Below are 576716 nucleotides of genomic sequence, written 5' to 3'. Positions count from 1 at the left end.
ATTAGTTTGTTCTGTTCTTTTTTTTCTTTCTTTCTTTTTTTTTGAGATGGAGTTTCGCTCTTGTTGCCCAGGCTGGAGTGCAATGGTGTGATCTCGGCTCACCGCAACCTCTGCCTCCTGGGTTCAAGCAATTCTACTGCCTCAGCCTTCCTGAGTAGCTGGGATTATAGGCATGTGCCACCACACCTAGCTAATTTTGTATTTTTAGTAGAGACGGGGTTTCTCCATGTTGGTCAGGCTGGTCTCGAACTCCCGACCTCAGGTGTTCTGCCTGCCGTGGCCTCCCAAAGTGCTGGGATTACAGGCATGAGCCACAATGCCTGGCCGATTAGTTTGTTCTTAATTTTGTAGTGCCTTGAGGTTCATCATTAGGCTGTTTGTCAGAAATCTGTTGTCTTTTTTGATATGGGCATTTAATACTATAAACTTACCTCTTAAAACTGCTTGTGCTATGTTTCGTAGGTTTTGTTATGGTATATTTTCATTCTCACTTGTCTCAAGAAAAATTTTAATTTCCTTTTTAATTTCTTCACTGACCCATTGGTTGTTTAGGAGCATTTTGTCTCCATGATTTGTGAAGTTGTCAGTTTTTCTCATTGTTGATTTCTAGTTTATTTCTTTTCTTTCTCCTTCCTTCTTTCCTTCCTTCCTTCCTTCCTTCCTTCCTTCCTTCCTTCCTTCCTTCCTTCCTCCCTCCCTCCCTCCCTCCCTCCCTCCCTCCCTTCTGTATTGCTTTGTCTCCCAGGCCCAAGTGCAGAGGCACGATCTTGGCTTACTGCAATCTCTGCCTCCTGGGCTCAAGCAATCCTCTCACCTCAGCCTCCCAAGTAGCTGGGACTACAGGTGTGTGTCACTGTGCCTACAGGTGTGTGTCACTGTGCCTGGTTAAATTTGTTTTTTGTTTTTGTTTGTTTTGTTTTGTATGTTTAGTAGAGATGGCTTTCGCCGTTTTGCCATGTTGCCCAGGCTGTTCTCAAATTGCTGGGCTCAAGCAACCTGCCCACCTTGGCTTCCCAAAGTGCTGGGATTACAGCCATGAGCCACTGCACCTGGCCTGATTTCTAGTATTATAACGCTGTGGTCAGTAAAGATACTTGATATTATCTTAATCTTTTAAAATTTGTTAAGACTTGTTTTGTGGCCTAACATGTGATCTCTCCTCAAGAATGTTCCATGTGCATTTGAGAAGAATGTGTATCTGCAGCTGTTGGACGGAATGTTCTGTAAGTGTCTGCTAGGTGCATTTGGTCTATGGTTCAGCTTAAGTCCAATATTTCTTGATCTCTCTGTGTGTGTTTGTGTATGTATGTCTAGATAATTTATTCATTATTGAAAGTGGGCTGTTAAAGTCTCTTACTATTATTGTATTGGAGTTTATCTCTTTAGGTTGAATATTTGCTGTATGTATCTGGGTACTTAGGTATTAGGTACATGTATGTTTATAATTGTTATATCCTGTTGTTGAATTGATCCCTTTATCATATTATGACCTTCTTTGTCTCTTTTTACAGTTTTTGACTTAAAGTCTATTTTGTCTGATATGAGTATTGCTACTCCTGCTCACTTTTGGATTCTGATTGCATGGAATATCTTTTTCCATTTCTTCACTTTCAGTCTGTCTTTAACGGTGAGGTAAGCCTCTTTTAGGCAGCATGTAGCTGAGTTTTTTTTCCAGTCCTGCAGCTACTTTATATCTTTTCATTAGATAATTTATTTACATTCAAGGTTTTTATTGATAAGAACTTATTTCTCCCATTTTGTTACTTGTTTTCTGGTTGTCTTGTAGATTCTCAGTTCTTCTTTCTCTCTTGTTTACCTCTGTGGTTTGGTCATTTTCTGTGGTCCTAAGCTTTGTTTTCCTTCTATCTCTTGTTTATGTATCTGTTGTAATTGCTTTCTTTGTGGGTACCATGGGGCTAACATAAAAAGTCTTGTAGTTATAATAAACTATTTTAAGCTGATAGCAAGTTAACTTTGGTCACATAAAAATACTCTAGACTTTTTTCCTCCGCCATCCCTAATTTATATTTTTGTTGCCTTTATTTCTTTAGTATGTGTTCCCTAGCCATTGTAGCTGTTGTTGTTTTTGACCAGTTGTACTTTAAACCTTCATCTAGAGGATCGACAGGTTTACATAGTAACATGATATCACTGGGGAATTCTGAGTTGGATTTATACATTTACCTCTATTGGTGAGGTTTATATTCTCACATGTGTTCATGATAGTTATCATTTTTTCATTTACAGCTGTAGCACTCCTGTAAACATTGCTTGTAAGGCTGGTGTAGGAGTGAATTCCCTCAGCTTTTGTTTGTCTGGGAAGGCCTTTATTCTCCTCCAGGATAGTTTTGCTGGATATAGTATCTTTTGTCCTTGGCCGAGACTCGTTTTTTTTTGTTCTTTTAGCATCTTGAATAAATTATCCCTTTCTCTCCTGGCATACATCAGTAATTTAATGTTACTGATGAGAAATCTACTGATAGTCTAATTAGGATTCCCTTACATGTAACTTGATGCTTTTCTCTTGCAGATTTTAGAATTCTCTGTCTTCAACTTTTGACAGTTTGACTATAATGTGCCACAGAGAGAATCTTTTTGGGTTTAATCTAATTGGGAATCTTTGTGGTTCCTTCATCTGGATGTCTATATCTCCCCCAATATTTGGGAAGTTTTTAGCTATTATTTCATTAAATAGGTTTTCTGTGCCTTTCTTCAACTTTTCTCCATCTGCCAGTTCTATAATGCAAAAATTTCTTTGCTTAGTTTTTTTTAAACTTTGGGTTATTTCACAAAACCTATTTTCAGATTTTGAAATTCTTTCTTCTGCTTGATCTGGTCTATTCTTGAAGCTCTCGATTGTGTCTTTTATTCACTGCATTCTTCAGATTTCTGTGTTTTAAATGATAGATCTTGTTTTAATTTCTCATTTTATAACTTTCCTGATTTCATTGGGTTGTTTGTATTCTCTTGTAGCCTGCTGAATTTTTTTAAGATCATTATTTTTAATTTTGTTTCAGGCATTTTATAAACACCCTTTTCTTTGGGGTCTGTTACTAGAGACTCACTGTGTTCCTTTGGCAGTGTCGTGTGTCCTTGCTTTTTCATGTTTCTTGTGACATCTGCACATCTAGTGGAATAGTCACATTTTCCAGTTGTATGCAGTAGCTTTCACAGGGAGAGACTTTTCCTGTAGATGGGTCCTAGAGTGTTGGTTGGGTATGGTACATTGGCTTTGGTTTGGGGTGGATTCAGTACCATGGTCTCTGTGTAGTTTCGTCAGCTGTAATCTTCACAGCAATGTCTGATTTCCTCAGTGGCCTAGGCTGCAGGAGTTTTTGATGGTGGTATAGTTTTGCTAGGGACAGGCATGTCATGCTAGTTGTCAGGCTGGACACTTGCAGGCTCGGAGGGCTGACAAGCTGTCTTTTGGGCTCCCCAGGGAAGAGAAAGTATGATTTTCCAGCTTTTCTTCTATGTTTATTTAAAACTTTGTTGTCTGGCTCACAGTGTTCTTTATCTAAAGTCTAGCCAGTGGTGGTGGTCATATTGCAATCATTATTACAGCTTCAGACTTTCTAGACCTTTTCCATTTTAGTGACCTTCAGCCTTCATTCGCTTCCATTCATGACCACAGAATAGATGTAGTCATCTCTATTGAAGGCAAACCCATCCCATCTCTTCAGCTTCATCTAGAAATTTGTTTCATCTGTTACACTTTCTTTCTTTGGTTTTTAGCCTTCATTCTCTACCAGCTCTTTCACTTAAGCAGAGATATGTTCAAGACTCTCCCATTCTAACAGTTCCCTGCCTTGATCCTACAAGCTTTTCTCTTTAGCTGCTACCTTGCTTTTTATTTTTATTTTTTTCTCACTTGCTCTGATAATCTCCTAGAAAAATTGGCTTACTCTGACCATCTCCATTAGTTCACCTCTTAATTATTCTTCAACCATCTGAGACCTGGCTTTGTTCTTTCTCTACTGAAACTCTTCAGGCAGAGATTAGCAGAAGTCTTCTAATTGCTCAATGAAGTGGAAATTTTCAGTCCTTATTTTCTGTATTTCTCCTTCATTTGACTTTGACTTAACTCTCTTGGTTTTTGTAATACCACCAGCACCTAGTTTATCAGTCTCTCATGGGAACTTCATTCTATCTGCCTGCCAAATGGTGGAGTCCCAAGGACTGTGGTCTGATCTGCTGTTCCTCATTACATGCTTTCTGGTCAGTATTGCACACTGTGGTTCTCATCTACCATCATCTACCTCCAGAAGTGCCATATATTTAGTAAGTTTACAAGAAAAGCAACTTTCCTTGCTCCGTAGACTAACTCTGATCTTTTGTTCCCTATCATGGTTATGGAACTCACTAATTATTCAGCATCAGCTGTCAGAATGTTTAACTTTGCTATTTAGGTTTGTGTAAGTTATGGGACAATAACTAGGATAACTAGAATTAGCTTGTAGCTTATGTGGGTTAGATAATACAATTGCATATGTAAGTAGTGAATATTTTGGCTTAATAAGTGAAGGAGTATTTAGGAAGCTATCTGGAATGTTATCTAAGTCAGGATTCTGAAGGTAACTCTAGCCTCACTGTCCCTTACTCACTATTTCTAAACACCCACCAATCCTGCCTACTTTATTTACTTGGTATTTCTCCAATCTGCCATCCTTCTCTGTCCGACCAATCACTACCCTAGCTCAGGCCTTCAAAGTCTCTCACTTGACCTACTCCTTCACCTCCTTTGAACCTGTGCACAAATGTTAGCTTCTTAGTAAGGCTTTCTCTGGTCACCTGTATAAAATTCCCATCTGCTACATACTTCCTGGTTCCCTGTATTGCCTTATATTCCTCAGTGGCATTTATCTCCTTGTATACTATATAATTTCTGATCTCTGTCCTTTCTATTACCACCCCACTTCAAGATGGCAAGGATTTGTCTGTTATATTAGTGACTGTCCTAATAGGAAAAAAAATGGCACATTTATATTAGAGTAACTTGAGAAGAATTTTTAAAAGTCAGTATTTATAAAGCTGTAGATATAGAGATAGTGAAGTACTCTTGGGACTAGTAATCATTGGGCAGGTGATACCATTTTTAAGCCCAAAAGGGCATAGTGAAAGAGCAGGTGCCTGAACCTGGATTCAGAGAGACTATGTAGAGGAGGCCACTAGGCAGGAGCTGTGGCCTTTGCCTCAGCTTGGCTGATTACCTCACTAATCCTCACTAATCCTAAATTACCCAAGTTCCTTCTTTTCTGGCCCATTTCACAGTCCAAAGCCAACTTTAAGCCAGAGGGCAAGGGGAGCACTTGATGCAGTCCATGCAGTATGGCCTCCCAGTGAACAGGGCAGGTGGAGGATAGAAACTAAATCTAGATGGAGGAGAGGGAAGATATTCAGAATATGTTTTTTCTTTACTGTCAGCACCTTGAAGAGTGCCTGGCATATAGATAATATTTATTGAATGAATGAATTTGTTACTGGTTTACTGGCCTCATGAACTTTAGTTTTGCCTATTCTATTATAACTTGGTGACTACATTCCTATATACTTGATACCAACTCCTCATTAACTACAAAGGCAGTATTCCCCTCTCCCCCTTTTTAAACATCAAAACTCTTTTTTAAAAAAAATTCTTAAATGAATCGCCAGTATATAACACATAAAAGTATGGGTGCCTTGATTGGAGTGGTGGGTAAATGATCCTGAGTCTGTCTGTTTGGGTTCCCTCTTTGCCTAGCAGGAATGTGACTGTCTTGTTTAAAGCCCACTGAAGTAGAAAACAGGATGAGAGACACACTCTTCAACATGGCATAAGATTTCCATGCTTGGCTCCTGCCTATCTCTGCATCCTCATTTCTCAGTAGTTTCCTCATATTTTACCATCCTGTAATTGAAAGAATTACAAAACTAGTTCTCTACACAAGCTTTCTTGCTGTTCCAGCTGCTGGGAATTAGCTTCCTTTGTGCTTTTTTTTATTTGAATGATTCATGTTTACATTCATTAAAATTAATGAAGATTCATTACAGTTGTTTTCTCTTTAGGCATAATTGGATCTCCTATACTGAGACATTGAATGCAACTTTGATTGTTTTTTTCCCCCATTATATGTTAAGCTCCTTGAGGTTCTTTTCAACTTTGCGTTATTCCAGGATTTCTATCGTAAGAGTTAAGGTTCATCCACTTCTCTGATGTGAGGTTCATGGCAGGAAGGTTCCATGTTGCTCAGCTGCAGAGTAGAAAATACTGAGCAGGGCTTAAATAGATTAGGATGCTGCCATTATAATATAAACTGTGTTTACGAAAGAGCATCATCAATTCAGAAAATATCTTTTTCATTGACTACAGTGGTGCCTGATGATCTTTCTATTACAATCTTAAATTATGGTCATTTTAATTATAGAATCATACATGGGTTTATTTATGTTAAAATAAGGTAATTATCAAGCTAGCTGTGACCTATGAGAAAAATCCTGAAGAAATGATGAAGGGATCAGGTGACTGTTTTTGAAGTCAAGTGTGAAAGGTCAGACCACTCTGGGTCATGGGACCCTGCCAAGGCAGAGCAGGTCAAGTGCTGTGCCCAGTGGGGCCAACCCCCAGTATGGTGCCAGGGACTGGGTGTGAGAAGTCAAAAATTAAGAATACACCTCAGAAAGGGGACATGGACAGATGCCACAGACTTATTTGCGTATTTCATGATTTAGCCCTTAGCTTGTGCTGATACTGGATCAGATATTTTCAGAGTTCAGTATTTTCAAAAGCATCGCTGATCACCTGTTGGCATTGTTTTACATCTCAACCAAGGAAAAACTTTTGGGACATCTGTTTAACAAGGGGTAAGCTTTTATTTGAAATGTTCGATTAAAGCAGAAGAGTCAGGCATTTTTTTGTGCCTCCCCAAAGAAAGATTTGTTTACTGTCCTGTGTGAATAAATATAATGTCATTATTTCCCGTAAAGGAAAAGCTGATGGGGAGAGTAAGTAATGGGTAAGATTAGGCAATGTTAAGCTCATATATTAGTATGTTTAAGAGTGATCAATTTAGGGATCTCTGTGACAGAGATGCCAAATGCTCACAGTGCTATCTCATGTTGGAAACATGTGTCTCCTCCACTTTTCCTCAGTCCTCTGAAATGACGGCCCTTTAGGGATTGACAGATACTATACAGATTTCTGTGCTGATATGTGATTTGTCTAAAACAAAAGTTTCACAAAACAATTCTTACCATTGCCATTTAAGAGTCACTCTGATATGCTCTGTTTCCATTGCAAACAAATGCTCATTATGATTTGTGAAATTAACTTCACAATTTCCTAATGGATAACACCTTGAAGTATGAAAAGCACTACAGGATCTTTTATAGCTTCCCTCCTCCAGCTCTCTATAATCTGCTCCCATCTGTGGTGTAGGAAAGATTTCAGCAGTGGCCGCTGAAGGCCCTAAGATCTTGTCTCAACAGATAGCAAGGTGCATAACAGACTTTGGACAGGTTGTTTAACATGTCTGAGTTACTGTTTATTCACTGGCAAAATGAAGGGCTTATATTATATTGTCTCTAAGTACTATCAGTTCTGACCACCTATGAACTTTCATTTTAAAGAAAATACCTATTTCTATGGCCTTTAGGCATTAGGGAATTTTGTCAAATTAAATAAATCTCAGTAAGGTTTGATGGTCAATGGGGCCCACTGTCTGGTGTGTGTGGAGGGGTGTTGTATTTTACATCAGGAACTTCAGAGCCCTCATGAATTTCTAATTAGAGGAACCACCTGGGAAATATAAGTCAAAGCCCTTTGCTCGCCTTACTCAGCTTTAGGGCACAGTGACTAGAGGTGGGCAATCGCTTTGGTGTAGGTATTGTCATTGGAAAGGAAGAAACCATTTTCTGGAGGAAAAGAATTGGTTGAGGCTAGCTTTAAGCAGCTATTTCATGATGGACAAAAGGACTAGCTCATCCATTCTTCATTCGTTTCTCTGTATCCTCTATCAAATTTCTGAGTAAAGATTTTATACAATGCTTGATTAGCATTCAAATAGTATGTTTCAAAGATTTTAAAAAAAATAAAACTAGGCCTTTGAATCATAATTATGGCTTATAACTCTATTTTTCATATACTTACTATCTCAAGTTACAAATTTCATGTTATGTTTTTTTCAAAAGAGTATTCCTGCCACAACTCAGAGCTCAGCTGAATTAGAGCAGTGACTAGAAAATCTGAGAAGGCTGAGCTTCAAAATAAGGTCTGGAAAGTGTTTCTTATTGTTACAAGAGAGTCAAAATGATTTTCTTGAGCTTTAAGTTTATGTAAGTATTTACTTGACACTTAGCAGTTTAAAAGATAATGTGCAAAAATATGAAAATGAGAAAAAACAATTTCAAAACAAGAGTTGGTGATTACGTGAGACTTAGTAGAGCAAAGTATATTCTAAGTATTAATCTGTCTAAGCTGTTTGGGAACAGATGTACGTGAAATGGATACCGGGTGTTCTGTTGTGTACACCCCAAGTGAGACATCTGTTGGTAGACTGTGTGGTCAGAAATAATGGAAGCAGGGGTTAAACCCCAATATGACCTATTACTCATGTGAATTATTGAAGGACTAATTACTCAGTAAAACATGATGCTTTGATTCATCAGTCTACACGTTAAGAAAAAAGCCTCTTTAGAAAAAAATTTAGTTCTGTTTCTAAGCTGTCAAATTTGAGGAAATTTTTAAGATGTATGCAAAGACTCAAATTTCCATAGTAACTGCAAATACTATCTGCTTATAAAGTTTTAAAATGTTTTGACAGGTCTACTAATTTATCATAAAAATAGCCTCAAAAGTTTTAGCTTTTTGTTAGGGTAGGTTGGGTCTCACAGAAAACAAATGTAGAGTGAATTTTCTAAAGCAGGGCTGTCCAGTTAGACTTCCTGAAATGATGGGAGTGCACTATATCTGAAGTGTTCAATACAGTTACCACCAGCTACATGTGGCTATTGAACAGAAACATGGCTAGTGTGACTGAGAAACTGAATTTTTAATTATATTTAATTTTTATTAATTTGAATTCAATAACTGCATGTAGCAAGTGGCAACTGCATTGTACAACACAGCTCTGACACATGGAGAGTTGAAAATGTTTGTTTACTTTCTTCCCAAGTTTTCATTTTAGTCTTTGTTTCTACATAGAAAGGAAGATATAGCTTTTGAAAAATGAACCTGAATGTAGAACTGATATGGTTATGCAATTTGAGCTGCCTATTTAAAGATAAAGCAACTGAGTTTAGAGATTTCAAAGTGGCAGAGTCCTTTAACATATTTCGTGGGCTGGCCACGGTAGCTCATACCTGTAATCCTAGTACTTTGGGAGGCTGAGATGGGAGGATTGCTTGAGCCCAGGAGTTCGAGGCCAGCCTGGGCAACATAGCAAGACCCCATCTCAGGGAAAAAAATATGTGTATATATATGTATATATATATATATATATATATATATATATATATATATATATGCATACACATATATACATATATACACACATATATTAACATATTTTGTGTGTACAAAAAATATTTTTATTATGTGTAGATTAGTTGGTTACTAGTAAAGTTGAAGTCTTGTCTATAGAAATCATTGTATTTTTCATGGTCATTGTGATACATTGTTTGAACTGAAATTTGGCAAATTCAATCTGTTTCTTACTACAAGAATAGTACATAGATTTGAAATGGTAACTCTCTTAGTCTGTGTACTCTGACCCTGTGAACGTCTGGAGACTAATGTTATTCCTAAATATGCTATGTCCACATGGCAGCATCTGAAGGCAAACACTTTTTAAAACTGATCTACTTTTGTGGACCCTTCCTCTCTCTCTTTCCTGCATCCCGGATGGGGCCCTCTGGGGCTGGAACTGGCACAGAACTATTCCCCTAGGAGTGGGTTCATTGAAGCCAAGGGACACACAAATTGAGAATCAGATAGACTGGACCAAGGTCATTAAACCAGAGAGGGCAATCCAGATGGGGTTGTCCAAAGTAGGAAGTTCTGAAGTGAATTGCAGAAATCCAAACATGGCAAAGCTAAAGGAATAGAGAACCAGGGCAATGGATATAGAGAACAGAGCAATTGGGTATGCAGGAAGATGCTATTGCCTAGACTGGATGTTTTTGTACCCTCTGTAATTTGAGAAAATGGACCGTCCTTGTTGAAATGGTCAGGGATGTAGTAGATAAATTCATTGCAGTTGTGTAATCTCAGCACTAGAATACTGATCATAACCATATCACTTGTTATCCCACCTAGCCTGCCACTTGATTGGGTTATTAGATTACATTTCAGACATTGACAAGTCTACAAGCATCATTAAAATCCTAAACACAGACTTCTGACCGTATTCCTACCCAAGTTTTAGAAGCACTATGCCAATGACGGGGGTAGTATATGCTGAGCAGGTGAGTTTTGATTGTGTGTGTCTACATGTGTACGTGGGTGTGGTGAGCAACAGGAAGGAACTCTCAGCCATGACTCTAAATGCTCTTGTGTTGGCCAAAATTGGTATAAGCTAGGAGGAGAAACACAAAGGAGAGAGAGGCATGAAGTTGAAGGACATTAAACCATTTGCAAACTTTTGGCATGCAAACCAGAATATGAGGAAACTTAGTGTAATGGGTGACTGAATTCAGAGGTAGACAGGCAATCAGGAAGGTATAGGCACCAAAAATAGTTACCATTGGTGAGCGTTTTTGTTTTTGTCATTGGCATGGTGTTATGAACTTATGTTAAGCCTAAGGGTAAGTCTAAAATAATGTACCAGCTGGCATCAGGGAATTCCCATGTACATTCCTAGATTTTCATTAGAAACAGTGTTCTGGAAACTACCACTGCTGCTACACAGCAGTGCCCAGTGCTTGACTGAAAATAGTGAACACTTAGATTTGTTTACTCTGCCAGGTTCTGTGCTAAGTATCTTATCTTGTTTAACCTTAGCAAAGAAACTATGTAGTCTAGATAGAATTTTTATCCCTAGGGCCCAGAGGTGTTAAATAACTTGCCCAAGGTCATACCAGTAATTTCAGTTGCTGGGGTTCAAAGCTAGGCAGTCTGACTCCAGAGCCTGCACTGTCCCCATTTGGTTATGTTGCTTCCCCAGTTAAGCAAGCAAGAGTCTATCTGACATCTGAGTTGGTGGTAGTAAAGCATCATGGTCTGAACCAAAATAATAAAAACCTTTGAAACAACATTATCTGACTTCTTTCAGGCTTTTAAGACAGTTCCATCATCAACAGCTTATTCCATTTCTCTGGCCACTTCCAGTTTCTGAACAAATGAAGAAAATGGGAGTGATAAATTGGAGTTTTTAACAAGTTTTTTTAAATCTAATTTTTTTTATGGAAACCACCAAACATACCCAAATGTAGGAATAATTATGTAATAAGTCCTCATGTTCAACCCTAAGAGGGGTGAAGCTCTATGTGACCCATTACTGAGTTTAAACAGTTTTCAATTTATGGCCAGTCTTATTTCATCTATACTCTACCCACATCCCTTCTTCCCCTGGAATGATTGAAGTAATTCCTAGGCATCATATAATTTCATCTGTAAGCATCTCAGCATGTATCTCTAGGAGATAAAGATTTTCTAAAAAATCATATTACTACTCTTCAAATTTAAAATAATCTTTATAGTTTTACATATCCAGTTAGTGTCCAGATTTTCCTGATATTTTCTCTATTTTTTAAATATGTCAACCTTGAAATGAGGTCCATATTATAGCTGATGGCTATGCCTTTTAAATTTTCTCATCCACAGATTCTTCTTCCTTTTTTTTCCTTTCAATTTATGTTTTGAACAAACTAGTTTGGCCTATAGTTTCTCATGGGCAAGAATAACCTTCAGACTGGGATGGCCATCACTCTGATACCCGTAAAGGGGATGAGGCAGGTTGGGGAAGGGAGAGCCTCAGACCATGATCAGATGTCACAAGATTTTTGCTTACCTAGGGTGAGGACTTGGGAAAAAGATTGCCCATTAGGAGTCCTGCCTTGGGCAAAAGTGGCCAAACTTCAGCTGTGCTGTCACAGGCTGTGGGCTGCCTTGGAAATGTAGGACCTCAACTCCTCTGAAGTTGAGGTGGAGCTTGAGGGTACGAATCCCTGGTGGCCATTATAATGACTACACTCATTGGGATGGCATGGCAAGTTCATCCTCAAAGATGGATCCTAGCATCCACCATGACCAATGAGGTTTTTTTATTGTTATGATCACTATAAACTCAAGGATTTAAACCTATTAAATGTTTTTCAATTCACAGCAATGATTATTTTTACTGATCTTCAAATTGTCACATTTTGGATTTTTAGACCAATGGGAGCCCCTTCATCTTGACTTCTGAGTTCTTTTGACATTCACTCAGCTGTCTGATAGCTTCCCTGCTTTCTGGAATGGCAAGATATTCCAGGTTCATCTTGAACATTTCATGCTTGAGATATGGAATCAAGCTCATCATCAGAGGGTCCTGGTTCCTTTTACTGGATAGTGGTATTAGAGACCTCAATTTGAGAACTAAGCAACATCATTGCTAAAACTTCCCCTATGTGTACCTTGTTACTTAGGTTTTTCAAAGAACAGAGCTAGAAAATATGTTGGGTTTTTTTGTTTTGTTTTTAAAGAAAAAATGTATCATAGGATTATGCTGATACTTCCAATTCAAGTGCAGGCCTAAGCTTTTCACATTGTCTCTTTTCTCCTACCCTTAAAGTCCTGATTCCTAACTATAACAACATCATTACTCATTTGCTTTATCCTGCATTATGTAGACACAATAGAGTAACAACACCAATGCTGCCAATCAAAAGTATAATTACTGAAACCCACTTAAGATAGTCCTGCAATTTTTTTTTTTGTTCATAGAGTGTACACTACTAGGGAGGTGTAGTCAAATTACTATGTTTTAAAGACACTTGGAATAATTCATATCTGTGAAGTTATACCCCCAACTTATTTGTTTTTTGTATTATTGTTTCATTTTGCTTTTGATGTTTAGGCATTTCTTTTTTAAAAATCAATTTTATAATTACGTGAAATACTTATATGGTTCCAAAATCAAATCTACTAAACAAACTATATTCTAGGAAGTATAGCTTTTATGTTTCCCTTCTATGCTTTTCCTTCCTTCCTGTAGGTAGGAAAGCTTATTTGTTCCTCAAAGCTCTGGGTTGTTCTTTTATTTTATATAAATAAACATGTGCATATATTCTTTTCATTACCCCCACAGTACCCACCGTCTTAAACACATGTACAATATATGTGTTTTTCTACCTTGATTTCTTTCTTACTTAGCAATATGCCCAGAAGTTCACTCTGTAGCGCTTTACATCAGCATCAAAATCCATTATGTACTATCGTTTATTGACCTCTCTGTTGGAGAAATTTGGATTGTTTCTAGTCATTTTTGTTATCGCAAATAGTGGTTTAATAAAAAACTTTACTTTCCGTTTTTTGTTTTTCAATGTGCTTTTAGGATAGATGCCTAGAAGTGAGATTGTTGAGTCAAAGAATAAATGTGTTAATAATTTTGCTCAATATTACCAAATTCTTTCAAAAGGGTTGTGCAATTTTGCTTTTTAAAATCATTATTGTATAAGGGCATGTATTTCCTGAAAATTTCTCCAGAAGAGTTTATTGCCAAACTTTAAAAAAACAGCCTGATACATAATAAATGATATCTCAGCATAGTTTAAATTTGCATTTTTCTTGTTAAATCATTCATGTTTTTACTGTAGTCCTCCTAACATTTAGGGAGCACCAATTATGGGGTCTCTAGAAGGTTCCAGGATTCTGTAATCAATTTGACATGATTTCTGTCTTCAGATATTCACAATCTTCAGGAAGATATATTGACAAAAGAATAACTACATGATCTATTTTGTGTGCAACTTAGTACTTACAGAGCATTATAAATGCACATGGAAAAATAGGTAAAGGAGAAAATCATTCTCTGTTGGGCGGGCTGAGGGGGAAGTCAGGAAAAGCTACAGAGAGGTTCGAGGGTAAACTTTAATGTGGGCCTTGAAGTATGATTTGGAGTTAGCAAGACAGACAAAGGAGCAAGGAAACCATTCTAGAAAAAGAAAATTTTGAAAAATCTCCAGAAAAGGATGCTTTGGCCTATTTGGAAAATAACATTGTCTTATTTATGGGGGAGATGACAGTGCTTTGTTTTTAGTCAGTAGTTTATACAGGACTTTGAATAGCATGCAAGGAAGTTGGCGTCTCAACCTGAAAATTGAGGAAGGTGTGACAAAGGCTGGGCATTAGGTGAGATCAAGTATTTCTGTTTTTTTTTTTGGTAAATTAGGTAGCAGGATAGATTATAAATGGGCTCCACACTGAGGAGCCCAGTGTGATGGCTGATCCAGCAGATCAGGGGGCAGTGGCTGCAAAGCTGGGAGAATGGCAAGGTAAGCCTGGATGCAAGGGATATTGTCAAAGACAAAATTTGGGGGATGTGAGGCTTAAAAGGGAAATAAATAATGGTGATGGTGAGATTTCTAGCTTGGGCAGTGGGATAGATAGTAGACGCTGCGCAAATTCGTTTTTAAATCAGCAGAATGAGAAGCATCTTATTTGAAATATATTCTACCAAATCTTAGCATCAAATGTGCTAGTGACTAGCAAAATATGTAAACAGAAGGGAAGTAGCTTGAAAAGTACACAAACTGGAGAAATTGCTCCTGAAGGACTGTAAGTTGAACCCTTTTAAGCCTAAGATCTGTATTTCCTATGAGCCCTAGGCTCTTTCCTTGTGTATCCTGTTTCTTATTAGAGTAGAGGCTACTTAAAAATAATCATAGTTTAAAGCGCTCTATTTTCAGAAAACATTATTCATTAGATGTTAGTAAATAATGTAATCTTTATACATTCATAATATTTCTGCATTATTGGAGTGTAAAAAGTCAGTGAAATAGTCATTTGTAAAGATGTCAGTTTTTATCTGTGGAAAATAGCTGTTCATACCATTTTAAGCTTAAAAGTTCTTCATTTACTTCTTAAAATATCCATGTTGGTATTATTTTGTCTAATACAAGTAATTAATATTTACCCCAAATTAAGCTTTTAAGTTTACTAAATGTTACAAACATAATTCAAAGCACTGTTTAGTGTCCATCTGTGCAGGAAAAATAAGATCAATACAATTGAGCAGCTGTTAGCATGTATTGGTTTCCTTATATTTTAAGTATGTTTTCATGTTTTGAAGGTGTAAAGGGATGACAGTATGTTTTGTTGTGGTTTTCATCATACAGATAAAAACTTATTACAGTTGAAATCTTGGTGAACATAATACATTTTAAAATTTCCATTCCTCACCCATTTATCTAGATATTTAGACACAGTAAAATAAATAACATGGATACATTTTTGTCATGTGATTTATGTTTTTTAAAAAGTAGAAATAAATTTCTCTAAAAGTTATTTTTATTTTTTAAATTTAGCATTTTTCATATTTGAGGAAAAAACAATATGTCTTGGTACCCTAGCTTCTGAACTAATAACACACCTGTCATTTTACAGGTTATTTTAATGTTTTTCATTGGGATCAAACCTACTCTGGAAATATCTCATGGGTGAGCTTTATTTTTATGAAATGTTCTTGGCACTTGAAGACCTTTGTAGGTACATGCCAGACTCATCTTACATCCAGTTCTTCTGCATGGAAAATATGTGCATTGAAATTCTAAGTGCCTTTTCAAATTTGACCTTCTTAGAGAATAATATGAGTCCCAACAATTAGGAAAACTATGGAATGCCTTTTGGCCTTTACTTTTCAAAGATTTTCAGTCAGTAATGTTTAATTAGCATTCATTGTGTACATTGTCCTTTTTTGTGTGATATGGCTAGTTCCAAAGGAATATTCTAGAAGATCTCAGCCTTCTGCTATTGAAGGTGATAATACACTACTAAGTTATGTGTTGCTTTACATTAAAATAATGTTGCAGCAGTTACTTATTGCTTAACTAGCGGGTATAGGACATCAGGTTGAAATAACTGATTTTGAAGTGAAGAGTTCTTGTTTATATCTTAAACTAACCAAGTATGTTCATTAACTTTGAGAATAACAATGATCTTTTTCATTATTCTTGAGTAGACTGGATAAATCAGAAAACCCATGTTAGAGGTCCCTGTAAAAACTTCAGTCTTATTTGGTAAGTCCCTTTATAAGAGTTTCAATAAAATCAGGTAAATTTAAACTCTGAAAATTCTACGTACTGTCTATCATGTTCAATTTACTGTTAACCAGTACTATGCACTGGAAAAAATTTTTTTCACCTTAATGAGACCACTGGTCATTACTGCTGCTACTGATGCTCTTTTGTCTGCACATACTGTTGCAACATAATGTGTTGTGCATTTGATACGGATATTATCATATTGCCATAAGGAGCTGCTATTATTTTAGACACCAACTGATTCCATGATAGTGTCAGATTTCTTTAACATATGCTTATGTTTTTGTACAAATGACCCCAAGAAACATCTGCTAGTTTTGTGGTGGTATCTACTGTTTCTTTTTTAGAATTTGACCTGTCAGTCACTTTTTAACGTGAATCTACAATATTTGAGTTGTATTCCTTTCTCGTTTTTATGCTATTGATATTAACAAAATTGAGTCAGTTTTATGGCATAATTCAGAGAGAAACCGAAGCTGTCTATGGATGTTATTTTAAAAATACCTTTTTCATGATGATTGTGCCTTTAAATTTTTGTCATTGATTGACACTTTAAAATTGAAAAGTGCCCTTTTAATGGATCCTTTAGGTTCCAAAATCTTAAGTTGAAAATTTCTGTCTATTGGTCCTGAAAGTACTCTCTGAATTTGATAAGTATGTAGTAGTTGTGGTGTATCCTTGGTCAGTTTATATCCTGTGCTAATTGCTAATCTTACTTAGTTTCTTTGATGCGTGTGTGAAGACAGGCAAAGAAAAAGGAAGTGGAATTTCTACAAAACTGTGAAATCTTTACTTTATGGAGACTAGAGAAATTTCTAAGTAAAAGAAGACACTCATTCTATTGTAGTTAGGATCCCTTCTTTTACTTGCTTTTCATGATCTTGACTGAAAAGCAACAATTGAGATTTCCATTGCCCGACGCTTTCTCTTCTGCTTTTCTTTTTGTTTCTCTTGCATTTTTAAAGACAGCTATTTATTCAAAAACAATATGAACTTTTATTTATTGGACTTAAACCTGGAACATCAACAAAACAAAGAACAAACAAAACTACCTTTCCAAATTTATTTTATTAGAGGATGCTATCAATACAATTTTGTATTATGTTCACACTTGATACCAAACCTAAACCCAAGAAAGTGTGTCCTGTGTTACAGCCTATCCCTCTGTTTAAGATAATAACTAGAACAATTTACTTTTATTTTCTACTCATCTGCTTTCTGTGTATCAGCTGTTGTCCTCCCTCAGCCTCGAAGCATGTCATCATTTCCATCTCCGTGCTCATTCAGTCATCCTTGCTGCTCTTAGTCCCCTTTTTGTCCCTTGGGTGACTTATGTCATTAGGACAACCTTCTGTCCCCACTTGGCTGAAACTGAGCTGAGGCCCTTGCCAGTTGCATTAGGTGTGGCACCTTTCATGGCTCAGTTTGGGCCTCTGTGATATCTGTGTGCCTTCTACTCCAAACTCCATTCTGCCAGAGGTGGCAGGGTGACTGGAAGCTTTAGTTTCAGTGACAAAACCCAAGCGTGGCTATGCTGAGTGTCTAAGTAGCTTTCATTTAGGCCTGAAATAGGAGAGTCAGGCGCCTCTGTGTCCCCTGAGAAAGAGAGATTTCCCTCAGCTCTCTGGGCCCAGCACTCAACCATTTAAGTCAGCTGGTTAGTATAATTTCCCTAAATTGTGGTTTAGTTTCCCTATGAGTAGGACTGGAGTAGGACCAAGTAAGGAAAGTCCCTAGTGACCTTTCTGCCTCCTGAGGAGCAGGCCATTTACTTTGAGTTGTAGCTTCCCATCTGTCTGTCCCCACTACCCTATCCAAGGCCCTGGAGGAGCCACAGGATGAGGGAGGAGATTCATGGAAAAGCGCCTTCAGGTACTGGGTATGTCTGGAGTAACATTTAAAGTTTAAAAGACTCTTTAACAATTTTCCTCTGATACTTACTACTGCCTATACTTGTTTGGTTTTAGTACAGTAAGTTTTGCCTATCGTGGGGGTGAAGAAAATAGAAATATTCCCATTAACTTTGTATGGTGCTTGGTATGACACCCTGAACAGGTGCACCCGTAATTGTTTACTTGATGTTCTTTTTAATAAGTCAATTATATCATCGGAAATTGAAGAATAGCAAAGTTAATTTGTTTAATCATTCTATGGGAACTCTTGCATGCTCGTTCACTAGAGGAACATTGCGTTTCTCCCTTAAAGGACAAGGCTTTGTTTTGTTTTTAATAAGACACACTCTTTATAATTAAAACAAAATCCCAGTGTTAAGGGATTTCTGTTTTAAATAATTGGATTTCTTTCCTTTGTTCCTCTAATCCCTCTATATGAGAAAAAAATCTAATGGTGTCTTAGGATAAATATTTTTAGATTAAAAAGTTCTCTTAACCACTGAAATTTAATAATACTTCTCAAAGTTTATGGATGATATAGAATGTAATGTAAGGTTGAGAATTTTAGATTTGGCAAAGGCAAAGATACAAAAACTAGTGAAAAACAACAAACTGGAAACACTTTTAAAATACTGATGTATTTATCTTTGCAATAAATTATTCAGAAATATAAATAAACTCACTATTTACATAGTTTTATTTAAATTTGTCCTCAAAATACTAAATTTAGTACTATATATTTTCTTCTTTCAGATAAATGCTTTCCTGAAAATGGTATTTTAATATCTACAGATGGTTTAGTTTAACAATGGTTGGGGTAAAAATGACATAGGGAAAAGCAAAATGTGACAGCCCAGCTTGGTTACCTTTAGAGAAACTCAGAATAAACTCTATTCCCATTTCCTTCTCTTTCCCCTTTCCATACTCGAGAGCCCTTTTCTGAGACTCTTAAGTCATGTTTGGGCCTTGGAGAGGATAAATAGCAGGGTGGGTGGTAAAAGGGGAGAGTGCTTTGCTTGAGGCAAAGTTTTCCTCCATATGGGACCTTCCTCAAGCCCTCCCTTCAAACCCTTTAAATGAGAGCATGAGCTCCTAGGACAGAGGTCATGTGGAAAGCAGCATTAGCATGAAGGGGGGTGCTGTGGAGGGGTGTAAGGTGCAAAAAGCAGCATTAGCATGGGGGAAGGTGGGGTGGAGGGGTGTAAAGGGAATGAGATGTGAAGTGGTTAAAGGGCCATTTTTCTAGTTGGCCTCTGGGCTTTGATGAACCTTTTCCAGTGTGCCTGTTTCTCCACTTAGCCCTGGGCTAATCTTGACTCTTAACTTTCCAGGTGTGTATCTATGCTGATTTCTCCTGGGTTTGGAAGCTCTGAGAAGCTCTGGTTCTAGTTCAATCACAAGACTTTTAAAGAACCAGAAAAATAAAACAATTTTTTAAAAAGTAATGAAGAAAAGACTTTTAAAGAACCAGTGAAAACCTGGGAGTAAAAATATAGAAGACTTGAGAAATTTCATCTTTACCTTTCAAGTGGGCAGCATGAGAAATTCTTGTAAATGGTGCTTTCAAATCTTACACAAGGTTCTCAGTTACCTTTATTTGTACTCCCTAGACTGTATTGCATCCCTTGCTATGTTGACTAATTCCCACCTAAAATAATTCAATGGCCTCCCAATATAATCTGGCATTCTAATTAATAAGCTAAGAAATTATTTGGTTTTTCACTCATTGGCGTTAAATATTCTTCAGTGCCCACATTTGGAAATATTGGAACACAGAAATGAAAAAAGATACAATCAGTTTCTCTGCTTGCCATGTTTTCCTTGATATGGCAATACGACAACAGGTCACCCTTTGAAGAAAATTCAGAGATGCTAAAGTAGAAATTAAAACTGAAGATAAGTCAAGGCAGGATAGTATAGGAGTCTGCTACAGCTGCCATAGCAAAATACTACAGCCTGGGAGGCTTGAACAGAAATTTATCTTCTCACAGTTCTTGAGGCTAGAAGTCCAAAATCAAGGTGCCATTGGGGTTGGTTTCTGAAGAGGGTTCTCTTCCTGGCTTTCAGGTGGCCACCTTCATACAGCATCCTCACGTGGCCTTTTCTTTTTGCCTGCATGGATAGAGATCTCTGGTGTCTTCCTTGTAAGAACACCAGTCCTATTGGATTAGGACCCTATGCTATGACCTCATTTAACCTAATTACCCTATTTAAGGCCCTGTCTCTAAATACAGTCACACTGGGGGTTAGGGCTTAAACATATTTTAGGGGAACACAAGTCAGTCCATAACACGTGATTTGCTATAGTTTTCCTTTACCTAAATCTTTTCCAACCTTGAGAGTGGATTTTGGCCAGGTGTGGTGGCTCACACCTGTAATCCCAGCACTTTGGGAGGCCAGGGAAGGTAGATTGCTTAAGCCCAGAAGTTCAAGATCAGCCTGGGAAACATGGCAAAACCCCGACTCTGGGGGGGCAGGGGGAGTGGGGGAATTAGCTGGGCTTGGTGGCGTTCACCTCTAGTCCCACCTACTCAAGAGGGTGAGGCTGAGGCTGGAGGATTGCTACAGCCCAGGAGGCAGAGGTCACAGTGAGCAGAGATCACACCACTTCACTTCAGCCCTGGGTTACAGAGTGAGAACTTGTCTCAAAGAAAAAAAAAAGTGGGTTTTATTCTTCCCCTTAAATTCCTATTAATAGTGAGGTGAGGCTTCTTGTGTTTTTTTTTTTTTTTTCCAAGACAATGGTTAATGTGTGATTACTTAAAAATGATATATAACACTAAGAAATAAAGAATTGTTAAGTGAGAAGGAACATATTAAAATGGCTTGGAAAGATGGGTAATTTTTTACATTTTAAGTAGGTTTTCTCAACTCTAACTCTGTGGAACTTGGTCAATCTAATCAGTCTAAATATAGCACAAATAATAATAGTTATATGGACAGGAGAAATAGTAGCCCTCAAAGATAGTGAAATACATCTGAATATCACTAACAATGTCATGAATTTGCTTGTTCTAAAGTTTTCTGAAAGTATGAATTCATAACTGAGTTTTTTTTTTTTTGCCTATGACTACTAATGTTTGAGGAGAGAGTAGTGTCAGAACCACCCCCCCATTTATTACATGTTTATTTCATATTTTGGTACTGAAATCAGTGTTTATTTTGTGTCTTCCTGATAAATCTTGCCAATAAGTAATTACCTTCCATACTGAAAAGTTCTTAGGATTACCAGGTTGCTGGGGGCAACCTTAAAAGGCCATGCAGAACATTGACTTAGGTGGCTATTACCCTGCTTTATTCAGGTCTGAGCATTTACTTTCCTACTACAATCAGAATACTGACCTACATTTAAAAGTGCAACACTGCCCTGTTATCTAAATCCACTGTGTTCCTGAGAGGAAATACCAGAAAAGAGGGCACCAATATTATTTTTCTGCTGTTCTTGATCATAAGTGATTACCTTTTTTTTTGGTTAGGCATTCTGCTTCTGAAAGATAACTGAGGTTGAAGTTAATAGAACTAAGATTCTTATATAAAATCATAGGAAAGATAATTTTCAGGATTATTGAATCATATTGAAAAATGATATAATTGTGTTAAAAGATAAGGACTAAAATGAGTTAATTCAATTTGGAAATAGTTAAATTAGAATTTGCTTCTGTTTTTGATGAATACTGCTTTTTGAAAAATCTTCTGAGTATTTAAGCTTTTACTACTCTAGTCATTCTCTCTAAAGTAGACATAGAAGCGTGTTCTTATCTTGATTTGGTAAGGCTCTGAAAATGCAAAGCAACAGATGTTGTACCCAGCATAATTATATGTATCCTGGAAACACATCTTTATTGAGTGGGATTTGTTCTTGGGGAAACAAAAATTTGGCAAACAAAGGACATTAACTTGCTGATCTCAGCAGTAATTACTTGGGTTAGATTATAATAATCTTGTGTAGGTGGTAACTGCATGCATATATTACAAAATCTAATTCTAAAATACGTACATTAAAAGGAAAATGAACTTGCGCAAACTTTAGATCATGTATCCCCTTGAAGAGCAGAAAAGATCTCAATTTCATTATTTGAAAGTTGTTTGAACAGCTTTTTGGAAGAGGTTTCCAGGATTCCAAATCCTAATATGTGTATTGATACTGAGGCTTTGGACTAATCTTTGGGGGTTACTGCCTTTTTTATGCCCACTGAAAATAGAGCATTTCAAACAAATGAACTGATCTCTGATCTTTAAGCATGCCAGTAACTCTTTGGAACAAATCCATAGTTATTTTTACCAATGACTGTATTAAAACAGTACTTTCTGTATTATCTCTTCCATTCCAAGGCCATTTTAAAACACCCTCTTTCTCTTCTCCCAATAGGTAAAGTACGACAGAGCTCCTTAGGACTGGGTTATGGAGAATTATCTGGAGGTCAATTTGAGAACCACTGTGCAAACCATTTCTTAAATAAGTAGCTACAAGGTTGTCCTTACAAAAATTTCTGAAGTTGATGGTGTTGCGTTTTGGAGTCTGAAGCTTAAATAAGAGTTTGTCAGTGGTCATGGTCTAAATAGCTGATTACTACCAAGGTCATCTAATTTTTTTTTAACACAAAAAAATGTTCTGAGCACAAATGAAACCTTCAGGACAAGACATTTATGTTTTGAGAATGTTCTTAAATGATTCCTGTCGTGTATCTTATTTTACATATCTTAATGATCAGCATGTATTTTTTGTTGTTGATGATGATTTTATAAATGTGCTATCACCTAGTTTCTAATTCCTAACAGCTCCTTCATCAGTAGAATATTGCTGTAGCACAGTTTTGCCATCTGTTAAGAAAAGATGGTGACTAATAAGAGTGGCACATTTCAGGGCTGGTGTGCTATCGCAACATCTAGTGTTTTAGTACTGAGGACAGTGATGTATGCAGTGTTCCTTACAGCCATGGGGTGTGGGAATGTTTTCCTCTTCGGCAAAGTCTGTGTATTTCTATAGCTGAACTCTCAGGATCCAGAGGAAAACCACAAGATGATGAAACCAGATGATTGTCATCAAATTTCTATTCCCCACTACATGATTATTAGTTTTCGTCAAAAGAAATACTCATCCTATCCTGGGTTGGAATTGGTAAAGAATTTTGCATTGTGACTAGGACACCTAAAAGTTTTTAGGATGAGTACAAATGGAATTTGATAGATTTCCCCAAAATGTTTGGGAAAAGATTTATTCCTCCCTAGGAACAGCAAGAGTAGCAGCATCACATGAGGCAACTCCTGGTAATTTTTTCTTCTTGCTCTTATTTCAATGATATCTTTTCATTCTTTTCTGTATCTCTCAATTTCTATGTTTCTCCTCTTAATGTATCCTGTAAATTTCTTAGTAGAACCTTTTTACTAATGAGGGTTTCCTAGTTTGCTTTAGGAGGCACTCAGGATGCCCCCTTTTGTAAGGCAGTAAATTGAAAATAAGAACTTGGTGAAGGTCCACGTGACGGTTAGTTTCCATTCTCCATTGTACCAAACTGCTACAGGGAAAGAACCATATTTAATCAACCTCAAATCCTCAATATTTAGGTCAGAAAACACTTGGCATAGAAGAGACACTCAAATTTTGCAGCTAAATAGATTATTGATAGAAAATATGTTTCTTGCCTCTACAAGCAATATGAAACCAATACAATCTCTAAATATCTTCAGACTACTAGGGGCAAATACTGTATTATAAGAATAATTCTTCAGAAAGGAAAATCCAGCTACTCTCATATCACCTCTCTATGTTGAAAGCTAGGGAAGATAAACTGGCTTCCAGCCAGTGAGAGTCCATGTGGACCTAGTGCTGGCTGGAGATCCCTAATCCAAAGGCAAGAGCCAGATACTGGTTGTCTGCTGAAAATCAGAAGATGACCTCTCTGGTAGTAAGGCCAGTGACTCATCCCTGCATCTTTTATCCTCTTCTGATTTGTATAAGGATCTCTCCTTTTTCCCCAGTACCCACTCTCAAGAATTGCTTTCCTTTTTAACATGATCATACCAAAATGTATCTAACAGTACCTTGATTTCCTTTCTGAGGAATTTAGGGAGCATATTTACTTTGTCAGACTCATTAGAGGTTTGGCTTCTTGGTCGGGTTCTTAAATGGACAACTTGTTTGGGTGATTTGGCAGAGAATAGGAGAAGCCAGTCCCCTCTGATAGAGCAAACCTGGGGAGCTGTGGTTGACCCACCTGCTAACTGTCCTGTACAATTAGGCATGTGGCATCAGTGGGTGACTGACCAGAGCCACCATCTCAATGGCGGCTGTTCTTTCCTTCCTGTGCCTTCTCAGATCTCTTTTTTGTTCTTGTTACTCCACTATATTGGTTTTTCTTGAGTTTTTTTCAAGCAAATATCATTATTCACTTCTACTGCAGTTCCTCTGTTGTTCGCTTTTTCTCTTAGTCTTCATTGTTTTCCATTTTGAACATTCAGAGATCCATCAAAAAAAGTAAAATAACAGGAAGGGAGAGGTAAACACCAGTCAAATGAAGTATTATAATAGTGTATTACTATACTCTTTAAAGTAATTGAAGGGTGGTTTTTTGGGGTCAGAATATCTGTTAGAATTTGGAATTTGCCACTCTTGAGACTGGGGCAAGCTATTTAAACTCTAAGCTTATCTGTCCTTCCTCACAATCTGTAAAATGGGATCATAATAATGGCACCCAGTTTATGGTGTAGTGAGCATTCACTGACACAATTAATCTAAACTTATTTGCACTACATAGAACAGAATTTTTGTCTATTAAACAATATAGCGTTTTAGGCATGAAAGAAACTTTAGATTAAATTAAATATCATTTTTCTTACCACAGGGTAAGTTTCTGTTTTGTTTGCCCCTGTTTCTCTAACTCCTAGAATAGTTTCCAGCACATAGAGATTAAACAAATATTCGTTGAATGAATGAATGCATCTATTCTAATCCTCTTGTTTTAGGAATGACCCGTCAGGCTCAAAAGTGAAAGCATTTCCCTCAAGATTGGTGACAGAGTTGGGGACTAAATCTAAGGCTTTCTCTTCCTACACCAGTGTCCTTTCTGAGAACACGATGCCATTTTCTCAATATTTGTTTATTTATATGGTAAATTGGTAGGAAGCTGTGTGGTACTATAAGAGGATAAACTTTGATAATGAGGTATACTTGCTATCAAATTCTAACATTCTCATTTAAAACATGGCATACCATTTGTCTTCTACATTTTCATATGTAAAGTGAGGTGATTTCTACCTTATAGAACTATTGTGAGGATTAACTGAACTAATCTTTGTAGAGCACCTGGTCCCATTTATTTTTTTTTTTTGCTCACCCCACCCCCCAACTTTCTAGCTAGATAACTTATACATTCACTCTGTTTTTCATTCCTTCTTGAATCTCCTGTGGCCAGACTTGACCCCTGTCACTCTACAGCTTACTCGTCAAGGTCAGTCCTCATCTGACTTGACCTACTAAGAGTCTGACAAGTAGTCACACTATGCTCCTTGATACAGCTTTCTTCACCTACCTTCTTGGATGTCATTCTTTTGGTTCTCCTCCTACCCCATTGGGCTGCTTTTTCCCAGTCTCCATTCTTGGGTATTCTCATTTTCCCATGTCTGTCCTCTGACTTCTTATTGTCTCTGTTTCTGTTTTCTCTGGTTGGACCTTCTCTAGTTTCTGGCTTCAAATACTATCTAAATGCTCATGTCTTTCAAATTTGTAACTCTAGTCTAGACCTCTCCTCTGAATTCCAGTTTTATAAATCTTCTACTTAAATATTAGAGGTCTAATAAACTTCTCAAACTTATGTTCTACAACAAACTCCACATTTTCTCCTGCAGCCTCTAAATATGTACCTCCTATAGATTTTCCCATTTCAGTAAGTGGGAACTTCATTATTCTGATTGTCCAAACCAAAAACACTTGGAGACTTGCTACATTCCACCCTTTGTCTTTCATTCTACATCCAACCTATCAACAAATCCTGTTGCCTCTTCCTTGGAAATATATCCACGCTTGAGCAGCATCATTGTCACCACTTGGTGTTATACACTCTCATTTCTCACCTGGAGTATTGTATTTCTCATCTGGAGTAGTGTCTGTCCAACGATGTCCCCCATCAGTCTGTTCTCCATGTAGCAATTTCGTTTTTGTTTGTTTTAAGATTGGGTCTTACTTTCGCCTTGGCTGGAATGCACTGGTGATCATAGCTCGCTGTAGCCTTTAATTCCTGGGCTCAAGTGATCCTCCTGCCTTAGCTTCTCCAGTAGCTAGGACTACAGGCACACAACCACACTTGACTAATTTTTTTTTTTTTTTAACTTTTACTAGAGATGGGGTCTCCCTTTGCTGCCCAGTCTAGTCTTGAACTCCTGGCCTGAAGTAATCCTTCTGTGCCAGCCTCCCAAAGTGTTGGGATTATAGGCATGAGCCACCATGTCTGGCCCAGATGTTAATTTTAAAGTGTACATTAGAGCACATCGTTCTTCTGCATGTTCAGCATAAAATCCAATGTCCTTAATGTAGTCTATATTACCCTACATGGGCTACTTGTGCCTGATCCCTCTACTCTTATGTCTTATCCCTCTCCTGCTTTCTCACTAGCACCAGCCACATCTTACCGTTCCTTGAACACACCAAGTATGCATTTGCCACAGGACCTTGATGCTTACTGTTCCCTTTGCCCAGAAACCCTTGGAACCAGCTATGTGTTAAAATTCAGATATTTACTGATTTTAGAGAGCTAAAATGGGGTATATATAATATATTACATAACACTCACAGCTGGTTTGTGGTAGCATTTCATAATTAAATAATATTTCTGAATGAAACATTAAGAATGCCCATGCTAAGAGGGATGAGTAAAGACTCAACTCTCATTGTCAGTTCAGCTGCAGAATGAGGTCAGCTCAAGATTTGCTGCCAAATGACTTAAGAAAAAAATGTTTTTGGAGCTTTGGGGATTTCAGAATTGCAGATGAGAGATTCTAGACCCGTACCTACACAGCATGCTCCCTTATTTTGTTCCAATCTTTGTTCAACGATTATTTATTGGGTAGTCAAGGAAGATCTCTGTCTAAAAGGCTTCTCTGTGTGGAACAAGACTGGCATGTGGAAGGTTTCCAATTAACGATATTGAAAGAGTGAAGCTCAAATCATTTTTCACTCAAATACATACTATTTAGAAGACAGTGGCCAGTTTAAGAATAATCATTATTGGAAACAAAGTACTATTTGATTAGGGATAGTTAACACAAACACTTATTAGTATTAGGGATATGTGAAATACTTAATGGATGAGTCATGTGCTGACATAAAACCCATTATCCATTTTAGTTCCTGGTAGCCTAACTGGTTGAACTCTGTTTTATTGATCTATTATTGATTTGGCCTGTAACTTCAAGTTACATTTTAATGTAATTTCATCCTTTTCTGATCACCTTGTGTCTTCAAGCATTTTTAAGCAGTTGATAGATAGTTGAAAGATATTATCACTATTTCAATCTAAAAGATATTATCACTATTTTAATCTACTTAAAATTTTTACTACATTCATTTTAAGTATGACTTATGGAACGAATCGAAAATACAAGATAGTGAAAAACTTGTGAGGATCACCTGAAATTTTAGCATTCACTTTCCTTACATAGAGGAACTTAGTCTCTCTAAAGAATTATGAGTAATAAAGTATCATAATGATATTTGTCTTAGTTTTGGTTAAGTGTACTCCACAGGAGAAAGTTAGGCATGAGCAGGAATTATTGTAGTCCCACATTCTCAAACAGTTCTCCAGTAAGAAAGATTTTATGTGTTTCCAGAAATCATTTTCCTCCTCTTCAGAGCTTTGGGACCATAATTGTATTTAAATTGCTAATCTGTTTTAAGGAATCATAATAAATTGTTTAACATTTATATTCAATCAACTTTGTAATTTGTATAAATTTTTCAGGGTGACATTTGAACAATTTTTAAGAAAATGGGAAATACAGAAGTATTCTTAGTTTTAATATATTTTAAAAAGATGACATGTGATCTACTGACTGAAATCCTTCAATCATTTTTGTTTTTCTCCCCAAGATTAGATAGAATGGATGTGATTTTATTTTTAATTTGCATTATGGAGAGTACTTTTGGGGGGTTTTATGAAAAAGACTTCATTTATTTTGTTAGTGGTACTTCAGTTGCATAAGAAAATGTTCTTTTAAATATAGTGGTCATTTGTGTGCAGCCTTCAAGTTAGCAAACATGCCTTTGAGTAGTCACTATTTTTGAAGGTCTTTATATCTGATTGCAATGGCTTATATTCAATAGTCCTCCTACTAAATGAAATAAAAATGGATGCCTCTTCTGCCACAGAGGCACAGGTGGACATGTTGGTAGCAAGCCCCATGCGGTGTGACACATGGCACAGCCCAACATGGGGGCAAAGAGCATGCGGCTTGAGCTAGGAGTCACTTTATGGCTACTTTAGTGTAGATTTGTGTTTTTCTGTGGAACAGCCATTATTGAAGACATTTATATAGTATGATGTTTGTTTTTCATTAAATGCTGATTGTGATTTCTTAAAAATAGTTAAGACTTGATTAGCAGAACCTATTTAGAAGCCAGAGTTCCCCTGCTTCACCTCTTGCTATCTATATAAATGATATTTTTGACTCTGTCCTTTATAATGTTGGCACCCTGTGCATATTAGATGTAATCAGGGCTGAAAGGAAACTTGAATCCATCTGGAAGCAATAAACTTTTCTAAAAGACTGCACAGTGTTATTTAATCCTGTGACTTCTTACTGTGAGTGAAATTAAGGTTTGATGCAGTTGTGTCACATCGTATTGATATCAAATTTATCTTTCTAAAAAAAAACTGACAGTATTACAGCACAGAGGAGAAGATGGCTTGCTGTAATCCTGTAAGCTATTTTACATTGATTACATGCTACATAATGTACCTAAGTATATAAAATACTTGATCTAGAATGTTTATGTTTTCTCCAAAATTTTCTCATCAGGTAATACTTTCTCAACTTCACCTTTAGTTTTGGCTTCTTATCATAGTACTAACTATGCGGTAGTAATTGTGTTATGATGAAAGGCATGGAGAAGAAATTATAATTTTAAAACTATTATAAAGTGGAGACACACTTGTATAATTACCATCTATGTAGACTGCCAAGGTATAAACATTTAGCTTATTTTAGTATCAGACTCTTTGAATCAATTTAAGGCTTTTTCAATAAAATTGGCTTCCTCTAATTTCTACTCCAAAATGGTTAAAATTTTGTTTTACTTCAAATACGTTGTAGGGTATCATATTTCATGTGACTAGGAGCCTAAACTATATCAGCTGACTGGCATAATTTGTGAATTATATGTGTGTTTATTAAAATTTAAAGTTTTTATTAAGACTTACAATTTTATTAAGACTTAATTTTTTTCCTTACATTTTGAGTAAGTCCAACTGAAAATAACTTAGAGACTTAGGAAATTTGACTACATTTTATAAGTAATTTCCTTGTAATTTTTCTTTCTTGTGGAAACAATTCTTACTGATTTACTTAACTCTTTTTTCAATGGCAAAAATGAAAACCAAATATATTTGTCAACTATATTCTTTTAATTGTGGAAATGAAAGGTTCATATCCCCCATTTGCCTAGCATATTAAAAATAAACATGACCTTTGTCTTGAATGTTGTTAACTTGGATTTTAAAAATCAAACCAATTATAAGCTATATTAAAATTGCTTATCACCTTCCCTTTGTCTTCAGTAAGTCTGGGCCTAAAAATACTCATCATATGAATAAATAAAGTTTTACAAATACTTTTTAGAACATCTTGAATTATATGTGTGTTTGAAGCTTACTTTTGGATGTTCGGTCAACAAGGCTTCTGACAGTTTCTTTTTATCTTCCCTCTATTCCCTGCCACTGTGCACCCCAAAGTGATCCCTGACCACAGTGGTCCCATTGCTGGCATCAGGAAGGTAGACTGAGGAGTTCAGGTATCCTAGAGGCTGTTAGGTGAATCTCTTCTACCTCTTTCCTGGTCCTAGGACCACTGGACACTTCAAGTAAAAATAACAATTACTTTAATCTCTCAGGTAAAGTTTCTTCTCCCTTCCAGCAACACAGATCTGCCTGTGCCGAGTTCAAATACTCTGAACTTTCAACAGTTGTTCTGAATACTTTTTTGTCATCTTATGATCAAATATTGAGAGCATTGAGGGGATAACTGAATGGGCATGGTATAAAAGTCAGACTTTTAGTGTTTCTAAGTAGCAGAACCCTTTGGACAATTTAGAGGGCTGTGCGATATCCTCACCGTGACTGCTGGGAAGTAATGGGATCTGACCTGCAGAGGTACTACCTTGGCTGACAATAATGACAAAAGTGAGAGCAAAGTACATATGACTATCCTTGAGGTCCTCAGGAAAAAAAGAGTATTAGTGAGTTGAACTGTATGTAAGGGTCTTTACCAATAAGGAAGCCCATGCCCAGACATAATCCTTACACCCTGGCAATAGAAACCATCATTGTGGTTTACATCTCATCCTGTTCCTACAGTCCAGCAAGTTCAGGCCACAAAAGGTTTAAGCACTTTTTCCTTTGTTCTCATAGCAACAGTTGCCCATGGAGGTTCAGTTACACTAATATTAACATTTTAATATACACAAAGAAGTGCCTCGAATGTAGTAGGTATTCAAACTTGTTAAATGAAAGAAGTAAACTTTCAGACTTACCTTGAACTACTACAGTTTTATTCTTTCTCTAACCTCTCCCACTACTACCATCTTAAAACCACCATTTAATTAGTATTTTATAACAAGTTATTAAAGGCTTTCAAAGACCTTTGAACCTTCACCCTCTGGTAAGTTAATAACTTCTGATATGCGATTAAATGTCAACTGAGTAGTAGTGGGCCCTAAGAGCTCAGAGGGACTGAGAAATGAAGGTTATTGTTTAGAAGAGTGGCTCAATGTGCTTCGACAGTTGGTTAATATTTGAAAAGACTAGAGTCAAGAAAGCCTTCCATGTGCTAGGAAATGAAGGAGCAAAGGTCCAGAGGTGGAAATGTATACAGTGTGATTAAGGGATTTTCTGATTGATAGTAAATACAGTCAATAAAAAACTTTTATTGGAAGCCTAGCCTGTGTTTGAAGCATTAAGCTAGGTGCTGGGATACAGAGATTAGAGATGAAGATAATGATGAAGATATTGTTGAAGTGAATTGCTGAGAAGCTGGAGAAAGGGCCAATTACCATAATCTGAGGCTCAGGAGGAATTGGTGCAAAGATCATCTGGTATGATATATATGAACTGTATATACAAACTGATCTGTGTAGCTGAACTGATAATGCCAAAAAAAAAAAGACTAGGTTTTTGATTAAGATGAATCCATTAAGGTCATGTTTTCTGTTGGTGCCATTCTTGGAGACCTCCCCCAACCCTATACATTTATAAATGTTTTTCCTGAGGGACTGAGATGGAAGTGGACATATAAAAGGAAAGGTCTGGGCAAATACATAAGTAGGTAGTAAAATCAAGGAACAAATGATCTCAACAAAATTGCCCTTCTTGAAATGAATGAAAATGATGAAAGCCAATCACATTGCATGATGAACTTGGGGTATAGAATATGAAATATTTAAAATTGCTTTATTTCATGATGTTTCAGATGTAGTAGGAACTTGTTGCATAGATGGTGTAAAAACAATCTAGTAATAAAATCTTAGGTATTTAATACAAGGTGAAGAAAGATGCAATGCATAAATCATGCCATTTTAGGCTTAATTTTCATAAGGCTATGCCTGTCTTTATAAGACTATATACCAGGAGTTCTCAAGCTTTTTGGTCTTGGAACCCTTTTATACTCTTAAATCGTTGAAAACCACAAAGACCATTTATTTAAGTTATAACCATTGATATTTGTTGTATTAGAAATTAAATAGACATTAAAAATATTTACTATTTAAAAATAACCAAAAAGATGGGCATGGTGGCCCACACCTGTAATCTCAACACTATGCGAGGCCGAGGCGGGTGGATCACTTGAGGTCAGGAGTTCGAGACCAGCCAACATGGTGAAACCCTGTCTCTACTAAAATACAAAAATTAGCCAGGTGTGGTGGTGGGCGCCTGTAATCCCAGCTACTCAGGAGGCTGAGGCACGAGAATCACTTGAACCCAGGGAGATGGAGGTTGCCGTGAGCCGAGATTGCGCCACTGGACTCTAGCCTGGGCAACAGAGTGAGACTCTGTCTCAAAAAAATAAAAAAAATAAAAATAAAAATAACAGTAAGTTCATTGCATATTAACATAAATAACATATTTGTATTAAAAATAACTATTTTCCAAAACAATCAAAAAAGCAGTACCACTCTTCTATTTTAAATTTTTTCAAATCTCCCTTTTCTAAAAAAAAAAAAAAAATATTGTGTAAGTTTAAGGGGTACAAGTGCAATTTTGTTGCACGGATATATTGCTTAGTGGTGAAGTCTGAGAATTTAGTGTATCTTCACCCAAATAACATACGTTGCACCCATTAAATAATTTTTCAACACCCACCCCCTTCTCACTCTCTTGAGTCTCCTTTGTCTATCATTCCACACTCTGTTCCTATGTACACATTATTTAGTACCCACTTAAAGTGAGAACATGTGGTATTTGACTTTCTGAGTTTTTTCAACTCTGGCTTAATAGAAGACAGCTGAAATCTCAGAATGCTTCTTCATCCAGTCTGTTGTGAATATGTTGCTTTGATTCAAGTATCTAAGGAAAATACAGTTTTACACAGATGTGCAGCTGAAAAGGAAACATCTTTTAATATGTTCAGATAATTGTGGATATTGTCCTTTGATACTATAGCAAAACTTATCAAGTGCTAATTTCTTAAAGGCTGGTTATAATTTGAAATCTGAAAACATATCTATTTAATTGTAGTTTGCTATTTGAAAATTTATTGGTCTGTCTTGTACTTTGAATGGATATTTTGCCCACGTATGATTTTATAACATCCTGTATTGGCCTTTTGGAAAATTTGGTTTACTATTATACAGTTTCTAAATGTTGATAATTTTTATTATAATATATTTTAAAAAGTCTAATGTCACTGCCAGTCTCATCAGAAAATTCTTTGAGATTAGAAAGCTGTTAAGATCATCATCACACTTACAAGTTTTACAAAATTTTAATTTTACTCAAAACTTTATATTTTATCATTGACAAAGCTCTCAGTTGCTTTGCTTAGTGACTGACTCACTTTGTTCATTTTCCAGAAAGTGTTTACCAAATGCTGCTGCCTCAATACCAGAGTCTGTATTGTCAGTTGATCTTTCAAGTAAAAAGTGGTGTTCTATGAAAAACAGCTAGTTCAGCTGCGACTGAAATGATATAAGTGTTTCTCCTGGAGCAAACCACCACTTCGATTTGTAGCAGAAATGCTGTATGTATACTTTCCATTGTTATTACTCATAACATTTTTAAAAATATACTCAAGGGTGGAGATTTTTTTAAAAATAAGTGTTATTGCTTCATCAAGAACAGTTAAATGAAACTGGATTTTTTAAACTGAGTTTGAGTTAATGAAGAATGCAGCAATTATTAGTAAAATTTGGTGCTCCACCTTGATTCATACTGACACTCCAGGAGTTTTACCCACTATTTCTTTTGTACCTTTAGTGCAAATGTTAATATGGTAGGAATGGTAAATGACATCTTTAGTATTATTATAAAAATCGTTTTTACCCTGTATACTCTTTGAGACTACACATTGAGAATTGCTGATGAAGGTGTTTTAATTTATCATAAGCACTGAAAAGATTTACTTAATTCACCAATTTCTCCTGAATATTTGTTTATATAAAACAAGACTATGTGTATACACCTACCTTTTTATTAATGGTAGAGATCTAGGAAAATTAATTTCTAAGAACTAGCCAGGATATTTGGAATGTGAATAAATCATATATCCAGAAAAAAGCTTTAGAAGATTGTCTATGATTGAAAGTCAAACAGCTCTCATTTCTATTATACTGTTCTTTTTCAAAGAATTTACCAATTTTATGTGGTATTTATGATTAAACATACACCATGTAATTTAACATTTTTAATGTCACTTTTACATCATAGGTATTAAAGATTAGCATTTTTATTGTCTGTATTTTAAAGCTCAAAGAATAACATTTAGGCTGGGTGCGGTGGCTCACACCTGTAATCCCAACACTTTGGGAGGCCGAGGCAGGCGGATCACGAGGTCAGGAGATTGAGACCGTCCTGGCTAACACAGTGAAACACCGTCTCTACTAAAAATACAAAAATTAGCCGGGCATGGTGGCGAGCGCCTGTGGTCCTAGCTACTTGGGAGGCTGAAGCAAGAGAATGGTGTGAACCTGGGAGGCGGAGCTTGCAGTGAGCCAAGATCGCACCACTGCACTTCAGCCTGGGTGACAGAGTGAGACTCTGTCTTAAAAAAAAAAAAAAAAAAAAAAAAATTTAGATTTTTGACTGTTTCATTGATTCATCTTAGACTTCACATGAAAATATCTGTATATCCTCAAATGCTTACATTCTTAAGAAGTATCTCAGCCATTTACACATGATAGAAACAACTAAATGGAAAAAAATTGCAGTTGGAAATTCACTATTTTTTATTTGATCCGATAACAATGTGACATTTGCGATTGGACTGTAATTTTCTGTCTTTCTCTCTGAAAATAAGTTCAAAAATTTCCCTCTAATTCTTTTACTAGATAAGAAGCCTACTTCGTTGTAACTCTTGATATATGTATGTATTTAGGAACTTAAGCTTTTCTGCTAATAAATGTTATGTCATAATTCTTGAGGATAGTATTATATTGTGATGGGTTTTCAGTAAACTACAGGAGCAGCCCTATTTGTTTAAACCCTAGTTTAACCTGATTATTAACAATTAAATTGTGTTTTCTTCTAACAATTAAAGTGTGTTTAAATTTATTGGTCCCTTGCTTCACAGATTTATCTCAGTATGTGGTGTATTCAAACAGAATTTTGTATTTTTAATTAGGGGATTAGATAACCAATTCTGAAGAGCCAAAAAAATTGTTAGACATCACATTGCTTAACCATCTAATATACCATAAGTGTGTGTATACACTATGTTGTGGGAGCCATCTATCAGGCAGGCCTGTTTTTCAGGCAGTATTTTAAAAAGTGGACATGTGCAGAAACTGTGAGCACAATTAGCGCCAAGCAGATAAATCCAGCTCTAATCCTGTTTACGGTCTACATCAGACAGATGTGCCAAGATTGATTTAGACAAGCCCGAGGCTTACAGTAATATTTTTAAAAGTGCCATTCGCTGTTCTATTTTTGTTAAACCTTTGCTAAATATTCTTAAGTCTTGTTGGTTTTGCTCTTCTTATTAACCACCGTAAGTAACCTACTTTAAGCAGGTCCCGCTTTGCTCTCATGGTGACAAGGTAACCTGCCAGGAGAGGTTATCTTTATTCCCTGTAATTAAGTTGACTTTTCCCCCCAAAAAAATACAACAATAGGAAGTGGGTGCTGAATTAAATAAATAGCATGATACCCAGTAGATGTATACTTAAGTTCCTTGCAAGAACAGATGGTCCCCAGTATCTCTGTAAGTAATGTGAGAGGACAGTTAATGTTCTGAAACAACTAGCTATAACCAGTATGATACTAATGAACCAGTAGATTTCAAATAATAAACCACATGCCGCCAAGCAAAATTATATGTCATTCATAAGGATTTAATTATCATAACTTGCAAAAAAGTGTCAATAGATGATTTCTATATTTTTATCTACTGATATCAAATATCAATTTATGAATAGAGTTTCACTTCATATTTTTTACCAATAAAGGTATGTTTTAACATTAAGGTAGAATTAAAGTTATATTTAAAATACATGCCCCAAAGTATGTGGTGATTTTTTTTTAACTCCTCTTTTACTATACTGTCTGTATGTATTGGGCTGTATATGGAAATGTAGCTTTTACATACAATTAGGAAAACAATTGCTTTTATTTCTAGCAGAAACTTGTACTATAACAGAAGTGGCTAGCATGGGAATCAGAGTAGTTATCTTGTAGATGACAACTGAAGCAGACATAAAAGATGTAATATTTTTTCAGCACTCAAAAATTTATAAGTAAAATTTTATAAACAAAAAGCAGTATTTTTGTGATTCATATGGAAAATAAAATGAGTCTGAGTCATTCTTAAGGTGATACCGTAAAGGTGTATAGATAAGAAGTCCATTTTTAAATATACCCAAGACAACAGTTTTTTCTCTCAGTATGGTTTGTTTTCCCTTTTTTCTCTTTAATTATGTTTCCCATAAGTATTTGTATATTCTAAGAATGTCCAAAAAATAAATGTTTTGCAGTGGGGGTTGAAAAGAAAGAAAGACCTTTTTAGATTTCAGCTGATCTTATCAGATGATCTCTAGAACCTTGAACCTTCAACCTTCACTGAAGTTAGCTGGAGGGCTTTTCACCTGGAAACCTGAGAAACCTCAGAAGCCTTCTGCTTTAGCTCTCTCTCAAGTCTAGGAAGCCAGTGGCCTGCGACCCCACAGAGCCAGCTGGTCCACTCCTCATATAAGAACTTCGGTAACAATACAAAGACATAGCAAAGCACCATCTAATCTGATAACTCATTAAACAATATTTAGATGGCTCAAGACTTTAAATAAAAACATTTTAAGCTTGTTTATAGAATACTAACAAGTTTTATTCCCAAAGACTATATTCAGAGTGAGAAAACAATTTTCCTTAAAACTAATATTATATACATGTTCATATATGTTAGGAACTAGTTATATGCAAAATCAAGTGACTCTTGTGATTAGAACTGGTCACATTTATTCATGTAGCATAAATGGTTAATATTGCCAAAATGAGTAATAGATCAGATTTTCTATGTGAGATATTGACACCTGAGAGATTTACAGTGTTTCACTGTTGTGAAAAATGGAGTGCTGAAGAACATTTGTCTATTGTTATACATTTGTAAAAGAATTCACAAATTACTAATTTCAAATAAGAACTAAATATTTCTTCTAAGCCTATAGTTTTTCTTTTTAATTTCTTCTAAGCCTACAGTTTTTCTTTTTAATTTCTTCTTGTAACATTGGCAAAAAGACCATTCGTGTGAAAACCTCAGATTTTGATCTGTACACAAATGCAGGAGTAGAGATTGGAAGCTTGAGCTGGAAAAGCAGGAAATACTGCTCAGAGCCTTACAAGGATTTTCAGAATTTTCACTGTTGGGTCCTCCTGGTTGCTGCAGTCTAACCTCGCATCTCCTTGAAGGCAGCCCCAGTTTCTGATGAAATACTCTTCAGTTAATTTATACATATGCTGTCTTGCTGTTTTCCTAAGGACTGCAGGCAGAACTGTGGTTCACCTACTGTTTTAAATTTGGCTAGATTTAAAAACAGATGATCTCACTTATATGTGGAATCCAAAAAAGTCAAACTTATAGAAGCAGAGAGTACAATTGCGGTTGTCAAGAGCTGGGGGAGGGGAAGCAAGGGGATGATGGTTAAAGGTATAAAATTTCAGTTAGACAGAATGAATAAGTTCTGGATCTATTGTATAGCATTGTGACTATGGCTAATAATGTATACTTGAAAATTGCTAATACCTGAAAATCACTAAGAGACTACGTCTTAAATGTTCTTACAACACACCAAAAAAAGGTGTGAGGTAATGAATATGTTACTTAGCTTGATTTTAATCATTTCACATTGTAAACGTGTATGGTACTGATCTTGTACCTCATTTCATTTTCCATATGAATCAGAAAAATACTGCTTTTTCTTTATAATATCTTATACAGCATAGATACAATTTTTAGTGGTCAATTATATTGTAATATATACATAAATATATATGATTTTCATTGGTCAATTATACTGTAATAAAACAGCAAAAAATAAAGTTGTAATTAAAAAATAATTTGGAAGAAAAAATTAGCAAGTGGTTGGAGATTGAGGAAGATGGGACCAATAAGTCCTCCAAGGAGAGTCATACATTAGTTTTTTTTAAAAGTCCATTATTAATCTTATAATATTTAATATGTTTAATTTCTTGACACTTATTAATCCAATTAAGTATGAGAACACTGTGGATAAATCTAAAAACCTTAAAGTTGAGTAAAATAAACCAGATACAAAGAAGCACATACTTTATGGTTACATTTATATGAAGTTCTAGAAAAGGCAAAACTTAGCTATAGTAAAAAAATCATGGTCCTGAGGGAATAACTAGAGAGTGGTATGAGGGAGCTTTCTATAATAGTGGGAAAATTCTGTATCTTTATTGGGATAGTGGTTATGTGAGTGCATATACTTAAAAAAACTCATGGAATTATGCCCTTACAAATCTGTAATTTTTGTTGGTAATTTATACCTTAATAAAAAACAAAACAGATGACAGGGTTAGTGATTGTTTCCTTGAAGAAGGTCTTTACATGGGTCTGTTGTTAACGAGTTGTAGTAAAAATCATCCAAAATGCTTGGATTCAAATCTTAGATCTGTTCCTACCAGATGTGTGACCACAGACAAGTTACTTACATTCCGTCTTCAGTTTCTTCTCTTTTAGGAAAAAGCATCTAGTTTTTGTTGTAGAGATTAAATTAGATAATACAAATGAAGTACAGAGAACAGCGTTTGGTGTGTAACACATGTTCATTATTAGCTACCCTTATTTTTTAGAGAATGGAAATTTTTAAATTTAAACTAATCAAACTATTTTAGGATAAGCAAGTGAAACAATCTTTTTTTCAATCGATCACAGAAATATTTTCACTGAAGACAAATTAGACATTTATATAAGCAAACTACAGTGTCATTACCATTCAAATTTTCATATGCATATTCATGCTTACATGCATATGAAAGCATTACACATATGTATTCTATAAATATATACAAAACAGTAATGGAAATGTGCTGTACTATTTTGAACATCTTTCTAGTCAGCCCGGCATTTTATTTACTTTTGAGACAGGGTCTCACTCTGTTGCCCAGGCTTGAGTGCAGTAGTGTGATCTCAGCTCACTGGAGGCTGGAGGTCCTGGGCTAAAGGAATCCTCCTACCTCAGCCTCCTGAGTAGCTGGGACCACAGGAAAGCACCACCATGCCCAGCTTATTTGGTTTATTTTGTTTGTTTGTTTATTTTTTATTTTTTTGTAGAGATGAGGTCTCACTATGTTGCCCAGGCTGGTCTCAAACTCCTGGGCTCAAGTTATCCTCCTGCCTCAGCCTCCCAAAACACTGCAATCACAGGCATTAGCCACTACACTGACCTCTACATTTTAATAGCTGAGTAGCCTTCTGTTATATGAATATACTTTTTTTTAACAAAACCAATACTCCATTATTGTACATTTAGGTTGTTTCCAAGTTTCACTCAAATAATGCTTGGGTAAGTAAGTATTTTTATTTATTATTATTATTTTTTTGAGATGGAGTTTCACTCTGTTGCCCAGGCTGAAGTGCAATGGTGTGATCTTGGCTCACTGCAACCTCCGCCTCCTGGGTTCAAGCGATTCTCCTGCCTCCACCTCCTGAGTAGCTGGGGTTACAGGTGCACACCATCATGCCTGGCTCATTTTTGTATTTTTAGTAGAGATGGGATTTCAGCATGTTGGTCAGGCTGGTCTCAAACTCCTGACCCTGTGATCCGCCCACCTCAGCCTCCCAAAGTGCTGGGATTACAGGCCGTGAGCCACCACGTCTGGCCTGGATAAGTATTATTTTAGCTAAATTGTGCATATTTATTCCCTTAGAGTAAATTCCTGGAAGTAAATTGCTGGATCAAAACCAGGTATATTTTAAAGAATTTTCCTTTTCTACATTAAAAATAATTATAATTCTGATTACAAGAAAGGAAAATTATGGAGCTTCATAAGAAAAAATTAGTCTCATATTTCATACCTCATATTGCATATTTAATAGGTAACCAGTGTTAAATTTGTTGTGTGTTTTCCACTGGGATTTCTTTTTATCTCCTTTAATAAAAGCAGGATCAGATCCCTCAGATTACTTTGTAACTTGCTTTTATTCTACTTTTTCATACCTCTTAGCATGAATGTCTTTCCAGACCAGAATACAGAGATTTCACTTACTCATTTATGAGCTGCAGAAGATGACTATGATTTATTCAACCATTCTCCTATTGAAGAGCATGAATATTGCTTCAGATACTTTTGTTATTATAAATATTAGTGCAATTAACATTTTAAAGTCTTTTGATACATATTCCCAACTTGTTCTCCAGCAATTACCATTTTTGCATTCCCACCAGCACTGGGGCTACTTCCCTTTAGTTGCACCATCATTTAGCATTATTTTTGATCTTGTGCCAATCTAAAAGGCAAAAAGTGGTATCTTGTTGTTTTAATTTGCATTTCTTTGATTACTAATTAGATTGAACTTTTTCATTTGTTCATTGGTCAATTTGCATTTCTTCTTTTGTGAAATGCCTGCTTGGGTCTTTTATGTACTTTACCATTAAAGTGTTTTTCTTGATTAAATAGATTATGTAACTGTCATATGTTGCAAATATTTCTGTCCATTTGGCCTTTGCTTATGACTTTTTATGAGTCTTTAGGACTTTTGAGGTCTTTATTAGGTATTCAATAATTTTAATGTTAAATATATTGATGTCTGTCTTCCTTTGTGTCTTACGGCTTTTCTATTTAAGGTTACGTAAATTTCTAATATACAAATATTGGTGTATATTATGAAATAGGGCCCTATTTTTCTTTACAAAAGATTAGTCAGTTCTAAATCATCCTTTGCTATTTCTAGCGGCGCTTAGATGCCACCATTATCACATCAGTGAATTTTTAAATGTGTAATTGTTTCCTGATCTATTCATTTCTCTATTCCTAGATACTTCTATTGTAATAGCTTTACCAAATATATCTGATAGGGTGTGTACTCCCCCTCATTACTTCATTTATTTATTTATTTATTTAGAGACAGAGTTTCAGTCACCCAGGCTGGAGTGCAGTGGCATGAACTTGGCTCACTGCAACCTCCGCCTCCTGGGTTCAAGGGATTCTCCTGCCTCAACCTCTTGAGTAGCTGGGATTACAGGTGTGTGCCACTACACCTGGCAAATTTTTTTTTTTTTTTTTTTTTTTAGTAGAGACAGGGTTTCACCATGGTGGCCAGGCTGGTCTCGAACTTCTGATCTCAGGTGATCTGCCCTTCTCGGCCTCCCAAAGTGCTGGGATTACAGGTGTGAGCCACTGTGCCTGGCCCCCTCATTGCTTTTAAAACATTTTCTTACTGTAATATATTTATTCCAAGAGAATTTTCAAATATTTTATGAGATTCCTTGTCCATTCCTTACATCAAAAAATACCACGGAGATTTTGATTGAAGTTCTATTATAAGTAGTTACTTGGGGTGGGGGGAGGGGGGAGGGATAGCATTGGGAGATATACCTAATGCTAGATGACGAGTTAGTGGGTGCAGCACACCAGCGTGGCACATGTATACATATGTAACTCAGCTGCACAATGTGCACATGTACCCTGAAACTTAAAGTATAATAATAAAAGAAAATAAAGAGAATACTGGCATGGAAAATATGTAATCTTGGAACTTGTTGTATCTCCACTTATTCAATCCTTTGTCTCTCAGTAGATTTTGAATGGCTCTTTATCCCACACGAGTCTAGAATCATTTTGCTAAGTTTATTCCTAGATATAATATGCTAATTGATATGGGAATTTTTTTTATCTCCATTATACCTTCTTCTTGGGTGTAGACATATTTGTAGCCAGCTTCCTCACTGCATATTTTTTATTAGGCCTAATGGCATTAAGTTTATTATTTTGGATTTTACAAAAAAAATTATGATAACATCTTTAAATAGTTAGTTTCAACTCCTCCTTTCCCCTTAAATCCATCAATTACTGTCTTTTATTTCACTTTCCTTATGTACTGACTAGAATGCCTAGAATAATTGAATGCTATGAGTAATAATAGGTATTCTTGCCCTGTTTTTGGAAATCCTTCTGGATTTCAGTAAGTGTGATGTTGGCTTTTGGTTTAGTATCTTTAAATTTGCAATTTACAAGATATTTTACATTGGAATAGTCATTGAGTTGTTAAGTAAAGCACAAACATGTTAAATTCAGACTGAAGTACAGGACTTCAATGAAAAGTTAAAAGAGTTTATTTCATCACTTTCATTTTTTCTTTCCCTCAGTGGCTGTTTGTCCCCTCCCCCCACCCCGCTCCATCCCCCAGCTTCCTTCCTTTGTGCTCTTATTGTTCTAGGTTTGACTACATAAAAAGAGACTCTCAATTTATATGTGATACAAGACCATAACTAATATTATAAAATTAGTCTAGAAGAAGTTATTTGCAACCTATATAATAAGGGACTAATTTCAAGATTATTTGAAGGACTTTAAAGATTGGTAAGAAAAAAATAGACAACCGTTTAGAATAAGGCAAAGCATGTGTAGAGGCAACTCTTAAAAAAAAAAAAGTGAGCTGGGTGTGATGATGCACACCTGTGGTCCCAGTTACTAGGGAGGCTGAGGCAGGAGGATCACTTGAGCCCAGGAGTTCAGGGCTGTAGTGCACCACAGTCACACCTGTGAATAACCACTCCATTCTAGACTGGGCAAACATAAGAAGACTCTGTGTCTTAAAGAAAAAGAAATGAAAAGATATTCAGTTTCATTAATTGTTTGACTAGCTGATTTTTGGAAAATACCCACAAATATAACCAAGCCTACAAGTTATTTTAAGGTGGGTAAGAGATACATCTTATCTATATGCATTCACCTATGTGAAGCGGACACCCAGTAACACCCCCGTGTGGAAGACAAGCTTCCTTAAACTTCACAGGACAGTATTTCCCATGTAGTCCATCATAGGGTGAGGATTTTTCAGGACCTTTGGTAAGCCTGCTTGCTTTCATTCTTGAGGGTAGAGGAAGGGTGCAAGACTTCCCTGGTCTCTCCCAAGCATTTTGGGGACCCTGGCCATAAGCCTACTTGCTCAACAGGTGCAAATGACTGGTAATATGCTGACCAGATGCAAGTGTACCACCAATGATTTGCTGTGACTGAGTTTGGTTTCCTTTGCATATACTATCCAGCTTTTTGTTTCTAATATATTCTTCCTTAAGGGAACCAGGACTTCTTGGGGAATCCAGATGAGCTTGAAACACTGTTTTTATAAGAGAAGGGCTGTTTTCAAAAACATCTATAGTTCGTAACAAAGGAGTTAGATTGAAGGGACTCTCACTGTTCAGTCTGTGACAAGCATGAGTGTTAAAATGGAGACAAGAATTTTAGTTAATTGTAATGTTGAATTTGTAAAAGGCTATAACTTCATAATATGATCAAGGGGAACAAGCAATCTAAAATGTGTTAAAGTAGCATTTTCAAAGTGCGGTCCAGGGACTCTCAGGGTTGGTGAGGTCACAACTGTTTTTATAATATTGCTAAGAATGTATATCACTCTCCTTCTCTCCAAGGATACGGTGGAGTTTTCCAGAAGCTATGGGATATGTGGCGATAGCCTTGCCCTAATGGAGTGTGTGCTTTGTGCTTTGCATTTTTGTCCTTTAAAAATGCTTGGTTTTAATTTTGAATACAATAATTATAGATAGATATAACCTACATAAACCAAAGTTATTTGCGGCCCTCAGTCTTTAAGGGTGCACAGTGGGGCCTGAGACTAAAGAGTTTGGGAATTGATGTTCTAGAGAAAAGTCAGTCTTACTGATGAGGGTTAATCAATTAGTATTTACTGACCGGGACAGGACAAACCATTCATTTTATAAAGACACACAGAGCATTTCACTAAAATACTTTTACTCTGATTAAGTGGTGATTTTAGTAATAGTAATGATTGTTTGATTTTCTGATACCTGAAGGAAAAAGAGCCTGTTGAATTGATACTTTGAGGGTGTTGAGTTTTAGGTCACTGGGTGACTGTAGAAATGGACCAGGAGAAGAACTGAAACTTGAGCCTTCTAAGAAATAGAAGACCAAAAAATGTTTAGTGTTACCCTATCCCATGACCACAATAATTGAGAAAAAGGCCTTTCCGTTCCCTCTTCCCTACCCTCCCCCTTCTCCCCTACCCTCTCCTCCCCCCTCCCCTCCCCCTCCTCTCCCCTACCCTCTCCTCCCCCCTCCCCTCCCCCTCGTCTCCCCTACCCTCTCCTCTCCCCTACCCTCCCCTCCCCCTCCTCTCCCCTCCCCTCTCCTCCCCCCTCCCCTCCCCCTCCTCTCCCCTCCCCTCCCCCTCCTCTCCCCTCCCCTCCCCCTCCTCTCCCTCCCCCTCTTCTCCCTCCCCCTCCTCTCCCTAACCCCTCCCAACCTTTCCCCTCCTTCTCTGTCCCCCTCCCCCTCCCTCCCTGTCTTCCTCCCACCCCCCACTCCCTGTCTTCCTCCTTGTCTTCCATCCTCCCTTCCTTCCTTTCCTTCCTGTCTTTCTTTTCCTTTCTTTCCTTTTTCTTCTTTCCTTCCTGTCTTCCCTCCTCTCCGTCTGTCTCCTTCTCCTTGTCCCCTTCTCTCTGTCTTGCCTTTCCTTTCCTTCTGTCTTTTTCTTTCTTTCTCTTTCTTTTTCACTCTTCCTTTTTTTAATTTCCCTTTTACTTGCCTTCTCTCTTTCATTCCTTCCATGCTTTCTTTTTTTTAGTGGTATGTATACTTTGTGAGCAATCAGACTATAGCTTGCAGAATAGTTGGGAGAGGCCAAAAATGCCCCTGAGAATGCAAGCAAGGAACTTCTTAGTGAGCATATGAACATCCTCACTCCAATCGGAGGATAACATTGTTCATACTTCAAGGACTAAAAAGCTGAGAGAGGGTCTCTGCTTTCTGTTACTTTTAGCACTCGAGTCATTTCTGCATGTATTTCTACTGATTACTTTTTCTCCTATTTTGGTTCATATGTTTTCTGCTTCTTTGCTTGTCTAGTGATTTTGGATTAGATGAGTGACATTGTGAATTTTACTGTGCAGGATGGCTGAATTTTTTTTCTATTCCTGTAAATATTTTTTTGGCATTGTTCTAGGATGTAGTTAAGTTACCTGGAAAAAGTGACATCCTTTTGAGAGGCTTGCTTTTAAGTTTTGTTAGGTGGAATCACAGCAGTCTTTAGCCAGCTCACTAAGGACCAATACTCTTCTAAATACTTACCATAATGTCATATGAATTTCCATGTTTTTCCACTTCAGCTGGTAGGAACACCTGTGTCATCTCTAAGCATTGTACTGTTAATTCTTCTAGTAGTTCTTATCTGGCTTTGTACATCTGCTGATCAATACTTTCAGCTAAAGTCTCAAGGGGACCTCTGCAAATCTACAGTGTTCACTGTTCAGCTTTCTCTTCTGTAGTAAATTGCACAGTGAACTCTAGTCCCCTTAGCCTTCCTGAACCCCCAGTTCTCCTTAACTCAGGGAGATCACCAGGCCCCACCAGGATTCCTGTATCTGCCCTGTGACCTGGAGATTCTCTGCAGGCAATAGGTTGGGGCGGTCGTAGGGTCCACTTTGTTTTCCTCCTCTTCGGCTTCACTGTCCTGTGTTACCTGATGTCCAATGTCTGAAAACTACTGTTTCACGTATCTTGTGTGCTTTTGTAGTTTTAGGTGAAAGGTAAAACTAGTTTCTTATTATTCCACATTGGCCAAAGCAGAAGTTTTGGAAGTCTTTTTTTAAGGTCTAAAACACTTCTACTTTGAGAGTCAATTGAAATGGTCTTTTCCACAATAATTATTTTCTGACCTATGGTTTAAAGATAAGTCATGAAAATTTTATGCCACTATTTTTTTTTAAGTCTGATTATGGTTAAATTCAGGGGGCTATTTCCTCCTAGATTGACAGAGTTTATAATGTTTCCTACTCACAATAATTGTACTTCTGCTTCCTCTTTGCATGTGTTACTTTAATGGGAATGTATATTTCCTTTTCGTTAAGGCTGCCTTCAACAATTTGTCATAAAGTCACTTCTGTTAGTGAATTCTATTTTTTCTGTTACTTTACTCTATCCTTAGTACCAAAGAGCTCCTTATGTGACACCAATTTATTACTAAAATGTCGCTTTGTTTATGTTCTTGGAATTCTTCATACATTGACTATCCTCAGATGTCGAATGTTGTAGGCCTGTGTGGCAGGGACTCTCTTCCATTTATTCTATTTTTAATCTAATTCTTGACAAAATAAACCCAATTTTTCTTTTCTTCCCCTTTCCATCTCACGTAGGGACTGGCATAAAGGGCAATCCATAAAATTACAAATGATGAATTTTTTTGGTTTTAACTATTATTCATACATTTAAGATATGGTCACAATTTTTATTTCTTACTAGTAATTCATTTTATTTTTTAACTTTTAGGTTCTGGGGTACACGTGCAGGTTTGTTATATAGGTACATTTGTGTCATGGGGGTTTGTTGTACAGATTATTTCATCACCCAGGTATTAAGCCCAGTACCCATTAGTTATTTTTCTTGATCCTCTCCCTTTGCTCACTTTCTACCCTCTGGTAAGCCCCAGTGTCTGTTGTTCCTCTCTATGAAACACAATGGTTTTAATTGGAAAATTTATTTTTTTTTCAGGTGATTCTAAGTATGACTTGCTATGTAAAGAAGAATTTATTGAACTCAAAGACATATTCTCTGTGAAACTGAAACGGCGTTGTTCTGTTAAACAGCAGAGAAGTGGTACTTTATTAGGTATCACACTCTTCATCTGCTTGAAAAAGGAACAAAATAAACTAAAGAATTCTACACTTGATCTTATTAATTTAAGTGAAGACCACTGTGACATATGGTTTAGACAGTTCAAGAAAATATTGGCAGGTAAGTACTCCTCATGGGAAATTTTAATCAGCCCAGTTTCCTTGATATACATGATTAATCTAGACATGTTTTGAGTAAAAACAACTTTAGTGATGTTGAGATAGTTTCCTTCTGTTCCTAGTTTTTGTCGTGAGAAAGTGTTGAAATTTGCTAAATACTTTTTCTACATTAATTGAGATAATCATATTTTTCCCTACATCCTGTTAATGTGGTATCTTATATTAATTGATTTTCATATGTTTAACATCCTTGCATTCCAGGAATAACTCCCCAATGGCCATGGTGTATAATCTTTTAAAGATGCTATTGAATTTGGTTTGTTAATATTTTGTTGAGTATGTTTGCATCAATATTCATAAAACATATTGTTCTGTAGTTTTTCTGTACTGTTTGTCTGACTTTGGCATCAGGGTAATACTGGCCTCATAGAATGAGTTAGGAAGTAACTCTTGAATGACTATTTTCATGAAGAAGCTTCAATAATCTGAAATAAAATACTTAAATAATTTAGTTCACCTGAGAGTTGTTTTTAGAAGCGTATTTATTTTTCTATTAATGTCTTTTTTGAACTATATAAGAATGTATTCTCCTTCCACTCACACATTGATGGCAAGTGTGTATTTGTACTCTGTGGCCTGAAAATAAGATTTTTTTGAATAATCTTAAGAGGCCATGCTTTATACTCTGGTAATTGAGAATTACCTATTTCACAGTAGCTTTTTCTAAAGGTTAATTTCCAGAGAAAAGAGAACATGTTTATTAGGATATATCTCTTAATGAATTCAGTGTATCTGAAATTTCTAAATGACATTTTCATATTTTGCATACTAAATAAAATTCATAAGTACAAATATAATGCAATTCATAAGTACAAATATAATGCAATTTGGATTTCTAGAAGTTATCTAGTTAAAATATGATCTTAGGATTTATTTTTTTTGTCTTAGATTTATGAATCTTGCTTGTTTTTCTGTTAATTCATTTCTTCTTGTTTGCTGCATCAGTCAGATCAGAGTAGAGGCAGCTTGTATAGTTGATGGCACAGTTTAGGGTTAGATGGCACAGGATAGAAATGGGTGCTAGACAAAGAGCAGTCACAGAGGCATGTTAGAAATTTCCAGTTCCAGCATCATTGATGAAGAAAACCATGAGGACCCAAGTTGATCAAAGGCAGCCAGCCAATAAAGCTATGCTCATGCGAGATGAGCTGAAGTGACATTACATTAAAATTGGAAGACCCTCTTACTAAGTGGCTCCATGCTTCCCTGCTAGCCCCTTTGGGACTTCCAAGAAGACTTGGTTATTTCAAGAAGACAAGAACCCACAGAGGCTGTAGTTTAGTTTATCTCTCTGGAAACATAGAGAATATGTATAATTAAATAAAAGCACTTTAATAGTGAATCCTTTACAGTGTTATTTGAAATTTATGTCAAGTGATTTAAAAAGTAAAAATGAAAATTAATAATTTCAGTGGAAGTAAATTGATTAACATGACCAGGAATACATAAAACTTGCATGGTCTTGTCTATAAAATAAGGATATGTCATTTAATTAGGAGAGTCAAAGCTCATTCTTGCGCTTAAGGTCTGAGGAACTCTTCTCCCATGGGGCTTATGAAGGGCTACACTGAGGCAACTTCCTCAATATATCTCAGCCATAAAACCAAGAGAAAGTAAGAAGCAGAGGACATCACAACAAAGCTCAATTCAGTAAAAGCAATTTTATAGGAGTAGAGGGACTTGTCAAAAACAAAAACAACAACAAAAAACAATGTCCAAATATTTATTCAGCTTAATGAGTGATGTTTTTGTTTGATCTAGGGTTAAAATCTAGACAAATTACAGAGATGAATAAACTACATATCCTTTAGTCTACCATCCTCTGAAAATGTTACTTTTTGAAACTTTGATTTTGATAAGAGCTGGAGGCACTCAGGGAGTCATTCTCTGGCATGGTCTTTGAGTACAGAGTGATTTTGCTGATTAAAAGCAAATAGATTGACTTTTAAAATCAACTCATACAAACAAACTGTTAAAATCCTCTAATGAGAGTGAAGAAACCTAACCAAGACTGACTGATACATTACTGCTCCATCTCTGCACCAAAGTGGACTCAGGGAGGCCTGTAGGAGATGCCAACTCCTTATCCTACTCCCCACAAAGACAGTTCTTGGCTATCTTCATCAGACACAAATGAATGGTTGAGGCTCCAAAGCTCTCTACCAATTCTTGTGTTACACTGGCACTTTTAAAAAATTTTGTTTATTTTTTATTTTTAAATGGAGTCTCACTCTGTCACCCTGGCTGGAGTACAGTGGCGTGATCTTGGCTCACTGCACCCTTTGCCTCCCGGGTTTGAGCAATTCTCCCTGCCTCAGCCTCCCGAGTAGCTGGGATTACAGGCACCCGCCACTACGCCTGGCTAATTTTTGTATTACTTAGTAGAGATGGGGTTTCGCCATGTTGGCCAGGCTGGTCTTGAACTCCTGAGCTCAGGCAATCTGCCCACCTTGGCCTCCCAAAGTGCTGGGATTACAGGTGTTAGCCACCGCACCTGGCTGGCACTTCTCTTAAAACTAATATCTCAAGAAGTTTTTTCTTTAAGAATCTTCTTTCAATTGCAGGTCCATGTAGTTCTGGTATTCATTAAAGTGCCTATCCCAGGGGTTTTGGTATGTTGTGTTTCAATTTTCATGTTTCAATTTTTTTGATTTATGCATTAATTTTGTTTTTTCAGAATTCAGGTGCAGGTTGTTTAGTTTCCATGTATTTGTGTCGTTTTGAGAATTCCTCTTGTTCTTCATTTCTAATTTTATTTCATTGTGACCTCAGAAGACACTTGCATTGATTTTGATTTTTTTTATCTTATTGAGATGTGACTTACGACTATGTGGTCAATTTTAGAGAATGTTCCATGTACAGATGTGAAAAATGTATATTTTGTGTTGTTGGGTGGAATATTCTGCAGATGTCTGTCAGGTCCATTTGGTCAAGAGTCTGATTTAAGTCCAGTGTATACCTTTGTTAGTTTTCTGCCATGGTGATCTGTCTGGTGCTGTGAGTGGGGTGTTGAAGTCCCCCACTATTATTGTATAGCTTTTTTTCCCCATAGGTCTAGTAGTATTTGTTTTATGAACCTGGGTGCTCCAACATTGAGTGCATATTTATTTAGGATAGTTAAATCTTCTGGTTGAATTGAACCCTTTATATAATGCCCTCCTTTGTCTCTTTTTGATGTTGTTGGTTTAATGTCTGTTTCTTCTCATACAAGTATAGCAACATCTGTTCTTTTTTAATTTTCTATTTGCATGCTAGATCTTTCTCCATCCCTTCACTTTGAGCCCATGGTTGTCATTACATGTGAGATGGGTCTCTTGAATTCAGCAGAAGGTTAGGTCATTTAAAAAATCTAATTTGCCACTTTATGTCCTTTAAGTGGAGCATTTAGGCCATTTATGTTCTAAGTTAATATTGATATTTGAGGTTTTGTTCCTATACATTTGATATTTGTGTATTGTTAAGTAGTTGCTTTCTAGTTTGAATTGTGTAATTGCTCTATAAGATCTCTGAGCCTTGTACTTTTGTGTGCTTATATGGTAGCAAGTATTGTTCTTTTGTTTCCATGTTTAGAACTCCTTGGAGTATTTCTTGTATGGCAGGTGTGGTGGTAACAAATTCCCTTAGTGTTTTCTTGCCTGGGAAAGACTTTATTTCTCCTTCATTTATGAAGCTTAATTTGGCAGATTATGAAATTCTTGGCTGGCATTTTCTTTTTTCTTTAAGGAGGCTAAAAGTAGGCCCCTGATCTCTTCTTGCTTGTAAGGTTTCTGCTGAGAAGTCCTCTATTAGTCTGATTGGATTTCCTTTATAGGTAATTTGGCCCTTTTCTCTAGATGCCTTTCATATTTTTTCTTTGGTGTTGACCTTGCATAGTCTGATGGACTATATTCCTTGGGGATGGTCATCTTGTATCTTGCAGGTGTTTTCTGAATTTCTTGTATCTGGATGTTAACCTCTCTGGCAAGATTAGGGAAATTTTCCTGAATTATTGCCTCAAATATGTTTTCCAATTTGCTTACTTCTTCCTCTTCTCCATCAAGAATGCCAGTAAGTCATAGGTTTGGTTGCTTTACATAATCCCATATTTATCAAAGGCTTTGTTCATTTTTCAGATTCTTTATGTTTGTCTAACTGGGTTAATTTGAAAAGGTGGTCTTCAAGCTCTGAAATCTTGTCTTCTGCTTGGTGTAGTCTGTTGTTAAAACTTCCAAGTGTTGTTTTGTTTTGTTTTGTTTTGTTTTGAGATGGAGTCTCACTCTGTTGCCTAGGCTGGAGTGCAGTGGCATGATCTTGACTCACTGCAACCTCTGCCTCCTGGGTTCAAGCGATTCTCCTGCCTCACCTTCTGGAGTAGCTGGGATTACGGGCGAGTGCCACCACCCCCGACTAATTTTTGTATTTTTTAGTAGAGACAAGGTTTTGCCATGTTGGCTGAGCTGGTCTCGAACTCCTGAACTCAGGTGATTTACCCATCTTGGCCTCCCAAAGTGCTGTGATTACAGGTGTGAGCCACCATGCCTGGCCTGCTTCCAAGTGTATTTTGATGTTCCCTTTAGTGAATTTTTCAATTCCAAAAGTTCTATTTGGTTTTATCTTAATATGGCTATCTCATGTTTCATATCCTGCATTGTGTTTCTGGTTTATTTGAAATGGATTTTAAATTTCTCTTGGCTCTCACTGAGTTTCCTTGCAATACATATTTTGTTTTTTTAGTCTGTCATTTCAAAGTTTTCAACTTGGTTAGGATCCATTGCTATAGAGCTAGTGCAATTCTTTGGAGGTATGAAGACACTCTTTTTGTAGTGTTGGAGTTCTTGGGCAGATTCCTTCTTATCTGAGGGAGCTGTTGATTCTTATTTTTGAATTTCCTATTGGTTGGGCGGGACTTAAACTTTTTTTTTTTTTCCCCTTGAGGGTATGACTATGGTGTATGTTGTGTGTGATCATTCAACTTTGTTTCTGGGTGCTTTCAGGGGGCCAAGGCTCTTTATGGATTCCTTGGGCGTGGTAGCTTTCTTAAATGCTGCTTATTGTAGCAATGTATTGGATTTGTGAGCTGACACTCTATCTCATGTGGGGCTGAGGGTGCAGAAGTCTCAGGAAGCTTATTTTGTGGAGTAGTGCTAAGCCTTTCTGGTAGTGGGCTTTTTATTTGATAGTACAGTTCAGGCTGCAATCCAGTAGATGGCACTTAAAAAATAAGAACCAGCTTGCCCTCAGTTAGGCTGATGTCCAGTAGAAGCACCTGTCCTGACAGGGGAGTGACAGGAAGAGATTCTGTTGGTGTGTGCCGAGGCCTTTGGGGTCGCTGGTTGGGGGGAGATAGGGGGAGGTGCACTAGCTCCTCATGCAGGAATGTGATCTGCTTTTCTATCATACCCCATCAGAGGGCTCATGACCTTCAGTTCATAAAGATTTTTTCCTTGGGTTCCCAGCCATAGTCTGTCTGTAGGTTATGCATATGCCCCTCTGAAGGCAACCACCAAAATGGTCTTGGGGCAGAGCCTCTTCCCCCAGTCTAGGGCAGACAACTCCATGACTTGTATGTCCTCCATTGCTGGGACACTGCTGCTCTGTGTAGGGATGGGGAGTTGGGCCCCACCCTTTATGTAAGCCTAAGTGGCATTCTCACTTTCAGCAGGGGTGGAGCCATCTTGAAAACCATGAAAAACTCTTTCTTCGAGTACCTGTGCTGGCCCCCAGTGGGAAGAACCACTGCTGCGTCTTCAACAGCGTGTGGGGTGGGAGGGTATTGCCACAGATGACCCCCTCTCCATATCCGTTCCTTGACATGGTGTTGCCCCCTTTAGCGATTGGCACTGTGCCCACCTTTCCTTTGTCCCAAAGGGGTTTTGGCAAGTTGTGTCCCTCTCCCTTATAGGTGGCCTACACTAGGGGGGTTAGATCTCTAGAGGTTCCATAGCTCCCTGGGAACTTGCTGGCCCCCTGGGCTTTTCAAAGTCAGAACAGGTTATGAGGTATGTTTGCTGGGGATCTGGTGCTACAGAGACTCAAGGGTAGAGAATCCCTGGGCAGAGCAGAGGCCCACCACTGGTGCACAAGCAATATGGTGACCACCATCTCAGTTTGTGTCTGAGGGGAGTATGGGAACCCCTGCAGGAGCTGGCCACCCAGTTCTCTATCCCTGGGAAATTCCTAAATTACCACCAATAACATTGCCCTGGGTCACAAGGGTGGGGCCTTGAATTCTTTGGGGGTTGATCTCTGCCAGACTCTAGCTACTTTTCCTTTCTGCACCCCAGCTTCTTCCCATGGGCACTCCAAAAGGTCCTGGCTCTCTTTCCCCAGTTTTCCATTAGAAACTTGTCCATTTGACAGTAACTTTGATCTTCTTTCTAAGAAGAGCTGGCATCCAAGGTCTGTGGTCAGCTATGTTGGAAAAAAGAAGGAGAAAAAAACTAGTTTGTATTAAATTCTGAAAGACTAGTGGCACTGGTTAAGTCTTTAAAGGATTGTTAACAAAAGAAAATCTTTTTAAACCAAACTCCTAATTTTATCAGAATTGTAACTGAAAATATAAATGTATGAAAACATAGGTATTATGTAAAATTTGCTCAATAAAAGAATAGGAAAAACTACTATTTATCTTGGACTGATAGCATGTTAGTTTGAGATTTGAACCCTTTCTACTCTAGTAAGTAGTGGTGGGAAAAATTCACTGTAGGAGTCTGCAGACATAACAAACTATCATTAGACTGCCAAGACCTCCACATAATAAAGCAAGCAGAGAATGTCAAATAAGTATGTGAAAAATGATCAAAAAAGAGAAATTGAAAATATAAATAGGGTGCTATTAAAAAAGGATAGCATTTATGTTATGACATATGTACACATGAATATCACTTTTTAGAATTTCATCCTTCTTAGGACTTATTCCTGAGTCCGAGGATTGAGAGGTTCTGATAAAATAAGTCTCAGTGGGTTCCAGGCATGGGCTTTCTTTAAAAGTCTCTCCAGGGATTCTAATGTGTTGCCAGGACCAAGTACCATGGACAGCCAAGATCTCATCAGCACAGTTTGATTGAATGAACTTATGTAGAACCCTGAATGCCACACTTAACCAAAGAAACCTTTCCAGGGATTAATTATAGGTGACAGAACATGCTATATTCTTATTAAATATTATTAAAAGTTAAGCAATACCCATTCCTGATTCATGTAAAATTCTCACTTATTTTCCAAGAGTTTTACTGTATGACTGGTTTATGGGATGCTTGGAAAAGGTTGACAGACATGGCAAAGGTTCCTGCAGTGTTTCTCTTTGTCCATCAACAGCCCTAGCTCATAACCTCTACCCTTTCAGCTAAAAGCAATTAGCTCTTCAGAAGTGATTCATTCTATTTATACTTGGGATAAGTAACATCAGGCAGTCTTCCCTAGGGCTTCTCACGGGCCCTGGTGGCATTTTTATTCTAAGAGAGGGTTATATTTTTACATGTAATTGGTCATAATTATACTAAAAACAAGTAATTGGTGTCTTATACAAGAAAATTATATTTCTGCTTTAGTCATTGACAGAGTATCCTGAGAATAAGAGTTAAGAAGTATATTCATTGTCATCTTATTTCTGATATATTTCAAATTCTTTTGCTAGGAAGAAGCCCTTTTGACTGTGCTTTGTGTAACAAAACTTCTTCGGAGAAACAATTTAGATAAACTTTGTCAGATCTTATGTGATTATATTCAAAATGCTAATTGAAGATTCTCTAAACATTTTCAGTAAAATGTTGAATTGTTTTCATGCTGTTAAATAAGTTAACATGTCTTCCTTTACTAAAGTCATTATTATAAAAATGTAAATCCTAATGATAATAGCTGATGTTTATTAAGCATTTAGTAGGTTCCATTTTTTGATAGCAACTTTTATGAATTATCTCATTAAATCTTCATAATAATAGCATCAAGAACTACAAATATGTTTTCATGTAAGAAGGGAAATAAAATTATGAGTTTTGCTGTGAGGTTTGAAGAATGAAAACAATGCATGACTTAGAAAATAGTATAATTAAGTGAATTTTATTATCATTATCATCTCTTAGTTTATAAATGAAAAAACTAAGGCTTACATAATGTAAAAATCAGTTAACAAGGTTAAACAACCGGTAGATGGTAGAGGAGGAGCTGGGAATAAATCTGTACATGTCTGAATCTGGAGCAGGAACCCTTAACTGATGTGTCATTCTAGCAGGTCATCAGTTACTCTACAATACCTATTAAGTATACTTTATTTACTGTGTTTAGATTTATAGTAGATTTAGACTCTACTGTAAAAACAAGGACTTCATACACCTGCTAGAAAGTATCCATATCATCTTGTTTGAAAGTTGTCCCGCTCTAGTGTTCTTTTCTAATCATGATGATTCAGAACTCCAAACTCTTGAAGCAGGGCAACCCGTAGGGTCAGCATTCATAATTTCTCAATACTTAAAAAAGTTTCCTCATGACTGTTGCTATTATTGAGATTTCTCAAATGTCTTGGCCTGAATTGGGTGTGCACTATGAAAAAAAAAATGGCAGACATTTCTTTTTGTTAAAGGAATTTTAAAAACACATATAAACACACTGATTTGTGACAGATTACCAGGCTTTATGTTTAGCAGGGTTTCCTAAGCAAAACACAAATTCTGTAAATCTACAGAATTAGATAAAACATTGACTCAATCCTTAGATGAGAGTATAATGGATTATCACTTAATAACTTCTGTCACTGAAAATAAATGATGTAAAAAGTAATAAAGTTCTACTCTCACAGTATGAATAAATAGGAAATACATAATACTTTAAATTAGGCAACAAATCATTAAGCCCCCAGCATTCATTAGACTATCATTAATGATAATAAAATTGTGTGGTATTTATACAGATATTATATGTAACTCCAGGAATTTTGTTATAATTGTGTATGAATATATTTGTTGTTTGAGGCAGGTAGATGGATATTTGCAGCAGCTATGTGCTGAAGCATTCTGGTAATAGTTTTCAAATCAACCATTTTTTTCTCCTTGTCGATCATCTTTAAAGCAAAAGCACCGTTTTTTACTATATTTTTTGAAAAAAATACATTAGGTGTAAAATTATATATTTTGAAGAAGTTCACTTTCTGTTTTTACTAGTTTCACACCTTTGTTATTTTTTCAGTGGAAGGAGCAGAGATAGGCAAAGGCGAAGCCTGTGTGTGTGGTCAGGTTCCTGGGCCCTTCATAGCATCTGATGCCAAGCTGTGTTCTCTTTTGTGTCATTGCCTTCCCACTTGCTAATTACGTGACAGAGCTAGGGACTTCCCTCTGTCTAGAATGCCCCCCATCTCTTGTTTGCCTAGTGAAATCTGGTTTGAAGTTCAAGGTCTGATACAAACCAGGTGATCCTCTGCAAAACTAACTGTACCTGAGCAAACCAGGCACTTACTCTTTTATATGTTCCTGGCACTGCTGATACTCTGATAGAAAACATCATCACTTAATGCTAACTGTGGGCTCACAAAGGGGATACTTCTACTGTAAGAAGACTGTAACTCTTCTTAGCACAGAGATTAGTAAGTACTTGAAACAGAGTTTCACATATAATAAGTGTTCAATAAATTTTATTTTTTATTTCTAACACTTGGCACACTGCATAGCTCAGTAAATGTTGGTGAAGTGAACTGAGTATTCTCCTTATCTATTATGTGGTAGGCATTATTCTAGTTGCTTCTGTTATAAACCAACTCATTTAATCCTTATCACAGCACTTTTATTGTGGTCAATATTTTTTAATCCTCACAGATGGCTAAGGAATCAGCACTCTGAGAGATTGGTTGACTTGCTTTGGGTAAGGTGCTTATAAAGTGGTAGAACAAGATTCCTATCCAGGCCTTCTGATTCAAAAATACATTCTTTTTTTTTTTTTTTTTAGTAGTGTTTTCTGGAAAGGCAGGGTATAACTGACTATGCTGTGTATTTGGGACTAAGTATATTATTGTCAAGTATATTAAAAATGTCGCAACACTGGAAAGGAGTCCATCAATGGGCTATGCAGGTTGAGGGATTTGTAGATGAGAAACTGATAAATTTGGTTAGCAAGGAAAGCCATCAAGCTGTGAACCCTTTATATTGGCAAAAGAGAGGGTCCTTTGAAATCTAAGGGAACAGAACTTTCCTGTTCTCCAAGTTTGGAGCAGAATAGGTAAGCTCTAGGCAGTCTAATGCCCAACTTTTACCAGTGGTGTTTTAGTTTTTTTTTTTTTTCCAAAAGGAAATGATGGAATTCTTTATATACTTCTGAATTGTCTATCTTTTCAAAAATAAAAATTTTCATTTTGCAGTACATACAGAATCAAAAGACTTTCAAGTCCTAACTCCACAAATGTTTATTTTGAAGCTCTTTAAACTGTTTACCACGGATATTAGTAAATCTGTCAGAAATGAGGTGACTTACTTATCCTTGTCCCACCAGATATGTGGGAAGGATGATCACGCTAGATAGCATGGATGGGTCCTCTATTTATCTCTTTTTACTTGAATGGAAAACACATCATTCAGATTAATCAATTAGTCATTGTGACTGATAGAATTTTTATATGGATAATCTGGGTTTGGTCCCTAGCTTTACCACTTACTTGGGGTCTTTATGTCTTCTATGGTCTCCTATCTGTAAAGGGAAGTTGATAATGCCAATCTAGCTAGGTTACTGAGATGCTTAAATGTGTAATGTATGCAAAGCAGCAGGTACTCAATAAAGGGTAACTCTTACTATTATTGTATAGCTCTCCAGGTATGTATTGAGCTTCTATAGAATCCATAGCCCCAAACTCTTTAGCCCTTTGAGACCAAGATTAAGCATTGTCTTTCCAGAGGAGAGGGTGAGAGAGATTGCCATTATACTAATAGAATTCATCATTATCACCGTCATCATCATCATCATGATTTCTTGGTGTGTCATGGAATGTACTGTGTTTCACATTACCAACAGATGTTAATTTTCACAACATCCCTGAGACAAGAAACTATGATTACATTTTACAGATAAGGTCATGCAGCTATAAAGTTGTGAAATTGGGATTCAAACTCAGGCAGTCTGTCCCCACAGTCCATGTTCTTAACCCACCATGCTCTCCTGACACTTGAAAAGTTAGGAGGCGTACTCCATAGCCTGTAATGTTGCTGCAGAGAGAATCTAATTTTAAATCCAGTGAAGCATATTAGTTGCTGTCTTTGATATGCCATTCAGATTGTGCTATCCTTATGATGCCTACCTTGGTTGTATATGTAACTGGGCGTCAAATATATAAATACTCAAAAAGTGATAGGTGCCAATAAAATATTTTATAGTTAATACTTATGTAATCTGTGTTCTCTGTGTTTGAGGGCTGGTTCTAAAATACTGCTCTATATTTGACTTCTGGTTAAAACAATAAACTTTGCTCATATTAGTTATATAGTTGATACCATTCTCATGTTGCTAACATGTCTGTAAGTAACAGTTGAAATTGATCTGGCAATTTTAGAGCTGTCAGACCCAGGAGATGAGAGAAACATTTAAAATGTTTATAACATTAAATCAGCTGAGTCAAGAGAGAGAAAGAGAAAGATGATTCAGATTTCTTGTACTGGTGGATGTAAGTGCTTGGAACTGAAATAAAGGAGAAGGTGTAGGGAGGGAGAAAGATAAAGAAGTCTTCCCTTTATACAAGTTGAAATTGAGTTTCCTTTGAGATATAGAGGTGAAGACATTTTAAGAAACTTCTTAAAACTCTCTAATGTGGCTTTTCAACCTGTTTCCATCAATTTGGCACATCTCACTTTTCGGCACAACAGAATATTCTAGGTTTATCTCACACCTTCCTTGCCCCAGCCCAGGAATCAGCCATTTCTCTAAGAAACTCTTGTTTATTTTGGTGGGGAACAGTATTGGGAAACCAACATCTGGGAGCTAAATATACTCCTAGTGGTTAGGAGGTCATACCTTGTAGACTCTTGTAGCTGACGGAGTTAGGACATATTTATTAGAAATCATAAGTTTATATTGATCTTGCTAGGATCTATCCAATCCTACAAGATTCTTCCCTGTGTCTCTCCTTTGTATTTGTGTATCCTTTCTTCCATATTAAGAACTGTGGCTCCCAACAACAAGGCATGTGCCCATTTGCCCAATCGTATGATGTATAAAAACTACTTTGAGAAAAGTGGCAGCCAAACCACTAAGAAAAATAAACTTGCTGAAATGAGTTCAAGATTTATTGGCAGCTCTTTTTTTGGCCCCTAGACTGAAAGTATATATTTCAAGTATTGTGTTCAAAAATTATTTGGGTTAGCTTTTTCCACCTTTCATAATAGTAATATTATTTACTTGAAATACAGTTGGCTTTGTTTCTATATTCAGTTTTTTTCTCTCTATCTTCATTAATTTCATTATATATATTTAATATGTAGGACATTAACATGTTTCCAAAAGAAGAAAACACTCCTTCCTGTATCATTTCCACCTCATCTCTCTTACCCCTTATAGGTAACCGATTGCACTGGTTTCTAGTTTATCTTACTTATATTCCTATTTGAAAAGTTACCTCATATATGTATGTTTTTTAAATTTTTATACTTTTTTACACAGAAAGTAACGTTCAGTATGTACTTTGCCACTTTCCTTTTAAACTTAACAGCATATACTGGAAATCACTCCATATCGTGTCACAGAGAGCTTCCTTATATTTTTTAATAGCTGTATAAGACTTCATTGTGTTGTCTGTACCATATTTTATTCACTTCCCCATGTGTGGACATTTTGACTGTTTCTAGTATCTGCAATTACTAATAATGCTGCAGTAAACTTTGTGCATATCGTACCTTGGTAAATTTCTAGACATAGATTTCTGGGTTAAAGGTTAAGCACATGTGTAGTTTTGTTAGATATTGATAAATTCCTTTCCATGGGGTTTATATCATTTTTAAAATATTTACCAGCAACGTATAACAGCGTCCATTACTTCAAAGCCTCACCAACAGATTGTATGTTTTAAGTACTTTTATGTTTTAGAATTTTTCCAATGCGATAGGTAAACAATGGTATATCAATATAGTTTTAATACATTAAAGTTCAGCATCTTTTCAAGTTCGGCTAGTCTCAGGGCTATTCTTAATATCTTGTGAATTATCTTCATATTATTTTCCCATATTCCATAATACTTTTGGTTTTTTTTCCTCCTCAATTCTGACAAGTTCTTTATATTTCAGGAATATTAGCCATTTTATTTGATATGTTACAAATATTTTTCTCCCAATATATAACTTTTCTCTTATAACGATTTTTTTTTCATGAAAAGTTTTTAATTAAAACCTTTTATGGGCCCAGGTGCAGTGGCTCACACCTGTAATTCCAGCACTTTGGAAGGCTGAGGTGGGCAGCTCATTTAAGGCCAGGAGTTCCAGACCAGCCTGACCAACACAGTGAAACCCTGTCTCTACTAAAAATAGAAGAACATTAGCTGGGCTTGGTGGCACATGCTTGTGATCCCAGCTACTCAGGAGGCTGAGGCATGAGAATCACTTGAACCCAGCAGGTGGAGGTTGCAGTGAGTCAAGATCGTGCCACTGCACTCCAGAGTGGGCAACAGAGTGAGACTCTGTCTCAAAATTAAATAAATATATAAACAAAACCATTATGGGCCAGGTGCAGTGGCTCATTCCTGTAATCTCAGCACTATGGGAGGTCAAGGTGGTTGAATCATTTGCGCCCAGGAACTGGACAGACCAGCCTGGGCAACATGGGAAAAACCTCTCTCTACCAAAAAAGAAAAAAAAAAAAATTAGCTGGGTGTGGTAGCATGCACCAGTAGTCCCAGTTACTCGGGCTGGTCACATGAGCCTGGGGAGGTCAAGGCTGCAGTGAGCAGTGATTGTGCCATTGCACTCCAGCCTAGGCAACAGAGTGAGACCATTTCTCTAAATACATACATACATACATACCTTTTGTGGAGTTAAATTTACACACTTTTTCTTTATTGGCTCTGGCTTTTGCATTGTAGTAAGACTTTCTTTACACTCAACTTATAGATAAATTCACCCATGTTTTCTTCTAGTACTTGCATAGTTGAATTTTAGATCTCTAGTCCATTTGGAGTTTATTTTTTGTATGGTAGAAGGTATTGATCCTATTTTTTCCCAAATAGTTGTTACCCAGTTGTCCCAAAACAAGTTATTGAAAAGTCCATCTTTGTCCCAGATAGACTGGAACAAAATGAATTAAAGACTTAAATATGAAGATTTTTACTTGTGTATCCTTTCTTCCTAGAAAGAAAACATAGGCGTAAAGCTTCATGACGTTGAATACTTCATGCCATTGGTCTGGCAATAATATTACTATTATGAAAGGTGGAAAAAGCTAACCCAAGTAACTTTTGAACACAGTACTTGAAATATATACTTTCAGTCTAGGGGCCAAAAAAAGAGCTGCCAATAAATCTTGAACTCATTTCAGCAAGTTTACTTTTCTTAGTGGTTTGGCTGCCACTTTTCTGAAAGTAGTTTTTATACATCATACAATTGGGCAAATGGGCAGATGCCTTGTTGTTGGGAGCCACAGTTCTTAATATGGTAGAAAGGATACACCAATAGAAATATTTATATTTAAGTCTGGCAATCATTTTTAAGATGTGAACTTGAACAGGCAACAAAAGCAAAAATAGGTACGTTGGATTACATCAAACCCAAAAGCTCTTCACAGCAAAGGGAACAGTCAGTTGAGTGAAGAGACAACCTATGGAATGGGAGAAAATATTTCTAAGCCACACATCTGACAGAGGGTTAATATCCAAGGTATATAAAGAACTGCAACAACTCAATAGCAAGAAAACAAATAACATGAATAAAAAATGAGCAAAGGATCTGAATAGACATTTCTCGAAAGAAGACATACCAATGGACAACATGAAAAAATACTCAGCATCACTAACAATCAGGGAAATGCAAATTAAAACCACAGTGAGATATCGCCTCACACTTGTTAGAATGGCTGTTATCAGAAAGATAAAAGATAAGTATTGGTGGGGTGTGGAGAAAAAGGAACTCTAGCCCACTGTTAGTGACAGTGTAAATTAGTATAGCTGTGATGGAAAAGAGAATGGAGGTTCCTCAAACAGTTTAAAGTAGAACTACCATATGATCCAGCAATTCCACGACTGGGAATATATCCAAAGGAAATCAGTATATTGAAGAGAACTGTATTTTAGTGATTATTGCAGCATTGTTCCCAATAGCCAAGATAAGGGATCAATCTGAGTATCTATCAATGGACAAGTGATAAAGAAAATATGGTGTGTATACACAATGGGATACCATTCAGCCTTTGAAGAGAAGGAAATCCTGTCATTTGCCACAACGTGGTTGAACCTGGAGGACATTAGCTGAGTGTAATAAGCCAGCCACCAAAAGAAAAATACCACATGATCTTTCCTATATGTGGAATTTTAAAAGTTGAACTCAAGGAAGTAGAATAGAATGGTAGTGACCAGGGGTATGCGATAGGCTGAGGGATCAAGGAGATGTTGGTCACGGGATACAGGATTTCAGTTAGATAGGAGGAAGAAGTTCAAGAGGTCTATTGTATACCATGGTGAGTATAGTTAATTATAAAGTATACTTGAAAATTGTTAAGAGTAGATTTTCTGTTCATACCACAAAATGATAAGTATGTGAGATAATGCATATGTAAATTGGCTCAATTTAGCCATTTCACAATGTATATATATTTCAAAACAACATGATGTACATGATAAATATACAGTTTATTTTTAATTAAAAATTTTAAACTCTCTAATTGGTCTTCAACATATAGTACACAAGTCTTTTCACGACTCTTTATAATGGAACATATGTTCTTGGAATGCTAAAAATTATTTTTTTTGGAGGCCCTGCAAATAACTAAAAATTTATCTTAAAAGCCACACCTAATTACTTACATATGATCCAGAAAGGATACTTTGAAAAAGCTTTTTAATTGATAAAATCATTAAGGTAAAACATATTCATAAAAGTGTTCTCTAATAATTTTATAATTTTCTAGTTCATGAAGGATTAAATATACAACTATCATTTGAATTGGATTTTTTATGAGGTTAATTGTATTTAAATGCTAATTATTTTAACTAATTTTGTGGTTGACTTCTATGTAGAGTAGGGAAAAAGAATTTCCTAAAGCCAGTTACGTATATCTCTTTTTAGTCTGGATTTTTAATTAGGAAAAGTGATATAGTTAAATAGGTCTACTCTATAGCATCTTCTAAAATGAGTAAAAATTCATTATATCAGGATAAAAAATGATAAAGATATATGGATGACACATTTGGCTGAATTTTTCTTCTTCGCTGTTCTCTTGCTCTCTATTTAAATAGTCTTAGCTCTTTTATCATTTAAATTCTGAAGTATTGAGGTGATTATTCCGGCAGCAGGTGATTCTGCTAATTACTGTTCAGTCAGTTTTAGCTATTAGAAACAGAGATATGTTTACATTGCTGGGCTGCATGTAAATTTAGAAGTTACATGGCTTTGTTTTTACTTTGACTTACGGCATTAAAATTATTTTCATCTGTGTATGTAAAGATCTGCATCTATAAGCTTTTGTGGATAATAAGGTGAAATTGATGCATTTTAATATAAATTGCCAATATAAAATATCTCTAACTCAGACCTCTACTGGAAAGTTGTCAAATCTTATGTAGGAAAGGCTTTTACCATCACTGTTACACATTAACTGGGCATAGTTTAATATTAATAGCTCCTGAGACTTGTGGTTAACTGAGGTTTCTATTTCCTGTGTTTGGGTTTTATCTTTGCAACAACTTGGTTGCTTTTCTGTGTAAAATAGTGGTGAATATACACAAGAGTATGACAAGGTTCTGGGCTCTTAACTTTGATGAACACCATGCCATTTCCATCATGCTGCACTCAAAACAGCACAGATGTGAGTCTGGGAGTGGCGTCCCTGCCGCTCTCATGAGCCTTTGTTTGGAGAACACCCTGATTAACCCCCACCCTTCACGGTTCATTGACTCACTGATAGATCAAGTTTAAACTAGTATATATTAGCACATTTGTTACCAACAGAGGAACAGTTGGCCATTCTGTTTTACATTGCTGGTTCATTGCAAACTGGCGTGCTAAAAAGGTCTGTACTCTAGAGTATGAATTGGGAAGTTACCAAAGGACTGAGAACCAAGTCAGTTGCATATTAATGTTGAATTATACCTATATTTTAATCTTGGATTGTCTACTTGGGGGATGCTTACACTGTTGTCAAGTTATGAATAAGTGATAATTACCACTTTGAAATTCATCTTTTTTTTTCAAGGAGTTTAGGGGATTTAGGTGTCTCAATATAGCTTTCATATTAAACAGTTTGTCATAATTGGATGAGAGCAGAGCAAGGTCATGACTACCTGATGCCTTGTGTTGGAGCATTTTAAAAATGTTTTCCAGAGAGTTATTTGTACCTAATGACTTTACATAAGTCCTTACATTATACTTTATTTCTAGGTCACCTAAAAATGTTAATTGTTTAGTCAAGAGGGTTAGGATGTGTGTCTGTTTTCTCATGAAAAAAATTAAGCTGTTCCCTTTTTATCAATTTTCTTGCAATCTAAAGGCTTTTTTTTCTTACCTTCCTAACCTAGTGACTAAGGTCATCTTATTGTTACAGTTCCTTTCATGGGAGATAGGTTTACTGCATCATTTGGCAGTTTCATAGGGTGAATTTTGTCTTGGCTTCATCTTTCCTTACTGGTTGTCATCCCCTGGGCCACCTGCTTTTTTGCATTTTCCTTTCTCTTGTGAGATGATGAAGCTCTGTGCCCCGATGGGGATGAGAGACAGCACTCTGAGTTCAAGTCTAGGATAAGGCAATGGGCTTGCTTTTCAAAACAAACTAGTGTCATACGGGCTGCTGCTTTCAGGTCCACTGTCTGATTTTATCACTGATGACTTGTTTCTGGAAGGCAAACTGATTTAAGTTCTGAGCAAAAGGGTCGGTGTTTATTTTCAATGCTACTATTAATTTAGAGTTTTAATTTAGAAAAGATTTTTTACCAGTTCTCAAATATGATTTTTCTATTGACTTTAAGTTTGTAGATATAAGGAGTAGACATGAGATAGAGACTGAATTGCTTTTTTGTTTTTAAAACTTGGCAGTAATAAGGGGTTGCTTGTTTTTTCATGCTAAATATTTTTTCTAAGGGATCTAGATACCTATCAGAAAACTTAACTTTGATAACTCTGGTTCTTTATTAAGTATTTTTGTCTTATTTTAGGAATTAATAGAAATAGTTGTAATTTTAGACTTCCTTTATAAAATACCAATTTAAAGAGAAGCTTTTTGCTTAAATGATTGTTTTGCAGTGTTGTGCTTTTGTTTTCTTTAATGCAGTTGAAATCGCAGCTTTATAACTTATTTTTTAATTTGGGGTTTTTAAAAGAATATTAGTTATTTATTTATATTTATTGGGCACCTACTGTGTGCCAGACACTATTCTAGGAACTAGTAAACATAGCAGAGAGCAGAATCATGAAGTTCTTGACCTCAAGGAGCTTAAATCCTAGTGGTAGAGGGGGAATTCAAAAAAATCAAATAAATGTATTTCTATTATGTCAAGTGATGGTATGTACTACCAGGCAATCAGATGAAAATATTTCCTCTTCTATACACAGTGGGCAAGGAAGGCTTCATTGACTGTGGAGTTTTAGAAGAAAGCTGAAAGTAATGGGGAAAGAGAGCCATATCGATATATGAAGGAAAACATGGTCCAAGCAGAGGAAACGAAAAGTGCAAAGAATTGAGCAAGAAAGTCATGTTCAAGTGGAGTCAGCAGGGGAAAGAGTAGGTCACAAATGCGGCTGAGGGTGGGTCATGAAGGGCCTTACAAGCTTTGTATGAGTTTTTACTTTTATTCTGAAAAAAACAAAAACAAAAACAAAAAAAACCGGGGAGCTATTTGGGGATTTTAATAGAAAAGTAACATAATTTCCTTTTAAAATGGATATGTGGCCACTAAGTGGAGAGAGTGGTGTATATATGAGTGGATGGAATAATTGATACAGGCAAGCAGGAGACAGGTTAAATGAAAAATGGATTAATCCAGGCAAAAGATGGTGACTTAAATTAAGCTGGGAGTGGGAGAGATGGTGAGACATGCTTAGACTTTGGATTCATTTTTCCAGATAGAACTGGCTGACAGAGACATGTCATTTACCAACATAGACATGGCAGATTTTTTTTTTCTTTTCTGAGACAAGGTCTTGCTCTGTTGTCCAGGCTGGAGTGCAATGGTGTGACCATAGCTCATGGAAGCCTCAGACTCTTGATATCAAGTGATCCTCCCACCTCAACCTCCCTAGTAGTTGAGATTACAGGCATATGCCACTGTATCCAGCCAACTTTTTTTTTTTCTGTAGAGACAATATCTCTCTGTGTTGCCTAGGGTAGCCTTTAACTCCTGGCCTCAAGCATTCCTCCTACCTCAGCCTCTCAAAGTGCTGGGATTATAGGAGTGAGCCACCATGCCTGGCCAATATGGCGGTTATTAAGAGGATAAGTCAAAGATTACATGAATATTCTGTTATGAAAAGTGTCAAACATATAGAAAATATAAACAGTATTCCAGTGGGCACCCATATTTTTATCACCTTGATTCTACAGATCTTAACATTTTTCTGTATCTGCTTCAAACATTTTATTCTGCCAATGTGTTCTAAAGTAAATTGTTGATATTGTGATAGTTCTCTCCAAAATGCTGCAGTGTGTAGCTCTAAAAATAGATATTTTTCAGATAACCAAATATCATTAACCTGCCAAATCAATGAATGATAATTGCTTATTAACATTTAATACTTGGTCCATAGTCAAATTCTCCATATTTTCCATAATGTCTTTTATAGTTAACTTTTACCAACTAGTGTCTGATCAAGAATCATTCATTTAACTAATTACATTTAAACTGTAACATTACAACATGTTTTTTCGTATGTTTTATTCTCTCTGACATTGACTTATGGAAGAGACTAGATTATTTGTCCTGTAGACATTTTATCATACATAAGAGTTACTAGGAGAGCTCTGATTACTAGTCCCCACTCTCAGAAATTTTGATTCAGTTGCTCTTTCCAGTGAGCTGCTGGTGATGCTGGACTTTCATTCTGAAGACCATACTTTGAGCACTACTGCTGTACCACTATCCGATGGCTTCTTTGTGATATCGTTTAACTTGTTGTTCTGTTGCCTGTATTTCCTCTAAACTGAATTTTCAATCTAAAGGCTTACTGAGATTCATGTTTGATACTTTGGGCAAGAATACTTCATAAGTTCTAGTGCTTAATGTTAGGTAGCACTTAATTCTGACTATTTCACTATTCATGAGGCTAAGCTAAGGAGGTGACAGCCTGATCCTTCTATTGTAATGTTTCATGTGAAACTACTAGATAATTTGTTGAGTTGGGGGGTGGGTAGGGAAGAGATATCTAGTTTTCAATAAATATTTCACCTAATGGTTTTAACACACATTGATCATCCTTGCCTGAACTAATTATTTAATTAGGGATGGCAACATGGAGACTTTCTAATTCAATCTTTTTTTTTTTTTCTAAATGAATGGCCTTGTTTTTATTTTTAAATGGATGTTACTTCGCAACTGGGGTTATTTGATTACCCAGAAATATAGCGCATATTAAAAAGGTAGGATAAATGCTTAGTTAACTAATTAAGCAATTTTTAATTACCAGTTTTCACAGTAAGGCACTAAAGTTTCTGACTTGAGCAAAGATAAAGTGGAAAGATAAAGTGGTCGTTTAGTGAGATGGGCAAGACTGTGGATAGGTAGACTAGGTTTGGTGGGAAAGTCAGAATATCAGTTTTGAATATGTTAAGTTTGAGATGTCTATTAGAAACATATGTTGACGAGGCCAGGTGCAATGGCTCATGCCTGTAATCTCAGTACTTTAGGAGGCTGAGGTGGGCGGATCACCTGAAGTCAGGAGTTCAAGACGAGCCTGGCCAACATGTGAAACCCTGTGTTTACTAAAAATACAAAAATTAGCTGGGCTTGGTGGCATGCACCTGTAATCCCAGTAATCCCAGCTACTTGGGAGGCTGAGGCGGGAGAATCACTTGAACCCAGGGGGCGGAGGTTGGAGTGAGCCAAGATCCCGCCAGCCACTGCACTTCAGCCTGGGTGACAGAGCGAGACTCCATCTCAAAAAAAAAAAACATATATATATATATATATATGTTGACAATATTTCAGTTGAATAAAATAAAATATTCTAGCTATTTTAGGTAGAAAGGCATTTTATACCGATACTACTACTAAAGGGTAAGAAGATATGACTGTAGTACATTAAATATGCTGATGGCCTACAACTGTTGCTGTGTTGCTTTTTCCTCTTCACCACACATATGCAGCCTCATGAAACATTTTCCATGACCAGCACACTGAAGGAAATAAAAGGAACCTAGTTTAGAGATGGTTCTGCATGATACAACAAAAATGAGCTGCTAAAGCATTACAATCCCACTCAAGAGTATTCCCCCATCAAATAGTGGGGCTGGTATTTTAATCAGTTGATACTAATTGTCAAGGTGTGATGGCCAAGGGATTGATGTTTATCAGTGTATGGACAGTGGTTCAGAGTTTGGTGAATTAGTCGAGTTGAAAGAGAAAGATTGGTGACAAAGATGTATGAGGTGGAAAGTATACTTTCACAGAATAAGAACAGAAAATGAGATTTATGTTTTTTTGTAAACGTTCAACAAAGAAAATTCATTCAGAGGAGGAAATAGGTAGGCAAGATGCCCTATTCTACAGATGTTAGTCAGCATCACTGCAAAGCAACCTCAGGGCTTATGCAGTGGACACTTAAAATAGCACTGGTGCAGGGATGGGAGAAATAAATGGATTTAATAAGCACTGCTGCTTACCAAGGTTGATTGAATTGCCACTATTGCCAAGTGTTCTACCTGCAAACAGATCAACCTTGAGCCCTGGATATGGCACCATGTCCCAGAGCAACCAGCCAGCCACCTGGTGGCAGGTTGATTGCATTGGATTTGCTCCATTATGGAAGGTCAGTGGTTTGTCACTGCTGCGATGAATGCTTACTGTACGTTTGGATTTGCATTCCCTGCCCACCATGTTTCTGTCAGCAATAACATGGCCTTATTAAAGCCTTATTCAATAATATGACATCCTATATAATATTGCTTTTGATCAGGAGACTCATTCACATCAAAATAAGTGAGGCAATTGGCTGTCAACTACAGGATTCACTGGTCTTACCATGTTCCTGTTGTAGCATATTGTATTCTACCTGGAAGATGAAACCTTGTGACATTAAAGTAGTTTTTAGTTCCATAAACATAATACAGGGGTCTATGAATCAAGAAGTGGAGGTAGAAGTGTTGTCTTTTACTTCACATCTAATCACATGTTCAAAATATTTTTTCATCTTGCCTCTGCAACTTTGAACTTTGCTGACACACTGAGGTTTTAGTGTGAGGAAACAATACTTTCACATGGGAACATGATAGTCGTTCAATTGAACTGGACATTTAGAATAACCTGGCCACATTACTGAACTGTATAACTGAAACAACAAATGAAAAAAATGAAGATGCTACGCTGGCAAAGATGATTAATTTTGATTATTGGGAGAAATAGTATTGCTACTGTTAGGAGGAAGACTATATGTCTAGAAACTAGGAGGAAACCTGGGTTGCCTCCTTGTAGCAGGGTAAAATGAGTGAGTACCTTGTCTAAGAAAGGGAACATGACCAAACTGAACCCAGAAGACATAGGAAATCTAAACAGATCAATTAACACCAAAGAAACGGGCATTTTTTGGTACTTCTAAAAAAGTACCAGACTGATATTTTCACAGAGATGTTCGTTATACCCTTAAGGAACAGGAACAGAAAACTTCTATACTATTTAAACTATTTTAGAGGATAGAAAAGGAAAGAAAACTCCAGATTTTATTTATAGAACTTGCATGAAATTGATACCAAATTCTGACAATGCAAGTTCAAAAAGGAAAACTAGAGATCAGTGTTACTTATGTCAAACAGCTCTTAATAGAATAGATGGATATGGTTATCAACATGATAAATATGTTTATCACATTTTAAAGCCTACATGGAGAAACATTTGAGGTTTTCTTATTCTAGAACTGACAGGAATGTCCTTTATTATGAGCACTATTAGTCAAATTTTTCTGGTGGAACTAATGTAAGTAGACTGCTGAAGAAAATGAATGGTATGAACATTGGAAAGGGGAAATTAAATGATTATTATTTACAGATAAAATAATTGTTAAGCTGGAAAATCCAAGTGAATAAAGGGAAGGCCTACAATTAAGCAGTTAAGGAAAGGGCTAGGTATAGAAATCAATAGTTTTGATATATGCAGGCTATAGCCAGTTAGGAGATCAGTTAGGGGAAAAACACGTTGACAGCAGCAACGAAAAGCTGATAAACCTAGAATTGTTCACCACTTATCTTAAAATGTTTAACATGGTACTGAGGGACACAGGAGATTATTTATGTGGAAAAACATACCATGTTTCTATACAGAAAAATTGAACATCACAAAAGTATTATTTGATCTTAAGATAATTTATATTTAATGCAATCTCAGTGAAATACCAGGAGAATGTTTTTAAGCTAGACAAACTTATTTCAAAGATCATATGTAAAAATAAGCAAAAATAGATGTGAAAAATTCTTTAAAGTAATGAGAGACCAGTCTTATTGACTATTAAGTCATTATAAAACTATAATGTTTAAAAGATGGTACTGACATATGAATAGATCAGTGGATCTCAGATGGGCAGTGCAGAAAGAGATCCAAACACATACAAAAATTTAGTACCTCTAAAGGTGGCATTTAAAATCTGTGGGGAAAGATGGATTTTCCAATGAATAATGTTGGGATAGGTAGATAGCCATCTGGAAAAAATGAAAGTCAAATCCCAACTTTTTACCTTTTATCAAAATGAACTTCAGATACAATTGAAAATATAAAATTGAGACCATAAAAGTATTAGAAGAAAAATGCAGTTTTTAAGTCTCAAAAGGGGACTCTTAAATATCATACAAAGCCCAGAGGCCATAAAAGAGATGATTGATAAATTCAAATATAGGTCCGTGTAAGCGAAAACTTTCAGTATGGAGAAAACATAAGTTATTAAGGCAAATGACACACTAGGAAAAGCATTTGTAACTCATAACAAGCCTAGTTTTCTTACTGTGTAAAGTACTGCCATAATTGACAAAGAAAATATGAAGAATTGGCAAGTGACATACATAGAAAGTTCATGGAAAAAATAACTCTTAAACATTTACAAAATTTTACAACCTCTCATGAAAAGAGAAATGGAAATTGAAATTAGAGTCACATACAGTATTTCACTTTTCATTTGTCAAAGATCAAAAAGTTTGAACATACTGTGGGTTTATGTTTATAAGGATGTAAGAAAACAGGCAATCTAAATTCCTTGTAGAGTGTAAATTGGTAGTAATAAGAGAAAAATTTACTGAATACTTTGTGCCAGGTGCTTTTCTAAGCACTTTACATTTAATTATCTCAATTAACTTATCCAGAAAGTACCATTATTTCTGTATTACACGTGAGGAATTTGAAGAAAAGTTAGACAAGTAATTCAAAGTCACACAGTTAATAAATGACAGAGTGAAGATTTGAGACCATTTCCTTTTTCTCAAGTGTCCACTTTTGGTCGCAACTCTGCTGTTTCTGTAGTGAGTGATTTAACACTATATGATAAAACCTTAAGAGTACGTACTCTTTGATCCAGTGATTCTACTTCCAGAAGTTTGTCCATTTTGCATCAAATAGATGGAGAATAGCATTCATTGCATTGTTATTTGCAGTAAAGGAAGATTGGAAACAACCTGAACATTTATCCTCAAGGACTCATCCATACAAAAGAATTGAAGTAAATTCATCCAGATGAATATGAGGCAGCTTTAGATAGAGTGAGATGGCATCCTATGTAGTGATATGGAGTCATCTTTAAAATACAGTAAAAGGAAAAAGCAAGATACAGAATAGCATGTAGGGAAGCTGCTGTCTATGTGAAAAGCTGTAGAATATACGTGCATTTTTGTATATGCATAGAATATTCCTAGACAAGGACAAACATGGTGGTTCATACCTGTAATCCTAGCACTTTGGGAGACTGAGGCAGGTGATTCACTTGACTCCAAGTTCAGGATGAGCCTGGCCAACATGGCAAAACCCCATCTCTAGAAAAAATATAAAAATTAGCTGGGTCTGGTGGTGTATGCCTGTGGTCCCAGCTACTTGGGAGGCTGAGGCAAGAGGATTGCTTGAGCCTGGGAGGCAAAGGTTGTAGTGAGCCAAGATCATGCCACTGCACTCCAGCTTGGGTGACAGAGCAAGACACCATTCATCTCTCTATCTCTTTTCTCTCTCTCTCTTTCTCTGTCTACACACATACACATACCCCCCCACACACATATATATACACACATATATGTGTGTGTGTATATATATGTGTGTATATATATACGTGTGTGTATATATATGCGTGTATATAGATACATTTCTAGAAGGATTCTCAAAGTGATATCAGTGATTGTTGTGCAAGAAGGAAACTAGATATCAGTGAATGCGCTAAATAAGGTGATTTTGAATTCTGTAGCATGTGTATGATTTACCTATAGAGAAAGCAGTCTAGCATGAGCGTGGGTTTCTCAAATATAGAATGTTTGCAGTGAGGTCACTTGGTGAAAAGTATAGCCATGTCAGACAGATGTAGGTTCAGATTCCAGGACTTCCAGGACTGCTGAAAGGGAAAGGGGCTTTGGATCTCCTTCAGCTCCAGGCAGCATTGCTCCTTTCCCAGCTTTGACATTAGCTGGAGGGAAGACAAGTTCTTAGAGCTCTATGTGCTTGGGACAAGACCCCTTCCCCCTACTGCCTTACTCGCCAACCATAACTGCTGCAAACAATTCTTACCTCTTCCACCCCATGTCACTGCCTAAAACCCTTCATCACCTGGCCTCCCATGCCTCTAAGTCTCTGTACATCCCCTAGCCTGATACTGTCCCCAACCCTCCTCAACTCCAGACACCATTTTACTCTACCCTCTGGAATTGTCCATTATTAGCAAAATCTCCTTTATTTTCAACCTCCTTTCTAAGTATTTCCCCCACATTCTTGTTGTAATAGAGACACAGCTTTCCCAGGACTGTATAGCTTTCCTTGCAGTCCTCTAAAGTGGTAACTGGTTTCTCTGCCATACATTTCATACCACTGGTCCTGGAGATATTGTCAATATCTTAATGTCTTCCTTCCATCTCACTTAAATTTTGAGACCATAATTCCTTTTTCCTCTCTTAAAAGTTCTCAGTGTTGAAGCTCAATCCATTAGATACCTCTAGCTGGCACTACTAGTTGCAGTCCTGTGCAGACTACTGAGTCATTTTCTTTACTCCCTGAAGACTTAAACTCTATCTTACTCTCACTCTCTCTGACATTACTCCTATTAAAATGTTATGTTTCTTTAGCTATTCTTTCAGTTTTTGGTCTCCTCTCCTTCAACGAGGATGATTTCTAGAATGTTGGTTCTCAAAATGTGGCCCCTTTGCAGACATCGTCAGCACCTGGGAACCTGTTATAAATATGAATCTGCAGACCACACCCCAGACTACTAAGCCCAAAATTCTGGGGGCTGGAGCCCAGAATCTATGTTTTAAGAAGCACGTCAGGTAATTCTGATGAATATGCCAGTTCCTTAGATCTTGTTATTGTCATTACTGACAACTTTCTCTGAGACCACAATTTGAATCTACCAATTTTTCACTAGTACTCACCCATCTTAAGTCCTTACTTTCCCCTTACCAGCCAGACATTTGAATATTCCTTGACTCTTCTCTTTCACATACTATATCCAAAGAGTCAACAAATGCTGTCAGCTATACCTTCAAAATACATGTAGAATCTAACTTTTAACCTCCACTGCAGTCACTTCAGTCCAAGCACAACCATTTCCCACCTGGAGTATTGCAACTGTTCTTGTTTGGTGGCCCTTGGCCCTACTTTATCTACTTTCCGCAAAGCAGCCAGAGTGTTTCTTTCAACACCTAAGGTTATATGGCTTCATTGATTGAAATTCACCGTGCTTCACCTCTTTCTCTACAAAAGCCAAAGTCCTTGTAAATGCCTGTAAGGCTCGAGGGTGATCTGACCTTCCCTGGCCTGTCGTGTTTCGGTAAAAGTAAGCTGAGTCTTTCATAGTTAAAGGACAGCAATATTGTCCTGCATGATATTTTAAAAACCCAATCAAGAATCACACATTGCATTTAATTTTCATGCCTTTAGTCTCCATTAAAAGTGTGCCCTTTGTATTAATAATTGGAGTGATGAGGGACAGAGTTTAAGAATATATAAATATTTTGTCCCCAACTGACTGTCACTGGATGGCTTTGGCACCCATTGGTGATTCTTACCTGAATCAGTAATTATTGTGATGACTGAAAATAGTGATTTTTCTCACTGTATAATTCTTCTATATTTATTAATTACCTTAATATTATCCTATAGAACAGAATGTTCCCTTCTCATCTTTTGTTTGTTTAGTGTCAGTATTACTCATGAAGTTGGGTGTTTAGAAAATTCAATGTTGTATAATACTGTTATTATTCAATATTGTATTTTCTCAGTTTGAGTCTTCCATCTGCGTCCTTTCATGTAAATAGTATAAAGATCAGTAATAGAGGAACATAGAGTAAAGTGTGAGCAGAGAAGCCTTACTCTGAGACAAACTTCAGAGAGGTGAACTCTGTTGCTGATTAAGAAAGGCTTCACTGAGGAAGTGTTGTTTGAAGTGAGCTTTGAAAAGTCATAAAATTTTGACAAAAGTGGGGATGGGGTGGAGCTTAAAGGAAAAACTGTCTGAACAAAGGAAGGCCCGGCAGACTAGGAATTTGGCAATAATACAGTGGTTTTGGACCTTGATGAGGAAGTTGAAATGGAACATAAAAACCCTCTGCATTTAGCTCCATTTATTTGCTCAGGCAGCTCTCACTGCCTAAAATTTTCACCCCTGCTGTTTTGCTCAGGGGTGGGATGAGGGGTAATGAGGGAGGAAATTTTAGGGGGTGAAAACAGCACAAGCCAAAAACCCTGCTCAGATACTCCCTTCTCTTGAAGCCTTTTCCAGATCCCTAATAAGAATTAACCACCCTCTCTCACACACTCTGTTGTACTTTGTCCTTCTCTGTTAACCAGCCTCTGTGTTTTGTGCTGTCTGTATTTGTGGATACATCTTCCTCCTTTAAAGCACGAATCATATCTTAATCCCTTGGCCCTTCTTCCCAGTACTTAGCACAAGTGCTCAATACATGTTTCTTTAACGCGTGTAACAGAGGAAGGCGAGGAGAGTGAGTGGGATTGGGAGCAGGAGGATTCTGAATGTCATTTTAAGGGGTTTGGGCTCGCTCTTCAGGCAGCAATGAGCCATAGCCGCCTTTGAACTGTGCAGCACTGACCAGAGCTGTGATGCCAAAGGATGCAGTGGAAGGGGAGGACAGCCAGCATGCCTGGGCATGGTCCCCAAGTCAGAGGACATCAGTGGGAGAAGGGAGAAGGCATGGAAGCAAGTGGCTACCATCTTATGAATCTGAGCACTCATTCAAAGGTGGCAAGGAAAAAGGAAGGCATTGAGCACGGTTTTGAGGTTTCCAGCCTGGGTGATTGGAGGCTGATGCAGGCTTCTTACCAAAAAGGGCCCTAGGCAGTTTCACCAGGAATGTTTAAGGAGTTTATCATGACCCTATCTCTTCCTCGTCTAAAACTCTCCCTAAAATCAAAACAGTATGTCCTGTTGAAATACTTTATTGTATCAAATATAATGAGAAGTAAAATATTCTCTCTACTTGATGTATGAAACACTGACTTCTTGTAGTGGACAATTTTCACTTGTCTTTTTAGTAATGGTTTTTATTAAAAATAGATGTTAATAACTGCTTGTTTAATCTTTAAACGTGGCCCTCTGAGAGCAGCTTACCGTAAAAGAAACGGTTGTCAGCTTTCTTTTTGCTCCTCAGTCCCTCCTGCCCCTTCCTAACAACAGAAAATTTGCTTTGCACCTGCTCCAACTGGGTTCGAAGAGATAAGCATCTTGCAAGCCCAGAAAATTGTAGTATCAAATCTCAGCCCCAACTGTGAGGCAGCACTATCATTGAATCCCTGCTGAGAGGCGTTGCTTTCCCAATTCCCAAAAGAGTTCTTTCTCCCCTGGCCCCTTTTCAGGCTTGAACTCTGACCGAAACCCTCTTTTTAACTCCCAGCATGCACTGCACTTGGTACTGACACTGACCCATCCCTGCTTCCTCTGTTCTGCACTGGACTCATCAGTAGGTCAGGCGTTGGTAGCCCTGGGGTCACTGGGGTGCCCAATTCCAATAATGAGCACATTTAGCTAAGGAGAGGAAATGTACCCTTCTATTTGTTACAGTCCATTGCTTTTTTTCCAGAAACAAATGCTAAAAGAACATTTGATATATTGTGGTTTGGTAAATACACATAGCACTGCCTAATATTCACAAAGTTGCCTCTTTTTTTTGCATCTTCCTTCATAAATTAAATATATTGTTCTAACTCATGATTTATTTTAAGAGGGATATACCTATTTCACAGCTAGGAAAATGTTTTCAAATAAAGTTATATTCAGAATACTCTTGCAAGAATTTCAAATAAAAATAGCAAATACTATTTAAATGCATATAACATTCTAACAGACTTGTGTGTCATTTTAAAGGGAAAGAAAAAAAATGATGACAAGGACTTTACAACTTTGTCTTTAAAATTTCTTCTTAGGCTTTCCAAACAGACCGAAGTCATTAAAAATACTCCTTAACCCCCAAAGTCACAAAAAAGAAGCTACCCAGGTTTATTATGAGAAGGTTGAACCTCTGTTGAAGCTTGCAGGAATAAAAACTGATGTAACAAGTAAGTAATTTTCAGAATATAATTTCACCATCTACAAAAACATACAAAAGCAAAATAATCTGAATTTGTCCTTAATGCAAACTTGGGAAACTACTTGTAATATCTATAGCATTTTTACGTCTTCATAACCTACTGCAGCCAGCTCGAGGGTTATAATTTAATTATTTTTGTTATTTTTATTAGAATATTAATATTTTCTCTTTAGAATTTTTTCAGATATTTTTTCAGACTTAAACAATTGTTAGATATAATTACAAAGGAAGCTGTATACTTGTTTACATCTTCATGGAGATGTTTGCTACTTACACGTTAATTTTGCAGTTAGGCAAGAAATTGATTTTTTGCTCACTTATATAGTTGATGTCTTTCCATGGAATTCTTCCTTGGGTTGTTTTCGTTCTGACTCTGACCCCTGGTGGTTAGGTCAAAACTAAGCACTGAACTGCTGGTTTTATTAATAGATGAATTTAGAGATGCTAGAAGCTTAAATTTGTTGTCTAAACTAAGAAATGTACTTAGGTTTGTGCCAAGGAAAATAGAAACTTGTTAATGCTAAACTTAATAGATGATTAGTAATATCCTTTTTGATTTTTTTAATTTGGTAGTCACATTTCTTTGTTTCTTTGAGACTTATTTTCGTATGGTGGGGAACTGAGTAGAAGAGTCGATGCTATGGAGAATCGCAACCTTCCTAGCTTTATTTCTATGTGGCTTCGCTAACAGTGGAAATTTGCAATAAATTTTAATTGATGAAAAGTATTATAAAATAAGCCTACTCAGGGGACAAGCCCAGAGTGCAATTGGAACTTCCTAGTCCCAGTTATAGATTCCTAGGGAAGGGATTCACAGTGATGTGGCTTTACTCAGCTGTAAACAAAGGAGATAAGTTTCAAGATGTTAATAATATCATTGAAACCTACACCTAGTGATCTGATGGATTGAGGTAGAAGAAAGTTCAAAAAAAAAAAAAAAGCAAGTTTTGTAGGAAGGTCAGCCCCCATGAAATGTGCCTATAACTATAGAGGTTCGAGAGAAACTACCATGAAAAACTCAAGAGGAATTTTTGAATTAAAATAAAGTTATAGTGAAGAAGTTAACCTTTATGTTTGTGACCTTCGGCTTATTTAGAGGTGATTTACAAGTAAAAGAGAAAATTCAGATTTATGTTTTCTTTCTACTGAAGATTTCCAAAGATTGGCTGAAGGAAAAGTTTGAGATTTGTATTAGGGTGAGACAATTAAAAGTTGAATAAACATATTGGCATACTCAATGACTATTTTGTTCATTGCTTTTACATGTGAATACTACAAAGCAGCTTAACATGGATATTGCTATATAGCATTCACTTCAGGAATCTCATTGTATGCTTGCTCTGTGTTCAACATAGTGCAGGATGCGAGATGAATAAGCTATCATACTTGGATGACTTTCTACATTATTAGAGATTCAAAAAAATGCTTAAAACCATTATAACTGGGGTATACATAAAAGAACTTTGATGTCTCAGAGGTGATATTTTGATCGGAAGATTCAAGAAAAGCATTTGAACTAGGCAGTTTTTAAGAGGCAGACAAAAAATGAGGGAAGGAAGTCAGGCTAACAGGCATGTACTGTAAAAGTTGGGAGGGGGGGCGGAGAGAGAGAGTGTGTGTATGTGAGAGAGTCCATGTGTGTTACACCCATACATCTGGAGAGTTTGTGCCATAACTTTGCTCTACTTTCCTCAGTTTTTACATTATCTGAAATCTTACTCTATCATCATAAAATAGCTGCCAGTGAATTTCATCCTTTCTTATTAATATCCAGTGGGATGGGGAGAGGTGTGCATATGTGTGCAAGAGAGACCCAACATGCTTTAATCCTGAAGATGAATTAAAATTTCCTTTTTTAAGTTTGGGCACAGATACTGTATTAGCGCAGTCAATCTGGAATAATCATTTATTTAACCATCAAGACTCTTCCCAGGGGCTGAGGACAGATCCCCTTTTCCTGATGACTGAAATGCCTCAGCTGAATCTGGATTCTGTTAGGGAGAAGAAAGGGCAAAATGACTTCTAGGAAGGCTCTCAACAATGTATACTACAGGAGGTATAATTCCAGGTTATGGATGGATCCTTAAGCTGCACTCAGCAGTTTACTCATCGTGTATTGATCCACAGTTGGTGTAAATTTTTTTTTATCATACTGTTGCAATCTGGTTTGGCAAAGATGACTCCACCAGCAGAATTAAAATTAAAAAGGAAGAGAGAAAAAGAGATTGGAGACAAGAAAACTGATATACAAGGCCTGAACTAAGGCAGAGGAAATCATCTAAATGTGCTTTCCTTCTTAATTGTATTGGAGACAAAACTATTATGTTCTAGGATTTTTTTCTCTAAATTTGTAAATATTACTAAGTACCATATTTAAACATAAAACAATAGAATATTCCGTAAAGCAAATTTAGAATTTACTTACATTTGTGCAGAATGGCTAATTATTAGCTGCCTAACACTCCTCCTACAGGCAAATTTATAAAATTACATCATTTGCTTATAAAACCATTTTAGTATGCATATTGGCTCAATATTTATGAAAAATATTTCTTGAATAAACCTGTGAATATTTGAAAAGTTTTAGTCTTCCTGCCTATCTTACAGTGTTATTTTTGTAGTTGAAATAATATATTTGAAACTTTGTATATTATACTACAGAAAGGTGGTCATAATACTGTTAGTTTCAGTTTCAAAAATTATGTCATAGTAAGATCGAATTCGTACTTTATTTGAAAGTATATGGAAGAGTAAAGCAGAAAGAGGACATATCTTCTGCATGTCCAGTGGGACATTGTTTTAATGTATCCTTGTGTGAATGGGTGAGTCCAAATGGAATTGGAATTACAAAATAAACCCTATATGATGAGTTAATTAGGAAATAGTGCTATATAAATATGAAGTATAATATGAAGAATTACAGCTAGATATATACACTATAAGGTACTGTAATTTTTTCATAAATTTATTTTAAAAATGGATCTTACCACATTAATAAAAACACACTTCTTTCATTTTGGGTTGTGCTGAAATCCTAACTACTTCTGAATATAGATCAGCATCTTTTGAAATATTTGTGCTAAAGTTGCATCCCCACTCTGCTACCACCACCAAGGTAGTATCTTATCTAATAGCATCAGAAAAACTTCCGGGAGAACCTGGAAAGAATTATTTTTTCCTAATTACCTATTCGTACACAAATCAAAGAAGAGTATGAACGATAAGCCCATGCTGGCATATGATATCATTTCTCTTGCTTCTGAAACAAAGCAAGTTTTAGAGATTGTACCATTAAAGGTGTGACAGATATTTTGAGGATCAGAGATCCATAGGATAATTCATAGTACAATAGAGTGAAAAAGTTAAGGCAGCAGAGAAATCAGACTGAAAAGAACTTTCGAGGCCATATGGTTCAATTTTTCTCCTTGTGGGTGGAGCACAGGTGTGTGGCACTCAACTTTGGCTTGGCCACCTACACTAGAGGCAGAGTACGTTGTTACTGGACAATACTGTTTGACATTCTTATGAATGTTCAGAGTTACTGTACCTTTGGGCAGATTAGAAAAGGCACCTCCTCTGTGCTGACTTACAAAAAGGTGCCCTTTCTTCCAGACTAATTCATCCTTTGCTTATAAAACCATTTCAGTATGCATATTGGCTCAATATTTATGAAAAAAATATTTCATACTTTCAAAATATTCATATTTCAAAAATATTCAGCCCAAGGTCACTAGATTCAGCCTAAAGTCATTTGTTAGATTGCAAATCCGTCATTCCCGTTAGCCAAGTACCTTTGTGCTAGGCATAAACTGTACAAAATGAGAACTTGTCAGCTGACATTCGCCTCTTTGTAATTTTTATGTACTAGAGTTAATGTTATCTCTTGTAGTAATATGAAATAAATGTGCCCCATCTATTGTATAGGAGTCATTGAGATATTTGAAGAGAGATATCCTGTCTGCCCCTCATCTCTTGTTCACGATAGGTACTTCCATCGCCTTCAGTTACTTTTTGCATTAACAGAGCTGCTAGACCTTATCATGGTCATTATCATTATCATACTCAAAGACATTTATCTGAAGGAAACCTTGATCTCTGCCAGCTCAGGGCTCTTGGGAGTGCCTAGTCACCAGATAATTTTACCTCCTGGGCAGAGTTGTCAAGAAAGTGGTGTTTGTTATCATTTTCCCCTTCTTTCTCCTAAAATCACGCTTCTAACATGGCTGTTAACAAGCCTCTTCATAGTGTTTCTCTGGTTGTTTATGGCTCTACTTGAAGCCTTCCATTTCTTGGAAATGCCTCTTGCCTTTCTAAATCTCACCCAGCAGAAAGCTAGGCCATCTAATGAAACTGTGTCACAAAAGATTCCAGTAGCCTGAGGCATCACTCCTTCCAATTTTACCTGCATTTTAATACAAAATCTGAAAAGTAAATGTTCATGCATCATATCTAGCTAGAGAGAAAGATAATTCTGTGTAAAAGATTCTTTTTGTTACCTCTTAAATAATTGTGGGTGTATATGGCCAGTCCTGTTCCCAGCATTCAGATGTGAGTTAGGAAGTTGGAACTTTATACCTGGGGACGATGAAGACTCACTAATGGGGTATATACAAAAAAGTGATATGATTAAATATGTATCTGAAAATGGTTATTCTGGCTAGAGTGGGGGAGAGGTTTGAGGGAGACAAGATAAAAGGCTATTGTAGTACAGGTGGAGTATCCCTTATCTGAAAGGCTTGGGACCAGAACTGTTACAGATTTAGGATGTTTTTAGCTTTTGGAATATTTGCATTATACTTAACCACTTCAGCATCTCTCTAATTTGAAAATCATGGACACAGGAAGGGGAATATCACACTCTGGGGACAGTTGTGGGGTGGTGGGAGGGGGGAGGGATAGCATCGGGAGATATACCTAATGCTAGATGACGAGTTAGTGGGTGCAGCGCACCAGCATGGCACATGTATACATATGTAACTAACCTGCACAATGTGCACATGTACCCTAAAACTTAAAAGTATAATAAAAAAAAATTAAAAAAAAAAAAAAAGAAAATACTCCAATGAGCATTTACTTTGAACGCCATGTCATTGCTCCAAAATTTTTAGATGTTGAAGCGTTTTGGATTTTAGATATTCTGGTTACAGATACTTAACTTGTCTACACATGAAAGATATTTAGTGATCAGATCAATCAGCTAATTTAGGGAATTAGCTGGGAGAAATGGAGGAATGCTATGGCATAATTTAAAGACAGAAACAACTGGCCTTGGCCATGGAGTGGTTCTGGAGAGTGGAGGAAAGGGACACTCTAGAAAGAAGTCATTTTCCTGTCTTGGGGTAGATGATGGAACACAAAAAGAACAATATATTTGAGAGAGAATATATTTGAAGGTATACATAATGGATTCTGTTTTGAGCTTACTAACTTTAAAGTACCTACAGGACAGGAAAGAAAATGACATTTCAGTATCATATCCCACACTAGAATTTTATCACCAAACCAAGAAATGTTTCCTTATGTCCAAATCAAATCTCACCTGATTTTATTTCAGGTGATTTTCTCATCAACATTGAATATCAACCTTAAGACTTTCTTGTCTTCCTGAGGAAGTTGCATTTGCACCAAAGAGGGGAGGGGGAAATTCCCAGCAGTGAGAATTGTGTTCAAAGACCTGTAAACTGTGAAGGCTTCACATCTCCTATTTAGAAAGAGCACAGGTTGGCAATCTCATAGGAAAAGGCAAATAGATGAAAGAAGAGGCTGGGTTACATTTTTTGAAATTACATTTATCTAGCAATCCTTTCTTTGTTTGTTTGTAGGGGGATGATTTGAATCTGGCTGTCACTGATTCCAGGGCCCACAATAGCCTGTCTAAATACATATTTGGTCCTTTCTACTATATTTAAATAGTAATCCAGATCACTCTTTATCCTTTTGCCTAACATTGTTTTGTATAACCACCTATTACTTCATATTATAATTCATTATTTCATTAGCATATATTGTCTATCTCCAGAATGCAAATTCCTGAGGCCAAAGACTAATTCATTTTGTTCATTTTGCTAATATATTTTATAGATGTAGATAGTCAGGTTCTTTTCATTTTGTTTCTTTGTTCTAGATCTTTGATTTTATTGGACTTTTGCAATGTTACTTAAAAAATTGCTATTTTCAGGCAGGTTGCATTAGTGTATAATCAAATTCCACCCACAATATCAAAAAAAGACTATTACAAATTAAAAAAATAAAAATAGCATTCAATAATAACACAGTTCTAAAGCTCATTATTGGATCTGAAAAACTTTACCAATGTAAGCTTTGGTATAAAAGTAAGGCTTGGTGAACTGATTCTTAGCATAAATATTTTTTCATGATATTCTTATTTTTAATGTGTATATGTAAGATGTTTTATTTTGCATTTTAAGGTTGTAAGTACTTGCTGTAGTTATAAATGAATGATCAGCACACATCTTCTTTGATAACCTTTCAACTTTATTAATATTAATGTTTCATATGTAGTTTTATTATGGCTTTCTTCTGATTGGAATTTAATATAGAGAGGTTTTATTCATGTGAGTGTTAATGGCATTTTGAATAAGCTATGGGAGAATTACAATGTAACACTGCTGGATACAGAATGATTCTTTTAGACACCAAGACTAATAATTTTTAACAATATCGAAAAACATTGTAGGAAAAGCTTGAACCATGCTGGCACCAGGGACAGACAAGCATGAAAGATTAATGTAATCTTGCATATAATGACACACATTCTTACACAAAAAATCCATCTGCAATGTCATGTCAGTCAGCAGAAATCTTTGATGGGTGGATACAGCTGGGCTGTCTCTTCTGGCAGAGCTGCCCTGGAAAATGCTAAATGTGGTTGTGATGCTTGGTGCCATCTGCAGTGTGCCCGTTTATCCTGTCTTCACTGGCATTTACGATACTGCATAGGGCATCAGTGACTGTGGAGACAGCGATACAGAGTGACAGATTCATTTCCTCGGAGGGTCTGAGCTCTGGTGGGCCTGTGTGCCACCCTCCTTCTTGGGTCTGGGTCTCTTATAATTGGTGTTGGCTTTACTTTGTATTTTCACATCCAACTCTTCCTCTTTTTAGTCTAACAGTTCCAGTACACATTCTTCTGGTTTGTAAATCTTACACTAACCTTTTGACTAATTTATTCATGTAAGGTTGCCAAACCGATTTAAGATTGACTGTTCAATGCCAGCTAATATGCCTTATTTCCAAAATACTGCTCCTCCTAAGCCTCTGATTTAAAGGACATGTGTCTTATTTAGGGAATACTAAACAGGCACCAGGACAAATTGGGTAACCACTATGCGTGGGATATTCCCAAATGACTTTATGTAGTTGAAACAAATATATGACCTTCTCTTACATAAAGCTATAAAACATCAGGCCAGTAACACTTAGTCCTCTTGCCCATGATTAAAATATAAATATTCAAGAATAAATGCTGTTTTATGACTTGACCATATGTTTATCATATTATTTTGCCAGAACAAGTTAAAAAGTGTGATCATTGTTTAAAACTGTCACTTTGTGTATGTGTGTGTGTTTTTTTAATAGTAATGGAATATGAAGGGCACGCTCTGTCACTGCTTAAGGAATGTGAACTCCAGGGATTTGATGGGTAGGTTATATTATTAATCAATATATGTTATATCATTTATGTATTAAATGCCTTCACTAGTTTTAGCTACATATTTGGAACCTAACATTTAAAAATATTTGTAGTGTATGTACTTTGGCTCTATCTTGTTCATATCTATGTAATAATAATTAATGATAATATGACATGGTCATCTATCTCTCAGGATCTGGCATAGGAAAGCAAAAAGAGGAATCTAATTATTAAAATACTGGGAAATGACAGTGTACTACTCTATACTTACTAATGTGCATACATTTGCATCTATAATTATTTGCTTTTACCATATATCTAGAGAAGCACTAATGGAAGATGTTATACTGGTCACATGGCATAACTATATGATGATCTTCTTTTGCAAATTAATTGATAGGTTTAATAGCTACCCATTGGTTAACTTGTCTGTGATAGATTGAGGGAAGATATTTTATAAATACAAGTAAATAAATACATTATTTCCAGAAACAATAAGAAATAATTTTAATTATCTCATAATGTAGTGACTACAATTTAGGTATGTTATTCACAGTGGGCATCGGAAACCATTGTTCGCAATACATTGGAGTGTACAGAGATTGTTCACTGGCATGCAAACGTTAGAACCAAGGCAAGTGATATAAATTTCATTGCCATTTTTTAAAATTAGGTGAACCAATTTGCTAAAGTGTTGGACTGATGTGTAAGACTAAAACATATTATATTCCTTTAGGGAAGTTCTTTTTACGTGAGTAGATATTTGAGAATTTAAAAAGTTGACAAGTGTGTGAATTATTTGTGTTACATGGTGATGGGCAGGGGGCAAAGACCCATAAGGTCAGGAAAGGGAGTTAGGTCTGTACTTTCACCAAAGTGAAAGGCATTAACCTTCCCAAAGACTGATTTGAATGTGCTGGGGAGGGAAGTGATGCAATCAAAATGGAGTATTGGCAGGGCTGTTTTTCAGAAATGCTTATTTATTTATTTATTTTTTGGATGAGGAGAAAACAATAGCTGTTGAGAAAGAAAATGTGGTAAGTAAAACATGATTTTTCCAAAAGGAATCTAATTGAGGGAAGTAAATCTAGATAGCAATATTATATAAACATTGGGAATCAAAAATATGGGGTAGGAGATTACTTCAGAACTTTATACTTAGAGGTAGACAAAAACATTAATAGGCTTCATTTAGAAAATTGTCTTACAAGTATACAATTTAAGAAAAGTCCTTGTGGGAATCATGCATACCAACTACCTATTTGAATATGCTGCATAGTCCCTCACTAGACCTCATGAGTACATGAAGGTAGCTGCATTGCAAATGAGTACCTGCTTCAAAACTTGATTAAAGAATGAGAATAAAGATATCACAGATATTAAACTTGTTCTTACACAGCAGCATTACAGAATGTTCTGCTGAATGCAGTATCTATCAATATGTTTTACTGGTATTTGTACTGGGTAAAGGGATGAAAAGAACTTTGCAGAATGAAGAAAGACGATTGCTGAAGTGTAGTACAATAATATTTTTCTCTTTACCTGAACATATTTAATCCTTATTTATTTTTCATGGCAGGTGTTGTTATTTTTCAGTGTAGAGCTAAAAGATGTATAGATTTTTCAGTTATTATATTTTATAAACCAAATAGTTTGGCCTAACCATTATATGAATTGAGTTATGTAAGTGTTTCTAAACTCTATGGCATGCTGATTTATTTCAGACTTACAATAATTTCAAATTTCTACTGAAAGTCATCTTCCGTGTTCTAAGACTCTTTAAATCAGGGGTCCCCAACTCCGAGACTGCAGATGAATATCAGTCAGTGGCCTTTTAGGAACTGGGAGGCACAGTAGGAGGTGAGTGGCAGGAGAGGGATCATTTCCGCCTGAGCTCCACCTCCTGTCAGGTCAGCAGCAGCATTAGATTCTCACAGGAGTGCGAACCCTATTGTGAACTGGGCACGCGAGGGATATAACTGGTCATGCGAGGGATCTAGGTTGCGTGCTCTTGATGAGAATCTAATGCTTGATGATCTGAGGTGGAACAGTTTCATCCTGAAACCATCCGTCTCCCACCCCACCCTGCAGTCCATGGAAAAATTATCTTCCCACAAAAAAGTCCTTGGTACCAAAAAGGTTGGGGACCACTTTAAATAGCTTATTTATTTTTGTGGGGTCAGTTTTCCCAGTAGAAGCTGATATGGTAGTTGGAGTAATTATCTTAATAAACTGGCAATTTTAAGTCACTGTACTTAGAATTACATAGAGAGATATATGAGGAGAATAATAGAAACATAGTTTCTTCAGGTACTTCAAAGGAACAATTCTCTTGCAAGTAAAATTGTTTGAAAATGGAATATTCTACATTGGTGAGTTTTCTATTCCTGAACCTGTTCTAAAGAGTGGCTAAAGGAAAATTTTGGGGGAAATTTATAGAAAAGGTGCAGAGATGAGAGAAGGTTAACCCCAAAATGCTATGGCATTTTGATGAGAGACAGACTCAAATTTCTTTAAGAACTTTGGCCTGAAGCACCTCCGTCTGACACTAGTGGAACTATTAATAGGGAGTGATTAGGAAATCACCTAACAGTTTGGTTTCTAGATACAGGCTGAAGAAGTTAAGAGCCAAGAAAGATTCTATGTATAGTATTTAGTAAAGCAAAACAATTTGGTAAGTAATGTTTAAGAAATGCTATTTCCTAAGATTTTGGAGTTGTATTTATTTTTTTTAATGAATTACATATGTTTCTATGAGACATCTTGTGACATTTCTAAACCCAACAGAAACAGTGTATCAGCACTTATGACAGCTAGTTCTCCACTGCAGTGTGTCCTAGGAAACACTCTAAGATCCACTGTTAAACCTTATGAGAGCTTCAGATTCTATATTGCTCCCTATTTTACTGGGCATGAGTAGGAAGTTTTAGGAAGGAAAATAAAAGAATATCAGCTGCATAGACTTGAAGCAGTAACACTTGCATTTATAAGTGTGAGTATAGTTTTAAAAATCTATAGATTTTATGCAATTGTAAATATATGAATTCCTCGCTATTAATATTTGTTTCAGAATTTTTAAAAAAATTGTTGAGTTACTTTTCTTTTGTTCATTTCACCATTAATTAGACCCATAATGTTGTAGACATTATTTGGATTATATTGACATTTTATCAGATTGAACATATCTGTATTACTTAGTAAGGTAAAAAGCAAAAACAAAAACAAACTTTTCCAGAAAGAAAAAAAACTGTGAATCAAAACTACAACAATATATTGAACATTTCATAGATGATGGGTTCATAGATAAGTATAAAAACATTCATTAAAAAAATCTTTATCACTCTTTGAAAAAGGATATATTATCACCCAGTGTTTCTTTTCTAGACAGAATAATTCTGTTTGGAGCCATGGCAAGGAGTTTACTTATTTTAAAAACAAGATTTGTCACATGCAAAGGATTAGTTACTCTAAGGTTTATGTTTTAGAGTGACACAAGTGTGATTAACTCACTATAAATGATTGAATACTTTGCTTTTTGCCTTTCTTGTATATTTAGACTCTTGTGATATTTTTGTAAGAAGCTGTTGATGAAAAAAACCAAACTGTAAAATATTTAAAGAGGTTTATTTTGAGCCAAATATGAGTGCTCATGGCCTATGATAACCCCAGGGGGGTCCTGAGAACATGTGCCCACAGTAGTTGGGTTACAACTTGGTTTTATACATTTTGGGGATACAGAAGTTATAGCCAAAGACATAAATCGATAAATGTAGGGTATTCATTGGTTTGGCCCAGAGAGGCGGGATATCATGGAGCTGGTGGGAAGGGGAGCTCACAGATGAATTCAATGATTTTCTGATTGTCAGTTGGTTGATAAGCTTTGCTGAAAGATTAGAAGTCAGCAGAAAGAAATGCTTGAGTTAAGATAAATGGGGTGGTGTAGGCTGGGTGCAGTGGCTTAGCAGTGGCTCACACCTGTAATCCCAGCTCTTTAGAAGGCTGAAGAGGGGAGATCACCTGAGGTCAGGAGTTTGAGATCAGCCTGGCCAACATGGCAAAACCCCATCTCTAGTAAAAATGCAAAAATTAGCCGGGTGTGATGGTGTGTGCCTGTAGTCTCAGCTACTTGGGAGGCTGAAGCAGGAGAATCACTTGAACCCAGGAGGGAGAGGTTGCAGTGAGCTGAGATCACACCATTGTTCTCCAGCCTGGGCAACAGAGCGAGACTCTGTCTCAAAAATAAAATAAAATAAAATAAAAAATTATAAAAATAAAGATAAATGAAGTTGTGGAAGCACAGGTTCTTGTTATGTAGATGAAGCCTCCAGATATCAGGCTTCAGAGAGAATAGATGGTCAATATCTCTTATCAGACCTTAAAAGGTATCAAACTCTTAGTTAAATCTCTCCTGGATCAGGAAAAGACCTGGAAAGGGAAGGAGATTCTCTATAGAATGCAAATTTCTCCTGCAAATGATAGCTTTGCAGGGCCATTTCAAAATATGTCAACAAAATACATTTTGGGATAAAATACTTTGATTTCCTCTAGGGCCTGCTATTTGTTATTTAATGCTATACCAGAGTCAGGTTGGAGTTGGGGATCTTATTGCTACCAAGTCTGTTTTGTCAGTCTTATGATCTATTTTTTTTTTTTTTTTGAGATAAATTCTCACCCTGTCACCCAGGCTGGAGTGCAGTGGTGCAATCTCAGCTCAGTGCAACCTCTGTCTCCCAGGTTCAAGCAATTCTCCTGCCCCAGCCTCCTGAGTAGCTGGGATTACAGGCATGCACCACCATGCTCAGCTAATTTTTTGTTTCTTTAATAGAGATGGGGTTTCACCATGTTGGCCAGGATGATCTTGAACTCCTGACCTCGTGATCCACCCTTGGCCTCCCAAAGTGCTGGAATTGCATGCATGAGCCTGGCCAATGATTTACATCTTAATGCCAGTGCTGGCCATTTGCGCCTAAACTCCAAAAGACAAGAGGGTATAAGGAGGCATATCCAACCTCCCTTCCTGTTATGACCTGAATAGTTTTTCAGATTTTCTTTGTGACCTTCATGGCCAAAAGGGGAGGATCCATTCAGTTAGTTGGCGACTTAGAATTTTATTTTTGTTTTACAAAACTTATTTCCTAGGTTGAGTCACTTTACCTGAACATGATCTTAATGATTGAATAGTTGTTAACATAAATAAATACATATTTTTTCTAACTCACTTAATTTCACACTGGTTCTACTGGTAAACTGTTTTTCAAAATAATAAGATTCTCATAAGGCTATTTTTATTAGGTTTCATATATAGAAAAGGTATCTAATATATTGAATAATATTGTAGCTTCTAAGACCAAAATGTCTTATTTCAAATCCCTGTTCTATTACTTACTAGTGGTACAATCTTGAAAAAGTTACTTTATCTTTCTATGTTTTAGTTTCCTAATCTGCAAATTGAAGGTAATATTACCTATTGCATACAGTTATTTCTCCACTTAAATGAGTTAATACATGGAGAGTGCTTAGGAAAATGTCTGATATATATATATAGTAATTATTCACTAAATATTTCTTTATTGTTATAATTGTCATTTGTATTAGTTTCAAAAGATTTAACACAGAATGTATTATGACAAAATTTCAGATGTTTCAGAACATGCTCATAGGGAGGCCACCTCTAATAACTCTAGCAATATGTTAACATATGCATGACGCTATAATTGTATGCAACATTCTAGGAGTTAAGTGTTCGCATCCTATGTATGTAAGGGTCAAGTTATTTGGTGCTAAATTAGATTTTTTTGGGTATGACTCCACATAGTCTTTTTGGTCACACCCATATGTCAGCATTTAGACAGCCATGGATTGAGGGTTACGTTTAAGTTCACAGATTAGAAATCTCATAGAGATTTTTGAAATCAGGTAAGTTTCAAGTCAAACCTTGGTTTTTTTCATTCATAAAGATGGGACTGTGGCCTATTTTGCAGACTTCTGAGGATTTAATAGAAATTAGTAAACACATTACCTGATATATAGTTTGTCCTTAGTAAACATCATTCCTTTTCTCTGAATAGGTGGTCATATTGCGAACCTCTGGAATCAGTTTAGACATAAGAATAAAACACACCTAATCAAACATGACCTGGGTCATATCTTGAGTCTTCTAACCAGAGTAGCCTTGGATTGCCCAGGCTATGTGGAGCTAGTGGGATGAGGAAGATGGGGACTAGAGGGAATAGATGGCCGAGAGAAAGATGGTGGGAACTGACTGGAAAGACACTTTCAGCCTTTGGTCACCACCCTCCAGAGCTTCCTAAACTTAGAGAACCAGTAACTACTGCTGACTGTGGCCCATAGACAGTTTTGTTTGAAATAGTGTTTTTAAATATATTGAATGCTAGTTGCTTAGTATTTACAAATTAGGAGACTCAGCCTTAAATCAGAATCTCTGGCTTCTGTAGAAAAACCAGATCTGGGTCCATTAGGCCTCACACGTGATGTGAGTGGGCCACAGCAAAGAAGTGGCTGCGCCTTTAGATTGAGCCTACTCTTCCATTCCTGCTGGGCCCTTGTAGCCCTTGAGTTGTGACACCTGCTTTCACTGAGGCAAAATCCACTTTCCATTGGGTTAACTGGTGACATTTTGATACGTAAGAATATTTTGCTTCTTTTGAACATAAATGATTATGAAATGAATTTCTGGTACTTCTGTGTTATTTTAATGGATTCTGCCCCCATAGTCTACTTGATATAAAGTCTTAAAAAATATACTAGTAGTACTATCTAGGATCAAAGGCTAATAGTATTACATCTAGAAGCACCGTATAGCAATAATGTCAAGGAGATGAAATTCAGGTCAGGTTTGTAATTACTACATTCATATAGTAATGATAATTAGCAGTTTCTTAAAGCTTCATATTTTATATGATTTTTATTGCTATCTGTCTTTTCAGAGCTTTATTGAGAATTAGCAGGATTTTATGACTTTGGTTGGTGTTAGTTAAATGAATTGCAGATGACAGTATTATTAACAAGAAATGAGAATGATATGCTTTTGGATGTTAACAGAGCAAAACGCTGGTCAGATGTGAATTAACATGTTCAAAAGTTTTCATATCTCTTAACACACTTAAAGCTATTTTGTCTATGGGGAATTATCTAGTTATTATATTTGTGAAGTAAACTTACCTGTGTTGTGTTTGTGTTGTCTTACCCATTGACACATATTAACATGTTTAAAGGTACATGTGAGCAGTTATGCACATAGACTACAAATTAGTAAACTATTTTGAAGTCTAGATTTCATGACTTATTACCAATCATTCTGAAGTTTTGCCTTCTTTGCTTGATTTGTATTTTTCTAGTGTTGTCTGTGTTGGTGGAGATGGATCTGCTAGCGAAGTAGCCCATGCTTTGCTTCTGAGAGCTCAGAAGAATGCTGGGATGGAAACAGACCGAATCCTGACTCCTGTCAGAGCACAGCTTCCACTTGGCTTAATACCAGCAGGCAAGGGAGTGGCTACAGATTCATTAAACTGACCCTTCTCCCTCTTTTCCTTTCTTACTTGCTAATCTAGACAGCACAACACAGAATTAATGAACAGACTTTGAAAGATCCAGACTTCTGGCATCCCCACTAGCAAATGTGAGACTTTTGACAAGTCATTTAATCTCTTTGAGCCTTATTTTTCTAATCTATAGAATAGGGATCACAGATATATTATTCACTTTATTACAAGGTTATTGTAGTACTAACGTTTGGTTTAGTAAAGGGTTTAATATATAGTTAAACCATCAGTATATGGAATGGTTATTATTCTCCCTTCGCATAAAAAATCTGTTGATTACACAGTACCAGGTAAGAAGTTTCAAAACAGGGCCACTCCAGTCTAGCTGCTTACAATTCCATATGAGGTGAATATGGTAACTTGCATAATTGATGTATAACCAGATAACCTTGAGAATGCCAAAATTACTTGTGACTGGAAGGGAGGATAAGGTTTGGAAGGGTGAGATTCTTAAGGGCAAGGCTTTTTAATCTTTCTACTCACTGCCATTTTTCAGCATCTAGAATAGACTATGCCACAGTGATGCTCAGTGAAGCCTATTAAGTGAATGCATGTAAAGAAGACTTTATATAGTAAATGACACTTGGATTAGGTCTTAAAATGGGTTGGAGCTGGCCTGAAAAGGTGAGAATGAGTTATTTTCTTGGCTGCAAAAGTAATAAAGCAAAGGCAAAACCCAGGAGTGTTTGAGGAATAGTGAAAAGGCCATTCAGTGGAAGATAATGGTATCAAAATAGGCCCAACCATGGAGGCTCCTACATGCCACAGTAAGGGCTCTGAATTGTATTTGATAAGCAGTAGGGAATAATGGGATGTTTCAGAGCAAGGGGGCAACCTGATTGGAGCTTGTTCCAGGAGGATTCATTTTGCCTCACCGTGTGGAATGATTAGAGGTTGGGAGCAGGAGAAAGTAGAGGTCAGAGACACGGAGAACCGTTAGAGCAACACTGTGATCCAGAAAAGAGGGAAACATCATTCAAAAGCTGATTGTATTACACAATCACTCATCCCTATTTAACGAACGGTGCTGGGAAAACTGGCTAGCCATATGCAGAAAGCTGAAACAGGATCCCTTCCTTACACCTTACACAAAAATTAATTCAAGATGGATTAAAGACTTAAACATTAGACTTAAAACCATAAAAACCCTAGAAGAAAACCTAGGCAATACCATTCAGGACATAGGCATGGGCAAGGACTTCGTGTCTAAAACACCAAAAGCAATGGCAACAAAAGCCAAAATTGACAAATGGGATCTAATTAAACTCAAGAGCTTCTGCACAGCAAAAGAAACTACCATCAGAGTGAACAGGCAACCTACAGAAAGGGAGAAAATTTTTGCAATCTACTCATCTAACAAAGGGCTAATATCCTGAATCTACAAAGAACTCAAAAGAATTTACAAGAAAAAAACAACCCCATCAACAAGTGGGCGAAGGATATGAACAGACACTTCTCAAAAGAAGACATTTATGCAGCCAAAAGACACATGAAAAAATGCTCATCATCACTGGCCATCAGAGAAATGCAAATCAAAACCACAATGAGATATCATCTCACCCCAGGTAGAATGGTGATCATTAAAAAGTCAGGAAACAACAGGTGCTGGAGAGGATGTGGAGAAATAGGAACACTTTTACACTATTGGTGGGACTGTAAACTAGTTCAACCATTGTGGAAGACAGTGTGGCAATTCCTCAGGGATCTAGAACTAGAAATACCATTTGATCCAGCCATCCCATTACTGGGTATATACCCAAAGGAATATAAATCATACTGCTATAAAGGCACATACACACATATGTTTATTGTGGCACTACTCACAATAGCAAAGACTTGGAACCAACCTAAATGTCCAACAATGATAGACTGGATTAAGAAAATGTGGCATATATACACCATGGAATACTATGCAGCCATAAAAAATGATGAGTTCATATCCTTTGTAGGGACATGGATGAAGCTGGAAACCATCATTCTCAGCAAACCATCACAAGGACAAAAAACGAAACACCGCATGTTCTCACTCATAGGTGGGAAATGAACAATGAGAACACTTGGACACAGGAAGGGGAACATCACACACTGGGGCCTGTTGTGGGGTGGGGGAAGGTGGGGAGGGATAACATTAGGAGAAATACCTAATGTAAATGACGAGTTAATGGGTGCAGCACACCAACATGGCACATGTATACATATGTAACAAACCTGCACATTGTGCACATGTACCCTAGAATTTAAAGTATTATATATATATATAATATACAGCCTTATGAACATATATATATATAAAGGAAAATTAGGCAAAATAGCATTACTTGAGGTACTCAATAGCCTGGCAGAGCAGACATTAAGGGTAAGAGAGACTGGACTTGAATTTCAGTTTGGTACTTGACTTTGGGTGGGTAATTAGCCTTTATTAGTCTTGATTACACATTTAAAAGGTTTAATAAGGCCGGGTGCAGTGGCTTATACCTGTAATCCCAGCACTTTGGGAGGCCGAGGTAGTGGATCACCTGAGGTCAGGAGTTGAAGACCAGCCTGGCCAACATGGTGAAACCCTATCTCTACTAAAAATACAAAAATGAGCTGGGCATGGTGGTGTGCGCCTGTGATCCCAGCTACTGGGGAAGCTGGGGCAGAAGAATAACTTGAACCTGGGAGGCAGAGGTTGCAGTGAGCTGAGATTGTGCCACTGTACTCCAGCCTGGGCGACAGAGCGAGGCTGTCTCAAAAAAAAAAAAAAAAAAAAGTTTAATAATGTCCATCCCCATAGGGCCATTACAAGAATCAACTTTTAAAAAGTCACACATTATCACTAAAAAAGCAAAATATTTTTCCCTATGATTATAGAAAATAATGCACATTGTTGAAAAAAATTCATATTTTGATAACCCTATTCATTTAGTATGGATTTTAGAATACTTAGTATTGTTGATAAGTTGACAGAGCATAAGATATTCAAATGCCCTTTTAGAGTGTAAAGTCTTTCAGAAAGTCAGAATTTAAAAGGAGAGAGATATTCAGATATAATCTGATAATTCTAGAGTATATAGGAAAACCTAAAATGGTTTCTAAGTAGAAGACACCAAGATGATTTTGACTCAAAGAGAAAAATGATGCATTTTGGGCCATCTTTTCATGGCATTTTATTTCTTGACCTTTTTGCTTTACTTTAGTAGTTCTGACTATAATGGTGGAAACTTTCCAACATTTCCTTCCATGCAAAGTGGATGTGCTTAGGACACTTCATTAGTACTTAAATTCCTGAGGTCATTCATTGACTGCCATACATCAGAAATAGAAAGATGGGTGTCCCTACAGGTATGCCTTTGACATAAATTTGGTGGTTGGCTATAAAAACTGGTGGTTATTCTTATGTTTTAGTATGTAATTCAGATTTTATAAAGAAATAGCATTTAGTTTTATCACTATTATAATTTTGAAGAGTATTTCTGATTTGGGGAGCATTTTATGTATTCTTTGGATATTTGTAGTAATGCCATTTTAACCTGTCTTGTTTAGAAGACACAGTATGCTGCCAAAATTCTGGTCATTGCATAGGAGTTCTAGCATTCTAATTCCATCTAATAGGAGGGGAAAGTCATGTGTGGGGTATATTTAATATGATGACTGTATGCCTAGTCAGGGCTTTTGATAGAGAATGGGAACTAGAACTAGGCAGGAAGTTTTCAAGCTGAACATGAGGAGACAGTGTGCCTTTGAAGCCATTTGCCTCCTGGAGAGAGACACCCAGAGGGAGAGTGTTTAGTAAATTAATCCACTGAGCCAACAGACTAAGCTGCTGAATTATGGTCAGACTCAAATGGATCAGATGTGGAGAAGCCTGTATTTGAACTGCTGGCCATTAGGAATGGTGTTTGTTGCTATGGGAACTGGTGCTAAGGAACTATACTGAGAGACTCTGATTAAAAGGGGGAGGGGGAATGGAGAAAAAAGCCTGAGAGGACATAAAAATAAAAAAGCAATCCAGTTGTTGTAAAACAAGGCTCAAGCCACATACTGATGGCTGTGAACCATATATTCCTATAGAGTTTGCATAAATAAATTCATGCTTTCCAATTAATTTGAGGAGAATAAAATATTGCCGAGGGACTGTTAATTTCTATGATATTTCAGGCAAAGAACCAAAGTGTAGGTGCCGTTTTCATGAGAATTTTAGATATGCTTGACTAGGAAGTCATTACATCACATTTATCTGTTTGGATGTGGGAGACATTAACAGCCTTATGAATATTCATGGTATCTGGTTAATTAAGTTAATTGTTCTGCAGAAGTGCTTGCACTTCCAAGGACATTTTTTTTTTTTTTTTTTTTTTGCCTCCATAGTTTCTCCCTGGTATTTCATCAGTAATTCTTTACATGAACTGCTACTTCTGTCCTTACTTTTTTGTATTTGGAACATTTTAGCAGCTCTCAGGAGGAAGTGGTAGGCAAAGTTTCTGGTAGTGTTAAGAAAAATAACTTTCAGGCTAATTAAAATGTTTACCTTGAGGTAGAACATTTATAGCTTTTGTGAGAACATTAAAATTACGCCATTGTTATTTATGTGAGCAGCATGTTCTTTTGGCATGTAGACATCTTTTCAAATAGAGTACAGTTTCCTGAAACAAAATGTAATCCATCTTTCAGATTATCCCAACAAAATATAGAACAAGCTATCGTTTTGCAATTTTACATATACTTTCTCATAAACTTTCCTTTTTTCTTCAGAGTGTCAAAAACCACATTTAAAGACTAAGATACAGATTAATGAGTAGTCAATGACTAAAATAATTTTCTGACTTCTAGTCATGTCTGTTATCACTGCCAACTTCTACAGAATTAGAGAAAAGTTGCAAAGCCTGAGAAGACATAAACAATTTTTAAAGCCATCTCTAGCATTCTAAAAAAATTTTGTACTTGGGCATACCCACCATACTTCAAACTCACAGGGAATAAATGGTCTTTATTTTCTTAAGTCATGATATGTGTCATTCTCTATTGCACATGACATTACATTATGTTTTTTAATAGCCTTTCTAGAGGAATGCTTTTACGGTCTACTCATAATTAACCATGGTAATGGAGGAAATGTGTTTCATGGAGTACTGTAATCCATCGATAATCCTAAATATCTGACTCTAATTATGTGGCCTCCTCCAAAATCTTTACCACAAATCTGATTGGGAAGCACAATGGATTGACTTGTTTCTTCCTTTTCTCCTGATCCATTCCAGATTTATTAGCAATTAGATGGTCAAAGGGCAGGCTGTAGAGGGCCACAAGATCATTGGAAAGACCTTGATAAAGATCCACTGAGTAACAGGTTTCTACACTACTTGTTCTCAAAACTTAGGGTCCATAGACTCACCTTGTGAACTTGCTAAAACAGAGATACCTGGGTCCTCCCTCCTCCAAACACATTCTGAGTCCATGAGTTGGAGGTAGAACCCAGGAATGTACGTTTTTAACAAGCTCCCAGGTAATGATGCTGCTTGGACCATGCATTCCAGAGGAGTTTCTCACCAAGTCACTGTGCATACAAACCACCTGGGGATCTAATAAATTGCAGACTCTGAATCAGTGTGTCTGGAATGGGGCCTGAGAGGCAACATTTTAAAAATAATATATTTTTTACTTCCATTAATACTGCTATTACTGTTTTAATACCTATTATCCTTATTTTTAAATGGACAAAAATTGTATGTATTTATTGTGTACAATGTGATGTTTTGAAACATGTATACATTGTGAAATGGCTAAATAAAGATAAACATGCATAAAATTGACATAATGATCACATACTGATTTTACATTGAGAACACTTAAAATCTCCCTTAGAAATTTCCAAGTATATAATGCATTGTTACTAACTATTGTTTTAGCCTGTTCTCATGCTGCAATAAGGAAATACCCAAGACTGGGTAATTTATAAAGGAAAGAGGTTTAATTGACTTGCAGTTCAGCATGGCTGGGGAGGCCTCAGGAAACTTACAACCATGGTGGAAGGCAAAGGAGAAGCAAGGCACATTCTTCACAAGGTGGCAGGAAGGAGAAATGCTGAGTGAAGTGGGGAAGAGTCCCTTATAAAACCATCAGATCTCATGAGAACTCACTCACTATCACAAGAACAGCATGGGGGAAACCACCCCCGTGATTCAATTACTCCTACCTGGTCTCTCCCTTGACATGTGGGGATTATGGGGATTAAAATTCAAGATGAGATTTCGGTAGGGACACAAAGCCTAACCGTATCAACTGTAGTCACTAGGTTGTATAACAGATCTCTTGAATTTATTCCTTTTACCTGAAATTTTATATCCTGGACCAGTATCTCCCCAGTCCTTCCCACCCATTAGCCCCAGTAACCACTATTTTACTCTTCGCTTTTATGAGTTTAAGTTTTTCAGATTCTACATAAAAGTAAGTATTTGCCTTTCTGTGCCTGTCTTATTTCACCTAGCATAATGTCCTCCAGGTTTATCCACGTGTTGTAAATGACAGGACCTCTTTAATGCCAAATAGTATTCCATTGTGTATATAAACAGGCTGATTGTCCCTAATCTGAAGACTTAAAATCCAAAATGCTACAAAATTAGAAATGTTTGAGTGCCAGCATGATGCCACAACTGGAAAATTCCACACCTCATGTGACAGGTAGCAGTCAAAGTGCAGTCAAACCTTTGTTTCATATAGAAAAATATTTTAAATATTATATAAAATTATCTTCAGGCTATGTGTATAAGATGTATAAAACTTTTATGTTTAGACTTGGGTCCCACCCCCCAGATATCTCATTACACCAACAGTGTAAAAGTATTCCCATTTCTCCACAGCCTTACCAGCATCTATTGTTTATTGACTTTTTAATAATCGCCATTCTGACTGGTGTGAGTGTGGTTTTGATTTGCATTTCTCTGATGATCAGTGATATTTAGCTTTTTTTTTATATGTTTGTTGGCCACATAAATGTCTTCTTTTGAGAAGTGTCTGTTCGTATCCTTTGCCCACTTTTTGATGGAATTTTTTTTTCTTATAAATATGTTTAAGTTCCTTGTAGATTCTGGATGTTAGACCTTTGTCAGATGGGTACATTGCAAAAATTTTCTCCCATTCTGTAGGTTGCCTGTTCACTCTGATGATGGTTTATTTTGCTGTGCAGGGATTGTTTTCTTGATTTCTTTTTCAGATAGTTGTAAGTGTACAGAAATGCTACTGATTTTTGTGTGTTGATTTTGTGTCCTGCAACTTAACTGAGTTTGTTTATTAGCTCTGACAATTCATTCATGGAGCCTTTAGGGTTTCCTAAATAAATAAGATCATGCCTACAAACAAAGGCAATTTAGCTTCCGTATTTATGATTTGCAAGCCTTTTATTTCTTTCTCTTGCCTAATTGCTCTGGCTAGAACTTCCAGTACTATTTTAATGACAGTGGTGAGAATGGGTATTATTGTCTTCTTGAGGAACAAGACATTGTTTCTCAACTCATGAGAGTAATTTTAATAAGCACTCAAGTATTGTCATTCCTGTTTGACAGTAGGCCGTATTTTGAGTAACAAGGGTCACAGCATAACTTGCCTTTTGGTGAATCAGTTGGAACCAGTTTGCCATTTAGTTAAAATAAACTTTTCTTTGCACTGGTATTACTAGAAGTAATTGTGCTTATTTATAATTAATAATAATTAAATATGCTTATTCTTAGTTACCTAAAAAATTATGATATTAATGACCTCTTGGTTGATAATGGCTAAGCTGCCTCAGCTTCTCCAATTTAGCAACCCAAGTACATATCAGTTCAAAGTAACACAAATTGAAGCAATTATGTATGATCACATAGGAATGCTTCTGATTAACAAAATCCAGAGGACTGGTCTTTGCCTTCATAACCGGAACACACCACATGCATGGTTTCACAGCTCTTGGCTATTATTGGACTTACTTATTATATTCTTTAATTCAAGAAAAATTGTAGCTTCATTCATTCTGTTCTTAATAATTTTAAATTCTCTTTAGCCTCCTGGGAATGGGAAGGGCTAGCTGGTATAGTCCCCTGTATCTCAGATTTCAGTTACACATAAACATTAAAGGGGCCTGACTTAGGGCGCTCTTTGCCTCTGTGGACTGGTGGGGAAAATCCAGGTGTGTCTTAAATTCTAATAATCATGAAAATCAGAAATCATAATGTTTCAAATACAAATCTTCATACATGGGAAATACAATTGAATTAAACATTTTCTTCAATGTAGGAGACATTTGTCAGATAACAGAGGGGATTCTCATTTGGCTAAGAGCTTACCTCTAAGATTCATTAAATGTGTTTAGAGCATATTTTTTGTAGTTTGTAGTTATTTTATTTTTCTGAGTTATTATTTGGATTATTTTCTCTTTTATTTATGTATGCATTTGTCACTGCTCCCCAGAGGCACCTCATTTTGGCATTGAAGCTAAAAACCCATTCATTAAGGTTGGGATGGAGTGGGCTTTGATATAGCTAGCATTTGGGAGGTAGAAAATAGACATTCGTGATCAAAAAAGCTGTAAGCGGTTACTATAAACTATTTTTAAATTTCTAAGTATTTTAAATATTGAACAAATGTGTAGACATTTGATGTGCATCTATACTGTGAATAAGAACTTAAACTTCTAATATTCACATTAACTTTCCTGATTTTATAAATTCTCGTTTATTTTTCATCTGAACATTGAAGAATGACATCTACATAAAGTAAAAGCAAATGTTAGTTTGAACACATTCTACCCTAATAGTGCATGTTTTAAAATTGCTTTGGCAGGATCTACCAATGTATTGGCACATTCTCTTCATGGAGTTCCTCATGTGATAACTGCAACATTGCACATTATAATGGGTAAGAATTCTTCCAAAGCAGTTCATATTTTATAAGGAAATGTTGATTTATATAAGGAAGGCCATCTTATTTCCATCAGACTTTAAGAAAAGGCAGGTTCTTTGTCTCTTAGAGTAGAGAAATGTTTGACTAAAAAACCAAAAGGCAATGCTTTACTATGTGGATTGCCTGTCTTTTCAAAATACTTGCTTTGTAAAGAGCAGTAAATGAAGTTTTATTGTAATCTGTACAGAAAAAAAATATTGTAGTGTGCTCAAAATTATAATTTTATAACCAGATGAAGAACATTAATGAATACTCCTTAAGTATATCCAACACTGATGTAGGACTGTACCAAGACTCTAGGACTAGGATTATGTTATTAATGAAAAAACATAACCAGAAAAAAATTTCAGCCAGTAGATGTCTATAGATATTTTATTATCCCTATTGGTAAAAAGCATATAAGCTCAGGTATATGTAACACTAAACTACTGTTAAATCTGTGTTTACCTTGCCTATCTACTTTAACTTCGTTTCTTTGACCATGTTTTATAGGAAATAGCAATAAGCTGAAAAATTTAGTACTCTGTGTTTCTTCACTAGTACCTGAACAAGTTAAAAATGGTAATTATTGTAGTTATAGGTAAAGGGAACTGAAGAGAAAGTGAGGATGTTCATGGTCTACAGTACCTTTAGATATTCTCCTATAAGCCAATAAATATGCTCTCTTATGTTTGCTGTTTTGATACAAGTCCTACTGTACTCACTGATTAATATTTAATGTAATATTCAAGGGCATGTACAGCTGGTCGACGTCTGCACCTTCAGCACCGCTGGCAAGCTTCTTCGCTTTGGGTTCTCAGCCATGTTTGGCTTTGGTGGAAGAACTTTGGCTCTGGCAGAAAAATATCGATGGATGTCCCCTAACCAACGGAGAGATTTTGCTGTTGTTAAGGCACTGGCAAAACTTAAGTAAGTCTTTTTCTTAAACCAAAAATTGTATCCCAGGTTCAATGACTGTTAATAACAAATTTCATTACATTTTAGGGCAGAAGACTGTGAAATATCATTTTTACCATTTAACAGCTCTGATGATGTGCAAGAAAGGTAGGTAAAAACTCAATGTAATACAGATAACCTGTATCTTTAAAGCATAAAACATTCTGACAAACAATTGATCAGACTTAGGATCTTTGGTTATTTTTCTAACATAGTAGTAAAGAATATAGAATCACAGACTCTTACAGGTCCTAGTAAGCAAACAACTACTCACTCAGCCTTTTTCTCTTTTTCCTTCCTTCTTTCCTCCCTTCCTTCCCCCTGTCTCTCCCTCCCTCCTTCCGTTCTCTTTTTCCCTTCCCTTCCCCTTTCTTTCCTTTCCTTTGTTTTTTTCCCTTTCTTTCCTTTTCCCTTTCCCTTTTCTTTTGAGTGCCTACTATATGCCAGGCACTTTGAATACAACAATGCACCAAAAAATGAACAAAACACACAGTTTTGTCCCTCGTGATAATTTTGGTCTAGTGTGTAATACAAATATTAAAGCCATATTAAAGAAGGGTTATAGTCTTTAAAGAAATAGTACATTATTATTCCTTATAATACTAGTTTACCTTTAAATGAATCAACACATTATGTTGGCAGCAACAAAATTGTACGTTTTTACTTACTATCTAATTGAAGAAAGTATTTAACATATATAATGATGAGTTCTCTAATTTTCTCATATTTAATAGATTTGTGTGTGTCTGTGTGTCTGTGCGCGCGTTATCTGTTTTATGTCTTTGTTTTGTTTTCTTTCTTTTAGGAGGGCACAGGGATCTCCCAAATCTGGTGAGTCGAAAAGTATCTCCTTGAGAACTGTGCCAGGTTCTGTTGACATTTTGTTCTGGTGAGGGAAAATAACCAATCACTTTCATTACCTTTAGACTGTAATGATCAATGGCAAATGATCCAGGGTCAGTTCTTGAATGTCAGCATTATGGCAATTCCTTGCCTGTGTTCAGTGGCACCTAGAGGCTTGGCACCTAATACCAGGTTAGTAAGCATTTTTATTGAATTGTTGATACATTTCTTATAGACCATTTTTTTTCCAGGGTATCCAATTAACTGTTGGTTAGCTAGAAACTTAACAGGTAGTTTATCTTTGTATATTAGAGATTCTAAGGGATTTGTCATCACAGTAGGTTGAGAACAACTGTTGAACTGGAATAATTATCAGATAATCATTGACTATTTAACGTCACTGAGGCTAAAATAATATTTCCTAAGTTTTATTGATAGAATTTTATGCCTACTTTACTTGATTTATTCATTTAGTTGTGGAGAACATTATATTAAATACTGATATTTCTTGTGAATGTCTTTGCTTTCCAACTTTAATGCAAACATAAATATCCTTAGCATGAAAATCACACATATGTATATTTGATACTGTATTAGTCTGTTTTCATGCTGCTGATAAAGACATACCCGAGACTGGGTAATTTACAAAAGAAAGAGGTTTAATGGACTTACAGTTCCACGTTGCTGGGGAGGCTCCACAATCATGGTGGAAGATGAAAGTCACATCTCACATGGCGGCAGACAAGAGAGCTTGTGCAGGGAAACTCCTATTTTTAAAACCATTAGATCTCATGAGACTTATTCATTACCATGAGAGCAGCACAGGAAAGACCCACCCCCATGATTCAGTTATCTCCCACCAGGTCTCTCCCACAACACATGGGAATTATGAGAGCTACAAGATGAGATTTGAGTGGGAACACAAAGCCAAACCATATCAGATACTTTTAGTCAAAAGAAACATTTCAGTTCTATTTAATGTGAATAGTAGTGCATATCAATCTCCTGCCCACATTTTCAATTGAATAAAATATGAGACATCTTATATATATCTTTTTATCCATGGGATATAGACATTCCTTCTCTTGCACATTCTTCTTAATCAGCTGTCCATTATGGGGCTGAAAATATTTCTTTCCTGAATCCAATCCTGTAGAGTGTAGGAGAAAGGATCGTGAGTGTTGTGAAATATAGGCAATAAACGGGGAAATATTCAAAGTTAGAGAAGAAAAAAGAGAAACTGCAAACTTCGATATTGAAAACCCAGATGGCAAGGTCCTCATTAATTACATCTAGTGCTAAAACTTCAAAGGAGTATTTTGAACCTTGTGTGATTTAGAAATTGAGCCTGGTGGTTTTCCCCGACACCTTCAGAAATCCTAGATAGCTGTGTGCTTTCATAATGTAGTTTCCCTGACTAAACTTGAAGACGTGGCTAGCTGACCAAGGAGCTATGTTTGGCAGGACTTGAGACAATGTTTATCTAACCCTGTTTGTTTAAGGACCTTCTTGGGAGGGTAGACCTGCTCTTCTGGGAACAATCGATTCATAGCTCCTTCAAAGCCACTCCATAAATGTTCTGCTTGACTAGAATTCCACTGTTGACTCTGCAGGCTTAATCAGTATTAATGAATTTTTCAGAGAAGGATGACTAATTAGAGATTTCTTCTGTGGTTTATAATCACAACATGCCATCTTTGCAAAGACCTTTTGATCAAGACTCATTTGACCGGAGATTTTTCAGAGATGTAGCTTCTGATGATTCAGGATGATTGAACAGGAGATTTCACTTTCTTCTTTTTCCCCCACCATGATAAATAATAATTTATGTTAGAATATCTCAGTGCAAATTGCCAGTAGGAACTAATATTCTTATATTCTAAGTATTCTAAGATTAAATGTGTTCATATATGTGAGACATTTAAAGCAGTGCCAGCCATGTAAGTTGTGTTTCTATTTCAAGTAAATATTGCAAAGCAGGCATAGGATAGTGCTTTTAATGTTTATAAATTATGCAATTAAAGATGCACAGTAACACTACCATGAACGTTTTGGTGCTGTTTATTTTTAATTGGGAAGAAGAAGCATGATGGAAAGCATACTGAGCACCTGGAGTATTGGTGCTGATGACCATTTTTTCTCTGTGTGCCTTTGAACAAATCACTTAAACTTGGAGTTGTCTTTTCCCTCTACATGAAATGAGCGAATGATGAGATAATCTCTAAGGTCCCTTACAGCTCTGACTTGAGCTTTCATAAGATACTAAGAGCTCTTTTTTTATTTTGTTGTTATTCTTAAATTAACTTCATGTTTGCACTGAAATCAAGCTAGAAGTCATTTGTATGTATTTCTGCAAACTGCATTCTATAGCTTGATGCATTTGTGAGTGGCTGTTTTGGCACTAAATCACACCTCTGAATTTTCACTCTCTTATATTGGATGGAACAGTTATGCAAGATTAAAATGTTCAGTCATTTAACTGAACATGTGTGGCAGCATTTGTTCACTCCATTTCATCCATCCAAAGGCCACTTTGATTTATTTCATTTCCTATGTCACTTAGACCTTCTGTCTATAAATAAATATTTAAATCACACTTTAGATTTTAGAAAATGTTGAGCTATTTGTTACACAACTTGTGCATATTAACTCTTCTATAATACATCTTTTAACAACATAGTTTCACATTTAGAATTTCTAATTACATTGTATTTTAAATTATGTCTTGATATGTGAGTAGGACGCTTGATGGTTTGCTTTGTAAAATGCTCTAATGTAAGAGCTTATTGAGAAGGAAGCCAGTGATTTAATAAAACTCATTTGAAAGCCTGCATCATTTAAAAAATAGCAAGATACGGTTTATGAATTTTAGGTAAACGTAACATGGTGATTTATCTATCTTGTCCAATACTTTCAGTAAACAGTATACTTGTTATAAGGAACAGTATGTCATAATTTTTGGTATAATCTCTTAGTAAATTTCTTGATGTCTAATAGAAATATTTAATTTCAGATTAAATAATGGAAGTATGGCTCTTATAATTGCCCGAAACACTTCTCGGCCAGAATTTATAAAACACCTGAAAAGATATGCCAGTGTAAAAAATCAGGTATAGTAAATTCTTTTTGTTACTTATTTGCAAAGCTATTAATCATGTAGAAAAAGATGCTGCAAGAATTGACATCGAATCCTGCCTCATAAGAAGGTTTTATTTTCTTCTGAATATATTAATCTTCTTTTTCCCAATCTATTTCATCCAAATTTTGAAAAGCATCCGCCAGGATTAATATAGATTGGCCTTTTTTGAATGATGAATTAGTGGTTATGTATCTGTAACCACAAAGATAAAATAGGAAATGTAGTGTTATATTGCAATGTGAAATAAATTAAGGATAAAATTCCATACTCAGGCTGTTCTTCAGAATGAAAAGAAGTGAAATTTGAGAGTTTAGCCTTCTTGATATTATGGCAGCAGACTTTCTAAAGTTATGATCTTTAGATCTTCCTGACATTTGTTTGCATATCTGCATTGATTGAAATAGATCTGTAGATATGTATTTAAAAATATGACAGTTTTATACAAATATTCATTCAAAATGAGAATATGTGAAGATATACATTTCCACTTAAGTGATTTGCTTTAAAGAGAAACAGTAACTATTACAAGCCATATTATTTTGGCAGCTGTTTTGACCTGATTATTAGGAAAATGATCCTTGAACTATGTGAATTTCTGAAATTGTGAGTCTTTGAAGTACATAGGTATGGTTGTAAAACCCTATAGTTTCACACTTTTTCTTTTTCTTTCTTTTTTTTTTTTTTTTTGAGTTAGAGCCTTGCTGTGTCACCCAGGCTGGAGTGCAGTGGCGTGATGTCTGCTCACTGCAACCTCCACCTCCCACGTTCAAGCGATTCTCCTGCCTCAGCCTCCCGAGTAGGTGGGATTACAGGCTCACACCTCCATGCCCAGCTAATTTTTATATTTTTGGTAGAGACAGGGTTTCACCATGTTGGTCAGGCTGGTCTCGAAACTCCTGACCTCGTGATGTGTCCACCTCGGCCTCCCAAAGTGCTGGGATTACAGGCGTGAGCCACCACGTCCGGCCCACACATTCTTAAAGGTATAAAATGGTGCTTGGATAGAGTTGGGAGATAACAGACGGGAGGAGGAGGAGAGTAAACCCAGCCAATGACTGGCAGCTGAACCTTGCTTATGTACCTTAGCCATAGCAAGTCTCTCCATTTTTGCCTCATTATATTTTAAAACTTTCTTAGGCCATCTTCATGAAGTTTGATCTGTCAGTAACATTATTTGATCCTCATGTATTGAACAACTAACTGGGCTGCTTAGGAACTTAAATCATAAAAAATTACAGTCCCACTTTCTTTATATGTCAAAGTAGATCAGCAGGTATAATGTAGGTTGTGAGCCTACATAACAGTTTTATGTATGTGTTTGGGTGGAATATGGAGATTTATTGATTTTCAAAGGAATATATGCCCTTTCACATTTTAATAAATTTCTAAACATTAAAACCAATTTTTAAAAAACCCAAAGCACTATATATTCATTGCTGTTTTTAAGTCAGAAAATAGAAACAAGAAAATGATTTTAAAGCACTCAAAATTCCATGTTCCTCAAGATTAGTGTCATTACCTTGGTAGAATTTTTTCCGAATCCTTTTTTATTAAATAAATGAGAAGTAAAGTAAGTATTAACCTCATTCATGTACCTCTATTTGAGAACTTAAATAGTATTAACCTATTAATGTACCCCTGAGAAGTTCTGTATTTATTTTGGGGAGGTGTATGTTGCACAAATTGTTTATGGAAGGTCTCTTTTGAAATTGCCTATGGGGCAAGTCTCTCAGGCAATTTTTGTAAACATTCTTCTTCTTCATTTTTTTAAATCAATATACCTTTCTTCTGATTTTAAAAGCAATGGTTACCTTACACATAAAGACAGACATACAGAAAATAATAAAAATCTGTATCGATAGGAAGACGTTTTCTAAGAGATAATATTATGCAGGATTTATCATATTTTCTCATGTACTCTACGAGGCATATCTTGCTTTTGACACAAGAAACAGTTGCCTGTGTGTGATTCACTGGCCTTAACTCTGATTTATTTATCAACTTTCAAAAATTAAAATCCATGCTATTTTTTTTTTTTTTGCAAAGAATTCTAAAATATTTTGCATAGTGTATATAGTAAGAAAGATTGATTCCCAGGGTGACTGCTTTCAAGCAATGTTAATTTGATTTGTTAATTATCCACACAGGTGTGTTTATTTAGGCTCTTTCCTTCATGGTGACATTAAAAATGTGAATTTATATAAATTTTGTAAGATTATGAAAATCAGATCTATGTAAAAATCATGTCTACTGCATAATTCATAGCAGTGCTGGTATTCAGGAAGGAAAATGTGGCAATTCAGTTTAAGGAGAGTAACATCTGCTTCTCTGAACCATTTTTACCAGGTTGAATAAGCGAATGTTACTGTATAACACTGTAAAATAGATTGAAACCACCATGTGCGGAGTGGCTCCTGTTCCTTCCCCATCTCTGTGTAAAATTAGATAGAGGCTGAACACTACCCTTCAAAGTCCTTGCAGCTCCATCCTATTGCTTTGCCCCCCTTCTCACTGTCCACACTTTTCTCTTTCATTGTGACCATTTTTGGTAGGGAGTTTAAAACCTTAAATGTGAGTGCTTCCCCCAGGATTTCTTTGCAGCCCTCTCATCTTCTCAGGATGCCGTCTCCTGGATGGCCTCATTGCCCCTCACTTTTGAACTGTCTGAACATCATGCACTCCCAAGGGTTCTGTCATCTCGTCTTATCTGCAGGACCTCTGTCTTCTTGTATGCTGAAGAGGTTCTGAAATTCACCGGCATCTGGAGGCCAACATGTCTACAGCCGACCTTATCTTTTCCCCTAAAGTTGTTCCTTCTGCGTTGCTCTGTGCGGGTCAATGGCACCACTTTCTACCCATCCAGGTTACCCTGAACTGTTCCTTCTTCCTCATTCCTCACTACCAGTCCCCTAACTTGTTCTGTTGGTCTCCTCTTAAATGTTTCTAAAATTTCTCCCTCACCTTAATTCAAACTTTAATCCTTTCTTGCTTACAGTAGCCTCCTTTTGGCCTTCAGGTTCTCTGGTCTTGTCTTCCATACCTCTTTTTAGAGAAACTTTTTTCTAAGACACACATTGGATTTCTCTCCTGCTTAATTCTTCAGTGCCTTTCTCTTGTTGTCAGAATAATATGGAATATCCTCAGTCTGGAACACGTGGCCTTTGTATCCAGGTCCCTGCCTGTGTTGCAACCCCACCTCTTATTACCACCCTCCACCACATTCCCAGTGTTTTGGCATTTTATTCATTGGCTAAGGTTGCCATAACAAATACCACAGAAAAGATGGCTTAAACAAACAGAAATGTATTTCTTTCATGGTTCTGGAGGCTAGAGCTGCAAGACAATGTCAGCAGGTTTGGTTTGTCCTGAGTCTTCTCTCTCTGGCTGGCACATGGCTGCTTTCTCACAGCACCCACAAGTGAGTGGTCTTTCCTCTGTTCATCCCCGATGCCTTTTCCTATGTCCAAATTTCCTCTTCTTATAAGGACACCAGTCGTATTGGATGAGGGCCTAAAGACATCATTTTAGCTTAATCGTCTCTTTAAAGATCTTATCTCCAAATATAGTTATGTTCTGAGGTATACAGAGCGAGGATTTCAATACAGGAATTTGAGGGCCAAGGGGCATGATGTTGAGCACCTAGGAGTCACACTGAATTCTGTGTAGTTGCTTGACCATGGTTTGCCTCTAGTTTTGTAAATGCTTCCTCTCTCCAGACTTTCTTCTCCAGGCTAAATCTTATATGTTCTTTAAGGCTCAATTCAAATGGGAAGCTTTCCCAACATCCATAGCCTGTTTGCCTCCTCTTGTTTCCTCTGTTGAACTCCACACTTGCACCATCATGGCACTCCCCTGTATCAAAATTGTAACTGTTTACTTCTCCTCCCCGTGCCCCAAACATACCCTCACACAGGATACTAAGCTCTTGGCTCCCGAAAGTCCCACTTAACAGCGTCTGTGGCTTCACAGTTAAAGCATTTGAAGGATGGCTAGATCTTCATTTTGTGAGGAGTGCACATGACAACTGCTGATTTAAGATAATAGACTTACTGGTGGTGGCTGTCAATTCTTGACATTCCTTGGCTTACAGCTGCATCCCTCCAGTCTCTGACTCTGCCATCCTTGGCATTCTTCTCTCATAAGGACATCAGTCATATTGGATTAGGTCCCGCCCTAATGACTTCATCTTAAGTTGATTCTACCTGCAAAGACCCTATTTCTAAACAGGGGACATTCACAGGTACCAGGGGTTAGGACTTGAACATAGTTGGGGTGGTGGAGGGAAATATAATTTAGATCATAACAGGCAGTTGTGTGTTTTAAATGAATTATCAACTAACATGAATGATTATGTAGATAATTCTACAAGGATGAGGCATGTAGCCAAGGCTTTATACCCGAGGTAGGAGGTCTAACGCAGTTACTGTCAAACAGTTTTGCTTGGGGCCCTCTAATTCTGTACCTCAGTCACAACAGCTGATGCCATCATATCATCTACTGTTTAACTGTGTTTACAGTATAAACTGGAAAGTTGGCTGGACCTTGGTATCTACATATGTAAAATATGGGTGTTGGGGAAAATATTAGTTTTCTGTCAACTTTTAAAACTGTTTCATTGAGGTTTACATGTGGAAAAGGGGAAAAACTATGTAGATGATGTTTAATTAGGAATGTATCTCATGTCATTTTTCTGAAAACTGAAATGAGTAGTTATACATTTCTGCTCAAGTTATTTGGCTATATTTTCTTAATTATGTCAGAAAATACATAGTGCTTTTTCAGTATAGTTTCCTTAGGCAAACAAGAAAAAACGCAAGTTGAAGTTTACCTTGCACCATTCTATAGTGGTAAGTAAACAGTGATCTTGCAGCTTGTGTCCATTGTTAAAGTGGGAATGGGGCAGGCAAACACCTTTTAAAATCCATATTTGATTGGCTTTCTCTTTTAAAAGAAGACATACATCCCATTTTATCTTCAGAAGTTTAGACTTGCGTTCTTCCAAATTAAATTCCAAGTGTGAAACTTGTACTAGTTTGCTTTATGTCAGCTAAACTAATTGACAAGTTGATAATGGATTATATGTCTTCTGTATCTACAGGCCAGTATTAAAGATTATCTTTAATTGAAAAATCTACAGTATCACTATTTTATGTAACTTCTCACAGATATGTACTATTTGTCATAAAACAAGATTTCTAGGTGCTAGATCTAAAAGAACCCAAAAGGCTTTGGATAAGAGATTCCTTCTTCCAAAAAAAGTTGGAGATCCCTGTTCATAGTCTCAAAGCTATTAAAATGTCAGCATACATGCTGATATTTACTTGTGAGAGAGGGCTCAGTGAACTTTGATTCGCGTTAGTAGCTAGAGATAAACCAAGTATAATGATTATTTGTATTTATTTTTAGTTCAATTTTCCATTTGTTGAGACTTACACTGTTGAGGAAGTAAAAGTTCATCCAAGGAATAATACTGGTGGATATAATCCAGAGGAGGAGGAGGATGAAACTGCTTCAGAAAATTGTTTCCCTTGGAATGTAGATGGTGACTTAATGGAAGTTGCATCAGAGGTCCATATTAGGTAAGTCTATTTATTTCACCGCTTATTGTCAACCAGTAAACATAAATCTAATATTACAACGAAAGCTCTCTTCTCTGAACTATCAAAGCAGGCAGTTGGTTAGTTTTTAAAAAATCAGTAAATCAGGGAAGCATAAAGAGACATGCACAAATTTCAATAAATAAAAAGCAACTTTACATTTATTCAACTGTTATGTAGACCCAAGGCATTTTCTTTGGTTATGCGTGTCTACATTGGCTTTCTAATTTATTGTTGTGCATAAACTACAGATAATGTCTACAACTTCCATTTTGGATTTTTAAAAATGGATCAAGATCTTAAATCTTTTAGTGGAGCCATCTGAATAGTAAAGTGTTAGATTTTTATCCTTCCATCTTAGTTTCCTCTCACTCATAATTACTGTAACATGTTTTGTTCAGTAATTTGCTTTTATTAGGCCTTTACAGAGCATTCAACTTCCCTTGGGAACAATTTTACATAGCAACTGGTATAAACAGGTTTAGGAACCTGCAAACGCATTCTTGGTAGGCATTGTGACACTCAGTGGTTAGAAGAAGCATGCAGGGGTGCCCACTAGACATGGGTGTTCTAGAGGCATAACTGACTGTTTTACAGAGGTAATGGAGAGCATTGGACAATCAAGGAAGTCAGTTAAGGAGGTTTTAGAGCAATTATTGTTGTTGATGATTTATCAATCAGACCTTCTCAGTTTTCTAGATTACAGCTCTGTTGGGAATGCTGTGTTTGTTATCAATTTGTATTTGGCATTGGCATTGTGTACCATACTTATTAGGTGTATGTGAAAAACAACAAAATAAGTTGATGAAATAATGTATTTTCTTTACAGATTGCATCCAAGACTTATCAGTCTTTATGGAGGAAGCATGGAAGAAATGATTCCAAAGTAACATGTAATTGTTTCTAAAAGAAATGTACAAACTAGAATTTTAATATAAAGAAATGTGGCCATGCTTTAAACCTGTGGTCCCCACCCTTTTTGGGACCAGTTTCATGGAAGACAATTTTTCCGTGGATGGGGGAATGGTTTCAGGATGAACTGTTCCACCTCAGATCATCAGGCATTAGATTCTCTTGAGGAACATGGCACTCTAGATCCCTCACATACCAGTTCACCATATGGTTCGCACTTCTATGAGAATCTAATGCTGCTGCTGATCTGACAGGGGGAGGAACTCAGTAATGCTCCATTGCTCTAACCTCCTGCTGTGTGGCCAAACGGATATCCTAATAGAAATTGATGTTACTAACAATTAGCCTCTAGGGCTTTAAAAGTCAAGATGAAATATCAATTCAAATTCTGTTTTTAGATATCAATTCAAATTCTTTTTTTTACAATGTGTTTATTGGACACACAAAAAAACTTTGCAACCATCATAATACATCAATATTTAACCTAGATAATTCTGAAATAATTTGGATTCTTTCATTTTTCAGGATTTGAGCTCATCAATTATGTTAAATTTCCTATATTCTGTTACAAATATAATACAGATTTCATAAGTCTGCCTTGATTCACTGCTCCCTAATCCAGAGCAGTTAAATTTCAAAATCACATAGTTATATAGCCTACCTGCCAAAAAAGAATAACCCATCCCTGTCTTCTTAAAGTGGTAGGGTTTTAAAATTCATGATACAAGTAACAAAGTAAGTTGATAACAAATACTATTTTGAACTGGGCAAAATCTAGCCCAATATGTAATTGTGTTCCCCTTGTATCTGAGAGGCCTGTGTTGGACAACCATAGTACTCTGCTTTCACTGTGCTCAGATAACCTGAAATATATAGTTGTTTCTGAGTAGTTCTGAGTAGGAAAGAACCAAATGTAAATTTCCTTAGAGACCATCCTGGAGAAGACAGTTCTAAATCGGGGCTTGATTTTTCATCTATGATCCTAGATGTTCTCCTGAAAGAATGACTAGCCTTTTTATAACGATACAAAGTTTTTTAAAAATACATAAATGTCATAAAGTTTATTCCTGTGTATACACACTCTGGGTTCAGGAGGTTTTGTGCTTACATTTCACTACTCAAATGCCTTCGCAAATCTCAGAACATTCCTCACCATCACTGCAGGCCTGTGAACAGATAACTTTCATCAATTAGGATGGCTGGCTAGTGGCAGGGACTTCATATAAAGAAATCTTTCCCAGAATTGTTTTTCCACATTGCCTTCTAATTTGATCACTCCCTATAACAGATGTTCAAAATTCGGCCACAGCTCTCTTATGAAGGCAGAGTCAGATAAAATGATATTCTGCAATTATCTAGATCATAAGCATAAAATAAATATTACAAAAATGATTGTATTTAAAGAAATTTTTTAAAATCCAGAAAGTCATTTAAAATAGAACCTCATATAGTATGAACAAACTATAAAAATATTTTACATTTCATGAAAATTTTGCTGTCGTCTCATTTATATTCACTGTATACAAATTGAATCAGTATCTTTCAGCTAAATTTATGAATTTAAATTTATGAATTTTGTTTCTTCGTTTCCATGTAAGGTAACACTTATACTTGTAAAGGGTAACAAAGAATTACATCCAAGGAAATAGTTGTGTGATAGTCAATATTTTACATAGTACATAATACATATGAAGTATAGGCCCCCTAGTCTTTGCACAGCTTTGATTTTAAAGTTATTAGTGAGGTATGGTTTCTGTATTTTCTAAATCAGCGTGTATCAGGTAAAGTGCAACACTCACAATCTTTTGTTTCAGAATATAACAAAAGATTTGAAGATTACTCCTGGGTATGCTTGATAAAGGTGTGTTATAGGAAGAATAGATAGGAAGAATGGTAAATATATACCTACATAAAAACACATGTATATATACAGAAAGAAAGATGGTGAAATCCATAATTATAAAAAAATAATTATCCAGAAGTAATTTCACTAAGCTCAAACCAGTGTACATGTTCAGTCTGAAGTTTGCCAGTTTGGCCTATAATACTATAATATTCATAGTCTGCTGAAAAAAAATGGTTGTTGGAACACAGCCCGTAGGAAATGTATTATAAATAAAGGGCTTTAAAGTGATAATGGTCCACTCGTTAGAAAATTTGGGAACAGCTCTCTAAAAAATTATATTTTTAAAGAACATATTTTGAACAAGTATCAAAGATGTATTTGAAATGAACCTCTGCCCACCCAGTGGGGTTCATTTTACTGAGGCAAGCACATATGGTAAGTAGTATTTCAAGTCTAAGACTTCTCCAGTATAATTTAACTCAGTTATACTTTCATTTCAAGATATCTTCAAGGGCTTACTTTTCTTGAATAAATTGAATGCTTTAGTGTTTCTCTACCCATTTAAAAGCTGAGAGATTATCTTTGGCTGTATTATTACCTTTGCAGTTCTTCTATCTCAAAGAGTAATCATTGCTGAGATTTTCCCCTTGCATGAAGACATAATATGTCACAAGATCATGAGTAAAAGAAGTCCAAACAAAATTCATTTTTTCTTGTAAACAGTGTCTTTTAAATTTCTTTACTACAACCTGAGTCTGTTTTCCATTCTCTCAATTTGAAAGAAGTCCTTAATCATCATTGCTTTTACTGTTGATATAACTCCAACTGTCTCTTCTGTTTTCTTCTTGTAGGATAGATTTGTATTGTCTTTTAAAGAAGCCAGCCTGAAAATAGCATAACATAATCACTAGTGTATAGTTATGAACACTCTCTTATCTACTATACTCATTTCTAATATCTAAGCAGTTAACACCAATATTTCTTAAACTGCATCCCTTGTAACATCAGTCATAAAGGTTTAACAGAGGTAATCAGTAAAAATTAGTGGGGACATACTGGGTTAAAGAAACATTTTTGTTTTTAATGCAGAAATTCTCAGTGATACACACCACATTCTCTCCAAAATTGACATTCCGTGTAATTTGCAATCTTTTCCAAATGGTTTTTTAAAAGGAACGTCTGTCTTTCAAAACAAATTAAGAATGCATATTTTTCTAGAAAGACTTTGGTGTTGAAGAGAAATGTGAGATCAGTACTGAGCAACATAAAAAGTTAACATTCAAATAGTGAAATATTTAAATCTAATAACTTGGAAGTCAAATTGGCTTTGAGAAAATGTCATTTTTAGTAGACTAATGTTGGTAATTGTTAAATGCTTACCTTCCACATAACATATGAGATCAATAGAAGTACAATAAGTCCAAGTAGCAAGCTACTTGAAATAATCACTATGGTGAAATAACGTTTGGGTCTTTGATGATGTAGTCCTTCCAGTAGAACCTACGTGAGTTAAGAAAAATAAAACTCAAAAACCAAAAAAAAAAATCAGTTTAAAACGTTGCTTATATTTCCTTTAAAGCCCTGCCATAATCCCCAGTAGTATTTAGAACTGCCCAGCCCATTTTCTTGCTGGTTCTAATATAATTGCAGGAAACACTGGTAACTGTTTAGCAGAAACAGTGAGTGTAATGGGCTGTATCCATGACTTTTCCTCCAATCTATTCAATTCTCACTGCTGCCCAATTCACCTCTCTGAAAGAACTGCTGTATTGTTCCCTCCTGCCAGTTGTGGAAAATGCCAACTCTCAACCAAGTATTGGGGGCCCTCCATGAGCTGGTCACACTCTACTTTCCCAACTCAGTTACTCAGAAGGAAGTAATTATAGACACCCTTGAAATGTGTTTTCCTATAATTTTAATGTAGCAGTTAAGAGGGTAATCTTACATGCGCAACATTCTCATCCTTGTTTAGTTCAATTACTCTTGGATTTGGCTCTGGAAAACCTGTTGCTCTTATTTCAAACTTGAGTGCTGAAGTCTCATCCTGTTTAATAAAAGAAGGATCACCATAGCCTGGTTTATTTCATAAAGACATAATTTATCAGGATCTTTACCTTCTAGCTAGAGGTTTTCACAATTTACCTTCCCCAATTTATTTCACCACTTAAAATTAACTGCAGTGCCTCCTTTGGTTCCCAAAGTGTGGTCTTGGTATTAATTTATATAGTATCATTTTATTGAAATCCTTTGATTAAACAGCTACCTTGCAAATAACTTGATTTAAATATTAGACTACAGAAAGAGGTAAGTTACCATTTACCATTGTTCTCCACCCCACCACCGCATATTGAATCTATCTTATTTGGGCTTTTTATTTCTTTCTAAATTAAATACATTATAGAATTCAAATATAAAATCAGTGGATGAACTCAGAACTTTACTATCTAAAGCAAGGATTTTATAACGCAGAATCCATGAAGCTTGGGGATCTGTAGAAGGGCTTTATAAATTCTAAGAATCTTTAGGAGATGTTTTCATGTGTGCATTTGCTGAGGGAGATGAGAATATATTTAGTCAGATTCTTAAAGAGGGATATGACCTTTAAAACTATTGTGTAAATGTTATTTAACATTTTAGAGCCAAAAATGACAAGCTTCCTATAGATCTAGAGCAGTGGTTCTCAGCAGGGAGGGTTTTATCACCTAAGGGACAGTCAGGAATGTCTAAAGAAACTGTCAAGTGTCAGAACGTGGGAGGTGGTACTACCAGCAGTGAGCGTATAGAGGCTGAGGATGATACTAAATATCCTACAATGCACAGGACAACCCCCCAAAACAAAATTATCTGGTTCAAAATGCCAATTATGGCCACTGATGGAAAACCTAGACCTAGAGAAAAAGATAAGGCAAACTGCAAAAGGTTAAATGACTTGCTGATGGTTCAATGACTTTGCTTTTAGCACAGTTGAAACTAAAATGGATATTTCTTCTTTGCCTGTCTAGTGTATCTTCCTCTTAAGCACTGTTTGGCAATTTCAAGAATTCCACTTGAACATAACAGCTGCCATTTCCTTTGGCTTCCTATGTTCCATGAACTAAGTGCTTATAAAAATCATCTCATTTATCCATATTGAACAGATGAGAAAGCTGAAAAACAGAACTCCACATAAAACTAGTTTCATCTCAAACTACTCCTCATAAATATACATGCTCCTTTGTAGGAAAAAGTCCAAGATATATTTCATTATTTTTAAAATTTAAATATGTTTTTGTTGTTGAATTTTGATTTTATTTGATTTTATGAAAGCCTTAGTTTTTCTTCTTAGCTATATTTTTAAAATAAAAGGGCTTCAATAAAATTCATCATCCCTTCATGCTAAAAACTCTCAATAAACTAGGTGTTGATGGAACATATCTCAATAAGAGCTATTTATGACAAACCCATAGCCAATATCATACTGAATGGGCAAAAACTGGAAGCATTCCCTTTGAAAACCGTCACAAGACAAGGATGCCCTCTCTCACCACTCCTATTCAACACAGTATTGGAAGTTCTGGCCAGGGCAATCAGGCAAGAGAAAGCAACAAAGGGTATTCAAATAGGAAGAGAGGAAGTCAAATTGTTTGCAGGTGACATGATTGTATATTTAGAAAACTCCATGGTCTCAGCCCCAAAACTCCTTAAGCTTATAAGCAACTTCAGCAAAGTCTCAGGATACAAAAATCAATGTGCAAAAGTCACAAGCATTCGTATACAATAATAGACAAGCAGAGAGCCAAATCATGAGTGAATTCCCATTCACTACAAACAGAATAAAATACCTAGGAATCCAACTTACAAGGGATGTGAAGGACCTCTTCAAGGAGCACTACAAACCACTGCTCAAGGAAATAAGAGGACACAAACAAATGGAAAAAAATATTCTATGCTCATGGATAGGAAGAATCAATATCGTGAAAATGGCCATACTGCCCAAAGTAATTTACAGATTCAAGGCTACTCCCATCAAGCTACCATTGACTTTCTTCACAGAATTAGAAAAAACTACTTTAAATTTCCTATGGAACCATAAAAGAGCCCATATAGTCAAGACAATCCTAAGCAAAAAGAAAGCTGGAGGCATCAGGCTACCCGACTTCAAACTGTACTACAAGGCTAACCAAAACAGATACAGAGGCCAATGGAACAGAACAGAGACCTCAGAAATAACACCAGACATCTACCTAGGAATACAACTGGTCTCGAACTCCTGGCCTCAAGTGATCCTCCTGCCTTGGCCTCCCAAAGTGCTGGGATTACAGGCATGAGCCACTGTGCCTGGCCTATTTTAGCCTTTATTACCTGTTAATTTCTAAAGCCATTTCACTTAGTCAATGTAGATAGTTGAAGTGATAGAAATACAGTTTTAGAGTTTTACTCCAAAATTTTATTTAAAATTTAATTTGTTGAATGCCTTCATACTATCCTGCCTATATGACTGAATTTATAGATTTTATGTAAACTTAGCCACCAAGTTGTCAATGTTTTAGACTTACTTACCATTTCTAAAATGGATGGCCGGCCTTCCAGTTGGATATGAACACTGGCTTCTTTTCCACTTTCCATTTTCCCAAAATTACACAAGAAATTTAAACAATGTGGATCAGCTTTTATGCAGTACTTGAAGGGAATATAAAAGTGCTACATTAAAATTTTCAACATTGGAAAATATTTTTAAAATATTTTATATAGAATTTAATATATACTCTAATGGCATTTTGAAAATCATCTTTCCATAAATATGAAATTAAACATCTGCTTTCCTTAGTGGCATTTAAATTACCTTTAAACAAGACATGAATGTTTGTTTTCTAAATTATAATAAAGTATTTAAACTGCAGCATATGTTCTTATTATTTGTATTAACATAATCTTCTGGGACAGAATTTTTAAAAAATGTTCCTAATCAGAGTCTTGCTAAGTTACGTATTCTTTGTTTGTTGTAAAACGTGGATCATTTCAAGGTGATGAATGCTTCTCCAGTTTCTTTTCATACATTCACTAAGCTGAAAAGAATGAAAATTAACCCATGCCACAAAGGCTGCCCAGGTGAAGACAACCTCTTGGTGTCCTGAAGGGTCTGGAACAATGTCTTGTTGGCAAATAGTGGGCATTTGTTAGATAAAAAAATGAAACTGTATAACATTTTTTTTTTTCTTTTTGAGATGGAGTCTTGCTCTGTCACCCAGGCTGGAGTGCAGTGGCGTGATCTCGGCTCACTGCAACCTCCACCTCCCGGATTCAAGCAATTCTCCTGCCTCAGCCTCCTGAGTAGCTGGGATTACAGGCACCTGTCTAATTTTTGTATTTTTAGTAGAGACGGGGTTTCACTCTGTTGGCCAGGCTGGTCTCGAACTCCTGACCTTGTGATCTGCCCACCTCGGCCTCCCAAAGTGCTGGGATTACAGGCGTGAGCCATCACACCCGGCCAACATGTTTATATATGGGATAGACCCTGGGTCTATCTCAACTTTCCAACCATGCTTGTTCCTTCCACGCAAGAATACTACCTAAACTTGTCTTCTCTCTTATTATTGAAGTGACAGCTCAAACCCATTGACTTGATTTTAAGTGTCTCACTTCTCTGTTGGAAAGCAGGAACTACAACCTGAAAAACTGAAACTTACCAATAGCCTCTTATCAGTCTTGGACAAGAACCGGACTATGCCTTTCAAGGTCTGCATTGCACTCTTTTGCTGCTCTAATGCACACACTCTTTGATAATTTTCAAAGTGGCATTCTCCAGTAGTAGTCTATGAAGACAGAAAGCAAGAGAAATCTTATCTTTCAACACTGGAAAAAACAGCAAAAAGCAACCTGGTTTTAAAAGTTCCAGTAGCTTATCTTTGCTAAAATATATCAAGTACCTCTGAAATTGTAGAAATTTTTTTGACAGATTTGGGAGTGATTAAATGTCTGTGGCAGAAACACAAAAACCCAGCCAAATTACAGCAGGTTGGATATAGGTTCTAAGCTGATAAAATGGCCTTAACCTTGCAGAAATGTGAAAAATGATATTGGAACATTAGCATGACATTAAATATTTCTTTGCCTTTATAGGCGAAACAATATAACACCATATTCTTCTCTCTAAATCTGGAATTTAAATAGGATTTTTAAAAATCAGACCTCAAACCTATTTAGTAGATTTGTTGACTTTTGTCTTCAACCTGTTAAGCTCAAAACAATTCTGATGGAACCATCAGTGCAAGAATATCGGTTCTTAAGAAGTGGTTTGAATAGTGCTTCCTTAAAAAAAGGCTATAATCCTCATATTTGCACAGTAGTTTCAAGTTTTATGAAGAATTCTACTAATAGAAGTTACCTCTATAGGTCCATATCACACAACAATGTATCTTAAAATAATTATTCAATGGAGATGGTAGAATATAGTTCTGTTATTTAAATCAAATGTAAAAGTTGCACTGTAACTCTATAGTTCTAAAGAAATGTATAATATTCAAAGCATAACTCAATAAATGCATGGTGAATTCATAGCTTAGAGTGTGACTGAAGTAAGTTAACAATTATCCATTTTCACATCATTACTCGAATAAAGGATTGGTTTGCATTTATTTTAGTATTTAAGACACACAATAAAGGTTAGATGGAAGAAATACATTTTTACCTGGACATCCAAAATGTTGAACAGCTTATCAGTTTGGGGGCTAAAAGAATTTGGTACCATTATTTCCACACTAACATTGGGAGCCATACTATTGCCAGTGTTGATAACCTGATAAGAAGGAAAAATTTTTTAACAAATTAAATGTTTTCTATAAATGTAAGTACAGATATCAGTGAGCTTTTAGGTGATCCCGTATATTCCATGCAACATTTATAGTGGTGGAGGTTTATGGTTGGCAGCTGCATAACAAAGGGAGACAGGATATCCATAGTCAGAATTTTTAAAGTTTGCTAATAATTTCAAATGAGTCATTGTTTCTAACCTTCTAGTTTTGGTATTGTTGAAAACAAAAAGTACAGGCTGATGGTTTATTGGAGAAACAGTCTTAGGAGACATAAACAATATATATTTGTATGTTACATTACATATTTTAAAAATATCATTTGGTTCTCATGAGGTAGGCCAACATTTTGGTATTCACCAGCTAAGGGAAATGCTAACAGGTGTTCTTAGTGTTCCCAAGATAAAAGTTAAAAAATGACAAGAGTTATGACCAAAACTCAGGTATTGTAATTCTAAATCCTATGATGTTATCGCAAAAGCACTCTGTGCTAAGGGGATAATCAGCAGGAGAAAGTGAATAAAAATGTATTTTTATTCAGGATCTATATGCTGATGCATTCAGAAGAAAAGTATGTTGTTGGGTTTTGAGAAAGCACAAAAGGTTTTTAACAATACTTGTCAAAAAATGCATAAGAGGATGATAAATTTGGGGATTGAAGATTCCTGAAAAGGGAAATGGGGCCAAAATATAGCCTACTGAACTGGCAGCTTAACTGTAAAACCAATACAGTAAGTCAGAAAGAGATGCATCCCAATACCTCGATTAAAAAAGATGACTTGCAGACCTGCAGTCATTTTATGAATGCATGTGACATAGATGAAGAAAGTGTCTCCAAATTGGGAACAGGTGGTAATTGCTAATCCATAAAAGCACAGGGCAGTTGCAGCAGGAAATGTCAGCAACAGATACCTAGCAGTGCCCAATACTACAGACAAGGTCTTCTGGATGCCATTAAATATCTAAATCACAAACATCTGTTTGCCTAACAACAATTAAACCTCTAAGAATATCTACATAGTTGACTAGACACAGAAATCCTATATACTGCAAGTTTCTCCAGTGCCAGTCACTACATTATACATTTAGTAGAAAATACTTTTTAACTATTAATTGTAAATTAATAAATAAACATTCTAGAGTCCGGTTTGGTTTCTGTTTTAGTTTATCAAAGCACAAACTCCCATTGGGTTTTAAAGAGCATTTCTTGGGACTTCAAAGTGGAGAACTAAAATTTTTCAACATTAGTATCAACTAGTGTAACAAAAATTGGAGTATACATAGAATCAACAGGATTTCAAGGTCATTCTTTTTCCACAGATTTGGGGCAAAGCCAAGGAATTTGCATTCTGGATAGGTACCCCAAGTGATTCTAATACACATTTTGAAAAGCATTGTCTTACAAAATATTATACCTAATCCAAGATTTACTCACAAATATAGATTATTCTATAAGAATGCTTGGACAGTGCTTTTGGTTCAAAGAATTTTTTTTTGGAAATTATATTTACTAATCACCAACATCTTTGATACAATAAAAATATCAGTTTGACAGCAAAAAATGTTTTTAAAAACTTAGGTTTACATCAGTCTCCTAATACTTCTGAATTACGATAGTACTCTTTACTTTAAAAGGTTATTTAATAATTGATAAAGCACTTGTCACAGGTCATAAACTTATGGCTTGAAAGGCTAACCAACGTGATCTTAAATGGAGATGGGAGGTAAGAGCCTCCTTTACTTTGTAGTGCTGAGGTTTTTATACGCTTGAACCAAGAAGAAATTTCACTGATTTGCACCCAAAGATGCCTTCCCTTGGCCTGTCCTGTTTTCTGTATGTGTCTCTAGCAAATTCAGCTCATCCCATAACTTTGCCTGTTTCAGGCATTATCTCTGTTCCTGCATGCTCTTTCTCACCTGTCCTGTAAGGAAATATGGGCTTGAATATCAGGGACAAGACAAGTGGAAGGAAAGCAGCAGGGGTCTGAGAGGCAGGAGTACCACTGCTGCTGCCCCATTCCAGCCAGCTGTGGTCTGCAGAGGCTGAAGGACGTCATAGGTGTACAATGTCCCTTGGAGCAATGCATCAGTGACATCCTTTTAGGTTGTTACAAATATTAACACAATTAACTTTTCTTACATGGAAAGTTAAGTTCATTTTCTCCACCATGCACGTTTCAGGCTCATTTTCATCATTTGATCCATACACAAATGAAGTTGGGTTTACAAACCTGGTAAAAACAAATTCAAATTTAATTAACTGTCTTATTCGATGACGTATTATAAAGAGTCTTTTTCTATAGTCTGGATTATAGCATATTTACAAGTCACCATGGAATACTTTTGGTTTTGTGGTCAGATATACATTTTATTTAAAAAGAAATTAAATTAGGGCCGGGAGCAGTGGCTCATGCCTGTAATCCCAGCAATTTGGGAGGCCGAGGAGGGCGCATCACCTGAGGTCAGGAGTTTGAGGGCAGCCTGGCCAACGTGGTGAAACCCAATCTCTACTAAAAATACAAAAAAAAATTAGCTGGGCGTGGTGGCGTGTGCCTGTAGTACCAGCTACTCGGGAGGCTGAGGCAGGAGAATCGCTTGAACCCGAGAAGCAGAGGTTGCAGTGAGCTGAGGTCACACCGCTGCCCTCCAGCATGGGCAATAGAGCGAGACTCTTAAAAAAAAAAAAAAAAAAAAAAAAAAAAAAAAGGCCATGTGCTCTGACCTGGGTGACAATATCTGTCCCTCACCGATATTCTTTTCTTGCTTTCCATGACACTACACCTTTTTCATTCTACTGACCATTCCTTCTCTTTCAGCCCTTAAGTGATTCATGTAAATTTGGCAAATGTAATGTGGGATAACTTCTTAGTTTTTTCCTAAGGTTCTCATACCTCAATTTATGTTACCCATTTTTGAATTATTTCTTCCCATCTCATGATCCCTGCTGGCTACTTATAATGAACCCCAAATCTGGGGAACAAGTCTAACATTATTAAGTATGATAAATTTTTTGTTACAATACAAGGCTGTCACTCTCTTTTAAAGGCCTGTGATTTGACATTTTTATCTGCAATAAACTCTAAGAAATATGTTTCTAGGGAGATCTCTACTCCATAAGGTGCTCACATTTGGCAGCTAATATTAGGTAATACCAAATTAGAAACTCATGAAACAGGAAAGTAACCAGCATAGATTTAGGCAGTTTAACAGGTGAACATACCTTGTTCAAAATAATGAGATGTGAATAACAGAAAAATAGGAAGACACTCATCATAAGCCAGGAGGAGTGGCAAGATAAACACTGAAAACCAGGAAACACGCAATGAACTTTTTATTTGCTTACTCGTGATTCTCTAGGTCTTACTCTCCTGTGAATGGCCTTTTTTCACCCGTTTGCTTTATCTCAAACTTGATACTCAATTCCATCAGACACTGACATTTTACATTTACATGACTGTATATCACCTTTCTAAGTGGATAAGATGACTGCGGGATGGTTTAGATTTAGAGCAACAGGAAAGGCTCATCTGTCTATTTGTTCTGTAACTCATATCTTCTACTGCATAAAAATGTAGTTTTAAGGACTAACACCATGAATAAGTTCTAGTGGAATTACTGAAGGTTTCCGTAAGCCCCCTTTTATTCTTTCTCCACACATCTCCTTCTTGAATGAGAGGGGGATCCACTCAATCATTAAAATCATGAGGAAGCAATGAATTCTGATACTGTGGTTGAGGAATCTGGTGATCCCATAGGTATAAAAAGTGGACAAGGGACACCTTGCAGCCAGATCTCTCACATCTCAATCCATTTGCCACATGTGTAGATACGGGTCTGCAGAATAGTGATTTGACTAAGTTCACACTTCTCTGAACTTCACACTTGACATGGGCATTAAGTATGATTATGCAGACTGCATACTGCCTAATTCCAGATTAGGATTACACAGTGCACAGCTGAAAGGCTCAGTGTGGCCTTGCTAGCTTGTTGGGGCTCTCACAGTAAGAAATCTCCTCCAGCTGGGTACTAGTTTGATGTAGTATCAGTGATGATTATAGAGTGGATTATTATAATGGACAGCTAAGTAAGGGACTATAACAATGAGGTAATTATTAAAAGATAGAGTATCCTTTTTATTTTAAAAAAATTCTAGAATACAGTTTTTTCATTAATGTAAGAAGCAAGGAAACTGTAAATCAGCTCTAAATTTGAAAGGAAGCCTTTATGTCTACTTACCCATGAACAGTCAGCTTAACCTCATATTTTAAAGGTATTGCTACAGTCACTCTGCTGTGCTTTAGATTGTCCATTTCCTCTTCATTTTCACTATACAAACAGAAAACACCCTGTTAGAATTCACCAAGCAGAAAAATCTTCAGAGAGAACTAATTACATACCCTGTATACCTAATATACTCAGAGGTTTGCTTAAATGCTTTTTGAGGAGTGGGGATAAAAGTAGATATGGTAGTAAAAATTTTTTAGGACAAGGTTGGCAGAAAATTTCTCTCATTATTTAAACTGTTATCATTTGCTTCTAATGCTAGATAGAGGAATTTTTTTTTTTTTAACAAATAGTTACATTTATTAGATTAAAAGATTTTTTAACATTTATGTTCTAGGTGGTACAAAAACCAGAATAAATAGGTAGTTTAGAAACAAATCTATTACTCTCTTTAGGTTGAAGAAGTATTTTTGCAAGACTTAATGATCAAAGAAAGCACATCAATCATATAATTTTTTAAACTGTATAGCAAGTCATGTACTGCCTTAACGTATCTTTATAATCAGTTTTACTTATAGAGATTTTTAGGATGAGAGGGTGACCAAGTTGTTGTGTTAGGTAAAATGAAGTCCATCTTGACGTTTATTCTGAATTTTAAAAAATATATTGAAACTTCACTCATGAAATAGTCATTAACGATTTCCTATTTACTCTAGGAGACATATCTATGGAAGTCATTACCCTCACTTTTAAATCTTGTAGAGTTATTACTTGTAAACTGTTTATTCTGTTTTTGATTTCAAATACACAGTTTGATTCGTGACACATCATGTCTACTCTAATCTAATCTAATAAATACTTAACATAGCTCAAGAGCTAAAACATTGCCAGTAACTCCCATTTAACTATGTTGTTTGGTTCTTTTAAAAGCATACCACGTAAGAGAAGTTTTCTCTTACAATTAATGGAACACAGTTTTACGGTTCTCCTAATTCCCCCCCCTCAGAATATGGGGGTATATTTCTAGTTCATTTTATTAACAATAAATTATACCAGGTAGCATGCACTGTGATACTGAGGTCCTCTTCCGCTCTGCTGAGTGAGCTCACATCCAGGAGAAAGCTAATATCTATCTGTAAAACACAGACCAGGAAAGCCCATTAAAAAAAATCTTAAGTACATTTTTTATAATCTGAATTTTTTTCTTAAAAGTTTATGTTCTATGGAATGTAGAATTGAACCATTGTAAAGGCATCAGCTACTCCTCCCTTGGCAATAAGATTCAGGGAAGTTGTTGGGTTTGTGGCTATTTTAAAGTACACACATATCCACACGTAACATTCAGAGACAAAGACGTCTCTGAATGTGAACGCAGGCAAGTCTAGACAAAATTAGAAATGCTTTCACAACTTGAGTGGAGACTCTTGCCAAAAACACCTTTTTGTATAGCAGAGGTAACATGCCTGGCAGACAGGACCACCTGCGGTGGGGGTGGGGGTTTTCGGGAAGGGTGTGTAGGGGGAGCAGAATTCTGATTGACACATGCACATGCCCATTTCGATGTAAACATGCCACCCCCTTTAAAACAGCAAACATTGCCAAGAATATAAACACAAAGCTCAAAGATTTCAAGAACCAGTTTTATTTCATCACTCAGCTACCTACCCCAAGCTAAAATATTTATAATATTTTCTATGCAACCTAAAGATAGGGAAGAATAGAAAAAAATATTCATGATAGTGAACAAAAGCCATAAATATGAAACACTTACCCTTGAGAGATGATCTACATATATATAGCCAATACTGCAGTCAAGTTGTACCACGCCAGAGTTATCTGTGACTTCACAGTTTATTTGCTTCTCTTCCTAATGGGAAAAATGAAACAACTGTTTTGGACAGGAAGGAAATAAAAAGTTTGTAACATATGTTTAAGGATGGTTATTGAAAAGAATATCATCCCAGAAGTATTTGCTTTTCTAGGAAAACTATTTTCTATTTATATGTTTGAGATAAATAGACATATGATATAAATATGTGTGCATGTGTGTATATATGTATGTGTATATATATGTATGTATATATGTGTGTATATATGTGTGTGTATATATATGTGTATGTGTATGTGTGTGTGTATATACATATATGTGTGTACTCTAGTATTCAAACAGATTCTCCACAAAAAAAAAATTCTGGACTTGTAGCTTTCATTTATCTTGATATATTCCCTATTTAATCCAGGGTCTGAATTCCTTGAAAAATCATGAGGCAAGGAATCCATAAGGTTCATATTTTAATGGTCCTCTTCTGTCTGGTATGTGAGAATGTGTTTAAGGTATTTAATCAAAATAGCTATAATCTCAATAGGTGTAATGAGGTTATAATTGCAATAAGTATAAAATGCTTTAAAAATACTGTCCGTGAATATCTGAGTTTCCACTGTTACTTTTGCAAGTAGCGCAAACACTAGAGAAAGAAGGTAACAGATATTCGTGAGAGGTCAAAGGTCACTATTGGTATGAAGGTGTGGTCCCTGGACAAAAGATGAGCGAATTTGATAAAGAATAGAGAAAATTCTATTAATTGTCTGAGTGTCACCTTAAAATAAAGAACTATAACTCTGGAGTCCAGGATGGAGGATCAATGTTACTTGTGCAAGGACCACAATCAAGGGGATACTGTTCCAACATCAGACGTGTGCTGGCTACGGCAGTGAGAATGTAAAGGCACCCAAACAGCTTCCTCCTACTCCTAGTACTGGAAAACAGGAGGCTGATGCCTTTGGACTTAAGACCCAAGAACTTGCCATTCTGAGCAGGGGCACAGAGTAAGTCTGAAAATAACTAGGAGCCTAAATATTAAGACTTATACCCCAAATCAGTGAAGTGAATTCTACCATTTACTTTTAAAAAATTAAGTAAAATACCAAGTAGTATCATGCTATTGTGGTTTACAGTACTTACCAGCTCTAAAATCTTAATGAAATAAAGACCCACGGGTAGTTTGACATGTAGAGTCGTTTCATATGCATCATCTCCAGCATTAAACAAGGACACATTCAACATCAATGTCTTCATACTCCCAACAGCAAGATATGTTTTATTTTCATGGGGCCTAAAAATTAAGTAATATTATTTAGTTCTTGTTTAGGAAATAAAAATCCCTCTCTCTTATATGCATACAAGGATATATGTATATAATTTATGCTGAACATAAAATACTAATTTTCTTGGAAAAACAATCATGGGATTGACCCTATGCAAGCAGATGTAAAACCATATTAAGAAGAACTCTTTGTCATGTTTTTTATAAATTCAGTCACCTATTACCCAAGGAAACTTTAATGAGCTATAATTAAACTCGTATCTTTTCTCATTTCTTTTCTGCATAACCTCTTGCTTCTATAATTTTAACATTTTCCTGATTATTTCGTAACATTTTCTAAAGGCAAAGCAGTTTTTCTTTTCTTTCTTGCAAGCCTAAAATAGACATTGAACTAGCTGCTGCCTGAACCGAGGGAGGAAAATGGAAGGAACTGGTAGAAAAGAAGACTAGAAGGAATACTTGGTAGAAGTGAGCAAGGCATGAGGAAGAACTACTATGTCCACCCACAAGTGCGTGGCACTAAAATCTGTTGGACTAGAATTAAATTGTGAAGCAGCTGGTCACCTCCACCAGTAACTAGGCCAAATTTAAAAACAGAACTGGAGAAATGCTTCATCCTCCTGTGTATTGCAAAGTATAGATTGCTGTAAATCCATATATATGCACGAGTTCAAGTCCTGGCACTGCCAGCAGTTCTTTCTGGTGGGGAAGTAATTTAGCATTTTTAAGCCTCAGTCATCCTATTCCATACTACCTACCATTCACTGAAGATCTGGGTTATGTATACTGTATAAAGTCCTTAAAATATTTTAAATATGAAGTATTTGAGACATAAGGAACTTATTCAAAGGCCACAGCTAGAATGTTCTGAAGTCTTGAAACAATTGCAAATTTCTACAGTTCATTCTTTTTCCCAGTGAGAGGGTTAGAACAGCTATGTGCTAAGGAAAACTTTCCAATACAGTATGTCATTTTATAAACTTTCCCCTAAGAACAGAAGTTCTTAGATATCTAGTAATTTAACATTCAGAAAAATTAGTTAAAAGTAGAGAAGCATTTACCCAAAGCAAAATATCAGGTGAGGATAGATAAAAAAGATAAATATCCACCTAGCACTGCAGAATTTAGAAAGTTTCTTCAATAATGTTTAAATTGTGTCATTCAAATCAACATTTGTAGAGAAGATTAGTGTTTGAATAAACTATTTATGGAAATACTAAAGATACAGTAGGAATTTAGTTGTTTTTGTGAATTGATTAAAGACAGAGTATGTAAGGACAGAGTTTAAGAACATGTTTCAAAATTTCTGCTTTTAATTATTACTTGAAGATTCATGAATGAATTGAAAGTTTCTGTACAATAAATCAGGCACTAAGTTCATCGTTCCCAAATACCAACACACTTCACTCCTTCCTAGAGCTGATATAATAAAGGACAGATGTGTAAATAAATGTAAAAAAGATACACAAACGGGCAAGTGTTGTGAATAGAGGGCTCTGGGAAACCACTTTTTGCCTGAGGTAGTAAAGACATGATACTTGTTCTTTCTCTACTACTATGGTTAAATTGGCTGCCTCAAGAAATTTTAAGTCTGAAAATGTCATGATTGAACCTAAATTCACTTGGATTGAGTTTCTAATTGATTTATCTGTCTCAAGTCCTTCTCCTCTCCTTTAATCCAGTCTTCACACTGCCAGAGGGTCATTTTCAAGAAAGCAAACTAGATAATGGTGTCTGTTGAGAACCATACATTGCCTTCAAGATAAGAGTTCCAACTCCTTAGCATGACACAGAGGCCCTCCAGAGTTGGCCCCTGCTTCACTTTCACTGCACAATTCATTGTTTCAGTCATATTTTTCTATAAACAGGCATCTAATACACCAGGATGTTTTGCGTCTTCCTTCAAACTAGCACTCTGATGTCAACATCTCCTCTTCATGCATCTGACGTGTACTTATTCTTCAAGATTTATCTTGGACGTCAATAATTCTCAGTTGTTCTTCCAGCCAAAACTCACTGTTAACCACCTTCACCCTGCATTGCTCTCCCCTAACAGCGTAAGGTGGCAGCTTCTCCCTCTCTCAAAGCACACGGGGCACCTCTATAAAAATGCAGTATTTTCACAATGTCAAGTCTCTGGTTCCTCTCACTACTAGACTAATTTGCCTTGGGGAGAAGATGCTGGATCGTGATTCACATGCTTTCTCAGAGCCTAACAACACAGTCTTCAAAAAATATAAGCAGGTAAGTACATGTCTGTATTAAATGTAAAGAAGGGTTCGGTGGTGTCCAAGCAACATGTCAGAAAAAAATTGGGGAAATTATTGGATAAGTTATTGACTGTTAGAAGTCTATGAAAGTATCAGCATAAATACTGTCACGTTATAGCCTTAAACCGTGTTTATCTGTTCTGTGATGCTATACAAATTCCAAATGTCTCACTAAGAAAGTAAATATCTAGCATTACCACATTGCGATCTGTACCCCCATCCAGACAACCTAATGTTTTGGTGGTGATAAACCTACTGAAATGACCTATGAATTAATGGCATCATATGACCATGGCAAAATCCAAACTGGAAATGTGGTACGGTTTTTGAGAGTTATTCTTATGAACCTCGGAATATGCAAATAAAATAATTTTGGATATTTCCCCCCACTTTTATAACTCTAATGTAACTTCTAAGAAAATGGACACTTCACTTAATGCTAGAAAATTCTTCCTCTTTTTTTCTATTTTAAACTTATCAGAGTATAATACATGCATAGAAAAATGCACATATCCTGATTGTACAGCTCAATATTTTTTATGAATACATGCGTTAAGCACCTAGCTCAAGGAAATAAATATTAGCAGCACCACTGAAAAACCCTCTGGGGCTTTTTCTTCCAGTTATTGTCCTCACCCTCCTTGATTTTTAATAATATAACTTGGTTTTGTTCGGTTTTGTATTTTATATAAATGTAATGTAATCTTTGAGTATCTGTTCTTTTGCATGGCTTTTATTCAAAATTTTGTTTGTGAGATTAACATATTGGTACATGTAGTTGTAAAATGTTTCTTATCATTGGTGTATATAGTCCATTTTATGAATATGCCACATCTTATTTATCCTTTCAATTATCCATGGGACTTTTGACAATTTCCATTTTTGGAACTATTATAGTTTTTTGGTCAACATACACACGTAATTCTGTAGGCTAGATACATATTTATATCTATCTTTGTTTCTATCTAGGAGAGATTCTTATAATTTTTTAACTGAGGATTAATTTCTTAAAAATCTTTGAATCTTGGCTTACTTTCACAACCAGCCTAAGTTATATTGACAAACTATGTTTAAAAAACAAAATATACTATCAGGCACTATTTTTAATTAATAAAAATATATATACTTTAGAATTTCCATATAAAAAGCAAGCATATCATAGAGTAGAGGTCTGTAAACTACTCCCTGAAGGCCAAATTCACATGTCTGCCTACTTTAGTAAATAAAGCTCTATGAGAACACAGACATGCTTTTGCACTGCAGTGACAGAGTTGAGTAGTTGGGACAGAGATCTCTGTCCCACAAAAACTCAAATATGTACTATCTGTCCCTTCACAGAAAAAAATGCAGGCTCTTGCTACAGAGCAATCCAATTGATGAGTAAATTAATTACAAAATAAACATATAACATATTACCATATTTAATTGAAATCTATTTTGTACTATTCTGACTATAATAGAAGCTTCATTATTTCAGATGGCATAGGATGCAGTTCTTTACCCCAATAAGCCATATGAGAATTAGAGAAAATGATCCCCCAGTCCTCATAACTCCTCCAGACATGGAGAAGAAAGGAAAGAATGCTACTTCCACATGCATCATCTCTACATTGGGATCCCTGATTTGAGCAGTTGGATATGCTGGAAGAATGTGTAATAACTAACAAAGCAGTAATTCCAAACCCTGGGTATCACTGCAGGGTGGAGGAGTCTGAGTGACAGTGTGCTACCACAACATTTTAGGGAATGGCTGTGATTTACTCGTGCCTGTGTTGTAAACCTTGGGGTTAAGTAGTATGAATCTGCTTGGTGGCACTGTTAAATGGGAGAGAGGAAGTGTGTGGGAACATGGCTGTCCCACATCCTGCCCCCCCACCCCAAACTCTATAATCATGTTAGGACTAAAGCAACCTAAGAGGTTCTAAAAGTAAACTTCAGCTTGACATTAAAGTTTAATTAAGACTTGTAGAAGAGCTGCCCAGAAATAGACATTTATAAAATATTCTGGCTTGTAACCAAAGCATTAGTCACTGAACACCTTTGGGAAAGAAGTTGGCACTTAGACAAGCAACAGAAGGTGAAAGCACTGCATAAACAGCTAGGTTCCAAGACAACAGCAAATTAAAGAGAAACACAATGTTCACATTTCAGCAGCTAGACTCCTGGTTTATTTTCCATTTTTAAGCTGTTTTGCCCCATTACCATAATTACAATTCTACTTTCTTTCCCCTAAATATACATCTTACTGTAAATTGATTCATTAACAAGATGCTCTCAGAAAGATACCTACCAGCTTCCTATGTGAGACATAATAAAGAACCAGGTGCACATCTGGAAGTGCGACAAGACTGAACCAGAGCTGTCCCTGGGACTCATAGTTCATTCTTCATTAAAACATGCATAATGCAGACTTGAAATTTACAAAGCAGCACAGAATCCATGTAACTTAAACAAATCAAGGTACTGTGTACATACAGAATCATAACTTAATAAGTGACAGAGGAAAAATAGAAAAATGATGTACCGCAGCACCAGGCTCTATGTTTTTTTCTGAGTGAATAATATAGCTTTATTTTGCAAGAAATGCTCCCCAAGTCTTAGTATAATGAATTCACCCTGTCTCCCTAAAATGAATTAGGGCTTGATAGCTAACTTGTTTTTAATCAAGATGCTAGAATAAAATATAATGTAAACTGATACCATACTTCACTATGTCAAGATACATGACTCATTTATTTGACAAAAGAGTAACCTGCAGCAAGTAGTCTACAGGCCTAAGTACAATTTTTATCTTTTTTTCCTTTACTACTGACTTCAGGGAAAAAGACAATACTGAAAAATTCTTGCCTGTTGGAATAGACAGGTTACCTGACATTTAGGAAGATTTTATTAAAGACAGGCAAACTCACTGAGGTTAAGGGAAGAACAGCAGAAAAACTTAAATTGGAAGATTGAACCAGTAATTAGCATGTCTTAGTTTATAAAGCATATAATTCATTCTCCCAAAACTTTATGCTGTCAGTGAGCCAAATATTCGTACTATTTCCATTTTAAAAATGGACAATTTCATCACACTAGCTCTTTCGGGAATTAACAGCATGGTGGCAGATGTTGCTCCTTGCTCATTGTCTAGCCAACAGTGATTTCCCTTCTTAGCTGCCAACAGAGCCCTAGATTATTCAGGTGACAGGCAGCATTCCCTTAATATTTCAGAAGACAGACCTCTAGGTTCAACTCCAGAGAATGTATCACAATAACAAAATAATTGATTCAGGATCAATTTACTGTGATCATGACGACTCCATTCTCCTTCAACCATAACAGAATCAGGGATAAACAGGTAACACACGTCTGGTTAATCAGAATACATCAAATGAGGCACTGCCCTTCCTGGAAGGGCAACTTAAAGATGACCAAGCACTTTTGCTCTTTTCCCTTTTCTCTTGCTTGGAAGCTTGATGCTGCTTGGCTATACTGTGATCATGAGGAAAAGCTGAGAGAGCTGGAAAGATAACCATCAATGTCTAGTCTTTGGTAGCTGTTCACCAAACCTGTGAACATCCTTCCTCAAGACTGCTTATTATGCGAAATAATATCTTTATTGTTTAAGTCACTATTAGTTAATTACTCTAAAACTTGCAATTAAAAGTATTCCTAGCAGATACAGAAGCAATTGTTCAGGGAAAGCTTACATCACTCATTCTGGAAGCACAACTGAGGTGCAGAAATGTATTGCGGTATCATTTACATGAGTTTCAAGGATTTGATTTTAAACTCCCTATGTGATGGCTAATACCTTCTATTATATTTGTAATCTTGAAGTCGTGTTGGTTCATCTTTATTTTGCACTGCAAGTCCTTTATAAATGCAGTTTATTGTCCTAAGCATTTAGACATACAGGAGGAAGCCTCAACTTAAGAGATGAGAGAGAGTGGATAAGCACTGTTTAGCGTACTGTTGACAGTTTATTATTGCAGTCTTCAGAAACTCATGTTCTTTACTGAGTAAATACATTTACCTAAAACAGGTTTATAGCTCTGGGGCACATAAATACCATTAGTGCCAGCAGAGTTATAGCTGGGAGAATGTATGGAACATATGGTCACAATTCGCCTACTGTTTCTGAGAAAGGAGAGAGGACACCTCTGTGGGAGAGACATATTTCTGTCTGATAGAGTATAATTTACCAAAACACAAAGCACTTTGTCAGAACCTTTCACTGTGAGTCTAAGAAATTAATTAGAAGGGCTCTCATTTGAAAGTTCCTCAAATAATCATTTATCTAATAGAAATACATAGCCTGTAACTTTCTTAGTTGATACAAAAAATATGGCGCCTACTACTTTATATGGACATTCATGCCACTTCAAACCTTGTAAGACTGCAACTACTGAGCCAGTCACAGCAGCTATATTTTCAGGATATAAAGCTTATATGCAGAATTATGTATAGAATTGGCAATGTTTCATTTTATGGCCAAACTAAAAAAGCTTATCTATAGAAATTCCAACCATAATATTTCAAAAATAGAAATAGTAATGACTTTTATTGAGTCTTCATGGAAATCAGGCTTTGCACTAGGCACTTGGCCTGCATTATTACCCTTTAAGACAACCTTAATGAGTCGGTACTATTTTTACCCACTTAGCAATGAGGAAAGAGGTCTAGAGAAGTTAAAAGTCTTCTCTGAAAAGGTCACTAGTAATACAGTAGATATGGGATTTGAACCAGGTCAGATTGACTTCAAATCTGGAAGCTCTTCACCACCATAACATTGGTTCTTAGGTTTCAGTGTGATAAGAACTTGGAGCTCTATTAATTGTGAAGATCTGTGGCCTGGTCCCCTTTAGTTCTGACGTGGATGGTCTGGGGCCTAGGAATCTGCATTTCTTTCAAGCATCCAGGTGATTCTCATAAAGGTGGCTCAGAGACAACACCTTAAGAAACACAGCCTTATACTTCATTTAAAATCATTATGCCATTTAAAAATCATAATGGGTTTGATAGGCTGCAAGAAATATTATCACTCTAAATTAAAAATGCAAAGCAGATATTTTGTTGTGAGAAAACATGTAACAAAGAAAAATAATTCATTAAGATGCATTTTCATTATTCAGGAAAGAAGCATAGTTAGTAATATTTTCTTATAAATGTCAATGTCTCATTTTCTCATAGGCCAGAGAGACTGCAATGAAAGGTGATAGCACAAGTGTCTGATTTAAGAAAATGAAAACACTCCTTTACTTGCAGCTTAGAAAAGATTTCCCCCACACAGCTCGTCTTCTTATCAAAGGCCCATGAGGGTAAAAACACCAAGATAATTAAGCGGTTTAGGAAGAAAATAAATACAGAAATGGGAAGATTATAAGTTATTCAACTAAGAAATCAATAAAGGCACTGCCCTACATGCTGGGATACAAAGTAGTCCGTAGTCTCTGTTTCTGGATTACAGTTAATCTGGGTAATTTAAGTATAAAATCCAATCATCAATCAAATAGGTCAAGGCTTTTTGGCCCTGAACTATGGACTCTCAAGGCTAAACTGACATTGCCTAAGTGAAAATAATTGATTCTCAGCCATATGTGATCCTACCACAGTAGGGTACTCAACCCTATTTGTCAACCTTTTTACTTATTCCTAGTTGACTCCCTGTCCTTAATCTATTTTGAATTTTTTCCATTCCTTTCAGTTCCCAAACATATCCTCAATGCCTTCAATTACCACATATAAACTTGCTTTTTATCCTAGCCATCCATGAGTTCTCTGTATTTCCCTTCCTTCCACACTGAAATTTCTTAATGTCAAACATATTTTCATAGCTTGTTAGCTCAAGATAAGGAGATTCTTAACTAAGGCTAATTCCTCTACCTATGAATCTGATCCCTTTTGGGATCTTGTTCCATTCTCAGCAAACCTCTCCAGTCACCTGCAGCACTCCAGGCACTGTTAGGCATTGGGAACACAAAAATGACAGGACCCTGCTTTGCAGCAGCTTCCAGGACAGTGTGGAGACAGACTTTCAATAATCGTGAGCACAGGGCCATAGGACCAAGGGCACAACAGAACTTAAGTTTAAGTAGCTGAAGACCAGGGGGCTTCCCCTAGGAAACAGGTGAGATTTAAAAGATAAATAAAAGTTAATCAGGTAGATGGGCAGAAGAAGTGAGAAGATACAGAGGTTCAGGAGAGCATGGCACAGCCAAACCACCATAAGTATTCAGCCATTGATGAAAAACTTCCTGGGGAATTGGTGAAAAATACCACCCAGGAGTTTAGATTTTAAGTCTAAAATGAGCCACTGAAGCACTGTTATCACATGTGTATGTTAATAATGCAAAATCAAAGGCCAGTATCCTAGAAAGCAGGAGAACTTAGTGACCTAGGTAGGATAGTGAGTGCCTAGTTTGGAGTAATAGTGGTAGAGATAGCAAAGCATGATGGATAAGAAAGACATCTAGGTGGTAGTATTGTAGTACTTAATAATTCTGGATATCAGAAATAAGAAAGAGAAAAGAATGCAGATTGAGCCCTAGGTTTCTGGCTTTGGTAACTTTCTAATGTCCATGTCATTCCTGGATAGTGCCTGGACAGATTGAAACTATAGGGCAACCAAAAGGACATGTCTAATAGGGAATTTGATATGTAGGTGGGTGTGAAACTCAAGAGACACTGGTTTAGGCATCAGCAGTGTAGGCATGCCAGTTGAAATTGCAGTTATGAGCAAGACTACCAAGGTTGAATGTGGTAGTGAGAGAAAGGGCTGAGGGAGGACCATTTAGGGTGCCAAACCCAAAGATCCATCAAAAACAGCTGAAAAGAAAGGGCTAAATAACTACTAAGACAATGGGAGTAGGATAGTATCATGAAAATTAAAGGATAAGACATTCAAAAGAGGAAGTGAACAGTGAAATGCTTCAGAGTGGAATTCAAGTATGGACTGAAAAGCATGTGCTGGAAGTTAAGTTGAAGATGTCTCCCTCCAATTTATTCTTTTCCCTGCCTCTGGCACTCACATTTACATCTTCTAATAATTGAACAAATAACAACATTTGATAAATACATAAAAATACCTCACTTGAACCTACTTGTTCCCAGTATACTCTCCTTTCTTTAATCACTAATCCTGTCATTTGGCTACTTCTGCACTGAGAGTTCTATCTTAACATTTGCCAGTGATACCCATTTTTTCACCACCCGTCACATTTTATTAATAAATGCCAACTTCCATGACCTTTAGACATTACGTTATCTGATCTTTTTATAAATTTTACAATATTAAGTCTCCCTTTTTATATTCTCCATTGGCTATTTCACCAGGGACTTGGTTCTCTTTAATTCCTTGAAGATGCCTTCTCAGTCTCCTACAGGGACTCCCCATTCTTTTTAATCTCCTTGAATAAAACTGTCCTCCAAGATTTGATCTGTAATTTTTTTCCTCTGTGAAATTCACATTTCTATCCCTTGGGCCATCTCACAAGTCACTAATATATGGAGGAACTTCCAAACATAATCCTGAACTAGATTTTCAAGTGGAATGCCACATAGAAAAGTCCCTCCAAATTCAACATGCCCCAGATTAAAGCTGCTCCATTTATATCCCAATCTCCCAAAAATAGTTCCCCGTTTCCCTGCCCTGTCACTGATGCATCTTCTTCCCTTCTTTCACTTGCCTTCTATGATCAATCCTCAACCTGAAGTGTTCATTCTCTCTCTCTGGTCCTTGTTTTCACATCATCTTTTTGATATGCAAAATGATTTGAATATAGGGGATCCAGATATGATACAAAATTGCAGTGGTTTATTTGCCATTATAAAATAACGACAGCAACCAACATTTATCCAGTCTTTGCTATGTGTTAGATGCTATTCTAAAACACATATCTATTTCCTTTTTACTCTGTTTCCCCTTCTATGAATTTAGAAGAGCAAGATAGTTTATTCCTTTTTAAATTTGTCATACTTGGATTATATATCAGTCTGAGTGATATAACCAGTTTTCTGGCCGATAAAAAACTAAGCATTGTGTTGCTAATTCTTTAAACGCTGTTAATTTTCAAGGGTTAGCTCTTGTTCCTTTTCTTTTGGGAATGCAAATGCACACACTCATTACACCCTCTCGATGAATAACAGAGACTATATACCACATATACTTACTTCAAAAACCCAATCTTTGCAGAAACCTGTAAATCAGCAGAACAATTTTCATGGGCACAAAACCTTGCAAAGTTTATCTGGAAATAAAAAGACAACGTTTTTTATTTTGATTTAATCAGCAAGTATATTTATATATATTTTAAAGATGACGACACCTGTGATGCATGAGAAAAATAAAATTGATACATCAAATTGACAACTCTTTATTTTATCTCTTTTAAAAAGTTCAATTTGAGAATTAGTAGGGTTCAAATGACAATTACTTGCAGGGCTAAAAGAGCTAAGTTCTAAATAGGTAAAATTTAAAGCCCAAATTTTCTAAGTGAAATAAGATTTGGAAAAAAAGTTAAATGAAAGGCATTAAAGGAGTTTATTAGCTGCCAAGATGTTTTTCATTGGGTTCCTCTCAATTTTCTGTTGCTGCAGTTTGATCCCATTTATTACGTGTAAGTATGGCACTTAATTGTGACAGATGTTGGGACAGTGATTTTATATTCATTGAAATTAGCTACATGGAGATACTTAGAAATTTTACTTAGAGGAAATATTGAACAAAATTAAATAAGTAAGGGTTTCAGAATTTAATTAACTCGAAGCTTTTTAATAAGATCAATAAATACTACAAAGGACCTAGGAAGACCCAAGGCATAAGCTGGGCAAAAGGAAAAAATGGGGAGAGATAAAAGGGAAGGTAACGGGAACAGGTAGAGAGAGACAGATGCAGAAAACAAAGAGAGATCTAGAAAGTCAGAAGGAGCCAGGCTCATTAAGTGTGAAGTGACTAGAGTACTGTCAAATAGCGTGCCTACAGCTGGGGGAGAGGTGTAAATATCTCTCTAAATAAATATGATTTTTTTTTCTGCCATTTCTATTGGTAAAGCAGGTTGTTCTAAGAATCAAAATATAAATTAATATAACTACCAATTGCTAAGGTTTTGGCTTGTGTACTTGCAATATTGAGATTTTCACTATTAAAGACATTTACAAATAGTTGATGTTGACAACTGAAGTTCAAAAGAAGAGTAAAAACAACCCCTGACTTCCGTAAATATTTTCATATGAGGGTGTAGAGAAAAATCTGCTCTTCAGTTATCTTCATTTGATCCTGTATTCTAGACTAGACTAGTGGTGATTGTAAGCTCAATTATCTTAAAGTGACTATGGGGCAATTTTGTCTGGACAGGATGTGAACTAGACCTTTAAATGTCCCTTTCATCTTTTACATTCTGTGTGTCATTAGTGAACATTTTAATGAAGGCTTTTTACTATGCCCAGACACATCCTGTTTTTGGACAAACCCTATGTCTTTGTGTTGATAGACACTAAAGGTCTGAACAACAGGACTCCTGAGAATAAATACACTGTCAGTGAAACTTAAATATTTTGAGATAATTTAGAAAACGGTTCACTGGTTAGAATGTAGGATCCATCTCAAATGCAATTGATCCTGGGATGTGGCTGAAAAGCATATAATGAAATTTTTAAAAAGAAATTATTGTATAACATAAATACATGTGTCTGTAAATGGGTAAAACTAAGCAAGAAAATTTGATTATGAAGACATGAGTGAATCTGTGAGTAGGATGAAAGCAAGGGAGAAAATGAGAAGAGGAAGATAAACTGAGGACACATGATGACACTGAATAACTAACTTGTAAATACAATCTTCTCCCATTATGATTTCTCTCTAGTAATATATCTTTCTTCACTGGCAAGGCATTAAAAATAGAACATCAGCATTTTATATGAGAATCTACTGTTGTGATTAAATGCATATTTTAAAATATTCAGTTCAATATCCTAAAGGGAATATAAACAATTTAAAGAAATGAATAAATCTATTTTTGTTTTTAAAAATTCGTATTTTTAAAAATTCCGACATATAGTTCACTTCTTCAGAATTATGCCATATTTTAAAAATTTAGTTAAATGCCATACAATAATTTGAATAAAGGAAAATATTCCTACTGTTTTTTTCATTATGTCTTTTTCTTTCTTCTGCTGAAGAATTGGCTGAAGTGGTGGGAATTCCTCTGTACTTCGTTTACTGATGACATGAGGACCAAGGTGGTAAGCAGCTTCAATCTGAATTGGGGTGAGGATGTCCCGCACATCTTTCTAAGGAAAATAACCACCATATGAATTAACAAAAACAAGCACGTAGATTAAAAAAAAATAAAACTCCTTTCCTGAAAAGGGCCAAACACTATACATGGAAGACAAAGCAAATACTTATCTTTTATCTAAACCGTTAAAAAAATGAAGATGTATATTTTTTCATATCACACAAAATCATTTACGTTTCTTATGAAAAACACAAAAAAAATAAAAATGAAAAATAATACTATCCAATAATAGTTATAAAGTTCTGTACTTGGGAGTATTTTCTTCCATGCTATTTTCTACGCATTTAAAAGATAACTTGATATTATAACATAAGCATTTTTCATGATAAACTTTTTGTAAATCATTTCAAGGTGCTTTTTATCCCATTTAACTTTACCCTATACATTTTCTCTTTATATCTCTCAACAACATTTTGATTGAATTTGATTCATTTGACTCCAGATTTATTATAAAACATCCTTTTTAGTTTTTTTTTTTTTTTTTTTTTTTTTTTTTTTTTTTTTTTTTTTTTTTAAGAGATGGGATGTGTCCCTCTGTCAGCAGACTGGAGTGAAGTGTAGCTCACCACAGTTCTGAACTCCTGGGCTCAAGCGATCCTTCTGCTTCAGCCTTCAGAGTAGCTAGGACTACAGATGTGTACCACCATGCCCAGCCCATTTTTTCATATTTATAGAGACAGGGTCTTTCAATGTTTCCCAGACTAGTCTTGAACTCCTGGGCTCAAGGGCTCCTCCAGTTTTGGCCTCCCAAAGAGCTGGGATTACAGGTGTGAGCCACCATACCCAGCCCTTTTCTTTCTTTATGGAACTTTTCTATTATCTTTTCTAACAGATACTGAATGGTATATAGGAAAAGTATTTGTTTTGTACATCTAATTGTATACACTGGTCGCTTCACTGATTTTCTTATTAGTTGTTAAAGTTTTTATTTATTTATTTATTTATTTTTCGTTTTTGAGTCAGTCTTGCTCTGTCACCCAGGCTTGAGGGCAGTGGCGTGATTTCAGCTCACTACAATCTCTCTCTCCTGGGTTCAAGTGATCCTCCCACTTCAGTCTCCCGAGTAGCTGGAATTACAGGCATGCACAACCACATCCAGCTAATTTTTGTATTTTTAGTAAAGACCAGGTTTCACCATGTTGGTAGGGCTGGTCTCAAATTCCTGACCTCAAGTGATCCACCCCACTCGGCCTCCCAAAGTGCTGGGATTACAGGCTTGAACCACCGCGCCCAGCCGTTTTTGTTTTTTCTAAGTTTATTGTGCTTTTATACTTCACAAAGAACTCTTGAATTTATTTACCAGTTACACAGAAATTGTAACCCATTCACAATCCATTCTGCTCTGTATAACATTCATTTAAACTTAATATCTTATGTCTACACAGCATTTCTTACTCCTATTCTTGTTGATATGTGGTCACAAGTTTTTTTTTTCAATAATCAGATTTTTAAAATTCATTGTCTTCTGTCTCCAAAGAAACAGCTCGAGTTTATTACAACTGATTGACAATTCTTACATTTTAACCTTTATTTCTATATGCAGACATTATTTTCTTTTAAAAATATTTTCTATCAACTTACAAATGATTTTCTTTTCATTTGATTACTTGCTATCCTCATTAAAAAAATTCCACATTATTTTCAAAATTATTTGCTTACACACAGTGAAATAAACAAAAAAAAATCTTTGAAAGCATTTGTCATTCGATTAAGTAAGCACTTCACTAGATAGTAAAAGTGTCCTAGACTCTCAAGTCTATGAAAACAAAGAGAGTCAGCCCTCTGTACCCATCGGTTCCACATCTGTGGGTTCAGCCACCTTGGATCAAAAATAGTTGGCAAATAATGGATGGTTGCATCAGTGCTGAACATGTACAGATTTTTTTTCTTGTCATTATTCCCTAACTAATACAGTATAACAAGTATTTACATAGCATTTACATTGTATTACATGTTATAAGTAATTTAGAGGTGATTTAAAGTATATGAGAGGATTTACAAAGGTTAAGTGCAAATATGGCACAATTTTATATAAGGGACTTGAGGATCCTTGGATTTTTGTATCCAAGTGGGGTCCTGGAATCAATCCCCCAGGGTTACTGCAGGGCAAATGTATATGAAAATCAGGTAGCATATAAAACACAGTGTCTCTTAGAAAGCACCTGTTCAAGCACTACGCAGACAGAAATGTGATTTTCAAAGGGTACTCAACAAAACAGACTTCTCCTTATCTAAAAGGGTAAGCTAATAAGATTTTACTACTAAAGTAACCTAAGAGGATTTATAACAGAATTCAATTGAGAAACCTAAAGTAAGACATGTCGATGAGAAATCTATAAAATAAGATTTAGACACTGCAAAAATTAAAAGTAGAAATGATCTCAGGATATGAGAGAGCAGTTCACATCACCACATATAGCCCACCTACACGGAAACAAGTGGAGAAAATCTATGCAGTTTTTGTTTTTCTTGGTATTAGAATTGTTGCTATACGCAGGAGATAATTTGATGAATTGGTCACAGACTGTGATGTCTTTCATACTAATAATTTAAGGCTCAGTTTTTGACTCTACTTTTCATATGGCTGTTTCAATCTATAAGTTCTTCTCATCTTAAAAAATAGATTCAACAAATTCCCTCTTGACCATTAAAGAGTCTAGTATTTTCACCCAGGCTAGACATATTAGCTTCAACCATAATTAAGGTTTATATTATGCTAGATGAGTTCCTCAAGGTAGACCCATGACACTGCAATTGACAGACCTCCTACTAAGTAATGTCAGTGGACCAGGTTTCTATTTATCTATAGACATTTCAGGATTGCAATATGGCTTAAACATTACTGCCCCAAAGCAGATAAGGAATAGATTATTTTCAAAGCTCATCAATTAATAATCCTTAAGAAATAGGGAATAAATCCCTATCACACATATTATTGCTGTGTTGCTATATTATTTATATAGTAACTTTTGATAAAAATCAACGAAGTAATTTAATAAAGATGACACACACCACATAAAAGACTATATCTATTCTATGTCTTTATGTAATTATAAACAGAAAGGATGTAATCTTTTTTCTCTTTTCATTTACAACATTATCAATTTATGTATATAGTGGTTAAAAGCAATAGTGGTCTGAAGGTGAAGAACTGGTGTTCAAATCTGGGGTCCACCACTTATTATCTACATAACATTGGACAAGTTTCTTAATTTGTCTATGGCTTAGTTATGTTATCTGAAAATAGGAATAATAACAATTATGGTGGTTATACTTATACCTTACTGTTGTGATGATTAAATGACATAATGTCCATAAAGCAGACCTGACAAGATTTGTATGTTGCTTCAAATTTCAGGTATATAAGCCAGCTAAGAAATTACTAAATTTCAGTTTCCTAGAATAGGAGATTCTGGTGAACATTTGGAAGGAATAAGAAAACTGAACTACTACTGCCAACCATCAACATTAAATAGAAAATTAGTTATAGAACAAGGAATAGAGCTCTATTTATTAAACGGTATTTAGAAGATTTGGAGCCTGAGAGTACTCAAGATCCCTGATTACTTTTCCATTCTTATACAGAGATTCTTATATTAAATTACTTGGTAAGTGATCATCTCAACATGAAACTTTGACCGTATAGGAATGCTGCAAATCAAGGCCAAATCCCAAGTTATCGACTTGTGAAAACGGAACAGCTTGAAGCCCTGAGTATTCAAGTAATAGCAAACTTGATTAAATCATTCCCTAGGTGTAGGAGGAGCTAGACAGCCACTGATTGTCCCTCCACATGTCCACTGTTTTAATTCTTCTCAACAAGCTTACTTTGACCAAATCACATGCTATCTAATTCATACTAATTTTCCACAAGGTCTTCTCTACATCTGTTGTATATTACTTTCATTATCCTAATTAGCTATTAATTACGCTTTTCTTACAATATATAAAATGTACATGCACTCTTGCAAAAACTGTATTTGACAGATATTCACACTTATTTAACTTTAACAGCTCCACCTAAGGACAAAAGCTGTAATATCAAAAATGTCTTGAAGTGATTAATTAAATATTTGGGAGTAAAAAAGTAGATTTGTTTACATTTTAAAATTTGGATGGGCATGTGCTATCTATATTAAAAATAATGAAGATTCCATGCCACATTTTTATGGACAATTACATAAAATAGGGTGCCCACAAGCGTGCAAATTAGCACATGCCTGAAATTACATAATGTCTGTCTTCTTGCTTGACTTTCATGGAAATCTGTATTTCTGGCCAACTTGAGAGCTGAGCAACAGGCCCATGTCCTCCTGTTAACTTGGTGGGGCAAAAAAATTTATAAGATATCACTAAATAAAAAATAATGTCAGGAATAAATATTTGAAGATATCTATTCATGGGCCTACTGTGTCCAAGGCAGCTCTAGGGTTACAAAACTGAAAGTCAGTACCTGTCACAATCTATGTTCCACAAATCCACATAGACAGTGTGGGGCATGAATATTCTGACAGAGGCATGTCTAAATACAGAAGAAGTAGGGCCACCTAATCTACACATAAAAGGGGCTGGGGAGGCTCTTACATAGGAAGATTTTAAGCAAGGAATATGACTAGATTTTGGAAACACCTCTCTGGTGCTAATGCAGGGCTCGGGAAGGAAAAGCTGAGACCAAGACACAGGTTGGTACCTGAACCATCACCATCTTATATAATTGCAGTCCCTTTATCTAGTAAGCTTGGCTCAAGTGGTACAGAACAGTCAGACATCTAGCATTACAATTTCCTGAGAAAAGACAGCACCCCTAAGACAAATGCCCTAACCATTATACCAATAGAACATTCTCAGATTTTTCTTATAGAATTTTTTAAATAGCACCAAGAACATAGCATCCATAAATTTGTTAAATATTTATTGTTTCTGCCTTATGTAATGGATTGTGCTAGCTCTAAGAATATAAATATGCAAAAGATAATATCCTGCCTCAAAGATCTTGCAATCTAATGAAGAATTCACATGTTATAATAATCAATTCACTTTTAGAATACCATAATATTAGTACAGTGATATAGTTTGCTCACACTTAGATTTTCCACAGAAATGTCTGCATATATGAATCAGTCCATAGTGTGCTATTGTTAAAAAATTTCTTCTTTGGAGTAAATGACATTTCATTAAACTATGTGCATGTATTGCTCAACAATATAAGCAAATGAAATAAAAAATTACAAAAAAATGTATTTACTAATCAAATACACGTTTTCCTGAAACTACTATGGAAAAAAGATGAGTTTTAGAAGTCACCTAAAGATTTACATAACAAAATAAACCCACATTTCATAAATCTAAAATTCAGAAATTTGAGAAATCAAAGAAAAGAATTAACTAATCTACCCAGGTAGATTGATGTCATGATTTTAATAAAACATGCGAAGGCCACTGAATTCACTGGCTCTCAGAATATCTCTGGGGACAGGCATTCTTTGTTCAGCAACTAAGCCAGTATTTCTAGCTTTGTTGGAAATGCAGACAAACAGGAAATCTCATTGCTTCTTTTGTTATCCCAATGTAGCACCCTTCTTCTCCTCTCAAATATCAGTGGATATTTTGATGCAGGGATCCATCAAGTTCAACCAAGAGATATCATCTGTCAAAATTTCAAGGGAAGTTTCACTACCATGGCTGCTCTAACATGTCTAAAAACTGCTTCAAGTTACAGTTTGGGTTTCCCTAAATCAAAACTGCTTCAAAATTATCCCTTGTCCTAAGAAATCTCCACAATTTGATGAAGTTGTATATTTAAATAAAGCAAAAACAAAGATTTTCATATACTTACATAAATGGGGAAACATCTTTTCATAGAGGAAAAAGCAATGTCTAATAGAAGACGATTTCAATAGATAAAACACTAAAAGATATAAATGAAATTAACCATTTCCTTTATATTACAGAAATATCATTCTAACTCATTAGCAAAATCTAATAATTGTATGGCTCTGGTGGCCAAAATTAAAGCTTGGCATAATTATAATCAACTAAAATACAAAGGATTTTTTAAAGCAAAAAAAAAAAAAAAAAAAAAAAGACAATTTCTTCCTTCTTTCTTATTTTATGAGGAACAAATTTTGACCAGTTAAGCAAAGTAATCCTGTGTGATACTCTTTTGATTATGATTAGACTTAAGAAAACTGATTCCCCTACTAACCGGATAAATGAAAACATAGCCTCAGAAAAATAACATGCCAGAACAAAAATCTACATGCCAGTGATATAGATCCTTATTAGACTATTAAAAATGCACCTCTAGTCCAAGAAGATCTAGCATAAAACTAAAGAATTGTGATTAAAAGAGAATAATTTTTTAAACTTAAGATCTGGAGTCTTTTTGACAGCCGAATTCCCCGCCATCAAAGAACACAATGGATTTTGTAAGTAAATTTAAAGGCTTTTGTTTGCATAAGGTAATCAAAGTATTGTCAGCAAAAATAAAAGCAAAATTCAATCTTTTCCTCACTTTTAGGTCTCCAAGGGCTTTTGTATTTTATAATATCTATGCCATCTTTGCAGCTCGATCCGTTTAATAGTCGATTCCAACAATTTGCTGATTGTCCTGGGATCTCCAATTCAAATTTCTTTCCTGGTCCCTCACCGTCTTGGTGTGCCCCCTCCCCTCCTTAGCCTGCTTCAACTTCACAACTAAAAATATAACCATTCCCTTGTACATTCCCTCCCGCTGCATGCTCCTTGCTTGCTTCACTCTCTTGACCAAACTACAACCCTGGTTAATTGTAACTCTTCATCTACTCCTGCAAGACTGAATGTGACTGGGAAAAAAAACACAAGCACACAGGCTACACTCAGTTTATGACAATAAGTGCAAGTGGTCCCAAACACCATCTGACAACCATCCTGTATTTTGTTACTCTCCCATTCTCCTAGAAGACTATTTCACATCTTCCCAAACTCCAAATGCCACTTCCTCCATCCCTACTCCAGTTGATGAGTTTGCTTCTTAGTTCACTGAGATTATTAAAGCAATCAGACAAGAACTTCTACAGTCCCCATCACCACATCTACCCAGCATCTGCAAGCACATACTCAGATGAATCATGCACATGCCTATCTAGAACCAACCCTTTCACTTGTACATTTAATCCTTCCCTTTTTGCCTTCAAGAATTTAGTTCCAGCTCTTCTCCCCTGTCACATATATCCCAAGTTTTTCACTCTATTGCAGCATGCCTATCAGCATAAAAACATGCTAATACTTCTCCTGTCTTAAAAGACAAAACCCCAAAAAACTCTTCACTCCAGTTCAGCTACTGACCCCCAGCTCCATTTCTTTGGTCACCTTTGTGGCAAAACTTTTTGAAAGAATAACCTATGACGCTTCCAATTCCTTTCCTTCCCCCCGTTCCCCCACTAATGTCTGAAATGCTGTTGTCACCACCACCAACAGCCTCTGCATTATAAATCCAATGTTGAGTTTTCAGCCCTCATCTTATTTGATCAAGCTGCAGTATAGAAAACATCATCATGCTTTCCCCTTTTTTCACTTCACTTCCAGGATGCCACACTGTTGATTTTCTTCCTTTCTTACTGATTGGACCTTCTTATCTCCTCTGTGGGCCTCTTTTTGCCAACCTCTTCATGTTGTAGCGGCCCAGAGTACAGACGGTGGCCCTCTTCTGATCTCAGCCATCTTAATACGGCTTTAAATACCATCCATATGCCAAAGATATATTAAGTTACCTTTCCTGTTCTCTGCCTGTCCTCAACTCAAGATGAGTATGTACAAAGCCTTAGTTGATATTTACATTTAAAATAGGTCTCTCTAGCTAAGCAGGCCCACGACTGAACTCTAGAATTTTCCACTCAAAAGGTGTTCTCCTGCAATATTGTCTCAATTGATGAAAACTACATTTCCAAGTGGCTCAGGCTAAAGACCCTGGAGTCATCACAGAGCCTCTTTCTCAGATGCCAGACATCCAGTCTCTCAGCAAATTGTAAATTGGATGTCAGCAAATTGACTTCAACTACTTCTTACCATATCCACTGCCACCACTTTTGTTGGAACCATCCTCTCACCTGTGTTGCCACAGTAGCCTCTTCTCCATGTGTCGAATCTTGATCTCCTACTCTATTCACAACACAGCAGCTAGAGTGTTCCTTTGTATACGTATGTTAGATCATGTGACTTCTCTGCCAAAATGCTGTTATAGATCCCCCTTTCTCTCAGAGAAAAAGCCACAGGTTCTATATAATCTCTTCTTCCACCATTCTTCCCTTTGCTTACATTTCTAGCCATCCTTGCCTCCCCATTGTTCTTTAAAATAACCAGGTACATTCTTGAGGCCTTTTGACTCAGCTTTTCTCGCTGGAATACTCTTCTCCTGAACCAGCTGTTCTCAAAGTATGGGTCCTCTGGGAACTTTGCAGAAATGCACATTCTCAGCCCTTACTGCAGACCTACTAAATCAGGGATTCTAGATGGGGGCCAGCAATTTGTGTTTTCAGAAGCCCTACAGGTGTTGTTGCTATTACACCCTAAAACTAAGAACAACTGCCCTAGATATCTACATGGGTAACTTCCTCACTTTCTTCACGTCTTTGCTCAGATGTCACTTTCTGAATGAAGCCTATTCTGAGTATCCTATTTAAAATTCTCCGCTTCACTCCTTCTGCAGCACTGCACATTTCTGTACTCTGCCCTCCTTTTTCCTTTATCACCTGTATCTTCCAAAATACTATAAAATGTATATTTTTATCATATTATTTTTTTCTCACCCCAGTAGACTATAAGCTCCATGAGGGTAGTGATGTTTTTATGTCTTATTCACTGGTATATACAGAATTTGACACAATGTGGGTACTCAATAAATACCTATCAAATTAATGGAGTGAATGGCCAGTAGGGACATCTACACAAGTAAACCATGTCCAACCAACAGACAGGCAGGGAGTCCTCTGACAAGTGGGGGTTGTGGGCCCCAGTACATAATTAACAAGTGCCACTTCATTTCATTGTAAGGAATGCAGAGATAAAATAGATACATATGTTAACATTCCCACTCCTGGTACCATGGTACCAGATGCGTTTTATGGAACACAGGAGCAACCCAGGCATCCCAACCGCTATGCGTCTTCTTTTCTAGGAAGATGGAAGAATTCAGGTTGCTGTCTTATGCTTTCAGACTGTAGAAACTTAAGAGTGTTAATGTTTCCTAATGCCTTGGGCTATTACCCTGGTGGAGGTGGGAAAGTACAATCATTACATTCCTATACCTTCTTAAGTAACAGCTACAGCTCCTTGACAGAACTCAAGTTCAGGGTAGCTGCAACTGTGGTTCTTATCTTCTGTGTGGGTTTGTTACAAAGGAGAGGGTTGGAGTAACTTTTTGCCTTTCTATATACGAGTTTTAAAAGTGTTCCAAACACAAGCAAGGTAACTTAGGAAGAGAAAAAGATACTGAAGGAAACGAGCATTTCTTAAAAAGTCCCTGCCATGTACAATCCCAGCAGTAAGTGCTATCATTTAATATTTGCAATATGGTACAAAGGCAATGGCTGAATCCTGCTACCATCAAAGCCATGGTAACACTACAAATATACATGCAACACAACACTTACCTCTGCTAATCATTTCTGCTACAAATTTACTCCGAAAAAGCTGTACAATTTTGATGATCCCTTATTTACAGGAACGATGCCAAGAAACACAGGACTAAATAAACCAGATCACTTTTACAAATTTAACACAATGTATTTCTTTGTGAACATCTAATGTTGGCCCTTTTATTGCCTTTAAAATGATTTCAATATTTGTCTCTACAATTGACTAAGGTAAGTAAAACGACATCTATGAAGCATGAAAAAAAGAACCTCTTTAATTCCTACCATATAAATGATGGTTACATTAATATTCTATACTTTTGGCTCTGAACCATCTAATAGGTTTATTCTAGTACAACAATAAAAACTGTTAAGGGAAATGAGGAAATAGCATGGGGATTATTGCTCTTAGCATTTAATAGCGTATTGGAGTCTTGATGCTTGCTTGCATTTGCTTGGAATAAGTATCTAAGGGAAAATTAAGCCCTAAGCTGAAGCTACTATTTGAAATCCCAGAAAGGGCTCCTGGGAATAGTTTGGTTTTTTGTGACAATAGATTTTCTGATGAAGTACACCGTTCCCTAATGAAAAAGACCTGGCACAGCTTCATATGATAAAATTTGACCAATGTGAGGAATGTGATGATCAGTTTGGGAATGAGTGTTTTAATAAAAGAAACATGAAATCGGCTGTGCTTTGGCAGGACATACCCCAAACCATCATGAGAGCTATCGTCCTGGCCCACAGATGATCCCCACCATGCTACAACTGTGTGAGTTCCCACTGACATCACTGGCAAAGCTGGCACGGAAACAAAGACATAACCCAAAAGCAGTCATGTTGGATTCTGCTTCGCTGGAGTCGTATGAAAAACAAACTAACTTCCCTGCCTCCCCTGACCCACCCCAAAAAACGTACCACGGAATAGATTTGAGGCTCAGTTGAGCTACTGAAGATGTATATTTCTAGGCAAGTAGATAAAGAGGGATAGGAGAAATGAAATTTTAGAAAGGAAAAGGCAAGTGTTTTCAAATGATGAGGTCAAATGTGATAAATGTGAAAAAGGATGATACAATAAGAGGACTCTGAATTACTTGGGTTGAGATTGTCTCATACCTTAACTGGAGCAACAGGTCATAGTTCAGGAGGGGTAACAGTTGCTTTTATCTACATTTTATAAAAAGATACCAATACAATAAGTTGCTCTCTATCAACAACGTTGAAGTTCACATATTCATTAATAAAAAATAGCTTACATTACCCGCATAAATGCTTGATGTGTTCTACAGTTAGCTTCTCTGCTGGACACCTGTATGCTTCCTGTAATCACGTCAGAAGTTCCATTAGAAGAGAAATAGAATCTTGGTGGAGACTCTGCCTTTCTGTTCACATCCAAACTCATGTTATAAAACAAAACTGCAAAAATATAGAGAATTGCAATTAATCTAATTACTGAAATACATCTATTGTTATTTTTGAAGTGATAATAGTTAAAGTTATATGGACTACTGGAAATAATATCTGGAATTCTCTTTATTAAACAGCTTTTTAAAGACTAACCTGAAATATGAAAGAGGGAACAATTAAAAATACAAATTTTAAAAATTGCTTTTATAAAGATTTATGAACTTTCCTCTAGGTTTCTATTAACAACATTAAAATCTTTAGTTATTTGCTTAATCTTTATATAAAAATTTCAAAAATATAAAAATTGTTGCTAATAAAAGTCTTGCATGTTTCATATTCCTTTTTTTCTCAGAACATTGACTAAGGAAGTATAGACACAGCACTTTGCTCAAATGTCACTTGGAATAATTCTATCTTATGTGGTTATATGACTAATTTTATATATGACTTTTTTATATTTTAGATTTGTTTCTGATTTGAAGGCTTTTTTTTATACATGAAGTGAACACATGATTAAGTCAAATCTATATATACGGTTTTCTTAAAAATGTCATCTTTCCAGTCTTATGCCCTGATTATCTGTCCTTCCTCTGTGTGTTATTGGTTTCTAGTTTGACCTTCCAGTGTTAATTTGTGCAATTTTTAAAAAATTCTCTCAATAAATATTCTAGCAGTTTGGCAGGGTTTATTTCAAATCTGAAATAGTAAATATTCATCTGCTCATGAAGATCTCCAAATTTGAAAGAAAAAAAAAAGGAAAAAAGAAAAAATTAACAAAAACGTCCAAGCCAGATCTTACCAAGAAAGTGAGAACCATTTCATGAATCTAAATGAGTTCTTTGCCATGCAAGCTAAATCTAATAGTCTGCTGAGGTGTCACTCACTACATAGAGGCAATAATTCATAAGTGATAGTTTAAAGAATTTATGTAATTCTTGACATGTTCATTTGTATTTTAGGAGTAACACTTCCAGAAGAATTTTACCTACTTTTTTCAAGGAAACATAAGCATAAAATCTATATTACTCTTTACACATTTCAAATAAATCCTTCAATCATCTTTTTAGTTGGAAAATAATGAAGTCCAAGCCAATTGGATTTCAAAATTATAATAACTGAGATTCAATACCTCAGAGAAATAGCACTGCAATTGATATAGCTGTCTACAAGTTCATTGCCCTGAGTTCAGAAAAAAAGTAAATGAAAAAGGTGAAAAAAAATCCACTATTAGTAAGAGTTAAAATGTCCTGGTTTTATTAAACATGCTTGCCATGTGAATTATTTCTCCTGGGAGTCATTTTATGATAATTATAAGGTATGCTTCTCCAATAATGTGATGATTATTTATGTGTTTCGTATGTTTGTCTTCAACTATTTTTAAAAATATCTGGTCACAATGGAATTGTTAGTAGAGGAAACACTAGTTTTATGTAAAAGGAAAGAGCGTCATCTACTCAATGTGTGTCTTTCAGATTATCCTTCAGCTTGTCTGTGTTACTGTGTAATTTACTCTGTGGTCAGGCTCTCAAATTGCCATTTTCCAATCAATAACTAGATGAAGGCTTGTCCACCCTCTTATTACTGTAGCTCTGGCCATGACTTTTCCAGGACACTATTAAAAATGAGTCTGATCTAAAGTAGAGATGCCAGGCTCATTGTGTACCTTTCAGGTACAGGCTCATTGTGTACCTAATGCATACTAAGACCTCTATTACATATCCATGGCATTATTTAATAAGTATGTGGGCCCTTCACGATGTTTAGATAACAGCAGCCTGCAGGGTCATGAATACAATAAACTCTTGACAGGTCCTAATAGGGGATCATAAACGTTGTGAATTATTAATCTCTAAATGATATGCCCAGATATGCTCTTCTCCTACCACAGGCTCATTTCACTAGTAGTTATTCTTATATTAGCCTAAATAAAACATAATTAGGAACATTAATCTGCTAGCAAAAATACTTATAAAGTCATATATACATGATTTGGGATTCCCCACCACAATATTTTGGATGAGCTATATCAATGATACTTTCTCCAGAGCAGATAATTGAGAGTTGCCTATACAGAGGGACATAGGTGACGGTTCTTAGGAGCTTGTAGTCGCAGTAAATTATTAACAAGCATATTATTTATAGAAATCAGAATCAAGTCTAGCTTCTTCAATTTTTTTAATATTTATTTTTATGGTTATTATTTTTTTGAGACAGGGTCTCATTCCATTGCCCGGGCTGGAATGCAGTGGTGTGATGACAGCTTGCTGTAGCCTGGACCTCCTGGGCTGAAGCCTCAGCCTCCTCAAGTGCTGGGATTATAGACATGAGCTACCATGCCTGGCTTTCCTCAATTATTGACACTTGATAAAATGTCAATTTTATCCAATGTCAAGAAGAAAGAGATTTCACAGGTTAAGCTCAGTTGGTTTACCTTAAACTAATATAGCAAGTGATACTATGTCCTTTGCTTCTCATAATCTCTAAACAACTACAGCCTTCTAATGTGCCCAACTCATTGGTTAGAACAACGCAAGAATCTGGAAGATGGAGAGGAAAAGCATGCATCAGGTAGCTTCTCTCCCCCGCTCTAAAGAAGATCTCCGTGGTGAAAACCGGTGAGGGCTCCAAGCAGGATTGTGGGATTAATGAATGAACCGCACCCCATCAAGCATTAATATTGTAGGGCATACCCACCAATGTAACCTGGAACTTCCTTGCCCTTATATGAGAAACAAAGTGTTAGATCTATGCACACAGAAGGCCATCCATTTTCAACACAGTCAAATTTCGTTCTATTTACTGACTCAGGGTGGCTTAAAGAAGCGTCAACAATTACTACAGGTCTTGTCCTGAGAAGGAAATAAAAGTAGCAATGTTAATTGCAGAATTATTTTTCCTTAAGGAGAGAAATGCGTTTGTTTTTTCAGTTTACATTCACCAAGTAATTTCATGAGTCTTATTATGTGTGTACATACTAATTACATTTCTGTGCACAGGGCAAAATAACTTTTTATTTAAATGTCTAAAAATATTGACTTTGATGATTTAATTATATCTCTGTAAGGTGAAAAAAATACCCTAAAAATCAATAATTAAGCTTCAGAATACCAAAAGAGCATCATGAGGTCACTACCACTGCTGATTTTAAACACCACCTCCCATCATTTTACAATTAAACCAAATTGCAATTAAGCAGTGAAATATATCAGTCTTACCTTAGCAAGACAGCAGAATCAGACCGAAAAGCACCAACTGCTACATCTGGAGGATAAAAAACAACACAGATTAATGATCATCATTAGTCAAAGAGAATTATTTTTCAGCCATAAATACTTAACTACGTATCACCTTTGACTACCTAAAACACTATTTATAGAAAATTAGAGAATATATGCTAACATCTTACGATTCTTTCCACTTTTCTCTGAATCTATTCATGTACAACATTCATCCCATTATGATATATCATAAACTTTATGACAAAAACAAGTTTACTAAAACAAAATTCAATTTTTGGACTAGAAACATTCACTCAAATTTTTCTAAATAAAAATTTTCTTTCTTTTCCTCATATATTTGATTTTCATGAGTGCTTTCATGTTTTCAAAAACACAGACTATAACATTGTGTAACTAGCACTGTTAAGCTGAGGAATTACTTGATCATTTTAGGAATGAATTAAGGAGAACTTTAAAAATGAAGAAAAAAAATTATCAGTAAGATGAAGTCTTTCATACCAGTTTTACGTACTTCACTATAAAGCAGTATCTATGATAGAGCTTATTCCAATTTATAAATTATGATAAACTAATTACTCACCTACATAGCCATTATTATCTGCATCAATTTGTCCTGATATAGACTGTCCAAACATACTTAACGATTTGCTGATCTGAAGTCCTTCAATTCTCTGAAAAATAGGAAAGTTGAGTGGGAAGTAGTTTTTGAATACTAATATACCAGAGAAGCAATGATTTAGCTAAATAATGAGCTTTCCCAGGCATGCCTTGGCACATCTACTAACAAAGCTGCATTTTAGTTAAATCAAATACTTCTAAGGGTGACAAAATTTTTCCAGCTTGAAATGAACAGGTGACATTTGTGACTAAAAAAATTTACTTTGCGAGCAAAGGGAAAATTATGCTGTACAGATTTTCTGAAATAGTCTTTACTCCCTCTCAAGTCTTTTAGAGGTGGGGGTCTCACTATGGCACCTGGGCTGGCCTTGAACTCCTGGGTTCAAGCAGTCTTCCCAGCTCAGCCTCCTGAGTAGCTGAGATTACAGGTGTGTACCACCATGTCTGGCCTCCTTAGGTCTCTTCAGGCTCTCTATTTACTTCCTTGCCCAACATGAATAACTAAATAAGAATTTGTAAAACAAGATGTCTATAATCACTTAGTGGAGCCTATGACTGAGGCTTTTGATAAAAGCTGACTTTTTAACAAGAACAACCCTAGCCAGATATGTACTTTCTATTCCACATATCTAATTTCATGTTCACATACAGGTTTATAAATATTAAGCTGATATTCGTGCTAAGAAAATTAGTTTTTTTACTAGACAAATACATTTCTTTTATGTCAATTACAGAGAACCATTTGCTCATTTTTCTAATCAAAAATAACTGTGCCAGCTAATATTTCCATGCAAATATCAAGGGAAAAACTTTTCTTCTCTGCATATGAATGTCATTTTTTTTCTAGGCACTGAAATGCCATGATTTTTCAACATACAAAAGTGAAGTCAGAGTAAGATCCTGAGACATTATTAAAGTGCTATCATCTTACTACTCAACAGTGAAAAAAACCCAGAGAATCATATGTGTGTTTGATCTCCCTGTGCAATCTTCACAAAATATGGGGCTCTAGCCACAAGGCCAAGACACAGTTAATCAAATCCAAATGGGCATATTTTAGAATCATATGGATATTACCTCAGAATGCAATTTAATGAAATACAAAGAGAAATCTTTAATGGGCTATAGACAAGCTAGGGTGGAAATGAACTACAACTCTTATTTATGGAGAAAGGGAGTTTGAAGAGTTATTAATCCCTTAAAATAAGATCATTTGCCACTATAAGTAAACGGTGAAATAAAGTGTTAAGTATTTGAATGAGAAAATTAAGAAAAATAAGTCCACATAAACCCTGGAAGTTTTAAGGATATGCATTATAACCAATGCTTCTTTTGGAAATAGAATAGTACCTTACCTGTGAGAAGGTTGACGAGATCCCATCTGCACGGCCATTGTAAATATAAATAGCACCTTGCAAGTCATCTTCTTGTGGAGCTCCGATAGCAACATCTATCCAATAATTTAAACAATGGAAAAATAAATTCTTGATACAAAGAATGCAACTTCGAAAACTAACCTTATGAACCTTAATTCATATCACATAAGAAAACTCTCTTTTATGAAAAATAACAGTCTTCTCAGACAGAAAAAAATAAAATACTATCATCATCATATACAGGATTGCACACAATAGTTTGCACATGGAAGAAAGCAGAGTGGAAGCATCTGAGAGGCAGTGTAACAAAATGATTAGAGCGCGGGCTCTACAGCCAGACCACTGGGGTCTGATCCGAGCTCTGCCACTGGGCACTGCCACACTAGGTTGGGCCCATTTCTTAATCTGTGTTTCAATTCCCTCACCTATATAATGGGATCATAATAAAAACCACTCTCAGCATAAAAGGATATGACCTATGTAAAGTGCTTAGAGCAGTGCCTCGCATGTAATAACCTCATAATCTATGAATATTTGATCATAAGAATTTTTATTTTGGGAGTCTAGACTTACCTTATTTGCAAAATGACTTTTAATTCCTATTCCAATGAAAATGATTAAGGTATCTGTTAGAGATATCTGCACACACAGACACACAGGATTTCAGAAAAAGGATTTGTTCTGTAAAATAATGATTTTATCACCTTTCTGTATTATTGATAATTATGTCAGACTATGATACCAAGGGAAAAAAGATCTGATCAACTAATATAAGAAAACCTGAGTAAATGACATGGTTGCTTAAATGCTATAAATATATAGCACAAAGGAGAAAAATAATATTCTACAGTTGCAAGAGCATTTCATTATTTTACCAAGTATTGTCTATTTATGCATATATTTACTTATATGCAATGGTTTATTTAATAGAAACCTAAAGTAGTTTGTCTTCATGATATTACTTATTACCATCAAATTGAAAATCATTTTATCAACTATAGTGGTAATTTTGGGCTACTATTTCAATGAGGATAAAAATATCTTTGATATATAACTCCATGCTAAACAATGTAAAATTTTAAAAATGCAAAAGCTTTTCTATTTTCAGTTAAAAAGAAATGGTAGACACCTATATTTACTTTGTTTAGACATACAAAGGCTAGCCTCTTTTGACTTGTACAAAGTTTTTCAAACTTTCATATACAAATATGCCCACTCATTTATTCATTCATCGGACAGCTAGTGAGCACCTACTATATTCCAGGCAATTGCCAGGAGCTGGCAAAACAGGGCAGTATCACAATAGGAAACTCATTGTCTAGTGGGGAGGAATGGCAAGTAAGAATAGACTAATAACACAGCATATGAGGAGGAAGTGGTGGAAATTAGAAAAGGCTTCTCATAGAAAATGATGCCCAAGATGAGATTAAAGTATCCATAGGTCATAGACAGGTGAAGAAAAGGGGAAATGCAATTTAGAGGCAGGGAAATGCCTGTGCAAGGGCAGGGAAGCAATAGGCAGCATGGCACATGTGAAGAATGGCAATTGGTTTGGAATAACTGGAGTCAGATTTGTGCAGAATATATACATACAGGAACAGAGGAGCAGGAATGGTAAGGAAGAGAAAGAGGAGGAGGAGGAGAAGAGGGATGTGAGAAGAAGGAGTGGGGAAAAGTATTTTATAGCCATTGAAGGGAAGACAGCAATTTATTTTAATCAGGGCTGGGTTTATACTTCCACCACTGTGGTTACATCTCTAGAATTTCCTATATATTGATTCTTCATAACACATGAAAAAAATAACAAGCCTTGGTAGTGAAGTGGTTGATGTAATTCTTTTTTTTTTTTTTTTTTTTTTTTTTGAGACGGAGTTTAGCTCTGTCGCCCAGGCTGGAGTGCAGTGGCGCGATCTCGACTCACTGCAAGCTCCGCCTCCCGGGTTCACGCCATTCTCCTGCCTCAGCCTCCCTTGTAGCTGGGACTACAGGCGCGCGCCACCATGCCCGGCTAATTTTTGTATTTTTAGTAGAGACGGGGTTTCACCGTGTTAGCCAGGATGGTCTCGATCTCCTGACCTCGTGATCCGCCCGTCTCGGCCTCCCAAAGTGCTGGGATTACAGGCGTGAGCCACCGCGCCCGGCGATGTAATTCTTACAGTACCTGTTATTAGCAAGAGTGATCTAGATTAAGGCAAATATTTAGGAAAAATACAGATGAGCCTTTTCAGCCAAAATATTAAAAAGGCCCAGATAAATTTTTTTCCATACAGAGGACACTTGGGTATATTCAATCTCTGGCTATCACATATATAGATTCAGACTCTTCCTGGATTACGCTTGGATCTGTTATATAATAAAGTTCTAGCTATCATTATTCAAATGAGAAAGATATGTTTTGAAATATATACAATAAATGTTTTCCAAGCCTATGCAACTTAATTTGGGACACAATATACAGAACATAGGTATTTAATGATTGCTTTTACTTCTTATCTGAACATTTTATTTCATTCTTTTAGTATAAATCAAAATTATTAGTATGTCAGCCAACACTTATACTATGTTTACAATGTAGGCACTGTGATATGGACTTTGTGCAGATTTACCCAAGTAACTCTCACAACCACCATATTAAATAAATACTCTGACTCCAACTTTACAGATGAGGAAACTGAGGCACAAGGTATAACCTGCTCAAGGTGACAGAGCCAGGATGTTGTGGACCTGGGATTTAAACCCTGCAGCCTGGTCCAGATCCTGTGCTATTCCCATGCTCTATAGACTCATTAACAACAGAGGTCATACCCCCAAATTTCCCTTCCTAATACCAATTCCTGTTCTGTGTCAAAGAGGTTCTCTCTCACACACACAGACACACACACACACACACACACACACACACACACACACACACGAATACTATTCAGCCATAAAAAAAAAAAATGAAATCATGTATTCTGCAGCAACAGGGATGGAACTGGTGGGGGATGTCATTATCTTAAATGAAACAAGCCAGGCACAGAAAGTAAAATAACACATGCTCTTACTCATAAATCAGTGCTTTAAAAATGTGTTCACATGGATGTATAAAGTAGAATTAAAGGAGGAGACCACCCCTCATATTGACTTATGCCCAATTTCTGCCTCCAAAGAAAGAAAAAGTAAAAACTAAAAGGCAGAAATGAAATCCACAAGCAGACAGCCTGGCCCCACATCCTGGGCCTGGTAGTTATAGATCGACCCCGACCTAATTGGTTATGTTATCTATAGATTACAGACATTGTATAGAAAAGCACTGTGAAAATCCCTATCCTGTTTTGTTCCGATCTAATTACCGGTGCATGCAGCCCCCAGTCACGTACCCCCTGCTTGCTCAATCAATCACGACCCTCTCACGTGCACCCCCTTAGAGTTGTGAGCCCTTAAAAGGGACAGAATTGCTCACTTGGGGAGCTCGGCTCTTGAGACAGGAGTCTTGCCGATGCCCCCCACCAAATAAACCCCTTCCTTCTTTAACTCGGCGTCCGAAGAGTTTTGTCTGTGGCTCGTCCTGCTACATTTTGATAGACAATGAAGACTCAGAAGGGAAAGAGGTTGTGTGGGGTGGATGATGAGAAATTACTTAATGGGTAAAAATGTATGTTATTTGGATGATGGATACCCACAAGCTCTGACTTGATCGCTATGTAATCGATGCATGTAACAAAATTTCACTTGTACCCTATAAACAAATAAAACAGAAGTGCTCACTTAATGATTTGACGATATATTAATATTTCAGGTGCACACAAAATAATAGTACAGCTTGTAATTTACAATTGTAGAACTTGTTATGGTTCTGCTCTAAAAATATTCAGACATATAGTCTAAAAGTCAGATAATAAGGCTCAAGGTGAAAAAAGAAACTAAACCGATAAATAGTGGTCAAGTCTATTTTACATATGAAATAAAAAATGTGATCTGCTGTTGGTCATGTCAGGTACATTAGTCTGTCTGACCGATTTTTTCATGCTTTTGATGAGTTTTACACTAAATTTTTGCCAAATCAATTGGTCATCTTTTTAGAAAATGGCTTGTGTTGCTTTTCTAAGGACACAGGAAATAGAGTCTGATTTTTTTTCCATTTGAGAACAATTGAAAAGTGATATGACAAATGCCAAGATAACTTAGGTTTGCTATGCAAAGTACCACAAAAATTTGCATAATAAAAAGACATTAAGTGTGATTTGCATCCAATGTTGGAGTCTCTTTCTTCATAATCCTACACTTCTTGCCATGAACACAAAGTATCTTTACCCATCCACCCCAGAAAAATAAAATAAGAGAAGATGGGGCAAAGTAATAAAGAAACACATAAAGAAAAATAACTTGTAAATTCCTGCTGCCTCATGCAGGCAGACATGGTGGAATGGAATAAAAGACCTCAGCCAAGAACTAGGACACACTGGCCCTGTTTCCACATCAGCAATGGTCTTGCTAATATCTAAAATATAGAAAACGCCTACTCATGGGCAAAATAGAAGATAAAATTAGAACTGGAGGGCTGGGTGCAGTGGCTCATGCCTGTAATCCCAGCATTTTTGGAGGCCAAGGCGGGCAGATCACAAGGTCAGGAGATAGAGACCATCCTGGTTAACACAGTGAAACCCTGTCTCTACTAAAAACACAAAAAAATTAGCTGGGGTGGTGGCGGGTGCCTGTAGTCCCAGCTACTCGGGAGGCTGAGGCAGGAGAATGGCATGAACCCGGGAGTCAGAGCTTGCAGTGAGCCCAGATCATGCCACTGCACTCTGGCCTGGGTGACACAGCGAGACTCCATCTCAAAAAAAAAATAAAATAAAAAAAGAACTGGACCAAGTAGAAAAAGATATATGGCATTATAAACACTCACTGAAGTGTTAATGTAGCCACTAAATGTAAATATGCGGTGAATTATAAATGACATTATAAATAGCACAAAAATATGCAGGAATATTTTAAAAAATCATTTGCATAATAACCTTCCAGACATAAAGGTATTACCTTTAGGAGTGGAGTGCTGAGGGATTTCAGTGAAACAAGAGCTGTGTGAAGCCCAGGGTCTCATATACAAATTGAGAGACTGCACTGTCCCCTGAAAGTCACCTCCGAAGTCCTCTTCCTAAGTCTCATCGACCGAACACTCTCTGTCCTTCACACCACTGGAAAATTACTTGGGCTTTTCCCAGGTATAGAGTAATTTTGATAAGGGAATTTGCCTATGCTCACAACAGTTTTACAGCTCTAACAATAATTCAAATTTGTCATTGACATTTTGATGCCACAAAAATAATTTCTCATGTGTACATACATATACTTTTCACATTCAAAAGAGTAAAAATAGTGAATGGTCTTCTTTAAATGTGTCAATTAAAACAAGACAGAGAAATCATAGACAAAATAAGTGTTTTACTAAACAGTGATTTTGTGTTTTTAAAAGAAAGAATTGGGTTGTCTCATACAACACACATGACAAATCAAAATGCATAAACATGGTTTTATCCATAGGTCTTTATTAGGTAGAACCCTTAAACTTGCCACGAAATAAGGCTTATGTTTTCAAGTATTAATTTTATTTTCTACTTGATGGTAGAGCTATAAAAAAGGGTGCCACTATTTTCTTCATTTTCATTTATTATGGCACATATTCTGTACCTGGTATGGTACATCTGACCCAAAATAAATGTTCAATAAATATCACAGAATTGCTGGTTACTTATGAGATGTAACATCAAGCATAATAACATTTTATTTTTTGTTTTTAATCAAACCAGGCTTGTAATAGATAAATAACAATTTCTTATTGCTATACATTAAAACTGCACACTTCTGAATGGAGAGATCAGTTATCAGTGAATTGCTTTTCTATGACACTGGATGGCTGCATAGGAGCAGCGCTGACCTGAATTTATACAAACTCTCAGGAGATGTGAACTCAATGTGACGAGTGACGGCAGCAGTGGTCAATACAGGAATGCAAACCAGGTGTCCCGTCCCCTTTCTAGGAAGGGCATAAAATATGACATGATCCCTCTTACAGCTCCAATTTAAACAAAACAGCCACAACACCTTCCCTCACCCCTGTCTGGGATGAGGTTATTTATGAAAATGAGCCAATGCCCAACCTGGGGTCCTGGGAGGGTAAGGGAAGTAGGGGGAAGCTAGTGATGGGTGGGGTACAGAGAGGCTCCCATTCATACATGTTTTTTAAAAAAATTATGTGTAATCGTAATAACCAAAAGTATATACACCTATTTTTTTCTTTCAGTTTTAAAATAGTAAACAAAAAATCCAGAACAGTAATACTTGTATAACAAGTTACACTATTTTACGTTTAAGAAGGTTCACTGGAAGCATGTATTCAATAACTGACTTTTTATGTAGAATAATGCATTTTATATATTTAAAGTAGATTGTGGTATCTAGGTACAAGAAGACATTAAGGAGATGAGAATTTATAGTACCCCAGCACTTTAATCTCTGAGAAAGCTTTAGCCTAAAACTACCGTATACTAATTGCCAATGGCCTTATCAAGAAGACAATTATGAACCCTAAAAATAAGTATCAAATACTTATGTGCTGAACTCCATGAAACTGCACACTCTCCTCTTAAACCTATTCACCATTTTATGCACAGTTTTAACAGACTCAGTTACTTACCACTTAGAACTAGATTGATAAAAGCAAATTTTTAACAGTAAATGCTAGTAGATGCAGGGATTTCAACAACAGGACTGACATCCATGGCAATATGCACAGTTACCACACTACCATCTATTCAATTAATAAAAAACGTCAATATCAGTGGGTAAACAGCCACTGTCCCCAGGCCTCCCAGTGGCCTGCTCAGAATCTCTTCTTGAATTCCCCAGATCCTCCACAACATAGCTATAGGGAATGCCTGGCAGAGCAGGGGCTTCCAGAACCCTGCTCCAGCTCTGCAGCCAGCCTCTGTTGGGTTTGGTCAGTGTCTTTATTGTACTGATAGTTAAATACCGTGGTCCAATGAGTCTATGATAACACATTTCCTGCCCATATTTTATTATTTCTGAAATCAGGATCTTCCTTAACAGAAAAATGGTGGGTGTAACAGCTTAATAGGTAGCTTTTAGGGACACATAAATAATAATGCAGTTTCTAATCAATGGTGCCTTAGAATCACTGAAATAAGGTATTTTGAATATCATCCATTATTAACAGTGGTAAAGATCAATGGGTGACAATTGAGGAGAAGTCATATATAACACTAAAGAAAAGAAAAAACTTAGCATGCCATTCTGGCTCCATCTTCTATAGGAAGGAAAACAATACAAAACTTTAATCATATTTTCTTCCATAAACCATTTTAAAAGCAGAAATCAAGTACCAATTTGATAATTTTAATTACCTTCAAAGCCATCATTGTCAATGTCGCCAAGATTAACTATAGATTCCCCAAATCTTGCAGCATATTTGTCACTTCCAACGAGGTTTGTTTCCATTGCATTCATTACTGCTCCCTAGATAGAAAGGGAGAGAAAACGTGTCATTATAACACTCCCTGACAACTTTACACGATTTACTGTTGTAATTGGATATGGATTTTTTCTAATGTGTCAAACAAGTTGGACAAACTACAGACTGAGCTTTAGTACACACATCTCAGTTCAATTCAATAAATATTTATTGAGTCTGTCAACACATAATAGTATGATTAGACCTCAGAGGACATAAAAAATTGTCAAACTCATGATCTCTAGCTTTGAAAATCCAATAAATCATTTTGATAATTCAATTTAGCAAATATTTATTGAGCCTCTACTAAAGACAACACACTGTGCAAAGAGCGAAAAGGTGAAAAGGGGCAAGGCAGTGTGTGCACAAAACACATTCCCTTTCTTCAATAAGCCCACAGTTATAGGGAAGGCTTAGCACAAGCATATAAATGACTGAGAAGTAGAAACTGCTTTACAATATCGAGACGCAAAAAAAAAAAATCTAATTATAACAGAAGACATTTCATAAAGGAAATGGCATGCCAGGAGGCTATTGAAGGATAAGCATAATTTTGATATACAGAGAAAACTAGCAGCAAAACAAATTCCAAAGAATTTGGCTCTAATGAATGGTATGTATAATGAATGAGACAAAAATGTCAGATTGCAGTCTTATAGTGTAGCGTCTTGATTGTCGAGGAAAATTTACTCTTAATTTAGGGAATAATACTAAACACTGAAGGTTTCTGAGTTGAGGAGTGACATGATTGAAGCTGGCCTTTGGAACCAGCAGCAGTGGAGCATAGATTAGTCAACTGATAACTAGGAAGGAGGAAGATGAGTTACTACAATAAGACATTCAATAATGTAATAATGGGCTGTTGCAATAACAGCTACCAGTTCTCTTCTGAAACTTTGATCATGTCAGTCTTTTGTATTAAAAAGAAAAAAAGGCCATGTCCTTTATTCTTCTCAAATTTACTTGGCACCTCTTAAGCATACACATGCTCTTTGTCAAGTGTCTTCACTTGTGAATTTTCCAATAGAAAAATTCTGATTTTTGTCTTTCTCAAACACTACTTCCTCTGTAAAAGCTTCTTGACCCAAAGGGAATCACTTCTTCCACTTTGTATGTACTTATAATGTGCCATGTACCATGTTGTAGTCAATTGTTTACTCCCATTGGTGTCTTCACAAAGATCCTGAAGTCCTGGGGTCAGCTCTAAGATTATTAGCTCTTTTTATAGTCCTGGTTACATTTCAGATACTCACTAAATGTCATTTATTTTATTTTAAATGAACTAAGATGACTGGGAATCATCTTTATAAATATAATCACTGACACTGAAGCAGTGAATGATTGATTCAAAGGAGTCAGGGATAAAACAGCTTGGCTCCTGGGCAAATGTCCAAATTAAGGAGTGGAAGGGTGAAAAGGCTCCAGGGAGAACAGACAAGGTATAGACTTAAGACAATGCAATGGCTCTGAAGTTCTGGAAGGAGAGTTTCAATAGGAAGAGGTGATCACTCTTCTTCAAGTATTCCCTAGTCACAGAGAGTGGTGACTGAGAGTTCGCTAGGAACCCCTGAGAGCTATTTTAGTACAAGTAGGCAGAAGCCAGTCACTCAAGTATCATTCTTTCTTGAGTTCATTCAAAAACAATTTCACCTACTTGTCTAGGACTCTTCCAAGCCCTGATGAAACCACGGTAAACAAGACAGACAATCTCTCTCCACAAGGCATCTATACTACAGTAGAAGAACACACAATACCAAATCAAATCAATGTAAATAAATGCCACTTAGTGGTTAGTGCCATTTCAGAGTTGAGAAATGAGAGGTTAGATGGAACAAAGGAAGACTAATCTACATCAGAGGATTTAAAAGCTGGAATCAATTATTAATTTAATCCAAGTGTTTCATAAGAGTAGTGCCTCAGGGTAGGCATGAGGGAAGAAAAGGAGGGTAGCCAAGTGGGTAGAAGGGTTTATCTGTTTTTTCTTAATGAGATTAAGATTTCAATGGGGGAAAATGATTCTATATTGCTTTACTTTAGGTATACATGTGGATGTTTAGTCGTAAAGAGGAAAATAAGAGAAATTTGCAGCACGAGGATGTAGCAAGTACAAAGACCACTATTTTTGGAGATAGAAATGGAAGAAAATTATCTGATATTACTACTATGAGATTTAATGATCACTGTGTAGATAATTTGCTTTTACTATTAAATGTAGGTTAAATACAGTGTAGGAAATACCAAAGCATAAATAACTTCCCTGCTCTATATTGCAAACTTAGAGAATCTTCCATTTATGAGACTAGATGTTTTCTTTCTTAAATTGTAGAGTTTAGTCTGATGCTTAATATAAGAACTTGCTAAATGCTCTGAAACCATTGACTGAACATAGTTACAAATACTTTCTTGAAACAGAGTCCACTTTGTTGAATCCTGACTGAAAAATGCTATGCCATTATAAATGAACTGGTCTTCTCACAAGCCCACTCTTGTTTTCAAATCAAAGAACGGGCCAAGAAGATTTCATTAAGACTCCACCAATTTTTTGTTTTGACTTAACGCCAAGAATCTAGGCTGGCAAGATAAGGCCAGAAGTCTTTGAATTATCAAGTGGTCAGTTTCTACCACAAATTATCACTAATAATTTAAAATTGAATCACAGTCAGTAATTACCTATTTATGCAACTAATATATCCACTGTGGAATAAACCTTGCCAATTTTATATTCTTATCAAGAGCATAATATATATGAATTATGAAAATTAATGTTTTAACAAAACACATCTTGTTTCTAATTGTTTTCAAATTAAGAAATTGAAAATACTTAATTCTTCATCTTCTAGTCCTAGTAATATTTTATAATTTATATAAGGACCTTAACTAGAACTATTAAGAAATCTACATTTTGAAGGAGGTATGAAAATTATTCTTTCAAATTAGATTAGTATCAACATAAAACTGAAAGAAATTTCAGCTACCAGAGTGAACACATACAAGCTGTGAACAGAGAAACTCCCTAACAATCTATTTCATAGATTGTTCTGGAATATCAAAATGGGAAACTTTCCCATTCATCATCATATTCCATTTAATTTTTAGAGCATCAGTACAGTATTAGAATTTTAACTTTTGTCAATAAAAGAAACCTGAAAACAATCTCAGATCTCTGGAATAAGACCAATTTGAGTTTTGATCATAATTCCATAAATGGCTTCCAGTTGGGGCACTTGGACATACCGAGCCAGAGTTGATGTACACAAACACTCTTCCTTCCTCTCTGATGGTGCTCTGCATGGGTGCTCCCACGAGCAGATCTGAGAAGCCATCTGCATTGAGGTCCACAGCACAGACAGAAGCTCCAAAGTACGATCCAAGCTGTCCCAAAACAAACCAGATCCACTCATTGAGAAAAAAGCAGGGTTACTCGCAAAAGCCCACAGAGATACTAAAGGTAGAGACATATTACCTTTTTACCTTTCATTTCATGTAAGATATTTAGTTCTTTTTCATCAATGCTGAATATATATGCCTGTAATTAGGGAAAGAATTAGAAAAGTTTTTAGGAATAACATTTTTTAAAACACCACTCCTTTCTGTTTGATCAAAACATGAATTTTTACAACTTGCAGTTAATTGCTCAAATATAAAAATAAATCCTGTTGAGAGTGACACAAAAGGGTTTGGGATCCACTGTTACATTAATATGCCTTACTTGCAAAAGTATTTTCTCAGGAATTATCTTATTGATCCTATAGAGGGGGCACCGGAAGTGTTGTTTGCCTCAGTTTTCAAAAGTAAGGCTCAGAAAAGCTGGGTGACCAATGTTCACATAGCGACACAGCAAAAACTAAAACCAGGAATAATATTTCCTTCTTTCTAGTCTTACTACAAAATATGTAGCTACCTCAACTTCTTTTCAGCTGTGAAACTGTTCACCATATACTCCCTGGACATTTTTAGATAGTTCTATCTTATAATTTTCTTAAAACAATGTCTCGTTTGACTTTTGTAATTTTTCAGAAAGTTTTTTGCTAAATTTCTTCTAAAACCATAACATCTTTCACCAATTCCACTAAATGTAATAATCTGTTCATCATTTCTAATCTTTCTTTCCTTACAACATTCACAGTTTCTCCTTTAATATCTTATTCATGCAATATATTTGAACCTTTGTGAAGAAATAAATATAAAAATGTAATTCTTACCTTACCAATCTGCTCATGTTGAGGAGCTCCTCCGACTACTTCGGTAGTATGCTGGCTCCGAAAATGACCAGCTCCGACTGAATATCCTTTAAGAAAAGGGAGAAAGTATGAGAGTCCTGGGTAAAGTACATCATATGGTAATATGGGTAAAATAGATCATAAAATTAAATGATACCGAATTCAAAATCACTACATTAAGCAGTTAAGAATATTTAGCATAGAGATACTCAAAATTGGTCATTCATTATGTTTTATGCAATTTTGATATGTTTTACAAAACTGCAGTCATATGGTATGTATTTCCGAGTCCTAGAAATTGAAAATAGCATCTTTACATCTGGTGCAGTATAATCAGTTTCTAGGATTACAACAGACATATTTTAGAGTATATTAAATATAAAATCTCAATTGGGAAATGAAAACTTTAAACTTTAAATAAACATCTTGCTGAAGTTCAACTTTTTTTGCCACCAAATCTTTGTGATGACTTTTCGATGACAAAAAATTGTTCGTATTTTATGTGATAAAAGGCGTAACAAGTTATATTTCTTGAACGATTTCAAAGTATCCTTTCATCATAAACAAGAAAACATTGAATTGTAACAAATTCTTCTACTTGAAATTTCTTCTGTTTGAATAGAAAGAAAGAGTGCTTATTTTATAATTATTTCTGAGTGTAAGATGCTCACATTTGACACACATACAGTTTAAACAAAGCTGGATTTTCTGAAAATCTATAGGAAAAGCATTTATTTTCTTGTAATGGACATTAATGCCAGAAAAGTTTGCATTTCTGTTGAAATACAGATGATAAAGTATCCTACTATTGACTTATGAGATGACAGTGAGGAGGAGGAAGATGATAAAAATAGTTAAGCTCTGGGAAATATTCTAAGAACTTATGAGGTGAAGGTCAATGAGCTGTTTTTAGACCCATGTGCTTCATGGAGCCCCTCATCCAGAATGTGGTGGACAGTACCACTGGCTTTCAGTTGGTGCTTAAGGAAACTATACTTACTTATGCAGATGTTTAAATGAGTTAATTCATGTAAAGTTCTCACAAAAAGTTCCTGAGATATGGGAGGCACTCAACAGAAACAACCTGTATAATCAGTTGACTACATAGAGATAGAAACTTACTAGTGTTTCCTAAAGTGAACTACAAAGAGTAAACTAAACTAGGAGTTCTATTAAGAATTATATATTGATGATTTTAGTCACATGTGTAAATGTAAAATACTGAGTTCACTGAAGTTTCATAAATCCTATCCTTAAGAGACAGTTTCTGAACTGCCTAATTATTACTGTAATTATACTGGCCATTTAGATCTTTGGAAAATACATTTTCCTTATTTATAATTACAGTACTAGTATTTGTAAGGCACAGATCATTTAAGTTTGTCAATTTTTATAGTACCTAAATAACTTCCAAATTTTACTTGATTTTGTTTGTCTAAAAAAGCCTTGTATTTATTTGTAGTTATATTGTAGACAAAAAGAGAGCCAGTCCAGTAAGATGATCCTGGGGCCCCCATCACAATTAAATCCTGTAAGAAAAAAAAAACTATTATTATTTAAACTTTAATCTCACCACCCCAAACCTCCTCCAGATACACGATAGTGAAGAGAACATATTTTTATAATAATCAATTCCTGAAGTAGGAATATTCTGTGAAGTTAAAACATACTAGGAAAAAAAAAAAGCCAGAGAAGTTGGCTAATGGATTTCTAAAAGCGAAATCTCAGAGAAGAAACTCTGAAACTCTCATTCAATGCATTTATCAGTGGATTTCAAAAGTTGAAGGGACAAGTACTGAACGCTAGAGTAAGCTTTTGGGAGAAAGGCAATGTGGTTCCTATTAAAGAAAATCGTATGTGGGTAATTCATTAGTGCTAATTATGGAGATAATCATGTGTTGCCAAAGAATAAAAAGTAGACTTAATTTACTTCTATTTGCAAAGAACCCCTGACTAATAATGTTAGCTTAGGGAAAACATTTCTAATAATGTTAGCTTAGGGAAAAAAGTCCAATGGAATGTGGGGCATATTTTGTTATACAGAGGAAAATTTAGGAGAAGATTGGAATGAGCATGCCCTTGCCTGGTATAGTATGAACACTTTCAGCAATTAAATATCTTTAGCATATTTCTATACTCCTAAACAATCCTAAACTTAAAAAAAGTCAACTTAAACTGAAGAAAGCATTTTCTTTGTAAGCATTTTAATATAACTGTTAATATGTGCAGACACTGTCAACCCCAAACTTGATATAGTGCCTGATCTTCATGGAGTCAAAAAACATTCCTGAATTCACAGTGTGTTTTTAAGAAAACTGAGAGATTTGGGGTTGAGTACAACTGTGCCCTTTCATACATATCCTAGAATGTTAGAAAGAGAGTAAGAAATCTTGGGAATATTGTCTATCTGATTTAAGGGGATATTAAATTCTTAAATTTCCCAATTATCATAATTTAATGAAAAATATAGACTGATATTCTTCCTTTGCCCCTCAACTAGAAATTTAAAATAACATACTTGGGTTGATATTTTCAATACCTAAGTTAACAAGACAATTAACCATAGCTACTTTTGATTTTCATTAAATTGTTGATGAAAGAAATGTTCTTTAGTATAGATTTTCATTCATCTTATGCAGTATAGCCACCTAAATATTGATATTTTATTGAAATATATGTGGAATTTTGAGTGGCAAAAATTAAGTTGTAATACTCAAGTTTAAGAGACATGATGAAGATGTTACACAATTTTTACTTTAAAACATATCAGTCTTCCAAACCATGAGAAGAATTAAGATTCTATATGTAAACATTTATAGCAGCTATTTTTTGAACAATTACCTTTGTGTAAAAACTGGATATTCCAGCTTGACATGATGCAAAATTTTCTCCAAATTTTTTCACATAATCTAAAATGAAATATTAAAACAACTCAGAATTTTATCTTAAAGATAAAATCTCCATAATTTGTTTCTTAAATCCTTACAAAAATGTCCTTTAAGGTCTATAGTTTGTATTTTTTAAAAATAAAAACCAGTAACCTTGATATAACAAATCCCTTCCATATTAGTATTCAAAATATCCCTATGAAATGGCAATAAAAATATCTCCCTCTGCTTCTTCATAGGAAGCACACACAGCATATACTCAAAAAATTTTTGTCAAATGAGTAAGACAGAGGTAGGATTTGTGATTTTGAGCCCATGCTTTCTTTTTACTGTGTATATCTAAGGTGTACAACATCAGGTTTGATATGCGTATACATAGTGAAACAGTTACTACACTTTACATACCTCCTCACGGTCATCTTTTTTGTGCATTTAGAGTGAAATCTACTCTCTTGGCAAATTTCCAGTGCACAATTATTAACTCCAGTCCTCATGCTGTACATTAGATCTCTAGACTTATTCATCCTACACAAATGCCAACATCTTTCACCAACATCTTCCTATTCCTAACCCTCTCTCTGCTCACCTTCTTCTCTATGTATTTGACTTTTTTAGATTCCACAGATAGGTGAGATCATACAGTATTTGTCTTTCTGGGCCTAGCTTATTTCACTTAAAATAATGTCCTTCGGGGTCATCCATGTTGTCACAAAAGTCAGAATTTCCTTTTTTAAAGGCTGAATAATACTCCATTGTATATGTTTATGTATATATGTGTGTATATATACACCTCACACAATTCCTTATCCATTCATTCATCTGTCAATGGACACTAAGCTTGTTTCTGTAACTTGGCTATTGTGAATGCTGCTGCAATGAACATAAAAACGCAGATCTCTTTATGTGGTACTGATTTCATTTCCTTTGGATATATACCCAGAAGAGGGATTGCTGGACCATATGGTAGTTTTATTTTTAATTTGAGTAACTTCTCTACTGTTTTCTATAATGGCTGTACCAATTTACATTCCAGCCAACAGTGTGCAAGGGTTCCCTTTTCTTCACACCTTCGCCAACACTTGTTATCTCTTGCCTTTTTGATAATGACAATTCTAATAGGTGTGAAGTGATATTTCATAGTGGTTTGTAATTTGCATTTCCTTGATGATTGGTGATGTTAAGCACCTTTTCATCTACTTATTGGCCATTTTGATGCCTTCTTTGGAAAGAAAGCCATTTGGTCTCTTGACTAATTTTTAATCAGTTATTTGGTTTTTTGCTATCGAGTTGGTGAGATCCTTATACATTTTAAATATATAGGACTTATGCGAATATTATTTCCCATTCTGCAGACTGTCTCTTCACTCTGTTGATTATCTCCCTTGCTATGCAGGAGCTTTCTAATATAGTCTCATTTGTTTATTTTTGCTTTTGTTGTTTGAGCTTTTGGTGTAATTTCCAAAAACTCATTGCCTAGACTAATGTCAAGTAGCTTTTCTCTTATGTTTTCCACTAGAAATTTTATGGTTTCAGGTATCGTGTTTAAGTCTTTAATCCATTTTAGTTGACTTTGGTATATTTGCTAAGATAAGCGTTCAATTTCATTCTTTTGCACGCAGATAGCCAATTTTCCCAAAGGCATTTAAAAAAAAACTTTCAGGTTCAGGGTTCATGTGCAAGTTTGTTGCATAGATAAATTGCGTGTTGTAGGGGTTTGATGTACAGATTATTTCCCCATGCAGGTAATAGGCATAGTACCTGATAGGTAGTTTTTCAATCCTCTCTCTGCTCCCACCGTCTACCACCAGGTAGGCCCTAGTGTTTGTGCCTACTTTGTGTCCCTTGTGTCCATATGTACTCAATGTTTAGCTCCCACTTATAAGTGAGAACATGTGGTATTTGGTTTTCTGTTCCTGTGTTAGTTCGCTTAGGTTATTGGCCTCCAGCTCCATATAAGTTGCTGCAAAGGACATAATCTCGTTATTTTTTATGCCTGTGTAGTATTCTACAGTGTGTATGTATCACAGTTTCTTTATCCAATCCAACATTGATGTGCATTTAGGTTGATTCCATGTCTTTGCTATTGCTAACACCATTAATTGAAGAGAGTGTCCTTTCTTAGATTTTGCCCAACTGAAATATAGACTGAATCAAGATCTGCATGGACATAAAGGTCTATTATTACAAAGTCCCATGAATGAATGCTTTTGGAACTTTCTAAGGGGGCAAAGCTTTGCTTCTTCCAAAAAATGATATAAGTAAACTTCTATGAAAATAAGAATTGGAACCACAGCTTCCTTTTGGCTTTGCTAAGCAGAAAACTTCAATAAATTGGTAAGTCATTTATAATGACCATTTCTGGTCAGGAGTTTTCATCCCTTTAAAAAAATATATCTTACCTGATCCTGTATTTTACAATTGTAGATGGGTTAGGTTTATGGCATCTTGAGATTTTTGTAGTATGTGGCTATGTATATCCGAGAAAAACTAAAAACTCTACTATGAAAATATTTTAAAGATAAACCGAAAACTATTAGGAAAAAGAAGACAGCAAACATACAGAAATCAAGACTGAGTTTTATTGCAACTGAGAATCAATATTCACTTTTTTATCTTTTGGGTATCCGAAGGCAAAATAGGAATATATGTAATATAAGCTGCTCTGTGACATCACATTCCAAGGAAGAAAGACCAAAGTCTTATTAGCACCCATAATTGAACTCAAATACTTGGCCAAAGTTTTGCCAACCAATAAAATTTTTCTTTGCGTGCTGAGGGATTTTTTTTGAGTGAGGGTGGTTAGAAAATTATGAATTTGCATTCATATGTTTCTTAGCTCCTAAAGACGCATTGTTGGATTTTAGTTTTGCTGCAGATATCCTCTGACATGCTCTGTTGACATTCACCCCAATTCTGCTCACTTCTGTTATGTCCTAGCTCTGTACTTGCTGATGCTACCTATAGCATAGAGTTACCATGAGAAAAATGTTTCAAACTCAAGACACGAATCTCTTGCTGCTTGAAGGAAAACATGTAAATTAGAAAAAGAGATAGTGAGTGCGAATGAAAGATTTGCTTACACTGATTATTCTTCCCAATTACTCCTGGAAGCTAAAGGTAAAAAAGGAAACCTAAAGTCTTTCTTTTTAATCAGACTTCCAATATAATTTCACAATTTAAATGTCCTATATTTGCTGGGTACTAGTCTCACCTATACCAAATTGAAAGTAAATTTGATGCAAAAGTGGGTAGTTAAAGAGCTAGATTTCAGAGTTATTCAAATTGTAGAATTTTTATAGCACAAAGTGCATTTATGAAAAATAATGCTATTGCAATTGGGTAAAGAAAGAAATTGAGTAGTTAAAAAGAACATAATTACTTAGAAGATCTCCCTCTCCTCTGAACATCTAAACTTGAACATAAATTTAAAACACTAAAAGGTATTCACTTACTTATCTTTATCTAATTCGTATCAAAATCATGCCTTACCTTGATAACACGGAGCTATTCTTTTACTCAGTTCTGTTCGTAAATCAGGGGGCACTCCATAGCAACCACCAGTGGGGAGCTTATTTTCATTCTTTATGTAAAATATATTTTTCCATCTATGCCCACAAGTCTGAATAAAATAAAAGTAGACCAAATGATGTGAAAGCTGCACCCAGGATAGCTGATTTCACGATGGATCTGTGGACCAGTTCCAATACCTACCACGATGGATCCATTTTCTCCTGGCTGTCTGGAAAGTGTGACCCCCAACCACTGATTGTCTCTCTCTTCCAAACAAGTCTTTCCACAAGGTTCTCCATTAGGGCTACCTATAGCATGTGAAAATAATTTTATCAGTTGTATTGAAAACATTCTACAAAAGAAGAGAAAACTGTGCACTCATCCCCAGTATTTTTCTGTTAACTACTTCTCTATCTTATATTCAGTGCACAATGTGAGGATAAATGTGAATTACTCTGTGCCAACTAATTATTCTCTAATACAAGGTGACTTTGGTTGTAGAAATGACCTCTGACTGGTAGCACCATAAAAAGATAGACTCAATCATATAAGAGATAGCTAACAGGACTAGGAGTGGGGAAAACCACTTAAAGCTAATACCAGGTTGTGCAACTATAACTGCTGTGTCTAACGTTTGGAAAAGAATTAGCCATTTATCTAACAACGTAAGCAATATTATCAGAGCACTTTTAAAAATGTTTCTTCTACTGAGATATTAAGAATAGAAAGACTATAATACATCCTCAGCAATTAAGGTACAATTTATTGGAGCTGGAAGGTGATGATTAAGCATGCAGAAAGTGGAACATACAATTAGCATACCAATAATGCCTTGCGTTTATAAGAAACTGCCCTATGTTTACATTTATTGGAATATGACTCATGTTTTCAACAGAGATAAAAGTGATTTGGAAACCAGATTATCTCAGTAGTAAACAAAAAACTTCAATAGATACTTTGGCAAATGCATGAATAGCCAAACATAAATAAAATGCTCATGTACTAGATAGTACTTCTATACTATATAAGAAGTGGTCTTCACAGTGATCATTATTTTCTTTTGTTAGAAAAAATTATTTGTGTTATAGCTGGGTTCCTATTAAAATCCCATGTTAAGTAATTTTAAATAAGTTACTTTGGGGAAGAGTAAGATGCAGTATCCTAATATTCTTTTTGCTGTCTTTCTTTTCACCCTCTTCAGTTGGCATATGACAATTCTATTGCATCTGTTCTTAATTCCTGGCAGATAAATACATTAGCATCAATTTGATTGGATAAGGATGTGGAACTTCGGTTTGTTAATTTTGAACACTAGTCACTAGGTACCAAGTTTTCATGAATTTATGGTGACCATTCTCTATATCATTGGCACTTTGTCTCCTCCTATAATGTTGACCCCTAAATGTAGCTTCCTGGGCAAACTCAGAACACTTACAGAGATACAAACTAATATTTTTATTTTGGTACCAATGGGGGTCTCACTATGTTACCCATACTGGTCTTGAACTCTTGCCTCAAGTGATCCTCTTGCTTTGACCTCCTAAAGTGCTGGGATTACCAGCATAAGCCACTATGCCTGGTAAGGCTAATATTTGAGAAGTGAAATTATTTGCACTAAGTCTCCTGGGTAGGAGAGATTTTGTTTAAGGAGTGTGGGAAGATGTTTGTTTATACTTTCGTTTTCTAAAATGTCATTCAGGAAAAACAAAACCTTTAATCACAACTGAAGTGAAGAAAATGTTTGAGCTCCTCCTCTGGAGATTCTGCTCCAGCAGATCCAGGTGAGGCCCTGATTACCCTAGGTCAGTGGTTCCCAATCTTTTTGGCACCAAGGACTGGTTTCGTGAAGACAATTTTTTCCATGGGCAGTAGTAAGGTTTGGAATGAAACTGTTCCACCTCAGATCATCTGGCATTAGATTCTGCTAAGGAAAGCACAACCTAGATCCCACGGCTGTGCAGTTCGTAATAGGGTTTGCACTCCTACGAGAATCTAATGCCACCACTGATCTGACAGAGGCAAAGCTCAGGCGGGAATGCTCACTGGTCCACTGCTCACCTCCTGCTGTGCAGCCCAGTTCCTACCAGGCCACGGGCCAGTACCCATCCACAGCCCAGGGATTGGGGACCCCTGCCCTAAGTGGTTCTCATGGTCAGGAACACTGTTACTGTGAAATGCAGAGAATGTTTTTCTCGACAGCATACACATAGAATAAATGGCAACCCCCACTAACTGGTAATGGCTTCCTGGAGAACTAGACTGAAGGGAGGAGGACTAAGACTAGGTCTGGACAAAGAATGCTGGGGTTGATTGGCAATGGTTGCTATTAGAATTGGAAAGGAGTCTTGCTGTGGCCCAAACCTTGGTAAAGAACAGTCCAGGTGGACACATAAGGTCTCCGTGTTAACTTGAGAAAGGAAGGGATGAAGAGAGAAATGACACGAAAAGAGAAGGGGAAAACAGAGGGAAGATGGTAGGAGAAAAAAAATTGTGTGTGGGAGATAGGTAAGGTCTAAAATAGGGAGTTGTTATTGTGGCTACCTAATGCCAAACCAACAAAATTTAAATTAAAAGAGAATGACAAACAAGGCATTTTAATTTTCATTATAATACAATTTTCAGTTTTCACTAAAATCAATTGTTTACTGTCAAAAATAGATAACAAATGGTAGATTCAGTCTACATGAAGTTCCTGTTATTTACTACAATAGCCATGTTAATAAGTTCCCTCTGAAAATACTAAAATTTTTATGAATTTATAGTCAACACTCAGTTAAGACAATTGAGCAAGAAGAAAATTAAGGACAGGAGAGGATGGGGGTCACAAATAATATGGCGTGTATAATAGACACTTTCATTACGATTACATCCAATATTTAGAAACAAATCTATTATTCTAGAGAGAGCCACCCAGAAGATTAAAAAGACAATAGTTTAGAACCACAATGTACCATGTAAATAGCTTAATGAAAATGGCCAAAAAATTATGTGCAAAAATAGTGTATTGTTATCGGTTTCTTAGCTGAACTGTTTTGTAAATTTCTAAGTGAAGACTAGACAAACTCTTGCATTATGAACTCTTATCTATTTAATATTCTGCATTGCCTCCTTCTTGTTTTAGTTTTAGCTCCATCAGGTAACATCACAATGTCATCACTGCCCAGGCTCACACTGAGGTTTACACACACCACAAACTACTCACTTTCTCACTTACTAACATCACTTCCCTGAAACTTCTTTCTCTCCACATGAGTGCCTCTCAGCTCTCTGGGAAAAGGGCCACTAAATCATTAGGCTATTTTAAGATGTGTCCCATGTAGTCTCACCAAAGTCCTGGGACTTTATTTCCAGTGTGGCTCATGCCCTTCCCTTCTTCTTGTTCTAGGCTAAAAATAATGATTCTTAGAAATAGGAGAACAATTAGCCCTCCAGAAGCCACAAGAAAGAGATGTTTACTTAAGAATAAATGTAGGAAGAGCTTTCCCAGGAAGCCAGTGATGTGGTTCATTCACCCGTGAGCAGAAGAGATTCCAAATAGAAAAACATATGGCAGGTGTGTAAGTGGGAAATTGGTGGGGTGGGGGTCAAAATGCCACTAGATGTAATCTCATATCTGTTACAATGTGGTTCCAAACAATAGTTGCCTTCTAATATATAGATAAAATTTCTGATTCATTAATTTTCAAATATCTCCTATACAGTTGTTAGTTAATCCACTCTTAGATACTGAAAGATGACTCTCAACATCAGCACTCAAGGGTTCTTAGACACACAGGATGCGATCACTCAGAGGAAATTGTGGTGAAATTGATTAATATCTTGTAGGAATAAGTATTTTCATTTTTGTTAAGGTTAACTACATTTATTTATTTACAATGTTTCTGGCCTATTTCCAAGGCTTAGTAAATAGTGACCTCATTCATCTTGCCCAGGACTGTATCTTTGTCATAATCCCACCCCCGACAAACAGCCCAGAAATGGGTGCTGAAATGGAAAGGTCAGTAAACGAAAAACAATTCAAAGCTTCTATTATGGTTTGACTAAACATCTTCTGCTTATTTCATATATCTTAATTCAAAATGTGTGTAAAAAGAATGAATGCATAGCCAGAAAGAAAGTTCATGGAAATAGTCATGAAACAATCATTCTTCCACAGAAGAAAAACCAATCTTAATAAGTGAGCAAATACATATACTACATTTAGATATGTTTCCCCTTTTCACTTCTTAACACTGTTTTTACCATAGAGGCAGCCCCCAACAGCAATAATATTGAGGTAACTTTCAAGTACTGGTTACAGGTTAGAATCTGTTCAGAGAACATCCTGTAATTTCCCCTAGTGTTCTGGGTTTTTTCTTAATTTCTGGGACTTTTTCTCTTTTTATTTTTTAGGGAGATAGGATCTCACTCTGTCATCTAGGCTGCAGTGCATTGGCGTGATCATAGCTCACTGCAGCCTCAAACTCCTGGGCTCTTGTAATCCTCCCACTTCAGCCTCCTATGTAGCTGGGGATATAGGTGCCCACCACCATGCCCAGCTTCTCTTTTCTTTTGTTGTGCCTGCGGAATCTTGGTAGAAGAAGTAAGACTGCTACATGATCAGCTTGTGATCATGGCCTTCTCCAAAGCTTTTCTCCCTTAACCTGTGTGATCCTGAGTCCACTCCTTTTCCACTCAGTACTCAGCCTTGACTGGACGTTAGAATCAACTGAAGGGAGTTTGAAACCAGTACCTCCACTTGGGCCCCACTCTTAGAGGCTCAGACTTGACATGTCTGGGTTAAGAACCAGACATAAGAATTTTTTTGAAGCCCCCCAGGTAGTTGTAGCATATGGTTGGGCTTGTGAACAATAGCTCTACAATGTAGCTCAGGGGTGTCCAATATTTGGTTTCCCTGGGCCATACTGGAAGAATTGTTTTGGGCCATACGTAAAGTACACTGACACTAATGATAACTGATCAGCTAAAAAAAAAATTGCAAGAAAATCTCATATTTTTTTTCCTCTTTGACATATTGATTTTATTTTCTTTGGATATATACCTTCAGTGAGATTGCTGAGTCTTGTAATAGTTCTATTTTTAAATTTTTGAGGAATCTCCATACTATTTTCCATTATAGTTATACTTACTTTCCCATCAACAGTGGGCAAGGGTTCCCCATTTTTCCACATTCTTGCCAACATTTATATCTTTTTTTTTTATTATTATACTTTAAGTTCCAGGGTACATGTGCACAACATGCAGGTTTGTTACATATGTATACATGTGCCATGTTGGTGTCCTGTACCCATTAACTCGTCATTTACATTAGGTATATCTCCTAATGCTATCCCTCCCCCATCCCCCCACCCCACGACAGGCCCCGGTGTGTGATGTTCCCCTTCCTGTGTCCAAGTGTTCTCATTGTTCAATTCCTACCTGTGAGTGAGAACATGCGGTGTTTGGTTTTTTGTTCTTGTGATAGTTTACTGAGAATGATGATTTCCAATTTCATCCATGTCCCTACAAAGGACATGAACTCATCCTTTTTTATGGCTGCATAGTATTTCATGGTGTATATGTGCCACATTTTCTTAATCCAGTCTACATTGATGGACATTTGGGTTGGTTCCAAGTCTTTGCTATTGAGAATAGTGCCGCAATAAACATACATGTGAATGTGTCTTTATAGCAGCATGATTTATAATCCTTTGGGTATATACCCAGTCATGGGATGGCTGGGTCAAATGGTATTTTCTAGTTCTAGATCCTTGAGGAATCGCCACACTGTCTTCCACAATGGTTGAACTAGTTTACAGTCCCATCAACAGTGTAAAAGTGTTCCTATTTCTCCACAATCTCTCCAGCACCTGTTGTTTCCTGACTTTTTAATGATCGCCATTCTAAGTTTACGGATTGGTGTTGGGCAGCATTCAAAGCCATCCTGGACCACATGGACAAGCTTGATGTATTAACAGATGGTTATGCCTTTTCTTGTATTATTTAAAAACCTACTGTTTTAAAAATAAAAGTAATATCCTTTGTTCCCCCTTTGTTTAGTTACCTATTGAAATATCAAATGTTAAGCAAATTGTCTTTGGGTAGAAATACAATATTTCTAAGTTGGTCAAAAATGACGATTATTAGAACTGCCATGAGAGCTAATTCTCATGAATTTCTCTGACAGAACACCATAAACAACCTCAGATTATATTTTATCCAAATGTCAGGCTGAAGTGATTTATAATCTGGTTTTCAATTCAGTTCATAAATTACTCATCTAAACTCTTAGTAAATCAAATCAGCTCCATAATTGAAAAAGTACTTTACATGGTTTAACATAAAAGAGGTCAGCAGAAATTAACATGGTGATAATTTTCCCTGCTTTTAAACAACTAGAATGACTAATTCTTTCCACAGTTGAATGCATTTTTCCACTAGATATTTAAAAAACAAAGCCACATTAAAAACCATCTCCTTTTAAGCCTTTCTCTTTCCTATTTTTTTTAATTTGGGAAAGAAAATGTAAAAATGCATGCTTACTACAGTTTATTTCTTCCTACTGATGTGTATCAGCATATATAAATGTGTATATAAATGCAAATGAACAGGAATTTTGATCAAAGAAATACTACAAAGCTAGTTAAATACATTCTTTACTCCTCCCCCTTTCATTCTTATTCATATCACCAGTTTTAGTGTCATTGCTCCAAGTGTGACAGGGACTATGGGAGATTAGATATTTGACCTTGTATGTCACCTCCATGAGGGCAGATTGACTTTTGTTGACAGCAGCATTCCCACAGCTCAAGATAGTGCCTTACATGCAGTAGGCAGGAACTCAGTATGTATGAGGGAGGGAATTTTGAAATACATTATATCACCACAAAAAAATCCTTTACTAGAATGTACTACTGCATAATTATCACCAAACTCTCAGAGATCTAAGCTTTGGAGAGGTCTTTTCTCTTTACTATGATTCTCCCCTACTTCTCTTCCAAAATATTATTTTCTTCAATTTTAAGACAGTAACAGATGGTCTGAAAGGAAACAGTCTCTGAGTTTGAAGATCTTTACAAAGGATGATTTGTGAGTGGGATGACTTAAGACAGAATCAGCTGGGGTCCTCAGAAGATGCCTATCTCCGAGGGTTTCTGCAAGGACTGTGGAGTAAATGAGATATGTGTGACGTGCTTGGATGACAGCCTGGCAGCGAAAACATGCAAATGTTAGTTGCCATTGGCATCATCATATTAAAGATTAATGTAAGCATATTAAGCTGCACATGCAATGCAGCATATAACCTGGCTCATAAAATATATGTGGCATATCATTATTGGGGAACTGTAATCATACACATTAACTCATTTTACACCCACAGTAGTAGCAGAGGATTGCTGTATTATTAATCCTACCCTACAGAAGAGAAAATTGAGTCTTAAAGGAATCAAATAACTTGCCCAAATCCGTAAGTGGAAAGATTAGAATTAAAAAATAGCATCTTTGATCTCTAAGTTATTTCACTCTATAGCATAGAACTCTAGAAATATTCCAGACATATGAATTAACTGAAATCTATTCCACTTTCTGAAGCTTTTAGCTGAAAATATATAAAATATAGCAAATATGCCCACAGACTGTACAATCGACTTTCACTTGTTCAAGAAAAAGGTCACTTACTTGTTCCCTATCTTGCCCTGCTCTTTTCCTCCATTTAGAATGGTTCTCAGTATTTTGGCATTTCCACTAAAGAAAGAAGGACCAGGGAAAAGGTCAGACTCTAAGGTCTTCTTTCTATATAACTTTTGACAGTGCTAGTGAAATACTTTTTGGCTAGGAGAGCTTGGGACTTTCTAATGCAAGTAAATGCCTGCTTTATCTACCTGCGTCATCGTACTGTCACTTCCCCACCAATTCAGACATTTGACTGGGGCTCTCAGTCTGGCTTTCTGGCTACTAAGACAACATATATACTTACCTGATCTTTCAAAACTCATGATGTGATGTGAAGTTTCAGAAAAGCAGTAAAAGCCCTTACCTTCCACCAACTGTCTTTTTTTTTTAAGCTGAAGCTCTATTCCATTGTAAGACAAAACCCATACATTTCAAATTGTTCCACTCTAAAGTTTTTCTTAATCCTAAAACATGAATGACCCTTGTTCCAATTCCATATTTTATAAAGAGTCATTCATTCAAGATATTTTTTATAAAAGCAATAATTAAAGTATATAATCCCTTCACTCACATAACTTCAGATTAGGAAAAATATATTAAAAGTGAGAAAATCAATTCAAATATGAGAACATGACAAAATTTACCATTGCAGGGCTATGAGGATGACAGAAAACTTATGCTTGTGTATGCAAGAATGCCTGGCACCTAGTAGGTGGTCAATAAATAATCAATGCCTCTGCTCCTCAGGGTACGTGCATTATGGTGCTTTGAACTGAGCCAGCAGAGGGCGCTCACAATGCTGCAAGAATTGATCAGCAGTCTTTAGCTTTTTAATTAAAATGGCCCCTTAATTTAGTTTTTCCTTTTAAGTCCTAATACTTACTAAATCCATTAATACTAATTCATATAATAATTGACTATATTAAACTATGTACTCTTTTCACACATCTAGTTAAACCTGGTGGCAATGTTTCTAAAAGATAATGATGTTTATGAATTCTACAATAAAAATAATTTTGGGTGATGGAAAGTAAAATATCCTTGGGTTTTAGAGGTGATACAGGACATAAAAGTACCAAACTTCTAGAACTCTTTTCCTCCAGCTAGTCTAGTGGAGAATAAGAGTCAAAAGAGCAAAACATCAAAGTTGGAAACCATTCTCAAAGTATGTTTTTTTAAAAAAATGTGTTTAAATGTCATCTTTTCATATTGCCTAAATAAAATCTCACAATGGCCAATAATCATGCTCAATTTATGTGAGAAACAGTTTATATAATTGTAGTCCTGAAAAAGCCAGTTATTTCAGCTATTTTTTTTTATCTTATTCTATTCTATTTAGAAAGAGTTCAAGAGGTAAATGTCCCCAGAGAGTAGTGCCAAGCTTTATGGTTGCAATTTTATAAATCTGGGCTGATCCTGAGTCATCATGAGGCCTCAGAACTCTAACAACTAGGTCACTTCTGGGTTTGATTTTAGGTTTGGGGTCTCTGCCAGGACTTCTTCAAAATCCCACAGAAAACGTACGCAAGTCTTTTTAATAACTAAAGCTGAAAAATGTGCCCCAGCTGATACATTTTGTAAGCATAATTTAAAGAGGGAAAGTTAGTCTCTAATTACTAATACTTATTGCATGCTTACTACGTACCACAGTTTTAATACATGCAAAGACATGTATTAACTCACTTTTCATAACATCCCTATGAAGTAGACAATACTATTATCATCCCAATTTTATGGATGCAGAATCTGAAACAAGGGATGACTAAGCACTTGCCCAAGGTCACACCACTTGTAAGTGGGGAAGGAAGGGATTAAAACTCACACTATCAACCACCATCTGATGCTGCCAGACAATTAGTTGTTAGTACTTTTCCATTATTTTCAACTATGGACATTTTGAATAAACCTATACTATTCTGAAACAACCTATTAAAAGAGCATATTTAAACCTCTAACATTAGAAAATAAGGAAAGAAAATTCTGAACCTCCATGGTTTTCAATTAATCTCTTGGATTTAAAAATTCATTTGAAAAACAATCACTAATGTGTGGATGCCACTTTGTCTATCTTTGAAACAAGAAAATACAAAAATGTAAACAGAAAATACTCCAGGGAAATATGCTTGGTGGTCAGTATTAAAGTTCCATGCTTGGTTTTGGAATCCACAGGGTAGGATGGTTGAAAAAGAAAAAGAAAAAAAGACAGCAATGAAAGAATTAAAGGAGGTCAGGAAGATAGGAAGGCTTAAAAATACATGAGAAAAACCAGTGAGGAATGTATCATATTATCCTGGCCAATAGAGGATCAGAATGAGATGAGGAGTTACAGATATCAAAGGACGTTTCTCTGGGCAGAGTTTAAAGGATAAAATGTGATATTGACAATGACTGGCAGACAAAATGATTGTAGTCTAATGACTTCTAGAAAACTTCCGCAAGAAAACAGACTGGTATTGTGGTGAGGTAGACCTTGAAGGGATTCACAAACAGATGGTGCACATTGACCAGCATTTTCTACACAGGGCATAATGTCAAAAGAACATGTCTAATCCACTGCACACAAGGAGTCCCATAAAAGGGGTTTTTAGAACTAAGTCTACAATCTATTTTCTGAACATTTTTGTGAATTATAGTGTTTTACATAGTTTATATAAAAAAGATTTTCTATGATTTTTAAAAATTCTCAGAGGTAAAATGAGAACAAGCACACTGAGCCCAGACCTGTCACCTGTATGTCCACTTCCATATTCTAATTTGATGTTTCCAGCTAATCTCAAAATTAAAAATCCCTGCTTTTAAAGACAGTCATTTCCAAGCTCCCTATTTCAGGAGCAGGTGTTACTGTCTGAACTACCTGATATGAGTCTTTGGAACCCAAGGCGGACCTAGACACTTTGGAATGAGGCTGAAATGTGCAGCAAATCCCAGGGGATTTTGCCCAAATGTGAAAAAGATGAAAATTATTTCACATTTATTGAGCCCTTACATGTGCTCTTCAAAACCAGTCAGAACTGGGTCCACTACTCAGATTTCACTCCTCCAGGAAGCCTTCTCCCATTCATTTCTTCTCATCACTATGTACCTGTCTATTGTCATGCTTATTACATTATCTCATAATTAATTGTCCATTTACCTGTCTCTCCCATCATCTCAACTGAGTTACTCAAGGGCTTTAACCATGCCTTATTCAACTGTGTATTTCCAATACATAAGTAATCAATAAAATGTATTAATGAAGGAAGAACCCAGTTAAAAGTTATTGACGCTTGCTATTGTTTCTCACTTCTCAACCCTCTGCAGTGGATTCACCATTAAAGCTTGTCTTACCGAGGTTACTAATGAACTAATTCTCTAAATCTAATGAGACCTCATAATTTACCACCCTGGTTGATGTCTTGGCAACCTTTACTACTGCCAACTACTCACCTCTTCTCAAAACACTCTCTTCCTTTAATCAGGTTAATGTCAGATTGACCTGATTTTTCTTGCTACCTCTTTGGCTTCACCCTCTTAGCCTTTTTTTCAGCCTCTTTTCTTCTCCAGCGGTTCTCAAGCATGGATGAATACTGGAATCATCTGGGGACCTCTGGAAACTACTGGTGCCCTATAGACTTACCCCAGAGATTCTAGTAGTTTGAGATGGGCCACCAGAACTGTTAAAAGCTCTGCATGAGAATTTAAGTTACAGCCAGACTTGAGCAGCACTATTCTAATCACTTCTCGAACTGTAGGAATCCTTAGAAATTTGCCATTGGCCATTTGATCTATTTACCCCAGAGAGATGGTAATCAAAGCCTTGGAGGTGAATGGGGTTACGTCAATTACTCACCTCTGATTTGCTAGTACAGACCTCTCTACTGTCTACCACACCCATACATGGAACTGATCATAGAACTGATCACTAGATTTTTACTTCTATGTCTCACAGGAATCTCAAGCCAACGAAACTCATCATTTTGCCAGAAAACCTGCTGCTCTTCCCTTTTTCAGTATATTGGATCATCATCCATGTCACAGCCCAAATTAGAAACTTCAGTAACATCTTTGGAACATTCTCACTCATCTCTTTCATTCAATAATTACCAAGTGCTATCTCCTAAATACCTTCAGAATCTCCATGTTCTTCTCCACTGCTATTGCCAGTGTCCTTGTACAGACACTTGTCATCTGTAGTCTAAATTATAACAAAATCTTCCTACAACTGCCTCATTGCCTTCAGTCTTGACCCAGTTACTCCAAAGCATTCACTAACCTGCAACCAGAGAATCTGTCAAACACACAAATCTGATCATGTCACTCCCCAGTTTTAAATATCCTAGGGTAAATTCATACTTAGAGTTGTATCAGAAGTAATTCCTGCCTGCCTCTCTAACCTACAGTTTAGCTCACACTCCATAGTGCAACTGTACACAATTTTTAGTTCTTCAAAAGCATCGTGCTCTCAAAGACTTCAGGGTCTTTATACACACAGTTTGCTCTTTCTGGCAAACTTTTCCATAGCCTCTTCCTCTGGCTAACTTCTGATTATTTTTCAGTTCCCCCACTTGAACACCAATTCTTCAGGAATGCATCACTTTATTGTCTTACCTAGATTAAATCTCACCATACTTTCCTATAATAACCTATCTTATAAACTTTAAAGCCTTTGGGACAAGGAGTATGTTTCTTTTGTATGCCCAGGTTCAGGCCCTTAGGCATCCCTCAATGAACAACTGAATGGATAAATTACCCACATGTGCAACGGATTTCAGCATCTGACCCTAGAACTGTTGCCAAGGGGATATATTTTCAAGTCATTGGGTATATCACTCAGTGACCAAGTAAACTTAAGGCAAAAACTAAAGTGCATTTAGAAAGCCTCATCTCTCAAATTAGGTGGAAACCTCATCCTTTTGGGACATAAAGTTTGGGAAACTGCTGGAAATAAGGAAACTTCTTTCTGGTAACCTGATAGTTTATTAGTGAAGCTCTCTGTCTTGATTTTCTACATAATTGTATAACAGCCTTCATTCAGGGATGATTTTTCAAAATGACCAATCTGCAATCTCAGCTTCATAAGCTACAATTTAAAGCACATTGCAAATGAAAAAGTAAAAAGTTATCAAGAAAAACATATTTGAAGTTTCAACAGTGAGATATTTGCTATTTAATGTTAAGCTAATAACTCCTATGAATCAAGTAGAAGTGAGGATTAGGTAATCATTAGTTTAATAATGCAATGCTAATTAAATTCTTTCAAATAGGTTATATAATATGAACCAGGAGGCTGGCTAAGGTAATAAAATTTCCAGAAAGAAATCTAAATATGGGTAATGGTGACTAACTTGAGATGGGTCTTTCCTGTAAGAGAGGGACAGGCAGGCAGCTTGAAGGCCCAGTAACTATAGAACACTTAGTCTAGAAAAGAAAGTGAAAGTTCTACTCATTTATGCATAAATATCAGGAAAGCATCTCCTAAAGAGATAGCGTTATTTTTACACAGAGAACTTAATGTTTCTCTACAGCAGTGCTGTCCAATAGAAATATAATACAAGCCCATTGGAAATTTTAAATTTTATAATAGCCACATGAAAAAAGTAAAAATAAAATTAATTTTATTTAACCTAAAATTTTATTTCGCCTAATAAATCCAAAATATTATGTAATCAATAATTTTAAAGTGTTTGTTTCAATATATATCATAAAAATTAATGAGTTTTCTTATACTAAGTATTCAAAAGCCAGTATGTAATTTACATTACAGCCCTCTCATCGCTGACTAGCCACATTTTATGTGTTCAAAGCCACCTGTGGTTAGTGGATACTATACTGGATAGTGTAATTGTATAACTTTAGACTATTACCCAAATGAGAGTTAGTGTGTGTATAATGCTTTCAGTGGTAACTCCAAAGTAATGAAAGATCTGGAAACATATTTGAATAACCAAATAAAGACCATCTTTTTAGTGTAATTTGATAATCATTTCTATGTTTTATTATGTTCTATTTGAATATTGATAGTCCATGGATGGACTATGCTTAACTATATTAATTGAGTCATTATTTGTGACACCTTAATTTAGGAACCAGCTGTGATTAAAGTTTCCTTTAAACAAGCCTGATGATGCAGAGTGCCCGGGTGGAAAGTGGACATGTAGAAATCACCTGGGTCTCCTCAGATATAGTCTTCACGAGCAAGTCTGGGCCCAGACCCTCCTGGCAGAGAGACCACTTTCCTCTGGTACAAAAGAAGTGAGAGAAGAGATGTCTCTTGGGGAGTCAGGGAGGTAAAAGGAGGCCAACAATATATATGCAGGAAGAAAAGCACCTTGCGGTACTATCCAGGCAACTCTCTTGGTGCTGGCTCTGCAGTCAACTTGCTTGACTAAAAGGGGTATCTCATGCCTAACGTCTCTCACCCTGGGCATTCTAGATAAACAGGCAGGCTCACTTCTGCTTATGGCATGAATATACCATATGGGACACCTTGTCCACAGAGGGTAGGGTAGGCGAGATATGGACCTTCTCTTTTGAGGGGAGGAGTCTATCTGAATCAACCACTGATCTGAAATTCTACAGAGACTCAAAGACTAGTCCATGTGGATATTTTTAATTGTGTGGGAGATGGGCACCATTTGAAGACCCTACACCTTCAGGTTCTTGATAGCAAGTAAAGCTATTCCAAAGGAAAGAAGATACCTTACTGACATGGCAATCACAGATCGATCTTTAATCATTATAACATTTTTTTCTTCAGCCAACAAAAATTTCTCATTGTGTTTCATTTCAACTTCTACCTTTTAATGTATTACCTTTTAATTTTTAAACTTTTGGTTCAGTTTATCAATTGTCCCTATTAACCTCAGCCTGCTTGTTACAGATAACATACAGATAATAGATTTAAGTAAACAATAAAGAAGAACCACTATTTTTTGAATGTATTATGTGTCAGTACTGAGCTAAGCATTTTTGAAACATTAGAGTCACCCACATTTGAAACAGGACAACTGAAGCTATTTTATACAGAAGATTCACACACACACACACACACACACACACACACACACACTCTTCTACAGAAGATGGCTTATATATATTTACACACACTCTTGAAACTTCTTCATACAAAATAGTGCATAGCCCACAAACCTAAGAATCCTAAATTATCTTTATTACCAATGTATTGTTTTTAGTGTTTTATTTCTAGACTGTAGCCTCAATCCCTATTTTATAGCTTCAAGCTACCACTGAATTTATTCTGAATAGAGAGGCAGTTTCTTTACATGAGGAATAAAAGATATCTGTATTCTTTAGAATGTTACATGAGAAATAACTTCAGTCAACTCTTCGGCAAATACTCAAGGCATTACTATCACTATTAATGTTTTAACTCATTGACTGACTAGGAATCTTGCCTTTTTTCCTTTCATCCCAGTAAATACCTTGTAGATTGGCCAAAATTTTGAAAGTTAAAAATCAGTTTGGCTCATCATTTCTAATCAATTATCTTACTCATCAGTCAGGTTGATAAATTTTCACTCCACTTTTATTCATTCATCCATCCAAAAGATCTTCATTTAATTCATATCTATGACATATCTACTATGTTTACATTTCTCTGAGAACAGTCAACTCCCATGCTACACATGCCCAAACAATTTTTTCCTTCCATTGACAGGCATTATCTTAAATTTAATACAGTATTATGTCATGATTTATCCAGTTAAACACAGACATCCAGAAATAGATTCAGTGTCCATCCAGACAGGAAGTAGGCACTAAATATCAGTAGTTATAATGTCATGGATCAGGAAACTATGACAGGACAACAGAAATAAAATTGCTCCCTCCTGAGACCTTGCCAAGATCCTCTGGCAGACCAAAGTTGTCGGCTCCACTCCCTAATTCTTCACCCACAACTCTCTCATGCAATGAAAATTATGCTTTGCAAAATCATTCCAAAATGTATGGGTCTGTGAATGTTTTATGCATTCCTACTGTGATTTCTGGTATTGAGGATGCTTAACAAGAGGCTAGGGCTTATTCTACATGCTACAGACAACTCGTAGACTTTTATAGGTGCTCTGAGTTAAAAGTAAAAATTCCATTATGTTTATACTCTATCTGAATTCATCTGAATGAAGGGAACCAGCTTCACAGTTTGAAAAAGAGCAAAGACTACTATAAAATACAAAAGAAGTTAAAGATCCAATAACTAATCTCAAAAGTCCATTTATAGCAAAGAAATATAAAGAAGTACCAATTTTATTCACCGTTTACAGATGACCCATCAGCTCAGCAGACAACATATTAAACCATTCACTTAATTTTATTTGCATTGAAGATACATACATGGAAGAAAATGGCTTAGACTTTGGACGCATTCAGACCCTAGTTTGACTTTAGTTCCCACCTATCAGTCACTAGCTAAGTAACTTTTAAAAAGGTATTTGCAACTCTGAGCCACAGTCCTCATACATAAACTAGGAACAATGTCAACCATGACCCAGGGTTGCTTTAAGGGGAAAAAAGTTAAGCAATATATATAGCAGTAACACTTTGGAACAAGATAGGTCTTGTTATTTAATATTCCTTCCTCTTTCCCCACTTGCCTGTGTGCAACAAACTTGTCTTTGGCTTTGAAACATGAAACTTCTCCCCTCTATCAGTACACATTTTTCAACTTGTCACAAATCTGAGACATTGAGAAATGACTGCAAAAAGATGGACCCATATAACATGAGTTTTGGATGACGGTTTTGGGAATGGAAAATTATACTACATTAACGATGAAGATGCCAATTTTCCTTTTCTTTTAGATTGTATATTGTAAGTAAAACTATCACTTTTTTTTTTAGGCCTTTAGGTTAAACGACGGGATATGGGATCAATTCCAATTGCTATTCCTGATATGCTCCTTAGCCTGTTCTTTAAGAGGGTTGATAGGTCAAAGATGGAAATAAAATTCTCAAGTCTTGGCTTAGCTGGATCCTGTCCTTAATACGCTGAGAGAGTCTAAAATGTGCTTTACACACGGAGAGACGGGGAGAGATGAAGAGAAGGTATCATAAGAAATTTCTCTAGCATAGTTGTCAGAGTACTGCAATCATTGCCATAAGGAAAAGGGAGAACGATATTAACAGAAAGGGAATCCCTTTTATATTAAGGAGGCAAGATGAGATGGAGTTGAAACTGAAAACTTTATGCTCTTTAAACCAGAAGTAACAGGCAACGTGAATCTTTCCAGGACTTGCCCTATGGTGGGGTCCACATGGGGGGTCGGGAGGTCACTAACTCCTGGTCCCATACCCAACTCACCCAGCTGGAGCTGTTCGCACGTCTGGCCGGGATTCTTTCCGATCCTGCATCTGTAAATCGCCCCGGGATTGATCACTGAAGCGTTGGCGAGCCAGTTGGCAGTGGGCGCACCCACTAGGAGCCTAAAGCGAGACACGTGCACGTGCGCTCAGACGTGAGCTGTGCTGCCCACTGAGCTCCCTGTCGCCACAGATGTGCAGTCCGCAGCAGGGCAGCTTCCCCACCTCCTCCTCCGCCCACCACCCCCGACTCGAAGCTCCAAGACCTTGCACCATAACGCACCCGGGGCGCTGCCGCCCCAAGATAAGTTAGTTTCCCTGGCAGATTTCCAGCGAGCTGGCTCTCGCAGCGTTTCCCTCCTGCCTCCTTGGGAGGGAGGAAAGTTTGAATCGGGCAGGGAATCCCTAGGGCGCCATTCTCACGCCGCTCTGAGCTGCTGAGGGCGCATCAGTCCAACTCTACTCACCATCGGTTCGCCCCGTGGCTGTGCAGCACGACCGAGTAGCCGAACAGCGTGTTGTGGGGGCCCTGGTAAAGCAGCGCGCTCTCAGTGTCCACGTTGTAGGGGCGGCCGGTCGGGACCCCCAGGCACAGCAACAGCATCACCGTCTCCCGGACGGCGGCCCTTCGGGGGCCGGGTTCGCGCCTCGCTTCCCAAGCCATGCGCTCTCGGTGGGGAACATTCAACACTAAACGGCCACTACCCCAAAGTTGCACGGGATGCGACGGTTGGCCAACGGGGAAGAACGCCCCAAGAGATGAGGCGCAGCGTGTCCGGCGCCAGCGGGCTAAAGGAAGGAGAGAGGGAAGAGGAGGGGAAGTCGGCCCACCGCGGGCGGAGCGTTCGGGCCGGCCTGGGATGCCGCGCACTCGCCCGGCCCCACTCCCGGTTTCTGCCGCCAGCCGGGAGCTTCGGGTGCTCGCGCTGCTTCTCCGGGTACGGGCCGCTGGGTGGGGTCCCGGGCGTGGTGCGGAGGCGCAGGGCCGGGCTCCGTCTCTGCCTACGCGCGGCTGCAGGGGGCGCTGGGGAACCTCGGCTGCGCAGGACTCGCGTCCTGGCCCGGGCCTCCCAGCCCGCAGAGCGCGGGATGGCTCTGGGCTCAGCAAGAGCGGACCTGATGGGGCACGGGCTTCCCCTTTTAACGGTGGTTGGGGCCTAGAAGCGGAGCTGTGTGACCCCAAACTGCGCGCCCCTCGCTGTGACCGCCCAGCCCGGCGTGGCCCAAATGCCAGCCACAAACTCGGGGAGTGGGACTGCGGCGGGGAGCCGTCCAGTTCTTTCGTTGATAGTTAAACACTGTGTCTTGTTTTTCAGGTGTAGGCAACCACTAGATAAATTATCAAGAGCCACAGATTAAAAACAAAAAACCAAACAAAAAGACTCGCCGAAGGCCCCTGGGGAACATTTTAGTGACAAAGACGTTATGGCTATTCTCTTCAAGACCCACATCTCAGCACCCTTCTATACCCACTTCCTTCCTCCCCACACTTCCTCTGCAGCCCGGGCTGCATGCGTGAGCAGGCTAGCAGCAGCCTCTCAGGCTGAACGGCAGGCGGTTTAGGCTGTGGCTGACCCCAACAGAGAGGTTGGGTTAAGGAAGCACTGTGACTTGATTCACTTTAACCGATTCGGATTGCTCCAGCTGGTAATTGATGATCCCCCCTTTTCACGCACCCACTCAGTTGCCACGGGACACACCTGCTTTTAGGGGTGTAAACCCCAGTGTGGGGTCAGGGTCCTAATGAGCCTCTGAAATGTGCCGGAGACCCACAACGCAACACACCTGAACTGGGTAGTGAGTCTCATTCTAATGCAATCCAGGTGTGCCCTGCCTTTTTTTTTTTTTTCCTTCAGCAACCAGAGAGACAGCCATAGGTGATTATTAGACTGATATTTTCAGGAGATGAAAGTCTAGTTTTTTATTGTTGCTATATGTAAAAAGAAAAGAAAAGTCTGCATCAAAGAGTGTGTCTGTGTGCTAAAACCATGCTGGAATAAATAACACATCTGACACTAATGACAGATACACAATTAAAATGCTTATTCATTTATTCAGCACATTCATGGAGCAGGCACTTGACTAGGACCACAGGATTCCACCAAGAGTAAGGCAGGACTGATACAAAGTTTCAAAAAATGTTCGCTCCAATGGTAGATAGAAAAATTTGTACTAACTAGAGAAAGATCCAGGTAAGGACACTTAAAGAGAGATTTGAAGGACCAGGAATCTTGAATCAGGCTAAGAATGGGATGAGCAATAAGGAGGGCTCCAGAGGAGCCAGGTAGAAGAACTGAGAGAGCTTGCCTGGCTAGAGTATTTAGCCACTCCACACACAGGTTGGTGTGATATGAGGCTGACTTAGGGAAGCAGGAATACATGGTGAACCTCATGAGCCAGGTTAGGAATTTTAAATCTATGTTGGGACTGACAGGAAGTTGAAGAATTTGTCTCGGTCAGCTCTGGGTTTCAGAAGTGTGAATGCAAGACTGAACACAGAAAACCTAATTTTGGAAGCCCCTGCAGCAATAAGTAGAGATAGGATAATCCCAAGGGGAAGTATTTCTCTTTCTTGAAAGAGAATGGTGCTACCATTCATGGAGAAAAAAACACTGAGAAATGAAGTTATATGCATGTATGTGTGCATGCAGATGGGGGCATGGATGGGTTAAGTTTTAGCCATGTGGAGTTTGAGATGTTTATGGAATGACAGGATATTCTAGCCAAACTCAATGCAATTATTTTCAGTCTGTCAACAGACAAAACATGAGGAATATTAACTTTCTCTTACTCTATACTGGAAAAAGTCAATACAGTGTGTGATAAATCTATTGTAAAAATGAAATGGCTTCCAGAAAGCTAACAATCAGGGCCCATGGCTGTTTCTTTCTGTAGTAGTGCTGAGTGTGTTTCTTTCTTAGTAGATCTACATGCTGATTTTAACCCAGTTCCACAATGAGCTTACAGTGTCGTTATTCTGAACTATGCAATCCTTCTTGTTTACAGCTACAAAACCTCCAGTTGAGGCCAAGGAAGTAGGTATGTTGAAGCCATTCTGACACCCTCCAGAAACTGGCAAAGCCAGATCTTCTGATCTGAACCCCTACCAGTTTCTTTCCCTCCCTTCACCAAAATCTTTTACAATGAAAGCCACTCAACACAATTCGTTTCATAGCGTAGTTTTGGTGACAAGCAGTCAGTGGAGTGGTTGGTAAGGCAGGACTTTTTTCCATAGTATGGTTATAGTTATGATTCACTACCTTTCAAGAAATAGCCACCCTACATTACCTCACGTTAGTTAGCTGAATTTCCTTCCTCCAGGGCTTGGAAAACAGCTCGCTTTTCCTAATGTTAGCAGGAATAAAGTGTGTTTCATGTTGCTTTAAAAAAAACTGAAGATACTGCTATCTCTCTGATCAATGCTTCTGAAGGCAAGTGAGGGGGTGGAGGAAGGAGAAGAGAAGGATGTTTAAGAAAGACTCATGCCTATCCCTAGCTCTCAACTCGACATAAATATTTGGGCACTCAATTATTAAATGTCATCAGATTAATATGTATATAAGTGCCCACTATATGCCAAAAAAATGCATTATGCACTAAAATTATAGTAGACAAAATACAAGTGATCTCTAACCTTGTGTAGAAAGTCCTCCCCAGTAGCGAGAATTCTAATGTGGACTCACCCTATTTTTCAGTTTTTATCAAGAGTAAGCATTTCTCCTTCTAGGAAGACTCTCTTCTCATGATACCACCTTATTAAGCTTTTTCCTGCCTTTCTATCTGGCCACTCTGAGTTTCCTCTGATGGCTCCCTTCCCTCCGCCATAAGTGCGGGAAACCCCCAGGGCTATATTCTGGAAACTCTTTCATTCTCTTTCCATCTTCCCTCTTTAGGAGATCTAACCCATTTCCTATGTCTTTAAATACCATCTAAATATAAGTCATTAACAGAATCAAAAACAGAAACGGTATACTTATTTCAATAGATGCTGAGATAGCATTTGATAAAATTCAACATTCCTTTATGATAAAAATTCTCACCAAAATGGATATAGAAGGAACATACTTCAAAATAATGAAGGCCATATATGACAAACCTACAGTCAACATCATACTGAACACAGAAAAAATGAAGGCCTTTCCTCCAAGGGCTGAAACAGACAAGGATACCCCCTCTCACCACTGTTATTCTACGTAGTACAGAAAGTCCTGGCCAGAGCTATCAGGCAAGAGGAAGAAAGGAAGGGTATCCAAATTGGAAAGGAAGAAGTCAAATTAGGTTTGTTTGCAGACTACATGATCTTATACCTAGAAAAATCTAAAGAGTCCACCTAAAAGCTGTTAGATCTGATTCAGTAAAGTTGCAGGATGCAAAATCAACATACAAAAATCAATAGCATTTATATGACAACAGTGAACAATCTGAATAAAAATCAAGAAAGCAGTTCCTTTTACAATAGCTACAAAAATGTACAATACCTAGGAATCAATTTAACTAAAAAAGTAAAATATCTATGCAAGGAAAAACTATAAATAAAACTCTGATAAAAGAAATCGAAGAGGACACAAAAACCCAGAAATATACTCCGTGATAGACTGGAAGAACTAATATTGTTAAAATTACAATACTACCTAAAGCAATTTACAGATTCAATGCAATTCCTATCAAAATACAAATGACATTCTTCACGAAACAGAAAAATTCCTAAAATTTATAAGAAACCACAAAAGACCCTGAATAGCCAAAGCAATCCTGAGCAAAAAGAACAAAGCTGGAGGCATCACACTACCTAACTTCAAAATTTACTACAAAGCTATAGTAACCAAAACAGCACAGTATTGGCATAGAAACAGACACATAGACCAATGGAGCAGAATAGAGAATCCACATATAAATCCATGCACTTACAACCAACTAATCTGTGACAAAGCTGTAAAGAACATACAATGGAAAAAAACAGTCTCTTTAATAAATGGTGCTAGGAAAACTTAATAACTACATGCAAAAAAATAAAATTAAAACTTTCTCACCACTTCTTCCTTTCCAGTTTGGATACCCTTCCTTTCTTCCTCTTGCCTGATAGCTCTGGCCAGGACTTTCTGCACTATGTAGAATAACAGTGGTAAGAGGGGGTATCCTTGTCTGTTTCAGTCCTTGGAGGAAAGGCCTTCATTTTTTCTGTGTTCAGTATGATGTTGACTGTAGGTTTGTCATATATGGCCTTCATTATTTTGAAGTATGTTCCTTCTATATCCATTTTGGTGAGAATTTTTATCATAAAGGAATGTTGAATTTTATCAAATGCTATCTCAGCATCTATTGAAATAACCAATACACCAAAACCAAATCAAAATGAATTATAGACCTGAAATTATGAAATTACTAAAAGAAAACATTGGGGAAATGCTCTAAGATATTGGTCTGGGCAAAGATTTTTTTGTGTAAGACCTAAAAAGCACAGGCAACCTGAACAAAAATAGACAAATGAGATTACATCAAGCTAAAAAGCTTCTGCACAGCAAAGAAAACATCAACTAAATGTAGAGAGAACCCACATAATGAGAGAAAACATTGGCACACTATCTGATGAGGGATTAATAACCAGAATATATAAGGAGCTCAAACAACTCAATAGCAACAAAACTAAAACCTAACAAAGAATGTAATTTCAAAATTGGCAAAAGATCTCGACAGATATTTCTCAAAAGAAGATATACAAATGGCAAACGGGTATAAGAAAACATGTACAACATCACTAATCATTAGAAAAATGAATATCAAAACCACAATGAGATATCACCTCACTCCAGTTAAAATGGCTTATATAAAAAAGGCAAAAACAGTTGCCGGTGACAAAATGGGGTCAAAGGGGAACCCTCATACAGTGCTGCTAGAAATGTAAGTTATTACAGCCACTATGAAGAACAGAATAGAGGTTCCTCAAAAAAGTAAAACTAGAACGATGATATGATCTGGCAATTCTTGTGGGTATATATCCTAAAGAAAGGAAATCAATACATTGAAGAAATATCTACACTCCCATGTTTATTGCAGCACTATTCACAATAGCTAAAATATGGAATCAACCTAAGTGCCCATCAATGAGTGAATGGATAAAGAAACATACATACATAATGGAATATAATTCAACCATAAAAAAATTAAAATCCTGTCATTTGCAGCAACATGGATGGACCTGGAGGCAATTATGTTAAGTGAACTAAGCCAAGCACAGAAAGACAAATATTGCATGCCCTCACTCATATGTGGGAGCTTAAAAAGCAAATCTCATGAACATAGAGAGTAGAATGGTAGTTACTATAGGAGAGGAAACGGTAGGTGGAGGGCGATAAAGGGAAAAATATATATATAAATGTAGTTATTGCCAGTGGACTTTACACTTAAAATGGTAAAGATGATACATTTTATATGTATATTGTACCATAATAAAACAAAGTTAAAAAAGGAAAAAAGATATTCACAACTAATATCAAATAACTGTATTGGATGGTCAGTGGGGGATACAATTAAAATACTTGAAGAAACAATCCTCTAAAATTATCCGTGACTGTCTTTTTTTTTTGTGTTAAACATCCTCATAGAAGAGTACAAAAGAAAGAGTACGTAGAAGGTACAATTTAAATTATATTATCTTACTATATTCTACACACCCAATAATTGGCTTTAAAATCCTTGAGGAATCCTTGTTTTGCTTTTGCATAACGTTCTTTTACTCAGCAGGTAAAAAAAAGTATCAATTAAAAATAAAGTTTGAAGAGAATACTATAAACACCTCTACGCAAATAAACTAGAAAATCTAGAAGAAATGGATAAATTCCTGGACACATACACCCTCCCAATGCTAAACCAGGAAGAAGTTGAATCCCTGAATAGATCAATAACAGGCTCTGAAATTGAGGCAATAATTAATAGCCTACCAACCAAAAAAAGTCCAGGACCAGACGGATTCACAGCCGAATTCTACCAGAGGTACAAGGAGGAGCTGGTACCATTCCTTCTGAAACCATTCCAATCAATAGAAAAAGAGGGAATCCTCCCTAACTCATTTTATGAGGCCAGCATCATCCTGATACCAAAGGCTGAGAGAGACACAACAAAAAAAGAGAATTTTAGACCAATATCCCTGATGAACATCAATGCAAAAATCCTCAGTAAAATACTGGAAAACCGAATCCAGCAGCACATCAAAAAGCTTATCCACCATGATCAAGTGGACTTCATCCCTGGGATGCAAGGCTGGTTCAACATACGCAAATCAATAAATGTAATCCAGCATATAAACACAACCAAAGACAAAAACCACATGATTATCTCAATAGATGCAGAAAAGGTCTTTGACAAAATTCAGCAGCCCTTCATGCTAAAAACTCTCAATAAATTAGGTATTGATGGGACGTATCTCAAAATAATAAGAGCTATTTATGACAAACCCACAGCCAATATCATCCTGAATGGGCAAAAATTGGAAGCATTCCCTTTGAAAACTAGCACAAGACAGGGATGCCCTCTCTCACCACTCCTATTCAACATAGTGTTGAAAGTTCTGGCCAGGGCAATCAGGCAGAAGAAAGAAATAAAGGGTATTCAATTAGGAAAAGAGGAAGTCAAATTGTCCCTGTTTGCAGACGACATGATTGTATATCTAGAAAACCCCATTGTCTCAGCCCAATATCTCCTTAAGCTGATAAGCAACTTCAGCAAAGTCTCAGGATACAAAATCAATGTGCAAAAATCACAAGCATTCTTATACACCAATAACAGACAAACAGAGAGCCAAATCATGAGTGAACTCCCATTCACAATTGCTTCAAAGAGAATAAAATACCTAGGAATCCAACTTACAAGGGATGTGAAGGACCTCTTCAAGGAGAACTACAAACCACTGCTCAACAAAATAAAAGAGGACACAAACAAATGGAAGAACATTCCATGCTCATGGATAGGAAGAACCGATACCGTGAAAATGGCCATACTGCCCAAGGTAATTTATAGATCCAATGCCATGCTCATCAAGCTACCAAGGACTTTCTTCACAGAATTGGAAAAAACTACTTTAAAGTTCATATGGAACCAAAAAAGAGCCTGCATTGCCAAGTCAATCCTAAGCCAAAAGAACAAAGCCGGAGGCATCATGCTACCTCACTTCAAACTATACTACAAGGTTACAGTAACCAAAACAGCACGGTACTGGTACCAAAACAGAGATATAGACCAATGGAACAGAACAGAGCCCTCAGAAATAATACCACACATCTACAACCATCTGATCTTTGGCAAACCTGACAAAAACAAGAAATGGGGAAAGGATTTCCTATTTAATAAATGGTGCTGGGAAAACTGGCTGGCCATATGTAGAAAGCTAAAACTGGATCCCTTCCTTACACCTTATACAAAAATTAATTCAAGATGCATTAAAGACTTACATGTTAGACCTAAAACCATAAAAACCCTAGAAGAAAACCTAGGCAATACCATTCAGGACATAGGCATGGGCAAGGACTTCATTTCTAAAACACCAAAAGCAATGGCAACAAAAGCCAAAATTGATAAATGGGATCTAATTAAACTAAAGAGCTTCTGCACAGCAAAAGAAACTACCATCAGAGTGAACAGGCAACCTACAGAATGGGAGAAAATTTTTGCAATCTACTCATCTGACAAAGGGCTAATATCCAGAATCTACAAAGAACTCAAACAAATTTACAAGAAAAAAACAACCCCATCAACAAGTGGGCAAAGGATATGAACAGACACTTCTCAAAAGAAGACATCTATGCAGCCAAAAGACAGATGAAAAAATGCTCATCATCACTGGCCATTAAAGAAATGCAAATCAACACCACAATGAGATACCATCTCACACCAATTAGAATGGCAATCATTAAAAAGTCAGGAAACAACAGGTGCTGGAGAGGATGTGGAGAAATAGGAACACTTTTACACTGTTGGTGGGACTGTAAACTGGTTCAACCATTGTGGAAGACAGTGTGGCAATTCCTCAAGGATCTAGAACTAGAAATACCATTTGACCCAGCCATCCCATTACTGGGTATATGCCCAAAGGACTATAAATCATGCTGCTATAAAGACACATGCACACGTATGTTTATTGCGGCACTATTCACAATAGCAAAGACTTGGAACCAACCCAAATGTCCATCAGTGATAGACTGGATTAAAAAAATGTGGCACATATACACCACGGAATACTATGCAGCCATAAAAAAGGATGAGTTCATGTCCTTTATAGGGACATGGATGAAGCTGGAAATCATCATTCTCAGCAAACTATCACAAGGACAAAAAACCAAACACCACATGTTCCTACTCATAGGTGGGAATTGAACAATGAGAACACTTGGACACAGAGAGGGGAGCATCACACACCGGGGCCTGTCATGGGGTGCAGGGAGGTGGGAAGGAGCATTAGGAGATATACCTAATGTAAATGATGAGTTAATGGATGCAGCACACCAACATGGTACATGTGTACATATGTAACAAACCTGCATGTTGTGCATATGTACCCTAGAACGTAAAGTATAATAATAAAAAAAAGTTTGATTTTTTTATATACATGTTGCAATATCTGTTAATCAATCAGCTATTTCATGAGTTATTTAAATATACCCTCAATTGTTTGACATGAAATAAATAAACAAATATCATGAGTCTCCAGTTTATGTCTCCAGCCTTGACCTTTCTTCAGAGTTCCGGGTTCATTTGTTCTACTGCCTACCAGACATCTCCACTTGGATGTATAGTGGGCATTGTGCGCGTAACATACCTAACACTGAGTTCTGGTTCCCTGACTTCTCATCTAAACTATTCTTCCACCCAATCTCTTTCTTTTCAAAACAACTGGGCACTCTATCTGACCAGTTGTTCAAGCCAGAAATTTGGAAAGTAATACCTCCCTCTAACTTAAACAAAGAATCCATCAGTCACAAGGTCCTATCAATTTGACCTCTAAAATATATCTCAAGCCCATCTTATGTGAATCTTCTTTTGCACAGCTACTACCATTTCACAAGATAATTTCATCTGGGCTATTTAAGAATCTGCTACGTGGTCTCCCTTTGTCATTCCCCCACCTCATCAAATTTCTGCACAGAAGCTAAAGTGAACTTTCAAGATTCTAAATGAATCAGGCAACTACTCCTTTGCTTAAATCCTTTAAATAGTTTTCCATCGCTTTCTTGTAGTACAAACCACACTCAACGTGGCCTAAAAGGACCCTATGATCTGGCTTCTGACTACAGCACCAGCCTTAGCATTGGTCACTCCCCCTGGATCACTTGGCTTTTGTCATATTGGCCTTTCTTAATTTCCTTAAGTGCATCAAGGTTTCTTTTATCCTCAAGGTCTTTACCATATTATTACCTCTTCTCGGACACATAGCCTCTGACTTTTCACATAATTCCTCTTTCTCTTTCTTCCATCTCAGCTTAAAGATGTCCTCACAGAGGACTTTCTGCCCATCCAATTTAAAATAGGTCACTATAATATTATCTGCCAGACAATCCTGTTCATTATCTCCAGAACTCTTTAATTTATAATCATATATTTTTTCATTATATCTTTCTCACTAGAATTTGAGAGTAGAAAACATCCTTTGTTTTGCTCCTGTTGTTTACCACCATATCTCTAGCACTTTATATGCTACCTGGCAAGTAGCAGGTGCTCTGTATTTTTTAAATGGCCTTTACATGATTTTGGCTTTTTACATCATTAATGTCATAAGCTGGAAATGTATAGGTTTATGTTCATTAATTATTACATGCAAAACAATACGCTAAGTCCTTTGGCAGATATGAAACTGTATAAAAAGTGAGTCCTAATCTCAGTTTATAATTTACAAAGGAAGATATGATATACCTTAGATAATATAATGTAGTCAAATTAAATATCATATACAATGAGGAGACAAAAGACAGTTGGTTGCTGATAAATGGTGTAGGCATAAAGGCAGTTTCAAGACCCAAACTTACATAAAGAGCAGGGCAGGGAAAATGAAAGAACTCGTAAGGCATTGGGGAAAAAACCTGATGTGTATTGTGTGGTGTTGGTACTAAAAGGAAGTAAAATATGACCGGCATTTTTAGACCTGGTGACAGAGACACTGGTAATATCATGAAAAACAAAACATAAAGCAACCAGATGGAAGAGTTGGAATGGGGAAGAACAGGGTGGGGTGGAGGGGTGCATGGTGTTGGGGGAGATGGAGAGTGTGTTTAGATAGTGCTCGCTGGGTTCTAGAGATAAGTCTGAGGTATTGGTGTGACATTCATGTAGATACGTCTGGCAAGTAGTGTTTTTTGTTACACTTTTTAAAATTAGATTTTAAAAAATTACTAAGGTAAAGCATGTAAAACAATTAGAGATGCATAAAACATTTTTTACAATTTCTCTGCCTCTCTCTAATCTAACTTTCTAAGACATCCCTTTGCCCACAATAAACTGTTACACCCAAGTGCTTGCCTCAAGGTCAGCTTTTAGGGCATCCAAACTCAGATGATAGTTTTTTTTTTTTTTTTAAATAGTACTGAAATTCCCAACCAGAAACAAGAAGCTCAATTCTTCTATCCAGATACAGACTATTAGACCACATTTCTGGATGCTTTTTTTTTTTTTTTTTTAAGACAGAGTCTCACTCTGTTTCCCAAGCCTGGGTTAAAGTGATTCTCTGAGTAGTTGGAACTACAGGTGCATGTCATCACACCCAGCTAATTTTTTGTATTTTTTTTTAGTAGAGATGGGTTCACCATGTTGGCCAGACTGCTCTTGAACTCCTGGCTTCAAGTGATCTACCTGCATTGGCCTCCCAAAGTGCTGGGATTACAGGCATGAGCCACCACACTTGGCCCTGATGCTTTAATATAGGTATCAATGACAAGGTTGCTTTAAACGAAATATGAAACAAAGGCTTCTCCTCAATTGTAAGACTTCTGAAACCTGCTGAGAAAGTGTATGAGGCATGGCTCAGAATCCCTGATCCCTGAAAGACTGAGAGGCTGAGGCATCTATCTAAGGACTCTCATCCTCCACTGGTGGAGAGATCACCTCCCCACACTTGCAGATTGTACCTGTTCGCCAGCAAGCAAGGTCCCAGGTATGCCCAGGCAGCAATGAGAGACAAAAACGTGGGAGCTAGGAAGCTGCCAATGTTATGAGATTGTCTACCCAGCCACAGGTTGGGCTTATGTGGCCCAAGGAGTAGGGCATCAACAGCGTCTGCTACAACTGTCAATCAGAACCTTGAGTGATTTGTTAGTATTGCTCAAACCTGGTTTTTATTTGTATAATTAAGTTTTCTCTTGTTGGATGGGGAAAATGAGTACATGAGGGCAAAGCACATAATACAATGTTTAGCACATAATAAATAATGAGTAAATAGACCTTTCTCCTTCATCACTCTTTTCTTCCCTTTTAGCATCATCATCATGAATATTATCATTTTTTTAGAAATGAACTACCTACAGAAATAAACGATGTATAAAAATCTGAAATCAAGGCAATGACATATATGTGGAAGATTATGTTAGTTAATGAAGAGCTATTTATGTCTGTATTTGCTTATACTTATTCACTCATTCAACAAATTTATTGAACACCTGTTATGTGTTACTGAGAGATGCCATGCATACCATGGCAAAAAGTGTTGGGATCATTATCTTATTTAGATGGGCATTCCAAAAGGGCAACATGGTAATAAATAATAAATAAATCTTTCCATTTTTTCTTGTCACTTTTCAGTATATGCTTGTCACTTTTTAATATATACAAGTAGGTTTTTTTCTACAGCGTAACTATCAATATGTCATTTCTCAAATCTGTCCTCAGGAGTATCCTAATAGTTCCTCCCTCTACTCAACCCAAATAAATTAGAATTTCTCGCCTGGGGCTTAATCCTATCCATGTTTGGCTTCAAACTCACTTTCTTTCTATCCACCCCAAACATAATCTATTTTCCCTTCCCTCTCAGCATGTTCCCTTTACTTTGGTAAATTGACAGATCAAGCCAGTAGCTGTCAAATGCCACACAAGATGGTGCATAATAGAGAACGGATGGGGAGGTTTCTTCTGGATGGGATGTTCAGGGCAATTTTTCTGCAGTAGGAGGGTAATTTTGATAAATATTACTTTTTACACTTCTTTTCAAAACTCCTGAAACTACTGCTACTTTTAAAACCAAGTCTATTTCATGCTTCAGTTCAAAAGAAGAAACAATTGCTCCTTTTGTTACAGTATATAAAAGACTTGGTATAAAATCATTCTCCTCTCAGGGCACATAGTTATTATGTGACAACCTTTTATCTCATAAGTAATCTGACCTGAAAGATTGAATTTATACACTGGGATGATTTAACAACTGGTCCACACTGGCTCTCTAAGGTTCACAAGATACACAGAGAGTCTGCAGCATCACTTTCCTTTATTATCAGGAGTTAGAATCTATTTTATGTAAAACTGCTACACAACGGTGTTTTACCGCAAGATTCTCATACACATGGCTTCATCTTGACAAAACAGAGTTCCAGGCATCTTGGAAAGGAATATGGTGAAAAAAGTATAATTATAAAAGTAAGATCACACAGCAAGCATATGTACATATATCCAAGCATCCTGAAAACACAAAACAAGCTAACAATATGTTCTTATGCATCAATAGCTGGCAAGCTAACTCAAAACTAGGAAACAATTTCAAACAAATTACAAAATATGTTGTGGATATAGCACAAAAAATATAATATAATAGTGGGATTTTCAAAGTAGCAAAAGGTTGTATGGGGGACTAAAATAAATTTAGTTAAATATTAGTCTTTAAACTTATTCTTACTTTTTCTTTCTCTTTCTCTCTCTTTATTTCTTTCTTTCACCAGACCAAACTGAGGGGACATAAACATTAGTCCTTGTAGACTAGATAGAAGGATAACAGAACATGAAAGACTAAAATATCATCAGTAAATAGGAAGAAAAAACAGTGAAATGAGGCTATACGACTTTGTAAGAACAATACCAGGAAATAAGAGAAATAATTTAATGCACTGAAGTTCCTGAAGGGTTTAGAACCCAGCAGAATTTTGGGGAAAATAATTATAATTTTCATTAGTCAAGTATTGTGCATATTACTACAAATAAAAAATAATATCAGCTCTCTCATGTCTGTGCATTGAAAGACCAGCAGACAGCTTGGATGTGCTATTTTTGGTATACACTGGAAATCAGCTTTGTTTATAACAGTTACACAGTGTATTGACCCAGTAAAGTAAATTTCCTCTGTTTACAGAAACTAGAATAACTATTTTGATTTTAAAACTGTATGTTGTTCATTTCTTTAAAAAAAACTTGTTAGAATGGCAGATAAAAGTAAATATTTTAAATTCAAATCTTTTTTTTACTTCTGTCTACAAGGTTGGTAATACTAATTCAACAAAATAATAATATAAAAATTTTACTTGTAGAATGTAAAAATATTGCTTATTCTTTTCATGGTTCACATAAAAATCTGCAGGCTTATTTAAAACCAGTTTCAGAAACTAAACAGGGATTTGAGTGACCTGAAGTTCCTAATAATGGAACTGCCCTTGTATTTTTACAACTGTCTTGTTATTAAAATGAAAGGGGTAAATCAGATTGTCACTAAAGTTATATTCATTTCCAAAATGTTATTGTTTTTAGTTTTCATAGGCAGCAAGAGAACACTTATTATTTCAGAGAGAACTCTCTTCTTTCACACAATAGGAATCAGAAAACCATACACAGATAGATGAACAGGTAAAGAGCATTCAGTCAGTTGATAACTCTATTCAAGAAGGTGAGAAGATGCAACAAGAAGAAGAAATACATGAATCATGAATAAACATCAACATCTATCTGTCTATATATCAATATCTGTAATCAACTATCTATCTATATCATCTTCTTAGCATATTATGGCCTCGTTAAGTGTAAGCATATTAGGAAACTAACTTTTCTTTCCAGAACTGTTGGATAACACTCTTTTCTAGTGTTTTGCAATTGCCTTTCCTAAAACTCCCTTTCCTTTGCGCTCTTACATATGTAGCCTTCTGGTAAATGATCATAATAATAATAAATTATACTTGTTTAGATCTTTATAAAATACATTTTCTCAAGCTGCAGTAAAGCTTGAGATCTAAGCAGCATTTTATGGTGCAATGAAATGATAGACAATGGTATAAAACATACATGTAAGGTTTCAGAAACAGGTGGAAACTAACCAAACAGCAACAGGTCCATATGTTCCTGGGAAATGGCTGTGAACAGAGCTGAAACTTCTATGACTTGTCTTTGGTATCTTAAAGATACTGAGATTGGTGGGGACCAGTGGCTGACACCTGTAATCTCAGCAGTTTGCCAGGCTGAGATGGGAGGATTGCTTGAACCCAGGAGTTCAAGACCAGCCTGGGCAACATGGCAAAATCCTGTCTCTCCAAAAACTACAAAAATTAACCACCATGGTGGCATGCTCCTATAGTCCCAGCTACTCGGGAGGCTGAGGAGGGAGGATTGCTTCAGCCTGTAGTGAGCCGTGATTGTACCTTTGTGCTCCAGCCTGGGTGACAGAGCAAGACTGTCTTAAAAAAAAAAAAGAAAAAAGATATGGAGATTGCCCAGGGAACATGTTAACAATAACATTTTAACAAGCAAGTGAGACAGTGTTTGTTCAAGGTCTGGTTAGGTATCCAAATGTACTATTTTTCTAAACTATTTTTCCCCCAATGTATAGAGAAGAGACACACATATGTTATTTGTGTATAGAGAAGAGAAGCTCAGTATCTGAAGACATCAGAAAAAGTCTACCCTGAGTAATCACCTATGATTACTCCAAGAAATCTTACCTTTAAATGGTGATAGCACCTATTTATGTAATTCCTAGCTTAGCTCATTTTAGATTGACAATTTGTTTTCTTTGTAAATTAAGAAAGTCTTGGAAATTCAAACTCTTAATCATTCTCTTTATCAAGACAGTTTTGAGAAGCCACTCTAATTAGCTTAGTGCTGTTCACGTGCATGAGTTAAATATTAAAAAATGGACCTGAAGGAATGAAATAAAGCAGAATGAATTTTTAGATCTATGTTTGTTCAGTTTTCACAATGAAACTTTTTATTTAAAATAATTACTGGACCACTGACCTTCCTATATTCAAGTATAAATATAAAAATAAATCTATTTCAAACTCTAGAATGATTATCAGGTTATTTACCCTTGAGACATAATTGCCCCTCCTATATTTCTGTCCATATTTATGAGTGTTATACTAAAATTTAATAAGCTGACACTGTAAAGGCCCATGGTTTTAGCAATCTTATATAATTCTTTAGGGCCAGCAGATATGGACTAACAGCAGAGCTGTGGGCCCTGCAGTAGATAAAGCAAGGTCTGGGTGGAAATGGTTCAAATCTAATCTTACCACTCTTTTTTACAACTGTAACTTCCACCAGCGTCACGTTTTATTCAAACATGGGTGAAGTTACCGCATGGCTTTTGGCTGTTAAGTGATTTTGGAAGTGCTCATAAATCTTTATGAAATTCAATTCAGTTTTCAACAAGTAATAGTTTAGGGGATGGGCAAAAATGCTTTCATAGCTCCACTGAAAAAATTTTCATTGAATCAAATAAAATTTTAGTGGCTTGACTGAAATGAATCCTTGTTATGGGATCATTGCTGGTATTAACAGTAGATACTGCCAATGGGCATTTGTGTAACTTTGAGTCCCTTAGGTTTTTCATAAAATAAAAACTACAAGAGCAGAATAAGGGGTGGGGACAGGATTAAACCTCTCTCGCTGTCCTCATAATAGACTCACATTCTAAATCAGACTGTCAGTAGCATCAGACATTTTTTTAATTCAGGAGAACTGTCTTTAAGAACAATAACAACAAAAGTCCAAGATTTTATAACCTCATTTGATAATCTTTCACAGACAGGAATTCCAAAGGGCTTTTGACTTCAACGCAGAGAAATTCCCTATTTTTCACAAGAGAACTCAGTTAAAAGAGACAGGAGGTGTACACAGGCTAAGAGTATTGTTTGAAGTGAGATCATAGTCTGACTTGTAAATAACATCAAAAGAGATGCTGTATGGGAGTTGAACTGAAGAAAGAAACACGTAAAGGCAGCCTTCTTGTTCTTCTATATCCCTCTGATTTGTAACTCAGATGTCTGTTAACAGATTAAAATCTGCCCCCCTCTTCTTTTGCAACCTCCCTCACCACCTGTCAGTGTCAGTTTACTTAGAACTCGAATTTGCTTCTTTCAGGATCCCCCTATCACAACAAGAATGACTCTGATATTATCCCTTTAGCCTATACTGTAAATACTGTTCAGTCTACCAGAGGCTTTTGATTTTAAAACTGGCTTTGTCCTCATGGACAAATTTTAGGCATCATCAAGTAAAGTTTATACAAGTTCGCTGTTTTCTTCAAAAGCATTCTATGCCTAGTCATTCTTTCTCTGTGAATATTTAGTGGCACCTACCCTATGCCAGGTGTGCCTGGTGCTACAAATACAAACATAAATAAGGCAGGATCCCACATTCAAGGAAATTACTGTATGTACAAATGAGATTGATGTAAAACAAATAAATAAAATACTATACTTTTAAAAAAGTGCAATATTCTGTGTGGGAACAAAGAAAGGAGTGGCCAATTCTGAGAGTCAGGTAAAGCTTTATCAGAGGGGAACACCTGAATCTCTCCGTATGGGAAGGTGCTTACCAGGGAGATAAGGTGGAGCACTAAGACAGTGTGAACTCAGGAAACTTTATGCACCTGTCATAGAACAGGGAGTGGTGGGAACAGACAGAAGAGGTAGGCAAAGTTTAGATTGTGTCAAGCTTATATGCCATGCTAAGAAGTATGGATTTTTAGTGAAGTCAGAAAAAATTACCTTATGCAGTAGACTAAAATGCTTACATAGATTGAAGCGATGGGAAATTAACAGACAGTCTAGTTAAATGACTGATTTATTAGAATAGTCGAAAGATGCCAAGAGCCCTAATTAAATATCTTAAATGGCTAAAGAGAAAGGGACGGGGTGAGGGCAAGGGAGAACTTGAGCATGGTGTCCACAGTTTTGGGGGACTGGGTAATGCCATTCAGTGTGATAAGGTGTAAAGGAGGGGAACAGGTCTCAATGGGAGGATAATTAGGGTAAAGTTGATTAGGGTGTTGAGCTTGAATTTTCTGAGATATGCAAGTAAATGTGTTCCAGAGACAATTAATATATATAATTTGGGACTCAGAAGAGACATATTTGCTAAAGATATTATCTCAGTAGCATTATTAACATATAGGTGGATGATGGAGAGATATGGAAGGAAAATAGAAGGGAGCAATGGAAAGAATCTTGGAGGATAATAAACTTTTGGATCCAGCAGAGGAAAAGCAAACCATAATTAGATCTAAGAAAGAATCATTAGAGAGCTAGGAAAACCAGGAAAATGTCTCAGAAGACCGAAAGTGTAGAGTTGTAAGAAGAAAGTGGCCTACACGTGAATGTGACTTTCAGGTCAAATACAACGGGGATTTAGCAATTAGGGGTTACACATAGTTTGTAAGACTTAGAGTGTCTGGGGGAAGATGGGTGAGAAAAATTAGTCTCGAAACTGACCCTGGGGCTGCATGTTTGCTCTATCCAAGAGGGAGGCCTGAGTGGCAGCCCTTTGAGATCATCACAGGCTTATTCTCTGGACCAGCATGAAGACCAAAAATCAGTCTCTGGAAAGGAAGTCTGCTCGTTCTGAAAATTGGTTTTTCCATACAGCTGGTTATCTCATTTCCCTACCCACTCTTTTCTGCTGACATAGGCCTCATCTTCTCTTTTTCTTCTATAACTACCAGATACCAAACCCTCCCACAAATCTCCATCTACCAGCTTTGGTGTTAATTTTTAATTTTCCTGTCTCCTCTTAGGATGACACTAAGCATGACAATGGACCATGGTAGCTTTACTACCCCAAATTCCAGCTACTTCAGTTTCTTCAAATTTAGGAAGGGAGGTGATAGGCATATGAATCATAGTGCTTAAAAACCTCACATGGAGAGTGTAGCTATATTAAGGAGGGTTGGAAAAAGCAGGAGGCAACAGAAGCCAAGTTTTGGGCTCAGCAGGGAAATACTGAATGCAGCCGAAGACATGGTTGTACTTGGACATGACACGCCAGACTCTATTCTCAGATGTTAAGTCTTCTTGGTCTCACTGCCCCCATGGCACAGTGCTTGGGCTGAGCGGTCAGCATGTAATTATGTTGTTGCATTTCAGATAGGCGGACAGAGAAGGTCAGATCTTCTTTGAGAAGATCAGGTCTCGAAATTGTAAGTGAGCTCATCCCACCCAGGTGCCCTGGTGATATTTCTGAGAGCAGGTTGAGTTTTAAATAAACTTGGAGATTTCAGAATCTAGGAGAATTTGAAGCATTTCCAAGGAACCAAATACTTTCAATAAAGTGGGAATCTTATTCTGGAGAATTTAGTGGCCACAGACTTGGCTGTTTGCATTTTTGCTAACTGGTAAACTTGAAGCCAAGGCAGCTCTGATGTTAACTAGGGATGTAAAGTGACTGTGAAACAGACACACACACACACGCTTTGTAAACTTGTGCTCTACTAAAGTGAGAGAAGATAGGCAAGTTGTGGAATTAATTTTCTATTCAACATTAGAATGTAAGATCTGCACAAAAGTTGTTATGTATATTGCACTCTAAGCAGTATTTTCAGTCAGTTGTAGGTCATACATTTTAAGTGGTTAAGCAGAAATTGCAGTGTCAAGTTCTTAGGAAAACTTGCTGATCGCCCCCAGGTGGTGACAAAACAATCCCCAATGATAGCAAAACACCTGGAGAATCTCTTCCAAGACAGTGAGTCTCAAATTTTAATGTGGGTGTGAATCATCTGGAGATCTTGTTAAAATGCAAATTCTGATTTAGTAGGTCTGGGTGAGGCCTGAGATTCTGCATTTCTAACATGTCCCAGATGATACCAAACTGCTAGGCTATGGATCACACTTTGGTAGTAAAGTTTTAAGTGAGTATTCTTACTTGAATCTCATTACACAGTTATACCAGTGAAGTATAAACGCCATTGTCAGAAATGCCAGCAAAGAAAATCTGAACTGAGCAGCTAAGTGTAAATCAATATTTTGGGTCAATATCTTGTGGTTGAAAAATTAAATTAGACTATGTAATGAAAATCTATTTTGCATTTCGTTAGAAGTCATATAAATCCTTTTTTATAGATGAGATAAAATTTTGTGGCATGCTATTTTTTAATGACCAGATCCAATGAATTATAGTTAGAAATCTTGTCTCTCCCTGTCTGGATACTGTCATGGTAAAATTTCTAGTGTAGTTACAGATACTTAACTTAAATTAAATGCCCTTTTTGAAATACCACCAAACGGAACTATGTATAAAAAATACTTTTACCTGTTTTCTTTCTTTCTTCCTTCCTCCCTGTGGGTCTGCCTGCCTGCCTCTGGAGGAGAAGGAAGAGAAGGAGGAGGATAGCAGCTTCCCTAATAACTGAAATTTATAATGATTTTAATTAATAATGGAAAGGGAAAAATACAAGGAGCAATTTTCTAGCTATATCTTTACAGGAACTTTGAGATAAACAAGGTTTCTAATTCTTGAGAATTAATAACATTTTTGAGAATCCAAATCTTAACATTAAGCATTAATTTTGGTAAATTCTCCCAAGTAGTTCATCTTTTTCACCAAGAAAGATTTTAACACTTAAATTTTTAGATGTTTACAGACTGCTGTGGGCTTTCAAAGCACATCACTGATATGCCATGATTTTGAGAAATACTATTTGATTCTGTAAAATTCACTCCTTTGTCCAGTAACGGTGTTTTGAAGAAGAGTGATTCTGTGAACAAGATTATTATTTCCCAAATGAGAGTTCCATGGTCACATAAAGTTTGAAAAAAATCTAGGTACTTTAGTTCTCTTTTGTAGAGAACTAAAGCATATCATTATTTGAAAAGTTATGAAAACAATTTTTGCACTCTGTTTATCACAAATTTATTGTCCATTTAATTTGGAAAATGTTTGCTTTTGCCACTCTTCTACCTGTTCCCATATTAATCAAGTTTTTGGTTTAGGGAAGAACTAGGCTGAATGCCTTTCCTTTTATCATTAGTAAGGTGACAGTCTTTGCAGAAATTTCCCCAGTTGACTATCTCTGAAGTCTTTTTTGGACAAGGAGGATATGCTGAGCTGTGTGGGATGCCATGCAAGTCAATGGTCAACAAGGGAGAATGGGATGATCAGGACATAATTGGACCAATCTTTTCTTGTTTATTTTAGATTTGGGGGCACACATGCACGTTTGTTACATCAGCATATTGCATAATGGTGAGGTTGGGCTTTTAGAAAACCCATCACTCAAATAGTGAACATTGTATGTAATAGGTAAATTTTCAACTCTCACCCCCTCCATCCTCCCCTATTTTGGAATCCTCAGTGTTCATTATTTCCATCTTTATGTCCATGTGACCCATTGTTTAGCTCCCACTTATAAGGGAGGATATATGGTATTTGATTTCCTGTTTCAGAGTTATTTCATTTAAAATAATGACCTCCAGCTCCATCTATGTTGCTGTGAATGACTTGATTTCATTCTTTCTTATGGCTGCATAGTATTCCATTATATATATATATATATAAAATTATCCAGTATATATACACATATATTCTTAATATATAAAGAATATGGAATATATATATATTCTTTATATATACATATATTTATATATAGTATATATATTATTCTTTATATATTCTTTATATATTCTTAATATATATAAAGAATATATATATATATATATATATATTCTTTATCCACTCAACTGTTGATGGACACTTAGGTTGACTCTGTGACTTTGCTATTGTGAATAGTGCTGTGATGAACATGCCAGGGCAGGTATCTTTATAATAAAACTATTTCTTTATAATAAAACTATTTATTTTCCTTTGGGGAGATACCCAATAGTGGGATTGCTGGGTCAAATGGTAGTTCTATTTTTAGTTATTTGAGAATCTTTATGCTGATTTACACAGTAGTTGAACCAATTTGCATTCCAACCAACAATGTATAAGTATTCCTTTTTCTTTCTGAAAACAATTTTATAATTTTTTTGAAATGTTATTTTTTGACTTTTATTAATACCCATTCTGATCGGTATGAGATGGTATCTCAGTGTGGCTTTAATTTACATTTTTCTGATGATTAGTGATGTTGAGCACTTTTTCATGTTTTTGGATATTTGTATGCCTTCTTTTGAAAAGTATCTGTACATGTCCATTGCTCACTTTTTAATCCGGTTATTTATTTTTTCTTGTGGATTTGTTTAAGTTACTTATATATTCTGGATATTAGTTCTTTGTCAAAAAATATTTACGTAGTTCGCAAATATTTTCTCTCATTCTGTAGGTTGTCTGCTTACTCTGTTGATAGTTTCTTTTGCTATGCAGAAGCTCTTTAGTTTAATTAGGTTCCAGTTGTCAATTTTGCTTTGGTCTTGTTTGCTTTTGAGGTCTCAGTCATAAATTCTTTGCCTCAGCCCATGTCCAGAAGAGTATACCCAGGTTTTCTTCTAGGATTTTTATTTTTTGAGGTCTTACATTTAAGTCTTTAATACATACTGAGTTAATTTTTGTATAGGATGACAAGTAGGGGTCCAGTTTTATTCTCCTGCATGTGGTTAGCCAGTTTTCTTGCGCTATTTATTGAGTAGGGTGTCCTTTCCCTATTGTTTATGTTAGCTGCCTTTGTCAAAGATAAGTGGATTGTAGCTATGTGGCTTTATTTCTGGGTACTCTATTCTATACCATTGATCTGTATGTCTATTTTTGTATCAATAACATGCTGTTTTGGTTACTATAGGCTTGTAGTATAGTTTGAAGTTGGGTAATGTGATGCCTCTGGCTTTGTTCTTTTTGCTTAGGATTGCTTTGGCTATTTAGGCTCTTTTTGCTTCCATATGAATTTTAGAATTACTTTTTCTAATTCTGTGAAAAAGGAAATTGTTAATTTGATAGGGATTGTGTTGAATCTGTTGATTGCTTTAGAAAGTATAGTCATTTTAATAATAATTCTTCTTATCCATGAGCATGGGATGTTTTACCATTTGTTTGTCCAGTTTCTTTCACAGTGTTTTGTAGTTCTCCGTATAGAGGTCTTTCACTTCCTTGGTTAAATGGAGGTGAAAGTCCTCCATTTATTGCTAGACGTTTTGATAGTTTCTTTTTTTGGGGGCGGTGGTGGGCAGGATTACAAATGGGATTGCTTTCTTAAGTTGGTTCTCAGCTTGAGCATTGTTGGTGTATAGAAATGCAACTGATTGTGTGTGTTAATTTTGTCTCCTAAAATTTTACTGAAGTCATTTATCAGGCCTAGGAGTCTTGTGAAGGAATCTTTAGAATTTTCTAGATATAAAGATCATACCACCAGTGAAGAAAGATTATTTGACTTCTTCTTTTCTAATTTGAGTGCTTTTTATTTTTTTATCTTGCCTGATTGCTCTGGCTAGGACTTCCACTACTATGCTAAACAGGAGGGGTGAAAGCGGACATCTTTGTCTTGGTCGCATTCTTAGGAGAAATGCTTTAAATGTTTCCCTGTTCAATATGTTGGCTGTAGATTTGTCATAGATGGCTCTGATTATTTTGAAGTATGCTCCTTTGATGTCTAGTTTATTGAGGCTTTTTATCATAAAGAGATGTTGAGTTTTATGGAAAGTATTTTCTGCATCTATTGAGATGACCAAATGATTTTGTTTTTAAGTCTATTTATGTAGTAAATAACATCGACTTCTATATGTTGAAACATCCTTACACACAAGTGGCCCAATTGTGACTCTTCACTTGGGGCTGATGCATCACATAACATTGGAGCACTATTAGCAAGAAATGGAAGTAGGGAGGGCTTCTGGGAAGGTAACTAACAGTGCCCAAAGGAAATTTTTAAGAAAATTGTATGCATCACTTTCACTGCTTTCATACTGGTTTAAACCAAAATCTTTTCTCATTTCTGCAGAAGCTTTGGGCTGATGCTTCCATTCTTATTCCCTTGCTATTAGTCCTCCAGATGGCTGCCAGGAGGATCATTTAAAACCATAAATCAAGTCATGTTACTTCCCTGCTACAAACCCTCCAACGGCTTTCCATTTCATTTAGTATAAACTCCATGCCCTTGGTCATGGCTTAAACGTCCTGTGAACTTTTGCAACCTGTATTAGTCTGTTTTCACATTGCTAATAAAGACATACCCAAAACTGGGTAATTTGCAAAAAAAAAAAAAAAAAAAAAAAAGAGGTTTAATGGACTCACAGTTCCACATGGCTAGGGAGGCCTCACAATCATGGTGGAAGGCAAATGAGGAGCAAAGTCACTTCTTACTGTGGTGGCAGGCAAGAGAGAGCATGTGCAGAGGAACTCCCCTTTATAAAACCATCAGATTCCGTGAGACTTATTCATGATCATGAGAATAGCATGGTAAAGACTCCCCTCAATCCCCCATGATTCAATTATCTCCCACTGGGTCCCTCCCATGACACTTGGGAATTATGGGAGGTACAATTCAATATGAAATTTGGGTGGGGACACAGCCAAACTATATCACAATCTCATCTCATGCTTTGTTCATTTTATTCTAGTCTCGGCTCTTTGCTCTTCCTCCAAAATGCGAGGTTATTTTTTTTAATCTCATACCATTGGCACTTTCTTTTTTTTTGCTTGAAAGTTTCTTTCTTCATATTTTCACATGACTTTCCCCCCTATTTCTGTTCATGTATCACCTCCTCAGGGACAATGTTCCTGATCAGACTCTCTAAGACACTGCTTTATTTTTCTTATCTGTTTTCTTTTTGTCCTTTATATACTTGTCTATATTCTGTCACCTCCACTAAAATATTGAAACATGAGTTGATCTTGCTAATCACTGAATGTCATTACCTACAACAGTCTTACATTGTAGACTAGCAAATATATGTGGATTACATGAATGAAATCTATGAAGTTAAAAGAGAAACTCATATGCCAGTTAAAATAGAAGATGATGGGTTGTTTGTAAACAAAAAATACAGAGTAGTGGTACTCATTTGGAGACCTAATGAAAACTCTGAATAGCAAAAATCTTATTGACATCTTTGATCTCATTTAGACCCAGAGATGGGGCTGAATTTATTGGATGTTAACAAATCTAAAAAACTGAATTTGCAATGCAACAAAAAATAAATAAATAAGTGGGACCTAATTAAACTAAAAAGCTTCTGCATAGCAAAAGAAATAATCAGCAGAGTAAACAGAAAACCTACAGAGTGGGAGAAAATATTCACAAACTATGCATCCTACAAAGGAATAATATGTAGAATCTACAAGGAATTCAAACAAATCAGCAAGAAAAAATCAAATAATCCCATCAAAAAGTGGGCCAAGGACATGAATAGACAATTCTCAAAAGAAAGTATACAAGCAGCCAACAAACATATGAAAAAATGCTGAACATCACTAATTACCAGGGAAAGGCAAATTAAAACCACAGCGAGATAACACCTTACTACTGCGTGAATGGCCATAACTAAAAAGTCAAAAACAATAGATTGGCATGGATGTGGTGAAAAGGGAACACTTTCACACTATTGGTGGGAATGTAAACTAGTACAACCACTATGAAAAACAGTACAGAGATTCCTTAAAGAACTAAGAGAACTACCATTTGATCCAGCAATCCCACTAAATGTATCTATCCAGGGGAAAAAGAAGTCATTATATGAAAAAGACACATGCACATGCATGTTTATAGCAGCACAATTCACAGTTTCAAAGATATGAAACCAACCTAAGTGTCTATCAGCCAACAAGTGGATAAAGAAAAAAAATGTGCATATATATATACATATACCATAGAATACTACTCATTCATAAAAAGGAATGAAATAATGTCTTTTGCACCAACTTGGATGGAGCTGGAGGGCATTATTCTAAGGGAAGTAACTTAGGCAGAACTGGAAAACCAAATGTTGTATGTTCTCACTTACAAGTGGGAGCTAAGCTATGAGGATGCAAAGGCATAAGAATGATATAATGGACTTTGAGGACTCAGTGTGTGGAGTGCAATGGCTGGGAGTGGGGTGAGGGATAAAAGACTACCTATTGGGTATAGCGTACACTGCTCCAGTGATGGGTGCTCCAAAATCTCAGAAATTACCACTAAAAAATTTATCCATGTAACCAAAAACCACCTGTACCTCAAAAGTCATTAAAATAAAAACAAAAATTATTAAAGAAAAATTAAATAAGTAGTTTCAGGTGATAACATGCATTTGCAATTCTTGATTTGAAAATTGTGCCTTAATAATACTATCTGGAGACCCATCTGAGCCCTCTGCTGACACCTTTGGCATCTGCAACTCTACCACATTAGATGCTGGAATTAGAGACTTTTTCTTACCAATATAAGGGAGAGCTACCTGTAAAGATTTAGGAAAAAAGTACTGATTCTTAGAGAAAATCATAGATTGAAATGAACATTTTAAATTAGAATCTAAGGTGTCTTCCAACTATTGGGTTTTAAATTACAGTTTTCCACTTATCCGAAAACTGATATTTCCTTACATTAAATTCTATTTAAAGAAAACTTCCTTAGAAAACATCTTCTAAGACACTAAAATTTAAGTCTAGATTATTCATAAATTTAAGAGACAATTTTGTCTGGGTTGGGCATTTTTTTACATGTAAAGGACTCAAACCAATTTCCTTTATATGCAAGAATATTTTGAGTATAGATGATATCATCAGACTTTGACACTCAGCTTAATTTCTGTTATGTTTTTAAAGCTTATTGCTTGTCTATCATACCTTGTCTGTTATTCTATATGTTAAATTCAAGTAGCAAGATTTATAATAGAAGTTAGATTTAAAAAATCTGGAACCGATTAAAGACATTCATTTTTACCATGGCCTTAGTCCCAGAAGCTTTATATTAGCAATGTAAAGCATTCCAAGCTAATAGAAAAATTGGATTAAAATTAATGTGAGAGGTTATTTTTCAAAAGGCTTTATGTCAATGACCTAATGATAAATGTTCCAGTAAAATTTGCACCTTTAAGAATGCTTTATACATTGTCACTGCATCTTGCATATGTCACAGTCTCCATTTGGACAACAGACACAGAACTGTTCTGTTAAACAAGGCTTAGAAGTTGCTGCAGCAGGGACTGCTGGCTGTTCACCAAAGTTCATTCTCCTCTTCTGCTCTAGTAATACGGTTGGGCTGAAGATGTGACCACAAAACCAGGAACTACATTTTCTAGCACTGCCACCCCTTGTCAATCCTTTCAGAAAAGCATGACTGCATGACTTCATTTTCACCATTGGAAAATAAATGGAAGTGATGTGTACCTCTTCCAGGCCTAGTGTCAGAGGCATTCGAACCAGAGCTACTCCATCTTGAATAGGGGCTGGGTAAAATAAGGCTGAGACCTACTGGGCTGCATTCCCAGGAGGTTAGGCATTGTAAGCCACAGGATGAGACAGGAGGTTAGCACAAGATACAGGTCACAAAGACCTTGCTGATAAAACAGATTGCAATAAAGAAGCCAGCCAAAACCTATCAAAACCAAGACGGTGATAAAAGGGACCTCTAGTGGTCCTCACTGCTCATTGCATGCTAATTATAATGCATTAGCATGCTAAAAGATACTCCCACCAGTGCCATGACAATTTACAAAGCCATGGCAATGTCAGGAAGTTACCCTATATGGTCTAAAAGAGAAGAACCCTCAGTTCAGAGGAATTGCCCACTACTTTCCTGGAAAACTCATGAATAATCCACTCCTTGTTTAGCATATAATCTGGAAATGACCATCAAAATAGAGAAACAGTAGCCCTTGGGGCTGCTCGGCCTATGGAGGACCCATCCTTTTATTCCTTAACTTGCTTCAAAATCTCTCTTGCATGAGTTCCAAGAACCCTCTCTTGGGGTCTGGATCAGGACCCTTTTCTGGTAATGCTGGGATTTAAAACATTGGGCGTATATTTGTTGATGCTCTTTCCTCTTCCCATAAACTGGAATAAATACTATTTAAAGAAAATTTCCTTAGAAACATCCCTCATGGGGTTAAGGGCAACAGTCCAGATGATAATGGAGAGAGAAAATGGAAAGACCTGATCCCAGAATGACTGTATGGACCACAGCAGGCTGCCTATTTGCTCTGGATTGACATGTAAGGAAGAAATAAAAGCCATTTTAAAAGCCACTCCACTGTGAAGACTTACCGTAATAGCATTATAACAATTTGGCCTTTTATGCTAAATAATACAGGGGCTAAAGCCATCTTGGGTGCCCTCCTACCCCACTTTCATGTTCTGCTCTTCTTTCATGGTAGCGCCTCATTCGCCAGAACCCTCAGGAAGCTACCTGCATGTGTGCTCGGTTTTGGATTCTTTTCTTCATGATTTTGGCTTGCTTGACTTCTAAATCCTGAATTTTGTTGCATTTAGTTTTACCTATTTGGCTCATTCTAAGGCATTTAATTAAGTCAGTCAATTTTTTAGAAGCTTACAGACCATTATGTCTGATAAAAGGCACTATTTTACCTCAGAGTTGTGACTTAATCCAAATGAATAGATTTTTTTTTTAATTGGCAGAAGTTCCAGCAGAAGTCCACAGATTATTCTAGTTTCTGTTCAATTACATTCTATAATGTTGGATTTTCCCTTGTGTAAAAAAAGGTAACTTTTTTCCCTTCAGATTCTCAGGTGAGAGCAGAGCTCAGCTTCCCCTTCCAAGACAGAAAAAGAACGAAAATTGAGGCTGAGATGTTCCCATTTCTTTGTCGCTGTTTTGCTAGATGGCCAGAAGTAAGAGATTGTCCCAAATGTAGGCTTAATTTATTGTTTCAAACGGTCATGAACTAAATAAATATCAATTACTATCTACTATCTGTAAACAAATTTAACTAATGAGATTGCGTGATTCAACTTAGATTTCAGAAGTTTCCATTTACTTGTTACAGTGAATCAGAAGCTTCAAGTTTCTGAGTACTGCCTCACACTTTCCAACTTGTCTTTTGAGGCAAAAAATGAAAGAATTTGTAGATGACACTGATCAAAGAATGTTCATGTTTTCTGGGCCACCTCCACTTATAAATCAGAGAATAACAGGTCCTCATTCTACATCCCAGTTTTATAACATACTTTCTAATACTTTGCACACTGCTGGGTGCTACTCTTTTATGGGACATGAAATAACTTACTGGATCATAGTCAACATATGAAAAAGTATGAATAGAATAGAGTAGTATAATAGTACTTCAACTATAATTCCAGTAAGTATTGTTTTGTGAAATTTTAGTTTCCATTGGAAATTTAGTTTCCAACACTCTATAAATGTTAGGGTGAGTGTGAATGTGTACTGGGTTGTGATGCAAAATGTATTATTTACTATTAAAAATAAAGTTTTAAAACACTTGCTTTAGCCCATCAGCTCATTTTGGAAACAGAATGGCTCCTCTTTAGGGATGCCTACCTACCCAGGCTACTGCCTTAATATCATTGAATGGAGTCTCTTAAATTAACCTTTAAAGTGCTACAGTGCCATGTAATAATAAACTACACATTTATGTATCAGGGAGTTAGGTCCAGTGCCACCCTTTTGCAAAACTATTTAATTCTCTGTGCTTCTATAAAAATCAACCCCCAAATCCCAACATTCTTCTAGTTTACATAAAATAATGACTTTGTAAATAAAAGCTACCACAATATAAATTTGTCTGTGGTCAATAACTTAATTTACACATGGACTAAACATACAGTTCTATAATTTTAAGTTTCCTCAATCATAGACAATATCATGCTGTACTCAGAGCACCATAGAGATCCTTTCTGGGAAAGCACCAATGTACCATTGCACAATGTACAATTTAACAGCTTATATGAGAAGCTATTTATTGCAATAAAAGGAATTTGCTCAGATTCATGCTCAAATCCATTTCTGCTATAGATTATTTTTTGGGGGGTAAGAGGTCAAGAAATAATTTTTTATTCTAAATGCAAAAAATATATATTTTACTTGGTAGAATGCACATACCTATAATTTGCAAACTGCGTTTATAATTTCAAATTTTATATATAGCATGCCTTATATTCCAGATGAAATTACTTATAACTAGATGCATTCATTTAATTATTATACATATTAAAATGTATAAGACATTCACCAACACACCGAAAAATATAAATAAAGGGAAAGGGGAAACTCCTGACTGATTGCCTTAGTTGGAAATACTGACACACTAGTTTATCTTATGAATGATCATATCTAGTAGCTTAACTAATAACCTGCACCACTGACTATTCTACAGTGAAGAGAAAATCTGAGCACAAACATGATTGAATGATGAACAGATGAATATAATTATATTGTCCTGAAAAGTGGTTTAACTCTTTAACTGTAAAATATTCTGCTTTTCAGAAATCACCCCTCTGAGAATAATCTACAAATTCAATAATTTACCCAAAAGTACCACCATTAAAAGTGAAAAAGGATAAAACATCAAAACTCATGTCTTTTTTTTTTTTTTTTTTTGAGACGGAGTCTCGCTCTGTCACCCAGGCTGGAGTGCAGTGGCGCGATCTCGGCTCACTGCAAGCTCCGCCTCCCGGGTTCACGCCATTCACCTGCCTCAGCCTCCCGAGTAGCTGGGACTACAGGCGCCCGCCACCACGCCTGGCTAATTTTTTGTATTTTTAGTAGAGACGGGGTTTCACCGTGTTAGCCAGGATGGTCTCGATCTCCTGACCTCGTGATCCGCCCGCCTCGGCCTCCCAAAGTGCTGGGATTACAGGCGTGAGCCACCGCGCCCGGCCAAAACTCATGTCTTAAGAACATTTGGTTATAATAATTTTAGTTATTCTAAGATTATACTGTTCGTACTTGAATTGATAGCTCATTATTGTATATTTGAAAGCTTTATGAAACAGTTTTACCTCTTCTCTATGTAATATTATTGAAAAACAGTGTTAAAATAATCTACAGGCTTTACACAGTGACTAAAACTTCACCATAAAATAAATCACTGTGTTAAGATGCTCAGTATCTGTGAGCACATAAGTGTTTGAAAATATGCAAAAAATAAAAAGGGCAAAGAAAATTAAGGGTATTTTTCAAGCTTCTCTGATAGAAAATTTATGATTATTTAAATTGGCCTTAGGGTGCTGTTTATCTTTTTGTATTATCTTTAGAGGGGAGGGAAAGGAAGAGAGGAGGGAAAGTAGCTTGTTAAGCAAATGAATAGTGCCCCCCTCTACCTTAATGCTGGAGGAGGACCCTTTTCAAGCACTTGAGAAGTGTGCAAACACTGTAATTGCCACATGAACAAAGGCCACTCTGCACAGCTCAGCTCACCCTTTGATATGGAAACTACAAATCTCTCCTTCTTTTAGTAAATCAGGATTTCCAGACAGCAACCCTTGAGTCCCACCGGTTTATACAACACTTTCCTCGTAATAAATTTAGATCACAGGTGGTTTTTAGTGTTTTGCTTTGTGCCTTAGCAATGTATCAAGGAGGTCTTAGGGCCCTGGCCTCCCTTCTTGGTAGATTCTACCTTCCCACCTGGAGAAATTAGTGGGAGTTAGGTAGGTGGTATGTGAAAGGTATTCCCAAAATGCAATTAAAAAAAAATCCCTTAAGCTTGTTTTGAACTTTGAAATATAATTTTTGGAATAGTGTTTTCTTATTGTTTGTAAGATGTATATGGGGGCAGTGGTATATCCATGAGCTATGAGCTTAGTTACACATAATCATTTGTGGAAAATACTTTGTGGTCTCTTAGATACACATAAAGTCAATTTACCCTCTCGAAAATATAATCCTCAATGATTTGACATTGGACTGAGTTCCAAAGGCTCAAGAAACACCAATGACTAGCCTGAGAAAGAATTTGGCAAGCAGAATTTGTCTATGGAAAAACTGGTCTCAGTGTTAACAGTAGAGATCCTGTCAGGAAAGGGTTGGGATGCTCAAAAAGGGTAATTGAAATAAATTTAATCAAGGCGTTACCACTACGGAACATATCCAAGTCACATGGCACCAAAGTATGTTAGCAGGGCCAAATCTGTACGAGTCTGCGAGAACCTCAATTCTTGCTGCCTCAGAAGAAAGAGTTTGGCCAAGGAGCATAAGGCAGAAGAAGCGACAGGCAAATATTAGAGCAAGAGTTAAAGTTTATTAAAAAGTTTAGAACAGGAACGAAAGGAAGTAAAGTACACTTCAAAAGGGCCAAGCAGGTGACTTGAGAGATTCAAGTGGGTGATTTGACTTTTGACTTGGGGTTTTATAGATTGGCATGTTTCTGGGGGGCTGCATCCCTTATCCCCTGATTTGTCTCTTGGGTTGGGCTGTCTGCAGGTGCAGTGCCCTACCAGCAAGTGGGAGAGACCGCATGTGCAGTGTTTACTGAAGTTGTACGCATGCTCCCCTGAGGCTTTCTTCCCTTACCAGTCGAGTGTTCCTGTCAGTTAAAATTTCACCATTTTGCCTCTTAGTGCACATGCTTTAACTCATTCCCCAACTCCTGAGATCTTATGGGGAAGCTGCTGATCATTACTTTCAGTTGTTTCTATCTACTGGGAGACAGCCTCTTCCTGGCACCAGCTATGACCAATTATTATTATAGGGAGACAGCTTAACAACTGCCTGGCCATCACTGGATGGTTGCCTCACATTCGTGAAGGGGTGTCTCTCTTGCCCGGCTCGTGTCCGACTAACTACTGACTGTAACAAAGAGACTATTTAAAAGTGTTTGAGGTGAGCGTTATGGGTACCTAAAAAGGGATGGTAAAACACCAGGATTGCCACTAGACTTGAAAGGCAAGGTGAGGGAGCAGCTATTGGGTCCTAGAGAGAGCTGTAGATGTAGCCGATGGAGAGCTACCCCACAGGAGCTGTGGCAGTTGGGGAACCAAGTTACTGACAGCCCATGGTCTGCCATGAAATAAAATTTACAAATCTCTTCCCCTGGTACTCTTTAATCTTCCGTCAGGGGCTCCCAATGACTAAGGTCAACCAGAAGCAAGAGGGTAAGAATACGGTTAATGTAGCCTATAGAAATTGGCCTCTTGACACCCAGAGCAGACTGAAGATGCACGTAAAATAAGTCTGGAAGAGCAAGACTCTTTGATACACTCAGATTTCCTAAAATGTAAGCCTGAGAGCTATTTGTGGAAGAAAAGTCACTGAATGGAAGCTCATATACACCTGTGTCAATGTTGACAGTGTAGGTGGGATTGTGACATCTTTTTGGTTTATTGATTGGCCCACCTTCTCTAAGGAAGAAAGGCAGGGCACCACCATCCTGAATATATAGGATGTATTTTAATTCCTGAAAAATTATCTTTCTCATTCTTCTGTCCCCCACTCACTCACTTACTCAGTGTATGATAACATTGCTGAGCAAATATGTCATGAAACAGGGCAATTGGCTAGCTGTCAGTCATAGATTGAGTCTCTTATAGATGCAAACATCAATCAAGTGGTTCCAAGGTCATACATTTTAACATTTCCTTGACTAAACCCTTCTCACATGACCAGTGTGTCGGGGGTGGGGATGCGGAGGTATAGTTGGGAACAGTGCAAAGAGGAAATTGATATTGATACCCTGAATTTACCAAGGCAACATTATCTTTAAGTACTGAAAGAAAGAATTTACATATTAGTAGAGTAACATTATCCTTGATAACAGTTCTTGTTAGTATCTTGTTAACAGTTCTGTCTAGGGTACTCTACATTTGCATACAACTCATTTAACACTTATAACTACCTATCAGTGGATTGGCCATATTTTATTTACTCCAATTTTACAAACGAGGAAACTAAATTATATAGAGCTTAATGATACCCCCAAATCACATAACTAGTTAGCCATGGAGTCAGATTTAACTCAGGCTTTCTAATTCTAAACACAGTTCTATTGTCACAGATAAACACAAGATATACTCTAATTATTAATACTTTTTATTTTGGTATTATCTTTTTTGACATTCAGATATTACTTCTGAGGTAAACATATTTAATAATAATGAACTTAACATCGTTTAAAATAAAATGACTAAAAATGGCTAAAAAGGAATTTTTCTATGTTATCAAAGTCTATTAACATTAGAGAATAGTCAAAATCAAATTACTTGCAAGTAACATTTTTTCCCTTACAGGAAATTTATTTAAATAGTCTCAAAGTATAAGGCCAAATACGCCGCAATCATATTTCAAGTTACAAAGGTTATTACTTGCTAGGAGCAAAAAAAAAAAATTTCACAAGATATTAGTTAAATCATATTTTATATGACTTGTTTAATAAACAGAAAATGGATTAACACAAATAATTTACTATAAAAGTGTTTTAAGATGATTTAAGCAAAAAATATAAAAATATTGTGAAAAATTATTTCTGACAATGTCAATGTTAGGAAAATCAACAAAAATAAATGAAAACTCAGAGCTTAACTAGTAAATCAAAATTAAACATAATATGATATAAAATCTGAATTATTGCTGTTCTGCATATAGTACTTCTCATAGAATTATGACTTTGGAAGGTTTATAAAACTAGAACCCCATAAAACCTCACTGAGGTAAGTAATACTCCAGTCCCATTTTTAAAAGCAGAAGCGGATGTGTCTGTGAGAACTGGAAGAGATACTCAACAGTGATTTCGTTACAAAGAAAATCCTCCTTTTGCTGATTTCTTATGCTAGATGATTTCTCCTTCTGCTTGCAATTCAAAGGATTTGTCATCTTAAAGACTGTTATAATTAAGCTAAGTAATTAAAAAAGGATCAGCATGCTTTATCTATCTCAAATAATAGAAACTTCTGCATTTAGGCCTATATAGCTTTTATATTTCTATTAGGCAATAGAGAATTATTTTCTAACACGATGTGTCATTTGAGTGGAATTCCGCTTGTATTTTTTTGGTCATGTTTACAACTTGTTTAAAATTGAGTATTATAGAGATTGATATATTTGACGTAACATTCCTAGAGATGTTTCTCCTCTACAAATTCTGGTAAAGATAATTCCTTGAAATGTCTTCAAAAAAATAATCCCATGCTGTAGATCGACAGTAGGAGAAACATCTATTCTCTGAGGGTCATTGTATCTGGAATTTCTTTCATCCAGCAGGGCCCTAGTTATTCACATTCATCTCTGAGCAAGACGAAATTGCAATAGATCCATGGTATCTCTGTTTTGCTTTCAGTATTACCAGAGTGATGTAAATACCATCACCAATTATCATTTACTAAATGCTGAATCTGCAAGGAATTCTGTAGAACTGCCATTTCCTACTAGGAGAGTAGAATCTTTGTTTTTAAGTAGATTTATTAAGGTAAAATTTGAATGCCATAAAATTGACTCATTTTAAGTGTATAACATGATGATTTCTATAAATTTAGAGTTGTGCTACCATCACCTCAATATGATTTTAAAACAATTGCATCACTTCATAAAGATAGACTCCTTGATTTTTAAATTTGTGAAACAGCAAATAAGTGACTCCTGTTTATGAAAACAATATAAAAATATGATTATAAATACTCTAAAGTGAAGTTATTACTTAAATTGTGGATTTTGTAGTTAAAGAGTAATACCTAGAAATCTTTGTTATCATTGAGTTGACAAGCTTTTTGGGTAAAATGTAGTTGCTGTAAGTATTTTATTCAACCATGGAGATGGCTGAAATTTTAACTGAATTACTTGTATGTTGCAATGTTTTCCTAAAACAGGAAAAAAAATTACAATTCGTATCTCTACAAATAATTTTACAAGCTGATCTTTAATCATTCTGAGAGATGACAGTGTTTCTTTTTACAGAGCCATGGGGCTTGGAATCTATTTAGATCAATACACAAGGCAGAAAGGACAAGACCCAGTTGCTGAACTGAAACAACTGATTCCATTGGTAGTCTCTCTATCAGCACCAAACCTGGAAATGCCACTCCTCAAGAAAAAGACCACCAATCCAAGCACCTTTCTAAAATCACTTAGTGGAGGCCTGAATCTTGTAAGAAAACTAACTTAGAGTTTCTGCATTTACAAATAAAATTTCTTTTCTGTGTGTTTTAGTTTCCTAGTGCTGCCCTAACAAAATGCCACAAACTGGGTGTTTTAAAACAATAGACATTTATTATCTCACAGATCTGGAAGATAGTAATTTGGAATTAAAGTGTCAGCAAGGCTATGCTCCCTCTTTGGCTCTGGATAGATTTCCTCCTGCTTCCTCCTACTCTCTGGTGGCGGCTACAACTCCCTGGTGTTCCTTGGCTTGAAACTGCATCACTCCAAGTTCTGCCTTTGTTATCACATGGTATTTTCCCTGTGCGTCTATGGCCTCATTTTAACCTGATTACATCTGTAGAAATCTTTTTTAAAAAATAAGGATATATTCACAGATACTAGGGAATGGGAATTCAACATATCTTTTGAGAGAACACAATTTAACACACAACAATACGAGCCTTTAGGAATCATGAATCCCATGCACGTGCCTTTGTTGTAAAGGTTAAAGAGTTTCCAAAGAGCAATGAGTCCCTCTGAGGTCATATGTTCAGGTTGAAATGAGGTTCTAAGAGATCAGGTATCTTCTCAGATCATGTAAGTCCTCCTGCAATTAAAACATCTAAAAAAATAAAATGAGCTAAAAGTGAAATTTGCCTTTCTCTATTCTTTCAATATCTGAATAATTTTGTGGAATATATTTAGTGTTTATTGTTAATAAACCTCCCTCATTTGTTATCTAGTCTTTCATACAAAATACACGTGCAAATATTCTGAAGTGAAACCATCACTCATTTCTTTCTCCTTGTAACTTTGCTTTATAGATCTAGAGAGAAGTTTCTTTTTGAAGTTCAATATGGATTTGAAAGTATAGTTTCTATAAAAACAAATACCAAAGATCAGGTTAGATGAGTTGTACATATTTCAGGCACTTGGGCCTTATCTCTCATCCCACCAGTCAGAATCTTCCTCATTAGCCTTCTCTAGGCATTGTTTACACAGCTTTGTCTTACAGACTGATATTAATTTTATGATTGTGATAGGTAACAGGATGTTACATAGGGGTCCTGCTGTTTGGGTTTCTGCTGAGGCCCAAACAAGAGTTGACAAGTACATCCCCACTGTCAAAATGAAGTGCTAACCAAGTTCAACAGACTGGTACAAGAGGGAGACTTTGCTTCGCTTAGCAAACTACCCTTCTAGCTTTTAGAGAAGTTAAGAAAGGTCAGGAGAGGAGAAAGCGTTTAAAGGAGGATTCTTAAAGGGGAGTGTCATTGGGCTGTGATTCTTTCTGAGGAACAGAGGGTTGGGGTTGAAAGGTGTACCTTTGTTACCTCGAGTCAGGTGAGAGGGGCTTTGAGGAGGCCATGCACAGAGTTTCCTATGCATCTCCCATATGAACTGCAGTCATGCCTGAGAGTCTCATGATGACAAGTGACTGGCTGAAGCAACCCATGGTGACAGAGGAGAGTTCTGCTCTTGGAAGTAACTGCATGGCCTACAGGGGCCCGGATGAGGATTACATATGAGAACCATCTGGGGTTTTCTTGGGTTCTGTCCCAGAAAGCTGCTGGAGGGTTAAGGGGGCTCAGCCGAAAGTCTAGCAGTGACTAGATAATCAGGGTGACTAGATTATCTGGCTGAGGGAGAAACAATGGAACCAGCAGAGAACTTGAGAAGTGCAGGTGAGATATCGCTAGAAATGAGGGATCTCAGAAGAGCCCAAGAAAATACCCACAAAAGAAAGAGTCCCTTTAAACACTTGCCAAACCCAGAGAATTGAAGTCATGGACCTTTCAAGGGGGAGGAAAAAAATCAGTCCCACAAAACAGCTCTAAATGACTGTGAGGGAGAAACAAGAAAGCTGGTTTCTGATTTGTAAATATGTTTTCTTTTCTTTTAAAAATACTCAAATATCCTTATGTGTAGTGAATATTTTTTTGTCAGGTGATAATTCATTTTTTACAATGAAGAGAGAGTCTATGGAGGCCATTTACCCTCATGCTGTGTTATACGTATCATGTACATGTACACAGACTCCTAACATTTAAAAATTAAAAAATATTTCTCTGCATATTTTAAGCATTCTCTCAACTAACAAACATCAACTCAAGGCAGTGTGGCAAAAACTATTGCTGTAATTAGAAATCTTGTTTCAGCAAGGTGGTGACTTACAATAGACAAAGCCAAACTGTTGAATTTTTCTTGCCTGTTCTTCAACTGTGCCTCTCATTCAAGAGGGGACGTATGTACACATGATGCAATTTATACCTCTCTGTCATCTGTCCACCACCATTATTAGTCTTTTCTAGGACTCAGAATTTAGGCAGCAGTTCACAAAAAGAACGTAGGTCCTAGGGCGCTTCTTTTGGTGCCAGAACACATGTTTTGGGGTCAGAAAAAGATGTTCTCTTTTATAAACCATGGGGACATTTTAGTCCTGCCCTATAGTCTGTCTCTTAGTAGAACATTTCTACTTAAAAGTTATGACCTCATTGCAGCCTCTAATTCTCTTTATAATTTTACCTTTAGATAAATTCCCCTTTTCAACTTCCTTATTCTGGTAAATGACAGCACTATTCTCCTTAGTTACTACGAATCAAAATCATTGCCATTTTTTACTTCTCCATCTACTGTGCATTTAATATCCAAGTCCTGCTCTCTACGTTTTTCGAACAGCTCCCATAAATATATCTTCTTTAGCAGTTTTAGAAAGTTTCATTAGTTGCCTGAATTCGCTCAGTCTGCCAAGTTGTTTTCCCAGCATCCAGGTTCTCCTCTCTTTTGGTTTATCCTGTTCACAGTAAACAAATTTCTCTCTCTAAAACACAACTTCTGTTTATCACTCTGTTGTTAAGGACTATTTTGTGGCTTCCACTGACCTCAGAATAAATGAAAAACTTCAGATGGAATTATAATACCATGAAGACAGATGCAGCCTCTCTGAACCTCACCCATTATATACTTTAATCTTACTCCTGTAAAATGCCTTTATAGTTTCAAAGGTAATTTCATTAATTCGTTAAAAAATGCTTGCAGGCTAGGCGTGGTGGCTCGCACCTGTAATCCCAGCACTTTGGGAGACTGAGGCGGGCGGATCACGAGGTCAGGAGATCGAGACCATCCTGGTGAACACGGTGAAACCCTGTCTCTACTAAAAATAAAAAAAATTACCCAGGTGTGGTGGCAGGTACCTGTAGTCCTAGCTGCTTGGGAGGCTGAGGCAGGAGAATGGCGTGAATCTGGGAGGCGGAGCTTGCAGTGAGCCAAGATCGTGCCACTGCACTCCAGCTTGGGCAAAAGAGCGAGACTCCGTCTCAAAAAAAAAAAAAAAAAAAAAAAAAAGGAAAGCTTGCAACTCTGCTAGATGTGGGGATACAGCAGTGAAAATCAAAGACACAGTCCTTGAGCACACATCATCTGGAGTCCAGAGGGACACAGACAAGTCAAACAAGTTTTATGTTGTGAAGTACCAAATGCAATAGGATAGGAGAGGCATAAAATACCCTTGGGTCATCAGAGAAGGGTTCTCAAAGGTAGTGATACTCACAATGAGGTCTGAATGCAAAGCAGGAATTTTCTGGTGAAGTGCAGTCAAGCAGTCTACCAAGTAGAAGGAAAATAATGTATGAAGGTCTAGAGGTGAGACTGAGCATGGCTAGTTCATGTAATTGAAAGCAATTTTGCTTTGTTAAAATGTAGTATATTGATACCTAAGAAAGGAGAGGGTAAATCTTGCAAGTTAGGATAAAAAACTTTGACTTTATCTTAGAAAAATGTGAAGCTATTGGGCCTTTTAAAGAAAGAAAAGAAGATGAGCAGATTTGTCAGAGAAAGTATACTCTGGCTGGTGGTTGTAGCATGGGCCCGGAAAAGAAGCAAAGGACCAGGTAGGAGACTGCTTCTGGAACCCAGATGTGAGTTTATAGTGGACTAGACTTGTGTAGAGGCAGTGAAGATGAAGGGAAAACAGTGCTGTCATTTACCAGAATAAGGGATTTGGAAAGGGGAATGTATCTGAAAGAAAAATTATAAAGAGAATTAGAGGTTGCAATGAGGTTATAACTTCGAAGTAGTAGTGCAGTATCCCAGTGCTAATAACTGCAGGAAGCTATTTTAAACTTTAGCCCAAAAGGGGTAAGCAGGCAGAAATTCTGACCTTAAGTCCAGTAACACATAGCCTGAGGCATATCCAGAGTGGGGAAAATACATATTCCCACTCACCGTTCTCCCTCATTCCCTCCCTGTCACCTTATGCTAATGCTCACTGTTGTTCTAACTCCAATAGAAGACAGAATGCAGTAGAGTCGTCGACGCCATCCATGTTAGTCAAACCCCTGGGTCATGGAGCCAGATGAAGAAGGAGGGCAAACAGAAGGTAACCTGCACAAACTTATCGTTAGCACTATTATGCACCTCTGGGTCTTTATCTTCCTTAAGCTCATAGTAGTGTTTAACAATTTTGGCCACTTCTTGAAACTTTCCTTTTGTGGCCTATGACCCTGCAATCTACCTGTCTTTTACCTCAGCCTGCTTTGCCGTATCTATCCCTTTATTTAAATGCTGATGCCCTCAGAGCTATGGCTCTTCAAAAGCTGTTTTCCTCTCATTGACCCTCAGTGGGTCTCATCTATTCCTATTGTTTCAGTCATCAGCAACAGCTTCATGATTCCCAAGACTATTTTGAACCCAGATATTTTTCCTGAGCTTCAGGCCCACTTCCTTGTCTGTCTATGTGTATGTTTACTATGAAGTCTCATAGACACCTCAAGATCAACATGTCAAAATTAAACTATCGTATCTAACCTCAAATCCTTTCCACTCGTATTTCCTACTTTAGCAAATGAAACAATCATTCTTACAATTGCCCGAAATAGAAATTTTGGATTCATCCTTGACCTAACACATTTACTTGTAATTAGAATTTCTTTTTTTTTTTTTGCTTTTCTTCTTAAAAAAAAAAATACAAGCTACACGTGCAGAATGTACAGGTTTGTTACATAGGCCTACATGTGCCATGGTGGTTTGCTGCACCTATTGACCCATTCTCTAAGTTCCCTCCCCTCACCACCACCCCCCAACAGGCCCCAGTGTGTGATGTTCCCCTCTCTGTGTCTATGTGTTCTCAATGTTCAACTCCCACTTATGAGTGAGAACATGTGGTGTTTGGTTTTCTGTTCCTGTGTTAGTTTGCTGAGGATGATGGCATCCAGCTTCATCCATGTCCCTGCAAAGGACATGATCTCTGTCCTTTTAATGGCTGCATAGTATTCCATGGTGTATATGTGCCCCATTTTCTTTATCAAGTTTACCATTGATGGGCATTTGGGTTTGTTCTATGTCTTTGCTATTGTAAATAGTGCCTCAATAATAACACATACATGTGCATGTGTCTTTATAGTAAAATAATTTATACTCCTTTGGGTATATACCCAGTAATGGGGATTGCTGGGTCAAATGGTATTTCTGGTTCTAGATCCATGAGGAATTGCCACACTGTCTTCCACAATGGCTGAACTAATTTACTTTCCCACCAACAGTGTAAAAGCATTCCTATTTCTCCACAGCCTTGCCAACATCTATTGTTCCCTGACTTTATAATAATTGCCATTCTGACTGCTGTGAGATTGTATCTCATTGTGGTTTTGATTTGCATTTCTCTGATGATCAGTGATGTTGAGCTTTTTTTCATATGTTTCTTGGCCATGTCAGTGTCTTTTTTTGAGAAGTGTTTGTTCATATCCTTTGCCCACTTTTTGATGCGGTTGTCTTTTTCTTGTAAATATGTTTAAATTCCTCATAAATTCTGGATATTAGCCCTTTGTCAGAAGGGTAGATTGCAAAAATTTTCTCCCGTTCTGTAGGTTGCCTGTTCACTCTGATGCTAGTTTCTTTTGCTGTGAAGAAGCTCTTTAATTTAATTAGATCCCGTTTGCCAATTTTGGCTTTTGTTACAATTGCTTTTGGCATTTCTGTCATGAAGTCTTTGCCCATGCCTATGTCCTGAATAGCATTGCCTAGGTTTTCTTCTAAGGTTTTTATGGTTTTGGGTTTTATATTTAAGTCTTTAATCCATCTTGAGTTAATTTTTGTATAAGGTTTAAGGAAGGGGTCCAGTTTCAATTTTCAGCATATGGCTAGCCAGTTTTCCCAACACCATTTACTGAATACGAGATCCCTTCCCCATTGTTTATTTTTGTCAGGTTTGCCAAAGATCAGATGGTTACAGATATGTGGTGTTATTTCTGGGGTCTCTGTTCTTCTCCATTGGTTTATATGTCTGTTTTGAAACCAGTACCATGCTGTTTTGGTTACTATAGCCTTGTAGTATAGTTTGAAGTCAGGTAGCATGATGCCTCCAGCTTTGTTCATTTTGCTTAGGATTATCTTGGCTATACAGGGTCTTCTTGATTCCGTATGAAATTTAAAATAGTTTTTTCTAATTCTGTGAAGAGTGTCAATGGTAATTTGATGGGAATAGCATTGAATCTGTAAATTACTTTGGGCGGTATGGCCATTTTTATGATATTGAGTCTTCCTATCCATGAGAATGGAATGTTTTTCCATTTGTTTGTGTCCTCTCTTATTTCTTTGAGCAGTGGTTTAGTTCTCCTTGAAGAAGTCCTTCACATCTTTTGTTAGCTTATTCCTAGGTATTTTATTCTCTCTGTAGCGATTATGAAGGGGAGATCATTCATGATTTGGCTCTCTGCTTGCCTATTGTTGGTGTAAAGGAATGCTTGTGATTTTTGTACATTGAGACTTTACTGAAGTTGCTTATTAGGTCAAGAGGTTTTTGAGTTGAGATGATGGGGTTTTCTAAATATAAAATCATGTCATCTGCAAACAGAGACAACTTGACTTCCTCTCTTCCGATTCGAATACGCTTTATTTCTTTCTCTTGCCTGATTGCCCTGGCCAGAACTTCCAACACTATGTTGAATAGGAGTGGTGAGAGAGGGCATCCTTGTCTTGTACTGGTTTTCAAAGGGAATGCTTCCAGCTTTTGCCCATTCAATATGATATTGGCTGCGGGTTTGTCATAAATACCAATTATTATTTTGAGATATGTTCCAACAGTACCTAGTGTATTGAGGGTTTTTAACATGAAGGGATGTTGAATTTTATCAAAGGCCTTTTCTGCATCTATGAAGATAATAATGTGTTTTTTAGTCATTGGTTCTGTTTATGTGATGGATTACGTTTACTGATTTGCGTATGTTGAACCAGACTTGCATCCGAGGGGTGAAGTTGACTTGGCTGTGGCGGAGAAGCTTTTTGATGTGTTGCTGGATTCGGTTTGCCAGTATTTTATTGAAAATTTTCACATTGATGTTCATCAGGGATATTGGCCTGAGGTTTTCTTTTTTTGTTGTGTCTCTTCCCAGTTTTGGTATCAGGATGATGCTGGCTTCATAAAATGAGTTAGGGGAGGAGTCCCTCCTTTTTCATTGCTTGGAATAGTTTCAGAAGGAATGGTACCAGCTCCTCTTTGTACTTCCAGTAGAATTCAGCTATGCATCTGTCTGGTCCTGGGCTTTTTTTGGTTGGTAGGCTATTAATTACTGCCTCAATTTCAGAGCTTGTTATTGCTCTATTCAGAGATTCAACTTCTTCCTGGTTTAGTCTTGGGAGGGTGTATGTGTCCAGGAATTTATCCATGTCTTCTAGATTTTCTAGTTTATTTGCATAGGGGTGTTTATATTATTCTCTGATGGTAGTTTGTATTTCTGTGGTGGTGATATCTCCTTTATCATTTTTTTATTGTGCCTATTTGATTCTTCTCTCTCTTATTCATTAGCATCTATCTAGTGATCTATCTATTTTGTTAATTTTTTCAAAAAAAAAAAACAGCTCCTGGATTTATTGACTTTTTGAAGGGTTTTTTGTGTCTCTATCTCCTTCAATTCTTCTCTGATCTTAGTTATTTCTTGTCTTCTGCTAGCTTTTGGATTACTTTACTCTTGCATCTCTAGCTCTTTTAATTGTGATGATAGGGTGTCAATTTGAAATCTTTCTAGCTTTCTGATGTAGACATTTAGTGCTATAAATTTCCCTCTTAACACTGCTTTAGCTGTGTCTCAGAGATTTTATCTGGTATATTTATCTCTGGTATATTTTATCTTTTTTTCTCATTAGTTTCAAAGAACTTACTGATTTCTGCCTTAATTTCATTATTTACCCAGGAGTCATTCAGGAGCAGGTTGTTCAATTTCCATGAAATTTTGTGAGTTCGAGTGAGTTTCTTAATCCTGAGTTCTAATTTGATTGCACTGTGGTCTGAGAGATTGTTTGTTATGATTTCAGTTCTTTTGCATTTCCTGAGGAGTGTTTTACTTCCAATTATGCAGTCGATTTTAGAATAAGTGCCATGTGGCACTGAGAAGAATGTATTTTCTGTTGATATGGTTTAGAGAGTTCTGTAGATATCTACCAGGTCCACTTGATCTAGAGCTGAGTTCAAGTCCTGAATATCTTTGTTAATTTTCTCTCTCGTTTATCTAATACTGACAGTGGGGTGTTAAAGTCTTCCACTATTATTGTGTGGGAGTCTAAGTCTCTTTGTAGGTCACTAAGAACTTATTTTATGAATCTGGGTGCTCCTTTATTGGGTGCATATATATTTAGAATAGTTAGCTCTTCTTGTTGAATAATTCCCTTTACCATTATGTAATGCCCTTCTTTGTCTTTTTTTATTTTTGTTTGTTTAAAGTCTGTTTTCTTAGAGATTAGGATTACCACCTTTGCTTTCTTTTTTTTTTTTCTTTCCATTTGCTTGGTAAATTTTCCTCCATCCTTTTATTTTAAGCCTTTGTGTGTCTTTGGATGTAAGATGGGTCTCCTGAATACAGCACACTGAAGGGGTCTTGACTCCTTATCCAATTTGTCAGTCTGTGTCATTTAATTGGGGCATTTAGCCCATTTGCATTTAAGGTTAGTATTGTTATGTGTGAATTTCATCCTCTCATCATGATGCTATTTGGTTATTTTGCACACTAGTTGATGCAGTTTCTTCATAGTGTCATTGTTCTTTATATTTTGGTGTGTTTTGCAGTGGCTGGTACCGGTTTTTCCTTTCCATATTTAGTGTTTCTTTTAGGAGCTCTTGCAGAAGGGGCCTTGTGCTAACTAAATCCCTCAGCATTTGCTTGTCTGGAAATGATTTTATTTCTCCTTCACTTATGAAGCTTAGTTTGACTGGATATGAAATTCTGGGTTGAAAATTCTTTTCTTAAAGAATATTGAATATTTGCCCCCAGTCTCTTCTGGTCTGTAGAGTTCCTGCTGAGAGGTCCACTGTTAGTCTGATGGGCTTCCTTTTGTAGGTAACCTGGCCTTTCTTTCTAGCTGCCCTTAACAGTTTTTTCTTCATTTTGACCTTTCTTCATTTTGACACATAATCTGATGATTATGTGTCTTGGGGTTGATCTTCTTGTGGAGTATCTTAATGGTGTTCTCTGTATTTCCTGAATTTGCATGTTGGCCTGCCTTGCTAGGTTGGGGAAGTTCTCCTGGATAATATCCTGAAGTGTGTTTTCCAGTTTATTTCCATTCTCCCTGTCTCCTTCTGGTATTCCAATCAATCATAGGTTCAGTCTTTTTATGAAGTCCCATATTTCTTGGAGGCTTTGTTCATTCCTTTTCATTCTTTTTTCTCTATTCTTGTCTGCCTGTCTTATTTCAGTAAGGTGGCCTTCAAACTTTGATATCTTTCATTCCACTTGTTTGATTTGGCTGCTGATACTTTTGTATGCTTCACAAAGTTCTCGTGCTGTGTTTTTCAGGCTCCATCATGCCATTTATATACCTCTCTAAACTGGATATTCTAGTTAGCATTTCCTCTAATATTTTGTCAAGGTTTTTAGCTTCTTGCATTGGGTTAGAATGTGTTCCTTTAGCTCATCGTAGTTTTTTATTACCCATCTGAAACCTACTTCTGTCTATTCATCAATCTGATCCTCTGTCCAGTTCTTCACCCTTGATGGAGAGACACTGCAATCATTTGGAGAAGACACACTCTGGCCTTTTGGGTTTTCAGCATTTTTTGTTGTTGTTGTTGTTGATTCTTTCTCATCTTCGTGAGTTTGTCTAGTTTTGGTCTTTGAGGCTGCCGACCTTTGGATAGGGTTTTATGGGGGCCTCTTTGTTGTCGTTGTTGCTGATGATGATGCTGTTGGTGTCACTTTCTGCTTGTTTGTTTTTCTGTCAATAGTTAGGTCTCTCTTCTGTAGGGCTGCTGCCATTTGCTGGAAGTTCATTTCAGGCCTTATTCATCTGATTTGCTCCCAAGCCTGCAGATGTCACTCAAGGAGGCTGGAGAGCAGCAAAGATGGGTGCCTGCTCTTTCTTCTGGGACCTCTGACCTCAAGGGGCACCAACCTGATGCCAGTAGGATTGCTCCTATATAGGATGTCTGACAACCCCCATTGGAGGGCCTCACCCAGTTGGGTGACATTGGGAGCAGGACCCATTTAACCAAGCACTTTGTCCCTTGGTGGAGAGGGTGTGTTTCACTGGGGGAAACCCCACTGGTCTGCCTGGATTTCCCAGAACTACCAGGAGGGGAGGCTAAGTCTGCTGGTCCACAGAGACTGTGACCACCCATCCCCCTGGGGGCTCAGGCCCAGGGAGACCTGAATTCTGTCCCTGAGACTCTGGCTGAAGTTATTGGAGATCCTGCAGGGAATCCTCCCCCAGCTGAAGAAGGATGGGTCAGGGTTAGACCTGAAGAGGCACTCTGGTTGCAGACTGCCACAGCCGGTGTGTTGGGCTGTGGGGAAAAGTCTTGGGACCCCATCCAGCCTCCGTGGCTCCAGCAGAGGAAAAGCATAGCCTGGAGCTATAGAAATGGGTGCCACCCTTCCCCCACCCAGGGAGCTTAGTGTGTTAGGCAGTTGCAAGTCCCAATGCTGGTTGCTGCCCCTCCCCCAAGGAGCTCAATGAGCTTAGACAGAAGGCAGCTGCAGCTGGTGCTGGTCGCCACTCCCCCTGGGGAGTTCAGTAGGCTTAAGCAGTTTCCAGCTGAGAGGCTGTAAGAATCTGTGCTGTTCCGGGTTTGGGATGCTAGGCCCTGGTAGCGTTGGTTTGCAAGTGGGATCTTCTGATCTGTGGGCTGCACAGTTCTGTGGAAAAGGCAGTTTCCCCAGCTGTGTAGCAGGCTCACTCACCACCTCCCTTGGCTGGGGGGAGGGGGTTACACTTCCCTGTGTGGCTCTCAGGTGGGCTGCCACACCACACTGCTCTTCCTTCTCTCCGTGGGTCATGCCAGTCTTCTACTCAATTTTGATGAGGGAACCTGGATACCTTTGTTGCCGGTGAAGGATTCACACGCTTATTATGGTTTTTTCCTATGAGAGCCTCCCAATGGCGCTGCTTCTAGTCGGCTATCTTGGTCCTGCCCCCTGTAATTAGAATTTCTATCAATTTTATCTAAAGTATTTCTCAGTCTCATCCCATTTCTTTCCTGCTAGAATCGTGACAGGCACAAGGGTAATCTATGACTTGGTGAAAGTCTTTTCACAGGTGTGATGGAGGTAGAAGCTACATTATAGACAAACCAAGGCATAAATGGGAGACAAGGAAAAGAAAATAGCAAGTAGACTATTCTTTCAAAAAAGTTAGCTAGTAAAGGTTGAAGAGAGAAGGGGTAGCATCCACAAAGAAACACCCAGAGATGAAGATTTGATCATTTCATTTGACGATTTCATTATTTGTGCATATAACTCAGTAGAGAAAGACAGATTGAGGATGGTAGGAAAGGAGGCTAGCAATGGATGCATGGTCCCCTAGGAAGGTGAAAGAAAATAGTTTCCCCTAACAGAAAGTCTAGTGTTAGACAGAAGAGACCCTTATCCACAGTCACAGGAGGAAAGTGTGTTTGGGTATGCAGGGAAATCCGAATACAACAATGAGATTATTCTGCTTTGATAGCTTCTCTTTTCCATGTGAAGCTAAAAGCAATGTCACCTGATGAAAGTGAAAATGAGTGATGGGTTTGAAGATTTAAGAATGAAAGGCTGGCAGCGGTGGTTCATGCCTCTAATCCCAGCACTTTGGGAGGCCGAGGCGGGCGGATCACGAAGCCAGGAGATAGGGACCATCCTGGCTAACATGGTGAAACCCCGTCTCTACTAAAAATGCAAAAAAATTAGCTGGGCGTAGTGGTGGGCACCTGTAGTCCCAGCAACTCGGGAGGCTGAGGCAGGAGAATGGCGTGAACCTGGGAGGCAGAGGTTGCGGTGAGCCGAGATCTCGCCACTGCACTCCAGCCTGGGCGACAGAGAAAGACTCCGTCTCAAAAAAAAAAAAAAAAAAAAAAAAGAGAAACTTGTAAATATTTTTGGGGAAAAGAATTCTGAGAACCTAGTTAAGTTTTAAAATCATGCGTTTAGACTGACACCAATCTGCAAGGTTGCATGAAATTTCCACAGAGGCACAGGAGAAGTATGGGTATTATTTCAGAAAAGGTGAAAAATTAGATTGAGCCAAGGCTGGGGTTTTCCAAGTACTCAGACTAAAGGACAATAGGAAAAAAAGAGTCAAGGAATTATACAGTAAATATTTGAAATGATGGAACGTAAAATTTAGTATGCATAGGGAAACTAGTGGTAGGGGGAGAAATATAAATTCAAGGGACTCAAATGTCCCTGAAAGGCTGAAGACAGATGTGGTGGGGATAATAGTGGAAACTGATGACCAGGGAGTTGAATGTCTGATTTAATATTTCAGTATAGTTTTGAATACTTACAAAACCCAGGATGAACCCAGATGGTGGGCCGCTGATGTGGAGAAAATAGAAAGTCGTTGGATATAAGGCTTGATGAGTGACCTCATGCGGAGGTTGCCATACCTCAAGTGATGTCTTCTTTGCATACCCTGAGTCCAATTCTTTTTCAGTGCATTTTATTTGTAATTAATGTCTTATAAGCCAGTTAACATATTGCAGCATACCACAATATACATAGTAATTTAAATACGAGAAGGTATTCTTTAGTCTACAATTCAGTTCCAGTTTTTTTTTTTTGAGTCATCTGAATCCTTTATTTAAACATATTAACTTGAAAAAATATATTTTCAAAAACAGAAAACAGGTGGGCTTTTTAAACCAGGCTGCCCAGAGAAGTTCCTCATTTGGTTTTCTAATTATAAAGCACAGAAGGAAGGTTTGGATTGAAGCTTTAATTTACCAGAGCTATACAGGATTCGTTTTCTACATGCAATCCAGTATTTGGCAGTTGTTAAATATTTGCTTTAACCATGAATTTATTTTGAGTACAACACAATTATACCTACTATCTCTGCATGGCTCTTTTAAGAATTGGCATACATTCATAATATTTAACTAGAACAATGAATGATTTAAAAATAGAAAATGCACAATTACTGTACTCCCTTGGAAACACATAAGCTTTGACAGAAAGTGGAATAAAAGTTGTTGTGTAAAGAGCTTTAACACAATTTTTTAAAAGCCTTTTATTTTTATTTGCTTTAAATGTATTAACTATTCAGTGGGATCATTCGAATACACACTAAAACTTCAATGTGTGTCAGGCCTGTGATAATGAGCAATTAACTGTTTTCCCCTTGCAATTATAACAATCTATTATACACATAATGATAACATCGATTCACACATCTTTTCAGTTTAAACACATACACTATATTTTATATATATGCACACACATATATGCATTGTGTGTATATGTGTATATTTACACGTATGTATGTATCTACTTAAATCAATCTATCTATTTATATACTTATGCTGCTCTTGGTATATGAAAGTGACATTATCAGCCTTTGTTGAAAAGTTCTGTACGTTATATTAAATTGGAAGCATTCTCTGGCTCATTTTCTTTTGTGGCTAATGAGTAACTTGGGTGATGGCAATAAGGATACAGTATATGGTGAGTTTCTGGCTGAAAATAAAGATACAGTGTGTTTTGGTTCCAAAAGAAGTATGTTCAGTCAAATGAATATGAACTTGGTCTCATTAACTTTATGTTATAAATCAGCTGAGACAACCATTGCCATTCATGAAACATCTATTGAAGGTCCACTATGTGTCAAGCACAGAAGATGTGATGGTTAATACTGAGTGTCAGCTTGATTGGATTGAAGGATGCAAAGTATTGATCCTGGGTGTGTCTGTGAGGGTGTTGCCAAAGGAGATTAACATTTGAGTCAGTGGACTGGGAAAGGCAGACCCACCCTTAATCTGGGTGGGCACCATCTAATCAGCTGTTAGCACAGCCAAATAAAGGCAGGCAGAAGAACGTGAAAAGACTAGACTGGTTTAGTCTTCTGGCCTACATCTTTCTCCCGTGCTGGATGCTTCCTGGCCTCAAACATCAGACTCCCAGTTTCTTCAGCTTTGGGACTCAGAATTTCCTTGCTCTTCAGCTTGCAAAGACCTACTGTGGGACCTCATCTTGTGAGTGTGTGAGCCAGTGCTCCTTCCTTTGACATCACACCAGCTGTTCTGATTAAAAGCCTGCCTTATTATGTGGTTGGTTTTCATCCCTCATTGAGAAGGTAACAGATTACAAATAATTGTCTGTGCTTTACAATGACTTAAACTCTGTAATGGTCATCAAGTAATATAAACAGGAAAATAAAGACTTTCATTCTACAATCTCAAGAGCTGGGAGCTGAGTTGAGGCTGTGCACATCCTTAGAGGAGCTATGCTGTCTCTGGTGCTGCCCTTCCTGACGGGAAATGTCATTTGTAAGAGGATTACAAATGTCTATCTATATTTGGTAAAGTGAGTCATGAGTAAGGCCATCAAGATAAAGGAACTGAGTTCAGTTTGCACAAAGAAATGAAGATGTGGTGTGCAGAGAGGAAATCATGAGATTTCAAGGTTCAAGAAGGAATCTTCATTTCCTTTTAGTTTGTCAGGATGTGGCTGAAAAGGAGCCTGGGACTGTAGGAGAACCTCACGAAGCCAAGAGAAGAGATGGAAAGCAGAAGTATTAGATGTTGAAACACTATTTGGAGCATCGTGGTTAATAGCATGAGCTCTGGAACCAAACTCCCTGGCTCAAACCTGGTTCTCACTGACAAGTTGTGTGACCAGCATGTCACTTATCCTTCTTTGACTCAATCTCTTACCTGTGAATGCGAACGATGATGCTCCAAACCTCCTTGGGTTGCTAAGGATCTAATGAGTGCATATGTATGGAACACTTAGAACATGGACCACATTGTGTATCTACAATGTAAATATCAGCATCGGCAATTCTTGGGATTGCACTGAAGTGGCTTTCCCAAGTACATCTACCAGGAGTACAACAGTGGACAGGATCTAGCTTTTGTTTTCTTCGACAGTTGTGATCTGTACAGGTGTAGAGGACTAGCATCTCAGAGATAGCATTCCACAGAAATGAAGCTCACACATGGTAGTATGATAATAAGCAAAAGGTTCGATAGGATTGTGTTAGTCTAGGAGCAGAGCAGCAGACAGAAAAGGGAGGGAACTGCAAAGCAAAACAGTCTTAGCCTGGTGAAAGCCAGCGGAACAGGAGCCATAAGGTGGAAAGAAAGAAGAAACCAATGGATAGGTGAGTAGAAGAGAGAGTACATGAGATCATTCAAAAGACAGTCACCTAGACCAGAGACTAAGGTAGGGACCATATTAAATAATAGATGGGTAAATAGGTATATAGATAGACAGAAAGATACATAGGTATAAACAAAACCATCTTAATTCTTCTGAGAGTTGCTGGCAAGTGAAAAGAATCAGTTTTGGCTCCAGATGTAAATATGGGGAAAAAGAGAAATTATGTGTTGAAACTGACAGATTGCTCACTTCAAAAAGATGAAATTTGTTATATTGTAACCCAATGAGAGAGAAGTCAGTCTCTGGAGAGGTCAATTCTATTTGTTCTCAAGAAATTCACTGAGATTTGAAGGATTAGTGTAGAAAGGAGTGTTATTCATGACAGGAAGCTTTTGGTATTCTTCCTAATACCTGAGGAACAGACCAAATCTTCTTGCTTGTTCCAAGCATAAGGCTAAGACGGTAAATTGGAAAGATACGCCTAGTTATGTCTGTCACATCTTATACATTCAAGTTTAAATGGACTCGGGTGAAAAGTCTAGGCTGATGAGCTTTCACAGCTGATTTGCCATAGAAAGCATCTGCTGCTGGTGCCAAGTGAAATGCTCACATAGGATGCCGCAGGTGGAGGGCAGTTCAGGGCAAGGCATAGACATCAGCCTGAGAGGGTGGAAAGTAGTAAGCACAATGGAAAATTGCATTTTAGGTTTCTAAGTTGGCAGCTTTTTAAACAATCAAGAGTAGATAAGCATAGATGATAGAGGTATACTGTCAAGAACCTTGTCACCAAACAACAAGACACATCAAGCTTGCCTGACTCTCTTCCTGCTTCCATTGGAGCATGAGTTACTGAGATTATTTAAGTTCTAGTAAATGGTCAGGTATAGGTAAAATAATGTCATTGATACAAGTACATTCCGCAAAATAGGGCTCACAATTTAACTAAGGGTAAAAGAGAACTATAGGGTGGAGCCAGAGAAAGGTTGGCCACTGTTGAAATCACCCTCACTCTCAATTTCATGATTAAGATGGCTGATCATATCCCAAGATGTCTGGATTTTCCTCTTGAGCACTTGAGGTCAGAATTGGGTTTGGGAGTGAAGATGAATTTAAAAGAAAAGGGGTAACTGAGTGATGATGGAGATGGAGCTAGCTACTATGTGTTTAGGAAGCCTGCGTTGTCAATAAGAACAGGGAAGAAGGCAAATGGAGATCAAAACAACATACCTAAAGCAGCTTAGGATCAGATGTGATGGATCTGATCACATTGAGAGGGAAGGCAGAGGCAGGAGAATGGGAGGCCTGTTGAGGGATGGATGGTCTGATGGATTGGGAAGTCAAGAGTCTGCAGGGGGTGTGTCCTGGAGCAGCTGCAGCTAAACTCATGCCTGAAGAAAATGTGTTACGCCTACAGCATGCTTTGGGAACAGAGTCTTAAAGTTAGATTGGAAAAAGATTCAGAAAAAGGCCATCAAGAATTCCTAAGATAGCAAGGTCAAGAGGCAAAGATAAGGTCAAAAATCAAGAAGTCATCTCATTTTCACAATGATTGTCTTTTTGGATTTAAATCTGTGCTTACTGAACTAAAGAATTTCAAAAGTTAAAACTTTCAGAACTTTTAGTGGGTGTAATTTAGACTTTCTTTACTCTCTCCCCCACAAACAGTTATATAAGAAGTAACTTTAAATGCACATGCTTTAGAGCAGATTTGGATATTAATATATAGAGGAAGCAATTTGGTCAGCAGGAAACTGATTTTCTCTTTATTGGAGTATTATTATCTACATAAAACATCCCAATTCCCCTTTTTAAAGACTGCTGAAGAAAAATGGGCTACTTTGTGAAATGAGTGAAGATAATCAGAGCCTGAAAGGTAGAAGGAGAAAAGTAGAGATGGTGTGTGAGCCCCAGAAACCCATCACACAGGGCTTCTTAGTTTCCCAATTTCAGTTCACATGGGACCTGTGCAGCAGGGGGCCAGATTTGCCTAGCAGCAAAAGGAAGTAAAACACAAATGAAATATAGCAAAGTTAAAGGTATTTTATAAATGGCTCAACAACCCCCACCCCCAGCACACCCCGCTGTTTTGTCTAAATGGATGCATTGTTGGGAACTCTACCTCCCCTACATGAAGAATCTTTTTTGAGCAATACTACCACAGAAGGCACAGCACAAAGCTTGATGTCTAATTCAGTCCTCGTCCTCCAATTTTGTGATCTAAGTAATGAAACCAAGATTTCTCAAGTCAACATTTGTAATATGATTCATAAATGTTAAATTTTAATATACTTGCAAATTATCATTTTCAGTAGTTTGAGAAATCTATAGAACATATTCTAAACCCCCGTGAAATATGTTATCTTGGTAATCTGGAAAAACAAAATGTTCTGACAATAAGAAGACCACATATTGTTTGCTCCAAATGTCATCTCGACCCAACTTAAGAAAACTTTCATAAAAGGTCAATGTTAAACTGGCAAAAAAGCAAAGGATTACTAAAGCTCAATTGTATTTTAAAGACAATAATTTATTGGCTTCCTGAAGGACTTTTTCACAGAGAAAATTTATAGATGACTGGGGAATTACTGTTAATATCAATTAAATGGGTGCATAGTTGTTTTCTTCAAGCCAACAAAACCCCCACATTCACTTAACAACAGAAAAGAATGTTAGTTTCTCTGAAAGTTCCAGATGTAAGTTCAGTTCCTAGAGAGAGGAGCCTGCAGAAGATTGTTAAAGATGTACAAAAAGCTTTAAAAAGATGATCAAAATGAATATTATGAATCAGACTGTCACATTATGCTTTATTCTCATTACCATTCACTCTCTTGTTCTTTTATATTAACCTTTGTTGAAACTAGTATTTTATAACCCACAATATCTACAAATTTATGTTCCTTCTTTTCCCCAGAACTTCCATGTTCATAATGTGGGTATCTTCCATTCTGGAGAGAATTATCTATAACATTGGTTCTCAACCTATCTATATTGAAGTACCAGGTTTTTTGATGTTGTTTTATTTTTGCTGGCAATCTGTTGTGTATCAACTGTATTATATAATCAATGAAAATCTATTGCTGGCAAAAGGAAATTAATAAGAGAAAGGCATATGGATATAGTCACATATTTATTATTAAATTCAGCAGTCATTCTATCAAATTGCTATACAAATTTTTAAATGCTTAGTCCCAATGTTTATACTTATCTCCGTATAGACTAGTAACAGTTCTCAGACTGGTACTGGTCCACAGTTCACAATTTGAGGAGCATTCACTCGGGGACTTCAGATTATCCTAAGCTATCATGATTCCCTATAATACAGAGAAACACTGAGTTATGAGGATGGACTCCATGTAGTAGTTACAGCAATAAACACTCTCTTATTTATGTAGCATGTTTTCTCTTCCCAAAGTGTTTGCATATTCATACTTCTATTTATCTTCAGAACAGACTACATGGCAGGTAGAGGAAAGCTCATTATTTACCAGTAAGAAGCCAAAATGTCTTCATTATGAAAATGCATTTATTTAAGTGTACATGTTTTAGCTTACTATTTTCTACTGTTGTACTGTAAAAATCTGGAAAAAAAGACACAGCGAACTGAGTTACTGACCTTTTCATTTAATTCAAGAAACATTTACTGAGTGTTCATATATGTCATGCACTGAGCCTGGCTTCTTTGGAGAATCTGAGGTATATAAGATGTTGCTTATATTCTGATAGGATATATGAAGCATACAATCATTAAGTTTAATGCAAGGCAAATGTGATAGAGGTATTATATGAGTACCAAACCAAGTGCTATGAGAGTTGAGAAGGAGAGGTTAATTTTAGCTACAAAGAGTAGCATTTGGGTTGGGTGTTGATGCAGAGTAGTTTCCACAATTGCTGAAATGGTTTTTGATGAGGAGGTAGAATAACATGAGCAAAGGCACAGAAATATGTAAAAACAAGGGGCCTATAGAAACGAGCTCATCTTGGCTGGATTTGGGGTATGAGAGAATGATTTCTTGTCAGTAATGCTGCAAAACTAACAGTAATGCTGTTAGTTTAGGAAACTAAAGAGTCTGGGTGTTTTTCTATTCCATAGGTGTGACTACATTACTGAGTGTGGTCTCTGTGCTTTCTCAAGCTATACCTGGACTTAACACTTCTTAATCACAGGCACAGAAGGCAATCTTGGCCTCACAAAGGTTAGCCAAAAGAGATATTACAGAAGGTTCGATGAGGAAACAAAAGAGAATTCTATCACACAATATACAAAAACATGTAACAGAAGTTCTCATTTAAACACTGTATCATTTCCAGCAACTCATCAAATTGTCTTATTGTCTCTCAAGATGATTCATCTTTCTCTTAACTTTTCCTTCTCCCTGAAAAATTTTAAATCTCATTTCTTATATAATCTTTTATTGGCACATTCCTCGTCCCATTCAGTAAACAAAGAACTGTCATTAATATTGTCTTCCTTAGAATCTCTATGGAGAAAGTATAAATAACATTCAGACCTCTTTCTTTCTCTAATTTGAACGGAGACATACCGAGAAATGTTAGATAATGGCTGGCATTGAAATAGTTATGTATTGTAAAAGTGGGGGTCCAGTGGGAAGCAGAGAAAGTCACTGGAGAGTGGAGATGCAAAGGGAGAAACAAGGATGGTAGAAAACACATGGTGTTTGAGAGACATGAAGAACAACTCCTGACCATGACTCCCCACTTTTAACTCCAGCTCTAATTGCACTTTTTCTTTTTTCTTTCTTTTTTTGAGATGGAGTCTTGCTCTGTCACCCAGGATGGAGTGCAATGGTGCGATCTTGGCTCACTGCAACCTCTGCCTCCCAGGTTCAAGCGATTCTCCTGCCTCAGCCTCCCAGGTAGCTGGGATTACAGGCGTGTGTCACCACACCCAGCTAATTTTTGTATTTTTAGTAGAGGCAGGGTTTCACCATGTTCGAGGCCAGGCTGGTCTCGAACTCCTGACCTCAGGTGATCCATCCACCTTGGCTTCCCAAAGTTCTGGGATTACAGGCGTGAGCTACTGCACCCCGCCTGGACTCTTTTTTCTTAACTACTTAACTTCCTTAACTACAAAGCACTATGATTATTTATAGACTTAAGTACATTTATTTTTATTTTATTTAGTTTTAATGAGTTTTTGATCATGAAGATTCATTGCACTTCTTACCTGGATGTCAAAAAAGAGGGAAATAATAACTGTATAAATTACCTTAAAATATGCCCAAATCACAAACAGTGCAACAGAGATCAGGTATTAATGTCTCCAGAATAGTCCTGGGTGCTATTTCTCCCTCTACTCTTCATGAAGCAGAATAGGGCATATTAGTTGTAAGTGGAAAAACCTTTATTCTTGGAAGTTAAATTTCATAATAAAGAAACTGGGTGAAGGAGGAAGAAGTACTCTGGAAAATAATGGCATTGGTGTGGTAAGTGTATGTACTGCTTTGGAGCTCCCTACACTTTCTCCAGTTTTCTGAAAAATAATGATGAAGAAAACCTACTTAACAATATAATAGTTATTTTAATTCAGATATGAATTTAGAATTTAAATAAAATAAATCATTGTCTTATCAAATGAAGTAAAAAATGTAAACCTGACAGGCATATGGTAAAATGACTTTTTTTTTTTTTTTTTTTTTTTGAGAAATCATCTAGCTCTGTCACCCAGGCTATAGTGTCGTGGCGTGATCTTGGCTCACTGCAACCTCCACCTCCTGGGTCCAAGAGATTCTCATGCCTCAGCCTCCTGCATAGCTGGGATCACAGACATGTGCTACCACGCCTGGCTAGTTGTGTGTGTGTGTGTGTGTGTGTGTGTGTGTGTGTGTGTGTGTATGTTTTAGTAGAGATGGGGTTTCGCCATGTTGCCCAGGCTGGTCTCAAACTCCTGGGCTCAAGCGATCCACCCACCTTTGCCTCCCAAAGTGCCAGGATTACAGGTGCAAGCCACTGCGCCCAGCCTAAATGACACAATTTTGACCCTGCTAGTAGTCACGGGCTCTGCAGGCTGAAGTATGGGACATGCTCCGTGTACTCGGAATAGAGATTCTTCCCGCCAGCTGTACTCTTACATTCCCTGCCTTGTCACCTTTGGCAATGAAGGACACCAGTAAATACAACACCCTCAGGAAAGCATAATGAGGGCTCATGGCTGTACAATCAAGAGAAGAGACAAAGTCACAAGTGTAGGACAGAACAGGCAATAGGTTTCAGAACACTGAATTTTATGATTAAAAAGGGCCAGTCGCTAATGAAACTCAGTGATTATGACATGATTTCCCTGACTATACTTAAAGTAACACCAAGGTTACCCAAATCAAATATTTTAATAAATTCACAAAGACCAGAAAGCATTTCTAGATTCCCCAGTTGCAAGAGATCTAAAATATAACTATTATATTCGGCTCAACAGAACAGTAAAACAAAACCACTTATTGCTGGTGACATTCCAGGGAACAGTTAAAATTGCTTTATTGCCTTTGGTAATGAAAGTGGACAGGAGTGTAACAATACATAATAAGGTGAGTTTAGTTTTACGTCCTGAGAACAATCTGCTTTACCCTTCTGGTTTAATTCTTTAAACTGTTTCTGTTTTAAGTAATTACAAACGATGGCTGGCAAGTGACAGTTATAACCACCATAGCAAATGGCTTTGTTGTAGCATTGTAGCCTATCCCCAAGTACTATTACCTTGGACTTCTAGGGAATTTAGTGTAAGTGAGGATGGCATGTGAAACAAATGCCTCCTGACTTACACTGAGCTTATAAAGATCTCCCTCAAGCAAGAACAGCTTGAGCTTGTGGCTAGTGGTACTTCACAAACGGTAGTATGTATAACACTGCTGATGCTTGACTTGCTATGAGAAGATAACATACATTTTGTTTTAATAGTTCTATTTTTATTTGGAAATTAATATATAAAAATAAAAATAAATATAAAGATCACATGATATCCATGATTTCATGGATATTATTGCTTATGATGACCTCTTTTTTAAAGTCCATAACAGGAAAAACATTAAATATAGTATAAGTGGTAGGAGGTGGAAAGGCTGAAAGTTTCATGTTGGTGTGTAAGTGACCATGGTAGCCAGTCTCTAGTGGTTTTCCACTCCTGGTATTCATGCCTGTATACAGTTCCCTCCCACACTGGATAGGGCTGCTATGTAACCAATAGGATTTTGTAGAAATGGAAGAGTGTGATTCCCAAGGCTAGGGCAAAAGTCATGTGAGGCTTCTCTTTTGCTGCTTTTGATCATCTGTTCTGAGGGGAGTCAGCTGCCATGCCACGAAAAGCAGCCCTATGGAGAGGTCCATGTGGCGAGACACTCAGGCCCCCTGCCTAATCAGGCCTCAGCCTGCAAGGAACCGAGTCCTTTTGTCTGCAGCTGTGTGAATGGGCTGACTTCTTGACTGCAACCACAAAAAGCACCTGGAGCTACAACCATTCAGCTAAGCCACTCCCAAAGTTCTGAAACAAACTATGTGACATAATACATGTTTATTGTTGTTTGAAGCTGCTAAGTTTGGGAGTAATTTGTTACCCAGCAGTGGATAACTAATAATGGATAAGCAATACCATGACCGAAACTGGGAAACAAGGATAGGGAATCCCATTTACCTTTGCTCATAGGTAGCTTTGTTATTTTCTCCTCCCTTCCCTGAAATGTCTGTTACATAGGGATGAACTAAGATCTAACAAAAAATATACCTCTTGCTTCTGCTTTTTGCTGAACCTGTGTGTGGTACCTCCTATCTGGCACAGTGTTCACCATCACTTATTCCTTTTGACAATAAGAGTGTTACAGGCATTTGATGAAGGCAAAACCTCTGGAGCTAAAGGAAATCTAGTATATTTCAAGAGCAGTTTGGTCCTATAGATGAGTCTGGAGTCCTGAATTCCAAATGTTAAATGACTTGCTATTTCTCTTGTTCCCTTTCTGTTTTTTTTTTTTTTTTTTTTTTTTTCAATCCCAAAGCAGATGTCGTCTCTCAGCTCTGCCCTGATGTGCAATTTTATAGTTTTCCTGGGTCTCTAACTGGTGCTATAATAAATTCAGAGTAATTGTTACACACCTTTAACAGCTTCAAAACACATTTAAGGTATTTTCTTATTAATTAACTTTCTCCTCATATCAGCAAAAGCAGTTTGCTTTAAAAAGTTCCTTGGTAACAGTAGTCTAGTTTCTTGCCGTCACTCAGAAACTTGAGAAGATTCTTTTGATGTTGGTCTCTCAGTTTAGGATGAAACTAGTGGAAAGAAGATAGTGAAAGAGTAAGCGGAATTGAGTCCATTTTCTCTATTTACTCACCTACTCTAACTCACCATTTTATTGTTACTTCTGATTTATCTTCTTGTCATCAATGGAATTTTCTTATTATGTCTTGGCTATACATGTTGAGAATTAATTTGGCCTTGACTGTGTTTTGCTGTGTCAGCATTTCTATAATTATCTCTGCCATTAGCCATCTCCCAGATGATCACTAAAATTATATATCATGGGATTTAACTACAGACCAGACCATGATGTTTTTTAATCTTCTCTAGAATTCCTTCCAAATAATTAAGAAACTAATCATCTTAGCTCCATTTTTCCTTTGTTTCTAGTTGGGCCTGTTCTCAAGTGCCTCTCTTTGAACAGAATAGAAGATTGTTTATCTTAAACATTTCAGGCTGCTTTGCTTCCTAGAGAAGAGGAGCACAGCTTGCATTTCTCCATAGCCCCATTCGAAGAGGCAACTTGTGCCAGTCTCATTAGTAATTTTCAGGTGTACTGACACACTGATCTATTATCTGCCACATAGTACATTTAGTGGATATCTAATTTTGTGGGTACTGTAAACCCCATGGTATCATTCCTTGATTCTTGCTCAGTAATCATATTTATTAGTGCCCACATTGCAAGTAACTCAGATGAAGGCAATTCTTGGTAGATATGTAAATGAAATACACCAGGAAGTCTAACTTCCAGCTCTGGTTCAAAATCTCTAAATATGAATTGGGTGAGTCTTGTCATTCTTTAGATGCCATCTGTAAAGAAGAGGGCTTGAGGTACGTGACTTTAGCTTGATAGGCTTAGAGCCTCTGTGGTGGCGCTGGCCACTCAGTATGCCCACATATTCCCGTGGGCACATGTTCATCTGGCCACGTTTGGCTCTGTATTCCTTCTTGTTGGCTCTTTTACTTATTGTCTTCAGTCATGCCTGTTCCTCTTTCTCCCTCTAAAGTTCCAGCAGGCAAAAGGAGGCATGATAGGGATTTGCTACCTCTTGATGAGAATTATGCTCTTCTAGCTTCCTCAGAGAGTAGACTTGTAAAAGATCTTCCAGGAAAGTAGTTGCCCAGCCAACTCTTATTTCCATATCATGTCTTTCTGGAATATTTTTTTCTTAATTGTTTGTTTATTTATTGCTTCTAGGTCTTCCCCGCCATAATGTACTCCCCATGAAAAGAGTCATCTGTGTGCCTTGCTCCCTGTTTCAGCCTGAGAACCTAGACTTTGTCAGACAAAATAATATTTGTTGTTGTTTATATCAAGTTATACGCTCAATGTACTAAATTAATTGAAGCAAAGTCTTAAGAAAATCTGGCTTTTGAGGAAAGTATGCCCCAGAGACATCAGAACTATTTAGAAATAGCAGCAGTTCAGAAAACACTTAATGTAGTCACATTAAATTGTCCCCGGTGTGATATGAGGCAGAAAATCAGAAAGAAAGAAACAATTCCTAGACAGGAGTGTCTAGTAAACCTCTAAATAGTTCACAGCTGTGTGGCATGTGGTGCAACTGGATAAACAAACTTAACAAGCACATTTGGGTTGGAGAATTCTTCTGGCTATAATTGTACTTTACATCACTTTCTGTGGTCAGGCACAAGGTAAAAATTTTAGGGGTTTTATTCTTAATGACCATGCCATCTTAGGTTATGGAAATTCCTCATTAATTTGGGTTCCGTAAATATGGCCTTCATATCTAAAACTGTTTTGTTTTTAAAGTAGAAGCTGTTTTTGAGAAGAATATTAAATGAAAGAGAGGGAATATAAATGAAATTTTAAAAAAATCAGAATTCATGACTTAAGGACTATTTCTACATTGTAATTAGTAATTTAACGGACTCTTTTTCAATTTCAGTAATTAATTATGCCTCTGAATTCAACTGGTATTTTGAAACCACAATTGCTTATTTATTAACTAAAAAGTCGTTTGAGGCCATTACGCAAGGGAATACAAATTTAAAAGATTAAAAGGATTGACAAAAGCTCAATTATTATACCCCTTTTACATAAACCTAAAATTTAAGGTATGACTCACCAAAAGACTATGTTTCAGTGAAGCTTTGCTTTTCTATATGAAAAATTATCCTGAAATACTTATAAAATGAATGTTAAAGTGAAATTGTTTTGAGGCTTGCTAGTTGATCTAAAATATGTCACAAATTATGACTTTGCTATTGTATATGCTTAGCAAATTCTCTTGATACAAGCTGAGAAGACATGCAAACCACAATTTTATAAAAGAGGAAACTGAGACAACAAAGATTAAGTAATTTTCTCAAGATCACATGACCAGTAGCTGGAGGAGTTGGAAATTAGATACAGATCCAGCGACCTCAGAGCCTGGGTTATTGCTTGCCCCATGGAGTCTTTTTGGGTCACTTTTGGCAAATCCAAAAGTGATCATCTAGAACTTCTCTGGACTCCTTCTCATGCAAATCTTCCTGATACCTGACACAGTGTGGCACAATGTGCATCAGATGGATAAGCAAAGGAATTGTTACGCTTCTCAAAGCCTATCCTGACTCAGGGTAGGTCAGGCAAGAAAAACAATTTATCTGTCATGTGTAGACACTATTTCAAGTGGCCCATAAATGGCTCTAGGACATTGAAAGAGGGATCTAAATGAAAAAAAACATTACTCTTTGTGTGACAAAAAAGATAAGAAATATTCAATGGTGGAATCACACTGAAGAATCTCTATCCCCCAAGATCCAATTAAAGTCCCACCTCCTCAACAAAGCCTTTCCTGTTAGACTATGTCATTGTTTTCTTCTCTAGTTTCAAATTATATTTATGGTCTGTTAGTGTTCATTTGTAACGTTTTGTCATACATAAGCTTGTTTAACTTTTTCAAGTGTTTATGAATTGTCTGCTGAAAAAACCAAGCTTCTTGAGGAACGTACTCTGTCTTATCTTCCTCTTTATCATCCTAGTATTTGCTTAGTGGTTGGTTTATTGAAAACCACCCAAAGGAAGTTTGAATTGAACTGAAATTATAAAATAATACGAGTAGTAAATGATTATGAAAAGCTTTGTAGGGACCGTCATGGTAGAGTTCATGAGCTATACTGTTTCCCTTTATGAGTACAACTGAAGAAGAACCAAAGTTGGAGCCTGTATCAGTCAAGGTCAGGGCAGGAAACATAAGGCTTTCTCACAGAAGTGATGGGAGACATTTTAATGAAGAGAACATTTACGGAGGGTGGCAGGATTGTGGAAACCAGCAAAGAATGGTGAAGCAGCTCAGGGTAGCAACTGTGAAAAGCTTTTACCCCCTCAAGACCTGCAGGGGTGAAGGTATGGCAATGTTACAGCCAGACGACAGTTAGGTAGCAGGAAATGGACCAACTAACAGAGCTAAGATTGTTCAATGTACTCAATATCAAAACTTGCCAGCAGTGGTAGTAGGGTTAGAGACACACATCTATCTGTTTGTCTCTCTGTCTGTGTGTCTCTCTCCACTTCTGCTCTCTGATATCTACCTGGTCCCTGTCATTGAATGAAACCAACTGGAAGTAAAAGTGCAAGGAAGATCAGATGGTGCAGTCTATATAAGTCCTCCTGCTGGGTATAGAGCAATGTGGTGATGCAATTACATAATTTGTTCCACATACAGCTAAGGTTTTTTACATAATTTGTTCCACATACAGCTAAGGTTTTTCTGAAAATCACCTTATATTATTTTATTGATTTTACATTTTATTAAGTTGCTATATTTTAAACCATCAGTCTAACAATAGTAAAAATTAGAAGTTAATCTTATTTTAATATATGATTATTAATATTTGCATTTACTTCTTAGAAATCACAACTACATATTTAGATTTTAAAAAATATATGGGAAAATACATAAAATATTCTCAAGAAAAAAATGCTGTTTATGAGACATGTAGAAGTGTAATAGTACACTCATGGGCAGACTTAATAGCATTGTTAACACCCCCAAACTAGCAGGAAACCACAATAACTTTGAGAAAGAGGCTGAAGACACATACCCCCTGCTATAAATAAAAAAATAAATTTTTGAAATGCTCCACAGGATCAATGGTCCTTAACTTTTTTTTTTTTTTTTTTTTTAGCACTCCTTGTTCACATGCTAAACCAGGTACCGATTTTGACATCATAGATGCAGTGCAGATGTAACCACACTGTGCCTCCCCAAAAGCCAAATTTCCCACTTTAATTTTTTTTTTGTTTTTTTTTTTTGAGACAGAGCCTCGCTCTGTTGCCCAGGCTGGAGTGCAGTGGCGTGATCTCGGCTCGCTGCAAGCTCTGCCGCCCAGGTTCACGCCATTCTCCTACCTCAGCCGCCCTAGTAGCTGGGACTGCAGGCGTCCGCCACAATACCTGGCTAATTTTTTTGTATTTTTAGTAGAGACGGGGTTTCATCCTGTTAGCCAGGATGGTCTCGATCTCCTGACCTCGTGATCCGCCTGCCTCGGCCTCCCAAAGTGCTGGGATTACAGGTGTGAGCCACCGTGCCCAGCCCCATTTTAATTTTCTATTACAAGAATTTAACCATTTTTACTCTCATGTAAAGATTGGCTACAATGATGTTAACTTTCACTTTCATTTTGGTATCTGATTAGCTGGTATAGTGCCCTTTATTTGAATAAAGAAGACTGGAGGAGGAGGAGACTTGGGAAAAATATTCAAGGGCTCAGTTTTGACCAGTTGAAACAGAGACATGTTCAACCTTCCAGTGGGTAATAGAGTTTAAGGCTCACAGGAGAGATGTGGCCTGGAGATATAAATAGGAAGTTGTTGCTATGGACATGAGCCTGAATGAGATCATCAGGGAGGAAGTAGGTTGGGCACTGATTATTGAAAAGCTCTTCATGAATTACAAACCACGTTCAGAGGGGGGCTTTTAAGATATTAAAATGTACTTTTATACTGTAATGATTTAAAAAAGTGATAGTGAATTACGGGAGAGATCCATGATAAAGCATCCAGAAAGAGACTCAAGTATATATATGAATCAATATATAATTTTAATATTTCTAACTGGTAGAGGAGGTATAAGCTTATTCAACAGATAATGTCTGTTTTCTTTGGATACTACTATTTTTAAAACTAGTTGTTATTTTGATTACTTCAACAAATGAAGCTGAACAGTTAAAAGCCTGAAAAATGTTAGATCTTATATTTAATTTATATAGAATTTATTTTGATATAATTTATAAAGAACAAAGTTAGCATACAAGTAAAAATTATTTTTATAATCCTGGGATGAGGAACACATCATAAGCATGGTATATAATATAGGAACCATATTAAAAAGTTTATAAACAATAAATAATGCAATAAAACAAAGTGAAAATAAAATGGCACACCAGGGGAAATATTTTCAACAAAACTGAGAAACTGTTGTTTCCTTAGTGTAATATTTGAAGATGTTTTATAAACTGTTATTAAGCAGGTGAATACCCACAGGAGCATACTGATTATGTCAAATAATTTTTTTAATCATGAAAAAATATAAGTGGCAAATAACTTGTGAAACAATGTTTGGTATATTTAATTATAAAAAGAAACAACAGTGAAATACAATTTTTCCTATCATTAGACAGGGAAAGATATAAATCAAATCTTATACTATTACTGAAGTTCACTTTGGTGATATAAATTAAAAGCCCTTATACTGGCTTGAGCAGATATTGTTTTGCGAAGATGGTAGCAATATATAACCCATGCCACATGTTTTTCTTACAACGTGACATCAACACTCCTCCATTGAGAGATGGGATCCATGTCCCCTCCCTTTGAACCTAGGTGACCTTTATAACTGCTTCTACTCATAGAATGTAGCAGAAGTCTAAGTAATAAAACGCAATATAGCTTCATCTACTGTGCACATACATAGCCCCTCTCTCTCTGTCTATTTGCTCTTGATGCCCAGCCATCTTGTGAAGAAGTTTGGCCTCCAACTGATGGCTAGGATTAAACTCTAGACATACGAGAGTGACCCTTCAGATAATTCTAGCCCCTTGACTTCTAGTCCTCTCGTTGCAATCCAGATATCACGAAACAGTGTTCCTGCTGAAAAATTGCAAAATGGTGTTTTGTTCTTCCACTCTTCCTACATTCCCCTTCCTATTACTGAACAAATTAGCAAATGCCCTTCTTGTTCTTAAGGGATGAATATAGACATAGGAATAGTAATTTACTTGAATGAATGTGCATAGACACATACTATCCTGAAAATGAATGAGTCATATTATTACACATTGAAAAGGTCATGGATAATATTATTATGCCTGTTTTTACACATGGGGAAAAGCATCCTAGAAAGTCTAAATGGATTACCCAGTAACCATCGGAAATTATCTGAGAACAAAACTAGATATACCCCAAAATTTATGATCTTTGCACTGTGCAGAGTAGCATCGGGAAACATTTCAAATTTCTATTGCACTATACTAGGTACTAGGTAAAGAGGATTGTATAGTCATATTTCCCTAGACATTTTAGTCTTTGTAAATTAATACTCATTTACTTATGAAGGGCAAAAAATTTGATATGAAGATAACACTGAATTTCACAAGTAGATTATTAGTGAAATGATATGATAAATAAATGAAGCTAAAAGGATTTACTTTAAATCTGAATGTTTTATTTATGTACCAAGATAATTCATTTATTTAGATAACTATATATTTTTAATACACTGTACTTATTTTCAACAGTCTAAAGTATAACCAGAAGGGGTTTATATTTTACACCTTAATTGTGTAGGACCTGTCCAAGGTATAATTGCGAATTCAGTAAAACTTATTTTCAGAACTCACTCATATTACCTGGCCTTCAAATTTCATTACCTGGACACATGGACATGTGTCTCTTTTCCTTATAGAAAGGTTAATTCTGGCCACAAAGCTATGTTACTTAAAGTAAATTGCCTAGCAATTCTATCTCATTGGCCCAGAAGTAATTAACATTTTTGACAATCACAATTTTAAATGAGCTACCCTGTCTTACAGTGATTGACTGATTTTTCATCTTGTTGTTTCAGAATGCTGCATAAAAATAAGTTACTAAGACTTTTTATAAACATTTTGGTACAATTTGCAAAATATCTTAAACCTTTAATTTAGGTTACGTAGAAATGGGCCATTGATTAGGCAAATGTCTAAGAAACTATCAGCTGTAGCACACATTCTATGAAGGGAAGAATACTGAAGGTCAGAGAATATCATTACCTGAGAGTCAAAACCTAAAAAGCAATAGAGCCAGAATTAGAAATCAGGTTTCCTAAACCTTAGTTGACTTCTTTTTTCCCACTGCTATATTCCACTGTATGGTTATGCTGCAGCTGCCTAGACAGGCCAAAGAAAATGAGCATCTACTTTTAGTCCTCTAGGACAGGTTACCTGCTGTCTGTGAAATACTCAGAACCTAGTGGTTGCTGGATTCTATATAATTAACAAGACAGTTCTAAATGTGGGCTAAGGATGTGTCTCATGCTATATAGATTGCATCCAAAGCTGTTGTTTACGTAATTGAGTGGTTATGGCAATCTTCCTAAATCATTGCAAATTATTAAGCAGCATGTGGCACAACTGGGACCAGGAAGGCTCAGGTGTAACAAATGATTGTCCTTTGAGAGAGACATTTCTTCACAATAGAAAAGTAATTCATTAGTGAAATACAAGAATCTCCAACTGGAGCAATTAAGCATATTGAAAAATGTTATATAAATATAGTCATTTGCTTCCTGTAAGAATTAAAGCTGAAACCAAAGATCAGTTTCCCAATATCCAAAGGATGCAAATTAACTTAAAATAGAATTTTTCTTTGACACATTATTTATATTTTTATTAAAATAGCATTTTTTTCTGTAGGGAATTTTAAGTTTCCATTTTAAATGTATTTATTTAATTCAGAGTTTTATTCTTACATAAAATATATAAGAAAAGCAGCAGAACTCAAAGAAAAACTTAGGAGGCAGGATATTATTGGTGTTTTAGATAAATATGATAGAAAATAAGAAGTTAAAAATCCAGGTAATTCATAAAACAGAAGAATTTTAACAAATAAACATAGCACCAGGAATAAGTTTGTAGTTACTGCACCAAAGATAATAAGCCGAAGACTAGAATATCTTGAATTTGAGTCTACCTGGCCCTAGAGTTACCTTGATGCCTCATACCTTAAATAAATCTGATGGCAATTTTCTTTTTCTTTCTTTTCCTTTTCTTAAAACTCACATACATTGTGTCTGTCATCTTCTTTTAGATTATAAACACATTTGTGAAGCTTTTATCCCTTTTGGGCACATATTAATTTGTTTTTAATACTGTTTTTCTGAGTAATCATTATAAATGAATATAGTAAAACTTCAAGCTACTTTTTTTGGTTTATTGTTTTCTGGGTTTTTTTTATATTAGTGAGTAGATTTCATTGAAAAACATTTTTGTTAACATTTGTTGGGCAAGGTTTGAGGAAACAGTACAATTGAAGTGGATCGCAAAATGAATATTAATTTAAGTCTCCAAAAGAAGCTGGACTAGACAAAAAGTTTGCATATTTTATGCCCATATTAAAAAAAAAAAACCTAACTCTAACATCTGTGAGTCATGATTAGGCATTCAATTAAGGCAAATAAATAAGTCAAACTTTTGCATGGATTCCATTAATCACATTTGCTATTACATCAGTTAAATTGAGGTTATTTATTTCACCATTTCATAAATAATATCTCATCGTGGACTTGTTTGTGGGTAAAAATAGGACATTGCATTTACATCTTTCTGAAGAAACAGATGCAGGAAGGGGTACATGCCTAGGAGGCTCTCTGCTCATCACTTACACTTAATGCATTGCGCCAGGAGAAAGCAGTTGTTTTGAAATGTATCAATCTTCTTTTTAATTTCAGTATAGTTTTTTTGTGGAAAATACTATAGAGTTGAGAAAAATTAATTATGGTACAACTCTTAGGAAGATTTTTGAAAACTGGGCAACTTAATTTAGTACATAATGTAAAATTGCCATAAAATGCAATGACATAACTCATATATGAATACAGAATAAGAACAAGTCAAAGATTTATTCAACTCACTAATGAGGGAACAACCAGGATGATAAAATTGCTTCAAAGAGTATTTGGGGAACTGAATGCTTATAGAAAATGATGAAAGAAAGTCAGAATAAAATTGCTGGATTAAATACACAACAGCATAATAATCTATAGTCAATAAAACAATAATATTTGTGTTTTAATTTTTTTTTTTTTAGCCAAAAAGTGTTCATTTGCATCTCTTCAAAATAAAAATCTACAAAGTAAGATGAAACTTCACAGTCTAGGCTTTAATTAGGAGTTAATAATCAAACAACCAAAGTTCCATTCCCCTAGATGATTAATCCGTGAGTGATCTCCTGGACGATATTCCAGTGTGACATTGAAAGGACATGCAGACTTCTTTTTGCCTTAGTCCTAAGTTTTTGATAATTTTTCCTAACACAATATACAGAATGATGACATTATATGTCTGAAATAGTCTATAAAGATGATGTTTGTCAAAAGAAACAGACATACAAATTCATTGGTTGAGTTATATGTAGTAGCCACTGAGCCATTAATTTCTGTTTTCAAAAAGATAAACCTATATAAAATTATTCTAAGGAAATTCAAGCAAAGAATCTTACTTTCTGGTTGGAGGTAAAAGTGTATTTAAAGGTTTTGAATCATAAAAAAAAATCTTAGTATGTTCAGAAAATACAGAGATTTAATGTGAGTAGGGTTTAAAGAGTGCATGTATGATTCTAGGAAATTAGGCTAGAAATGTAAAGTTTTGCAGGTCCTAAAAAGAAATGTGGGCTGTTTTGTAAAGGTAATGGGAGCCCACGGAGGTTCTCAAAGCGGGAAGGACATCATCAGCCTTGTTTTCAGGAAGATTCAAGTTCTTTTCACACACAACATCATGTCTTGCCTTTTTAAAATTTATTTTCTCTTCTAGCTTATCTGTGGTATTAATAACTTGATTTTATTTGTATAAAATGTTGGTGTGTTGAGAGCTGGGAGAAGGTGCAATAAGATTTTCCTCTGTACACAGTCTACTTAAAGGCTTAATATGGTTGAAAAAGAAGTTGAAAACATCTCTTCTTTGACCATGTAGCACCATTCCTTATCAATAACTATAACTATGACCATTAGGGTGGGGTGGGTGGATGGAGATAATGAGAGAATTTTTAAAATTAATATATAATTCACATGATACAATTCACTATTTTAAAGTGTACAATTCAGTTGTTATTCATATATTCACAAGACTGTGCACCTATTATCATTATCTATTTCTAAAATATTTTTATCAGCTCAGTAAGAAACCCCAAACCTATCAGCGGTCCCTTCCCACTTCCCCCCTCCAGTGCCTGGCAACCATTGATTAATTTTCTGTCTCTATATAGATTTGCCATTTTGAGATGTGTTATACACATGGAATAATATGTGGCCTTTTGCATCTGGTTTCTTTCACTTAGCATAATGTTTTGAAGGTTCACCTACACTATAACATAAGTCAGTACTTTCTTCATTCTTATGGGTGAATAATATTTCATTGTGTGAATATGTCACATTTTGCATAAGAATTCATTAGGTTATGAACATTTAGGTTGCTTCCATCATTTGACTATTATAAACAGAGTTGCTATAAACATTTGTGTACATGTTTTTATAAGGATATATGTTTTCAATTTTCTTAGAATGGAATTCCTGGGTCAATTGATAATTTCATGTTTAACTTAACAATCAAACTGTTTTCCAAAGTGGCTGAATAATTTTACATTCCCACCAGCTAAAGTATGAGGGTTCTAGTTTATCCACGTCTTTGACATTACTTGTTATTGCCCTACTTCCTGATGACCACCCTGCCAGTGGATGTGAAATGTTATCTCATAGTTTTGATTTGTTTTTCCCTGAAAGCTAATGATGTTGAGCTTCTTTTACTGTGCTTCTTAGCCATTTGCAGATCTCTGGAGAAACGTCTATTCAAATCTTTTCCCTTTTTTTATTAGTGTGGTTTTGTTTCTTTTATTTAAATAGTTGCATGTAATAGTTTTATATACTGGATGCTAGAATATATCTGGTAGATGATTTGCAAATATTTCTCCCATTCTGTGAATTGCCTTTTCATTTTTTTGACAGTGTACGTAAAACACGAACATTTTCATTGTTGATGAAGTCCAATTTATCTATTTATTCTTTATAAAGTTGCTTGTGCTTTACTTGTCATTCATAAGAAAACATTGCCTAATTCAAGGTCATTAAGATATACACCTATGTTTAATTCCAAGAGTCATAGTTTTAGCTCTTATAGTTAGCCATTAATATGATTCATTTTGAGTTAATTTTTTTTTTTTACTAGGAAATGAAGAAAGGGTCCAATTTCTATCATTTGCAACTGGATATTCAGTTGTCGCAGCCAAATTTCTTGAAAGACTATCCTTTCTGCATTAAGTTGTCATGGCATCCATGTAAAAAATCAACTGACTATACATATCTGGCTTTTATTTTGATTCTACTGATGTATGTATGTATATCTTCATACCAGTCCCATATAATCTTGATTAATGTAGTTTTAGGATAAACTTTGCAACTGGGACATGTGTGACCTCTAGCTTAGTTCTTTTTTCAAAATTGTTTTAGCTATTCTGCTTCCTTTATATTTTCATTGGAATTTTAGCGTCAGCCTGTCAAGTTCTGGAAAAAAGGCAGCAGGGATTTTGACGGGTTATATTGAATCTGTAGATCACTTTGAAGAGTAGTGCCACCTTAACAATATTAGGTCTTCCAATCCATAAATATGAAAAATCTATTTTATTTAAGTCTTTTAAAATTTCATTCAGTGATGTTTTATAGTTTTCAGTGTGTAAGCCTTGTTTTTAAAGTATTAAATATTTTATTTTTTTGACGCTATTGTAAACGGAATTGGTTTTTGAGTTTCATTTTCATATTGTTTATTGCTAGTGTATAGATATATAACTGGTTATTGTATATTAATCTCGTATTTTGTCATCTTGCCAACTTGTTTATTATCTTTAATGGTTTTTTCAGTGGATGAATTTTGGTTTTATATGCACAAGATCATGTCATCTGCAAATAAGAGGGTTTTGCTTCCTTTCCAATATGGATGCTTTTTATTTCTTATTCTTACCTAATTGCCCTGGCTATAATGTCCCAGTACAATATTGAATAGAAGTGGTAAGAACAGATATTCTTATCTTGTTTCTGATTTTAGGAGGAAACCTTTCTGTCTTTTATTATTAAGTATGATGTTAGGTGTGGGTTTTTAAATAAATAGATATACTTCATCAGATTGAGGAAGTTCTCCTTTACTTTTTAGTTGGTTCAGTGTTTTATCAGAAAAGAATGTTGGATTTTGTCAAAATGCTTTTTCTGTGTTTATTGAGGTAATCATGAGGTTTTGCCTTTTATTCTATTAATACAGTATATTATACTGATTGATTTTCAGGTGCTAAATTGACCTTACATTCTGGGACAAATTACACATTGCTATAGTGTAAAATACTTTTTCTATGTTGCTGAATTTGGTTTGATAGTATTTTGTTGAGGATTTTTTTTTTGGTAAATATTTGTGAAGAATATTAGTTTGTAGTTGTTTTTTTGTGTGTGTTGTCCTTGCCTGGTTTTGGTATCAGGGCAAAACTGATCTCCTACAATGAGTTTGGTTGCATTCGTTCTTTTACATTTTTTGAAAGAATTTGCAAAGGATTGGTGTTTTTTAATGGTTTGGTAGCTTTCATCAGCAAAGTAATCTGGTCCTAGGTGTTTTTGTGGGAGGTTTTTAATTACCGATTCAATCTCTTTACTTGTTATAGATGTATTCATATTGTCTACTTCTTTTTTACAAATAGAGAAAACCAATAGATAGATATTATTTTTTAAATGAACTGAATAGATACTCTGGAATTGAAAAGTATAATAATTGAAATGAAAAATCTACCGGAAGGGGTCAACACCAGATTTGAGTAGGCAGAAGAAAGAATCAGTGAACTTAAAGACAGGCCAACTGAGATTATTCTGTCTGAAGGACAGAATAAAAAAGAATGAATAAAAATTAATATAACCCCAGAAACCTGTGAAATATCATCAAGTATACCAACATATGCATAAAGATAGTCCCAGCCAGAAGGGCAAAAAAAAAAAAAAAAAAAAAAAAAAAAAAGAAAAGAAAAGAAAAAAAAAGGCTGAAATTTATCCAAATCTAATAAAAGACATTAATCTACACATCCAAGGAGCTCAATAAACTCTAAGGAGATACATACCTCGACACATTATAATCAAACTTTCAAAAGAAAAAGACGAAGAGGGATTCTTCAAAGAAGCAAGAAGGCCATGACTCATCTCATGCAAGGAATCCTCTACAAGATTAACAGGTGATTTCTCATAAGAAATCATGGAGGTCAGAAGGCAGAGAGATGATATATTCAAAATGCTGAAAGAAAAGACTGCTAACCAAGTATTCTACATCCAGTAAAATGTTCCTTCAAGATGAGGCATTCTCATATTTTCCTGTATTACTTTAAACATTTTTAAAAATTCTGTGAACATATTTAAAATAGCATAAAATTTTTGTCTAATTATTCCAATATTTAGGGTTCCTAAGGGGCATTTGTTATTGAAGGCTTTATAAAAAATATGCATAGGCCAAATTTCTTGTTTCTTCAAGTGTCTCATAAGTTTTTGTTAAAATTTGGCATTTTCAATAATGTGAGAACTCTGGAAATCAGAATCTTCCTCTTCTCCAGCAAATTCCCCAGGGTTTATTGCTGTTGTTTTTGTTTATTTAATAAATTCTGTAAGTCTGTGTTCCTTTTCATGTGTGGTCACTGAAATCTGTATTCAGTTAGGATAATGATTAGCCAGTAATTGAACAGAGATTTTCTTCAATGCCTAGAACCAATGAGTCTCCTAATCTCTGGCAAGGGGCTCTATGTGAATGTTGGAATATGCCATCATCATTCAGCCAGGCAATTGAGAACTCTGACTGGGCCTTCACTTCCTGCTTGTGTGAGCCCCAAGGTGAGAGCTTAGGGCCTTTCTGAGCTTTTTTCTGAGAATGTACGACCATGGTTTTATGGATTAGAAGGACTTATCAAAGCCCCTATGGACTTCTGATTCCCCCACTTCCCCATTTTTTTAAGCATTTTGGTTAGCTTGTTGTTCATTCCAACTGTTATTCATGACTATGCATCCACAGTGTTAACAATTCCTGTGTTTTCTACAGAATCTCCAGAGAAAAGACTATTCTCTGTACAAGAGAAAAGACTATTCTCTGTACAAGAGAAGAGCCTGGTGAAGCTCTGAATCAGGTGAAATAAAGATAATCTTGCAAATAGGCATCCCTAGAGAATTACCTGACAAGTCAAATAATGACAGATCTTTGAGAATGGGATTTTGAAGGTGCTCCAATTGTCTTTTTCCCCCTCCAGTGGCTGCCATGCTGTTGGTTTTCACTTTGAATATGGATGGCTAGTTTTCAAGGTTACCATTGAGATCAGCAGTGGGGATGGGAATAGAACAAGTTTAAAATGCCACAAAGCTCACTGTTGCTACCATGATTCTGCTGTTTTGCTCCAATAAATACTTTCCAAATTTCTGAAAGGGCTTCATTAATTTCCAGAGTTTGGAAAACATAAATTCTGACCATTTTTGCCAGTTTTCTCATTGCTTTTACAGAAGAGAGAATTTTCAGAGGTCCTGAATCTGCCGTTTCGCTAGTGTCACCTTATGAGAGCTTTTTAAGAGAGAAAAAAAAGGTAAGGAGTAAGGAAGAGTATGGGAATAAATACACAAGTAAGAAAAACTGGAATCTACCAAAAAACTTGTAGTTGTATAAATGTCACTTCTCTGTACAAAAAGCTATAATTGCTTTTTAATCCCAACTCTACTAGCACATCAAGACCTGAATGTTGCTTGCAACTTTATTGTTCTGTGTTCCCTGTTTCTTTTTTTAATTTTTTATTTTAGAGATGAGGCCTCACTCTGTTGCCCAGGCTGGAGTGCAGTGGCGTAATCACAGTTCACTGCAGCCTCAAACTTCTGGGCTCAAGTGATCCTCCCACCCTAGCCTCCTGAGTAGCTGGGACTACAGGTACATCCAATTCCACCCAGCTAATTTAAAAACACTTTTTTTTCTTTTTTTTTTTTTTGTAGAGATGAGGTCTTGCTTTGTTGCCCAGGCTGGTCTCAAACTCCTGGCTTCAAGAGATCCTCCTGCCTTGGCCTCCCAAAATACTGGGATTACAGGCATAAGCCACAATGACTGTCCTATTGTTTCCTATTTCTTACAGTGCAGCCACCCTTCCAATTGTGCCAGCCTCTTACCATGTCTCTACTTCCCTGTCCTACCTTCCCTCCATACCCATGCTGCAGTTTATTGCTACAGCCTAAGGCAGTAGCTGGAGACTGTCACACTGGTGACACTACCACATGCCCAAGTAGGAGGAATGTATGGGCCTGAAGGAACATCAGTGACAGGGCCAAAGCTCTGATGGATTATTATCCTGCCACCACTTTGGGTTGCTGATTTCCTGCTCAAAGATATATCATTTTTTCCTATAACGACAGGGTAAAAAGTTGTTCCCCGTTTGTTTAGACCACATAGAAACCAGGGTGGTCAGTAGAATTGAATAAAAGGATAGGTTTGAAGAGAAGGGGGCAAAGTTAAATGTGGTTTAATAGTTTCTGCATTGTTGCTGAATCTGAGCCTGGTGCCAAATGCAAACTAGAAATTCCCCCTCTTAGTTGCCAGATTTACAAGGTGATTACATATAATTCTGTTCCAGTTGATAGTTTTACAAAACAGGATATAGTAACCCACATAATTTTGACTAATTTGATTGTTTCCAGAGTCCTGAGTTTAAAAAGAAATTATTGCCTTTTTAATAAAAAAGCAATATCAAAACCATTTGCAATAATTTTATTTCATATTATTTATTTTTGAGACGGAGTCTCACTGTTGCCTGGGCTGGAATGCAGTGAGGCGATTTCAGCTCACTGCAACCTCTGCCTCCCCGGTTCAAGTGATTCTCCTGCCTCAGCCTCCTGAGTAGCTGAGACTACAGGCAAGTGCCACCATATCCAGCTAGACGGGGTTTCGCCATGTTGGCCAGGCTGGTCTCCAGCTCCTGACCTCAGGTGATCTGCCCACCTCAGCCTCCCAAAGTGCTGGGATTACAGGCGTGAGCCACTGTGCCTGGCCCATTTGCTATAATTTTAGCACCCAATCAATGATTCCCATTGTATTGGGTTTAGTTGAGGACTATCATACTGACTTTCAATCTTAATCATTTAGATATCATATGGTAGCCATGTTTTACTAAGTTGTCCTTGTGGCAGGGATTTTTAAAAATTTCTTTTGAAAGGTGAGTAAATATTCAGTTAATATCTAATAGGAAGACCCTCTGATTTCATTGCAGAAATAAGACATTTACATGTAAACAATTTGAGTCTTGTAGAAAATTCTAACCACTCATTCAATGTTTTAATTCAAAGATTATATAAATAATGTTTTCTTTAACAACAATACTAAAAAATTAAAGACTCAAATGAAAACAAATTTTTGCTTTTAAAATGCAGAAATATAAGGAAGTGTGAAATTGTGACTACTTCATTAATAATGAAAATGAACTACATAGCAATGTCATGATAAACAGAATTTAATAAGAAATGCAAATTTGGCAATTTCTAAAAATGATAACATAAAGAAGTATAAACAGACATAAAGCAAAGAAGCACAAAGAAGAAGATACCATAAAGAAATACATATCTGAAGAATTCCATGCGTTTTGATGTGTTATTAGATCTTATTTTCCACATAGTATGCGAAATATTCATAAATACTTTTTTTTCTTTTCCCTTAAAAAATAGAAAATGTTGGAGGCAATTTGTTAATTTAGTTGCATTTTTTCCTTGTGCCTGATTAATCTTGCATACCCCAAAAGGGGAACATTTGGGTTTAATTTTTATGCTAAATTGATAATAACTTTTAAAAATTACTGGTATTATTTGAATACAGGTTTTAATCTCTTGATTAAAAAAAGACATTAAAAGAGATCTACAGCAGTCTAAAGACTTAGGTAAACAAATATTCTACTGGGTCACAGCATTGTATATGCTTAGGAAATGTCCTTGATCCAGTAAATCGAGAAGGTTATTTTTGAGGAAGTGTCTTGGAGTTATTAATACTTTCTCCCCCAATTATCATCAATATTTTAAGCCACCCTGAATGCAAGTGTGGCCATCTTTTATGAATTCTATGTAGCTGTACAAAATTTATCCTGAACTCAACTAGTCAGTGTCTCTCCTGATTCCTGAAAAAAGTAATGAACAGCTGGAAACCAAGCTGCAATGCAACTCTACCAATTAAAGAATTAAGATTTTAAAACAAATGATTTTTTTGTAGAAAACATTTTTCCACTTAATAGCTCTAATTTTATCTGCTACCTACTCAAACTGAGCAGAAAGACAAATGTTTCCTCAGAGAGCATGCTAGCCGAAATATCAGTAGGTCATTTGACCATGTGACATCCCCAGAGGCAGTTCCGAGCTGAGTGCACAACTGCCTGTGGAGCTCACCAAAAGGCCAGATGTTGCTACTAGAATGTTCCAAAGCTTGGCATCTGGGGTCTTGGCAAGCCCCAGAGATAGCCTTGGGTCCTGTGCCTATTGCTAAAATAGGAAATGAAAGAAAGTTCCACAGCAGAAGGTCTAACTAATTCTGAAGCGATATACAGGAATGAAAGTAATTAAAAGTAACACTAGCTTATGGTAAATAATTGGCTTGTCTATATTGATTAAATATATAGTTAATGTTAAAATAGTTTCAACGCTTGGGAGAATAATTTTTCATTGACTTTAAGCATGCTCTAAGCTAATTGTATCAATCAATCAAATTATTTGCCAGTAACTGAGAATGCATAGCACATCCTTCAGTCATGAAAAACAACAGAAGAAAGGCAGCTACGTTCCTACTGCCCTCAGATCTCACAGTTTTAGAGTGTTTTCCCTATTCTTTATCCTATTTCCATAAAATTAAGGTTCGAAAGGTAGACGTCATGATATGGCTGTTAGAATACGAAAATGGAATTTTATAGATCTGATTTTGTAAAGTTATTGTTTTTTGGGGGGCTACAAATTACAGGTTTAAAGATAGTTTCTGAAAAGTAACACAGTAAAAACAAGAACTTTGAAAATTCATACCTTTAACTCAGTAATGCCACTTCTTAGGAGTCTGTCCAAACAAATTAATCAAATATGGACAAATGTTTATTTATAAGAATGTTCATCGTGAAGGTAATAGCTAAATACTGATACAAATTTCCAATAATAGGGGATCTTACACACAATATTCTGTATCATTAAAATAATTTTAAGACTTTTTAATGGCATAGAATGTTATATTTAAAGCAGAAGTCAAACTTTATAAACAATAGTACCTCAATTTGGGAAAAAATATTCACATACTCAACACTGGAAAAAATATAAAAGTAATAGCAGTTGTTATGTCTGGATGGGCGTTTATGGGTAATTTTTATTTTCCTCTATATTTGTTAGCCTTTGAAATATATTTTATAAGGATTATAAAATAAACATTGTAAAACATTATTCAAATTGGCATTAAAACAAAGTGCTTTATTACAGTAGAATGTATATGGTTTGAAAAGGTTGAAAATCAACTACAACTTCCTTAAACATGAAACTGAGAATTCTGGTTATTCTTAAAAATTGCACCCATGCATTGGGAATCCTTCTTTGTCTTTACTAAGGATACACCAACAAATTCAAAGAAGAATCCTGATATTATTGCTCTGGTTAAAAAAAAAAAAGTATGCAAAAATTCTGTTTTTAAACATTTCAGGAGTATTTTTAAGTGCTGCATTAAGAAACCATTTCAAAGCAGGCAACAATTTCATGATAATAAGTGACTTATCATGTCATAAAATTGGTTTATTCCAATTTATTCCAAACATTAGACTGTAAGTTACATCATTTATCATTTCCTTCCTAAGATCTTTACTCTATACCATTTTCCTCTGTTTAACACTAAAAATTATTCACAACATTCTTATTGGGTTTCTGTTTTATAGTAAGAGGTTTTCAGGATTCTTTGTTTTATATTAGCTATTTATTTTTCTGTATTGATCCTTAAGAATATTTGTCATATCAACGTATTAGATTATATGTTTCTAAACATACCTGGAATTTGAATGCTTTAAGTATTTAATATCAATATCTGTAAATTTTCATACAAACATTATGCTTAGTTACAAACATAAACCTCTTTTGCTTGTAATGCCCGTTGGCAGCTAGCTTGGTATTTCAGTGACTTGGGGTTTAATTTTCACTAAGCAGATTTTAAAAAATTCCAAACAAATGCATCGTAATCTATGTTAGATGCTCATTTAGCAATATCTCTGAGAGGTGGGACTAACTTTCCACTGTGGCATCAAGAGAGCAATCCATTAAATCTGGTTCTCTCTCTTTCTAAGGATGGCAGCATGAACTCAGCTGGGCCCCGTGGTCCTCAGCCCAGCCCTCGGCAGAAGCAGTGAATTCAGCCATAACTACAGCAGAGTCTGATCATTCTCCTGATGAAATTACACTGATCTAATTTGCACGCTGTGAAGACATTTGGCACTGGCTGGATCTGAGCCTTGACATCTTCATTGGAACTAAAAGTACACTAAGAACTGACATTACGTTTCACATTCTTTTCTGCCAGGCTGTGGCATTTCATCCTCTTTAAAGGCATTATTTCAAGAACATTTAATTTGGCTTTGATATGCCTGCCATTTTGCTGGGTGGAACATACTGCGCCAGAAAAGCTCAGCTGTAATAAAGTTTGGCACCAACAGCTCACCATATACCTGCACCATCCTGTGCAATTTAATTGGCATTCAGTGGGTTGATAAATGGATTGGCTTAATGAGACAATATACTTGACATATGCAGAACTCTCCTGAGGAATAGGATTCATTTTTTCACTTCACACATCAACATGTTACAGATACCAACACAGTCACCTCCAGCAGTTGCACTGTAGCCAATGGACGCCTTCCATTGTGTTGACCAGTAATATTACCTTCCAGCTATCTCACTCCTTCCTCTTTTAGCACAAAAGTATGTTTTAAATTTCATTGTCTTTTATATTTTCTCAGATATAAGGCATAAGATAGGCTCCATGTTTAATTTACATAAATCTGTATTATCTCAGCAGATCATACAGCTTTTTTTGGTGTCTAAACAGATTAGTTTTACCTACTGTAAAATGACATAACTATAAAATACATGTAATAATGAATTCTAGGTATAACTACTGGCATATGCAATCATGTAATTGAGAAGGTGGGTGACATTCTATCTTCAGAAATGTTGGCTTCAAGAATAAATTAATTAAAACAAAAAAGAAACACCATTTTCACTCCTCAGATTAGCTAAGATGAAAAAGAACCATAATGCTGGGTGTTGGCAGGGGATCCAGGAAATAAATGCCTCATGCTCTGCTGGTGGGATTCTAAATTAATACAACTTTTTTTGCAAGGCCATTGGCAATATGTATCAAAAACCTTAAGAATGGGTATAGCCTTTCACTAAGCACTTTCACTTCTCAAAATATACCCCAAGCAAATAAAGACATGCCAAAGATTAATATTTGAGAGTGATCATCACATTAAGTATAATAGAAAAAATTAAAACCATCTAGATATCTTAAAAAAGAGATTGAATAAAATGTGGAATACCTATAGTCTAGAATACTATACTGCTATTAAAATGATGTAGTAGAAATATTTATAATGAAAAAATGTTCTTGATGCCTTTTATGCTGAAAAAGTATTATAAAACACTAGGTTCATTATTGGTCATTAAAAAAATTACATATAAAACACATTTATACCCATACTAAAAAAAGTCAAAGGACAAATACCAACATAGTAATAATGCGTGCCTCTGGAGATAGGGATTATTATCTGTGTTTTTTTTTCTTTATGCTTATCTGTATTTTTTAATCAAATAAGTTATTTAAAAGACTTAGATAAGATGGCATTTTAAACTTATCAAGAAATTTCTTTCTGACCAAAATTTGATTTGGGAAAATTCTTTACTGTGTCATAAGTCAAATTATGCTTGTATAATTCAATTCTTTTTATTGTTCCAGGTCATTTAAGTATTCAGTAGAGTAGCTGTCCAGATAGATAAACCATCTTAGACAAATGAAGTTTCTTTTAGCCTTCAGCTCCTGGAATTTGTCAGTTCTCCAGTAATAGTTTAGTAGTAGCAAGCAGCAGATTTTTAGAATACTATTGACATTCAAAAGACTTCTAGTTTTTGCCTCCTAGTCACAATTCTTATGCAACGAAAACTGCCTTGCCTATTCTATTTTTTTTAACAAGGGTGAAGATTTCTAGAACTAGAAAAATCTTATATGAAGATCCAGACATGTAAAGGTTATTAATTTAGGTTTGTGAAGGACCCATGGGAACCACTGTGTGCCTGGCAATAGGGATGACAGGGTCCCTGACTTCAAGTCTGACCATGCAAATAGTAAAGGAAAGATAATTGGGCTGGAATGAAAGTGCTTTAAAAGGGAGACCAGCTCAGGGTAGCCAAAGTGCTCCATAATGACCAATTGGAGGGCAAGCAGGCAGGATGCAGCGCCACGTTAGCAGCATCCAGGACAGCTGTCTGCTCGCTGCCTCCTGTGCAATGCGCCTCAACAGTACCTGCCTCTGGCTTCCTTCCTGTCCCTGAGGTGGGGAGGGTGTCCACAAGCCACCGCTCCTCATTTCAACTGGATGCCAGTTTGATACTCTCCATCCTGTTCCAAAGGAAGTTCCAACATGCAAATAAGCCCAAGGAAATGAAAAAATGAAACCGTGTGTGACAGTTTCTAATTACTGCATAAAAGCAACATATGGAAACTTCATTGTCCATTTCATCCATCCACATGTACCATCAAGTCAGACTTCTTTTACTCAATCACTCTCTTGAGCATTTGGACCTAATTGACTTCAATGAGAAGTTTAAAAAAAAAAGTTTTGGATAGAATAATAATATTTTTAATTTTTTTCATCTTAATCATTGGGAGATTTTCATAACCTTGCTCTATTTTCTGTGTGAGTTTTTCATTGTATTCTCATTAAGTGTATTCCCTAGGGTTGTTCACAACCTGAATTGAAATTCTCCATTCTTCAAAAGTTTAAATTAACTATCCCTAAGTACCTCTTAGAAATGCTCGAGTGGGTCCCTAATCACATATTAGAGGAGGCAGGAGGACCGGTTCGGCACTGTCATCTGCTCAGACGTTCAGGTGGCATATGCACAGGAGGCAGAAAAAGAAAACTCAAACAGGCACTGTTTGCTGACCAAAAAAACTCAGCAAAATACATTTCAAAAATCCAAAAGTTAGTTAAGCAATGCGTTAAGGTAGAAAAGAAAACTGGATTGAGGGTCAAGAGACCTGGAGTTGGCTCCCTCCTTTGCCACCACTATACTGTGTCACCTTAAGCATGTTCTTCGCTCCCTTCATTCTCTGCTTTAAAATAGGATGTAGTCTATAAGCCCTAAGGTTCCTTTTCTCTTACCTACATTCTCGTACTATATAGAATAATTTAAGTACTATTTGTTTTCTATACAGGACTAGACACTTCTTGCCAAAGGATGCTTGCATTTATATACTAACCTTGGAGTAAAGTTTAAAAGTTGAGGCTAGACCAAAGAAGCAAGACATACATCAAGTGCCCGTTTGCTAAAAGAAAAACCTTCCAATTTCTCTTCTCATCCCCCCTGGCCACAGAAGCAGAGTCAGTTAATGAATCAGAAAAAAGCTGGTTACCAGATGTCCTGGCTTATTAACACGCACATTGCATTCTGTAATGGCATTCACTAAGCAAGCTGTGTGGAACCGAGAGATGGCAAAGGAAAAGTTCTCCTCTCAGATGAGCTTCAAAATATGTGTGTGCTTTGGTAAATTTCACGAGTGGTTGCTGCAGAGGTTCGTTTAAGCCTCTGTCAGGCATTGCATCTAGAGGGAGCTTGCCTGGGTTACAGAGTCCCTCTCCAAGGCCATGGGATGTCACACCCTCTCACCCCTTTCTCATTTCTCTATTCTGTGCAGAACTGCCGACATGAACTCTTATATGTGGAAGAGAAAGACAACAATAATAAATTTAGGAGCAATGCAAAGGAAAAGCCAATTCTGTTTGATTGGTTTTCACCACGACTAATTTTAAAGCCACCCATTGTTCAGCTCTGCAGTCTAATTTTATGTTAATATCCTGAAAGTTGTCAAATCTTGGCAAAACCCATGCATAAATTACACAGAAAGTAGCTCACAGGAGGGGGAAAAGAAATGACTGTCATGGTTAGGCAAACCCATTAATAGTCTGACAAGCAATAACCCAGGAGCTCTGGTCAACTGCTGCAGACATCTGTGAAACTTTCACAATTAATATCATCTTCCCCCTTTTTTTCCTTTTTGTGGGAAGAGGTATCAGCTGTGAAATAGCATGCAACTGACTGTTCATTATCAGCTTTGCCGGTAAAGGTTGGGTTTATCGTCTCCCTTGGTTGACCACTGCCCTGCTTTTCACAAACAGCCACTGTTTTTGAAGGAATGCCATGTTTTTAGTGTACAGGGATTGATAGTCTTTAGAAAATGGGTACCAATTTTGTGTGGCTACTTACACGATATATATATATATACATATATATATATATATATGTTTTTTTTTTTTTTTCGAGACAGAGTCTCACTCAGTCACCCAGGCTGGAGTGCAGTGCTGTGATCATGGCTCACTGCAACCTCCGCCTCCCAGGCTCCAGCCATTCTCCTGTCTCAACCTCCCGAATAGCTGAGATTACAGGCACCTGCCATCACACCCAGCTAATTTTTGTATTTTTAGAAGAGACAGGGTTTCACCATGTTGGCCAGGCTGGTCTTGAACTCCTGACCTCAGGTGATCTGCCCACCTTGGCCTCCCAAAGTGCTGGGATTATAGGCATGAGCCACCATGCCCAGCAAAATAATATGTTTTGGTCTCTGTTTCATTTCTGATATTCCTTTCTCTGAGGCTGGGAAGAAACAAAAATGGAGAAACCTAAAACATCTCTTCAAACCTGCAGCCTAGGCTCCAGGCTTGCTGGTAGGTCATCTCATTATGCCTTTTCCTACCTTTTTCTGTGTCAGTTCAGTACACTTTATTTTTTCTGTGGGCAAGGTTCAGGGCAAAATATATGTACCAATCTGAGTAGTCAGTGTCTATGCCCTACTGGTGGTTAAAATATTTTGAGTATCACTCTTGTTTATATGTATTATATATTTACAGTGTACACACATACATAATCTATTGCTTATTTTCCCAGGGAATATTTCTGGTAGAATTATCTGAGTTTCCAGATAAGCTTAGAAAGGCAACTCCATCTTTTCCTACAGCTGTTACAGCTGATGCGTTCAGCATAGTGCCAGACACTCAGTGGATACTCAAAAAAATATTTGTTCAATGAATGAATGGGTAGATAAATAAATGAATGTCAGTAGGGCATACTCCTATTTTTGGCCTTGCTATTGTAGCTCCATTTATTGGTTTTACGCAGAACTTCTTTGCCACTAAAAATCATGGCCTGTGTGTAGGGCTTTCTCAGAGAGTGCTGCAGAAGACTTGCTTTTTTTAAGCCATAAGCAATCGGAAATGCCTGCCTTACAGAATCATTTAGTAAACATTTTTCTGAGCTCCTGCCTTTTGCCAGGCCTGGTGCTTGGAGGAGAAGACAAGAAGATGAGTGAAGTATGGTTTTTGTTATCACAGAGCTCATGGAATGTTTAGAGAGGTTTCTGTGTGGGAAGGTGAGTCCAAAAAAACAAGACACGTGCTATAATACGGGTGTCAACAGACTTCAGGGAGCAGCACACTCTGTACAGTATTGCAGGGAAAGATGTCACGGTAAAGAGACATTGGGCTGCGTCTTGATTAAAAAAACAAAAACAAAACAAAGCCTGGCAGAGAGAGTGAATTAAAGCTTTCAAAGCTCAGGATCTGCATGTGTAGAGAAATAGAGTAATAAAAGGTATAAAATTTTAGGGAATAGTGAGATGGTCAGTGGCTGGAAGCAGAGGGCCTGGGAGGGTGTGGCAGGAGATGAGGCTGGAGAGGTGAGCTAGGGTATGATAAGAAGTGGCTTTGGTGCCTAGGTGACTGTGGAATTTATCCTCCAGGAAACTAGGGACAAGTTGAAGCCTTTAAGGAGAGAAATAACTGTTGGTATTGCCTAGGATGGCCATTTGTAGGGTAGGGGCAGGAGTGGGGAGGGAAGGGGTGCTCAATCATTATAGGAAGGCCAGTGGGAATGTTATTTCAATAGCCTCATAAAGAGGCGACGAGAAAGGACAAGAAGCAACAGTCTAAAGATAGATATCTCGGAAGCAGGACTGTCAAGATTTGGTGACTGATTGCATGTGGGGGTAAAACAGATATGATACAGGATGACTTCTAGCTTTGTGTAAGTGGTGAAGCCTTTAATCAAGACAAAAACACAGAGAGGCAGCTGGCTAGGGTAGGAGTAGGAGTGAAGAGACTGCAAGGACATAGGAGGCAGCAACATAGACATTTTCTAGAAATCAGTCTTTGGAGAAAAAGCAGTAGCTCTTCACCAGATCACTCCCAACAATCATCAATAATGCCAATAAATCAAACCAGAGCAAAACAAACCAACTCTAACAGATGCTTATCAAGGGGAAATGCAGTTGGAAAGACTTCTTTGTGAGGAATAATCATGAGGAAAAACAATGAAAATGTACAGATGATAAATTTGTCATATGAACTCAAATAAAAAGACCTCATTAACAGGAAGCTCTTTAAAGCCTCAAGGTTCTGAAGTTTCTCAAATGCCTGCTGAATGATATGCTCAAGCTGACCTATTTCTTCTTCCTTCACTAAATATTATAGTAGCATATACCAAATGAAAATTATATTCATAATATTCAAAAACCCTCAAACAATCATAGTCTTCAATTTGGCAACACATATGGATTACTTTCCAGCCCTGTCAGGACAGAACAGATTCTGGACAAATCAAGAAAGAAGGAAGTGCTGGTACAATCACACAGACGAATGCCAGTTGTCTGAAAAAACAAGTTTGCTGTCATCTTGGGACATATCATTTTTAGAAACAATGACCCATTTGGCAGCCTCACACACATTCCCAGCTCTGAAAGCTTTCCAGCATTCCAGGCCTTACTTTATTTAGGTTTGGGATTTTTTGGGAATAAATCTTTGGTGAAGCAAGTGCAGAATCTTAATTCCATTCAGTATTACTCATTCCATTCACACCATTTTTTTTTTTTTTCTCATTGTGTCTTCTGTTAGCGACCCTTGTCTCCCTGCCTCAAAGACCTTGTCTGGACACCTCATATCAAATGGCAGCAGTGTGGAATGTCTAATTATTTCACTGTTGAACTTGAACAGCTGTCTGAGATGGTCTATTTAACCATGCTGGTCCTCTGGTTTTTGAAAACAGCCTTTGTTATATGAAGGATGTGGTTTTCCTCATTAGAAAATGTTTGCTTTTGGCCCAGTCAACATCTGAAAGGCCCTGAGTTAGATTTATTCAAAATTTCATGTTCTACTTTTTCAGTTTCAATTAAATTTTTATTGACTAGATGAGGTTTCTAAAGGGTAGAGAATTAGGTGTCTCAGGACCCAGAAAATTTTCCGCCTATTTCCAAGCATCTGACAGTATCAGTCTTCATCGAATTTTGAGACTTCAAATAGTTTTCCTAGCATAGAATGGGCTTTTCTAAAATATGTGAATTCTCTGAGCCAAAACATAAGTTCCTAGAGAATTTCTAGCCTGCACACCTAGGTTGAGAAAGATTCTGGGAAGCAAAACATTTTCCCTTTGAAAAGGGAGTTCAGACTAAGTTTCAGGGAGGAAGTGGGGTCATAAAAGAGTGGTAGGCAAGTGTAAGAACAGCCCTTTGTCAGGGAACTGGAGGGAGGGTGGTGGAGCCCTGGGAAGCAAAGGGACCCTGTTTTTAGTGAAGGCCTTTGACTTCTGAACTCATGATCTCTTCATTCTTTATGGGGTTTGCTTCGCTGTCAATTGCCCTTTGTTCATATGTGCCTGTTAACCTGACTTCCATTGTAGGGTGATGGTCTTTTTCCCTCCCCATCTTTGGATCTTCATATACAAACAGTTTTAATGATTCCATCATGTCCTTTGTGGAAACAGCCTAATAGGCTGTTATATTTTTTCATTTCACTCATATTCACAGCTTCTGTTCTCATTAGGTTAATATGAAATGAACGTAGTAATTTCCAACATGATTATAACAAGAACTAAGAATATGTATATTGTTCTTCATCTTATAAATCATTTTCACAATGTATCTCATTTATTAATCTATAGTCCTTGAGTAATTGTTAATTTGAGATCATTAGGCCTAACGAATTTTTTAAATGCATCAATTCTTCCTCAAAAGGTAGTTTGCAGATATTTACATAGGCTAAACAAAAATAGTAAAATGTTAAAAGTTTTTCTCAATAATTAAATAAGATAAGCTTTTATGACTTCTTCCTAATCTCAAATATCCTTTAGGAGCAAGTTAGAATCGAATTTTCTGCTTTCAGATTATATGTTCGACTCAAAATGAAGCAACAATTTGCTTATGTTTATTCAGTTAAGAAGAATTAAGTTCAATTTCTAGTACTCATAAAAATTTAGAAAAAATTCTCATGGAAGATATTTTACAACCACATTGGCTAATATGTATTCTTAAGTCTATGGATACTTTCAATAAGCTGACAACATAATTGTATGAGAAAATACATTCTTTTGAAAAGTTATAACATTTAAAATAAAGAAATATAAAAGGTACTATATGAGAATGGGTATCGCTTTTTCTCTTTAGGATGAATGGGCTAATTTATAACTTGTCAAGGGTCAGTAAGGCCAAATGCTCTAAGAAATATAGAGAAAAAGCCACATCATGGAATTGCTAAAGGGTACAAAGCGGTCATTGATTTATAAAGCAGACAATCTTCTGGTTTCCTCTTTATATTATGAACATTCCTCTATAACCCTTTTATTCCTGGGTCAATTAAACCAGTAAAAGTGGATGGCTTGTAGGGCCAGCCTGTGGCCCACATTTGGGCCCACGATCAGCATTTTAGCAGTTCAAGGATATATATCTGTGCTCACATATAACTCCTTACCTTCCCCACCAAGAGTGAAGAAGGGCCTGAAACTGCTAGGTGCCTTCTAGTATCCATTCTTCTCTTCTTCCTCAGGAACAAATTTTCATTTGGCATAGGAATGCAAACAACCTAAGGATTACATTTTTCTTCCTTCCTTACAGTTAGGTGTGTCCAAATTACTAACTCCTGGTCCATGAGACGAAACAGTCTTTTGGTAGCCTGCTTAAAGTCAGCTGACTCAGCAGGGATACTTAACTTTTGTCCCTTCTTCCTGATGTTTGGACTGCAGATGTGATGAATGGGGCTCTGGTTGCCATCTGGAATTATGAGGTAAACTTGAGAATGGAATGAGAGACAAAAAATGAGAAGGATGGTGTGGATTTCTGATGCCTTTGTTTCTGTCACTCCAGCCTGGACCACCTAACTCCAGATGACTTGTATGCGAGAGAGAGAGAAACTTTTATCTTTTTAAAGTCACTATTAGTATGGGTTTTCTATTACATGAATCTAATTCAAGGTGATAGAAGAGGGAATTTTATTGCCGTTTTGCTATTCCTGGGAAGAGCTGTATGACCTTCAGGGCTTCTCTTTAGAAACTGTAAGAGTGGTAGACCTTAGTGGGCCTGGACCACATGTGACAGGGCATAATGATAATAATGGTACTATTACCATTTAGTGAAAGCTTTATGCCAGTCACTGTTCAAGGTTCTTTTTTTACAGGCTTTTAACTTAATTACCATACCTACACCACACTTCAGTGTGTGTGTGTGTGTGTGTGTGTGTGTGTGTGTATATATATATATTTATATATATGCACATACAGCCACATGCCACTTAACAATGGGGCTCTGTTCTGAGAAATGTGTTGTTAGGGTGATCTTGTCATTGTGTGAACATCACAGAGTGTACTCACACAAACCCAGGTGTGATAGCCTACTATACACATAAGTTATATGGTATAGTCTATTGCTCCTAGGTTACAAACCTATACAGCATGTTACTATACTGAATACTGTAGGCAGCTGTAACACAATGGTAAGTATTTGTGTATCTAAACATACCTAAACATAGAAAAGGTACAGTAAAAACATGGTATAAAAGATTAAAAATAGTACATCTACATAGGACACACCATGAATGGAGCTTGCAGAACTGTAAGTTGCTCTGGGTGAGTTAGTGAGTAATGAGTGAATATGAAGGCCTAGGATATTATTGCACATTACTGTAGAATTTATAAACACTCTACACTTAGACTATAATACATTAAAAATTTTTTCTTTCTTCAGTGATAAATTAGCCTTAGCTTACTCTTTTTTACTCTATACGTTTTTAATTTTTAAAAAACTCTTTGACTCTTTTGTAATAACACTTAGCTTAAAGCACAAACACATTGTATGAGTATACAAAAATATATTCTTTCTTTATGTCTTTATTCTATAAGCTTTTTTCTATTTTTGGAAATTTTTAATTTTTAAAAATTTTTTGAACTTTTTTGTTAAAAATGAAGATACAAACACACATATTAGCCTAGGCCTACACACGGTCAGGATCATCAATATCACTATATATATATCAGAAATATATCACTATATCTTCCATGTCCACATCTTGTCCCATTAGTAGGTCTTCAGGGGCAAAAACAGGCATGGAGCTGTCATCTTCTATGATGACAATGCCTTCTTCTGTAATACTTCCTGAGGGAACTGCCTGAGGCTGTTTTATAGTAGACATTTTTTTATAGGTAGAAGGAATACACTCCAAAATCATGGTAAAAGTATAGTAAGTACATAAACCAGTCACATAGTCATTTATTATCATTACCAAGCATTATGTACTGTGCATACTTGTATATGCTATACTTTTACATGACTGGCAGCACAGTAGGTTTGTTTACACCAGCATCACTGCAAACATGAGTAATGTGTTACACTATATTAGAATGACTACAACATCACCAAGCAGAAGGAATTTTTCAGCTTTATTATAATCTTATGGGACCACTGCCATATATGCAGTCTGTCGTTAACTGAAATGTCATGATGTGACACATGACTCTGTGTGTGTGTGTCTGTGTTTGTGTCTGTGTGTGTGTGTATAAAAACAACCCTGAAAAGTAGGTAGTGTTATTATCCCTGTTATATAAACAGGGAAACTGAGAAGCTTAGGGAGTTACTTTCAAGTGGCAGCGCTGGGAATTAAAGTTCAAAGTCTTTGGTCTTAACCATGAGGCCACGCTCTCTCCCAGTAAAGGGAGGAACGAGCCATCTCCTAAGCATTTTCTCTCCTGAGAATGCAATGTTTTCATTTTTTATTTCGTTACTATCAATACCCGTTTTATATAAGAAGGACACTCCACAGAGTAGAATGTGTATGTATTGATTCCTAGTCTTATCTTAATAGATTTAATCATAGAGCCTTAGAGAAGAACCAGCTTATCAAAATGGCTCCACAGACTTATCATTGCTAGCCTTAGTAGGGGCGAGGGGAGAGTACAGGCCAAATGGGCGGTGCTCAGTAACCCACCATATCATATCACTGTGGAACACCACCCAACAACAAAGCATTTGTCTCCCAGAATTCTATTCAGAATCTGCTTGAGTACAGCAGTAACAGCACATACTTATCATGAAGCAACCCTGGAAGGCTGTTTAAAAGTCCCTGAAAGATAATATTTATTCAGGTCTATTTTGTCTTCCAATTGTAAAATGTTAAGAGGTCACACACTTATTATTTTGCTTAGAAGAATTAATAATGCCATGGGAAATGAAAGCTTCACCTCAATTCCTGTTTTGCTTTTGGTGCTTGTTGCTATTATTTGTTTTGTATGGAACACCAACAAAACATACATAGAATAATGGACCACTTAAATGTGTATCAGTCAGGATATTGTAGGTCATGTACAGAAAAAAAATATCCAAATGTCAGAGGCCCGTAACACTCAATGTTTATCTTTCTACTCTTACTTCCTGTCCATTATGGATCAACCTGGGGCTTGGATTTATGTCATCTTTACTGCAGTACCTGGGAGGCTGATAAAGAAGCCTTTTCTAGGATGTTGCTACTTTGATGGCAGTGGAAAGTAAATGATGGTGAAACACCAACTGACTTAAAACTGCTGATCAAAATTGATACATGTCACTTCTGTTTATCTTTCTCTAAACAAAGCCAGATGCATCGCTAAAACTAATATCAATAGGGTGGGGACATGCTTCCACACAACAGGCAAGGAGGGACCGTGAATATTTTGACACTAAATATAGTAATCTTCGACAGTCTTAGATGATAAAATATGTAGATTACTCTAGCCATACTGTGGTATTTGTAGTTTCTCCAGCTGACCATGTGTTCTCTCACATTTGCACCTGATATTTGTAATTTTTTTCTGCCTGAAGCTCTTTCTCTCCCTTCTTCACACCGCTAGTACTTATACAACTTCCAAGTCTCAGACTAGATAATAGATCTTAGAACTCTTGCTTGACTCACTAATCCTATTCTATTCCTGAGTATTTCCATAGTTAACAGTTTTCAAATAGATCTTAACATCTCCACAAATATTTCTTGTTTTATTTTTTGTTTTGTATTGTATTTTTCTTTTCCATTCCTTTTTTGCTTCACCACTCAAAGGTAAGTGCATTGAGAGCAAAGAGTGTATCTGGTTCACCTAACATAAAACCTGGCACATATTAATTAATCAACCAATTAATATTGTTAAATGAAAATTATCTTGACAGCTTCATGCAATCAATTTCTGTTGTGTTGTCAGGAAATATGGCATGGAAAAATAAAGACTACTAAATATTATTTGCTAGTCAAATAAGTGAATCATCTTGGATATCCAACCAGTTGAGACCTCAGTTGACTCCAGCATCACCTGACATCTAACTGCAGTGATATGAGAGATTCTCAAGGGAGAGTGTAGAAAAGGCAGGGACCACTGGTAGGAATTTGGACTTGCGATTGATCATTTGGGGATGGTTGGGAAATGCTTCATATAAGCAACCCGGCCTTTTTAGGTTAAAGAAAATAAGGATCCTGGGCTTATAGCTTGATAAATTATAATTACTACTTTTTCTGCTTCTCTTCTTCACTTGTTGCTAGCTCTTCATTAATATACAAGTATGTTTTGGCTAAATGATGCAATTTAGATAAAAACATTAATTTATTCAGACTAAGGTGCAGCAGTGTCACTTAAAAACATGTATGTATGCATACACACATTTTTGTGCTGGAACTGGCAGCTATCATGAACAATGCATCCTTGTGTATAATTAGCATGTTTCAAAGATCACTATAGGCAAGAAGACATCAAAGAAAATAAGAAAGAAAGGTACTAGAATCATTGTGGGCAGAATATTTCTTAACTTTTTAACAGATAGCTAGAACAAAAAGTTTCTGGTGAGATAGAAAAGTCTATGTTGTTAGCAGTATTTCAACATACTCCTTATCACCTGATCCACCTGATCTGTGTTTTTGTACCCTGGTTTCGCATCAGAATCACTTGGTAGGCAGGCGTTTAAAAAGTACTAATGACAGGGTCAGGCGCGGTGGCTCACGCCTGTAATCCCATCATCTTGGGAGGCCAAGGCAGGCGGATCACGAGGTCAGGAGATCGAGACCATCCTGGCTAAAATGGTGAAACCCCGTCTCTACTAAAAATACAAAAAATTAGCCGGGTGTGGTGGCACGTGCCTGTAGTCCCAGCTACTTGGGAGGCTGAGGCAGGAGAATCGCTTGAACCCAAGAGGCGGAGGTTGCAGTGAGCCGAGATCACGCCACTGCACTCCAGCCTGGGTGACAGAGCAAGATTCTGTCTCAAAAAAAAAAAAAGTACTAATCACCACACTCTATTAGGCTGGGACAATGGTATTTATAAAAAATTCCTTGGGTGTGTATAATGTTTAGCCAGGCAGAAGAATAGCTAGTGTAAAAATCAGGCACTGTAGCTCAATCATTTTTTTTTTTAAATGAACTTGTATCAGGTAACAAGAGGATCTAAACTTTATTTTGCCCCAGATGCATATAAAGTAAAACCAGAGAAAATGCTTATGTTCCATGAAGTTTTCAGATATCCACTTTAAAATGTCTGCTGACAGCAGCCGGGTTTAATTCCAAGAGACTAACCACTTCCGGCAACCGGATTGCAAAAGGGAGAAGGGATGTAAGAAGGCAGTCTTTTGAAATAGATCATGGCTGATATCTTTGCCTGGAAAAAGGATGATCCCTGCCTCATCGTCATGGGCGCATAGTGGGAACAGCATTGACAACATCCCGAGTATGTAGGGAATGCTTTATGTGGATTTGGAAAACATAAATAGTGAAAAAAGAATTTTAAAGCCTTTGCTACAGCCTTATTGGCATTATTAGACAGGCGTATGTGTTGTAAAGTATTTCCTTCCACCTTCCACGTATATTATGTAATATAAACTGCATGGAGATAAGCATTTGCCCTGATATTTTTCTTTGCTCAACAGTGTAGCTCTTCTCTTTCTCAACAAGTCTCTGTATGATATTTCATCACAATGCCTAGTATCCATATACTTCAAAAATCCAAGTGTTTGATGGAACTTTTCATTCTGTAATCTATTTAGTCAGATAATACCTGCCAGGGTCAAAAGTGTAAGTGCTACTTTAATCACTATAGCAATTACTATGGCAATTTTTACTACATAATAATTACACAGTAATAATTAATAATTAATATTAAAAATATCAGGGCAAATACTTATCTCCCTGCAGTTTATATTACATAATATATTAATATATTAATAATTACTGTGGCAATTACTACATTGCCACAATTTAAAAAAATTATTTTTGTTCTTTCAGTTTTGAATCTGGTGGATTTCAGACACAGTTGGAAGCTATTTTTGGCGAGCAAGTTTTCCTGGGAAGATATAATAACCCTGATGTTGAAGGTCTTGTGGCTGATATGGGGGCATATCTATTTCAACATTAGCAGCATTACTGTCTGTCCAAGTTACCCATTTCCACTTTTCAGATACTGCAATAAATAGGCTTGTTTGCCTACTCCTCTTGAAGGCAGCAGGTTGGGTTAGATTGGGAAGATGGCATGAAGGTGGAAGGGGGAGACACTGTTGAATTCTTTGTATCTCTGTAAATTTCTATAGGGATTTCAAATTCTGCTTCCAGTTCCCAAAGTTTAGAGATCAATGCCATTATTGAAAACTACCATTAACAGCACTTTGGGAGGCCGAGGCGGGCGGATCACGAGGTCAGGAGATCGAGACCATCCTGGCTAACACAGTGAAACCCTGTCTCTACTAAAAATACAAAAAAAAATAGCCAGGTGTGGTGGCAGACACCTGTAGTCCCAGCTACTGGGGAGGCTGAGGCAGGAGAATGGCGTGAACCCGGGAGGCGGAGCTTGGAGTGAGCTGAGATGGCGCCACTGCACTCCAGCCTGGGCGACAGAATGAGACTCCATCTCAAAACAAACAAACAAACAAACAAAAAACAACTACCATTAACAGCATAGAGACTTTACCTGGAGTCTTCTGTTTATGCTTCATTTGTTCAAAGTAACACTTTCCTTAGATTGTTTTCTTATATCATTTTAGAAGTTCTAATTATTTCTTTCCAAGAAAAAGCTTGTTTTTTGGAGGGTTAACACTAGAATTTTGTGATTCTGTATTGCTTCAGTAATGACAGCAAAAAAGGAACTTTATGGAAGAATAATAGGGAAGCTTATGGGAATTGAGGGATAGCTAGTGAACCAGGTTTGGAACAAGTAGGCAATTTGTCTTCCAGTTGCCAAAAATAAGGAAATGAAACTTTACCATTTCTTCTGTCTTTGCAACACTCTGTCAAGATTCAAAGCTGGGGAAGAGAGAGTAATTGACTGGATTTAGTTCTAGGTCTAATGCAATCTATAGAAAAGAATGGGAGAGAAACCACCTAGCTTATAACCCCACCAGCACTGCACACAATGGGGAAAAGATATTTCCCCAAAGGAAATAGCATACTGATAAGAATGGAGAATGGCTGCTGGATGGCTAAGAAGCAATAAATGCCCCCGTCTGTATTTTTGCTTTTGTGGGATAGATGACAAGACTTCTGCCTCTCAGCAGGAAGATACACCGAAGAAATAGAAATAACAAATCTTATTAAATAAACTTGCAGCTGAAGAACATGGTGTTTTTATGTTAAAAATAAAAACAAAAAAACAAAACAAAATAAATCAAAACACAAAACCTACCTCTGAGTTGGAGTAATTTCCTTAATTTTAATATCACAAACATTTTCTTTCCATCATTCTTTTCATCATGTGATTCTGGAACTGAGCTTGGCAAAGCGTGAGTCTAAAGGTACTTCCAGTTTGCTTGGCTGGTTAGGCTATGGTCCTTTGCAGTATCATTCATGTCACTTATTTACAGTGGTCCCTCTTATCTGCAGTTTCACTTTCCGCAGTTTCAGTTACCTGCAGTCAACTGTGGTCCAAAAATATTAAATGAAAAATTGCAGAAATAAACAGTTTATAAAGTTTAAATTGTTCACTATTCTAAGTAGTGTGAGGAAATCTCATGCTGTTCCACTCCGTCTTGCCCAGGACATGAATTGTCCGTTTATCCAGTGTGTTTATGCTGTAGATACTTCCTACCCTTTAGTCACTTAGTAGCTGCCTTGGTTATCATATCAGCTGTCTCAGTATCACAGTGCTTGTGTTCAAGTGACTAATTGTACATAATAATGGCCCCCAACTCAAGAATCATAATGCTATCATTTTGTTATAATTGTTACATTTTATTATGATTGTTATTCTCTACTGTGCCTAATTTATAAATTAAACTTTATCATAGATATGTATATATAGGAAAAATATAAATATATAAGGTTTGGTATTATTTGTGATTTCAGGCATCTACTATTGTGTCCTGGAATGTATCCCCTGTGGATAAAGGGGGACTACTGTACCTCTATTTTTAAGCCATGGTGATATAGTTTTGCTTGTTTTTACTCTACTTCTGTGACAGATTAATGATGATGTAGTTTTGAAGGCTGAGTAGACTTCAGTTGAGTGGACAATAGACAAGACTGGGTTTGGAAAACCCCTCTAGCTCCAGAAAGTCAGTGCAGTTGGAGCATGGAGTGACGCTTAAGGGATCTTGGGTTTCAAACTGAGATGTGATGAGAGAGGCTAAAAGCACAAGTAAAGAGCAAATCGGAAAAACATGACAGACTCACAAGATCTTATGGTCATCATAGAATCACATTGATTTAGGATAGCAAATACTTGGCTCATAAACTCATCTGATCTCATCTTATACTCTAGATGCATCACCAATCAATCAAGACACTGTAACTGATGAGCTGCAGAAGAAATTTACCTGTGGCTCTGTCCCTTTCAAGCCATCTATTTATAGCACTCTTCTAATCATCTTTTTAAAACTTCAAATTGGATCTCTAAAACTTCCGACAGTCTTGCTCCAAAAACATTTATCCCCCAACCCATACCCTGAACACTCATTGTTTCATGACTCTGTGTATACAGTTTCCTTTTCTCGAATATTCTTTACCTTCTTGCTCATTGGTGAACTCCTTCCTATCCTTCAAAACATTTTGTCCCTTTCTTACACACGTTTCTAATTCCACCAGGCTAATTATTCTAGCCCTCTGTACTTCTAGAACACTGCATTTATCTCTCTTACAAGACAACTTTCCTGGAATTTTAATGTTTATATAAACCGTAATTACTTTTGCACCAACCTAATATGTCTGTGTTTTTCGTTAGACTTCATGCCACTTCAAAGTAGAAATACAGCTTATTCTTCTTTTTATTTGCTCTAACTTAACCCCAGTTTTGGCCCCATTATAGATGCTCAGTAAATCGTTATTGGTTGAGTAAATGAATGTCAACCAAGTTTTGTGGTCATCCTGTCATAACACTGAGAAATAAAGGGCCTTTTGACTCAATGTTGTATTTTCTGTATTAATTAAAAGTTTATGTTTTGGGACTTGGATGTAGTGTATGATCTACCTTCACTTGAAATATTAAATTGAAGTTTATAGTTTTGCTTGTTTCATCTTACTTTAGCCTAATTTGTGCATTGCTCCTTATAAATGTAAATTAATTAAAGTCTGACGCTATTTAGGGGAGCTGAGATTAACCAAAACCCCTGTACTCTAAAAAGAATATCCATATTTATTATTTGAATTATATTTAATTCTGTTTATTTTAACATTTTTCTGCATACACTTTTGAATCTCATTGACTAGATGTCCATTTTCAACCTCATCTCATCATGCAATATTCACAGGAGTGTTTGGCTTAAAAATGCACAAAGGTATCTTATTAAATAATGTCACAAACATGAAGTTCATTATTATGCAAATGCCATCCTTGGAACAGATTTGTTAATTGCAACTCATTTGCATAATTAATGAACTCCCAAATGAATTATGCCTTTGCAGATTTGTGCAGCATTGTTTTAAAATAAATTATAAAATACATGTCAAAGGAAGAGTGCTTTCTGGGTTCCCACAGCATTGTTTGAAAATTAATTACCAAATGCTTGTCAAATTAAAATGAGTTTGTAGTTTTTACAATGTTATTTTAAAATTAATCACAAAATAAAATGTCACTGCATTAAAGTAAGCAACTTGTTATTTTTCTCTAAAAAAGAACCACAGAAAACAGCATTTTAACTTCAATTACATTGTTTGGTATAGTGATTCTAGTGTTTTATTCATTTCATCTTTACACTGTGACTTAACAAAGTTGCTAGTTGTTAGCATTTTAATGTTTGATAAATTGAGATTTAATTTAATTTTATTATGTAGCTTATTTTATATGGTTGATGATTAATACATTGCATATGAACTCAGTATGGGTTTGTTCATGATAAATTAGAATTTTAAAAAAAACTTCAAGGTCATTTAAATCTGTTGTTATAGCAGTATTCTTAAGGTTTATTTTATTTGAAGTTTTGACTGCTGCCAGTTAAAATGATTAAAAGCATATAGTTTGAATCATTCTGCCTCTTCTGACTAATATAGTAGTATAATTCCTTTCTTTGATACAGAAAAGGCTGTTGCCCCTCACACTACTTTCTTCACACCATGGAAATTCTCTGTTCTTGCACAGAAGCCACAGCTACTCCCCAGTCCTAGACTCCCCAGCCCACAGGGACTGTCTATCCCCCAGGAAATCAGATGGAAAACCATTAGACCTAAAAAGTGATTTGGCCAAAATAACTTCCAAAACAATAGACTCGGTAGAGAAATTTCAGGAATTAAGGTTGCTTACCAAATACCTTTTCAAAATATCAAAATATAATAATAATAATAATAATAATAATAATAACGAATTATTATCCCCACCTAGTAGTATGAGAACATCTAATAGTGAGACACCCACTCCCTTAAGAAAAGAAGTCCATTTTTTTTTTTAACAATAGTATCCCTTCTGCTCACCTCTCCCTCTCCCCATCCTCCAAACCAAACCAATTGTCTGTGGTTTATATTCCATTTTGTCAGTTCTTGACCATGGAATGCAAATCCATGGGGGAAGGTCTTTGTTTGACATGATTGCAACTATGCAAACTGACCCCAACTAGACAATAATTCTTAAGTAAAATGATAAAACATTTTGCCTCTTAAAAAAACCCTGTATATAGCTGCCTTTCTAAACCCCTATGAGCGATTTCATGTTGCCCTTTCTATAAACTGATATGCATAGCAGCCCTTTTTGAAGAGGCAATATTTCTTCCACTTCATACCTTGTGTGTGAATAAACCCAAGTGGTTCATGCAGATACATGGATTTGACCTTTTGCCATTTTCTATTTCAGTCTGGCACAGATATTACTCAAAGACTTAAAACATCTTTTACAATCAAATTAAAAAAAAACCCTACTATTGTTTAAGCTTTGATGCCACCCTGTACTTATTCCTTTGTTTAAATTCTTTAGGATATTCCAACTTGACATTCTCTTCTGAAATTCTAAATCATTATGCTCATAAGTATAGGAGAATAAAACACCCAACACAGACAAACTGCCCTCAGGACAAAAAAATTTTTAGTGGGCCAATAACTACATATGAAAGTCTAAGTTATTTTGTACAGATGCACCATCTTTCATTAGGAACACCATTTACTTTGAGACGGCTCCCATTGAATTAAAACAGAAGTGTTCTAAATGAGAGAATTTGATCCACAACTTATGTTCTCTAACAAGCTACAGCCTGCAAAGCATTCCAGTCTTTGGAAAAAATTTCACATTAGTGAGAACAAGAGTGAATAAAGCCACAGTTTTTGTTGATTGAACATAAACCTTTTGTGAATCCTTGTAAGGGTCACTGGTCTACTCTTGATATAGTCTTCATGGGTACTTTCATTCCAAACTGTTTTCATTTCTGTGTTTTACTATACAAATTTCAGAAACATGGGTAGAATGGACAGCCTATAAAATAGATCAGCATCCAAATTTTCTTTAATAAAATCATGGCTTTGTTTTTCCTTCCAAAGGGATTCTCTTTCCTTCTTTTGTGCTTATCTTAAATATTTAACTAAAAAATAAAAATTCTGTCTATTCAAGGTATAAAATATAATGATAGATGTATATGGTATAACAATAACCACAATAAAATTAATCAACACATTCATTACCACCCATAGTTACCATTTGTGTATGGTGGGAGGTGAGGACATTTAAAATCTGCTCTCTTATCAAATTTCAAGTAAACAACATAGTATTGTTAATTATAGTCACCATGGATAAAAAATGTGGTATATATAATGGAATATTATTTAGCCATAAAAATAAGAAAATTCTCCCATTAGTAACCACATAGGTGAAACTGGAGGACATTATGCTAAGTGAAATAAGCCAGAAACAGAGAGACAAATACTGCATCATTTCACTCATATTTTGAATCTAAACACATCAAACTCTTTAAACCAGAGAATACTACTGTGGCTGCCAGGGGGCTGAGGGTGGGGGAAATGGGGAAATGTTGGTCAAGGGAACAAAGTTTCAGTTATAAGATGAGTAAATCTGAGGATCTGATGTGCAAAATCTTGGTATTTTAACTGAGTTTCAATGTCAGTTTGCACAGAATGTCATATAAACTGGATTTAAGAATATAGTTTGCTTTCAACTTCCTTTGGAGATCTTTTCAGTTCCTTCCAAAAAATATGCTACTGTTTTTTCTGGAGCTTTTTCCAAGTAGCTTTGTTGTCTACATCAAGATCAAAGACCATAAAACCCAAATCTACCCATCCTTTATTTAGAAAGATCTATCAAAGAGAAGTAAGTTTAATGGTACTTTGTAAACCAAAGCAACCCTTGAGGTTGCAATATCTAAAATGTCGATCTCCTATGATTTCTGTTTCATTTATTGAAAATCCATTGTTTTCTTATTTTTAATGATGGTATTCTAGGCATTTCATATACTATTCCAAATTTGTAAGTTAAATATATATTTTAAGCTACAAGCAGAAAAACTTTTATTTCTCCCAAAACAAGTGCTAAAAGCTGTTTTTGTATTATCACTGGGCATAAATAATCACTTTCTTCAGAAATAGTTTTGGAAAAAAAAATCCTTCCTAGAAAAGATTCTCCTACACTGAGTCTTTATACAATATTGAATGTGTTTAAGTTACTAGAAACTTTTGTCTCTACAGTAAAGGGAAATTTCTAAAATTGTTCATTTCTAAAATTGCTCAGTATTATATGGCAAAACAATTAAACTGCATTCTTTAACTTTTCCAGTTAGATATATAGGTAATGTAGATACATAGCCAGAAAGAATAACGCATTTTGTGGCTTTGACAGTAACACAGAATTTCATTTTATTTGCTAATTTTTTGATTTGTGAATACCTATTCTCCTTTCTGAACATTAACTGTGACTGAAAGATTCATAGGCTTATTGAATATTCATGCAAATAATTTGAGATCTTTCTTCCCTAGAGTTCAAGTTGAAATACATTGTTGATGTATGTCCACTGTGACATTCTGTGACATTGTTTTGCAGTTATTTTTAATTAGAAATAAAATATTAATCTATTTGAGTTTGTGTATAGAATGTATTTGGAGGGAGGAGAGAACTCAGAGAGGTATACAGTGATAGAATTTTAATTAATTTATTTTAAAGAGAAGTCACTTTAACTTGAAAGTCAGCCCCGTTTGTGATCTACAGAAGGGAATTCACAATGACTACAACTTACAGAGAAAACTGAAATCACTTATGGTTAGGTTCCTCTTATTAATCCAAAATGAATAAAGGGCTTGTTTTCCTCAAAGCTCAAGAAGTGAGAAGCTGAAATAGTGAACTGTTCTTTGGATCTCAGATTTCTGCTATTAGAGCTATTACTTTGTGCTAAGTTTCAGTGAAGAGCTTCTAAATCTTCTGAAGAAATAATTGTGGTGGCTGGGTTCATGTCATGCAATTTCAGGTTCCCTTCTGAGCAGAGGTCCAATTCTTGAAATTTAAAGAATTTGTCAAGACTTCTCTGCCAAAACTATTAGATGACTAATATTAAGGAAAAAGAATTACTTCTATCTTAATGCCATTTTAAATATGTGATTATTTGGAACCCCATCTTGTCAAAGTTTTGCCCTCTTAAATCATTGAACAGCCTCAAGAACATCACTAATTTAGGCTACGTGTACACTATATTCTCTATCCATGAATTTGACAGTAACAGTTGATTTATATATTCTGATTCTTAAAAGTTTGTTAGTTTTTTCAATTTGGTGCTCTCTACTAAAACAGTGTGGGTTCAGGGATGGGGGAAGAAAATGTCAAATCACTTCTCCCTAGAGAAACCAATAACCCAAACTGCTCCAAACTCTAAACTTGTATTTGATCCTTTTTTGATTGCTGGTGTTAGGATTTCCTACCTTGTGGTTGTAATGGTTCACTGTCAAGTTCTGACTTTCTTGGAGACCACTTGGATATTACCCTAGTAGCTTATACTTTATTAATCTTAAAAAGTGAAAGAACATTCAGTTCAGCTCAACTGAAGTTCAGTTCAACAATGGAACCCCTATTCTGGTCCAGCCACTGTACCAAGCACTGACACTACCCGATGAATAACACATAGTTGACGTCCTCAAGGACCTGACAATCTGTGGGGGAGACAAACCACTGAAATGGGCAATTGTCATCTGAAGCAGGAGGTTTAATAATGATGATGTGTGGAAAGAAAGCCTCCTAGCACAACTTGTAGAAAAATGAGTTGGAGATGCCCAGAAAGTGTTCCCAATTGTTCCAGCATCCTTGAAATTTACCCTGCAAAATATGTGGAAGTCATCTGACCCATCTGACTATCTGATGCCATACAAAAGGATCATAGCAGAAAGCTAATGTAAGACTGGTGATTGTCTTGTGCCAAAACCCAGCACCCTGCTCCATAGGTAAATATGGAAACAAATGTTACTCTAGTTCAGTAAAGACAAACTCAGCCAAACTTTACCACTGATCAAACTCGTTTACATGATTCTATGTGTTTTATACTTAGAGATCCCCAAATAATTCCGAGTAGCAGTTTTATGGAGATTTACTATAGACTTCATCACTGAAGTGGTTTTTACCCTGTTTGCTCATCATTTCCATTTCTACTCTGATTACATGTTGAAATTCATTCTCCTTTTATAAAATCAAGTCAAAGCAGACATATACACGATTAGTTTTTGACTGAATCTCCATGAGAAGAACACTATAATGGCCACATCATAAAACAATGAATAGCTAAAATATATCAGGATTGCTTCTTAGGAATAAGTGCCTAAGAGCTTTGTGTACTTAATTTCAATTGTAATAATACTAATTGATAATTACTATTCTGCCCATTTTACCAGGAAAATAATCTGGTCTCAGAAAACTAAGAACCTTAGCCAAAGTCATCAGCAAGTAAGTTATACAAGCAGTATTGTGTCCTTGAATCTATACTTGTAACCACTGTGCTGCTGATTAGACAAAATAGCCATACCAAGCTGCTAAAGAAACTATTATGTTGTGTTTCCTTCCCAGAGCTCTTCTTAGCTTTAGTATTTTTAAAGATTTAAGTAGTAGAATGACATATCTAAATATAAAAGAAATTAAAATCCCTGTATTAACATAATGTGACTAGACATATTGTATGTCATATGCCTCTGATATTCATAACTTCGCAAAAGGTGCTAGGTATCTATTGTCATTCAGTTCCAGTCTTGGCATATTTTTCCAGTGAAGGGGCAGAGATCTCTCCACTCCAGTGTTCTATACTAAACTTTCATTTTTTTTTTTTTTGTGAGCCCAGACCAGAATCCCACAGACAGCATGAATGATGATTCATTCATGTACTCAGCAGATACCTATTAAGCAACTATTTGGCATGGAGACTGTACCAGTGAACAGATCATTCTTACCCTCCTGAGTTTGTAGTCCAGTAGAGAAGACAGATACAAACATGTACGTGGACATCAGTGTTTTAATGGCAAAGTACATACAACCATGGCTAGGTTGGCTTTCCTGGAATGGTGACGTAAAAGCTGAGCTCTCCAGTCTCAGTAGGAGTTAGCTAGATGAAGGTGGGAAAGATGTAGGAAAAGGGTAGAAACTATATTGAGAAAACTGAACATTTGAAGCTTCAAGGATGGAAAACCGTGATGTTACTATGGTCTGAAGTAGTCTGGTATGGTTGGCACTAGGACATCCAACCAAGAGAAGAAACCGGAGAGGTAATCATAATCCTAATAGCTGATATTCTTCTGGAATCTACCTATTTTAAAAAGTACTATCTCATAAAATATTCATAACCACCCTAAGAGGGAGATATTATTATTACCTCAATTTTTCAGATGAAATAACTTGATCATGGTCTTATCCAGTGAGTAAGCGGCAGAGCTTTGAATCAAAGAGCTCCAGTTCCAAAGCTCACATCCTCCACCAGCAACCACCGCTGCCTTCAGATCATGATGGGCCTTGTAAGACATAATAAGAACTCTAGTGTTTATCCTATAGGTCAGAATTCTCAAAGTATGTTCCCCACCCAAGACCTACTGAATTAGAAACTCTGGGGCAAGGCCGAATAATTCATGAGTTCGAAAACCCTTCAAGTAATTCTGATGTTCAATAAAGTTTGAGAAACTGTGCTAAGGGCAATGAGAAATCCTGTAACATTTTAAAGCAGAGAAATATGACTTAACCAGATGAGATTTTCTGAAAGCTGATCATTCTTTCCACAGGTGATCCCTTCAGAATGAAGACTCAAGCATCCTCATTGCTGCTCTGCACCCACAGTTACACACTGACTCCCCTTGAGTTACGGAGAATGAAGTTAAGAGTAAAGGCCATCCAAAGTGGTAGGACTAATGAGCTACGCAGCCTTCTATTAGGGAGCCCTAACCTGACTGCTAAATTGAAAGAGATAAAAATATCCTTTGTAATCTGATTGCAAGAAAGTGTCCCTAATTGGATGGTTGTGACTTAGATAAATTTTAATTTATTAGGCTTGCTTAGTTTTATGGGCAAAAAGTGTGCATATATAACAGTTGTTGAAATTTATCTTTCTCTTTGAATGAGGTATATTTTTCACTAGGAATAGTTGCAGTAATAATAATGACTAATATATGTACATATACTTCTTAATTTCAAAATATATTCCATGTATCAGAGTTACATAAAATTTTCACTTTTCTAGAAAGGGGCCAAATCATAATATGAATAAAAATATAGTAACTCTACCTTATTCACTGTCAACTAAAGAAAGAGTGCCACAGAATAGTAATCTTTAATTTGTAATCATTTTGTTTCTTTTCAACTAAATTACCCCCATTTCATTAACTTGTAGTAAAGTCTTCTTGCCCTACCAGTTTTTTTAAAATATTTTAATGACCTTTAATAATACTTTTAAGTATCATATTTATACTACTATAATTATATACTGAAATTTCAATTACCCTAGAAACCAGAAATTGTGAAAAACTTTTCTAAAAAGTAATGGTTTAAAAGTTGATTAAAATCACCAATATGAAAATGATTAATAGTGTACATTTTATTGAGGATATATTTGAAAATCTAACAGAGCCAATGACTAGTTTTTCATTTAACTTGACCTTGAAATACTCTTAAGGATACAAAATAAAAAGGACTTTGTCTGATGCCTGCCTCTGCCCCAAGGTGTAAGCAAAGAGAGACTTCCAATTTTGTCATATGGCCAGGGTTCAACATTTCAACATGCTGCACTTTATTTTTAATTCAAGGGAGAAAATATAGGCTTTAAAAAATGTATACAATTTTATATTAATGTCTTCTTGTGTTTTGTATTTAATGAGTCAATATCTCTTTAAGCTAACCTAACAATTTGAAAAAAAAGGAATTTTCATTCTCATTAGCTCATAGATATATACGATAAGCCAAAGAGAAGTGACCACTCAAGGCCACACATTTGCTTTCTTCTACCTGGAATACTCCCCACTCTCTCTCTCCTTCCTCCCACCCTCCCTTCCTACTAGCTCTTCATGACTCAGTCTTAACACCATTTTTTCAGGTGACCCTTTCCAGACTACTGAAATCTATCATCCCTTTCCCACCAAACCAGGATAGATTCCTTTAAGCTCCCATAGTTATCTGTCCCTCTTTATCTGTCCAACTTTTGTAATAGTTGGAATTAAAATAGTAAAAAATAGTAATTGAATGTCTGCATCTCTTCTAAGAGTGTAAATTCTAGTAGAACAGGAAGAGACACTTCTGACTTGTTCCTCATTATATCTTCAGCAAGTAGTATTGTGCTTTGCATAGAAGGGCTTCAGTAGATACTAGTGGAGGGAGGGTGAGAAGCGGGGAGGAAAGAGGGTAGGAGGGAAGGAAAGAAGAAAAGAAGGAAGGATGTTGCAAGATAAGAGCTCCAACAGAAAAAAAAAAGCACATATTTGTGTTCTAAGCTAAACTTTCATGTGACTAAATACCACTGTATTTGGCTACATGAACTCAAAATATGCTGGCTTAACCAACACCTCCATGATTAGGTGAATTATTATATGTTTATTAATGATAAGTGAATGGAGACATAGTTATTCACTTAAACACAAAGTGAAGTGACTAAAATATATTTTGGAAATCATCACATGAAAAAGGATATTTCTGAAGGAGACACATGGCATATACCTCAGAATGGCCAGAGAAAAACCACTTAGTTGTGGGAGAAATGGTCTAATCCATCCACACCACTGAGATGGATCATTTCCAAGTGGAGGCCTCTCTGATCTGGCTGTGGCTCCTGAAGGAGACATGCCTAAGATAAAGTGAAATGGGGATTGTGGAGAAGACACCTGTGTCTACTTCATCTGCCTGTTTTTGCCTAGCTCTACCAAGAGTGGACATTGCTTTCTATTTTTTCTTAGCTCTAAAATCAACTCCTGGAAGTTTCTGCCAAAGAGTCAACTTTTCACTCAAAATTTTGAGAAGTTTTACTAATCATCTATCAACCTCATTCAACAAATACTTACTGACCACCTACTGTGTGCCAGATAGTGTTCTAGATATTTAGGATATCTCGGGAACAAAATAGAATCAATAGACGTGGAGCACTGTTCTGAGACTGACAATAACTACTAAATATATAAATAGTACTAAATGACAGTAAGTACCAAAATGTATAAAATGTGATCTCTGCTCTCAAAAAGTTTACAATCTTGAATGGGAGGCAGGTAATAGTTGATAAACATAAAAATGGTGACCTACCACAAGGTAGCACATGAAGACTCAAACCTTTTAGATGTTGAATAGATGAGTTTTTGTCAGGGAAGAGACAACTTTGAATGTGGGGGTCAGGGGAAGCTCCACTAAGGAGCTAAGTCTTGAATGGGGACTCAGAGCCAAGTTTAGAAAAGCAGGGAAGGAAACTTGGGGAGAAAAGAGAAGTGTGGAGGCTCTCTGGAATCTCATGTATAAGAACTTTTCTTGAAAATTGTGTACTGTCTACATTTACCAGTTGAGCACCTGCTGTGTACTGAATAGTATAATAAACTGTGTGGTGTATGCCGTCAAAGAGAAATTGCACTCTCCAAAGTTTATGAACAAATAAGGAACTTAAAAAAATGTACATTAGTCACTAAACTACAAAGTAGAAAGTTCAAAGAGTCATAAATAAGAGAGGTGCTGAAAAAGTTCTATGGCAGTTTGGTGGAGGGAGACATTACTAATAGCTAGTGATCAGAGAAGACCTCATGGAAAATAGTTAGCATTCAACTGGGCCTTAAAATTTATGAACATGTGAAACGGAGAAAATGACTTAAACACAGAGTCAAGAAAGGAGCCTGATGGACTAGCAAAGAAATCAGAAATGGGAAAGTCATTTAAAAGGTTATTGCAGGGTTGGTATAGATGAAAAAGACCAAAATATTTTTTGACTGATTGACTTTAACTAGCAACACATACTTTCTTATTCTTCTACTATCTCTTATAAATTATTTCATTATAATATTTGAATCACCAAGTCATAATATGCAATTTTCTTTATTATTTAACATTTAGCATTTCCATCCCATTAGGAATTTTCTTGCTTGATTTTTATTTATTTATTTATTTATTTATTTATTTAATTAATTTATTTATTTGGACAGGGTCCTGCTCTGTTGCCCAGACTTGAGTGCAGTGGCTCCATCTCGGCTCACGGCTCACTGCAACCTCCGCCTTCCAGCCTCAAGCGATTCGCCCACCTCAGCCTCCTGAGTAGCTGGGACGACAGGCACATGCCACCATCACTGGTTAATTTTTGTTGTTTGTGTTGAGGTGGAGTTTCGCCATGTTGCCCAGGCTGGTCTTGAGCTCCACAGCCTCCCAAAGTACTGGGATTACAGGCATGAGCCACCATGCCTGGCCTGAATTTTTTAATCTTTAGGTATTTTTGAGTCCACATTCCATCATCAGATTTGATTACTGTCATCATGACTATTTAATATTATTTTTATTATTACAACCTGATTTTTGACATACATTTCCTTAAATAGTGGTTAATGCTCATTTTAATCTATTTTCACCTTGTCTGTTGAAGCCCCTGTATCTGCTTCATCACTGGGCCCACCTAGACTTAGTATGTTACATATATAGTTCTAATGATTTATTTTAAGCTGTACTGTATGTGGCGAGTTATTTATGTTAAATAATCAGAATAAAACAGTAAAATATAAAACACTGCTAGAATTGTATTCCAGCTATCTTATGTTCTATTTCTGATAGTTACACTAAAGAGAATTGTGTAAATTATCCTCCTGGTTCTCCTCCCTGAGGTCAACTTCAAAAGGTTAAGGATATACTCATAGTAGTATAGTTGTCCACAATAAATTCTGTCTACAAAAGGGGCTGAGTGTGTGCTACCTAAATGTTGGTGTGTGGTGTGAGAGTGACCTTGACCATGTGTGTAAGCAATTATTATTATTATTATTATTTTTGTCAGCGCACTAAAACTTTTGCTGGTCTCACAGTAATCATATTCTCATCTGTTTATGTCCACAATGGCAGGATATTTGACACCCAGAGCCAAAGTGGGAGGGACTGAGCACAGATTGAGCAGAGGTTTTGGTGGCAGAGGAGCTTGCTGCCTGAGTCCCCTCTGCCTCCTTTTAGCCCCAACTACTCACAGCAGTCCTAGAAAAGCTAAGGCAAAGAGTAGAGGAAGATATAGGATTCCCCACTCTCTTCTGTCTATCCATTCTTTAATTTAAAAAAAAATATTCATTGATTATCTACTTTGGGCTGAGGCCATAGCATGAGTTAAAAAACTTCTGCCATGAACCTTGACTGCATATCGTTTATAATTGAGTGGTGGTGACAAATATAAAATGAATCATTATAGGAGTCATTATACCATTATAATTGTGTCAAGTGCTACAAGGTGAAAGTGCAGAGTGCTATAGGAAAGCAAGGATAGAGTGCTATGCTTAAGCAGCAACCTGTTCCCCAGAACAGAAGAAAATAGAGGCAGTTTTGTTTAAGCATAATGATTGTCAGAATAAGTGATAAAATTTTATTTTCTTAGAATAAGTGTGATATAGGTAAAATTATAACAATGGCAAAAAATTTAGAAAACTGGTGGCTATTTAATAAACTATGCACAAAATCTTGTTATTCTAAAGGATGACAAGGAATCCATGGAATTTCCCCCTATAATCTTTTAATAGTACATATTCCACACAAAAGAAGGAATTTTCATCTGAAATCTTATGCACCTGTGTGGCTAGTCAATTATTCACAAAACATCATGGATCTGATATATATTTTCCCTACTTAATTTTGTTAGTCAATTTGTAATGCTAAATAAAATATGCACGAGAACCTTAAATTTAGCATGGCAGATATTTTCTGAACATTCACTTATTCACTTACTGTGGGCTATTTAGAAAAATCAGATGTGCACACTGATCATCTTAGCACATGTCCATCTGTCATCTAGAATTGCCAATAAATATATTGTTTAAATAGTTGTGGTTAAGAATAGAGACCCTGAGAATGAGAGAAGCTAGGAGTAGGTTATATAAATAGTCACAGAGCTACACCAAGATAACTTCCAGGTCAGCCACAAAATTATAATGACAGGAGTAGCCCTTGATTATTTGTTCATTTGCTCCATTTCTATGGATTCTTGAGGTACATCTTGTTGTATATTATTTCTAAATAAATGAGAAAAGGGGAAGTTAGTAAATGCACATCACTGGAACCAACTTAATCTCAGAAAAAAAAAAACTCTGAGTATAAAAAAAAGTCTTTTTTTTTTTTTTTTTTTTGTAGAGCAGTTTTAGGTTGAAAGCAAAACTGAGAGGAAGGTACAGAAATTTGTCACATACTCCCTGTCCCCACCCATGCATAGCCTCCCCCATTATCAACATCCCCCACCAGAGTGGTATGTTTGTTACAATTGATGAAAATACACTGACACATCATTATCACCTAAAGTCCATATTTTAAATGTGCACAGTCACACAGGATGCATGTTTAGACAAATGTATAAGAATGACATGTATCCATCATTATACTTCATACAGAGTATTGCCATGGTCTGATAAATCCTCTATGCTCATCCTATTCCTTCCCCAACCCCCAAGTTTTGGTAACCACTGATCTTTTTTATCATCTCCATAGATTTGCTTTTTCCAGAACGTCAGACTGCTGGAGTCATACACGTATTCCTCACTGGCAGATATGTAGCCTTTTCAGATTTCCTTCTTTCAGTTAATGAAAATCGTGTAAGGCTCTTCCATGTCTTTTCGTGGTTTGATAGCTCATTTCTTTTTAGTGCTGAGTATTCTTTCATTATCTTTTTCTGTTTTTTTTTAAATTTTATTTTCCAGTATTCTTTCTACTTTAGTTTTTTTTTTTTTTTTTTAATACTTTAAGTTTTAGGGTCCATGTGCACAATGTGCAGGTTAGTTACATATGTATACATGTGCCATGCTGGTGTGCTGCACCCATTAACTCGTCATCTAGCATTAGGTATATCTCCCAATGCTATCCCTCCCCCCTCCCCCCACCCCACAACAGGCCCCAGAGTGTGATGTTCCCCTTCCTGTGTCCATGTGTTCTCATAGTTCAATTCCCACCTATGAGTGAGAATATGCGGTGTTTGGTTTTTTGTTCTTGCGATAGTTTACTGAGAATGATGATTTCCAATTTCATCCATGTCCCTACAAAGGACATGAACTCATCATTTTTTATGGCTGCATAGTATTCCATGGTATATATGTGCCACATTTTCTTAATCCAGTCTATCATTGATGGACATTTGGGTTGGTTCCAAGTCTTTGCTATTGTGAATAGTGCCGCAATAAACATACGTGTGCATGTGTCTTTATAGCAGCATGATTTATAGTCCTTTGGGTATATATCCAGTAATGGGATGGCTGGGTCAAATGGTATTTCTAGTTCTAGATCCCTGAGGAATCTCCACACTGACTTCCACAATGGTTGAACTAGTTTACAGTCCCACCAACAGTGTAAAAGTGTTCCTATTTCTCCACATCCTCTCCAGCACCTGTTGTTTCCTGACTTTTTAATGATTGCCATTCTAACTGGTGTGAGATGGTATCTCACTGTGGTGTTGATTTGCATTTCTCTGATGGCCAGTGATGGTGAGCATTTTTTCTTGTGTTTTTTGGCTGCATAAATGTCTTCTTTTGAGAAGTGTCTGTTCATGTCCTTCACCCACTTTTTGATGGGGTTGTTTGTTTTTTTCTTGTAAATTTGTTTGAGTTCATTGTAGATTCTGGATATTAGCCCTTTGTCAGATGAGTAGGTTGCGAAAATTTTCTCCCATTTTGTACATTGCCTGTTCACTCTGATGGTAGTTTCTTTTGCTGTGCAGAAGCTCTTTAGTTTAATTAGATCCCATTTGTCAATTTTGGCTTTTGTTGCCATTGCTTTTGGTGTTTTGGACATGAAGTCCTTGCCCATGCCTATGTCCTGAATGGTAAAGCCTAGGTTTTCTTCTATGGTTTTTATGGTTTTAGGTCTAACGTTTAAGTCTTTAATCCATCTGGAATTGATTTTTGTGTAAGGTGTAAGGAAGGGATCCAGTTTCAGCTTTCTACATATGGCTAGCCAGTTTTCCCAGCACCATTTATTAAATAGGGAATCCTTTCCCCATTGCTTGTTTTTCTCAGGTTTGTCAAAGATCAGATAGTTGTAGATATGAGGTGTTATTCCTGAGGGCTCTGTTCTGTTCCATTGATCTATATCTCTGTTTTGGTACCAGTACCATGCTGTTTTGGTTACTGTAGCCTTGTAGTATAGTTTGAAGTCAGGTAGTGTGATGCCTCCAGCTTTGTTCTTTTGACTTAGGATTGACTTGGTGATGCGGGCTCTTTTTTGATTCCATATGAACTTTGAAGTAGTTTTTTCCAATTCTGTGAAGAAAGTCATTGGTAGCTTGATGGGGATGGCATTGAATCTGTAAATTACCTTGGGCAGTATGGCCATTTTCACGATATTGATTCTTTCATTATCTGGAGGTATCACAGTCTATTTATGCATTCACTTATGAAAGAACATCTTGGCAACTATGAAAAAAGCTGCTATAAACATCTGTGTGCAGATTTTTGTGTGGGCATAAGTTTGAGTAAATAGTAAGGAGCCTGACTGCTGGACTCTATGAGAAGAAGATTCTTAATTTTGTAAGAAACCACCAAACTGTCTTCCAAAGTGGCTGTACCATTTTGCATTCTCAGCAGCAATGAACAGAAGTTCTTCTTCCTCCACATCCTCACAGCATTTGTTGTTAGTATTCTGGATTCGGGTCACTGTAGTAGGTACATAGTGGTACCTTACTTTAATGAAACTCAGATTTTATGAGCTCCTCTTGGTTACCCACTGGAAGTGGAAGCTACTTTTTCTCAATATGTTCTTTAGTTACATTTGTTGAAAAGCTGAAACTAGACATATTATTATTGCTGGCTGCTATCAGCCTCTTATGTGCAACCTTCCAGTGAGGAACCAGGAAGTCTTGCTCCACAAGAGGGTGTTCCTAAATTCCAAGCACCCCTGGCTGATACTCCTTTCTTGGCTATAAAAGTTGGCTAGTGAGAGAGGCCTGGTTGAGTCAGAAAGGAAACTCTTCTTGTCTCAGTTAGGGTCTCCAGGATAATGAGTGTAGAGGGAGCAGAAGTGTTTGGAATTTTCCTGTTCTTGCTACACCTGCCATTATGATCAGAGAGAGTAAAAAATAAAACACGAGGCTGGGCACTGTGGCTCACGCCTGTAATCCCAGCACTTTGGGAGGCCGAGGTGGGCGGATCACAAGGTCAGGAGATTGAGACCATCCTGGCTAACACGATGAAACTCCATCTCTACTAAAAATACAAAAATTAGCCAGGCGTGGTGGTGGGCGCCTGTAGTCCCAGCTACTCGGGAGGCTGAGGCAGGAGAATGGCATGAACCCAGGAGGCAGAGCTTGCTGTGAGCAGAGATCCCGCCACTGCACTCCAGCCTGGGCAACAGAGCGAGACTCCGTCTCAAAAATAAATAAATAAATAAATAAATATATAAATAAATAAATAAATAAACATGAAACCCCTCTGAAAAAGGGGTTAATCTCAGAAAAAAAACTCTGAGTATAAAAAAAAGTCTTTTCTTTTGTAGAGCAGTTTTAGGTTGAAAGCAAAACTGAGAGGAAGGTTGCTTTAAGCAGAAATAAATGTGCTTCTGTCTTTGTTCTGTAGAAGAAATAAATCAAAGGAGCAAATAATACATCCTTCCAGAAAAGAAAATGATTCCAGATTCCTGTTTTGTAACATTCTCTCTGTTGTCTCCAAAAATTACAAAAATATTTTGGGTATATATATATATAAAACTTTCATTACCATATATAATCTCAGTCATATTCTAACAGGGCTAGAGGTAGTGATGTACCCACTCTACACTTGGGTAGTAACAACTTTCCTATATGTTAGAGCACGAATGCTCACATTCTTTATAGAGTAAAAGACTTCTTATAAGATTGGTACCAACAATTACTTGTTTAATCAAAGAAGTAGGTTAAAACTGAAATAATAAAAAGATACACACATATCATAACATATTAGTTTAACTTAAGCTATATACCTATTCATTTGCCAAACTTCAAATGTAGGGCCGACGCCATTTCTTTGGTATGGGGCCAGGGGCTGGAGATCAGCATTGACATTTTACACAAACAAATCCATAACGTATCCTCAATAAACGCCAGTTGTTTTATTTTATTTATGTGAATTAAGAACTAAAAGCCATAAATAAAGCAATCCAAAGCAGAATCCATTTAGGTTTTCCTGATTTTTCCCAATATTTTCTGTTTCCTTACCTGTAGTTTATCTGAAAGCGATTTTAAAGTAATTTTCAGTACTTTCCAAAACATTAAATTTGATTTTCATGTAGATCATAGCTTTTAAACAGTTACATTTAACTTATTTATGTGATAATTAAATTTTTTAAATTACAAAATTAGAAATAAGTAGCATAAATAAGTTTGAGAATAAACACAACTGATTCATGTTAACAACAAAACTGAGTAAGTGGCAGCAGAGGTGTGCGTTTATCCTTAAGAATAGCCCATTTCCACAAGCATCTGGGTGCTATAGGGCAGGGAGACTTGACAGAGTTGGCAAGTTTAGCAATTTGGTCAAGGGGGTGGTCTATTAAGAAAACATTCATGGTAATTTTATTCCAGCATCTTCCCAAGAATTACTGTGATACATGAATTAGAGCTAAAGTTGTTTAAAAATTATTTGATATTTTCATATTAAGTATATTGCCTTAAAACAGAATATTTTAGGATTATTAGGCTTGCTTAGTATGACCCAGTGCTTTTCTTCATACAAGGAGAATCAATGACGGCTTGCCAAAAAATAGTAGACTCTGGCCTATTTATTATTACCAGTAGTAGTAGTAGTAATAGTTTGTTACTTTATTTATTTTAGATTCAGGAGGTAAATATGCTGGTTTGTTACATATATGTATAATGGTGATGTTTCTACTGAAACCATCACCCAAATAGGATAAAAAAAACACAAATTATCTATTGGGTACAATATTGGGTACAAACACAAAAGTCTGAACTGAATTCAAAATAACATCATCGAGGCTTATTCTCTTCCTTTCAGCCAGGCTGGATTCCTTTGGTTCCTGGAACAAACTATGATCCGCCCCTCTTCAGGACCTTTCTATGCACAGTTCATCTTTCAGGAATGATTTTCCCATGTGTTTTTTTTGACTAAAGTCAACTCCTTCTTCAAGTGTAAACAGCATTTCCCCAGGGGAATTCCCTGCCATGTAGACTAGATTAGCAACTCTTGCCATACACTCCACCATTCTCTTTAGCTTTCCTTTCCAACAGGTAGTACTCTTGTTCAGTGTCTGTTTTCCAACCTGCCCCGATCTCCAAATCATGAGCTCTATGAAAGAACATACTATGTTTGTATCTATCACCACTGCATCCCCATTACTCCCCATGGTGCTGGGCAGAGTGGCCACTCAGCATTATGGAATGAATGAAAAAATGAAGGAATCTTAACATCCAAGTTTCCAATGAGAGGCAATACTACTGGTAATTACTTATTTAGCTGTCTTTCAGAACTATTTTATAAGAATAGGATTTGATAGGGAAGAGGATAAGGGTACATATTTTAAGGGTATTTATTTTGGGAGAAGGACAGGAGGGGGTGAGCTCAAAAGGAAACACAAATGGCTCACTCTTCCATTTACTCTAGAGCTTGACTTGAGACAAAACACTACTACCTGTATTTAGCTAGGTTGTAAAAAGTTTTTTTAGTCAGTGCTCATTTATGGTCTGCAGATCATTCTTTGATGGCTACTTATCTTTATCAGAAGAAGTTCTTACTATTAAGAATGGTTAAACACTAACCAAGTCAGGGGATCAGGAGAGGCTGTGGAAATTATTTCAAGAGAGCTTGGGACAAAGAGATAGGCCACCATCTCTAGGATGATTAATTACAGATTCGTTCATTGAATGGCCCTTTTTATTACACATAGAAGCTCTCAGTTAAGGCTATTAGCAAGGTATCTAAGTATGACAAAAAAAGAGAGAAAATATTTTCAATTACTTCTTTATTCATGAAACTATCCAATAAAGATTAAATAAGCCTCTACTGAGTGCTAGACACCAGGCATTTAATAAATGAGTGAAGCAAAAGCCTTGTTCCCAAAAAGTTTTTAATTTGGTTGGAGATTGTGTAACAATAACCCTCACACCTCAGTGATACACAATTATCTTTCATGTGTTTGTAAGGTTCAGCTTATCTACACTGGGTTCATTCATCTGTTTGAATGTTATCTGTGGGCAAAATAATGTAAGCTGGTCTTGACTGGGTAATTGTAGGTCTACTTCAAGTGTCTCTCACCCTCATCCTGGGGCCAGCAGGCTAGGCTGGGACTGCAACTTCATGGCAATTGCTGCAGCAGAAAAGAATAAATCTAGTCTCTGCAGTGCATCTTCAAGTCTCTGCTGCATCACATTTTCTGACATCCCATTGGCCAAAGCCAATGACACCTGAATTCAGAATCAAGAAGCAAGGAAAACACTTCACATCTTGATAGGGAAACTGCAAAATCGCATAGCAAAGGATGTGGGCCTGAGGAGGGGAAGAGCCGGGGCCATCAATGCCATCTGCTATAGTAACATCAACAAAGAAACAAAAGATTAGGATCCAGTAAATGCTGATGGGTATCAGGATCAAGAAAATGAAGCTTATTCCTTAATTTCTATACTCTGTTTTTAGCATAACTCTAGAGACTTATTTTAAAACATTAGTGGCAGACCAATATGTTTCCTTAAACATTCCTAGTTGGTCAAAGATAAAATCTATGTGAGAGATCAAGAACTCTCCATAAAGCCCTTCAATCTAAAGCTTGTTCAACATTAGAAAAATAAAAAGGAGTAAGAGTTTTAACAGCACTAGATAATAGCTATAAAAGAAAGTTCCTTAGTGCTATTTTAAAACTATTAGGCATTAGAAACCACAAGGAGGATGCTCTGAATTGCGTTTCCATTCTTTATTAAGATGCTTTGTGTAATTACTAGTGTTTCTATCTGAATAAATAGTAATTTGGAATTCATCCAAATTAAAAGCCTAAATGAAAAGGGAACATTAGTGGTGACTAGAATGTTAAAAGACTCAAACATCTCTAGGGCAGATATGTCTTTGTAAGTTGGTGCAATTTAAATGAAATCTATAGAATCCATGTGGAGTAAAGGCAGCATGAATAGGAAGATGGCAGAAGGAGAAACCCAAACAGACTTCTTCTAGCCAGAAGGGCAATTCACTTCTAGTTTTCTGAAAACTCTAAAAATCAGGCTACATTCTTTATATGCCATTGTGAAATCTGCATTGACATCTTAAACAATGAAACAGCAAATATATGTAAAATAAGTCATGCATTTTTGTGAGTTAGTATCTTATAGTTCTGATAAAAGTGGATGTTACAAAATGAAGAGAAGCTTTTTCATAGAACAATACTAGGACTATGGATGCTGCCTTCTATTGGGGAAGTTGTGAAGGTATTGCCAGTATCACTCACCATGAGTATGCAAGAGAAGAGACTAGACCACATCTTCTAGATCTAATTTCCTATGATGTTACCAGCACCATCTTGTTTCAGGGTCTGTTGGTCATAGAACAGTGATATGGCACATTGCATCCAGGTGATGATGACGAGTCTGTGATATCTAAAATTAGGGCTACTCATAATGTCTAGAAGGAAGTCAGTATGATAGTCCTGGCCTATGCCTACCATAAAAGCAAATAATTTGGGGGCCAGGACAATATAAACAAATGTGTATATTAAAAAATCTATCAGCTCTTACAAATCAGATTCTTGTATAGTGGAAAGAGGTATAGCCTAGGAATACATTCTTATGCAAAAAAAATGAACCTCTAGCATTATATCATACCATATACAGAAGACCTAAAACTATAAAACTTCTAAGAGAAAACACATGAGAATATATTTGTGACCTTAGGTTAGTGAAAGATTTCTTAGGGCAAGAACAACAACAAAAAGTATGAGTCATAAAAAAATTGATACATTGAACTTTACCAAAATTAAAAACTACTCTTTGAAATATAGGAAAAAAAGATAAGCCATAGACTGTTAGCAACCACCTCTTAAAGGAATTCATCAGAATATATAAAGAACAATTACAACTCAATGAGAAGACAAACAACACAATTTTTTTTAATTTACAAAAGATTTGAACAGATACTTCACAAGAGAAGAAATACCGGTAGCAAAATAAGGACACAAAAAATTTCTCAACATTATTATCGCTAGTTAAAAGCATAATGAGCTAGTCTTACATTTCTACTATGTTAACTAACATTTTAAGGACTAAAATGCCTTTCAGATAAATGTTTTTCTGCACCCTGAAAATACCAAGTGTTGACAAAGATGCAGAGCAACTAAAACATGCATATATTCCTGGAGGAAATAAAAAATGGTTCAGAGGCTTTGGAAAATAGTTAAGTGATTTCTTGTAGAGTTCAATATACATCTACCATATGTTCCCATGTCTAGATATTTATTGAGAAAAAACATTTGTCCATATAAAGATCTGTATGAGAATGTTTATAGAACTTTTTTGCATAATACCCCCAAACTAAAAACAATTCAAATATCTATTAATTGGTAAAGAAATAAACAAATTATGGTTTATCCATAATACATAATATTATTCAGCAATAGCAAGGAAAAAAACTGCTGCTACATGCACCAACATAGATAAATGTCATGATTTTTATGCTGAGTGACAAGCTAGTCACAAAAGGATACATGCTTCAAAATTCCATTTATATGAGATTCTTGAAATGGCACTGTTACAGGACCAGAGAACAGACCAGATATAGCCACTGGCTGAAATGAGATGAGGGAAATGGCTACAAAGTGGCATGAGAAAGCTTTCTGAAATGATGGAAATGTTCTGAATCTCCATTGTGATGATGGTTATGCAGCAGTTCACATTTATCAAAAGTCATCAAACTGTAGAATTAAACATACAAATTTTTACTGTATGTAAACTATATCTTAATAAACCTGACCTAATAAAAGAAACGATGGTAGTTTATACCAGGGTCATAAGAGAAGAAATGGAAAGAAGTGAAGGAGTGGATGAATTCTGAATATATTTTGAAGGAGAGTTGACAGTACTTGCTAGAAGCAGAGTGAAGGAAAGAGAAAAATTAAGAATGACTGCCATTCTTTTGGATTGAGTAAATGAGATTAAGATCGTATTTGTAAATAATTTAACATGGTGCTTGACCAACATTATGGATTCAATAAATGTTAGCTATCATCACTTGTAGTTAGCCTAAATAGTGTTTAGTAGAGTGTCCAGTATGAACAGTACCAAAGTACTGTACAAATGGTATTAAGGAGGTTTAATGTGGCTTGTGGCTGATTTGTCTAGTGACACTAGTTCAGTTTTTGCTTTCCTTTTAACAAAACTTTGTAGAGGAACACATAAAATGTCTATTATTAATTAATTCCTCCAAGAGATATTCATTGAGTGCCAGGTATCATGCTACATGATGCGGATATATCTAATGATAAAAAAGATACCATTTTTATTCCCAATGAATTTGCAACATGTGAGTGAGATGTACAAGTAAACATGCAACAACAATAGAAGGAACACTTACTACCACAGTAACTGACCCCTCACCAAAGACTTCAGGATGAGTCAAGGACGTCTTTATTGTGGAAATCCCAAGTAAATTGAGGACCTGGTGAATACTCTGTGAGTAAATTGGAAAGGCAGATGATAGTAGTTGTGGAAGAGAAAAGCAATATTTTGTGTAAGAACATAGCTTGTTTGAAAGCCCAGAAACAAAGGGTGCCCAGCTACATTCCTAGTATTACTGCAGCTGACATTGAGGAAGGAGTGGGGCGTAGAGTCACAAGGGGTGTGCTGGAGAGGCAAATGAAGTCCAGGTCAAGTTGGGCTTGGGAAACATTCTAAGGGTTTTGGACTTTATCCTCAGGATAATGAAGAGCCATTAAAAGGTTTTAAACTAGGAGTGATCCATTCTGATCTGTGCTTCAGGAAAATTACCTTGGCTTCTTTATGGAGGATTAGAGAAGGAGAAGACCAAATTGATGGAAGGACCAATGGAAGTAGAGTAACAGGAATGAAGAAAACAGAAAGGATCCATACATTCTTATGAAAGTATAAAACTCAGGAACTGATTGGGCATCAAGGCTGAAGGAGAGGAAAGAATCAAGAATGGTGCCTACCTTTCTGACCTGCACAACTTAGAGGATGGTGATAACAATGATTGGAGATAAGAAATATGGGAAACAGAGCATGTTGGAAGGGAAGATGATTAAACTTACTTTTGTCATATTGTAAAAATGCTAGACATATGATATATTCCACCCTTTATAAAACAAATGCTTCTTATAGCTTGAAATGTAATTTCTATAATTTTAAAAATCTTTGAGGTTCTTCTTTTACAAATTATTTTCTTCTTAAGTGTATTGTCACACTTTTGTTATCAGCAATGGATACAAATGATATGGGCAGCAACAATGGTGGTTCATGGATCACGTTCTTCCTCTTCCTTTTTGCGCTCATGAAAGAAATCAGTCATATATCTGAGTTTTAGGTAGAATCAAGTTTTATCTTCTAGTAAATTACCCTCTCCTTTCTCCAATTTTATCTATGACTGTTTTCTTTCTACACAGCTTTGCAAATATTGTAATTACCTGCTTATACGCATATCAATTGTTTTTTGTTATTCAGTACTTCTATGTCCTTCTATCATGAGATCAAAGATCATGTTCAGTTATTTCAAAGTACCCAAGTACCTTGGAAAATGCTTTGAATTACTTGAGTACGTAATCAGTTTTTGCTACATGACTGAAGAGTTCTTATCCTGCTTCCTCATGTAATATTTGGCTCCAAAGTCATTGCATTTCCTTATACTTTTTATCAAATCCTGTGGTACCAACCTATATTATTAGAACCGATGAAGCCTTTAAAAATAAATCTTTGCCATGTATGGTGGCTCATGCCTGGAATCCCAGCACTTTGGGAGACTGAGGCAGGCAGATCACGAGGTCAGGAGTTTGGGACCAGCCTGAGCAACATGGTGAAACATCGTCTTTACTAAAAATACAAAAATTAGCCGGGCATGGTGGCACACACCTGTAATCCCAGCTACTCAGGAGGCTGTGGCAGGAGAATCACGTGAACCCGGGAGGCAGAGGTTGCAGTGAGCCGAGATCATGCCACTGCACTCCAGCCTGGGTGACAGAGCGAGACTCCGTCTCAAAATAAACAAATAAAAATAAATAAATAAATAAATATTTTATCTGTTTGATCTTATTTTCTTTCTATCCATTTAACTATAGTCCTTTTAAAAAATACAACTTATGAGAAAAGACAATTTATCCTCCAAAATGCCTACTTGCCCACATGTTAAAAAACTTAAGCTGTAGTTGTCTAAGATGTGAGTGAATGGGTGCCCTTTTGAGTGCTGATGCCACAATATATTTTTCCAGTTGCAAAAGCACTATGAAGCACATAAACCATGAAAACCAAAATGTATGACTTTCCTCAACCATCACACATCAGTTTTAAGCAGTCAATGTGCTCAGGCGAAGCCACAGTATGACATTACCAGAACTGGACGAAAATGCTGTCATCTGGATTTGAATTATGTTTGAACACTGACTATAAATGTGAATTGTGGTATAGATCAAATGGATTCATTTCACATTTGCTGTATTTGCATACTTACATGATACCTGATTGTTTTTAATTTATTCTATCTGATTAAGAAAAAAATGCTGTATGATTTGGGTTCTAGTAAATGATTTAGTTTGTTAATATACATGCTATATGAAAAAAATATACTGATATCTTCTATCCTAAGTGAAAGATATAAAAAGCAAAAGGACACTGAAACCCAGTGTAAACCTTGAGTCCCTACTGAATTGGATACAGCAATGGGAATGGCTGCAGCGGCATCAAGAACATGAATATTATTTGAGTAAGGCTTTACCTGGAAATAATGCAGAATGTTTGACTCATGGAGGAATTCATTTTGGCATTAAAAAAAAGAAAATATATGATAGAACTTCTACCTATTAATATTTGTTTTAGAGTGATAAAATAGTCCACAAATTAAGAACATATGGGCAGCCGGGCATGGTTGCTCATACCTGTATTCCCAGCATTTTGGGAGGCCAAGGCAGGAGGATCACTTGAGCCCAGGAGTTTGAGACCAGCCTGAGCAACATGGCAAGACTCCACCTCTACAAAAAATTTAAAAATTATCTGGGCATGGTGGCATGCACCTTTCGTCCTAGCTAATTGAGAGGCTGAGGCAGGAGGATTGCTTGAGCCCGGCAGTTTGAGACTAGCCTGGCCATGATGGTGAGAACCTGTCTCTAATAAACAATTTAGTGATTAGCCAAAGTGGTGGTGCATGCCTGTAGTCCCAGTTACTTGGGAGGCTGAGGCAAGAGGATCCCTGGAGCTCAGGAGTTTAAGGTGGCAGTGAGCCATGATCGTGTCACTCCACTTTAGCCTGGGTGAGAGAGCAAGACTCTGTCTCAAGAAAAAAAAAAAAAAAAAAAAGAACCTATGGGCAAAATTTGTTGTAAAATATCAATGAACACCCTTCTTATTTGGAAGCATCTTTTTTCAATATTATACAATTTTTTTTATAACTCGTATGCCTTTGAATAAGAAAACATCAAGCATTATTTGACAATAGTATAGCAATTATGAACAACTGGTATGTGTGCTTCTTTCCTAGAGTACATAAATGCATAAAGATGACCCCAGAGAATTCATGCTTCAAATCTTTAATAATTCAAAATTCGGTCTTATTCCAAGGCTTACAGGTCTTTTTTTGTAAAAACCCAGTGGCCTCCAAATATGTAATATTTGGGCTCTTTATAAAATGGAATGTCTAGCAATAATTTTTCTGTATTTGAGAAATTATATATTATAAAAATATGATTTAAGAGTTGGTGAACGATTGAGTCAGGAATAAGTTGCTTGCCTCCAAATTTCATAGATGCAGTTGGATTCTGAACTTATACCAGCCAGGAATGGACAAAGAACTAGCTCATAAATGGGAACAGCTTATCTTCTACTCAAGGGCAACACTTACAACAAAAGTAAGAAGGACATGAGAATTTGCTTCTTTGTGAAATAAATTAGGTGTTTACCTACCTCTAGCTTGGTTCTATATGAAATGAAGAACCTATATCAATTATTTTCCCATATTGTCAGTTATTCTCTGTTAAGAAAAACAATCCTGGTTTCCGAAAATATATCAAGTTGTTAAACGGCTCTGTGCCCAGAAAAATAAACTCTTTGGTATTTAAGTGAGCACTAAATATGTGGAAACAATTACCTGATGATTTCCGGGAAACATGGAATAATTGACAGTTTATAAATGGAATGAATGAATGATGTGATTGTGATATCTGAATATGCTAGAGAGGTAATGCAAAAAGAAGGCGCGTCTGGATAAGCTATTACAAGAGTAAGGAAGACGAGAGAAGACAGGAATAAAAAGAAGAAAATGAGAGAGACCTTATCTCTACGAAAAACTGAAAAATTAGCCGCATGTAGCGGCACACAACTGTGATCCTAGCTATGTGGGAAGCTAAGGCTGGAGGATTACTTGAGCCCAGGAATTTGAGGCTGCAGTGAGCTATGATGGCCCCATTGTACTCTAGCTTGGGTTATAGAGGAAGACTCTGTCTAGTTTTTTCTCTGTCTCTAAAAAAACAAACAAAAATAATACAATTATAAAATAGAGCAACTACGCAGTCAGTCTGAGGAAATTTGCCACTACTTTGTGTCCCAGTTTAGCATCTCTTAAAGGTACAAAAACATCTACTTTGAATGCAACTATGCACTTGAGGCAAGAGAATAGGGTCTGGAGGCAGGGAACCCATAGCCAGTTCATGCTGACTTCCTAGAACTGAATCAAATGGCAACACTTCAGCTATGACAGGAAATATCTTTTTCATTTACACAGGGCATACACCAAGTAAATGACTTCATAACTTTACTTCATCCTGTTCATTTGCATAGGGTGTACATCAAGTAATCAGTGGAAACCTCTGGAGGGTATTTAAACCTCAAAAACTTCTGTAACAGGGCTCTTCAGCCATGTGGCGTGTACTTTTATTTTCAATAAACCTCTGCTTTTGTTGCTTCATTCTTTCTTTTGTTTGTGTGTTTGTCCAATTCTTTGTTTAAGAAGCCAAGAACCTGGGCACCCTCCACCAGTAACACACCGATATAGGAGCCTGCCTAATCTAGAGTCTACATATTAGTAATAGCAAAGAAAAAGCAATTAAAATGAGCAATTCTGCAAGTAAAGTGTCATCAGATGACACGTTCTCATAAAACTCAGCCACTCATTCTCGAGAGATCTAGATAGTCTACATTTAACTTATTTAGTATTAATATTGAATATTTATTAAGTTTTGACATAAATTGGGTTGAAACATTTTGTATCTCTGAAACTTTTTCTTAAATTAAACTGTTATATAAAATATAATATCTATCTAAAACAGGTAAAAATGGAGTTTCTTAGATTTAGGGTAGGAGGAGAGGTTGGTGGCCTAATGACCCACCCACTAGCAGCCTTTTTACATCCTTTCCTATGTGGTAGTTCCCCAGGGAAGTGCTGTGGAATCTCTATAACTCTGTGGAGCAGGGATTAAAAATTACTGAAACATTTATAAATAAATTGGAGAGTTTCTGTTATATAAATTGGAAATATTTTCTATTCCCAGTAGACCTACTGTTTGTTGACTGCCCAAATGCCTGACTAAAAGACAAAGCTTCAAAATAATCAACATCTAGTTAACATAGCAGACAAATTTGTTTATCACTGCTTCATTCCTTACCACTACTAAAGTGATCAATAAAATCATTGTCATCATGATGCACAAGGACAAAAAGAAAGAAGAGGAGCCAATGTAAACAAATGGGAAAATGGAAAAAAAAAAAAAAGTTGAAATCTCTAAGTCCCAGGAACATGAATTGATTCATGACACAGAGACCCAGAAAAGCTCAGAAATTAGAAGCACTGGATACTGAAAGTTAGAGTTAAAAACAAGAGGATTATTTGAGTTGATTATTAAGCAACTACCTCTTAATTATCCTTCCAGGAATTAGAAGCTTTAATCTCTAGAGAGGGCTCAGACTCAAGGACATCTTCCTATAAAGAAGATGAAAAGAAAATCTATATGATTTCCTCTAACCTTCTTTTTCTCTTTAGCTTCCAGAACACTGGAAATGGGTGATTCAATACAGGGCAGAGGCCAAAGGAAATCCTAAAAAAGCGGATCTGTACCACTCCTAGAGAGCAGCCAGTCGAGACTGCAACAGAGAACAGAGGGCTGCCAGAAGGGTTTCTCCAGGAATGCTCTTTATTAACTTTACTCTATTTTTTTAAGTATGCATATTTGCTAGTATGATAAAAGTATATTCCATTAAAAATAAAGAATATTCAATGTTTGAGTGTCACTCAAGTGGAGAGAAACAGACCTAGCTTTTAAAAAACAAAAGCTTATTTCTTCTTGTCCTTTGAAAAATAGTTACCTTTCAAATTATGTTTTGTCTAGATTACTAAAAAAATTGTGTGTTTTCTATGAATACTTTGGAAAGAGAGAAGTAATAGGAAAGTTTATAGGAAAGCAAAGACTAGCCAGTGTGTAGTAAAAAAATTGTCATGGATGACTGATCCACAGATAATTCCATATCCTCTTTTACCATTCAAGTAGAATCCCTTCAATTGATCATGTATTGCCTGAACTAAATTTTTGGACACACGATATTATTTTAGAGTACTAATGTAAAACCAAATAAGAAAATATATAACTGAAATTTGCTCTTTTTAAAGTCTAGAAAGGCTACCTAATTTCTGGCAAAACCATCTGCAAAGATTTCCAACTGGAAATGTATTTTGCATGATAACAGGTTGAAGTCATGAATCACTTGGTAACTCATTAGAGTGACTAGCATCAAAAGATCCCTTAGGAATTTAGGGAAAAGGTAGTTAAGCAATTAATGAAGTTATTTAAAATCCTGATATGGTTCAGCCTGCTTTGAAGACTGCTAGGGTTTAATATTTATTTAATAGATTGTCAGTTTCATGCCAAAAAAAGAAACGTGACAGAAGTCACCCTAGTCTAAATGTAAAAAAGGTAGCCCATTTGAAGCATATTTTATTGCGGTAGTTGACATTATTATAGTCTGTACCATTATATCACCATACAAAAGCCATCATTCTCAAGCTGAAATTAACATTGCTGTTATTTTCGATTAGAAGAATTGGCTCTAAATCCAGTAATTCTCTACAGTGATTTATATTTTAGTAGCTGTCATCTTGCACCAAGAGGGAATGTGTCAGAGTATAACCACTCTATGATGAGACATAAGGTATTAAAATTGATATGAGATGACAAAATGAGAGAATGGCATTTTAGGGGTATTGTTTTCACTTGTCATGGGCAGTTTCTGTTATGGCTTCATTCCTGAGACTATCTGCTAATCTTTATGTTTGATTCAGAATCTAATACTTCAGATGGAAAGGTACAGGATGTAATGAGCTCTTATCTCTTACAGAAAGTACTGAAAATGTATTAAATGCTAGAAAGATTTGATTTGTAAGAATATATGATGGCTAAGTTGATGACAGAATGAAGTCACCTAAAGACAGTTTAGTAGTTTCCTTAATTTCATCAAGTTTTATTTTCATATGTTGTAGCCCCACCTACTTTTATATGTTTTAAAGAGCAATATAATTTGTGAGTTTTACTCTGAAGTTCAGGACTCCCATCTCAGAAAATTTCATGACATATAAGAAAATATTATTTAGTTTTTAAAACTATTTTTATCCCTGAAAATACTCAGAGGCCTCTAAAATCCCTATTTTGGGTTTCTCTTGCTCTCTGAAATAAGCAAATAAAGCACTCTGAAATAAGACCTCCACTAAACGATAATATATATGATTTTAAACTTTGGAGGGCAAAAAACATATCTTCTCCTTAGTACAGTATCAGATATATGAATTAATGAATAAAGTATCACAGTCTTTAAAATGTATAACATTATTTTACATAAATATGAAATACCTATAAAAACATGTTGGATGTGATTCCTACCTCTAGGTCACGAAGAGAATGTATTTTGGGACTGGGATGTTCCCCATACCCTATTGCTATGGTTTGATTGAGCCCCACAAAGTTCATGTGTTGGAAATTTAATCCCCAATGCAACAGTGTTGAGAAGCGAGGCTCTAAGAGGTGATTGGGTCCTGAGGGTTCTGTCCTCATGAATGGATTAATGCTGTTATCATGACAGTAGGTTAGTTACCATGGGAGTGGGCTTCTGATAAAAAGATGAGTTCAGCTTTCTTCCACTTACTCTCTCTCATGCTTCTCTTGTCAAAGGCATTAGTCAAGTTGCTGAGAAGGGTATGAAAGGTAGAAACAAAATGTTTGGCAACAGCAACCAGTCATCAGTAAACCACCTGTAATGCCTACATCACAATAAGGTCAGGATCCTGAAGTGTGTGTTCAGTGCTCTGTGAAATGCCTTACACACATAAGACAAGTCAGACAAGTCAAACAAACAAGTTGTGTAAACAAGAGGTCTTAGTTATTATGACTTATACAAAAGACACATTTCATGCCATAGCATTGGGTTATGGCTCGCCATCCTGGAATAATCCTATGTGCAAATGCCAAAATAATGTTGCCTATTAATAAGTTAGAGAATCTATTAGGTTCATCCCATGGTAATCATTTTTCTCACATGTAACACTACAAATATTGTGAAAATATGGGATAGCTATGTATATGCTATCCTCTTTACCCTACTTCTCACCATCTCCTTTCCAAATTCTCATTTAACAATAGATAAGCCAAGAGTCTAGGGTTATTTTCTACGAAAGATAAAGTTATTTTGTGCCTGGGGAAAGGTCATTGTGTAAAAGGATTATCTTATTAATATATTCAAGAGGAAAGTTCTGAGGATGATTTTCACCAAGGTTGTTGGGAGGCTTTGTACCATTCACCAGTGACTACTAAGTAAACTTAGAAGATATTTCAACCTTTCTGCTCAACCTTTGACAGTCCATGTCTCTCACAGGTGTAGTTTCCTCTTCTCTATGGTGGTATCCCTCTTGATGATCAAGCAGCTGCCAGCTCTAACCTAGTCTACTTAGAATAGCACTTGACGTGTTTTTCTCATTCTCACCCTCCAAACCCAGTCTTTCTCAGACATTGCTAATATTTCTCTGTAGAACCACTATTTTTTTTTACTTTTATTTTTGGTTTTGGGGTACATGTGAAAATTTGTCACAAGGGTTTGTTGTACAAATTATTTAATCACCTAGGAATTAAGTCCAATACCCAATAGTTATCTTTCCTGCTCCACTCCCTCCTCCCACCCTTCACCCTCAAGTAGATCCCAGTGTCTGTTGTTTTTTCCTTTGTGTTCATAAAAAGTTCTCACTATTTAGCTCCCACTTATAAGTGAGAACATGCAGTATTTGGTTTTCTGATCCTTAATTAGTTTGCTAAGGATGATAGACTCCAGCTCCATCCATGTTCCCACAAAGACATGATCTCATTCTTTTATATGGCTGCATAGTATTCCGTGGTATATGTACCACATTTTCTTTATCCAATCATCATTGATTGGCATTTAGGTTGATTCTATGTCTTAGCTATTGTAAATAGTTCTGCAATGAACATTTGCAGGCAAATATCTTTATGGTAGAATGATTTATATTCCTCTGGGTATATACACAGTAATGGGATTGCTAGGTCAAATGGTAGTTCTGCTTTTAGCTCTTTGAGGAATTGCCAAGTATGATTGCCAAGTTCCATAATCATTGAAAAAATTTACACTTGCACCAACAGTGTGTGTTTTCTCTTTTCTCCACAACCTCACCAACATCTCTTATTTTTTGACTTTTTAATTATAGCTATTCTGAATGGTGTGAGATGGTATCTTATTGTGGTTTTGATTTACATTTCTCTAATGATCAGTGATATTGAGTTTTTCATATGCTTGTTGGCCTCATGTTTGTCTTCTTTTGAAAAGTGTCTGTTCATGTCCTTTGCCCACTTTTTAATGGGGTTTGTTTTTCTCTTATAAATTTATTTAAGGTCCTTATAGATGTTGAATATTAGATCTTTATGTTAGTTTGCAAATATTTTCTCCCATTCTGTAAGTTGTCTGTTTGCTCTGTTGATTGTTTCTTTTGCTGTGCAGAGGCTCTTAAGTTTAATTAGATCTCACTTGTCAATTTCTGCTTTTGTTGCAATTGCTTTTGGTACATTTGTCATGCAATCTTTGCCCATTCCTGTGTCCAGGCGGGCATTACGTAGGTTGTCTTCCAGGTTTTTTTTTTTTTTTTTTTTTTTTTTGTAGTTTGGGGTATTACATTTAAGTCTTGAATCTATCTTCAGTTGATTTTTGTATATGGTGTAAGGAAGGCCTCCAGCTTCAGTTTTCTGCATATGGCTAGCCAGTTATTCCAGCACCATTTATTGAATAGGAAGTCTTTTGTCCATTGCTTATTTTTGTCAGCTTTGTTGAAGATCAGGTGATTATACGTGTGCCTTATTTTTGGGCTCTCTATTCTGTTCCATTGGTCTATGTGCCTGTTTTTGTACAGGACCGTGCTGTTTTGGTTACTGTAGCCTGGTAGTATAGTTTGAAGTTGAGTAATGTGATGCCTTCAGCTTTGTCCTTTTTGCTTAGGATTGCCTTGGCTATTTGGGCTCTTTTTTGGTTCTGTATGAATTTTAACATATTCTTTTCTAGTTCTGTGAAGAATATCATTGGTAGTTTGATAGGAATAGAATTGAATCGGTAAATGACTTTGGTCAGTATGGCTATTTTAATGATATTGATTCTTCCTATCCATTAGCATGGGATGTTTTTCCATTAGTGTGTTTTCTCTGATTTCTTTGAGCAGCATTTTGCAGTTCTTTGTAGAGACCTTTTACCTCCCTGGTTAGTTGTATTCCTTGGTATTAGATTCTTTTTGCAGCAGTATGAAGGAGATTGCCTTTCTGATTTGACTCTTGGTTTGGCTGTTGTTGGTGTATTGCAATTTTATCTTTTTTACTCCTTTCTCTTGATGGATGTTTTTAATCAATGTCTAAACTATTTTCAGGCTTCCATTATCCCTTTTCTTTGGTGATTCTCCTCTGAAGGGCATTCATATTCCTCCAAAGTAAAAACTTGTTACTTCAGATATTTAAGGTTCTTCATGATCGGCTCCTATCTAAGCAAGCAATGATTAGGTGCCAGACCCCGGGTTTAGCACTTTACATATAATATTTCATATAGCTCATTACTTTTTATGACAACCTAATGAGGAAAACTGTGGCTCCAAGAGGTTAAATAATTTACACTAGCTCACACACCAACAAAATGGCTACAACTAATTTCAAAGCCCACACTCTTTCAATTACACCTGATATTTCTATCCTTTTGTGAGTTTTTCTTCCTGGAGATGTTTAAAAAACATGTTCTGTATTCTATTAAGCTTGAGATTATTGAATGCTATGGCTTTCTTCATCTTTGGGTTTAGTTGGAAATAGGGCCTTGGGTGCCTGGGAAAGAATAAAAGTGCTGAGGAAGGCATTTCAAATTAGAGAGGCAGCCTATTTAGTCACACTCATAAAAAAAAAAAAATCATTATGGAGAAGGAAGGCAGGTGAATGTATCTATGCTATGCCGGACATGGGGTTTTGTGCCAAAGGAGTTTCTGAGGCTACAGCAAGTCTGTCAGCAAGGAATTGTACTTCTCTGTTAAAGGACAAGGTGAGCCAGCAATTGTGAAGGTGTCACAGAGGGAAAAATATTTATTTCTCCCTACTTGTGGGCAGTAGTGTCACTCAGTCACTGAGGTAACAAATATTAGGACACTTCTGTCCTGACTTTCACACTCATCTCATGATGTTTCCATTAATAGATGGCAAAGTTCCACAGGAGCTATAATAACCCCAGGGGCCTGTGCAAGCCGTTCTAAAGAATGCGCGTTGGTAAATGGCAGAAACAAAGTAGAAGCAAAAGCTCATCAACAGTCCTGGGCATATCCAGCTTCTAGGGCAGAAAGAGGCTTTGTGTTCAAAGACTCCTAATAGATTAAAACATCCTATTTGGTTTGTTTAAACAGAAAGTCTCTGTTGGTAGCTATACAACTTTGACGAGACGTAAGATTTTCTGTGTTACTTGGCGTAAGGACATGCAAAAGTTTTCTAACATGATATTCTTGTAACTTGGAGAAATTAGTAACTCCCACCATGCCACCCTTGTAGGATCATGTGCTAATGAAGAAGATGCTCTAATAATTAGGCCTAGAGCCCACTGAATGTAACACCTTCCAATTAGCACTCCCCAGCATGAATACGGCCATTATCATTAAACAACAAAGACAAAAATGGGTATCAATCCACATAATAGAAAATAATTGATGAAGTTGGAGGGCGTGATTATTTGTGATTACTTCACAGTCATGCACAGAAAGTAGGAGAACCACAGCTAGTGGTTAATCTCTGGCTACCTCTTTGAAGATAATGAAATTGGCTTCCTACTGATGATTATTCATTAACAATTAATTCTTTCTCAGTGATCTGCCTCATTTTCAGCTTCTCACTACAAACATGCAATGGAATAATTACAAGTGGAAATGAAAAAGCAATTAGTGGCAGATAATGCCAACATCTGATTAAAAAACAGTAGAACAGATTAGCAGTTCCGTAACTGCAAGTCTGCTGCTTTCAGCAGGGAGGTGTAAGTCACCCAGTTATACTGCACTTCAAGCTGTGCTTTCTCTTTTATTGCCTCCCCTCCATCATGGTCTGCCACATTAAATGCTCTCTTTTATTCTAGGGGGCATTGGATTGTTGTAAATACTTTCTCAAGATTAACTAACATTTCAGATGATTTGTGGTCCCACACGCTGAAATTCTAAAAGGCACTATCTTATAACATAATGGCTAAAACATATGTCTGTATACTTTTCTTTGGGGATTCACAGAAAATATCATCATACATTTACTCACTTGAGTTTCAGCTTAACTCTTGTTTAGTTAAGTGCGTTCAGTAGAAGAACATCTCTAAATCTAGGAGGCCAAAAAAGAGCACCTTCTTTGCATACTTTAACTCTTTTCCTACCTGCATGCACAGTTGCTTTGGTCTTACAGGCTGGTTTCTCACCTTGCATAATGTGGAATATCAACTGTCAGTTAGTGGATTTTTATTTAACATTGTCAAGGGCTAAGATAGTTCTGACTTCTGTATAAATAATCTTTCAATAAAAGGCTTATAATTTCATTGATCTCAGCTGTGTCAGAGGCAAGAAAAAAGCACTTCCCTATAAGAAGTACAGGAAGAGTGCCAAAACTCTCACTTTAGAAATTGAAAAAGCAATGATCTTTTAAATAATTTGGAAGATGTGTTAATATAAATATCTGGTAAGATTTTGTCATGGAATTTGACATGTTATAAAGGACAGGTAAGAGAGTGTAGACCAGCACTGTTTTTTAAAAATATGTTTTGAAAAGAACTATGTATTTAACTATAAAATCATTGATTATATATTATTTCACCAGATCCACAGAGATCAAAATTATAAAGAAAGAAGGCATATAATGGAAATAAAGTGAAATGTGAAGGGCTGAAATCTGAAGGGCTGAAATATGACCCAGTAAGGTTTCCCTTTAGATGTTCAATTGATCATTTCAGATTGGTCATTTCTTGCTCAGTATTGAACAAGATATTCAAAAATTTGACTATTACCACTGAATATAACAAAATCTTATTAAGCACATCTATGTTACTGAAATGCTGTGGGGCACTAATATTAATCAGACATGGTATCTCAGCCCTGAATCAGCTCAAAATTGAATGGGAGAGAAACAAATGTAAAGAAATGAATGGCGTAAAATGTAATGATTGTTACATTTTGGGCATTTACAGGGTACAAGCAGGAGTAATAATGACTGGAAAGACTTCATAAGCAGATGATGCTTGAACTAAGCTTTGGAAGAGGAGTAGAATTTTTTTTTTCACAGGAAACAATGAGGCCAAGAGCATTCCAAGAAGTGGGGAACATACAAATAAAGGCATAGAGAGAGAAAAGAGCCTGGTTATGTTTAAAGAATGTGAGTAACTAAATACATTGGTGAGCAGGGCATCAGCATGAGACCAGCAAAGAGAATGCTGAAGATTTAGGTAGGATTCAGCTCATGGAGAGCTTATATACTATGCTTATGAATTTAAACTTTATGAAGTGAAGACCCTTTTGTTTCCTCAAACAGGTATTTACTAAGGTAAAATGTTTATATTTCTACAGAATTCAAAACTCACAGATCACATACACATGTGCCAATAAGTTATCTATAAAATCTAAGCATCTTTGAAACATGGTTGTGAATATTTTAAAGTAATCCTATAACATTGTTGATGGTGATGATGATGATATCTTGGATTTTTTTGCACTTTTATTCTAAAAAACTAAAAATTCTGTCACATCAACAAAAAATATCTGAAACATAAGAATAAGAATATTATATCTTTTAGAAATTAATCACTTTCTGTGACTCTGTGGAAAGCAAAGTCTAACAAGGTCTCACTTATTAGCTATGTGATCTTGATGAAATTTACTTAACATCCATATGCCTGTTTTTTCACAGGCTGGTTGTATCTATTAAGGAACTTAACTGTGTCTGACACCAGGGAACAAGATTAATAAACCACATATCTAAATGAAAACCACATACCTAAATTAAATATGGCTAAATATAGCAAAGATGGGACCAAATGGAATAAAATATTACTGATCTTCTTAAGAGAATAATGAATTGTGACTGAAAGTAATGAAATATATTTTGGCAAAACCAATTAGGTACTCATTGAAATATCTAGATTAGGAGGGATGAGAGCTGACATGAGGGCAGGCCATGGGGGAGATAAGAACCACCAACCTTGGAGAACTTTTCCTTTTGGTGTGGATCAATAGCTTTCTTAAACTCCCTATCGGAGCTAGGAGAAGAGAAATGCATGACCCCCATCCAACTCAAAGCCAGGAGTGGCATAGCTTCTCTTGACTTGGATTCTCAATATTGTGAAGGGTCCAGCTTATATTAAGAGACTCTTTCTAAAGCCTCTAATATGAAGAAGTGGGGACTAAATTGTAAGGCTATGAAAGAAAATTGACCAACCCCCTACCTGAAGGTATGTTTTCTTTGTTTTAAATAAATACTAATCAGAGGTGGCTGCCACAAAAATAGAGGAAGCCCATTTTGTACCAATTTTCTTTGCTTAGTGTGTGTATCTCTTCTCATCTCCAATCTACATTGACTCCTACATGTTTTTAATTATCATCTATATATGCTGATGTCTCCCAAATTTATATCTGCTGGTCTCACCTCTACTCTGAACTTAACTTGTAAATGCCAATGCCCACTCAGCATCTTCACCTGATGTCTAATAAGCATCTGAAATCAGCAGATTTTAAACTCAACTCTTGATTCCAGTTCCTTCCCCAATGTGTCCTTCTCTCTAAGTTTCCCTCACTAGAGACTGATAACAAAAATCTCATGAGCTGTCTTGGAGTTTTCTCTTTATCTCATACTCTACATCTAACCCATCAACAAATATTGCTTACTTTACCTTGAAAAGGTATCAGAATCTGACCACACCTAATCACTTCCATTTCTACCACTTTCTTTCAAGCCTCTGTTATCTATTACCTAAGCTTCTGTGATAGATTTTCTACTGGCTTCTCTTCTCCACTCTCACCCACACTATTGACGAAGGAACCCTTTCAAACACAAATATCGTTATTTCCCTATTCAAAAGTTTCAAATCGCTTTGCATCTCAAGGTAACATCCGAAGTCCTTGCCATGACCTCCAAGGCTAGACATGATCAGGTGCTGGGCCACTTCTCCCAGCTCCTTTCCAACTACTCTTTTCATCACTCACTCTTGGCTTTCTCACAGTTCTCTTTGTTCGGGGATGAAAGAATAAATTCGTTCAGGGAGAACAATCAAGAATTTGGTTATGGATGCATTGATTGTAAGGCACTTTTGACAGTTACTTGAGATGTCAAGAAGGCAGTTGCAAGTATGAATCTGGAGTCCTGGGGTGGGGAGAGAGGAGGCCTGGGACTAGAGTTGTCTATTTGCAAGTCATTTGTTTATAGTGTCATTTGAAACTCTTGGCATAAATGTCCCAGAGAGAGGAAATAAGGGACCTAGGGTTAACCCTTGAGGAATTACACACATCTAGGTCTGGTGGAGGAGGATGGCATTATAAAAAGGACTGAGAAGCAGCCTCCCAGAGGTAAAAGGAAAATCCAGGGAGTAATGTGGCAGAAGCCCAGGGAGGTGAGAAATGAAGACAGCTAGAATTGACAATTCTTTCTAGAAAAGTAGTAGTGAGAAGGAGATGAAGCAGTTGCAGGACAGGGATGTATAGTCAAGTGAAGAAGTTTCTTTTTATGGATAAAATTAGAACATACTTAAAAAAATGATAAGAACCATACAATTGAAGAGATAGTGATAATAAACAAAAAGGGGGGGTCAAGAGGGATAAATAGCATCACTCTATTGAGAAGGTGGGATTGCCGTGAGATCACAGGTATGGCTAATTAATTTTTGAAGCTAATAATTTAGAAAAATAAACATTTAAGGCCTTTTTCAAAAAGATTTAACAGTTAACCTATTTAAATACAAATCTTATACTTTAAAATTACTAAAGAAGAAAAAGAAAATCTGAAATAATACAGTTTAAGAAAAATGAAAGGAAGAAGCAGTGAGATGTAATAAATTAAAAGACAAAAGTAAAATAAACAAGAGACAGAAAGAAACCAGTCTATAAAAAATGACAATAAAAATAAGTAGGATACCTTCATTATTGAAATAGAGATTCCCCAAATTTGATCAAAAATGAATATCCGTATGCTACTTATGAAAGATCTGCAAAAGATATATAAGACAAAGGCAATTCAGAGTAGACAAAAATAAAATGTTGGATAAATGTATACATAAAAGATACAAACAAAAACAAAGCATAGAAAACAATACTAAAATCAAACAATGCAGAGCTCAAGGTTAAACATTCTTTATGAACAAAAAGTTTAACTTGTTATAGAGATGGCTACAGTCTATGATGAAGGTAGCATTATTGTAACCTTAATATGCTGAGTAACTTAGCAAGTATTTACAAAGCAGAACTGTTGAGTGAGTGAGTGAGTGAGTGAGTGAGTGAGTGAGTGAATAAGAAAGAAAAAACCAGAAGAGTAATAGGAAACTTGACCATTAGCTCCCTCAGGCTTTGAAAGAACAACCAGATAAAAATTCATAATATAGAGGTCATGAATAATATTATAAACATTTATTTAATAGCTATATCATGGGTTCTATACAAAGAGTGGATTCACCAATTTTTAAGTGTCTGTGGAAAATTTACAAAAAAATTGACAACATGTACTAACCTCAAAATCTTTACAAATATCCTAATGCAGACATAAGATGAGCCACTTCATAGATCACAATGCAATAACATTCCATAACTTTGGCTCAACAAACTTTTAGTAGACCCCATTTACAGAATTCATTTTAATATGAATATTTCAGTAATATTTGGTAATGTGGAAAAATGTGGCACTCACCCATTCACCAAAGTCATTCTCCTTGGAGATATTTATCAAGTGAATGTTCCCAATTTTCAGAATATTTTCAGTTACTTCTACTCATGAATTTTTAAATAAGTTCATTCAGAGCAATATAATAATTCAGTTTACTCCAATCAGGGTATGCATCCCACAGATTCATATCTTCAACCATCACATTCATTTTCAATTTTATGTGGAATAATAGTGAAAATTTGCTTACCTTGAAATGATAAGTTTATAGGTTGTTTAAAGGACAAAATATAACCTCAATATGCTGATTGGCAAAGCCAATCTAAATTATGCGTGTACTCTTATACATTGTGTAAGTTTTGTTACCAAAGACATGACTTTTTTTCAAGTTACTGTGAAAGATAGTAATTGTTTGTAATCAATGCTAATAGTTTCTCAAAACAGAGAAAAAGTAGATAATTCAATTTGCAGTCCTTAACATGGTTAATAGTCTTTATATAGCTTCATGATGTCTGTTTCTTAAATTTTAAATAGCTTCTCTGGTGGTGAGAGCTTCCCCTATGCATGGATAGTGAGTAGATGTTGTTTCCAGTACAATAGCTTGAATACATGGAACAAGTCATTTTTACTGGATACTGTTGCCTTAGCACCATCTGTGCATAACCAATATATCACTTGCATGTCATTATTTATCTAGAAATTATCAATAATTTTAAAATCTCTTTTGCAGTTGTAAGAGTTAACAAAGATCGGCCAAACAACATGTCTTCTTGGAACCTATTATTCAGCTCATATCTGACAAACATGATAAGATCAGCTGAATTGCTAATGTCAATGAATTCATCTTCCAGTCTCCAGTGAATATTATGGACTTCATTGTACTCAGGATAATAAACACTGCTCTACATTTAGGTTGTATCGTCACTGTCTGATGAACTGTTGTATTTGATGGAGTTGCCCCATCAGATATTGTTTCCCGTTGCCTTGTCCCACTGACCATCACTTGCAACTGTTTTTACAGCTGATTTGGTGTCTCACCAGTTGAGTATCACCAACCTGGGCAATAGAAACCAACATTACAAACAGTGCTTCTGCAACATTGACATTTCATCTCCCCCCACTCTGTGCTGATGTTTCTGTGGTACCTGAATATCCACCTGCTTTGCTTTTAAAAATTCAATGCTTCCTGTGGTAGTCTTTGTACATTTCAAAACTGATGTTTGAGACAAAATGCTTTCTAACTAGAACTTTGAGTGTCACCAAAACACACTATATCTAATGAAGACGTTTACACTCATTGACAGTTTACTAAAATCCAAATTTCAAATAATTTTCAATATATTTGTATATTTTTATTTTCTTTGCAGCTGGTGCTTTTGTAACAGTAACAGATGGTTTCAGGTGATTCATCAATTTGGTCTTCCTACTGTTCTGAAAGCACATGACTGATTTCATTGCAATAACCATAGCACCTATATTTCCATCAATGTCTTCAGCATTATGCCTTAAAGGACTTATTTATAAAGCACGGGTCCATGATAGGTTCAAGAGAAAAGGAAATCAAAGAGTGTATAGTCCCAGCTGCAATTTATAATTGATACTTCACATATGAAGTGATATGTAGTACATCACTGAAAAGAACTGCATAATGACATGGAAATTCGGTATATGAAAATTCGTATTAGCAACCAAACAATCTACATTATACTTACATCCTAATCATTTAACTTGTAAAGGTTTTAATAGGTATGCCTGAGCACCACCATGACATTTATTTGGCTTACGTAGGGCATATTGCCCACTGGGGTAGCTACTTTAGCCTCATCCCATACAAAAATATTTTGAAATCATGAGTTTGATTAAAAGTTTAACTTTTAAAATCACAAATATAAATAAATAATCTGCATAACTTCTCTAAGCTTTAGTTATTTTACCATGAAAGGAATAAAAATAGTACTTTTATCACAGAGTTATTGTAAAGATTAGATGAAACTATTCATGCATAGTACCTGGAAGATCACAAATTCTTGATAAATTATGATAACATAAACACTAGATTTTTTATAGACTTTTTTTGTTAACTAAGAGTATTAGGATTCATCCCTGAATATTAGCTCTCAACCCCAGTAACTAGGTAACTAAGCAGCAAGCAATTCAGAGAACAAAAACAAACTAGTCTGACTGTGCAAAAACATCTTCCAGCCAGAGGAGTTAATGGCTAGAGCTGAACTTTTTATTGTCAAGGATTTTGCACAGTTTTATTTGCATAGTTACATACTTTTCCATAGTCAAGCAATCATTAATATTAATAGCTCATACTTAATGAACACTGGCTATTCTAGCTGCTTCATATCTATTACCCAAATGAATTTCTGCAACAGCTCCAACATTGAGTGTGTATTATTACTTTTCCTATTTTAAAAACAAGATATCTGTAGGGTAGAGAAGTCATGCTACTTGCTCATAACCACATAGCTAGTAAGGGAGAGAATCATGATTCAAACACAGCTCATTTATAATCCCAGGAGATGAGTTTGTAACTATTTTGTGGCCACTTAACAGAAAACAATGCTCAGAATTCAGCTGCATATTCCCTAGGATTTATTAGTCTCCAAAATATTTCCAAAATATTGGAGTTTCTAAAAAAAGTTATATTCTATAATTAAGAGATAATTTTATAGTTTTTGTTTTAAATTTAATACATGCATGGATTTCTCTTTGTTGAAAGTTTTACTCACTTTTAAGCACATGCATACAGATATATTAATGATAAATGACAGAGAGGCTTGAGTAATTCCCAGCAATCATTAGGATTATTTTGCTAAGCATTTTGTACCCCTGGGAGAGGTACCTTATGCAAACAATTACCAAGTTTCTGACTTCAAACCTTTGCAAGAGGCTAACTTGATCAAAAAATTATATTTTTAGCTTATGTGATGATAGCTTACCAAATCGGTCAAGTCCTGCCTGCCTTGTTTTGCAAATTCCACTTCTTTTCAACTGAGTCCTGCATGCCCCCTTTCACAAATTCAAATTCTTTTCAGCTGAGATATCATCTACACAAAAGAATGGAGCTTTTTTTTTTTACAAGTGTCTATAATTTACATTCATACCTTTTTTTATGAAGGAATATTTCAAGGTAATAAGGTCTTGCATGCAATCTACTGGCAAATGTTTTAGTCTGCTCCTATATCCATTTGTTCAATAACAATGGAGCCAGTTCACAAAGCATTTGATTCTAAACTACTGCCTATAAGCTCAGAACTAGGCTGATGCTATCACAACAGGCTTTACAGGATGAAGTGACTGTACCGCAGCTCACAGGCTTTAACTCAAGGTATGCTTGCGGAATGCTAGGTCATACTCAATACAATCATCCAACCTCTATCACATGGGTAAATATAGTACTACAATTTGTTTGAAAGTAACAGTAGTGGTATCTGCTTCAAAATGTTAAATAGCTGCCATGCTACCATTGCCAATGGAAAGAATACTTGGTAGGCCAAGCTTACATTATAGCTTGAAAATTTTCCCCAAATGTGAACATAATTTTTTGTTTTAAAATTATTTTATATTTTAAATTTATTCAGTAACCTAATTTTAGAATTATTTGGGAGTAAACAGAGACAGAAAAAGGACAAAATTCAGAGTGATTGAATTACAGCTTCACTTTATCATTAATGAATTTCACTGTAACAGAGCTATATTGTACTTTGAAATATTTTGTTATAAATTTCTATTTTCTTTCACTAAAAAAATGCATATGAGCCAGGCATGGTGGGTCATGTCTGTAATCTCATAACTTTGGGACGCTAGAGCAGGAGGATCTCTTGAGTTTGAGAGGTCAAGGCTAGGCTGCAGTGAGCTGTGATTGCACCCCTGCACTCCAGCCTCATTAACAGAGTAAGACCCTGTCTCAAAAAAAAAAAAATGCATGTTAGTTATTTTACTGGACATTGAAGAAATGTAGTGAACAAGGCAGATTGGTGCCTGTCCTTAAGGAACTTATATTCTAACTTGCCAATACAGCCAACTGATAAGAGAATTTTAGTATTTTGGAAAAAAATAAAATCATAAAGGAGGTAAGTTTTTAACAGCTTAAATGTTAATAAAACTTTGAGAGCTGTATGGTTTAGGTTCTGGTATTTTACAAACAGAAACCAATTATGTAGCTGATACCAAAGACTCCAGAAAAAATCCCAGATTCTATGAGTAATTTTTTCCTTTTTGAAGTTGGGTAATTTTATAAGCCACAATTTTATTTCATTTCATTTACTTATTTTCTGAATCACCCATATTTTATGACTACCATCCAATCAGCAATGAGAGTTGAAATACGAAGCAGAACATTGTGACAGAAAAGAGAGTAAATTATGAAAAAATGATGGAAAAACTGAGAGGCTGAACGTCGGCTCCATGGAATACAATGACATATAATAAGAATCAACTTTTAGTGGCATTTTATAAAACTAGAGCTTATCCAGAAGAGCACAAAAATTTTATTAGTATGTTTATCACAGTCCATTTTTATAGCACTGGGAATATTAGGGGCCAGAAAGATCTATTTTTGTGACTTGTAAAGGCATATTCTTTAAGCCAGTACTGTTGGTTACATTTAATTTATCATAGTCATAATATAAACAGATTTGCAACTTTTATTTGCTCTATTCGAAGTGCTTTAAATGCTTCTTCCTGGCCAAAATTGGAGGACAAACCGGAATACGGATAAGGCTCTTTGTTCCAACAATGATTAAACAAATTTAACCAAGCAAAGACTAAATTTTTAAAAAATATTCCTTTAGTTAAAAAGTCCAATCTTCCAACATATTAGGCATCATTCAACAAAATAAATGTCCCTGCCTAGTTAAGAAATGCAAAACTTAGCATCTAAAATACTATTAAAAGAAATACCATACCTTCTGAAAAATTAAGTTTCTTGCACAACCCAAACAGGCTCAGATAGTTAGAGCAGTTGTTCTCTTCAATGGCTTCATATTAGAATGCAAAGTTTAAAAAAATTAGAAAGAAAGAAAAATAGTTATGCTGGGGCCTCAGACCAGAACAGTAATTTAGAACCTCTGGTAGTGGGGCCCAGGTATTATTTGAATGTTTCTCAGGTGACTCTAATGTACATGAAGGACTGAGAATCTTCATGCTAGAGAAATAATGCTGGAGGAGAAGCAAGTGAAGTACAATGAAACCTGAAAGCATTCAATTATTGTTGTCTAATAGAAATATAATTTGAGTAATTTTAAATTTTCTAGGAGCCACATTAAATAAGTAAAAAGAAAAAGCTGATTTTTTTTTTTTTTTTTGAGACAAAGTTCTGCTCTTGTTGCCCAGGCTGGGGTGCTATGGCGTGATCTCCACTCACTACAACCTCCACCCCTTGGGTTCAAGCGATTCTCCAGCCTCAGCCTTCTGAGTAGCTGGGATTATAGGTGCCCGCCACCACTCCTGGTTAATTTTTTTATTTTTGGTACAGACGGGGGGGGTCTCACCATGTTGGCCAGGCTGGTCTCGAACTTCTGATCTCGGGTGATCCACCTGCCTTGGCCTCCCAAAGTATTGGGATTACAGGCATGAGCCACTATTCCTGGCCAACATATTATAATAATATATTTCTTTAACCCAATAAAATCAAAATATGTCAACATGAATCATTATAAAAGTGTTAGTAAAATATTTTACATTCTGCTTTCAACACTCAAGTCTTCAAAACCTGGGAAGAATTTTACCATTACAGCATATCTCAGTTTGGAAGAGCCATATATTAAATGTTGAAGAGCAGCCTGTGCCTAGGGGCTACCATATTGAACAGTGCAGAGTTTTACAGATGCTTTGCCATGCATGACTTATGGAAACCCTTACTTCTATTGAAAAAATACTTATTTATTGAATATATTAGAAAAATGTTGTGCATTAGCAAATAATAAAATACTTAGGAAGGCATACTTTTAAAAGAATTATATTCTTTAGATAAATTAAGAATGCAGATTCTGTCCTTTCCCTTCTTTCCTTCCAAATATATTTCTCTTACAAATGGACACACACTCTGGATACCTGATAGTTGTTATATAGTATAACACAGTATAAAATGGACTGGGTTTTAATAAGGTATTACTTGCATTCTATCTTGATCACTATAGGAAACATCTCCATTTCTCCGTCTTCTTAACTATAAAACAGGATTTATAATATATATACATCATAGGGATATTATGAGGGTTAAATGAATTTATGTATTTATTTAATAAATTATTACTGCTCAATAAATATTAGGTATTATAATTTTAATAGCTGCATCATTTTATTTTTATTGTTTTATTTATTTTTTTAATATGTCTATGTCATTCCACACTATGGACATAGAAAAACTTATTTTACAAGTTCTATTAATGACATTTGGGTTGTTTCTAATTTTTGGTATTATAAAAATGCACAAGTAAATATCATTTCATATGCATCACTGTGCACATAAACCTGTATATGTAGAGGCTAAATAAATATCTAGAAGTGGAATTTCATGGTTAAATTTTATGTGCTTTTTCCGTTTGATCTACATTGCCAAATTGCTCTTCACAGACATTCCAACAATTTATCTCCCAACAACAATATATGAGAACACTTAGTTTTTTTCCCAGGATGTTAACACATGAAAGGTTATTTTTTAAAATGACATCTGAAATGCAACTTGGTTTGAGAAACATTCTGTGCTTGATGAAGGAAGCATACTGAACTGACTTTGAATGAAAGAAAATCATCAAATACTTTATTCTAGATTTTAAAAATGTAGATCTTGGAATTCTTAGAGAATTAAGCAAAAAATAGGAGAAAAATAAGAAAAAAGATCATCACTTAATTCGTCCAATATTTTTTCTATCTGAATGGAGAGTGCTAATATTTCAATGTCTCACAATAATTAGCAAGTTAATTTCACTAATTTACCACCTTACAAAGTTTAATTATTTCTATAGATCATTTTAGATCACTTTGCATCCACTTAGAAAATAAAAGTAGTGGACCTACGGTATTATAATTTAATTTATACCATATTATGGTTTTATAAATAGCTCATATTATTAAAAATAAGTTGTCTCAGAATTGGACTTATGATTACTGATCCATGGATTCCTACAGACTATGATTATAAAGGACTAATGATGAAGCCCCTGGGAGGCCCCTTTGTCTTTATTCTAGTTAGGCCCATTACCCCTGGGTCAGAGCTTGAGCTGTGCCATAGGAGTTTGCTGTCTAGGGCTTCCCTCTCATTAGCAAGAGTGAGAAAAAATAGGATGTCCCAGAAATTTTCTGGCAAGTCTGTAGGTAGTATGCACTCCCAATTAAGCAAATTGAATAAACCTACAGTATAATACTTAGGAAAGCATATTTTTAAAAAGATTATGCTCTAGATAGATTGGGGATGAAGTTTTTTTTTCTTTCTTTTTTTCCAGTTGTGGCCACTGAAGCTTTGAACACCTGCTTTCCCTTCTGGCTTTGTTACTCTCAATAAAGAAAGAGATTCCTGTTGAGAAGGAGGGAGAGGTTAAGTGTCCAGAAATACTGCTCTAAACCATGAAATTATAAAGGGAGAAAATCAACTAAAAAATAGCTTCACTTAAAGAGCTATTGTTAAGGGAAGGTTTCATTTTGGAATTTGTCCAAATAGTGTCTTAAAAGAAAAAACAGAGGCAAAAACTCAGCACTGTGAATGAATGTCTTCTCTGAGAATCTTCCTTTCTTTATGATTAATATTAATCTTATCATCATATAAGTTCTTTCTGAATACAATGAATGAATGAATAAATAAATAAAATATGGAACAGGTATGAGATGAGTGAGTGAGAAAGGGAGAGAGACCCTAAAAATAAAAAAGTAAGAGGAACACTGGGGAAATAATAGCTAAAGAAAAGGGTAGTGAGAGCAGATGACTCATTGAAAAAGAAAGCACATCATTAATAATATTTATAGGTCTACAGTCTCTAATAATGGATAATGATAAAACTACCCAGGTCATATGCCTTCTAGGAGTGTTCTGTGTGTTCGTCTCCAGAGTGACACAATGGGGTAATATCCCAAAATTTGGTAAAGTATCAGTTGTATATTATTTTCTTTGTCATGTCACACACATAATATTTAGGTTATATTACCTCATTTCAAAAATTATGGTTCTTTGTCTTTCTCTTATGTTCTATTATATCTGAATACCAGACCTAAAATGATTTCTCATTAGATAAAGTTGTAGCTGTGCTAAAAAGAAATTCTATATGAGAAAATTAACTTGACACGAGGAAAGGTTTGTAGATGTTTACCTATGTAAAATTAAGTACCCAAATCAGGAAACAGGAGAGAAAATAAAATGGATTTTATACTTGCTGTAAAGTAAATCAAAAGCATACTCAAATCTGAACGAATTTCCAAATTGTATGACTTTAGGGAATTTTCTTTTAAGCAAATATTTGATCTACACATTGATATTGCACTTCTGCACTGTACTATAAAATACAAAATTTCATAACTGACATAACTATTCTTTGTCTGTAATGTGTAATTTCACAAGTCCTTTGTCACAATCAGACATCTGTATGCTGTGTCTTATGATCAGGAAGAGAAAAGACAATGAAGCTAAAGAGGCCACCCAGAGTAAAAGAACGAAAGAGAGAGAGAGAAAGAGAAAGAAAGAAAGAAAGAAAGAAAGAAAGAAAGAAAGAAAGAAAGAAAGAAAGAGAGAGAGAGAGAGAGAGAGAGAGAAAGAAAGAAAGAAAGAAAGAAAGAAAGAAAGAAAGAAAGAAAGAAAGAAAGAAAGAAAGAAAACCCTGAAAGTTGTTTGTGTTCATTGAAATTTAAGATACGCCAAAGTGCCTCATTGAAAGAGAGAAAACTGTAGAAGACTGAGCAAAAAGCTGGTCTTCCTACTATATAATGTTGAGACTTTTTTTTTTTTTAATGTAAAGTGATTGTAATCACTTGCTCGAATAAAGAAATCTCATCACTCTGGCAACACACTTAACAAACTAAAGAAAAACAAATAATGGAAATCACAGCGTGAGAAAGCTGTACTTGAAATATGCACTTGAGTGTTAGCATCTCTGAACTTTCAGCAGAGTCCTGATTTCGAAGATGGTGACCCAGAGCATGGAGCAGGTGTGAGCCTGGTGACTTTTGCCATGTTCTTTTTTTAGAGTCTGCTGCTGGTATCACTTTTGTCTTTGCCTCTTTAGTCGATTTCCTCATTTGATTGGGTGATTTCTAGAACCTTCTCCAGCTCTCACATTGTTTAACCCTGTACGACAACCTCTTTGGGGTAGCTATAGTGTGACAGGAAACACTAGTAGAGGGGAATTCACCTCTGCTGACCATTGACCCACATTTCCATCCCCGCAAACCACACTTACCCAATACAATTCTCTTTTGCGGATAAACGAGCTAATGATCAGAGAAGTTGAGTAGCTTTCCTTACTCGGCTGAGGGACTGGGAAAGCTGAAAGTCCAGTCAGTCATTTATGGCCCCATAGAACATTTGCTCTCTCTATACCAGCATTAACATTTTATTTGACTTTGCCCAAAATTGTCTATGAAGATCTGATTTAAACAATCTTTAGATTACCAGAAATTCTTATAAAATTCTGATTTCCTCCTTTTGTTGCTGTTGAGCCCTCCATCTGATGTTCTGCTTTCCTGAGACGTGTTTACTTAAACCATTGAGAGTGTATGTTTCCTCAAAGACATATTTCTCCAGAGAAAGGCTGAAAATACTATTTTAAGAAAGCTATCATTTTCTTGAGGCAGGTGGATAAATATATTTATGTCTGCTTTTGTTTTTTACTCCCTATTATCTAAAAACAATACTCCGAGGTTTATGTAAATTAGAGTGAACTTTTGCAGAGGGAAAAGCCTTTGCAAGAAATACCGATTACAAGCTGCAGTTCTCCTCCCTGATCACGCCCCACCCTTAGCAGCTGCTTCTGCTTCTTCTAAGCATCTACATCCAGCACTGGGGCATTTAATCTTCTGGTTTGGAGCTGAACATCAGGGTGCAACCAGCCCTCCTACTATACATATGTAATAGAATTAATACGGATTGGAAATAAAAAGACTAGTCATCCCTCAGGCACTGTACTAGACATTGATGTGAACTAAACAGACTTGGACCTCTCCTGGAGGAGCTTAGAGTATAGGGCAGGATCATCCAGTAGCGTCCCCACACACCTTGTATGACTATTTAAACATAAATTAATTCAAATTAAATAGAATTTAAAACTAAGTTTCTCAGTCACACATTGGCCTAATTCAAAGGCTCAATAGTCACATATGGACAGTGGCTTCCCTAATGGACAGCCCGGATTTTAGAACATTTCCATCAATACAGAAAGTTGTAATGAACAATGCTGGTAAAATCTATCACTAGAAGCATGGAATAAAATCAAGGTTCACCTGCCAGGACAGTAACACCAAGTCAGTGCAGGAGAGAAATCCCCAAAAATGGGTTTTCAGGTTTGGCAGAGAACTTGGAAATAGATGTAAATGTACAGATATGCACATACATACCCAAGTTCAATATGTACCTGGATCTATTTCTAGAATTTCCATTCAGTTCCACTCATCAGTCTTTTTATCATGAGCTGGTGACACACTGTTTAAAAGATTTATAGTATAAAAAGATTTAAGTATAAAAGATTTATACTAGGTTTTAACATTTGTTATAACTAGTTCCCACTTACAGCTTTTCTTTTTAGTGTTTTTTTTTTTTTTTTTTTTTTTTTGAAACAGGGCCTCACTCTGTCACCCAGCCTGCTGGAGTGCTCACTGCCTGGCTCACTGCAACCTTGACCTCCCAGGCTCAAGTGATTCTCCTGCCTCAGCCTCCTGAGTAACTGGGACCACACTTGGTTATTATTATTTTTTTTAATGTTTTGTAGAGACAGGGCCTCACTAATGTTGCCTAGGCTGGTCATAAACTCCTGGGCTCAAGCAGTCCTCTCACCAAGGCCTCGCAAAGTGCTGGGATTATAGGCATAAGCCACCATGCCAGGCCCTATTCTTGTGTATGTATTTTTCTGCATAAACTTTAAAATAAACTTGTCTAGCTTCATAAAAACGCATGTTGATATTTTTATTGTACTTTTCATTTTTTCACATATTTTTGTTTGAAATATTTTTCCATATTTTAACCTGATTTTTTTTTCAGAGTATCTTTGGTTATAACATAGATTGCTATTTTTCTTTATAAAATGCAATTTTGGTAATAAATAATAAATTAATACATCCATGTTATGAATTAGTTTTCTTTTTTCATTTTATAAAATTTTAATTGAACTAAAACAAATATAACATTTTATACCTTTTTAAGTGTACAGTTTAGTAGTACACTATACTAAATCTATAGCAGAATTATGAGAGTTTTATATACCATCATTATGATAACAGTCTTATACTTGTATATATATTTACCTTTTATAGAGAGCTTTATATTTTCCTATGGTTTCATATGAAATCATATTATTTCATTGTTTCATTTTTCAATGTGAAGAATTCACTTTAGCATTTTTTTCTTTTATCATTACTTATTTATCTATTTTTAGTTCTGGGATATATGTGCAGGAGTGCAGGTTTGTTACATAGGTAAATGTGTGCCATAGGAAATAGTTATTTTCAACATCAAAATTATGTAAATAATATTTATTGAGCCTATTTTATATTAAGAACATTATATGTATTCTTAAATCCTCACAAATATAAAATATAAATTATTATCTATTTTATAGACAAGAAATCTGAAGCATGTAGAGATTAAGCCACTTGTCTAGAATATTTAAGCTGGGTCTATCTAAAATTAGAGCTCTGCACATATTGAAAACGTGAACTACTGCTTATTTTATAAAGTAACATTTATCAGAGTCCAAGTCATACAAAATTCCATAAAGAGAATGCATTTGGTTTCACTTGTGTTATAACAATCAGAAGAAAGATAGAATAATTATTTTTACTGAATTTGATTTTAAATGGTTGGTGACCACTAAAATGCATACGATAGTCTACAATGAAATAATATCAGACTCAAGAAAGTTGTGTTCCAGCCCCGTCATTATTACTGCTTAGCCAGGCATGTTTTGAGGGGATAGTTAATCCCTCTCTGTAGCTTGTCTTCTCTACTTTGAAATGGCATTGCATGTCTGTTTATCAAAGTTCTGTGGCAATAAAGTGAGTGACAGTACATAACAATGCATGGAGATAACAGAAATATAGTCGGGCAATGATACCTAGAGACCATTTCAAAAGTTGGCCTGGTAAATTAATGAGCTTCAGATTTTTAAAAACCCCAATTTAATTATAGATCAACACTTCTTCCTAGATCATTCTGCTTCACTTATTACTTTTCGTTTTATTTGTATTAAGTCAAAAAGGGTGCCTAATTATCATTTAATGTGTTTCTAAGCCACTACACTCAATTTAAAAATAGCTGCACTAATATATGCTGCCATGTAGATTATATTCATTTGAAAGTTTAACAATTTCAATTATTTTGTTGTAGAAAAAGTATACCAAAAGAATTTGGAAGGATAAATTCTTACAAAACGTATGTGGCTTTCATTTTCAGTACTTCCTATTTTCATTTGGCTTTTTCTCACGGGACTTACATACTTCTGCTTCTTAATAGGAACATTTAAAAACACTAAGTAAACTTTCAAGAGGGTCATTTCTTATTTTGCCCAAGTTGGCTCATACATCTCTAATTTGATTTTTGAGTTAGTAGAGTCAGTTTTGAGGGAAAATGTATTACTAGTCTTTGGGAGGTAGGTGAGATTTGTTTTATAAAATAGCGGCTTATTAATCCACAGTGTATTTTATTTATAAATTTTTGAATGATTTATTTTTCTAGGACTATATGTGAAGCATGTGACTTGCTTTTGTTCCCTTTTAGGCACTTTCATCTTCTTGCCTCTGTGGGAACATCACCATTTTCCCACTCATCTTGAACTCATCTCTTTCTTTCAGCATGTCGTTTTGTCCCCACACCTCATGAGAGAGCTACTTGAAGTAGAATTATTATGCATTTTAGAGATAAGAGATCTAGGGCCTATAGAGATTATGCAACCTTTCCCAGGAGATTTAAGCTGGGTGTATCTAAAAATCAAAGCCCACGTACATAAGAGAGCCACATGTCTATTACTTCCATCCCTATCTAGGCTACTCCAGTCAGGGACTTTGTTACCACAACATTAAACTAGACTAGCTTCAGTACAGCTCCCATTTGAACCACTATACATCCTTTCAAGGTCCTATACACAAATCATCCCCCTTTACCATCCCTCTTCCTCTAACTCTTCCTGGAATTTCTTCTCTGTCCTCACTGACCATTTTATACCAGAGATCCTCACCTTGACTGAACATTAGAATCACCTCTGTAGCTTTTATACCACATAAATGCCACATAAATGCCTGGGCTTCACCTCAGACCAATTAAATAAGATTTTCTTATGGTGGGATCTGGGCACTCACTATTGTAATGTGCAACCAGAGTTGAGAATGACAGGCTTAAATTTATATATTCCTTAAATATCAGCCTGAGCCCTGCATTGTGAACTACATCAACCCTTTGGCTCTTATCCCCAGAACACCTACCTTACAGTGCCTTAAATTGCTGTTATCATTTATAATTATTTCAGATATTTTCACTCAATCATTTCAAATACTTCATCATTTATTAAGAACCTGTTATGTGCAAAAGATAATCCCCATATCTGTTATATATGTGGTCTTCTCTCTTCAACTAATTGAAACCACTCTGAGAGCTTGGGTTACATCTTATATTTCTTCTTCAATCAAAATAGACCTAATGCATTTATAAGCTCATATTAGATCTCAATAATACTTTTCGGTGAAGATCTCTAGGTTTATATTTTATTCTTTTAGTTACCCAGATTTCTTCAGCAAATATTTACTGAACTGCTATTATGTGGAAGATACTCTGATAGATTTAATACAGAATTTAGGCCAGGCATGGTGGATCATGCCTGTAATCCCAGCATTTTGGGAGGCTGAGGCGGGCAGATCACCTGAGGTCAGGAGTTTGAGATCAGCCTGGCCAACATGGTGAAACCCCGTCTCCACTAAAAATACAAAAATTAGCTGGGCGTAGTGGCACACACCTGTAGTCTCAGCTACTCAGGAGGCTAAGGCAGGAGAATTACTTGAGAATCACAGAAGGCAGAGGTTGACGTGAGCTGAGATCATACCACTGCACTCCAGCCTGAGTAACAATATGAGACTCTGTCTCAAAAAAGGAATATATATATATATTCGTTTTAAGAAATAATCTTCACTTTTGGCTACAAATATATTTATTTGTTTTTTAAATGGCTTTCTGTTTTTATGTTTTGAAGTGATGTTTACTTGTTTCTATATTGGATAATGTGTCAGAATAACATTTATTAAATACCTCTTTTATGTCATTCTTCTGAGTTCTTTGCATCTGTAAATTTATTCTATAGTTCAACCAAATGAGATAGTATCTTCAAAGAGAGTACCTTCTCAGAGGAGAAATGACTTTGCCCAAGTTTACCTGGACAGTAAGGGGCAGAGCTGGGACTCCAGCCCAGACCACTTTACCCCTCTGCTACAGTGCTGCCAGAGACAGTTTTCAAGCAGACAGACGATTTTCCAATTCCGGGAACATATTCATGATTTCCTTAGACTTTTCTATATAGAAAGAATTCTAAATTATACATAAAAATGCCATTAATGGTACTAGAAGTGGCTTTCACTCAAATGTCATTAATATCACAAAATATTTTACAGAGTAAGTTCTAAGAAATCTTAATAGCCAATAAGAAAAGCCTAAATGTTTTAAAGTTTTTTCAGTTTAGGTTATTAAAGAATATTTTGAATCTCTACTCTGCCCCCAGATGAGGTTTACATTTTTAAGTAGCTAAAACAAACTTCTCCCTTCTAACTTTACATTTCATGATTTGTTCAAAGAGGAAAAAAGCAAAGGTTTCAGTTACTAAGTAAACAGTCTATAAATGTACATCCTGTCTAAAAAAGCAGAGAATATGAAACCAAAGGATCCTCAAGATTGAAGAAAGGGCAGAAGATTTACAACTATTTTACAAATACTTTTCTTCTTCTAGACATTTTTCTTTTACCTTTCTTATATAATTTTTATTCCTCTCACTTTGCCCATTTTCATAATTCACTACCTTTTCTATTTTTTCTTCTCTGACTCATTTATGAATGTCTTTCGTAGCCGTGAACAAAATTCTTCTTAAAATGTGTCTCTATTAAAGACATTACAAAAGAATTTAAAGTAATAAACTTTATTTTCTCCTCCTAATTTATCTTCTTTACCCACCCTACTCTGACCATCTCCTTTGTTTCACAATACATCCTTTATTTTACAATAAAATATCTGTCTCTCAGTCTCCACATATGTGAAATCACAAAGCATCTCCCTACTATAAATGCCAACTCCTAATTAGGAGCACTTAACTTATTAAAAGTTATTAGCCAGGTACTTTTCCCTTGGAAAGATGTTAATAGTGTCTTCATGTATATTTAGTTCACAAATATTTATTAGACATTTAATATGTGATTTTCTAGATACTGTTAGGTTCTAAAAATCAAGTTGTCTTGAATTTCCCAAGTTGTCTTTTTAGTACTATGCACTGTTAACTATAATAAGATTAATAAGGCTTTTGCAACATTAGCTTAATAATATTTTTGCAGGGTGAAATTGTATTTGTATTTTATTTGGCCAGGGAAGTAATAAACTTTCTACCATTTGGTGGTAATTTGGAACAGCCTTGCTCACAGCTGTCAAGAGATTGAGAAAAAGAATAATAAATCCATAATTTATCATCTTTTAACTGGCAGGTTCACCTCACATGCAGGCATTAACATTGTTCACTATTAATACTCACATTGCCAACTGAACACAAACTACAAAATGAGGAAATGTCAAAACTTGCACTTTCCTTATAGGGTCTATTTTATCAACATAATCCAACTGTTTTAACTATGCTCTTGAAGATAAGAAAGCACACCACATTACAGATATACATGAGTACATACACTCATGGATTGCTACAACAGCCTCTAACTGTCACTATAGCTTCCCAAACCACAAACAGTGCCTCTGCTATGCACAGAGAGCAACTGAAGTATTTTAAGCAATTCTCTCATACAATGGTTTCTATTCTGTTGACAGCTACTCTGAGTCTCCGCCTTCGACTGAGGGTCAAGGGCACTGTGAGCTGTAACCTTTGATGCCTCTCACCTGCTGATTCCTGTGTAATCCCTCCCAGCCATTCATAAGAGGACTCGGAGGTGCAGGCAACTGTACTTTGTGCATTGGGTCCACAAGGAGGGGATGACCCTTGTGGGCTCAGGGTACAAAGGTTCACATTTCACACTTGGGCTTTAATCTGCATTATAATTGTTGAATAAGGAAGTATTTAAGCACACTAGTACTTAGTTTTAACCATTGCACTTGCCAAAGTAAGTTATGCATAGTATTTAGCATAATTTCTACGCCTCCGACCAAAAGAGTAAATAGGTCTCTCTTTAAAAAATACTCCTCCTCTTTTAAAGTGCGTCATTGATGCTGATGATTAATTGAAATGTGGAAATGATCAAGATTTTAAAAAGTTTGTGGTATTGTGATGGGCAAAGCACATTATTTTTAGGCCAGAATAACCCCAGTTTGGACTCCTCTTAGGGCCTGGGTAGGCTTGGGTAATTTGTCTAATGCCTCTGAGATTTCATTTCTTTGCCAATAAAATAAAAAGAAGCAATATTCACCACATATACTGAGCATGGGCTTAAGTAAAGTAAAATGCCTGGCATGTGCTGGACCCTCAGTAAATATTAGCTCCTACCCACAGTGTGGGGGAAAAAAATTAAGTGAACATGTTTTGTTGATTTTAGAACAACTTTTCTATTAATCTTGAGGGAAGTTACCAAATTTCAATTATAATATAAGGAAATAAAATTTCTGAGACAATTTTTAAGGCTCTTCATTTTCTGAAATAATACGTATGGTGATCTTAGGGTGTTGAACAGTAATTCAAGAGGGAAGAATAATTTAAATCCGAACAACTGCTTATGTTCTATTATTCAAGATTCAGTGATAAAACTAAAAAAGAGTTAGATAGTATAGTTACTTTTAAAACTCTGTTTTCTCCTGTAGCATAATGAGACTTCATTTATGACTAGGAAAGTCTAATGTGTTTTCCTTGAGCTTGTGAAGAAGTATCTACAGTTCATCCTCACTACCCAAAGAGAAACTAGATTTTTTTTACTTAAGCTCTAGAAGATGAGAAAAACATCCCGTAGTAATAAAGAGCCGTCCCAGTCCCTTGCTGAAGAGGCAAGTTCAAACTCCAATCTGTGAAGATCTGCATTTAGTTATACTCCCAAATTTACATTGTTCATAGGGCAATTGAGAGGCATTGCAGAGGTTTCAAAGAATTACAAAAGTCATACTTATCACCAAAACCAAAACCCAGTCTGTAACCAAGGCTAACCTAATACTAAGGTAGCTGTGGTCAGTCAAAAATAAAGAAAGGGTCATTTCTATGTTACATAAAGAGAAGGGCTGCCTTTTGATGCTAACTTCCCTTTATTGCCCGCTGTCATAGTATTCAGCAGATAGGGCCCCAGGAGGAGGCAGGTAAGGCATGACCCCAGCTCCAAAATATCACACAGAGGGACAGCTGAAAGGGAGACTCCAGGGCCCTAGATGACCTGCCACTAAGCTACCAAGACTTGGGGCGGGGCTAATCTTTTCCATGGCTTTGACCTCTAATTAATAAATAAAACCTGCTCAGATATGGCTGAATATTCTTTTCAAACAGTAACATAGACTCTGGCGTCATTTTGAATCCTATTCTGCCACTTTGTGGTCTGACCTTGAATATAAGCTACTTAACTTCCTCATTTGCAAACTGGGCATCCCACTAGTAGACCCTGAATAGAGTTGTCAGTATGATTATCTGAATTAATATTTGTAAATTATTTAGAATTCTGCCTGGTCAGCAGGAGGTACTTTCACAGAGTTTTAAAAATAAAAGTAGTACATCCCCCCACATATATCGCCAAGATATTCAAAAAATTATCTCTGATTTTTGCTGAAATCTTAATTTAATTAGGCAATAAGTCAGATAACCCAGTTTTTAAATATAAATTTAAATAAATATATCAATATAATATTGATATATTACTTTTATTATTTTAATAAAATCATTAAATATCTAAATGTATATTAGTATATATTTAAAATATGTAAATACACAAATATATAAATCACTTTTACTATACAATGCTTATCTATTTTATTTAATATGCTGATGTATAGGGTTCTACTTTTAAGTATAGTAAGTTTCAAGATATGATTGGAAAGATGTTTACTCTCTCTTGTTCTCTCTCTCTATATATATGTATATATGAAAATAGAGTGTTTTTGTAAAATTCATAACCCTTTTTTTTTTTTTTTTGAGACGGAGTCTCACTCTGTTACCAGGCTGGAGTGCAGTGGCGCCATCTCGGCTCACTGCAACCTCCGCCTCCTGGGTTCAAGCGATTCTCCTGCCTCAGCCTCCCAAGTAGCTGGGAATACAGGCATGCACCACTACACCCAGCTAATTTTTGTATTTTTAGTAGAGACGGGGTTTCACCATGTTGGCCAGGATGGTCTGGATCTCTTGACTTCGTGATCCACCCGCCTCAGCCTCCCAAAGTGCTGGGATTACAGGCGTGAGCCACCATGCCCAGCCAACTCATAACACTTCTACAGCTAAATCACTAAAGTTATGATTGACTTGTCACCACATTATACCATATTATTTTCAAGTAATAAATCTGTACAAAGTAGAGTCATTGCTCTAAAAAATCTGTATGCAAAGAAACAAAATTATGAAGTGGTTTCTGCTTGAAATAACAATATTTGTGGTCCCCAAGAATTTTTTTCTTTCACATTTTTTGGTAGCATGATACAGTTCATTCATAAAAAATATTGTAAGAGGATGATTGGTAATGAAACATAGGACAAAGTCACTATCATAATTTCTGAGAACCTTCACTATGTGTCTTGCACATGAAAATTTCAAAATTCTTCAGTCTTGTTTGCAATGATTAGTACCACAGAGCTGGCAACTGATGCAGTTTTTCTCCTCTGCAAATGAGTGTCATGTTTCTGTTGAAAGACCTACTGGTGGATATTTGAACATCTATATTTGAAGCATCATGGGGTATTTTGCTATTTGTTTTTTAAATATATATTTGAAACTAGACTATGCCTAGAAAGAGAACAATTAGCAATCATAACCTAAAGATCAATTTAACAATAAAAAATATCAAATCAATAACTTTTATTCAAGACCATACCACACCAGTTTAAGTGAATATTCATTTTTTTTACTCATGTTTGGTTGAACAGACTAAACTAACTTTTGGTTTCTAAAATATATAAAGCTCTATGCTTGGTGTTTCAAAAGCAAAAGTTCTTCAACTTATGGACAGATTTATAGAGGTGAAGAATACTGAATAAGTATGTTCTCATTTGGTGCTAAAAGAAATCAGTCAACCCAAGTGGTCTGATATTTTTCTTATGGATTAGAGGGACATGCTGCTGTCTTATTCTTACTTTTAACCAATTTTTACTTTAGTTTCCTCTGGAGTGGGAGTCATATCTGATAGTATTTATATCTCCCCAGAGTATTTACCATATATTATGTACTAAATAAAAGTGTATTAACACAAATTAGGCAAATTGAGAGTCCAGACATGCAGCTCACTATCAAAGGTGCTGAACAACACAGATATACTGAAGTGATGATCATGTTATTTGAGACATAGTTGTATGTTACTAAATATCTTTATTTTCTAACATGAGAAAGTAATCATTTAGAAAGTTGATATGTTCTTACGTGTTGATAAAAATTCTATGCTGAAAAAATTTAATGTTATCTTCTATATCCAACAATAAGAAGTGCTCCTTGAGAATTATTCAACCCTCGACTTGAGTAGACGCACTATTCCTTAAAACATACACACACATACACACACACACACACACACACACACACACACACAATAGATGTCCTACCTATTTTCCTCTTGGACTGGCATTTCTTTCATAAACTGAAAATGGTTCTCTAGCTATTAAAGCAGTCTAACATTGAATTAGAACTTGAATTAAAGTCAAAGCTCTAAAATGGCTTATTTTGGGAAACATCAATAAGCTCATTTCACAGTTTAGATGCGGGATCACTGATGGGTCATGTACACACATTATACATACAGAGGTTTAGCCATATGGAGGGATAGGATAGGTTTTTCATGCCTGAATTTGTCATTCACAGCAAAAGACCAATACCAACCCTGTTTATAACAAAGGCATAAGATACAGTTTCCTTTTGGATAACTATATAACATAATAATAACTGCCTCATTATATAAGCATCCTTAACAATTATAGGTAAATGGTATTTTCAACAATTAGAAAACTGCTATAATGATCCAGGGAAATTGGATGAGGGCCTGAACTACTGTAATGGTATTAAGATTGGAAGGAAATACACACTTTTGAGTCACAGTTTGGTGTTAGAATTGATAGGTCTTGGTGATCCATTAGGTATGTAGAAAAGGTGGAGAAATTAAAGATGATAATCAGGTTTCCTGCTTGACTGCGGCTGTAGCAGTGCTATTTACTGAGGTCAGGAGCATAGGAAGAGGAGAAGGTTTGGAGCTGAGAAGCAAGAAGACTGAGAAGATGAGTATAGTTTGGGACATGTTGGAGGTGTGCATGGACATTCAAGTAGAAATATCCAGTAAGCAGGATATCATTGATGTGATAAGGAACTAGACCTTGAGCATAGATCTCCAAGTTCAGAACTTACGCAATCACTGAAGCCATGTGTGTGTAAAAGATCACTCTGGAAGACCATGTAAAATAAGAAGAGGGAAGAGCATGAGAAAATTGTTATCTGTATTATTAAACTGGTCACTAAAAGGTATTGCTTTATTGAAATATTAACAACATGTGCTATGATAGCATGAGGTGGTGGTATTTTAACAACAATGTAAAGCTGGCATGGTTGTAAATTAATTTTGCTTTCTAACCCCTTCCAACATCCTTTGCTACACTGTGTGGTTTCCTTAAATTACCACACGCAGAACTCCATGGGCGAACAGACCTAGCTGGTTTCACTTTATGCCACACAAACAAGCATGTGGCATGAGGTTCAGTCCTCCCAACCACACGTCCCGTTATTTACTCATGTTTTGTCAAAAATAAGCCTATATAACCAAGTAATTCAATTGGAATTATAAAATCATTGAATTTTTCATAGAAAAATTACCTGGGAAGTGATTGCTTTATACACATTTCACTATTGCATTTATCAACTTCCTTTCTTTTTTATTTTATAATTATTTTATTTTCTCATGTATTTTATTTTTGTATTATACTTTAAGTTCTGGGATACATGTGCAGAACATGCAGGTTTGTTACATAGGTATACATGTGCCATGGTGGTTTGCTGCCCCCTTCAACCTGTCATCTACATTAGGTAGCCGCCCACCCCTGACAGGCCCCAGTGTGTGATGTTCCCCTCCCTGTGTCCATCTGTTCTCATTGTTCAATTCCTGCTTATGTGTGAGAACACGCGGTGTTTGGTTTTCTGTTCCTATGTTAGTTTGCTGAGAATGATGGTTTCCAGCTTCAATGATGTCCCTGCAAAGAACATGAACTCATCCTTTTTTATGGCTGCGTAGTATTCCATGGTGTGCATGTGCCACATTTTCTTTCTCCAGTCTATCATCAATGAGCATTTAGGTTGGTTCCAAGTCTTTGCTGTTGTGAATAACGCTGCAATAAACATACGTGTGCATGTGTCTTTATAGTAGAATGACTTATAATCCTTTGGGTATATACTCAGTAATGGGATGGCTGGGTCAAATGGTATTTCTGGTTCTAGATCCCTGAGAGATCGCCACACTGTCTTCCACAATGGCTGAACTAATTTACACTCCCACCAACAGTGTAAAAGCGTTCCTATTTCTCCACATCCTCTCCAGCATCTGTTGTTTCCTGACTAAACAGTTCTTCTGAAGCAGCCAAAAAGAAAATACATAACTGATTCAAATTTTTGCTTTGTTTCTAATCTCGTGTGACCAAGACTTCTAAGAAAGTTCAAGAGCTCACTGATCACAGAATCTTTATCTCTGTTCTTTGTCTGGTTACAAGAGACATGTCTTTAAACTCTACATTGTGCTTTACCAAAGCAGCAGGATTCCATGTATGTCTTATGAATGTTAAATTAAACCAATGTGCCACAAACAAAATAATCCAAGATAATACCTATCATTTTATGTAATTCTTAAACTATTTTCTGAGACCATTAAGCATCATAATAATTGCTATATACCATTAAGAGGTTGGTTCATTTTCTTTTGGTAAAATTAAAAAACGTTCAAGAGATCTGAATTGTCTCATAATATCTTATTTACAAACCATTCCTATCCTCTCTTATTGAAACCAGGTCTCCAAGTAAAAGAAAAAGTTACCCCTCTAGCCTGGTGGCCTTATGAAATTACTTAACCCCCACACACAGAAATCTTCATTCATAATTTCATAGATTGTAACATTCTCTGTTGAAAAGCCATTGGACCCTCCTTCTCAGCTATAATATCATTAAATTCTATGATTTAAAATGTGCCTATTAGAAAGTCATATTGATTATTTCTGAAGGAAAAAGCTATAAACAGGGCATAATAGTCACCATAATGGCATGGGGAGAACACATGTCTGTGATATTTGGTGTTTTAAAAACATCCCTGCATCTAAATGGAAACCAAAATGGCATGTACCTTTAGGATATTTAAGAAAGAAACAGACTGAAAATCTTAAGCTACTGCAGTGTGAAGAAACTATTGAGGTAGGATAAATTCGAAATGTCTTCCTGGCTGTGTTTCTAATAAAACATAAAGCTAGGTAAAATTTTTCAGGAATTGTCTTTTTTTTAATATAGTAATATTCAAACTCAGAAAAATGGTAGAGAAGCTAATACCTTGGTTTGATACTAAAAAGGATTGCATTGATTCTTCATAATCAATAGAAGTATTTTTTCCATAATAAAAACAAAAGAAAAGCGTATTAACTATGCCCCATATACTCCAACTGGGTTGACTTATCTTATTTAGTATCACCTTTCTGTAATGCAATTTCATATGACTTGATAAATGATGATGATGACTGTGAGTAGGTCTGAAACCCAGTATTTTCAATTGGTTCTGGTGGTTCAGTATTTCTTTACATTCTATTCAGTCCAAATTAAAGGAAATGTTTTCTCTGTCCTAAATGTTAAATGATTTTTAAAATTTAAAATTTAAATATATTTACTTTCTATTTAATGTCAAATATTGATCAGCTAATTTGTTATAAATATTCCACTTCTAGCTTCCCACAGAACTGTTTATATGGCATTTTTTGTACTACGACTTAACAGTTTACTTAACTACATTCCTTTGAACCAGCACCTCAAGAATTAGGAAGTATACAGTTCTTTAAATGTTTGGTAGAGCTCTGCAGTGAAGCCATTGGTCCTGGGTTTTTCTTTAGTGGAAAATTTTTTTATTATGGCTTTGATTTTGTTACTTGTTATTGGTCTGTTCAAGTTTTAGGTTTCTTTCTGGTTCAATCTTGGTAGGTTGTATATGTCTAAGAATTTGTCCATTTTTTCTAGATTTTCCAATTTATTGGCATATAGTTGCTCATAGCAGCACTAATAATCCTTTGAATTTCTGCAGTGTCTGTTGTAATGTCTCCTTTATCATTTTTGACTTTATTTATTTGTATCTTCTCTCTTTTATTCTTAAGTCCAGCTAAAAGTTTGTCAATTTTAACTTTTTTAAAAAACAAGTTTTTGTTATATTGATTTTTGTATTTTTTTTTTCATTTGACTTTTATTTATTTCTGCTCTGGTCTATTATTTCTTTTGTTCAAGTATTTTTGGGTTTGGTTTTCTCTTGCTTTTCTAGTTCTTTAAGATACATCATCAGATTGTTTATTTGAAGTTTTTCCTCTTTTTTGATGTAGGCACTTATAGCTATAGACTTCTCTCTGAGTACTCTGTTATATTCCATAGATTTTGACATATTGTGTTTCCATTATCTTTTTTTCAATAAATTTTTCAATTTCCTTCTTAATTTCTGCATTGACTTACTAGTCATTCAGGAGCATATTGTTTAACTTCCATGTATTTGTATAGTTTCCAAAATTCCTCTTGTTATTGATTTCTATTTTATTCCATTGTTGTCAGAGAAGATGCTTGACATATTTCAATTTTTTGGATGTTTTAAGACTTGTTTTGTGGCCTAACATATAGTCTATCCTTGAGAATGATCCATGTGGTGAGGAAATTAATGTGTATTCTGCAACCACTGTATTAAATGTTCTGTAAATATCTATTGGATCCACTTGGTCTGCAGTGCAGATTAAGTCCAATGTTTATTTGTTGATTTTATGTCTGGAAGTTCTGTTCAATGTGAAAGTGAGGTGTTGAAGTCTCCAGCTATTATTGTACCGGGGACTATCTCTCTCTTTAGTTCTAATAATGTTTGCTTTATATAGCTGGGTGCTCCAGTGCTGGCTGCATATATATTGCTGAATTGACCCCTTTATCATTATATAGTGACCTTTGTCTCTTATAGCTTTTGTCTTTAAATCTATTTTATTTGATATAAGTACAGCTACTCCTGCTCTTTTTTGGTTCCTGTTGGCATGGAATATCACTTTCCAACCCTTTATTTTCAGTCTATATGTGTCTTTGTAGGTGAAGTGTGTTTCTTGTAGACAAGGGGTCAATGGGTCTTGTTTTTTCATTGATTCAATAATTCAGCTTTTCTATGTCTTTTGACGGGAGAGTTTAGTCCATTTACATTCAATGATATTGTTGATAAATAAGAACTTACTTCTACCATTTTATTAATTATTTTGTGGTTTTCTAGTCTTCTCTTCCTTCCTTCTTTCCTTCCTGTCTTCCTTTAATTAAGGTAATTTTCTCTGGTGATATGATTTAGTTTCTTGCTTTTTTATTTTTTGTGTATCTATTGTATGTTTTTTGGTTTGAGGTTACCATGAGGCTTAAAAATACTATTTTATAACCCATTATTTTACCCTAACAACTTAACACTGTTTGCATAAACAAGCAAACATATAAACAAAAAGAAAACTAATAACAACTCTATGCGTCAACTTTGTCCTTCTCCTTTTTAACTTTCTGTTGTTTCTATTTATGTCACATTGGACTATGTCTTGAAAAATTTTGTAGTTAATATTTTTGATTGGTTAAGCGCTCTTTCTACTTAGGATAAAAGTATTTACATACCACACTTAACAGTGTTCTAATATTCTCTGCTTTTCTATGTACTTACTATTACCAGTGAGTTTTGTATCTTCAGATAATTTCTTATTGCTCATTAACATCATTTTCTCTCTAATCAAGGAACTTCCTTTAGCATTTCTTATAAGACAGGTCTGGTGTTGATGTTAGCTTTTGTTTGTCTGGGAAAGTCTTTATTTCTCCTTCATGTTTAAAGATTATTTTCATTGGATATACTACTCTAGGGTAAAAGTACTTTTTCTTCAGCACTTTAAATATGTCATGCCACTCTCTCCTGTCCTGTAAGGTTTCCATTGAAAATTCTGCTCCCAGATGTATTGAAGCTCCATTGTATGTGATTTGTTGCCTTTCTCTTGTTGCTTTTAGGATCCTTTCTTTATCCTCGATCTTTGGGGGTTTGATTATTAAATGCCTTTAGGTAGCCTTTTTTGGGTTAAATCTTCTTGGTGTTCTATAATCTTGTACTTGGATATTGATATCTTTCTCTAGGTTTGGAAAGTTCTCTGTTACTATTCCTTTGAATAAACTTTCTACCCTATCTCTTTCTCTATTACCTCTTTAAGGTCAATAACTCTTAGATATGCCCTTTTGAGGGTATTTTCTAGATCCCGTAAGCATGCTTCATTGTTTCTTCACTCTTTTTATTTCATCTCCTCTGACTGAATTTTCAAATAGCCTATCTTCAAGCTCAAGAATTCTTTCTTCTGCTATCAATCAGCTATTAAAGGATTCTGATACATTCTTCAGTATGCCAATTGCATTTTTCAACTCTAGAATTTCTGCTAGATTCTTTCTAATAATTTGAATCTCTTTGTTAAATTTATCTGATGGAATTCTGAATTCCTTCTATGTGTTACCTTGAATTTCTTTTAGTTTCCTCAACACAGCTATTTTGAATTCTCTGTCTGAAAGGTCACATATCTCTGTTTCTCCAGGATTGGTCCCTGGTGTCTTATTTACCTCAAATGGTGAGGTCATGTTTTCCTGGATGGTGTTAATGCTAGTAGATGTTCTTCAGTGTCTGGGCACTGAAGAGTTAGGTATTCACTGCAGTCTTCACTGTCTGGGCTTATATGTACCCATCCTTCTTGGGAAGGCTTTACAGATATTTAAAAAGACTTAGGTGTTTTAATCTAAGCTGTAACTGCTTTAAAGGGCACCCTACCCTCAGTAACGCTGAGGTTCTTGCAGACTCGTAGAGGTACCGCTTTGATGGTCTTGAGCAAGATCTAGGAGAATTCTCGGGATTACCAAGCAGAGAATCTTGTTGTCTTCCCATACTTTCTCCCAAACAGAGGCCCTCTCTCTGCTCTGAGTCACCTAAAGCTAGGAGTGAAGTGACAGAAGCATCTTTGTGGCCATGACCACTGTGGCTGCACTGGGTCAGACCTGAAGCAAGCACAGTGCTGAGTTTCACTCAAGGCCTGCTGTAGTCACTCCCTGGCTACTGCCTATGTTCCCTCTAGGCCCTGAGGCTCTACACTCAGCAGGTGGCAAAGCCATCCATGTCTGCATTCTTCCCTGGGTCCAGAGGTGCTCTTTGGGAGTCAGGGACTAGAGTCAAAAACCTTAGAAGTCTACCTGGTATTCTATAGTACTGCAGCTGAGCTGGCACTCAAACCACAAGATGTAGTCCTTTTACTCTTCTCTCCCCTTTCCAAAGGCAGAGGAGCCTCAACCCTTAGCCACCACCACCCAGGCCATGAGGACTACTGCCAGATTACCTCCAAAATTACCTTAAGGCCCCAGGGCTCTTAAGTCAGCTTGTGGTGAATGCTGCCTGACCTAGGACTCACACTTCATGGCAGTGGGCACCCTCTGGCCCAGGGCAGGTCCAGAAATGCCATCCAAGAGTCAAGACCTGGAATCAGGGACCTAAGATCCCACTTGGTGCTTACCCCACTGTGGCCCATGCTGATACCTAAGATGTAAGACAAAGTCCCCTTTACTTTTTCCCTCTGCTTTTCTCAAACAGAAAGAGTTTTGCCCCATAGCCACCACAGCTTGTAATGTGCCAAGTCTCATCTAAAGCCAGTAAGTCTCAGAGGCTCATCTAATGCCGTTGGTGTAGCACCTGGGTGTCACTGCTGCTTGTTCAGGTCCCAAAGGCTCTTCGGTTAGCAGGTGATAAATACTGCCAGCACTGGGCCCTTTCCTTCAAGGCAGCAGGTTCCCTTCTGGCCCAGGGTGTGTCTAGAAATGTCGTCTGAAAGCTAGGGCCTGGAATGGAGGCCTCATGACTCTAACCGATACCCTGTCTTGCAGTGGCTGAGCTGGTCTCCAAGAGGCAAGACAAAGCCCTCTCTACACTTTCTGTTCCTCTCCTCAAGCAGAAGAAAGGAATAAAGAGGTCTCTTTTGGAGCCGCTGTGCAACCTGGTGTTAGAGGAGGGGTGATGCCAGCGCTCCCTTAGCCATCCCAACTGATGTCTCAGTATGTCCTGTGGCCCCCTACCCCACCCAGTCCACTGTCTCTGGGCCCAGTTCAGCCCTAGACTCGCATGAGAATTGCAGTCTTTATGGCTTAGGCTGCTTTTCAAGTTTACTTGGAGACAGAGCACTATAGCTCGCAGTGGTGAGGTTTGTGGGAACTCAAGTTCAGACCACTGGGATTGGCAATTCCCCTCTGGCTAGTGCTGGTTTAAATGTTCCCTCCATGGGCAGGTGGCAGCTGAGTTAGGTCCTGTTTTCCTTTGTGCCTTAATGGGACAGTGCTGAGTTCAATGCCTCACAATTGCTGTCCTCTCCTTCCTCCAGTGCCCAGATATACTACCTGCACCACATCGCTGCTGCTGCGGTTGGGGAAAAGGTAGCATCAGCGATTCAGGACTTTTTGTGTTTGTTTGTTTACCTCGTTAGTGCCTCTTTCAGTGATATGAAGTTCCAGCCAGGTGCTATGAGTGCTCACCTGATTTTTGGTTCTTATAAAGGTGTTTTTTCTGTGTAAATAGTTGTCAAATTGGTGTCCTTGTCTGGAGTAGGGCGATCAGTGGAGACTTTTATTCTGCCATCTTGCTCTCCTTCCTTTGAAATTCTTCAAGAATTAGGATGTATACCTAGACTGCCTTATTCATCTTTACAAATACAACATCTAGGAAACTACTGAGTTTATAATAGGCAATAAGAAGTGTTTGCAGCTAAGTGTACTAGAAATAGTAGACCAAATGGTCTACTATAGAAAGGCAGTATGTAGAGTGATTAGAGTATAGCTTCTGGCAACAACTAACTATAGGTTTAGTTCTCAAATCTGTTATTTTCTACCTGTATGATTTGGGCAAATTATTTAGCTTTTTTGAACTTTAGTTTTCTTCCTTATAAGAAGGGGAACGTAATCTGCACCTTTGAGGGTGACATGAAGATTAAATGAGAAAATGCATATAAAACATTTATCATTCAGTATAGTTCATAGTAAAGCTCTCAAAAATGACAGAAAAAATATGAATTTAAATAAAAAATATTTCTGAAAGTAGGTTTTTTTTTTCCTATTCTTTGTTGTTAAAAGGGAACTGGACTTTTGGTTCAAAACGGTCTACTGAACACCCAGGTGTATTTCACTTCTTTCCAATGATGCTATTCAGTGACAGTGAAGATATACTAAAAAGAACAAATCTGTAGATAGTGCTGAAAATAAGAGTGAGTGTGTCATCAACAAACAGCAGCTTCCTAAACTATGTGGAAATCTGAAAGCAAATGGGTTCATATCGATGTACAAGCCACAGAGGAACTTTATCCTGGAAAATGTACCTGAGCAAGTTACACCAAAGACGTGAGTAATTCTAACCCATGGAGCTCCCAAGAGCTCTAAATTTGGAGATGAAACGATGGAGTCAGAGATTACATAATAAGGAGAAGAAATTGGAAATATAAGTGTTAATATATGTGTAAACATTCAGGAGTTACTGCATTTTGAAATCTGAAAATATGACTATCAAATTTTTTAAATAGTAAAAGCTGAATAATAAACTTGGCATGGCTGAAGAATAAATCTGCAAGATTAAAATAATAACTAAAATTAATATAACAGAAATTGGAAGTGGCAGGAAAAGTTTTCCAAAATCAAAACCAATATTTTCATTTACTTAATTATAATATACAATGTCTGTAGCTCTGTGTTATTTTTTGCAAAACCCAAACAAAAAAGTTCTAGTTTATTCACATACAACATTGTTTGCTATTATAATTATTTATACTTTCAACTTTGTTAGATAATCTATTATCATAAAATGGTATCGGGGCATCACTTCCAAATATTGGACATCCTATGATAATTGGTTTTTAGGGAATATCTTCATTGGTTTCTAAATATTTTGCAACATCTCCTTTTATCTTAGGGTAGAGTATTTCTATATCTCTTTTGTGCTTTGAGGTAGCACACCTTAAAACAAACACTGGTAAGTAATAGATTCTTTTATCACTTATAAATGTACTGAAAATTAAATATTCATCAATCTATATCCCTTGAAGTATACAAACAGGTAGCCATATAAACCAATCTATGTTAGTTAATGGTTTTCTTCTGTAAATTGCGACTTGCTTTAGGTGACTATTTTATTGTTAAGGACAATAAAAACATTTCAGAAACTATTTAAAAAATCCATTATCACTCCAGGTCTGTAGAAATCAATGTATAGATTAAACTTCATCATTTTTATTTACATGGAGAAGCAATTAATCATTAATAATTACCTAGTTTGGAACTGTAACCATTTAGAACGTTTAGTTCTTTTCATTGCTATGCCTAACCCAGGATCAAAATGGGAACATGGATTTAATTTTACCCTTTATCCTAGGTCTCTGGACACATATTTACAACCCCCAAATTATAATAGATTTGAATCCTATAATTAAAATACAGCCCCAAGAAAGTTTCCAAGCAGTGTCACGCAAAGAACAAAAAAAGAGATCTTATTTCAGAGCAAGATAAAGAAGAAATCTGAAAATCTTTATTTTCTTGTGTTTACCAAGCCAAGCCAAGCAAAAAAAAGAAAGAAAGAAAGAAAGAAAAAGTAGAGCAAAAATTAACATTAAGTAAATGGAAATAAAAATAGAAGCATTTTCAAAAACAATCTCAATTTGATATAAAACTTTGTGAAGACAAAGATTTGTTGTGACATTCTAGGTTTGTTAATTCCAATTTGCTAATTTTTGATGAGATTGTGGAGGCAGAAGTCATGAATACCAAAGTGGAGAGAAGAGGGACGGTGTCTGGTTTAAAGAGCATCGATGGGGATGAGCTAGTGCTTTAGATGAATCATAGTTTAGGGAAAGAAAGAAGAATTTAGTATAAATAAAATTCTCTTACTTTTTCTACCTAGCATCTCTTCGTTTAAAACTCAAACCCCACCCACAGCATTCCTGCTCAGACCGGTGGTTTGGATTGGGTTGGCGCCAACCTGTATGCCCTCCTTTTCCCTGGCCTAACTCAAGGGCCACACTGGACCTAGCCAAATAGAATGCTTCTTTCCCTTTGCCATGAAGATTTGTTCAGAGGGGAGGAAAGTAACCAAAGCCGATCTTTTCCAAGAGTTTTGGCAGGGATATCTGCAGAGATATAATTTCAGAAATATTCAAAAACCATACAAAGAATTAGAAAGATATCTAAAAGGACATAAAGGAAAAGTTAAATACATGAAAAGGCATAGCATATTTGTTATGGGTAGGAAGATTCAGAATTGATAAGATATTAATTGTCTCAAAATTAATTCATAGATATTCAATATTTTGACCAAAAACCGAAAATGGTTATTTTATCTGAAGGCATAAATGCATGGGCATAGTTCTCAGATGAAACAGATGGGTGAGATTTTAGCATAAAAAAATAAAGTTGTAAAAGTAATGGGAAAACCATAAGAGTAAGTATTATCTAAGTCTTGAAGTAGAAAGCTTTCTAATTTGACATCAAAGGTTATAAAGCATAAAGAAAAAGAGAGTTGACACATATCTGCATGGAAGAATATACCATATAATATAAAAAATCAAAAGACAAGTGATAAATTGAAGAAAAAAACTTACAACCTATGTGAGAGAAATGGAGTTTATATTCATAATATGTAAAGAAATAGCACATACTGAAAGCATATAAAAATTTCACAAAAAGAAATGGTTACATGACATGGAAAGGCAATCTCAAAGAAAACCAATGACTAATAATCACATCAAAGACAATTGACAAAAATGCCAGTTAGTTCAATCATGTGATATCATCTGTCATTCCTCAGAGTAGCAAAGATGAGAAAGTACGAGTAATGCCAAGTACTGATGAGAGTAGAAAGAAATCAGTTTTCTCATATTTATTGGTTTTGGTAGTATAAATTTGTTCAATATTTTTGGAGGGCAATGTTTATTTTAACATTGTCATTTTTGCAAAAATAAATTTAAACCATGAAATGACCATCTAGCAGAACTTGTTAAAACAAATTAAGATATAACAATAAAATGAATGCAAAATATTCATCAACATGCATGAGAGATCTATATGATTATATGTGAAAAAAAATCCCTGCCACAGTATAGAGTAAAAGGCATGTTACCAAAAAAGTTATAAGACCAAATATGCAATCGAGTCACCTATAAATTATAATTAAGCTTACATCTATTTAGTGCTTATCATGTACCAGGCACTAAACTACATACCAAGTGCTACAGATGCAAGCATACACATATGCAAGCACACATCCACACATACATGTATACATATACATCCAATTTTTATCTTTGTGAAATAGGAAAGCTGGAGTAGAGGGTGGGTGGAGAAGGAAAGTAGGGAGGTAGGGAGGTTCAAGAAGAAGTAAGTTTCAGCAGGATTGTCTGAATTTTTTTAGTATGGACATACATTTGCTTTGTTATCAGGAAAAAATTGATCAAGATATTTCCGTTTTGAGAGAAAGCGAGAAAAATATGTGATATTTTGTTCGTTCACCAAAAACATTACTCATTATTTTCACAAGACTAACTATAATTTTGATATGAGCCACTTTACCAAAAATAGTGCCTTGTTCGTCTTGGTATTTCATCTTAGATTTTTCACTTGAAAAGTTATTAATACATGGTGGCTCGATTGAATGACAAGTTACTTTTATCAGATACTTTTGGGAATGATAAGGTTTTGTAGGTTGATTCTAGTTTCCATTATGTTAAGAAATTAATATTATAAAAATATGCAGTTTTAAAAATATATGTTTTTCTTCATAAAATACTTATTTTCAATAATATACAAAAGCACAGTTTCAGTTTTTATGAAAACTCTTTGGATATTTAATATTTTAAACATATACACAATATTTATTCTGCTGCCTTTAGTGGAGTCAAGTTCAAATATTTCTGTACATGACTTCAGTGCCATATTATATTGCATAAATATATGTATATTGTTTATTTATATAAATTATATAAATATTATATTGCATAAATAAATATTTATATTATTTAATTATATAAATAATATAATATTTATAAAATATTTCATATTATAAATATTTATAATATCATAAATATAAATATAATATTTATATTATTTATAATAAAATAAATAATATTAATATTTATATTAATTTATATTATTTATTTAAATAAATAATATAAATAATATTTATATACATATAAAATATTTATTTATATATTATTTATATAAATATAAATAAATATTTATATAAATAATATAAATAAATATTTATATAAATAATATAAATATAATATTTATATAAATAATATAAATAAATATTTATATAAATAATATAAATATAATATTTATATAAATAATATAAATATAATATTTATATAAATAATATAAATATAATATTTATATAAATAATATAAATATAATATTTATATAAATAATATAAATATAATATTTATATAAATAATATAAATATAATATTTATATAAATAATATAAATATAATATTTATATAAATAATATAAATATAATATTTATATAAATAATATAAATATAATATTTATATAAATAATATAAATATAATATTTATATAAATAATATAAATTAATATTTATATTATTTATTTATATCATATCGTAGTTTATACTACATATTATACACAAGCATGTACACACACACATATTTTGGATACCTTGAACATATATATTCTGAAATGGATATATTCCAAGATCATATAAGAAAAATAATTTGTTTTACAAGAATGCCTCCAACAAAGAGGCACTGGGCCATCGCTTCCACCATGCTGTTTTAGGATATATTTGGGCTCACAAACACATAATTAAAAGCTTTGTAGGGTAATAAAACACTTTGACTCTAGGGGCAGACCTATTGACCAAGACTGAAAATACGGAGAATGACGAAAAGGGGTCTTAAATTCAATTTTTAAATTCACAAAGGGTCACTGCCATAGAAACATTTATAACTCAAAGTTTGGCTTTCTGCTTTTCTGTATTGCTATCTGTTGCTGCCAGTTGGTGTAATGAACTATGACCACCTCAACACCAAAGGGAAAGATCATCCCATTTAATCAAATGAAATCAAATAACATGAAAAGTTCTCACCTCTAGGGGTATAGAATTGTCCTCCAACTGTCAGGTGGATATGTTTCAAGGATCCTCTTGATTAAGGCCTCCAATATTTTTAGAAAAGAAATATCAAAACCTGTCATATAATATTGCACTGAAGTCATGTACAGAAATATGTGGATTTAAAAATCACAAATACAGCAGATTGAAGGTTTCAACATTTGACATCAATTCACCCTCCTAAACACAGTGCTCTTAGTGTGAAAGTGTTTGTCAAAAAACAAACAGTAACGTTTTCTTCGTAAATTTCTGTACTATCTTCCAGGAATGGCCTGCTAAAATGAATGTGGCTATGCATTCAAGGATATGGGAGTCCAGCTTCTAAATGAATTATTTTTTATGAATATGTTGTACTTACATGCTACAAGATGTGTCAACTTCTAGCCCTAAAAAAACTGCTATTTTGATTCAGAATTCATGTATTAAGTAGATATAAATAAAAATAATTCTTCATCACTAAACACTGCTGAGTTGCAACATAAGATTTTGATGAACTAAATGAGTAGCTGCAGTCCCTGCTACTTAGTACTAAAAAAGTTTCCAAAAAGAATGAATTTATTTTTACTGTAGAGAAAAAAACAATTAAGAACTAAGCATACTTACATTAAAAGAAGATCTTATGAGTTAGAAATGTGCGGTAGATCTTGCTCTCCTGACATTATTTTTGCAAGGCATTGTGTAGATACTTTGTAAAAATTAAAGTCTTGCTTTTGCATGCCCAAATGTTATTTAAAATTAGTTAAAGGTGGATCTTTAGCAGAAAAATCACTTTGAAGAAAAACATAGAGCCTATAGAAACACCGTATTGAGTTGCTAGCTTCCCTAAGTGAAAGGTCTGATAGTGAATTTTTAAACATCAAATTAAAATCTTATCATACGTTAAAAAATTAAAAATGTGCAAAAGTTCTAAAATGAACTAGAAGCCAAGAAGTAAGTGTCTGGTATCGAGTATTACCTGAAAATACAATGTATAAATGAGTGCTTGGAAATTATTCCAACAACTTATGTCCTCTATCCATTTATTATAGGGGAAAATGGCAGGCCTATCCCAATGTATTAAATGTAAAGCCAGAATTAACCAAATTTTAATCTTCTATATTTCCTTAAAGCTAAGCAGAGGCCTCAGCAACATGAACCCCTCACCACAGGAGTTGTTAGTGAAAAAATATACTTAAAAAGTCTTGCTATTCCAAAACACAGCAGAGATCTATGCAGACTGTAATCTGATGAACTCTGCATGTAGGAGGAAAAAGAAGGCCAAGTGTTGGTTGTGATGTGTTGTTGGAGAATATGTGGATTGTTCTTTGGTTCTGAAAGGTGAAAGAGTAGGGAAGTAGAGGAAATGATCTTCAAAAGCAAAGATCATCTCCAGAATGTTTCTGAGAAGAATTGGCTTAGTTCAATATTTCAAGACTTTTCTAATTATAAAACAATCGCCTACACTCTTGTTAAAAATACAGATTTCCAATAACGTTCACCTTGCCCAAATTATGATCCAGGAGGGTTGGAGTAGTGCCATAATCTGTATTTTTGAGGAGCACCCCAAGTTAGTCTTATGATAAGATAGGTTTGGCAAACACTTTCCTAATCTTAATTGCTCAACCTTGCGCTTTACCAACACAGCCTGATAACTAACCATTCAGTGCTGAATAAAGAAAACCATGTTCATTCAACTAAACAAGATCTAAGAGAAAACAGATTTCACATTACTTTAATGGGCACAAATTAAGCCAAAAATAAATTAATTTATGTCATGTGTTCCTTTAAATAATATACTATTATAATTTTATCAGTGATGATGTTAGGAAAAATGGACTACTGTAAGTCATAGCATGTTTTATACTGTTATTATCTGATAAAGATGTGTTTTAACTTAAATAAGTAGAGAAATACATTTGTTATCCCATCCCAAGTCGTTATTCCATTTTCCAAAATCTTCTCCAAACCAACAATTTAATAATTCTTAACATGCAACACTGCTACTTATATAATTAGCATATAGTGGCCTTCAGGTTTTTAAATTAACTTATTTATGTATTTATTTTTTATAATTTCAACTTTTATTCTAGATTCAGGGGGTACATATGGCAGGTTTGTTACATGGGTATATTGCATGACACTGAGGTTTGGGATATGAATGATTCCATCACGCAGGGACTGAGCATTGTACTCATTAGGTACTTTTTCAGTCCTTCCCCGCTCCCCAGCTCCTTCCTCCATTAGTCTCCAGTGTCTATTGTTCCCATTTCCCATTTATAAGTGAGAATATGTGGTATTTGATTTTTGTTCCTGAGTTAATTTGTTTAGGATGATGCCCTCCAGCTCTATCCATGTTGCTGTAAATGATATATATTTGCTTTTTTTTTTGGCTGCATTTTATTCCATAATATATTTGTATCACACTTTCTTTATCCAATCCACCATTGATGGGCCCCTAGGTTGATTTCATGTCTTTGCTAGATCTTAAATTAACAATCTAACATCACAGTTAAAGGAATTAGAAAAACAAAAACAAACTAACTCCAAAGCTAGGAGAAGAAGAGAAATAACTAAAATCCAAGCAGAACTGAATGAAACTGAGAACCCAAAATCCAAAGGATCAAGGAAAAGAGAAGATTCAAATAACCACAATCAGAAACAACATATGTAACATTACCACTGACATCACAGAAATACAAAAGATCCTCAGAGATAGTATGAATACCTCTATGTATACAAACCATAAAACCTAAAGGAAATGGAAACATTCCTGGAACACACATCCTCTCAAGATTGAATAGGGAAGATATTGAAACCCTGAACAGACCAATACTATGTTCTGAAATTGAATCAGTCGTAAAAAAAAAAAACCTACCAACCAAAACAGGCGCTGGACCAGATGGATTCACAGCCGAATTCTACCAGATGTACAGAGAAAAGCTGGTACCAATTCTAGTGAAGCTATTCCAAAAAAATCAAAGAGGAGAGACTCCTCCATAACCAATTCTACAAAGCCAGCACCACCCGGATATCAAAACTTAACAAAGGCACATTAAAAAAAATTAGAAAACTGCAGGCCCATATCACTGATGAACATAGACACAAAAATCCTCAACAAAATACTAACAAACTGAATCCAGCAGCACATCAAAAATTTAATTTACAATGATCAAGTACGCTTTATCCCTAAGATGTAAAATTGATTCAACATATGTAAATCAATAAGTGTGATTCATTACACAAACAGAATTAAAAGCAAAAACCATATGATCATTTCAATAGATGTGAGAAAGCTTTTGATAAAATTCAATCCTTCATGATAAAAACCCTCAACAAAAAAGACATCAAAAGAATGTACCTCAAAATAATAAGAACCATCTATGACAGACCCACAACCAACACCATACTGAATGGGCAAAAGCTGGAAGCCTTCCCCTTAAAAACAGGAATGGCCGGGCGCGGTGGCTCACACCTGTAATCCCAGCACTTTGGGAGGCTGAAGCGGGCAGATCAAGAGATGGGGACCCTCCTGGCCAACATGGTGAAATCCCGTCTCTACTAAAAATACAAAAATTAGTTGGGTGCGGTGGTACATGCCTGTAGTCTCACCTACTCAGGAGGCTGAGGCAGGAAAATCGCTTGAACCCAGGAGGTGGAGGTTGCAGTGAGCTGAGATGGCGCCACTGTACTCCAGCCTGGTGACAGATTGAGACTCCGTCTCAAATAAATAAATAAATAAATAAATAAATAAATAAATAAATAAATAAATAAAAATAAGAAAACCAGGAAGAAGACAAGGATACCTACTCTCACCACCCGTTTTCTACACAGTACTGGAAGTCCTAGCCAGAGCAATCGGGCAACAGAAAGAAATAAAAGGCATCAAAATAAGAAAAGGAGTCAAATTATCTTCCTTCGCTGATGGTATGATTCTATACCTAGTAAACACTAAAGACTCTGCCAAAAGGCATCTAGACCTGATAAACGACTTCTGTAAAGTTTCAGGATAGAAAATCAATGTACAAAATTCAGTAACATTTCTATACACCAATAACATTCAAACTGAGAGCCAAATCAAGAATGTAATTCCATTTACAGTAGCCGCACATACACATACAAAGATACCTAGGAATACATCTAACCAAAGAAGTTAATAATCACTGCAAGGAGAACTTTAAAATACTGCTGAAAGAAGTCAGAGATAAAGCAAGCAAATGGAAAAACATTTCATGCTCATGGATGAAAAGAGACAGTATCAATAAAATGGCCATGACCCCCTCTCCATGCAATCTACAAATTTAACATATTACTATCAGACTACCAAAATCACTTTACACAGAATCAATTTCACCAAAACAGCATGGTACTGGTACAGAAACAGTTTTTTTTTAATGAAGTATCCCTGTTGTCTCATATTGAGATTCTGAAGCCATGTACACATTCAATTTAATAAAACAGACTTTATATTAGAAACAAATTCAGAAAACAATATTTTGCTATTTTGAAACTTTTTAAAAGGCTAGTCCTCCCCTATGTAAATAATTCTTCTTATCCATGATTATTAGAAGTATTTTATATTGAGTAGTCCAGTGAGGATTTTTGTTGGTCCCCTTAGGATCCCAATCATCCCAGTTGCTCCTTTGCTCCTAAAGTGCATGAATCTACCCTCACCTCAGATGATGGGCTCACAGTTTCTTCCACCAGCTGTCATCAGAAAGCCAATTAAACTGTTGTGTTAAATAACATAATTGCATATTCCAACCATCTTTCAAGTTGCTCTAAATTCTTCCTTGGATCAAAGAACTGGACTAACAAAAACCTACATAGTTGAACTGCATGAACTTTATCCTTCATGGAGTTTGCATCACTGAATTGTCCACTGGTGGTAAGATGGGCTTTTCCAAAAGATCAAACAGAAAACAATACATTAATATTTTTGCTTCAGCAATCGAGTGTTGAAACCATAATGTGTATTTATTGTAATATGCTCTCTGTAAATCCTCTTGTAAGAAATCCCATTAAGAAATTATTGTTAAGAAAAATGTTGCTTTATCTGAATAATTGGCATACTTTTCCCATATAGATACTGAGAAATGATATGACTGAATATATTCTTCTTTTAAATTGGCTGCCATGAATCTTAAAGCCAAATTTGAAGCTTAAATTTGAAAGCTCAAATATACAAAGATACCTCTCTCTCATATTGACTCACACAGATATACATAAATTCACACATATTGACTCTAGTCTTTTCTTTTTTTAACTCTTATATACTAAGAAAAATATCCTGATTATTTTCTACTATCATTTTTTTTAAGTTTTAAAAATAATTCACCTCAATTATTTTGTGGGACAAAAAAAGGATTTCCTACTTCTACTACTGTCAGTACTAATAATATCCAGCAACTATTAATGAGAATTACTTTGAGCTCAATTGCTAGGACTATTTCTCCATTAAAAATGAAGTCATTAAAGTTCAAGAGGTTAAATAACTGATTCACAGTGTCACCACTAGTAAATGTCAGACTCAAGTTTTGAAGCTAGGTCTTAGGTCCGAATTTAATCTTATATATTTAACCACTGTGGAATGTTATAAATAACAAACATACAATTTACTAATTTCTCTAACAGAAATTAGTAAAAAAATTATCTAATAGAAATTTTAACAGTATACTGATTTGAAATCATGAACCATTGTTATGTGTCAATCTTTATTTTCCATTTTTAGTGATATTTGTATCTCACAAATAGAGCTTAATACTCACTCTGTTGATTACAGGCTGATATATTAGGTTAAGCAAAATACTTTTGCACCAATCTAATAGTTTGGATGTCCCATCCAAATTTCATGTTAAGATGTAATACCCAGTGCTGGAGGTGGGGCCTGGTGGGATGGGTTTGGGTCATGGGGGCAGATCCTTCATGGCTTGATTCTGTCCTCATGATAGTGAGTGAGTTCTCATGAGATCTAGTTGTTATAAAATATGGCACTGCTCCACCCAACTCTTGCTCCTGCTTTCATTATGTGACATATCTGTTCCCACTTTACCTTCTACCATGAGTAAAATTTCTCTGAGGCCTCCCCAGAAGCCAAACAGATGCTGGTGGTATGCTTCCTGTACAGTCTGCAGAACCATGAACCAATTAAACCTCTTTTCTTATAAATTGCCAGTCTCAGGTATTTCTTTATAGCAATGCAAGAACAGCCTAATACAGAGGCCATTCCTTCTATCTTTGTACCGCACACCATAACAATTCAGGGGCTTATACACAGTTATAAGGCAGAAAATTATCAAAAAGTTTTTAACTTAACAAAAACAACCAAAAACTTATCAATTAAACATAAAGAAACTATTCTTGTGTTACTTAACTTAGAGACTGAAACTTAATACTACTCTGCTTCACTATTGGCTTCCTTGGTCACTAGCAAACTCATACTGCATTAGATTCCAAAATCAAATGCCTGAAAGATATGTTAGAAGTTATGTTTTGTGTGTCTGCCTCACTTGATTTCCCTCAAATCCTAGCACCTAATTCTAAGCCCCCATGTACAAGAAGTGTACTCTATTATATCAGTCTTAACATAAAGGTAGTTTCCTTGCAATAGTCTTCCTTTGAAAAATGGATCTGAGAATGACAAGTAGAAGGTGGCTGCCTACATTTCCTGCTAGTGGTAAGCATAATTTAGATTGTAGATTCTTGGAAGACTGCCATGTAGACAGGTGGTTTTCTACATTTTTATTCAGCGCTCATATTTCTAAGTGCTGAGAAACCACAGTTATAGATGGTATAAAATACATGGCTAGATATTCAAGGAATTAGTTTAAGTCAAATATTCATCAATTCTATCTTCTAACATTTGCTCTCTGGAGTCAGGAACTAAATATTCAGATGCCCTAGTCTATCAAATCGTGGCATGTTAGACCTCAAAGCTTTGTATGGAATTTTCTATAAGTGCTGTTTCTCATTCCCATAGGGAAGTGAAAGCTATCCTTTAAATATAAAGACTGTCAAATTAGACCAGCTTTCTCAACTTATTTATTAGCAAAAGTGAAACAACAAAAAACAGTGTTTAAGCTTGTCTGTATTACATACACAATCCAAAAATGTACTTTATTCATTTACATGCATCACTTGATAGACAAAGTTAATAATCTTTAACAATTACTTTTATTGTTATAAAAGCAAATTGAAGTTATGCAAGGTTCTGTATATGCTTTATTTTACAAGTCAGAAATCAATATTATTATATAGATCACTATCAAAGCAGGCTTCTTTCTTGGCCTCCAAATCTAATCAATTACAAGCAAACTTCCTAACAATTTCTCAAACCCGTCCTTTTCTCCTCATCACCACTGACATGGCTTTTGTTCAGGCAACCATAATTTCTGGTCTGATTAATTACCGTTGTCCTAACCGGGCCAAGTTTATCCTCTTTTGATCTATGCCTCACATTACCACCAGGGTGTTATTTCTAAGAGTCAGTGCCAATTTTGCCACTCCGTTGTTTAGAATCCTTTAATAACACCCAAAAGACTATAAAGGATAAATCCTGACTGCTTATTATGTCACACAAGGCCATTTTAAATCTGGTATCTACTACTCATCCAGCCTCATCTCCTATCACTCACTCCCACTCCTTCATCCTAGGAATTCGCAAAATGCTTTGCATATAGTTGACAATCAGTATGTAGAATTAATGATTGAATTGTTTTAAGACATTGATACACAGAAAGGTTAAGTGACTTGTTCACTATCAATACAAGCTGCTATGGCTACTAATCCATTTTTTGCCACTTTATAAATCCACCAAATAATAAAAGAGGTAAGCAATTGCCTTGCTCTCTACATGATACATCCATTAGAGCACACTTAAAGTATTGAGTGTTCAGCCCTGAGTAAAATTTTTTCTCCCTTAAATAATACAGATTATAAAAATTGGATAAAAATGGGGTCAGTCTCTGTACCAAGTTAAGAAATTGCTCCTGTATTCATATTCTTCATTAATACCTTCTCCGAGTCTGGTCCTTCACTATATAGGCACATCTATTCAAACCACATGCTGTCAGTTGCCTTGCATATGCTTCCCCTATGGGCTATTTCAAGGGAATTACCAGCTTTCAAGCGAGGTCTTGGAGTAATGTGTAGGCTTCAAGCAACTGTGTGCTATTTTACCGTTATCCCTTATGTCTTTGACAATTTGCAATTTTATAAATCACAACATAAACATAATTTTAAAATAATTTTAGTCATATGTTTCAACTCTCATAGGAAATTGTGCTATGCTTAATGTATTTAATAAATCATTAAATAAACCAAATGAAAGTAGAATGTGATATAAAGAGACATGAAAGGCTTTCCCTGGATGAAATTTAACTTTACAAATGAGTCAAGAGACTTGACCAAGGGTAAGGCAGCCAGAATGTCTCAAGGGGGAAAAAACGGCAATATACAAACAATTGCATATGATTCCATGTTAAAATAACTCCTGCCTTTTCTCCCTGTCATATGGATGCAACTATTTTCTCTTATAAGTTTATGTATCGTTCACTCTGAACCTTAAAACTTTTTCATGTTACCCTTTGACAAGGCTCATCATAGAACGATATTTCAGGCCCATGGAAGTTTTAAACAGTGAATTATGATTCTTTCTTTCTGAAATCTTTAAATCTCTCTTTGCTTTTCTTCTGTTCTTGCTGGCCTCCCCAATATTTTATACATGTACAATAAATTATATGTGATCTCTGCCCTTGATATTCAGTGCCAAATGTGATGGAAACTAAGGCTTGTACCATTCTCTTCACTCTTGAATCTCCAATTCTGGTTTGGTAAAAGTCAAGGGTATCATTAATTATTTAATAAATGTTATGAGCATCCTTAACAATACAAGTTTCAATTAATTTTATTAAAAAGCATATACTATGCAGCACTTTATGGTAGAAACAAAGTTACTATGAATAAAATAATTTAATCATACAGACAAAGAAGATTCAACTATTTTCTCTCTCTTACATCCTTAAGTGATGTCATATTGATGAATTGTTGGGTGAACAATAATTTCTAACTAGGAAAGAGAACATAGAGAAAGATTTTAATTTCCCCGATTTACTTTTTAAGGCAAGATTTTGCTATTTGGCTTGTATTTGGAATTACAAGACCGAGGCCTAGCTCAAATGTAAACTAATTTTTAGAAAGCTGCCTAATCTCCCCTAACCTTCAATTTCTTAACCTGGAAATTAAAAGGGTTGGATTGGATCATTTAATCTCTAAATGCTCCCCAAAGCCCCTTCTACTTACAGCATTCTGCAATTTCATTTTGCTTTTTGTACATAATTTCTCACTCCCACTGTGATATTTTTCATATATCAGAAATGTCTTATTTATTTTGTTTATGGTTCAATGTTAAAATAAATCTTTTATTTGCATAAACATTCAGGGAACATAACATTTTCCTCTTATTCAGAAAGAAGAGCACAACCTCCGGGGGATGACATACACCATAAGATCTCTCAAAATTATTGTCACATTTTTATCGCGATCATACCTTGAGAATGGGAGTCTGAACCCCTTATTTCAGACTGATAAGGAGACCAAACAGTTATCTAGAACAAATACATATATATACATTTTTTTGAGATCTCACTTTGTCCCCCAGGCTGAAATGCAGAGGTTCCATCTAGGCTCACTCCAGCCTCAACCTCCCAGGTTCAAGCGACCTCCTGCCTCAACCCCCCAGGTAGCTGGGACTACGGGCTTGTGCCACCATGCCTGGCTAAGTTTTGCATTTTTCTGTGGAGATGGGGTTTTGCCAGGTTGCCCAGGCTAGTCTTCAACTTCTGAGCCCAAGCAATCTGCCCTCCTCAGCCACCTAAAGTGCAAGGATTATAGGTGTGAGCCACCGCGCCTGGCTAGAACAAATACTTTTTAAAAAATAATTGGACCTTAAAGACAAAAAAAAAATTAAAAGACTTATAATGGCCATAACTAATATTTATATAGTACTTATCATTAAAAGACTACATGCTTTCAAAAATAGGCTCCAGAGTAGAAATAGGTTTTCTACATAAATTAACGTGATGGAACTGAAGCACCAAGAGTTACTTGCTTCTTGCTTAAGAATAGCAATTGAGGCCGGGTGCGGTGGCTCATGCCTGTAATCCCAGCACTTTGGGAGGCCGAGGCAGGCGTATCGCAAGGTCAGGAGATCAAGACCATCCGGGCTAACACTGTGAAACCCGGTCTCTACTAAAAATACAAAAAAATTAGCCGGGCGTGGTGGCGGGCACCTGTAGTCCCAGCTACTCGGGAGGCTGAGGCAGGAGAATGGCGTGAACCCGGGAGGCGGAGCTTGCAGTGAGCCGAGATCGCGCCACTGCACTCCAGCCTGGGCGACAGAGAAAGACAGCGTCTCAAAAAAAAAAAAAAAAAAAAGCAATTGAATCCAGCTGCTTTCCACTAGGTGAAGAGTCAAATATTGTAAAGTGGAAAATATCTCAGGGTGTCTGCCCATCCCACTTCTCCTTCGAGAAGGGTCACTCACTGTCTTTAGTAGCCATTTTTGTACTTTGCTCCCTGCCCATAGCTGATCCGACTGTAAGTGGAAACTCTCCCCTTGCATAGTCAATCCATTGGCTGAATTATAACAATGAATATTTCTAGTAATTGGGTGAAGAGACACTAGCTAGTTGGTCAGTGGCACTCAAGCTGGAAGGCTATGTAAGCTAGGAGTGGGTGCCACATGCACCCTGAACTATCAAGAGAAAGATAGAGGAAGGGAGGGAAACAGAGAAGGAGAGGGGTAAAAAGGGAGAAAGGGGTGGATAGGAGACAGGGAGAGTAAGAGAGAGAGGAGCGAGAGAGACAAAGATGAGGGTGGGGATTCAGACAGAAAAAGAAAGATAAAGAGCTATATCTCTACTCTTGGGTTGTATTTTAAAAATTATGCATCCCAATAAATTCTCCTCTTTAATTCAATCTAATTTGAGTTGATGATTTTTTCTTGTAAGATATCTTTCTATAAGACCTAATGACTCTCAAATCAGTCCAGGATTCTTTCCCTAAACTCTCTTTTACTGGGCCAATGTGGTATCTAGTAACTACTACTACTATTTGCAAAAGTAGGTAAGCGGCTTCCACTAACTATGAAACAGTTATCTATTTCCATAAATGATAGCTTGGCACCAAATACATTTAAAATGTGATGTGATTTTTTTTCTTTTTCTTTTTCTTTTCTTTTTTTTTTTTTTTTCACTGTAAAAGATCAATATTCTTTCTAGTCAAATTCCAGAAATAAAAAGAAGCCAAAGAATGAGTTCAGTGAGATCCTGGATTTTCCCTTTCTCTACTTTTTCTGCAGAAAGTACGTTTTTGCTCTACTAGTTGTTATTAGAAAGAATATATTATGTAAAGTGATGGAAACTACAATTGATTTATAAGAGTTTTTGTTATTTCTGATAATTTATTATGCCCCTGAGAGTACAAAACTACTTAAAAATGCTTTTTTGCATTACAAATTTTAATACACCAGCATGGGAACGATTTAGGTTGCATTGAGTTTGAAAAAGTGCAAAAATATTGCTTCTGACATCAACAATTGATCCCCTAATTTAAAATCCTTTTTCTATGTATATCTGTCAGGTTATTTGGGTATACATTGGTATATGACATCAATTAGAAAAGAACCATTATGAGTGACATAGAAAAAAAAAATGGGTAGGCAGCGGTAAGGAAAGATGGACCTCAATGGAGAGGGGAAGACAAGGATAAACTGGTTCTGAGGCCAGCTTCTCATGACCTCCAACTTCTCCAATGCTGTGACTGTTCTGTGATGGAAACTGCAACTGATTCATAAGAGTTTGTGTTATTTCTGATTACTCCCTAAGCTCAGACAAGCAGCAAACTACTTAAAAATGCCTTCTGCATTATAAATTTTAATAAACTAGTGTGGAAAAAGCTGGAGCTTATTATCACAGAGCTCAACATGCACCTTACTTGGGAATCAGAAGCTGCAGGCCTTGCCAGGAGCTGGAGGAGCTGCAGGCCCGCCACTGCTCAGCACCAATAAGGTGAGCCCTCAGACAAACAGCAACACTAGAGGGCTGCAAACAGAGCAGTGCCCTCAAGTGACCTTCCCAGCATAAAAGAATATGCTTTCTACTTCACTTCCACCTACCACATCTTATGCACTGTGTCTCTTGCACCTCACATTAACCCGGGTTAGGGTTAGGGTTAGGGTTAGGGTTAGGGTTAGGGTTAGGGTTAGGGTTAGGGTTAGGGTTAGTGCACATCTTATGCACTGTGTCTCTTGCACCTTACATTAACCCAGAAGTACGCAGGCAAAGAATAGAGGGAAATACCCTTCCAGCTTAGTTAACTCAACATCATGTATATCCACCACACTGTGGTTCTTGCTTGCTATCATCCTCTTATTGGTGAAAAACCAACAAAGCCCAAATCATAACTTCCTCATTGATTTGACAAATTATTCTTGGGTTAAAACAAGAAAAATTATAACATTACTAAGTTTCAAGTTTAGTTTTTTTTTCGCACCAGAAACACAGTGTTTTGCATACCATAAGTGCTCATGAATATTGATAAGTTGAATTACATGAAATCAGGTGCTTTACAACCCACAATATGGGCTTGACCTAATCCCTCCTTGTTATCTGTGTTATTTTCCCTTGACCAGATTGAGCCACATATTTATTTTTCATTTACTGTCTCTTGCCAGCTCTTTATTGAGTACTTGCCAGTAATATACAACATAATATAACCTATGGTTAGTTCCCATGGCTCTTGAAATTTTTCAAATTATAAAGAGAGAGTGTCTAATGACAAATAGCTGGATTTCTAAAATATTCATGTAAATAAAAACTGTATGACTGGAGTTGTTGTGCTGCACTATTCTGAAGGGATAAACACAACATTTAATTTGTTTTACATTTTGGCTGTTTGCAAAGCTTTCCTGGGTTGTACGGGTCATTTTTATGTAAGATAAATCGACATGTCTCCTGTTAGTAGAGCTCTGCTTTTTCCAATAGTTTCTTAATGTTTGAGAAGTCATGGAATCCTCATAAGAATGTATGAAAGTTATGTACTCTCTCTCTCTCTCTCTCTCTCTCTCTCTCTCTCTCTCTCTATATATATATATATATATATATATATATATATATATATATATATATATATAGATGATTTCATACAATTGTAAAGGAGTCAGAGACCCTCTGTAGCCATCTACAGATCCTCTGGAAAGCAAATAGACCTCAAATCTAAAAACTTCTATTCTTGACTAATGATGATCGTTATGAAGAAGATACTTGAAATCTCTAAGATATTAATTCAAATGTATCATAACTACATTAAAATCTCCTCGTGGGGGTGGAAATACTTAAATTACATTAAAAAAAAAACCTGCAAGCATCTCTACCAGGCAGTGACTCTGTGACTCTGACACCGTTTTGGTGTTTACAGGCTGCCTCTTCCATACTGTCTGTGTTTTTATTTCTTTTCATTACCATTTTGACCACCTGCCTGGTGTTCTAACACAGTTCTTTCTAACTTAATTGATGCCCAATTCGTGTGTTTTAATACATTTTAAATTACCACATATTATATGGATCTTACTCTTTATGAAAATGTTCTCAAATTTTTAAATCATGTTTTTACATTTGATGCATGAACCTCAAAATTATTTTCATTCCATGTGGTGCTGATCTAATGTCAAGGTTTGGATACTGTTGACAATCTCCAAACAAAAGAAGAGATTTCTGTTTTAGTAATTGATCCCAGTTGCTTTTAGAAAGTAGGTTCTCATAATTTAAAAATGTCCAGTTTCACAAGGAGAATTTTTTTCAGCCTACACACATCTGTATAGATTGTCCATCGTCTAAATCACAAAGCAAGATTCTGATTTTTAATTTGTTCTGGCATGAAATTAGGTGCAACATCTGTTTTGCACATGTTTTACCTTTTTATCCCTTTTGCTCATTACTGCAGTTTTCCTACCCAAAGATTTCCAACTGAAAATGTTTTTGAAACCTTGATCTGTATTCTTAAAGGTAAGAAAATTTTTTAAATTAGTTTTCTGTGCTTAAAAAATTAATAAACGTGTTACATTGCCAAAGTGAGTAAATCCTCACTTTAGTAAGGTGATCCTCACCAAATTATAAAAAAGAAGCACTTACATATCACTGTGTCTAAAACTGGCTTCTCTTTAGCAAGGTGGTGAGGAAGATATAACGTATTACTGAGGTGTTACCATGCCCTCCTGACATAGCTGTAGTTTTGCCTCGGATGAGGCAATGTGGACACCATACCCTCCTGCATAGGTTCTGCTTTGGGGGTTGGCCAGAGCTCTGTCTCCCTGAACTCCATCCAGCCGAAGCCTGTGACTCCCAAAAAGGTAAGAAAGAGGGAAAATGGGTTGAGAGGCTGTTACTGATATGCTGCATTAGAAGATGAAAACTTCATAGTAAAATATCATAGGTGGGGACAAAAGAGAACAGTATATTCTAAAAAATTTTACTGAATCATTTTTTTTTTCACATACAGTCAGGCAGCCATGGGGATATGTTCTGAGAAATGCATTGTTAGGTGACTTCATCATTGTGCAAATATCATAGAGTATTCTTAGACAAACCTAGATGATATGGCCTATATACACCTAGACTATGCAGTATAGCCTATTGCTCCTTTGGCTGCAAACTTGTCCAGCATGTTACTGTATTGAATAATGTAGGCAATTTTAACACAATGGTAAGTATTTATGTATCTAAATATAGCTAAATATTGAAGAGGTACAGTGAAAATATGATATGAAAGATTTAAAAATGGTATGCCTGCATAGGACACTTACCCCTGAATGCAGCCTGCAGGACTAGAAGTTGTTTTGGGTGAGTGAGAGAGTGAGTGATGAGTGAATGTAAAAGCCTAGGATATTACTGTACACTACTGTAGACCTAATAAACACTGTGCACTTAGGCTACACTACATTATTTTTAAAAACTTTCTTCACTAATAAATGAACCTCAGCTTACCCTAAGTTTTAAATAAACTGTAATTTTTAAAACCTTTTGACTCTTTTGTAATAACATAACTTAAAACAAAACACATTGTATAGGTATACAAAAATATTTTATTTATATCTTTTCTATAAGCTTCTTTCAATTTTTAAAATTTCATCTTTATACTTTTAAACTTTTCATTTAAAATGAAGACAAAAACAAACACGTTAGCCTAGGCCTACATGGGGTCAGGATCATCAATATCACTATCTTCCACCTCCACCTCTTGTCCCCCTGGAAGGTCTTCAGGAGCAATAACATGCATGGAGCTGTCATCTCCTATGATAACAATGCCTTCTTCTTCTGGAATGCCTCCTGAAGGACCTGCCTGAGGCTGTTTTACAGTTAACTATTTTTAAATAAATAAAAGCAGTACATGCTAATAATGATAAAAAGCATAATAAATGCATAAGCCAACAACCTAACATTTTATTATCATTATTAAGTATTATATACTATGCATAATTAAATGTGCTAGACTTTTATACTACTGGTATGGCAATAAGTTTGTTTACACTAGCATCACCACAAACACTTGAGTAATGTGTTGTACTATGAGGCTACCATGTCCCTAGTGATAGAAATGTTTCAGCTCCATTATAATCTTAGGGGACTGCCATTGTATATGCAGTTCGTTGTTGACCGAAACATTGATATGCAGCACATGACTGTATTTTTCCTTTCTTCTGCCCTCAGATTTTCAGCTGCTAAGCAGATTTCTTTTCTTTTCTTTTTTGTTTTTCTGAGACAGAGTTTCGCTCTTGTTGCCCAGCCTAGAGTGCAATGGTGCGATCTTGGCTCACTGTAACCTCCATCTCCTGGGTTCTAGTGATTCTCCTGCCTCAGACTCCCAAGTAGTTGGGATTACAGGCACACATCACCATGTCTGGCTAATTTTTGTATTTTTAGTAGAGACGGGGTTTCACTGTGTTGCCAGGTTGGTCTTGAATTACTGACCTCAGGTGATCCACCTGCCTCGGCCTCCCAAAGTGCTGGGATTACAGGTGTGAGCCACTGTGCCCAGCCTAAGCAGATTTCTAAATTCCTTGCTTAGAGATACTTGAAACCCTTTCCTTCTCTCCCTAAAGATTCTGCTGGGTGATGGGGAGGGGAGGAAAGAGGTAGATGGCTCTGAGAAGACTAAGAGGGGTAGGAGAGATTCCTTGGGATTGGAGAAAAAAACTGTGTGGGTCCCTTGTTAGTGTGTGTGTGTGTGGGGAGGGTTTGTCTCCAGGGTCAGAAGTCACATACATATGATACCATTGTGTGAAAACAATAACCATCATTCACCAGCGTCCAGAAGGAAACCAAAATAAATATACCTGAAAATTAAAGGAACTTGTATTTAAATAGTTCGCTCTTCTTCTAGTCTATAATATTAAAACTTTTATGAGCATTGTTTTCCTTTTAAATGAAAAACATTCACAAAATGAAGATGATAACCTTTTTTAGCTGTTTTCCAAAAGAAGGCCAGTTGGAGCCACATAATTTAGGTGCCTCAAGCTATCTTTCTTCTAATTACTGCATGAATTCATCTCATCATCATTATCAGGTAACTTTAAATGTACCCACACAGGCTGAAGCATTCCTGGAAGTGCATTTCTCTATGGAAGATAATGCTAGACACCACAATAAAAGAAGCCAAATGTGTTAAAATGCAAGGTGAAAATTAATAAGAAAGAATTCTGACTATCTTTTAAAAATATTCAGTATTGTACAATTGTGCACATTTATCAAATTTCTGGTTTCCCCCACATAATTAGAAAGCTCTAATTTGAAAGATATCACTTTAAATAAATATTCTGTTGTTCAATTCTTTGAGAAATCTCAGAAGCTGAAAATACTAATTTATGATAGGCGAGGAAATCACTCACCAAGAAAAACAACCTGATATCCACCCTAAAACAATGCCGTGGTTTGGTTCAACTATCCCTTACTAAGCCACTTTCAAAATTAACATTGAGAAACGGTAAATTTTTTTGACAGTATTCCTTTTGCAAAACATTAAATAACTACAGAAAACACAAAGATTTCTAAATCTTCCTAATTATGTCTTCACTTATATGCATTTTTAATGAAGAACTCAAAGTAATTGCTAACTCTGGAGTAGTGGAGTATACAAATCCATTTATTTTGTTTAAAAAACATGCAGCTGTCTCTTTGAGAGCCTTTAGGAGGTGAAGCTATATGACTCCCCACCGTGGGACATTCTTAGCACTTATAGCTTACACACAGAATTTTCCACCACTTGTTCTTTACACTTAGTAGTGAATGGCTAAATCTGGAAATACTGTTTCTTGCTACTAAAAAAATAGCACTACACTCGGTAGTCTAAAGACTTGTTTTATATTCAGCAAATTTCTGAAACCCAGAGTGTAAAATTGGGTGTAAAAAGTTCCATGACAGCCAACTATTGCATCTTTTAAGTAGCTTTAAAAAATAAACTTTTAGAGCAATTGCAGATGTTTTTGTTTGCCAGCTTAGACCTGCATTACTTTTCATCAATATCAGGAGGGTTCTGAATGAATGCAGGGTTATGTCCTAGGCACTTAACAAAATATATGTGAGCACAACTATAAGTAATGAAACATTTTCTCTACCACATATGGACATGTTGGCATTCTATCCAATTATCTTACATGATGATATGGTTTAGCTCTGTGTCTCCACCCAAATCTCACCTTGAATTGCAATAATTCCCTCTTGTCATGGAAGGGAGCCGGTGGGAAGTAATTGAATCATGGGTGGGTGGGTTTTTCCTGTACTGTTCTCATGATAGTGAATAAGTCTCATGAGATTTGATGATTTTATTAAGGGGACTTCTCCTGCATAAGCCCTGTTGGCTGCCACCATGTAAGACGTTTCTTTGCTCTCCCTTCCTCTTCTGCTATGATTGTGAGGCCTTCCCAGCCATGTGGAACTATGAGTCCATTAAACTTCTTCCCTTTATAAATTACCCAGTCTCAGGTATGTCTTTATTAGCAGCATGAGAACAGACTAATACACATGGCAAGTACATGGTATTTTCAGCAGATAATTTTGGGCAGTGACATGGGACAAGGAATTGGCAGCATCTGGGGGTGGGAAAGACTGTATCAGCACTGGCTGTTCCTGTGGTCACTTATCTTCCTTTGAGCCCCATTCCTCACCTCTGTAGAATGGAGATTGTATTAATTATAATAAATCTGATGTGATGATTGACTGCTAATATCATATATGGAAAATATGGAGTCCAGGGTCTCGTGCAGAGTCTTTGATGACATTGAGATTATTGTGGCTATTACTAAGAGGATGACGACTGCAGCACATGCTGCCTGTGTTCCTCCCAATTCTCTCAGATCTCTTTTGATCTGCCTGGATATGGTGCTTCCATTTTCAAAAGCCATACCTGTGATACCTCCTCAGAGGGCTACTCTCTGGCTGCCAGAGCCTATGATTGTTGTGAACAGAGAACAGCGAGTAGCTGAAAACTTACATCCTTACCATTAATGGGACTTGTGTGGGTGTAAATATCCCATTTACCCAGCACCTGCCAGGGTGATCTCTGAGGTATGGCCTGCATGCCTCCAGAGCTTCTTCATCTCACTAGAACTTGGCTTAATCCACCCTGGCTTGGCCTTCTCTCCTTCCCAGTCCCACTGTCTGTTCCTTTTCTTTTTTTCCCTGGGAATATTTCTTAGTAACCTACTTTTCCACAAATTCTCATCTGAGAGTCTGCTTCTGGAGAGCCCTAATCTAAGGTAGCAATGAAGAAAGAGGTCAAGAAGAAGAGAAGAAAGATGGATGTAATGGTTAATTTCACGTGTAAATTTGACCGAGCCACAGGTACCCAGTTATTTAAGTATTATTTAAGTGTGTCTATGAGAATGTTTCTGGGTGAGATTACTATTTGAATTAATAGACAGAGTAAAGCATATTTTCTTCCAATGTAGGTCTCATCCAATATCTTGAAGGCATTAATAGACCAAAAGACTGAGAAAGAGAGAATCCACTCTCTCTGCATGATGGTCTTTGAGTTGAGACACAGGTCTTCTCCTGCCTTTGGACTTGTTGGACTTGGACTGGAACGTACTCTATTGGCCCTCCTGGTTATCAGTCTTCAGACTCCAGAATTGCGTGATCCAATTTAATAAATCTCTCTCTCTCTCTGTCTCTGTGCGTGTGTGTGTGTGTGTGTGTGTGTGTGTAGTGGAGGATTGAGAAGTAAAGTTATTTCTAATACTCTTCACTTAGAGTAACAATAGAGTGTGTGTGTGCTGAATTAGAGTAAGAATAGACTGTGTGTGTGTGGTGAATTACAGTAAGAATTAGAGTAAGAATAGAGTGTGTGTGTGGTGAATTACAGTAAGAATGAGAGTAAAAATAGACTGTGTGTGTGGTGGGAAGGACAGTGAGATACGATAGAGAGATTATTTCTGTGGTGGCAGATGGAGCCAGAACCAGCCCTCCTACATATCCCCAAGGAATATGTAGGGGCACAAATCATATTATGGATCAGAAGATTCACATTCTTTCCCTGGTGGATTTCCAAGGTGTACAATTACTATGCATCTTACAACATTTTTCTATATTAGTCTACTAGTCTATATTAGTCTGCTCCTTTGAGCTGCTTAAGGTCAGGGGCTATGTGGTCAGGAGCCACCTGTGAATGCCCAGTGCTCACTGAATGGTTGATGGTTAAGTTAGTGGTTGAGTAAATTAATAGTAAGAACTTCACAGAGTCATCTCATCAATGCCATATTTTGAGTATTCTCTTTTATAACACATTTCTTTAACTAAAGAGTGACCACATAATATGATGAAAAGAACGGGGGATAGGAACCAGGAGCCCTGAACCATGATTATTGTGTGTTGCTGCCAACTGATCTGACTTGGAAAATGTTGTCAGTTTTTTGAGCTTTAGTTTCCTCACTAAAATATTAAAATATTTGAATTTCTAATATTATATTAGCTTTAATATTATACATTTGCCACTAGAAAAAAATAAGCTTGAGAAGAGTAGAAAACAGAATTTTTCTATTTGCATTTTGTATGAAATCTAGAGTGATGATAACCAGTGATCAATCTTGGCAACTTGAGTGTATAAAATTTTTCAGCCCTCTTTAAGATTACAAAACTATAAATTCAAAACTACAAAGGTAAATATTAATTTAAATGAGAAAAACGCTACAAGCTACATAATTGAAAGGTTAAAAATGCAGCAAGCTACATAATTGAAAAGTTAGAAAATAGCATAGATATCAAAAATTCAAGAAAATGTATTTCAATAATTAACCACCTGACACAACTTTATTTTCCCCAGTTTTTTTTGGCTGCATACTCTTTGATTGCTTCTCCATATGATAATGATTTTACAATGTTATAGAGAATGTAGATTTAGTCTTTGCTTTTGTATGACTAAAAGGTTATTTTTTAGTTGATAACATAGAAAATTTTTAATTGATTTTGACATCTGAGCTTCTAAATTTCATTACAATATGCTAAGTGAGTTTTTGGCATTTTGAAGCTTCTGCCAGTCTTCTGTCTTTTACTTTGTTTTTTTGGATTCCATCAACATACTTCATTTCAGTCATATTTGAATGTTGAGCTGATGAACAATCATAAAAAACATACAAAATTAAGAGGAAATTAAGTTATACACTATAGCAAACCAAATGCTTTCTTGAAATGCCACCCTGTAGTATGAGCCAGTATGACTGTATAATCAAATTCCTTTTTTACCATATATATCAACTTATTGATGTATGTGCTCATTTCCTCTCCTACAAAGTAAATGGATTTTACAGGGTGGTGTTTTTAACTTTTCATGATGAAAACTTTCAAATATGGAACAATAGCACAGTATGCATCCATGTGCCCACTGCCTGGATTCAACAATTGTTAACATTTTGCCATATTTACTTCATTAACATATTATGTTTACATTTCACAGTGCCACTGAAAATGTTGCATACTTTCTCTGAAGCTGCCAAACTTCCTTAGGTAAAAATGAGTGAGATTCTCTAGAACGTGTTTAGATGTATAAAACATGCAGCATCTCATTCAGAGGCATTCAGTGTAGTACAACAACAGGTTTTCTGATTATTATGATAAACTATATTTTGTGCAATTCCTCGAATAGTATGTATAGTGCATATTTAACTGTATGCATTATGTTAACCAGTATATTCCTGACAGGAAAGAACTTGCATTTTCATTAGGCATGCATGACAACAAAACCGTCACCTTTCTAATTTACATATCTACTGACTGGATGTCTTTTCCCAGATTCACTGCAGTTCCATTCATGTCCATCTATGTGTTTCTTCCATTCCTCACATTTCTGATACCAGGCACTGCAGGATGGTGTTTTAAGACTTCTAGCCATGGATAGTAAGAGTATTCTTAGAAGTCATTTGTACCTCTGAAGAGCTAACCATAATCTCACTATGCACAGCAGTGATGGCAAAAAAAATTATTTATCCAATCTCTCTTTATATGGAATCCCAAAAATGTTCAAAGCCCTTCCTATGTTGCCTGATATGGGGATGTGTGTATATAGGAGGTTGGGGTGTAAGGGAGGAGAAGCCAGACTGAAAAGAGATAATGGTCTTAGCCAGTTATGGCTAAGATCGTTTTCCTTGTCAATAAGTGAGAAGTCTTGAAGTTAAAGTTGCATATGCTTCATGGTATATCTGTCTCTGCTCCTATTTATCTCCTCACATATGTCTGATAAAAATGATGTCTAAGACACCCAGAGATAGGAGGACTCCAGAATCATCCTGTGAATGTCCCTATGGTTATGTGGAAAAATGTCCTCAATTTCTGAATATACAAGCTGAAGTATTTACGATGAAATGCCCTGACAGTTAAAATTCACTTTAAAATGGCTTGGCACATTTTAGATAGATATGCATGCATTAGTGAAGCAAATATGGCAAAATGCTAGCAATTGTGGAACACAGATGGTGTGTATATGGATGTCCATTGCACCCTTTTTCTACTTCTCTGTGTGTTTGAAAATTTTCATAATAAGTCTAAAATAAGGTACTACTTAACAACCATTTTCTCAACAGAAGATGAAACTGAGGTCCAGAGGAGCCAAGATACTTGCCTAAAGTCACAGCACACACTGCTTCTCCTTTTCTCTGGCTGCTTCTCCTGGTGAGATGATCCAGAATTCCTACCCTAGGGGATTTTCCTGCCATAAAGGCCAGGTTTGCATTTGACTTCTCATTCTGTAGCATCTCCCATTCAACACAACATAAGTGTACAGAGTTTGTGGTAATAAAATGCTAAGAAGTATGATTTTTGCCTTCTTCTATTCATGAGTAAGGCCTGGGTAGTAGAGGTAACTAGATGTATTAGTCCATTTTAACACTGCTATAAAGAACTACCTGAGACTGGGTAATTTTTGAAGAAAAGAGGTTTAATTGACTCACAGTTTTGCAGGCTGTACAGGAAGCATGGGTGGGAGGACTCAGGAACCTTACAATCATGGCAGAAGGCAAAGGAGAAGCAAGCACATCTTACCATGGCAGAGCAGGAGGGCGAGAGACATGAAGGGAGAAGTGCTACACACTTTCAAACAACCAGATCTCCTGAGAACTCACTCATTATCACAAGAACAGCAAGGGGGAAGTCTTCCCCCATGATTCAATCCCCTCTCATCAGACCCTTCCCCTGACACAAGGGGATTACAATTCAAAATGATATTTGGATGGGGACACAGAGCCAAATTTTATCACTAGACTGGAGCTCTGTTTCCATTGACAAGCCTGGAAGTTGACAGAGAGCACTTTACTGAACCTGCTGAGCTGACCTCCAAGAGTAAATTTGCTGGTGACATGTTAATTCTGGTGTTTTGTTTGTAAATGTGCTTAGCAGTTTTCTTTTTCTATTTTTTGAGACAGAGTCTTGCTCTGTCACCCAGGCTGGATAGCAGTGGCGTGATCTTGGCTCACCGCAAGCTCTGCCTTGTGGGTTCATGCCATTCTCCTGACTCAGCCTCCCGAGTAGCTGGGACTACAGGTGCCTGCCACCATGCCTGGCTAATTTTTTGTATTTTTAGTAGACACGGGGTTTCACTATGTTGGCCAGGATGGTCTCTATCTCCTGACCTCGTGATCCACCCGCCTCGGCCTCCCAAAGTGCTGGGATTACAGGTGTGAGCCACTATGCTCGGCCAGCAGTTTTCTTTAATAAGCTCAATGGGATATTATTCTGCCCCCCAAAAAACAAATCACTTGGATAAATCCAAAGGATACATCCTTCTATGAGGAATTTTTGCAACCACATGAAAATGGACAAGGGAAAAAGGAATAGAAAGATAGGCTTACTCAACCTCAGCTACACTCTCTATAGAACTCAGTGGTTTTGTTGTAAAGAAATTTCTTGGCAGTTGGTCAGTTCACAAATATGTATTGAATGTGTTTTAGGGATCCACATCTATGCTAGTGGATGTTGTCACAGGGTGATAGGAACCGAAGAAAAGATGCCAAGAGCAAAATGGTACAGGTGAAGAATACAAGAACTCACCTGTGAGCAAATAGCCCCCAGAGCTGGGGACATAGTAGGAGGCTTGTGGCGGAGCAATAACCTTCAGACACCCAAATAATGACAGATACCACTCAGGAGTCTGTCAGATCTTAGAAATGATTACTTTTGCTATTCTCAAGTTTTTAAATAAAATCTCTGCCCCCAGGACTGCTCCTAGAAAGACTGGCTCTATGCCTGCTTGCTCACCAGGTCAAATAACCAACACAAAACACTCCTTTATATTCCTGAAGCATTTACTGTGAGACTCAGTGAATCAAAGGTCTCAGGCATTCCCATGCCTAGCAGGTTAAATGAATCCTGCCTGAGAGCTTTTCCTTGCAGCTAGCTTCTGGTAATGCAGCAGTGAACAAAAGACAGCCACTGCCCGTATGGAACTTACAGTTCATCAATCAGGGAGCCATCAAACAATATATATATTTTAAAAGCAATTGTCAATTATTTCAAGTGCACAGAGCTTTGTAAAAGAGAAAAATGAAACCTGAAGCATATAGACAGGGAGATCTTTCTACTTATCTATTCATCTATCTAGCCAACACACACACACACACACACACACACACACACACAGACACACACTTTACTGTAAACACCCTGTGAGCCTTGCTCTTAGGAATAACACCTTTGGTGAAAATTAAAAATAACTTTTAAATAATAGTACTTTAAAGTAAAACTAGATTTTAAAATAGAGAAATCATGAATCACAGACATCTGGGGTTCATGAGGACCCAAGAGTCTAAAAAAATGAGGAACTTGAAGGTCACCGGTTTTACAGGATGGATCTTTCTATTCAATTAACTTACTGCAGCCACAGCAGAAGGGTTGTGTCAATATCCATAATAATATTAAACATATACTACGTTCTAGGCATTATTCTAAATGCTTTGTACATAGGAGGAGGAAAATTAAGCACAGAAAATTTAAGTGACTTCCCAATACACAGAGTCAAGATTTGAACATAGGAGTCTACCTCCAGAACCATTATTTTAGCCATTTATTTCTATTATTATAGTCATTTAACTTTTCTCTGTCTTTTGTCACTACCAACTAACCAGCTCATCCTCTGCTCTGGGTATTATACACACTCATTTATTAGGAGGTTATACTTCACAGCTTCTGCCACTGACTTTTCTCCATCAATATCTTTTTGCTCCTTTTCCCATTGACAACTGATTTTCTCTCTCTCTCTAGAATTCCAGTCAAAATTTCAGAAAAAGAAAAATCTAATTGTTTCTATCAGAAAAAAGTCACTATAGTAAATTACCTCCTTTTTCTATCTTTGGCTGTCCTCAGGTCAGATGACTCTCTATTTTAACTGTCCATTGCTATGTCACAAGTTGCTCCAAAACCACAGTGGTGTAGAACAGTGACTTATGCTTATTAATTATTGAGGGCTAGGAACTGCAAGGACTACTTGCCTCTGCTTCACTATGTCTGACTTCCTCTGGTTTGAAGTATGAGGGGCTATAATCATCTGAAGGCTCATTCACTCACATGTCTGGTGACTGACACTGAGAAGACTCCATCAGTTGGGGACAGGCACAGCTGGGCCTCTCTACTTCTGTGCACTGTAGTCTCTCCAAATGATGTCTCTAGGATGGTAACTTCAGGGCATATGGATTTCTTCATGATACCTCAGGGTTCTTAAAGTATGCATCCCAAGAGAAAAAAGATGAGGGAAAATGTTGACTTTTTTATGACCAAGTTTTTGAAGTCACAAAACATCAAGTCCCTCTTTGCCATAGCCTCACCCAGACTCAGACGAAAGAACTCTATTTTTTTCTCCTATGGTTCAATCTATTTTATAATTATTCATATTATTTATGTATTCATCTATTTTATAATTTTTTCTATGGGCTTCACTGGCCTCAAGGTTATAAATGTGCATCTTCCCTAGAAGTCCACTAGCCCAAATGTTAGAAGTATGATTATCCCACCATGAAATTAGCAATTGTCTGCTCTAGTTACTGTATTATTCCCCAAACTTAGCCTGAGGTCCTCGTATAGTATGGAGCTTCAGGACTGTGAAGCAAAGGGGCTATTTATTTTCAATGTGATATACGTTTATTTTGAGAGAGAAGTAACTGAATTATTCCACATAGAGAGTATTTGGGGTACTCCTCTCCATCCAATGCCTCAATTATGTGGTATCTATTCCCAACCACCTGGAGAAGAGTCAGACAAAAAATATTTGCTTCAATTTAGGATTCGGCAAAAAAGACGCTGCAGATTCTATTCTGTCCTGAGACAAAAGAGACTCTATTTGTTTTGTATTCAAAATAATTAATTTGCATGTGTTTTACAAGTATGATTGTAATATTTCTTCTATTGTTACAGTTCAATTGTAAATTCTCCTATATAAAATTATGGTTATGTTCCCTAATCTACATTATGGCAGGTATTTTGTATGATAATATTTTTACAGAATAGATAACAAGAGACTATGGCCTCCTGAACAATAGGAACATATTTGATTCTGAGGAGTTTTAAAATAACAAATCAACCTTTCCCTCTTAAAGCTATTACTTGCAGTAAGATTTACAAAAGGCCTTAGGTGGTTTGTTTTATTGCTGTGGTTTTCAGCAAGACATTTTCTTAAAAAGGTCATATTATGATGTGGGTTTATTTTTAAGGAGATAGATACCTCTTTGCTTTTTAATTATAAGATGATGCAATTTTTTCTCCATATTAAATTTAGAAGCTAAAATCATTGACTTAAAATAGATAAAATGTGAACAGAAGCTTGTCTTTCAGGTCATTCCTCTCACATGTCATTAATATCTTAAGCATGAAATTATGGAAATTTGCAGCAAGGCCATTTTCTTTTCTCTCTAGCATCTCAAGCATACTTTTCAATGACCCAAAAGCTAGTTCTATCTATCATGGCTTCACTGGTAAATTCTACCAAAAATTCAAGGAAGAGATAATATCTATTAATATCTATTCTTTGCAAATTACTTCAGAAAATTGAAATTCATTCTGTGAAGCTAAAATTGCCCTGACATCAAAACTGGAAAAGACATTACTAGAAAAGTATAGATCAACATTCCTCATAGACACAGAAATCTTTAAAAATAATACCAAATTTAATTCAACAATATAAAAAAGAATAATATATCATGACCAAGTAAAGGTTATTCCCCAAATGCAAGACTGGTTCAATACTCAAAAGTTAATCAATAAAATTTACTATATTGACATATCAAAGAGAAAAACCACATGATCAACTCAACAGATAGTGAAAAAGTCTAAAAACATATACCATCTGTTTATAATAAAAACCTTTCACAAATTAGAAATAAAAGATATCTCCATCAACCTGATAAAGAATATCTAAAAAGAAACATATACATAACATTGTATTTCATACCAAATGACTGTTTCCCCCTAAAATTAAGAACAAAGCAAAGATATCTACTTTCACAATTTCTATTCAAAATCCCAATACATGTCTTAGCCAGCACAATAAAGTAATAATAAAAGGCACCCAGAATTGAAAGAAATAAATAAAAGTCTCCTTTTTTAGATGACATGATTGTGAACATAAAAAATCTCAAAGAATCTATTAAAAAGCTATTATAATGACTAGGTAGGTTTAGCAAAGCTGTAGGATACAGGTTAAATAGCCCCAAATCAATGACAAGTTTATATACTAGCAATGAGCAACTGGATATTAACATTAAAAGTATAATTTACAATAGCTCCAAAATATGAAATACTTTGATATAAATCTTACAAAATATGTGTAAGAGCTGTATGTTGAAAAGTACAAAGTATTGATGGAAGAAATCAAAGACCTAAATAAATGGAGAGCTATATCATCTTAATAAATTGGAAAGTACAATTTTATTAAGATGAGAATTCTCTCAAAGCTCATCTATAGATATATATAAATATGTGCAAATTAAACAGCATAGGACTAAGTAATCAGTGGGTCAAAGAGGAAATCAGAAAATTAGAAAATACTTTGAGGTAAATGTAAATAAGGACACAATATCCAAAAACTTATGGGATGCAAGTAAAGAAGTACTTCAAGGAAAACTTAGTGTTGACAGATTTTATAATGTGAATATGATCTAATACCATCACAAAGAGATCTGTGACTTTTCGAGCTGTCAGACCACAAGATAGACGTTTAGTGGCAGAGGGACTTGGAGGGAATGGAGCAAAGCAGTGGTTTATTCCAACACAGTGGAACATAGATCTGCTATTGAATAAGCAACAGCTCACTTTTGGCTAACTTTCCTTGAAGTCAATGAGCCACTGTTTTGTTCCTCTTCACTCCTTAATAGTTTAAACATACTTGTTATAGTGAAATCAATAAAAAAGGGTAACTGAATTAATACATGTAATGCATATGTATTATAGTACATATAATTGTAGTACAATGGAGGATTTTTAGAGGATATAACCTCTGTGATGGAAATATCCAGAGGTAAAAATAGTGTAGAAGATATGGAGATGTACTCCCAGGTCTGGTATTTTCAAGATAAGAATATGGTCATATTCAACTAAGGCAAAGACAAAAAAACTTTATGGGTTTTAAAACTTTATACTTTTAAATAAAAATAATATAACTTCAATGACAGAAATAAATGTTTACATGTTGCCAAATCTTATTTTATATTTATATCATTATTTATTTACTATTTTCATCTGAACAAATCATACAATAGAATTTCAAAGATGGAAGAAATCTTAGCTAAATAACTTTTGTCCTTTGTATATGAGGAATCTGAGATTCAGAAAAATAAAACTATTAGCAAAGATTACATAAATAGTTAATGCCAGAATTAAAACTATAATTCAGGTCAACAGATTCTTTAAGAATTTTAAGTTATAGTTTTAAGAATGAATACTGGGTGCCCTTAAAAGTAGAGGAGGAAATGGACAGGATGGGACTGTATAATTACAGTCTATTCATCATTAAAATCTTTTAATTATCAAATATATAAGTTATTTATGGCCAGGTTTACAGAATAAGAAAAGATAAAATTCAATTTTATAATATATCAAATAAAGGTTAAGAAAATTGTTTAAATAAACAAGATTCAATTTATGTTATCCAAATTAATGGCCATGTTCCTGAATAACATCTTCCTTTTTCAATTTTACTATAGCGGTTTAAAATACACAGCCTTCATTTTAGAACATGTATCCAACTTTGAATTTCACATAATCATTAGTGCAGACACCTTCAAGTCAAGCTCACAAATGCCCTTCTAGAAAGACTCCTTGGAGAACTGATAATAGAACAAAGTAACTGAGTCTATTTCTAATGATTTATGTAATTAAAGTTTAACATAATTGGACATGAATTGTTACTGGAGTTTTATTTCTGTATTCTGGAGTACACACGGTGGGAAACTTTTAGTCATAAAGCATCTCTCTCTCAAGGATGTAAATGCCTTTGACATTGCTGGATCATTCTGTCACTGAGGGAATGGGCACCATCTGTCCCTGTTTAGTTGTGTTGAGAATGTTGACCTGACAGCACATAGCAAAACTGGAGAAGCCTGAAAGGGTATCTTCATTCCTTTCTAACCTAGTAATAAGTTATCTGAAGTGTTGCAAAACCATATGAGTTTGTCTGTGAAATGAAGACAGTAGAATTATTGTCAGTCTGGAAATGATTAATTACAGTAGTTTAGAAAGAGAAAAGACTTACAAAGAAGCTATCTGGGTTCAGAACCAATAAACTTTTCCAGCCGTCATATAGGAGTAAAGTGGAGAGATAGAGATTCTTTATTTGCTTACGATCTAATTGAGACTACTGAGTTAAAGACCCGGGTGATATATTAGTATGAAAAGGGACCACATTGACGAGGGTGTGGTATAGTTAGATTAGAACAATAGTATACTTAATTCCCAGTAAACTTGGAAGGATAGGTTTGTAATCATAATTCACCTTTCACTTTAGTATTTTATAGTTATAACCAGAAGACAAGTGGACACAGATGTCAGACAATTAGCAAAGTCTTTATTTCCTCTGACCCATATGTCTAATTTTATAAGTAGTCTATTATCTCTACTTACGTTACATATGTATAGCTAATTAACTCATTATATTTTCCCAGCAACATTCTCTTCCTCCTCCTTCTGTGCCTATACTTTCTATTCATGGAACTAGCATTACCTCAGTTCAAAAGTTTGGAATCACTTAAACACCATCCCTTCCTCCCCCATCAGTTGCTTGTCAATTGATTCTACATGTATAATACATCTCCAAGTCGTTCCCTTCTGTTTGTTTTCAATGCTGCAGCCACAATTCAAGACTTCCTTTTTTACTATGTATTTATTCTTTAAATATTAGCTACCTGGATTCCTATCCTCAATCTCCCTCTACAGTCTGAGTTGTGATTCATTTTCCTAGAGAACAATTCATATTATTATGATCTAAAATCTTTGATTACCCCGAACTATCTATTTAATAAAGCCCAACTGCAAGCAGGCAATCATGATTTCTCATTCAATGGGTTCATGATATTTCCTGCCTCCTCCTTCATGCTCCAAGCCCTGAGTTTCCCTGCCTCTGTACCTTATTTATAAGATTTCCTCTGCCTGCAATGCCCACTCTCTTTCTAATTGTCTTTTAAGATCTAGGTCAAAGCTTATGTCCTCCACAGAACTTTCTGGGTTTACACAGCTATGAACAACTTTTTTACCAGCTTAATGTTCACAGGATGGGGCTTAAAGGTATCTACCTGAGAATATTATGAGGACTAGGCAGTGAAATTGTAGAATTGTTGGCCAAAAGATGTATGTTTGCAGTTCAGACCACCATGTTAGAAAAGAATGATGAGTGGCTAATACAACTCCCTACCCAAAGATACTTTCTCAAGAAGACTCTGGAAAATAGATTGTTGAGTCGTGTCCAACATCTAGAAGTTTGATTAAATCTCTAATAAAAAGCAATACTATTGAACATTTAAGCACAAAAAATATTAAAATGGGGTATCACGTTTTTAAAGGAAATGAATGACTGTATAATCCAATGGCCTTTTTTCGAAAGGATAGATAAGCAGAAATGATGTGGGACCCAATGGATATGATTGTTAGTCTTCTATGGCAAAGGAATGTCCACTCCCTCTCACTCCACCTCCCGCATTCTATTAATACACCAGTCACACGATGTTTTTCATGATTCTCTAAGCTATGTCCTTTCATATTTCCATACTGTACATTTTCTTCTTGGTTCTTTGGACCAAATTAAATATTATTTATTTTTTGAAATCTTCTCTCAAAACAAAGAAATAAATGTACTTTCTTCTTTAATCTCCTGGCATATTGGTCCAGATATCTCAGTTATGATACTCCTCACAATGGTGCCTAATTATTTTTTTTTACAACATCCTTCTACTTATGGGTGAATCCCTGGACTGTTGAACTGAGTTATTATTCAGTCTTTGTATAACTAGAATATTGTAAAGTGCCTAACATATAGTAGATGCTCAATAAATATTGGATAAATGAAAAAATGAATGAAAATATGGCAGGTACTACTAAGTTTTAAAACAAAATGAGGCTTGGATTTTAAATTGTTTGCTCATATTCAGCTAACTTATCAGTAGGAGAGCAAAGATTCATACCCAAGTCCTCTTATTCTAAGATCAATGCTCTTTCTCCAAATAGTCTTACTCAAATGAACTTACAAATCCTTGAATATTCAAATTAGATGACACTCTTGGAGCTTTCACTAGATTGATTTTTTAAAAGCAAGAGATATCTTTGTAGAGAGGTACAAGTATAATAGACTTTAAATTTAAAATTAATTTAAACAATTACATTCATTTATATAACACATCCACAACAGATTACAGTATGCAGGTAAAGCAAAGAAATATATAAACACAATACTTAACTTTGAGAAAGCCGTGCTTACCCATAAATCTTCCCTTCATGTGACTGTCAGACAGGTAATTGGACTCGATGGATCTGGGTCTGAACCAATATTTGATTCAACTACATTTCAGCATGATAAAATGAATGTGGAGTGCCCCGGGTGTTTGTAGTACTAGGGGGATATGAAATGATTAATGCAGCCTGCTAACTATACCAATTTATTATTTTAGTCAGGCAAAAGAGCTATATGACTTGGTTTCAAAACAAATTGATTATTTAGGGTTACCTGAGACTGTTTTAAGTATTTGTAAAGAGAGTAATAGTAGTGAAAACTCACGTGCATATTGTAAACTGATTAACCATGTATCTCATTTCACGACTGATTAAAGCTGTGTCTACAGGCGTGTCTGTTGAGAAATTTCAAAAAACATTTCCAGCTATCAGTGCTATCCTTCTAAATGGCAGTACTATTGGCAGAGATAAGAAAAATTGGTTCTTTGTACCAGAACTGAGATAAAACATTCTAAGTCTGACGAAGATAAACTAAAGGAACCATTTGGCCCCATTCATAAAGGCATGAACCCCTTTACTATTGGATTTTGTAATTTACCATACCATATGGCATTGGCTGTTTTGGAAATGAGAGTTCAGAGTACATGGAACATTGGTGTGATGCATTGTAGCTATGTGTGTTCTTGCCTTATACTCTGCTGAAGCATTCTTTCTCTGTACTAATTTTAAAGAAACATTATGCAATTTGCTGTCAAATTTATACAGAACTGTTGAAGTGTTGTGTCATTTCAGTCAAAATTAGATTGCATAAATTCAGAAACCCTAATCTGAGATCGTTCAATTTCCCAGATTACTAGATTTACATATTAATAACTCCTAGGGTATATTTCTTTTCACCAGCTCTAATTTCAACCAGAATTTATGGGTTGGGCTCTTTTAAAATCCAAATGCAATGGCCAAGTGCTTAAAGCCTGGACAGTTGCCACACTGTCACAGAGCCCCTCAGCAGAAACAAGTCTAGAAAGCTGGGGCTTTTATTTCATTCTGTTTTCTCCCACAGGATGGTTCTTACCACATTAAATAATACATACTCACATACTATATACTACCAGCAATACTCCAATGCCAAATGATGTATAAAAGAGTGTATTTATGGCCTGTTGATTCAAAATGTGTTTGCTTTTCTAGTCACATTCATCTTTATCATGACATATACTTAAACATAAGAAAATCAGAATGTTTCTCCTTGGGTCCAACTTGCCAATTTCTATAATGTCTATGAATTGACAACTTTTTAAAAGTAAAATTTGGTGTGTGGGTGTATGTGTGTTCTGAGCAATGAATTTTGGGTGTTCTGCCTCCTCTCAAACAACAGGATCTCCTGCAGAAGGAAAGAGTTAGTGCAGAAGATTTTGATTCACTGAAAGCATGCTTATTTCCTTGGTATCTGGGAAAGCAAGCATTGTTTGGTGGTATATTCCTCAATTCAATAAAGAGAGTTTTTATTCCCATGTACATATGTAACGGTCAATTAAAGAACTATTCCAAAGGCTGTAGTAGGTTGGGTTTTAATTCCAAACTCTCTTGCCTTTATTTAACAGTAAAACAAATGGGAGTATGTTTCCCATTGAATATCATTTTTCAAAGATGATCTCTGCAATGCATAGTTTACTTAGACAATGTTTAATGTAAAATCAGAGAACAAAGTGTCCAACCAGAATACGGCTGAGCTGAGGGACAGAGCCAGAGGCTAAGGGGACTGAACTGAAAATATTATTCTTCCCAAATTTTTCTACATTAAATTATCTGCATAATTTTAAAATGACTACTCTGTGCAAGGCACAATGAAAGCTGCGACAAGGAATGTCCAGATGTAATATCAGTTCCTACATCTTTATCATAGCAAGGAAGGCTCAGACAGGTTCACAATCATAATACAAGGTAGTAAGTGATTGCAGTAGGATAGGTACAAAGAAGCACTGTAAGTTCAGAGATCAGAGGGAGAATCACATTTATTTAAGAAGATAAGAAAAGGCCTTGTGAAATATAAACATGTAAGATGGACTAACTTTTTAATAGGTTGAGAAAGGGGGTGATTTTCTAGGTAGATGGGAAACAAGAACAACACGTGACCAGGGGACATAGGCATGGGACAATTATGTGGACCATCATATAGCCTAGGTGCACTGGGACCTTAGCATACAAAGAGTATACCAAGGGGAGACACTATTAGGACATTACTTGGTAACAATATTCACAATAGTGAATATCGAAGGAGCTTGAAAGCTCTAAGGATTTTTTTTTTCTTTTTTTACTGTTTCTGTTAATCTTGAGGAAGTTTTCAGTGGGGAGCTGATTCCCATTTATTTTGCTGTTAAACAAAGACAGAAGATTTAGAACTAAACCATAGTTTAAAGCTATAGCCTTCGGAAGGGCTTATTAATGTTAAATGCCTACATGAAGAGATAGATTTGGGGAGTGTATCGGGGTAAATTAGGATTTATCATAGTAAAACAGTATATAATCTGGGTTCCAAATTCATAATAACAATCATAATAATAATATAATCACTATATGTTGAGAACTACTCACTATGTGACAAGTGCTTTACATATATTATTTCATTTCATTCTTAAAACTGCCCTATGAGGTGGATACAAAATATCATTTTATAGATGAAGTAACCAACACTCCAAATCCAAGTAAAATAGCTAAGAAGCCAGGTGAAATGGACCAGACTCCATATCCTTGGCCACTACTCTCTTGCCTCTCGTTTGGTCATGAGATAATTCTTCATCCCCCACAGTTGAGAGCCAGTCAAGCATATTTGTCCAAATAGAGCCTCAGAAGGGCCTCACCAAATCAAATTCTTCCTAATTGTAGAGAAGTCTGCGCTAATTGTCCTCTCTGTCTCCACATCCGGGACTACTTGAGAGGGTTGACTGCACAACATGATGGGTATAGCACGGGCTCTGAGGACAAGCTGCAAGGTGCAAATGCTGACCCAACCACATACCACATGTGTTCTTTATTTCTATGTAAGCACAGTTACTTGCAGAGAGACCTATAGTAGGCCAAAGGCAACACATCTAAAACTATGAGTCTTTTTCATTCTTCTAGCCAGGAGATCATAAATCATTTGCAGAATACAAACTAAAGTCCAGTCCTAATTAGAGAAGAGCAGAAACACGATTATCTTTAAAATCCCACTCTTGCATCATGGAAAACTTTCATCTGTTCCATTTTAAATGACAGAACTGTTCTTTTTGGTGGATGCTCCGCAGTTTTGATAACTAGAGAAGAAGTACACGGTGATGTCAATAAGGTAATGCAATGGAGGGGGAAGGGTGGACTGAAGGCTAGTCCAGCAGCTGAAAACTCATGTGCCCCTATTTTAGATGGCTGTTACATTCTCTGCTTTCAATAGCATTTGAAAGTCACAATGTTGTTCTGATTGCAGTTACAGAGGAGAAATAAATATCAACTTTTTAATTTGTATTCATTTTCCAAAAGTTTCTCAGGAAGTTGCCCTCAAAACCTCAAGTTACTCTGTGTTAGGTACCGTGTAACAGGCTGACTATATGCCCTTTTTGCTCAGACAGATCTGCTCCAGCCCTGTCCTTCCTCTGCCCAGCATTACAGGAAACCACACTTCCCAGGCTCCCTTGCCCTCTAGCACGGAGGTAGGCTCAGCCAATGGGAGGCAACGATGGAAGACTGATGAGCAGGCTACAGAGCAAGGACAGGGTATTTTTCCCTTCTCTGTGTCTCCAGAAGCATCTTGTGCTGGTGACCATAGCACCAGCTTCTGGGCTCTGGTAACACCACATCACATATTCTGTGGGCCTCTAGTCCTAGGTGTATGGTGATTTCCTGCTGTTGCCAATCTCTGGGTTTGTTCACCATCTCCTGTTTGGCTCCTTGGCTCTTACATCACCTGTGTAAACAGTGTCCAGCATTAAAGTCGCTCTGATTGAAATGTTCACATTGAATATTTCCCACCTGGACTCTGACTGATACACTAAACAATGATTTAACCCAAATGCTGTTGGGTAGGGTTTTCTTGCCTGAGTGTTAAGCAAGCACTTTGTTTTCCAAAATTTCCTGCCTTTCATGCTGCATCTACAACTTATTTCAGTGCCTCCTTTCAGTATTTCAGTGGTTTCGCAGTATCATTAGATTTTGCAGAAGTACTAGTGACTCATCCTTCTCTTTTTCTAATATGTGACTTCTCAGAGTACCATTGGCAAGTAATCCAAAAGTGAACCCACTATCTTAATATCTGACAATATCTTATTGTGGAATCCTTCCCAGAATTATTTGCTTCAAATTATCATTTTCCTCTGTCTTCATCTATTTTTGCTGCTATAGAAGACCTACAACTGGGTAATTTATAAAAAACAGAAATTGGCCTGGCGTGGTGGCTCACACCTATAATCCCAGCACTTTGGGAGGCCGAGGCGGGCGGATCACGAGGTCAGGAGATGGAGACCATCCTGGCTAACACAGTGAAACCCTGCCTCTACTGAAAATACAAACATATTAGACGGGCGTGGTGGCGGGTGCCTGTAGTCCCAGCTACTCCGGAGGCTGAGGCAGGAGATGGCGTAAACCCGGGAGGCGGAGCTTGCAGTGAGCGGAGATCGCGCCACTACACTCCAGCCTGGGCAACAGAGAGAGACTCGATCTCAAAAAAAAAAAAAAAAAACCAGAAATTAGTTGGCTCACATTTCTGGAGGCTGGAAAGTCCAAGATCAAGGGGTCAGCAGCTGAACAATTGCCTTTTTGCTGTATAATTCCATGGCAGAAGGCAGAAAGGCAAAAGAGAGCAAGAGGAAACTGACCTTGCTCTTTTTTTAAGAGGGATGGGTCTCACTATGTTGCCCAGGCTGGAACTCCTGGCCTCAAGCGATCCTCCCATGTCAGTCTCCTAAGTAGCTGGGATCACAGGCGTGAGCCACCATGCCTGACTTAAGCTCATCCTCATGAGCTTCATGGCTCATGATGCCTCATGGCATCAATCCTACCCATGAGGGTGGAATCTTTGTGGCCTAACCACCTCCTAATACTGTTAAGGTAAAGGTCTCACCTCTTAATACTGTTACAAAAGCAATTAAATTTCAATATGAGTTTTGGAGAAGACAAACATGCAAATGATAGCATCCCCCAAAGTCAGAAGCCTTCCAGCTTAGCCTATATTTTTTCAGTGAATTTTTGCCATCTTTACTGTTCTCAAAATGCTACAGTATAATTCTAATCCACTCTCATCATTATTCTTATAAGAAATCAGTTGCCACCAATAGTTAATCTTCATAATGTTCCCTGCATTCCTCTCTTCATTCAGCATTACTGCCAACCTCAGGCCCACTTCACCTTCCCTGGATGATTTTGTGAGGATTGCCTGGACCTGTTTGTCTGCCTCTAAGTTTTCCCAACTCTCATTGACCCCATCTAAAGTTTAATCAGCCTTAATATCATTTGCATAGTTCTTGATCTTAAGCTTTGTTTGTCTCATATCGCTTGCTTATAGGAGAGTTCAAATTTAGATTGGCATTTAAGATCCTGACAGTCAGTCAAAATATACATTCCCAATGGTAGTTATCACTCCTTCCTAACATGTAAAGCCTCTCATCTGGTCATCTGAATATCAGGAGTTAGGCTATTTATGGTTTACTTCTCTGGAAGATGATCGCCAAAGCCATCATTGAGCAATACAGTTGACTGTATTCATTGAGCAATACAGTTGACTTTTGAGTTCTCACACTGTACTCAATGTTTACAAGTTCTAAAGGTAGTTCAAATGTTTTGTTAATTTAGTATCTAGTCCTGGCCTTTATTGAATCTTTTGGGCTTCTGAATGAATCAGATGAAGAAGGAGGCATGCATATAGGGTATTGGTTTGGGTTAGAAGAATCCATGGCAAACATAATAAAGCCTTCTAATTCCCTTCTCACATATTCAGTCTATATATCCCTTGTATTCTGGATATCAGTTAGGCTCCTAGAGGATTTTTGGGCTAGGAGATAGATAACCTACAGCAAATTAGATCCCTTCTGAAAAACAACTTAGGACTGTAACAATTCCATAAACTACTTTAGGAAAAAGCAAAGTCTTGGAGATGAGAGGAGGCCCATGGGTGGGGGTTGGGGGGCAGAGCTGGAGCTGGATTGAGCTTGCTTGAGTGACCTCTGGCCAGGCCACTGCTCTGATATTCAGAACCGTTAAATATTGGGCTTCAGTCTTACTGATATCTACAAGAACTTTCTAAAGGACAAGTAAGCCAGCTGTTGCTATTTATGAGACTTCGATAAAACAATCAAGAAAGAAAATATGAACCTGAACAGTTTAATATTACCCATAAATATTCTGCTAATTTACCTCAGCTAATGAGAGCTTCCAAAATAGTTCCTAAATCTTTTGCTGAACATCTGTGCTCAATGTGGGTAGTTATACTACCAAATAATCTCAGTTTTTGCTAATTTATTGCCATGAGTTAAGGTGCTAAAATTACAGAACATAATTAGTTATATGAAAATATATTACGTTTTATTTATTATGGTCTTTTTTGGTAAAACTCAATAAGTATTAGTTTAAAAAATCTTTTAGATAAAAATATCACAGAAATCCTTATAGATGAGGATAACATGAATTACTTGCTTAACTGATGGCATCTCAAGTTGGCATAGCTAATTTTGATTCTCTTTAGGTGAAGATATTCTTTGGCATTCATCATCTTTTCTCCCTTCTAGCTCAGTTTGGTCTGCTCCTTTATTTTCCAAAACTGAGCCAGGAGGATCATCCACAGCAGGGAATGGGCCTATATATCAAGCAATTAGATCGTTTACTCTGTTTGTAACCTCAAAGCTGAAAGATTATAAACTTCTTTGGTTCTTACAGATGATTTTACAATACACCACCCAAATCATTGGTCCCTGCACTATCTCCCTTGTATATTTGGAGGACATGAAGAGTGAGAGTGACAAAAGTAGCCAATGCAATGACTTTGACTCTTTGTGGTGCAGAAGATCACTAGAGAAGACTCTGCAAAATCCATGGCCCCCAAGTCCCTCCAATAACTATAAATATTTAATCTTCTTTTGAAGTCACACACCACAGATAGTTCTTAAGAGAAAAGATTAAGTTCAAAAGGAATACATAATACATACATACATGCATACGTAATTACAGGAGAAAATGAATCAATTGATTAGTTTGGTATTATTTTTATAAATCTAGGCCTAAAAGAATAAGTATTGACTGGGGGGAAACCCAGTAATTTTGAGGACAATAATGAAATTTTGATATAATCAAAGAGATAAAGGAAAAAGGAGAAGCAAAGATAAATTTGATAGCCAACTTCTATATTTTTTTCCATCATTAAAATGACTGAAAAAGTCACATTAAAGTCTGGGAACTTAATCATTATAGCAAAGAAAAAAAAAAACCCACAAACTCTGAAATCAGGAGAAAAGAAATCCTGAAATTAATACATGTACAAATAAAATGTATATTCTCTGGATAATATAAGGCAAAAAACCTCACCTTCTTTGGTTTGATTCTCAAATACTGAAGTCACAAATATTTTTCTAGCTTTTTTATCTAGATAAGCCTTGACATTTCATTCTACTTTGCAATTTTTAAATTGCATTTTGTTTCTAACAGAACTGGATGATGAGGAAGATGGAGATAGAGGTAATTATTTCCATTCTCCAAATGAATGAATGTTAACAAATTCTATGGAGAAAAATAGAATTGTCTTTTGTTTTTTTAAAAGTTTCTCTTGATTTAATATTAAATTTTAATATACTATGAAGAAAATGCCAATCAGAAATCATCTGAGGAAAATTCATGAAAAGATCCAAAAAATGCTGATAAATAAAAGCAGTGGGGGAAATAGTTCAAATAGATATTAACATATTTCAAAGCTAGCTTTTAAAAATATATTTTTGAACTAGTAAAGGAATAAACAGATATATCAATGGAACATGAAACAAAGATCAGAAAAAAGACAAGCAATAAGAATTTAATATATGGTAAAGTAACACTTCAAATCAGTGAGGAAAAAATGGATTATTCAACAAAATATGTTGAGCTCAAGGGTTGGTTATTAAATATATGTATACATGTATGTGTATGTATGTATACACATACATATGTATATGTAGCTACAAAATGCCTCCAGGTAAAGTTTTTAAAAGCCATAAAAATATTTGGAGAAAATGGATGTAAATATAATGTTTTCTTGATGAGGGAAAGGACTCTTTAAGATTTACAAAATTTAGACACCATAAAGTATGTAATTGGTAGATTTGACAATATGAAAATGTAAAACTTGTCTACATCAAGGAACATCATACATTTTTTTAAAAAAGGAAAAACAGGGACATAAACATTTGCAACATACATAACAGATATCATTTCTGTCTAATTTGAACATCTGAATCTATATGTACATATATATTTATAAAACAAACAATGTCTGGGGAATATTGACACAATGTATCTTTGCCCTATAGGGCAATCTCTGGTTCGTAGTTGCCTTGAGGCACCCATTCTACCTCGCCAAGACTAGTCAATTAAGTTCAGGGGGTTTCTTCCATGCCTTGACACTTACTGTCCCTAGGAACAGAATATGACATAAAGGAGATCAAATCCGACCAGAAGAGAAAGAAGAAAATCTGCCAATTCTATCCTAGTAGAGTGTGGAAAAGGGAAAAGTGGGGAAATAAAACGTCAGGTAAAATTATCTTAGCTCTTCACTCCTGAACCAAAATCCCAGATAGGAGTGGGGTTTTAGAAAGGTGGAGAGAAAAGCCACAGCAGAAGAGTCTTGTGCCTCACCCTCAATTTGAAACTCTGAAACAGAGATGAAGGAGTAATAGTGGTCACCTGAAGTGATAGAAAGAGAAAGAGCCCTGAGCTAAGAGCCTTCCCTTGACTCTGGTTTGAGGCTGAGAAGTTTCCAAGCCTGAAGATTGGAGGGATTAAGCCAGAGCTAAATGGACAGCGACAGGGCTCCAGATGAGATGCAACTGAGGCAGGTAAGGGGGCTCCAGGCTCTGAACAAGACAAGAGACCAGCTACAGCTTCAGTAGAAGCTTCCAAGAGTGTCAAAGAGCCAGATAGGCGATAAACCTGGCAGATGATTACACAGACGCCTTTGTACCATTTATCCACATACTCCCCTCCCACTACATGGAATCACATAAGTACTCACCACCAACACAAAAATATAATCAGATATCACTTGAAGGAGCAGGGAGAGGGAAAGTATATCTTCAGCCTGAGCATTTACTTGAGATTAAGTTATCTGGGGAACAAAAGTCGTTAAAACTAAAAATATCTGAGATACTTTCATCGATAAGTTTAAGTTCTTCCTCACTGCTACCTCCACCAACTGCCTTCTCCAGATAGGGGCTCATGAGAAAAACTGGACTAGTTGCAGAAAATTAATAAGCAAAATTTCCTTTCTTTCTGGATAGCAGTAAGGAAATTTGTGATTCTTTTACATATACAAAAAGCTCTTTAAAAACAACCAAAAAAGGCCGGGTGCAGTGGCTCACACCTGTAATCCTAGCACTTTGGGAGGCTGAGGCAGGCGGATCATGAGGTCAGGAGTTCGAGACGAGCCTGACCAACATGGTGAAACCCCCTCTCTACTAAAACTACAAAAATTAGCCAGGCATGGTGGCACGCGCCTATAGTCCCAGCTACTCGGGAGGCTGAGGCAGGAGAGTCACTTGAACCTGGGAGGCGGAGGTTGCAGTGAGCGGAGGTCACCACCACTGTATTCCAACCTGGGTGACAGAGTGAGACTCCATTTCAAAAAAAAAAAAAAAAAAAAAAGGCTACGCACACACAAATTCAAAACCTTCCATAATAAAAATCATTCAGCTTCACTAATATTAAAAGGATAGTCATGAAAGGAACATGCTTTTTTGTATACCAAACTATTAAACATTTTTAAAAATATTCTGTTGGTGAGGATACAGAGATGCTGACTGATATAAACAGGTAAATGTTTCTGGGGCAATTTAGCAACACATTTTAGAAGCTTTGAAATTCCTTTTGTGATATTTGTCCCGAGGAAAGAATTAAGGAGTCATATGACCATGTTGCTATGAGATCTTCTTTCCCCATCATTGATAACATTGAAAACATGAAAATACAAAGTGATTGGTAAAACATAGCTCTCTTATAAATAGGATAATAAAAATTTAAACACCTTGGAAGTACAGCTGTTGACAAGGGGAAGAGTTTCACAATGTATTGCTATGGAGAGCTGGCTACAAAACAATATGGATTCCAAAAAAAAAACATTTAAAATCATATCTCTATAGATTTAGGTAATGCGAAATGGGGTACCAATTGAATTAGACTTTTTTATGTAATAGAGAAGTGATATTTAAAATTCAGTAGCAGGCCAGGCATGGTGGCTCATGCCTGTCATCCCACCACTTTGGGAGGCCAAGGCAGACAGATCACTTGAGGTGAGGAGTGCGATACCAGCCTGGCCAACATGGTGAAATCCTGTCTCTACAAAAAAAAAAAAAAAAAAAAAAAAAAAAATTAGCTGGGCCTGGTGGCACATGCCTGTAATCCCAGCTACTCAGGAGGGCGAGGCAGGAGAATTGCTTGAACCCAGGAGGCGGAGGCCTGGGCAACAGAGCAAGACTCCATCTCAAAACACACAAAAAAATTAATTCAGTAGCAATTTTTACCTTTAGTGATGAGGATATTTCTCCTTTCATTGTTCTGGAAGGAACCATGTTTAGAACCACTAAAGTAATAAAGGCTGATGTTAATTGAGCACAAACTTTGTGCCAGGAACACTGTTAACTATGTATTCATATATTTAATCCTTAGAAGTATATATGACAAAGGTGTGATTATTATGTGCCCTGTTTTACTGATGAAGACATATTAACCACAGAGCCACTGAATAAATTTCACAAGATCATCAACCAGAAGATGACAGGTCAGAACTTTAAATGTTAGCCACACGAATCCAGAGGTTGTTTATTTAACCATTATGCTGTATGTAGATCTTCCCTAGTAGAAGGATCACTGCAAGGCCAATACTTGTTGATTTCTGAGAGGAAAGAATGATAATTATATATGTTTGGGCATGGCAAGGCCTGTCTTGTAGATGCTCTTGATGGAGGAAGCCAGATAGTAACCCTCCCCCAGCAACTTATCTACACCCACAAATTCATGTAGGAGTCAAGATGATTTCTAGAAGAAATAGGATGAAAATCAAAATTCAATTTCTTTTGAGATTCAAACATTCAAATAGGTCTGATGAACCAGAGAGATCCTGGCTGAGGCTGAATGGAGGAAAAACACAACTGGAACCTGGAAAAAACCTACACAACCACATCCAGCAAGTCTTGACTGGTGGACTTTCTCTTGGCACTAGTGTCAAGATCTAGGCCATCAGAAGTGTTGGTTTTGAGAATGGTGTAAAACTAATGCCTGATCCAGCCACCTGGGTATACCTGAATTTTTTTAAAAAGGTACCTTGAGAAAAATAAAAAATGACCCTATGTGCACTGAAAACTGACTACTAAGAGCTCAAACTCTGGGCTTATGTGTTTGAGAGGTGTGTCAATCACTGAACTTAACACTTGGGGAAGGCTGCTCCTCTCTGGTACTCCAAAGAATTGCTGTGTGGAGTGGAAACAGTGAGGCAAACAGGGCATGCTAAAGGTTGTCCACTCTCTGCATCAAGGTGAAATATACCAGAGGAGTCCCCTGGCTTGAGTTAGAAACCATGAAATTCTCACCTGCACCATAGAAAACACTAAGGGGCAGGGCCAGGGGCGGGGGTTGGGGGCGGGCGGGGCATGCAGAGTGGCTCATGCCTATAATCCCAATACTTTGGGAGGTCGAAGGAGGAGAAATGCTCAAGACCAGGAGTTTGAGACTAGCCTGGGCACCATAGGGAGACCCCATTTCTACAAAAAATTAAAAAAATTAGCTGGGTGTGGTGGTGTTCACCTGCAGTCCCAGCTACTCAGGAGGCTGAGGCAGGAAGATTTCTTGAGCCTAGGAGGTTGAGGCTGTAGTGAGCTGTTATCACACCATTACATCCCAGCCTGGATGACAGAGCGAGAGCCTATCTCCAAAAACAAACGAACAATAAAACCACTAAAAGGCAAGGAAAAATCAAGGCTTCATAATTATAGGCATGCAGGGGCTTGGGAGTATCATGATTTTAACATCAAAGAAAATATGGCCTCATTTTGACTTCACAGACTAGTCAGTATTGAAGACATCTGGTTTATGTGTGTATTTGTTTTTTCGAGCTAGGGAGTTAGGAGAGGCATCTATAAAAACCCATATGAAAGAATATATAGTATTTCATTATGCACAGTGGTTGTTAGGTGGCAGGATTCTTATCATTTTAAATGTTCTTTTGTCTTTATTTTCTAATATCAAGTATTGAGTTTTCAACAAAAAGCAACTTTATTTTAGGAAAAAATAACCTTAACTGAATTCCAGTTAATATTGATCATGCTGATATTTGTTTCCTATAATATTCAATAAAAGCAAGCACTCTGTAACTCATGCCTTATCCAAAAAAAAAAAAAAAAACCACACACATTTTCTTTTTTTTTTAGTTGGAAGAATTATTTTTTAATTCTGAGACTATGTAAATAGTTAGTAAACCTACACCAGGCTGAGGAATAACTCTGGAGATTGTCATAATTTGCCAAATCAGGAATCCTTTTTAAAAATTTTTATAGGAACATATATTCCTTTGTTCTTTGACAAGATTCACAATTGCAATGATCTTTTATTTTTCAGCTTAGAAAAATCACTTCATTCAATGAATATGGCAGAGAAAATTTATAGAATTTTCTATAAAAGAAAGATGTTTGGAGATGAGACATAAACTGCTGTTTGGGTCATTCAAGTTTTATTATTTGGAGCTTGTACTGTCCTCCCAAACTAGTGACAAAATGAAAAGATTTAATCAGATTTGTGAGATGGTGCTATTAAATGCTGGGCTGCAAAATGACCTATAGCTTTCTCAAGACATTAAGTTGTTGGCAAACAACCAAGTTCCTACATAGGCAAAGCAATGAATGTAAATAAAAGACCTTTTATTCATGATACAATTTAGTGATGAGGCCTTGATTCCTTCATTCTCAAAGAACAGTACAAAGGGGATTTTAACATTCATTTATCAACTGTAAATTCAAGAAACTTCTGTTATCTCTAAGCTTTCCTCTACAGTGCCTACTGGAAAACAAATACCTTCTTGCACCCAGTGACTACACTTTTTAAATTTCCCATTAACCATTTAACCATGAAGACTTGATGTGTGCTACAATATCATTGCATTGGGATCTGGTTAGTAAAATACCTCTAGATTAGTGATATAATCAGAATGACCATACTGGAAAGGTCTTTAGAGGGAATTATGGAATTAAGGGATTGTATAACCTACCAACTAACCCACATTTGTCATTTTATAGTTGAATAATTGGAGGCCTAGAGAGATCGAGGGTTCCAAAGCTAATGATATGCAATGCCAAGGCTAGAATGCAGACTTTTTTTTTTTTTCCTGAACTAGTTCATTTTTAAACTTTCAAGTTTTACAACTCACTAAGGAAGACTGCACCTTACCCTACTTTCAATTTATTTTGGGTTCAAAGGTATTAAAAACCACTCTTTGTCCCCAAAGATTTTACTATTAAACTATTTTTTACAAAAAAAATTCCTGGTATATATTTTTATTCATTGACTCATTCAATAATTCAGGGTTCTTTTCATGAGTCAGGCATTAATTGTATTTTTAAGCAGCATATTAGTCAGTTATTCTGAAAAACAGAATCAACAATATGTGTGTATATACATATGTATTTGTATATACATGTCTCTCTCTCTCTGTGTGTGTGTGTGTGTGTGTGTGTGTGTGTATAGAGAGAGAGAGAGAGGGACAGTAACAGAGAAAGAGATTTATTTTTAAAATTTGACTCACATAATTGTGGAGGCTTGGTGAGTGCAAAATCTAATGGGGTAAGAAAGCAGGCTGGAGACTGGGGAAGAAGCAGTCTGAGCCCACAGGCACTCTGCTGGCAGAATTTCTTCTTGCTCAGGAAGTTTAGTCTTCGTCTCTTACAGCCTTCAACTGACTAGATGAGACCCACCCACATTATGGAGCGTAATCTTTTCTACTCCACCAATTTAACTGTTAATCTCATCCAAAAACACCTTTACAGAAACATTCAGAATAATGTTTGACAAAAATCAGCATCATGGCCAGCCAAAGTGTCACATAAAATTATCCACCATAAGCAAGGTCACTGATTAGGTCAGAAGCTGTCTATCATTTTTTATTATCTGTAGAGATAGAGTCTCACTATGTTGCCTAGGCTGGTCTCAAACTCCTGAGCCCAAGTGATCCTCCCACCTCAGCCTCCCAAGTAGCTGGGAAATACAGGGTCTGGCTATGATACCCAGGCTGGTGTTGAACACTTGGGCTCAAAGGATCCTCCCACCTCAGCCTCACAAAGTGCTAGGACTACAGGTATGAGCCACTGCACCCAGCCAGGAAATATCTTTTTAACTAATGTCAGTTTTGGCTTTAAACCACAAGAACGAGTTCTTGGTTCCTTTTTCACTGATGATGGCTGACTGGAGGACTAGTTGGTAGGCTCATTCTCTTGGACTCACCAACACTTAAAAGGATTGGTCACTTGCATGTGTACGAAAGAGTTTTTAACAGCTGTAAATATTCTTTAATGTGTTGTCACAAAATCCAGGAAAATCCAGAGACTCATGCAAATTGCCATGTGAGGTGACAGCACTCAGGTTTCCCTTCTAAGCAACAGGGGAAAATTTTAATCCAACAGCCTTTGTATAAAGCACTTCCCAATGACAGATGAAAAGCCTTAGTGACTACTCCCAAAACTGAGTTAATCTTTGAATGGATATTAGACATCCATAATGCCTGCGTGCTTGGCTATTTAGTGTTCTCTAAAAGGGCTGAAAGTTTGAAACAAAGAACTCTGTAGTATTTCTAGACCTTGACAAGAAAGTAGAGGGAGGGAGGGAGGCCAAGGATAATGCTCTCTTTTGAGTAGCCTTGGTTTGTTTGACCTTATTCCAGACCATCTGAGGATGGAAAACAGCCACACTTCAGATGGTGGACAACTACCAGGGAACAGGGTGAAAAAGGCGTTTATATTTCTCCTCCTGCCTCCAACAATGTAGAGTCAGCTTCTAATCTCAAACACAAATCTCACATTATACCACAGAAGTTTAGGTAAGTTTCCTCAGAAAGAATATCTGTGTGTAAAATATGAATTGCCCATCTCTGTAAGCTACTTTTAGTCTACTGCAATGAAAATATGACTTTAATAAACAACAAATCATATTCATATTTAAAACATGAACTTTACTAAATATAAATCACATACTAAATGATATTGTATTTCAAGATGCAGCCAGACTTTCAGAGCTGCTAATTGAACTCAGATCAGTATCTGGTTTCATGCCCTGTTAAGAATAATCTTTCCCCCTGGGTTTGAGGAGCACAGCAGGTTATCCTGTTCAATATACTCCCTCCAGCAACACTATACACTGTCATTATTCCCACTAAATTCCTTTGGTTATTTTCAAATCTATCTGGACCAAGATAGCTTAAGTGTCGTATGATCACTCTGAGCATTAGCAGTATAATAAAACAATAATTAATCTTTCAAAATGACTTGTTAAAATAGCTTATCTTTCTTTATGATCTGCATTTATTCATGAATAAAGAGACACTTTAGGATAACTAGATGTTTTTTAATGCAAAAGATGTCAAGATGACATTTCAGTAACAAAGAGTCTGCAGAAAGCATTAAAACTCAGGAAAATGTCCTAAATTAGCTGAAAATTTGAATGTCTCAAATATCAGTGAGTGATTCTCGGAAAAATATGTATTTCAAGTATATATTTTTTGCACTCTTCAAAGTAAAAGGTAGTTGATAAATTAATTAATTTTGATGTCTTTCTCTCATCAGAGCAAGCTCATACATTCGAATACATTCAATGGGTATAATGTTTTTGTCACAATTCATTTCTATTGTCATAAACATGCACTTCAAAATTTCCCCTTATTTTTTCTTGGGATATTATGGTACAAGTCCTCAAATATATTCTAATATTTTTATCACTTTATTCCTGAAAATCTAATCAGGGTCATCTTGAATATTTCTTAGTTTAATCCTGAATGAAGAAGATAATGGGCTTCTAAGAGTAATTACACTTTGTTCATATACATCTATTAACAGAAAAAACTCTATTTGCACAGAATTCTTCCTTAAAATTTTTGCCAGTGTTTAATTACTAACAAAGATATTAATTATTATAATGTGGGCTCTGTGGTTAAGCTAGATTATAATAAACATCTCCTTAAGAAATAATGTGTATAAACACAAAGAAATATTATGCAGAGAAAAGTGTCATTCATTTAAAACTATTTTTAGATTCCAATCTCAAAAATAGTAATAGTGGTAATTTTAAAAGTTTCTTGTAATGAGATGTATATAAATTGTGCTAGGCCAAAACTTTGCTTGAGCCAATGTTAAGTAAACTCATGAACAAAAATTGTCGTAAAGTTGTCTTCCAGTTGTTTTCCTTGTAATATTTTGGATGGAAAAAATTTACTTATATCATATTAAATGAAAAAGAATCTGAGATAAAGCTAGAATTTCTGGTGTGCAAGATTTGACAATAATATCACCTGAGAGACTGTGTAACAAGCACTAAAGCAGTTTCCTCTGTGCCTCAGGTAGCAATGAAGAATCATCCCAGAAAATAAAATACTATGTGCCTAACCTAGACATTATCATGCTCTCATTAGTTTCCAATCTAGATTGCATAGTTAAGTAGTCCTTCAAAAAGTATTTAAGTACACTTCATGTGTTTAAGTCTTTCATCTGAAAAGACACACACCCATACACTCACACACACATGCACACACACACACACACACACACACACTCCACTCCCGTAACCTGAAAACGCTCTCAAATACTGCCCCTTATGGCCACATTTACCATTGTCAATATCTTATCAGAATTACATCTTATTTTCTCTTCATCTCAGTACAATCTGAATTCTGCCCCATACTGTAATCAGAATAATTTTTACCAAGTTTTTTGTTTACTAATCCAAGAAAAGATTTTAGTGCTCATTTGATTTCTCAATATTTGGAATTGCTGACCACTTCCTCTTGCTAAAACACTTGACTATTATGATGACATATTCTATTGCATTATTCCATCTATCCAGTTATTTATCACTTATTATTTCTATATCTCAGGTCTGTATTTTAAATCCTGAAGCACTTCAGAGTTTTCCCTTCTTGTACTGTTAAAATTTTTACCATATGTTGATCACTTCCAAATTAACATCCCTAGAATAGATATCTTCTTCTCTCCAAATTAATGTGTCTAATTGCTTATTATGAAATTCCAATTAAAGTCTCATAGGCACCTCACAGTAAACATTTTCTGAATATCATCCTTTAAAAAGTAAGCCTCCTCCGCCTTTTAAATTGCCTGTCTCAAAGCAGTATAAAGGCACAAGCTCAAACCATGGATGTCATCTTTTCATTTTGCCCTTCATTAGCCCCACACATTTAGTCTTTCCCTGGTCCTCTATTAAAATCCCACCCTCTTAACATTCCCTATGTTGTTTCTGTACTTTCTCTTTCTCTATGACATTTTCTACCATCTAATATATCAAATACTTTACTTATTTATCTTATACATTGTTTTCTCTTTCAAGAAGATAAGCTCAGTGAGCTCAGGGATATTTTTCTGCCTTGTTGACAGCTAAAACAGTATCTGCACATAGGAAATGCTCTACATATAGGAAATTCTTGTTAGCGCTGTCTCTAGGTTTGCTTTTATTGACAGTTTTAATCACTTGATTATCAGATACTGTTCCTTCTTCAAGTGTGTGATAACTTTTTGTTGAATAGTGAACATTATAGACAAACATTGTAGAAGCACTACATTATGTTGTCTTATTCTAAAGAAGGTTGAGTTTTATTACAGCAAGCAGTTAAATTACTAAAAATTTACCTTATCTTGTTAAGTCTTGGTTTTAGGCTTTGTTAGGGTGGCCCATTCTAGTTTTTACTCTTAAGACATAGCACTTACTTGCACAGTGTGGCCTTTCTGGGATCTAATTAATTGCCTATGTGTTTCATCGAGGTCTCTCCATTCCAGATGGGCTTGCACTCCAACATCTTTCCTGCACAGGGCAGTCTTCTTAGCCCTCAGCCTCTCAGAAGAGACTCTCTTCCAAACCTTCTGAAATCTCTTCTTGTGCTTGCATAGTCCAGGAGTCAGCCAAATACCTAAGACGAATTTTCACTTAGATTTCCGTTTATTTGGATTTTTTCTCTGCAGCTTCCTATTTTTGATGCTCTTGTCCCAAATCTCAGCCAACTTAGTAGCCACATGCTATATCCTACAGCTTGATCTCTATATCCTTCATTTGGCAAAACTGATGCTCTCTACTGGGGTCTATCTCCCTACACTATGGCCTGAGAAATGCTCTATGAGAGAAACTTTGTGTGAATCTGTAGCTTACCTTATATGTTTCCTTTTTGCAAGGATTGTAGCTCAGCACTGAGCTGCTATCCAGTGCCTACAAATAGTGTTTTAAATAGTTGGTCCAGACCTCATAGTTATTTACAGTGGGAGCATATGTCCAATACCAGCTACCACATAATGACCAGAAACAGAAATCCAACACTTTTTTTTTTTTTGAGATGGCATCTCCCTCTGTCACAAAGGCTGGAGTGCAGTGGTGTGAATCCTCCTGGATTCAAGCGATTCTCTTCCCTCAGCCTCCAGAGTAGCTGGGACTATAAGCGCCTGCTACCGCGCCCGGCTAATTTTTGTGATTTTAGTAGAGGTGGGGTTTCACCATATTGGCCAGGCTGGTCTCAAACTCCTGACCTTGTGATCCACCCTCCTCAGCCTCCCAAAGTGCTGGGATTACAGGTGTGAGCCACCACTCCCGGCCCCAACACATATTTTTGAATGAACCAATCATCAAATCCTATTGATTCTGTCTCCTTAATATTTCCCGAATCTGTCTTCTTTTCTCTTTCCCTGTTGCCTCTACTTTGATTTAGCCCATTATCCCTTCTAGCCTATCTAATTGTTACAGTGCTCTGACTGATCACCTTGTCTCCAGCTCTGCTCTACTCCATAACATTTGCCACACCCTTGCATTTTTTGTTTGTTCTTAAATGTTAATATTGTATGTTACCCTTCTTATGAAAACCCTCCAGTGTCTCCTCATTGTCCTCAGGATGAAACCCAAACTCCTTGTGTACCTCTAAATCCTCACCTTTTCATACTGCTATGTCCTTTCCTCTCCTGCTCAATACATATGGTGAGTTATTTTCAGTTCCTGGAAAAGCATGATTCTCTCACACCTCCAGGCTCTTGCATGAGCTGCTTATCCTGCCTGAAATAATCCTATATTCCAAATAACCCCAGTTGTCATCTGCTTAGATACCATGTCTTCTGCGGAGTCTGTGTTGATCTCCCCAGTTGGATTAGGTCTCCACTTGTGTTCATCTTGCACTCTGCTCGTTCCCCAGTCATCATCTGTGTCACACAGTTCTATAATTATCTATTTACTTTTCAGTACTCCCATTAGACCATAAGCTTCTTGGGGCAAGCCCCATGTGTTATTCATTGTTTTATTCCTATTTACTAGATGACTGAATAAATATTTCTTGAATTAATTTATGTTAATGTTAGCAACTTGCCTGACAAGAATATATTCCTTCTCAATTATATGTCTGCATTTCATGCAGTAAATAAATACATAGATAAACCTCCCTCCAAGAATAATAAAATGGTAGAAGCCAAGGGACACATAATAATATGACAGTAAAATGATATAAAAGAATGAAAAGCTTTGATTATCTGTGTCAGGTATCTGTATATATTACAACCTCAATATTTTGGTTTTGTGTTATACGTGCAAACTAAACACAATTTTAAGAAATTTTTTAGGTCATACTGTAACTGCTAAAAGGTCTACAATTATGCTGATGCCTAGTATCTTAAGATAATTGCAAGTTAGAAAGGAGAATATGGAACTAGCTCATTCGCTTCATTTTGTAGATTAAGAGCTGAGTTTGAAGGGAATCAAGCATCTTGACCAAGTTCTTACAGTTAGTTGAATGGTAGCACTATACCCCAGGCTCCCTGGGCTCCTTCAATTTTCTTCAAGCTTATTATGTTCTGTATGAAAGGAACATTGACCACCACCACCACCACCACTTACTAAAGTCCTAGTATGTGTCAAAGGAAACAACTCCCTGACCACCACACATTCATTTCTTACTTTAGGACCCAATTAGGCTATAAGAAAAGTAACCACAAACACATTAGAGGAACTGAAGATTGGGTGGGGTCAGAAAGAAGGGCCTTCCAAGAAGTGTCAAGAACTATGATAACATGACCACTGTGGTATCAATGTATAGTTCATTCATAATATAATAATAAATAATATGGATATTGAATCCTGAACTCCCTAACAAGTGGCCTAGACAGTTTTTTATTTTGTTTCTATTGGATTTTAATGAGTAATACATGTGGCAGTCAAAGATCTGTGTTTAAGTGTAACTTGGAAGAAGACTATTATTGACTTCTATCAAGTGGTGATATTGAAAGCCACAAGATGATAAAAGTATCTAACTCCTGTTTTCTGAACCTATTCAACAAGTGCTTTTCAGTGGCATTAAATACTTTCTGGAACTACGTGGGGTATATTAAAAATAAATAAGTGAACGAGTTTTTGTTTTGTTTTTAATAAATGGCGGAAACTAAATACTTGTATTGACACAATCTGGGAATCAGTTATACTTCAATAGCATTTCTTATTGTGATTCGGAGATCTAAACAGTAAAAGATTTATCTACTAGAAAATGTCCCACGTCATGGAGTTAATTTTTTTTTGAAGTTTTGACTGATAAGCTGAATTATTATACATACCACCTTCTGATTCTGCTGCACCCAGTGGAGCTGAAAATATTTACAAGGGTGTCCTTATTTTTTTCTCCAACATACCTATAAGCGGCATTAAATTATTCTACACTTTATAAGCAAGGACGGTTTGGTATTTGAGGTTCACACTCCTCTAGCATCACAAAACCATTTGGCACCAGCCTCAGGAAAGTAAAAGAATCTTAAATTAGGCTCATAAAATTGACCTGGTTCTAAAGAAAGATAGCCACTTGATAGTAAAGGTACTACGAGCACAGGGCTCTGCTTATGAACAGTAACACTTATTGACTGCTTCTGATGTGCAGGCACTATGCTAATCACAAGTATTAACTCATTTGGTCATTAAACCCATTTTATAGATGAGGAAACTGAGGCACAGAGAGTTTAGTAGCTTCCTTGAGATTTACAGCAAGCAAGCAGTAAGCTAAAAGCCAGGAAGCCTGTCTCCAGAACCTTGCTTTTACCCTGGTCTTCTTCTCTACATATCCCACCTTTCTATTTCACTCTTCAAATGTTGCCTTACTGAGTGATCAAGCTCTTCCTCAATTCCCATTTGACCTTTGCCTCCTCACCAAGAGCCAAAAACAGCTGAAAATGTTTACTTTTATTAAAATAAGTTTACTTAGGGTAGCAAGGACTCTAAAACTCAAGGCTAGCAATTAAGCAAGTGGAGATTCCACACAAAATGTTTATTTGTCCCAAGAGAGTCATTACAGCTCTCTTAGCTTAAGAAAGTGATACAGTATATGCTTTTGAGGGTTCCACATAACCCACATGTCAGCTGCCCCAGTTGGTATTCACCAGAGAATTCCCTGCATCTAAGGCCTTGTGCTTATGTTGTAAAATGTACTAATGGATATTAACATTATGATAATGCCAAAAATCAAATTCCAAAGGCTTATCCCAGATACATGGCTTTCATCAGCTACACAAACCTCAGGGGAGATTTTATCAACTGCTGATCAAAGGAAGCAGCAGGAGCTGATACAAGCACAAGACAGGGCATGTGGAGTGTCCTCCACTCAAGTACACCCCAGAGCAGAGCGTCTCCAGGAGTTGAGACAGCACATCAGCAACTCAATTGTAGTATTCAAATGAATGGAGTTCTCTTTAAGGGCAAGTCTCTGAATAGAAAGTTTAAAATCTGATCCTGATTTAACATGACTATGCCCTCACCTGGATGTATATTGCTGTAAGAGATACCTTACCCATATGAGGGTCATGTCAACTTGCTTCCAAACATAAATGAAGTGAAGCACAAAATCATGTGACTCCTCAAGTGTACTTAGCTCTGCACAGATAAAACTGCTTTATTTGGAATCACGGAAAAAGAAGAGGGAAGGGCATCTGCAGACCATGCAGCTTATTAAACCAATTTGTTTCCTGAGTCAAGTACTTGAGGTACTCTCAGTTCTAATTAATGTCTCTTGCAAATGCAGCCTCATAACTAACGTTCATTCTTCTAATCGTAGCCATATGTTCCTTCCATCGTTTTAATGATATAAATGGAAATTATTGGTGTTTATCATTGAATATTTCTATTTAAAAAAACATTTTTTCAGGCTGATGCTTTATGCTAAGATCAGTGGGTGAGAAAATCCCTCTCTGGAAATATTTTCTCACTTCCTGTAGTCCATAAGTGAGGCCTTATTTATGGTTTTTAAATATCGCATTAAGAATTTTGCCTCCATTAGATCCATGCTACTAAAATGGCAGAACTCTTCACATAAAAAACAGAGATAAACTGAAAAGGGGATAGCTGAGTCAAATATACAGCCTGTAGGTTGAAGTATAATCATTACATCTCGCTTAAGGCAAGAGAGGTTGATAGTTTACAATAAGCTTCAAGAAAATCACTTGCTTATTTCCAGAAGCCAATAGCTTAAATCAAATTCCTTTACCTTCTCTAAATATGCCACATATGTTTTCATTTTAAGAAGTACTTTTTATGTATGTGACTGTAGTAAAAAGATATGTACAGATATACAAGATTTCAGAGCTGGAAGAGACCCTAATGATCACCCAGTCAGGTGGTCCATAACCCTCACTGTGTACCCTAAACAACTGATGAGCTTGCAGACTGGTTCTTCACCAGAGAAATTATAATTCAATTGCTCTGAGGTGGACCCGGTGGAGCCAGATATACTGTTTTGCAAAAGTACTCCTGGTTATTCTAATATGTGGTCAAGCTTGAGAAGCACAAATCTTGTTTATCCATCTCTTTTGGAGCCAATGATATTAAATGATTTATTCAATGTCCATAGACAGTTATGTTTGACAGGGGGGAGACTATGAGCTCAGGCTCAAAACCCTCACACCTGTGCATTTTCTTTTATCGTTTACTAATACTTCTTTAATCCATGCTTTTAAAAATAAAGTTAATTTAGCAATAGAAATATCTTTTAAAACAAGACAAAATAAAACCTAGAACTATTCTTCCATTCCCTTTTCAAGGGTCTGTCCCCATCTTTTATTTTTTGTCATTGTAATCTCTCCAAAGTGCCAGCTGTGTGTTAGAAGGTATCACTGTATAACTCCAGGATTAAAGTAAAAATATTAGTAAACCATTCCAGAATCGCCAACAGTGCAAAACACAAAAGAAAGACTCCTATTTACCCTTGTATTAAAATATAACAATAGCAGCCAAATCATCATTCCGTGGCAGGAACTGTACTCAAGTGTTGGATCCAGACCATCTCACTGCATCTCAGCAAAAACTCTGTGAGGTCATATATTACTGTCATCTCAGTTATACAGATAAGAAAGCCAAGGCACCAAAATTTATTTCCCCAAATAAATTCCCCCAATTTAGGTAACTTTGCCTGGCTAGGAACTGGTAGTCAGTTTAGTCTTTTTTTTTTTTAAGTTCAATCTTAAAATCACAAGATGAAACTGTCCTTCAAAAGCAGCATTTTACCTTTACTCATAATAAACTAATATTTACAAAGCATTTTTAAAAGAACATTATACTCCTTTCTCATCTGATCTCATTTAAGTATTACAAGATTTATTTACCATAATCATTTTGTTAAAGAGAAACTAAGGCTTAGGGAATACTCAATGTCCTCCCAGGTAGTAAGTGGCTAAACCCAAATCAGAGTTTTTGTTATGATTCTATGTGTAGTACTGCACTCCAGCCACCATACAGCTTTAAATCTGAAGATTGTTTTCCTGGCTCTGATGAGTATTTCATATGGTCAGTTCTGCTAGAAAAACAGTATAAAACTTACTTCAAACAGCCAAAAAACAAATTCCTTGCTGTTCAGATTAAACTGTTGATTGTGCTGAAATTCACGGGTACACTAAGAAACAAAATAAACTGTGTCAAATCTCCCCAAAGATTTTGTTGTGCATTCTTTTATTTTTATTCACATAATCTGTGTTTACTGAGCTGCAGTAAAGGATGCATGGGCTATTTTTATTCGGAGAAAGGCTATAACACCAGCCAAGCAGAAGGACCCATCCATGACCAGAATGCAATGGCCTTCATTATCTTCCAACTCACTCCTAAATGACTCACTGAGAGCTGCCAGATGGTGTTTTCTCTCACCCCTTGCCTTGCATTTATTTAATTATTTTAACATAGTTTTTGTTCTGCTGCCATGATGCCTAATAGGCAGATATATTTGGGAGTTAGTTTCTTCTTCTAATATTGACCAGTGCATTTAGAAAATTTCTCAGACTCTTTAATAATAACACTTATTGGGTACGTACAATATACTAGATGCTAAGCCAATGGATTTGTATATATTCCTCATTTAATCATCCAACAACTCACAAATGAGGAGGCTGAAGTTTAGGGAGGTTAATACATGTACCCTGGGCTAAACAGCTGGTCAAAGACGTAGAGTCAGATAATTGGAACTAAGCCCCCAATCTTAATGTAAGACTTATGTGGTAGAAGTTATAAGCACTAACACTTTGGGGAAATAAGGAAACATAATAAAATGATAAAGAAACCCAAAAAGTTAATATTCATCTATGTGGAAACCTATCAGGTAGGTGACTAAGTCATCAAGAAAATGAAAAGATGTGTGGTAGACCTGGAGATGTGCTGCCCTCACCCCCCGTGCAGCTGCAGGGAGAGCTGTCAGGAGGCAGCCTCTAACATGGGACTCCTTTGGGATCTGCTTTAGTGCAGGGAGCCACCTTGTTTGCAGTCTCACCCTGTCTGAGGCAGCCTGCACAAAAGCCCAGCCATCCTGACTCATCAGCAATATTCTCTCTAGAGACACCTACTGGGTTGGCCAAGGCTTTGCCAGGTCTGCTTCACAGTGTGAGATCTTTCTCCATCCTATCTTGCTTTCAACCCTACTATTCCAGATATTCATTCCTTTTAAACCTTCTTCATCCAAAGGTCTGAGGAACCAGAGCTGTAACAATACTTCAAAGTTTTTGACAAAGAATAAAAATTATTTTATTGCTAGTTTAGGAATTTTTGAGTCTCAAGAATCTTTACATGTAAACATACCAAATAATAATTTTTATGGTAGTCTCAAGACATAGAGTTCCCCCAAATTGGGGTAGAGGCTTGGGGTGTGAAGGTAGTAAGAGGCAGGTACCTACTTAACTCTTCTTCAGACTGAATTGATCAGGTAATTCAGAACCACATCTGGTTTTGACAACATGCTCATGATATATCCCCCAAATGGAAGCCTATATAAACTACCTTATCCTCCTGGGTCTATAGTGTTCCTAGTTGCTGATTCCATATTATTATTCTAGGCAGTCTGATGTATGTACCTATGACATCAGTTCCATATCAGAATATTTCTACAAAATTACTTCCAAGACAGTTTTCAAATATAAAGAGATTATCCTCAATATGCTTCAACAACAATCAAACCCTATGCTATGTATGGTATCAATATTCTAAATAGAAAGCATTGACTGACACATGATATAGAATTATCAGAATCAGTCTCTATTCTCAGTCACTTTTCCACCCTCAGGTAGCCTCCTTTAACATCATGCCTGTTCTTAGTACCATTTTACTCTCCATTACTGTCAACTTTGTTTTATTAAGGAGGTCATGGTAATTAAGCCATTTCAAGAAAATTCTCATTTTTAAGGAAAGGGAAACTTGGAACCCAAGAAAACTTTCTAGACTCCAGACAACAAAGCAATCATAGGGAATTAAAAGGCATATGGCTCATATCTGGGGACAAAGAAGTTTTTGGCACTGTGGCCAGGCTTGTAGAGGGAATGCATGTTAAAGGAAGAGGTGAGAGGAAGCAGAAGACTTTCCCTCTCCCTCTTTCTAGATCCACCTCACCAGGAACAATGATAAGATGGCATGCCACCCTGTGTTTGATAACAGTTTCAGATATAAAAACATGGTCTTTATTTCTTATCAATGAAAACTACATGGGTATTTTTGAGGTATTACTTGGGTATTAACTCAGAAAATTCATAGATATAGGATTCTAGAGAATTAGATAACTTATGCATAATATAAATAAGCAAGTTACACAGGTAATAGCTAATCTAGCAAACATGATAAAGAATCAGTGATAGATATCAAAAAGGGAGAAGAGAATAAAAATATTTGGCTGTAACTTTACAAAAATCACTCATTATTTTAATTATGCATATTTTTAAAAACTAGTCACAAATCATGGATATGGATATTGACCAAGTCATAAACTTTGAGCAAATAAACAAATACACATATTTGAAACTGACATGATCTGTTTCTCTTAAATGTAAAAATTTTACAAATTACTTATAAATTATTCCAATTTTCTTTCAGTTTTTAATTCTGAACTAGTTTTAGCATACTTTTTACTCTACTGTCAACTCATTTACATTAAAATTAATCTAGAAGTCTACAATTAAGCAACTCCTAGATAAAATGGGTTACTCAAATGTGTATGTTTTAATGAATAATTGCATGTTGCTTGATACTTTTGTTCAAAGAAAATGTCACCAAAATCTTGTTTTGGATGTAGGTGCTTCTATTCAAGGACAGAAGCTGCAAAGGGGCTTTCTGCAGCACCAGGTGAGAATCTCCTAGGAATTAGGGATGATATTCGTGCTTGGGACCTGACCCCAACAAGGAGTCCAGAGCTCTCCATTCATGCTGCCTCATCTCCTGAGGCTGATTCACAAGGGAGGGTGACAGCCGCTTTAGCTGCTCTTGTCACCACAAGGCACTGACCAGCCTTTGGCTCATATAACAGTGGAACACGTTTTGGAGTTTCTCACTTCCTCTGTGCCTGGAGTAGATAATGTTGCAAAGACTAAAATTTACAAACTCAAATCTATCTTGTAAAAGAAGAGTAGGAAAGCCATGCTAACAGATTAAGACTTAATACTTTCAGTAAAGAATAGTCATTGGAATCACCATTTTTATATACCATATTTGAATCATGTAACACTTTTCTCAGGGTGGTTGAATTCATCAGGAAAAAATATATAGAGATATATTTATAGCTACATTCATGTGTTACTTTGATTTTACTTAGATTGTTTAAATTCTCCCCAAAACTTGCACAACTCTAATAATTAAAAGTTATTAGAGTGAGGGCTGATCTCAAGGTAAAAAGATAAAATTATAGCTAACTCACTCTCCGAATGACTTGACTTTAAAAAGCTAGTTAAAGATTAAATAATAATAATAAAACTTACATTTGAGGGCCATTCTTCACTGTTTTATAGATCCCTAGCCATGCATTCTCCCAGAGCTAACATAAAACTGCCAATCAAAACATGTTGAGTTCCTACTCTATGCCCTCAACTGTATTAGCACTCTGTTGACTGTAGAATCATCCACAGGAGAGGTCACTCCCATCAACTGGGTGCATGATTCAGGGCAACTGCCTTGGAATGCTTTTTTAAATTTTATTTTAATTTTTATTTTTTGAGACAGGGCCTCACTCTGTTGCCTAGACTGGAATACAGTGGCATGATCATGGCTCACCGCAGCCTTCATCTGCTGAGTTTAGCAATCCTCCCACCTCAGCCACATGAGTAGCTGGGACTACAGGTGTGTGTGCCACCATGCAGGCTAATTTTTAAAATTTTTTGTAGAGATGAGGTCTCATTATGTTGCCCACACTGATCTGAAACTCCTGAGCCCAAGGGATCCTCTTGTCTCAGCTTGCCAAAGTGCTGGGATTACAGGCATGAGCCACCGCACCCAGCCTTGGAATGCTTTTTAACTGAGCTGGGTTTAGCCCCTCTTAGCTTTGGTCTTCTCAAGTGTAAAATGGGGATAACTTATTTCTTTTTTAGGGCGATGGAAAAAATAAATAAGACACTTTATGTAAGGTGCCAGGCACAAGGCTTGGTATTTATAAATGGTGAATGCTCATATTAGTTAGTAATTGTGGTTGCAATAGTAATTTATGTATGTTGCATGCATAATGTATGTAGTAGCAGTGGTTATTCCATGTAGAAGCTAGCTGGGGGGGCAGGAAAAGCATGTTACAATAGCCACAGCTTCCCTAGTATCCCTGGATCTCTGTCAATAAAGTGGGTAGCTGCATTGTGTAGCTGCTTCTCCTGGCTTAATTTCTATAAATGTGTGAGAAAAGAACTCATAAGAGGGAGAAATATCTTCTGTCCACACCCCAGGTCACAGGCATAATCAGAGAATATAATCATTTCCTAATTTCAGAATCCAAGGTATATACCTATGCCTAAATTTTTCCATCATTGGTTATTTCTTGCAGGACAAATAAGAATTTGGTCCCTCACATATTTCACCCAACATGTCGTCCACTTACAATGTACCAGACACTACATATGGTGGGGAGAGTTGAGTTGTGTTCACTCTTTTCCCTTAAGAAGCTAGTGTACAAAAGAAAGATAGTCATGTAAACAATAAGAGATCATGAAAAGAGAACAGAAATCTAAAACCCAAGAGGAAAACTGAGCAGCATAGAGCAGTTCAGAAATCTAGCGGACCTCATAGTGAATAGGCTGGAGCCAAATGCTTCTACCATTGCCTGTGTCTCCATTTGTGTTCATTCCTTAAACTTTGCTTTTTAAAGCATACTTTATAAAAGGAAAATGTGGCGCATTGGTATCACTTTTGGTTGTATGATGTATTGTCATGCTATAATTTTAACAAAGGTGCTATGCTAGCCATAGGGAAGGAGAATATTTCATTCCTTACTCATTGCTAGATTCATGGCTGAGGCACCAATAAAAAAAGACAGATTAATAAGAGAAAAGCGTACTCATTTATTTAATGTAAGCTTTATGTGACACAGTAGCCTTTATAAGGAAACAAAGATTCAAAAAAACAGGTAACCTAGTGTATTTTTATGCTTAGATCTGATGGAGAGATGGATAGATATGGAGAAGTATGATTGGATAAAGTGGGTGTGATCTAATAATAATAAACTGGGGGGAGTTTAGCAAGCCCTTCTCGTTCTGATTCTTCTCTGTGCCCCTGTGCCTTCAAAGATAAAGATGTTCCTTTCCTCTGGGTTTAGGAAGGGCACCTTTCAAATGAAGGTCTCATGACCTGCTTCAAAAAAGAAGGGTAGGAGAAAGCCAAAGAGTGATCTTCTTAGGTTTTATTATATGCTTCAGGTGAGAAGGGTGAGAAGAAGGTGAGAAGGGTGAGAAGGTGAGAGTGGCCTTCCTGCTTCTGCTGTTTTCTCAAATGCCAAGGTGCCATATTTTGGGTAACATGTCCTGAATCCCATTACCACTCTAATCAATTCTAATATTTGATAGTAGAGTACAGAGAATAAATTCCAATTCTTTTATTGAGGCAGAGATATAATTATGAAGTATATACCAACACACATTTCCTAAGTTTATTTGAATATACAGTTGACCCTTGAACAATGCTGGGGTAAGCGGCACTGATCCCTCCCTGTGCAGCAAAAAATCCATGTATAACTTTTGACTCCCCCAAAACTTAACTACTAATAGCCTACTGTTGACCAGGAGCCTTACAAATAACATAAAAAGTTGATTAACACATAAATTATATGCTCTATTATGCACTATATTCTGATAATAAAGTGTGCTAGAGAAAAAAAATTAAGAAAATTGTATGGAAGAGAAAATGTACCTACTATTCTTTAAGTGGAAGCAGATCATCATAAAGGTCTTCATTCTCATCATCTTCACGTTGAGTAGGCTGAGGAGGAAGAGGAAGAGAAGGGGTTGGTCTTGCTGTCTCAATGGTGGCAAAGGCAGAGAGGTGAGAAGGTGGAAAAGGAGGCAGGAAAGGTAGTTATACTTGGTGTATCTTTTATTGAAAAAAAAATCCATGTATAAATGGACCTGTGCAGTTCAAGCCCATGCTATTCAAGGGTCAACTGTAATGAGGATTGATGTATACAGGTTGAGTATCTCTTTTCTGAAATGCTTGGGATCAATGCGGGATTTTGAATATTTTCAAATTTTGGAATATTTGCATATATATAATGAGATATCTTGGGGGATGGGAACCAAGGTTAAACAAAAAATTAATTTACGTTTTCTATACGTCTTATACATGTAGTCTGAAGGTAGTCTTATAAAATATTTCTAATAATTTTGTTCATGAAACAGAGTTTTGGCTGAACTTCAACTGCAGTTCATCAAAGGAGATCAGGTGTGAAATTTTCTACTTGTGGCATGACATCAGCACTCAAAAAGTTTTGGGATTTGGAGCATTTTAGATTTTGGATTTTCAGATTAGGGATAATCAGTTTGTATTATAAATGCAAAACATAGATTTTTAAACAAAAGTTCAGTGAGAAAATTTGGAAAAGTTGTTGATGGGAGAAATAAATTTTATCTAAACTTTACTTCTCTGGCAAAAGTAGAGCCTCCTGGAAAACACAGCTGCCATTAACCCCCCGTATGGGGGAGCTTTTAGGCAAGAAGGAGACTGCCTATTGTCATTAGGATGAAAATGTCCAATAGAACCTTCCACAGCTATTGCAACTCTAAATTTCCCCACCCACTTTGTTAAACTGATATATAAATCCTTCTATTTAGGGATTTATTTAACTACTGGGTCTATTGTCAATTAATTCACAGGTCCCATCACTCAAGCCTAAATTGGTAGAGAAAGAATTTTTCCTACCAACACTGTTCATTCTGTGGCATGAAATGAAGGAAAATAAAACTTCCCCTTCCTTTCCATAGGCAAGATTCCACAGGTCTGAAAATATAGACTTTAAAGTATATTTTTAATATTTACATTCATTTGCTTTGATTTCTTTTTCAGGATTTATGGGATTAGCAAATTTGTTATAGAATTGGATACAACTCATTTATTTTAGGACCATATCAGTATATCCTTCTACTATATCTTGTTAATTATGCAAGATATTAAATAATAGAATTTTTGCTTAATACAAACATGTTTGTGATTAACATAATATTTTCGGTATGTCTGAAATAGAATTTCAAATGTGTTGAACTGAGTAAAAGCTGTTTTATAGAATGACAGACATCTTAGTCAAGGCTAAGCATATCTAGAAACAAAGCATGAATATCAAAAGGGTAACGTGCGATCTTAGTTTCATGTACTCATATTTTAAGAATCATATATAAATTGTGGTACTCACCACACCCAAAACAGTGATATGTTTCCATAGTAACTGTTGATCTACTTATAACAAAACAAGGATGGTGAGGAAGGAGAAACAAAGAAAACAAAGTTAAAAACAGAATTAGCCCTGAATATATAATGACCACAAGAGAAACAGTTTGGTAGAGCATGTTGAGAGGGAATATTAACTCAGGAAAATATTAGGAATTTGTGATATTTTTGAAGACAAGAGTTATGTTTTCTGTTTCTTTTAAATCTTTCTGTAGTCTGAAAAAAAGCCATGCACACAAGGGGCAATCAATAATTAAATGAGAGAAAGACAGAGAGGGAGAAAAAGAGAAAGAAAGTAAAGAACAGAGGAAAGGAGGAAAAAAATGAAAAATGAAAACATTCAAGAAAACAAACATCTCTCTACCATCAGATCAATAGGCATGAAAATAATAGAACAAATAACAATAATCAGTTTTCAAAAATAATGATCAACTGTGAATGCTAAAGGGAGAAAATATCCCTTTTTAAAACCTATCATTGTAGGTGTTCACAAATGCCACTCAAGTCACTCTCAACTCCGGTTGCCACTTTAATAAGAAAGGCTCAGCCTGAAGGTGAATTATTTTCATAAGTTTGAGCTTAATTCATTCAGCCAGTTTGAATTTTGAGAACAGAAAAACATGTTTCCTTCCCCAGTGGCATTTTTATACTCATATAAGTCAAAAGTAACTATCCCGTCAGCAACTCAAGTAATAAAAGAAAAGCATGAATTTGAAGATTAATGCACTTAAACACACATGGACATTTTACAGCATGTTTGTAGGTATTTTGGTTTTCTAAATGTAACCTTTGACGTTTAACTTTTGTACATTCTTTTCTAAGCTTAACTATCTTTAAACTTTCAATAGCAATTAAAAACTAAATTGACCATATTACTAAGGTTAATTTACTTGTGTTGCAGATTAAAACAAAAATTATTCTGGCTGTACTTACAAAGCAGTTTGCCTATGTAAACTTCAAGGCTTTATAAGAAGATCATCTGGTGATAAGTTTGGAATTACTCTGTTGACTGAATAGAAACTATGTGCTTCTGAGACTTGGCTGTGCACACAAATCACCTGAGATCGTTAAGATGCAGATTTTTATTTAATAAGTCTGAAGTAAGGCCTAAGGTTCTGATTTTGGACATCCAGCTGATGTGAAACAGACCACATTTTGAGTAGCAAAGCTTTAGAGAACTATAATCTTTTGTTAAATATTTTCCATTTTCTTTTCCTTTTCGATTTGTGATTGATTCTTTTACAATCTTAACTTGTAGAAGAGTGAAGAGTTCTAGCCCTTTATGTTGCGTAGTACATAAAAAGAACTGCACAAATGGACTCTCCTTAGAAATTTGTAAGAATTGCTTCCCCTAAAAAGTTTGATTGTTTTCCTACTTGTCTTTGGTAATGATGAAGATCGCTGATCCTTTGGAGTTCAATTGTTGGGACAAATTTTGCTGCATTTACAAAAATGTGCTGATGTAAAAGTCTAAAAAGTAGCACAGATTCTAAAGACATCTCCAGACCTGAGTAACAATAACATTTTTGGCGACACACAAAGGAACAGGAAATTGTAATGAGTTTCTTTTAGCCCAAAAAGCAACCACAAACTATATTTCATACTGTTATTGGAACAACAGAATCAACATCCTCCATATGGGCCAGCAAAAAAGACACCTTTAAAATGCTATTGGAAGCAATAAATTGAAAAATGGGGCAGGTTAAGTGTGTAATGATACAAGCAAGACACAAACAGGAAGCCAGCAAATCTTAAGGGAGATCTTCCATGGCCTCAACTCTATTAAAATATACACATGGAAGTAGTTTTTCATGATTTTTTATTTCTGGTTTTAAATTTATTTAAGTAAAGAGCAGGAAAATCCACCTCAACAGTTTCCTGAAACTGTGCAGTTGAGTTCTTTTATTACAACCTTGGTTCATTAAAAAATTGTAAAACTCAGGGTATGTTTGCCCCTGTGATTAAAGTCAGAAAATATTGGTATATGGTCCTTCTACTCTTTCAGACAGGCAGAGAATATGAGTCAAAATTTGTAGCTTCTTTTTCTCTGTATATATGTCCACAAGTTTTTAGTACAATCTTAGGTAGATATCCAGGCAATTCAATCTATCTTATTTATCCTGTTAATGTCAGAATTTTTTGATAAGTTATAGATGGTCAATGAGCAGAATACTTCATAGAAGAGAGTAGAATATAAGTACATTTATTTCATTTTATACTAAGATAGTTTTTTTTTCATTTTCATGAGGTAAAGTTAACATATAGATATGACAGCAACAAAAATACACTTTTAAAAAATAGTTGGATTTTTAGCCAGTTCTACTACAAATATATTGACTACCTGATTTTAGCTTTGTTAAAAGCTAGTGTGGATAATAAAATGCTGCTACTGACCAATCATGCATTCTTCTTAATCTGTCTTTTATACATGTCCTTTAAAATGGAGGGGAAAAGATGGTACATGATTAACTATATCTACTAATGTGAGCCAAAAACAAGTCAGGAACAAAAACTATCTAAAAAAATCAAGAAAGCAATCACATTTAAAATAGCATTAAAAAATGCTTAGGAATAAATTTAACCACAGTGGTGAAAGATCCCTACGCTAAAAACTATAAAGCACTGATGAAAGAAATGGAAGAGGCATAAATAATTGGAAAGAGAGCCCGTGTTCATGGATTAGAAGAATTAATAAGGCTAAAATGTCCAGAGGAGCCAAAGCGATCTACAGATTCAATGCAATCTCTAACAAAATTCCAATTGCATTTTTTACAGAAATAGAAAAATCAATCCTAGAATTCATATGAAGTCACAAAGGACCTCAAATAGACAAAAAATCTTGAGCAAAAGAATGAAGTTGGAAGCCTTACACTACCTGATTTCAAAATATTACAAAACTATAGTAGTGAAAATAGCATGGTACTGTCATAAAAACAGACACATAAACCAATGGAACAGAATAGAGGGCCGAGAAATAAACTTATACCAACATAGCCAAAGAATCTCCAACAAGAATACGAAGAATACACAATGGGGAAATGGCAGTCTTTTCAAGAAATGGTGCTGGGAAAACTGGATCTCCATATGCAGAAGAATAAAAGTAGACTCTTATCTCATATCATATATAAAAATCAAAATAGATTAAAGACTTAACCCTAAGATGTGAAACTCTAAAATGAGGAAAACAGGGAGAAAGTTTCAGGATATTGGACTGGGCAATAATTATTTTGGATATAACCCCAAAGTGCAAGCAATAAAGGCAAAAATAGACAAATAAGATTGTATCACACTACAAAGCTTTGCACAGCAAAGGAAAAAATCAACAGAGGGAAGAGACCAACCTACATAATGGGAGAAAATATTTGCAAGCCATGTATCTGAGAAAGGGTTAATGTCTAAAATATATAAGGAACTCAACTTGATAGCAAGAAAACAATCCAATTAAAAAATAGACGAAAGACTTGAATAAACATTTCTCACAAAAACACATACAAATGGCCAACAGATACATGAGAAAAATGCTCAATATCACTAATTTCTTTTTTGCAAAGAAAAACAAAGCCACAATGAGATATCACCTCACACCTGTTAGAATGGCTATGATCAAAAAGACACACAACACAATAGACACTGGTGATGACACAGTAAAGAGAATCCTCATATACTGTTGGTGGGAATGTAAATTAGCACAGCTGTTATGGAAAACAGTATGGAGGTTCCTCAAAAAACTAAAAATAGAACTACCATATGATCCAGCAATCCCATGTCTGGGTATATATCTAAAGGAATTGAAATCAACATGTCAAAGACATACATGCACTCCCATGTTCATTGCAGCATTACTCATAATAGCCAAGATAGAGAATACACCTAAGTGTTAGTTAAACTGATGAGTGGATAAAGAAAATGTGGTATATATATTCAGTGTCATACTACACAGCCTTAAGAAAGACAAAAATCCTGTCATTAATGACAACATGGAGGAACCTGGAGGACAATACGCTAGGTGAAATAAGCCAGGCACAGAAAGACAAATACTATATAATCTCACTTATATGTGGATTCTAAAAAAGTCAAACTCATAGAAGCAAGGGCGAGAATGGTAATTGGAGGTGGGGATGTTGGCCAAAGGGTATAAAGTTTCAGTTAGATAGGATCGATAAATTCTGGAGATCTAATGTACAGCATGATGTCTATACTTAATAATATATTGTATACCTGAAAGTTGCTAAAAGAGTAGATCTGGCTGGGCACGGTGGCTCACACCTGTAATCCCAGTACTTTGGGAGGCCAAGACAGGCGGATCACCTAAGGTCAGGAGTTGGAGACCAGCCTGGCCAACATGATGAAACCCCATCTAAACTAAAAGTACAAAAATTAGCCAGGCATGTTGGCATGTGCCTGTAGTCTCAGCTACTCCAGAAGCTGAGGCAGGAGAATCACTGGAACCCAGGAGGTGGAGGTTGCAGTGAGCCAAGGTGGCGCCACTGCACTCCAGCCTGGGAGACAGAGAGAGACTCCGTCTTGAAAAATAAAATCAAACAAAAAAAAAAAAAAAGAGAGAGAGAGAGATGTTAAATTATCTCATCACCAAAAAATGGTAAGTGAGGTGAAGGATAGGTTAACTGGCTTGATTTAATCATTTCACAAGGTATGCCTGTATCAAAGCATCACATTGTATGCTGTAAATATATATAATTTTTAAAAAGCAAATTACATAGTGTTTTGGGTGTTTAACCATTTGCAAAACATCAGTTCATGTACACTGGACTTCCAAATTTTCTAAATTATTATATATTTTAAAATGTAATTTGATTGAATGGGCTAAAAAGTTTTCAAAATACCATCAAGAATATAGTATATGCATTTATGAACAGGATGCAATGACTTAAAATATTAAAGTGACACAAACATTCACATAACATTTATTAAGCAACTCCCCAAAGCCTAGAACTTTAAAGGAATCAAAATCCCCTTTTAATGTCAGAAGGTAGATTAATTTTTTAAAATTTTCCATGAAACTAAGGGTAAAAACAAAAATCCCTAATTTATAAGGTTGCATAAACTCCAGTTTCCAGCACTGACCACTAAGAAAACTTGGAGGAATGAATTTCTTCTACATTCCCAGAATTTTCCTTTCTTTTCTAGACAGGGTCTCACTCTGTTGCCCAGGCTGGAGTGCAATGATGCTATCATAGCTCACTGCAGCCTTGATCTCCTGGGCTCAAGCCTCAGTTTTTTGCCTCAGTCTCCTCAGTAGCTGGGACTACAGATGTATACCACCATGCCCCGCTGTATTTCCAATATTATAAGTACTCATGCCCTTATGAGAAAATAGTATCTTAAGCAGAAAGGCATTTTGCTAAACTCAAAATGGAACTAAAATTTTAACATCTGACAGCAGAATTTCTTACACAGTTCAACATTTTAAATTTTGCATAAATATTTGTACTTATGAGTACAAAAATCTGACCCACATCATGATATATTCTCAAGATTCTGATAGCAACTCACATAGTTTTAGTTATAATATAAATGAGAAAAATGTATGCTAAATTTTATGCCTTGTATGCATGTAATGAATCAATTTTTCAAGGACTACTATCAGGCTTAAGTGATATAAATAAAGAACAAAATAAAGTTCCTGGTGCACAATAAGGTCTTCATCTCACCAACAAGTAATCATGGCTATATGAAACTGCCCTTTCAGTTACCTCATATAGCATTGGCTCCTCTGCAGGGTAAGACTACCCTTTCTCTAATGCAGATATTGCATCCAGAAGGCCATGGGCCATATTCAGTTGAAAGATACGTGTGGCCTGAAGAGTATGTTTTGTTTGGTTTGGGTTATGCAATATGATATTTTGAAGAACTTTCCAATTTGGTATTCTAAGACTATGTTTTGGTTTGCTCTGGTATTTTGCAATTTGGTATTTGGTATTTAGATGGCGCCTAAGCTGGCCACCCCACCCCATTTCTTATTCTTCCCAATTGTTTAATGACCCATCTAACCCACTCATTTTTGTCACCTGTCTGATCTCTGCACCAAGCCCTGCACTATTAGCAAATCTCAATGGGAAACTCTCAAGTAAAATAGCTTCCACTGTGACATCTTCACATGAAAGAAAAATGTTCATTTTCCTTACACCATGATTGGTATGTATCCTTTCATTTTATATGACAGCAAGCCAATATTTGAAATGTTAGGGAATACTCAGCACAAACCAGCTTTGGCAGCATCTCAGCAACTCCTGTGACTCTGAGCATCCTGGAAAACTGTCTGCTGATCTGTATGCTGCTCAGCTTTGGATTTCAGTCTGCTTTGCAACATTATCTTGCTCTATTGAATGAAAATGTGAAGTCTTCCTTTTTTCCTACCCTGCTATTCTCTCAAACCCTCAGACAATGGAATTTTCCATTAGAAAGAGAGAATATAGCACTTGGAGGGGAAAAATCAGTTTTTTGTTCTTCTTCTGCCCACTATAATACAAAGCTTTGCTCCTCCTCTCGGGAGAACGTAAGGCTGGCTGGCAGTCAGTTTGACAGAAGGAGAGCAGTGCAGCGGAAAATTGGATAACAGGATAAAAATCTATGGGGCCACAGGAATCCCATCAAAACTGGCTCCTCCTGTCAAAACCCAAACAAGTGACAAGGACAAATATAGAAAGTTATTTATATTTAAATATTTCTAATGATATCGTAATTATACTTCTGTCTCTGTTAGGCAGCCATTTTCCTGTGAGCCACAACTCTGAAAACCAGATATTGTATGTTGGAGAAAATCTACATAAGAATCAGACAGCTTCAATTCAGACATCTGGGAAAATTCTATGAACTCCTCAAATAGCTATTTCTAAAGGACAGAGCATAACAATTTGTTTTTTCAAAGACTTTTTTTAGAGTGCAATAGCCAAATTCAATAAATATGGGTTATTCCCAACTCTTTGGGCATGGGAAAACCAAACTCTCTAGAAGGTATGTAATAAATTAATTTTACTTAAAATTAAATTTGATATTTTGAAAAATGTCCTATTTTATTTTATGACAATGCATCATATTGTGTCATTGGGTAGGTCAATTTTCTGACTAAACTTTAGAGTAAGTTCAATAAACTGAGATTTAAATTGTCAAAAGATATACATTTTCTCATTTTCAAACTTGGAAAATGGGTTTAATATAGATATTCTATATACATTAAAATTAATTTTATTATTAAAACCAGACATTTTGGAATACTTCTTTGAGAGAATACAAGTGATATCAAAGAATTTAGCACCACAATGGAAGACAAAAGTGAACAAATACATAGACTATATAGGATCTACTGTATATTATACTTCTACAAAACTTTAGTCATAATTCCTAAGGACTTATTCGTCATCGTTATTAAACACATAGTCTTCCTCTTTCATAGAGGGATAGCTATGCATATACATATACACACATCAGACCTGTGCAACAGAAAGCGAAGCAGAGGACTGTCAGCATGCAGATTCATTAATTTATATTGAAAACGATGTATTTATTGCCCTTAATATTCAAGACAACGTGTCAAATGCTGGCAGTAAAGGCTAATATTAAGGGATACTTCAGTCACAATAATATGTCATCTAAACATCTGAGAGTGCTCTATACAGAGATCAGAGCAACTGAGGATCCTCCGTTCTATGGGTCCTTTTCAGTTGAAATATCTCTGACGTGTAATCAATGCTTCCAATTATCTGAACCCATTTTCCAGAAAAAAATTTAATTTCCCACTGCTGCCAACTCTCTCCTTCTACTTAGCTCTAACAAACAGATTTCCTCATTTTTGCTCCTATGTGCCATCGTCATTTCTGTCTTCTCTTGTTTATGTTCTTCCTAAACCTAAAGTGGTCTTGATCTTTTCCTCTTTCACCTAAAGTCCCATCCTCTAAAGTCCACCTAAAGTATCACTTCCCTTTGAAGCCTTTTGACAAATCCAATGGTTGTTTACCTTGTATAAGGCAATGTTTTCGGTGCTTAATGTATATGACCATATTTAATTGCCACAATTCCATTAAGAGTGGTAGGATCCCATTTTAAAGATATGAAAAGATCAGAGAAGTAAATTGTCTCAAGTAACACAGCTAAAATGTAGCAGAAACCATATTCAAGCCCCATCTGTCTGACTCAAAGGCCTATGTCCCTAACTGTTCTGTTATTTTGCTCCCTCTTCTAAGATCTTTTTTCTCTAAACTCATGTTCTAAATGGTACCATATGGTGTAGGGTTTAATTGTTCTTTGGTTCATATATTTCTATTCTGGGTTCTTCAGTTAGATAATAAATGTGTAAAAGTTTACTGATCTCCACCCCAGCCTAGTACCAGGCATTTAATCTGTTAATGGACCGAATCTAGCAAATCTACAAGAGTTTAACAAATAAAAGGGAAGCTGTATTTCTCAGATTATTGCTGTTTGTCATTGATTTGGGTAATTTATAGTTCTAGTAGCCCTTTGGGACTATTTGCACTCTAGTGCACTATAAAATGTGAAGTCACAAAAGAACATCTTAACCTGTATTCAGTAAGTCTTTTACTAAGACTTTGTGAATAGCATTTTACCAGGTACATGGGGGAAAATACTAAAGATGTCTAAAACATAACCTCTGCTCTCAAGAAACTTGTGATCTTGTTGTAGAGAGGTTTCATATATATTAAATTATTTATGTGTTATAAAGTATAGGGCCAAGCCAGGCATGGTGGCTCATGCCTGTTATACCAGCACTTTGGGAGGCTGAGGTGGGTCGATCATTTGAGGTCAGGAGTTCGAGACCAGCATGACCAATATGGTGAAACACCAGCTCTACTAAAAAAAATACAAAAACATTAGCCAGATGTGGTGGCACGGGCCTGTAATCCCAGCTACTTGGGAAGCTGAGGCAGAATTGCTTGAACCCGGGAGGCAGAGGTTGCAGTGAGCTGAGGTTGCACCACGGCACTCCAGCCTGGGTGACAGAGTGAGACTCTGTCTCAAAAAAAGAAAAGTATATGGTCCATGTAAGTACGTATACTACGTATTATATATGTATATGAGTTAATATCTAAAACATGAGTTTATACATAAAATACACTTTAGTGCAGTGCCTAGCACACAGTAAGAGCTCAATGAATATGTACATATCCAAAAGATCTAATGTATGGTATGATGACCATAGTTAATAATATTGCATTGTACACCAGAAATTTGCTAAGATCATAGATTTTAGGTCCTCTTATCACAAAAATAGTAATTATGTGAGGAAATTGATATGTTAATTTGCTTGACCATAGTAATCATTTCATTATATATATCAAAACATGCTGTATACCTTAAATACACACAATAAAAATATATCCGTCCAGTCATACCAAATGGAGGCTACTGAGCATTATTTAATCTGCCATTACTCAGGATTTTTAGGGATCTATTACTATGGTTATCATTTATTATCAGACATCACTTAATAAATATTTATTGTTTCTATTCTGTGCTTCCCAGAATGTATAGTCTAGCAAAGTCAGTGTTGAGAAAGGAGTATATAAAATATAAGAAATTAAACTTTTTATTAAGGGGCTATATTAGTTCATTTTTTGTTGCTTATAACAGAATACCTGAAATTTACAAAGAAAAGGAATTTACATTTTACAGTTATGGAGATTGAGAAGTCCAAAGTCAAGGGGGCCACATCTGGTGAAGAATCTTCTTGCTGGTGAGGACTCTGCAAAGTCCTGAAATGGCACAGGACATCACATGGCCAGGAGGCAAAGTGTGCTAACATTAGTCCATGAATGGATTAATCTATTCATGAGGCCTGAGTCTTCATGGTCCAATTACTTCTTAAAAACTCCCACCTCTCATTACTGCAACATTGGGGATTAAGTTTAAACATGAGTTTTGGAGGGGACAAATATTCAAACTATAGCAGAAGTCCTCTACTGCAAAATGCTTTGCAGATGAAGTCTCTCATATGAGCTCACTTTCTCCAATATCATTTTTTTGTTTGCTCCTTAAAAGTTCAGCAGAAAAAGGATAATTTTTGTACATCTAGTTTGGATAGACTCTGGCTATGATTTTATTTTACTGTTAACCAAAATGCATAAGTGCTCTCTCTCATGTTTATTTTTAATATATGAATTTGGATAAATTAGCCTGGGGTTAGGTAAATTAAATGGGAAAATATCCCTGATAGAGCTAGCAACAAAAACAATATGTGGTTCTTTGATTCTGTGACTTATTTAATGGATCACAATCAAGTACCAGCTAAAGGCTGGTAATTTAAATTATAAGCAGAGGGGTTCAAAGCTATGGCTAATTCATTACTCACACATCTCTAGTTGAAGTAGTAATTTAAAGTCATGTGTGTCCCATTAATTGTAATCTCGTTTCCAAATGACAAGATAAATATCTCAAGGAACATAATATATTATGGTCATAGGTCAACCCAAATGAATGTCTAAAATAGATTAGCACTAAGTGCATGCAATATGTCATGTTTATAAATTTTAAAAAGGATAAATTGTATTAACATTTAGCAGGTTGTTCATTACACATCATCAATGTTTAGCTTTAAATGCATTAATAGTCTATTCAGTTACATTATTCTTTGAAAATACCACACACAGAGATGCTACAAAATCCATGACTGAAAATCTAATAATTGAGAAAAAAAATAGAACAAGATAATTGTGCCCCTTCCCACCAAGATTTCATTGCTTTGTTTTGCATAAATGTGAAATAGATGTATTTTGGCCCTGAAGTGATTCAAACAAGGGCAATGTTAAAATTATCAAAATGAGAAAATTGCCAAAATGCCAGGTCCCTGCCAATCTCTACTTGTATCTCATTTTAATTTAAGCCTCTGCATCAGCTTAGAATGGGTCAGCACTTCATCCAGAGTCTTAGATTAGAAAACAAAATTGTCACCTAAAACCACATAGCAGAGTAAGTGGAGAATCAGGATGCAGGCTGTTAATTGAGAGTTGGTTTTCTGATTTAGGCTGAAATTAAACTGTTGTGATTTCACATGGATGAACCAGTTTTCCTACCTATAAGCCCTAAAGATCACACGTGAAGTATGACTCTCATCACGTCTACATGTCATTATGCACTGCTGTTAAAATATTTTCCTCCTTAGAATGATCTGAGGAGGAAAATATTTTATAGCACCACATTCTAAGGAGGGAAGCAAGAGGAAGACTCAAAATATATAAAGGGAATTCAAAATACTTGTAAATATAACACAGATTCTTGACTCCTGAAGAACCTGTTACTCAAAGTATTTTCTACATAATACAAATGAAGTTCAAGCGTACATGTAAAAACCAATACTTGTCACCCTAATGTCATTACATCTGAAATAAATGAGCACATTCAAACACTGCACAGAAAAAAATATATTTTCTTACCCTAGAATTCCTGCTCTGAAAGAGCCTCATATTTCTTGGGTGAATATTTTGAAAAAACCATTTAGGGTAGAGTAAGGTACAGTGAAGAAGAAACAGCAAAACAACTAAATCTTGCCCTTGGAAATATTTTGGTTAGCTAGCATAAGTGTTCTTTTTGCTTTTTACTTTTTGTTTGGATGTTTGTTTTGTACTGAATTTGAGTGTCTTTAAAGCAAGGCAGGCAGCCTGGAGTTGTTCAACAGTTTCCTCTACATCCTACTTTCTTATACAATGCCCAATCCCACACCAACATTACCTGTAGACAGTAGTTTTTTAAATAATTTTTAAAATAAAATATTATTATTCATATTTTTTTCCAATTTTATTTCAGTTCAAGGGGTACATGTGAATATTTGTTAGATGGGTAGGTTGCATGTCACTGGGGTCTGGTGTACAGACAATCTAATCACCCAGGTACTATGCTCACTAACATAGTATCTGATAGGTAGTTTTTTGACCCTCACCCTTCCCCCACCCTCCTCCCTCAAGTAGGCCCCAGTGTCTATTGTTCCCCTCTTTGTGTCCATGTGTACACCATATTTAGCTCTCACTTATAAGTGAAAAGTGCAGTATTTAGTTTTCTGCTCCTGTGTTAATTTGCTTAGGATAATGGCCTCCAGTTCCATCCATGATGCTACAAAGCACATGATTTCATTCTTTTTTATGGCTGGGAGGTGTTCTATGGTATATATATACCACGTCTTTATTATCCAGTCCACTGTTGACAGATATCTAGGTTAATTCTATATATTTGCTATTGTGAATAATCCTGCAATGAACATACCTATGCATGCCTTTTTGTAGAATGATGTATATTCCTTTGGGTATATACCCAGTAATGGGATTTCTAGATTGAATAGTAATTTTGTTTTAAGTTCTGTGAAAAATCTCCAAACTGGTTTCCATAGTGGTTAAACTAATTAACATCCACACCAGCAGTGTATAAATTTTCCCTTTTCTCTGGAACCTCACCAACATCTTTAATTTTTTGATTTTAAAAATAATAGTTTTTCTGAGTTTTCAAAATAATAGCCATAAGATAGTATCTCATTGCAGCTTAATTTGCATTTCCCTACAATTAGTTATGTTGAGTATTTTTTCATTTGCTTGTTGGCTATGTCTTCTTTGAAGAAATACCTGTTCATGTCCTTTGCCCATTTTTTATGGGGTTGTTTTTATTTGTTGATTTAAGTTCTTTATAAATTCTGAGTATTAGACCTTTGTCAGATGCATAGTTTGCAAACACTTTCTCCCATTTTGTAGATTTTCTCTTTACTTTGTTGATAGTTTCTTTTGCTGTGTAGAAGCTCCTTAATTTAATTAAGTCCAATTTGTCTATTTTTGTTTTTGTTGCTGTTGCTTCGGGAAACTTGGTCATGAAATCTTTTCCAATGTGTATGTCCAGAATGGCATTTCCTCAGTTTTCTTCTTGGGTTTCATAATTTTAGGTTATACATTTAAGTCTTTACTCCATCTTGAGTTAGTTTTTGTATATGGTAAAAAGAAGGGGTCCATTTTCACTCTTCAGCATGTGACTAGCCAGTTATCCCAGCACCATTTATTGAATGGGGAGTCATTTTCCCATTGCATTCTATCAACAATTATTTACATATATTTTCACATGTATTTATTTGTGTATATTAATTTGCATAGACTCAACAAATCTTGCATCTGAGGAATAAAGCTAATCATGGTGGATTAGCTTTTTCATGTGCTACTGAATTTGGTTTGCTAGTATTTTATTGAAGATTTTTGCATCTATGTTCATCAGGAATATTGGCCTGAAGTTTTCTTTTTTTATTGTGTCTCTGCCAAGTTTTGATATCACAATGATGCTGGATTCACAGAATGAGTTAGTGTGAAATCCTTTCTTCCAGGTTTTTGGGAATAATTTCAGTAGGATTGGTACCAGCTCTTCTCTGTACATCTGGTAGAATTAACCTATAAATCTGCTTTGTCCAGGGCTTTTTCTGGTGGTCGATTTTATATTACTGATTCAATTTCAGGACTCATTATTGGTCTGCTCAGGATTTTGATTTCTTCTTGGTTTAATCTTGGGAGGTTATATTTTTCAATTCATTTCTTCTAGGTTTTCTAGTTTGTGTGCATACAGATGTTCATAATCATCTTGGAGTTTTTTTTTTTATTTCTTTGTGGTCGATGGTAATGTTAGCTTGTCATTTCTGATTATGTCTATTTTGATCACCTCTTTTTTTCTTCATTTAGCTAGCAGTGTATCAATCTTATTTATTCTTTTGAAAACCCAACTTTTGTTTTTGTTGATCTTTTATCTGGATTTTTATACCTCAATTTCATACAGTTCAGCTCTGATTTTGGTTCTTTCTTTTCTTCTGCTAGCTTTGTAGTGATTTGCTCTTGTTTTTCTAGTTGCTCTAGGTGTGATGTTAGTTTTTTAATTTGAGATCTTTTTAACTTCTAGATGTAGGCATTTAGCAGTATAAACTTTAGTCTTAACACTATTTACCTGTGTCCCATATATTCTGGTATGTTGTATCTTTGTTTTCATTAGTTTAAAATAATTTCTTGATTTCTGTTTTATTTTCATTCTTTTCCCAAAAGTCATTCAGGAGCAGGTTGCTTAATTACCATTTAATTGTATGACTTTGAGAAATCTTATTGGTATTGATTTCTGTTTTTGTTGTGCTGTGATTCAAGTGTGTAACTGGTATAATTTTGATTTTTTAAAATGCATTGAGAATTTTTTTATGGCTAAGCATGTGGTCAATCTTAGAATACATGCCATGTGCAGATGAGAAGAATGTATATTCTGTTAATGTTGGGTGGAGTATTCTGTAGGTGTCTGTTTGGTCAAATGTCCATTTGGTCAAGTGTCAAGTTTCAGTTTTCTGCCTTGATGATGTGCCTAAAACTGTCACTGGAGTGTTGAAGTCTCTATTATTGTGTGGTTATCTAATTCTCTTTGTAGCTCTCTAAGAATTTGTGTTATGAATCTGGGTGCTCCAGTGTTGGGTACATATATATTTAGGATAGTTAAATTTCTTGTCGAATTGAACACTTTATCATTATATAATGTCCTTCTTTGTCCTTTTTGATTGTTGCTTGTATAATGTCTGTTTGGGCTGAAATAATAGCAGCCCCCGTTCTTTTTTATTTTCTGTTTTCTTGACAGATCTTTCTCCATCCCTTTATTTTGACCCTATGGGTATCATTACATGTGAGATAGTCTCTTGAAGACAGCATACAGTGGGGTTGTGCTTCTTTATAGAACTTGCCACTGTGTCTTTTAAGTGAAGTGTTTATACTATTTATGTTCAAGGTTAATATTGTTATGTGAAGATTTTATCCTGCCATTGTGTTGTTAGCTGACTGTTATGCAGACTCGTTTGTACAGTGCTTTATAGTGTCAATGGGCTATGTAGATAAGTTTTTTTTTGTGTGGTGGCAGGTAATGGTCTGTCATTTCCATATTTGGCACTCCTTTAAGGACCTCTTGTAAGGCAGGTCCAGTGGTAACAAATTCCCTTAGCATTTGCTTGTCTGAAAAGATTTTTTTCTCCTTCACTTATGAAGCTTAGTTTGACTGGATATGAAATTCTTAGTTGGAATTTCGTTTCTAAAGATGCTAAATATAAGCCCCCAATCTCTTCTGGCTTATAAGGTTTCTGTTGAAAAGTCCGCTGTTAGCCTGAGTAGGTCCCCTTTGTATGTAATTTACCCCTTCTCTCTAACTGCCTTTAAGGTTTTTTTCTTTCACATTGACTTTGGAGAATCTGATGACTATGTGTCTTGGAAATGGCTTTCTTGTATAGTAACTCATAAGAGTTCTGAATTTCCTGAATTTGCATATTGACATCTCTAGTGAAGTTGGGGAAATTTTCATACACAGTATCCTCAAATATGTTTTCCAGTTGCTTGCTCTCTCTCTCCATCTCTTTCAGGAATGAAATGTGTTGAAGGTTTGATCTCTACATCATCCTATATTTCTTTGAGGTTTCTTCTTCTTTAATTCTTTTTTCTTTATTTTTGTCTGCCTGCATTAATTTAAAGGAGCAGTCTTCGAACTCTGAGATTCTTTCCTCAGCTTCACCTGTCCTGTTATTTATGCTTCCAATTGCATTCTGAAATTCCTTTAGTAAACTTTTCATTTCCAGAAATTCAGTTTGGTTGTTTCTTAAAACGACTATGTTGTCTTTCAACATTCATTCTACTATTTTCTTTGGTTTGGGTTTCAACCTTCTCCTGTATCTCAATGAGCTTTCTTGCCATCCAGATTCTGAATTCTATGTCTGTCATTTCAGCCATTTCAATCTGGTTAACAACTATTGCTGGGGAGCTAGTTTAGTCATCTGGAATATAAGAAGACACTCTGGCTTTTAGAGTTCCCAGAGTTATTGTGTTCATTCTTTCTCTTCCATGTGAGTTGATGTTCCTTTAGTCTTTGAAGCTGCTATCTTTTGGATGAGGCTTTTTGCTTTTATATTCTTCAGTGTCCCTTGAAGATTTGACTGTGGTATAAATTGGGTTTAGTCAATTGGCTTCATTTCTGAATGCATTTAGGGGGTCAAGGCTCATCTCAGCACTCCGAATCATGTGATGTAATGCTGGGGGGCTAGGAATAAGATTGCAACTTTGTTCTTTTGCTCCTTGAAGTTAACCACCTGCAGTGCTGGAGGGGCTGAAGTATTCCAAGTCCACTAGCAACAATCTTTCAATAGGGGCTGCCAGCAAAAGTGTGCCAGTAGGACAGTGGTGAGTTCCCATGCACATGTGAACCAGCAGGACTGGAAGGGGTCCACGCACACATCAGCAAGGCACTAGGGGACTGGAGGCAAGTGGTGAGTGTGTGCCACTGGGGGAAGGCTGTGGGTAAATGTATGCTTGCAGGGGTCTGTCTATAAAAGTGCTCTGACAAGTAGGCTGGGTCTGCCAGTGAAAGAGCTATGGCAGTGACCACTCGTGAGCACTTTGGCTAGGCAGCTGAGCCTGTGTTGCAAGTGGGTATGGACAGGTAGTGAGCCTGGGAGAGGCTGAAAGATGGGAAAGGGACACTCAGATCAGACTGGCCCCATCCAATGGACAAGACAATCCTGCTCTGTCTAGGTCCAGCAACTAACAAATGCTACAGCCATCTGGAGGAGTAGAGAGAGTATAGGGGTATGGGCATTCATGGCTGTGCTACACACAGGTTGGAGTTCTGTCTCTGCCAACTGCCCAGGAAGTTCTCCCTGCCAACTCAGATGTCCACGGGGGTCATGGCATCTCCCACAGCTAAGATTCCAGAGGTCCATAGCAAGAATGGGTCACTCCATGCCTATTTCACTTACCCCTTCACCTTAGAGCCAGGAACAAGTCTTTGTGCTAGGCAATCCCATGCAGGGTTCCCAAATTCCTCCTCTTTCAGCCCAGGGCTTGAAACTTCCCTCTGTCCAGTCTCTATGCCTTCTTTCCAGAGATCTTTTCAGAATATGCCAGTCTACTTGATGGTCTGGTCTCTTTCCATTGGAGAAGCTCTCCTTGGCTGCATCTAGTGGGACATCTTGGCTCCTCACCTTTCCTTTAAATTTTTTAAAAATTGACCAATAATAATTATACATATTCATGGGGTCCATAGTGTTGTTTTGATACATATGTATAGTGATCAGATCAGAGTAATTAGCATATTCATTATCTCAAACAGTATTTATGTTGAAAACATTCAATATCCTCTATTAATTTGAAATATATTTTATTATTACCTACATTCATCCTGCAGTGTCATAGAACACTAGAATTTGTTCCTTCTTGATATCTTGATATGGCTTGGCTCCGTGTCCCCACTCAAATCTCATCTTGAATTGTAATACCCACATGTAGAGACAAGGAGGTAACTGGATCATGGGGGCAGTTTCCCCCATGCTGTTCCTGTGATAGTGAGTGAGTTCTTACTAGATATGACGATTTTATAAGACAGTTTTCCCACTCTTGCTTGCTCTCTCTCACCTGCCACTATGTAAGATGTGCCTGCTTCCCCTTCCACCATGACTGTAAGTTTCCTGAGGCCTCCCCAGTCATGCAGAACTATGAGTCAATTAAATCTCTTTATTTTATAAATTATCCAGTCTCGGGTATTTTTTAATAGTAGTGGAAAAAGGAAATAATACAGTAAATTGGTACTGAGGTACTGAGGAACTGCTAAAAAGATACTCAAAAATGTGGAAGTGACTTTAGAACTGGGTAACAGGCAGAGGTTGGAACAGTTTGGAGGACTCAGAAAAGAAAGGAGGATGTGGGAAAGTTTGGAACTTGCTAGAGACTTGTTGAATGGTTATGACCAAAATGCTGATAATGATATAGACAATGAAGTTAAAGTTCAAGCTAAGGTGGTCTCAGATGGACATGAAGAACTTATTGGGAACTGGAGTAAATATTACTCATGCTAGGTTTTAGCAAATAGACTGCTGGCATTTTGCCCCTGTTCAAGATCTGTGGAACTTTGAACTTGAGAGAGATTATTTAGAATATCTGGCAGAAGAAATTTCTATCAAGATATATCCTGGATTATTCTAAGAGCATTCAGTTTTATGTGTTCACAAAGAGATGGCTTGAAATTGGAATTTATGTTTCAAAGCAAAGCAAAGCATAAAAGTTTGGAAAATTTGTAGCCTGACCAAATGGTAGAAAAGAAAAACCGATTTTCTGGGTAGAAATTCAAGTCCACTGCAGAAATTTGCATGAGTAAGAAGTCAAATGTCAATCACCAAGACAATGGGGAAAATGTCTCCAGGGCATGTCAGAGACTTTCACTGCAGCCCCTCCCATTACAGACCTGGAGGCCTAGGAGGGAAAAATGGTTCCCTTGGCTGGGCCCAGAGCCCCACTGCTCTGTGCAGCCTCCAGACTCGGTGCCCTGCATCCTAGCCATGACTAAAAGGGGTCAATGTACAGCTCAGGCCATTGCTTCAGAGGGTTCAAGCCTAAAGCCTTGGTGGCTTCCACATGGTGTTTGTCCTGTGTGTGCACAGAAGTCAAAAATTGAGGTTTGGGAACCCCTGTCTAGATTTCAAAGGATGAATGGAAATGCTTGGATGTCCAGGCAGAAGTTTGCTGTAGGGGTGGACCCCGATGGAGAATCTCTGCTAGGGCAGTGCAGAAGGGAAATGTGGTGTTGGAGCCCCCACACAAATTCCCCTCTGGGATACTGCCTAGTTGAGCTGTGAGAAGAGGGCCACTGTCCTCCAGAATGGTAGATCCACTGACAGCTTGCACTATGCTCCTGGAAAAGCTGCAGACACTGAATGCCAGCCCATGAAAGTAACTGGGAAGGGGGCTATAGCCTGGAAATCCACAGAGGTGGAGCTGCCCAAGACCATGGATGCCCACCTCTTGCATCAGTGTGAGCTGGATGTGAGACTTGGAGTCAGAGAAGATTATTTAGGAACTTTATGATTTAATGACTGTCCTATTGGATTTTGAACTTACATGGAGCCTGTCGCCCCTCTGTTTTGGCCAATTTCTCCCATGTAGAACAGGAGCATTTACCCAATGCGTGTATCCCCATTGTATTTAGGAAATAACTAGCTTGCTTTGATTTTACAGGCTCATGGGTGGAAGGGACTTGCCTTGTCTCAGATGAGGCTTTGGACTGTGAGACTTTTGAGTTAATGCTAAAATGAATTAAGGCTTTTGGGGGACTGTTGAGAAGGCATGATTTGTTTTGAAATGTGAGAAAGACATGAGATTTAGGAGTGGCCAGGGCAGAATATGGTTTGGCTCTCTGTCCCACCCAAATCTCATCTCGAATTGTAATTCCTACATATCGAGAGAGGGAGGTGATTGGATCATGAGGGTGGTTTCCTCCGTGCTGTTCTTGTGATAGTGAGTGAGTTCTCACTAGATCTGATAGTTATATAGTTTTATAGTTTTATAAGGTAGTTTTCCCTGTTCTTGCTAGCTGTCTCTTGCTTGCCACCATGTAAGATGTGGCTGCTTCCCCTTCCACCATGATTGTAAGTTTCCTGAGGCTTCCCCAGCCATATGGAACTGTGAGCCAATCAAACCTTTCCCTTATAAATTACCCAGTCTTGGGTATTTCTTTATAGCAGTGTGAAAACAGACTAATACACATCTATCTAGCTGTAATTTTATATCCTTTAACAAATCTCTTTCTATCCCTCCCTTCCCCAACCCTTCCCAGTCTCTAGTATACTCTGCTCCCTTTGTATTTCTGTGAGATCAACTGTACTTTTTTAGCTTCCACATGAGTGAGAACATGTGGTGTTTAACTCCCTGTTCCTGCTTATTTCACGTAACATAATGTCCTACAGTTCCATCCATGTTGACTTGAATGACAAGATTCTTCTTTTTATGGCTGAATATTACTCCATTGTCTATACCACATTTTCTTTATTCATTAATATGTTGCTGGAAACCTAGGTTGATTACATACCTTGGCTATTATAAATAGCACTGCAATAAACATGAGAGTGCAGATTATCTCTTTCGTATAGTTATTTTTTCCACTAACAGAGCTTAAGAGTTCCCTTTTCTCTGCATCCTTTCCAGCATTCACTACTTTTTGTCTTTTTGATAATAACCATCCTAACTGGGGTAAGATGATACTTCATTGTGGCTTTGATTTCCATTTCCCTGTTAATTAGTGATACTCAGCTTTTATTTTCACACATTTCTTGGCCACTTGTATGCCTTCTTTTGAGAAATGTCTGTTCAATTATCAATTATTTGTACATTTTTGGTCATTTTTTTTTTGCTGTTGAAATGTTTGAGTTCTTTAATATTCTGGATATTAATCTCCTGTCACAAGAATAGTTTGCAAATATTTTCTCACATTCTGTAGGTTGTCTTTTCACTATGTTGATTGTTTCCTTTGCTTTTTAGTTGACATAATCCCATTTGTTTATTTTTACTTTTGTTGTCTGCACCTTTTCACCTTATTTATAAAATGTTTTCCAAAACCAATTTCTGGAAGCATTTCCCATATGTTTTCTTTCCATAGTTTTATCTTTTGGATCTTACATTTAGGTCTTTGCTGCTCTACTGAAGATAGGGCATTTGTTTTGTTAACTAAAGTTTGCACAGAACTGAAAGGATCAAATAGCCAAGGGAGCTTTTCAGGGTCTGTACAAGTGAAGGAAAAAAAATAACAGTTGAAGCTAAAGGCAAGGAGAGGAACTTTGAAGATAAAAATGAAACAATTTAAAGTAGAATTTTATAAGGTTTCTGCTGGGCTTTATGCAACAGCAATCCTACCCTCCATAAACAATATTTTTAGAAAAATATAAATTTCTCATATATTTCTCACTATATTATAAACTTGGATGTATTCTAGAGAACCAACAAAGTGCTGAGTGTCTCAGTACAAGGCAATTGTTGAGAATATCTTGAACCACATTTGGGTTGCATTCACACAACAGGGTAAATTCTTGCATTTGGTTATTTTTCTCCTCTCTATTCAAGGATATGACTCAATTTAGCTGGCAGATAGAAATTGGGTTTGACCAAGGCTCAGCCCATCAGATGCTTCTTCTGTCTTTTGGACACTTCATGGGGTAAAAAAAAAAGGAATACAGTGACAGAGATTATTTATAGCTCAGCATTTCTCAGGCATGCATTCAAACATTTCTAAAATAAAAATTTTCAAATAGTCCAAGAAATTCAGAATGGATTCTTTAATCCATTCCAGTGAAAACCAAAATAATTTTTTAAACTTCTTATGAAGCCCATTTAGAAGCTATACCAACAATTCCTTTTTTAAAAAGGTACTGGATATAAAGTTCCCAAGGCAAGCATACTTTTAAAATCTCCTTACCTGGTTGAGATACAGCATGATAGACTCATTTAGAGTTCAAATCCTAATTTATCACTTACTAACTGTGTAATCTTGGATACCTTACTTAACTTGCCTGTGCCTTAGATTCCTTATCTACAGCCTCATCATCAAGGGCAAGGGTGGGGTACAATGGATAGCAGTTAAGGCAGCAATCAGAATAGTCTGACTCATGCATGCCTATGGCATTAGCTAGTATTAGTTGGATGGGACTGCCATAATAAAATGCTACATACTGGGTGGCTTGAATAACAGGAATTTACTTCTCACATTTATAGAGGATAGAAGTCCAAGATTAAGTTGTTGGCAGTTTTGGTTTCTGCTGAGACCTCTCCATGGCTTGCAGATAGGGTATTCTTGCTATCTCCTCACATGGTCTTTTTTCTGTGGACATATATCTCTGATGTCTCTTCCTCTTCTTATAGGGACATCAGTCATATTGGATTAGGACCCCATCATTATGACCTCATTTATGCTTTATTACTTTTTTAAAGGCCCTATCTCCAAATATAGTCACATTGTGAATCAGGGCATCAACATATGAATTTGTGGCACACAAAATTCAGTCCATAACAGATAGTAATAGTGCCTACCTCACAGGGCTGCTATAAAGATTTATTAAGTTTGTATTTGTAAAGTATTTATAACAGTGTCTGATAGGTAGCAGAGCCATGCAAGTGTTCATTAAATGATTTTGAAAAAAAAGTTAAAGATTATTTTCTAATCTCTTTGAGTTAATTTTCTCATCTGCAGAAAAAATCAACCTCTCTCTTTCTGGCAAATAAGAATCAGGCATGTGTACTAGTTATTTCTACATAAAAAAATTATCCTAGGCCAGGCACGGTGGCTCACGCCTGTAATCCCAGCACTTTGGGAGGCGGATGCAGGTGGATCACGAGGTCAGGAGATCGAGACCATCCTGGCCAACATGGTGAAACCCCATCTCTACTAAAAGTACAAAAATAAGCTGGGCATGGTGATGCGCGCCTGTAGTCCCAGCTACCTGGGAGGCTGAGGCAGGAGAATCACTTGAACCCAGGAGGCAGAGGTTGCAGTGAGCCAAGATCGCACCACTGCACTCCAGCATGGTTACAGAGCAAGACTCTGTCTCAAAAAGAAACAACAAAAATTAATTACCCTAAAACTTAGCAGCTTAAAACAAAAATAAGCATTTATTATTTCACATAGCATCTGTGGGGTAAGAATTCAGGAGCAGTTTAGCTAGGCCATTCTGGCCCAGCCTCTCATGAAGTTATAATTAAGATAATCATAATTATCTGAAAGCTTGTCTGGGGCTGGAGGATACACTTCCAAGATGTCTCACTCATGTGGCTTACAAGTTGGCTGACAAGTTGTTGCTAGGACTGGCAGAAGGACTCAGTTCCTCACTATGTAGTCCTCTCCAAAGGGATGCTTAAATGTCCTCACAACAGGGCAGCTGGCTTCTAAGTAAGTGATATAAGAGAGAGCAAGGCAGAAATGACAATGTTATTTATGATCTGGCCTGAGAAGTTACATACCATCACTTCTACTGTATTCTATTGGCCACAGCAATGAACCCTAATATCACATGAGAAGGGACTACACAAGAGCATGTATACCAAGCAGCAAGCATCAGTGGGAGCCATCTTAGAGAATGGCTACCATACTTTGCCAGTCAGATGCCCCTGTCAGGACTTTGAAACATGAGAAAGTGAAGTAAGGACACAGTGGCAGCAAAAACTTACAGCTCATCACAAATATCAAATGGAAACAAGGCTAGTGATAGCATCCCAAGTAAACTATTACCCTGATGTTTTCTGGACTGTTTTCCATTGTCTTACATTTTTAAGTCCTTTCATTCTCTAATCTTGTTTCACAATACCCCAATTGATTCTATGACATGTTTAATACTCTTTCAATAATTTCTTTTTGATCCACTGGTTAGTCATTTGGTACATATTGTTTATAAACAAGAACCCCAACTCATACAATGTAGAACTCTCCTTCTCTGCCCTCTACTACAATTTCTCATCTTCCTTCAGACTTCACATCCTAGGGCACATGTTATTTCCTCCAGGAAGCCTTTCCTGACAAATCAGAGTAGAGCCAATGCCACACTCCATGCTTTAATTGCACTTTTTATTTCCCATTTTCATCTGTGTTATTAAAAAGTAAAACCAGTTAGCTAACTGCCATAATATAATCAATTTTCCTCCAATATAATTTTTCTCCATAAGGGCAAAGAACATGAGTGTCTTGTTCACTGCTGTATCCCAGCACCCATATAGTAAGTCTCCCCAAAAGTGAATAATTAAAGCCAAACACAAATTTTGCTATTTTTCCTATCTTTATGAGAGAGCTGTCATCCTTCAATTATCTGTTTTAGTTTGAGTTGAGAATTATGTTGTCTTCATTTACTTTTACATTTTCTAATGTATTTTTCTATTAATTTTTATTGTACTCTTGAATAATTTTTAAATTGGCATTTTCAAAGGTCAGCTTGATGTTGCCATCTTTGACGCCAAGGATTCCCAAAGAATATATTCCTTATTCAGTGAATTCTTTTCCTATGGGGAACCCAAAATATAATTAGAAGTTTGCTTCATTAACATGAAATTTGAAAATGAACTGAGTTAATTATTTGATTTGATTGTTCAATGGCATCCGGCTAAGGGAGCTTGACAGAGAACTGAGCTATTCCTGCCAAGATGTCTGACAGGTCCATGAGCCAGCATTCCCTCTACAGGGATGGGAAGTGCCAATGCTAGACTCTCTGGACCTCATTTTTCTCTGCTGACCAACTATCCCTCCCCTATTTCTCTTCTTCATTCTTTCTTTTGTTGTGTTATTACCATCTAAACTCACATTTGATGATCTGGGAACAATTTATTTTAAAGAAAATTTTATCTTTGATCAGGTTTGAAGTCGAGAAAACAGGAAATGCAGAATTTTTACGAATAACTCCTGAAGTTTTGAATTTTTTTTAAATCAGGTAAAAATCAATGTGACCTGCATTACCAGCCTGAGGTATAATTATGATCATAAATCTTTTTAATAATCAAATTAATCATTCAATCCCCCATAGGACCAATTTAAAAGCAAATCCAGTGGCTACCTCTTGAAACCTACCCTACACCTAACCAAGTTGACAAGAATCACAGAAGCTTACAAAGTCCAAAGGGACCATCTCAGTTACTTAACTTTTACAGGAGTATTAAAATAGTTAAGAAGAAGAAGGGAGGGAAAGAGAAAGACTAAAGGAAAGAAAAATGGAAGGAAAGCTCTCAAGCTATCTGACCCATTTCTTTCTTTTTTCTTTTTCTTTTTTTCTTTTTTTTTTTTTTTGAGACAGAATCTCCCTCTGTTGCCCAAGCTGGAGTGCAGTGGTGCGATCTCAGCTCACTGCAACCTCTGCCTCCTGGGTTCAAATGATTCTCCTGCCTCAGCTCCCCAAGTAGCTGGGATTACAGGCGCCCACCACCAGGCCTGGCTAATTTTTTTGCATTTTTAGTAGAGAAGGGGTTTCACAATGTTGGCCAGGCTGATCTCAAACTCCTGACCTCAAGTGATCCATCTGCCTCGGCCTCCCTAAGTGCTGGGATTACAGGCAAGAGCCACCACACCCGGCCTACCTGACCCATTTCTTACTAGCCAATTGCTATTTCTGCTGTTGCTGCCATATGAATTCACTGCATTTAACTGACTCAGTCCAGCACATTCCTTTGAGCCCTTTTGCCTCTCTCACAGTGATACACAAGCTACAGATGTATACTATCTGTCTTAGTCCATTTTCTGCTGCTATACCTGTGTATACCACAGACTGGGTAATTTGCAAAGAAAAGTTTATTTGGCTCATGGTTATGGAGACTGAGAAATCTAAGAGCATGGTGCCAGCATCTCGTGAGGGTCATCCTGTGGTGGAAAATAGAAGACAGATGTGAGCACTGAGGCAGAGAGAAGTACCAGGGACAAGACTCACTTTATAACTACAGACTCATGATAACTAACCAGCTCACATGATAATGTCATGAATGTATTCATGAGGGCTTCACCCTCAGGGCCAATCACCTCTTATTAGACTCCACCCCCCCACCATTATTGTACTGGGGATTGTTTCTAACACATGAACTTTTGGGGGACACATTCAAACCGTGGCACGATGCTTAGGCTTCCAAATTTACAGCTCTCTTTTTACCCTTCAAGTCTAGGCCGTTGTTCCCACAATGTGCGTATTATGAGATGGAGGTCTTACACCCACAGACTGTTTATGCATCAATTTTCCTTCATGATTTCCTAAAATTCGCTAGTCATCTATCTGCCTTCCCTCAAAACAAGGTTTCCACTGGGGACACAGGCAAATTTATTTGAAATCATCATAATCTATCTGATGTTGTGATAAGGTAAACTCAAATTAAGTAGGGAGGAGATTCTATTTCCTTCTAGAAGGCTTTGATGATGCAAACTTACTTGGACTTTTCTCCAAGCTTGTATAGCAAAAGATACATGGGGAAAAGTTTATCAAGTCATGAAGTATCCTAATACATGCTTTTCCTGAGTCAATGGGTTGCTACTTTATTTACAAAATACAGGTAGACCCTCAGCAACTCTTCTCTCTGAATTAAAAAATCTGGTACAAATTAACTGCTTATTATCCTTCACCTGGCAGAAAAGTGGCTTGCAGCCTCTTCACCAACAAAGAAACAAAATAAAACTGTTCTCTCTTGCCAAGAATCCCTCTATAGCTCAATAAAAAGAAACTATACAGCCCACAATGATTTTGAATACTGTAAGAAAATGTGAAATAGATTTGAAGAGTATAATATAGTAGACAATTAGATAATCTAGCATAGATTTACCCCTAGTGATAGTACCCTAAATTCTGTGTAAGTCTCAATCCTTCTTAGATGTAGTCTATGTATTTGGAGGCAACTGACTCCCCACTCCCATGTTTTTAGAGGCATGTTATCTCAGGCCTTAACCAATTCAATTTCCCACATACAGTGATTGGTTAGGGATGAGCCCAAGACTAAATGTAAGCCTATGAAACCAAGTTGTAGCTCTACTCTTGAAGTAGAGGAGCTTTCTCTCCTGTTACATAAGAAATGTGCCCACCACAAAACAGTTTGCTTTAAAGTAGAGCCAATGCAGAGGAAGCAGAACTAGCAATAAATCCTGGTCATATCAGATACAGAGTACTCCATTAAACAGTAACATTCCCTTTTGGCTGACTTAGTTTGGATAGGGATTTCTGTTACTTTCTATCAAAAGATTTTCATCTGATACACATGAACTAATTTGTGTATTAGGTCCAAATTGGTAATGTACTGTGTAGAAGGGAAAGGGTGGGGACACACATTTTCTTTTTCTCTTTAAACTTGTGCCTATTGTAACCACTATAACAACAGGAAGTACAGTTTAATTGGAAATAGGCTAAGATGGTTCTAAGAATAATCATCTAAGGCTAACCGCCTGGGTAGTTTTCATGTCAGATAAATTGGCTCTCCTATTATAAAGTACATTTCTCCTGATTAGTACTTGATTAAACAACACAAACAAAAATAACCTCTTAGAACTGAATATCAACAGCTTTCTGGATTACCTTTTTCTCAGCAAGATAATGAGCATAGCACGTTGTTTAGCATGTTTTTAATTGGATGAATATCAGATATACAATGTTTTTCTATCATTGATGGCTTCTGTGCTGAGAATTTGATGACATTGTAGAATTACCACATAAAGAATTTCTTTGTAGTTGTCACAAACATTCCTACATACAAAAATAATTGTCACAACTTGACAACTTATGTATTAAACTTTTTTAAAAGTTCCAACTTGAACCCATAGAGCACTTAACCTGGTTCAAAGACTCTACTTTTGATCATGATTTATTCTTTCCCGAATATATATTTTTGTAAGGAGTAAAATTCAAGTGGATTTTTTTCATCATTAAGTCCTAAAGTAGTTACTGATTTCTTACTCTATGTAGTTCTAGAAAAGAAAAAGGCACCTGAAAGTATGGTTCTTGCCCCCAAAAGTTTGTAAGTTGGCTCTACTTAGCAAAGTAGGCAGGGTAAAAACATTTTAGTACTATTCACATAGCAAAATACAAATGAACGTAACTCAGAATCATTGAGTGATGAGAAAATAACTGGTAAAGTGGTTCTTGGTAAGGATTTGTTATTTGACTCATCAGAGATAAATAGGTTAGACAGGAAAGACTGCTTTAAGCCTAGTCAGTCACGTAATACTCTGAAACTGATTATTTTATCATTCATTTATTCAACAAATGATTACATACATTCTCTGTGTTAGGTGCTGTGTCAGATACCCTTGGTCTCTATTGTTTCAGTTAGTCTTTTATTTTGGATGTACATCAGCTGTATAGAATCATTATTCTTGATGCAAGACACACTACCATTGTTGATTTATTCAGGGACCACAGCTGGGTTGTCTCCAGTGTGAGGCTATTATAAACACATGCACATGCTTCCTGGTACACATGACTGTAAACACATAAGGAAGTGGAATCGCTGAGTCAAATGGTATATAAATGCTCTAATTTACAAGATAATATGAATTTATTTTATAAAGTAGTAGAACCCATTTATTTTCCTACCAGCAATGAATAATACAGCAGTTGCACCACATCCTCACTAACACTTGGTAGTCTTAGACTGCTTAATTTTTGCAAATTTTTTTTTGTGTGTAAAATGGTTCTCATTTTGGTCTTAATTTGTTTACCTAATTAAATTCAGCTTGAGAATCTCTTCCTGTATTTTCTGGTAATATATAAGCTTTTTTCAATTCTCCATTTTTGACTCTGTTAAATGCTTAATATTATAGCTATGGGTAGACATAAAATAGCAAATACTTGCAGAATATATTCCAGCAAGTCATCAAAATACAGAGGGTCACTTAAGACCTCTCATATTCTTTACTTCTTAGGCAATATGTGAAGAAACATCAGCACTTTGACCCCCCAACTATCGTTCACCTTATATGACATTAGGTAAGTTTGTATCAGATTCCTCAATTTCTCAGCCTTTGCCATATCTTATCTCATTCCTCCCAAAGCACATACGATTCCAATCAAACCAGAAGAGGAGGATATGGGCAGAATACAGAATGACTCTGAGTGATCTATCTATATACCATTTGACTCAGCGATTCCACCTCGTTATGTGTATACAGCCATGTGTACCAGGAAGCATGTGTATGTGTTTATAATAGACTCATACTGGAGACAACTCAATTGTGATCCCTGAATAAATCAACAATGGTAGTGTTCCTTGCATCAAGAATAATGATTCTATACAACTGAAAGACCTTTACAGACTGAAGGGCTCATGAGTTCTGGTCATGGTGTGAAGACTAGTTTACTGGTCAGAACCAGAATTCTCAGGGCATCCTGGAGCCACCCTGATAGCCACATAAGGAAGATCTGTACTGTAAGACTATAGAAAATCACTTCAAACAAAAGTAGAATTGGAATATACATTAGAGGCAGGCAGCAAGGGACTTTTGCTTTGTGCACATGGTAGAATACCAATGAAATTTATGCCCTTTCACTTTTTCAATTTCCAAATATGAAAGATAAAAACGATTGTACAAAACTTGCTGCTTCAATGAATGCCTGATGCTAATTGAAAGCCTAAAATACTAGAGACATTTTATAGCTATAAAGATAAAACAAAAATAACTTAATAAATATAAACATCAAAAATGATTTTAAAAGGTAGAAAGAAAAGTTTACATATTCCACCCATATTCAGAACCTCTAAACTTTTAAGATCATGAGTATTTTCCTCCTCAAGTAAAAATTAGAAATTATAAAGCTTCAGAATCCAGAGTTGCCAAAGTAAATATAAAAGATAGAAGTTTCAAATGTAGTGGTCTTCATTTGCATTCATAGGTTCTATTTCTAGCATATTTTCTTTCTTAATATTTCAGTATATTTGGAATAAAGACATATTTAAATTTGCTTTTTAACCAGTGGACAAATTGAGTCAAAGAGAAACAAGACAACTTTCCCAAAGCCACTTTCCCAAATCCCCAAAGGGGATTAATCCCACAAACAGACCTTGAAGTCACATCTCTAAAATCCTACTATGGCCATGATTAGGCAATCCTCCTTCTGCTCTTCTCATGATAAATAGGTTAGGGGGAAAAAGGTACATTTCCAATATTATAAAAATTTAAAGCTTCTTTTTAAAAAGAGCATAAAAGTGCCATGTGATCAGCTATTTCAACTCTATGTGTATACAAGGAATCTGTGAAAAGCTTATGTAACCAGTTAGCAGCCACCTCACCTTTTTGTGTATGTGTCTTTATAAACATTCCCAGATGTCACAATTGACACACCTACTTGTTAAATTGAAGAAATTCTTGAACCACAGTAAGCAGATGCTAGAACAGATGGAAGTTTTCTTTTTGGGCTGAGAAAAAAGAAAATTCCAATTAAGAAATGCCTGGACACTATTTTATCTCCCTTCTAGTTGACTGAACTATGAGATTTCCTTATGTCACAGTTAAGAATTTTTTTAAAAAACTTTCTATTTCCCTCAAAATCTTTATTTTTCATATATCCATAAGCATTAGCTTAAAATCTGCTCATTTTATGTCCTTCTTATAAAATTACTATGGTACTTTTGAAAAATGAAGTTAAATGAAATATTTCCGTGTAATTGTTATAGTTACTACTTTTATCCGTATCCATCTGGCGTCAAGTTTGCTTCTTAAGTTTTTCTCCCCATTCACTTACAACTTTATACAGTATCTATTATCTGCCTAACACTATTTCTTCAGTACATTATCCTCCATATATTCAAATAGAGGCATTACAAAATGCAAAATAAAATAGATCTCTTGCACAAGTATAGAAGCAGATGTCAGCTTTTCTGTCAACTCTCTTCCCAACACGCCAAATGCAACATCCGATAGTTTGTTAGTATCATTCCGCGAAAAAGAGAAGTGGTCTCCATTCACTCCTGAGCCATCCACCTGGCAGCTGCTTCTGTGACAGGTACTCTCGCCATGCGCTGATTCTTCCTGAGAGCCCTTTCCATGCTAGGTTCCTGCCATCATCCGAAGCTCTTTACTCCCTCCTAATTACCACTAACTGGAGAATACGCAGAGCAGACTGTGTAGATGGTCTGAGGCAGTGGAGCGGGTGCTGTACAGCTGCTCGTAGCCTAACATGTATCTTATGGTAAACTATCAGTCCTGTTCTTTAAAAGTCCTCAGCTATTTTTAAAATAAACTTTATTTTTAGATCAGTTTGAGTTTCACAGCAATATTGAGTAGAAGGTACAGAGAGCCCCCTGCCTCCACACATGCATAGCTTCCTCCATTGTGAACATCTTGCACCACAGTGCCCCATTTGTTACAATCAATGAACCCACACTGACACATCATTATCACCCAAAGTCCATAGTTTACATGAAGCTTCACTCTTGATGTTGTACATTCCATGGGTTTTGAAAAAATGTATAATGACATGTATCCACCACTGTAGTATCATAGAGAATAGTTTTACTGCCTTAAACATCCTTCATGTTCACCTATTTACCTTCCTCCTGGTAACCTTTAATCTTTTTACTACCTCCATAGTTTTGCCTTTTCCAGAATGTCACATAGTTGGAATCAAACAGTGTGTTGACTTTTCAGACTGACTTCTTTCTCTTAGTAATATGCATTTAAGGTTCCTCCATCTCTTTTCATGGTTTGATAGCTCATTTCCTTTTAGTGCTGAATAATATTCCATTGTCTGGATGTACCATAGTTTATCCATTTACTTAATGAAGGAAATCTTGATTGCTTTCAAGTTTTGGCAATTATGAATAAAGCTGCTGTAAACATTCATGTGTAAGTTTTTGTGTGGATATATGTTTGCAGTTCATTTGGGTAAATACCAAGGGGTGCTGTTACTGGATTGTATGGTAAGACTATGGTTAGTTTTGTAAAAACTGCCAAGCTGTCCTACAAAGTGGCCCTACCGTTTTGCATTTCCACCAGCAATGGGTGAGAGTTTTTATTGCACCATCTTCTCACAGCTTTTGATGTTGTCAGTGTTTGGGGTTTTGGCCATTATAATAGGGTTTGCAGTGATACCTCATTGTTGTTTTAATTTGCAGTTCCTTAATGACTTATGATGCTAAACATATTTCCATATGTTTATCTGCCATTGGTATATCTTCTTTGATGTCTAGGTCTTTTGCCCATTTCTTAATTGAATTGTTCCTTTTCTTGTCATTAAGTTTTACAAGTTTTTTGGATATTTTGAATAACAGTCCTCTACCAGATGTCTTTTGCAAATATTGTCTCCTACCCTGTGGTTTGGTTTGTCTTCTCATTCTCTTGACATTGACTATCTTAGGGAACTTTTTAATTCTAATGAAGTCCAGCTTATCAATTATTTCTTTCAAGCATAATGCCTTTGGTGTTGTATCTAAAAAGTCATTGCCATAGTCAAAAATCATTTAGATTTTTCCTATGTTATCTTCTAGAAGTTTCAGTTATGAGCTTTACATTTCTGTCAATGATTCATTTTGAGTTAACTTGTATGAAGAGTGTAAGGTCTGTGTCTGATGCATTTGTTTGCATGTGGATATCCAAGGGTCCCAATACTCTCAGCCATTCTTTTAATGACTGAGTTTCCAGGCTCTGTAAGATCCCAACGTTCCCACTCATGTTTTATTGTGAAACAGTTTTCCTGTTCATCTCACTAAGCCATCCTTGATTTTCCCAGAGGGTCTCATGTTTATACCCAAACTCACTGATTTAGTCACATCTAAGTATTTGAGATGTGGCCTGACTATATGTCCTCCATTAGAATACCTTAGCAAATATCTGGGTGGGAGAGGTGGTCAATGACTTTGTCATAATTTTGTTTCAACTCAGTTAAAACAGACTTAATACTATCATGTATGAAAATTATTGTTCCTGACAGCTTTCTGAGTTTCATCTTATGCTTCCTTCTTTCTTTTTTTCCCATGTTTTGTGAAATAAAGCCACAAAGAGGTTTAATAACTAAATTTTGCTTGAAGAATTTAAGAGAAGGGATTATTTACTGTGAGATACATATAAATGTAATAAATCTCTATATTTTACATTTAAAACTTGTTAGCCAATATTAGATACTTTCTTGATTATCACATTTCAAATTTTTATTGCTTTATCTTGATTACAGCAATTCTTAGCACTTCATTTTCTATGATTTTTTGAAATAATCAACTCACTGTAAAAAAAACAGTTTAATAAGTAAAAAAAAGCATCTTTCCATCTGTCTTCCAGCTTCAAGAGGGCATTTTAAAGAACAATTATTACATTTCCTACACTATGTAAGAAAAGATTTGAAAGTCCAATTATTGATATTTTGTTTGTAAGGTATAAAAGTTTGTTAATAAATTAAATATCATTTCTGTCCCATAAAATGTAAAAGGAAAGATAAAGTAGCAAGAGAAAGTAATCAATGGCTATCACAATATAACTGAACTCTCAGAAGTTTGAAGAGAGTATTAAAACAAAGTGGTTGTATAATTAAAGAGTTGAGAATTACATAATGAACCCTTTTTCTTGGAATTCCAACTACTATCAGGAACCATTAATTTTGGGCAAATGAAGTTCCACTAATGTTTCTTAGAGTCTTTAGCTTCAAGCTTCTGTAAAAATACACCTTAATTGATTTTGAAGATTTAGGAAGATTTCACAGACACTAATTCCTAATGAAATAGGAATAATCATTATTCATTTTGCTTCAACATCATTTGTTAAGGCTTTAGAACTATTGTAGCCAACAGTACTTATAAGTATTTATAAAGAGTTTGTCATATCCGGAGTTAGTCTGTTGTTTTCTGGCCTTCTGTGAAAGTAGGTAAACAGAAACATGAAAAATTAAATAAATTTTTATAGGTAAGGGAAGGCTAAAGACACAAAAGTAATCAATCTTAAGCTATCTTCCCTAGAAACTGTCTCCTTTCTACCAAGCTTCTTAAAAGCGTTTTCCAATTTTTTTAAAAAAAGATAAATGTCTAAATTTCAACCACAAGGGTAACATACAAACCTCAACACATTATTTTCCTCTGACAATTCAAGCAATAAATTGCTAAGGCTCTGTAAGACTGGCTCCAAATTAAGGGGTGATATCAATTTAGAAGACTAAAAAAAACTTTAATTTCATTACAGAATTAACGAGATTAATCATTCAGTTACCCTCTTTCCCTTATTTCTATTTAATTTTCCATATAGTTTAGATATTCTGTTATTTTTTCAATAATGCCTTTGTTTTTTCCAAATAAACAATGTAATGATCCCACAATTCTTTTCAAATTAAAGTTTTACAGCAAAACTGCCATTACCTCTTTATTTTCATTGCTTTTCTTCAGAAAACAAGTTTGAAAGTTAAATACCTCTACTATAAGCCAACAAATTAAGATCATTTCTTAAACTTGTGTGCAAAGCTCCATTTGAGGCCTCCTTTGCAAAAGCCTGATTACATTTGCATGCAATCAAAGCGATAACAATTCTCCTCCAAATTACTTTGGATCCCCACAACCATGTGGACATTAGTATGTAAAAACAAAAGCTTACTGAGTTTGGGGGGATTGTCCTATTCAGAGCCTTGGCTGCTTTAATTTGAAATGAGCTCCTCTTCATTTTTTTACCTACTGCAAACAAAGAGCTCCTAGCTTTTTAGTAGCAACATTGAGAAACAATTAAAGACTGGTGAGTAGCTTTTCAAGTCATCAGCCCAGCTGAGGAATCAGCTCTTGACAGCTGGACTGATGGAATATATGAGTAGTCAAAGGAAGCCCATAAGAACCATATGGAGTGACATACCACCACTTTCAACGTGCCCAAAGGAAACTCCCACAGCTGATGGTGTTCACACAGCTGTGGGTTATTAGGAAAGAGCCTTAAATGAATGAAGGAGCCCTCTTTAGGGTCATTCACTATCATAATCATGTTAACTAAAACCTGCTGGTGGTGAAGCAACTTAGTGGAGAAGGACAATACATCACTGTTTTTTGACAGCTGACATAAGCTACAGGGAGTTCTATCTCTTCTTTCTGTCTGTTTTGAGAAATTAATTTTGTGTCTGAGTTTTACAGTTATCTACTGGGGCTAATAAATGTGGCTTTTTACCTGACTTATATAGCTGTTAAAATTCTAAAATATGCCTTTATTAAACATCTTATTTGAATTACACACAAAAAAAATACAGTCTCTACAAATTTTCTTGAAAACCTCAAGTGAATAGTCAAATAAAATTATTTTCAGCCAACATGAGGATTTTGGAATACCATCATGCATAGCCAAGACTCCATTTGAAATGATTATGTAGGGTTAGGTGTACTTCTCCCCAAATTATTTCTTTGATGTTATTGATAATGGGTTAGAAATATATTACTGATTAACCAAATACAATCATTAAGTAAAAAATACCTTTAAGAGAAACTCAACCTAAAACTGTCATTTTACAATGGAGAAGTCAGTTTATTTTCCCCCATTGAATTTCAAGTATGCCATGTTCAGAAAAAAAAATTATAATAAAATAAGGATCACATATCACAGCCTTAAAATAACTGATGACTCCTTCTATTGTTCCTTCAACAAACACTTAGCAAGCACCTGTTATGTGTTAGAGCCTGAGATCCCCTGTGATTAATAACTGTGGCTCAGTGTAAGCATTTCTCTTTCTGGACATAGCTAAGTGAAAAGTCAAGTGTTAAGCCAAATGCACTGCCTTCTGCTTCAATCCAAAAAGGGGAATGCCAAAGAATCACTCTTTTATTTCGTTATAAAATAATGATCAGATTTTTCTTATATGTGTAGATACTTTACTCAATAAGGTTAATATTGTAGAATCAATAAAAGTATGTAAATGAAAGCACAATTAAGAAATCTATTAAGTGGAAGAAATGCATGTCTTCAAGTTGTCTTTTTCAATTTTAGTGCTTGTCTATAAATGAATGGCACTTGAATCAGGACAAATCCTAAGAGAAATGTGTTACTTTTATGCAATACCATTCTTTCTCTTTACTGTGTACAGTTGTGATTCTTCATTCACAGGCAATAGCAGGTGACATTCATGGCAGACAATGAGTTGTGCATTGAGAAGCAGGGTTAGCCGCTGCTGACAGTCGGATGAGCAAGTCTGAGAATAACATTTTGCTGCTGTTTGTTGGAGAGTGTCTCCCCAACCTCAGAACACTCTATTAATTCTCCTTTTTCACTTGATATTTATTTTCAAATTTCTGGACTTAAAATGAATTCCATCCAGAAAGACAAAGAAAGAGAAACCTTACATTCATCTATCTTTTCACAAAAATAATAGCAAGTAATGGACACTTATACAAAACATACTTTTCAGGATGCTTTAAGAAGACTGGTGTTGATTTGTTCCCCATCATATATATTTTTAAGCAGCAATTTTTATTATTTATAAGTCATCAAAGAAGCCAAATAAGGATTCAGAAGTCACATTGGTCTCAACTTCACAGCTCTCTCACTTTTGAGCTATAAATTTCAGAAACCACATTATTCTTTCTTTCATCTTATACTGAGTGAAGGCTGGGATATGTAATATTTCTTAATATTTATTTCCATCTAAAAGGGAGCACACTGTGACAACCAATTCTCTTGAGACACACACAGGTTAGTGCTGAGGCTTCTCTGGCTGAAGTCCAGGCATCACCAAGAAGACTCAGAGCAGGGAAAATTTGAGGTCCACTTTGGTAGGGCTCCATGTGCTGGGTTTCACACTGATGTGTGAATGATTGCTGGAGGCTAGATAGAAAGGAACTAACTATACATTTCCACAAATTAAAGGATGTAAACACTCACAAGAAACAGATTATGTTCACCAGTTCCAAAGTGATACAAATCCTTGGGAAATGTTGCTTTCTGCATGTTGCATGGCTAGGTGGTTACACAGCTTGGTTTTTCTGATTCCCTGCTGGTTTACGTGTGTTTCCCCAGAGTGTTTTGAATAGTACTCCCTTTGTTTTCAAGTGTATTGACTGCTTGAGTTCAGATTCTAGCTCCACTATTTTCCAGGGGAACTAGGACTAAAAGAAAATGGAACTCTGTCCCATTTTTGTCATGTGTAAATAAGAATAGTGGTGCTTCCCTCATACGGTTGCTCTGAGGACGGTGTGTATTAACACCTACGAGGTGCTTAATGCTGTCTGGTACTTAGCAAGTACTCAGGAAAAGTTAGGTATAATTTTATGTCATGGCATTAGTTTTATTACTTTAAAAGTATTACCTAATGGTTTCTTACATTTTGGATTTACTATTAGTTATCTGGTTATATGTATATGTGAAATAAATATCAGAAGATACAGATATCTTTTCTCTCAAAAATACCCACATACTCATTACATATAATGTATAATTTTTTGGCCTGGGAAAAATAGGAAATTATCAGTTGACTAAAATTGGAGTTTATTGTGTACTGAAATAAATCTAGAACGCAATATTTCTTTAATACTAAGGTGAAATTTTTCTTTCTTTTAACAATTCTCAATTCTGAAAACAACCTGTAATTAGTCTGTATACATGCTTTGGTATCCTCCATTCTACAAATAACTTGATTTTGGAATCATGAGATTTGGAATAATGAAAATAATCATATAGTGAAAATATATATACATATACACATGTATTACATGTCTATATATGCCCAATACTATCTTTTCATATGTGTGTGCACATCTTTGCTTGTAGTTTAATTCATAAAGATATTGATAAATTTGGGCATATTAAAATTAAAAGACATTGTAAAGAAGATGACAGGCTACAAAATAGAAGATAGTTCCAATAGATATACTGAAGGGATTAGTATCAAGTATATAGAAAAAGTCATTTTGATCAGTAAAAAAAAAAAAAAATTAAAACGCAATGGAAAACTGGGAAAAAGATATAATATTTTAATCAAAATGAATATATTTGACAAATAAACAGATAAAGCTGATCAATCTTATGAAAAAACCTTGAAAATGAATATCAGATCACAATATCATTTTTCAAAGTATTTGGCAAAAATTAAGAAGTCTGACAATACCAAGTGTTAGAGAGTAAAGATAAATCAGTTTGTCAAAAATAATTTCTGGAGTTGTAAATCTTGTAGAGTTTAATATTTTGTACCATGGCCTTCCAAGGTATAAACACAGAGAAACAGTTGCATGTGTGCACAGAGACATGCATAAGAGAGTTCCTACATCACAGCCAAGAATAACAAAAGCTTCAAAAATTCCAAACGTCTATTGACAGGAAAATGGATAAATAAATTGTGGTATATATTCATTGTATATTGTAAAGTAATTGAAAACAAAAATTACAGATACAGCAATGTGGATAAATCTCAATAACAATGCTGAACAAAAAGGAGCAAAACCAAACAGACATAAACAATGTATTGTTTAAGTATATGTATTTTTGTTTATGTGTATGTGATGAAACTATCTTTAAAAAGAATAATATATACAAAATTTGGGATAGTGCTTATCTCTGAGGGGAGAGAAAGAGGTTAGAAAATAGTGTATAGATAAATACAAAATAGTGTATACATATAAATAATAGTGTATAGATAAATATAAATTCCAGTTCTTTGTCGGGGGTGGGGGTTGGAGGCTCATGGACATTTTTATATTATTAAAACAAATAAAAGATGGCCATGCTTAGTCAAATGACGATAGTGTATCCTGGACTAAGAATGATAATTAATCTAATTCCAGATATTGGGGGTCCAGAAAAGATGGCAGCTCCCTTTAAGAAGGTTAGTAGGTTATTTGTCTTTTTTACTGACTTTTCATGTTCCATTATGTGTTGTATTTGGTATCTTATGTGAGTCACTCCACAAGCCATTACTTCTTTTTATAATATATGTCAAAAGATAAAATTACACAGAATTTCTTTTTACATTTTACAAAATGTACTATGGTGAGGCCTACTTAGTTGGCAATAAACACTACTGCTGATCCCTTCAAAGATTCACCAAGCAACTGGGAAACTTGATGAGATGGCAGAAATAACAAACTTATTTTAAAAAGACAACTTGAAAAAGCCTATTTGCTTTTTCTTCCTGCCAATCACACTTATTTTGTGATATATTAGCTGCTGCACGTCCCATGTGCTCCATGTTTGTAGTAGTAAGTACTAATCGGATAGAGGAGAATAAAGTCTACTGTTCAATTTTAAAATATAAATGTAAATATTTGTTTTCAGATAGAGTCAGAAAATGTAAGGCACAAATAACTTTTTTAAAAGACTCAAAAAATCTTTTGAAATTCATTAATTTTCTAATTATTACTATCCACATTTAGGTTAAAACATTGTAGAAAAGCATGGCTTTTAGGTGTGTTATGCTTTGCACTTGATAATTTTAACTTTGAAATTCAAAATTGCTGTTGTGATCAAATTCATGTCAATTGAACAAAGAATATAGAATTCAGAGATGCAGTAAAATGTCAATGAAATATCATAGACGTACCAATGTAGAGAACATAGAAACATAAACCCATAAATTTGAACCAACCTTACAAAACCATTCAGAAATATGTAGCTAATGATTCACTCTACATAGTATGGTCTTGACTAATTCCAGAAATGAAAGAGCAGAAATGATCTCCCCGAGAACTTTAAGCAGGCTATGACAATAGATTTGGCATTTAATTATGATCTCCAAATTGGTAATATCAAATTCAGCCGAGGCCCATATGTGCATCTGTTTGCTCACATGGTTGCTCCCGTACACATGCTTCATGACTGATCAGATTTCAGCCAGAGAGTTTTCTAGTTCAGGAGGAGCTTGGAATTAGGTATAAAGAGTAGGAAAAGGAGCAAAGACCTATATATGTCATTCCCTTGCTTATGCAATAAATATTTTTCTTTATTCTCTGCGTGCCATGAACTGTGTCAGATGCTAAGGAGTAATGTCGGGCAAACATGGCAAGGCCTCTGTCCTCATGCAAGCAAGTGAATGGAGAAATGATTACAGAATGGTGTGTGTTTTGAGAAAGAAGCACCATGTGCTACAATACTTTCAGCAATCTGGACTTTAAGAATCCACAAACACATTCCCAAATCAAAGTATCCCCGTGAAAGAGGAAGCCGAACTTCGTGGAAGAACTCTCAGGGCTTGGTGCTTCTCAGAAACGGGAAGTCCTAAGAATGAAGCTTAAATGGTGGGCTGACAAGAGTTCACCCGAAGAGGCAGTGGTTAAAACATAAAGAAACTCCTAAAGCAGGTTAAGTAGTTTAGATTTCATCCCAGGGCTATGGGAATCTCTGCATGATCCAGAAGTGAAATGAACACATACTACGAAGATCACTCTAGTGGCTGTGTGAAGAATGGATTAAAAGGGAACAAGTTAGAGTGCAGGGAAACCAGTTAGAAAACTATTGCTGTAATCTGGGTAAGGGATGCTGGTCTGAACTAGGGTAATAGGGAGAAGCAGGAGATTCAAGTCCCTTAAAACGTAGTATGAACTGAACTGGGTGAGTTCAAAGAAAGGGGAGAATCAAGTTTTCTTGCTAAACTCTATGTGAGGCTTTAAGAATAAAATAAGGTTTTAGTTAGGACATGGAAGAGATGTTAACCTATGCTTAGCTTCTACTTACAAGGAATAGTGGGAAAAGATACTCTGCCTAAAACACTAATCTAGGATATGATAAAATAAAGATATTTAGATATTTCCCCATCCAGTATGTACATACATAATACATTTTACCTATAAACATCTAATTATATGCAATTCAAAAACAATTTATATTTAATACAACTCATGTGTTAACAAGACTGCATTCTGCAGACAGCTATTGGTTACGAGACTCTAGGAAAAATCTTTTTACAGTTTTTGTTGTGTTTTGGAGCACAATTATCGCATAATAGAAAGTAAGCTATAATATCAAAAATGCATTTGAATTTTTTTAGTTCAGAACTGGTCATCAGGAGTAGATAGATGCCTTCTATTTTGGAAAGGCACAGGAATGAGCCACATAATTTATACATTGACAGACCACTGGAAATGTTCTAGAACAGTGATTCCCAAACACAGCTGCACATAAGACGTTCTTACTGCATCCTCACATCATGGAAAAGGCAAGAGAGGATGAACTCATTCCGTCAAAGCCCTTTTATAAGGGCACCCAATCCCATTCATGAGGGAGGAGCCCTCATGCCCTAATCACTTTGTAAAGGCCCCACCTCTTAATACTACCTCATTGGCAGTATCTGGATTGGAGTGGCCATGCATTGAAACCATAGCACCTGCGGATCATTTAAAAATGGCAACGCTCAGCACACACTCCAGATCAATTAAAATGACAATCTTTAGCGATGAGACACAGGCTTTGGCAGCTTTTTAAGCTCCTCAGGTGACATCAATGTGCAAACAAGTTTGGGGACCACTGGTGTAAAAGAGGAAGATAAATAAAAGAGAACTGAAACTGCTCTCTGTATATATTGGAGCTGGTATAATTTTCAGGCCACACACTTAGGTGTGTAAGAAATGTCTGTAATTTCTCTTTTAAGCCCCCTGTTCCACACGGTGGCTGAAATCTACTCTGTCAATCCAGGGCTTCTTTCTTTTTTCTGTCTCTCTGTTGCCCCTTTCTTTTTTTCTTTTTCAGAGACAAGGTCTTGCTCCATCACCCAGGCTGGAGTACAGTTGCATAATCATGGCTCACTGCAGTCTTGACCTTCTGGGCTTCTCAAAACTGCCTGAGCCTCCTGAGTTAGCTGGGACTACAGTGTATACCACCATGCCATGCTGAGCTTCTGTTGTTTCTTATTTGGGATTGGAGGGAGTTATAACATACCAGGGAAAAGGGGTTAGCAGGGATGAGCATCCAGCTAATATCAATCCATATTAACTCCACTAATTCCCCTCAACACATGGCTTCTTCAGGTGTCAGTTTCTGAGATCCCTAATGCATCTGCCTCATCCCACCCACACGGTCTCTCAGGTCCCCATGCTTGCTGGTGACAGCCTCACTGCTCCTGGACGCGAGGCAGACATTCTGCTCCTTCCCACTTCACACTCAAGGAATAAGAGTGGGCTTTAAAAATAGTGTAGAAAGAAATTATTGTGAATGAAAAACACTATTTAATAACTAATTAATAACACTATTTAATAATTTTATTGTGAATGAAAAAATAAATATATTTATCAAAATATAAATCATGATACTCTGCTTATCGCCTGCCATTTATGTGAAGAATTTTTATATTTGTTAAAATTTGCTTGGCTTCTGTTATTATTATCTTCAACCTTTAGGTTTTTTTCTGGAATTTTTAAAGCCACTTATCCCTTTTGTGAGGGCAAATTTTTCAAATTAAAACATACAATCCATAAAGCTACTTAACTGCATGCACAGGACAGCAATACTACACAGTATATTAAAGCTAACAGCAAGGAGGATGGTCCTGTCAGCCTTGCCACTTTGGGGAATTCCCAGGATTCCCTCAGAAAACCTCCTAAGGATAACTCTTAGACCATAAGTAACTCATGACTGGCTGATATGACACCAGTGTCAATTCTTTTCTAACAGTAGTCAATTTTTTCATAAATACAAGTTATACGTTTTTAAAGATGAATACTGGTGAGCATCTGCCTTTCAATATTTCCTCAGGTCCTCTATGAATCTATTCTGTATAGTGATCTTAGGACTGCACTTCCAGCATCAGCAAACAATACACTATTGAAGCGAGAGCCTGTATTTTTAGGGAGAGCCTATAGTCATTGCTGATTTATGATTCTATATTTTTATTGATTTCTGTAAAAACAGCATCCTTCAAAATATAGATATTTAGGTCCTATTATATCTATAGATAATTTTCCATCAAAAGATAAAACAATCTACTGGAATATGGGGAATGTAAAAGAGCAGTCTAGAAAAAGTTTACATAAAGTATACTTAAAACTAGGTAAAAAGTATTTGCATATTTTGGTGTAAACCTGAAAGAAATCAGAAGACATCAAATTAATGATTATGTATTAGGTGGCTGGGAAATGGGTATTTTTATTTTAAAATCCCTGAATCTTTTAATTATTTTATTTTATTTTATTATTATTATACTTTAAGTTTTAGGGTACATGTGCACAATGTGCAGGTTAGTTACATATGTATACATGTGCCATGCTGGTGTGCTGCACCCATTAACTCGTCATTTAGCATTAGGTATATCTCCTAAAGCTATCCCTTCCCCCTCCTCCCACCCCACAACAGTCCTCAGAGTGTGATGTTCCCCTTCCTGTATCCATGTGTTCTCATTGTTCAATTCCCACCTATGAGTGAGAATATGCGGTGTTTGGTTTTTTGTTCTTGTGATAGTTTACTGAGAATGATGATTTCCAATTTCATCCATGTCCCTACAAAGGACATGAACTCATCATTTTTTATGGCTGCATAGTATTCCATGGTGTATATGTGTCACATTTTCTTAATCCAGTCTATCATTGTTGGACATTTGGGTTGGTTCCAAGTCTTTGCTATTGTGAATAGTGCCGCAATAAACATACGTGTGCATGTGTCTTTATAGCAGCATGATTTATAGTCCTTTGGGTATATATCCAGTAATGGGATGGCTGGGTCAAATGGTATTTCTAGTTCTAGATCCCTGAGGAATCACCACACTGACTTCCACAATGGTTGAACTAGTTTACAGTCCCTCCAACAGTGTAAAAGTGTTCCTATTTCTCCACATCCTCTCCAGCACCTGTTGTTTCCTGACTTTTTAATGATTGCCATTCTAACTGGTGTGAGATGGTATCTCATTGTGGTTTTGATTTGCATTTCTCTGATGGCCAGTGATGGTGAGCATTTTTTCATGTGTTTTTTGGCTGCATAAATGTCTTCTTTTGAGAAGTGTCTGTTCATGTCCTTTGCCCACTTTTTGATGGGGTTGTTTGTTTTTTTCTTGTAAATTTGTTTGAGTTCTTTGTAGATTCTGGATGTTAGCCCTTTGTCAGATGAGTAGGTTGCAAAAATTTTCTCCCGTTTTGTAGGTTGCCTGTTCACTCTGATGGTAGTTTCTTTTGCTGTGCAGAAGCTCTTTAGTTTAATTAGATCCCATTTGTCAATTTTGGCTTTTGTTGCCATTGCTTTTGGTGTTTTAGACATGAAGTCCTTGCCCATGCCTATGTCCTGAATGGTAATGCCTAGGTTTTCTTCTAGGGTTTTTATGGTTTTAGGTCTAATGTTTAAGTCTTTAATCCATTTTGAAGCAAAGTCTCAGGATACAAAATCAATGTACAAAAATCACAAGCATTCTTATACAACAATAACAGACAAACAGAGAGCCAAATCATGAGTGAACTCCCATTCACAATTGCTTCAAAGAGAATAAAATACCTAGGAATCCAACTCACAAGGGATGTGAAAGACCTCTTCAAGGAGAACTACAAACCACTGCTCAGTGAAATAAAAGAGGATACAAACAAATGGAAGAGCATTCCATGCTCATGGGTAGGAAGAATCAATATCGTGAAAATGGCCATACTGCCCAAGGTAATTTATAGATTCAGTGCCATCCTCATCAAGCTACCAATGACTTTCTTCACAGAATTGGAAAAAACTACTTTAAAGTTCATATGGCACCAAAAAAGAGCCCGCATCGCCAAGTCAATCCTAAGCCAAAAGAACAAAGCTGGAGGCATCACGCTACCTGACTTCAAACTATACTACAAGGCTACAGTAACCAAAACAGCATAGTACTGGTACCAAAACAGCACAGTACTGGTACCAAAACAGAGATATAGATCAATGGAACAGAACAGAGCCCTCAGAAATAACGCCGCATATCTACAACTATCTGATCTTTGACAAACCTGAGAAAAACAAGCAATGGGGAAAGGATTCCCTATTTAATAAGTGGTGCTGGGAAAACTGGCTAGCCATATGTAGAAAGCTGAAACTGGATCCCTTCCTTACACCTTATCTTTTAATAATTTTAATGCTAAATGTTTGTAATGGTCCCTTAATGTTTATTATGCCAGATATAAACAGAACTACAATTCTGCTCATTAGAATATAGCTTAGGGCATGTCCTGGCTACAGTAAAATTTCTTAAACTATAATTAAAGACCTCGGCCTAGTGAATGAGTGGAACAAAAGCATGACTTTCTATAAAGGCTTTTTTACAATTAAAAGTTGAGGGACTAACTACCGGGATGTGTTTAAATTTAAGTAGCAAGATGGTGGTATGTCAAAGCATTTATCATTCATCAATAAAAATGTGCTCAGGCTAAATGCTTTTAAATATGCATGACTAAGTTCTCAATGTACTCTGTGGTCATTTACTTGCTGTGCAGAGGCCTACCTGATTGCCTGTTATCTGATCAGGAGCTCAGAACTTAATGTGGTATAGCAAAGAAAGTTCAGGCCCAAAACATCAACTCTGAATATTGAACAATATTTCATGGTATCAGAAAGAGGAATAAAAAGGGCCCTAAATGAGAAGAAGAATGAATAAATCTGTTGCCTTTTTATTGAGGAGGGAATAGGCACATCATCCTGGCTAGAATCAACTTTCTATATACCAGCTGATCTTCCTGTACAGTGATACTTTTCCTCCTTAAAAGTAGATTCCACATCACATTATGTGCCACGAAAGTGAGTTCTGACATATACAGTGCAATGGTATCTGGGCTATGGGGAGGAAGAAAGGGATTGGATGAACCCACCTACTTTTAATAAGCAGATGACCTACAGTTTTTAGGTGGAAACAAAAATGCTCAAACACAGAGAATCTTCCTTCCCAACTGTTGATAAGTTCAAAATCAGATTTGAGTTTCCTCTATATTTAGGTGTTATTTGCAGACAGTGGAGTTTCCAGAGGTGGTCTTGCCTCATGCATCTTATAGTGAGTAGGAGCATAAAAGTATAAACAGCAAATGTACAAGGCAGAGTTAAGCAATGGAGCACAAAAGAGATTACTCAGGAAATGTAAAAGGAAGTGGGATGCCTGGCAGAGAGGATTGAGAGGAGTTTTATGGAGGACATAGAATTTGAGGTAGCGGCCGGGCGCGGTGGCTCACGCCTGTAATCCCAGCACTTTGAGAGGCCAAGGCGGGCGTATTACAAGGTCAGGAGATTGAGACCATCCTGGCTAACACGGTGAAACCCTGTCTCTACTGAAAATACAAAAAAAATTAGCCGAGCGTGGTGGCGGGTGCCTGTAGTCCCACCTACTCAGGAGGCTGAGGCAGGAGAATGGCGTGAACCTGGAGGAGGCAGAGCTTGCAGTGAGCCGAGATCATGCCACTGGACTCCAGCCTGGGTGACAGATCGAGACTCCGTCTCAAAAAAAAAAAAAAAAAGAATTTGAGGTCGATTGTGATGGTAGGTTAAGTTTTCAATAAACTGGATGTAAATAAGGCTTTCCTGGGGATAAGAACTATAAGAACAAAGGCAAAGAGGCAAGACCATGGAAGTCATGATAGGAGAAAGGTGGAGCATGGAACATAAAGCCTATATACAGGGAGTAAGAGACACCTACTACAATACCTAGGGAGTAAATGTCAGACCAGAGCTGAATTGAGCAAATTGATGATTTGTTTGACCTGCTCAGTATTTAGTTTCCTAACTATAATAAGAAGGAGAGAATGAGCAAGAGAAAGAAAGTGGGTGTTTAACAACCAGTATTTAAATATTGGGAGATTACACATACAACTCTAAATGTTTGGCTTCTCGAAAAATCTAAAATTCTGATAGCAATGCTGGGTTTGCATCCCCACATGTCAGTAATCAATGAATTTGAGCAGAAGTAGACCCCTGCAGGTCAGGGAAGGTACTGTGTTGAAGGCCACAGTCCCTAACACTTCCTATTACCTCTGCAAATGTCCGTTGCCTTCTATTTTTATGACTAGGCTGAGTTTTTGTTGTTGTTTTGTAATAAAGATAAACATTTTTCATAAATCTTGCTTCAACAATTCTTAGGTAACTGATTTCAGCAGGTATTTGAGCTTTCTGACCTCCACCGTAAAGGAAAATCAGAAGATATTGAACACCAGCTGGAAGCATTTGTTCTTCATCTGGTAGCTAATGACAAAGCTTTGAAATATTTTGAGGATTTAAGTAACTGATTTAAGACAAGTTTTAAGAAGCATAATCTGAAAAATAGATTTCAAACAAGAATTTTAGTTTCAATTTGCCATTTAGCCAATTACTTCTGCACCTTGTCACATAAGTATGCCTTAGCAAGAATGTCACTAAATCACCCCAGTCCTCTGTTTACTTGATAAGAAAAAGAGGTGAGCAATTTGTAATAAATGACCTCTAACTCTGAGAACTTTCTAGGTCTGACAATTTCTGACCATCTCTATATGTGGATTCTGCAATAGGTATTGTGTTCATGTCACATTCTTTTTTTACACTCCTTTAAATTGTGTGTTTGGAATGAGTAAAAGAGTCTCAACTGCCTTCACAGAAGAACTTGATTTCTGTTAATCTCCCCCAGTGCTAGGTTTCAGAATGACTGCTAAAAATGGAGCCATCAGGTGAAGACAATTTTCCAAGGCTGCTCATTATGTGTGAGTCTAGAGGTTGCCTCCTAAGAACAAGATATACTTTTGAAAAATTTCTAACTAGCCAAAAGAATCACAAAGGGTACCTTTCAGCTGCTTCTTGTACACAGTATAGTTTAAGCCCTTGGCCTTCTCCTTAGTTCCTCAACAGAAGCCAGCATCAACCTGGATTTTGCTATGTTTGTCAGAATTTTCTTATTCAAGCAAGAGCCGGGGCATAAAGTTTCTCCAAAACAGAACCCCAAAGTCCCTTAAATTAGGATATATAATCTGTTTTTGTGGTTCAGTTATAGTTATTGACCAAAACCTTGTTAAAGAGAGGGCAGCACAGGTTGCAGGGCCTGGTCTCTAGCTCCTTTACACATGGTTAGATTCAGCTTGAACAGATTTACACAAAAAACAAAATCATCAGAACTTGTTTTCCCAGGGATACATTGATTGCTGTTTTGAACTTAATTCTTATTCTCTTAGTATACTGAAAAGTGGCTTGTGGTAAGAAAAAAATGGATATTTGTCAACAATATTTTTATAATTTTAAAGTTGAGGAGTTGAAAATATATTTTGAAATATTTAAACTAAACAAGTTAAATTTTGACTAATTTTAGAATATACATTCATAGGACAAAGCTCTATTCTCTTTGGCTCCCACCACAAAAATGTTCACAATCCACAATGTTCCAAAACAAAACCATTCAATATCAGACTCAGAAATCTGCTCTGCTGGCTGGATCTGACTGCTAAAACAGAAACATCTTCAATACATAAAATATTTTATTGATTTGAGATGGGCAAGAACCCCTTACAGATATTACAAAGCATGCCAAATTGATTTCAGGTAATTAAGATCATAGTAAGAAATACATCCAGAATATCAATATTTTACAAGAAGGAGGCGTATTATTTCTGACAAATTTATGACATGTACTTTTAACAAGTTCTAATATTTCTTCCTTGAATAAAATGTTCACAGTGAAATTGGATAATAAGAATTATACTCTGGGTCACAAAGTACTTGTGAGATTTTTTGGAGTAGCATCTAAAAATATTAATGCTACTAAATACTCCCTTCCAGGTTACAGACCTCTAAATTTAATACACTAATCAAACAAAGCTGTTTGGAGGCACCCTGATTTCTCTTGCTTCTGTGGCTTATTATACTCATTATCTCACTTCAATCAGGTTTTGGATGACTTGTTTCTATTCTAGGTAATGCCTGTATAAGAATGGTTTAATCATACTAATAACGGTTGGCTTGATTCTCCCATCCTATTCCCATGTAACTTCCCTAAAGTCAAAAATCCCTTTCAAAGTGTCTTAACCTTGAGAATTCATGTGTTGCCCATATGGGAATATTTGTACATCTTTAAGATGATTACTTCTTTGTTGCTATTATTATCTTCTTCTCAAAACAAATATAATAAACAGTGCATGTCATGCCCATATTTTTCAGAGAAGGAATCTCCAGAAAGTACTTAATGGTCCAACTGGAAAATGTAACAATACAGTGTTTCCTGGTTTTTCAATTTACTACAGGTGAGTAATCTCTGAAACACCCAAGACAGTGAACAGATTGAATCAGTTTTAACAATTTGAATCTTGAATGATTTCCAGCGTGCTTGTATCCAAGCTGTTTTTGCCTTTCTTTAACTAATACTTCAAATAAAGATTAAATACTTTTTCTTTGAAAGTTAGCTGAAACTACTGGAAAATTGTGTGCTTTAGAAAACTATATTCATTATAAAATGACTGGGCATTGTAATTACACTGATATTTTAATTGATGTTGCCATAAATTTGGGGGTAGGGATTTTCTCTTTAAATTCTTCTTTGGTATGCTGATATTCTCTAAAAAAGACATAATTCCAATCAATTCAGACATTTCACATTACTGGAACATTTAATTATATAAGTATTATAACGGGGCTTTGGAAAAAAGTTGCAGACTTTCAACACTGGATATACTGAGGTATTTTCCAATCTTCCAAATAGGCCTTAGAATTCTAGTTTGGAATAAAGTCCTCCACCAGCACGTTACAACTACTCTAAATTTAGCACCGACCACTATATTAAGCTGAATTTGCCATCAACAGAAATAAAGGCAGAAAAAGTAAAAATATATATGGTTTTGAAAGATGGTGTATGTTCTAATAAATTATATTGCATCTAATGAAAGTAATCAAAGTATAAAGTTTGAACAACTGGGATGAAATTTCTAAAATTTGATTTCAGTATATCTGAATTTTTTTTTTTTTTTTTTTTTTTGAGATGGAGTCTCGTTGTGTTGCCCAGGCTGGAGTGCAGTAGCGTGATCTCGGCTCACTGCAAGCTCTGCCTCCCGGGTTCACGCCATTCTCCTGCCTCAGTCTCCAGAGTAGCTGGGACTACAGGCACCCTCCAGCAAGCCTGGCTAATTTTTTTGTATTTTTAGTAGAGATGGGGTTTCACCGTGTTGGCCAGGATGGTCTTGATCTCCTGACCTCATGATCCACCTGCCTCAGCCTCCCAAAGTGCTGGGATTACAGGTGTGAGCCACCGCGCCTGGCCTGAAAATTTTTTTTTTTAAAGTACATTTAGATGTCTTAAAAATTTGCTTTGGATTCCCATTGTTAATGAACACAGCCAAAATCACCTTTTACTTCTTTAAAAACAGCAAATGCTAAGGAGAAAGATTACTGATTCTGAACCTAAAAGAAGAACACATTAGCAATCATGCCTGGCAGATTCATCACAGAATATGAAAAAAAATGAACTTTTTATGATCATCTTATGTCAAGGAAAACCTTTCACTTGAGCCATCTCATTCTACCACATGCATAGAAAACGCTTACTGTCATAATCACAAGGGTCACTGAACACTGAAACCACATCAGGAGGTAAAATGAGCACAGACTTTGTAAGCTTTGTAAGCTGATAAGTCCTGGCTAAACTTACATCGATTCTTGAAGAGTACGAGCTATTTGGGGAAAGGACAGGGCACAGCATAAAGAAATTTATCCTGGCAGCTGTTTTGAAATTTTAACATTTGAAAAAAATATCAAAATTGGCACCTGTGTTGTACAAAATGCATAGCTACTTAAGAAAATCTTTTTGTTTTTTTGTAAAAACTTGTTTCCCCCGTTGCACTGTTTGAAAATGAATCATGTAACCAGAAGGTTGTTCAGGATTATGAAACTTAATGCATTTTATCACAAGCAAATATAAACATTTTCAAGGAAAGCACAGGCAAGAGACATGAAAGACCATATGTTTTCAATGCACTCCATGTCAAAACAATACCAGTCTCCAGAAAATAACTGCTAGTCATATTGAATTATTTTGCCTGATATCTTCCAAAAGTTACTTGGAAGAAATTACAGTGCACTCCATGTACCATGTAGTGGATAAAAATAGATTTCCCCAGACCAAACATATTACGTTCATGAATTATTTTATTGGCCATAATGCTTTATAGGATTTCCCAGTTTTATTGCTCATGGGTTAGTGGCAAAGTTAAAAAGAAGATAAGAGAAATAGAGGCTTAATTTTCTGGAAAATATTTCTCAACAAGCTATGTAAACTCCTTTTATTACATGAATAGTCTTACTATACAAAAATAGGCAGGGCATGTTCTCTTCCCAGAGACAGATATTTTTTTTCTTCTGGTGAAGCCTGTAACCATGCACAGGTTCACACTGCTCCTGCCATGCTCCACTTTGTAGCTCAAACACACACATGCTCAGAAAAAGAGAAAACAGCAGCAAATCCACTTGAAAAAGAGAGGCTGAAATAGCGCTTCTCTAAGGAGCCTTCTGGCTTTAACATTTCACTAGCCTCCCTTTTTGACCCGTGTCAAAATACCGCTCAGGTGATTAGATGGGGCACTGCAAAGGATTTGTTCGACATATAATCCTTTTCACACTGCTCTTAGAAATGGCCCCTTGCATTGCCAAACCACTTTCTAAATAATTATATCAAAAACGTGGTAAATAAATCCTCAAAAAAAAAATCTTCAATATCGAAGAGTCAAATCATGCCCTAGAAACAGCCTCTCACACTGAAGGGAGGGGCAGGGCAGGGAGAGCGAAATGGAAGGATCCTTCCCTAGTGATGCTGGTAGGATTCTTTGTCCCTTTCACGATATCCTTCCTAATCTTTTTCTGTGTTTTGGGCCCACAGTTTACTTCCAATAATCCTTCTATTTTTGAAGGCCTAATGTGTACCAGACCCTTTGCTAGATATTTACCATCCCTTAGCTCATTTAATCTTTTCAGCAACCTAATGCACATCTTGACACTTAGTACGAGCTAGATAACTTGCAGGGCTTAATACAAAATGAAAATTTGGAGCGTGTGGTCCTAAAGACAAGTAAAATTGTCATGACAGATTATAATATATAAAGCACTTACTTTTCTTTCGCAGCCTCTTTCTCAGGACCTTCTTCATTTGCTAATTAATGTTGTGCTCCTTGAGCACGGGAACACTCACCAGACTAGTGAAGAGGCTCACAGATGCTCACAGGTGTCCCCAGTCTCGCCCTGTGTTGTGTGCACTCACCTGAACACGTGCAGCTCATCAGGTGCTAGATTGCCCCTCTTGCTGACTACCCAATCAATGCATCATGCCCCAGCTCTGGGGGTAGGGGCATTGGGCCAGGCATCTTCCCTTCCTACTAGCCCAACTCCAACCCGAGGCAGATAGGACACACTAGGAAGGTACCTGGATCACAAGTGGATAAAATGTTCATTCCCACCTGTGCAATGTACAATGACACCACTCCAAGACACTGCGGGGCATGCAAGACCCTCCCCACGCCTTCACCCTGGCCCTTGACAAGGGAGAAGGGCCCCAACAGGCACCATGGGGTGAGGGAGGCCAGTCAGGGCCCAGGATGCAGAGGGGAGGGGAGATGGCAGCCAGAAACCCATCTGGGGTGGTGGGGAAGCCCCCAGCACTTGCTCCATTGTTATTTCTGACTTCAATTACAAATCACCAATGAAAGATATAATTACTAAGAATTTAGAATGGTGACTATAGAGCCTTAAACTAAGTTCAGGACATTTCTGAGGGGGCATGGAGCTTTGTGTGACTGCACTGGTCACATGTCCATGAAGTCAGCTTTGCTAACAAAGAGAAGACATATAATAAATATTAGTTCCTTTCTCTTCCTCAACTATTCTCTCTAATAGTCCGTAGGGCCCCCACCCACCCAATTGAAAGCATGAGGTTTCTTTGACAAAAAAATGGTAGATATATTTCCACCAAGAGAAAAAAAGAATCATTATTTTCTATTTACTCCTTTCTTACAAATGATGAAACTGACTCGGAGAAAGATTAAGTAACATGATAAAATATCCATCTGGTATGTACGTGGTAGACCTGAGTCTGAAACCGGAGTCCTTGGCCTTTCTGTTATGTGCAGCTGTTGGGTAGTAGGAGTGGCAAATGCATGATGAACACTTCCTAATAAATGTGTTGATATCTGATAATGTTTTTACCTACTTTTACCACTGACTTTTAGGAAAAAAAAAACCCAAAACATCTTGACACTTTAAGCAGATGTTTATGACATGTCCAACTTGTATGTTACAGTTTTAATGTGAATGCATCATTTTTTGAGAAAAATAAATCTCCTCCTCATAGATGGCCATCACTAACTTGTTAATTGTTCATGTACAGTATAATGTATAGATAATGTTTCACTGACTCATGCTTTAGAAATAAAGGGTACCTAGTTTTTGTAAACATATTTTTTAATAGTCTTATAAGCTTAACCTTGCACTAGTCTTGAAAGGCACATACATGCCATATATAAGCCTATATATTTTAAATAAATTTCTATTTTCTTCTTTAATACTAATCAAAACAATATATTATATTATCAAAAAATTGGAATATAATGAAAAGATAATAAATACCTCACCACTCTCACACAACCACACTTAATTTTGGTGTATTTTTTTTCTAGTATTGTATGATAAAAATATGCAGTTATAGTCTAGCACTTTGTTTTAAATGAAAGGAAAATCTAAAAGCAACAAGCAATGTCCGCACATATGATTTTATTATTTTGCCAAAGGCACAGACGTGGACTAGAAAGTTTTAAAATATCTCTTCTATATTGAAACTAAAATTACAGCTTTTTATTTTGAAAAATGCTAAAAAGAAAAAGTAAAAATCTCCCAGGATCACCTATGAAGTAAAATTTTCTTCTACTCCACTCACTCAATTCTCTATGCTAGACTTAACTATTTTTAAAGTTTGTATAATCTTTAAAAATAGTTAAGTCTAGCATAAAGAATTAGATATAAAGGTATATATCTTGCTCAAAAATTTTCTCAAATTCATGCTAGATATATGTAGATACACACAAATATACACATTATTATATAATAGGAATCATACTATACATATCGATGTGTAACTGTATTTGTATACTCAATAGCTTGTAACCTCCATCTGGTACTAAAATGGTATATCATACTTTGACCTTATATATTTACTAATGTCTATAAAAGCAATTAAAGCCTACGGGGTAAGATATTTTCAGGTCAGAAAATAACATTTTTAACACTGATATATCTAGAAGTCTGTTAGACATGAAGATCCTTTTTTTTCTGTTTTTTTGAGACAGGGTTTCACTGTGTTGCCCAGGCCGGAGTGCAGTGCCGCAATCACAGCTTACCGGAGCCTCGACCTCCTGGGCCCTAGCAATCTACCCACCTTGGCCTCCCAAAGTGCTGGGATTACAGATGTGAGCCACCATGCCCAGCAAGATACTTTATTGACCCATTATCAATGGGGCATCCTTTCAAAGCAAAAATACTTCGTTCTACCTCCTAACCTCTCTAGACCTTCATTTGTGCCTTTCTGGTAGAACTTACTGCAGTCTGTTTATATTACAGTTAAGAACCCAAGTCAATCCTCTCAACTAAATTACAAAATATTGAGGAAAAGAACAATATATCTTGTTTCTCCTATAGTCTTTAGAAAACAGTGTCTTGCACAAGATATTTCCTTAGTTAATGTTTATTGCTTAAACAAATGCATAAATCAGTAACTCAATTTACTTTGAGTTGCTTCACTAACAGTAGTATTAGGTTTGCACTAATCAAACTCTTAATGTAGTTTTTCTTTGTGATGCACACTTGAGATGACAGGCCAAGTTCAGTGTGTGAGCACTGCCAAAACAATGAATGCACCCATGTAACAACTAAGCCTGAAGTTGTGGTCTCATATGCTGGTAATTAGCAGGGAAATTTCATTATCATTGTAGCCTTTTAAAATACCCCCTCACACTTGACCATTTTTAATCTACTTGAAGAGATCATGACAGTGATAAGCTTCTAAAAACTTCAGCCTTTTTAGTCCCTGTAAGTAGAGACTAAAACCTTATATTAATAAAAAAAAAATCCTTCTGTAAGATTTTGAACTCAAGTTTTATCAAATTGCACACATATGTTTTATTTCTTAGTAAACACATACGCCATGTCTTTGTGTTTGTTTTTCTATTCTTATATATGCTCAAACTTATAAATAGTATTTTTCCTTGTTTCAAGTCCCAATTTCTTCTAGATTTTGATTATGTAAATTTTCAAATGCACCTAAAAAGAGTAGTATAATAAACTTACCCCCCAAACTTCAATAATAATTTAATAAATGTTTAGAGTCCTAAAAGTCAGATAATTTGTTTCCTAGAAAATTTTATGAGATTTCTTGTCAGCCTCCCTTTCAAACTCTAGACACAGTTCTGCACAAAAGTAAACAGGAGAAGAGTCACCTCAAAACAAATAAGTTTCAGGAAGCGAAAACCAGAACCACATGGGCACCCTGAACTGCATCTTTCAAGGAGAGACTGGCCTTATACTTAGGCACCTTGTTTGCAATATAAAGCAGTGAAATGAAGAGTCAAGAAAAGAGAAGGTTGCACGTGATCAATATGTCCTAAATGCTAGCAAAACTTTATGCAGCTGGAACTGCACTGCATCCTGTAGACTACACAGAGGTGGGATGAGGCACGATCCTTGCCATCAAGGAGCTCACACATTTGTAGGAAATGAGAAATTACCTAATTACCAGGAGAAATGTGTACATTTAATTTGAAAAGCCAGAAAGATATCATTATGGTGGTGTTGAATCATTTATTTACTACCTATGTACTTTATTTTTTCTTTCAAAGCAATAATTCCTTTTTACTTTACATTACTAAGAGACATATTAATGATAATAAACATTTAGTAGTTTGGTAGAAAATTCCCACTTTCCTGCCTTTAACTATCAACAAACCATATTGTTAAAAAAGTTTTCATGCAATACGTATGTTACCAATGATCTTTTGTTTCTCTTGTAGCCCATGAGCAACTTTGGCCAGCTAAGTGAAAAGGCATGTAACTTCTTTTTAGTTGACTTATCCACAGCAAAGTTTTATAGAAACTCTTCCTCAGCTTATCCTTTCAGTATGACAATTTACTCTGACCTCAGGCTGACTGCTGGGAGAGAAGGGGGTAAAGTAAAATGAAGTGGAATTATGAAACTTATTCCAAATCATCACTCACATTACATAGTGTCATCCAAGGGCCAGGAGCATAGGGATTCCCTGGGAGAATGCTTGTTAGAAATGCAGGCTCAAAGGCCTTAGCCAGCTCTCCTGGAGAAGAATCTACATTTTAATAAGATCTCCAGCTGATTTCGTATGCCCACTAAAGTTTGAGAACAACTATTCTAAATTGTATTTGATCTCTATGCAGAGCCTGTGACATCATTGCATGATTTTACCCCTCCTCTGATAATATGGTTGCTTAGGATTAGAGAAACAGGTTTCACTTGCCTTTTCTAAATGATATATACACTCATGGATAAATTTGATTTAATAATCTTTTACATAGAAATCTTAGGTTTAAAGCCTTTTTAGCTGCCCTCTATAAAAATTAATACTTGATGATAAGACCTTTGATTTTTAGAAAATGATTAGAATTCTCAGCTAGAAAAGAAAGTCATTTCACATTTCCATAATAGTCAACAGATTTCTCTATCTCTCTATGTAATACTCAGCAAGAGAAAGTAAAGATTAAACACTAAAACCAAAAATATTACATAGAATAAATAGAATTCTTGCCATTAGCATACTCTAACCCAAGCCATTTTGAAAACACATACACACATAATTTCATAGCATATTCCACACCCATTTTCTGCACAGCAAATGTGGATTTAGTCTTTAAAACCTTTTGTTTTCTGAATAACTGCAAAATGTTCTTTTTCCCCTTGATTTTTTGGGGGGTTTCTTGTTTGTTTGTTTTGTTTCTTTGTTTGTTTGCTTTGAGACAGGGTCTTGCTCTGTCACCCAGGCTGGAGTACAGTGGCACAATCATGGCTCACTGCAGCCTCAACCTCCCAGGCCCAAGTGATTTTCCCACCTCAGCTTCTCTATTAGTTTGGACCACAGATGTGTACCACCACACCAGGCCAATTTTTTTTTTTTACATTTTATAGAGGCTGGGTTTCACTATATTTTCCAGGCCAGTCTCAAATTCCTGGGCACAATCAATCCTCCCGCCTCAGCCTCCCAAAGTTTGCAAAATACTTTTAATTGGAGAAAACTGAGAAGGCTAAAGTGCTTTTCATTTTATTATATTCCCTTCTCACATTTTAGTGGAGCAAACTCTGGCTTTTAAAATTATTTAAAATGTGAATAAAATACTTCTTAGTTCACTATTTGTTTCTTGTTTATCTCTAAATGTATTTACACTTCAGCAATGATAGATACATCATATGGTCTCTTGTATCTGAGTTAATATATGTAAGTTACAACTAACTTTATCAGTCCACAAATATTCAACAAACCTCTCCAGATTTACCACTATTATTCAAAACACACATCTGATTTCAATAAACTAACAGGTCCTTAGATAAACTATAATTGAAGGGGTAGAAATGAGATGAACTAGTAGAACCAAAGGAGAATTTGGCTTTGATGGTAAGTGAATGGATCCAGACATTAGTCGTGTGGTCAACTCTAGTGTGGTGATGTGGTTTGGCTGTGTCCCCACTCAAATCTCATCTTGAATTGTAGCTCCCATAATTCCCAAGTGTCGCGGGGGTGACCTGCTGAGAGGTAATTGAATCATGGGGGTCGGTCTTTCCCATGCTGCTCTCATGATAATGAATAAGTCTCATGAGATCTGATGGTTTTATAAAGGGCAGTTTCCCTGCACATGCTCTCTTGCCTGCCTCCATGTAAGATGTGACTTTGTTCTTCCTTTGCCTCCCACCATAATTGTGAGGCCTCCCTAGCCATATGAAGCTCTGAGTCCATTAAAACTCTTTTTCTTTATAAATTGCCCAGTCTCAGGTATGTCTTTTTTAGCAGTGTAAGAACAGACTAATACAGTAAATTGTTACTGGTAGAGTGAGGTACTGCTATTAAGATACCTAAAAATGTGGAAGTGACTTTGGAACTAGGTAACAGACAGAGGTTGGAACAGTTTGGAGGGCTCAGAAGAAGATAGGAAAATGTGGGAAAGTTTGTGTCTTCCTAGAGACTTGAAGGGCTCAGAAAATAGGAAGATGTGGGAAAGTTTGGAATTTCCTAGACCCTTGTTGAATGGCTTTGACCAAAATGCTGATAGTGATGTGGACAATTATGTCCAGACTGAGGTGGTCTCAGATGGAGATGAGGAACTTGTTGGGAACTGGAGTAAAGATAACTCTAGATATGCAAAGAGACTGGCAGCATTTTGCCCCTGCACTAGAGATCTGTAGAACTCTGAACTTGAGAGAGATAATTTAGGGCATCTGGCAAAAGAAATTTCTAAGCAGCAAAGGATTCAAGATGTGATTTGGGTGCTGTTGAAAGCATTCAGTGTTATATATTCAAATATATGGTTTGGAATTGGAACTTACATTTAAAAACAAAGCAGAGCATAAAAGTTTGAAAAATTTGTAGGCTGACAATGCAATAGAAAAGAAAAACCCATTTTCTGAGGAGAAATTCAAGCCAGCTACAGAAATTTGCATAAGTAAGGAGAACCCAAATGTTAATTGCCAAGACAATGAGGAAAATGTCTCCAGGACATGTCAGAGGTCTTCACAGTACCTCCTCCTATCACAGGCCCACAGGCCTAGGAAGAAAAATGGTTTCATGGGCAGGGCCCAGGGCCCCCCTGCTGTGTGCAGCCTAGGGACATGGTGCCCTTGTCCCAGCCATTCCAGCTGTGGCTAAAAGGGGCCAAGGTACCGCTGGGCCCATGGCTTTAGAAGGTGCAAGACTGAAGCCTTGGCAGCTTCCAAGTGGTGTTGAGCCTGCAGGTGCACAGAAGTCAAGAATTGAGGTTTGGGAACCTCTGCCTAGATTTCAGAGGATGCATGGAAATGTCCGGATGTCCAGGCAGAGGTGTGATACAGGGACAGAGCCCTCATGGAGAACCTCTGCTAGGGTAGTGGAGAAGGGAAATTTGGGGTTAGAGCCCCCACACAGAGTCCTCACTGGGGCACTGCCTAGTGAAGCTGTGAGAAGAGGGCTACCATCCTCCAGACCTCAGAATGGCAGATCCACTGACAGCTTGCACTGTGTGCCTGGAAAAGCCATAGTCACTCCTTGCCAGCCTGTGAAAGAAGCGGAGCTAGAGGGGGAGTTGTACCCTGTACAGCCACAGGGACAGAGCTGAATAAGTCCTTGGGTGCCTACCTCTTGCATCAGTGTGACCTGGATATGAGACATGGAGTCAAAGAATATCATTTTGGAACTTTAAGTTGTAATGACTGCCCTGTTGGATTTCGGACTTGCATGGGGCCTGTAGCTCCTTTGTTTTGGCCAATTTCTCCAATTTGGAATGAGTATATTCACCCAAAGTGTGTACACCCATTGTATCAGGGAAGTAACTAACTTGCTTTTGATTCTACAGGCTCATAGGCAGAAGGGACTAGCCTTGTCTCAGATGAGACTTTGGACTGTGGACTTTTGAGTTAATGCTGAAATGTGTTAAGACTTTAGGGGACTGTCGAGAAGACACAGTTGTGTTTTGAAATGTGAGGATGTGAGATTTGGGAGGGGCCAGAGGCAAAATCATATGGTTTGGCTTTGTCCCCACCCAAATCTCATCTTGAATTGTAGCTCCCATAATTCCTATATGTCATGGGAGAGACCCAGTGGGAGGTAATTGGATCATAGAGGTGGGTCTTTCCCATGCTGTTCTCATGATAGTGAATAAGTCTCATGAGATCTGATGGCTTTATAAAGGAGAGTTCCCTACATACTCTCTCTTGCCTGCTGCCATGTGAGACATGAATTTGCTCCTCCTTTGCATTCCACCATGATTGTGAGGCCTCCCCAGTCACGTGGAGCTGTGAATCAATTAAACATCTTTCTGTTATAAATTACCCAGTCTTGGTTATGTCTTTATTAGTAGTGTGAGAACATACTAATACATGTGGGGAGTTGGAGGTGGAACGGGGTAAAGAAAGTGAGACAACTCTTCCTCTTCTTCCTCCTCCTTCTCCTCTCCTCTCCCTCCTCCACCACCACATTCTACTTTCTTTTCTTCACAGTTCAAAGGACTTCTGTCCTCAGCAGTTGGGGAAAGCCAAGATACATCTTCTATAGACTATTCTCTACAATTAGCCACAGGCAGTTTGCTACTAACTGTCCCTAAAGACAGATATCTGGCGGTCTCCACTGTAAACTAAATACATTCATGTTTTTAACACAACACAAAATCATGGATATGATCTTAGTAGTTAGGAAACCCCCCTTAAGTTTGTATTAGGACACGTACGTACCCAATACTGAACCATAAACATAAGACCAACTCAGCATCAAGCTTGCCCAGACCGAAGCTGCCTAAGAAAGGGATGACAGACCTAGGGCTGAGAAATGAAACTAACTTCATCACGGTTCCAGAGGATGTGGGTAGAAATCAAAATTAGACCCTCTAAAAAGGGTATGAAGAGGTGAACTCATGCTTGGCCCATTTTAACATCCAAAAACTTTGGGATCCAAAGTAGTAGGCAGCAACAGGAGCTGCTGGCAGTGGCCATCCTGTAGATAGCCAGGTGGTAGCATCCTTTTGAAATATTTTCTTCCTTTATTAAATGATTTTACTCCCACATTCTACAAATATATGTATCTTCAATTCTACATTCCCTATATTTGGGAATTGGAACATAGGTATCTGAGGGTACAATAATAGTTTCTAATTATTTTTCCTCCTGAGAAATTCTTGGTATCTTCCTCTTTTTGCTTTCCCTATGCCCAAACCCTCTCAATTCTTAAACACTCTTCACCAATCTAAGGTTATTTTGACAGACTTGCATGCTGTAACAAGATGTTTCCTCCTCTTGTCAAACCCATGTGTTTTTCATCCTGAGCAATGGCATTTTAAAAAATTATGTTCTTCAACATTATTTGTAAGGTCAGTGTTTCACTTCCCTATTCTTCTTTCTATGCCAGAATTCACAAATGCAGAAAGAGTTTTGTTGTTGTTTTTTAAATTCCACCTGTAAATCCAACCTTTTCAGTTTCTACCTTAGAATTAAAATTTATAAGAAATACATTCTAAATCATTTTCTCAGTGGTATCATTTCTTCTCAGTATATTCACAAAAGCATGAAGAAGTTGATGGGTTGTAAGAATCTTGGTACACCTCGTGACTTACCATGGAAACTATCCAGAACAGGTGGTCTCCAAATATCACCAGGATTTTTTCTCCAGAGCTGACATCAAAAATCACTATTATTCCATAGAATGTGAAAACCTTCTGTTTCATTAAAAGACCACAGTTTATATTTTGTGAGAAGAACCTTATCAAACTCCACAAGCACAGTTTCTTCAAATTTTTCTCTGTGGCATAATATCTACCTTCACTTGCCAAGATTTTAACTCTAATTTGTTTTCATCTGTCTCCTCAAGGTAGTTTATAATTTATTTATAAGGTATTTATAGTTTATTTTGTTTCTGTGTTATGTATGCTAGCATTTTGTCTAGGAGCTCTTCATTCTTCTAAATAAACTGAAGCCAAACCAGACGTTCCTCAAGAGGTTTCTTAAAGTTTTGTTGTGTTTTCCTCTACCATGTAGTAGTAATATTTTTTGCACACCTTTAGTGTATTTGAAAGCACTCTATATTTTTAAGCCTACCTTCTCTCTCAAAAGACTATATATTCTCCCTAGAATACACTATTTATTTTCAAATACACCCATCCACTATCACCACCACTGCACCTAATACATTCATGACATCAACTAGTGATCCAACAAGTGTTTGTTGAATTATAAAATGGAAAAAAAACATTCTTTTGGTGGCCATAATTACAAGTGAATTATAATTCTTGTAGTAGAACACCAGTGAAAATTATTGAATGATTTGGGGTGGTGGGTGGTTCTTTGAACTCTGAATGTTCACTTCTTGGGTACAAAGGTTACTAATTTTCTGAGTATTAGAAATTAACACTGATGTGCATCACCCAATGAGGCCAAACTCCTTCAGAAACCACAATAGTGTTGTAACAAAATCTACCTTTTCCTGCCTTTATCTGTATTTCCTATTGCTCCTTGCTTTTGGTATATCAGATTCCTAGAAACACTATTTTAAAGACTTATTAGGCTACTTTCCAATCTCTTGATCCTTCCTGTTAGAAATTTTTCATTTTTAATTGAAGATGTTAGATTCCAAAGAATAAAATGCATTTATGTCTTATATTTATATATCTTTACTTTTACCCAATCACAGTGAAACAGAAAATAAAACTAGAAATCCTTGTGTAATATTTTGGCAACTTGCTCTTGGTTTTCTTTTTTTTTTTTTTAGATAGGGTCTCACTCTGTCACCCAGGCTGGAGTGCGATGGTGTGATTATGGCTCACTGCAGTCTTGACTTCCCAGACTGAAGTGATCCTTCCACCTCAGCCTCCTGAGAGGCTGGGACTACAGGTATGCACCACCAAGCCTGACTAATTTTTTTTTTGCATTTTTTTTTTGTAGAGTTGGGGTTTCACACTATTGCTCAGGCTGATTGTTAACTCCTGGGCTCAAGGGATCCACCCACCTCAGCCCTCCACAGTGCTGGCTGGTATTAGAGGTGTAAGCTGCCACACCTGGCCCAGTTTTCAAGTATTTTTAAAACCCCTTTTACAATTGTATAACAACAACAGGAAAAAAAAAAAAAACAACAGATTCTGAAATAGATCAGAGAAACAGAGAGTAAATTCTAATAATTAGAATTAGAGATCAAATTCCAAGGAATTTACAACTCAGCAAATACTAATTATCACCAACATACTGTTCATTGAAACTACTCTTTGGTCTATTAATCTTTATAAAAATTATTCATCTTGAAACCTCCAGGACCTAGCGTTGGGTCTAGTATCTAATAAGTAAGTTTAGTGAATCTATAGACAATATTGGATCACGTACCAAGGAGAGTTAATGATAGAAATAGAGAACATTGATTTATTCTTAAGAAATTTCAGTTTAACAAAGCTGCAACATATAACAAATGTAATATGAATGTTAGAGCATATATATTTATAAGATTGGATACAGAGTTAAATTAGTTTCTTTATTTATAAAGCACATAAAACTTTTTTTTTTTTTTTTTTTTTTTTTGAGATGGAGTCTTGCTCTTTCACCCAGGCTGGAGTGCAGTGGAGCAATCTCAGCTCACTGCAACCTCCGACTTCCTGGTTCAAGCTATTCTCCTGCCTCAGCCTCCTGAGTAGCTGAGATTACAGGCACAGGCCACCACGCCCAGCTAATTTTTTTTTTGTATTTTTAGTAGAGACGAGGTTTCACCATGTTGGCCAGGATGGTATTAATCTCTTGACCTTGTGATCTGCCCGCCTCGGCCTCCCAAAGTGCTGGGATTACAGGCATGAGCCACCGCACACCTTAAAACTTTTAATGTGTTTATGTACACTGAGAAAGGTAGATAAAAGTGAGCAGAATTACCCAAGTTTAGTTTGGCACAAATTTCTTCCCTCATCCCTGCCAAGGAACACTTATTAACATCTTTCAAGAAAGCAACGTTCCATGACCTGGTGCAGTGGCTCACGCCTGTAATCCCAACACGTTATGAGGCCGAGGCAGGCGGATCACATGAGCCCAAGAGTTCGAAAAAAGCCTGGGCAACATGGTGGAACCCTGTCTCTACTAAAAATACAAAAATCAGCTGGGCGTAGTGGCACACACCTGTAGTCCCAGCTACTTGGGAGGCTGAGGCAGGAGAATTGTTTGAACTGGGAGGCGGAGGTTGCAGTGAGCGAAGATCGGGCCACTGCACTCCAGCCTGGGCAACAGAGTGAGACTCTGCCTCAAAAAAAAAAAAAAAAAAAAAAAAAAGAAAAAAAGAAAAGAAAAAGAAAGAAAAGAAAAGAAAAAAGCAGGGTACAGTGTTCCATAAAAAGCCCTTTCTGAAACTGAACTAATGTGATGGCAATGACTGAAACAAGAGATGACTAATCAAAAAAAGATTCATAGACAGGAGTCCTGAACTGTGTCTTGAAGAAGATTCACATGTTCAGAGAATATGGGAAAAGGTATGACAAGGCAAGACTAATATTATGTTCTGTAACTCTTATTTATTATAGAAGGGATGTAAAGAATTGAATATAGATTAGCTTAACTTTATGAATCAACCAAAGATGTCAAGAAAGGAATGTTTAAGTAGAACTTACTAGAATAAATGAATAGTCCCTACTTTAGAAACAGGTTTCACAAAGATTGTACTTGTGAGTATACCTATATAGATGTGATTATGGGTACACAAACCATAAAAAGATGAAAATAAATGCAGTTTGCTAACTATACTAGGTGATACAAATTTAGTAGTATATCCTGCTAGTCCAAAAATGAGTTCCATTATCTGCTTAAGGGACTGAGAGTCATGTTTCAGAGTGCCTATTTGGGTGAGGTGAAATGTATTCAAGATTTTGCACTTTTTTACCAAAAGGAGGAAAAAGAAGTACGTGGGAGTTGGAGATTGGAGGAACATGAGGAAAGATATGAGAAAAAATGATGAATAATGGCATGGCCTGGTGTTATTCTGCCAAACAGTTCTAAGGATGGCTTGGGCAATGAATGAGGAAGAATAATTAAATTCAGCACTAAAGAAGCCACTGTCCAGTGAAACTCTAAGAGTATGGGCTCTGGCACCTAGCAATAAGTTTAAAACTAATATGGAAAAAGGAATATCCCCACCTCTGGACTGAAAGAGAGTAACAATATCTGGTGGGGCCTGGACAGCAGTGGCCAAGCAGTGGTGGCCACCCTCGAGGGCGATGGAGTCTCAGTGAAGGTGCTTTCCCCACGAGGGCATCAGCTGCAGCAGCTGTGGTAGGACTGCTCCCTCCAAAGACTTTCTGGCAGCAAGGTAAAAAACATGAGTGGATTTTTTTTTTCTTGTATGCATGTGAGATGTCCCTGGATATATGCAGAAACAAGTGGTGCTGAAGTTCTATAGTCATATATATAGAATAAAAGAAACATAATTAATTAGTATTAATATTAATGAGACTTTATTTGGACTTAAAGCATGGTCAGACCTGGTGATGTTTATGTAATGTAAAGATATAATGTTTCTATATGGTCCTTGAAAACATACTTCTGGATCAGGGATTGCAAACACTAATATCTACAGGGGATGCGCAATAACCACAAATATTTGTGATATGTCAGGTAGAACACAGTAGGTGCAAAACAGCTCATATTCTAACTAAGCATCACTCTTGTCATGGGATATACCTTTTAAAACATTATTCAAGTATGATCAGAAGGCTGTGTAAAGCTAACAGACCTCCATAATTTCACCTTTGCGTTTGATGCTTCTCTTGATTCTTCAACTGATACTCTAGAATCCAGCTGAAAACATATGATGAATGAATACATAATAAATACATTATTTCTTACTGCTAAAAGCATGGTGGTGATAAAAACTAAATTTTATAATTTTTCATCAACAGTTTGATCCCATATTTCTCCATGAAATGGACATCAACTATAGAACAGGGATATGACTTAATTAATGTTACAAGGGAAAGTAAGAACACTTCTAATTCATTTGCAGCGTCCCCTCATTTGACTAAGAGACATGTACACCAAAATTTCTGCTCCAATTCCTCACAAAACTGTAAAACCTTCCAAAATGGTTCTGCATTCTTCTTTATTTAGCCCATTCAAAGCTAAAGATACTGACTCTTGCCCTGTAGACTGGGCTTGTGCATAGACCCCATAATGTCTCCATCATTTCAGCATCGCCTTCCTCCATGGCCCCAAGATCCAGCACATCAAACTTCATCCCTATAGACCCTTTCAATTCCATCCAAATAGATACACACCAAGGGCAGTCAGTATCCCCAAATGCCCAATTTCAATGCATGCTTTAATGAAATCACACTGCTACAAGTCTATAGAAATAATTTTTCTCTAGTTTGGCTAAATTAATAATGTTAATAATATTCATTCCATATTCCTCTCAATAATAGTCATTGAAATAAAATCCACGCACCATAAAGAAAGAAGTGTAGCTTTGAACACATTCTATCTTTGTGAGTGATGCCCATCACCATAACTAAATGGACAAGCAGTCCCCAAATTCTCATCAAGATGCTATGAATAAACTACTCCATTAAAATTAGCAAATGTATTTGGTCAAAATCACCAAGACTCACATATCACCACGGTAGAAATAGCTTTTCTGGGTTCTAGCCTAAGAAAGTTCAAAAGCAGGGTTTTGAAATACCATTTTTGGCCACTCTGATTTCTCTCACAATAACAAAAGTTGAAACGTAACAGTATCTTTTAAAATTTGTTTCTCTTAAAATTATTTTGAGTCCTTAGGCATGCTTGAAGAAAATGAACAATGGCCAACGCATGACTATTTACCAATTGAGCCGGAAAAGTAAAATGGTGTTAAATGTAACCTTGAGGTTATAGAGTCACTTTCTACAAGAATCTATGTTGTGACAACTTAGCCAGGCTCGTCATCCCACTTTTACTGATGAAAAGTCAACTCAAGAAGCTTCCCAGTTCTCTGGTGCAGACGCTGCCGCCTGACAAGTCTTTCTTGTCTGTAACTGCCCTGGCAGACATGCCGATTACATATGCTTAGTGCATGGATGAAGTTTCAGATGCTTGGGTCTTTAAAAGCACTCCAGCCCATAGGATCTGGAAAGGTTACACCACAGTGACCCCTCTGGTAAAGCATAGCTGATTCCGCTCATCATTCAAAAGGTCAATTCAAATCCATCATATTTGTATGTCCCATATCCAACATCCATTTAACAAACTAAGTGCACTAAATCTAAGAACTTCAAAGAACCACAGGCTTCAGATGGACTTTGAGAAATCACTGAAGACAACTTCTTGCGTATAAGCAATGCTATACTTAAGCCACCCCAGAAAACTATCCTATTTTTAAAGACCATCATAATTTTTCCAGTCTGCCTATATATCCCACTACAAGCCCCTAGCAGGCTTCTTTCTCAAAAAAAATTATTCCTTATAGATTATCTAAATCCTTCTCATCCTGGCTGAAGCATGCTTTTTCTACTCCAATTCTTTGCCAACTCACCATCTCTCCTACAAATTTTCATGGTTTATTTCAGTTGATGGCATCATTTTCTTAGTCATCAAAGGTCTGAATTGTAAACATCTATCTATTGTGACGTCTTAGCCATCACTTTACAATGATCACCAGTCAGTGATTGCTTTGTAACTTTCCTGAATCCATTTGCTTCCTCTACAAATCCAGAGTCCCCAACCTAGTTCACTATGCTATGCAGTAAGTGTGGTACAGTGGAAAGCATTTGAACAGAATCCTGGAAACTTATCTCCAACCTTGGTTCTGCCCCAAAACATGAATAGCGTCTGATAAGTCCCTGCACCTTCCAACTCACTGTCAATTTTCTCCTCAGGGAAGTAAAATAATTAAATTTCTCAGGTCAGTTTAACCTCTACTGTTTTGTGAGTTTTGAGGCACTTTCAAATCTCATTAATGGGCTCTTATTTGTATGTTCCCTTCACCCTGCACACTGCCATTACATTAAAATTACCGGTACTTCTTCATGAGGAAACTGAGGCTTAGAGAGAGTAACTTGCATTTCCATGGTCACACACTCCACAAATGATAGAACTAGGATATATTGGGGGTCAGGACTAGAGTCAGGCAGACAAGGTGTACAGGGAACAAAATTTAATGAGATACTCTTAGGCTAGCACAAGTGCAGAGTTGGAATCTGAAGGTGCACCCTGGGTACCTTGCTTGCCACACCCTAAAGACACGTGTTCTCTTACCTTTGTAATCATGTGATCATCAAGTTTTTAAATGCATTTTACTATTACTTGTAGTCTATCAGAATTGGAAAGATACATAATTTTGTTCATAAAAGCATTTACAGTATTATTCATTTTGAATAAAATGAAGAAACATGCATTCTGCTTCATTTTGAAATACAATAGACTTCCAAGGTAACTAAACAGTAGGGTGAGATATTATATTTACAGTATTTCTCTGTTTACCTATAAATAAACAAATATGACTTATACATGATGTTCACATTATTACATTTTGAACAATACACCATCATGAAATATGTAATACTATATTTTGTAACCATCCCTTGAAACTGTTAAATCAGACGGGCCAGGTTCCTTGTGAGGGAAAAATGAAGTTTCCTCACAAAGACCCAGATGGAATCACTAATCTTCTGATGTGCAATGTTGGTATAAATTGTGGTTAATGAACACATGCCAGGGTGCAATTAAGTTGTGCTCACTCTCGGATTTAAGTATGAGTAGTCATAACTACTCGGTTCCTGAAGAAACCCAGTCTCCTAGCCTGAGTGTCTAAGAAGCCTCTCAGATTAGAAAGAGAAGAGACAGTAGCGCTGTAAATGTCTCTTTCAAGAAAAGCAGGTCAGCTTCCAAGGAGAGACTTTCTGTTAAGTTGATTGCCCCTGCCCTGGGCTCATGAATCTATATAAAAGGCTAATAATCAGAAAGCACAGAAAAACAAAGAGAACTGCTTCCCAAGAATCTCCACAGGCTAGTAAGAAGATAAAGTATCAACTTCATTAGTACTAATAGTTTCTGCAGTGACAGGAACACAGTACCTTCAATGTCCTTGATGCATTGATGAGTATTACTGATACAGTGTAGATGATTGTCCCCTCCAAATCTCACATTGCAATTTGACTCCCAATGTTGAAGGAGGCCTGGTGGAAGGTGTTTGGGTCATGGGGGTGGATTCTTCATGAACGGCTTGGTGCCACTCTTATAGTAATGAGTTCTCGCTCTTTTAGTTCCCTTGAGAACTGATTGTTTAAAAGTGCCCCAGACCTTCCTCCCCTTCTCTCTCTCTTGCTTCCTTCCTCTTGTGATGTGATGCAAATCCCTTTCCCCTTCCACTATGATTGGAAGCTTCCTGAACTCCTCACTAGAAGCAGATGTTGGTGTCATGCTTCTTTTGTACAGCCTGCAGAACTGTGAATCAAATGAGCCTCTTTTCTTTATAAATTACCCAGCCACAGTTATTCCTTTATAACAACACAAAACAGACGAAGACAGGTATCAACAGTAATCTTAATGTATTTATCTGACATTAATAACAACTATGTATAGTAAAGAATTTGGCCTAATGTATCAATTTAAATTTTTTAAAAAATATACGTTAAAAAATAGAAATTGATCTTGCCCACCAAGAAGGGCTGGCCTTTAGGAGGTAATCTCAGCCAGGAGAATCTTGGAGGGTCTTTCCTGATAAAAGTGTCTTTGTTTACCTTAGGCCATGCCAGATTGTCCAACAATATGATTTAGGTTGGAAGCCATACCAGATAGTATTTAGGGTGGGGAATAACCACATGGTAAAGACCAATTATACAATGTAGAGTTGGGGCTTCAGGTCATGCCCAGAAGGGTTGGAGAATTCGTAATGGAGCCACCAATAAAAACTCTGAACACCAAGGCTCAGACAAGCTTCCCTGGTTGACTATACTGTATGTATATTGTCATGCATCAATGGCAGGAGAGTCACGCATCCTGACTACGCAGGAAGAGGACAACAGAAGTTCCACATTTGGTACTTCTCTTGGATTCTGTGTATATGTTTCTGACTTTCACTAATTATAATCTGAATCTACTCTCTGTAATGAACCAAAACCGTGAGTATAATAGCTGTCAGTAAGTTCTGTCAGTCCTTCTGAGGGAACACAGTGTTCTTAGGATAAACGTAACATAAACTACAGTTTCTATAATAAATCATTCATGATGATAATGCTACAATATAAAACTATTTAATATACCAAATAAAACCCAAGAAAATATAACCCATTATTAAGAGAACAGAATTAAAGCCCACTCTGAGATGATGCCAAGGTCATTATAACCATTCTCAAGAACATAAATGTAAATATATGTAAAATGAATAAAAAAACAACATCTCAGAAAAATAGAAAGTATAATAAGAACCAAATGGAAATTCTAGACCTGAAAATTCAATACCTGAAATTTTTAAAATTTACTGAATGAGCCTGAGAGCAAAACTGAAATGACAGAAGAGTCAGTGAACCTGAAGATAGATCAATCTTTTTTGAAAAACAGAAAGAAAAATAATTAGAAAAAAATAAAGTGAGACTCCGTGTTTTGTGGAGTATTATCAAAGGCTATAACATGGATATAACTGGAGTCCCAGAAAAGTGAAAGAGAAAGAATGAAATAAAAAATTGGAATAAATAATGGCAAAAATTTCCTGAAATTTGGTGAAAAGATAAATTTATAGATTGAAGAAGCCAACCACAAACAGAATATCCTCAAAAAACACTTATGCACACACATCTAATCTGTTGTAATAAGCTGCTGAAAATGAAATAAAAACAGAGACATGTTAAAAGAAGCTAGATAAAAATGATATATTTTATAAAGAAGAACAATTCAAATGACTGCAAATTTCTTATCAGAAACAGAAGAGGCTAGACACAGAGAAAGAATATCTTTAAAGAGTTGAAAGAAAATAACCTATCAACCCAGAATTCTATATCTAGTGAAATTTGAGAATGAAGGCAAAATACATACTGGTGGATACCATGTCAGGAATGCCAGGTACCTAAAAATTATTTTTTGTTTTATCACTAAAAATTATTTTCTGTTTTACCACTGCCTCGAATTCCATAGAAAATTTTTTCCCTAATCTACCTCAAAGACTAAAGATTTATAACTACTAATGTAAAGCATTCCCCACTCCTCCAGTCAGTATTGTGGGGGTTACCTGCTCGTCTACCCATTTTAATAATAACATTTATGGGATTGCAGATCTCCTTCTATAGGTTTTATATATCTGCTACAGTTATGTCATTGAGTTTCACGAATGTGAGGCATGCTTCTAACCGCTAATTTCCTACCAACAAGAAAGCTGATAATATTTCCCTTAAGGAGAAAGGTAGATAAGGCCTTGGGTTGCCTCAATATTTTGAGAACCATACGCTAAAGGACTTCAGAATGTTTTTTACAGCAATGTTAAAAGAGCAAGCTGTTTGGCACTCATGTGGATACATAGAAGTTTAAATTTATATAAATTATTTTTAATTCCTAGTATAAAATAATCATGTAAATATGGCACTTTATTTTAGACAAATTTAACATGAGGATAATATTAATAAATATGAAGACTACTATGTCCACTTTTAACCTCTCTCATTCCTAAATTTACCAAAAAAAATCATCTTTTCAGAAATCTGATCCAGATAAAATTTTCTTTTATTTTTTCTTTCCACAATTATTAATCCTTAGTGAGAGGAAAAAAACTAAGTGTGTAATGCCCTTTTTATGCTTAGAGTATTTGCTAAGATTCCTGAAGCCTATTTTCCTTTCTGAAACATGTGGATGTGAAATCAGAAATGCTAACTGATTTCCAAGTTTGAGAATCAAAGTAAGGAAAAAACTTTTTTCTCAGTGATACTTGTTTCAGAGAATTGCCATTAGCATTTCTGGTGGGAGTAGTGACTCTAGAACTGAGGCAAGCCACATGGAGAATTCTATTGTTGGCTGAAAGGGTCTAAGCCAAATAATGTTTGGAGAACTTTGGCTTTGGGGGTTGGTTTTATACATCAACCATCTCACGTTACATTCACTAGTCTTAACCCTGATATGAACCCTTTAAAATTGAAGAGTGATTTTAAATAAGTATTTTCCCACCACACAAAGCATTCTGTAAGAACTCTGTAATCACAAACCACATAGTAAGATTGATGTGTTTGAAACTCTTCCCACATATTGGGCATTTTCTTTCTCTTACATCCTACTACCCTGAGTTATTTTAAAAAAAACCCACCTCAGTACTTCAGAACCTCAAATTATTTTCCTTGTCTTAGAATTTTGTAATCCATGCTTTGCTTCTAAAACTCAAATTATATATAACAAAGTAGTTCAATGTGATCACTAGAATTAGGACCATGCCAGTGAATATCTCCACACTTACGAAGCCTCCTACTGCTGCTGAATATTGCACCCTCTCTCCTGCTGCTAAATATTGCCCCCTCTTTCCTTGGTCTTCTAGCTACCATTTACTGTATGCTTACCAAGTGCCAGCTACCTCACTAAGAATTTTGTATATGTCCCTTATTTCATTCTCACAAAAAAACCCAAGACAGTGTTATTTTTCCCATTATAAGGTTGAAGACTAAAACTTAGGGAAATTAAGAAAAGTACCCAAAATAGTGTAGTTATTAAGGGCCAAACCTAAACTCTGATACATGTGGAGTTAATAATAACCCTCATATATACTTACACAGTTTAAATTTTTCTGTTTTTGTGTTAAAGTGACAAAGATAAAGCTTTAATAAATAGTCCTAACCCTCATATTTTATGGATTATAAACATTTGATTTAGAAACAGCAGCATGTTTTTTTGTGGTCCCTTCAGAAACTCACTTTTAAAACACACGAGTTTAACTTAGTATTTTGACTTGATTAGCTTGTTTCTGCTAGATTAAAATACATAGTCTAATGAAACATGACATCGAAATAAAGGAGACTGAGGAACTAACTTCTTCAAGATCAAAATTTTAAAGGACTAAGATCAGCTTGAAAATGATTATTTAGTTTTTAACATGTATGCACTAACATCAATGTACCTATGTAGGACTGATAAATATACCTTCTTTTTTGTGGAAGATGAAAAAGGTTTAAAATATAAATTTGACAGTTTGAAACATTCTTTGCATAAGCTGATGCTTGGAAATATTTTTTAAGCTGAGATTGTAACTTGCCAGAAATGAGCTTCCTTATATTTACCATTCCTTAATAGCATGGCATGTCTAGCAGCAATTTCAGACAGAAATGTTATTGTTTTCTGCGTAGTTTTTGGCAGGGCAGGCTGTTTTATGGGGCTTAAGCCAGGAGGAATACACGCAGAATATAGGAAGTAAAACTGATGAGCTCTGGTATAAAAAATAAAGTGTGAATCCAAGTTAGCAGTTGGTGAGAAAAATACATACAAGAAGTACAGGGGCAAGATAGGAAGATAGGCAGCCATTAGTTTATTAATATGTGTGAATATAACTTAAAACACTTGAAGGAAAAAAAAGTATAAAACAGAGTGTCAAATAAATTAAGACCATGTTTACAACTGTGATTTCTCAAAGAACACTCACTAACCAGGCTAAGTAAAGGCCAAGGAGCCTTACAAATACTGTCTACCCAGAAATGATATAATTTCCATAGCAGTAACAAATAGTAGTCCTGAAAAGGCTATGAACTACAATCTTCATTGGGTTACTGGCTGAGGGAACTTTGACATTTCCTGTTAAGTGTTTTTATAATTTTAAACTCTGCTCTGTTTAACTTACAGTTGAACCATGAAGAATTACAGTATGCATTTCATTCCCAAGAGATTAAAAACTATGTCTGAGTGGGAAGACACAGTTTAATTTGCAATCTGGAAGAAGTGTGGGAGACAAGACAAAAAAGGATGGGTAAACACTTGACATTTTTGAGGATTTTTTCTCTAGTTTAGATTTGTCTTGTACTTTTTATTATTAACAAAATTCAGACTTGCTCTTATGCAATTTATTAAATTTTTGGCTGTAAAATAGCTTATAATTCTTTACAATCAGTGAAAGAAATTATTTATTATCTTAGACTCTTCTATTTTAATTTCACCATTCTATACATTTATCTTTTCTAGTTCTTCATTATGGATATTGGAAACATAAATGACGTCTGATAAAAAGTAAAAATTGGATTGCCACACTGACTTAATTAATGACCACTAAATGAGTTCCTTAAGTCAGAATTTTGCTTCTGAAGAAGCCATTCTCCAGTGATAATCCTTAAGCAGTTTTCACCCATGTGGTCTCCAAGGAGCATAGCTTCCATATTCCCCCTGACTGCATATAGAGGCTGGGAGAAGTCTCATTGTTTTCTTTCCCAGTAATCTACCTACTGTATTTTTCCCCAATAGGCTTCTCTATCTACAGAGACGAGTAGAATTATCACACAAAAAGCACTGTTATTTTTAGACTTTTCTATTAATTTTTTTAAAGATCTTCCATGAGGAAATTTGAGAATGTCATAGAACATAACTATTCTGTCTGTTTTATCGTTTTCCTCAACTCCATCCTCCCCAGAGATAGCAGGATAACCTATCTAAAATGGAAGTTGAGGGTTTAAAATTCTCAAATAATCATTCCCCTCCCTTCAGAATATCTGGTCTTCCCACCTCACAGATAGGCACCAACAACAGAACTAGCATACCATGCTCTTGCTGCTTCCGGAGTTTGGTTTATCCATCTTCTTCCACCCTCCATGACCTGACTCCTCAGGGTCATACAATTCGGTGTCTGCTCCCCAGGAATCCTTCCCAGAAACTGTACTCCCCACCCTATCTCAGGTGGTACTACGTTTTCTTTCTCCCGAATGTTCTCAAAACCTGTGTCTAACACATGTCACTGCTTTTGCAGTGTCGTATTTTCATTATCTATGTGTGTATCTGTCTACACAATTACACTGTGATCTGGAGGGCAAGGACTTCACAAATTCTTTTATTTTTAAATTCCAATTCCATAGCAGATATTCTAGCATATAGTAGACACTTAGTAAGTACTTCTTAAGTAAAAAAAATCAAATATATTGAAAGCTCAGCTGAACTATCCAAATTTAAGGCTGATTCAATTTGGCTAATGCGCATCTCCATGGATACTATTTGCCTCAATTCTAGCATCATAACTTTTCTTTACCACAATATCTCTTATGAACTCTAGTGTGTGTGTGTGTGTGTGTGTGTGTGTGTGTGTGTGTGTGTTTAATTTTATATTGTTCTGCTTCTCTAGGGTGTTTTTTGGTTTGGTTTTGCATTTTTCTCAAACATTGTTTTCCATTTTTCTTTTGCTCTAAGTTTTAATATAGCTATTATACAGTTAGTTAGTAATGGATTAGAGTAGTTGGCAAAAACTACACCATAATTTAAGTCTTAAAAACTGCCTTTAAATAACTGTAAATGCAAGATGTTAGAATAACTACATTAAAATTATTTCAATGTATGTGTATTTCCATCTGTTTTGATCACCTTAACACTAAAAATCAATATCACTCTATAAATAAGCTTTATTTACTATTGGTTTCAGATTATAATAATCCATGGGAGTTTCAAATTTCTGTGTTCTTAAAGCTGGGAGTTTTGTTAACTTTTCCTCCTCAACCTCAAATTTTCACAACTATCTTTCCTTCCTACAATCAAAGTATATGAACAAATAACATACTGGGGAGAAGAATATTTTGATTGTTTATAAAGCAATTTTTCATATATGATTTATAACATAAATCACATATTATATATATCATATATGTTATATATCATATATAAGATATATTATAAATTACATATACTATAGTATATGATATAATATATGGTATCTGATTTGATGATGAGATGAAAGGTAAACATGGCTATCTTTATGATAGTTTTTAGTATCTAAGAGTAAAACTCTTCACCATCCACAAGTATAAAACAAAAGTTGTGCATTATATTACACTGAAAGGCAAACAAAGCAACACATAAATCATGCAGAAAAAAACACATTGTAGCACAAGTAAAATAATTATCTATCCTCTTTGTGATATACACACATGCATTCCACATGTGCCTATGCGGGTGTGTGTATATATACATATGCTTGTGTAATACATAAAAAGAGAGATTGACAATCATGACTGAAAGAATAATTGTTTAAATTATGTTTTAGATTTGGTATGCTAGCAGTATGCAAAAATTAAAACAAGGCACATCAATACCGTATTACATTTCTATTTTATGACAATATAATAAAATGCATAGGAAAATATATTAAAATATAACAAAATGTTAACAATATTTATCTTTCAACAGAAGAAATACAGATTTTTTTCTTCTTTCTGCTTTTCTAGTTTTCAAAAACAAATCTATTCTAACAGAAAATATAACTTCTGTTTAAAAAAAGAAATAAGAGGATGATCTTTTCCTTTCTAGCACTCACACTTCAAGCTACTTGCATACTTTAAAGCATTTTCACATTAATATATCATTTGATCCTTACAAGAAAACAGATTCCTACAAAAGAAAACACAGTAGGCTGAGAAATTAAGGAACTTTCTCAAGATTGCCCAGCTATTGAATGGCAGAGACACTTTTAAAACAAATTGTGGATGTATTCTAAGCACTGACTATTTGATGAAAGAGGGAATCATAGAACAGTGAAGAAGGTATAAGAGGAATAGGGAGAGCTACAGACTCAGGAAACAGGAAAGGCCCCTAGATAGTAAAACCAAGGAAAAATGCACAATGAATGAGGGTATACCATGTGCTCCACTGAGTTCTAAGCATTTGGTACACATAATGACCTTTAATTTTCTATGAGGCACTTAATATTACCAACCCTATTTTACAATGGGAAATTGAATTACACAGAAGTTTTTTCAATTGATCATAGTCACAGAGAGATAAGAGGCAGAGCAGGAACTCAAACCCAGGCATTCTGATCTGTTAATCCAGACTCTTAATCACCACCCTGCAGTGTTCCAGTGTAAGCCACAAAAGTCCCATCTAACACCCTCCACCGAGTTTCAGGTTTTCCTGAGAGACCTAAATGGTCAGAAATAAATCAATTGTTAACCATTTCAGCAAATTAAAATGCTTAAAATGTATTATTTTCCTAGAATATTACGTTTAATTTCTTTTAAAAGGTAAAAGGAAATCAAAAGATTAAATAGCAGAATATAGTAGCAATTTAACAACCTAATTTTTAAAAAAAACTCGTTATGGGAGAAAAACGCTTTAATTGCATGAAAATATAAATCATCTAGATATATTCATCATGAACTATATTCAATAGCTGAGTAAATAGTAACAGAATAAATAACAATAAATATCTGAACTTGAAACTACAATATAGAAACACCTTTAACATAGGCATTTATCAACAAATCTAACATCCTGCCTTTGGTTTTTCTTCTGCTCAGAGCTGTAGCTGTAATCGTTTTAAATGGAGACGGGGTAATAGATACACAGTCTATGGTATTGGTATCTGTGGAGGTATCCAGAAATAAATATGGCTATCTGTGGATCTGCTATCTGTGGAGGTATCCAGAAACCCCCACAGATACCAGATCCACAGACGCCCTAGTCCCTTATATAAAATGGTATAGTATTTACATATAACCTACACCTATCCTTCCCTTTACTTAAAATCATTTTCAGATTACTTATAATATCCAATATAAGTATATGCTATGTAAATAGTTGTTATACTGTATTGTTTGGGGAGTAACAAGAATAAAAGTCTGTGCATGTTCAGCTTAGATGCAGCCATACTTTTTTTCTCCAAGTATTTTCCATTCATCATTGGTGGAACGCAGGGATGTGGAACACCTGCACACGAAAGGCTGACTGTGTGTGTGTGTGTGTGTGTGTGTGTGTGTGTGTAACAGAAATATATTGAGAGAGACTTTTTCTTGAGAGAGGACTTTTTAGGAGTCTTCTCTTCTCATACTAAACCCACAGAGGGAGCAATTTTAACCTTAGACTTTTACTAGACTTTGTTGAAAATAAAAACATTTTCTCACCCATGACTACTCAATAAATCAGAAAACGTTTATTTAAATCTTTAATTTCTGTAAAACTAGACTTCAATTTAACCACTTAGCCTTTCTAGATTATATTTCCCTGTTCCTACTGGCGGTAGACCAGTTGAAGATAAATGATTTTCTATTTCAATCACACTTGAACATGGTACAGCCAGTAATAATTAGTATAAGAGCAATGCAACTGGATTCTAGTATAAATAAAATAAAATATCTCCACTTTATTTCATTTCCTTTAGGCTTTCTTGCAGAATTTAGTGAATCAATTATTAAATATTAGTATCACTCATTGAGTTAGATAATCTACTATCTTCATTATTCTGGTCTTAACCTATTCACTCTCTTTGCCTGGACTGGTTTTTCATAGAGACACAACATAAATTGGCTGGCTAGATTTAAAGCTCTTCACCTTTAGGTATTTTCTTTACTATTCTTTTAAAAATATAATCCTTGCAAATTTAGACACCACAGAAAACTGTTATTTGCCTCATAATAGCCTCTTCAGTGTGTTTCACAGTCTTTTGTGGAAAATAATGACATAATGATAGTGTTCTCAAACCTATATTTCTACTTGATAAACTAGCAATTATATGATTAAAGCATTTTTAGAAACTCACATTAAGTATATGATACTCTAGAAACCAGTCCATCATGTAATTACACAGTCAGGGGAGAAATAATTTACATAACTAAAAACCATTTGAAACGCTGTTTCAAATCAAGACCAGTATGTGATTTTTTAATGAATAAAAATTTAAGAAATATTAAATTATACATATAACACACTTTAATGTTGATTGGAACTACACATTTTATATTTTATAAGTTGGGTTTAAACTATTATATTATAAAAGATTTTACTAAAGGGATTGGTAAAAAGAAGCTGTTAAACTCTATTGGAAACAAGTGTTAATGTGCTGAATACATTAGGATGAACCCAGATAAACCTGATGATTTCTCTTTAAATAAAACATATGCTTACTGAGAACAGAGGCAGGCAATGCTTAGGCATTTGAGCTCTGTAATGCACACAAATTTGCCAACGATTTTTCTTAGCTATATATTAAAGACTAATTTAACTAGAGCTTTGTGATTTGCTTGAATATCAAATCATTACACCAGCATTGTGCTGAGTTGTAAGAGATATAAATATATTTATACACATCATTTATGAGTCTTTTTAAGAAAGAAAAATAAAATATATTTATATCGAGTTACAGCTATAAAAAAAATCTATCTCTTTAAGGATACACAAGAAACCTACAGCACACATTACCTGTTTGTGGCCATGATGGGGAAGAATGTGTGAAAATTAAACAGCGGGATGGGAAGGAAAGAAGGCTTTTCACAGATATCTATATACTTTCTGGGTTTTGACTCATTTGAATATATTACCTACTCAAAAACTATGTCAATCATAAAAATGAAAGAAAGAAGCTTGGTCCCTGTGTGGAATAGGGACTGTGAGCTAGGTCAAGTATATTCTTTGCTAAGATACAAGGTGAGCTTTAAGAGTGAAAGGCACCAAAGTTAGATGCCCCTTGTTACTGGTGTATTCCACCACTACACTCCTCAGTGGCATTGGCTTGTATGTTTTCTAACTCAAGAGTAATAGGAAAACATGCCATATTTTATGTTATAATTATAGCAACATGGCAGAGTCAGGCCACCACAGGAAACTTGGGTATCCATGCCTGGTGATCAGCATAATAATACGTACTTTTGACAGTTTTTCACACAGATGGTGAGGAAACCAGTCATGGCCAACAACTAAGTACCACCATTCTATGTAATGCTTAACCTCAGCCCTCAGTAACGTCATTGGGACACCCATTCTCAAAACCTCTGCCATTTAAAGCACTACAAAGGGCTGAGAATAAAAATAAAGACAGCTAACAAAGTACACCCACAACATAACAACCATGCTGATCTCACCAAACTTATGTGCAATTATCTGGTTCTTCTAGATCTACACTTCCTGAGTCATTCATTTTGTGACTATGCTGGTATTTGGAAACAAGGTAAAAGAATTGTTAATTTGTGAGCTCTTGTATAAACGATAAATATGATTGAGAAACCATGTAACAGTAGTGTAAAGCTTCACAAATCCACCATACATAAGATGCTGTGGCTGCACTACAGCAATGGTAGGTAGTAAGAGATGACAACTTGCTAGCAGCCCTCGCTTGCTCTCCATGCCTCCTCGGCCTGGGTGTCCACTCTGGCCACACTGGAGGAGCCCTTTAGCCCACCACTGCGCTGTGGGGGCCCCTCTCTGGGGCTGGCCAAGGCCGGAGCCGGCTCCCTCTGCTCGTAGGGAGGTGTGGAGGAAGAGGCGCCCGTGGCAGCCGGGGCTGCGCAAGGCGCTCGCAGGCAGGTGCGGGTTTGGGGTGGGCGCGGGCTCCGCAGCCCCTGCACTCAGCTCGGCCTGCGGGCGCCTGCTGCGCTTGATCGTGGGAGGAGCTCCCTCTGGGCTGCCAGAGTGCCCTGGCTATGTACCCCAAAGTCCCGTGGGTAGTGCCATTGAGAGATGAAGCCGGCTGGGCTTTTGGGTCAGGTGGGGGCTTGGAGAACTTTTCTGTCTAGCTAAAGGATTGTAAATGCACCAATCAACACTCTGCGTCTAGCTAAAGGTTTGTAAACGCACCAGTCAGCGCTCTGTGTCTAACTAATCGGGTAGGGGACTTGGAGAACTTTTGTGTCTAGCTAAAGGATTGTAAATGCACCAATCAGCGCTCTGTCAAAACGGACCAATCAGCACTCTGTAAAACGGACCAATCAGCTCTCTGTAAAGTGGACCAATCAGTAGGATGTGGGTGGGGCCAGATAAGGGAATAAAAGCAGGCCACCCAAACCCTCTCCGGCAACCTGCTTGGGTCTTCTTCCACTTTGTGGAAGCTTTGTTCTTTTGCTTTTCATAATAACTCTTGCTGTTGCTCACTTTTTAGGTTTGTGCTGCTTTTATGAGCTGTAACACTCACTGTGAAAGTCTGCAGCTTTACTACTGAAGCCAGCAAGACCACGAACCCACAGGGAGGGACAGACAACTGGGAATGGGAAGAAGGAACAACTCTGGGTGCTTTGTGAACTGTCACTGTCACACTCACGGCGAAAGTTTGCAGCTTCACTCCTGAGGCCAGTGAGACAACAAACCCCACCGGAGGGAACAAACAACTCCAGATGCGCCACCTTTAGGAGCTGTAACACTCACCGCAAAGGTCTGCAGCTTCACTCCTGAAGCCAGTGAGACTATGAGCCCAACAAAAGGAAGAAACTCCGGACACATCTGAACATCTGAAGGAACAAACGCTGGACACACCATCTTTAGGAACTGTAACACTCACCACAAGGGTCTATGGCTTCATTTTTGAAGTCAGCGAGACCAAGAACCCACCAATTTCGAACACAGTAGGGCTGGAATTGCGAGCTATACTTTCTGTCACTTAGCAGCGAAGAGCCTGTCCTAAGACTAGTAAGTAGCAGGACTAGGACTCCCTCCCAGGTCTCTGAGCTCATGTTCACTGCTATTATCTGTCACGTGTTCAGCGTCAGGGTTTTTTCTCTTTTCCCAAGTAGCAAAGGCTTTTCACAATTGTGTTGCAAAGACCACACCAGAAACAAGACATACAATACTTGATAACATTTTCTGCTTCACCGATGGAGGACTACAACAACATGTGAGGTTTTCTGGCCTTTAATTTCTTTGAAAAGGTCAAAACTGTTAAAAAGGAACTACTTACTGTATTTTGCTAAAAAACATAAACATTGCAACATTTCAGCTTTCAACTTAGAACATAGGAACATTGCCTCCTGCGATTTTGATTTTAGATAACCAACTGCAAATTCTGATACAACTCCTGGCTGACCTTATCAGTTTATATCTAGGGATGTTCTAATTAAAAATAAAATTGAATTCATTTCTTTATCATACTTTTATACAACCATAGATTTCCCAACTTCCTACCACAGTAGGAGGCACTGTGGCAACGTATCAATATAAACACAGTATGGAAAATTCTAAACCAAACCTGATGGGAAATGCACATGATACTATTATTTGGGCTATGAAAAAAAAAAAAACAACCTTGAGGAAGTCTTTTCTGATTTTATTTTCACTGCACTTTGCTATATGCTGGTAGAGTTTCAGTACATGTGAGCGCTGAGGCCCTCAAAGTAAAAATATGGAGGTCTTGAGGTCAGACCAGCTACCCTGCTGTCATTCATTTCCTGTGCTAAGGTTACACTGAAGATAGTTTTAAAGCTTTGATGTAAACAGAGCAAGATTAAAAAGAAAACTTGAAGAAAACAAACTTTCAGGAAAATAAAGGCCATAATTATTACATTAAAAACTCTGCCCTTTGTGCCTTAATATGACATATCACAAAAATGCCATTTTAATTGTTTTACCATATATTTAAATGTTTTGTATTTGTTGTTATTCCCAGCAGCTAACAATAAGAAAATAGCAACATTAAGGTCAGTTTATTGTTTACTAGAAATCATGATTCTAATGAGCTCTGAAGAAAATGTTAATCATAATTCTTTTGCAGTCTTGTAAAATAAATACTAATGCTTATGTATAAAGTATATATGAAGAAAATATGTATATGTGTGTGTATCTTGAATGGTGATTCTCTTTTTAAAATGATTTCATTTTTCTCTTTTCCATAGGAAAAACTGTTTAATCAATTTTACTAAAATTTCACAGCAGAACTCAAAACACATTGCAACAAAATATTTCAGCATATGCTGAGTAGTGCTCAGACCCTTTATATGCAGATATGTATTCCAGAAGAAGATGGCTCTATAAGTTTCATGCATTTAAAGGGCTTTGTCATAGAAAAGCCTTCGTGCTGGACCAAAGTCAGAGAATCTATAGGCTAGCCCTAACTTAGCCGTCTACTGTATGCTTGAGAGCTCTAACACTCACCTTCATATTATTAAAATGGATATAATTATGAAGTATTCAGAAGAATTAAATCCACTATATAAGTAAAAGCACTTAATAAACTGTAGAATAATAACACAAATGTAACATTCATATTATTAATACTACCTGGACTTTAATGCCAAGGTCAGTATTAAGATTCCAGTATATAGATGGAAATAACTCAAAAAAATCTTAAGTTAATTGTAAGAATAAGATAGGTTATCATTTTAATTTTTCTTTCATTATATTTTTGGAATTATAATGAAGATGATATTTTGAGGAGAGCAAAAAGTCTGCACTTATTCTTAAAGATAAGTGTTCCTCTCATACTTCTACTTATGACAAAACAAATTGTTCATTTCCTACTCCCACTTCCTAGACAAAACTCAAAAATGTTAATTTTTTAAAGAAGGCAGTGCAGCAACTCGATTTTAGAATCCTGTGAATCCTCAAATCCACCAATTACCTCTGTGACCACGAGTAAGTTACCTAACCTGTTTCAGTTTCTTCTTCTATGAAATGTAGATGACAATACTACGAACATCTCAGAAGACTGCTGAGAATATAAATGAGTTACACAGGTTTAGAACTTAGCATGTCTAACACAGAGTAATAACTCAATAAATGTTGTTACAGTATGACTACATATTTCCTCACATTGGCATTTTGGACATGCTGATCAACTCCCAATCTCTATTTGTGAAGACCAAAAAGGTTAGCATCCATCCCAGATTCGTCTTCTTTCATGTGTCAAGACACTTTCCATGTAGAGTCCATTCAGATGAAATTACAGCAATCCCCTCTTTCAAGTTCAATTTGTTTGCCAAAATCATCTGATCCAAGAAAACTCTAATACAATTAGGTAGCTTAATGGCCATAATTTCTAGTCTTAAATAATCACAGTAGACTTAGTAAAGATTTATTTCAAATTCTTGCCATATGATTTCATTTTTTTTCATTTATCTGAAGAAAAAAAGGTGTTTATAGAGCTGCTACCACATTGCAGGCATTATTTTAGGTGGTGGGATACAAAGTTAAGCAAAATCAAACAAACAAAAACTGAAAAACATAATCCCTGCCTTTGTGTAATAAGAAAGATAAATATTAAAGTAATTACACAAAATAAATGTAAATTTTCATCTATATTAAGTGATATAAAGGAGAAAAAGCCAGTGCTATGGGAATATAATTCTGTGGGAAAAAAACAAATTATGTTGGAGAGGGAAAGCTTCTCTGTGGAAGTGATAACTTAGTTAGTATTTGAAGAAACCATGAAACTAACAGAGTGAAAGCTACGAACAATCATGTTTAAAGTACAAGGAGCTACGTGTGGGTAACAGGGAGCATGGGGCTTTCAGGGCATGAAAAAGGGAAAGTGAGACTGGAGCTCAGAAAAGGGAAAGCATGGAGTGAATGAGATGAGGCTGGAAAAGGAAGCCAAGCCTTGTAAGCCATATTGAAGAGTTTGTCTTCTTTTCCTAAGGACAAAGGAACACCATTAAAGAATTTTAAGCATAGGTATATAGAAGAGAAGAAGGGGTTAATATAATCAAATATGAATTGTTCATGCAAACAACAATTTAGAGGGCGTCAGAGTACCTATGGAGAAACAAGCTGGGAGGTTGTTGCTGGAATTCAAGAAAGAGAAAGTGGAGGATTAGACTGAGCTAGAAATTTTGCTAGTGATGGAGGAAGAGCTTGGTTTTCTGCAAAATATACATTCTTCTCTTTCATTGCCCAGGCACATTTTTTATATAAAGACATTTCCCTTTTAAAACATCTAAAGAGTCAAAGCAAGGGGTAATCGTGGGTAAAAGGATCCCATATGCATTTGAAGTCATGAGGGAACAGTTAAAATGCCAGTTTCTAAATAATCAGTATTATTTTCCTCCAGGTAAAAGACCTTGTTTAGTATTAATATAAAACAACACTGAAAATGAACCAAAGGGAACAATTTTCATTGAAACACATTTTTATTTTGAAAATGTCATAGGTAAACACTCATGTATGAGAAATCAGGTCAAAGAGTAGTAATGCCTTTGACTTCAGGTTGAAAGAAAGGAAAACACATTCAGGAAGTTAAGAGAGTCACAGGCAACAGATCCTACAGTAACAATTGCAAAATAACCAAAGGCATCATCTTTGGAGTGTGCCAAAAGACCTAGTTGTTGCCATAGGAAGAATATGTCCCACGTTTTGGCCACTAAGCAACCATGTTTTATATGCAAAAGTGATATGTATAATAGCCAAGGCACCTTCTTAGTACTTCACAGCAACTGAGCAAATGTAAACATACACAGACACACACACACCTAAAATACATTAAGCTCACAATCTCACAGATGTGAGAAAATAAAAGGAACGGCACAAAACAGACATGCAGAAACATTCATTACAATTTTCTCTAATGTTATCTCTTCCCAAAAAAAAAACAAAAAACAAAAACAAAAAAACATCAAATGAAATCATTGACAGTCTAGTTCTCCCTGAGTAGAAGGGAGACATTAATTTAGATCATCCTGCACATTGAAAAGTTACTGCACTGCAGGGATTTCCAATTACATAATGCAGAATCAGAATTCTGGGTGTCACTTGGCCGCCAGCATCCATGGGTGAGTTGCATAACACTCCTCTGTCATCTAGCTCATGTGAGAAAAGACTTCTGCTGTTCCAAGAAATGGCACTCTTCTTGGAGACCTTCCCAGTTACACAAAAGAGCATAATTTCCACATTATCCTCTGGCATACTGTCTGGGATAAGTCTATGATAGCTTTATGTGTAAATTATATACACAGTTCTGCTAATGACAGGCATACAGACTGCTTTTTGATGGTAGTGGTGCAGAAAAACAAAATCAATTTGTTTTCCAATTTTTATAAAATGACACCTGAGCTATCTATAATAATCAACAGAGACTCTGAGAGTTAGATGGTAGGTAGAGTAATTGCAGTTATTATCTAACAGACAAGTACTGGAGTTGGCAAGCAATGTCAAAAGGGTGCAGACTTACCAACCACCTCATAACTGGCTTCTTTCAGTATTTTCATTTTAAGTCGTTCAAACTTTTAATTTCATACTTATCTCAGCTTTTCATCAGAGACTGCACTCTTTTGCATGGTGGTTTAATTTTCTACATATGAAAGAACACTTGCAAAAGGGAGACAAAAAAGTAAGGGAAAATGAATATTTCATATACTTATTGTCTCTTTGATGCCAAAATTCCATATGTAGTGCATACTGTTTGCCGGATATGAAGGATAATTTGGAGGATAAGACAGTGTTCTTTTCTGTAGAAACTCACAATTCTCTCATTAACAAGTCTAAAACAGGAAAACTTTTGTATCCTGGCTATCAGCATTATTTGGAAAGTTTCTTTTTAGTTTATTAAATTCAACAATTTTAAACTAAATAAAAATGGAAACTAGAAAATAGATGTAGTTATTATAATATTCAATATTTCTTAAGCATTTGCTTTGTATACAAGTTTTGCATATATCCTTATATTACCACTAGATTTTAATCTTCATTTTAAAGATGAAGAAATTGAGGCTCACACAACTTAAGCAAGTTTCACATTACAAATCTGATAAACACAGCCTGAATTTAAATTACTGTTGTCTCATGCCATGGTCCTCTCTCATTCATTTCTCTATATTGCTCCATTTTAACATTTGCTGTAATCTCAACATTAAGGCATTAGTGCCTCAAGTTTGTTTGTTTATTTAATTCTATTGCTTGACTTGAAAAATTTGCTTCAATCTATTGTCTTTTCCTCTTTTCATGAGGATGCTATTGAGGAAGTTTCTGAATGATTCCATTGTAGTTGAAAACATAACTATGTGGCTCTCTCAAACTATTCTCCTAATGAGTTAACACTAAAATTTATGTATTGAGCATCTGCTATATGCCAAGCACTGTGCTAGATGCTTTATGAATAAAGATGTGGTCTTTGCCCTATACCTGCAGGAAAACCAGAATCAAATAATAAATAAAATAAAGGTCTAATAAGTGACATGGTAAGAAGAGTACAGGGTGCTCGGGAAGCATCTGCCAGCAGAAGACTCAGCCCAGACCTCCTGTAGGAAGTGGAATTGGAACTGCTACTTAAAACTTGAGGAGGACGTGGGCTAGTTTTAATCTTTACTTTTCTCACGTTGGCCTCACCTCCCAGAATTTGGCTTCTATCCATATATTCAACTGAATTTCCATTCTCCACAGCCTCCAACCATCACCTAATTTCCAAATGCAATGACTCATCATGTGGCAATATACACTGTCCACCAACTGCAGCTTCTTGAGACTTTTCTTCCCTGGATAGCCCTACTTCATATCTGTTTTTCCTCCCTCTATTCCTGACCATCTGCATTCACTTTCTGTCTCCTTACTCTTGCTGTTCCTGTTCACACTTCTTACCTGAAATTGTCCTCAAGTCTACTCTTCTCTGACTTTTTCTATTTTCTCCTAAACTCTCTCTCTCTTTTAAACTCATGATTTAAATGATTTTCTTTTTGTAAAATTTTTATTTATTCAATTTTTATCTCAGTCCTGCTCCTTCTGTATTAGGTGATTTTATTGTTTTTCATTTTTATGCTTATTTCCCTCTTATAGCATAAGGAGATTCATATATATTTGCACAAAAGATACAGTGTATATTGTATATATATATTCTATATATAATGACATAAAACCAAATTGTAAATTCAGTTTAAAAATGTTTAAAATTATAATTTTATCTTTAAAATTTTTAGTAAGTTATATGATTCATTTGTGTATCATATATGGAATTAACATATGCCAGAATGAAAAAAAAAAGAGAGATTATCTGTGCTTGGAAAGAACAAGAGAGAGGGAATTACAAGGAATAAATAAGGGTTCATGCCTAAAATACCGTTGTCCTCCCTTCCACTCAGATTTACCTTTTGCATTGTCAAGGGACAGAGACATAAATCTCTTTGACTAGATAATTAAGGGCGGGGAATCAGTGGCACTTTTTCCCACAATTATTAAAATTGAAGGAAATACTGTAATTTCATCAGATAATATACTTCATGTGGAAACTTCTATGGCTTTCCAATAGCCTAACCAGTTGAAAATATCAGAAAAGTGAATGAAACACTAGATTGAATGGGATAAAGTTAAAAACAAAATGTTTATATTCTCACAATGATAAAGAAACAAGGTTTTCATGAAGTTAGTTGAATTTATTACCATTTCTTATTTTGATATGCCTATTGTCCTAGCTTGGCCAGTAGGAACTCTTTTATGCTGGCTTCTGTGTATTTGAGTATGTCCCATTTACTCATTGAGTACTTTCTTACATTCTGTCACCAGAAGGCTCAAGGTGTACATTCTCTTCCCAAACTCTGGGATTAGCTATTTCTCCAAGCATCTCTGTTTTCTTGTATGGAGGATGGCATTTATAAACAAACATCTGGGTGATAGATGTATTTATTGCTACTGGGATATCAATGTTTCCAGGTTCTCCCAGTGAAAGGAGCTAGAGAATATATGCATACATACATTTACACCTATTTGTATTTTTGCATATGTCAGTATATATTGAAAACCTTGACTTTACATTTATACTTCCAATTTTAATCCAACACCATGAAGTTCCTTCTAGTGTCCTCCTTTTCCATATGGATATCATATGGATAGTAAAAAACCTGGCTCTCAATATCTTCAGTATATGTACTAATCCGATCTCCCTTACATGTAAAATCTTTCAGCACCATGCCTGGCTACTTCTGCCCTCAAAATGAATATCTTCTTAAACCTTTCACAGCCCACAATTGTGTTCTAGGCTGTCCATCGTCATCTTTTCCTCTACACAGCCAACCTACTAAACTCGTGTGGGCTCTAACCTCATAATACCATGCATCAGGTTGAGCCACTATATTCCCATCATCCATTATGGACCCCTACCTCACTTGGAAGGAAGAGAAGAAAGAGTAAAGGAGAGAAAGAGGATTTTCTCTATAGGCAGAATATATTGCATGAGTTTCTGATGGGCTGTTAACACCCATAACCTCAGTGTTCTCATTTAATGTACAAAGATGGCAAATTTAGGAAGCATATACAATCTTAAGTCACATCAAATCATACCATTTCCTTTTTATAGTAACTTAAGCAAATGTGGCAAAATACAGATACATCTATTCATTTCCAGCTTTGATGTCTTTTTTCAACTAAGAAAGTAGAAGCCATGCCTTTATACTGCATGGCTACCATACCGCTCAACTTGTCACTAATGTGAGTATGCCTAGGTATAGTCGGTTGAAATCCCCCTTGGGCAACAAGTCACATCAGTGTGAATAAGGAATAAGCCCGTGTTACTTTTGATCTTGTCAGTGCCGTCTGGTCTCCATTGAGAGAAGGAAAGGGCCGAGAACTTAGATCATAAACTTTGACAAACCAGTTGCTATGTGGAATTCCAGATATTAAACTGTGCCACATTTTTAAAGGATTGTAGAGAGGTTAATCCCTGAACCCACATTCCAACAGACAGGTAACCATGTAGCAGTAAGCAAACAAAAAATCAGCCCAAAGGCTGATGTTAATTTAATGGCTGTACTTTTATGACTTCTAAATGTTCTTGGAGAGCTAGACTCATCATTAGCTGGCTAATATTAACTACGAAATATTTGGCAACTCACAGAATCTTGACACACACACATATATGTATATAAATATACTATTTTAGTTACTATAGCTTCATAATATAATTTGAAGTCAGAAAGTGTGATGCCTTCAGCTTTGTTCTTTTTTATCATGATTGCTTTAACTATTTCAGGGTCTTTTGTGATTCTATACAAATTTGGGGATTGTTTCCCTACTTCTGTGAAGAATGTCATTGTTATTTTAATAGGAGTCACATTAAATCTGTAGATCATTTTGGGTAGTATGGACTTTCTAACAACATTAATTCTTGGAATCCTTTATCATGGCTATCTTTTTGTTTTTTATACAGATGTGTCCTCTTGCATTTTTTTCATCAGTGTTTTATAATTTTTCATGTAGAGATCTTTCACTTCCTTGGCTAAATTTATTCTTAGGGGTTTTTCATAGTTATTGTAAATGGAATTGCTTTCTTGATTACTTTTTCAAATTGATTGCTGTTAGTATATAGAAATGTTACTGATTTTTGTATGTTGATTTTATGTCCTGCAATTTTCATGAATTTATTTCTCAGTTCTAAGAGTTTTTTGGTGGAATCTTTAGGTTTTATAACATATAAGATCACGTTATCTGCAAACAAGGACAGTTTGACTTCTTCCTTTCCTATTCAGATACCATTTATTTCTTTACCTTGCCTAACTGCTCTGTCGAGGACTTCTAGAACTATGTTGAATAAAAGTGGTAAAAGAAGTCATCCTTTTCTTGTTCCAGATGTTAGTAGAACAACTTTTAATTTTTATCTGTTCAGTATGATATTAACTGTGAGTTCATCAAATATGTCTTTATCATTTTGAGGTATGATCCTTCCACACAAAATTTGTTGAAAGTTTTTATCACGAAGGGATATTAAATTTCACTGAATGCTTTTTCAGCGTTTATTAAAATGATCAGATAGTTTTTGTCCTTGATTCTGTTGACACGATATCTTATATTTATTATTTTGCATCTATTGAACCATCCTTGCATCTTTGGGATGAATCCCACTTGATCATGGCGAGTGATCTATTTCATGTGCTGTTAAATACAGTTTGCTAATATTTCATTGAGGATAAATCTTTAAGGTAATATATGAAGGGATCAAGTTATTTCTAAGTAACTGAACTATACCCTAGAACAAAGTTCAGTAATATATATATAGGAATACAAAAATACCAGCACCCAACAAGGTAAAATTCACAGTGCCTAGCAGCCAATCAAACATTACCAGAGCTTGGGAAACAAAGTAAGATCCTGCCCTAAAAAAAATTAAAAAAAAAAAAAATTAGTTAAGCTTGGTGACGCATGCCTGTAGTCCCAGCTACTCTGGAGGCTGTGGTAGGAGTGCAATTTGAACCCAGGGAGTTAAGGCTGCAGTGCACCATGATGTGCCATTGCACTCCAGCCTGGGTGACAGAGTAAGACCTTGTCTCAAAAAAAAAAACCAGTCATGGAAAGAAGTAGGAAAATATGACCTATTCTAAGTATTAAATTTTGAAAAAAGAAAGAATTAAAATGAATCAACTGAAACCAATCCAGAAATGATACAAATGTTACAATTAGCAGACAAGGATATTTTCCATATTTTAAAAAATTCAAGTAGAGACATAGAAGAAGATATATTAAAAAAAAAAAAACTTCTAGAAATAAACAATACAATGTCCGGGATAAAAAATACAATGAAATGTATGAATAGCAGATTAGTCATCACAGAAAAAAAGATTTAGTGTGCCTGAAGACATGGCATTAGAAACTATCAAAATGAAAAACTGAAATAAAGATAATTGAAAAATAGAGTTTCTCTGAGATACAAAATTCATCTAAAATGCGAAGACATAGACAAGTCAAAACAACTTCCAAGGCCAGGCGCAATGGCTCACGCTTGTAATCCCAGGCGTGGGAGGCTGAGGCAGGCAGATCACGAGGTCAGGAGATCGAGACCACCCTGGCTAACACGGTGAAACACCATCTCTACTATAAATACAAAAAAAATTAGCCGGGGCGCCTGTAGTCCCAGCCACTCGGGAGACTGAGGCCGGAGAATGGCATGAACCCAGGAGGCGAAGCTTGCAGTGAGCTGAGATCGCACCACTGCACTCCAGCCTGGGCTACAGAGCGAGACTCCATCTCAAAAAAAAAAAAAAAAAAAAAAAATTCAAAAAAGAAAATAGTTGGAACACTAATACTACCTAATTTCAAGATGGATATAATTTATAGTAATCAAAGCAGCATAGTTTTGACATCAAAATACCCAAATAGATAAATGGAATAGAACAGAGTGTACAGAAATAGGCCTACATATACATAGACAACTGCTGTTTTGGCAAAGGTCAAAAGGCAATTCAATTGAGAAAGAATAGTTTTTCAAAAAATGGTTTTGGAACAATTATATATCCATATGTGGGAAAATAAACTGATCTATACCTCATACCATACATGAAAATTAATTTAAAATGGATTGTAGGCCTAAATGCAGAGCATAAAACTATAAAACTTCTGTAAGAAAATATAGAGAAAATCTTTTTGACCCTGGTTTAGACAAACAATTTTTAAATATTACACCAAAGCATGATACAGCAAACAGAAAATTGGTAAATTGTACTTCAGCAAAATTGAATATGCCTGCTCTTTTAAAGACACGGTTAAGCAAATAAACGAACAGGCCACAGACTGGAAGAAAATATTTACAAAGTATATATCTGCCAAAGAACTTGTATCTCCCCAAAAAAACTATATTACATATTCTCAAAACTCAATATTAGGAAACAACCAACCCAATTTAAAAACAGGGAGATGATTTGAGCAAATACTTCTCCAAAAATGAATACAGATAGCAAATAAGCACAGGTAAGATACTCAACATCATTTGTTATTAGGGATATATAAATTAAAACCAGAACACTAACAGTACACACTTATTAGAATTAAAATTACAGTACTGACCATACCAAGTGTTGCAAGGATGGAGGACAGCTAGAGATTTCATAAACTGGTAGTGAGAATGAAAAAACACTACAACCATATTAAAAAACAGTTTGACAGCTTCCTAAAAATGTAAACATACACCTACCATATGATCCAGCCATTCCAGTTCTAGGTATTTACCCCAGAGAAATCAAAACATATGTCCATACAAAGGCTTGTATGCAAATGTTCATAGCAGCTTTATTTGTAATAGCCCCAAACTGGAAACAACTCAAATGCCCACCAACAGATGAATGAGTAAACGAATTGTGTGGTGTAGTCATACAATAAGATATTACTACTTAGCAGTAAAAACGAATGAATTACATTCAACAACACATGCGACAACATGGATGAATCTCAGAATAATTGGGTTGAATAAAAAAAGCCATAAACAGAATGATTAAAATACTATTTCAAATGGCTGTTTAATATTCTATCTTTGTATTTTGTAGTTTGTAATATTAAAGCTATAGATAGCCTTGAAACCTTCAAAATACTATGAAAATATTTCATTCATTTATCAAATTATTCCATTTTTATAAAATTCTAGAATATGTAAACTAGTGTATACGGAAAGCAGATTTTTGGATGCCTAGGGACTCATGAGGGGGCAGGGGAATGGGAGGAATTACAAAAGCCATGGGGAAACTTATGGGGTGATCATTATGTTCACTCTTTTGTTTGTAGTGATGGTTTTATGGGTGAATACATATGTCAAAACTTACCAAGTTGTACACTTTAAATATGTGCAGTTTATTATATGTCAATGACTCTTCAGTTAAGCTGTTAGAAGGAAAAGAAGGCAGAGAAGCAGGAGGAAGCAGAACAGGAGGAGGTGGTGGATAGGAAGGAGGAGGAAGTTGATACGTAAGTTTAGAGAAGAGGGGTTTGCTAGAAATATAAATTTGGTAGTCATCAATGTATAGATGGTACTTCAAATCCTGGGAATGAATGAAATCACCTAGGACAGATTAGTCAGAAAAGACAGGTGACCTAGGATACTGCCTTAAGAGAACACCAAAATGTAGAAGTTTAGGATGAAGCGGGTCATAGCAAACTGTTCCGTTTTTTTTTTTAGGTTGTTCAAATACAATATCAAGTGAAGCATCTAATAATTTTGTTTACTACAGGCTGAACCAGTAGGTCTACAGATCCATTCACAATAGTTTGTAACTTGACTATTTTTGTGAATTTTCATACTTGTTTCTATTCATAAGTTCAGTATATTTACAATTATTATTGATTCAAATTTATAGGAGATGTCCTTCCCCCCCCCCCAGTGTTAGTATTTATAAAAGTTCCATTCAAAATTCTCTATAATAGTGAAAATATTTCTTGGATTTCTATGAAATATGCTAGCATATTCTGAAGATACAATGGGTTCTAACTCAACGTTAAACTAACAGCATTATAGATGGCATATGTCATCAATAGAACATAAAATATTAAATATTCACAGAAATAAAGATGTGGAAATTTGTCATTTTAATTATTATTTATTAAACATGTGCCAGTATATCCTAAATTAACCTTGTGAGAGTTTAAAAGTGAGTACAATTTAAGCTTAGTGTAAATTCTTTCAAGTGGCTAAATTAATTTTGTCTGTTTATTTCTATTATGTCATCTTAAAGCTATAGCCCTGAAACCTTCTAAATAATACAGAAACATTTCAGATTAAATCCATGTATTTATATCAGAAATGGAATTCTGTTTTCAAAAACCAAAAAATCAAATGCATCTCTTGCCTCAATCTTCCTTCCTGCTCAGAATATGCACTCTGTCTCTTTCAGCTTTTCTGCCAATACTTCGAAGAGTCACTATGCTCACTGGCTCCACATCCCATTCCTTGCAGCCACGTCAGTCTTCTAAGACTGCTCTCTAAAAGGCCACCATGAGTTCTCAGTGGTTAGCATCCCTAAACCCTCTTCTGTTCTCCAGCTACTTGAGCTTGCTGCAACAATGGATGCTGAGGATGGCTCCATTCTTTTCACAATTCCCCTTTTTTTGGTCATCTGAAATGTTACCTCATCTTACTTTGCAGACTATCTCTTTTCAGTTTCTGAGTTTTTCTTCTCAGTTTAAATTGTGAATTTTCATGGTTTCATTTTCTACTCCTTTTCTTCTCTTAACTTCTTCCTGGATAGTCTTATCTCCATACATATTTTTAGCTCCCACCTCCTTCCTTAATTATTTGTATTTTCATGAAATAAAGACTATTTTCCCTCTTGGAGCCAAAGCACCCTTGCCTACCTCAGTTTCTTGGCTAACTCCAACTGGACTTGGAAGACTCAGTTCAACAAAATATGTAACTGTTAACAGCTTAGAAGTCATATCTATTCAACAATAAACAAGTCTGTTAGCAAAAAATAAAACTTACTAAACAAAATGACAATCAGACAGTTCATTCCAATTTTTGACAAATTTACTTGAGGGGTAGTTTTCAGAAAAACAAACAAATATACAAACTGGTAGTTGTCAGACAGTGGCTACTATATAAAAGCTGTGAGTAAAGGCATTGGAGAGCAAAATAAAGGAAAAGGTATGAACTCACTTTGCCTGCAGCTGGGACTCATTTTACATTAATCTTATATTGAACATGCTCTTTAGCTGAAAGTAAACAAAAGTAAATTAAGGTGAAATTTGCAACCAGAGCATACTGCACTATGCTGAAACTTAGAGAAGCTCTGTTTGTAGTATTTGTGATGCTTCACTGTTGTAGATGAAACAGACTTAAAGTGCTGACGCTGAGTTATGAAATCTCTTGGACAAGGTCCGAGATATTCCTATAATGAGGTCCATCTTAGTGGTTAAGGAACCCAGAGGTTTTGGAAAAGCTTTATTCCTAATGGAAGAACATGTCTTATTTTCACAAAGCAACAATAACAAATTTATCTAAATTTTTAATATAATTATTCACTGAACAATTTTTTCATCTAAATCGCAGTTTATGATCAATAAAGCATGTAAAATTTGCATCTATTGGTTATTATATATAGTCACTAAAATTAGCCTGCACCAAGTAATCATTGTTTTTATTTCTGAGAAATATTTTCTTTGCATTTTCTAAACAAAATTTTAGTGCTTATATCTGTCATAATCTGAAATTTCATATAAACCTCAATTTTTACATTTCTATCAATATATTACATGTTTGCATTTGATTTAAAAAACTATGTGTGTGCTTATGGAGAAAGAGACAGAGATAAGGACAGAGAGAAAGAATACAAAAGAGAATGGGGTTAATAGATAATATATAAATTTAAAAATATTCAAGTTAATTTTTTATATGAGATAACTAATGTGTGGATCATAAAATGAAATATTAGAAATTTTGCTACACATAATAAATTTTAAATTATAAAATTTAAAATATGCTTATTTTAAAGATTTCCATATTCATGTATGAAAACATTAGTATACTGTTCATTATGTTTTCCATAGCATGCCTGCTTTTCTTGAGTTCTGTGATCATTTTTACATCTGAATCCTGTGAAAACATTTATCAAGCTCTCTAAATAAAAATTATTTTTATAACTATTCCTCTCTCAGCATTTCTTCTTATTTATACAGTAACAGATAACATTATGATGTAGGATTTTTCTTCTTAGTCACTTTGCAAGCCGGGACCTCTGGCTGGCGACACCCTGCCCAGATCCCACTAGGCCATGCTGGTGTGTCCCAGCTCACTTGTGTTATAGTTTGTACCCACATTCGGTGGTTCCCCAGCTCTTGTACTGCACCCAGGAAAATGAGGATATGCTGGACACCGAAGAGTGAGGAGGACAGAGAAGAATTTTATTGAGCAATGAAACAGCTTTCAGTGGAGAGGGGATGTGGGGGTGGCCCTCCTACCCAAAGGCAGGAAATTTCCTTGTGTGACTTGGTCCAAGGCCTTTTATGGGTTGAGAATGGGGAATGCATACTAATTGGTTTGTGAGTATGCAAAAAAGGTTAAAGTGAAAATACCACTCAAAGGTGGGCAGGACAGTGTAGAAAACCAATTAGGAAAGGGTAGGTATATGTAAAATAGGTGATTGGGGGGATGAATCAGAGGAATGTGCCAAACAGGAAGAGGTGTTCTCAACCTGGTCCAAGGATTTAATTTGTAGCTTGGCTATCAGGCTTTAAACTGTCTTTGACTTGGAGGTGGGGTTTAACCAAAAACACAGCCCTATCTGCCTAGGCATTTGGCTGCCTCCTGCCACTCTCAGTCAGTACATATGTACATTTAAGAAATAAAGACATTGTATTTTGTATTATTTGATGGAGCTTTACTAGAAATAAATTATATGCATTCTGTTTTAACATGAGAACAGAAAATTATAAATCTTAGTGGAGAGACTACAAGTATAGGGTAGGTAGGTCAATGACATTTATAAAGAACATTATCTTTTTAAATTTTTTTATTTTTATTATTATACTTTAAGTTCTAGGGTACATGTGCAGGTTTGTTACATAGGTATACATGTGCCATGTTGGTTTGCTGCACCCATCAACTCATCATTTACATTAGGTATTTCTCCTAACGCTATCCCTCTCCCAGCCCCCCACCCCCCAACAGGCTCCAGTGTGTGATGTTCCTCATCCTGTGTCCATGTTTTCTCATTGTTCAACTCCCACTTATGAGTGAGAACATGTGGTGTTTGGTTTTCTGTCCTTGTGATAGTTTGCTGAGAATGATGGTTTCCAGCTTCATCCATGTCCCTACAAAGGACATGAACTCATCCATTTTTATGGCTGCATAGTATTCCATGGTGTATATGTGCCATATTTTCTTTTTTATTATTATTATACTTTAAGTTTTAGGGTACATGTGCACAACGTGCAGGTTTGTTACATATGTATACATGATCTTAAACAACTGTCCATTAACAAGCCAACAACTGTCCATTAACAAGCCCCTGAGCATACTGCTTGGCGGACACATTTAAAATACAGAGAAGAGCCTGCTAAGACCTTGATTTCAATTACTCTGAAGTTTCTTGTGGGGTAACCTTAGATGTCCATGAGGAAAGGCCATTGTAGTTAGTACATTTTTTATGACTAATAAGATTGAAGTACATTATCTAGTTGAGTTTTAGGTTTCAAGAGTTTAAAAAGGGTAAAGATGTTAAACTTTACTACTAAGCAAAACCCTGGAGTACTAGAGATTCCTCTCTGTAGAAACCTGTCTTGTCAAAAGTTTTTGAGTTGCTGTCTAATATCTATACTTACTTTTATCAGAACATAACTGAAATTACTGTTGCATATTAATAGTGAAAGCAAGCTTCTCAGCTAATCAACAGATGCAAACTTCCCCCATGGTTCTAATAATGTGGGCTTTCAGAATAGTTTTATGATTCAAGAAGTCTAGCTCATTAATTTTGAAAAGGACACTGCAAAACATACACAAACAAAAAACATTTTGCAGAAGAGTTAACTTAAAGGAACAAAAGGAGAAAGCTCATCATGAGTCTGGTGGACTGCTCTTTATGCAAAAGGAGTATTTGTACTTCTTTATTTTCATGTTTCCTTTGAGTTCTGCTGGTTCAGGTTCACATAATCAAAAGACTTCTATCCTAAACAAGTGATTGTCACTGTCCAGCATTTAACACAATAGCAAACAATTACAAACTGCTACAATTTGTTGCTGTTTCATGATTTTTAAGCATGCATGTGAGAAAGTTAGAATTGCTACATCGCATTAGTCCATCACTCCCGACTTCTTTTCACATTATATATATTTGAGAAAAGAAAAGAATTTGGTTTTATAAATATGTTGATGGAAGAAACTGCTCAAGGAAAAGCTCAGAAAAATACTCTTCAGATTTTTTTGCCCAACAGCATGGCTTAAACATATTTTTTTTCCTCACTCAGAAAAATTACTTTTTAAACTAATTTTCTAATGGCTTATGACATGAAGTGATCTAATTTCTTTCTTTTTTTTTTTTTTTGAGATGGAGTTTCACAGTTGTTGCCCAGGCTGGAGGGCAATGCTGTGATCTTGGCTCACCGCAACCTCCGTCTCCTGGGTTTAAGCAATTCTCCTGCCTCAGCCTCCCGAGTAGCTGGGATTACGGGCACACGCCACCACCCCGGCTAATTTTTTTGTATTTTTAGTAAAGACGGGGTTTCTCCATGTTGGTCAGGCTAGTCTTGAACTCCTGACCTCAGGTGATCCACCTGCCTCGGCCTCCAAAAGTGCTGGGATTACAGGTGTGAGCCACTGCGCCTGGCCTGATCTAGTTTCTTATTGTACTAGAATAATCGTTAATGTTCTTCACAAGTAATACCATTGATGTTCATCTTTAAAACAGTAATAAGCTGGAAACCCTATAAGGATATAAGTAACACACTTGTGAATTAGCAAAACTTTTGTATCTTCTCAAATGAAAATCACTACAAAATCTTTATCTTGTCTCAGCTTGAGTTTAGAACTAACATTCCTAAATTATTCTGTTTAAAGTAAGAACAGATAGGTGCCTGAATATTGCAATCCAATGTTAATGAAAAAAGTACACACCCTTCCAGCTCCTCCTTAGAGCTGGTGGAAAATACAATCAAACTAACGAACATAAATTTTCAAATGACTGAAAGCCATGATAAATGGGATATAGTCTTACTCTAAAATATGGGGTTTCTCATCATTAATTATATTCTTAATTATCAAATCTAATATTTTGCTTCTGCCTTCTTGCATTTCTAAGACAGTGCCACTTTATTTTCAAAACATTTACTGTTTCTAACTTGAGAATGTTTCCGTAACTTTCTATCGGGGGCTGTGCAGAGTTCTCTTTATGTATGTGAAGCACATTATCGTTGAATAAATATCATTATTCTCCCAATCACACTTCCCCAGCTCAGTAGTTTTATGGGCCCCAGTGAACCACAAAAGCCTAAATTGTCTAGAATCAATTTCATAGTTTTTCCTCAAAACCCCCCAAAAAGTGATCAGCAACAGCTGTAAGAACATCAAGGACTCATTGCATGAGAAACACGAGCAAAACACATCAGTAAGAGACAAATGCCTTTTTTCAAGGAATGCAAAGAGGTTCTAAGTAGTAGTCAAAGACAAGACAAGTTGACTGCCTGGAACTTGTACTTCAGCATGGAAGCACTGAGCACCAACACGGAATTCCGAAGGAGAGTAATTAAGGGAGGCCAAGACAGCAACCATGGGTCAGAGTTTGACACTAAGTCACAGTGTGGGTGGCAAGGGGAGAAAGATATGACTGAAGTTGCTCTGAAGTGTATTTAGCAAAAGCAAGTGAAGCTGTATCCCAAATTGGCAATCATTTTACATATTTCAGCCAACTTTGAGCCCTCTAGTCTCCGTTTCCATACCCTGTTCAACAAAATCACACTGCACAATTTCCCTACAAAGCTAATGCTTATGACCTGGTGAATATCCTACTATATGAATCATTCTTATGTGATGATAGATAGATTAAATAGATGGATAGATACATATATATGTAGATCACTGCTCAGGGTCCTATTATACAAACTTTTCTGCACCTCCACTTCTTCCTTAATAATAAACTTTGAAACTCCCTGGATGACATTGATCTAATTCTATTCTTCTTGATGACTTCATCATATTATTGATATGCCACAATTTATCTAACCATTCTCTTACCAAAGGATATTCTATTTGCTTTATCTTTTCGTTCATTTGCTACCACAAATTATTCATGCAACAAGTCTTAATACACTCTATGCGCCTGTTCAACTCCAGGAATAGAGCAATGAACAAAACAAAGTTCCCACTTTCCTAAAGAATCCATTCTAGTGGAGGGGACAGGCACTAATTTAATATGTAACATAATGTTATATTTTTATGAAGCTAAACAAGGGGATACAAAGTTACAGGAAATTTCTTATTACTTTAAATGGGGTAGCCAGGGAAGAGCTCTCTGAGGAGGTATTTGATCAGAAACCTGAATGACTTGAGGGAGTAAGCCATGAGGCCTGTTAAGAGAGGAGCAATCCAGTCAGAAGGAACAGCAAGCAGCAAGCACCCGAGTTCTGAGGGAGAGATACTCAGCGAGACTGGGAACACTTGTGAATGCCACTACAGTAAATGCAGAGTGACAGAAGGGCAGGAAAAGGGACCAGACATATATCTTGCCCAAGGTCCAGGTGATGCAGTGCCTGGTAGGCTATAGAAGGAACTTCAGCAAATGCCACAATAAATATCCACATATATTGCTAGATTCATCTCCAAAAAGGCTATCAGAACTCACATTTCTATGAGCAGTCTACAAACATAGGCAGCCAGGTTCCAAAGTCTATGCAGCAGCTGTTTGTCAGCCGTTTCAGTTTGCTTTTAAAAAACATTTATCTATAACTTGAAAAAGTATTAGGAGAGTGAAATATCTGTATATAAAAGCTACACAAATGCAAATATTCTTGTTAGTTTATCACATCTGTCAAACCCAGAAAGCTCTGTATATTAGACCCATCAGTGGGAAACCAGACAGTTTCACAGTGAAAAAAAATCTCCATCTGAGAAAAATAAAATAAAATTCTGGTATAATCTCTGGTCCAGTTACCTCTGGAGAAATAGTTGACAGGACTAGAACTGGGGACTACAAATTGGCAGTGGCCACACACAGCTATAGGACAGAATAAGTTGCTAAGAGGCCTAACATGTATCATCATGAGATAGAATTTTCTAGGTTGGAAGGAAATGGTCTTTTTAATATGCCAAAATGTTGACTTTCAACTATAATCATAATAAAGCAATTTATATCAATAAAAATACATAAAATGGGTAAAAATAAAAGCTAAAGGAACTTGTTTTAGTTATTATTGTCCAATCTTTTCTTAAAACCTCTGGTTTCATCTTCTTCCACTGACATCTTACATTCTGTGAAGGAGGAAGTAGGGGGGATGGAAACGGCTTTAAAGAAGCACAAAAGGCCTGAAGGTCAATAGGGAGGCAAATACTCAAAGAATGAGAACCGCAGATATCTAATAAAGTCTATGTTGCCTTTTCATGCAAAAGGCATAAGGAATGCTTAATCATCTAATATTTACAATGTAGGAAAAAGCTATTTCACGTTGAAATTTGTAGCATTTTTGGGTGATTATGAAACCCTCATTTAAAATAGCCATGTATCCTCTATTTAGCAAACCAAGACTACAAGAAATCTTAGACATGATATTAATACCCCAAAGTTTAAAACTCCAGATGTGAAGAAAAGCCAGAGAATGCCTGCTGTGTAATAAGGCCTATATCTCTTTGGAATCATGGATTTAATTAAGTTTCAATTTGCATCTTGGGCAAAAAGATAGACTGTTAGAATGAAACAAAAAGAAAGAGGGAAAAAGCCTTCTAAAAAACAAAGTGTCAATAAAATTTTAGTTATATTCTCTAGCCATCATTTGGCTTTTAAAATTCTGATAACATTCCCTCAAAAAACAAAGCATTTCCTTTTGTCTAGACAACATAACCTGCTTCTGTCTCAGATAGGCCACTTGGGAACCCAGGATCTGACTCATTTCCCTCACACCATATATGATTCCATATAAAACAGGGCTATATGTCCCTTCCACAGCCCAAATAGGGATCCCCAAAAGGCGGTGCTTCCTATCATTCTTGGGCCAATGTTTTCACCAAGTTCTGTTTGAAAATGTATTTGTTCCTGTTTTCTTTGCACTTACCTTGTGAGGTCTCATCTCCATGACATCTGACAGTGGCTTTGGGTGTTGCCTAAAGAGAAAGCAGCAAGCAACAGTTACAGAGGTGGTTTCCTGTGGAGCAGGCAACTTAACACAGCTAAGTTCAGGTCATTCTCTGAATACTAAAACTGAGAAGTCAACGATAGTGTAATATCAGATAGCTAAATGTTTTCACTATACCCACACATGTAGTAAAGAATTTAGGCTGCTGAATTTTCTTTAACTACAGGGTTCTGCTTTTCAAAAAAAATGTTTTCAACTTACAAAGACTTTTATAACAGACTGCCTTTTTGAGAAAGGAAAGCCTTCTTTCTTTATATTATCCAGGAACCATTATACGCATCCCATAGAATGTATTGCTGATACTTCTTAGAAGTATCTTCAGAAAAGGGTCTTATCTTATATTTATTATCTTATATTTATTTATATATTTATTATATTATATTATATGTTATATATAAATATATTATATATTTATATAATTATATATTATATATTTATATATAAATAAATATATTATATTATATATTATATAAATATTTATATTTATATATAATGTATATAATATTATTATATATTATATATATTTATTATATATATAATTAATATATAATAAAATTATATATTATATATATTTATTATATATATAATTAATATATAATAAAATTATATATTATATATAAATATATTATATATTTATATAATTATAAATTATATATTATATATAAATAAATATATTATATTATATATTATATATAAATAAATATTTGTATTTATTTATATATAATATATAAAATATTTATATATTATAAATAAATATAAGATATAAAATACCAGTAAAATGTGTTCCTAGGAGTTGAATATATGCATGCATATGGCATTTGCTTGTTTGTTCATTGATTCATTTATTCATTCAATGAATTTACTGAACATATATTGAGTTTCTCTTTTTTGTGCCCTGAGGATATAACCACAAATAAGACATAATCTCTGTCCTCAATAAGTTCATAAAATCTTATGATTTTATGGGAAATCACAAGATGGGAAAAGAAAACTGGACAAATAATTATGAATATTATGTGAGAATTACAACAATAGGAATTTATATAGAATACATTGGGCCTCAAGTGGGGAAACGGGCATTCTAATTAGCGTAAAAGAGCTGATCAAAGGAGTTGATTCTTGAACTGTGGTAAAGAATATTGTGTGGTCATTTTTCATGCAAGGAAGTGCATTCCCAGCTGGGAGTCTAGCATATTCAAAGATCCAGAGGCACAAAACAATATAGCACTTTCTGGTAACTGTAGCTAGTTCTATATTGATAGAGTGTAGAGGACTCTAAAAAGGAATAAGACTGAGATATTAGCAAAATGATTTTTAACATCAGGAGGCATTTCTTTCAGAGAACAAAAATAAATAACAAGTATATCCATGAAATACTTCTTGAGAAATATTTTGGTTAAAGATTGAACACTTTGAAGAACAATTAAGTATGAAGCACTTCAATACTTTGGCTCATGTCTGAAAAATACATAGATATTGCATATTTTCACAATGGCAAATATTCAGACTAAGTGCTAACACATGAAGCTGAACTAGATTATAAAATACTAATCTCTTTTGAGGAAACTATATTTTTATGTATCAGAATGGCTTAGAGCCAATAGAAAATTACAGCCTGTATAATAGTGTCTGGCACAGAGTAGGCTCTCAACAAATAGGTGTTGATGGAAATACCACATTGAGGCAGCTTTTGGCAAACAAAGAAATGCTTTGGGCACCAACCCAGGCTCTCCAGCTTAAAACTGTTACTGCTCCTTCTGCAATTAGAGACTTTTTCCCTTGTGATTCATAGAGTTGCATTCATTATATCTCTTTTTGGTCTCTGCTCCTAACTAACCTTCCTCCTAGCTCACACCTACCTAGAGATACCTGAAAATGTTTTCTCTAGGTATGTCTGGGCAGGTTCGAAGGATATAGCTATTATATCATTGGCCTTGGACATACAAACCAAAGAGGCACAGTTGCAGTTGCCAATATTGGTGGCAATTCAAAATGCTCAAATAAAAGGGGAAAAGCAAGAGATCCATGGACAACCACAATAAGAGAAGCAGAGCATCTCCCCCTTATTCTACCTTCTACCATTTGGGTGCATCCAGTTGGGGTAGAGGAGCTATGACAGGGAAAGAGAGAAAAGGGTAACTAAAGAACAGGTATGCTTAGCAGAAGGGGATCTAAGGTACCAATACAAAGTCTTGGGTCAGACCCAAATACCATTTCCAAATGCAAAATGCCCCTCAAGACTCACTGATTTCTCTACCTAGTGCATCACTTCCCAGTATATCACCAACCACTCCAGCTTCCTTCTGGTCCTCTGAAAAGGTTTCTCCTTTTTGTTCTGCAGCTGCTTCACTACTCTATTTTCATCAAAATTGAATCCAAGCACTTAGAAATCATGTGCTGGGTGGGACTTTAGATACTAAATTCAAACCTTTTGTTTCACATTTCAAGAAGCATTAGATAAGAGAAGTTGATCATTTTATTCAAAATTGTATTTCTGGTATGTTAAAGAGATGAACCTCTGTATCCTGACAACTCCTCCGTCCCCAAGTCCAAGGCCATTTTGACTATATCAGGCTATTTCTGCCTCTACTCAACTGGTTAGAAAATTAGTGCGGCTTACTACAGGTTTCACACATGAAACCTGTACTTCTCCCTCTCATTGACTCTTTCCAATAAATCACCAATTGGTATTGAGTTCTTTTTTTCCCATGTTCTGTACTTTTGTTTCATTTTCATCCACACTTAATCAAATAGTTTAGATCCCAGCCTCAGTGATCCTGCCTTTCCACGGGCCATCAGTCAATCTCAATTCTACCATATAGCATTCTTTCCCTCCTCTGAGCTTGTGTTAGCTCATCTGATTCATTTATTTTGCAAGCATGTATTTACCTTCTTGATTAAACTCTTGAATTGAAGAAGACTTGTATCTTCTCACCAAAAACATAATCTTCTTGAGGATAAAAACCACATTTTATTGGTTTCTATATTTACCCATCAACTGGGATCATGCACAAAGGAGAGAAATTCAAGAAATATTTGCACAATGAGTAGACTCTGGTAACAATGGATGCTTTAATGAAAGAAAGTTGTAATGAAAGATAAGCATTGCTTGTCACAGGGCCTTCAACTATAACTGTCTTGCTATATGGCTACCTTGTACCTTACCAACAAGTAAAACAGGCCAGGCAAAGGCGTGGATATTCTTTGGCCCTAACCTGTGCTTATGAATTAAATGAAGAGGGAGGAGAAAGAGTTGTTATTCAGCTTGTTCAGTTTAGAATGATATGCTCAATTTAATCATATCTAAAGTTCCATCCAGCTCCTAAGTTCTAAGTGCTATGATCTACATTGATACTCAGAATTTGAATCACTTAGATTTACAGTTTTTCAAATAGTTGTCCTAGAAACCCATAGTAAATCTAAGTAAATAACTTCATCCTTCAGCCCCTTACTTGATGAACCTTTGTCTTATTTCTGAGAAAATATAGGAGGATGTGCTCTAATCTGTGGGTATTCAGTTTATTCATTTTATGTCAAGACCAGAGGTCTGAAACCAAATGTGTTCCAGAAAATTCATTTAAAATTCAGAATGTTTTCCCTTATTAACAATATACTACATGGAGAATAGGACCTAAAATAGAATTCGTTCTATTGTTGAAGTACAGTATAGGTAAAATAAATTTTACTAGTAAAACTGAGGAATATATCTACTCATTTCATTTTTATGTATAGAAATTTGCATATAAAATTCCAGAATGCTGAATTCAAGTAAATATTTGGAACAAAATCTGTTCATAATCTAGGGACATATCTGTTTATACACTACTTACATTTTATCTAGTGAAATCTTATTTTTCTAAATAGAATGGTTATATATTCGCGTGTATTTATAGTCTCATCTTGATCATATGAAGGAAGAAAGCTTGATTAGCATTAATTTGCAATTACTTTGCAAAATCTCTTTTACTTCATCAGGAAGAAATCGACCATCACAGAGCACTTACTACATGTTACTGCTCAACACAAATTTCACGTCTATATATGAACATTTTAAACCTTAAAACTTTAAACCAAGCTTGTCCTATGCACACCCAACACAAATTCGTAAACTTTCTTAAAACATTAGGATATCTTTTTTCGTGATTTTTTTTTTAAGCTCATGGGCTATTGTTAGTGTTAGTGCATTTCATGTGTGGCCCAAGACAATTCTTCTTCCAGTGTGGCCCAGGGAAGCCAAAAGATTGCACACCCTTGCTTTAAATCTTCTTTACAATTTGAGATTTAGTAATTTATATTCATTTTGAGTTGAAGCAAAACTTGATCACTTAGTTTGGTTCAATTTAAATTACCTCAGCTGTAAACAAATAATACTACAGAGTACTGCAGAGGGTGTTTTTCTTTTTAAAAATAGTATCTTGCTCTTATTTACAATTGCATCTTACCTAAAAAGATGACTTGCATATGTTTTACACACATCTCTCTATGTAGAAGTGCAGCAAAAAAGATTTTATTCTAACAAACTTATTAACTACCAATTACATGTAGGAACATGTACCACTCTAATATCAAAGAACCAGTTGAGTTTGAAATAGATTTTCTCTGCTCTCGCTCAATCTTTGTGACTTGCTAGGGTGTATCTGATGTCTTTATCCACATTACTCAGAGGGAATCTCAGTAAAAAAGATTGGACTCAGTCTTTGGAGCAAGATAGATATGGATTCAAATCCTGGCTCTGTTTCCTGTTAACTGGATGATTTTTGAACAAGTTAATCTACCTCTCTAAGCCACAATGTCTTCATCTGTAAAATAAGGCCTGCCCCTGGGACAGATGTTCAGCCAGCACTCAGAGGTACTGACTGCCATGTTGTTTAACCAACAGTGAAACACTTCCATACATTGGTAAATAGCTGCTATGAAAGCCCACCAGTCCTCATGTCCCATTCTATACCAGAATCCTTTGACCTCCCCAAATTCAGGAACCAAAGCATCAATGCTTCAACAAGTAAAGGGGCTTCTGGGATTCTACTCCAGTGCTGCCATCCTGATTGGTCAGTCCCCTTTCTACTGGTTGTTAAATATTTTTAAATTCCCTCTTACCTACCTCATAGAGGTTTTGTTGTTTGTTGTTTGTTGTTTTAGGACTTAGTGAGACAGCAATACCTAGGATTAGCAAGGATTTGCTGTCTTATCTGCCCAATCTCACAATGCTAGATTTGTCTGCTGTGGCTTATCAAGAAAATCCTCACGTGAAAAGGTCATAGAAGCTTTTACTCCCAAATTATTTCCTCCTTTCTTGCATTTATACTAAAGATGTGCAGTCATCACTGGCAATGCTGATTCATGCCTGTAGTGTAAATGTAATCAGCAATATTAAAATGTAGGGAAAAAATTTCTCGACTAGATCAAAATGGGTTAGCAGACTCAGTTTGAATTTTGAATGACTTATTTTTTACTTTTACACCAATCCATTTAATTAATGAAAGCCTATACATTGTTTCTGTTTATATACTTGTATGGTTTGTTGATGCTGTATAATCATAAGTTAAATACACACAAAATAACAGAGAGAAAAAAAGGTTAGCGATTGTTTTCAATTATAAGATATTAACAAATAATTGTAATTTCCTTATTTTAGCCAAAGAAAGGTTTAGTTCTCAAGACAAATAATACGATAAATTCCCTTTCCCCAAGTTTGTGTTTAAAGAAAATGGCTAATTCAGAAATATAAAAATCCAAAAAGCATATCAATATTTGACTTTGAAAAGATCAAGTGTATAATTAAGTAAATAGATGCACTGTGAAGGTGTTTGTTTCTTCCTAAGTATACTTGCTACTCCCTTTTATCCTGAGATGATCATGTGAGTGTACATCTCTATGTATTTCTACTCAAAATTGATCTGTGTGCATTGGATTAGAAGCACTTCTGCTCCCTCACAATTCCTGCTGGTCTGATAGGGTATAATTAGTGTAGAATATTAGGTAGGGCAGAGATCAGGTAGCTTGCCAATCAGATTTGCTATTGAAACAGTGGGTGTTACCACTTCTAGTCATTTCTGACAGTACTGTTAGGAATTAAATCATGGTATTAGCTGAGTGCTATTTGGCTGTGGAAGCCTAGTAGGTCATCAGTTTATTCCCCCACCCTCCAGACAAGTGGCAGGTGGAGCAGCACTATCCCCTGCTAATGCCATGAGCTGGAGGCTCTGGCCAGCAGATGAGAGTTTACAGGGTTTTGTTTTTTTTAATTCATCAGGCCATATGCTGCCAGGCTCTCATGCAAATAGACAAAATTACAAATAATAAAAAAAGGACCAACTGTTTTAGTGGTTGGCTGTTTTCTGTCATCATTGCCATCTATGTGAGAAGCCAGTTAATGAAAGAGGGGTCTTGGACTCCCAGTGACATCAACCTAAAGAGATGGATACTTCAAAATCCAAGCTTCATTCAAACCATGTTAAACCTCTGCCCTAAGGTAACTCAGTGCCAAGTGTCTCTTTGGCTGACAAGCAGGGAAGCTGGCCTTCCAGCTGGCCTTGAGACTGGGCAAGCTTCTCTAATGCTCCCTGCAGCTGAGGCCCATTGTCCACTGATGTGAGAAGAGAGAAAAGGCTAAGTTTTGCTTGGGTTGGGTGAAGTTGGGGCTCATGGGTTTATCAGATTCAGACACACTTTGAATAAGCAGCTTTAGAAATAGAAAAGGTGAGTCAATGCAATTTTCTGTTTTAAAATTGTAAGAAAATTAGATTTGTAGGCTGTTCAGAAATCTCTTTTTAATATCAAAGACTGCAAGAAAACCTCTCCAAGTAGATTCTAAACTCTTGAAATACTTGCATTTAAAATTAAAATGTTGCTAAACTTTTGTATAATTTCTGCTATTGCTATATTCATAATTATTACCAAGTTTCCAGTCTGTACAAATGGAGAATTTCACACCCTTGATAGAATTCACACATTTATTTCCCATTTTAAGGCAGTAAACCCTCAACCAAAAAAAATGAAGTAGACCAATTCTGAATTCATATCTATATGCATATATTTAAAATAATTCCATTTTAGAAATGTTGTGCTAACATTCATTTGCACCTCTATCAGGTCACTTTGAAACCATAATTTGCACCTTTTAAAAAGACAATTCAAAACCAGTTTTACTCGATTAATATGCAATGTTTTGCAGTTCAAAAATAGTCAAAATAAAAGTATCACATAAATATGTATACATGCAGGTGTGATAGTAAAACAAGTTTATGATGAGAGTCTCTTGTTCAACTCTTGCTACACAGCAAGGATATACTGAAGAGTGATTTTGTCCACAGTGGCCAAGGCACTACAAATGTCTTACAGGCAAGTAAATTATTTTCTGTCCTGTTTTCTCTGCCATGTCACCAAAGCCTGTGTTCCTTAATGTCTCACTGGCTTTGTTTTTACCTCTTGGCTAATTTGTAATCTCAAGTGTGATTATGAAACACACATAGGGTTAGCTTTATTGTCAGGAATGGTTCCCAGATCTACTGGGGAACAAGTCATTAAAAAAAAAAAAGAAAAGAAAGCTACAAATGTTTGCCTCTAACAAACTGTCATATTTACACTCCACCATAACTTGACAGCTTTTGAATGAAGAAAAATTGTTAGTTCATCGATGAAACTGGCATTGTTAGAAAAACTAGTTCCTACTGTATATAAATAATGACAATGAAAGATAATGCCCTTTTTAATTTTTCAAGAGACTTATTATTAGAGAGTCTCATAACAGGGAATAACAGGCTCAATTGTCACTGATTTTTGTGACTCTGTATTCCCAAGCAATTTGATTTTATTTTTCTAATTTGAAAATGTTTACTCCACTGGGAGAAAAGTTTCATTGGTGATGCTCACTGTTTAATGTCTTACAAATAAAGATCTACTATTCCAACCAGTTTAAAGCTGAGAAAATAGCAACCAGATTGACCTTAACTTGAATCTGTGTTGACAAAGTAATTCAGTCAGTTTGTGAAGGATAAATGACAAGATTTTCAAACATTTTTATCTTATGGGAAACTACATGAGTGAGGTGTGGAAAAGTATGTATATTCTAATATCTCAATAGGAAATTTCAAGATATATTGCTATTCACAATGAATTCTAAAATTTACAATTCTCATTTAATGGTGACAAACATTCTTCTGTCATAAGAAAATACATGCCAATAACAGGCAAATTTATTTACCTAATGTAAGACTGTATCTAGATATTACAATGTACTCAAGTATGACAGCCAATCATAAATTTTAGATACAAAATAGCTAATCAAATTTAGTGTTAAAGAAACCAAATACATAAACAACTTTCTTATGAAAATCCCACTCTTGATTAGCTAAAGTAATAAAGCCATAAACTAGTAAACTATAGATGGTTCTCATACATAGAAAGCAAAACATTTAATCATTTCCTCTATTAATTATTTTACATAAATAGTAGATTCAACCATTACTACATTCCTACTGAACTCCCAGTGATGTTATTATAAAGAATAAAGACACGGCACCCTGGAGATAAAGTTGAATTCATTCATTCCTTAATTAATATAAATTCCTCCTTTATATGCCACGTGCTCCCTGTTCTGGGCATTGGCCACCTGTGATCAAGACAGTCTCAGGTCTCACAGAAGGCCAAACCCTAAACAGGAAAATAAATAAATAAACATGATAATTAGAGGCTGTGATAAGAGCTATAATGGAAGTGAATAAGTTAATGTAAGAATAACTTCTAGATAGTTTAAAATGATTATTTTCCTGATGTGAAAGCATAGTTTACTTATGACATACTCAAAGACACACAAGATCAGAAATCCAAATCTTTTCAGAGCCAAAAAAGGCCTTAGAGATCATTCAATGCCACTTTCTCACCTTATAAGAATAAAGCTGAAGTTTGAGTGGGTTAAGTGGCTTACCTAATGCAGACATTAGCTGAACAATTAGCTTTTACTGTTAAAAAGTAAAGAAGCATTATTGATGTATATTAATTTACTAATTATTTCATGTTGGTGAGACATGCATTGAAATGGCATATCTAAATCTGGTTATCAATCTAGTTACAATGGGGAGAACCTATATAAATAATGGTCTTCATCTGATTATATTGTTTCATAACTCTTAGATGGCAGGTGAACCTGGATATTTAACCAAGCTCCCACTTTCTTTCCTTAATAACGATTTTTCTTTCCAGAATGATCTAAAAAGATTATATTCCTTGGATACTACATACAAATGTAGAGGCATAGAAAATATTAGCAAGAAAATGCTCCTCTAAACTTTGTAAGAAGGACCATAAAATATTAAAAATTTATAAGGCTAGATCATATTTTAAAGTTTACTTACTGTTATTAATAATAATAGAGGGCTTAAGATCATTTTATTATTACTATTTTCATAATCAAATTTGATCTTCAAACAAATTAGAATGTTAGAAATAGAAAAGATATTATAGTTCTTTTAGAGGTGATAAACTGAGATTTGAAGAGGTTAAGTGACTTACCCAGGTCACACAGGTGGTAAGCATCAAAGAGAATTGAAACCCAGGCTTCTCATCCCAATCTTCATGTGCTTTCACTAGAACATCTACCCCTCATAAACATGCATTACAGAGTCACTGGGTACCCAACATACTGCCAAGATCCAGGGAAGTTATGAACAAAGACATGTTCTTGCAAGTTCGTAGTCGAAATGTAAATATGACTGTATACACACACACACACACACACACACACGCACACATTGACCAGCTTGCTAGAAGAATTAGAAAAAAAATGGCCCTCAATGGCAAGGTCTTTCTACATAGTATCCCATTCACAAACCTCTCCCTCTTAAAATGGTCCGCCAGTAAATTCTCAGGTGTTAATAGTTTCCAATATCGAAGCACTATCTGGCCAGCTTGTGTTCTTGCTTTCTTTTCTCTCTCTTTTTTTTTTTTTTTTTTTTTTTTTTTGAGACGGAGTCTCGCTCTTTGCCCAGGCCAGAGTGCAGTGGCGCGATCTCGGCTCACTGCAAGCTCCGCCTCCCGGGTTCACACCATTCTCCTGCCTCAGCCTCCCGAGTACCTGGGACTACAGGCGCCCGCTACCACGCCTGGCTAATTTTTTGTATTTTTAGTAGAGACGGGATTTCACCATGTTAGCCAGGATGGTCTCGATCTCCTGACCGTGTTCTTGCTTTCTAAAGGTCATGTTAAAGATGACACCAAAGAAGCACATGTAAGTAGTTATAATAGGCTAATTTGCTTCCACTATTAACCTATAGTTTAAATATATATTCATTTTAATGTATATATATATACATTACAAAATATATACATTTCGACTATGAACTTGCAAGAACAATGCAGTATATTTAAACTATAATGGACAAACAGAGGCAGTATGAGATAGGGAAGTGCTTCAGCATCAAAACAGTTTCATTAACTAGGAAACTTGTCCTACCAGGCTAAAGAACCCACTACGGAAAATCAGTTATTCCACCATCTTGCAGCTACTTTTGGTGTTATTCAAGTCCAGCTCAGTACAGCATCCCTAACTACAGAAGAGCCTTCCAATGGGATTACCAATTGCTTGCTTAGAGATTTGTAAGTAAAGGTCTAAAATAGCCTGTTAAATCATGTGGTTTGGAGGCATTTCATGATCCTGACTTCTAGAACAAGCATAGATAATTAGTAAGGCTGACACAGCCCATTATTTTTACACTCAAATGCATCATGTTAAATTAACAGACAGAGGCCACATGATGTGTGACATTTTTTTCCACTGATAATCATTTCTGTGATGCCACTTTTGCTACCACACTTTTCTCTTCCGTGGGCTGGACTCAAGTAGCCAGTCACTAAACAGCTATTCCATCAGCTCTCACTTTTTTTTTTTTTTTCCTTAACTGAGAAAGCTATTTTGAGTCCTCACTGGTGGTACTCTCATGTGGTGGCAAAGAAGTTTGAATGAAAACAAAATATGAGCTAAAAGAGAAACAAAATATAGAGCTGACAGTACTTGAGATCTCAACATATTTAGGAAAAAAATATGAAACTAATTTTAAGGTTAGAAAAATAATTTTTGACTCTACACTTAATATTTTCAGAAGTGATATTTGTTAATCCTAATGAAATTTCTATTAAAATGCAGCTATCTTTTGAGGAATAAAGGAGAATATTCTACTCTATAGTTTCTAATTATATGATTTGTTATTTTATAAATTCTCATTTTCCTACATGAAAAAAATCAAGCTAAAAATTATATTATTGGTAATAATATAGATAGTGTACTCACATATATAGTGTGGCTTTCATTGTAGAAATAATGATCGATAAGTGATTGTTAAAATTAAGTAGCATGTAAGCATGAAACCAACTGCAGAACAGTGAAACCTATTTGGGACAACACATTGGAACTGGAACACATATATTCAAAGGTTTGTGGCCATGATATGATAGTTTCTTGTGTTTGTTTGTTTGTTTGTTTGAGACAGAGTCTGGCTCTATCGCCCAGGCTAAAGTGCCATGGTGCGATCTTGGCTCACTGCAACCTCCACCTTCTGGGTTCAAGCAATTCTCCTGCCTCAGCCTCCTGAGTAGCTGGGAGGCGCATCACCAGGCCCAGCTAATTTTTGTATTTTTAGTAGAGAAGCGGGTTTTGCCATGTTGGCCAGGCTGGTCTCGAACTCCTGACCTAAAGTGATATGCTGGCCTTGGCCTCTCAAAGTGCTAGGATTATAGGAGTGAGTCACTGCAGCAGCCACAGTTTCTTTAGAAGGAATCATGAAGCCAGTGCTGTTGCTATTTGGAATGAAAGAGAATTTTCAATACAAATGAGGAAAATTGTTCTTACTTCATAGTCACAGGTTCTTTCTTTTTTTTTTCTTCCTTCTGTACATCCTTCCTTCCATCTTCTTTTATTTTTTGACCTAAAACAATATTTTAAAAAATCAATCATTTGAGTAATTTACTATACGGTACATGGCTCCAGATGACCTTTATAAGTAAAATATCAAATCTACCATTAAATATTGAAGATTTGCCATCAGTGAAATATTCATTTGCCATTTAACTCATATTTGTAGTGTAACAAACACCTTTACTTGTAGAACTCAAAGTAATGAAAAATATTATCCCTTAAACACCGTACCTTTACTAATGTTCAATATAGCTAATTTATTTCATGATAGGACTTTTCTGTGGCTATGTAAAAAAAGTTTATCCCAAAACATAATCTATCTGAATTACAATAAAATAATTTAGCTTTGAAAATAGCACTCCAACTTATTAGATAATTAACCTTCTAAGTCTGCTATAAAACTTCACTGAGGGACGCTACTTCTAGCTAGCAAACTCTTTTTTCCAAACCTCTGTGTAGCCCCATTTACTTCTCCAGCTTTCTATACTTAGGAAGTATTATTGGCTAAGAATATATAATTCTAGATTTACCATTCAAGTTATTTCAAAGCACTCTATTCAGAAAAAAAATAATTTATCATTGTGCAGAACATCTGAAACATTAGCAATGAAAGTATTCTGATCGTCTCTGAGTTTTGTAAGGTAGACTTTATCCAAGACACTGCTCTAGGCTCTATGTCTCACTGATTAAGTCTGTCATTTATTGGAGAGCTGCAGGCTTCTCCCTGTCAGCTCAGGTTTGTGTGCAGATAAGTCATGTGTTTAAAGCACACTGAATATGTTAAAGCCACACTAACAGATGTCAAAAAAAAAAACAGGAGATATGGATGTCACTTTTAAAGCATCTCAGAAATGAAATCATCTGCGGAGGCAGTCTTAAGGGCCCAATGAGCAAAGGTACCTTGTCTATGATTGTCATAAGGTTACACAGCACTGGCGCCTTAAATTCTTTCAAACCTGTGAGGGGAAGTATCCCTGTGTGGAGGACTTGACTTCACAGGAGGACAGAAGCCAGTTGAGATCCTGTGATTCAAAATGATGCATTTGCCAGGTGTGGTGGCTTACACCTGTAATCCCAGCATTTTGGGAGGCCAAGGTGGGAGTATCACCTAAGCTCAGGAATTTGAGACCAGCCTGGCAACCATAGTGAGAATTCATCTCTACAAAAATCTTAAAAAATTAGCCAGGCATGGTGGTGCGCATCAGTAGCCCCAGCTAGTTGAGAGGTTAATATGGGAGGATAGCTTAAGCATGGGAAGCTGCAGTGCGCTTTGATCACGCCAATGCACTCCAGCCTGGATGACAGAGCAAAATTCTGTCTCAAGCAAAAACAAAAACCAATGCATTTGAGGAGGTCACCATTCCCTCAATATTACTCTTATTGACTTCCGACCACATGGTGTCTTCATTTCCTTGTGTTGGATTACAAAAACTGAGAGGAAGATAACAGAAAGATGATTGAAGTACATAAAGCCACTACAGATAAACTTCATTTTCTCACAATCTTGTCTGGGACTTCTCTTGATTATGAAGACATAACTCTGTAGATAAAAATGTAAACAGCCTTTCTCCATTAAGATTACCTCCTTTTTTTCTCATATTTAAGGTCCAATAAATTAAATGTATTTTGAAAAAAACTGGCATATATAAAAACATTTTACTAGCTGGATTTGTATCTACTTATTGACTTTCACTGTAATTTTAGGATTCAAAAAATATAAATCCTAAAAGTTAATTTAAATATCACCTGTGAGAATATGAGTGTTTACCTCTACATGCTTGGGATGAGAAAATCTTGCCTTTAGCCACTGCATCACCATCAGTATCCCATTGCTACTTCTAGAGTCTAGAATCTAGACCACTCATCTTTCTCTAAGCTTTGAGTGCCATATTATCATACATTATCACCACTCCTCTCCCTGTGGATCATCAACCAACTATTGGGTCATTTCCCATCATTGTTTGAATAATCATTCCCAACCAGCTCTGAAAACCCCATATCCTAAATTAGATTTCAGATGTTATCCAATCCTTTTTAACAAGTCTTCCTTCCTCTTTTAATAAAACTTGATGATATCTACTTATTTCAGCTCCTCCACAAAAGCATTCCATAATCCTTCTAGCCCAGTGATTTTCAAACTTCACTTTGGATCACTTGGGCACTTCAATAAAATGCAGACTTTGATTCAGTATATCTGGATGGAGCCTAAAATTATTTATTTCTGAAGCTCTTAGGTGATGCCAATGCTCCTGGTTCTCAGACAAACGTGGAGGAACAAAGTTCTAGCCTACCATGGTATCAACTTACTCTAAATTCATATAAGGCAGGCAGGCACCATATATGATTTATTCATCTTTGTATCTCCAGTGAGTCAGAATGCTTGACATATCACAATGCTCAATAAATATAAATGTTTGCTAAATAAATTGATGGACTGAATGAATAAATGTGTAACATTCTCTCTGACACTTAGAAAATTCTACTTAAGACAGATTGTTTTTTCTTTTTTTGAGACAGAGTCTCGCTCTGTCACCCAGACTGGAGTGCAGTGGCATAATCTCTGCTCATAGTAACCTCCCCTTCCCCGGTTCAAGAGATTCTCCATGTCTCAGCCATCAGAGTGGCTGAGGTTATAGGTGTGTGCCACCACACCCGGCTAATTTTTGTATTTTTAGTAGAGACAGGGTTTTGCCATGTTGGCCAGGCTAGTCTCTAATTCCTGAGCTCAAGTGATTCACCTACCTCAGCCTCCCACAGTGCTGGGATTACAGGCATCAGCCACCACATCCAGCCCAGACAGAATATTTTTATATGCACTTTTTCTTTGAAATGTAGTTGAGGGCAGGTATGCTCTACATTTCTCTGTATCTTTAAAGGCCGGTATGTGCCGTTTGTGCCCACAGAAAATAGGCACTCAATATAAATATTGACTAAACAATCAATTAATAAAAGGATTGATGGGATTGATTGAATAAGTAACTGGAAAAGAAGGGGCATCAGGTATAGTCTGCACTTGAGGTACCTAGAAGGTATGAATCATTTAACAAGGTGGCTGTACTTACAGACAGAAAGCTTCAAGTCCAGCATAGGCAGAGCTAGAGAGCAGAAATACTAAAATGAGTAACCAGGAAAAATGCATTTTGTAGACACAGACACACTCTAACGAGAAAATTACTTCAGTTAGTTAAAATGCCAAGCCAGTGGTTGATATGCTTGGGAATAAAACCAAGCATTATTGCATGGGTAGGCAGATGGTGCTTTTTTTTTCCTTAATTCAAAGCTTCATTTTTGTAAATAACAATGGAAATTGAACAACTGGCGAATATTAAGCTTTACAGACTATGTTAAGAGTTTTCAGAAGTGAATTTCCTCAACAATTTCTGCCTTTGGCATATTTAAATGTATACTGACTTGTGGTATTATTCATTCAATATTTCACATCTATGTGTTATCTTCACAACTGGGCTGTAGCCACCCAGAAATAGGGACTTTATTCATGCACATGGTGGGCACACAGTGATACCTGCTGAAAAAATAAAAAATTAGAAAAACTTGGATGACACACAACTCTAGTTTCTGGTATTGAGCAGAGACGAGCAAGGGTGGGCCTGGAAGTGAAATCTGAGGCATGTTACTTGAGTGAATTATCAGACTGGAGAAGAAAACTCCATGTACATTAGATATGAACTTCTTTCTTTCTTTTTTTTCCCATTATATTCTCAGAAGATGAACTAACGTAGAATTCTGGCAATGACTGGTTCTTTAAAAATAGCATATCATGTAAATAAATGAAAACTATAGTGCCCCTGAAGTTTTCAGAATCATTTCACCAAACATTGATTTTGCCACCAAATTACAAGTAAGCCAGATGCAAATAATTTATCAGTAGGAGCAATAAGAGAGATTATGTTATGACTATATTTTATTTGTCAGAAAAGTAACTAAGGTGTTGACTCTGAGATAGGGAATACACACACACACACACACACACACACACACATACATATATATATAGGTTTAGAAAACTATATGGTTCAAAATATGCCTATGATGCTCCTGATTCATATTTTAATGTATTAACTATTCCATAATTACTTAGAAAATTATGCTTCGATTCTGGTTAAAGATGGATTCTGCAAGAACATAGAAGCTTCTCATGCATACAGTATTTAAAATAGAATGAAATTAGCAATCTGTATCTTGAAATTATACATAACATTTAGCTTCATTTAAAATTAGAGTGCTAGAAGAAGCAGATTTCCATGGCATTTTCATTATGCAGAGAGGTAAACAGCAAATAAATAAGCCATACATGAATATGAAATTAACAGCATGATAATTGCTTTACTCCTAGAGTGTGTACAATATTAAATCCTCAAATAAACACTTACTTAACCTCATTCTCACGTGTGCCTATTGCTATCATCAAAAGCAGTATACCTAGAACTCAAACTAAGTCAAATTCCACGATGAGGTACAAAATCCTCAGAAATCATTGCCATGCCCTGGAAATTTCAGAGTGATTTCTTAGGAGTTCTAGTGCTGGTGGTATATTTGAAAACCAGTGAACACAAGAGAAAATTTAGAAATGAATTAAAAGAGTACATTTCACATATTATTATTATCTTGTTTATTCCATCATACTTAATTTCTTTGCTAATTCTTAAAAAGCTTCATCCAGATCATCCATATAGGCATTCCAGGGAAGTGCTTCCTTCCTGCTGAGACCACCTGCAAGCTCTCTCTCACTCTAACACAGACCCCTGCTGACTTGCTTTACAATATTTATGCAGGAAACTGTTAAACCTTATTTCTGTTGAATTGTTTCTTCTCTGCATAAGGCAGAAATGCTTTTCATAGTTTTCTTATGGCTCTTAACAACAACTAAAGCCTGTCTTGTGCTCTGGGCCCAGACTTGACCTAAATTTAACCCTAAGTAATGCTTTCTTCATCTTAGTCATAGCCTGAAAGTGACTCATTTATAAAGAGGCCACTGGTACAACTGGAGTTTTCCAGTAAGCAAGGGTTAAAAGGTCAGTAATAATGTTACTGCTACCCTTATGAGTATGCAACTGGTAGAGTTCAAAGTTATTTGGATATAACCTGACAAAAACATCTCATCATTTTCCACAGGGTACTTGAGAGTAAGATTCAGAAGGGATATATGGCTTGTGTACACATGAAACTGTCTTTCCTAGTCAGAGACATCAACCACTTCATTGGAAGCCAGCGACTAAAAAGTAAAATAAAATAAATTAAATTAAATTAAAATTAAAATTAAAATAAAACAATTATGAGATCCAAAGAAAGGAAAATCTTGTTGTCCCAAATAAGCACCTTTAAAAATAATTGTTTTACTGTTCTAGTGATGAAATTAGTATGTCTTTGTTGATCCACTTAAATTTGACTCAATGGGTAAATTTAAGCCTGAGGCTTTTATGCCATTATCAGAGGCTCTGTCAGTGAGTGCTTTAGCCTAATTACATTTGATGCAGCAAATCAACAAAACCACTGCTGGTATGACCTCTGCCAAGAGGACTAGCGAGCTAGACAAATGGAGCTTAAGATGTTATTAGTTGTTCTGTTGCAAAGTTCCTGATACATCCCGACAGGAGGCTGTTGCATGACTTGGGCATGCATCCTCCAGATGGCATTCTGCATTGGCTTGTGGCAAGGCTCACAGGGATACTGGCACATTTTCTCTGTCAAAATGAAAGTTTTCCAATTACAAGGAGATAATATGAGGAGATGCAAACTTAATCTCTTAAACAAAAGGTTGCAAGCTGTGTAATAGATATTTCAGGGGAGAGATTTCACTATAGTTCAATTGATTTAAACGTTGCAGATCACAAAATGTGCTATCTTTCCTAATAAAACCAAAGAATCAGCTGCAGTTGGTGCTATTTACTGGAACAGTGCTATAATGCTTTCATCATCTAAGAGATGCTTCTTTTAACAGTGTTCTTCCATGGAGTTGGAGTCTGTGCTCATTTTTTGTTTTTTTTCCTAATGTGTAAACAGGTACAAAGAAGCCATTTTGCTTTTAGTTAAACACCAAATGCCTTAAATGAAGTCTTCAAGTTTAATGTTAAAAGATACCAAATCATAGAATTTCATTAGGAAGACTACAAGTTAAATGGTAAGAAAGCCCTATTATCATCAAAACCTGTAAGACAACTTAGCTAAAATGCCAACAGTATTTTCTAACCCAGGGAATGCTAATAAAAATGGTATGTAGAACCCTCAATCCCTATGAGAATGAGGTGATATGCATCAACACTTATCCAAAAATAACTGACTCATCCAAGTAAATCAGTAAGTACCTTGTTGTAAGGTTACTTCTTAGAAAGATAGGGATTTTCAAGTTGACATAAAAATGCTAAGACAAAGCAGGGGAGCCCTCGTAGATCCGTTTCTACAAATCCAACAAGGACACTACATAAGTGTAGAACGTGTGCCAGCTCTGAGAAGAATGTTTTACAGGATAACTACAACCACACTCTTGTACTAAATGCATTAAACAGAATTTCAGCAGAGTTTAAGTGTTGAAATGATCATACAGTTCTAATGTAAGCAAAGATTCTTCAATATTGATACTGGATTACTTTCTTCTGTGGTTTAAAGAGAATTAACTGATCCAAAATTTCTAAGCACATATTCAGAATATTAAAAGAGAAAAGGTACATTTCCAAAAATTAAGGTAATTCATATACAGAAAAATATTTTTATCTCAAATTTCAAAACATTTAAAAAATATATTTTAGCCATTAAGATGAAGATCAATGTCACAAGGTTGTGCATAAACACTGAATTGCAGTCAATAAGGTAAAATCATAGTGGGCAGCTGCCTTTTGTCATTTCCATAGAAAGTAGCTAGGAAACTGTCATGTCTTTACTGAAAATTCAGTCAGCTAAATAAAGCAGGAGTATATATTCTAAGTAGTCTCAACTGCAACATTGTAAGATCTGTAAATCAGCCAGAAATATAAGCAAGGCCTTCGAATCTCTCCGAAAACTTAACAGATTCCTACCGAAGAGTTAACGTTTTCATGCAAGCAGCATTTTTAAAAAGCTTCAGCATCAACATAAAGTGGTCTATAACAGCTGTTGTAAAGCTCAACATCAATTTTATGTTGGCTCAACTACTAAACAGCAATCACAATGGCATCCCTTAGGAGGTATTTAAGGGCCCAAGGGTATAGCAATTTAAAAACTGAGTAGGAAATCAAAACAAATTCCCAGTCTGTTTACAAAAATACTTCTCCCTATGTTCTTGTACCACCACCTAGTGGTTACACGGCTCTCAATCTGACCATTGATAGAAACCAAATAGAAGGAAAGAAGAGGGAAGGAAGGGAGAGCGGAGGAAAAGTAAGAAAGGCGGGAGGAAAGAAAAAGAGAAGACCATGAAAATAAAAAGGAAAAAAAGGAGGAGAAAATAAAAACTAACAAACAAAAGCAAAAAGAAGTACACATATAATTTTCATATCTTAAGATCTACTTCCTCATAAAATTCATAGCATGTTACCAATTTGAATTAAAACACCGTTTAAAACCATTTCTCTTTACACATTTATTAAGTACATGAAAATTCTATAGTCGATATAACAACTCCCTGATTTTTTTTAAAAAAAGGAGTTGAATTTCTAGAGATGTATTTTACACTAGAGAACCTACAGCTGTATTTTCCTGTGTGTGACCTGATATAAGTACAAGATTATACCATTATTTTTTAAGAGACTCATTATTGATCAGTAGAGCTATTTATATAAATTATGGTAATTCATAAGTAAAAATGAAGTGAATATTTATGTCTTGCTATGGAACAGTCTCTAAGACATTTGGCTAAAGTGGAAGAAAAAGCAAGATGTGTAATCATGTTTTGGGACCTACCACTTGTATAATGATATATATTTTCTTTTATATGTGTACAGTATCTCTGGAGGGATAGACAAGAAGCTGAAAAGATTACCTCAACAGAGGAGAATTAGGTGAGTTGGAAGCTAAGGTGTAAGGGAGACATTTTGTAGTTTTGTAGTTTAAACCATGTGAATGTGTTACTTATTTAAAATTAAATAAATTTTAAATCACAATTACAAAGGATTATGTTTTTTAAATTTATTTAAAATTAAATAAAATTTAATATATTAAATTAAATTAAATAAATTTTAAATCTAAAAACTGGCACATTATTTAACAAATCTTTTCTCTGTGGATTTTATAAATCAAAAAAACCACCCTCCAAATTTTCCATTTAAAGAAATATTTGTCACATTTAATGTGAATGTAAATTTATTATAAATATAACAGAAATAGGAGCTTCACTCTTTCTCTGTCAAAAGAAATGCAGTAGTTTAAAGGGAGAAATTATTGTAAAAAAGCAGAAATTAAAGTAATAAAATACTAAAACCATTTCTCTCTCATACTTTGACAAGTTCTACAGGCCTGGGTTGAGGACTATTCTCAAGAAGACAGTCGGAATAGCTCAGGCTCTCTGTGCTCCTGGCTGAACCGTAAGTACATTGGAGACAGCATTAGTTGATGCCCAGATGTCCAAAGGTAGAAAAGTTGAGAACTATTAGGAGATGAAAAGAAGTAGGGAATGCATAAAGGGCAGTGTCTCTTTATGCCCTGGAGGAGGAGGAAGGGGAATGGGATTGGGACCTTGTGAACCCAGCCTCAACTTTCACAAAGGATTGTGTTTTTAGACTTCAGCCTTAATCTTCTAAAAGAGATTGCACCCATTGCCACAGGGAGAGGCAGATAGGTCTAGGAGAAGAAAAGGGTCCATTGTAAAATTTTGTGTTAAAATGTTCATCTGTCAAAACACTTAACATAAAGCATTATTTTTGTACTCCTGATTTAGTAGTTCTTTATTTTTTATTAGTCTTTAAGCCTTAAAAAAAGAACGTATCTGAGAAGTCCTAGAGAAAACCTTGAGTACTCAGGGGAAGCTGTAAAATAGGGTTGTAGAGGAAAAAATTCAACGGTTTTTGGCTCATGCGACCTGAAGAAACCGACCTAATGGGACTGGAGCAGGCATGCAAGATCACCAAAGGAAGCCCAGCATGGGTGAGGCACAGAAAAGGCAGTATATCTGCAGCTCCCTAATACAAGAAAAATACGTTGGAATACTTGATTTTTGTTTCATGCCCTGATAAAAACTTTCTACTACTGATATGCCTATTTTCTTCATTTGTTGATATTCATATTATTCAGTGTTTTAAAGGTCAATATAAGCAATGCCACTTTTCCAGGTGCTAAATTCTATAAAAAGTTCTTAAATGATATGTAAAAAACTTATTAACTACAAATAGATAGTTGTTTGGAACCAGGCATGAAATCAATATTATATTCTACTGAGGTTAAAAGATGTCCTTAATTAACACATGCTGTGAACTCAGTATTTGAGATATTGAAAATATTATTGAATAATGTAGACTATTCACTAATCAGAAGTGAGCAGGTTCTGTTTGGGCAAAGGCATTGGGAAGAACATGTGTCTAAGAAGTAATATTGCAAAATGAGATATTCTCATGACGAGGTTGGTCCTTGGTTCATCCTCATAGCTAGCTTTTGGACAAAATTGCATCGATGCTCACAAGCATAAGCATTGACACTGAAAAACATCATAGCAAACTTACTTCTGATTTAATTTACATACTATTTTAAATATGATTTTAAACATTTTTCAAACCTTTCATTTTATTGTATGTTGACATGCAGTTGTAAGAAATAATGCAGAGAGATCCTATGTACTTTTACCAGTTTCTCCTAATTATAATTTTACAAAATTATAATGTAATATCACAACCAGGATATTGGCATATGAGATACAGAAGACTGTCATTATCACAAGCATCACTCAAATGGCCCTTTTATAGCCATACACAATTATCTCCCCACTCCTTCCTTAACTCTCAGCAACCACTAATCTGTGCTCCATTTTTATATTTTACCATTTCACGAACGTTATATAAATGGAATCGAACAGTAGGTCATCTTTGGGCTTGGCTCTTTTCACTCAGCATAATTCTCTGGAGATTCATCCAGGTGACTTCCTGTAACAAGTAGTTCATTCCTTTTTTTGTGACGTAGTACTCTATCACACAAACGTATCACAGTTTGTCTAACCATTCATTTGTTGCAGGGTATCTAGGTTGCTTCTAGTTTTTGGCTATTACTAATAATGAGGCTATAGTCATTTGTGAACAGGTTTTTGAATGAACATAATTCTTCATTTCTCTAGGATAAAGTCTCAAGAGTTTAATCGCTGGGTCATGTAGTAGTAGTTGGAATCATATACTATGTAGTCTTTTCAGGCTGGCTTCTTTCACTTAGTAACATGTATTTAAGGTGCTTCTATGTCTTTTTACCGCTTAGTAGCTCATTTCTTTTTAGTGCTGAATAATATTCTATTGTCTGGATGTACCACAGTTTATTCATCCATTCACCTACTGAAGGGCATTGTAGTTGCTTCCAAGTTTTGGTAATTATGAATAAAGCTGTTATCAACATCCATGCGTGAGTTTTTGTGTGAACATATATTTTCTACTTCTTTGGGTAAATATCAAGGAGTGTCAATGCTCACTGCTGGAACATATGGTAAGAGTATATTTAGTCTTTTGAGAAAGAGCCAAACTATTTTCCAAAGGGACTGTACCATTTTACAGTCCCATCAACAATGCATGAGTGATTCAGTTTCTCCGAATCCTCGCCATCATTTGGTATTGTCACTATTTTTTATTTTAGCTGTCCTAATAGGTGTATGCTAATATCTTATTGTGGTTTTAATTTGCAATTCCCAAATGACTAGACTGTTGAACATCTTTTCATGTGCTTATTTGCCATCAGTATGTCTTCAGGGGAATGCTTCTTCACATCTTCTGTCCATTTTCATATTGAATTCTCTTTAATGTTGATTTTTGAGTGTTCTATGTATAAGTTTACAAATATTTTACATATAAGTTCTTTTTCAGATATCTTTGAAAATACTCTCTCCAGGTTTATAGCTTGTCTACAGCTTGATTTTTTTTTCTTCTTTAGTCTATTGGACCACATTGATTGAATTACATTGATTGAGTTTTCAGTGTTGAAGAGGCTTGCACACCTGGAATAAACCCCATTTGGTCATGACAAATTCCTTTTACAAAATGTTAAATTTTATTTATTAATTTTATAAAGCATTTTTGTGTCTATATACATGAGAGATATTGATCTGTACTTTTGTTTGTTCTGTGTTTGATTTTGGTATCAGGTTATTGTTAGTTTTATATAAATTACTGAAAATGTTCCCTCAGCTCCTCTTTTCTAGAAAAGACTGTGTAGAAGTGGTGTTAAATCTTCTTTAGATTTTTGGTAGAATTTTTTGTAGGTAAAAATATCTGGGCTTGAAGATTCCTTTTTTGGGGGGAGTATTTAATTTTAAATTAATTTTCTTAATAGACATAGGGCTATTCAAGTCATTTACTTCACAACAGGTGAGTTGTGATAATTAATGGATTTTGGGGGAGAATTTGTCCATTTTATCTAAGTTACCAAATTTATGTAAATGGTATTGTTGATAGTGTTCTCTTACTGTTCTTTTGACATTTACGGTGATGTATCTTGTTCCATTCCTGACAGGAAAAATTGGTCTTCTCTTTTTTTCTCTTTGTCAGTCTTGTTAGAGGTTTATAACTATTGGATACCAAGGCATGAGAATAAAAATTAATAAAGAATGAAAAAAGATTAGATTAGTAGCCTAACTGGGAGACACCTCCCAGCAGGAGCCGACTGACACCTCATACAGCCAGGTGCCCCTCTGAGACAAAGCTTTCAGAGGAAGGATCAGGCAGCAACATTTGCTGTTCTGCAATATTTGCTGTTCTGTAGCCTCCATTGGTGACACTTCTTTGGGTAATACAGACATTTTAACAATATCAACTCTTCTAGTCCAGGAGCATGAAATATTTTTCCAATTTTTTGTGTCCTCTTCAGTTTCTTTCATCAATGTTTTGCAGTTTTTGTTATAGAGATCTTTCACTTCTTTGGTTAAGTTAATTACTAGGTATTTAATTTTATGTGTGGCTATTGTAAATTTTTTTATTTCTTTTTCATATTGTTCCCTGTTGGCATTTAGAAATGCTATTGATCTTCATATGTTGCTTTTGTATCCTACAACTTTACTGAATTTATTTAACAGTTCTAATAGTTTTCCTGTGGAGTCTTTAGATTTTTCCAAATATATCATATCATTAGCAAACAAAGATAATTTGACTTCTTCATTTCCACATTGGATGCCCTTTATAGCTTTCTCTTGTCTGATTGCTCTAGCTAGAACTTCCAGTGGTATGTTGAATAACAGTGGTGACAGTGGATATCCTTGTCATGTTCCAGATCTTCGAGGAAAAGGCTTTCAATTTTTTCCCATTCAGCATGATACAGGCTGTGGGTCTGTCACATATGGCTTTTATTATGTTATGAGGTATGTTCCTTCTACACTCAGGTTTTTTTAGGGTTTTTACCATGAAGGAATATTGAATTTTCTCAAAGGCTTTTTCAGCATCAATTGAAATAATCATATGGTTTTCACCCTTCATTCTGTTGATATAATGTATCATACTGACTGATTTGCATAGTTGAACCATCCTTGCATCCAAGGGGTAAATCCCACTTGGTCATGATGAATAATCTTTCTAATGTATTGCTGAATTTGGTTTGCTAGTATTTTGTTGAGGATTTTTGCATCAACATTCATCAGAGATATTGGCCTGTAGTAGTTTTCTTTTTTGACAGTCTTTCTCTGGTTTTGGAATCAGGATAATACTGGCCTCATAGAATGAATTTGAAAGTATTCCCTCCTCCTCTATTTTTCAAAATAGCTTCTGTTCTTTTTCTTTTCTTTTCTTTTCTTTTTTTTAACAGAGTCTCACTCTGTTACCTCAGGCTGGAGTGCAGTGGCACAATCTCAGCTCACTGCAACCTCTACCTCCCAGGTTCAAGTGATTCTTATGCCTCAGCCTCCTGAGTAGCTGGGATTACAGGTGTGTGCCACCACATCCAGCTACTTTGCTGGGATTACAGGTGTAAGCCACAGCACCCAGCCTTGGAATAGTTTGAGTAGGATTGGTATTAATTCTTCTTTAAATGTTTGGTAGAATTCAGCAGTGAAGCCATCAGTTCCTGGGCTTTTCTTTAGTGGGAGACTTTTTATCACAGCTTCAATCTCATTACTTCTTATTGGTCTGTTCAGGTTTTGGATTTCTTCCCAGGTCAGTGTTGGTAGATTATGTGTTTCTAGGAATTTATCAATTTCTTCTAGATTTTCCAATTTATCGGCATATAGTTGCTCATAGTAGTTACTAATGATCCTTTGAATTTCTGCAGTATCAGTTATAATGTCTCCTTTTACATTTCTGATTTTATTTATTTGGATCTTTTCTCTTTTTTTCTTAATCTGGCTAAAGGTTTGCCAATTTTTTAAAACTTTTTGAAAAACCAAATTTTGGTGTCATTGATCTTTTGTATTTTTTTTCAATTCAGTTTCATTTATTTCTGCTCTATTTTTTTTTTCTAATTTTAGGTTTGGTTTGCTCTCGCTTTTCTAGTTCTTTAAGATGCATCATTAGATTGTTCAGTTGAAGCTTTTTCTTCTTCTTTTTTTGATAAAAACACTCATAGCTATAAAATTCCTTCTTAGTATTGCTTTTGCTGTATCCATTATCATTTGTTTCAAGAAGACACTGATAGATTAGCTATGTGTCCAGCTGTTATATTAAGAGGATGTTTAGAGAGCTAATAAATGTTTAGAAGTAAGTTATCAATAAGAACATAGGAAGGCAAGTAAGCAAAATAAAATTAAGTGATTTTCAGGAGGAGAAAGTTGTATAAGAAAGAAGATGCCATTATACTACACTATATTGCTTTGCTATGGAAGCAATATAGTGTACTACATTGCTATATTTATGCTGGCATATTAATGTAACATTCAATATATATTTGACCCAAATATGACATGATTTGAGGGAAATGGAGTGAGAGAAAGTAGAAGAGTGTATGGGGCTGGGTAAGAGGTTAGTATAAATATCCATTTTCCATGGTGGAATGTCATGTCAATAGATAATGTCTGAAATGGGAAAGCCAAGAAATAGCAGTACAAATGTGTTATTCAAAATATAGAGTTTAAAACCAGAAAAAATAGCTTAAAGAGTTGAAAGTGAATGCCTGTGGGGAATGTGAATCAGAGCATGGAGAGGTAGAAAAGAGGCCTGTGAACTTCCTCACAAGCTTTGTAGTACTATTTTACTTTATGTGATGTGTTATTTTGGTTAAAATTAATTTGAAAATAACAATGCACTCAAAAAATTTGAGCAATTCAAAATGGTACTTACCCAAAATTAATTTTCTCCCTTTTCTCCGTAGCCTAAGGTGGCACATTCTCTCTAGTTGTAAACATTCTAGTGTATATTCTTCCCGACATTCTTCTCTGCACACGAAGATATAAATCTAAGAAAAACAGCAGCTTAGGGGTAAGTAGTTATGACGGTTAATTCTGTCTGTCACCTTGGCTAGGTCATGATACCCAGAAACTTGGTTCAAACACTATTCTAGATGTTTCAGTAAAAGTATTTTTTGGATAGAATTAACATTTAAATCAGTAGACTTCGAGTAAAGAAGGTTGCCCTACCTAACATAGATAAACCTCATCCAATCAGTTGAAGGCCTTAAGTGAAAGAAGTTCCTCAGTGAAGAGGGAATTCTGCCTCCAGGCAGTCTTAGAACTCAGATAGTAACTCTTCTCTGAGTCTCTAGTCTGCCAGTAGACCCTGCAGATTTTGGACTTACCAGCCATATCATGTAAGTCAATATCTTAAAATAAATCTCTCTTTCTGTACACACACACACACACACACACACACACACACACACACACCCTATTGGTTCTGTTTCTCTGGAGAACTCTAATATAGTAGTGTTTAAGGACATACAGAGAAGGGGCTTGAAGGCTGGGAGGGATGAGTCTGAACTAAGAAATCTGGGATATACTCTAAAGTCCTTCGAGAATGGAAATATCTACTGGTTAGATATTTTCTGTGATTGGAGTACAGAAAATTGCATAATAAGGCTCATAATATGAGGTACATTTGTGGAAAATTTGAGTTTTAATAGTAATTTGAGAGATGACATACTGGTAGCTATTTTACATTAGTGCAGCCGTAATTCTTTCAGTCAAGCCAAATATTTAAGAAAAACGAGAAGCTGCAATAATAGAAAGTATTTCAAAATCAGACAAACTTGCTTTCAAATCCCTGAGGACAGAGTTACTTTCAAAGACCTACTCTGTCTTGAATTTGCTGTATTGTCTTGAACCGGTTATTTCTGTAATCTTGTGTTACCACATTTATAAAAATGGGGGCCGGGTGTGGGCCGCCTGTAATCCCAGCACTTTGGGAGACCGAGGCAGGCAGATCATGAGGTCAGGAGTTCGAGACCAACCTGACAAACATGATGAAACCCCGTCTCTACTAAAAATACAAAAATTAGCCGGGCATGGTGGTGCATGCCTGTAATCCCAGCTACCAAGGAGGCTGAGGCAGGAGAATCACTTGAACCCGGGAGGCAGAGGTTGCAGTGAGCCAAGATCATGCCATTGCACTCCAGCCTGGGTGACAGAGTGAGATTCCATCTCAAAAAAAAAAAAGGATAATTATACCTCTCTCATATGGTTATGGAGGTAAAGAAGAGGATGTATATGAATGTAAAACCCACATTCAGGTGGGCAAGAAGTCGTTAAAAAGTAATGAATATTAGTTGCTTCCAAGGAGCAGTTTAAAGGACACCAAGTCTTAAGTGACTCTTCCTGACAGAGAGAGCTTAATATCCCTCTCATCGTCGCACGGGAGAGGTGGAGGGAAAAGGAGAGAGGAGAAGGGAGAGGGCAGAGAAAGAACACTGATCACCTGAAAATAATACAATGCTACTTTGAAAGAAAACGTAGATGGAGTGTTCAAGTTAGTGAGGCAGAGACCTCAGGAACAAAAGGGGATTATACTTACTTGTTACATTTGTCATTTGTCATTGTATGTGCAATGATGTTAAATTTTTAAGATTTTAATAGCCAGCACAAGAATGTCTGTTAGGAAGAAAACGGTCTTATTTGAAAATAACTTGATTGGTTACTCCTTCCCCACTTGGAGCAGAGCCTGGATATCAGCAGTAAACAAGCCATCAGAGAAAGGGGAAGCTGTCAGGAAATGAAGGGAGGAATTTCTTGTGTGTTTGTTTGTTTTTTCTCCCTCTGGATAAAAGAAACGAAAATGAGTAAAGGTCAGAGAAAAGGAGGGAAGGAGAGAAGCCAGCAAGATAGAAAAAAAACCTAGAAGGAGGTGACATGAATCATCAGTGAACCCTCAGATAGTAGAGTAGCTAAAAAATGTGATGCCTCATACATTGGAGTTTTGTTAGATGTCACTAAGCTAAGATGGTAAGATGGGCTCTCATTTGTGCATAGGTATTTTATTCTCAGGGGCATATATTTTAAAGACCCTAGAACAGAAGGTGTTGCCTGAACCCCATAAAGTCCCAAGGAACCTACCAGTTTTCAATGAATTCACTTTTTGAATCTGATTTCTTTTTTTTCGTTATTATACTTTAAGTTATGGGATACATAGGCAGAATATGCATGTTTGTTACATAAATATACGCGTGCCATGGTGGTTTGCTGCACCCATCAACCCGTCATCTACATCAGGTATTTCTCCTAATGCTATCCTTCCCCTTGCCCCCCACCACCCGACAAGCCCCAGTGTGTGATGTTCCCTTTCCTGTGCCCATATGTTCTCATTGTTCAACTCCCAGTTATGAGTGAGAACATGCGGTGTTTGGTTTTCTGTCCTTGCAATAGTTTGCTCAGAATGATGGTTTCCAGCTTCAACCATGTACCTGCAAAGGGCATAAACTCATTCTTTTTTATGGCTGCATAGTATTCCACTGTGTATATGTGCCACATTTACTTTATCCAGTTTAACATTGATGGGCATTTGGGTTGGTTCCAAATCTTTGCTATTGTAAATAGCGCTGCAATAAACATACGTGTGCATGTGCCTTTACGGTAGAATGATTTACAAATTCTTTGGGTATATACCCAGTAATGGGATTGCTGGGTCAAATGGTATCTCTGGTTCTAGATCCTTGAGGAATTGCCACATTGTCTTCCACAATGGTTGAACTAATTTACACTCCCACCAACAGTGTAAAAGTGTTCCTGTTTCTCCACATCCTCTCCAGCATCTGTTGTTTGCTGACTTTTTAATGATTGCCATTCTAACTGGCATGAGATGGTATCTCACTGTGGTTTTGATTTACATTTCTCTAACGACCAGTGATCATGAGCTTTTTTTCATATGTTTGTTGGCCGCATAAATGTCTTCTTTTGAGAAGTGTCTGTTCATATCCTTTGCCCACATTTTGATGGGTTGTTTGTGTTTTTCTTGTAAATTTGTGTAAGTTCCTTGTAGATTCTGGATATTAGCCCTTTGTCAGATGGGTAGATTGCAAAAATTTTCTCCCATTCTGTAGGTTACCTGTTCACTCTGATGATAGTTTCTTTTGCTGTGCAGAAGCTCTTTAATTTGATAAGATCCCATTTATCAATTTTGGCTTTTGTTGCCATTGCTTTTGGTGTTTTACTCATGAAGTCTTTGCCCATGCCTATGTCCTGAGTGGTATTGCTAGGTTTTCTTCTAGGATTTTTATGGTTTTAGGTCTTATGTTTAAATCTTTAATCCATCTTAAGTTAATTTTTGTATAAGGTGTAAGGAAGGGGTCCAGTTTCAGTTTTCTGCGTATGGCTAGCCAGTTTTCCCAGCACCATTTATTAAATAGGGAATCTTTTCCCCATTGCTTTTGTCAGGTTTGTCAAAGAACAGATGGTTGTAGATGTGTGATGTTATTTCTGAGGCCTCTGTTCTGTTCCATTGGTCTATATATCTGTTTTGGTACCAGTACCATGCTGTTTTAGTTAATGTAGCCTTGTAGTATAGTTTGAAGTCAGGTAGTGTGATGCTTCCAGCTTTGTTCTTTTTGCTTAGAATTGTTTTGGCTGTATGGGCTCCTTTTTAGTTCCATATGAACTTTAAAGTAGTTTTTTCCAATTCTGTGAAGAAAGTCAGTGGTAGCTTGATGGGAATAGCATCGAATCTATAAATTCCTTTTGGCAGTATGGCCATTTTCATGATATTGATTCTTCATAACCATGAGCATGGAATGTTTTTCCATTTGTTTGTGTCTTCTCTTATTTCCCTGAGCAGTGTTTTGTAGTTCTCCTGGAAGAGGTCCTTCCCATCCATTGTAAGTTGGATTCCTAGGTATTTTATTCTCTTTGTAGCAACTGTGAGTGGGAGTTCACTCATGATTTGGTTCTCTGTTTGTCTATTATGGGTGTGTAGGAATTATTGTGATTTTTGCACATTGATTTTGTATCCTGAGACTTTGCTGAAGTTGTTTATCGGCTTAAGGAGTTTTGGGGCTGAGATGATGGGGTTTTCTAAATATACAATCATGTCATCTGCAAACAGAGATAATTTGACTTCCTCTCTTCCTATTAGAATACCTTTATTTATTTTTCTTGCCTTATTGCCCTGGCCAGAACTTCCCATACTATGCTGAATAGGAGTGGTGAGAGAAAGCATCCTTGTCTTATGCCAGTTTTCAAAGACAATGCTTCCAACTTTTGCCAATTCAGTAAGATATTGGCTGTGGATTTGTGATAAAAAGCTCATTATTTTGAGATATGTTCAATCAATACCTAGTTTATTGAGAGTTTTTAGCATGAAAACTATCGAATTTTGTCAAAGGCCTTTTCTGCATCTATTGAGACAATCATGTGGTTTTTGTCATTGGTTCTGTTTATGTGATGGATTACATTTATTGATTTGCGTATGTTGAACCAGCCTTGCATACCAGGGATGAAGCTGACTTGATTGTGGTGGATAAGCTTTTTGATGTGCTGCTGGATTTGGTTTGCCATTGTTTTATTGAGGATTTTTGCATTGATGTTCATCAGAGATAATTGTCTGAAATTCTCTTTTTTTTGTTGTGTCTCTGCCAGGTTTTGGTATCAGGATGATGCTTGCCTTATAAAATGAGTTAGGGAGGAGACCCTCCTTTTCTGTTGTTTGGAATCGTTTCAGAAGGAATGGTACTAGCTTCTCTTTGTACCTCTGGTAGAATTCGGCTGTGAATCCGTCTCACCCTGGGCTTTTTTGGTTGGTGGGCTATTAATTACTGCCTCAATTTCAGAACTTGTTATTGGTCTATTCAGGGATTTGACTTCTTCTGGTTTAGTCTTGGGAGGGTGCATGTGTCCAGGAATTTATCCATTTCTTCTAGATTTTCTAGTTTATTTGCATAGAGGTGTTTATAGTATTCTCTGATGGTGGTTTGTATTTCTATGGCATCAGTGGTGATACCCCTTTTTGTCATTTTTTATTATGTCTATTTGATTCTTCTCCCTTTTCTTATTTATTAGTCTAGTGAGTGGTCTATCTATTTTGTTAATCTATTTTGTTAATCTTTTCAAAAAGCCAGCTCCTGGATTCATTGATTTTTTGAAGGGTTTTTCGTGTCTCTATTGCCTTCAGTTCTGCTGTGATCTTAGTTATTTCTTGGCTTCTGCCAGCTTTTGAATTTGTTTGCTCTTGCTTCTCTAGTTCTTTTAATTGTGATGTTAGGGTGTCAATGTTAGATCTTTCCTGCTTTCTCCTGTGGGAATTTAGTGCTATAAATTTCCCTCTAAACACTGCTTTAGCCGTGTCCCAGAAATTCTGGTACATTATGTCTTTTTTGTCACTGGTTTGAAAGAATTTATTTTTCTCTGCCTTAGTTTCGTTATTTACCCAGTAGTCATTCAGGAGAAGGTTTTTCAGTTTCCACATAGTTGTGCGGTTTTGAGTGAGTTTCTTAACCCTGAGTTCTAATTTGATTGCACTGTGGTCTGAGAGACTGTTATGATTTCCGTTCTTTTGCATTTGCTGAGGAGTGTTTTACTTCCAATTATGTGGTCAGTTTTAGAATAAGTGTGATGTAGTGCTGAGAAGAATGTATATTCTGTTGATTTGGGGTGGAGAGTTCTGTAGATGTCTATTAGGTGCGCTTGGTCAAGAGATGAGTTCAAGTTCTGAATATCCTTGTTAATTTTCTGTCTCGTTGATCTGTCTAATATTGACAGTGGGGTGTTGAAGTCTCCCACTATTATTATGTGGGAGTCTAAGTATCTTTGTAGGTCTCTAAGAACTTGCTTTATGAATCTGGGCACTCCTGTATTAGGTGCATATATATTTAGGATAGTTAGCTCTTCTTGTTGCATTGATCCCTTTACCATTAGGTAATACCCTTCTTTGTCTTTTTAAATCTTTGTTGGTTTAAAGTCTGTTTCATCAGAAATTAGGATTGCTTTTTTTTGCTTTCCATTTGCTTGGTAAATCTTCCTCCATCCCTTTATTTTTAGCCTATCAATGTCTTTGTATGTGAGATGGGCCTCCTGAATACAACACACCAATGGGTCTTGACTCTTTATCCAATTTGCCAGTCTGTGCCTTTTAACTGGGGCATTTAGCCCAATTACATTTAAGGTTAATATTGTTATGTGTGAATTTGATCCTGTCATTACAATGCTAGCTGGTTATTTTGCCCATTAGTTGATTCAGTTTCCTCATAGTGTCAATGGTTCTTAGATTTTGGGTTATTTTCGCAACGGCTAGTACCAGTTTTTCCTTTCCATGTTTAGTGCTTCCTTCAGGAGCTCTTGTAAGGCAGGCCTGGTGGTGACAAAATCTCTCAGCAGTTGCTTGTCTGTAAAGGATTGTATTTCTCCTTCGCTTATGAAGCTTAGTTTGGCTGGATATGAAATTCTGGATTGAAAGTTCTTTCCTTTAAGAATGTTGAATATTGGCCCCCACTCTCTTGTGGGTTGTAGGGTTTTTGCAGAGAGGTCCACTGTTAGCCTGATGGGCTTCCCTTTGTGGGTAACTAGAACTTTCTCTCTGGCTGCCCTTAACATTTTTTTCCTTCATTTCAACCTTGGTGATCTGACAATTATGTGTCTTGGAGTTGCTCTTCTCAAGGAGTATCTTTGTGGCATTCTCTGTATTTCCTGAATTTGAATATTGGCCTGTCTTGCTAGGTTGAAGAAGTTTTCCTGGATAATATCCTGAAGTGTGTTTTCCAACTTGGTTCCATTATCCCCGTCACTTTCAGGTACACCAATCAAACGTAGGTTTGGTCTTTTCACATAGTCCCATATTTGTTGGAGGCTTTGTTCATTCCTTTTCATTCTTTTTTCTCTAATCTTATCTTCACACTTTATTTCATTAAGTTGGCCTTCAATCTCTGATATCCTTTCTTCTGCTTGTTTGATTTGGCTATTCATACTTGTGTATGTTTCACAAAGTTCTTGTGCTGTGTTTTTCAGCTCCATTGGGTCATTTGTGTTCTTCTCTAAATTGGTTATTCTAGTTGGCAATTCCTCTAACCTTTTATCAAGGTTCTTAGCTTCCCTGCATTGGGTTAAAACATGCTCCTTTAGCTCGGAGGAGTTTGTTATTACCCATCTTCTGAAGCCTACTTCTGTCAATTCATCAAACCCATTCTCCATACAGTTTTGTTCCCTCGCTGGTGAGGAGTTGTGATCCTTTGGAAGAGAAGAGTCATTCCGGTTTTTGAAATTTTCAGCCTTTTTGCGCTGGTTTTTCCTCATCTTCTTGGATTTATTTACCTTTGGTCTTTGCTGTTGGTGACCTTCAGATGAAGTTTTTGTGTTGTCGTCCTTTTTGTTGATGTTGATGCTATTGCTTTCTGTTTGTTAGTTTTCCTTCTAACAGTCAGGCCCCTCTTCTGCAGGTCTGCTGGAGTTTGCTGGGGGTCCACTCCAGACCCTGTTTGCCTGGGTATCACCAGCAGAGGCTGCAGAACAGCAAAGATTGCTGCCTGCTCCTTCCTCTGGAAGCTTCGTCCCAGAGGGGCACCCAGCAGATGCCAGCCAGAGCTCTCCTGTATGAGGTGTCTGTTGATCCCTGCTGGGAGATGTCTCCCAGTCAGGAGGCACGGGGGTCAGGGACCCACTTGAGGAGGCAGTCTGTCCCTTACCACAGCTAGAGCACTGTACTGGGAGATCCGCTGCTCTCTTCAGAGTCAGCAGGCAGGAATGTTTAAGTCTCCTGAAGCTGTGCCCACAGCCGCCCGTTCCCCCAGGTGCTCTGTCCCAGGGAAATGGGAATTTTATCTATAAGCCCCTGACTGGGGCTGCTGCCTTTCTTTCAGAGATGCCCTGCCCAGAGAGGAGGAATCTAGAGAGGCAGCCTGGCTACAGTGGCTTTGTGGCATTGTGGTGGGCTCCAAGTCCAAACTTCCAGGGAGCTTTGTTTACACTGTGAGGGGAAAACCACCTACTCAAGCCTCACTAATGGCAGATGTCCCTCCCTCCACCAAGCTTGAACGTCCCAGGTCTACTTCAGACTGCTGTGCTGCCAGTGAGAATTTTAAGCCAGTGGATCTTAGCCTGCTGGCCTCCGTGGGAGTGGGATCCACTGAGCAAGACCACTTGGCTCCCTGGCTTCAGCCCCCTTTCCAAGGGAGTGAACAGTTCTCTCTTGCTGGCATTCCAGATGCCACTGGGATATGAAAAAAAAATTCCTGCAGCTAGCTTGGTGTCTGCCCAAACAGCCACCCAGTTTTGTGCTTGAAACCCAGGGCCCTGGTGATGAAAGCACCTGATGGAATCTCCTGGTCTGTGTGTTGTGAAGATGTGGGAAAAGCATAGTATCTGGGCCAGAATGCACTGTTCCTCACACACAGTCCCTCATGGCTTCCCTTGGTTAGGGGAGGGAGTTCCCGATCCCTTGTGCTTCCTGGGTGAGGTGACGCCCCACCCTGCTTCTGCTTGCCCTCTGTGGGCTGCACCCACTGTCTAACCAGTCCCAATGAGATGAACCTGGTACCTCAGTTGGAAATGCAGAAATCATCCGCCTTCTGCATTGGTCTCACTGGGAGCTGCAGACCAGAGCTGTTCCTATTCTGACATCTTTCCCAGGATATCCAATCTGATTTCTTACTCCTTCTCAACACACATATTTTCCTACAACTATATTTAAGCACATAATCTACCAAATGCACTTTTTCATATCATGTTATTACTACCATCTTCTCCCATCTTCTGTTCCCCAATTCCTATAAAGGTTCAGCTCAATGGCCCCTTCTTCCAGGAAGCCTTCTTGATTATTCCAGCTTAGAGCTACCTCCTGGCCACCCTAATGTCTTTAGTATATATATATCACTAATTTGATTTCTTATCCCTATCTTTTCACATGTATACATTTTAGGGAAGGCGCTTGTAAATTTACTAAAAGTAACTGAAAACGTCATTGAGTTTCATTGCTTAATGTTATAGAGAAAAATGACAAGGAAGTTGCCTAAGCTTTTCCACTTTTTGGCTGTTTTATGCAGAATTATATATAATAATAAAATCTGGTTAATTTTCATTTCTTTGAGTTTTTAATAATTTTGTGGCACAATGCTTTGGCTAATGCTTGAAAATGGATCTTCACCATAAGCATGGGCTACAAAACATTTAATTTGGGGCAGATAAGACTCAGGCTCTACTAGTGTGTAGAGCATACCCATTGTGCTTATTTATCAAATGCTCAGTGAATTATCTCTTTACAAAGACTCCCGATTAGCACTATGTATAGTTTCCTAGGCACAACGTACTTTTGACTGACGGTTTTCAATCAACATTGCATCCCTTTACACACAGGGAATGAATCAAATTATTCTGTTGCTGTTTCTATAAATGTAAAAATGTAATTTTGGAGCCATAAAGCTGTCTCCACAAACACTTTGTCTTCTTTTTCTTGGTTACTTTTTGTTTCACATCACTTAAGAAATCAGAGTGACCATGGCGTGCTGTGCTCTGTATGGGACATATTTTTGCTTTATTTCATTGGTTGAGTATTGTATTGGAGTACCACTAAACAGCACTATAATAGTGCACTACTTGGGAGAAACATTATTTTTTTGGCTAACTCCATTAAAAATCACTGAAAATTACAAGTACAGAAATTTAAAAAAAGAATAAAGCTATGAAAATGGAACACCAGTGTTTTATGGCATATGAAATGCCCCTCTCACACAAAGCACATAAATGTTTAACCAGCAAGAGGCATCCTTTTAGGAGGCTGTCACTATAGCAGGTATGCTATAGTGGCTGTTACCAAATAAAATGCAGTGGTTGTTACCGAATAAAAATGATGACTTTCTTTTTTGTGTGCCCCATCTCAGGATGTGGAGAAGAAAAATGAACAACAGATGGCTGTAGAGAAACTATTTCTATGGACCTGTTCTTGTCTATTACTCTGGGAGAAATAACTCTGCTGTTGAAAAGCACTATATGGCCACATGGCCACAATCCACATCTTGACCAGTTGTTTCAACCTGTCCACATCTTGACCAGTTGTTTCAACCATTTGTATGCATAAAGATGATATTGGACATTTAGTAAAATGCACATTCCTGGGCCACTTTGCAATAATTTCTTTTAGAGATTTGGAGCAGAGCCCAGGTGCCTGGATACTAACTATCAACTAAAATGATGTGTTCTTGGACCACACTTTAAGAAACACTGCTTTGGATCTTGTACAACATAGACTCTATGTTCTCTATGATGGGAAATGGAAGTAATGATGAGTTTCCCCCAATATTGTTTAGGACCTGAACCAATCTGTATTCTATGGCAGCTTATCCTATCTGAAGCAACATGTTGAACTAGTGTAGGAGGATTTCTTTTTCTTTTCCTGTTTTTTTTTTTTTTTTTTTTTTTAGAAGTAGTCTCCCTCTGTCACCCAGGCTGGAGTGCAGTGGTGCTATCTCAGCTCACTGCAACCTCCACCTCCTAAGTTCAAGTGATTCTCCTGCCTCAGCCTCCTGAGTAGCTGGGACTACAGTTGTGTGCCACCACACCCAGCTAATTTTTTGTATTTTTAGTAGAGAAGGGGTTTCACCATGTTAGCCAGGATGGTCTCAATCTCCTTACCTCATGATCCGCCAGCTTCAGCCTCCCAAAGTGCTGGGATTACAGACATGAGCCACCGCGGCCGGCCAGGAAGGATTTCTAATGCAAAAATTTCCAGGAACAAAGGTTCAATATAAGAACAGCTTACTAACGGCAGTTGGTTCAGTACAGGAATGTTTGATATTTAGTTTCAAGGTCTGTGGCCAATTTTATAACTAGTAAAACAGCAAAACACTGCAGCACTGTGTTTTCAGTGATTCAATTGTGTGCCCAAGAAAGTTTCTCTTTAATTAAATATTCAGCATTTGAAGCAAACTGAGAAAGTATGAATGGGCAGGTTGTTGCAGACATCGAGTCTTTACAATAACTATTACTTTCTTTTTATTGGCATAGTTCTATTCATTTGACAGGTTTGTATTATACGATTGGGGCACAACTCTAGTAGCATCCTTACCAAGATAGTGTGGCTTATGTTTCTACTCACCATGACGTTGTAACAAAATGGCACTGGCTTTGCAGTTAAAAGGTCCTGAGCTTGAATCCTGGTCTCTTTAGCTGTGTAAACTTGGACAAATCACTTAGTCTTATTATGTCTCCTTCATTGGAATTTTCAGAGAATCATGAAATCATATATGGTGATGACCAGGCACAGTAGTAGTGAGTTCTCTCCTTTTCCTGCTCTTACTCTTTTCCTTAGTGATAACTCCTTTCTTGATTGATATAGCAAGTTACCTGAACTAAAAGACTTAGGGTCGTTTAAAAATCCACCTCCTTCTTCATACTTCTTATCCAATTAGTCACCAAGTATATCACCTCTGCTCCTAAAACCCTCACTGACTGCTATCTGCTCTAATAGGCCTCTAAATGTGATGTGTCCTTTAACTAGAATGTCCATCCTCTCTATTCCTCTACAGGGAAGACAGTGATGTTTCATGCTCTGAGTGTCACAAAGCCTTTGATTATTCAGTGCAGCACAGTCTTCCCCAGGGTAACAAGGAAGCTGAATGACACAGTGCCACAGTCAAGACTATGCCCCGGTGCACCTTGGTTATTCCCTGTGGTTGTGTTCCTTCATCTGGATCACTGCTGTAGGAGTTACAGAGCAACCTTTTAACAAGAGCTCCCAGTAGAGTCCTGAAGAGTCACCATCTTTAATGTATATAATCAATACTTGCCCCTTCCTTCTTATGCTGCTCCTAAGGCCACCTGTGCAAAAGGAAAAAATAAAAAATAAAAGCCCACTGCCAGCTTACTCCTCGGGTAAGATAAACAAATCACTCCTTTTACAGACACTATGAGCTATAACACATTGTTTCAACTTGACTGAAAGGAGTTTTGTATGAATTTGTTTTAATTAAGGGAATCAAGATACAAAAAAATAGCTATGTTAATCAGAAATGTGGATGCTTGGAAAAAAGGAATCAAGAGATATTTTCAGAGAAAAAAATTTCTCTAAAAGTAGAAAAAAAACGAATGATGTATGTAAGAATGAATAACATCTCAAAAGATTTATCTTAAAGTGTAACTACCCTACCTTCTTACCTTGGTTCTTCCAAATCACTTCTGAAAGCTAAACAACAGAGACTACACATTAGAAAACCAGTAAACATGAAATGATTTTCAGAAATTAATATATCTGTTGTACATGTTGAACCTAGATATTAAATAGTTATACAAAATATAAAGTAATGATCCAAAAACAAGAATCCTGTTGCCTTATTCTTGCTGCTGTCAACTCCTAGAACTGTCTTGAGGGAGTGATGCCAATTATTGACAGCACAGTTATAAAACCAGCAGTGGCAAACTTAGAGCTAGTAGGAAAAGAAAACCAGCCTGCTTGAGACCCTGGGAGAGGTTCATTGTGTATGGCCTAGGAAATCTGCCCTCAAAAGGGATAAACACATTTAGGACTTCCCAGAGATTAACAGATTTATTCAAACATTTGCCGAATACAAGGCAGTTTGATGAGGTTATGACAAGAGTGCATTCTAGGATTCAGGCAGAGGCATGTTCCTTCTGCAACCTCATGACAATGAGGCATCATGACAATTTACTTGACTGCTCTAATCTCCCTTTTTTTGTAGGTTTTTAAAAAAGTTTATCTATGGTCGGAAATACTTATGCCCAATAAATAAATAAGCTAGCTATGACAAAGTGGAATCGTTTCAGTTAATCAGGAGATTAAAGCAAGAAAAAGAACTGGATTAGTCAGATTGTCTAGGAAATAGGGTTCCTTTTCTGAAAATGAAGACTTGAAGGAGCTGTTTGATATTGTGTTTGTTTTTTTATTTTTATTTTATTATTTATTTATTTATTTTGTTTTTTGAGATGGAGTCTGGCTCTGTAGCCCAGGCTAGAGTGCAGTGGCTTGACCTCCGCTCACTGCAAGCTCTGCCTCCCAGGTTCACACCATTCTCCTGCCTCAGCCTCCCAAATAGCTGGGACTACAGGCACCCGCCACCACGCCCAGCTAATTTTTTTGTATTTTAGTGGAGACAGGGTTTCACCGTGTTAGCCACGATGGTCTCGATCTCCTGACCTCATGATCTGCCTGCCTCGGCCTCCCAAAGTGCTGGGATTACAGGCGTGAGCCACCGCACCCGGTTGTGTTTGCTTTTTTTTTACAATCATTATCTCATTCAATCATTGTAGCAACTCTACAAAATAAGTACTATTGACATTTGCATCTTACAGATGAAAAATTGAGACCAGAGAGTTAAGCAATGTTCCCAAGGTTAAACAGCTAGTGTGGGTTGGAGAGCCCAATGCTCTGTCATGCTACATGCCCAGTCTTGTTATCAACAGTTTCCCTTCAGCAAATTCTGTTTGCTTCTCATAAACTGGAAACAAACAAACAAACAAAAACCCACCAAAAATCTTGTTAAAAGCTTGAAGGCAACTATCAAATCATTCATTCTCTCTACAGAGGATAAAACTAAAGATTTAATTAATACAATTAAGTAGATTACACTGTAAAAAATACAAGGATAAAGGAATTAAATGATTAGATGAAAATGACAGGGATGGCCAGCGTTCTTGAGGTCTAAAACAAAGTTTTCCTATTAATAAAAAAAGAAATTCAAACTATACAGATGGCCCAAGATAATATGAATCCAAGACCTGGTTTACGTATCTTTTAATTTTAAACTTGTAAAAGTCTTCATGTATTTTATATCTATAACCTCAAAGAAATAGCAACAATACTAAATGTAGAAACAAATTTGATGCAAAACATTGCCTCTGTATATTTCTTGATGTCATATTTTAAGATACGAGTTCACACGTCTGTAGTCAAAAGTCCTCTTCCTCTCTCCCACAGGAAATTATGCCAGGGAGTGGGAGACACCTGGCTGGCCAGGCAGAGGATCCAGAAGTGAAGGAGGGAGGACACAGAGGGAGAGGGAAAGAAAATTCTTAGGCTGGGTTGAGTTGAGAACAGTCAGAAACAACTCACAAAATGACTTCAGAAGCAGTGGAAACTGTGCTTAGGTAAACCTTTCGGTGATAGGCTTTGGAGAATTTGAGTTTCCAGGAGAAGAAACAGACCTGAAAGCCCCAAGTCCCTGGACACAGAGGTAGGAAAATCTCTCTCAAATATGCTTTGTTAGCATAATTTGTTACAGGCATAAAAATGTATGTCATCAAGTTAGACAATGAATATAGAAAAATGACAACCCTGTTTCCAAGGAGCCTATTTGTAGCCTAGGATAAGACAAATACAACATCTCAGCAGTCCCTAGCTATGGAGAGGCTGCTGGGTTTACAGGGAGTGGAAGCAGAAAAGTACGGACATGGAGGAGAAAGTTGACTCCGCAAGCATCTGACAGCTCCCATCTCCTTGGTGAAGGCAGCTTCATGTGAAGTGAGGCACCCCAGGTCCAGGGGTGGTGGGAGCTCCACCTGCTGCAGCAGCCACGGCCTGTGGGTTCTCAGGGCTACTCTGAAAGTCAATCAGAGAATGTCAAAGCAACCACATTTTAACAGAAGGAATATGGCAGTTGGGAAGTTTCCAAGCAATCAGTCCTCCTTTATTTGAACTAGAGAAAGAAATTTTGGGGACTGAGGCACAAAATAACTACTAACACATTCTGACTTGCTCCCAAGGCTGATGGTCTAAGGAAATAATATGTTACATATGAGTATAGATAAGTCTTTAATTCCAAATAACTACTAAGTATTTATTGAGCTACTACAAAGTTAAACAATATGCGGGACTCTGGAGATGCAATGAAGAGTGAGAAGCTTTAGTCCTTGAGTTCATGTGGTTCAGAAGCCCAGACACGGAAGACAGACAATCAAATAGTCATACAAATGAGGAAATACCCTAATGACCGACTGAAGTCATTTCTATTAAGGAAAAAGCCTGGTTATAACATATAACAAAGGAAATTGGTTAAGCAATGCTCCCAAGGTTAAACAGCTGGCAACTAATTGGGTTGATGAGGTTGAGGAGATTTCTCATTTTAAAATCTTTTATACTGATACAATAGTATGTAACTAAACTATTAACGTTGAAAGTTATCCAAGAAATCCATCCAATATAGTAGATAACCTAGAGATTTTTACTTTATGGAAGGAAAAAAAATATGCTTTGGATAGATTTGTTCAGAATAGCATTGCTATTTAGACCAGCCTCTAACAAGCAATATTTGGTAAATCTTATTATTGTAGTTTTCAAATAGTACATGTTGTTATGTTATGAAACCAAGGTTGCTTAGCTATTTCCAATTGTAGTACCCAGTTGTGGCATGGAATACTTTATTAGTTCTCTCACAAACCTCCAGTGGGGAAAGCTAATATTGTTAAATGCATGCCCACTGAGAGAAATTTTACAAATTACAGAACACTACAGCTCAAATAGAATAACTGTATATTAATGAAAGAAGTAAAACTTATTTTAAAAATGAAAAAAATATAATTTCCATATTGAATATGCTTTAATCTTTGAGAAAAGTTAAAATGTGATAATCCTTAAAGAGATTATTATCAAATACTGCTATGTAAATGTCAAGGAACTATAACCATATTTTCTCATAATAATACATTCAGAAACACTGAAGAAAATAAAACCGATTAAAATAAAGAGGGAACTGCTGGTTGGAAACAAAAATCAAGTAACAGTTTTGTATTTTAAGCTATTGCAATAATAATTGACTGAAATTTTCTCTCATGTTAATTTATGTGAAGTTAAAATACTTCTATATTTAGCTCCATCTTTATCCTTTAAGAATGGAATAAACATTGCTCTAAGGAGATAATAACTTTAAGAAGTTTTCCCCAGTTGCCTATGGATATTTTTTTCAATACATTTCCAAGTTCTTAAAATATTTCTATCAATTTTGGAAAGATTTTGCCAAGAAAAGTCTGCAACATTTAAAACAGTATCATTGCTAACTCTGGCTAAATGTCCTTAAGCAAGTTGTGGATTTCAAACAATGCAACACACCACAGCCAGGAAATGATGACCTACTGCCCACTGAATTTCTTTTCTTTATCCTCCCGATAACAGTATACAAGCCATCAGTACTAAATCTTATCTTCTTGTTAGTGGCTGAGCTTAAAAAGACACGAAAGACATCTTGAGAGCTTGAATGGAAAGATCTTCTGGATAATTATTATTTTGGCAAAAACGAGAATGTTGGGCTCACCTTTGCAGCATGTCACAAAACACCTATAACTTAGAACTCAAGGATATATTGGAATATCAGGTGCTCTGTCAGGATTGCACATATGGCTTGGGAATGTCTCGTCTAAAGCATTGCTACTTGAAGCCTGGCCCTAGCATCAGCAGTTAAGAATACAGATTTGTGACCCTCACCTGCTGAATTAGAATCTCTGAGATGGGGCCCAGGGATCTCTGTTTTTAACAAGGTGTCCAGGTGATTCTTAGTCTCACTGAAGTGCTAGAACTTCTGGTTTAAAGGACTTCTGGGTGCTGGGTTACAAGGCTTGCCATGGACAATCAGATTATGTTTGTTCCCCCATAACAGCAACATAGACACCACCTGGAACTTGTTAGAAACACAGACTTTTCTGCCCCAGCCCTACAGAATCAGTCTACATTTTAGGAAGGTCCCTATGGGATTTCAAGTCCAAGTTGGAAACTGAAAGGATGCTGATCTCCTGTTTTCTGAGGGAGTGTTCCCCCAGGGGCCTGTCCTGTCCCGCAGTAGCTACAGTGCCCTGGGCCTCTCTCCCCTCTCCCATACCAAAATCCTTATTTACCCAACAACGTGTTTCAGGCAGGCGCAGGGACAGGAAGTGATTTCTATGAGCTAATAAGTTTTAGTGTATAGTTACTGGTAAAATTCAATGTGCTTTGAATTCGTATAATATTGGCATTAAAAAGATTTCTGGAGATGACCATATATATATATAGAATATATATATATATATTCTATAAAAAGCCTTTATCTCATGAGGCTTTTCTTAAATTGATACAATAATTGTACATACTTATGGGGTACAGTGATATTTTGATACATGTATACAAAGTATAATTAACAGAGTAATTCAGAGTAATTAGCATATCCATCACCTCTATCATTTATCATTGTGTTGGGAGCATTCAAAGTCCTCTTTTCTAGCTATTTGAAAATATACAATAAATAGTGTTAACTATAGTCCCTCAAGAATGCTATGAAACACTACACTAGAACTGATTCTCTTATCTAGCTGTAATATTTTATGTCTGTTAAGCAACCTCTCCCTACCATCCCTTCTCTCCTGCCCTTCCCAGCCTCTAGTAACCACTATTCTACTCTACTTCTACCTTTAAGAGATCATGTTTTTTAGATTACGAGTGAAAATGTGTATTTCTTATGGCTAAATAGAACTGCATTGTCTATATATACCACATTTTATCCATTCACCTACTGATGGACACTTAGGATGATTCCATTATCTTGGCTACTGTGAATAGTGCTGCAACATGGGAGTGTAGATATCTCTTTGATATACTGATTTATTTTCCTTCAGATAAATACTCAAAAGTAGGATTGCTGGATTGTATGGTAGTTCTATTTTTAGTTTTTCTGAGGAACCTCTGGACTGTTTTCCAGAATGGCTGTACTACTTCACATTCCCATCAACAGTGTGGGAGTGTTTCCCTTCCTCTAAATCCTCGCCAGCATGCATTGTTTTTCATTGGTCTGATAACAGCCATTATAACTGGGGTGAGAAGATATCTCATTATGGCTTTGATTTGCATTTCCCTGAAGATTAGTGATTTTGGGCACTTTTTCATGTAGTCATTGGCTATTTGTCTTCTTCTTGGAAAAATGTCTAGTGAGATCATCTGCCCATTTTCAAACTGGATTTTTTTTTCTGTCATTTTTCCTTGAATGACTCTCTAATGTGAGATTCTAGGCAGAGTGAGAAACTGGTGGAGTAACTCAAGGTTTTGTGGGGGCTGGATTTTTTATATTCTACAAATCAGACATGAATATATTGACTCCTTTCCTTTATAAACAAGAAATGATTGCACAAAGAATTCACCTCCACTGACCTGTCACCTAGATTTTCTTCAACTATCTGATAACCCCAGACCAGTATGAGCCCAGTATTCTAGGTGGTCTAGCCAGTAACATTGCAGTGGTTTCAAGAGTCCAAAAATTAACTTAAATATACACCTAGGGGTTGGGGTGATTTTGAAAGTCCTATACACATCAGCACTTTACAGTACCCTGGAAAGTCCTGGAATCAAACACTCCTGCCTCCTCCATACACCCTATGCCCAAATCTGGAAATCCAAGTTTCCAAATATTATGATTATAGGATGGAGATGGTGGCATGGTTTTTAAAGTTTTTTAGCCAATTATAATACACAAGTTTTTTAGCCTATTCTGATAATCACTGACCAGTTGTGTTTCTGTTCATAAAGTTTTCATGCATAATTCAATGGTGACTATACTGTTATTACTTGAATAAGACATATAGTACAAGTTTTCTATATATGAAATGCTACCATTTTATACTTCAATCTGATGCATGCATGATTTGTTATAATACAAGTTCTGCATCTAAATATAGGTCCAAGCATGCAAAATAAATAGCAATTTTAATTTTGGTATTCTCTTGATTTTGCTAGTAACTGTTTTAAAATTAAACCATTTAAAATGAAAACACAAGCTAAGGATGGCTTCATTTATTAAAGATTTCTTCATCAAAATTTACTGAACACCAATAATGCACTAAATACTACAGCAAAGAGGCTGCTGGGATTTGGGCAATCATTTATCTTTACCTAAAGTTTGAAAATCTGACCAGGTACTTCTACTTTGATTTTTATGATTTAAACTGAAACGCTGGTAAACAAACTAAGCATGAAGCCTATCTTCTTGAATTACAATTGTTTACAATGCACCTCAATGATATGAGTAAGCCCTTCTAAAGTTGAGATTGTGGCAAATTTTTACAACACGGACAATAAAGGAAAAACAATTTTTCCCTTTATATTTATAAAAACAATATTGCCAAATAAAGAGGAAATTATATTTACCCATAGTTCCTTTTTTTCTGTGTATTCTCTTAATCTTTATTTTCCAACCTTTTTAGAAAGGTTATTCTCTAACCTTTTTTTCTATGTATTCTCTTAATCTTTATTCACAAACATACTTTTTACATAGTTGTAACCTGTGTATTCATACAATTTAGAGGAAATCACTAGTTAAGGCCTAATATAAAGAATTTATGCAGACTTCTCTTTAAGGAAATTATACAGTGTAAAACTTACACCATAATCCTCATAGACCTAAGAGTTTCAACCATCAGACCAAATTACAACTTCCTTTCCTTCCTTCTCCACTTGAGTAAATGAACTAATACGAGGCTCTCTTTAGTTTGAGTTCACTGTCCCTAAAAGAGTATATGTAAAATATTGTTATCTTCTTGGTTGCTTAGCATTATTTTTATGCAATCATTATAAAATCTTAAAATTATGAATGCAGATTCTCAAATCTGCATAAAACAATTTAAAGTTATTATCAAATGTCTTTTGCACAAGTAATTTTAGTACTTTTTCCTGTATACACTTTGCTTTTTAAGTTTTCTGGTATAAACGTCCCCACAGTAACTTAACCAACTATCTCATCGTTCTTATTCCACTCTTGTTGAGCTTATTGAATAAGGAAGGCATTAATACAAATGACAGACTTCTTCAAAGGACATCTGCATCTAAGTACACCATAAACACCAAAGGAAAGGCAGCATTATCTAGGTAGAGTAGGGTCTGCAATGAAAGAAGTACCAGTCTGGTTCCACCATACATCGACTGTGATTCATCTTGGTCCTATCGTTTTTGCCCCATGCAATTCAGGTTAAGTCTACTGTAAAAGGAAGATCTTATTAGCATTCTAATTCTTTGTGGATATGATGGCAAAAAAGCAAGAATATTCATAAGCATTTCAACATCCTCAGATGAAAGATACTGGATTTTTTAAGCAGAAGATTTCATTTGTTATTAATATTCATTAGGATAAATACCACTTATTACTAACTTGTCCTACTAAAACATCTCTGTATCATTCTGGTTAAAAACTATAAATGAGTTTACCTTTCCAGTACGTTTCAAGAACAAGTCTGGAGAGCATGCTAAACTGTTTTCATTTAGTGACACACTGACATCTAGTGGAGATTTATGGTGTGTGAAAGGATATCACACACCCAAAAATAACCACAGTTCTGATGGGGCAGAAAGAAAAAGCACCTTTTTGTTTTTTATGCAAGGCATCAAGAAAAAGATTTTTAAAAGATTAAATAAATGTACATTTCTTGTATACTTAAGTTTTGCTTGTTCAATTAGAAACACTCGCCAATTCACAAAACATAAAAAGACGGAATATTAGAGGTGGGAGTGGTGAAAAACTGTTTCATGTTGTGGTTTGAGAGATCCCAAAAAATATCCCACTAATTCAGAATCTAAAGGAGCAACATGTAATTATGTGCTCACTTCCTATTTACTTTTTATAGTGAATGCAGGCAACGGTGGAGGGAAGAAAGGAAGAAGGAAGGGGAGGGGAGGAGAAATGAGGGAAGGGGACATAGGAGGCAAGCCTTCCAGGGTTTCCACTACATCCCTTGAATTAACTTCTGCACCTCCTTGTGGTTAGAATTTTATTAATTCCAGAAGGAAAGCTCCTTTAAGCATATATGTAAGCTATATGGCATGTCACTAAGCATTTATTTAAACCTGCTCATTTAATATACTGTATTTACTTTGGAATAAAAATATAAAACAAAATGTTTCTATTACCCTGGGCTTTCCCAATGCAGCAGCATCAGTAAAAACATGGCTTCTGTGTTTGCTTTCTGTCCTTCCACAGGTAACAAGAAATAAATGCTAAGTGGCCCCAGGAGGAAGTCAATTTAACATCTGCATATTTTATTTAACATATAATTATTTTAATTAGGTAAGATTAACAATTATTCATTGGAAAATTATCACAATCATATCATATCAGGTACAGTACAAATTAAATCTAAAACGGTGTCCCCTCCTCCCCCTTTAGGGAACCTGGGAAGGACTCAGAGTGCCGATGGTGTATTTGATATACATCAGCCTATTTCCTTGTTTTCTATTGAACTTCAACCACTGGATGGAACTTCTTTACACCACTGTTTAATTGCTTCATTATTCCAGTGAGCAGGCAAGGCTGAAGAGGAGGAATTCTGGAAGCTGGAATAAAGAATTTATATTTGTACTGCTGTGTGCTTAGCCTCTGGTTCTGGAAGACCTTTCCACCACACCTCTTCTGAAAAAAAAAAAAAAAAAGAAAGAAAGAAAGAAAGAAAAGTGAAAACATCTTACTGTTGGCCTGGAGGAAACATGGAACTAAAAGAAATCCTCGAGAACTAGGAAATGTATGATTTTTCTCGCGAAGAATGTGTATGACGTTGTTCCTGCCACACCCAGAATGCTAAATTCTTTAATTCACTCTTTCAATTATGTCTGGAAATAAGAATCATCATCCAGAAATCATTAGACCAGCTCTCAAGTGTAAAATCCTAAAAATATATATATTCTTTTTGAAACAGGGTCTTGCTCTGTCATCCAGGCTGGATACAGTGGTATGATCATGGCTCACTGCAGGCTTGACCTCCTGGCTCAAGCAATCTTCCTGCCTCAGCCTCCCAAGTAGCTTGACTATAGGTGTGCTGACTATGCTTGGCTAATTTTTAATTTTTTTTTTTTGTAGAGATAAAGGTCTTGCTCTGTTCCCCAGGCTGGTCTTGAACTCCTGGCCTCAAGTGATCTTCCTGCCTCAGTCTCCCAAAGTGCTGGGATTACAGGCATGGGCCACCACACCTGGCCCTAAAATAATCTTAAGGCAGCCATGTTGCTTAATTATAACCAAATGTCCTTAAATAAATATGCACCACTGATGGTGTTGTTAAATTTTTAAAAAGAAATATACTCACTTATTTCCTTCTCAGCAATTAATAAACTTCAATCTTCAGAGCCCAGAGACAAAAACAAACAAACAAAAAAACAACAAAAAAAGATGCGACACAACCTATTAGCACAAGCAAAAACAATGTTCTAACAGTGAAGCTTCATGCTGCACTCAAATGCATAATTATCCATACAATTTAAAATTGTATATTTTATTGCTTTAAAAGTCTTTCAGATACTTTACACTGCCCACTGTTTTACCACGAAGTAAATTTTCCTTTCACTACATTTCTGCAGCGTTGTTCATTGTTTTTAGTTCAATTACATAGTTGAGAAAATTCAGGCCCAGAGAAGTAAAAAGAAAAAAATTCCTTGCTACAGAGCAAGGCAGCAAATAAGGCATTTGAAAGCTTACTCTATTACAGGCTGGTGGTTAAATTAATTAAACTATTCTGGCTCTGGAATTCAGTATTCTAAAGACCCAGAAGTCAGATTTAAAATATCAATTATTATTGAAGTGTTTTACTCACTAAAAAACTATTGTGATAAATCAATGACCTATAATTACTCCAAAAATATAACTAACATTTAAAAGTTGTGATCTCCATATTCATTTCTTTCAAGAGAAAGTGTCAAAATGTGTTAGGCCCCAACCCTTGGTAATTAGTTTTTGTATAAGTGTAATATAGATTTTATTGGGTATGCTCTATAGATGGTGATTTTAAAGATTTCCCAGCAGGATCCCAACTTTGGAACTAAGGCTGCTGTCCCTACAGTGCAGAAGAAGCAGATTCCAGTGATTCTCAGATAATTCACTAGTTGTTTGCAGGGGGGAGGGGGCACGTGTTTGTGTATCCTCCTAAATAGGTCTTCTAATTCCATTTTCCCAGGACATGCTGCCAGGTCCTAGACAGGAAATGAGTCTTCCAGACATGTCCAAAGTTGCAGATTCTAAGAGGTGGCTATTCAAAGATCAGTCCATGAGCAGGTTACATAAAATGAATCTAGAGATGTGGTCAGAGTACTTGTGCACAATATATTTAATCTCGGAGAAAGAATTTACAGTAATATTATAGAATCAATATCAATATTCCCACCACCAGAATCAACCACTTTTTGTGATCTTGACTTCCCTGGAAATGTTAAGAAAATAGAGCCAAGTCTGACTTACAGAATCTGAGGAAACTTTATTGATCTCTTTATACTTCCAGCATTATGAGAGTAGGCAATACAATGTTTTAACCCAACCAAGCTCAAAGGAGTAAACCTTTTTCCTGAACCATAAATGGGCTGGATGTTTCCTCCACATTATAGTACCATCTCCTAAATCATCCTTTATTCACCTCCATGACAATAATAACCCACAACTCAGTGCAGGATGGAGATGCTTTTGCTGTTTCTCTTCAGAGGTCCTCACTGGAGTGTTCTTATCTTCTTGTGGGCTTCTGGCATCCTATGATATTTAACA

At 36.2% G+C, this 576716-nt stretch overlaps 2 protein-coding genes, 3 long non-coding RNA genes and 1 other non-coding gene across 13 annotated transcripts in view, besides 14 other annotated features; 3 read left to right on the top strand and 3 right to left on the bottom strand.

Annotated features, from left to right (window-relative positions):
- Positions 1 to 114131, top strand: part of CERKL (CERK like autophagy regulator) — a 120434-nt gene extending 6303 nt beyond the window's left edge. The window contains exons 2-14 of one of the 7 annotated variants that reach the window (NM_001030311.3): positions 46724 to 46966; positions 76919 to 77050; positions 84682 to 84745; positions 85293 to 85370; positions 92095 to 92237; positions 101095 to 101169; positions 101946 to 102123; positions 102199 to 102258; positions 102956 to 102981; positions 103077 to 103185; positions 106007 to 106103; positions 111539 to 111711; positions 112559 to 114131. In NM_001030311.3, the coding sequence (NP_001025482.1) occupies positions 46724 to 46966; positions 76919 to 77050; positions 84682 to 84745; positions 85293 to 85370; positions 92095 to 92237; positions 101095 to 101169; positions 101946 to 102123; positions 102199 to 102258; positions 102956 to 102981; positions 103077 to 103185; positions 106007 to 106103; positions 111539 to 111711; positions 112559 to 112619 (1439 nt within the window). In that variant the 3' untranslated portion in view covers positions 112620 to 114131. The remainder of the gene's footprint in view (positions 1 to 46723; positions 46967 to 76918; positions 77051 to 84681; positions 84746 to 85292; positions 85371 to 92094; positions 92238 to 101094; positions 101170 to 101945; positions 102124 to 102198; positions 102259 to 102955; positions 102982 to 103076; positions 103186 to 106006; positions 106104 to 111538; positions 111712 to 112558) is intronic. The other 6 variants (NM_001160277.2, NM_201548.5, NR_027690.2 and 3 more) reach the window with 6 other exon arrangements.
- Positions 111863 to 193598, bottom strand: ITGA4 (integrin subunit alpha 4). 2 transcript variants are annotated; one of them, NM_000885.6, is made up of 28 exons: positions 192952 to 193417; positions 192486 to 192607; positions 175737 to 175843; positions 175515 to 175644; positions 171979 to 172046; positions 170537 to 170666; positions 169120 to 169205; positions 168381 to 168443; positions 168152 to 168289; positions 164811 to 164922; positions 157384 to 157478; positions 155991 to 156081; positions 155387 to 155432; positions 154866 to 155020; positions 152026 to 152180; positions 140996 to 141145; positions 139028 to 139104; positions 128462 to 128612; positions 127271 to 127366; positions 126553 to 126632; positions 125512 to 125601; positions 123416 to 123506; positions 121155 to 121262; positions 120154 to 120279; positions 119027 to 119146; positions 116433 to 116531; positions 115868 to 115987; positions 111863 to 115371 (listed from the first exon to the last, which is right to left on the bottom strand). In NM_000885.6, the coding sequence occupies exons 1-28, from the start codon at positions 193146 to 193148 to the stop codon at positions 115276 to 115278; spliced, it is 3099 nt and encodes a 1032-aa protein (NP_000876.3). In that variant the 5' UTR covers positions 193149 to 193417; the 3' UTR covers positions 111863 to 115275. The 2 variants fall into 2 exon arrangements, with proteins under 2 accessions (NP_000876.3, NP_001303241.1); NM_001316312.2 differs by lacking the exons at positions 111863 to 115371; positions 115868 to 115987; positions 116433 to 116531; ... (19 more) ...; positions 170537 to 170666; positions 171979 to 172046 and adding an exon at positions 174583 to 174983 and having other exon boundaries at positions 192952 to 193598.
- Positions 188476 to 188525: an enhancer, noted in NCBI's record as "active region_16833". NCBI's record gives its function as "activates an Ori minimal core promoter by ATAC-STARR-seq in GM12878 lymphoblastoid cells {active_cell/tissue: GM12878}" and the evidence as "EXISTENCE:reporter gene assay evidence [ECO:0000049][PMID:35858748]".
- Positions 189544 to 189593: an enhancer, noted in NCBI's record as "active region_16832". NCBI's record gives its function as "activates an Ori minimal core promoter by ATAC-STARR-seq in GM12878 lymphoblastoid cells {active_cell/tissue: GM12878}" and the evidence as "EXISTENCE:reporter gene assay evidence [ECO:0000049][PMID:35858748]".
- Positions 192371 to 192420: an enhancer, noted in NCBI's record as "active region_16831". NCBI's record gives its function as "activates an Ori minimal core promoter by ATAC-STARR-seq in GM12878 lymphoblastoid cells {active_cell/tissue: GM12878}" and the evidence as "EXISTENCE:reporter gene assay evidence [ECO:0000049][PMID:35858748]".
- Positions 192781 to 192830: an enhancer, noted in NCBI's record as "active region_16830". NCBI's record gives its function as "activates an Ori minimal core promoter by ATAC-STARR-seq in GM12878 lymphoblastoid cells {active_cell/tissue: GM12878}" and the evidence as "EXISTENCE:reporter gene assay evidence [ECO:0000049][PMID:35858748]".
- Positions 192891 to 193080: an enhancer, noted in NCBI's record as "active region_16829". NCBI's record gives its function as "activates an Ori minimal core promoter by ATAC-STARR-seq in GM12878 lymphoblastoid cells {active_cell/tissue: GM12878}" and the evidence as "EXISTENCE:reporter gene assay evidence [ECO:0000049][PMID:35858748]".
- Positions 193231 to 193620: a silencer, noted in NCBI's record as "silent region_12156". NCBI's record gives its function as "represses an Ori minimal core promoter by ATAC-STARR-seq in GM12878 lymphoblastoid cells {active_cell/tissue: GM12878}" and the evidence as "EXISTENCE:reporter gene assay evidence [ECO:0000049][PMID:35858748]".
- Positions 193801 to 193910: an enhancer, noted in NCBI's record as "active region_16828". NCBI's record gives its function as "activates an Ori minimal core promoter by ATAC-STARR-seq in GM12878 lymphoblastoid cells {active_cell/tissue: GM12878}" and the evidence as "EXISTENCE:reporter gene assay evidence [ECO:0000049][PMID:35858748]".
- On the top strand, positions 225103 to 228654 carry LOC124907913 (uncharacterized). Its single transcript, XR_007087327.1, has 2 exons — positions 225103 to 225347; positions 228411 to 228654. It is a non-coding gene; the product is annotated as an uncharacterized LOC124907913 (long non-coding RNA).
- Positions 238955 to 239224: an enhancer, noted in NCBI's record as "active region_16827". NCBI's record gives its function as "activates an Ori minimal core promoter by ATAC-STARR-seq in GM12878 lymphoblastoid cells {active_cell/tissue: GM12878}" and the evidence as "EXISTENCE:reporter gene assay evidence [ECO:0000049][PMID:35858748]".
- Positions 239235 to 239384: an enhancer, noted in NCBI's record as "active region_16826". NCBI's record gives its function as "activates an Ori minimal core promoter by ATAC-STARR-seq in GM12878 lymphoblastoid cells {active_cell/tissue: GM12878}" and the evidence as "EXISTENCE:reporter gene assay evidence [ECO:0000049][PMID:35858748]".
- LINC01934 (long intergenic non-protein coding RNA 1934) lies at positions 251250 to 526966 on the bottom strand. Its single transcript, NR_130784.1, has 5 exons — positions 526823 to 526966; positions 424268 to 424332; positions 387826 to 387974; positions 287885 to 288116; positions 251250 to 252424 (listed from the first exon to the last, which is right to left on the bottom strand). It is a non-coding gene; the product is annotated as a long intergenic non-protein coding RNA 1934 (long non-coding RNA).
- Positions 337886 to 337935: an enhancer, noted in NCBI's record as "active region_16825". NCBI's record gives its function as "activates an Ori minimal core promoter by ATAC-STARR-seq in GM12878 lymphoblastoid cells {active_cell/tissue: GM12878}" and the evidence as "EXISTENCE:reporter gene assay evidence [ECO:0000049][PMID:35858748]".
- Positions 340855 to 341055: a silencer, noted in NCBI's record as "peak3959 fragment used in MPRA reporter construct". NCBI's record gives its function as "represses an SCP1 promoter by STARR-seq MPRAs in K562 erythroleukemia cells {active_cell/tissue: K562}" and the evidence as "EXISTENCE:reporter gene assay evidence [ECO:0000049][PMID:32103011]".
- Positions 345151 to 345210, top strand: MIR4437 (microRNA 4437). The gene has a single exon (NR_039637.1). It is a non-coding gene; the product is annotated as a microRNA 4437 (primary transcript).
- Positions 346533 to 346612: an enhancer, noted in NCBI's record as "active region_16824". NCBI's record gives its function as "activates an Ori minimal core promoter by ATAC-STARR-seq in GM12878 lymphoblastoid cells {active_cell/tissue: GM12878}" and the evidence as "EXISTENCE:reporter gene assay evidence [ECO:0000049][PMID:35858748]".
- Positions 526600 to 526699: an enhancer, noted in NCBI's record as "active region_16823". NCBI's record gives its function as "activates an Ori minimal core promoter by ATAC-STARR-seq in GM12878 lymphoblastoid cells {active_cell/tissue: GM12878}" and the evidence as "EXISTENCE:reporter gene assay evidence [ECO:0000049][PMID:35858748]".
- Positions 543327 to 543828: an enhancer, noted in NCBI's record as "NANOG hESC enhancer chr2:181971702-181972203 (GRCh37/hg19 assembly coordinates)". NCBI's record gives its function as "activates a minimal SCP1, AML or CMV promoter by ChIP-STARR-seq in primed H9 embryonic stem cells {active_cell/tissue: H9 hESC(primed)}" and the evidence as "EXISTENCE:reporter gene assay evidence [ECO:0000049][PMID:30033119]".
- LOC107985831 (uncharacterized) lies at positions 553182 to 555324 on the bottom strand. Its single transcript, XR_001739227.1, has 2 exons — positions 554849 to 555324; positions 553182 to 553298 (listed from the first exon to the last, which is right to left on the bottom strand). It is a non-coding gene; the product is annotated as an uncharacterized LOC107985831 (long non-coding RNA).
- Between the last annotated feature and the right edge of the window lie 21392 nt (positions 555325 to 576716).

The sequence above is a fragment of the Homo sapiens genome, chromosome 2 (genome assembly GCF_000001405.40).
Source record: "Homo sapiens chromosome 2, GRCh38.p14 Primary Assembly".
In the NCBI taxonomy this organism is placed as follows: domain Eukaryota; kingdom Metazoa; phylum Chordata; class Mammalia; order Primates; family Hominidae; genus Homo; species Homo sapiens.
Note: the sequence above shows the minus strand (reverse complement) of the source record. Positions and strands in the feature narration are given on the sequence as shown.

What these genes read in the sequence shown, in the direction of transcription:
- ITGA4 (NM_000885.6), bottom strand. Translation starts at nt 193,148, where the DNA reads ATGGCTTGGGAAGCGAGGCGCGAACCCGGCCCCCGAAGGGCCGCCGTC. An exon ending in TCAACATTTTGGATGTCCAG is followed by an intron (nt 120,280 to 121,154) that starts GTAAAAATGTAT and finishes CTGTCTTCATAG; the next exon opens with ACTACTACTGGAGAATGCCA. An exon ending in AGACTGATAAGAGGCTATTG is followed by an intron (nt 119,147 to 120,153) that starts GTAAGTTTCAGT and finishes ATTCCCTTCAAG; the next exon opens with TACTGCATAAAAGCTGATCC.